Here is a 576716-nt window from a genome sequence, read left to right as displayed (position 1 = left end):
AGACATTTTAGTTAAGAGATTATATCAATAATGTTTTGAACACTTTTTGGCAAAAATATCAGGAAGGGTTTGTTAAAGGATATGAGGATAATTTTTTAAACACTATATAATGTGTGAGTGAGTTGGCCACACAGAAACATTCCATGCAGTGTTAGAGGAGATTGAATGTTCTTCCCCCCCGTCCAGAGCACTGGACTATACACCATGTTAAGAACATAAGAATGGTCATATCTGGGGGTCAGACAAATGGTCAATCTAGCCCGGTTCCAGATGTATCAGAGGGAATGAACAGAACAGGGCAATTTATCAAGTGATCCATCCCCGGTTGTCCAGTCTAAGCTTCTGTCAGTCAGAGATTTAGGGACACCCAGAGTATGGAGTTGCATCCTTGACCATCTTGGCTAATAGCTATTAATGGACCTATCTTCCATGAACGTATCTCATTCTTTTTTGAGACCACTTATACTTTTATGTTCTGCAGTGAAGGTATTTACATGAGTGTTATAGAGCAAATGGGGTCCAATATCTTTTATAGTGCTAGGCAAAGTTTTTCAAACTTTTTTTTAATCTACAGAGATATGGAATGGGGAGAAGGGAGAGAGAATGGAGGTGAGGATGAATGAGCTGTGAGTGTGGGGAGGGATGGTGCTAACTTGAGACAGTTAGCAACGTGTTTTATGTAGGAATTATATGTACAGGCACAACCATACAGTATAGCTTGATTGAAAGCTTATATTTTAATTAAAAATTGCTGATTCTGAATTTCAGATGTTAAAAAGCATGTAATAGTCTAGGAGATTTTTCAGGATGTTTTAGAATAAAACTATACGAAGGCATTACGTATGGTATAGCAGCACTTGTAGAACGTAGCAAGGACTGGAACAATGTAACAAAATGCTGATTCAAAATGGAGAACAACATTTCCATTATCCAGATCATAAAAACTTAGCTTGAGCTGTTCCAGAGACGTACAAATTACCACAGCTAACACAAGAGTTAACAAAGAGTCCAACCTTACTCTAGGCAGAACTGCAGGGAAAGTGAATTAACAGTTAATTGTGACTATATCAGGTGAACCAAAATGAAAAATTTCCTTATGGAAAAAGGATGAATAGAGAAAGAGAGAAACAAGGGGTCTGGTAAGGGATAGATAAGGAGCCTTTAATTTATTGACTTTTGTGGGGTTTCATGACTGATTACGGAACATATCTTGGAATTCAGGCTGTCTGGCTGCTGAACTTATCACTTATTCTATAGAAACTATACATGAATTTTCCACATTGTATGAAGCTACACTTATTATCTGTATTTCCACCATAGCCATTTCCATGCTTGACATTCAACCATGGCAGAATTTTTCAAAATTCTCTTTAGCTTAATTGTAAGTACAATGCTTCTAAACATAAATACCATATGCTTATTGTAACTAATGTATCACTTGTCTAAGGCATTTCCCAACACTTATTAATTCTAACTAGGATTTACCCCTTCTTACTTCTGAGATTTGGGGGGGGGGTGGTAATTAATTAATTAATTTCATGGTCCAGTTTTTCTCTCACATTTAAATTCTCTAGTGATTTTAATTAAGCTTCTCTAAGGCTCAGGGAGTGGTTCAGTATATGGAGAGGCTGTAGGGGGAAGAGGGTTGTGGAAGAAGAGTAGGTGCAAGAGAACTATCATAAAATATGAGAAAAACAAGGCAAGAGAGAACATTTAAAATGTTTTCTCTGGCAAAATTAGTAAACATTTCACTGAATTATTTACACAAAAATTCTGGTTTGTGAAGAATTATTGGGTCAAATTAAGTGAAAATCTCAACTCAACTTTCAACTATGACATTGATACCAATGTCTCCATAGTTCATAGAAATACAAAGAGAAAGTAACTGACTAAAAGCCTGATTAAGAAGTGGGCAATATTTTGCACCTACCAATCTGGCTTTATACATACATGCACACACAAACACCCTCTTCAATATTTCCATCATAATATTAGTTATACACACATTTAGTGAATCTATATGGTTTTCAGCTTTTTAAACTGACAGTTACTAGAAATAAGAATCCCCAAAGTTTCTACCACTGTGGAGGGCGTTTTTCAGATATTCAGCGTGGCAAGATTTTCTCATGGGAGATATTTAGTGGAATCAAGGAGAGCCCTTTCTCAAGATTTCTAGCATTCTTAGGAGGCTTCTGAAGTTCACCAGTGCTTTAGTAAAGTTTGCTCTGCAAATTCCAGGCTGCCTGGGATAAGTAAAGACTTCAGAACTCTTGGAAGCAATGAAACACGTGGGAGGAACCTACAAAATTGAAGGTTTCAGCTGGGCTGCTGTCTGATCTTTTGATTCTTACTGCAAATACCTTCACTTATTGTAGTCAAGTCAAACTCGTAGCTAGGCGAATACTAGCTTGAACACACTCACCCATGTGACTAAGTTATAAGTGACTTATTTGACTGCATAATCTTTTAGAAATTTAGGGCAACTTTAAATTATACAATATTTATTTATTAGTATTTATACATTGTGTCAAACAGAAACTATAGACCAACACAACATTTTAAAAACACAAATAATTGTCAATTGCACAAGTACTGAAGACATGTCTAAAATACCTCCCTCGTTAGCCTCCAAATTTCTGGATTTGCACTGAAGTAACAAAGATAAAGTGTAAGCCAGTATCTTGGGCACTACCATGGTGTTTCTGTATTATAAAATTGAAGGGATACCCCTTACCTACCCACCTAGGGAAAGAGGCCCTTTCTAATAGTACCTAACACAGTAGTGTAGTCTAAGGCAAACACAGGTAAACTGAGTTTATCCACATATCATTTGAGGAATATTAAGTTTACTCACTTTTTTTTGTTTACAAAACCACAGATTCATAGATTCTAGAACTGGAAGGGACCTCAAGAGATCATTGAGTCCAGTCCCCTGCCCTCATGGCAGGACCAAATACTGTATAGATCATCCCTGATAGACATTTATCTAACCTACTCTTAAATATCTCCAGAGATGGAGATTCCACAACCTCCCTAGGCAATTTATTCCAGTGTTTAACCAGCCTGACTGTTAGGAACTTTTTCCTAATGTCCAACCTAAACCTCCCTTGCTGCAGTTTAAGCCCATTGCTTCTTGTTCTATCCGTAGAGGCTAAGGTGAACAAGTTTTCTCCCTCCTCCTTATGACACCCTTTTAGATACCTGAAAACTGCTATCATATCCCCTCTCAGTCTTCTCTTTTCCAAACTAAACAAACCCAATTCTTTCAGCCTTCCTTCATAGGTCATGTTCTCTAGACCTTTAATCATTCTTGTTGCTCTTCTCTGGACCCTCTCCAATTTCTCCACATCTTTCTTGAAATGTGGTGCCCAAAACTGGATACAATACTCCAGTTGAGGCCTAACCAGCGCAGAGTAGAGCGGAAGAATGACTTCTCATGTCTTGCTCACAACACACCTGTTAATGCATCCCAGAATCATGTTTGCTTTTTTTGCAACAGCATCACACTGTTGATTCATATTTAGCTTGTGGTCCACTATAACCCCTAGATCCCTTTCTGCCGTACTCCTTCCTAGACAGTCTCTTCCCATTCTGTATGTGTGAAACTGATTTTTCCTTCCTAAGTGGAGCACTTTGCATTTGTCTTTATTAAACTTCATCCTGTTTACCTCAGACCATTTCTCCAATTTGTCCAGATCACTTTGAATTATGATCCTATCCTCCAAAGCAGTTGCAATCCCTCCCAGTTTGGTATCATCTGCAAACTTAATAAGCGTACTTTCTATGCCAATATCTAAGTCGTTGATGAAGATATTGAACAGAGCCAGTCCCAAAACAGACCCCTGCAGAACCCCACTTGTTATACCTTTCCAGCAGGATTGGGAACCATTAATAACTACTCTCTGAGTACAGTTATCCAGCCAGTTATGCACCCATCTTATAGTGGCCCCATCTAAGTTGTATTTGCCTAGTTTATTAATAAGAATATCATGCGAGACCGTATCAAATGCTTTACTAAAGTCTAGGTATACCACATCCACGGCTTCTCACTTATCCACAAGACTCATTATCCTATTAAAGAAAGCTATCAGATTGGCTTGACACGATTTGTTCTTTACAAATCCATGCTAGCTATTCCCTATCACTTTATCACCTTCCAAGTGTTTGCAGATGATTTCCTTAATTACTTGCTCCATTATCTTCCCTGGCACAGAAGTTAAACTAACTGGTCTGTAGTTTCCTGGGTTGTTTTTATTTCCCTTTTTATAGATGGGCACTATATTTCCAGTCTTCTGGAATCTCTCCTGTCTCCCATGATTTTCCAAAGATAATAGCTAGAGGCTCAGATACCTCCTCTATTAGCTCCTTGAGTATTCTAGGGTGCATTTCATCAGGCCCTGGTGACTTGCAGGCATCTAACTTTTTTAAGTGATTTTTAACTTGTTCTTTTTTTATTTTATCTTCTAAACCTACAACCTTCCCATTAGCATTCACTATGTTAGGCATTCCTTAAGACTTCTCGGAGAAGACCGAAACAAAGAAGTCATTAAGCATCTCTGCCATTTCCAAGTTTCCTGTTACTGTTTCTCCCTCCTCACTGAGCAGTGGGCCTACCCTGTCCTTGGTCTTCCTCTTGCTTCTAACGTATTGATAAAAAGTCTTCTTGTTTCCCTTTGTTCATGTAGCTAGTTTGAGCTCATTTTGTGCTTTTGCCTTTCTATTCTTGCCTCTGCATTCCTGTGTTGTTCACCTTTATTCATCCTTTGTAATTTGTCCTACTTTCCATTTTTTATATGACTCCTTTTTATTTTTTAGATCATGCAAGATCTCGTGGTTAAGCCAATGTGGTCTTTTGCCACATTTTCTATCTTTTCTACCCAGCGGAATGGCTTGCTTTTGGGCCCTTAATAGTGTCCCTTTGAAAAACTGTGAACTCTCCTCAGTTGTTTTTCCCCTCAGTCTTGATTCCCAGGGGACCTTACCTATCAGCTCTCTGAGCCTACCAAAATCCACCTTCCTGAAATCCAGTGTCTCTATTTTGCTGTACTCCCTTCTACCCTTCCTTAGAATTGTGAACTCTATGATTTCATGATCACTTTCACCCAAGCTGCCTTCCACTTTCAAATTCTCAACGAGTTCCTCCCTATTTGTTAAAATCAAATCTAGAACAGCTTCTCCCCTCGTAGCTTTTTCAACCTTCTGAAATAAAAAGTTGTCTGCAATGCAGTCCGAAAACTTCTTGGATAGTCTGTGCCCCACTGTGTTATTTTCCCAATATATATCTGGATAATTGAAGTCCTCCATCACCACCAAATCTTGGGCTTTGGATGATTTTGTTAGTTGTTTTAAAAAAGCCTCATCCACCTCTTCCACCTGGTTAAGTGGCTTGTAGTAGACTTCTAGCATTACATCACCCTTGTTTTTTTACCCCTTTTAGCCTAACCCAGAGACTTTCTTTAATTTAAAATAATTAAATAATTATTAAAACACAGTGTGGTGACTTGTCAGTGAAAGTGAGTGCCAAAAATGCATTTTGATGGAACTTCTGGTTTTCCTACCTGATATCATCCTAACTTAAACTCAATTCAAAATAAGGGCACCCTGAGTGCCTATCCTGCCAAGACCCAGCGTGGAACACCAAAAAGGTCAGTTTACCCACTTCTTTCTTTAACCATTACAACACTGGCCTAACAGTTTACAATTAAGAGAGTGTCATAGTGAGCATCCTTAATTGTTGTAGCCTTAATCACTATACCCTACTGTCATGGGGAAGCACTAAAATCAGTCTTAACAGGTTGGATCAGGCTGGGAGAGCCATCTTGAAAGGCCTACCAACACACAGGAGGATCCGAGTTTACTACAAGTTGATTAAGTTGCATTTCTGTAATTTAAGAGGAAGTTTATCTAATTTAGCATCTACTTTAGCAGAAGAATGAATTAGATTAAATATACATACAGGCTCTCTTTATTCTTTTGAAATCCCTTTTTCCCTAAGGCTTCAGTCCAACAACCTTCTCTCTTTGAAGAAAAAAAAAAGGAAGATGATGACAATGACTGTTAGTCCATCTCACTGGTCACAGCTTCCTAAAGACAGGAAGTAAATACGGGTGCCCAAAACCCAGAGAGAGCTGCAGGGTGATGAACAGTTGGTGACACACAGGGTACTGTAACTAGGTCCTAGTCTAAGAGTAGAAGAATTGCAAAATTCCACCCTGAGACAGGGAAGGACAAGAATGATATGATACACTCAGGAAGACCAGAAATGGGAAAGGGTGCAGCTCCCCATCACTCCCTCATAACCATGACAAAGCCAATGGAAGTTTAATTGAGTAAGGGCTGCAGGATAAGTAGGAACCTACTGATATTAATTTCTAATCCTGTGCTACTTTTTTTTTTTTTTTTTACTAATTTACATAGTTGAGACAATGGATGATCACACAGATATCTTCTGTAACACCTTACTTTATAATCTAGGCTTGCCTCTTATATCTCTAGCTTTTGGGAAAGAAACCAAAAAACACTATAGTTAAACCTAGTATAGTCTCAAGGGAAAGGTTCACTTGGGATCGGTTATTTCCCCTGTATTATGTTGTAGTGATGGGACAGGAAGTCTTCTGTGGCCATCTCTCCCTGGAGCAGAGATGTCCATTTTCCTTCCCATGACTGCTAAGGGAATACATCTTGCCTGAAAAAACTATTTAATTTTCCTTCCATTCTGATGCCTTTAAAGTGATTGCTATCCATGATGTCAGAATTCTGAAAGTTGGGTTATGCCCTATGTATTTTTCCATTAACAAAAAGTTCGTTCCCATCTCAGCAGGGGGATAACCTATCTCCTGGAGGGAGAGGGACAAGCTCATGCCCAGACATGCTGTAGCTGAGCCCCTCCCCGTCTGCCCCAAAGTGCATATAGGAATGCACCTGGAAGAAGGGCTTCTGTCTGTCTCTTTGATCAGCCCAAGCCAGAGGATGCAGGGAACTGATTGGGTCTCACGGGTCTCTCTCCAAATGTAATGCCTTCCCAGGAGCTCTGTGGCCATCTTGCAACTATTGCTGCTCTTCACCCTCTCCCTGGAAATTTTTTTCCCCATTGCTCCAAACTAGCAGGAGTCTGGAGGGTTTTTTGCCTTCCTCGCAGTATTGTGGAGGCGCAGCTCAGGTGAAAAGTAGTAAGAATAGGATTTTTAATGTTAGGTGGTAACATCAGAATGGTTAGCTTTTTGCAATTTGCAGCCGGTGTCCATTGAGAATAGAGGCTAAAAGGGCCAGCTCCCAGAAGTATATGAGACCTGAGATTTTACTGTTGAAACTTTTGCTGTAAGGAGATGGGGAGACCCACAATTTTTGCAGTCTGGGAGTTCCACAGAGGGGTTGCAGAAGGATTTAGAAATGAGTTGAGTCCTGGCATTGGTTGAATTGAGTCTACCCCCAAATTATTGGTTATATGGTGGGAACTCTGTAACCCCACACTGGACCCAATTAAATTCCCGGTTTGTGAAAGGAAGTGAGTAGATCACAGCCTTCCCCCTCCCCCGCATTGTTAAGTTAATTAAGTTGAAACCTGACATTTAAATCCATCCCTATGTCTGTCTTCCATTCATGTGTGCCCTGACTGAGTCATCTTTCAAACTTTTCTTCACTACTTTAATGGTCACATGACTCAGAATACCGCCCTTATTTTCCAGTTGTCTCATTTCCCATTGTGAACACTATCTATCTGCAGGTTATTAGTTCACTAGTTATTTTTATTGCCAAAGAAAGAGCAAACAATTTAGCACACCTACAATAAGTTGTTTAGAGTAGAAGCTTTACAGAGACAACATTTGGTCACTGTAATCTTTCCTTGCCAAGAATTCTTATCTCCTTTATGGGTTCCCATGACAGGCATTTTAATAACTCCATGGATTTTGCATCTTTATCAATTATTGTTTACATTATTTCTATCACCACTCTTTGGCTAGTTGTATTATAGTTTGTCACTGAAACAGTTTCATTTGGTATCAATCAAGGATTAATACCGAGACCTCTCCAGCTGGTATGGAGCATTAAATAAGATCAGGCACCAGCCAATCTGATTCTATAACAACTTATTTGGAAGACCAGTTCTATTCCTTTTCATTTACAAAAATATTAGTTTTACATGCTGGTTCAATCTGTATATGGAATCAACAATCTCACCGTAAAATCAGTTTTATACACAGGATCTACCTCTGTAAACCAGAGGGATTTTCAGACTAATGTACATCACAAAAGTACTGTTTGTTCTCACAAAACTGAACTTTTCATCCCTACTCAGAAATCCAGAGCTAGAAACATTGGATTTCAATTATTTATTTTAATGATTTCTTTAAAAAAAATTTTTTTTAAATCAATTATGTTGACATTACCAGAAAGTGAACAAACACAGAGTGTTAACACCCACAATATGTCTTCTTCTAAAGTGAAAAAAAGTGTTAAAACAATATCTATTGACTTTTCCTATTAAATGAGACAGTGACAAATGCAAAGTATTTCAGTCCTGAAATACTAACACATAGTACATTAATATTCCAATAGTGCTACTGAATAAAAAATAAAATGTCTCCAATTGCATCTCTCTCTCTCTCTGCTCCCTCTCTTCCCCAGGTATAAACACAAAGCTGTTGTGATAAAATCCAAACTGGTAGTAGGAATACCATTGTAAACTCATGTAAAATGAATTTTGCGTGTCAGATACATGTCAGATTGACAGAACTGACTGAAGGAAGCTTCCCCCCGCTTCTCCACAATTCTACCAACATTCTTTAATCTTAATTTGGAAACCCTGGGGGGAAAAAAGGAATAATTGAGTCTCCATGCATATATAACCCAAGGCTTCTTGACTGGGCCTGCTAATAAGGATGACAATATGATGGTGATTTATTATGTGGACATTGGTCAAGAACTGAATTGAGAACATCAACTTATTTCACACTGAAGTGTATTATTGTTCATTTTGTGAATGTCTCAGATTCTTGAGCATAGCTGCACATTTAAAAACTTTCAGAAGAAGTATTCCAGATCATTATCTGTCAGAGTGATTATTTTATGAGGAATTAAAAGGATTTCACATATTCCTTTAAGATAATTAGCAATTTAGTCCCATCACCAACAGTAAAAATAGACTTTCCTTTGTTACTTTGGTTTCTGATTACAAAGGCCATCAACTGCCTAAATGAATAGAGACAATTAGCATACACAGAACTGCATGTATGTGGTGTCAGTAAGCACAAATAGGAAGATACATAGTTGTGAAATCACTTAGGCCAGTTCTACTCTGGAAATTTTTGCCAATATCACAATGTAGGCTGCAGTGTGGGATTTTTTTTTTTGGACCCATTTTTAAAGATCCCCACTTATATTGTCATAAAATTGTTATTGCTAACATAGCTTATTTTGCTAGCCAAACTTAAGCTATATAACAAAAAAACGTTTTTGTTTGTTTGTTATGAACAGACTATACTTGGAGGAGTTGCTGGTTAAGGGTTTCCTGCGATGGCAATATTGGCAAACCTTTTCTAGTGTAGACCTAGCCTGAGATACCATGGTGCTAGACATGGTATAGGAAACCAAAGAGTCATTGAGCAAGAGGACACTGATTAACTAGGAACTATGTGCACAAAAACGTTGTTGTTGTTTTTCCTTTTTGAAAGTCTGGTATGTTGCATGCACACTGGGCAGAATCTGTTCTCAGTTATAAATCTGAATCTTTCCTGTGCCATCAGAAGTTGGTTAGGGGCAGCACCTTGATGCAGTGGGAAGGCTTGTGTGTTCCAGTGACCCTGTGAACTATGCTAGCTAGAGTTTTAATTCTTGGACAGATCAAAGGGTATGGGCCAGATGAAAAGTCCCTTAAAAGGTTGGAGGTTAAAAAATGAGCCAACAACTTATCCTCCTAAAAAAAGTCAAGTTAGGGAAACACAATTGTTAGGCATTCCAGGTAACAGCAGTGCAAAGTAACAGTTCTCAGTTACATGAGCTTAAATCAGGTGCATCTCCATGGACTTCAGGGAAATTTACCTTGGTGTATCTCCATGGACTTCCAATTTAACTTGGTGTAACTAAAACCAGCATCTGGCCCAATCTCTCATTTCTCTTTGAACAAGGTACTTCTTTGCTCCATTTCTTCCCTTGCTCTCAAGTGCACCCCTGAAGGCCTGATTCTTCTGCCACAGATTATAAATAATGATCAGTGGCTGGAGAAAATGGGTCCCCACCTAGCCAAATGACCATTTGGGGTTTCACATACCAGACAGGGTAAAAAGGAATGTGATTAGTGTTTAATCATACTGCATTATGCTGTTTGGCCTCAATCAGAATTACAGTTAGGGCTTGTCTAAATAGGGAAACTTACGTGTGTTAGCACACCACTATAGTTATACTAGCATAACTCCTTAAGTGGATACTCATTCCAAAATAGCCGTGCCTTTTTCTGGTTTGGCTTTCAAAAGGCTATAAATTCAACTAGAAAAAGGTACCCTCATTGTAGGATAAGAGGGTCCACATAGGGAGTTCTACCAGTCATAGAAGAATAGGGTTGGAAGGGACCTCAGAAGGTCATCTAGTCCAACCCCCTGCTCAAAGCAGGACCAATCCCTAGACAGATTTTTACCCCAGTTCCCTAAATGGCCCCCTCAAGGACTGCACTCACAACCCTGGGTTTAGCAGGCCAATGCTCAAACCACTGAGCTACCCCTCCCCCCTAATTGGAGATATACCTATCTCCTAGAACCGGACGGGACCCTGAAAGGTCATTGAGTCTAGCCCCCTGCTCTTACTAGCAGGACCAAGTAGTGATTTTTGCCCCAGATCTGTAAGTGGCCCCTTCAAGGATTGAACTCATAATGCTGGGTTTAGCAGGCCAATGCTCAAACCACCGAGCTAACCCTCCCCCCAGTCAACTACAGCTAGAGGCAGGATAGCCACCGGGCCAACGGGGCCTGTGGGCAAGGGCCCCGACCAATTGGGGGCGCCCGGTAAAATGGGCACCTCCACATTGTGATCTGCTCCACCCACCGGGAAGTGTGGTCAGGGTGCAGGGGCTTGTCCTGTTCCGCCTTCCTAGTGCTCCTGCCAGGGTGTAAGGATTTGCCCCGCTCCCACCCACCTGCCTGGCGCTCCTGCCCACCCTGTAGCGCCACCCTGCTCCCTCGCAGGCGCACCGGGCGGTGGGGGGAGTTGGTGGAGGGGACTGCAGACGGATGGGGTGAGGAGGGGCCTCCACTTGCTCTGGCCCAGGGCCCCACAAACCCCTAATCTGCCTCTGACTATAGCGGAATAATTTTATCAGTAAAGGAATGCCAGTGAATTTCCTCATGTAGAAAAATCTCCTCTATTCCTTTTTCCAGGACTAATGAACCCTGTTTTGGGGTCTCTTGTCACATGAAAATGCTACTACGTTTCTCTGGCCCTTTCAATTGCTCTTCTTTCAACCTTTTCAATCAGTTCTGGTTTCATGTCAGCAGACATTAGGTATCTGAATCAGTGGATTTTAGTCTAACTGGATATGATTTTCCTATGATTTTCCTAGTAAAAGTTAATAATAGCTTTTATACTGTAGTGTATCTGTGTGCTAAATGCAGGATGATTATAATTGGATTTTGGAAATGTGACGGACAAGATAAAATAGCGTTCTTTCAATGGTAGTGGTATAAGAAATGCATTTGCAATTAGGGGTTTACTGCTCATGTATGATATTAAGTTTTCTTAAATTGCTCTCTCATTTATTTATTTTGCATTTTATTCATACAAAGCTGTTATGCCCCAGAGAGTACTGTAAATGAGGTGTGGTTTTTTGTTTGTTTGTTTTCACCTCAGTAACTACTCAGATTAACTGTATTTAATAATCAACACATACAGTTTAGAAGAAAGGCAACATTTTTCCAGGTATGTACTTTTTCGACTGAAACGTTTTTCCTAACTTCTTAATATTTTTTTGCTGTTCTTTAGAGTAAGTCTTGGCCTTCTAATCAAATCAGAAGAATGAAGGCAAGTTGCTAACAGAGACAATCTTCTCAACAGCAATATTCCATCCACATGTAGCTGAAAAAGGACTTTTTCCAAATGCAAGTTTATTTTTGTGCCAAAAACTTTTCACTAGCCTCATCACACAAATCAGCATTCACACACACGAATGGAATCATTTTGGTTTGCAAACTAAGATCACAATTTGAATCTTACTCTTGCATAAAGAAACAATATACAATGTGGTCAAGTAGTAAAAATTGTATGTGTACAGTGGTTTTTTGTTGTTGTGTGGTTTTTTTCCCATTTGTGTGTTGCGCATGTTTCCCCCCCGCCCCCAAAAAAACCAGAAATGGGACAACCAAATCAGGTAGTAACTACTCTTACCTTCAGCTAGTTATTTTTATGAGAGAGAGAGAATGTGTGTGTCCATAGTTTATTCATAGATGGTAAGGCCAAAAGTGACAATTGTGATCATCTAGTCTGACTCCTGTATAACAGAGGCCATAGGAATTTCCTGGATTAATTCCAGGTAGAACTAGAGCATATTTAAAAAACAAAAACAAAAACCTGGATTTAAAAATTGCCAGGGGTTGAGAATCCACTACCACCCTTGGTAAATTGTTGCAGTGGTTACCCTCATCTTATTTTCACTATGATTTTATCTAGCTTCCACTTCCAGCCACTGGTTCTTGCTATACCTTTAGACTGAAGAGCCCACTAGCAAAATGATGTTCCCCATGCAGGTTTAAAATGTGATAAGTCACTCTTTAACTTTCTCTTTGTGAAGCTAAATTGGTTGAGTTCTTGGAGTGTCCCTACTCGATATTCCCATTTATGCATCCATGGATCACACAAATCCTTTTGGGCATGTTATCAATCTGAAAGCACATGTTCATGATCCTCAAGTCTTTTTCAGAGTCACGTCTTTTCCAGAATAGAGTCCTCCCTGTAAGTGTGGCCTAAATTCTTTGTTCCATCTTCTGGTATGATATACACGATCACGATAATGAAAAGTAAATTTGCTTCTGTCCCCAAGACATATCCATTTTGCAGCCCCAGTTCCCTTGGAGAAGGTTTAATATCCTTTCACAAATGGATGAGGTTCAACTTCCCTGGGAACCACAGATTGTGGTGCTGAATACTGGCCGGTCAGAGTAGAGCCCAGCAAACAGGCCCAGACAGCATCCACCACTTCCTGGACACTACAGTGCAAATAAGTGATGGTTACATAAACACCACCCTATACCGGAAACCTACTGACCTCTATATTTACCTACATGCCTCCAGCTTTCATCCAGACCACCTCACACGATCCATTGTCTACAGCCAAATCCTAAGATACAACCACATTTGCTCCAATCCCTCAGACAAACACCTACAGGATCTCTATCAAGCATTCTTAAAACTACAATACTCACCTGGGGAAGTGAAGAAACAGATTTAGAGAGCCAGAAGTCACCTACTACAGGCAGAGGCGGCTCTATATATTTTGCTGCCCCAAGCACGGCAGTCAGGCTTGTTTCGGCGGCTTGCCTGTGGGAGATCGGCTGGTCCCGTGCATTCGGCGTACCCGTCGCCAAATTGCCGCCGAAACCGCAGGACCGTTGGACCTCCTGCAGGCATGCTGCTGAAGGCAGCCTAACTGGTGCCCTCACAGTGACCAGCAGGCCGTCCCTCGTGGCTTGCCACCTCAGGCACGCACTTGGTGCGCTGGTGCCTGGAGCCGCCCCTGACTACAGGCCAGGCCCAACAAAGAAAGTAACAGAACACCACTACCCATCACCTACAACCCCCAACTAAAATCTCTCCAGCACATAATCAAGGATTTACAACCTATCCTGAAGGACAATCCCTCACTCTCACAGACCTTGGGAGACAGGCCAGACAGCCTTCCAATCTGAAGCAAGTACACACCAGCAACTACACACCACACAACAAAAACACTAACCCAGGAACCAATCCCTGCAACAAATCCCATTGCCAACTCTGTCCGCATATCTATTCAAGGGAGACCAGCACAGGACCCAACCATATCAGCCACACCATCAGGGGCTTGTTCACCTGAACATCTACCAATGTGATATATGCCATTATGTGCTAGCAATGCCTCTCTGCCATGTGCATTGGCCAAACTGGACAGTCTCTACGTAAAAGGATAAATGGACAGAAATCAGACATCAAGAATTGTAATGTTCAAAAACCAGTAGGAGAGCTCTTCAATCTCCCTGGACACTCAATAACAGACTTAAAAGTGGCCATTCTTCAACAAAAAAACAACAACAAAAATTAATCAAAAACAGACTTCAACAAGAAACTGCAGAACTGGAATTAATTTGCAAATCTGACACCATCAAATTAGGCCTGAATAAAGACTGGGAGCGGCTGGGTCACTACAAAAAAATATTTTCCCCTTCTATTGATACTCACACCTTCTTGTCAACTGTTGGGAATAGGCCACATCCACCTTGATTGAATTGGCCTTGTTAGCACTGACCTCCCCCGCCCGCCTTGGTAAGCCTGTATATTTTCATGTGCTGTATATTTATACCTGCTTACTGTATTTTTCATTCCATGCATCTGATGAAGTAGGTTATAGCCCACAAATTTATTTGGGCATAAGCTTTTGTTAGTCTCTAAGGTGACACAAGGACTCCTCATTCTTTTCACTTGTCAGTAGCTATTCCAGTGCAGAACACACATAACCTGACCATTGTTTTGTGCCAGTTCTGTAAATCACAAGTAGGCTTTGACAATCATTCATTCCTCTCTTTCAAGAAACAGGGTGTCTGCAGCTGTTTGTATGGAGCAGGTTTAATTGTATATCTGATGTAGTGCCTATTTGCAGGCACCAAAGTAGGCTTACTGGGACACCAAGTGATGAATGAGTAGGTCTTGCCAAAGCTAGACATGATGGCTGCAGAGGAAAGCTTCCTTGTGACTCAGATATGGCAGTGCTTGAGCACAACAGAATATTATCCCCAATTCACGGCAAGACAGCAATTTCTCCAGCCTGGCATAGCTGCTAATTTGGCTGCCAGAAAGATTTGGTACTCCTATGTCCAAGGACAACAGAACTATCCATTCAAGGTTCTAAAAGGATTTTTTAAACATTAATACATTAAGCTTCATCTAAATATGCACCACCTACCTTCCTTCACTATTTTACAGCTCAGATACTGGTAAGAAGCGGTTGCATACATGTTTAAGAGTGAGTGTTCAGGCCACATAATGCAATGTATTATATAGGTAGCCACTGGTACAATGAGGATGTTATTTCCGGCCCAATACTGTGAAGTCTTGATAGTGCTCAGGGACCTCACTGGTTTAGGTCCCTCAGGTATTATTTTTATTAGTATTTTGCTATTTTCTTAGAGGAGAGCTTAAAATATTTGAGTTGTGACTAACTCTAAATTATGTAATGTTGACTTAACCACTTTTCTTTTCATTAAAAACAATGGTTTGTTTAATTTTAAAGGCATTACATATTGTGATATTTAACTGCTCTCTCTTTTGGGAAATGCCCTACTTCAACTACATTTCAGCCCAACTAACACACATCCCTTTAGTAAATATCGCCTCTGGCATTAAAGTGTTAGTATTGTCTCATTGATTTTGTACATATTTAAACCATTCCATCATCTTAGATACGAAATACACTTTGCAGCTTTTTTTTCTTATAACAAAAATTATAACTCACACCATTTAAATACTGTAATCAGAAATACTATTATTCTAAAGCATCATGGTTAGAAAATTTCAGCTCAGACCTCTGCTATGCATTAAGGCACAGTTAGCAATCTAGAGCGTGGTCAGCCTCAGGTGAAGTTTGAAACGTGATGAGCAAAATACACTGTAATAAAACACCTGTTATTGTCTAAGGTGTCTAATCTTTAGTGCATCATAAATTATAGTCATGGTTTATTATTGTTAAAGTCTTTGAAATGCTTCAAAAGTGGTTACTAGCTTATATGTGACCAACTGCCCTATGCCTACTGAAACCTGATTACATTATTTTTTCATAAAAGTATACGGTATTTCTTTTCATTTAGAAGTTTCCTTCTCATACTTTTGTAAGATTTTTGCAGTTAAACATTCCAGTCCTAGAAATAACTTAATTTGGAAAAGAGAATATTTATTTACACCTAAAAAAACGTTAAGAGCTTTATATGCAGTAAACAAACATTGTAATTGTTCAAAATTTGCAAAGCTTCACAATATGTTCTAATTTCTTAACTCACTGGAATATTTGGTACAATGACTACCACTCCCAATCAAAATTGAATCCATAAGTGATGGATTATATACTTAAAAAGTGTATATTTAAAAAAAATAGGTCTACTTGAAAACTACTATTATTTCTTTATTAAACTATAAACACACATTTGTTGTAATGATTGGAGGATCAGATCCTGCAGTCACACAATTACAAGCTATATTGTTACTATATAATTTTAATAAAGGACGTGAGAGAGCTCATATTTTATTCTAGCTTTGTATAACATCAGTTTTAGTAAATGAAGGCCAAATCTCCTCCTCCTCCACAGAAACCTCTACACACGGCAGTACCATAGTGATGCTATTGAGCTGAAATACAGAGTGACGACTTACTGCCTGCATTCCACCAAGATTTATGCTATAATGTCTCTCTCTATGCGCTCTGTCCTGCAAGGTGCTGAGAACTCTGCCCCCAAAGCATCTAACACATACATTATCTCATTGATTTGGGTGAGTTCCAGTGGACAGGATACTAGACTGAGAGTCAGGAAACCTGGTTTGAATTTCTGACTCCAATTGACATTCTGGAGAAATCATTTCACTTCTGTATCTTTCCCCACATCCCAGCCATGAATTTTCTATTAAGAGTGAAAGCTCTCCCAGGGCAGGGACCATCTCTTACTATGTGCTTGTACAGTGCCTACCTCAAGCGTGCCCTGATCTCAGCATCTCATGACCTGAAGAAGAGCTCTGTGTAAGCTTGAAAGCTCATCTCTCTCACAGGGGCGGATTTACAGTGAAACATACCATGGCCTGGCATGAGGACCCCTGATAACAGGGGGCCCCAGAGCCAGGCACTCGGGCAGCCCGCTCCACAGGGGTGAGACTGAGGTGGTGCTGTGGGGAGCAGATCAGAGAGGTAGGCTCACCTGCAGCCTCAGGGGAGCAGGCAGGAGATACAGGTGGCGGCAAGTGCCACGAACATGGTCCAGAGAATGCAGGAGGAGCACAGGGCGGCTGCACAGCCGGCCAGAGAGAAGTGGCGCTTTGAAGGGAAGCCGCCACTTCTCTCCAGCCACTGGCTGCATGGGGGAGGGGAAGAGGGCGGCCAGGGGATGAGGATGGCCCCTGGAACTGGTGCAGAGCCCACATGCAAGGGACCGGCACTGGGAGGTGAGCAGAGATGAGCGCGCAGAGGCAGCAGAGTGCTCAGGTGGCTGCTGATGGAACCATGCTCTCCCCCTAACTTCAGGTGGGTGTTCAGCTCACGTGGGTCTCTGCCCGCTTCTCCGGGTCAGCCAGTGTGGGGCACAGGGGCGCCCGAAGCTGTCCTCAATGGCCATGGAGATCTTGGTGTCCTCTCTCCTGTCTCCTTCTCCAGCTTCATGGACGCTCTGCTCATGTGCCAGGCTCCCAGCCCCACCCCTTCTGTCTGAGGCCCTGCCCCTTCTGGGGGCCCACAGCTCCCGCCCCCCCCTTGCCCAGGGGACTGGCAATTCTGTCAGCAGCCCTGCCCATACCCCTGGCTCCTGTGCCTATGATCCTGGCTGCCACCCTGTGACCCGCACCCAGGTCTGGACCCGTGCCTGGGAGGGACAGGGGCTGGCTTTCAGCACCCCACTATGAGCACCCGTGGCTATGCCCCGGCTCTTTCAGACATTTTTAATCTGCCTAAAATCAAGGTCAGTTTTTTTTGCAATAATGAAGCGACACTGAATCTGACAGTCAAAAACACAAAAAAAAATGAAGGCAAGGCAAGAAGACGAAGCTAAGCAAAAAGACAGTTTTTCATCTTATTTTTAAAAGCTTGAAGTATTGAATAGTAGACATTCATCAAAACGTATGGACGAGAAAACATCTGAATTATCTGATCACTTGCCGAGTTGTGGAGATATCATGACAACTGCAAAAGTTGAACAAGTGGACGCTGAAGTGTCAACGAAACTACAAAATATTGGTAATTTTGTTGAAGTAATGGAATAAACCTACCCTGAAGACATTGAATTACGGCCAAAATCTGTTTAATTGGATATAATAGAATTTTTCTTAGTAAATAAACCGAAAAACATAGGTAATATGGAAAATTTGAGAAAAGAATATGAGGTTGGAGGACAAAAGTAATTTAGAGGTCTTCACGAGTCCCATTTTCTAAGGATGAAGAAAAATGGGATGACATAAATGAGAAATTTGTTGATTTTTTTCAGAAACAACTAAGGCAGTCTACTGTTATGTTTGCAAATTATTAACTGACCATAGTAAAGGAAAACAAACATTTGTTGAGGGGCACTCTAATTGGAGAAACATTGCAAGACATATTGCTGATCATCAAACTTCCAAAGCTCATATTAATGCTATGTGTAAGTTCATTCAAAGGTGTAAAGTATCTGGAAGAACTGATTCTGTGTTATCGGCTCAGCTCGAAAAGGAGTGTTCTTATTGGAGGAAAATGCTGAGCCATGTTGTTGCCATGGGCAAACTGCTGTCTTCTTTGGGACTACCTCTAAGAGGACATGATGAGTTATCATTGTCAAATCAAAAAGTTAATTTTTTAACCTACCTTGAATATCTTTGTGAATTTGACAATTTTCTCAATGGGAAGGGAAGACCAACTTTTTAATGCACCAGATCTACAATGAATTCATCAATATAATGGCAGAGCATCTCAGAAACCAATTCAGAAACCATGATGAAGTAATGGATGCCAAGTACTGTTCCATAATAATTGATTCAACACCAGATGTGAGTCATGTAGAGCAATTAACATTAATTTTAAGATATGTGACCGGCAATGGTGAAGTTATAGAGCAATTTCTTTGTTTTGTCCCACTAAAATCCCACACTTCTGAATGTCCAGTGACAACTGTTTTGGAAATCATTGCAAATTTAGGTTTGGACATCAAAAATTATCTTGGGCAGAGCTTTGATAACGCCGCAAATATGACGGGAAAATATTCAGATCCACAGGCAAGACTGAGCAATATAAATTCCTCTGCTTTATTCATACCATGTTCTAGCCATTCCTTAAATTTAATCTGCAATGCTGCGAATCTTGTGAGGGAGCTACACATTTTTTTTACTTAGTTCAAAACACGTATGCCTTTTTTTCAATTTCCACACATCAGTGGAGTATGCTACAATCACGCTTGGAGCAGGCGTATGGAAAACATTTGACAGTCAAAAGAATTTGTGACACCAGGTGGTCTGCTCATGCAGATGCTGTTTTGGCTTAAAAATGAGCTATGATGTTATAAAGAAAACCTTATTAGATATAGCCACATCAAATTCTGAAAAAACACGTGTGAAAACTGAAGCAAAATCCTTAGTAGAAAAGTTTGAAAAGTACGATATTGCTGTTTTTACTCGTTTGTGGAACCATTTACTTCAAAGAATTAATGCCATCAGCAAATTGCTGCAAAAGGTTGATACAAATTTATTGAATGCTGCACAGTTGTTAGCCTCAGTTACAAGTTATTATGGAAGTTCGAAATGACTATAGCTCAGCAGAAGCAGAGGCACTAACATTAGCAGAAAATACAGGTTCCTCTGATATATCTGATGAGAAGCGTAAAAAAACCCAGGAAGTTAATTTTCGATGAAACTAGAGACAATGAAATCAATTTAAAAGGGAAAGAGAAGATCATCATTGAGACAGTCAATGTTATTTGTGACACAATAATAGTGCAATTGCAGAGTAGAGGTGAATCTCTAAAGAAAACTGTTGATTTATTTTACATTTTTTGACAAAAGTATGGATGAAAAGGCTAAAAGCCACTAAAGTAAGAAATTAAGTGAATTCTACAGAGAGGACATAGACATAAATCTTTTTGAAGATGAAGTGAAACATTTCATTCATTTTATCAAAAATGATGATGTCTGTGATTTGAGATCACCAGTTGATTTGCACAGCCATATATGTGACAGTTTTCAGGCAACCAAATGTAGAAACCATTCTGAAAATATTTTTAACAATACCTGTCACAAATGCTTCTGGTGAACATTATTTTTCTGTATTGAAATGAGTTAAAAACTATTTGTGAAATATGATGAGTCAGGAACATTTGACAAGTTCATCAATATTGATAACTGAAAGTGCCTCTTTACAAAATATTACTTATGATAACTTAATTGATGATTTTGTAAAGAAAAAGTGTAGAAAAAAAAGCTATATATATATATATATATATTCCCAAATTGAATAAGTTTCTTCAGAGGAAGTTAACTTTTATTTTTCCATTCATACATCATCTATACTTTTTATTTTTACACATTTTTCACATTAGCATAATGCAAATATAAGCTTTCATCTAGACCTACGTTCTCAAAGTGTGGTCCGAGAACTCTATTCAGGTGGACCAAGGAAAGATTATTATTATTTTTTTTATAAAATGCTCTTATCCAAAGCACTTTACAATAGTTAGCTAATGGTACAAAAAATATTTGGAAAGATCATTAAGTGGTCTGCCGAGACCCTCAGCACATTTCAAGTGCTCTATGAAAAAAAAAGTTAGACTACAAAAAAAATCAAGGTACCTCACTTTATTTTCATGTATTTCCTATTATTTATAATATAGGAGGAGGAGGAAGAAAAAAAGAATGAAAAACAGGAGGCAGGGATAGGGTGATCAGATGTCCCAATTTTATTGGGACAGTCCTGATTTTTGAATCTCTCTTATATAGGCTCCTACAGGGCTGGCCCACAACATTTTGGCACCTGAGGCAGGGAGCTCAAATGACACCTCCATGCCCCCTCACTTTGAAAGGTCTCAATTCTGCCTTCTTCCTGTTCTATTCCTCTCATAGTACTGCTCTGCTACCTACCCCAATAAAGGAGAACTAACAACTTAAAATGCCTTGTTCAAAAATTTAAAGTAACACTTAACTTTCAAACACCTGAATAGCAAATGTAACTTTTCTTGTCTGCATAGTAAACACTGGCATTTTATATGTTTGAATGATCAAAGTGGTGCTTTCCGTGCCTTCTTGGTTGCAAAGATTTGAACTGCTTCCTGCTGAAGGTCCACAGTCTGGGCCAGCTCATGCTCTATTGAGATGGTTGCAAGGCCGACCAGCCTCTCCTGTATCATTGTGGAGCGTAGATGTGTTTTTATTAACTTCAGCTTGGAGAAGCTGTGTTCTCCACTGGCAATCGTTACAGGAAGTGTTAGAAGTATGCGCAGAGCAATAAAAGCATTTGAAAAGAGGCTGGTCATCTTATTTGTGCACATATATTCCAGAACAGCCTTTGGAGTTGATCCTGCTGAAATGCATCTTGAAAGGGCTTTCACTTCATCACCTAAATCACTTGCATCAATATCGCGCATGTCATCATCATGTGTCAACACTGTCTCTAGTGCCCTGCATTGCTGGTGTAGGTCTTCTTCAGGTATAATGAGGAGATTTGCAATATCATACAACATCCCAAATATACTGCTGTGTTCCTTGAGCTGCATGAAATGTTCTTCAACTGATTGTGCAGTACAATCTAACACCTGGTTAAAGAATTCAACTTTGAATTGTTGGCTGGGGTCTCTTATGGGATTACCCCATGCCTTGTAATCAGATCATCTTCTTCGGTGACTCTTGTATTCTTGAATGGGTGGGAAAATAACTTCAGTGTGAAGCTCCTCTGCTAACTTCTGTTCACTCTTCAGAACATTTTGATATCCCTCATCTGACCGGTAAGACTGTAGGTATGACTTTGCTTCGTTCTGTTGTTCCATTGCTCTAGATATATCAAAATCAACACCTTGGAGTCTCTTGCTTACAATTTTTATTTCAAATAGTATTTCATGCCACAACACTAAGCCACACAGAAATTTGAAGTTATGTATATTTCTAGTGATTCCATTTCCCTCTGTCACTGTTCTCCCACAAACAGTTCCTGCCATAGCATTATCCTCCATAATGGCAACTATGACATCATCTATCTTTCCAATTTGATGTTTAATAGGCTTTATCACCTCCACTCAACTTTCCCATTGTGTGGCACTCAGTGGTTTCAGTGTCAGAGAGGATGTTCCCAGATATTGCTTCAAAATTTGCCATTGATGAGTTGATGCAGAGAAAAATACATAGATGCTTTGAATTACATTAAAAAATTCAGCAGTCTACTAGAAGCTGATGCTGCATCACTGACCACCAAGGACCACCAAGGACAAAAAAACCTTGAGGGTTTAACTCTCGGGTCTGTGTCTGCATTCCTCTTTCTTTCCACTCATGTTGGCACCATTATCGTAGCCCTGACCTCTCATGTCAGCTATCACAATTCCTGTATCTTCCAGCTTTTTAAGAAGCACATTTGTCATACCAGCTCCTGTAGTATCATCAATGTCAATAAATTCTAGAAAATGCTCTCTGACAGTCACCATTGCAGGGACATTTTCTCTAGGTTCTATTGTTATTGTTGTTACAAAATGCACCATTAAAGTCATTTGTTCTGTATGGCTGATGTCAGGTGTGCAGTCCAGAATAACAGAGTAATATCTTGCTGACTTCAGATCTGCCACTTTCTTCTGTTTGATTTTTGTTGCCAGTAATTGTATGATCTCATTTTGAATTGTTTTTCCAAGTGGTGTGTGTACATTTCTTGGGTGGTGACTCTTTTTAGATGCTCTGGAGTACAGCACCAAACTCAGCCATCAGCTCCACAATTTTAAGGAAGTTTCCATTGTTTGGCTGATCTGAAGTGCCACACAGTGCTAGGTTTTGGGTAGCAAGCATTCTCACAATGGCAATGAGCCTTTTCAGAACATTTTGCCAGTAAAAAGACTCTGATGCAATCTTCTCTTGATGATGATCATCTATGGTGACCTTTAACCTTAGTTAAAGCTCTTTCCACCTATGGAATGCTCTTTGGTAATTTGGTGCCTTCTCATGGCATGCCAGATTTCTAGCCAGAGTTTTTCAGTCCTTTGTTCCAGTAGAACCCAATGTGGCTGGAACATTAGACTGGAAGAGTTTGCAACAAAAACAGTATGCAGCATTCTGGGTTTTTGAGAACATAAGCCATGGCCTCTCCACTTTGTCACCATTGGGGATTTCACACCAGTAATATGTTGGATGAAAATTTCTATTTTCATTGTCTTTGGTGAACACCAAGTTTTTCACTTGCTGTGGCCCATGCAGTACAAGGAAGTCCCTCAGGCTACTGCTCAAGTGGGTCCACAGTCCTGGATCATCTTGACTTAAGGAACTAAATTCAACAGCAGCTGTTTATTGCGCCTCCACCACACACTTCTCTGATCTACACTTTTATTTAGGAATGTGCATTGTTTTATCCATTTGAGATGGAGATATGGATGCAGCAGCTTCCAGGTCACCTGCACTCTGACTAATTGGAAGATCAGGCATCTCATCACCATTCCCATCCTCACTGGGGCCAGAAGGCTCACCATGAACATTTGTGTCTATGTATCTCAGGAGAGCTCCTTCCTGCTTAGACAGAAAAGCTTCCTTTGCTTTCTTTCTTTTTCTGAATGCTGCCCCAGAGGGGTGTTTTCTTCTTTCACTCATGACTGCTTTTCTGTGCCAGCTATAGTGGCTCTCAACACTCAATTGAAGGGGACAAATAAGCAGGCTGGTAGCAGGGCCTGAGTGAGGGAAGATATCAGCGTCTTAAGGGCCTAACTGTCTCCTCCTTCTTCAGTTGACTGCCTCTTCTCCTCAAGTGGGTTCAGGGAAGCATCAGGAAACAGGAAGCTCCCTGAGAAGCTGGTATTACTCAGTCCAGGCTCCTGGGGGTGCTAAAAAGGTACATAAAAGGCTCCTCCTCCTCTCTCTCTCTCTCTCCCTATATAGAGCATGGGTTTTAGATTGCTTGTTGTTCATTGCCTTGGTGCCAATGCCAAAATCTCTTTAATCATCCAAAATATTAGTATTTTTCTTAATCCTTTTTTGGAAGCATATATACAGAAGGAACCTCTTTTGGAAATTGTAAAGAAACTTGTCACACACAGTCACATAGACTAACAGGAATTTAAAAAAAATTTTTTTAGATACAGTACATATCTCCTATGGTACTTGAAAACAGCCAGCATGCTGAATTATACCAACCAGAAGACTTCTTTTTAACTATGCCAATATTTCCAAAGATACAATATAGGAAAAAAATGAAACTGTTTTCATGTTGATAATCTGAACTTGTAGTAACTCAGATCCCCTGTATTCAAATACAATTTCCCCTTTTTAGTCTTAATTATTGTACGGCTCATTAATGGAAACAAAACCCAGCATGACACGAAAAATCACTTTAGTCTCTGGTAAAAATGAAGTAAATCTGTATTCAGTAGCATAAGTAGCTTAGCTTGCTTGTAAGTGAGAGTTGAGCAGTAATTACATTTATTTATTACAAAAACTGTTTATGATTTTAGTGTAGTTACAAAAACTACAGCTCTGAGTAAGAAAGATGCATTCTTGCAGAAGGTGAAGATTTTTTTTAAAAAACTTTCCTTTCATACATACATTGCATAAGATTTTAGTGCAACTCAAGTTTCAATTTGCTAAGTGTTCCCTCTCCACCTCTAATTAGGATAACTTGCTTTCAACACATAATTAACACTGAACTGAATGAAAAAGCCAGACATTTTTTTCCCCCTCAGCTAGTTGCTGACATATTTCTTGAACTAAAATTTAACAGACCAGGTTTTTTTTTGTCAGAGATTTTATTGGGAGATCACCAACACACTCAGTGCCAAAAATAAGCAGGTTGATTATAACATTTCATGGAGCTGTTATACTAATAAAGTCAACTGACACTGTTTGTTCACATTTATAAAGGGACATCTATCTTTAATCAGAAATGTTGTAGTGTAAAAACAACTAGCAGTTTTGGGACTTGATTCTCCAGTCTGTTACTCCATTTTTATGGCAGCATAACTGCATTGACTTCAGTGGACTTGAATACAAATAATTTCTTAGATGACTTCTTTGTAGTGTTAATTTGTAAACATATGAAAATAAAAACAGCTGTAGGTATTGCATTGTAAATTTAATTTAAATCGTAGTTTGAGTCTCTGTACCCACAAACCCTTCCCTCAAATTGCTCCAGAAGGAGAATTCAACCTTCTCTGTAAACTGAGTTATCTGCACCTGCCTAGGCAGAGGTCAAAGTTCTCTTTCCTTGGAGAGTATCAGCTAGTAACTTCCTCTGCTATAACAGAGCATACTGACCCAGTTTGGATTAGTTTAAGTAATTCTTATTTGCAATTTGCAGCATAAAGAGAAAAACAAACGAAAGAGGACTGCAAGCTTATACTTTCATAAATAGACAGCATGAAAGCACTTTTAAACAGACTCTAATCTTTACATTATAGAATAATGATCTCAGATTACTTCATGTCACAACACTATAGAAATCTGTCTGCCTCTAATACCTTCCACTTACTCAGCAGAGAATGTGTTATTAATCTAAACAACCGGCCAAGTTATACTGCATTTTAGCACTTATGGCAAAGTGGCAGAGACTGATAATATACATTTAGCATTTGATTACACCATCCTTTGGTCATTAAGGAAACCACAGTTGCATCTTCCTGTTATAGCCTATCCGATTAAGTTATATGATATATCCTCTAGCATTATTCACTTCCATATACAAAAGGTAATTTCCTTTGTTGCATGTTACCCAACTTCTACTAATGTTTCCTTTTGAAGTGTACCTTGGGGGGTATATTTTTTATTTCCTCTGATGTATCACTGGTCTTCATTTATTTATTTATTTATTTATTACTTTTTACATTTTATTATAATTATGCACATCATACCTTGGACTAGACACTTCTTTGTTAATTATAAAGTCACTGTAAGGGCTCCGGGATATCATAATTTGGGGTTACAGATTAAATATAGATTACCATTATTTAAAAAATGCTATACAAATAGTCATTTAAAATTGAAATTGAACAGGTTGGCTGTAAATGTAGAGTAGGAAATGACAGCATTCATTCTTTCAGTAGGGTACCTAAAGACTGTGTAAATGTTTACATAGTAAGGGGTACAACGTATTAACCAACATCTCTCTCAGAAGAAATGTACTTATCCTATTGTTAGAAACACAAAACTATAAATATAGGAAAAGTGCTATTCCATTCTCATTAAAATTAATCATTCAAATTTTCTTTTTTTTAAAATATTAAACCTGGAACATAATTTGAGATTACCACCCTTGAACACAGTGTCATACTCTGAAATAGATCACACCAGGTAAAAAGAAAAAAGAAAAGAAAAAGAAAATGACTATGGTCAAAATTACCTCAGATTCCCACTAGAGACTGACCTGTATCAGAACTCCTGATCAGATGACCCCTGACATTGAGGAGATTCAGGTCTAGATTCAAACTTTGAACCATCTTTAATTCTCACTTTGAACAGCAAGCTTTGACACAAGGGGATTTAGATTGCCCTGTAGTAGGGGACAAATATTCTAACACTGCACCAATTGCTATGTTCACAGCATACACACAGAGTGAGAAACAAAACAAATACTCTTCCTGAAAGGCTACAGTATAACACTACTTTGTTTCTTAGGATCCAGAAACCTAACACACACTAACCAAATACCAAAAGACATAGCAGCTGCTTCCTAAGGAAGAGAAGCACAACTCTACCATCTAAATCCAGATCGGCTTTTTCGTAGGTTACTTAAAAATACTCACATACAGCTTCCTGTCCAGCCCCCTCTTTATAATTTAAAGTGATAACTTGTAATTAGAACACAGTTTTCAGTACACCATAGCAACCAAAATATGTATCTGACCAACCAACCAACAACATTTAAACACACTCAAGGACAAAAAACTAACTTTTTACATTTATTCTAGTTAAAGCATGGCTACTAGACTAAACATCAGCAGTTATTACATGTATAGGGTGCACATGCATGCACGCATGCATGCCACCTTTCATTTGGCTTTTAAATTGTCTCTATTTTCTCTCTTCTGAACTCATCTTTGATTTGTACTTTACAGCTGACTCTCTCCAAGCTCATAATCAGAAGCAAGCTATCCACAGATCAGGATTCACTAACTCAAAGCAGCACCCGATCCTGCTAGAACAACAGATGCAAAACCTGTAGACATATCTCTACTGCTACAATGATCTCAACACCCTCTCCATAACACACCTTTCAAGATCCATGGGCCCTACCCAGGCCTATCACAACATGCAGTGTACCTCATGCATGAAATATCCCAACAACAACTACTGTGTGGGTGAAACCAATCACTATGCTCTCAAGTGAACTCACACACATACAAAAAAAAATGTTAACACACCCTATCACCTATGGGTGAACACCTTTCACAAAGTGATTTCTCTACAGCTGACCTCTCAGTCCTCATCCTCCAAATAAACTTGCACAACACTTTCAAAAGACAATCCTGGGAGCTTAAATTCATAACTTTGCTGGATACAAAAAATCATGTGAAAATTGAACGTGAAGGCTCATGCTCTACTTGAATATCTGCATGTATCTGGAGGCTGCTAGTCACTTTGAATTTGAACAATATTTATGTGACGTTGTTAACATGAACTGTGACTGTATAGATCATTGTTGCAACCAAGGTCCTATAGTTGCACCAAATCTTGTACAAAGGAGGTCAAATAAGGTGTCTATGTAAAAGTTATAATTTGATAGTTATGATTATGCTGCCTGTATGTGTGTATCTGTGATTAATGTGCATAAGTCTTATCAAGTACTGTTAGGCCTCAACCTTCCGGAAGTTGTAAGAAATGGGTACAGTTGAATCCTGCAAGCATAAGCATAATCTATCTAGGAAGCTTTATAGACTAAAAAGGAAACCCTGTAAAGGTAGATACAGTCTTGTGGTTACTATGCTCTGCAACCAAATACCTCTTTAAGCTGACTCAAGCATTTTTGAGTCTAGCAAATTGACCACAATTAGCTGCATAGAGAAGAGATGAGCTGAGCACAGGTGCACATTTCATAAGTTCAAAACAACCACAAATATAACCCTAAAACATTTGGCCACCTTCATTAATTGACCTGCTTTGAAACACAGCCAGCAAATACTGTATACATAAGATGAAGAGGGGTGTGTGTGTGTGTGTGTGTGGACAAAGAGATCACTCTTTGTCAGGCTCACATACATCCCCTGAACCAAAGGGACTTGTGCTTCACCAACTGTGTGTGCCTGGCCAGTGCAGGAAATGGTCGACTGAAGGTAATGTATCTTTGGAAGAATGCAGGGTAAAGTTTTGGAGTGAAGAGGTCTGGTTATGCTCGGGCTAGTTAATCTGAAGTCTGTATTAACATTATAACTTAACAATTTTAAAACACTTTACTAAAATATTTAAGTTGACTAGAAATAGTTGTAGTCAATAGTTGATCAATATATAACTGTATATGTTTTTGTGCCTTGCTGGGAATGGGTACAGTGCTGGTGAAGCTAGTAGTTTGTAAACAATAATAGCTTTGCATGTCACTGTGCCTGTCTTCAGTATAAATTGTCATTCAGTTTATCATAAAAGCCAGTAAAAGTTTATAAGTTGTTAAATAAGTTGATAGGTAGGTTAAAATTAGTAAACTATAGTTAATTAATGTATCAGTATTGCATATAAATGTGTTGGTTGGGGATGGTTACAGTACACATAAAGTCACTAGGCACATTCTGTCTGTGTTGCCTTTATAGTCGTAAGTCATTAAAAACCCTTTTTGAGGAATAATTAGTTTCTCTTTTGCAGACACTTACTCAGCCTAGTTACATCTGTGCTGGGTGGTGGGAAGTAGCGACCACCCAGAGACCCACTAGGGCCCTGACGTGTGCCCCCTGAGGGCTCTGACGTATGCCTCCTCCTTCCATTAATCTCCACAGTATCATTTTTGTATTTGAAGTTATGAATATTGGCTATGTACTTCTATCTTAATGTGTTTGATTCTAAGTAGCATCACTGAAGCATTTGGTCAGCTTCTTGAGAAAGGACTATTCTGAGTAAGTGTCCAATCAAAAACACTTAGCTGACAATGGATATTGGGAGACACCAATCTACATCTGAGCTTTCCTGGGAATATTCAAACTAATATGTATACAATGGCATTGGCCTTCAAAAAGCTGAATCATTCATGGAGATGTGACTTGCCCAGGCGGCTACAAACTCCATCATGTTGCTGTGATTTTTCACAGAAGAACAAAGGGTTTTCTGTCCACAAGAGAGAGAATATAAAAGGCCCTGGAAGCCTCTCCATTTTGTCTCCAGCTGGCTCAAGAGATGGCCCCCTCCACCCCAAAGAGATGCCTGAAAGAAACTGAAACAAAGGACAGTAACTACGGGGGTTTGAGTGATTGCTGGAACCAGGCCATAAACTACAACATTGGTCTGGAAAGGATTGGGCCCAGACTAGAAAGGAGTCTAATCTGTGAAAGAAGCTTATTGGAACATCTATGAGGGTGATATTTACCTGTATTCAGTTTCCTACTGTATTAGGCTTAGACTTGCATGTTTTTGTTTTATTTTGCTTGGTAACTTACTTTGTTCTGTCTGTTATTACTAGAAACCTCTTAAATCCTATTTTTTATACTTAATAAAATCACTTTCATTTAATGAACCCAAAGTAAGTGATTAATATCTGGGGGAGCAAACAGTTGTGCATATCTGTCTATCAGTGTTATAGAGAGCGGACAATTCATGAGTTTACCCTGTATAAGCTTTATTTGGGGTTTGGATCCCACTGGGAGCTGGGTGTCTGGTGCTAGAGACAGGAGCACTTGCTAAGCTGTTTTCAGTTAAGTCTGCAGCTTTAGGGGTGTGGTTCAGACCCTGGGTCTGTGTTGCAGCAGATTAGAATATTTGGCTCAACAAGACAGGGTTCTGGAGGCCCAAACTGGCAGAGAAAACGGGCTCAGAGGTAGTCTCAGCACATCAGGTGACAGTCCCTGGTTACTTCCAATCCTGACAAGAAAACACACCGATGTCCGAAATGACACTGACCACTAAAAGAGAGGAAAAATGAGATGCAAGATCTAAGGTTTTGGGGATTTCAGGAAGCTACACGAAACTTTTTGGGAAAACAGTCAGTAAAAGTTACAAATGTGTGGTGTACACAACCCCTCTTCTTACTATTTTCACTAGAGTGGTGACTTCACACAGAAGAAAGATCCACTCCAACACTAAATACTCTAAGCAAATATATTTAGGATTCGAGAGAACTGGAAACTTGTGCAGAGTATCCTCACCATATACAATGAACAGCAGCATCATAAAAAGGTCTAGAAAAGTGCTATGCAATTTGTAACTGTTTCAATGTCAGGTGGGCCCACTCCAAGCTTTCAAAAATTGAGTCAGAAGCTCCAAAATCATAATATTTTCCAAAAATAATAAATTTGGGATTGTTTCTATTTGCCTTCATTTTTATTAATCCTTTAGGACTCGTTTTTTCAAGAGTTTTTTCACCACCATTAAGGTTAGAAACATTTTTTTTAAATAAGAGCTGAACTCTCAGATAATCACTTGGCTCCAGTATCTGAGGCTTAAACACCAAATACCATGAGATGCAGGATAAAATCATGAGCTGAAGAATTGTGTATTGAATCCTTTAAACCTTCTTTCTATAGGGAAGGCAGCCATTTTATTTAGTTTAGTAGAAACAGTTAAACAAGAAACTGCAGAGTGTACATGTGCATCTCACACACTTATTTCCTGTCTTGTTTTCTGTCTAAACTGAGATGTTAGAGGATGAAAGTTTGCTCTGTTTAATGAAGAAGCAGAACAAAAAGCAGCTGGGGTCTGATCCTAAATCCATAGAAGTCCATAGAAACCTTTGGTGAGGATAAAGACAAAAGAGCTAAAAATGACACACACCATCACTCCCACTTCTCTGCTACCAGCTATATTATTCTAAACTCCCTTCGTATCCCACTGTACACCCTATTTGACTGAGGGCTTATAGGAGAAAGTGGCCCACTTAGAGTGCAGCAGTATCTGGACATTTATCTAATCTCTCTTCAGACAATAGAAAATTAGGATAGCCAAACAAAGCCATGTTCATTTGAAACAGGCAGAAAAATAAACAAACACAAAGAACAAATATCAGTGGGAGGTGGGGAAATGTTCTTGGTAAGATAAGCTTGACATTGTTACTGTAGTAAAATGAAAAGAAGTTAGGAGGAAAGTGACCAGAGCCTGGATTCAAACCAACCAGTGAGAAGGCCAAAAATATTCTGAACACATTGCACTATGAGGGAAGCATTTAAATGTTTCCAATTGTTATTTTGGAATGAGTTGCATTGTAAATGGGAGAGGGGAAAGTTTCTATAAGCATATTTTATCATATTTCACTGCTGTATTGGGGGGCCCACACTGCCTTCCCAGCACTGCTGGAGTTCTCTAAAAACTGAATCACCTCTTTGAGATACATGGCATTCTGGGGGGGTGGTGCAGGGTATGAAGAAGGAATTCTGCATATTGCAAAACTCTGCTCAGTGGTGCCATCTTCCTACAACACCACAGAGGAGACGAGGCACAGGGGAGAGGAGTTGGGTTATGCTTGACTGCAGCCTGTAACTTCCTGTAGTCCAGACCCTGCCTTGCAAAATGGAGAATGAGCTTTGGTCTTGTTCAGCTTCCAGCTGTATCATGTACATCTTTAAACATACATATTGGCTCAGTTGGTTTGCTTATGCAACATCTTGTAGTAAATGAAACTTTTGAGATTTCATATGGCCTTTTGATTTCAGTTAAGTAAAATACAGAAGCTTGCAGTGCAACTTCAGCCAACACTTCCATAACTTTGTCTGCAGAGGCAGATGAAACATCACAAACACTCTTTTTAAGCTTATATATTTAACAAGCGGCCCGTCACAGTGTTGTAGGAGTAGGTTATTTTAGGGAGGTTTTGCTTTTTTATGAATAATTTGGTATCATTTTACAGGGTTTACCCAGCCACAGTAGAATGATGCTAGAAAACAATATTCTTCCTAGCAGCCCAGACTCTCAGATATGGCAGGAGTGTAGCTCAGGACTGGAGATGGAAAGCATCCTATGTACTGCTCCAACCCTCAGCTATCAATGCATTGTGCCAGTCCTTTGCCTGATCTCAGGTCTGGTGTGTCTGGAGGCTGTTCTAACATACCAACAGTCAAAGGGGCTGATATTGCAGATAAAATAAGTGGAATGTACAATATACCACTTCTTCCCTAGCCACATCCTCTGCATCAGCAGTATGGAAAGATGTGAGCGTGCATGAATCCCCTTAAACAGAGAGGATCCATCTTCGGCCATCTTCAAGGCTATGTTGTGTGTACAGTGACTGTGGTGTGTAAAGTGACCACAGCACAGGAGAGAATCAGACACCAGGGGCCTTTTTTTTTTGGTACTGTGCAAATAATATGGATAAAAATTTATTCTGTCAGTTTGTTCCTATGCAGCTTTTCCTCCTTCCTTTCCATTTGGTACTTTTATTGCTTTCCCTTAGCACAGGCTGTGCTTTTCTCTAGGGATGTCCCTCTGGGCCAATTTTTAAACTTCTGAAGGTTTGCTGCTTTAGAACATGTGATGGCAGCATTACAGCTGGGCAAGTTTAAGACATTCTGTGCTGCCTTCAGACTTAGAAGTCTAAAATGAAAGACTGTCATTTCCATTCGGCTCAAATCACAGGTCAGCTTTTCTCTGGGGCAGGTTTTCCAGGATCAACATCTTCCTGCTACTGGCTGGCCAAAGCCTTTTCAAAGATTCTCTTTTGATGTGTAACCAATTGACAGTACAGGTTCTAAGTTCAGAAAAGCTCATGGTAAACATTAGTGGTTTTATCTACAGAAAGAAACCAAGAGTGACAGCACATAAATCAAGATCTCATTTTGAAGAGTTACTGGAAGAAAGATAGTGAGCCTAGGAAATCGCAGTTATTTTGAGGATTTTTAAAGTGAATGTTGGTGCTTGTGAAAAGCCCTTCAGTTGGAGTCCTGATACTAACAGCATATGATTCCCAGCATTGCCCTACCAATGTACTCTGCCTAGAATGCACAGGCAAGAAGTTCAGTTTCTATGGCCTTTTAGTTGCTAAAACTAAATCCATCACTAGGGCCGCCCAGAGGATTCTGGGGGACTGGTGGTCTTCGGCGGTGGGGGGCCCTTCCGTTCCGGGACCTGCCGTCGAAGTGCCCCAAAGACCCGTGGCGGGGGCCCTCCCGCCGCCAAATTACCGCTGAAGCGGGACCCGCCGCCGAAGTGCAGCCCGGTCTTCGGCGGTAATTCGGCGGCGGGGGGCCCCCACCGCGGGTCTTTGGGGCACTTCGGTGGCGGGTCCCGGAACAGAAGGGCCCCCCACCGCCGAAGACCGAGCTGAACCGCTTCGGCGGTAATTCGCCAGTGGGGGGTCCTTCCGCCCCGGAGCGGAAAGACCCCCACCAGCGAAGACTGGGAGCGGAAGAAGCTCCTGTGCTCGGCCCCGCAAGAGTTTTCCGGGCCCCCTGGAGCGAGTGAAGGACCCCGCTCCAGGGGCCCTGAAAAACTCTCGTGGGGGCCCCTGTGGGTCCCGGGGCAAATTGCCCCTCTTGCCCCCCCCTCTGGGCGGCCCTGGGTCCATTACAGAGTTGCATTTACTATTCCCCATGCAATCCAAACCTTTGGTATAGTGTGTCCATCCCTCTGGTTTATCGCATTCCATGTTCTATAATCTACAGACAAGCTTTAGAAACACACATTGTTATGATGTTGGCCGGCCTTAATTTTGTAGGTCCAGGAAAGCAGCACTGATTCTGAAGCACTATCCCTGTTCCACAACTGTGCATGGATAGGTTTTGCAAATGCATACCTAGTGAAGGTATTGCTGTTAATCTGAGGAGAGAGTTAATCTGGAGGCACAAATTGACCCTGCAAAACTGCCTATATCAGCTGATCATGCAAGTGAACCAAGTGCCAGGTTATCTATATGATCCTTTGTCAGCTTCCTCCTGCCCCATTTCAAATACACTTCTCTTGAAAAAACAGGAAGTCAACCAGCCTCTTTGAGATTCCTGGGTCCTCCCCTGGAAGTTTTCAGAAGGCGTTTGAGCCAAATCCAGCAAGGCATATAAAGAGACACCGTTTGATGCCCACAGGAATTTCCTGCTTCCAGGCCTGCTGACAGAGCAGCGGGGCAAGGGGGGCAATTGTCCAGAGGCCTGGGTGATTTAAAAGGGCCCGGGGGCCTCCACTGCAGTAGCAGTGGCCAGCAGCCCCATGACCTTTTAAATTGCCTGCGCATAGGGTGACCAGATGTCCCGATTTTATAGGGACAGTCCTGATTTTTGGGTCTTTTTCTTATATAGGCTCCTATTACCCCCCACCCCGTCCTGATTTTTCACACTTGCTGTCTGGTCACCCTAGGTGCGCATGGGGTGGTACCAGCAGGGGCGGCTGTGCTGGAAGAGAGTGCCCAGCAATGCAGCCGGCAGCAACTCATTGGGCACGAGCCAACGCAGTCATAGCACCACACACACACACACACACACACACACACGCGCAGCGAATGCCATTGTCATGTCACATATTTGTATCTTAAAAAATATCTACCAATATTCAGGAAGGCATCTTTGGCTATGATGTTTTCAGGCAGTTCAATATACCACTATCAAAAAATTGGTCTCTGTCCAAAGATACAAAGCCCCACATTCAGCACATGCATTCAAATGACTTTTCCTCTCAAGATCAGATAAAGTCCAATATTTTTCCTAGCAATGAAAATTAGTGTTGTATGTTTTATTTCAACTTCCTGTTCCATAGCATATGTACTGTATGTGATCCTTCATATCCTATAAAGAATTAATTTCATACCAGGTAGTTGAAGGCTGCTATCAAATCCCCCCTCATTCTTCTCTTCTGCAGACTAAAGAAGCCCAGTTCCCTCAGTCTCTCCTCATAAGTCATGTGCCCCAGCCCCCTAATTATTTTGTTTCCCTCCGCTGGACTCGCTCCAATTTCATTCCATAATGTATTTATTTAATTTAAATACATAATTCAAAATAACAAATTCTACATCTTATATTTAGGCTCATAATTTGTTTAATACTGGTGCTATAACTGGAAAAAAAAGTTAACTACATCAAGCAATGCCACAACTTACATACAGTGGTTTCTAATGTGTTATCAATAGGATAAAAAGTAGTGTTGTAAACCGTAGCCATCCCTTTCTAGGGGCCCATTGAGTGTTCTGCCCTGGGGCCCAGCCTTTTCCTCCCTTTTTTAGGCTTTCCATCACTCCCCTCCTCAACAATCTAAACACTAGATTCGATGCTCAAAGAGCTCCTTTGAGCTGTTGCTTACTTAGGGCCTTTATAGGTATTTTATTTTGATTGTTTTGATTTTCTCATAATGAGCATGTTCACAAAGTATGGTTTCCCATTTTATCAGAGCTCTAGCCTGAATGAAGCAATTTAATTTCCAAAATACAGTTTATATAATCACACTTATCCTTCCCCCTCTCAGCTCCTATTCACAATGTTTGGCACTAATCCTGGCTCCATTACAAATTTAGGCTGACAGAGAAATGCAGGATTAAGCCTTCTGTCAATAGGAGGACTCAACAAAACCTTTGGAAGGATATATTTGAAGTACAATTGCATCTTTACAATTTGCTGTTTGGTTTTTGTGGGAAAAGTGTCCTGCTACATTAGAACAATGCATTGTATTGCTGCAGAGACAGGTTTGGTATACATTGCACTTACAATTTTTTTTTCCATTTTAATTATTAATATTTTTAAAATAGTGGTGTAAAATTATAGCCCTTCAGTGATTCAACTATCAAACATATTATTCTCACAGATTATGAAAACACTGCATAATCTCTGACCTTTGCTTTTTTTTACTTTAAACCACTGTTAATGGATTTCTTTTTTAAAGTGTGACATAGAATCCCCAAATTAAGGCCCTGATCCTGCAGACACTTTACATGGGTAATTTACACACAAGTATTCTCATTGAAATCACCAAGACATTACTAATATGCATGAAGTTATTCACATGCATAAGTGATTGAAGGATCAATGCCTAAAAATGTCGCAATTCTACACTTCTTAGAAGTGTGAATTGAATTGGGAGTTTTGGCTTAAGCTAGGAATGCAGGATTGGCCCCCAAAGACTGCATTGGATTGCAAGGCTCTGGAGTGACTGAATCTCTATGGTCGTTAAAGTGTATTCAACATCAATACACGCTAGCTAGGTACCTTTAAATAGTTAACAGAATAACCCCCCTGAAAGATAATTAACTATAAACAAAGAATGTGCAATGAAAATATTTTCCACAACAACTGGGGTGGTGGTGATCATGTTTTAGTGGTCTTATTACATTTGAACGGCATACTTTTTATATAAAATAATAATATGCATCCCATGAAAACACTAAGTGTGCATTCATGCTGAACGTCAATGGGACTACCCACATGTGTAAAGTTAAACGCATGCCTAAGTGTTTGCATGATCAGCGTATATACGTGCATATAACGTACCTTCATTTGAGAAGGGAGGAACACAGATGGGGAAGATTCTGGGAGGCATCTTCAATTAAGTGACTATTAAAAATGTGGCCCAGGGATGTAAGTTGCCAATAATTAGCATTATTAGTAGCTGTTACAGTAGCACCCAGAGGCTCCAATGGAGATCAGGGTCCCATTTTGCTAGGGATTGTATAGACACAGTGAGAGATGGTGTAAATCTAAACAAAGGCTGGAAGGGGAAACATGCACAGAGTGGAAGTGACCTGCCCAATATCACATATGAAGACAATGGCAAAGACTGGAGGAGAATCTAGGGGTGAAATCCTGTTTCCATTGAAGTGAATGGAAGTTTTATCATTGATTTCAGTGGAAGTGGGATTTCCCCCCATATCTCCTGAGCCCCAGTCAAGTGCCCCATCCCCTGGACCATGCTGCCTTATGTGTCAATAATGTTACAGATTGTCATTAAAAAAAGCAATAAAAATTGCTTCTTTGGAACTAAATGTACAAAAAATAAGTCTATAAAGTGGCAAGATATTCTAGGAACTCCTTCTTCTCATATCTTCCTCTGTGTTTTCAGTAGTGCACTCAATAAAGATTGGTACTACAAACAAACTGTGGGCTCCCATGACGGAAAGGCAGCAAAGAGTCTTGTGGCACCTTATAGACTAACATGACGGAAAGCTGACTTGGTATGTGAAATGGACCAGGGAAAGGGTGGTTTGTATACATATTGATAGCTTTGATCATAGACAAACTGGAAAAGTTAAAAATAGCTTTGAAAAGCATATAGCCAGATTATCAGAAAATGTAGGGTCCAATCCTGTAAGATGACCCAGAATCCTGTGCCTTCACAGTAGCCCCACTGATGCAGGGGAATGCTTGCAAAGATTGGCTTGCAGGACTGGGACCTTAATTACACTCTGGGAAGATTAATGGAGGAAGAATTTACATTTTGCAATAATAAAGCTGGATTCCACATCAGATTTGGACAGGTGAAGTGGACAGGTGCCATATTCTGCTGGCATCACCCAGCCTGTAGCTAACACTATGCTATGAGTATTGGCGATATTCACTAATATGAGTACTGAGAGTACCAGAAGATAGCTGGTGTGGAGGAAGAGGGGACTGGACTGGAAACTACCCTAACATTGTACTTCATGGATGGCTAATGTGGATCATTTTCAGTCAGGATACCAAACAGAACAAAATAAGCCGCACACACCCCTCACCAAAGGTATCATCACTTCTAAAGCTGGCTTTGGATAGACTGCCATTTAAAAAGAAAGTGGATGTATATTACCAAGACAGTGTTTTTCTACATCATGGTATCCTGGTTCAGAAATCAGTTGTTAACAGTGATTGAGATGGGCTAATAGGAATCACACTTTTGTAAATAAAGAAATTATGAACATAAACCCTCCCCTCATTTCCTTTTTCGCCCAAAGAAGATCCTGTGGAAACTTTCTTGCTGCACACAATTTTTATGTAATACAGGTTTTCATAGGCAGTGAAAGAAAACAAAAAGCTGCCTTCAAAGCATGGTCAGTTGTCAGAGGGAATTATATGATTTATTGGTGCTTTCATATCTGGGGCAGGTGGCACAGAGATATTTATAGCCCTCTACAGAGCAGAACAGGTGGGCCTGGTGAATTAAATTAATTACACACAAATAATTAAGTAGATTTTCAGGGACATGAGAAGTAGAAGGGAACTGCCCATACAACTAAGGGTTGACAAACTGTCTCAATATAGTTGTGTCTAGTTAGGAGGTGAATGGTCTCTATCAGGCCCTGATTTATCGAAGCACTTAGGCATGTACTTAAGTGCTTTCTTGAAGCCTAAATGAGCTATTATAAAGAGGTTATATGATATTTCAATTATTGTTTTTAAATTGTAAAATAACTTATTTTTAATGCTTCAAGTGCCCACATTAGTTAGGAAAGGGGTGTAGGTAGCTCTATAAATGAACAAAGCCTTAGCATAGAACGAAATAACCAGTATTTTAGAAACTAGACATCTTTATGTAACCACTTTATATTTTATTTAAAGCCACAACTCCTTTACTCCCACTCGCTTTATTATTTTCTCTCTAATAAGGACATCTTTTTTAAAGGAACAGTTGAATAGGGTAATAAAAGCTAGTCAAATCAAAGATAATGAAGAGTTCTGCCTGAAAGATGAACTACCTATGCAATGTTTACTTTCACAAAATGTTCATGGACATTATTTTATACATTACCATTAAAGTTCCGGGAGCAAACATCAAGTTTCAATGCATGTGTTTTGTAATTAAGCAACAGCCAAGTAAACAAATAAGAGAGCATATTTTTAAGTTTTTAAACCAGAGAGCATATTGAAGTTCTTTTTTGTTAAAATGCTGAATTGTGGCATACCACACTAGATAGCATCAGCTGCCGTAGGTTATAGTATGCTTTATACATCTGGAAGAACACTGAAAATATAAATTGATTCTACAGCAGCAAAATCTATTTTATTTATCGGAAAGAAAGTTAAGAGGTGATTTGATCGAAGTCTAAGTACTGTCATGGGGAAAAGATTTCTGACAGTAGATGGCTCTTTCATCTAGTAGACAAAGGAAAACAAAATACAATGGTTCAAAGCTGAAGCTAGACAAATTCAGACTCAAAATAGACACTTAAAAAGAACAGTGAGGGTAATTAATCATTGGAGCACTGGCTGTGGAACCTGGGTGAGGGTGAGATCTGGTCTGTGGCCTGACCACTTTTGGCCAGGCCAAATCTGAGTGGCCCTGTGACCCCATGCAGCAGGCTACACCACCACTCAAATCTGGCCCAGCCACCTGTTGGTCATGCACTGAAATCTGGTGCACAGGCTCATACCATCCCTCAAGTTTGGCCCAGCTGTCCCCTATCATGACGGAGAAGTGGCCGGGCCAAATTTGAGGAGTGGCATTGCAGCATCACTAAGTTTCACACGAGTGGTGCTGTGACCTGGGATAGGTTGTCAATGCCACTCACTGAAATTTGGATGCACTGGGGAGGGTCAGGTTGCTGCTGGAAGGGAGCACCTGAGAGATGAGGAGGGTTGAAGGGGGAAATATATGCCCCTCCTTTAAATAATTCTCTGTAGCCCCTATATTGGAGCACCTTCATGATGGATGCCTCAGATTCTCTGTCATTTGAAGTCTTTAATCAAAAGTGGATGTCTTGCTAGAAAGATAAGTTCTGGGTAAACCAAAAAAGGATGAAGGAATCACTGGGTGAAATTATAAAGCCTAAGGGTACGTCTACACTTACCTGCCAGTTCGACGCGGAGAGTTCGACTTTTTGGAGTTCAAACTATCGCGTCTGATCTAGACGCGATAGTTCGAACTCCGGAAGCGCCGCGGTCGACTCCGGTACTCCACCTCGGCAGAAGGAGTTGGCGGAGTCGACGGGGGAGCCGCAGAGTTCGACCCCTCCGCGTCTGGACGGGTGAGTAGTTCGAACTAGGGTACTTCGAATTCAGCTACGCTATTCACGTAGCTGAATTTGCGTACCCTAATTCGAACCCCCTTCTTAGTGTAGACCAGGCCTATGTTATACAAGGGATCAGGCTAGATCATCCTATGTTATCTTTTGATCTTAATCCATGAATCACTCTGGCAGTGAAAGAAGACCTGAAAGTGGTTTAGAATACTCCCTAGACACAGGGCTCCACAAATAGTGTAGTGGGCATAATGGTTATGGGGTAATGGGGACCAGTTGAGGGCATAGGGGACCCTCTGAAGCAGAGTTAGAGAAGCTTTACATCAGGGGCCAGGCAGGCCTCTCAACCATCCAAGAATTTAGGGATTGCAAAAGAAACCTTTGTCTCCACTGCCATGAGTGCAGAAATGGAGTGACTGACAATCGGGCCTTCTCTTCTTGCTAATAAAATGTTGTGTGTTGGTAATGGAACTACACTGTGTAAAGGCATTTTGGCCCCAGGGATATATAACTGCCCAATGGTGTACTATTGTCCACTCACTTTCCTTGACAGTGCATTCCTAGGACCTTACCAGGAGCAGTGCCAAGAAGGAGCAATCCTGGATAGATTTGGTGTTGTTGATATAGGGCCTGCCTAAACAACCTTTCAAAACAAAAGCATCAAAATAAATATACATTTTAAAGGAGTTTTAAAAAAATTCTACAAAGGCACTTTTAAAAAAAATTAAGACAATTTCTAAATTAGCTGAGCTGACAGCATGCTTCGGAGTTTCTTCTGTCTTTCAGGTAATCTCCTCTCTCCCTCCCCTCAACACTTTCCCCTTACAGAATTAACATATAGCAATCCTGACCATTTGTTAATTTAAATTCATTTCAGCATGTGGACAGCTGGTATTATAAAGGATCTCTAATTAGAAGTCCCCGCTGAAGTTATTCTAAATGCTTTGTGCAGCTTCCCAGAACTCAGAACAGGGAATATAACATTTAGAAGTCTCTACTGTATTTTACACCAGGGCAAGCTAGAGCTGAGTTATAACCACCACAAAACTATTTATCATTTCATTCAGGTACATTTTTAGACAAATGCTAAGTTTGCTCTTATATCTTACACTAGCCAGTAGTATTGTATGAACACACTCCATCCACTATCAGACTGGCTTGAGAAATGCTACAGTTGAAAGATTATAATAGCAAATACTAGCCGTGAATCTCTACAGATGTGCAATATTATAATTTGTTTTGTGTAAAGAATTCTTGATTCTGTAGTATTCATTTTGAGCCGTGTTGTGCTTCCCTGGTCACTCTGACTAGTACCCTACTTCACCAGTAATAATTCTTAGTTTTGCTATAGTGCTTTTTTATCCATAGATCTCAAAAACACTTTGCAAAAGAGGTAAATATTTTCCTCCACTCTAAAATGGGGATACTGAGGCACAAAGAGGTAAACTGACTGGCACAAGAGCCACTAATAGAATGAAGGCCTGAGTCCCAATGTAGTATTCCATATGTTGAACCACACTGCCTCGCAGCTTCAGTGATGAATTCAATGTAATTGGGATGGCCCAATGAAAGGCTCTCCTCAAACTAATTAAGGCTGGCAGAATGGGCCCTCAGAGATTATTTTAAGTGTTATAATCATGTCTGTGGATCAGATCCAAATAAACATTTGAAATCCGGATAAACTTTTGAAAACTTTCAATATGATTGAAATCTACTTGTAAAAAAACCATCAGGGCTGTCTGTGGATATGCTCAGGCTTTTATACAGTCTTGTGGGAATACTTATGTGCCATGGTCTAGGCCTAGCTCTTCACAAGGGCAAGCCACATGGCCTTTGGGTCTGGGACTAGGCCATCAGGCTGCAGCACCCTGTTTCTCACTCTACTGCAAGTCCAAATCGGGAACCACCACCCAATGAGTATTTGCAATGACACAGTAAAGTCTTTTCAAAACAAGTCAGTATTTACTGGTCAACTGGAATATAGCATCTGGGGATCTTTAGGTTAGCATGAAAAAGCCAAGCTAAGATGATGGAGTCTATATAGGTGGAAAAAGTCCCAATATTCTGTGCTCTCCTGGAATCCATCCTGACTCTGGTTCTGGGTCTGTGTTCCTGTATGTCTGCAGCTGCACACATTCAGTCTCCTGACACCTTGTCCCTCTGTTCTCCTACTCGGGACTTCACACTCTGCTTCCCTGCAGAGATTTGGAGGAAGACAGCTTGCTCTTGGCTGCCAGTCAGTAAGAGATAATATTCAGTTGTTGGGTCTCCATTCATGTGTTGACTCAGTTCAGTTCTTGATTGTGCTTTTAGGTCCAACCCATCCAGACCTACTGTATATGTGATCTCTAGCTCTGTCTCACTCCCCATTTCTGCAGAATAGGAATCAACCCCTTCACACTCAGTGTGTAGGCAAATTAAGTCTGCATATTCATAAAAATATTACCTACAATTCACACAGTCTATAAAAGGGACAAATTGGCAGCCTGATAGATTAACTTTCTTTTCTTAACAGTGAATTTATCATGCATTGGGTGAAATAATTTGAATTACATATACATTTTGTTGGGTTCTAAATTAATTGCAAACTCTCATGAAAGACCTGGGGACAGCTCAGCATGTAGCGGCCATCCCAAAAGCAAAGTAAATGTTAGGATGCACACATATGGAAGAGAAAATATAATGCCATCACTTTTATGCAGATCAATGCTCTGCTCTTCCTTAGAATACCATATTCATTTCTGTTAATCCCAGGTCATCTTCAAAACAGCTGAAACAGAAATGAAAATATGGATTTGAGAGTCATTTTGGAGGGTCCGATAATGAGTTCCTAGCATCTGCTATGCAATAAGGCTTCCAGGTCCTATTACTGAGTTTATTATTAGTGTCTATTAACAATAGAATCTGTGCTAATCCTGAAACAGTCCAAAAAGGAAAAGAGCTTGAAGTGGAAAAAAGTTCTTAAATCTATTTTAAAATCTGTGTTCATTATTCCATTTCCATTATGTGTCACATATCTGAGCCAGATGCTAGAGGTTGAAACAGAGGGGATTACCAAGCCTTTATGATCTACTTTCCGAACAGAGTCCTGACTGGTTTGTGAACTTTTAAATCCCCCATACATGACATTCAAATCCAGTACAATTTCTTGGGTGTGATAATCTCAAACATATAAAGTTCAGCCATCCAGGCTAATGATGTTGAATCCATCATCAATAACCTTCAGTCCATATCGCCATATCATAGTTCAGAACACAAAAAAGGCACTGCTGGTTCACTAGTGAGTACTGGCAAGAGTAGGCAGAGACGTGCTGAGATGCCTTGTCTTTCCTTGGTTGAGCCTAAAGAATGGTAATAAGCAATCACTCTTCTTTCCCACTGAGAACTCCTCAGAACTCATTTCTATCATTGCCCTTGTTTAACAGCTATGCACCGTTTTATCATTTCCCATAGCAATGTCACAGTTTACAATATCATCAACATGCTAATGGCTCACAGCTCTACACCTCCATTTAGTCAAGCTCCCTTCAGAGTTATTCCTGGCACTTAATTTATCCAATTGCATGTTAGAACCGGGGGCTTTAGCAAATACATCTAGCAATAATAATAATAATAATAATAATAATAATAAAAATAAACAGCAAAAAAAGAGAAAGAATGATTGACAACACGCGTGGTAGATCTCCTAAGTTTATCCTTTCCCCCGTCTCCATCCACTATTTTTCCTCTCTTCATCTTCCATCCCACTCTCTTCCCCTCCCTCCAAGTATAATCAACACTGGTCAATAGTGACCCAGTGACTATTTTCCTTCTGTTTTCCTTTCCTATCACCTTAGATAGGCCAGCACAACCACGACTGACATTTGTCAGCTGTGTTGAAGTCCTTCTAGGTCCCTCACTCTGCAGTACCAACTGATTTATTTCACATTTCAAGGATTCTAGGACTTCCATTGTTCAAAAGCATCCCAGAATGCACTGCATATTTCTAACCCCAGAGAATCCCTTGAGATATAAAGATTATTCTCAGGACAGGCCTGCAGTTTCTGTCAGATTTGTCAATAACCTATTCAGCAGAGCATGAAAAGTTGGAGGCAGCGCAGACCTTGTACATGGGATGCTAATGGGATTTGAAACAATTCAAACCTTCACACAGGAACATGTTCAATACTTTTATCACTAGCAAAAAATTATAAAATTAGCAGAAAAACTAGCCAGTGAATTAAGAAACAGTGCTCCAATAGCTTTACGGGAGAGTCATGCCTTATTTGTACAGGCAGATCCATAAACTAATGTTTCTTTTCATTTAACCACAATAGCAAAGCTGCTAAAATTAGGTATTTCTAGAATTGGGCTGAATGTTAGCCACGTCACATGTGACGGGGGCAGACTCACCACTAGAGTGTCTCCTTGTAGCCAGGCATAGCATAACAGCTCTCTTCCTCCCTGGTCCTCTGCCTCTTTCTGCAACTCAGCCCTCTGGTCAGGTCATGATTTAGTCCACCCCTTCTGGGGTAAACAAAGTCCAACACAGCAATATCTAAGACCTTATATCTGGCCTTTGGCCCAACTCTTGTCCACAGTGCCCCACCTCCCTTTCCTCAGGGTTCTCCACTGTCCTTGTCACTTTCTCCAGCCTCACACCTCCATAGCTGTTAGGCGAACCTGGCCCTCTTACTACATCAGTTTCCAGCCCAGGACTCTATGAACAGCAGCCACAGTGTGCTCAGTCCAACTCCCTGCCACTGTTTTTCTGAGCAGCCCCTCTTCACTATAACTGCTCTAGGTTAACACTTCTTTCAGGGCCAGGACACTCAGGGCTCTCTCCTGGATTTTCCCTAGCAAACTTCTGAACTTCTTCTTTCCTTGGGCTTGCATTCTCATCCCCCTTCTAGTGTCCCTTACTTTGTTTCTTAATGAGCACCCCTCATGGCTCTCTCCATGGAAGTCCAGATCCTGCCTTTCTTCCCACATGCACAACCAAAGCCTGTTTCATCCCAGTGGCTGCTCTATCCTGAAAATGTTTACAACTCTTGTGGTGGCTTTCCAGCCTTCTCTACTCAGACTATGTTGTCACGGCTTATTGTGCCTTGGGGTTTCTGCTCTTGTCCCAGAAAGCAATTGCAGGGCTCCTCACTCTCTACCTGTAACCCCCTTCTGCTCCAGACTTCCTTTCTTTATACTAACAACCCAGCTCTCCCAGCTGGGCTTCATCATCAATTAAGCCTGGCCCACTCTCTCAGTGCAGCCATGGACTATAATTGGCTTCTCAGGTGCACAGGGCCATCAAATCATATTTGAAATAAACATTTTCACTGCTCCGTTTCTTAATTTAAATCTTTAATGACACAATGTGTCTGAACAAGTTGTTACATTTCTTGTAGATGATGCATTATAGAACTGATTGGGGGACGGACAATCACATTTATACCAGTGAAAATGCTTTTTCACTATTTTTAGCAGGAGCAGACAAAAATCCATTTTCATCTGCAGCCTTTTAGCTATTACCATCAAAAGGGAGTTTTGGGCAATGAAAAATTACTTTCCCCTATTGAAATCAGTTTTTTTATTCCATCTGCAGATGAAGGTCAAAGTTGAAATGCACCTTGCTGTGTAATGAAGACATAATAAAAAATGTGAAGTCATAAAAGAGAAAGTGAATGATTGCAGGCACTATAATGAATGCCCTGTTTACCCCACAGATTGCATTACATCACAGAAAGCTAAGCTAGAGGGACATGCCATTGTTGCCTACTTCAGACACTGGTTCTGCTGTATCCTGGGTACTACTGTCCAACAAAATAGTATTTGATGAGCAAGCTGGTGTCAGACAGAGCTGGTTGTTGGCCCCCAAAAGCCACTAGTATTATTAAACAAACACAAAAGGCTCATTCTACCTTCCTTTACCAGCACAAAAGAAAAACCTGGTGAAAGCAAATCCCTTATTGTAAATGTATACACATATTGAGCTTTTCAAATGTCTCTGCCTGCTTACTAACAGCAAAAGACACATCCATTCCCATTGCGGAGGATCTAATAACTCCGAATGGAGAAGAGAGTAGTTGTGAAGCTGGCGGCTTAAAATACTGAAGGACAGATACTCAGCTGATGTCAATGGATGTAGCCCCACTGACTTCAGTGGACATATGTTCATTTAAACTAACTGAGGATGTGCCCCAGGTCTGTGTGGAAACAAGGAGAACACAATTTAAAAAAAAATGTAGTGGCAGATCCTCTGCAACAATCTGGCTTGCTAGCACATATATATATTTGCAAAGATATACAAGTTCTAGCTAGCCAGCCAGATTGCTGCAGAGGCTCCTCCACTATATATCACAAAAAAGAGCTAGCAAATAGAAAATAAATTGACTATATCTCTATATATGTTATAGAGCTATGTATGTCTTAATATACATTTAGCTGCAGTACAGACCATGGGCCATATTTTGTTCTTAGTTACATACTACATATTGTAATATTACACTAAAACCATTTAAGTCAATTACAGGGGACAACTGGATCAAATGGAATTATTTCTAGTTTAGTCTGATAGAACTCAGATAAAAATCTGGACATGTGTGTACAGATCAGTTACTTGATTTAAGGTGGGTTGGCAAGGGCTTTGAGAAAAATGTAGCTTTACAGCACAGTTCATGATGTGTTCTCCTTTCACTGCTTATGTCTTATTTCCCATTCATGCTGTTGGTTTTTTAATCTCTCCTCATCTAGTAGTGGTTATTAGGTGTTGATAGGACCATGTTGTATTTATGCGTAAGTAGTTATTTTCTGTAAATAATTCTATTGGCAAAACCTTGTCATAATTGTTTGGGCAGTGAATACATTCCATATTAACAAACCATCCCGGAAGCAATTTATTTGAGATACCATTTCCAGTGTGTACAAGAAAGAATTGAATATTTAGATTTTGGCCCAACTAAAATGTAACATATTTGAAATATGTTCCTCATGCTTTCCCATGTAAATTTGATTTCCACATAGGAAAAATACACTATGTTCAGATTTAATACCTACTCTAACTTTAGGCAACAAGGTTTTTTCCTGGCCCCCACTGAAATCCCTGGCAAAACTCCCATTGCAACTTGGCCCTAATACCGGCTTACATCCTTTATTCTATTTAGGAAAAAAAATATCATGATAAAATATATTGAATCTACGTTTGGGCCCAATTCTGCAAATCTTGGCACAAACAGTTAGTCTTTACTCACATTAACAATATTTAGCTCTTATATGTCACCCTGCCTCAGTTTCTCAAAGAATTAGGTGTCACCATTCCCCATTTTACAAATGGGGACACCGAAGCACGGAGGTGAAGTGACTTGCTCAAAAGCACAACAGGACAGTGACAGAGCCATTCACTCTTGTGCTATATCCATGGAGTACTTTGCCTCCCCAGTGAAGTCTGTGACATTGCTCACCTGACTAAGCATTTTCAGAATCCAGCTCTCGAGACTGTGGTATGGATCTCTGACTCCTGACAGATGACAGGACTCTCTGCAGAAACACAGATCCCTTTGCAGGACCTGAGCCTTAGTTTGTAAATTTCTTTCCTATCCGGGATACAACCATAGACTGTGGGCATCTCGTTATCACATTCATTTGGAATGCAAGGTGGAATGTCAGATGGAGGGCTTGGGTTTTCTTAATAGCCTTGGCCAGACTGAGAGTTGTCCTTCTGTGGGTGCACAGAAGGCAGTATGCCAGAAGTCCCCTATTTTGTACCCTGGGCAAAGATTGACCACAGACATGGTGCCTATCCTTAGGGGGGCACAAGGACGGTTTCCAATGAACAGCTTGAAGAGAGTGGGGAGAAGGTTGGGCCATGACCTTGATGCTGCCACATCCACCCACCCAATCAGAGAGTTGACCCTCTGGGAGTAGGCTGCATCATCTTTGCTACGGCGCAACCTACACATTCCTCCTGGGCATGAGGTTGTTTGGGGAGGACCTCAGGGAGGGTGGTTCTGAACTGTCCTGTATCGGCACTAGTGGATATACATTTTTTCTCCCCTGGTAACAGAGGATGCCAGGCAGTAGGAGAAGTCTTTACTTTTAGTAATTGTTCAGTCTGGATGTTCCAGCAAAGAGACTTCGTCAGTGTTGTCTATATCAAACATTCATGAAAGACATATTATGTTTCAGGTAAAAGAGGTTTATTAAACTTGATTCCATGCTCCCCATTTGCAGTAAATATGTTTCCTTTTCTGAATAATTAAACCAGCCTTTTAAAAACAACTCATTTTCTTCTAAAGGTTGTTATATTGCCATCTCTAGAAATAGCAAGAGAAATTTTTGTTTTATAAAATCTCATAGGTAGGACTAAGCAACTCTTTCAGGCTCTCGTTCCTGTGTTACACAGAATGGATTATGCAGGGTCACAGAAGTTGCCAGTGGTCCAATCCTTGCTTATTCACCTAAAAGTTTTGACATCCGAATCCATGTATCAGGTTTGTGCCTCAGGTTCTACACATGCTATTCGTACCCCTTAGCATCAGGAGTCCGAAAGGAATTGACATGATTAGTCTCAGAAGTGCTGAGGGGAATTTTTCTTTGTTTTTTATTTTAAGCAGAGTATAAGGAAGCAGGAATCTTGCATCATAGAGACCATCAATTCACCCAATCCTTTTATCTCACTCTGAAGACACCCATCTGTCTTAGAAGCAACAGAGGACCTCTACCCACCATATTTGTAGATAAGGTCCCTGGGTCAGCCATGGTAAAAAAAGTTTCCTTTAACAAAAGCCATTCAAGGTAAAAGGAAGGTGCTGCCTCATCAGAGAACATGGATATAGAAAGAGCATCCCTGCTGTTTGCTAAACCTTCTAAGTAGCATAAGAGCAATGCCAAATCTTCCCTAGGCTTAGACTCATTTTCCTCTTTATTTTATCAGTCAAGGCAAATTTAATTATAGGAAGGATAAAACAGGAAAGGGCAAGTTAAGAGAAAAAAAGTAGAAACATTTTTTCCCAGGCTCCTTCTCTGGGAATTAACTTCTGGAGGAGGAAATCTCAGGCCAGAAGATTTCAGTGATAAGTTTTTCCATCCAGAATATTTTGACCAGATAGATTGCTTGTTTATGCAGCTACACTTATATTAGTTGCATGGGAATACCTTAATAACAACCTTGACAGAATGATCTAATAGGATCTAAAATCTCCTCCTTAGATCAAGTTAGATTATATTTCCTCCTGGGTTTGGATTTACTAAATTATTGCTAATATGGATTTAAGGTACACTTACACTATATGAGAATTCCTTTGTTAGAGCAATATGCGGTCCAATAAAGGATACTGATTCCTTCAGATGGGGGATTTCTTTCCCAAAGACCCAGGTGACTTGTATGAAAAAAATCTCCTGGATTCACCTTCTTTATTGTTGACATATTTCTGGATTCTGTGTAGGTCTGGTAAGTCCTTAAAAAATTACCATTGCCAACTAGAGTAAGCTGTATGAAATGCAAGATATAAAACAAAGGACATTTCTATTCTGGATTATATTGTGCTTCATTCCACCAGGTGCTTACTAACATCCTCAGGGGAAAGAGTAAGCACATCCGCTGAAGGAATTTGCGAGGCAGCATAGGGAGCAAATCCTCATATGTTGATGAGGTGGTTGTGAGTTTTTGTTGTTGGTTTTTTTGAGATTCATAAATGAAGTGTGTTTCCCATCTTCTCTTTATTGATTTCTGCACTGACACTCCCATCCCACTACTTTAGGTTGCTGTCCATACTCTTGTCAGAAAGAAAGAACATTTCCTTTTTCCTTCCCTGATAAAATCCATAGGCATAGGCAGCAATCCAACCCCATCCTTTTCTTTGGATTCACTTAAGGAATACTCACTTTTCTCTTTTTAAAAAGGAGTATGCGCCATAACACTCTGTGAATGAGGGAATTCCTGGATTAAATTCTATGGCCTGGTTTATGCAGGAAGTCAGACTAGATGATCATAATGATCCTCTCTCTCTCTGGCCTTAACATCTATGAATCATTATGCTTGACTGGAATGGTCTTCAGGAGATTACTTTCCTAATTTTCACTGCTATAATGTAGCACATCTTTCTGACTGCAGTAAAAGCCTCCTTATGCTCAAACTGGATTGGCCACATGTATATTGTTGTGATTTATTCAAATATTTATAATTGTTCATTCATGTTAATGATATACATATATCAGGTAATTACAGCTGCCCATGTTGTAAGAGACGAAGTTACTGGCACGCTGACTCCTTTCCTTTTTCAGCTTGGCTACCGCCTCTGTATCTCTGATGCATGAAATCCCATCAATTAGGATTTCTAGCTGTGCTATCAGAGACAGAACATGATCAGGAAAGGAATACACATTCTTTAGCTTCTTTTGTTGCTCTTCTCTAAATTAATATGGTTAGTGTTTTGTTTTGTTTTTAATTAATAATCCAGATTGGACCACTCTACTTCAAAAGAGGCCTAACCGGCACTGGTCAGAGCAAAGTAGCAATTCCTAATACTTTTCTAAATTACACTGGTGTAAATCCAGAAAAAAAACCTCCATTGGCTGCAAGTTATTCTGGATTTACACAGCTGTATCTGATGTAAAATTAATGCATACAATTCTTTTGTGTGATATGCTTGTAATTACAGGTTGTTGGACATTTGTTATTATAGTTGCCTTTTTGTAACACTGCATTTTTTCTTATATTCAGATCAGCTCTCACTATAACTCTCAGACAATCTCATTTTATGATAAAATTACCAGCTGAGAAACAAAAAGAAACAACGTATAATGAATACTAGTATCATTTATTTTCAAGCATACCATAGCAAAAAATCAGAGATAACAATTCATTTTTATCTTTTCCGTTTTTAGGAGGATTTTACGTAACACTTCTTGTGTAACTATTACAGCTTAAAATAAACTTAAAACATCTTCAGGCTTACCAACACTGCTATCACTTAAGTTATTTCCCCATCTCTTCCTGGATATTGCATTTCAATCATCATTATATAGGCTTTGTTGATTCAATATTGTCTTTTATGCCATCAGTTTATAAAGCCTTATTAAAGTTTAATGAAGATGTGAAATTGGATAATATTTGCATGTACAATAAATCTGTAGTCTAAGCAATATAAAGTATCTATAATCATCATAAAAAGCAGTAAAAAGAGAATAAAGACAAGGGGAGGCAAATTTATATACAAACTCCTCCAGGAAATCAACTACCAAGGGTTCACTAGCCATAATCACTTAGCTTATAAACATTTATTGAGTACAATTTCCATTTATATAATCAATTTTTCTGCTTTAATAACCAAATATTCCTTGAATATGAAGTACTTTAACTCTTGGAAATAATTAACATTTAGGACACAGAGTATAGCTCTAAAATAGGATGATTATGGATCAACTATAATGAATGGGTAAAGTGTATGTGTGGGGAGGAGGGAGGGAGGGAGGAAGAAAATTGTACTAAAATGTTCATGTTATGGGATGGCAAGAAGGAAAATGCCAGATGAAGGCATATGTTTTTTGCTTCTGTACTGTCTATAGGAGATCTAAGCAATTTAAGGGATAATTTATTCTGGATCAAAGCCATCCTACTTGAAGTCTCTCTGCTGGCAGATCTGTTTTTACACTAACAAATTATTTCTCTTTTCTGAGAGATTCCAGGGAGATGTATATCATTATACATACTCTAGCTGGGTTTTATGTTCCATAGAGGAGCTTCAAAATGCAGTAGGTGATTACTTAAAGACCATGGAAACATTTTGACAGTCAGAGCCAGTTCAGAAAAATCTCTGATTCTCTGAACATAGATAAAGCCGCAATCATTATTTGCATAGATTTAAAACATAAATTACACCTTCTCTGGGTAAAAAAAGGGGAGGATGGCATGTCCTCAATGAACTGACACTAGAACTGAGAAAATGCTGAAGAATATTTTGTGAATATTTATTTGAATTTTTAAACAAATTTGCTTTGAATTCATTTCCACACCTTTTTGTGTTTGCTCCTGGCACTTTTTCTAGTAAATTAATTACTAGCAGGAATGATTGCTGAAGCAGTGGATTTTAAGCAAATACTACTGTATATTAACCAAAAGTGGATTTTGAATTCATAATTGTGAGAATCGCCATCAGCAACCTAATTCTTGGGCTTGCTCCCATACAATCAATTAACAGAAACACGCCGTGTGACTCGCACCTTAAATTCCCAATATAAACATCTCCCAAGAAATTGTTCATGGACAAGTCATAGTCAGTGACTTAGTTGCAGAAATTATTTGCTCAGTCATTTTGGATAATAAATATATGTGGAAAAAATGCAGTCTGTTCCTGTACTATTTGCAAATAGAATAGGAGATGAAATTCATTATTCATTTTTGAAGTATATGCACAGCTTTAGATTCCAGGCACAGGTGTTGGGGCAGGAATGGTAGTATCAGATACGTCTAAGTGCTCAAGCTGGTATTTCCTGAAGGGATTCCTCAGCATCCCAATAAAACAGGAGCAGTTTTCCATTACCCTTACATTTTAAATGGGAATTTATAGAATTGATAACTACCAATGCTGCACCAATGTGCCTTAACACTGATTTCAAAGCTCCCATTCCACCACCTTTAAAGACGAGTGAGTCATTAAATCGTCATATACATTCAGTCCTTTGCTCCTCCACAGAGGTTTCAAACAAGGGTGGGTGCCATTGAGTTGAAAGCACTGAATATCTTGCAAGATTGGACCCAGATGAAGCAAATACACACACAGTATAATTTTGATTCTCTTCATGCTTTTTTGTATGTAGTGTTGCTTTGTATACAACTGCACAGTAAAAGCTCTGTCTGCCTCATATCTGTATTTAAGTGTGTACCCTCTGAATGCACTTCTTGGATGCATGCTACTGAACCATCAGAAGTATTAAATGCTACATGCAGACTACTGCTGCTCCACACGCTCTGCAGACACAGGGCAGATCCCTCCACGAATATGGCTACATTCTAAATAGAGCATCCAGTGAGTGAACCTTTGGCAGGTCTTTCCCAATGGGAGGCCTGATTTATAGAAGTTGGAAGATGGTGTGTCCTCAGTACTTCGTGAAACCATTGGTTTAGAACTAGAAAATAAAAGTCTGCAAGAAGAGTTTAGTCTGGAGCATCCCTGAAGCATCTACATGTTTATGTTGACAAACAATGATTAGACACAGTGTTCAGAAGCCTGTGAGAAGTTTGTTTGAAAATATTCCATACTCAATCAATCAATCAATATGAATTTCTAAATTAAAGTCCAGTGATTAACTGGAAAACATTGTTCAGTCTCTAAAAACTTTTGCTGCCAGATCATGCCTTGATCCTGCATGGCTGTACAAGGTGGGAAAAGTCACAAGGGGACTCCTTCCCTTGTGTCCTATGCAGAAGCTAGGAACAAGGGGTTGAGTTGATGGGGCTAACACCCCCATATTTGTCTCTGAATTGGTTAACAGAGCCAACTTCAAGTGTGAGGGGGGCGGGAGGGGAGGGTTGAAATGGTTGTGAGTGAAGACAAAGTCACAATGCTCAGCCACCAGACAGAGACAAACGCCTAAAAGATCTCTATCAAGCATTCTTAAAACTACAATACCTACCTGCAGAAGTGAGGAAACAGATTGACAGAGCGAGACGGGTACCCAGAAGTCACCTACTACTAGACAGGCCCAACAAGGAAAATAACAGTACACTACTGGCCATCACATACAGCCCTCAGCTAAAAGCTCTCCAGCTCATCATCAATGACCTACAATCTATCCTAGAAAATGATCCCCCACTCTCACAGGCCTTAGAAGGCAGGCCAATACTTGCTTACAGACAGCCCCCCCAACCTGAAGCAAATACTCACCAGCAACTACACACCACACCATAGAAACAGTAACCCAGTAACCAATCCCTGTAATTAACCCTGTTGTCTTCTCTGTCCCCATATCTCCTCTAGCGACACCATCATAGGACCCAACCACACCAGTCACATTATCAGAGGCTCATTCACCTGCACATCTACTAATGTGATATATGCCATCATGTGCCAGCAATGCCTCTCTGCCATGTACATTGGCCAAACCAGACAGTCTCTATGTAAAAGGATAAATGGACACAAATCAGACATCAAGAATGGTAACATACAAAAACCAGTTGGAGACCACTTCAATTTCCAGGGACACTCAATAACTGATTTATAAGTAGCCATTATTCAACAAAAAAACTTCAAAAACAGACTTCAAAGAGAAACTGCTGGACTACAATTCATTTGCAAACTTAACACCATCAATTTGGGCTTGAATAGGGACTGGGAGTGACTGGCTCACTACAGAAGCAATTTTTGCTCTCTTGGTATTGACACCTCCTCATCAATTATTGGGAGTGGACAACATCCACCCTGACTGAATTGGCCTTCAACATTAGTTTTTTACTTGTAAGGTAACTCCCTTCTCTTCATGTGCCAATATATATTTATGCCTGAATATGTAATTTTCACTCCATGCATCTGAAGAAGTGGGTTTTTACCCATAAAAGCTTATGTCCAAATAAATCTGTTCATCTTTAAGGTGTCACCGGACTCCTCGTTAAAATAGAAACATGTTATTTAAATTGTAGCATCAGTACAATGTTGTCCTATCCTCTTAAATCTAGAATAAGCTTACCTTAATTGTTCATTCTCCTAAATTAAAATTCAACTGGTACTGAAGGCATCTCCATTGCAGTACTCTTGTTTCTAACTACATTCATGACTTCTCTTAACTATTCTGCTCACAGCACTTTTTGTGACAAGCTGCTGGTATTTGGTACTTAAAATTTTCAGCAGAACTCCTTTGAGATCCCTTCACAAAAGACATCTCATGTTTAATCTCTTGCTACATCTTCATCGGATAGATCAGAAAATTTACATTATCATTCAGTATCATAAAATAGTTTTAGATAAGGGAAACCAAAATCAAAAGTACTGTAACTTGCACATTGGAAGTAACCTTCTTGGAATTGTACGTAGAATTCATTATTTGCTTCTTGATTTCTCTTCCAGGTTAAATTCTCCCATGTTATAAACAGCAGAACAATTATATTACCTCTCTTTCTCTCTCTCTTCACCTGAGTTTAAAACAACTGGCCTCCAACATTCCTTTGAATTATTGACCTTCACTACATGAAGAAAAGTTAAAGTGAAAATGGGACATATGAATGTGCTATTTCAGTGAGGTGCAGCCATTTTTCCCCCCACACATCCTCATTACTTTAATGTTTATGTATTAGGGTTGCTCTTTTTGCTACCTTTTGGTACCTCTGTTTTCCTTTCTTATGCAATTACGTGGACTACTGAAGAGAGATAAGGGTCTTATATTGCTATATGCTGGTCAAAGTCTCCACTAGGCCTTCAAGAGTAGTCCTGCAATGAAGGGCAGAAGCCTACCATCTTGGGGAAGTTCTGGTAGATGCATAGCTCCTCAAATCTTCTAAAGACCCCCGACAACACACCCATCCCCACCAACCTCCCCCACTCCCCCCCACGCTTGAAGTTGGCTTTGTTAACCAATGCATAGAAAAAATATGGGGGTCTTAGCCTCATCAACTCAACCCCTTGTTCCTGGCTTCTGCATAGGACACAAGGTAAGGAGTCTCCTTGTGACTTTTCCCACCTTGTGCAGCCATGCAGGGTCAAGGCATGATCTGGCACCAAATGTCTAGTTTTAAGCCAATGGTTTCAATGGCCCACCATCTTCCAACTGCTATAGATCAGGCCTCCTATTAGGAAAGACCTGCCAAAGCCCTGCAAAAGCTCCACTCACTGGATGCTCTATTTAGAATGTAGCCATATCTGCAGAGGGATCTGCCCTATGTCTGCAGAGAGTGTGGAGCAGCAGTAGTCTGCATGTAACATTTAATACTTCTGATGGTTCAGTAGCATGCATCCAAGAAGTGCATTCAGAGGGTACACACTCAAATACAGATATGAGGCAGACAGAGCTTTTACTGTGCAGTTGAATACAAAGCAACACTATATACAAAAAAAGCATGAAGAGAATCAAAATTATACTGTGTGTGTATTTGCTTCATCTGGGACCAATCCTGCAAGATATTCAGTTTTTTCTACTCAATGGCACCTACCCTTGTTTGAAACCTCTGTGGAGAAGCAAAGGACTGAATATATATGAAGATTTAATGACTCACTCATCTTTAAAGGTGGTGGAATGGGAACTTTGAAATCAGTGTTAAGGCATGTTGGTGCGACACTGGTAGTTATCAATTTTATAAATTCCCATTTCAAATGTAAGGGTAATGGAAAACTGCTCCTGTTTTATTGGGACACTAAGGAATCCCTTCAGGAAATGCCAGCTTGAGCATTTTGTGGATGCAGACTAACACAGCTACCCTTCTGATACTTTGTTTCTATTATATTAGCTCAATGAATTTTATTTCTGTTTTAAAGTCACATGTATACCCCTTTTAATACACCACACAGTGTATGATAGGTTGAAAGAGTTAAAGCTATTTTCTTTGATGTCTTAGTTTTTAGAGGACCCGCACAAAGCCTCAAATTTCATGTAAATTCTTGAAATGGTTCATAGGCCTTCGTGGACTTCTGTACAGAGGTGAATTTCATCCTAAATTCACAGCCAGACAATTGCATGCAACACTGGATGAGTGAACACACAATCTGCATGTCCACACAACTAGACCGACAACTATTTACTCTTGTACATTAAAAGAGTAGAGATTTGCACAAGGCTGTCAATTAGCACATGTGCAGAGTAGATTTCTCCCTCTGTCACCATGAACTTCCTGGTAGCTATGTTCCACTGCAGCCATGAACATGTCAATGAATAGAGGCATCATCATGAGCACATGCAACAGGACTTTCACAAGAGATGAGTGTAGACTATGAAATTCACTCCCTCAAGGAAAAAAAACAAAAAACATCACCACATTGATAACTAAATGCAAAACTTATCTCTGATGTGGCTTTTTCCTCAATATAAGTCTCCCCTAAAAACCACTATATTGGCCAAAAAACAAACCAACAAACCAATCCAAAGCTAGATCAAGCTATGGTCTCCTATAGGCTGTTGAGGAAGAAAAAAAGGAGATTTTTATTTTCATTTTTAAATAATGGCAAGCTCAGATACTGTTGGTGTTCATGAGCCTACAAATACCTAGATAGAGGCTGTCATCACTGGTGAGGCAGGCAGGCAGGCAGGCAGACAGTGGAGGGAGAGTGGGAGAGTCAAAAGGAGACCAGATTGGATGTGTAGGCAGGGGCATGCATGATGTAGCCCTTGAAAGCAAGGACAAAAAAGGTCAGCTTGAGGCATTTCAGAAACCGAGGGATCTTTTGTTCTAATCATGGCTATTTAGATCCCAAATTCTTTGGAAAAGGGACTGTTGTCATTCCTCACTAGCATGGTGTTGATTATATATAAATAATAACAACAACAGTACTGCTAATGAACAGCTATTAGCGTGAAGTGCTTGCATTAGCTCTGTTGGATTACCAGCCGAAGATTTCAAACAATTTATTAATTGCTGCACATCCTATTATATTGTAATATAAATAGCAAATAGAGCCAATTCTTACTGTTAAACCTGTATGCACTTGGATAGGGTTGCGTAGGGCTTCAGTCAGTGCAGAATTTGACCCAATAAGTTGTGAATGAAGTAAATATTAACTATGTTTTGGTTTTTCTATTTTTCTATTGTTCATTTATATCAATCCAAAATATTTAACCCGTTAAATATTTAAAATGATTCATCTGAAAAAAAAAGGGGGCGGGGTTTCAAGATATATAAGGACTATTCAAAGAGTTTTGCACATAAAGCAAAACTTTGGTTTCTTGATGATTTCAGACAAGGGTATAAAACATTTGTTTGACATGGGCTTTGTCTGGACCAGCTGGGGAAAGTATGCTCCCCTCCCATTCTTGTGTGCATTCTTCCCCTTAGGGTCTTGAGGACAGGACGTCTGGACTAATAAGTGGGGTACAAGAGTGTAGCAAAGCCTATTGGTTCCCACACAATTAATGGGCAAATTTATAAGCCCTTCACTCTGTGTTGGGGCCATTCTGAGAGGGAAGAAAAACACCTCCCTTCCCCTCTTGTGGAATATGAGGCTGACAGGGTTTGTGGCCTAGCTGTGGGCATCTCACTAGTTATCTTGTGCGTCTGGGAAGGAATTTTTCACTCATTGCCAGATTGGAATGAATAGGGTGGTTTTTTTTAAACTTTCCTATCAGCATCCCAGAGATCCGGTGTGCAGATTAGGTTATAAAATTTATTCTGTTGGCCAGTGCATGTATTCATTCACTAGGGGGTCTGGTTCTCTAATAAACTGGAATGGGAAGTCAGCTCCTAATGACTGGTACAGCAAAGGAGATGCCCCCTTCTTCCCCACTCCCTTAACTCTCATGCGAGGTAGTTGTCAGATGTGCCTTAGTAAAACTATGGCCTGCTTAAACTACATTTCTGTTGTCTTTCTTCTTGTCCGGGACAGTAGGGTAATGTTTGAAAGAATTTTTAGATAATACTCAAAATACCAATTGCAGTTAAAAGCCTGAATTAGCAAAAAGTACCTACAATCTTATTTAATCTGTGATCTGTGCTGCGTTTTGGGGTAGAGAAGTTGTTAAAGCTTTTTTAGTTGATTTTAAAAATAGAGAGCTGGTGGGTTGATGGATGTCCTACCTCATTTGCTTCTAATTTCTTCTCATTTTGGAGTTAGTTTATTACACACAAAAATGGAAGAGGAATAAGTAGAAGAAAAAAAAGTAGGGATTAGTCCAGTTGAAATGGGATTTAGAGTGAAAGAGAACCATACATCTAGTTGCCTTTATAGTCTGTTCCTAAAGAATTACTAAATAAAAGCAGGTAAGGCAAACTTCTGGGGGGAAGGGGGAGGAAAACACACTTTTGCTGTTATTGTAGGAGGACCAAAATTCTTTTCAAGAACTGATCCTGACACCAAACACAGCTTGAATACCCAGACTTAAAATGTACCTCTGAACCAGACATTTGAGAAGTATGGCTGGAAATGTAACAAAAGCCTTCTGCCACAAACCACTACTTTTGCTGAAGAAGTGCATTCTGAATTATATGGCTGCCTACATATGAATTTTTTTTTTCATGTTGCCTGAGGTTTCTGTAAAAATTTCAAAATCCTGACTCTAAATCAATAAAAAACAAAAGAAAAAAAAAGATAGAGGAAGGAACAAACTTGCAGTTATAGACAATAGAAAGACATAGGGACTACTCGTGGGCTTCTAAACATGTGGCACAGCACTACACAAATGCCAGGAAAATTTACCAGGCAGAAAGTATATTCAAATATTTTTACCACAACGATTAATAATGGGGAAAAAAATGATATTCTACTCATTTGTATGAAATAGTGAACGGGGAGGCAGAATTTTGGAAGATGAACCTAACACTATTCAAATATCAAGAAATAAATTGTTTAGGTCAGTGGTTCTCAAACTTTTGTGCTGGTGACCCCTTTCACATAGCAAGCCTCTGAGTGCGACCCCCCTCCTCCCTTATAAATTAAAAACACTTTTTTATATATTTAACACCATTATAAATGCTGGAGGCAAAGCGGGCTTGAGGTGGAAGCTGACAGCTCATGACCCCCCATGTAATAACCTCGTGACCCCCTGAGGCATCCCGACCCCCAGTTTGAGAACCCCTGGTTTAGTTGGTTATGGGTCTATGAAATACCCACAGCTTATTGCTACCCAGAAACAGTTCTAGAAAACTGTTTACCAATTACAATTTCCGACAGGCTGACAGAACATCATGTAACAATTAGGTGGCGCAGTTGGTCATCTCAAAAGAGTATATCTCAAAGGGTTACACTGGGAAAGGGCAAGTCCATCTGGATAAAATAAGGACCTCCAACCATCAAAAATGGAAAATGAAATCAGACCGCACAATTCAATTTTGTGACAACAAATTGCAACCAGAATGGGAAAGTATATCCTAGCAAATTCTCTGCAATACAAGGCCATATATATATAAAATAAAGCCAAAAATCTTTTGCATCTCCCCAGACACATTGTACTTTAAATGAACATTTTTAATTACTGACCTATATGTTACATAAAGCTAGATCCTTTTAGCCCTTGTTTGGTCACACAGAACAGTAGCACTTCTTTACTCCCCTGTTCAGATTGTGACTCCCGCCACAGGAAGAGCAGAGACTGCTTATCCAGTGATCCCTCACAAGTAAGTACCTGGACATGGGTTAGGAGTTGCTCTGCCTCTCACCGCCTATCTCAGTAGCTGGCTGAGTACACTAGAAGGATTAAGCTGCTCCATGAAAAGATTGAAATAACTTTCTCCCCAGAGTAAGGTAGGATCATGGTCTGCCACTGGGGAAGGGCATCTATGTACGCACAGGACAGACTGTATAGCTACTATTTAGTCCATACACATTTCCTGTTTCTTACAATCAGAAAAAATACTGTCGAGTTTGTACCTGAGCTTTTTAGTAGGAGTTATTTACATGATGACAATGAACACTTTTAGTAAATTATTAGTAGAGAAATGTCTAGAAAGGGTATAAACTAGAGAAGCCTGGAGGCATTTAAACAAAAGAAAATTTAGCCTCAGTATGCAGAAAAAAACATCACTTGGGAAAATTTACTTTTGACTGGGCTAGAGTGCTAGAATAATAATGCAGGTAACTGTAACTCATTGACAAGGCAGGGAGGTGGGCCATATGTCCTTGCAGGGTGTTTCTATTCATATTTTTTATATTTATAATGCCAGGTTTTGTTTCATCCCCAGAATTGATATCTATTCCTAATCCCATTGAGGCAATAAGTCCATCAACTTTTTGATTTGATCCTCCTTCCCCTAGGATTTTACAGATAAACTGTGTGATTTTTTCATTGTGCTTAATTGAGGCAGTATTATCATGAAAGGAGTCAATAGTGCATGAGCGAAAGTTTGCTGGATTTTGATGTTACAGAAAATTGTACTCATAAACTATGGCTCAAATTCTAAACTGATTTGAGTGCATGGAAATCAATGGTGAGTAAGTCAACACAGAATCTGGCTTCAGGGGGTGAAGGACTGATATAATGGGCTAACTAAGCAGTCAACATAATCATCTCACAACTTTCCTGCAGATCATAAAAATCAAAGCTTCTCTCATGTTATTCAAGGTTCACTTTTGTTATTCTACTTGTCAAATTAAAAGAATAAAAGCTGTTTTGAGAGTAGATCAATGAAGGTTTAGTCCTATTTCAATAGCTTTTAAGAAAGAATTCTTTGTAAAAGGAGGAAGGTGAATACTCAGAAAACGTAGTACAACTTCATTTGTAATTGAAATGGACTGACAAATGGGTTTTGTATATTGATTTTTTTATGTGGCTCTGTGTTCAGCTGATAATTGGAACTTTTTCTACATATGCATTTATAGATATACTTGCTCTCAGAGAAAACTCAGGTAATGGTCCTCCAGGGCCATTGTGCCAATTTAGACATCAGGATACTTGTAGACTTTACAGTTTCAATAAGAGTAAATAACATCAGTTCATATATTGTACATTTCCCAAGAAAATACTTATGATTTGCAAATATAATTTTATGAACTGCTTTGGAGATCTAAGCTGCTGTCAGAAGTCAAGACTAGGAAAAAATACTGCTTTTTTCTTTAAAATGATTTTAAAATTTTACCTTGGAGGAAAACAGTGAGTGATGGAACCACATTGAGTCATATTGAAAAAAAATATCAAATATAAATAGCAGAGAAATATTTTTTAAAAAACGGCAGAGCTAATATGTTTGAAATCTATTACTGGGATATTGCTCAATCTCTAGAAGCACTAGACACTAAGGAAAAAGGGGAAATAATTAATACTGCATCTTGCATGAAATCATCAATGTCTAAAATGGAAAGCTATCTAAAACATAGGAAGAAATAAATCAGTTCCAACATACAAAAGGGAAATAAGTACAAATTACTGAAAAATCATCTCTGGCAATAAGGTTATCAGACTCTGAATAAACTCCAGTTTTATTGCCACTTTTCCCTCCTTTTTGCACACTGACTCTTCAAAATTACAGATGCTTGTTTTAGGAATTTTACTGGATGAAAATACATTTATAGATTAGAATGCAGGGAGAGATATTCAAAATCCCTCCATGTGGTAATATGTGCTACAAACACTGTACAAGGTGATCTAACTTGTTCCTTAATCCCTCCCACACCCCATCGATTCCCTGGATTTGGGTATTGTGAAGTTGCCTTGTGCCCTAATCCCATGCTTAGTTTAGCTCAACCAGATGGAAAGATCTCTTCATATACAGCTGAATAGGATAATTGTATACACAGTTCAGTTCAGTAAAACTATTGGGCCATATTAGCTGCTGTAAACGTCAAATGATCTGAATATTTCAAATGCCACAGGGATGTGATGCATGAAGCTTTCTGATTTCCCATTCTAGTCTTTGGATGGATGGATGCATAGGAAAGCTACAGATCCCTCATCCAGTTGGCTGATACGTTAATGAACTATTGACATTATTAATGCTATGCTACTAATATTAGTTGTCTTTCCTATTTACCATCATGCCACTGTATCAGACATCACTGTATTTGGATCATTTGTTGATGCAGCAGCTATGTTTTGCGATTGCTGACCATATTAATAGAATCTCAGGGTTGGAAGGGACCTAGGAGGTCATCTAGTTCAACCCCCTGCTCAACCCCGTAACTATTGTTCAGCTGCTTCCTTTACCCTCTCTTCTGTTTGCTTGATATGAGGTGGCAGTTTAGGTCATTTAGAAGTCTGAGTGCCTGATTTGTGGGCACACTCATACTCTTTTAGACATCTAAGGACATCAATTGTGCCCATAAATAACTGTTGACAGAAAATAGGTTTAGGGCTAATAGGGCTAATAGGTTTTTTTTAAAAAACTGTCCCTTCATTTCTTTTCTTAAACAAAAGAAACAAACTTGGATTATTCTATTTCTGCCCATTTCTCTTTTGCTAAGTGGCAGCTCTTGAACCTCTGAGCCCAGATTTGACTTATTGTTTTGAATCTGCACAGGGTCCCAAAAGCAATGAGCATTTAGAAATGAATGCTATAAATAAAATGATCTTTTATGCAGATGACTCTAGAAAAGAGCAGAAAAATTAACATGAACACTGATGATATACTGATAAATATAACCAATGAAAACATAGAAGGGTTTTTATTATTAAGCTTTTTCAATCTTTGTACTTGTTACAAACTAAAAAAATTCTAGGTGCTCACATATGGAACAAATGCAAAACCATTATCCATCAGAAAAGACCAAGATATTTATACAATGCCTCAGTTCCCATGTATTAACCACAATATTCCCAACACACAGATTTTATGGCCCTTATAAAAAAAACTAAAGAAATCAAAGTCAAGAGGAAAAAAGTTGGAGGGAGGGAGAAAGGAAGATGAGAGCAGATGGAGAGAAAGTGTGTGGATTTATCTCCCACCAGGATCTTTAGTCAACCAGTTCTGTTGTACCATTCCAAATGGACTCAAAATATATGAACACAATAGGCAACCATATGAAAATATTAAGTTTTAAGCCACCTAGGTGGGGCGTCAAAGCCATCCTGAAACTGTTCGGTGCAAGGTATTCCAATGTTATGACAGTCACACTAGAGCTGGTTGGAATTTTTTTGACAAAACTATAATCTGTGGGGAAATGCTGATTCACCAAAATCAAAACTTTTCACAGAAACATATCAGTTGTACTAAACCTTTGTTGGAAATATTTATCATTTAGGATGGGATTTCTGGTCAAAATTAATATGGTGGTGCAGAAGATGGGGGAAGACACCTATCTCAGAATAGCCAATAGTCCAGTGGTTAGGGTACTCATACAGTCTATAGGAAGCCCAGTTTCAAGTTGCTCATCGGTCTCCCTCATTTTTAGGAATTTTTTTTGAAAGGTCATGATTCATCCTAAATCAGAACAAAACCATGATTATTTATTTATTTGTAGAAAATGGAATTCATGTTTTCTGGCTATCCTTAATTCACAATCACAATTTTTGGTTTCTTCCTGAAAAGTCATTGAATCACAGAAAGGAACAGAGGGATATTAATAACCAGTATAAATCAAGAGAATCTAAACTAGCTTTGCTGAATATTATACAGTTGAAATAAACAACATATTAATAATAACACAAAGAAAATATGGTTATGTTTCAGCAGTCACATCTAGGATGGTATTATTAGCTCTGACCCTAAACTAAGTTACAGCAATGTAAACCAGGAGTGAGTACTCTGATGTCAATAGAGTTACACTGCTGTAAAAATAATCTGACAGGAGAATCAGGCCCAAGCGGTTTTCTAAGGCAGTGGTTCTCAACCAAGGGTATGGTGTACCCCTGGGGGTACGCAGAGGTCTTTCAGGGGGTACATCAACTCATCTAGATACTTGCCTACTTTTACAACAGGCTACATAAAAAGCACTAGCAAAGTCAGTACAAACTAAAATTTCATACGGATGACTCTTTTACACTGCTCTATATACTGTACACTGAAATGTAAGTACAATATTTATATTCCAGTTGATTTATTATATAATGATAAGGTAGGAAGTAAGCAATTTATCATAGTGTGCTGTGACACTTTTATATTTCTAGGTCTGATTTTGTAAGCAAGTAATTTTTAAGTGAGGTGAAACTTGGGGTACGCAAGACAAAAATCAGACTCCTGAAAGGGGTACAGTTGTCTGGAAACATTGAGAGCAACTGTTCTAAGGTCCTTGAAGGAGCTTTGGAAGATTGAATAAACCAACTGACCAATGGGTTGGCCTGGTGATGAGTGGGGAAGAATAGTGATTCTGCTGTAATAGTGAGGCATTCATAGAAGAAAGGGAGGAAGACCAGGCCTTACTGATCTATAGAATCTTGAAAAGCAAACTGTGTGCTGAATGAAATTTGCATGTATGCTTTTGGATACTGATAATAATGTGAGCTGATTTGATATCACCTATTAGAAATGGAACAAAATTCTTTCAAACTGGATAGCCATCTATCCATTTTGATCCAAAAGAATACATGATGGAGAACAACATAGGCTAATAATATAGCCATTATATCTGCTCAGAACAATACAGAACATGTTGGGAATACAAAAGGAAATGGGTAAGAAACAAAGGAAGAGACATCTAGCACTATGTTTGGAAATGGTGCCATGGTTAATGGTTTGTGAATTTTCTGTAACAGAGCCAGAAACAAATCAAAATTCTCATGAAACAAAGAATGCAGGACTGGGCAGAAGGGAAAGGAGCAGTACTGTATGAATGTCTGGGAACAGAAACCACTAAATCACAGTGCAGCATAGGAGATAAAGACCAGCCCCGGAAGGAGAATTGGAGATTTTTTTGGACCAAAAAATTGGAATTTGCTGTAGAAAGCAGACACTTTTCACAAATACATTTTGTTCAGTTGACAATGCAATTTTCTGTCAAACAAACTCAGTAAGGACTTGTGGACCTCAAAAAAGCATGAGCTGGCTCTCCACTTCTAACACAGGGCTGCAGCTATAAAGCTACATTTAAACTTTCTTTATTTAATAAGCTAATTTCTTCATCTGAATATTTTAGTGGAGGAAATTCCCTATGACATCAAACCCAAGAAATGATTTACAGTGTCCAAGCACAAGTTAAAATATGTGTTTATATATGATTTAGTAGTAGTAGGCTAGCATATGCCTAAAGACTAAAATACTACAGATCTGGAACTGATTAGTTCTGAAAACACTAGCTCTTGTATGAGTGTTGTGATGTTCATTTACTTCAATAAAATTCTTTTGGTTAGATCACTCTAACAGCGTGAATCTTCATAGGATTTATCCTGTGAATATCCAAAAAGCCTATTGATCCCCACTACAGGCAAGTAGTATTGATTGTCCATACAATACCCCCCAAAATATCAATATCACTTAGCCCAAGTCCAAAACATTCTTAAGCTGCTAAATGCATAGTTGTGAACTAAAAGGTTACCCCCATGAGGTAGCACCTGTTGACCCACAAGTTAGATAGGTAGATAGCCATCAATTTTAACAAGTCCCTGCTGAAGTAGATAAAGCCCTAAGAGCAATTATTGCCTACCCTGTTTTAGTCAGATGCAGTAGGATTGTGATCAGCTACTGTAGATTTTCTCTGAGTTTATTTTTTATAAAGTGAGATTTGCCTACATATCTTCAAATATTACTGGTAAATATTACTGGTTCTTGGCCAGTAACACAGGGATTTTACTTGGTAACAAATTGAAGTGTTTGAGGACAAATTTCAAAAGCACCTAAGTGTTTTAGGAACCTAAGCCCCACTGACATTTCATAATTTTACCGTACATCTTTAGTAACTGAGTTAGTAAAATAATAATTTTGGAATTAGAGAAGAGGACTAAATTTCAGGTACTTTTGTAAAAAAAAAAAAATCCTAAATTTGACACCCTCTACTGCATAGTAGGTGTTGCACAGTAATATGCCATGAATTATTAAAAAATTGTCATTTACTGTAACATGATTAACAACACGTAACATTCTACTTCAAGTTAAAGCCCATGGAACTCTATTGATAAAGAAGAGTTACTCAATTGTAAATGTGGGACATCTCCTGACCCCATTATGGTCTATCACTAAACTTGATTTGACTTCAAACATTCTGTTCTCAGAGTGAAATCCCATTACCATTGAAGAGAAAATCCTCGTTAAAGAAAACCAAAAACAAACAAAACAAACCACTAAAAGGGGATTCAGAGGTGTTTTAAACTATAGCTTTTATTCTGCTGAAACTCTATACCCTTTTCATTCAGAATCAAAGGTCTGTCATAGAATTCTAACTGGCAAAGCTTTTATATGCCACTCAAACATAAACACTCATCCAAGTTCATTGTGCAGTAAAAATAAATGTGCATGTTCTGTACATCATTTTTATTAAGGTTACATCACAGAGTATTCATTTCATGTTGAATTTTTCCTTGTCACACTGAATGGTTCTCTTTATAGAATATTACATGGTCACCCACATTTAATGTGTCATTCCTCATCTTACACATCATGATAAGATACAGTATGGATTTACTCCAGTGTTATACCACAGCATAAAACAGGGGTTCTCAATGTTTTGATATAGGATATACTTCTCCGTTCTGAGCTCTGGTGTGTTATATATTTCTACAGCTTTTGAATTACTCGGGAAGCTATTTATTCTTCTAAATATTCTGCTGATCATGTCACAGCTCTTTTATAACCCATCAATTTATATAATGGTATTATATTTTCAGTATAATTTTCTATTATTTTTAGTAAAACCTAAAATCCTCTTTTCACTTTCCTCTTACACCTGACAAGTTTTTCAAAATATGCATAAAACACCTGTTATGTTAATTCAGAAAGAACACTAAATGCTGATTATTTTGACGTCCATCACATGGAAAGTAAGTAGGATCAGAATACAGCCCTGACTGATCAAGGTTTTGCCATAAGTTATTATATAAATAAAAATGTTAGGTACTGAAGGAAATATGTCTCCATGCCAACACTCCACAAGTTTCTCCATACAAACTGTGGAGTAAGGCTTAAATCGTTAGCTTGAGCCTTTCCCAAGATACAAGAATCCAGAACTCAATATTTTGGTTGGTTCTTGGGACCAAGAAAAATGACATATTCAGGTTAAATAATGTAACAAACTGTAACAGAACTTATTCCAAAATTAATAAATGCTGCATGAGAATAGAACATACAATTGCTTTAATAGAATAGGATAATCAATGCCATTATGTATGTGAATAATGTGAAGTGTATTTCAGATGTTCCATTACGGGGTGGGGTGAAGCCTTTGGAAAAAAAACACTGGATTTGAGACATGCTGTAGAATACACAAAATAGAATGTTCTACACAAAGAAATCTAGTATATATGGGTCAGCTTATACAACCCTTATTCATGCTGAATCACATTATGCATAAATGCTACTTTGCATGAGTAAGAGTTGTTAAAAAAACTGTCCCTTTCTGCTGCTCAATGAAATTAAGAAATTAATATTAAAATGATTGTCACATAAAAATCCCTGCTACTAGATACTATTGAAATGAAAAAATGAGGAGTCCTTGTGGCACCTTAGAGACTAACAAGTTTATTTGGCCATAAGCTTTCGTGGGCTAGAACCCACTTCATCAGATGCATGAAGTGAAAAATACAGGAGCAGGTATAAATACATGGAAGGATGGGGGCTGCTTTACCAAGTGTGAAGTCAGTCTAATATGAAATCAATTAACAGCAGGATACCAAGGGAGGGAAAATAACTTTTGAAGTGGTAAGAGGCTGGCCCATTACAGACAGACAAGAAGATGTGAGTAACAATAGGGAGAAATTAGTATTGGAGAAATTAAGCTTAGCGTATAGTAGGATTTTTTTAAAAGAAAATACCACGGTTTGTTTATGACTAAAAATGCCTCAGTTACACTAGCTAAGATAAACACGAATCAGGGATCTTAAATCCCATGCTTCAGGACATAAAGCACTCAATAGTTGGCTAATGTGAGGAAGAAATTGCCTTTATAAGCATATTACTACATAACTGCCCAATACATTACTACATGTCTGTCCATTGTGAAGACTCTAGTAATGGCCACTATCTAAAACAGATGAACCATTGTTATGATCCAGTAAAGCAATTTCCATAGTCCTATGAATAGAGTTGGTTGGGAATTTTGCAATGAAACAATTTTCTGACGGCAAATGCAAATTTGTTAATGTCTCATGGGAAGGTGTCCATTTTGATGGAACTTTCGTTCGGGAGATTTCTCAAGACAAAGATGGAATTTCTGGTCAAAACTAACGGGATCAGCCAATCACTCAATGATTAGGACAGTCACCTTGGATTTAAGATATCAAAATTTCAGGTATATTAGAGACTTGAACTTCAGGAGTCTCCAACATCCAAGGTGAATACCCTACCCACCAGCCTATTGTGTCCCTCGTGTTATGCAGAAAGTTTCAAAAGGTCTCAGGTTTTGTCCTGATGAGGAACAGAAAAAAAAATATTGAAAACTTGAAAATTTTCATGGGACAGGAAACCATTTCCTGCCCAGGTCTCCCTATGAATAAGAGACTGAATTGCATTCTCTTCATGGCTGAAGATCATTAGCTCCTTCCTTCTGTTTCACTTCCTCACCCACCAAATCCATGGTGCCACTGAATTGCATTCTCTTCATGGCTGAAGATCATTAGCTCCTTCCTTCTGTTTCACTTCCTCACCCACCAAATCCATGGTGCCACAGGATTCTTTGCTGCTTTCACCCACAAGGATTCTTCTATCCCTTCCTTTTCTTTCATCTATATGAATTATGCACACAAAATTATGGATTCTGAAATGAAGTTACCTCTCCTGGGCATGCTTTTGGAATCTTGGGACAGACTACTTATGTGCTTATAATCACAGGATAATGCCACATCCTGATATATCCATTCTGAGGTAACATGGAAGATGAACCTTTTAAAAAAAAGCTGCAGCTATCCATTCCCTGGAATCTAGTAAATGGAAACAATAAATTAACGTGGTCAATTAAGTATGAGAACCATGGAGCGAAGATGTGCAGCTTTTCATTTCTAGCATGGAGTGATAGCCACAGACTTTTTGGATAGATTGCACTTATTTTTCCATATATCCTTTAGAAAATATAACAGTCTTAGGAAACAGAGTAGGAATACTACTACCTTACCTTTATAAAGCAATTTTCATTCTGAAGGATCCTGAAATGCTTTATAGACTTTCACATATAAAATGAATAATCATCTAAAAGAGGAGAACCAATGGACTCATCAAAATGCAAATGACAAATGAGAGGAAAGCGAGGCAGCTCTGTTTCCACATTTCTTGAAATTGTACCAGATGGCCTAGCACTTTACTTTCATTAACTAGTGTGCTGGGATAAAGCTGTGTTAATTAAATCACTAAACTACTACTAATTTGCTGTTATTTACTAATTCAACTAATTTAATTTTTTTGTTTCTTTCAGTACAGTACATTTTAATTAAGTCTTACAAAGCTGAAAGGATCTGTTATTAAATTAAATAGATGAACAATGATACTCAATTGAGTAAGTTAGAATACTAGCAAGGAAAAAAACAAACAAGGTTCAAGGCACCAAGATGCTACAATGTATGTATTTAAAAACAAAAACCAGAACAAAGGTAAATAACTTGAGCACTTGCTACTGCACTACAAACATCGGCAACCCACAATATTTCAAAACTGTCACATGCCAAAAATAAATGTGTAGATCTTGGCCCTGATTCACTACTGCGTTCTAACAGTTTTATACTGATATAACTACATAGGCTCCAATCCTATAAACTACTCAATGTGGGCAAGGCATAGTGCAGAATCCCTCTGCGCAGGCACAGGGTAGACTCATGTGGGTCCACTGCTTGGACCTGTAGAGAGTCATAGAGGGTATATACCCTGATGTTCTGGAGTGTTTTTACTCTACTCACCTGAGCAGCCTCACTGTCTATGCTGCTATCGATATCCATGCAAGGGAGACTTGCAGTGTATGTACTCTACCCAGTGCTGTAAGTGTAGACATAGATTAGCGCTTGTTTACACTTAAAATGCTAGAGTGGCACAACTCAATCGCTTCAGTGGAGACACTACATATGTAAATGGGAAGAGGGTGTTCTACTGTCAGTATAGGCCAGGGATCGGCAACCTCTGGCAAAATGTTCTGAAAAGGCTCATTGCCATTGTGAGAATGCTTGCTACCCAAAATCTAGCACTGTGTGGCACTTCAGACCAGCTGTATGTGCCAAACAATGGAAACTTCCTTAAAATTGTGGAGCTGATGGCTGAGTTTGATGCTGTACTCCAGAGCATCTAAGAAGAGTCACCACCCAAGAAATGTACACAATTCAAAATGAGATCACACAGTTACTGGCAACAAAAATCAAACAGAAGATTGTGGCAGATCTGAAGTCAGCAATTCTGTTATTCTGGACTGCACACCATACAGAACAAATGACTTTAATGGTGCATTTTGTAACAACAACAACAGAACCCAGTGAAAATGTCCCTGCAATGGTGACTGTCAGAGAGCATTTTCTAGAATGTATTGACATTGATGATACTACAGGAGCTGGTATGACAAATGTGTTTCTTAAAATGCTGGAAGATATGGGAATTGCGATAGCTGACATGAGAGGTCAGGGCTACAATAATGGTGCTAACATGAGAGGAAAGAACAGAGGGAGACACTAAAGCCTATCAAACACCAAATTGGGGAGATAGATGATGCCATAGTTGCCATTATGGAGGATAATGCTATGACGGGAACTGTTCATGGGAGAACAGTGGCAGAGGGAAATAGAATCACCAGAAACATACATAACTTCAAATTTCTGTGTGGCTTAGTGGTGTGGCATGACATACTGTTTGAAATAAATGTTGTAAGCAAGAGACTCCAAGGTGTTGACCTGGATATATCTGGAGCAATGGGACAACAAGACAAAGCAAAGTCATACCTACAGTCTTAGCAATCAGATGAGGGAATTCAAAATGTTCTGAAGAATGCACAGAAGTTGGGAGAGGAACTTCACACTTAAGCTATTTTCCCACCCATTCAAGAATACAAGAGTCACTGAAGATGACAACATTTTAATTACGAGGCATGGGATAATCCCATAAGAGACCCCAAACAACAATTCTTTAACCAGGTGCTAGATTGTGCAGTACAGTCAGTTGAAGAATGTCTCATGCAGCTCAAGGAACACAGCAGTATATTTGGGATGTTCTATGATACCTCACTATATCTGAAGAAGACCTACACCAGCAATGCAGGGCACTAGAGACAGTGTTGACACATGATGACATGCGCAATATTGATGTGAGTGATTTAGGTGATGAACTGAAAGCCCTTTCAAGATACATTTCAACAGGATCAACTCCAAAGGCTGTTCTGGAATATATGTGCACAAATAAGATGACCACCCTCAATCCAATTGCTTTTGTTTCTCTGCGCATATTTCTAACACTTCCTGTAATGGTTGCAGGTGGAGAATGCAGCTTCTCCAAGTTAAAGTTAATAAAAACACATCTACACTCCACAATGATACAGGAGAGGCTGATCGGCCTTGCAACCATCTCAATAGAGCATGAGCTGGCCAAGACTGTGGAACTTCAGCAGGAAGCAGTTCAAATCTTTGCAACCAAGAAGGCACGGAAAGCATCACTTTGATTATTCAAACAGATAAAAATGCCAGTGTTGACTATGCAGACAAGAAAAGTTAACTTTCAAACGCCTGAACAGCAAATGTAAGTGTTACTTCAAATTTTTGATCAAGGCATTTTAAATTGTTAGTTCTCCTTTATTGGGGTAGGTAGCAGAGCAGTACCATGAGAGGAGTAGAATGGGAAGGCGGCAGAATTGAGACCTTTCAAAGTTTTGGCCCAAGCGAGGGGGCATGGAGGCATCATCCCCACCTCAGATGCCAAAATGTTGTGGGCCGGCCCTGTTCAGGACCCAAGTGAGTTTAACAAGTAGTAAAATAAGAAGGCCTCATATCAGGAGGTGTCAGATACTGTCACTAATTTAAGAGTTCAATTTAGTAACCCATTGATCTACAGGACTCTGGAGCTGTTGGACGCTAGATAGTAAAATTCGGCAAGATATTATAATAGCTCTGGCTCAATTGCTGAGCCTATTATAGAGGAGACAGATTATTAACAGCAGAAGTGTGGGTAACTCATATTCCCTTTTTCTCTGTTTATGTAACAGCTGTGATGCTAATATCCTCAAAAATCTGGCTAACAAGCCTCCATCAAACACTAGTGTGCCAAATGTTCAGCTCTGTGTATGACAGGTGTGACCAACCTGTCCAATTTTTAATCCTTTCCATATTTGTATTTATGATTAATTGTGTGGCCTCTAATACACTCACCCCTGAAGAATGCCTGTGCCAAAGAGCTAGAAGCAGGTCTTGTTCATTTGCATATTAATATCCTGCCAATAGTGATCTATTCATTTACATGCAAAGAGAGTGCTATAAAATGTATTGCTCCAAGGTTTTTCCTTACACGTATCTAATGTGTTAGCATCTTTTTATCTCTGAAGTACCACACAGAGGACACTGACCCAGTCAAAAGTCTGGGCTCGATGGACCAACAGTCTGTTTTCCTTCTGGTAGGATAAAGGTCATATGACATTAGGGAAGCTTCAGAATGTTGAGACTGCTCATTGATAGAGGCAACTTGCACCCCTCTCATCTGCAGGGCAACTGGCACCACACTTGATTCATTCCCAGGAAGTGCAGTCAGTGGTACTGCTGCCACTACCCCCATGGAATTCCATCCGGGAAGGCAACTAGTTCCAGCTTGGCATTCGAATGTCAAAAGCTGATTGGGAAATACATTAAATCACTGCCCTAAGCTCAGCCCTCACTAGCTCTGTCCACTTCATGAGAACACAGATCCTTGACCCCACATCCCAAATAAAGAGCTGTGGGCAGTTTGTATGAGGGTGCCCGACTCCTCTCCAGGCAGATTGACTGCACCAGCAGAGCTTAGGCTGCAGACAATCAGGCTCCCTGTGAACAAGCCCAGCTCAAACATTTAAAAGATTTTTTTATTGCTACACACTGTGCAGATATAAAGGTTGAAGAGCATCTGTTCTTGGCATTGACACATAAAACTCTTCGAACACAGATTCCCTGAGAAAGATTAAGCAGCAGACGCATCACAAAATGTGAAGCCTGACAACTATCATATTGGCTTTAACTGAGAAAACTAAGAATTGTCACCAATTTTAGACTTAAAAGACTGACATCCTCAGGGATTTTCCTCTATTCAGTTTTAACCTAACAATTAAGCTTCAAATCTGCATCACAGTTTCACCAAATCCCACCTCTCCTGGGACTTTTAATTAAATGTTTATATTAGAAAGAAGTTTCTTTCCTTTATATATTTTTCCTACTTATTCTATAAATGTCAAACTTAATTATTTTTTCAAGAACTTCTTGCCTGCTTTTTTTTTTTATTATCTCATTCTAGACTATTTTCTTAAAGTAATATGAACAGGTGAAGTGATGGGTTCATTGGCCAAATACCATTTCATTTGACAGAAGACAGTTACAAAAATATGCTGAAATTCTTGTGTGTTAAGCAGTGACCTGATTTGATGCATGCACAATTGTGATTGGAGAATAATTCACATATATTGCACAGGTAGAAGAAGGGAGTATTTTTCTATGTTCCTTGCCACCATCAGTGAACTTTGGCCTATGCTCTTCTGATAAAGAAATCTCATTTTATCCCAGAGAAATTTGCTATTACTCTTCTCTCCCATATTCTGAGTACTTAAACTTTGTCAGCCCATCAGTGGTAAAGAAATTAGAGAACTAACTAAATTATTTAAATCATATAATTTAAATGTCTGAAACCTTAGGGATTGAAGATCTTTAACAGTAATAATGAATAAATCTGTCTTATTCAGAAAGAAGTCCACTCTGTCTCCATTTGACATTTTTTGCTTTCATTCTACCATAAATTTTTGTAAAAAAGTAATTATGCTTTTGCGCTTTTATCAGTGAATTGATCATATTTAAAGCCCTACTACTTAGTACTGTGGTTAGTTGCCTGTTTCATGGAGAATCATGTGTAGTGTCCATAGGTGCTGAAATTAGGAGGGAGGATGGGAGTGCTGCTGCAGCACCCCCTGGCTTGAAATAGTTTCCATTATATACAGGGTTTACAGTTTGGTTCAATGGCTCTCAGCACCTCCACTATAAAAACTGTTCCAGCACCCCTGGTGGTGCCTTAGGCAATCCACCAATAAAGTCTGCTTCAACTTCAAATCCATCCAGTATCCTCTAATAGAAATACAAATTATAATTAAAAACAATTCTCATCCCTGCTGGTTTTGATTGTACTGTAGACAGTTAATTAATTTCTGATCCTATACCTCAAAATGTCACTTGCTAAATTAGCTGTCTGCAATATCCTAATCAGATTATTTTATTTGTATAGTTGCCTTTATTTTTATTGTGATGCTTCACGATCACATTGAAAAAAAAAGAAATGAAAATCTGAACTATTAATTGCATTCATAGAGTGTATGTCAAAAATTATGAGTGATGCAACTATTCTCATGTCACAAGCAATCAAGTGTCATATTTCTTAATAGGTTTTGGGAAATATACACCTCAGATAATCTGAAAATGGTGTAAACTATGATAAAAACATGCATCACATATCTTGCTATTTTATATCCAACATGAAGACTGGTATGCATGGCTAGCAAGCTGCTAAAAATGGAAGCTTAAATTACTAAACTCTATAACCTAGTCACTGCACAAGGTCCCAGTTCCAACCATCTATCATGTCCTGCCTTAAAATATCAATACGCCTACATTTCTTTCTTTCTTTCATATTTGTTTCTATCTCCGTTTACCTACACACTTATTCTGTGTACAATATGATCCAAATCTGTGTACAAACTTAAGTCTGCTTCGCACCTCCCCAGCAGCACAGAAGGAATTTAAAGCTGCCCTAAGAAGGCAGCTGAGGAGTCATCTGGTAATAGGACTCTGGTTGGTATAGCAGAGAGTAGGCTTCTCGATATCAGTCCTGGAATAAGTCAGGGAAGGAAACAACATAGTTTTAGAGAGCTGCTTCTCTTAGTCCTTGCAGGATTGAAAAAAAAAATCTCTGTAGATGTGCAGACTCACCCCTGCGGCACCTCCTGCTGGTGACTCCTGGGAATTAGCTCATTCCAGCTCTGGAGCGCCCTCTGCAGGCCGGTCATCTGCCTGTCCTCTGGCCCCCATGTCCCTCCCAGAACCCGGTGCCCCTTTATCTGGGGTGCTGCCCCTTGGCAGTAACCCCTCAGTCTTAGGCTCTCCCCTCCCCGGGGAACCCCCACTCACTATCCCCACCTTGCCTCAGTATATGGCTACTGCCAGTCATTGTCTAGCCCCCCCGCCCTGGGGTAGACTGTAGTATCAGCCTACTCATCGCTGGTAAGGTTGGGTTTGGACCTGCTGCCTTGGCCTACCCCTGGGTTGCCCTCTGCAACCCCTAGTACTCTTTGGCCTTCTGCTAGGCCGCAGCCTGGGGCTTTCCAGGCTGGAGTTCCCCAGCTCCTCGGCCTGTCCCCAGCCCTGCTTCACTCAGGTACCCTGTCTCTAGCTCCCTGCAGCCAGGCCCATCTCCCTCTACAGGCACAGAGAGACTTCTTGCTCCTGGCTTCCCTGGCCTTCTTATAAGGCCCTGTTGCTCAGTTTGGGGTGTGGGCCCAGCTGCAGCCACTTCCCCCAATCAGCCAGGGTTTTACCTTGCCCATCCCAGCCCTCTTCTGGGCTTTTTTAAGCCCTTCAGGGCAGGAGCAGGGTAAGCACCCTGCTACATCTCTCCTGGGCTCTTTGCACTCCCTATCTGTGGCCCACAAAGTCACGGGACCTCCTGGTCAACCTCCTCCTAGCCCTGGCTAAAACGGCCATTTACAAAACCAGGGAGAGGAGGTTGGCCAATGGAGACTCCTGTGACTGTGGGGCTTGTTTCTGATCCTCTGTCCATTCACGCATCTCGGCAGAGTTCCTCTGGGCAGCGTCCACTGGCTCCCTTGACACCTTCGAGGAGCAGCGGGCGCCGTCCGGGGTTCTCTGCTCGGTGTCCCCATCAGGCTCCCTTCTTTTGACCCTCTGAATGCACTCCTGTCCCTGTTCTTTTATTAGTTGTCTCCTGAACTCAGTTGGGTTTTGAGGTCCTGTAGATCCGCCCCCTTAGGCTGGAGGGGGGGATTCTTAAGCACTTCCCGGAACCCAATAGGTACATCTGTCCTGGGTGACAGGACCAGCAGAGTGAGCACAATTGCCAAAAGTATTACCCACAGTGCACAACTAATCACTAGGTGCACTAAGGCCATGTCTAAGCTACAAAATTATGTTGATCTAACTTACTACGGCATATAGCCACAACAGCGATTACATCATTTGTGTATGTGCACACTTGGCTCCTTCTGTTGGCAGTGCGCATCCTCACCAGCACTTGCACTGATTGTTTTGTCAGTGTGGGGCATTGTGGGATGAAAGCCAGTAACAGTCAGTGTAAGCAATGCAGTGTCTACACTGACATTGGTAACCTAATAACATAGACAGCAACGATGCTATTTGTGGAGGTGGTGTTACTAAATTGGCGTAGAGATGTACTTATATTGGCAGGAGCCAAATTTAAGTGAAAACGCTTCCATAGCTAGGTCAACGCAAGGCATCTTACGTCCACCTACCCTGTAGTATAGACCAGGCCTACGTGGCAGTACTACACAGCCCTATTTTAGGCACAGACTGAGAAACTGCAGAAAAGCTGTAGCAGCTGCTTCCAGGCAGCACACTGCTGGGGGATGTGCTGGGACAGAGAAGCCTAGCAGGCTCCAGCAACTGACAAATACCATCCACTGGAAGAGGGACAGGAAGATGGAAGAGTACTACCCTTGTTCTTAGCAGATGTGGGGAGCAGAGCTCCCCTTTGTGCAACTCAAAAGAACAAACCAAACCAAAAACTAAACACACACCACCTGAGGAGGGCTTGGTTTAGCCATAGTAAAACTGAAACTTGCCAGCCTGAGCCCATTTCTACTGAGCTTAAATAAATTAAAACAACGACAAAAAACATTCTCCACTTGCTAGCCCTGTTTACCTGGTTATTTCTAACTTAATCTGTTTCCACCCATTTCCTGACAGGATTTAACTGATCACACCCTTCCACTCTTATCACAGCTAGAGTCATCCAATCAAAGAACAAACAATATCATGGAATTATGAGCAACTGCACAGTGATAATTCAAGTTGGTTTAAAAATGCCAATTATTTTTCCCCATGGGAAATTTTAGAAGATTTTCATTTTTGCAAAGATTTCACACAAAAGTGTTTGTTTTTTTCCCCCAGGAAAAATGATGCCAAAAATATTTGTTTCTAGTACCAGTGAATAGCAAGTAGTCAGTATAAATTATCTTTGGAAAGAAAAATATATGAAAAATTGTTTGAAGAACCAGCTAGTTAGTGTTCATATCCAAAAGTCCTTCGTTCATTTTAGTATTAATTTATTTATTCTTTATGAGTTCTACTTTTAGACACTTAGTGAGAAAAGACAATGTCTTCTATTACCTGGACAGTATTTAGTGTATAAAAATCTTGCATTGTTTGTACTTCTGCTTCTCAGTTGGAAGCAATTGTACTGTTTTTTATAAGCTGATTATTAAGAACAGTTTATTGTTGTACGTATTTTAATATCAGGTAGTCATGACAGAGAGGAAAAAGTCCTTTCATGAACCATAAAGTGTTGTGCCATTGTGCTCTGGGGATGACATTTTATCTAAAAACAAAGGAGGAGGAATAAAATCTTATTTTTTTTCTTACATTAATTGGTACAGTGATCAAACTTTAATAAACCCATCAGCTATCTTGAACAGTTTTTTTCCCTCTCAATTGCTAACCTTTATCTTTATTCAAATTTGCAAAGTCTACTAGAATTTGTGAGCACACTGGATGATACGATGTTTTACTGCCATTTAACTTACTTGCATACTGCCTTGAAATGCATTATAGTAGAAAAGCAGAGACCGCATGATAAATTGTATACTGGCACAATTTAAAACTGGCTATGACTTACCCAATTAGTTGTTCCAATAAGTGGTTGAGCTTTGAGGATACTAGTGATGGAAAGGACCCAGTCACATGGCTTGTATCTTATTGTTCTAGAAAATCAAATGGATGCATGTGTCTATTGATGCTTCACGCACACACCTTTGTTAGAACATTGAAGATGTAAGAGACTTAAGAGTTACTACACGCAATAGCCAATTATAGATACTTTAAAAAAACATACACTTCTAACTCTACACCACACTGCCCACCTACTGCTCTCCCTGACACTTTGCTACTTGTGATGCAGGTGGCAAAACACAGAGACTTTGACCTCTAGTTCCCAGCACGAGTTCCCAGCACGAATATACAGCAGCAAGAGTCATGGTCTGGTTCTAACAGTAAGATTTACAGAAGAGTTCAGGGCACTGCATGAATTTTGCTACCTTTCTCCCTCTTGCTATACAGCCCTCATTGCCATTATATCTGAATGCCTCGCACTATTTTTAAAATATATATCCTCATGTGATACCCCTGTGAGGTAGGGAGTGCTATAATCCTCAATTTACAGATAGGAAATTTAGGCATAGAGAGAATAAGTGATTTACCTGAAGCACTTCTAGGAGAGGAAAGTGATCAGGAACAGTCAGCATGGATTCACCAAGGGCAAGTCATGCCTAACTACCCTAATTGCCTTCTATGAGGAGATAACTGGGTCTGTGGTTGAGGGGAAAGCAGTGGATGTGTTATTCCTTGACTTTAGCAAAGCTTTTGATACGGTCTCCCACAGTATCCTTGCCAGCAAGTTAAAGAAGTATGGGCTGGATGAATGGACTATAAGGTGGATAGAAAGCTGGCTGGATTGTTGAGCTCAATGGGTAGTGATCAATGGCTCCATGTCTAATTGGTAGCCGGTATCAAGCGGAGTGCCCCAAGGGTCAGTCCTGGGGTCGGTTTTGTTCAATATCTTCATTAATGATCTGGAGGATGGCGTGGACTGCACTCTCAGCAAGTTTGCAGATGACACTAAACTGGGAGGAGTGGTAGATACGCTGGAGGGTAGGGATAGGATACAGAGGCACCTAGACAAATTAGAGGATTAGGCCAAAAGAAACCTGATGAGGTTCAACAAGGACAAGTGCAGAGTTCTGCACTTAGGACAGAAGAAGTAGGGAAATTGCCAACAGATCGAGGGATGTGATCATTCCCCTCTATTCGACATTGGTGAGGCCTCATCTGGAGTACTGTGTCTAATTTTGGGCTCCACACTACAAGAAGGGTGTGGAAAAATTGGAAAGGGTCCAGTGGAGGGCAACAAAAATGATTAGGGGGCTGGAGCACATGACTTATGAGGAGAAGCTGAAGGAACTGGGATTAATTTAGTCTGCAGAAGAGAAGACTGAGGGGGGATTTGATAGCTGCTTTCAACTACCTGAAAGGGGGTTCTAAAGAGGATGGATCTAGACTGTTCTCAGTGGTACCAGATGATAGAACAAGGAGTAATGGTCTCAAGTTGCAATGTGGGAGGTTTAGGGTGGACATTAGAAGAAAGCTTTTTCATTAGAAGAGTGGTGAAGCACTGGAATGGGTTACCTAGGGAGGTGGTGGAATCTCCTTCCTTGGAGGTTTTTAAGGTCAGGCTTGACAAAGCCCTGGCTGGGATGATTTAGTTGGGAATGGGTCCTGCTTTGAGCAGGGAGTTGGACTAGATGACCTCTTGAGGTCCCTTCCAACCCTGATATTCTAGGATACCTGATGTCATACATGAAACCTATTGCAGAGCAGGAAATTGAACATATGTCTCTCAAGATCCAGGCTAGCACCCAAGCCACTGGACCACCTCCCTTCTCTATTCAAGTCTAACTACTTTTGAAAATCTGAAAATGCTTTAGATAGTTGATGCTTGCAAGCATGTCCCAGGAGTTCAAATCCTCAACTCCCCTTTACTTCACTGAGAGCTAGGAGGTGCTCAGTATTTTGCAGGATCAGGCCAAAAGTCAACATGTCCACTGAGATAGGCTGAAGGGGAGACTCAATGGGGAGAAAGGCATTTTATTCCTATGCCTACGTAACCCAGTGTATGTACAGGAGATACCTTTTAGTATACCAAAAAGGAAAAAAAACAACAATGCATTCCTCTGTATATACATTTTGTATATATGTGTATTGCTACTTCCATAGCTAATCCACAAAAATTGCTCAAATGCACTGCTCCCTGCCCAGGCCACATCAGAGAGCACATTTGGAGTTTGTAGGTACTACGGTTTTGGAGATATGGAGGAACAAAAAAGCAGCAGAAGAAATTTCAAAATTGAAAGCCTCCTCGTTTGTGAGCAAATCTCCAAAAAGGTCCAAATATGAACTAAACATTTTTTCACCAGAATTCTGCCCTCTAGTAAGATATAAAATCTAGTGTGAATTGAGTTAACATGGATGAAATTAAAACAAAACTATTCAAAATTGGGCACGTAATAAAATGTGTTGCCTAATTTAGTTGTGATGTAAGTTATTCCAGTGGTAAAAATAGGTTTGTGAATTTCAAAGTCTGAGGATCCTTCCTTAAGACTGATAGGGAGGACTGCGGTGTCTAAAAGGGAAAGAATGTAGTTATCACCATATCCTTAGTTCAGTCAGAAGAAACAAAACACACACACACACACAGGGACAAATGCATTGATGATAGTGTCCTTTTGACTAGGGAGGCTTCTATGCCTCTTTGTACATTGGTTTCTTAACTATGGCCTGCAGTTCAGTGGATCACTTGCTAGTGGTTTGTAAGAAGTTGGCTAGTCAGATGGATCTGACTCTTCCTGTAGTATTCAGGAAAGTCCTTAAACACTTTCCTAACATTCATTGTCCATACAGCTATAGCTTCCACTGGGCTGTTACTCAATTGTTTATGGAAGAAGAGATGCTTCACAATGTTAGGAATGGGAAGCCTATGAGAATCTTGATAAAGATGTGGTCCAGTCAGTGAAAATAAGGGGAGGTTTCTAATAGCAGACAATCTTCTGAAGGAAAAACTCATCAGATTGTATGTCTACTATCTTAGTATTAATCTTTGCTACAGGCTTTCAAAGAACTAATTTGTATTAATTAAAAATGTATAAAAATACAGCAATGACACATGACAGGATCTATGATGATATCTATAGTCTACAGGTATCTGCATGGGGAACAAATATTTTATAATGGACCCAAATCTAGCAGGCAAACATGCAACAAGATCCAAGAGTTGGAAACTGAAGCTATTCAAATGTAGATTGGAAAAAAGAAACCTTTTTAACAGTGAGAATAATTGTTCCAAAGGCCAATTTCCCAGTGATTGTGGTGGACTCTCCATCATGGGGACTTTTTAAATCAAGATTGGATTTTATATATACACACTTTTTTTTTTTTAAAGATATGGTCTAGTTCAAACACAAAGTATTTTACAAAAGTTCTATGGCCCGTGCTGTGCAGAAGACTGGATTAGACAACCACAGTTGCTCATTCTTCTGTGAATCACTTGAAGTCTCACTGACTCATGTAAGTTCGACCTTCTATCATGACACATTTGGGTGTAAGTTAAATGTACCTTGACACTGTTAAAATGCAAGACGGCATGCTGGTGGAGCAAAGTAACAGGTAACATTAGCTACTCTCAGATATGCTTCCCAAGTTCCCACATATGTCTTGGAGTAATTGTATAGACTGGAAATGATCCATATTCCATTTGCATAATTCCACTTTACAATTGTTTCTGAAACTGGCAAGCACTCTAATTAAAATTGTGAGCCCCAAATGCATATATTTAAATGGTATTCATGTTTTGTTATATTTAATGTAAGATTGACAATGAAAAAAGTCCTTTAAAAGGCTCAAAAGTTAGCTTGTCTGCTTGGTAGACATGGGGTTTCAGCATTTTTTTTTGTTCAACATTTCTGAAAATTGGTTAAAAGACAAATCCAGTTTTTATTAGATAAAAGAATGAGGACTTGGGACCAAATTTCATGATTCCAGAATGACCTCTGAAGTTCACAATGGTTTTAGAAATACAGCTAATGCAGAGTCAGATCAAGTATTTTCATTGAATCCTGTATTACTTTATTTTAAAAGAGATAACGAGGAAGAGTCACCATCTCCTGAAGAAAATATTTCAAAAGATTGAAGCTAAAAAAATAGCTTTGTTTGTTCAATAAGACTTTTAAAAATCAAATAAGAATGGCACCATTTGATCATGCTAATGGGAAACTCATTTGTGATGGTTGCTTTTTCTTCGGCAGAAATACAGACGATGGAGCAGCTGCTTTCCTACTGCTCTACGTTATGAGACATGTTCATTTCTCACATAGATTTGTTTTTTAAAGACAGATATTAAACACTTGTCCTTCACTTTGAAAAAGCCATTCTATGTAAACCTGCTTTTCTGAGGTAGAGTTTAATGTTAGTAACTGATTGTAGTCACTGCTCTGGGAGGTGGTCATTCAGACTAGATGGAAAACAAACAAAATAATGGGGGGCATCTACAATAGCTTTTTCCTAATTTTAAACTAATTACAATGGTTTGGGCTTGCAGTTATTACATTTTGAACCATACTCAGCCTCTAAACTATCCAGCAACTAAGGCAAATGTGTCACAAGTCTTACCAACTGGTTGGCAAATAAATAAAAATATCAACCTTCACCCAATCTGATCGGATTTTTAAAACATTAAACCTAGAAAAACACTTCTGCTAACTACCTGCCCTTTTCAACATGAGAATAAATACAGTGCCAATATCTTCCTGTAAATCTCCTACCATAACAAGCAAATAATCCTCTATAATTCCCTTCAGATCAGAGTAATGTATAAATGTTACTACGCATCTGTTTGCTGTAAAGAATGAACTCTGGATCTGTCCCAGAGGTATTGTAATGAGCTTATAAAGAAGTCACAAAGGAATCCAAAGGAGCAGAGAAATGGACAGAAGAGGACCATATGATCAATTGAGTCCTGTTCTCATTGACTCTGAATTCCCCCATCACACACACACACACGACTTAACTTAATCAAATTGTAATTGCACAAATATGCGTTTTAATCTCCAAAGCCTAGCTAATGGTTATAGGTTCTGATTCTGAAACAGCTTGGACAAACTCTTTGTGAATAGTTTAACTTGTACTTTTCTCTATTGTGGCTTTTGGCTAAAACCATTATGTAGGGAATTGTGTGCACAAATTGCTTATTTGCTAGTCCTCTCTTTAATCAGGGTTCATTTCATCTTGTTTGTTAAATGATTACTATTTCCAAAGCTTGCTGGCATCCGTTCTTTCTTCATCCCATACAACCACTTCCAGTCTTCAGTTAAATGATTCCTGGTGTGTGCATCAACAGCAGACCATCATGAAACTCCGGTTATAATTTTTCATTGTCCTTTCAACTTCCTTGATCATTGTACCTTTGGAGAAGCACAGAGTCTCTGCTCCTGTCTCAAATAGTTTGCACTGAAACACTTTGATAGCCCTAGAGACATACTGACTTCAGTTAAACTGGAGAGTATTAAAATGCAAAACATTAATCCTTTTGATTCAGCAATGGCTGTAGAATGCAACATAAATAGATACCTGGTACAAAAGATATAGTATATGGATTCCTCACACACAAAGTACCCTGAGAAATCATTAAAACATCAACTTAAACCCAGGAAAGAGCCAAAGGGAACCCTCCTTCATTGTGCATAGGTAATGCTACTACGAAAGGACGCAAAATTAACTACCTTGCTAAAATTAATTTGTAAGAGGTAAATATCCTACGCACTAAATAGACACAATGTGTACACAAATTTAAAATGCTAGTTTTTCATTTTATATTTTTCTTTAACATAAAAGTATTACTTAAAGTTTGAAGAAAAAGTGTCAGAATGCACATTTTCCCAAAGATTCCTAGCAAATAGTCCAATTCTTTTCAGAGCAAAGCAGCATATGGTTCTCGGTCATGCACCAATATAACACCTGCACAATATTTCCATTATTGTTCAAGGAGGTCTCAATAGTTGCCATCAAGTAACAGCTCATATTTCACGTATTCACAAAAGAGTAAGACAATTATTTTACCAATACATAAGAATCAGAACATATTTATTGGTTGCCAGGTCAAGTGTAAGAGTGGTCACATTACAAAGAGTTTCAGGAATAGGAGAGAGAGAGAGAAATCAAAGGGGGTGAGGAGAGGGGAATGAAAGAGAGATCCTAGTAATGGGAACTATTTACACAAACACTAGCAGAGCCAGACCCTCAGCCTATGCAAAATAAGCTAGCTCCAATGAAGTCAGTGAACCTGTGCTGATATGTACCAGCTGAGGCACTGGACCAGGGCTCTTGTACAAAAGAACATTTTAAATATAGTCTTCCCAACCTCCCTCTCTATTTTGTTATTACTGGTAATTAACATATTTGGAGCTATTAAGTCCAAATTCTCATAGTCTAACTCCTCCTAAAACCTCTTTCCTTTTTTCAGTCTGAAAAGTTGCATGTTGTAGGCGACCCCACGATCTATGGTATTTATTAATGACACTAATATAAACCTCATTTTCTCTGGATCAATAGAAATTTGAGACAATTACAGTTCACTCAACCATAACACCATGAATGTCTTACTTACAAAATGGGTGTTACTACATCATTGTTTGGTAATAAGTACAGTTTTAAGATTATGCTTAACACATTTAAAACATATGCTTAATCAAAAGCTTCCTTAAGTTTTTAAGAAACGAATTACATATTACAAAACATATCTGTCATATCTCTGATTTAGCAAGATATTTAAGTATCTCTCTTATTTTAATTATGTGCATAGTTTCATTGACTTCAATTGGACTGAGGATGTGCTTAAGGTAATGTATGTGTTTAAATATTTAGTTGAATCGGGGCCCATATCCAAAACCAAGGGGTAGCCATGTTAGTCTGGATCCGTAAAAGCAGCAAAGAGTCCTGTGGCACCTTATAGACTAACAGACCTTTTGGAGCATGAGCTTTCATGTGTGAAAGCTCATGCTCCAAAACGTCTGTTAGTCTATAAGGTGCCACAGGACTCTTTGCTGCTTTTAGTATTTTAAGATACATAATATGGCATAAGCTATTATTTCCAGTCACTGAACCTATAGATGATATACTGTACTTCCATGGTTAAATTTTACCTAAAACATCTCTCTTTACTTGAAGATACAAGGAGGATAGAATTTTTTAGATGAAGAATAGTTTTTCTGCTGCTGGATTTGAAATTAAAGTATTTCGTTGGCTCTGAAAAAAGTACTGGCTGCAATATGTCAGTTCACTTTTTCAAAATGGAAAAACGTTATTTGCTTGGCAGTATTTTATCTTGGAATCTTAAGTTCAGAAAACAAAAGCTGCAGAATATTTTCTTCCCTAATACAATTTATCATTCTTTATATATTAACTGTATCTGTACTTGTCTAGTGGGAATTGCATAATGGTTCAATATGTTACTGGCCTACATATTATACTCCAAAAAATATTTGGTGAGCCCTTTAATTTTAATCACAAGGCTTTAAAAAGAGAGTGAACATCTGTTAGAAGAACATTCTACTAAGCAACAACCCTGTTGGTTATTGGAATATCTTGCAGATTCCATTTTTGGAACTGTCATTTGAATAACACATCAACTCTAAATCTGCAGAGGGAAGAGTCCCAAAAGATCATGATATTTGAAGTACTGTCAACTGAGCATAAGTACTGAATAGTATAATATTTTGATGTCGTAAATACAGAAGAGAATGGGCTAGGCAGATCCACAGGTACAGGAGACTAGAATCATAGGACGGTTCACTTGCTGCCCAATCCTGCAGAAACTTACAAATATAAATGACTTCATTAATGTCAATAGTCCCAGTGACTTCCCTTTGACTCAGCTTATTGTTGACAAATAACATGATTAAGTCTTTGCAGTTTTGAACATCTAGTCCTTTTATATTCTTAGTCCTGGTCTACACTATGAGTTTAGGTCGAATTTAGCAGCGTTAGATCAATTTAACCCGGCACATGTCCACACGACAAAGCCATTTTTGTCAACTTAAAGGGCTCTTAAAATCTATTTCTGTACTACTCCCCAATGAGGGGATTAGTGCTGAAATCTACCCTGCTGGGTCAAATTTGGGATAGTGTGGATGCAATTCGATGGTATTGGCCTCTGGGAGCTATCCCAGAGTGATCCATTGTGACCATTCTGGACAGCACTCTCAACTCAGATGCACTGGCCAGGTAGACAGGAAAAGCCCTGTAAACTTTTGAATTTCATTTCCTGTTTGGCCAGCATGGCGAGCTCATTAGCACAGGTAATCATGGAGTCCCAGAATCGCAAAAGAGCTCCAGCATGGACCGAACGGGAGGTACTGGATCTGATCACTGTATGGGGAGACGAATCCATTATATCAGAACTCTGTTCCAAAAGACAAAATGCTGGAATATTTGAAAAAAAAATAATCTCCAAGGGCATAAAGGACAGAGGCTATAACAGGGACTCGCAACAGTGCCATGTGAAACTTAAGAAGCCCCAGATGTGCCACTTTTATGATGAGCTGCATGCTATTATACGGGGTGCCCCTACAACTACCCCACCCCTGTGCGTGGACTCCATCAATGGATTCTCATGCAACAGGGTTGCAGATTTTGGGGATGAGGAAGATGATGATGAGGAGGAGGTTGAAGATAGTGCATAGCAAGCAAGCGGAGAAACCATTTTCCCCGACAGCCAGGAACTGTTTTTCACCCTGGATCTAGTACCCTCCCAACCCACAAAAGGTGGGCTCCCGGACCTTGAAGGTGGAGAAGGGACCTCTGGTGAGTGTACCTTTGTAAATATAATACATGGTTTAAAAGCAAGCATGTTTAATGATTAATTTGCCCTGAAGACTTGGGATGCATTGGCGGCCAGTACAGCTACTGGAAAAGTCTGTTAATGTGTATGGGGATGCAGCGGAAATCTTCCAGGGACATCTCAGTGAAGCTCTCCTGGATGTACTCCCAGGGTCACCTGGTTGAAATAGGGGAATTTTATTCAGGCGACATTCAGAGGTGGCCCGTCCTGCTGGGCTTTTTGCCTGTAGCTGAACAGAAATCATCCCCGCTGTTAGCCACATGGTTGGGGGAGGGGTGAAGTGATCATCCCAGAGAATTGGGTGTGTGTGTGGGGGGTGGGGGGTTAGTTGGGTTTGTGCTGCATGTTAACCTGAAAACTGCAGCCCTCCTTTTAAAAGGCCAACCCATTTTAAATGGCCAACCCAATGGGTTCTTGGTATGGGAAATGAGGGTGCTGCTGTTTAAAACCATCCCCACATGTTATGAAGGTTAAAAAAGCCAAAAGACTGTGGCTTACCATGTCTGCATGCAAGCTGAATTCTGTTGCCCGCCAGTCCTGCGTGTGTGGTCTCTCACCCCAAACCGGCAGGCCCTCAATATAAGAGGCAAAATGCGACTTTGTAAAGAAAGCACACGTGCTATGTAACGTTAACAGCTTGGTTCACTGTGAAAGAATCTACCCATTGTTCTCTAAAATGTGTCTTTTTAAATACTACTCTCCCTTTTTTCCCCTCTTGCAGCTGCAAATGTTTCAACACTCCCCGTATCATCTCCATCCCAGAGGCTAGCGAAGATTAGAAGGTGAAAAAACCACACTCGCAACGAAATGTTCTCTGAGCTCATGCAGTCCTCCCACACTGAAAGAGACCAGCGTAATGCCTGGAGGCAGACACTGTCAGAGTGCAGGAAAGCACAAAATGAACATGAGGACAGGTGGAGGCAGCAAGAGGAGAGATGGTGGGATCAAAATGGTCAGTGGCATCAGTGTGATCAGAGGAGGCAGGAAGCAATGCTTAGGATACTGGAGGATCAAACTGATATTCTCTGGTGTATTGTTGAGGTGCAGGAAAGGCAGCAGGAGCACAGACCACCACAGCAGCCCCTGTGTAACCAACCATCCTCCTCCCCAAGTTCCATAGCCTCCGGGAGGGCCTCCGGCCACCCAACCATTCCACCCCCAGAGGACTCCCCAACAGAAAGCTGGCATTCAATAAGTTTTGAAGTGCAGTGTGGCCTTGTCCATCCCTCCTCCCCTCCTCTGCCACCCCACCTGGTGCTTCCCTCCTCCCCCACCCCTCCCGGGCTACCTTGGCACTTATCCCCCCATTTGTGTGATGAATTAATAAAGAATCCATTAATTTGAAACAACAGTGACTTTGATCTCCACTTGCAGAGGCAATAAAGGGAGGAGGGGAGGGCGGTTGGCTTACAGGGAAGTAGAGTGAAGCAAGGGGGTGGGTTTTCATTAACGAGAAACAAACAGAACTTTCACACCGTAGCCTGGCCAGTCATGAAACTGGTTTTCAAAGCTTCTCTGATGGGCAGCGCGCCCTGCTGTGCTCTTCTAACCACCCTGGTGCCTGGCTGCATGTAATCAATGGCCAGGCGATTTGCCTCAACCTCCCACCCTGTCATAAACGTCTCCCCCTTATTCTCACAGATATTGTGGAGCACACAGCAAGCAGTAATAATGATGGGAATATTGGTTTTGCTGAGGTCTAACGGAGTCAGTAAACTGTGCCAGCGTGCTTTTAAACATCCAAATGCACATTCTACCACCGTTCTGCACTTGCTCAGCCTATAGTTGAACAGCTCCTGACTACTGTCCAGGCTGCCTGTGTATGGCTTCATGAGCCATGGCATTAAGGGGTAGGCTGGGTCCCCAAGGATAACAATAGGCATTTCAACATCCCCAATGATTATTTTCTGGTCTGGAAAGTAAGTCCCTCGCTGCAGCCATTCACACAGATGAGAGTTCCTAAAGATGTGAGTGTCATGTACTTTTCCCAGCCATCCCACACTGATGTTGGTGAAGCGTCCCTTGTGATCCACCAGAGCTTGCAGTACCATTGAAAAGTACCCCTTTTGGTTTATGTACTGGCTATACTGGTGGTTCAGTCCCAAGATAGGGATTTGTGTTCCGTTTATCGCCACACCACAGTCAGAGAATCCGATTGCAGCAAAGCCATCCACTAGGACCTGCACATTTCCCAGAGTCACTACCCTTGATAGCAGCAGCTCAGTGATCGCATTGGCTACGTGGATCACAGAAGACCCCACAGTAGATTCGCCCACTCCAAATTGATTCCCGACTGACAGGTGGCTGTCTGGCATTGCAAGCTTGAAGAGGGCTATCGCCACTCACTTGTGAACTGTGATGGCTGCTCTCATCTTGGTATTCTTGTGCTTCAGGGTGGGGGAAAGCAAGTCACAAAGTTCCATGAAAGTGCCCTTACGCATGCGAAAGTTTCGCAGCCACTAGGAATCATCTCAGACCTGCAACACTATGCGGTCCCACCAGTCTGTGCTTGTTTCCCGGGCCCAGAATTGACGTTCCATGGCATGAACCTGCCCCATTAGCACCATGATTTCCAAACTGCCAGGGCCCGTGCTTTGAGAGAACTCTGTGTCCATGTCCTCATCACTCTTGTCACTGCACTGCCGTCGCCTTTTTGACTGCTTTTGAAGTTTCTGGTGATGCATATACTGCAGGATAACATGCATAGTGTTTACAGTGCTCATAACTGCCACAGTGATCTGAGTGGGCTCCATGCTTGCAGTGGTATGTTGTCTGTGGGGAAAAAGGCACAAAACGATTGTCTGCTATTGCTCTCATGGAGGGAGGGGCGACTCACAACATGGCTTACAGGGTTGGCTTACAAGGAATTAAAATCAACAAAGGGGGTGGGTTTGTATCAAGGAGAAACACAAACTACTGTCACACTGAAGCCTGGCCAGTCATAAAACTGGTTTTCAAAGCTTCTGTGATGTGCAGTGGGACTTGCTGTGCTCTTCTAATCTAATTGCAAACAGCCTAGTCAGCAAACAGCACCAGTGAGCTCTTAAACGTCCAAAGGCACATTCATAGAATCATACAATACCAGGGTTGGAAGGGATGTTAGAAGATCATCTAGTCCAACCCCCTGCTCAAAGCAGGACCAAACCACAGACAGATTTTTGTCCCAGATCCCTAAGTGACCCCTTCAAGGATTGACCTCTCAACCCTGGGTTTAGCCGGCCAATGCTCAAACCACTGAGCTATCCCTCCCCTCCTGATCCCTCCTGTATCAGGAAGTGTGCCAGGAAGACTGCCGAATATGCCTGCACTCTGGTCAAGTGAGCTCTGACAATTGGCAGCGGCAGGACTCCTGCCAACTCATAGCAGGTCCAAATGCAAAAGGTGATCCAGTTAGAAACCCTCTGCGAGGACACTGGGAGGCCCTTCATTTTATCAGCTGTAGACATGAAAAGCTGAGTTGACTTATGGAAAGGCTTTGTCCGATCTAGGTAGAAAGCCCGGCCTTTTTACGTCCAAAGCGCGAAGGCGCCTCTCTTCACTAGTCTCATGGGGCTTAGGGTAGAAGACCAGAAGGAAGATGTCCTGGCTCATGTGGAAAGTAGACACCATCTTGGGAAGGAAGGCCAGGTGGGACTGGAGCTGGACCTTGTCCATACAGAAGACCGTGTACAGCAGTTCTGAGGTCAGCACTTGCAGCTTGGAGACTCGCCTTCCTAACGTCACCGCCACCAGGAAAGCTACCTTCCACGATAAGGGAGATAGGGAGCACAATGCCAAAGACTCAAAGGGCGGGCCTGTGAGGCTTGTTCAGATCTCACTGAGGGGCTGGGGACCAAACTTGATGAAGAAGTCTCTCAAGGCCTCTGAGGAACTTGACTGTCATGTCATGGGAGAACACCATCTGCCCCTGGATTGCTGGATGAAAGGCGGAAATGGCCGCCAGCTGCACCCTGATAGAGGAATGTGCCAGGTCCTGGTTCCTCAAATGAAGGAGGTAGTCTAAGATCAACTGCATGGAAGAATGCCAAGGGGTTCTGCACTTGTTCAGCCTATAGTTGAACTGCTCCTTACTACTGTCCAGGCTTCATGAGCCATGGGAGCAAGGGGTAGGCTGAGGTAGGTGCAACCACGCAGTGCTGCTGGCTGGGAGAGCAGCCTGAGGCAGAAGCCCCCAGCTGGCATGATATTCCAGGCAGGACTGAATCTCCATTAGACGAAACTTAAAGAAGAGAATGATCTGGAGTCATTCCCATTTTTGTCTCGGCGCCCCTGACTGACCTCACTGAGGTCATCCAGGAGCACCCATGTCTGCCCAGGTGCCCCCGACCGACATCACCAAGGTCAGCCAGAAGCAACCAGGAGGTGGCGACAGACGGTGCAGTACGACTGCTAACCATCTTTGCTAATTTGCAAAGGCAAAGAGCTGCTGTGTAGCAATGCAGTACCGTATCTGTCAGCAGAACCCAGGAGATGTATGGTGACGATGAGCTGAGTGGGTTCCATGATTGCCATGGTATGTCGTCTGCACGGGTAACCCAGGAAAATAGGCGAGAAATGATTTTTTTGCTGTTGCTTTCATGGAGTGAGGGGGGCCTGACGACATGTACCCAGAACCACCTGCGACAATGTTTTTGCCCCATCAGGCATTGGGAGCTCAACCCAGAACTCTTCATGCAGCGCACAGTCAACTTGTGGAACTCCTTACCTGAGGACGTTGTGAAGGCTAGGACTATAACAGCGTTTAAAAGAGAACTGGATAGATTCATGGTGGTTAAGTCCATAAATGGCTATTAGCCAGGATGGGTAAGGAATGGTGTCCTTAGCCTCTGTTTGTCAGAGGATGGAGATGGATGGCAGGAAAGAGATCACTTGATCATTGCCTGTTAGGTTTACTCCCTCTGGGGCACCTGACATTGGCCACTGTCGGTAGACAGATACTGGGCTAGATGGACCTTTGGTCTGACCCGGTACGGCTGTTCTTATGTAATTCAAATGGGCGGTGGCGACTGCAGGAACTGTGGGATAACTACCCACAATGCAACACTCCAAAAGTCGATGCTAGCCTTGGTACTCCGCCGACTTAATGCGCTTAGTGGGGATACACACAATCGACTGTATAAAATCAACTTCTAAAAAAATCGACTTCTACAAAATCTACCTAATTTCATAGTGTGGACATACCCTTAGTGGGCTTATATCAGCAGTATGTCAATGGAAAGACTTCCATTGGCTTCAGTGGTGCTGCACTGGGTAATATAGCTCTACTCTTTAGAGGAATTAGCTACTCAAGAAATAAATAGCCTCCATCACTACAATGTACATGATAAAAAGTTTAGAAAACCTGACCTGTGATGAAAGGTTAAAAAATGGGCATGTTCAGTCTTGAGAAAAGAAGCCTGGGGATGGGGAAAACTTTTATTCAAATATGTTAAAGGCTGTTCTAAAGAGGATGGTGATCAACTGTTCTCATCCTACCTTCAGTGGACATGGAGATGTAATAGGCTTAATCTGCAGCAAGGGAGATTTAGGTAAGATATTAGGAAAAACTTACTAACTATAAGACTAGTTAAACTTCGGAACAGTCTTCCAAGGGAGGTTGTGGAATACTGGTCACTGTAGGTTTTTAAGAACAGGTGGAACAAACAACAGTTAGGGATGTTATAGGTTTACTTTGGTCCTGCCTCAGCACAGGGGGCTGGCCTAGATGATCTACCAAGGTCCCTTCTAGCCCTACATTTCTATGATTACCATACTGCATAGAGAAGGCAACATTTTCTGATATTTCAAGCATAATTTACACTGGCCAACGTATGCAGTGAAATACAAATCTGACTAGGTTTCTAATAGTCTATTGTTTAAAAAATGAATTTCCCACCATCAATTCAAAAGCAAAGAGAAAGGTGATTATTCTACACAGGGGCTACCTACGTACCTTTTCCTTTGAGGAACATGCAGAAGAATTAAAAAGCATAGTTTAGTGCAGGGATTGGCAACCTTTGGCATGCGGCTCACCAAGGTAAGCAACCTGGTGGGCTGTGCCGGTTTGTTTACTTGCCGCGTCTGCAGGTTCGGCCCATCGCGGCTCCCACTGGTCATGGTTTGCCACTGTGCATCGTGGTGCAGGCCGCGAGATGTGCTGGCTGCCACTTCCCACAGCCCCCATTGGCCTGGAATGGCAAACCACGGCCAGTGGGAGCTGCAATCGGCCGAACTTGTGGATACAGCAGGTAAACAAACCGGCCCGGCCTGTCAGGGTGCTTACCCTGGTGGGCCGCGTGCAAAAGGTTGCCGATCCCTGGTTTAGTGAGACAAAACCTGCAATCTATGCATTAGGAATCTTTAGGCATATTCAACATAACTTAATTGGTACTTTGAAATAAAGAAATATCATGCTACCATGTCTGTTCATTGTAAGATAGCACCATAAATATTCATAAATATTAAATTGATTTCAGAGTCATTTTCTATGGTAATATGCAATATTTGTTTACCAGAATACTATGAGTCACTTACACTGGTATAAATGCAAAGTCAGTCACTGAAGGCAGATGGAGCTACTACAATTTTATTCCAGTGTAACTGGTAGCACAATTTAGCCCTATGCTGTTGTAATTTAATTTTAATCCTGTATGTTACTACTTTATGTGTAGTATGTGCCCCACATAGCATAGAGTAGAGCTCCTGATTTGTTCAGACTTAGAGTTTTAGTAGAAGCAGCAAAGAATCCTGTGGCACCTTATAGACTAACAGATGTTTTGCAGCATGAGCTTTCGTGGGTGAATGAATACCTTCTTCGGATGCAAGCAGTGGAAATTTTTCAAGGGGGTGTGTATATATAAGCAAGCAAGAAGCAGGCTAGAGATAAGAAGGTTAGATCAATCAGGATCATGGGGGGGCTGTTCCAGCAGCTGAGGCTGAAAAAGAGGAGAAGAGACTGGTTGTGTCTCTGGTTCGTATTTTCACAGTTTCTCTCTGGAGTCTGGTCCTAAGTTTTTTTGCTGGAGGATGGCCGTTAAAAAATCTGCTATTGTGTGGCCAGAGGTTGAAGAAGTGTTCTCCTTTTTTTTTTGTATATTGCCTAATGTCTGAGAGCTAGAGTTACTATGGTGCGGTGTGCAGGGTTGTCTGTGGGCGAGGACTGGCCTGCCACCCAGGGCTGTGAAAGTGGGGATGATGCGGTGGAGGGTTTTGAGCTGGGGGACTGTGTGATGGCCAGTGGAGTCCTGTTGGTTTCTTTCTTGGCTTTTGTCTGCAGTAGGGGGGGCTTCTGGTACACATCTGTCTCTCTGTGATCTCTTTCTTCTTTCTTTCCTCTGTAGTCTTGAGTCTGCGGGTTAGAGCAGATATGGTTGTACCTCAGTGCTTGGCTGTAGACAATGGATCTTGTGTGGTGTGCCCTGATGAGCTGGAGGCATGAAAAGGGGCATATAGCGGTCGGTAGGTTTTTGGTAGGGTGGTGACCACCACACCCACCACTGTGGTTGATCGTGGTGGTGGGAAAGAGGACTCCGTAGATAGGGGGGGGGCCAGGCTTGTTGGAGGGGGGAAGCTGAAATTTGGAATTTTTCTATTTTTCTAGTCGAGAAGGGGCGTGAGTGGACAGGAGCTGAGGGTTGTTTCCAGGTCAGCCATAAAAAAATGGCATATTTGTGGGGGCATGCCATGGGCCCCATAGTGTGTGCTGATGAGAGATATATATTGTGCATCATCAGGGATACTGTTCCTGACAGCTTGTATTCCATCAGTGTGTGATGTGTGTTTGTAGAGAGCCTCTACATCCATGGGGGGGGGGGATGGTGTTCTCTGGAAGGTCACCAATGCATTGTAGTTTCCTCAAATCAGTGTGTGTGTCAGGAGAGATAGTGGGAGTGCTGGTAACATAGGTCTGAGTAGTAGGTCCATCCAGAGATGATGGGGCGTCCAGGATTACCCAGGTTGATCTTCTTAGGTAGTAGATAGATAGAATCTGGTCGAGGTTCTAAGGTATTGTGTTGTTGTTTTGTTAGTGTTGTGAGTGTGGAGTAGAGAGATGTGTGGTTTTCTAGTGTATTCCCAGTGTGGGATCTGAGGGAAGTAAATTAAAAATTTGGGATGAGAGTTGTCTGATGGCCTCCTTTTTTGTAGTCGACCTTGACATGATGACAACAGCACCCTTTATCAGCGATGGTTTCTGAGGCTGTGGATGGCATTGCGTGCTGCACGACGACTTGTGTTGTGAGGCATTTTGTTTTTTTTTTTCAATTTCTGCCTGCCTGCACGTCGGAAGTAAGCATATGTATAGGGTCAAACTGTCATTTCTGACCCTCAGGGAGAGAGTTCTTCTTTTCTTGAGTTTTAGTGTGGACTGAGTAACTCGACTAGCTTCTTAGTGCTAGAATATGCCCTCTAAAACCAGTTTGGCCATCAATAATGAAGAAGCAATAAAAGCCACCCTAGCCTTAACTGTTCAAAATAATACAAATCATTAAAAGAAATAAAGTAAATGAGTTCTGTGCTATAATGCTATCTCAGATAGCACTTCTCTGCCGATGGGAAATTCAATCCAAAAGACTAACCTGTCACTGACTAAGTCTACTCATAAACTATTCTGAAATGAGGGGGAGAAGAATCAAAAAAGCGGAAGTGGATGCTGTCTTCTGATCTGCAACCAGCAAGCATCAGACCCAGTTTGGCAATGTTTGGTTAGAAATTTTTGGATGAATATTTTTTGCTGGAAAACACTGGCTTTGCCAAAATACAAACATCTTTTGGAATTAGGCCATTGAAATTAAACTTCATTTTGAAAAAATGTAAAGCATTTTGATAGGTTTGAAAAATTCCATTTTGACCTTTTTTGGAATGCTTCAGTTTTCCACTTTGAAATTACTGTTTCAACTTTTTAATATATGATATAAAGTAAATCCAACATCAGTACAAAATATTTTGATTCTCAAAATGATCAAAAAAGGTTAATTTTGAAATTATTTTTTAAATTTGATTTCATGGACAGTTGCAAAGGCTTTTTTTGTTCCAATTCAAAATGAACACAAAATTTCCTTTTTTTTTAAATCCCACAGAACAGAAATTCTTAGTTTTGGCAGCTATAACAGCCAGCACCAGTCCTCTTTTAGTCATCACTAGGGGACTGAGAAGTGGTCTAGCTGGTGAAGGATCACTTAAAAATACCCACTAGGATATTTAAAAAAGGGAACTGAAGAATAGATTAATTAAAAATAGGCTTAATGAGTGTTCCTAAAACAGAATTATTTGGTAATGTTCATGCATCACTATTTCCCTGGAACTGACAAAAGCTTGAACACCTCTATAATTGCTTCAGTTGGCCTCATCTCTCTTTGTGAACAGAGGGAAAGAACATCTTTCTTCCAGTCATCTGGGATAATATTAGTGTGTCAGAAGATCTGGAAGAGTCTACATAGCTGTGGCACAACAATACTCTCACCTGTCTTCAGCAACTCAAGCTGGTGGTGGATGTTCAGTGCAGGTACTCCATAAATTAAGGCACAAATGTACAGATAAATGGTTTGGAAAAGGAATTAAGCAGAGGTGCTTGTTAAATGAGTGAGTTGGGGACTCCTCTGATTGGTACAGAAGAGAGCCAACCCCCCTCATCATAGTCCACCTTAACCCCTCCTACAAGCGGGGGTGGGTGGCAAGTCCTGGCAAGGGAATTGCTGGAGGGACCTGGATGAGAAGGGGGGGAACTGGTGGAACCTCCTCTCCCCCCCCAGAATTGGAGGTTCCCGGCAGTGGATCTGCTGGATGGAAATGAATGGGAAGGGGGTGCTGAAAAAAGCACTCACCGCTCCCCAGCCTGGTGAATTGTGGGGGTTTTCACCTGCACTGCACATTTTATCCACCGGGTTAGTCCCAGACATCTAATAATAAAGTTGTGGCCTGATTAAACCCATATCTAACATCTCCTGTCATTCTTTTGGCATAGCCAGACAATCCAGAGTATACCAACTGAGTTCGGTAGCATTTCTTTAAATTTGCATTGTGGTAACGGATTGCAGAATTTAGTTTAGTGTTTCTTATATGGTGCACTTGAGACTAATCCAGAAGTTCCCATTGCCTAGTTACATAAACAGGAATAGCAGCCTGTAAATCACTCCTGGTTAGAGACACTGACCTTGACCATACCTATTTTGCCCACTTTTTATAACAGTGCCTGGGTTTAAGTAGTGTATAATTGGTTTCTATATTCTACTTAGCCTCTCCCTTTTATTATTTACTTTTCTGTGCTTTTTAATATAAAAATGTTGTAGTGCAGAAATGTAATTCCTTGCCTCTGAGGGCATAAAGATAATCCACATTTATTTCAGTTACAAGTGTAATGATAACTCTAATAAAGCAAAGAGTCTGAGATGCAAATTGCTTGGAAGAAGGGATTATCTTTTAGTCTTTTCTCCAGTTGGAAAGGAAACAGCTTTTTAAAAGCAATCCCGTGACATTCAGAGTCAAGTTAACCTGCACTCAGTTTCATTTATTGTGTGTTCTTGGAAAAGAAATCCAGAGGTTAACACTTTACATATAATATGCAACCAACAGAGAACGAGTCATAGAAAGAGAGGAGCAAAGAAGTGATTGCAACTAACAATAGATTATGTGAAAGGAAAATCTGGACATTGAGTACGGGTCAATGCTACACTTGAACAAGTGTAAGTGGTTCCTATTGTCTGCATATCATTTCATTTATTTAGGATGAGTATACTCACAAATTTGGGAAGGCTCCAAGGGAAATGTAGAAAGAAGGGGAGAACTCAAATACTAGAACCTCCAAGGAACCAAGCACTACTTTGAGCACCAGTGCCAGCTTTTCAGTCATTACTACTGGATTAGTATTAGGGGGCAGGAATTCATTTAACTTATAGCATGACATCAGTGTCATAAATGGCTGAGGCTAAGTCTCTCAAAGGAATATACAATAAAAGAGTTTATCCCAACTAAGCATACAGTGCCTCATTTACAGACACCAAAACAACAAAAAACAGCTCTGTAAAGAGCTGTTGAAGGGAAGAGAGGTGCAAGGGTTTGTGTACCATGTCTTTAAAACTCTAACCATTAGAGAAGTAGGAGGGACCATAGGGAAAAAGATCTAGACAGGTTCAACTGGGGGGAGGGGGGAGAAGTAGTAGAGTCAGTTTAAGGGGAATATTTGTGTTCTTTATTCTAAGAAGTATGAGAAGAAAGGGACACTCACCACTCTAAGACAACAAGAATGAGGGAGAATGAGTCTCTAGAATCAATGGGTCCAACAGTAATTAAGAGTGAAAGCCATACACGATGAAAAAAGTTTGTCCAAATATCTGTCAAGGACAGAGTCACTGTTTCCTCTTTTAGTCTATGTCTGTTCAAAACCTCACAATCTTCTTCCTTCTAAAGGTGCAGACTGGATGCAGACAGTGGTTCAGTTGTGCTGTATAATGCAGGGTCATAGGAATTGCCAGACTGGATCAGAACTATTGTCCATCTAATCCAATGTCCTGTATCCACAGTGGCATGGACCAGATGCTTTAGAGCAGGGGTCCCCAACGTGGTGCCCGCGTACTGGCCAGCGGATGAGCATCCACCAAAATGTGGCTGACAAGCTGCATCATCCAGAGGCGTCACTGCCAAAATGCCGCCGGTTTTCGGCAGTATTTTGGCAGCGACACCTCTGGATGACGTTGCTTGTCGGCAGCATTTCAGCGGTGACGCCTATTGACGTTGCCGCTTATCAGTGGAATTTCAGCGGATGCTCATCCACCACCATGGTCCTCTGTGGCTCGTCGTCTGGCACCCGCCAGACAAAAAAGGTTGAGGACCACTGCTTTAGAGGAAGGTGCAGTCCCTACTAGTTAGATTGACTTAAGCCCTGAAGCAGGCATTTTAATATCTTATCCATCCAAGATAACAAGAATATCCAAAGCTGTTAGAACCAATGTTGTCCATGTAAGCATCCAATCACTTCCCCCCAAGTTGTGTGTGAAAGGAATGGCACTGATGTGTTGTTTTTCCTGCAGAGGGTATTATGTATTAGTCTATTAATGTTGTGATGTAATGATGATATGAGCAGTATATGTGACCAAGTCATTGAGGAGATATTTTATTTTGGGCTGTAAGACTTTCCTGTATAAATGCATTGATCTAACTTATGTCAGGGCTGTGGTAAGAACAAAAGAGGGAACCAACACCATGGCTCCCCAGCTAAGAACCTGATGCACATACAAGAGAAAGACAAAGGGTAAGATGTTGCCTTGAATAATCCCCTCTAACTGATTGAAAACCTTCTTTTGCCAGGCTGGGAACTCGAGATCAGCATCTAAAAAATTTAAAAGCCTTTCTGAGGCAGAGAGGGACAAGGTCAGTACAGCCAGCTAAAAATAATAAAGCATGTTTTCTCTTCATTGCTTTTGTTCTAAATAAATACTATTCTTTAACAAGTAGAGTTGGGCAGAATTTTTCAGATTAATCGTTTATTTGCTGAAAAATGCAGTTTCTGTTGACCCAAAACTATTCATGGATTTGACCCAATTAGTTTCAGCTGGGAAAAGCTGTCATGGAGAATTTAAGAAATCACAGTTAAGTATGGCAAAGTTATAAGCAACTGAGAGCTATCAACTCCACCTATAATACAGGGCCTATCTCACAGTGAACCCATTATTGTAAGGGGAGGAGGTGGTGCCCTTCAGAGCTGAGAAGCTGGAGAGTGGTGGCTGCTGGCTGGGAGCCCAGTTCTGAAGGCTATGGTATGATATTGCCACCCTTACTTCTACACTGCTGCCTGCAGAGCTGGGTGCTCAATAAGCAGCTGCCACTTTCTGGCCACCCAGCTCTGAAGGCAGCAAAGCACAAGAGTGGCATGGGCCTGGTCTACACTACGCGTTTAAACCGGTTTTAGGAGCGTTAAACTGATTTAACACCACACCCGTCCACACTAAGAGGCCCTTTATATCGATATAAAGGGCTCTTTAAACCGGTTTCTGTACTCCTCCCTAACGAGAGGAGTAGCACTAATATCGGTATTACCATATCGGTTTAGGGTTAGTGTGGCCGCAAATCGACGGTATTGGCCTCCGGGCGGTATCCCACAGTGCACCACTGACCACTCTGGACAGCAATCTGAACTCGGATGCAGTGGCCAGGTAGACAGGAAAAGCCCCGCGAACTTTTGAATTTCATTTCCTGTTTGCCCAGCGTGGAGCTCTGATCAGCACGGGTGGCAATGCAGTCCCAAATCCAAAAAGAGCTCCAGCATGGACCATATGGATGTGATCGCTGTATGGGCAGGCAAATCTGTTCTATCAGAGCTCCGTTACAGAAGACGAAATTCCAAAGCATTTTTAAAAAATCTCCAGACAGACGCCATAGCAGGGACTCAGCGCACTGCTGCGTGACAAGCGTAACGGAAAGCCAAAGAATCAAATGGACGCTCATGGAGGGAGGGAGAACTGAGGACTCAAGCTATCCCACAGTTCCTGCAGTCTCCAAAAAGCATTTGCATTCTTGGCTGAGCTCCAAATGCCTGTAGGGTCAAACATATTGTCCGCGGTGGTTCAGGGCATAGCTCGTCAATTTACACCCTGCCCCACCCCCAGAAATAAAAGGGAAAAAAATTGTCTCTTGACTCTTCTAAATGTCACCCTATGTCTACTGAATGCTGCTGGTACACGCGATGCTGCGGCACTCAATTGCAGTATCCTCTTTCCCCCTCACTGGTGGTAGATGATGAGGACGGTTACCAGTCATATTGCACCATCAGCCTTGTGGCAGATGGTGCTGTACGATAGGACTGGTACCCGTTCTCATCATCAGCCCGTGAGTGCTCCTGGCTGGCCTCAGGTGAGGTCGGCCGGGGGCACCTGGGTAAAAAACTCCTGGTCATTCCCAGTAGATGGTACAGAACGGCTGGTAACCATCTTCATCGGCCCCCGCCCTTCATGTGTAAAGAAAAGATTCTGTACTTCCTGGACTATCATAGCAGCGGGATGCTGGGCTCCTCTCCCCCACACTGCTTAATGTCCTGTCTGGACTATCATAGCAGCTGGAGGCTGCCTTCCCCTCATTTTATCTCACTAACAAGTCACTGTTTCTTATTCCTGCATTCTTTATTACTTCATCACACAAATGGGGGGACACTGCAACGGTAGCCCAGGAAGGCTGGGGAAGGAGGGAATCAACAGGTGGGGTTGTTGCAGGGGCACCCCCTGTGAATGGCATGCAGCTCATCACGTCTGCGGGATCTGACACAGAGCGGCTGTGCTCTCTGGTTCTCTGATACACTGGTTCTCTAGTACACTTGCCCCATATTCTAGGTAGGACTGATTCTATTTTTAGATACCATAAAGGAGGGATTGACTCGGGGAGTCATTCCCATATTTGTCTTTTGCGTCCCCGGCCGATCTCAGCCAGGGGCACCTATGACAGCAACAGAGGATACAGCACAAAAGGACTGGTAACCGTCATCTCATAGCCAATTTACAAGGGTATGATAGATGGTACAGAACAGACGGCTGATAACCATCTCTGCTGTCATGCAAAAGCAAATGAATGCTGCTGTGTAGCGCTGCTGAATCGCCTCTGTCAGCGGCATCTATTACACATACGATGACAGTGACAAGAGGCAAAACAGGCTCCATGCTTGCCATGCTATGGCGTCTGCCAGGGCAATCCAGGGAAAAAGGGCGTGAAATGATTGTCTGCCATTGCTTTCCCGGAGGAAGGAATGATTGATGACATTTACCCAGAACCACCCACGACAATGATTTTTGCCCCATCAGGCACTGGGATCTCAACCCAGAATTCCAAGGGGTGGGGGAGACTGCAGGAACTATGGGATAGCTACGGAATAGCTACCCACAGTGCAACGCTCCAGAAATCGATGCTAGCCTCGGACCGTGGATGCACACCACCGAATTAATGTGCTTAGTGTGGCCGCGTGCACTCGATTTTATACAATCTGTTTTACTAAACCGGTTTATGTAAAATCGGAATAATCCCGTAGTGTAGACATACCCATGGTATGGCATTGCTACCCTTACTTCTGTGCTGCTGCTGGCAGTGGGCCACCTTCAGAGCTGGGTGCCTGGCCAACAGCCGCCACTTTCTGGCCACCCAGCTCTGAAGATAGCACAGGAGTAAGGGTAACAATACCACAATCCCCCCTAAAATAACCTTGTGACCCCTGCAGCCTCCTTTTGGGGCAGGACCCCCCAGTTTGAGAAACTCTGGTTTCCCCATGAAAGGGGGATAAAAGCACACAAAACACCAGATTTCATAGTGCATGACGTGTTTTTCATGGTCGTGAATTTGGTAGACCCCCGCCCTGTCTTACTAGCGATCTCACATCCTACTGCGGAACTCGAGCACTTCATCTCAAATTTGGTAGCATGGGAATCTCTTGACATATTATTGTAATTCTGTCACATACTGATATAGCATATCAGAGAGTTAGGGTTGTGTCTACCCTGCACTCTAAGCCCAGGCTCTGACTCAGGTTTGAGCCCACACCTCCCTTCTCTCCATACACAAATCAGCAAGACTCAGTACAGCAAGTATTCAGGACTCAGGTCCTAGGACTCTGCTGGGGGTGGGTGGGCCAGAGCCAGAGTCCTGCTGAGAGTCCTGTTCAAGCCCTGTGATGTTGCAGTGTGGACAAGTTCAAGCCATAGACTCGAGCCAGAAGGTCTGCATAGTAGAATGTGGGTCTGTGTAACCCGGATACAGCAATTGAAAACCCAGGTTTACCATTCAGTGTGGATACTCAAGCAAAGGCTTGGAATCACCAAGTCCACAAGCCTGGGTCCTATGGACTGGCATTTAATATGCTGGATCAGTATGTGACATACCTTTAGGCCCCACTACCATAAGCATGTGGATAAGTGTTTGACTTTCAGTACGAGTAGTCCCATTAACTGTCCACATGCTCAAAATAGGACTCCTACTGCTCTGAAAGCTAGACATGGGCTCAAGTGCTTTGCTTGACTAATGCCTTAGCAGGTGTACAGATAGGGAGTCCAAAATATCAGAGACTAGCTTGATCTTGATTGGATAAAATGTTGAGTTTTCAATCCTCATTGATGGACACAATCAAATCAGGTCCTTGTCTGAATACTGACATTAGGCTCAGTCCTGCAAAGTCCAGCTGACCATCTGAGAAGTACTAAATCCTGTCCTGTTTGTTCATGTAGAAGTCAAGGGTGTTCAGCATCTCACAAGAGGTGCTTGGAGCTTTGCAGAATCAGGCCTTTGGTCTACAAGCGATTTACATAATGGTCAACCCATATTCCTTCAACACAAATAGTCACATATTTGAGGTGTTTGCCTGCCTACAGCTCCTTTCAGAAAGGCACAGATGTTGTGTTTTTCCCCTACTGCAGCACTGGTGAAACATAACATTAAATATCATGTCCAATTTACATCAACTACATCCCGTTATATTAACTAATATTCACTGGCATTACTGGACATTTGAAATCATTATAATGATGAGCTGGACTGAGGCGCTCAAGTTCACTTTGGAAAGATGTGCTTTGCAAAATGGATTGAAATAATGATCTCTTCCCTAAAGGAAATAACCTGTTTGAAAAATAACCTAATATTTATGCAAAATGCTACTTAAGTGTTTATAAAATATTTTCAGTGCTAGTAACAAAAAACTATGTAGAAATATAGATAAAGCAGCTCAAATAAGAGAGATGAGTACTGTCTTTTGAACTAGAATCCTAGGATTGTATTTCCATCTATAACACTAATCACATTTACAGTGTTTTGATAATAGAGTTATTTGTGGTATGTATTGTTTTTTAAGACAGAGACATGACAGCTGTGCCATATTAATGAGCTTTCAGAAAGTCAGATGCCCCCATGACTGCTCTTTCAGCCTTTGTTAGATCAGCTGTGGCTGTCTTTATCTGGCACCTTTCAATGATCTAAAGAAAAATTAGTGTTTAGAAAGAAATCTTAATTGTCATTATGAAGTTCCATTACAGCTCACTAAATTCTCTGGGCAGTGATTTTGAATTCCAAAGTAGTTCTTTGCAGAAATGAAAATGGCACAATAAGAAGATTCCATATTCTACATAAGAAGTCACTGAGAACACACTAAAATGAACTAAAAAAAGTTACCATCCTGACTATCAAACATTAAATAAACCACAATGTTAAAAATCCATAGAAGTAACTTTAAAATAACACGGAAAGTGCTTTGTTTTCAAGGGCTACTATTGAGATTCCCTGAACTGGGTCTAGATCCTAACCAAGATACAATACATTATCAGAGACTCATGTCTGCATTTGTTATTTTTATTCCAGTGGAGACCACAATGGGCTAGGAAGACACTCTCCCTGCATTCAAGAGCTTACAATTTAAAGACCTGAACCTGTACTCTGAGCTGTAAGGTGGACCCTTGCACCCATATGACACTCAGTGGAATTATATCTTTATCCCTGACATAGTGTTCTCTTCAGCCCATGGAGATACAATTTCAGGAAGATCAACATGAAAATTGCAAGAGATAGAGAAATTAAAATGTGCACAATTTTTATAAACAGTTTTAAAAACTAGTAACATTAATTAAATGTGCTTAAGTGCCCTTTAATATATCCTTTATTAGCTGGGCAGTTTTCATAGACATTATGGAAGAAGAGGGGTTTAAGGAGGTATTTAATGCAAGAAAAGTTCTTACAGTTTTGAGAGGATATGCAGTATATGGAAGAAGGTTTATCAACTTGTATGTTTTTCTAAGGGATAAACAGATGCTATGGGAATTTAGGATGTGGCAGATATTGCTAGGTATATTTGTGCGTAGAGTAAGTTTCCAGGGAGCAGTTATGGAAGTAAGACTCAGTTGCTCTAATGTTTGTGGACTGCAAATACTTAAAGGACAGAAATATAGCCAAAGAAAATTCATTTTGTAGAACTGAATGAATACTCTGCAGTGTTTGTGACATTCCACCCAGCTCTGATGGATACCAATTGTTAGTCAGTCAATCTGACTTAGTTTTAAGAGCCAGATCTTCAACTAGTTTAAATTGACTTTCACAGAGCTATGCCAATAGATTTTAAACAGCTAAGGATCTGGCTTTGAATGCTGACCCAGTTTATCTCAGTTGTACTTGTTTTTAAATTGGTGCTACAGGTATACAAACTAAATAAGTGTTGTGGGGGAGAGGGGAAGGTTGGCAAATATATTATACTTGTGAAATTCATTTAAAATCAGATTTCCACCTTACCCTTGTATTACAAACATATTCAAAAATATAGATATTCAAGTTTAGTCTTTATTTAACTTTTGTACTAGATATTATAAGGGCAAGTTTAGAAAAGATATTATACAATAGGCGGGATATCTCTCTCCCCTAGGTACAGCAGCTCTTCAGAAGTGTACAGTGATTTCTTTTGATTTTTAATGTATTTGTTGGGGACAGTGAAACGTAAAATTATTCCCTTCATGTCCAAGGCCCAATTCAGGAAAGCATCCCTGTTCTCTGTCTGGCCAAAGATGGCTTAATTGCTTTCCTGACTTGTTAGCTTATTGACCAATACTGGATTATTCCAATGTGCGTGCAAGAGAAAGAAATGTCATCCCTTACAGTAGAAATAACCTAAGAAAAGTTAATTTAAAAGAAAGAGGTTCCAGTTCCACTGGGATACAGTGCTTTAATATAGAATGATCTCTCTCACAGTGCTTACAGTGAGTAATTAGTTTACACCATAAACGCTGAAGCTGTTAAATTACATCTGACTTCACAGCATTGAGAAGTAAATTCAAAACCCACTCCTTTGTTCTAGCTTTCCTGCTATACTACCCTTGCCCACATCAATACTCCCACACTGTATGAAAGAACTATTAAAAAGACTAAACCCACCTGTTGCTTACAAGGACAGGAGAGAGATCATTGTTTTGTTCTCTCTTGGTAGACACTGATACAAAAATTATGAGGATGTAGATTTTAATATACAAAAACCAAAAAAAAAAAAGGACTTTTTTAAAGCTTCATTTTATACACAAATATGAATGTATGAGAAGTGTTTGAGAATTTCAGTGTCTCTCCATTATTAGTTTCAATTTTAATGTGCAGTGTTTTTGTTTCTAGGGGGATTGATATCCCTGAAAGGTTGGTTTGTGATTAGAATTCAGTGGGATTATAATACAATGCAAATCAAATGAGGAAATTGGAGGCAAGTATCAGTAGCATTGCAGTATTTGTTGGGTCATGTGTGAGTAATTGCACTGAGAAAAAAAACATGCTAGGGAAACAGGTTAGAAAGTTTACAAAAAATGGGATGAGAACGACAGGATGGGATGAGCGGGGAAATGCAGGAAATAAAGGCAGGGATTTGCAGCTGAGTAAAGAAAAGGGGGCCCAGCACCATTCCCTGTGAATATTTTAAATTAAACTGCAAGATTATGTACAAGTTTTAAGGATATGAGACCATTTGACAGTACTGCATTTTCTTATGATCCATGCATAATAAATGCTTGAAGGTAATTTGACTGTTACATATAGTCTTCTGACATACTATCATTCTGGCTAAGAGAAGCCAGTGAGTACTTGATCTAATCATTCTAAGAATATGAATTCATAATCTATCTTCAGTGCTGGATGTTTTAATGGCCTACTGAATGTATCTGAATACATAGAATAGAAACCTTAAAGGAAAGGAAATACTTGGGGAAAATATGAGCTAATTAAAAAGACTGCAAACATGTTTCAGAAATGAGAGAGTTTTTAATTTATTGAAGCACTTCAAGGATGTTACAGACAAAGAGACACATGTAACTCAATAGACTTATAGATTTCCAGTGTGCACTTGAGAACATTTTACAGTAGAGATTAGTTGCTGTGGCTCAGTGTTACACCACAGTATAAAATTTGGACGGTTAGACTGAAAAACTAAGATCAATTTGAAGAGAAAAATCTTTTGGCTTAAAAAAACATGACTCATTTGTGCAGCAGGACTGGGGTCCCATCTTTTCATTATTAATTAAAGGATTGATTTTCAAATTGAAAACAAGATTACAAGGGCTAAAGTGTGATTTGGACTATATGCCCAGGTAAAGTGATGGGGACACCTTTTGCAACCCTGGGTCAGTGACCTGGGCCTTGAGTACAAGAGTTCTTCCTCCGCATGAACAGGTAAGGATGAGTGAGAAATTGACCAAGTCTTTCCTAAATCCTTCCACCATTGTGTTGCTCAGCTCACTTGAGCTGTTGCAAAGGGTGTTGTACTGTGTTTCTGGTATAGGTCATCAAAGAAGGAATTGTGCCTCAGAGATCTATATAACCTAAGGCGAGGTTTGCTGAAAAGAAAAAGGTTTCAACTGAGTTGGGGTTGAGTGTTGGATGAACTGGGTCCCAGTTCTAAATGACCCTTGGTGGTTTTGCCCATTTTCCATCTGCCATTTTGGCCAAAATCACCTTTGAAATGTAGTTCAAACACACACAAAGGAACATTCAAGGGGTGCAGACATTTGAATCCGAGTGGTAATACAAGATCACACGAATCCCTATCAATTAAAGCTACTACATTTCATAAAGCCCTGCCTACTGTGTAGTCTCGCTCTCTGAGGAGTTGTTTCTGCACCATGAAGGAAATTTTTCTCATCTTTATTGCAAGATGGTATGACTTAAAAAATAAAATAAAATCAATATTACTCCTGGATTTATCTAAATGCTCTGGGTTAACCTTATTTTTATTTCAATAATATCTTGTTTCTGTAACCCTAAGGATGCACACTATATACCAAACAATACCTTATTAAGATTGTAAGGGATGAATGAACTAGTAATTTGAGCTAGTAGTAGTTTATTTTGTTTCCTATAGGTAGGATAAGAGAGACTCGCTTCTTGTTCTTATTCTTCCTGCTATTATCTCTAGGATACGGAATAATCTGCTTTTCCCTGGGTACAGCCTAACTACTCAGTTGTACCCAACTCCAATTAACCTGGGCACCTAAATATCCTTCATCTCTAAAAAAAAGAACCTCTTCTTTGATTTGATTGATGTCATGTACAATATGCTATAGAATACAACAGGTGGGGATGTAACTACATATCCCTGCACATGCAGCCTCAAAGGTGCAGATCTTTGTAAGATTCCCTACTGTGAAACCATACAAAGCCCTCCCTAAAAACAAACACAAAAAAAGCAGGTTCCACTAGTTGTTTGCAAAACTTTGATGAACATGAACATTCCATTAAATGCCATATTTAGCCAGTGCTCAACTAGGTTTTGTTTTTCCTATTTGCACTCACGTAGCAAGCAACACTTCAGGACACTATGCAAAGAGTCAAAGCACAATTTCTTGGTGCAGATAGATTTATATCATAATAACAGATATATCTACTGCTATGCTTCAGTAGGCTGTTAGCATACTCTGGGGAACTGGACTAGTGCACAGCCAGGCCAGTACTAGGGGACACAAAGACAGATCAGGGTAACCATCTGTAGTTCACTCTTGACATGTTATGTGGGTTCCTTGGCCACAGGTGAAAACTGGAGATAAAATCCACACGTGCACACCTCATCAGGCTCAATTTTCAGCCCACCTTATAGAACTAAAATAAATACTTTGCTAGTATTGCAGAAGAGTGCATGCCTGCATTAACCACTACATGAATGGCATTGATTCTTTGAAAATGTGACCTTTAATGCCTACTAAATTCTACCTGATCTACTTTCAAATGTTGATTGTCTTTTTAGCTTTCATATAGTGGCAACTCATTATGAGAGGATGCTTAATACTAGCTTAAATTTACTATAAATCATTGTCAAAAGTTGGTTCATACCCTTAGGTGAATAACAAAACAATTTAAAAACGCTTTTCCTCAGAGCATAAGCTATGAAGCCAGGGTTCCATAGTCTTTCTTGATCAAGTTGGAGGCCAGGAGCTATTCCTTTCTCTCAAAAAGAAAGAATAATTCCTTTAAACCTCATTCAAACTGCACTTCTGCCTTCTCGAGCACTGTGTTCATATCCACGAATAGCAAGTTCACTTAGAACAAGACTGGTTGAGTGGCAACAGAATACAGAGCTTCTCATGTCTAAAGTTGGGGGGTTCAAACCCAGTGCAGTTGAACAGTAAGTAACCAAAAATTATGTGGCAGCCTCTGACTATGAGCTTTTGGTGGCAGTCCAATTCCTATACTAGTGAACAAATACATATCAGAGCACAACTATAGTAAATACCTTTCCTAGTAATCATGTCCAAGAGGCCCAGAACAGGCCATGGAAAGCAACCTATGTTCCCACCCTCAGAAGTATTCCTCCTGGTCAAGGCTGAAGAATATTGAGGATGCTGATGAGGGAGTTTACATGAACACTCTGACAGCTCTGAGTCCTTCAGTTTTACCCAATCTGGCATCATTTATGAGCATTAAATGAATTTATTGTTCAAACAGAAAGTTCACCTGTAATTAACAAACAGAACAAATATAAATTTGTCCTACATCCCACTTATCACAAATTCTATTGAGACTCCATACAAGCCTGGAAATAAACTTCAGCTGTGCATAGCACAGAGAGCTGAACGTATGGACATCTGTTCCAACTGTTATTCCATTTGAAACATACTGTAGATTCCAACTGTAGTACAGATTTTAACTGAGCCTTTTAAAACCCACTTCCAGCCTTATGTAGCAGCTTACCATATAAAAAATATTCTCTTGTTCTTGGTGCTTTTAATTGCATCTCAAAGAATTACATTTAATAAGAAAATATTGATTTGTAGGATTTTTTACAGCTTAAACAGAAATGCAATGGGTAACATATTATTGTATTTTATCTCATGCTGTACAGCAGTCTTACAAGCTTAAATATGTTAGCTCGTGGCATATGGCATGTTAATGCTCATGTTGTGGGAGTAATGTTTACAATTTATCTACCAATAGTTGGCAGTGTTCAGTCAATTGCTTACAGGCATGGCAGAGATTCATAAAGCTACAGCCAGACATGTCACACTCCTCTCAATGTGCAACACTGTTCTAGCCAGTTCCATTAAGGCATTCTATGAAAAATATTAGATTAAAAAACCTGTCAAGGGTACAATAAATCCATGCTTTTCCCCTTATTATACCCTCTTTTGACCACCCAGGATTTCTGTTTTATTTCACATTTAGCCACGCTGAACGTCAACCCCCGGGGTTTTCATTCTACAGTTTCACTTCCTTATTTACCATCCTTCCTAATTTGAGTCCTTCAGAATTTTGATTTGTGCTACTTACTTGCCATTCTTTTGCATTAAATAATGTGTGCCCCATGCAAATCACTGAAGTACTTCCAGTAGTTTGATCTTCACAAATCCATTAAAGATTCGTTAACTGGTGGGGTCTATGTTTCTTTACTTTCATACAGACCCGATTTAAAAAATAAGAGATTTTTCAGACGTGCTTGACATTGGTCTAACTCACTTTCCATTAAGTCATTGGGAGTTTTACCAAAGGATGTCAATGAAAGCAAAGAATAGGCTGATCCTTCCTAAATATATTAATCTCCCCAGACTTCCCTTTAATCAGAGATTCTTTATGGACTAATTGTAAACCCTGAACTTGTCTTCTCCTTGCCCGTCTGCATTTATCTATTTTGGTTCATTGTGTTTCTCCTGGCTGAGTAAATCTCATTTAATCTTTTCCCCCTTCTTATTTACTTCTACAAATTTTGACAGATGACAAGCAATCTTGTCTAGTTGTTTCCCCATATTTTTATATCTGTAAATCTCAGAATCCATACTCATCTCAGATCATAATAGTGTTAGTTTTGAGGCCAAAAGGTGAAGTACTTTCCAAAGCTCCCCAAGTTGAAATATTGTCTTTTTAGCAACATACACTTGGGGCAGAAAAAAGAAAGAGTGGCTGTCTTCATTCTGTTCACTCTCTCGGCTTCTATCCATGTCACAAAGCAGAATGCTTTGGGTTGTCGTCTGTTTGGAGAAATACAGCACTGAAAAAGCGAAAATAAAATTTTCCCCAGTGTTTAGTAATGCTAGGAGCTGAGCACGGGAAGTAAACAGGGTGCGCTAGAGGTAATGCCACATGAAGGAGACTGACTTCACCACCGAAGTATGATGGGATGTGTTGCATGACATGAAAGTTAACACTGAAGGTTATAATCTTTTTAGAATTGACAGAGCAGACTGAAAAACAGCTAGTGGCACTTTATCTCTTGTAAAGGTTTGTAGCAGCCATTTCTCTGTAACATTGGTGTTTATTAACTGATAAAGTTTATTAATGACATTTTTATAGCACTATATCATTGTATGGCCCTTGCCTTGAAGAATTTAATTAGACAAATAAAGTATAAGAAGATGGACAAAGGAAGGAGGGGAAAATAAAATAAAAACATGAGCAATAACCATCCAGTCACGTAACTTTTTCCCCACCATGTTGACTATGTTATAGTTCTGCTTCCTATAGCACTACTGTATCTTTTCCCTTTATTTGCTTGCTCATCTCATAGCATGAGGATAGAATTTTTTTTATTTCTCTCTTTTTTGTTTTTGTTTTTTTTTGGAGGGGGGGGAAGTATTTATATAGACAATAACCCAGAGCATTTTGCTTCCTTGACCCTCAAGGAGTGATTAGAATGAGGACAGTCATACTCTTTTCCCTGTTAGCAGTTACAAATACAAGCATTTCAATTAGGATTTAGCTTTAGTAAACACTGGACACTCAGGACAGTTGACCACTTGCTTGGGCCAGAACCTGGGGCGTGGGGTGGAGGGAATAAATAGTTCCTTGTGTACCAACCTTATGCTTCTGGAAGAGGGGAAATTTGGCAGCTGAAGATTGCTGGAGTACTTTCTACCCAAGTCCCTGACATTCCCCCTGTGCCAGCCGGATAGGAAGGGAAGGGGCACAGATAACTGCCCTAAGTGGGCAGTTAAGGATCACTCTGGCATGGAGAATAGTTAAGTGGCCCTTTTGTATTGCTGGAGTGGTGCAAATGGACTGAAGCATAGGCCAGGGTCTGACCCAGGTGCCCTACAGATGGAAAACATCTGTTAGACAATATACCATATCTGCCAGTCAGCATAGGATTGTTCACTTACTAGTGTTTTGCCCACTCTAGCTTTACATGTGAAAGCTGTCAGGATAATGTATTATGATCACACTTGTCACTACTGTAGTATGTCAATGTTGTTTGCCTCAAGTGATGCATGTAGCTACAAACAACTTAAAAGATGTAGCCGACTTGTTTTCTCTCTTATTATATTGAACATTAGGTTTTCCTTTCACATTACATTATCATGATCTGACAATTACTAAATATTCGTGTCTTTAAAACTGATGTACATTGGTAAGTCATTTTAAAGCTCATGGTGTATCGCAAAGAAAAAGTCTTGCAGTGGTTGATCCTCATTATCAAGAGTATTGTAAATTATTTATTTTAAATGTACCTGCAGATCTATCATAAGCAATCATGGGAACAACAGATGAGGCATAGTGTATCTGTAAAAGAAATAACTGAAGGGGCATGATGCCATAAATAACCAGTGGTGACAACGAGCCTTCACCAATGACAACTTGCATGAAAATGTAAGTGAAGCTATAATGAGGCACACACACACACACAAAAGTCAGACACGCAGAGCACATTTTGTACAATTAAAGTGTGTAGGGATTTTTCCCAGTAGTTTACTTTAATGTCATTTCATTAAGAATGTTTTAATCACCACACAATATTTCAAAAAAAATGATGATCCTAGACAAACAGTGCAGTTTGTGCATTAGTTGCCTGATCCCACCAGCACTGACACATGCAAGTAAGTTAAGACAGGAGCAGTTGCAATTAATTCAGTGGACAAGTGTTTGCAGGATCAAGGCTCAGCTTCACAAGTGTAGGAGTGAATGACTGGGATTTGCAGTAGGCCTGTATAAATGGAAATGAGGATTTAGAAATGCCAGAGAAAACTAGTTCAAACAATCATTATACATAAAAGACAAGGAATTAAGTGTTTGGAAATTTCTGTTGTGGGAGGCTAATTAAATACATTTTATTCATATTCCTTTTCAGTGGACTTTGATTTGTTTCATCTAAAGCTTTTCAGTGAAAAATGATGGCCCATTCTACACACACACAGTCCATGTAAATACCAACAAAGCTTTGAAAAACTGTCTGCAAGTATCAAGGGACACACGACCCCAAATCAGACATTTAAGTTTCAGAATCTGCATATGCAGAATCATATGAAAAACACCACACTACTGTATAGTTTGTTAAATTACATACACTTCACTGAAACATTCATTCAGAAGGTTGAACCCAACAACTATTTAACTGCATGCAGTTATATTGAAATGTACAACACTTTCCAGCACTATTTGAATGTTATCCTGTTGTAGAAACACTTAAATTAAATGGAATACCACCTGGGTAAAGGGATCTACAACAATTTTTTTTTTGGGGGGGGGGAAGTGAAGGGGAGAGAACAGGAGGGCAGGATTCAAGCCCTTAAAAAGCCTTTTCTAACAGCTAGCTCTTCAAATTCAACCTGGGCGTAAAAGGTCAAGCTGAGATCTTTCCTTTTTGTGCATCATCACCATCACCAGGTCAAATATCATCCTCATTTACCTGTTACTAAGTTATGCCATGACACATGAGCAATCTGATTGCCTTCTGTGTGTTTCTTTACATGTATCTTTTGTTAAGAGTTGACATAAAGAGCTGCACAAGTTAACATTTATGTTGAGGACACAGATGAACAGAAACCAGCTCATTCTCTCATACTGTTGCTGTATTGGGTCAACAGTAGTAAATACTCATTTTTGTTGTTAGAGAGAGAAAACTTGATTCTGAATACACAGAGGCTGCAGACCAGTTGAGCAAGAGAGACTTTTCAGACTAGAACTACTTTAGATATGACACTTTCCCCTCAGAAATGAATCATTAAATAACCGTCCCAGAATGGTGTCAGGCAATATGGTAGGAATGGGAGTGCTGTGCACTTTGTGTGAAACAAAGATATGAACTGCATATATTCAGACGTGATACTGGAGCATGAGAGTGATTTTACCTCTTTCAGCAGGTGGAGTTATGCCTCAGTTTCTCCTCACTACTTTACTCAATCTGTGTTGGTCAAGTAGCTTGGCCTTCCAACTAAAGTGAAGAATCTTTCCCTTCTAAGAGACACAAGACTCCAAATAGAAAACAATAGCCAAACCTTCCCCCTTTGATGCCAGAGCTTTGCAAATACTCTGTCACTCCTTATTAGGAGTATCAGCCACTCACCGCCCACCCGCAAGTGTCACCAGTGTGGTACATGTCCTCCCATCTGTTGTGGACTCCAGCTCTAACAGAGCAGCCTTCTATTTCAATCTCAAACACCCACTTAATTCTTCCCTCAAAGCTAGTTTCTCCACAGGCTGGAGAAAGCCTCCCTCTCAGGCTTTCATATTGCTCCTTCTCAGTCTTGGGGAATGCTCAGCTTTCATGTCATCCCCCACAGTGAGGAATGGGGTCGGGAGGAAGAACACATCCTCATTTTCCCTGAGAAAAAACAAAGGCTGTTTCCACTTTGAGCATAAGTACATCTCCCTTCCTGCCCAGGTGAAAACTACTTCCTTAATTTTTACACACAGCTGATGGGGCAAGCCCTCTGCCCGTCTCCCTTTGCAAGAAATTAATATTTTCCCTGCCAAAACCAGTGTGAAGTACATTCAGCCTGTGGCAAGCACCTTATTCAAGAAGTGAGTTAGCCCGGAGGACCTTGCCAAACTTCAGTATGAATAACTAAAATCTGCCTACCTAAAATTACCCCTGAAATTTTAAATGGATTCTTCACTTCCTGTCCTAAACTGTTGTGTAGATTTGTAGAGGGATGGATGAAATTCATTGGAAGGATGGTATAATCTTGACCCATTGTTGTAATTTGGGAGCTATATCTTTACCTTACATGTCACTGTAATGGAGTCAGCACCCACCTCTTGCGAGCACCCCCTCTAGTTGGGTATGTCTGAAGTCTTTAAATCAGTCCCAGCCCTGCCATGGGGCTGTGCCCCCAGGGCTTCCTCTCTGGAAGCAATGATTTTTCCCTCTTAGCCTGTTTTGGCCCCAGTCTTCAGCTGGGCCTCCTGACAGTTCATTCCCCTGGGGAGGGGGGTGCTTACTGATGTCCAATTGTAGGCCCTTCCCCAGTAGCCTATGGGGGGGACCTGGGCCTACCCACTACTCCTGGCTCCGGCCTTCACCAATATTACTCTTAGCTCAGGGTTCTTCTAAGCTCAGGCCCAGTAGCCAGCCAGGAGCTCTTCCTCGCTCCCCTTGTCCCTACTAGCACTGGGCTGTCCACTGTGCTGCAGTTCCCTCAACCAGCCATACCATCCACACTCCTCCAGCTCTAGCAAGGAACTGCCCAGTATCAGGATCTGTAGCTCCTTTTTATAGGGCCCTCCTGGACCCAGATTGGGTCCTTCTCCTGCAACCACTCTAGTCAGCTTTGAGGACCTATTCACAGCTCCTTACCTAGGACAAGTGTGGCAGAACTCTGAGGCCTCTAGCAGGGGGCCTCTGGGCCTAATCCACCCATCACAGTCACTTTCAGCTAACCACTTTCTAATGCCATCAACCATCACTGGTGAAGCTTGTGCAGTTTGAAACACTGCAAATCTCACAAGCTCTTTGTGTGGGGTGCAGTGTTTGCAAAACTATTTTAAGATGGCAAATCTGTTTCTCGGGTAATGATTATGACTATTCAGTTATACTACAGAGTCATGTCAGGCCCCAACTGATCAGGTTTCCACTGTGTTAGTTACTGTACATAAACACAGTTATAGACAGTTCCTTCCTTGAGTAAGAAGATAATTCTCTGAAGACTTCTCTGGTATCTATGACAGACCAGACACTTTCCGGAAATATCCTGAATTAACTTTATTGAATTAGGTTAATCCTTTTGGGGTCCATTGTATTCAAAACACATTATTGTGTTATTGTGGAATTACATGCATTTCCATGGGAAGGGTAAACAGCAGGGAGTGCTTAGGCAAATTCATTCAGGTTGTTTCATCTCCAGAGAAACAACTCCTGGAAAGTATGCATATACTAATTCAAATTGGATTCTCCGGGGCCCAACAGACAAAAAGAGTTTTTGGTAAATAACCTGATATTAAACTGTCTCATGGTCTTCTTCCTAATACAGAAAACAGACAGGATCACTTGTCCATGGACAGCCCTAATACTTAAGATAGGGTTGGAAAGACTGGGTCCATCAGAATCCATGTTAGCGGTAGGATGAATTCTAGCTTATTAGCATGCATATAGGTTCTTTTATTGTTTTTAGTATGTTTTCTCTGCAGTGCTTTGTACCTTAAGAATTAAATATGCTTGCATAGAAAGAACTTGTGGTACTTACAACTGTTGGCAATCACTCTATCATCAGTCTCTGAAGAGAAAGCAAGCAGGTGTAATTAGGCAACCTTTATGTGCTGAGAAATACAATGAAGGCAGGGAACAATGCAACCTAGGAACACCCTAATCAGAAGGGAGAGAGATGCCAATCTCCACCCAGATAGGAAATGGCTGGGAAGCTGGAAGCTGATAGTAAATACCCTGGCTGAACCACTGGGCAGAAATACAGATGTAGTTGCCCTGAACTGTGACAGCATCAAATGACTGTCATGGTTCATCCAAACAAAAAACAAAACAAAAACCCTATGATATATACAAGAGAAGAATGACAAAAGATACTGAAGAGATGAAAATAGTCTATGAGGCAACAAGCTGAACTGCATAACTAAAGGACCAGAGGTATCTACCTAGTTGCTACACACCAATTTCCATGGAGGTAGATGATGAAGTATCCTAAGAAGTTCCTACACTGACTGTGGTCAGAAATGAAAAGGCACCTAGTGAACAAGGGCCTGCTGCTGGAACCTGGGAAAAAATGTTTCTTTACAACAGTGATCATGGGAAGTTCCCACCTTGGCTGTGTACAGTACTATGGCCATAATTGTGAGGATCTTTTTTTTTTTTTGTGATGGGTATCTTTAGAAAAGTCCCACTCAACATGATTGTAAAAAGGTTTAGTCCACTTTCTATACACTGACAAAAACAAAGAAGCTGGATCTCATTCTTAAAGGTTACAGAAAAGAATTCTGTGTAGTCATCCCAATATAAGCGAATGCCAGAAAAGAACAAACTTCAGTGTCATAGTAGCACAGTCATTTAAAAAAAAGCAAAGGCTCTGAGTGAATACTCTTATCTGACGTTTTAAACACAATCTATGTTATGAGTTTTTAAATAGCTAATCATTTTTGTGTGTAATGTCACAATATTTTTCTTCCAGGAAATATATAAAACTTTCCTTGACTATTTAAATGCCTTGTGAGGTGTTCATAAAAGTATTTTATGAAAAATGGTATTTTTCCTCAGCATGCATTATACTGCAGTTTATTGTTTTAGTAAATGAGCTATGCACTTACTCCTTTTACTGTTTGTGTACAACATTAGTCTTTGCATGTAAGTGCTGTTGAAATTCAGGGAACAGAATCAAATTTATTGAACTCTGCAGTACCTCTGACAGCAGTCATTCAGAATCTGTTGTTAAAGCCCCAGAAAAAAAAAACTAAAAAAAAGTAATTTCCAGTTCAGTTCAAAATTCATGAGGGAGATGAGAGAAATAAACAATACCTACACAGTTTGCTCACTCAGTGTTGCAATGGCATTATAAAAATGGTGTTTAATAGTGGATCCCAAAGGAAACCACCTACTATATCAGAGGTTAAAAGCAAAGTATTCTAGATCGAGTATACTAATATTTTCCCAGCTTGATATTTTGAAGAATTTGGAGCTTCTAGTGCAAAAGCACTATTATTTATTCCAAAGATTGTCTCATATTTTAAAGTGCATCAGACAAACAACTAAATTATTATAACCAGAACTCCTAATTGCTCCATGAAGATTTTTCATATTACATATAACTTTGCACAATCCCAGGCTGTACCTTTCTTTACCCCAAACACCCAGATCCCCACTCTCATAAGTGACGCTTTTGCCTCTATCTTCAATACAGTGCTTGGGGTGCATTGGTAATATTTGGGGCATTGGTGTTCATCCAGGGATGTAACAAATGACCAGAATTAGCAATCAATTCTTCTGCCCAGTTCAGATCTTATCTGGAAGAAAGGCCCACAAGAACTATAAATAAAAAAATCAGACTACACTACACACGTAGCTAGTTACACCCTGGAGCTGTTGTGTTGAATGGATGTGTATATAAGGAACATGACAAAATGTCCTCACCTATCTTGGACTGACCATCTCTTCCAGATGGTGATCAAACACTCCCCATCTCCAAGTAAGGAGAAGCTACCATAATGATTCACTCCTGGAAACTCATGGCCCTGGTCCAAATCCAATAGATCCTTGCATAAAACCCCATCTTAACCAAAGGCCATGAAGTGGCCAGTCTAGTGAGATGCTATGGACACTAATTAACCACAATCATTGACCAAAGATTCCGCTCCCTTCCCATCTCTCCTTCCCATTCCTTCCTCACAATGTTTTCTGTCAGCATTGCTCACCTCACTTAGCTGTTATGCATGATCATTCCTATGGTATGAGTATTCCCATGGTTACCAGTTGTCACTGTTAGGTGGGTGGGGCACATGGGGTTGTAAATGTACCATTCTGAATAAGATATGTTAAATGTTCTTTTATTTTTCTTTCCTTTCTCTGTACTGTCACTTAAATTATTAACAAAGACAAAGATGTTTCAGTTGAATTCTCTTCTGCTTCTCATTGTGGTGCTTCAGACAGCAATGGTTATTTCAGAGCTTTTTTCATTGTCAAAAACCCTTTAAAATAGCAAATTCATGGGCAGGGGAGGAAGGGTTTGTGGGAGGAATGTAATTGTTTGCACTTCCAATGCACCAGACTTTTCATAAATCACAGTGAATCCTGCTACCCCATCCCAAATCTCTGGGAAGTATCACATGGATCATACTCAGAAAATAAGGTGTGTACACGTGAAGTGAACGGTAACTTATTTACATATTTCAAGCAGATTTTTTGTAATAAAAATAAAAACAGGAACAAATGAGCAACACCAGATCCCAGGGAAGTGAATAAACAATGTCTGTGGAAACATCCCCTTGCTCTTCCCTTCCCTGACAGTGAGTATGTGTGTGAGGGAAAACAACTGAGAATTATTGTGCAAGGGGGACAAACGGTGGATATCTTCTTTGTGGATTTTGGGGATTGAGCATAGTCTGGGCTACAGGGATAGGATGGGACTCATTGTCTCCTTCCTGCATGATCTGAGGAGTTCCCCTGCAAGGTGTTTTGGGGTGCTGGTGGGAGTATGTTGTGCTGGTCATTTAGCATGCTCCCATTCACTTCCTTATCAGCAGTGTGGGCTGCAGCTGGAGGAGGAGCAGAAGAAGGGGGAGGAGGTGCTGCCTGATCCAGGAAAAAAGCAGCTACAATGGTGATGGGAAGGCTCTGAAAGCATGCAGTCACCTGTTGGACTAGTGACTACATGAGTGCATGCTCCCATTGCTTGTGATTTGTAAGAATCCCTCATCCTACCTAACAGACTGTCCTCACTTGCCCTAAGAAAGTCCAGCTGCTCTTGATTCCTTTGGTCTGTGCCAATCAAATCCTCCCAGAAAAATGGGTACCTTGTCAGAATATTTACAGTGCATCAAGGGGCTGGTTCATATCCTTCAGGGAGTGGGATGGAGTGTGTGGGGGGGTAACATCACCAGTCACCTTTTTCTTCTTTAGGGGCTGGCCATCACTTGGAGAACACAACAGTTTTAAAAGTACCAGAATGGAAAAGAGAAGTGGCTTTCCAGAACTGCAGAGGACACACACAGCCATCTATGCCAGAGAGATGTTTTTGCTAATGGTGACTCCTCTACATATTGCTGAGTGGAGGGGGTTGGTGAGCTATGAAGATGGACCAATCACATTTTCCCTGCCCTAGCTTGATATTCAAGAACTAGCTTGAATATCACTACACCAAAAATTTCTGAATCATGCTCACACGACTGGGTGGCAATTCAAGAGGAACTTAATCATATTCTCAGCTAGCAGATGGCATTTCCACGGAAGAGAAACAGAGCCCACAAAGAACACCCACCAATACCCTCTGTATCACCAGAAACTGTGCTCTCTGTGTGCAGGAATAGCACTTAAAGGGACAGGAATGACTCCAGAAGTGTATTTTCTTCCCTGAATTTTTGGATTAACACCACAAGCTAGTGGTCTCTCCACTGCTAAGGGACAAGATTCTCTGTTTGTGCAACTGCCAGAGTGGATGCTTCACCCACATCCACTTCTTCGGGCTTCTATAGAGTGGCTCAGAGCAGGAATGGAGACACACCAGGGTTTGGGAACAGTACAAAACACTGAAGTGGCAGCAGGGAGAATGGACGTTTATGACTTTCCTCAGACAAACAAACAGTTCCCTTTTCCTTCCCCGATCAAGTGGGGCACACAGAGAAGCCACCAATCACCAACTTTCCCCTTCTGTGTGGCTGTTTGTAAGGGGAAAGAAAGATAGTTGGGGCGGGAAGGGGGTAACTTATTTCCCCCTCCGGGCCCTTTTAAACTTTGCACCCTCCCTGTCTCTCCCACCCACCCTTTTCCTCCTTCCCTCCCCCTAGTTCATGCAGCCCAGGGACTCTCGCTTTTAGTGCTGCCCAAAGAAATGTACAGACACAGGGACACAATGTCTGCTTCTTAATAGTCTGTTATAGCTGATGCTAAATACTTTACAGTGGTTCATGGGATTTCAGTAAAGTCACTGATCTACAGCCATGTTTTGCTTGGGAACCATGTTGGGACAGAGTGTAACTGGGGTTTCATGAGGGGTCCAGCAGTAAAGGGATTATGGCACACCACCACCCATGTAACATGTGCACTCAGCCTGGAACTCTTTTGAAAGTCTGCCCTTTCGTGTCAAACAACTGTATTTAAACGAGAACTTAAATAACTTCTGAATGATCCATTGCTAAGAGCTTCTTCAGCCTTTCCTAAGTCACTCACTTGATTGCCTCTTTCCACACCAGGTTTAGACTGCTCATCCTCAACCCTGCCTTTCTAATATCTGTCCACATTGCGCTTATGTAACCAACTTCTCTAACGCAACATCCCTCCAAATTACACCCCTTCGATCCTTTTCTCACTCTCGACTTCATCCCTTCTTTCATGGCCCAAATCCTTGCTCATGGAAGCAGTCCAATTGAAGTCAACTGGCCTCTTCTTACAAGTAAAGCAACAGGATTTGGAGCCTGGTCAAAGCCCACAGAAATCAATGGAAAGACTCCCATTGACTTCAGTTGGCTTTGGATCAGGTCCTTGGCCCTGGATGATTACAAGTTGAATGCATACAGGAACATAACTAAAACCATAGACATTCAGCCATATCGTGAATCCCAAATGCAAAAGAATGAAATAAATCAGCAATATTTTGTATGTGTTTCATCTACCATAATATTATGTCTCTTATGTGTGCTGAAATTCCAGAGAATTTCAGCTAAAGATTCCATCTTACTGAACCAGTATTATACCTGCATGACAGAGAGAGCGAGAGAAAGCAAGCAAATTCTCTCTCTCTCTCTCGAAAACTCATTAGGCACATATATCCTGTCTCTCTACTTTGTTCATTTCCATTTTTGACTCCTTACTCATTTCTATTACTTCTCTGCTGACTCCTTTAAGACTCACATTTCTATAACTTGCTCCATAACATTTTTACATTTCCATAAAGTGCCTTTTTGGAAGTCTCATTGTTCAGCCACTTTCATTCCTCCATCCTATAAACTAAATTACATGCTCCCCTAGATTCTCTCACTGCAGTTTGTTCTCTTGCCCTCTAGTCTGTTTAATGCCATTTAAGTTCAGAAACTGCAGAAGTGTAAAGATGCTCTCCCACACAGCTGTTTTTTTGCTGTTAATGAAACTTTCTTCCAGCCTCTTTCACAGCCTTTTCATCAGCCACTTTTGAATTTCACTTATAACAGTGAAACTACAGAAGTTTTGTGCACTCATTTTCCCCTATTACTATATACCCTTCTGAAGTTAAATTGGTACTGTGCTTGAATCAGCCACAGACATAGCAGGTAAATTACACCCATTACTTCATTTACATTAATCACTATCATTGTCACATAAAAAAAACACCTAGGATGAGGTAATATTCAGGCTGAAGGATCAATTGACAGCATGAAAGTATAGCATAATAGGGAATGTGTGAAAGTGACACATTATTAAAGGGAATTTATTTAATAAAATGTTCCATTCCACAAGCTCTTAATATAGTATTGAGAGTTGACAGAATCACAGAAATCATAGTTGGAAACGACCTGTTAGGTCATCTTGTTCATCCCTTTTTCAGTGCAGAATAGTTCTGTATAATACATTTTCAAGTGTTTTGTCCAGTCCAGTTCTAAATGACTAAAATGAAGAGGCTATCCCATAGATGTGCAGGGTTCTAGGAGGTGCTGATCACCTTTAGCTCCCATTATCTGTGTATGTTCTTACATGACCTTCATCACCAGGAGATCTGCATTCCTACCTTCTGTGTTGATTTCCAACAGAGAATGATAATAGGATGATGTGAACTCAACCCCTCCCAGCAATGAATCCTTCTCCCGCCCCTCCCCCCTCCCCCCCCGGCAAGGAGTAATTCTTCTGTAGAAGCTGCTGACTGCCCCACTCTACCAGGATTGTGGAAGATCCATATATACAGGGGACCCTCTGAGCCTTTCTGATGGGGGCCCCCCCAATCAATCCCATCATAAACCAGTGTGGACATACATTTATAGCACAATGGAAAGAGGAAAAGAGTGCCTATGGTTTAAAAATAGGCAAGTCTTTCTGGAAATGCCTTGTTTGGAAGTCTTTAAAAATCTGTACAGGATAACAAAAAAATAATTTACATTGTGTTTGGTTTTCTGTTTCCAAATCCATGTAGTGGTTATTATTCTATATCATACTGTGTTCCTGCCCTGAAGTGTTTCCAGTCTAAGTCCTTTAATCTGCAAACACATCTGCGTATAAATCACACGTGTAAGCATTTGCCAGATAGGACCTAAAGACCTTAATGTGAGATTTCTTTTATCAAAATAAATGTTCCCATGATATTTCTTCTTTATATCATGTATCATATGATATCCAATATCATATCATATCATAAGCTAAGAACTCTTGAGCAGCCTGTAGCTTTATTGATGGATTGGCATATTGATCAATCTCTTGGACCGCAGTGGTCAACAAAGGTTAAATTTCCTGAGGGCTATAGCATCAAGAATATCACTATCACTATCATTATCCTTAGAATGAGAGTCTGTAGAAGCACACGAGAAACAACTGCAATTCATCACAAGTCCCTCTATGAATGAATCAACTAAGCAAATAAATAATCCTGCATATACTGAAATACAACAGTAGAGAGAGAGAGAGAGCGCGTGCATCTCTCACATATCTTGCAGAGAGACTCTGGAGTGTCAGTCATTCTTCCTTCTTTGGTATCATCTCCACCACCACAACCACCACAAGTAGTTGTCATCCTAGTGTCTTCCTGTGTGCTCCCTTCACAGCATACAGGCTGAACAACATCTTTTATCCTGAGTTACACTCATACCTACTAAGGCTCATACATATGAATACGTATTGCAACCCCTTTTTCCTTATCCATACTGCCACACCCCACTAATGTAGGGGTCCCCCATTTTCATACCCTATCTCATTAGCTCCTTTTTTACTCATTAACATCAAGTAGTTTCCATAACTTGTGGTCAAGTTAAAATTCCCCAAGATGTTACTACTAGTCATCTTGCAATGTTAACTGCTAAATTGGGACTACTATCCAGTCTATTGCTGCATAGTTTCTAGTTTAGAAGTTAACTCATCTTTTACTATAAAGTTATTTTTTTCCTGGTACTAGTCATGGCAACCTGTTTTAGGCCTGAGACCTTCTATGGCCAAGCTATATCTTACAGACCTAAAGCTTGTAGGCCTTGTGGTACACCCTTATCTAGTTTATATACCTAATACACACTCAGAGATACAAACTTATACTTTACCACTTACATCTACAGTTCAAATCTAATTTAATTATAAATACCTTTATAGGTTTCCCTATGTCTGATTTTTGAATAAAAACAAAAGCAGAACTCTTAAGCTGTGGCAAATCAAAATGAGTAGAATTCATACACACACAGTTTTTTAATGTTTCATCGAAACACACTGAAGATTCTTTGAAAGATCTGACAGGACTGAAAAAAAAGAAAAAAGGCTAAGACAAGGGAAATGAAAACAACTCAGGTATAGACCTAGGCATTAAAAAATGTGGGTAGAGGACAGCAATCTTCATGAAGTGCCTTTCATTGCATTTCTACCATTTTGCTCAGTTGCAGGGGAGAGAGTTTGTACCACTACAAAATGAGCAAGGAGTTCAGTCCTCAAGCCCTTTGGATCTTACAGAAGATAGTATGATACTCTCTGAGCCTCCTCTTAACCACATGTGGCTATCATCTTCACAGCTTTCACCATAGTTCAAAGGGAATCAGGCTGACAGAGCTTCTCCTACAAGCACAGGGGAAGTTCCCCAGTTCAGAAATACTTAAGCATTCCTAAAGCTTCAGGCTACATACACTTTTCAGTTTCCAGAGTGGGAGATCAAGTCACATAGCCCTGCTTTTCCCTTGAGCCACAGGACACACTTTCTCCATGGCTTGAAGTTCATGGAGAGCCTTCCTCATGGTCTGGAGACAAGGGATATGATGCTGCAGAGGTGGCCCCAGCAATCTGCCAAGTCATCACCACCCTGCAGGACTACAGCCAGATTTTGGAGGTGAGTAAGCTAGCCTTGGCCGGAGGCCACAACATTGTTGAGATATGCCACTTTGTAAAACTTACGAGAAGATCAGACTAGCTGAAGTGGATTGGGGATGTGATAAAAGCTTAAAACAAAACAAAAAAAAAGAAAGAAAAAAAACAAAGAAAAATAAATTAAAAGCCACAAGATAAAAGGCAAAGATTTTCTTAAATAACGAGTGTCAGACTCAGAGTGTTTTTATCATGACCTGTTTAATATGGGATTGAGCAAAATGATGTGTTGAGCAGATAAGAATGAAGAAAATAGAGAACGGAAACAAATAAATCAGGCTTCTAGGCCTCCAGTCAGGATCCTATCCTATTCCAGTGGGGGAAGGATGAGGCCCAAAGTGACCAAAGTGCTATTTGAATAGTTTCCAAGAGGATTTATACAACGTGTAATGCCACCCCCTAAACCTTCCTACAGAAGGTTGGAGCAAGATGACTCTGAAGTGTCCCATTGATTTTACTTTCTGTGTAAAGATTGTGCATGACTGTAAATGAAGGCTGCTATATATATATGCTTTCTTTTTGAGATAAAGAATTTTTGTAAAGGTGATTAGTAAATAAAGCACTGTCTCTAGGTGTTGCCATTGAATAGAGAGGAATTAGTTAGATATAAAAATTACAAAAATAGTGTTAATGTTTTCTTAATATTTAGGGGCAGATTTTCAACAGGTGTAAATTGTTATAGCTCCATAGCCTTCCACTGACTGCTGTAGTAGTCATAAATTTACAGTTTAAATTAAAAATAAATAAATAAATAAAAAAGTCTAGCTTCTTCGTGCTAATGGGAGTTGAGACTGTTCTATACCTTCAGGATCAAGTCCATAGAAAGAAGATTCTCCCTCCCCAAAATAAATTACCAATAACCACTTTTAATCCTTATGTCGTATCAACATCACCACTATAGGCAATGATTAATTTTCATACTAACATAGAAATCAGTATTTATCCAATACCACAATGACAGATATTGTTAATGTTTCTGCTATTCCCCTAGAAGAGAAAAATCTCCATTTATAGCTATCGTATGGGCTTGGCTGATTGCAGTTCATAAACTGGACAATAAATGGAAAAGTAATGGATTTCATATTAATTTTATGTTATAAAAGGTCAAATGTTTCTACATATAGAAATAACTTGACTTTTGCATAGACTTGCAAAGGAAAAGATAAAGCAGTGATCTCAAAATGCTGACCTTGTTTATGGCTTGTGAGTCTCCTACCACCATCTCTTCCATGGCTGAATGGAAGAAGCATAGTCATTTTCAAGAACTGAATCCATGTATATTCCATTGGCTATCACTCTAGCTCTTATAGTGCTGATACATCTTACATGAGAATTGTTTGGATAATTTCTAAGAATATCTGTTCTTTGGATGTCTGGCCTGAAGAGTCTAGTTTATAAAGTTTATTTCATTCCACTGGATCTTAGCGTACACACAGTTTAGAAAAGTCTCTGACTTTTGGTGTAACTCTTAATGCCTTTAAGATTGAAATTATTAGACCTTGGATGATAAAGCTTGCTGGTTTGCTTAATGATCATCCTACTATGATTTCTACCTTGCAGTTCAACGCTAAGATCCTTCAAAAGGCTGAAAATGAGCAGATGCAGGTTAATTTATAGGATAATATATGCAGTGATATGAAAATAATATAATGCATACACATTCTAGCAATCACTTAGTTCAGGAATTGACTCGAGATTGCACTTGGTAAAGTTTTCAATTGCAATTATTTTGACTGATTTGAAAGCTGTCTCTTCATTGTTAGTTCTGGATGAGTTTATAATGTTTGATATCAGAAAATAAGAGGTGATACTGGCATAATCTGACCACTGTTGGAATGCATACTGAGAACTGACTATGCTTTTGATCTTATCTTCTACATAAGAATATTTGATTCCTCCTCTGCTTAGTCTATTAAGGTGTATCTTAAATGTCCCATTAAACTGCATACTAGGAATATTATTTTTCTTGCTACATGTGCAATTTTGATTTCTGCCTCAATTTTTCATTGACCTGTTGTGATGCTCCATTACTCTGCTGATACCTTGGCCTTGCCTTTTCCTTTGTTTTGATGCTTTATTTTCTTAGTGTCTGTCAGGATTTCAGAGTTGCCTAGCACCCACATGTATCTTAAGATCTTGATCATATTATCATTTTGGAAAGAGTTTCCAGACTCTGAAGAAAAGCATTCCATTTAAACATGCTATTTCCTAAAGTTATGTGTAGATGTTGGTCTATGCATCAGTCACTGCAAAATTAAACTATTGGAACTCTTGATCATGGGATATATTGCTTTCTGGGCTTTTGCTTGTTCAAAATACTAAACAGCTATTTAATCATTCCATACGAACATTCTTGTTCCCCAGCTATTGCATTGATTTTAAAAGTATACTGCTCACTTTTTTTTGTTTCCTGACCATGACCTGTCCATGACTTTTACTAAAAATTTCCTGGGCCTAAAATGAAGCCATAATAAATAAAGAAGTCAATTGGTTTTTATTTCTTTGGCAGTTATATGGACTTGCCTGGAGGGTGTTTTTACTGTATGGGCTGAACAAGAATCAGATTGCACACCCACCATTAGTCAGACAAAGTCCAAGTTTATGGATAATCAGGGCATGGTGAAAAGCTTGTTGATTTACTCAAGCCTCTGCCTAGGGGAGTGGCTGAAGCAACAAATGAAAAGATTGGTGAGTTCTCTTTAGAAGACAAGTAGTGTCAATTTTATATATTAAATGTATGTACTTACACCAAGAAAATATGACAAGCACATCTTATACAATGAAAAATAGTGAACTTATGTCCTATTTATCTTTCACTAAAGAAAAAAAAATGGATCCCACTGTGGAAAAATGCCATGAAAGATGGCGATGTAAAACAAAAGGACATTGGGTAGGTAAAAAAGGTAGCATTTCAAAGAATTAATGTCTTTTATATAGACCACTCCAAGTGGCCATAGGACTCTAGGCCAATTTACAATTTTTATTTCAAAATAGGATAAGAGCATCACTATCTGACACTATTACTCCCTATATTGGCCAATGCTTTGGAATTGTGACCGTCATGAGTAAACCCACTGCTGGATTATGCCCACTAGAAATAGATTCCAACTATTGCCGTATGTGTGGAAGATTTTATAGGAAAAATACATGAAATAGGAACGAAAAAAGTGATACAATCATGGTTTTATACAGATATAATGCACCCGACAGAAGAAATCAACTGGAAAGTGAAAGCTAAATATTTTATTTAACAATACTTTCCTGCATGTGTTAACTTGACCTGTTCGTTAAAGAAACATGAGGAGCACATTAGTTTGCCAAGTTGAGTTTGTGACTTAAAGGTGGCATATTTTTTGCAGAAGAAATAAGAGTTAACTAGTATATCTACAAGCATTTCCTACAGCTGTGAAAAGTCTTAGGCTCTAGTCTTTGAACATGGCTGTGAAGTGCCCAGTGCAACTCAAGAAGCACAAACCAAGGTGATTTTAAGCTATTTTTGTCTTTACCTGAACTGGCCTAAATTAGAGCAGCCAGTTAATGCAGTCCAATTAGCACCATCTACCAATGGTCCCAAGGGTTGCTAGAGGGATTAGGGAAACCAAAGCCATAATTCTTTCCTCCTCCCTGTCATTATCCCTATGCTGTCAGCAGGAGGGGTAACAATCGGTTCATCTTCCCATGGCTAGGTACACCAGCTTTAGAATCGTTTCACACTAGTAGAATGCGATAAAGCAGCCAGACTGCAGCTGAGGATTTGGCCAAACGCTCCAGATACGTACAAAAATTAAGGACTTTCAGGAACAGAAAATCTGGGGTTGGTAAATGAAGACCATAATAAGTTTATGACCATATCCTATATGTGCCCAAATCAATATGGTAGTGAATCTACTATTGATATTATTACAAAAGGGAATTCTACATGTAGGAACTGTCAGGATATAAGGAACAGAGAAGAATCAGATTGATTTTCATGATTTCTCCAGATGCCCATCGTCCAAATACTGCAGTCATGGAATGTCACAAATACCTTTGTGATATAATTGTCTATCTGCTAATTGCACATATGTATTCACAATACACACACACACACTACTTTTGCTGTCTGAATATGTTTCACAAATAGGTAAAATAATTCAGTCATTACAGAAGTGAACTTAAAATGGAAGTGGCTGTACTTGTTCACATACAAAACCCTCTTTAATAGCTAGATAATCTTACATAAGGATTGTGAAGCATTACCTATACTGAATACAGAGATTACCTTACCACAGCACTTGTGATGTTATTTAAGTGTCTAAGGCGAGTTTGTAAACACTACAACTGTGAGCATAAAAAGCTCAGCTATTTAATCCAGACTTAGAGGCTTGTATAAAGGGTAACATTTTCTAGATACTTTGAGGAGGAAGGAGCATGACCCAGTGCATAGACACTGAACTGGGAGTCAGGAGTGCTGGGGTGAAATCCTGGCTCCTGTGAAGTAAATGGGAGTTTTGCTTTTCATCAGATGTCACCTATATGCAAAATGGGGATAACAATCCTTCCTTTGAAAACATCTTTGAAATCTGCAGATGAAGATCAAGATTCTCAGGTGCATGGGAAAACTCTACAGGGAAACTTAGTGAGGATGCAAATATGACTTTAAAACCTCAAATCCATATATGCATTCCCCCAGGCTGACTGTCAGATGGGCCAGTCCTGTAGTGTTATCCAAAAAAATCTGAAGGTTTCTTTAATTTGTTCCAGCATCCAACAGTCCCAATGGCCAATATGGCTGTCAGAGATCAGTGGGGTACAGAGAAACCCAAGCAATACCATCTAAGCTAGCTGCAGGAGGGTTGTGGTAGTATAGGTGTCAGTACCCATTTCTGAAATATCATGGGATCCCCCTTTAATGTGTGATCTTCCTTTGAGTTTTAGGGCCAGCAGTGCTATATGAAAGCCAAGTCCTAACTTGCAAAACTTAAAGCTCAGACTGGCTGCACTGGACATCGCATTAGAAACCAGTATGATTCAGGCAAGAATTTCATTATTTCCTTGAATGTAAACATCACTTTATAATCTTTTTAAAAAAAAACAAAAACAACCACATAACTGTTTACAGTTGATCCAAAACCTTAAGCACTGTGTATTTAGTATATTTGAATCATTGTAATTACCTGGAGTATGCTTCATGCCAATTACTATCAGCAAAATGGATTCTTACTTTGACACATTGACACCTGCACTTTTTTTTTTTCAATTAATACTGTGGAACACATTTCCAAAAGTGTGTGTGTGGGAAGGGAGGGGGGACATGTACTCACTATGGAAGCTTTTGTGATGGGTTGGCTCACAGAAACCCCCTTGGGGCTGCCAACTGATGTGCCAAGACTACTTCTGCCCCTGCCTTCCCTGCCCGCTTGGGACTCCAGAACCCTGCCTGGTTGTGCCAGACACACTTGCTGGCTACAAACACAGACCCAGGTCTGATCCACATCCCACAAGCTGCAGGCTTAATTGAAAGCAGCTTAAGAAGTGTTCCTGTCTTTAACACTCAGAAGCCCAACTCCCAGTGGAGTCCAAACCCCCAAGTAAATCCGTTTCCCCCTGTATAAAGCTTACACAGAGCAAACTCATAAATTGTTCACCCTTTATAACACTGATAGAGAGAGATGCACAGCTGTTTGTCCCTCCAGGTATTATTAATTAACACAGAGTATGTATTAAGTAAAAAGTGGTTTTATTAAATACAAAAAGTATTTAAGTGGTTCGAAGTGATGACAGACAGAACAAAACAAAATAAAACAAAACACGCAAGTTGAAACCTAATGCAGTATGAAAACTGAATACAGATAAAATCTCACCCTCGGAGATGTTTCAATAAGCTTCTATCAGAGACTGGACACCTTCCAGTCTGGGCCCAATCCTTCCCCCAGTACAGTCCTTATTCCAGCTCAGGTGGTAGCTAAGGGATTTCTCATGATTGCAGCCCCCTTTGTCCTGTTCCATCCCCTTATATAGCTTTGCATAAGGCAGAATCCTTTGTCCCTCTCTGGGTTCCAACCCCTCCTTCTAAATGGAAAACACCAGGTTAAAGATGGATTCCAGTTCAGGTGACATGATCACATGTCACTGTAAGACTTCAAGCCCTCATTCCTCCCAGCCTGACTTACAGGAAGGCCTGCAAGCAAACAGAACCATCCACAGTCAATTATCCTGGTTGATGGGAGCCACCAAGATTCCAAACCACCATTAATGGCCCACACTTTGCATAACTACAATAGGACCTCAGAGTCATATTTCTAGTTCCAGATACAGGAGTGATACATTTATACAAAGAGGACGACCACACTCCGTAGATTATAAACTTTGTAATGATACCTTACAAGAAACCTTTTGCATGAAGCATATTCCAGTTACATTATATTCACACTCATTAGCATATTTTCATAGAATCATATAGAGTGCAACATTACAGCTGCATTCAGTGTTTCACTTATAATCCAAATTCTGAGTGTAACATTCACTTTACCAATGGAAACCTTGAAGCCATTATGAAAGTTCTGCTACTGACTATTAATAACAGAGCTGAGAGCTTTTTCTGTCCTTGCCTATTTTATTTACTCTAGTCGGTGATAATTCTGTCAAAAAAAAGAAGACTGAAATGCTGGAAGTGATTATATTATACCAACCAGCTTGGTTGGGGGGAGAGAAGGGAAGCTGTTTTCTTCATAGGTTTAAGCACTTTATGTTCCTAAACTGCCTACTTGTTTATCACAAGACCACTTTTCTGTCTGAGTTGAGGATGTGATACCACACATGACAGATGGTTCTCCAAAACCTATCACATTTACTTCAATTATTTGTGAAAGACGGGACGGGGGGGGAGAACTATGATAACAAAAACTGTACAAATTATTTAGCTAGGTATTAAATCTCAACAAGGGTGATATTCTCATCCCAGTTATGGAAATTTAATGGATTTCTTTTAAAGGGGAAAGATGTTTAAAAACAAACCAGTATTATAACAAGCCATACAATGTGATCATTTACATTACACTATTTACTTGACAGTACTTTTTACATTCCACACAAAATACAGGCATGTGAACATCACTTTGCCTAATGTGTGCAATAATATTTAATTGCCTTTATTTATAGGGAACACCTGCAGAAACACTAGCACAGCCGGTAATAATTAATAATCCAAAATGTTATACTGCAGTCTGAAAGCAATTCAGTGCTGAGGTGAAGGTATCAATGAGATAGGAGGTGACAAAGGGATGTATTTAATGCTCCTTTACATGTGGAATGGACAATGTTAGTGTAATGTCCTCTCCTTCTCACCATCCCGGTATTGGGTTGTTAAACATAGGGCAAGTTTGCCTTGTGGCTGTTACACAACTTTGGGGGACTGAGCCTGAGATTTCCCAGTGTTTTCTAAATTGTGTGCCAGTGTGTATCCACCTCAGAGCAGCCTCACTTAAGCAAACCACCAGGAACAAAAGTTTTATTCTGTAAGGAAATATAGAACAGGATTATAGTCCAGCCGCCTTTTCTGTTTGCCTCATTCTCCAAATTCAGTACTAAAACATCCTGATGGCATGGCAGAGGGACTCTGTCAGGAACTAGGAAGTTCTCCCCATATGCAACAGTTTGTAGACCATAATTGGTAGTTCCCACCACTGTTACTGAAGCACATTGAACCTTGGGCTATATTAGTAGCACTACTAGAGCACTTCATTACCAACACCTTCTTCACAACAGGATGCAGGGAACCCACAGGCAGTATCATGATCACATAGACTATCCACACCCACTGATTTGGATTCCCCCCATTCCCACACAGCAGAATAGTGTCTTCTTGATTTGTCATCCCCTTATCCACTCAATAAAAATTATGCTAAAGGGAAGCAATAAATGCTTCTGTAGAAATTAGTATTACTATTGAAAAATATCAGAGGTGAAATATAAACAAAAATAAACATGTTTTATCATCCCTAAAGTCTATGCACAGAAGAGGAGATTGGGACAAAAATATACTTTGATCTGTTACTTTGCTTAAATTGAGAGGTTACCTTTCAGAGATTCACAGATTCAGAGTGTTTAAGCCCAGAAGGGATCATCTAGTCAGACCTGTATAAAATAGGTCATTGCATTTCAACCAGTTATTCATTATTGAGCCCAAGAGCTTGTGTTTGGCTGAATCATAGCTTCCAGACCTGATTTGAAGACCAAGAGAGAACACACACCACTTCCTTTCGTACTTTGTTCCAATGGTAAATCGCCCTGACTGGTAAAATGGTGTGCCTAATTTACAATGTGAATTTGACTGACTTCAGCTTCCAGCCATGATTGCTATGCTTCTCTCTGGTAGATTAAAGAGCCATTTAATGCACTTTATGAAGGTAAACTTATCAAAGAAAATTGATCTTTTTGATGAACAAAACAGATTGGGCTCTTTAAGTCTTTCACTATGTAACATTTTAATCTACTCCTCAAATCATTTTTGTGGCTCTTCTCTGCACCCTCTCCAATTTTTTTTTAACATTAAGTGGAAAGTATTCTCACCAATGCTGTATACAGAGATTAAAAAACACACACTACACACTCTATTTGTTTATACTCACTACTCCTCTGTTTATACATCCAATAGCCACATTAAGTATCAGAGGGGTAGCCGTGTTAGTCTGGTTCTGTAGAAGCAGCAAAGAGTCCTGTGGCACCTTATAGACTAACAGACGTTTTGCAGCATGAGCTTTCGTGGGTGAATACCCACTTCTTCAGATGCAAGCAGTGGAAATTTCCAGGGGCAGGTGTGTATATATAAGCAAGCAAGAAGCAAGCTAGAGATAACGAGGTTAGATCAATCAGAGAGGATGGGGCCCTGTTCCAGCAGCTGAGGTGTGAAAACCAAGGGAGGAGAAACTGGTTCTGTAATTGGCAAGCCATTCACAGTCTTTGTTTAGTCCTAAGCTGATGGTGTTAAATTTGCAGATGAACTGGAGCTCAGCAGTTTCTCTTTGGAGTCTGGTCCTAAAGTTTTTTTGCTGTAAGATGGCCACCTTAAAATCTGCTATTGTGTGGCCAGGGAGGTTGAAGTGTTCTCCTACAGGTTTTTGTATATTGCCATTCCTAATGTCTGATTTGTGTCCATTTATCCTTTTCCTTAGAGACTGTCCAGTTTGGCCGATGTACATAGCAGAGGGGCATTGCTGGCATATGATGGCATATATTACATTGGTGGACGTGCAGGTGAATGAACCGGTGATGGTGTGGCTGATCTGGTTAGGTCCTGTGATGGTGTTGCTGGTGTAGATATGTGGGCAGAGTTGGCATCGAGGTTTGTTGCATGGGTTGGTTCCTGAGCTAGAGTTACTATGGTGCGGTGTGCAGTTGTTGGTGAGAATATGCTTCAGGTTGGCAGGTTGTCTGTGGGCGAGGACTGGCCTGCCACCCAAGGCCTGTGAAAGTGTGGGATCATTGTCCAAGATGGGTTGTAGATCCCTGATGATGCGTTGGAGGGGTTTTAGCTGGGGACTGTATGTGATGGCCAGTGGAGTCCTGTTGGATTCTTTCTTGGGTTTGTCTTGCAGTAGGAGGCTTCTGGGTACACATCTGGCTCTGTTTCCTTATTTCCTCGTGTGGGTACTGTCGTCTTGAGAATGCTTGGTGGAGATTTTCTAGGTGTTGGTCTCTGTCTGCGGGGTTAGAGCAGATACGGTTGTACCTCAGTGCTTGGCTGTAGACAATGGATCTTGTGGTGTGCCCGGGATGGAAGCTGGAGGCATGAAGGTAGGCATAGCGGTCGGTAGGTTTTCGGTATAGGGTGGTGTTAATGTGACCACCACTTATTTGCACCGTGGTGTCTAGGAAGTGGACCTCCCGTGTAGATAGGTCCAGGCTGAGGTTGATGGAGGGTGGACGCTGTTGAAATCATGGTGGAATTTTTCCAGAGTCTCCTTCCCATGGGTCCAGATGATGTAGATGTCATCCATGTAGCGTAGATAGAGAAGGGCGTGAGTGGACGGGAGCTGAGGAAGCGTTGTTCCAGGTCTGCCATATAAAGATTGGCATATTGTGGGGCCATGCGGGTGCCCATAGCGGTGCCACTGATCTGGAGATATATATTGTCATTAAATTTGAAATAGTTGTGTGTGAGGATAAAGGCACAGAGCTCAGCAACCAGTTGTGCTGTGGCATCATCAGGGATACTGTTCCTGACAGCTTGTATTCCATCAGTGTGTGGGATGTTTGTGTAGAGAGCCTCTACATCCATGGTGGCTAGGATGGTGTTTTCTGGAAGGTCACCAATGCATTGTAGTTTCCTCAGGAAATCAGTGGTGTCACGGAGATAGCTGGGAGTGCTGGTAACATAGGGTCTGAGTAGAGAGTCCACATATCCAGACAGTCCTTCAGTGAGAGTTCCAATGCCAGAGATGATGGGGCGTCCAGGATTTCCGGGTTTGTGGATCTTGGGTAGTAGATAGAATAACCCTGGTCGGGGTTCTAAGGGTATGTTGATTTGTTCCGGTGTTAGTGTAGGGAGTGTCCTGAGTAGATGGTGCAGTTTCTTAGTGTATTCCTCAGTGGGATCTGAGGGAAGTAGCCTGTAAAATTTGGTATTGGAGAGTTGTCTGGCGGCCTCCTTTTGGTAGTCAGACCTGTTCATGATGACAACAGCACCTCCTTTATCAGCCTCTTTGATTATAATGTCAGGATGGTTTCTGAGGCTGTGGATGGCATTGCGTTCTGCACAACTTAGGTTGTGAGGCAAGCGATGTTGTTTTTCCACAATTTCTGCCTGTGCACGTCAGCGGAAGCATTCAATGTATAGATCCAGACTGTCATTTCGACCCTCAGGAGGAGTCCATGTGGAGTTCTTCTTCTTGTGCTGTTGGTGGGAGGGTAACTGTGTATCAGTGCGCTGTTCAGTGTTGTCCTGGAAGTATTCTTTGAGTCGGCGAAAGTAGGCTTCCAGATCGCCGCAGAACTGTATCATGTTGGTGGGGGTGGCAGGGCAGAAAGAGAGTCCCCGAGATAGCCCAGAAGAACAGTCTGTCCTGAGTGTGTGGATAGATTGACGATATTGCTGGGTGGGTTAGGGGTATCACGGTTGTGGCCCCATGTGGCAGGTAGGAGTTTAGACAGCTTACAGTCCATCAATTGGGATTCCCTATTGGCAGATCTCAAAGTAGTTGTCAGTTAGGAAGTTCTTAACCTATTTAAGATGTGCTCTCTATTGATATTTAGAGGTTTTGTTGTTTTTCAAATCAGAACGTCATATGGTACTAGGTCAAAAACCTTACAAAAAAGACTAAAGGTACATCTACACTTCCACCTGGAGATATAGTTTCCAGCTCAAGGAGATCCACCTACACAAGCTTGATAAGAGCTAGCATACTAAAGATAGAAGTGTAGTCTTTAATTCTTTATCAGCTGATCCCTTATTAGTATTTCCATTATTTTGCCCAGTTTTGATGTCAGACCAACCAACCTATAGTTTTCCAGGTCATTCCACCTCTCCTTTTTGACTACTGCTACAACATTAGTATTCTTTCAGTCTTTTGGAATTTCTATACCTGATGTCAGGTCAAATATTCTGCATGGAGCATGGCACTGAACACACACTGAGATATTATAGATCAGGGGTCGACAACCTTTCAGAAGTAGGGTGCTGAGTCTTCATTTATTCACTCTAATTTAAGGTTTAGTGTACCAGTAATACATTTTAACTTTTTTAGAAGGTCTCTTTCTAGAAGTCTATAATATATGACTAAACTATTGTTGTATGTAAAGTTAATAGGGTTTCAAAATGTTTAAGAAGCTTCATTTAAAATTAAATTAAAATGTAGAACCCCCCCCCCCCCCATACCTGTAGCCAGGACCCGGGCAATGTGAGTGCCACTGAAAATCAGCTCGCGTGCCGCCTTCGGCACCCATGCCATAGGTTGCCTACCCCTGTTATAGATGCAACTTCAGAGGATTTTTTCTTAGATACTGTTCAGAATCAGTATTTGAAGAGAGTGGAAGGGTATTCATAAAATTATAGGTGCAAATTCTTCACCAGTGGAAATATTCCTGAGGAAAATCTCATTAAAATGTTATGTCACAATAAGTTAAGTCACTTATTTCTCTACACATTTGTGGACACACATCTTACAGAGAAGAAAAGATAAATCATGTTGCATTTTAGCATTGTTTAGGGGGAAATTAGACAGGCAGTTGCCATCAACAATTTCAGTTCTAAAAAAAATAATCTAATCCTGTATGGTATTGGTCAGTAAGGATATACAGTAATCTTTACAGGTCTATTCTATTGAACTGTTCCTTTCATATGGGAATGAAATAAAGTTACATTACAATGTTTTCAGCCTGTGGTCCACGGACCTCAGGGGTCTGCAGCCTATGTCTAAGACTTCCAAAGGGGTCTGCGCTGACGGTTGACATTTTTTAGGGGTCCACAAATGAAACAAGGTTGAATACTAATTTAAGAGAAATAGCACATGAAATGGGATTCTGTTTGTTTGTTTAAAAGGGGGGGGATTTATTAATTTCATTTTGAAAGTTTACTTGCAGCAAACTGAATTTTTAAATGTCAAAAAACAGGGGTTTAGGTATGTACTACATATTACTTCTTATAACAGTATATTGTAATAAAGTCATCTTTTTGTAATGTTTTCTAGTGTGGTATTACTACAATTAAGCTTGCTAAGGAATCTTTAGTGCATACTAGCAAGGTCTACATGGACTAATTAATGCATGACACATTAATGCACTTTAGAAATCACAACCTGATAGTCCATATTACTGCTCTGTGTAGACAAGCCCTTAGATTTCTGGTGGTTGTGCAATAAACATTTTTTTTTAAATTGGGAGTGTTTTATCAATTAAAACCTAAAAGCAGAAGCCTGATGTATAATACCAGCATTCAGAGTGGCTAAAATTTCCAAAAGCCTAAAGTTAGGCTCTTAAATCCTGAAGAACTTTATTAAGTAGCCTGATTTTTTAGAGTGCTAAGCACCTGTCAGTTCCCATAGACTTGCATAGGAGTTTTGAGTGAAAACTGATGACAGTATCAAATTGCCGCCTACTGCTCACACATTTTATATTTTTTGGCATACTGGAAATCTGAACCTTCATGCTACCAAAGTGTGTTACCATGTGGCACAGAAAGGATTGCATCAGTTCCCACTTTATCTTATTTCATCCTCTATTGGCAGTCCTTTGAGCAAATGACAACAAATCTTGATTCCCTTGATGCTCTTCCCTGCCTCATGCAAAGAGGGAGCAGGCAGATGCCTCAATGGTCCAGGTATGGCTCTTAAGGCGTTATTATTTAAACATTACTTAATACAGCAACAGCAGCTTACAACAAGCTACTCCCAACCACTGTCTGTTCTGTCCCCAGCAGCCAAGCCCCCCACCTCCCACCATCCAAAATGGAGATGGATTTTGTGTGTCTGCGCAAACAAACTCCACAGCCTTATATTACAGTTGCAGCTACTTCAGTCGCCATTTTCCTCACATCTACTCTTCCTTGGATGACATGGAGACTGGTAGCATTGAGGATCGAATATTTGAGGAAGAGGAGGGACAGATGTGGGGGTCAAGAGGTAATGGTCATTGTCACTTCAAACCTCATGGGGAGTACAGCAGAACATAATTTAATCTCATGATTCCCCCTTCATGATGGAGAAAAATTTCCTTTAGGGGGAGTTTCAGGGGCAGCTTGGGACACCTGCCTCCATTGCTGTTAAGGCCCAAGATGATTCTAGAGTTGTCAGAAAGTTACAGGGTCTCCCTGTGTAGTAAGAGGAGGCCCTGAGATATAAACCTTGGTATCAGAGGCCTGGTATGAGGCCTAAGGCCTGAACTAAAGTAATGGTCAGGACTTTGCTAACATAAAGCAAAGTGAAGCTGTGAGCCAGAGGCAGGCCCTGCTCACAGAAGCTGGCAAGAAAAGGGCTGATATTGCATAAATGTACCGTATATTCATATAGTGTATTGAAGTATAAACGAGGTACCAGGACACTCTAATACTGGAACATTCCACAGATAACAAGGAACAGGCCGACCCATCCCAATGACAGGGCCAAAGGGTAATATAATGGATAGTGTTGTTTTGTTCGAACCAACATGTACAAGGTGAGAGGCGGCACCTTACTACGTAGAGGGGTTGTACCTTGCTACGTAGAAGGGTTTCACCGCAATACATCAGGAGTGATGTGTAACTTGTTTGTACCTGTGTACAAGAATACATCCCTGGGGCGGTGTCTTTGTCCAGCCTAGGGGGCAGTGGAAAGTCCCACCACTGACTGAGCTGAGTCCATTGCCAGGGGGCACATACTCATAGTATGTCCTGTAGAGTAAAATCTAGAGGGAACTATCATTGTGCTTCATTTGACAATAAACCTGGCCAAAGTGCCTTTGTACCTTACTACACTATGTGGTCATTGGGGCTTCTCTCGGGATCTGCTGTGTCAGCTATCTTCGAAGAGCTGGGACAGCACATAAAGGGAACACACGCACACAGCCGAGTGATATCAACATTAAACAGAGCAGAGCACCACGCCGGTAGCATCTGACAACACCCTGCAGAGGGCTCTGGGCTGCAGGAGATCCAGAGGGATTGTGAGGATGGAACCACTGAATTTGTGGGGAAGCATTATGCCAACGTCCTGGTGGAGCATGATTCCTCAAGGGCCTGTTCTATGTCTATTTTTGAAGGCATGAGTGTGACCTTAAGAGCACTCCAAAGCCAGAGGTGGCTCCATGGTATGTAGCAGTGAGCGTCAGTGCACCCCACACCCTGTAGTCACAATATTTGTTTAGAAGGTGTCTTGTATTGTGTCACTCAGGGCCAGCTTTATGAACTGTGGGGCCTGATTCGAATACCCAGCGGCGGTTCGGGTCTTCGGCGGCACTTCGGCAGTGAGGGGGTCCGCTCCAGGTCTTCTGCGGCATCGAAGGCCCCCCCGCTGCCGAAATGCCGCCAAATACCCGGAGCAAAGCCCCCCCCCCCCCGGCCGCCGCTGAAATGCCAGCAAAGGCCTCCCCAGGGGGGCCTCTTAGGCATGGGCACAGGGCCCCCTTAGGTGGGAATCGACCTAAAGCCGGCCCTGGTGTCACTGGAAAACTAGTAACTCACTTGTCATTAATATTCTTGCAGCATGCATGTACGGTTACTATACAATGAGCTATACAGATGTGATGGAAATGTGCCTGTTCTAAACACCTTAGTTATGACAATGAAAGTTTAGAGGTTTTGATAGACAAAGGGTTGTGAATTCCCTCATCAGCAGTAAACACAGCAATCAGCTCACAAGCAAGGGATGGGAAGACTTCATTAGCATTGCAAAATTGGAGAAGGAAACCTCACATGGGGACTCAGGCATGGTCAAGATGGCTCACCCTGCTAGAGGAGACAGGAAACTGAATCCCTTCCTGGATCTTGACACCAGGACAGTAAACTTTGGAGGAATATATGGAATGGGAAAAGGACTTTGGGTTAGCCTTCACCAAAGGAAACAAAGAAACCAAGCACTTTGACTCTGTGTTGGCCAGCCATCCTGGAAGAATGACTGCAGGGAGAAAACTGCAAAAGACTCTTGTTAAGTTAGACTTTAGTCTTAGAAGCATAGTTTTGCTTGTTTGTTTGTAACTATCCCTATTCCTTCTACTTGGAATCACCATGAATCTATGATCTTTTGTTGTTAAGCTAGTGTTACTTTTACTATGAACCAGCTCTGTGCAGTGTGTGGAAAGGTTGCTGACGTCCCCCTGCAAAGAGTAACTTGATGGTGGAAACCACAGTGACACCTTCATGCTTGCTGTTGATGTCAGGGCTGTGAGACACCAATGCATAGCATTTAAGTCACCCAGAATTGCATGACAGGTGTTGACTGAACTGCTTACTGGCCTGGGTGACCCATAGTGTCACCATGGGACAGGAGGGGCTTTTTGTTAATTGCACGTTGTACATGAAAGAATGTCTTACAGTTACTGCAGAATGATGCTTCCCACCTGCTCGCTGGACTGAGACACGGGGAGAAAATGGTCAGACAATAGCTAAGTTCACTTTGGAGCCACACATTTATTCTGTAACAATTGGGAAGAAAAATTTTGCAACTGTAGAATAATAAAAGAGAGGGCTTTTTATTTATTCACAGGCTTTTCTATGGTGCTTACCATGGTAGCATTTCATAATCAGTAGCAGCTTGTGTGAGGTAGAGGAATATTATTTCTTCATTTTACAGATGAGTAACTAAGGCATTGATTTCAGTGGGAGTTAGGCACCTGTGTGATTTTTAAAATAGTGCTAGGCACACAGCTATAGCTTCAGGTGCCAAAATATTTAGATTATTGAAAGTAACTTGCCCAAGGTCATAGAAGAAGGCTTTAGCTCAACTGAGTAACAGTCTAGTTCCTTAACTCCAATGCTTACCTCCTTTCATAGTCTATGAAATATTTGTAAGGTCAAATTAATGTTTCTACAGTTGAGAGTGGCCTCATTGTTGTGTTGCATTGCATTTAACGGAGCTTTTCAGTTTCCTGTTTGAGATACAAATTATTGTTTGACCTAACATTGTCTCACTATTTTTGAGCCCTAGTCCTTTTTATCTGTTGTTGGCAAATTGAATGTCAATAGGTGTCTGTATTTATAGGTAGCCACTGTTCTCAAATATCATCAGAATTGCAAAGAATATTGTTGCTAGAGTATGGAAAAGTGATATTCTGCTATAAAATGAAGACATCCTATGAAGTCTAAGTATTCACTGAAATGGATTGCAAAGCAGAAGGCATTTTTACATTTGTTCTTTTCTGTGGCCTAAGTATCGGTATTTTTATTGTTGCTGTATCATTTCTATTGTAGATGTTTGTGAGCTTGAGTAAGGCTTTTCTTGTCTGTGAAAGCTTACCGCAATAGTAACTGCTTTAAAGCAATAAGCAATTCAATAATTCCAAATTTCACTGTACCAGCAACAAGCCATTGTGTTATTCCAAACCATCATTTTTATGAAAACGCGAACTTCCTACACAATGGGCAACTTATAGATTCAGAATATGTTCAGGATTTGGGTCTGGAGTCAATTATTTAAGCATAGAAGGCAACTCTAGCAAGACAACTAAAAATGCTAGGAGAGATTGGGTTTTTCTTTGGGTTAGATTAAAATAAGGAGAGGAAGAGGGTGGGTAAGAAGGGGAAAATATTTTTATACATAAGTAGTGATCCGCTTCCCATTTGGAATGATGAAGAGGTATTTGCAACTGGGAAAGAAAGAGGAAAGTTGTGCTGTTCAAAATATTGGTTAAATGCTGTTCTGTAGCAGGGAAAAACAGCTAGACTAGGAAAGACAAAAGTAGTTACATCCTTAACTGATATGGCGGAGTTTAGGGCCAGATTTTCAAGACAGCTTTGCTCCCATTTATCCACTTGAGGGCCAGCTATTCAAATATCTTCCTCACCCAGCAGCAAATGTTATGTCTGATCAGATTTTCAAAAGAGCTCAGCATGTTCTTGTGAAACGCAAGCACATATTTGGGTGCCTAAGCAGGATTTGAGCTCTTCTGAAAGTCAAAACACTGATTGTGGCAGCTGATCTCCAACAAGGTCAACTGCTTCCCGACAGCTCCTTGTGGCACAGTGGTAGCTCTGCAGCATCTTTCCTCACTGTCCCTTCTTAGACTCAAATACTCAGAAGAGATGTTCACAAGTCCAACCACCACCCTTCTTGGGGTCTAGTTCATTAACATGAAATTCAGTGTGTAAACACAAAAAAGCCTTCCTTTCTAGTCATAAGCTCACCACAGCCCCTACTTCCTCAAGTACTGTCTTACTCTGACCCACCATAAAAGATACAAACCTTGGATTGTCTTCTTTGCCTTCTCCACCAAAAAGAGAAGAAAGCTTCCAGACAGAATTTTTATCCAGTCATGGCTGCCTTCCTCTAGGACCATTGCAGGAGACTGTTCCTAGCACTTCACTTGGCTGTACACAGGCCTTTGGTTTTTTTAGCACCATATCCACTCAAAGCCTATTTTTCCCCCCACATAGCTCTCTTCACCTGGGGAGGAAAATCAGCTGTGCCACCAATAGACTGAGACCTATGTACCTTTACAAAGGCCAGATACCCTGTCACATGAAACCTTATGAAATGTCTGGCCTATGTTAATGGAGACTCAAAATAGATATCCACACAGGAATTCTGTTGCGGGGTGGGAAGGGATGGATCAGGAGAAGAGTGGAAAAAAGAGCCAGTGTAACATATAACTTTGGATTAATCATTTGCAGTAACACCTATTTTTGCTTAGATACAGCATCAAGACAGCTAAAGACTAGGGCTAAATTATCTTGTGATCTAAATGGACAAAACACCATTAAAGCTGTGCCTGGTTACACCATAGAGAATTTAGCCTTATGGATTAGTATCTGGTAGACAGACATTAAAGCAACAGCAAACAATGTGTCTGTTTGACACACATAGTAGGCTCAAGTCTGTATTGAATTAAACCCTGGACAACCTGATAACAGTAGGTTTGTGGTAGACTGAGAAAACTTGTGGTGTAAAGCCAGGGGTACAATTTGAGTAACAAGCTGCTTAAAGTTGTTCCAGTGGGAGTCCCAGACATAAGGAAGTGGTCTGATTGGGCCTGCTACCCTTAAGTCATTGGAGTCTCTTCCACCTATACAAGCACCTACAGATTCTTCTATGACACTGCTCAGAAAGAGACCATGGCTATCTTCTGGTCTTTGACATGAACAATCAAGAGCAGCATTCATTTTAATCCCTGCATTTGACAATGTCAAAATACCAACGGTTTTTATCTGCTGTATGTAAAAAAGTAATTCTTTAAGTCACAGGGCTAGACTCAGTCTGTTAAGGCTGCTTGTTGCTATTCCATTGGTACAAACCCATGTTTAAATCTAGCACTAGCCAGCAAAGGATTCCCTGTGTATAGGGTGATCCTCTATTCATATAAAGCAGCTGCTACCGCAGCTACTGCACTATCCCTTCCCCTGACCTTTGAGTAAGGGGTGTGCCCAGGAAAAGGGTTGTGTCCAAAACCAACAGCATCCCCCATCCTCCCACCCCAATCCAGTGTTGGCAGGTGGTATATGACTGAGCAACCTCCAGGTTAGCATATTTCATGCCAGGGCGTGGCCAGCCAGCAGCACCTCAAAAAACCCGGAGAACATAGTGGTGACTAACTCACATTTACTTCCTTCCCCTCACACTTATACTTGTGCCCAGTCAGTCTGGATTAATTTGGGCCAGGAGATACCCTGTGAAATAGTATATACATTCTGAATGCTTTTCTCAGTCTTATGAGCTCAACAGCTCTTATTTTAAGATACAACTACATTCTTTCAGTGCACTCAGGGTACTCACTCTTAGACATGTGTAATGATGAATTAACAACAAAGTTTTAAATCAAATAATAGTGTTCTTGATTCTTCCATAGATAGTATTTTCCATAGCAAAAATACTGCAAGTATCTTTTTGTACTTTATCAAAGTAAAGTAATTGCGTAATTAGTATCAAATTGCTTAGAAATTGACCAATTTAGTACTTAAGTACCATTTAAACTATGAAATATGTCTCTTTCAAGATTGTTAGCACTCTAAAAACCTGACAGTCTTGCACTCAAAAGGCATGCTCCTAACTTTCTTTAAAAAAAAAGTGTTTTTTTTGTTTAGCTCATGTTGTAAGGAGAAAATCAAATACATGTTTTCACAGAAAAAATACAGTGTTTTCAGAATCCTGTTTATATATCAAATTGAACTCATTTGGGAAGTTCAGTATTGGATATATTATATAATTTTCACATAGATTAAAAACCCCTAAGACTAACCCCCTAGTAGCTGCTAGTATTTTAGCACTTCATAGAATTCCATATTTTCAATTTAAACAGTGCATAAACAACATTGAGGGGGTAAACAAATGATACATTTAATGTTGATTGGAAGCTCTTCGAGCTAGTGTCTGATTTTACTTGATAAAAATTAAGCACCCTGGCCTACTCTAGGGCAAGCAATAAATAAATTCCATTCTCTTCTACACAGGAGTAAGGAAAGTTTCCACAGCATCTATTTAAAAGGGTGTTCATGGTTATAAGTAACTAAGTAGCTTGAATACAGCTTTTCAAATTTTAGAGAGGTTTCCCTCCCTACCTGTAAATTACCTCCCACACCTTCCAGAATTTAGCAATCATAGTTCTGACAGTTACAGTATTTGTAAGAGACTGATCATTTCATTTATTTAGTCTCTGCTGAAGCGCTGTACCTGCTACACACAGATGAGCAAAGCAGCTGGGATGAAATAAAACCAAACCAAACATTCCATCACCAATTCACACCCAAGGGCTAGAAAAATTGGATACTTAAGTTAGAGGTTTGGGCTACTTTGTGGCTGCTTCTAAACATTGTGGTTCTATCAAGGGCTTGAAGAAGAAGTGCCAAAATGCCATACCATGAGAAAAGTTAATCTCCCAGAATTTCTGACTCAGCTGAAACCAGGTCAGACCAAAAGTAAAGTAATGTAAGGAAGGCTGTTTGTGAGATTTGTCACAATCAGTGGTGTAAGGAAAGACTTGGTGGCTTATCTGAACAGACCTGCTCAGCCTTTTTGCATTTGGCCCTCACTTGTATACTTTCAATAATGTACACAATATTTGAATAAAAAAATATATTATCCATTTAAGGAGGGATACTTACCTCTAAAGAAGGTCTGTGAGGAAGTAATATAGTCAGGGGCTGTATTATCTCTGGAAGAATAGTGTGTACACACATGGGGAGGGTAATGTAACAAACTCAGCAGATAGCATCTTCTCACAGCTGGGTGCAGCATTGGAGCAACTCAACCTCAGTTCTTCCCCATCCCCCAGACAATTGCTTGGCTCTGGGACAATCAGGCTCTTCTCACAGGTCTCATATCTAACCAGCTCATTTGTAATCTGATCTCCTCCAGGGAAATATGGAGTGCCACAGGCCAGAAGTCCTATGATCCTGCAACAGGTTATCAGCCCAAGTCCTACTCTGGTGTGTATAGTCCTTGACCCCTCTTCCCCAAGGGGTTTCCTGTCTTCCTTTCTAGGCATAATAGGGGACGCCAGACACACACCCTCACCTCTGTATTCCAGCCCAAGGACTCTGTGTTTAAACAGCTAAGACCTGGTCCTTATAAGCCCTTGCTACTTCTTACCACCACCTGTCCACTAGCACTTTTTCCAGGGCCACAGTCTCCAGTTCTCTCTCTTTGGAAGTCTGACTCCCTGTGTGGCTTCCTGCCAGTTTGTTGTTGATGAGCTGAGCCTCCTCATTATCAGTTCACAGCCACCTGGACCCTTTTGTTCCCTTTGCCCTTTCCCACCAGGCTATATGCATCTTAATACAATTTTTCTTTTCTTTCAACCCTCCTTACTGGCCCTGCAGTCCTTCCTTTATACCAGTGGCTCTCAACCTTTCCAGACTACTGTACCCCTTTCAGGAGTCTGATTTCTCTTGTGTACTCCCAAGTTTCACCTCAATTAAAAACTACTTGCTTATAAAATCAGACATCAAAATACAATTGTCACAGCACACTATGACTGAAAAATTGCTTTCTCATTTTTATCATGTAATTATAGAGCAATTGGAATATAAATATTGTACTTATATTTCAGTGTGTAGTATACAGAGCAGTATAAACAAGTCACTACCTGTATGAAATTTTAGTTTGAACTGACTTCACTAGTGCTTTTTATGTAGCCTGTTGTAAAACTAAGCAAATTACTAGATGAGTTAATGTACCCAGTTGAGAACCATTGCTTTATATGAACCACCCAGCCTGGTTCTCCTCACCTGGATCTAACACTTAATTTCCTGTCTCTCCTACAGGTGCCACAAAATGGGCTAGCTGGGCTCTCCCTAATTTTGACATTGCTCATATGGGGTTTATACACCCTCATCAGAGTGTGTGTGAGAGTGAGAGTACATGTACACATTTAAGCATACTAAAAAAGGGTCAGTTCATTCCTGTACATAGAGTCCTCACAAAGTATATGGACTGAATGAGCCAGGAGTCCTGTAGAAAAAATGGTATGTGGTCATGTAATGAAAGACACACAAGGAGATCAAATTAAAATTACCTGGGCAACCTTAAATTTAGCATTTCTTGATTTTAAATTGTGATTTTGCCATCTAAAGAACATTCATGTAATCTAGGATTTTGTTGTATATAATAGTGTGTGGGGGGTGTATAATCATATGTTACCTACTAACTTCATGGGGTTTGTGAAAAATAAATGGTATTTTCAACCTTGATATTAATCAATTACTATACCAGCAATTTACAATGTCATTGAGGAACAAAAATTATGCAAATAAAAAAAAGTGTTATTGATAATAATATGCTCTGAGATATAAAAGTGAACTCCCTGATACAGGGCTTTCAAGATGTGAAAACAAACAAATTTCAGAAACATAGGGGATTTTAACTGTCACATCGAAACACATTATTGAACCCTTCATTACAAGAATAAAATATTTTAAAAACCTGCCTTAGAATTAATTCAAAATGAGTGAGATGTGGCAGGTCTGCTGATTACTCATGGTTATTAAAAATCCCATAGCACTTTTTGTAAGAGCAAGGGTGATAACCCTTTGTGTCCTGGCTAAGTTCCAGCTTAGGTAAATAAATTTTGCCTGCTGTTCTTAAATTCCCTATGTAGTTTCAGTTAGCTAAGCCAGTCTTCTCTTTCCTCCAACATACTGTTGTGTAGTCTCCTAGGTATACAGAGGCTACAACATTTCCATCTCAGATATGAGTGCATTTCAGTGGCAAACTATTAATTATTATTTATTAGTATTATCCCTCACTATTACACGATGGGGATTATCTTTAAACAAATCGCCTTCACAACATAACAAGCTCTATAAGCATGGAAAGGGGAAAGCTATAGTCTAATTTATCCCCATGAGTTACCAATAAATCCTGCCGCCAAACTAACTCTGTAGTTTTGGGTAGTGAGGAGTTTTGTTAACCCTTCTGCGGAATTTTTGTATTTTAGGTGCTCAAATGCACTTGCAGTCCTTTGACTTCTCTTAAAATTCTTTCAGGGCCTACAAACTATCTTCTGAAGGTCACTGTTCATGGTGGCTAGCACTCCTAACGTGTTCATGAGCTGCTCATTCAGAATTTTAGGGATTGCTCCAAGTGCTCCACTAATCACTGGACTCATCTTTGTTCCAGTTTTCCTTAATCGTTCCACTTGGTGTCAGAGTTCTTCATACTTCACCATCTTCTCTCCTTGTTTCTTTTTATGTTTCTGTCTGCTGGTATGGCAATATCAATTAACATGGTCTTGTTTGTCTTCTTTTCTACAACATCTATGACTAGTTTGCCTGCACTATTTGTTCTGTGGCAACTGCCAGATCTCATACAATCGTAGCCTCTTCATTCTGTAGAGAGCTTTCATTCCAGTGATCATAATGCCTCATGATTTGTTTAAATCCATACTTGCCACAGAGGCTCCAATGTAGACACTTGGAGACCTCATTGTTTCTATTCTTATATTCTCCCCCAGCCAGGCTGTTGCAGGCATTCAACACAATGTTCCACCATCTCTTCCTTTTCAGAACACACTCTGTAGTTTGGAGAGTAGTTCTGTTGGTCAGTTTTGTTTTGAATGTAATTAAGCCTCAAAGATTGATCTTGGCCACTGATAACGAGGCACTCTGTCTCTGTCTGGAGATATACCTCAACAAGTTTGTTAAGCTGTGATCACTAATGGGTTTGGTCTCTCTCCATCTCTGTTTGTACATTGATTGCTGTGTAAATGTTTCACGTTTTTCTCTGGAAATTTGCTTTCTCCTTTCTTTATCTCCTCCTGTCCATATCTTGACTAAACTTCATTACTCTATGTTTTGCCATGAGTTTTCTTATTTGGATGTCAATTGTTGGGGGCTGCAGGAAGCGGTGTGGCCCAAGGGATGTGTGGCTGCTGCTTCCTGCAGCCCCCATTGGCCTAGAACAGCGAACCATGGCCAGTGGGCGCTGCAATCGGCTGAACCTGCTGACGCAGCAGGTATACAAACCATCCTAGCCTGCCAGTGGATTTCCCTGATGGGCTGTGTGCCAAAAGTTGCTGATCCCTGCTCTATTGTCTAAGCTAAAGGACCCCTCTCTCTTATCCCAGGCTGCAGCAGGATCATCTATCTCCATGTGGCTTAGCCACCACTAAGAAGGGAGAGAGCACCACACCGTGTGCATTGCTTATATACACCCCCTCTCCCAAGCTCCAGAGGCTTCCCAGTTCAATTTCCCATATGGGGCACAACTTGTAATGTCTATGTTGCAGATGGGTTGTCAGTAGCAGGTTTTAAATCTGGGATCTCCGGATCTCAGTGCAGGAAGCTCTACTGCCTGAGTTAAAAGACTTCACTCCCTTAGCCATGGCGGTAGCAGGCTCATCAATATCAACCTTGCCTAGACACCACCAGAGGGTGGCAGAGTGCCACACTGAGCTGGCATACTCAGACTCATGCAGAATATTGACTATGAACTTGATTCAGCAAGTCATACCTAATTTTAAGCATGTGAAAGCTCCCACTGATTCAATTTGGACTACTCACATTCTTTAAGTTAGGCACATATTTAAATGTGTTGACAAATTTGTCCCCTCTGAGTATAAGTGAGCTATGTTTCCCTCTAGTGGCTCACCCCCAAAAAGGATAAAGAATCTCCTACTCGCAGTAACTACAAAAATTCTATTTTGCATCAAATAGCAGAGACATAGGGCTTTGGAGCTAAAGGACCAGAGTTCTAGACCCATGGCCATTTATGTGTAATTAATTTAATAACTGTATCTGTAGGCTTTAGTACATTGATTTATTTCAGATTGTTGCCCAAACGGTGTCACTTGGTAAGGGACATGAATTAATTACATCATTTGTTGTATATTATTGTAAGTTATATTATATATTTTTGGGCAGTGACTGTCTCTTACTACATGTACCTATAGCATTCAGCACTGTGGGTTCTCAATCCGGTAGGGAAAGGAAGAGGGCGAGGGGAAAATTAGCAAAAAATGCACAAACACAAAACAATTAAGCAAGAGGAAAGACTTTATTTGCAGTCAAAATTTCAATTTTCAATTTTGATCAGTTTGCTAGATAGTTAAAATTAGGGGTAGTGTGTGTGTGTGTGTGTGTGTGATTACAAAGGGTTATTTCAAGCAAGGGTTAGATTGTGGGTAGGCAGGAAAGCAGACAATCACGTCAGCCCCAATTACTGATACTTGTGCAGGTGTCATTCACTATGAAGTTTCCACTTCTGATCATTATGAGTTCAACTGGCTGGCTTTTATCCCTGTCTGGGATGGGTAGTATCCAGACAGGAAAAAATGAAAAAAAGGACTTGAGGGTGGATTAAAGGGCAAGTCCCTGAAGAACAAAGGTGAGTGAGGCACAGCCTGTTAGAGAGAAGACTGAACCCCAGTCCCTAGATTTTTGGGTGTTTGGTATAAACTAGCCCTACCTACTCTTATAGGTAAGATAGATAAGTATGTAGATCTTTTTATTGGGTGAAAAAAAAAACACCTTTTCTCTTTCTATGCTATGTTCCTTCTGTTAAGATTAAACAGTACTTTGTTTTGATAAGTCTGTTTGGGTGACCGTATTCACCACTGGTCACAACTCCTCAAGGGAAGACTGTCAAGTAGCCAAACACAGTCAGAATTGCTGAGCAATCATGGGGGGTACAGAGGATACCATATCCCTGAACCTGGTCTAATGGAGGGAGAATTGTTGGATTCTACCACAGGACAGATGAAGGCAAGAGGGCTAACACCTGAGGCAGTGCACTCAGTGACCAAGGATGGCAGAGATGCTCTGAACCATGAAGCTCTGAACCATGCCACTAATAAGTAGTAAGCTGAGCTGTGCAGGAACCAGATTTTTCATTTCAGGTGGAATTGTGTGATTCAATTTCTTCTGTTCTGGGATATAATGAAAACAACACATCAAAATAGAATTTTTCAGCAAACTGAAATTCTGGGGGAAATTACTTCAGGCCAATTTAACATTCCATTCTGATTTTGACTTTTGATATTAATTTTATATTTTATAATATAAAATAAAAACAGTTCAAAGAAAAAGTGGTTTTGAAATGGAAAATCAAAATGGTCCATTCTGAAAATATCTAAATGGAAAGTTTCAATCTTATTAAAATGCTTTTTTCCCCAATTTTTATTCCAAAATGAATTTTCGTCACAGCTGACCTCCACAAAATGTTCCCTCTTTTGATAACTCAGCATTTTCTGATAGAAAAACTTTATCAGAAAATGTCTGACAAGTTCTCATACTACATAAAAATAGAGCATGAATTACTTCAATTTATACATTTTTGTATGCTCTGGTCAGTCATTATCTTGTTAGATTCCTCTTTTTTTGGTTTATTGATGTACGACAGGGGTCGGCAACCTTTCAGAAGTAGTGTGCCAAGTTTTCATTTATTCACTCTAATTTAAGGTTTTGTGTGCCGGTAATACATTTAAACATTTTTAGAAGGTCTCTTTCTTTAGTCTATAATATATAAACTAAACTATTGTTGTATGTAAAGTAAATAAGGTTTTCAAAATGTTTAAGAAGCTTCATTTAAAATTAAATTAAAATGCAGAGCCCCCTGGACTGGTGGCCAGGACCCAGGCAGTGTGAGTGCCACTGAAAATCAGCTTGCGTGCTGCCTTCGGCATGTGGGCCATAGGTTGCCTACCTCTGATGTAGGAGATAGACCGATTTATTTTCTCTTAAATTCACTTTGACTCTAATTTGGGCTGAAATGGTGACATATGTTGGGTGTGAGTTGCATATTTGTAAGTGGATGTGAAGGTAGGTGTAAGTAAGTCAATCTAATGAAGTCCATAGGAGCTTGAGTTGATGCAACATATATTGAAGAAAAGTGTCAGCTGCACTAGTAGAGTATCCCTGTAACTCCCTTAGACTCACCTCTGAATTTGGGCCATCTTGTTAACAAGGAGACATTGCTTAAGAAAAAAAGTGGAACTTGAGGCTTGTCACACTCTACAAGTATGATGGTATATAACATGAGTGCCAAGGTTTCTCCTCTTTCAGTTTTAGGCACAGGCAGCTGGCACTGATGTGCAGTTCTCCTGTGCTGAGGAGAGCAGATGGAATGAATTACATATTTCAACAGTCCTTGACACCACATCAAACACCTTGGCTTTTTAGTTTGAGAAGATCTCCTGGGACTCTGTTTTTTTCCCCAGCATTCACCATCCAAATAAAAGTCATATGCAGTTATTTCCTTTTTTATAGGCCAATATAGCAGAGCCATATGCTGTAGATTTGCAAGTTTTGCATAGCAAAATAGTGTAACAGCAGCAAAGGGAAATGTGCTGTATTATACTCTCCAGCTCAGAAAAGGCAGTAATCGTTGAGCAAAGTACTATATGTAACGTCTGAAATAGAGGTGCACCCCATATGAGATATGGTCAACTATTTTGCCTTTCCCTTGGTAGCAATGAGGTTTCAAATACACTATTCAGATCATTCCTAAATAAAAAGCTTAGCTTTGAACCACTAGCAAGTATTTAATATTAATTACATGGATTGCAAAAGTATAATTGTTTTAGACAAGTTTGCCTTCAGGCAGAAAGCTGATTTTGGAAAGATTTTTTTTCCCTGTAGCATAATCATGGTTATCTAGCCATTTATGTAGATTTTTTTTAAGAATGTGCCTTTCCCTGAGTGTGTGCACATATATTGTAAGCATAAAATGATCCCAGGCTTTTAAAAAGAGACTCTTCCAGTGTTTTCTGTCAACTACCCATTTCTCTCTCCCCTTCTACCCAAGACCTGGAAGAATAATGACCTTTAAGCATCATCTTCTGATGTTCAACAAATAGAGGTTCTGTCAAACTTCTAATGGCAAGTAACTATTGCTGAAAACTCCCTTCTATCCTTCTCTTAATTAAAATGACAGGGGTGTCAGCTCAACTGAGATTATGACTAGGCAAACAAGAATTTTGGTGGGTACCCTGTTTGTTCATTCAGTTGGGGAAAATAATATTCTAACCCAATCTCCTGAAATAACGTCAAATTAAATTGGGTGCCTGGCCTTCCTATCCTCAGTTCTTAGGCCCTCTGTCCTTCTCAAGGGAGAATAAATTATCAAAATGATGACTCGGATTTCAAATTACTGTGTGATTTCTTTTAGTTTCTGACTTTCAGCAGATCAAGTGTACCTACTTGGTCGTAGCTTTGATTACTTCCACTTTTTCTGAGGTCTGATCAATGTTGGCTATTTTGTTATTTTCAGATAATGAATACCTTCTGAAATATTTTAAGTCTATATAAGTCCTACATTCTCATATAGTTTTCATTTGGAAACTCTGCATGTGCAAGTAACTTTGATCTTGGCCAGTTCAATGTTCTTTTGAAAAGCATCACTCGGCAGATACTGATCACTGATGTCAATCTCTTAAATTATCATATTTAGTTTTAGCTCTGTTTCTTTTAAATGCATTAATGACAGCTAATTTTTCCTCCTTTGTTAAGGCCACTTTCTTACATTTAATTAGCAATTCTTTTTGCAATAATCTCCTATTTTGTACATCAGCTCACTTCACCTTTTTGTGTTATTTCATTCCAACTTTACAAAAAGACGTAAATCACATCTTAGGTACAGTTTGACCCCTCCCCCCTTCTCTGAGAGTGCTTATTTTGCTCTCCTCAAAACAATTATTTGCATTCTTCTTGGTAAGAAGAATATTTTAAATGGTTGACCTGTTTTACCTTTTCTTATCATTGTCCATTTCACATTAAAGATAATGATCAGTAAGTTTAAGGCATCTATTTCTTGACATATGTTCTCATTTTGGACTGATTTTTTGTAACTTCTAGGTACACTGTGTACATTAATGGCTTCATAGTGAATTGAGTGGCTATTTTGTCTCCTACCAGTCATTTATAAATGCTTCTCATTTTTTTATTTTTAAACAGCCTGTTACATGTGTGGCTGTTCTGTAGCGCCGCCTGCTGGGCCAAGGGTGGCACTGCAGGCACTCCGTGAAGACCTAATGAGATCCTTGGATGCATAAACAGGGGAATCTTAAGTAGGAGCAGAGAGGTGATTTTAACTCTGTATTTGGTACAGATGCAACTGCTGCTGGAATACTATATGCAGTTCTGCCGCTCACAATGCAAGAAGGGTGTTGATAAATTGGAGAGGGTTCAGAGATGAGCCACGAGAATGATTAAAGGATTAGAAAACATGACATAGTGATAGGATAAATAGATTGAGCTCCTTGCGGCTAACAAAGAGAAGGTGACGACTACAGTCTAAGTATCTGCATGAGGAACAACTATTTAATAATGACAGAGTCCTGTGGCACCTTATAGACTAACAGATGTATTGGAGCATAAGCTTTTGTGAGTGAATACCCACTTCATTAGATGCAACTGTTACATTGGAACAATTTACCGAAGGTCATGGTGGATTCTCTTTTACCAACAATTTTAAAATCAAGATTAGATATTTTTCTAAACTATATGCTGTAGGAATTATACTACTTCAACAGTTTCATTATTCAAAGAGACTGGCATCATGGATGGACCTGATCCTAGGTTTTGCAACTTTGTTTTTGACTGTGAAACATGGAGGCTGATGTTGGCCAACTCCTGCTCTATTTGCTGGAGTGCCTCGCGAAACCTGTCGAGGCTCTGTACTAGAAGAACGTCATCAGCATAGTCAAGGTCTGAGAGTGAGAGATCACAGATCTTAATGCCTATGGACCTGATTGAATGCTGCATTATGAAATCCATTGCCTGACAAAAGAGTGCAGGGCCAAGACACAGCCTGGGCTGACTCCAGATACTGATTTAAAAGGTGCTGACATCCAATTCCCAGATGTACATGGGTAGTGGTTCTATTATGCAGCTCACTAATCAAGTCCAGCAGAATGGTTGGGACACCTACACCCTTTAAGGCCTTCCATAGTACAACTCAGTCAAATGAATCAAATACATCCTTAAGATTGACGTACTCTATATACAGGGGCTTCTTGAACTCATGGTGTATCTCCAACAACAAGCGGAGGGCCTGTTCCTTGTAAAGCCTGACTGTTGGGGGTGATGCTTCTGATGTAGCAGGGGATCCAAATGCGCCAGCAGAACATGCGCAAACACCTTCCCTAGTATGGACAGCAAGGTGATCGGCTTGTAGCTCTTAAATTTGCTTCACGGTCCCTTGCCCTTATAAGGTGAGATCACAATACCGTCCTTCCAGGTGGTTGGAAAGGTTCCAAAGGTGGCCTGGTTGAAGTAGTCTCCAGCTTTTGCTATTTGGATTCTATACAATTCCTCTAACTCTCATACAGAGGTTCTTCAACAGATTGGCATCACAGCATTTGCCATGGGTCATTTGTGATAAATATGGAATCAATATAATCTCAGCATGAAAACCAAGTTCAGGATCTATTTGAGCTGTTCTGACATTGGACTTTTGGCCTGTCAAGCCCTTGCACCAGCACAGGAACAACCAAATGGTGAACAATCACAATGGCTGACCATTCACCTAAGCATTGATAAAGAAGAAGGAATTATTGAGGTCAGACTAGAATATCACAATGATCCCTTTTGAGCATAGAATCTATGAACCCCTGCCTCAGCTCACAAGTTATGGCACCTGTTCGAAGCAGGACAGCCTGAGTCTCCATTTTTGCTCCACTGTGATCCACAAAACTCCTGTCAAATCCTGTAGGTGCTGCATGAGTTTAGGTGCCTAAGTTTTCAATTAATGAAAGAGTGATTGGAGCAGAGGGATTGGACCCAGGGTCTCCCCAGTGCTGTGGTCCAGTCCTCCTCCTCCAACCACTCTTTCATTATTTAACCACAGTGGAACAGCTTGAACAGGAGAGATTGAAGGACTCCTGCAGCAGATTGTCTTATAGTTCAGTGCTTAGGGCACTCTTCTGAAGAGTTGGAGACCCCTGTTCAAATCCTTTCTCCCCTCTGGCAGTGGGAAGAATTGAATTTAGATCTCCCATATACCAGAAGAGTGCTCTAACCACTGAACTAAAAGTTGTAAGGTGGGCACTGCCTTCTCGTCCTCTAGCTCCATGTGGAGGGAGGCAGGCACCTAACTCATTCCAGCAAGTAACACTTTAGGCACCTAAGCCACCTGACTCCAGGCATTTAGTTCAGAGTCATGGATGACTCAACAGAAATAGGCGCCTCCCTGCAACCCAGCCTTTGATGCCTATTTAGAAACAAAAGATGCTTAGCATGCACCCCTGTTGTCAGCAGCTCCACACCTACCACACTGGCTTTGTGGACTGTATTCTTAGGTGCCTGTCTCTCCCCATTCATTCTACAGGGAGCCTAAGCACATAACTTGGCCTTGTGGATCGCAGTATCATTCCGGTGACTTTCTAGGTGCTAAAAAGATAAGCATTCCAACACTGAGCATCACAATGCCTAAGTCCCTCTGTATATCCCACCCCTCAAGCCTAGATTTAGGTGCCACTGTGATCCCCCCCCCCACACACACACACACAACTCCCACTTAACTTTGTAGGCACCTGAACTCACTAGACACCTACATTTTTCCTGTAAAGTCCCCTAGGCACTAAGTTTCTGCCTCTGATCATGTGCACTGATGCATCAGGCAGACTCCAGGAAGCCTCTCTCATGCCTAAGCCCCAGAGAGACCAGATGAAGATAGATGGAGCCCCACCAGTCTAGTCTGGTAGACATGCTCCAAGAACACAAAATATCAGAGACAGGATGTGATGGCCTCCCTATTAACCTTTAGCCCAGTGATTAGGGAACTCACCTGGAATGGGAGATTCTGGTTCAATTCTCCCCTCTGCCTGATGAGGAAAAGATGTTAAGAGGGCTCTTCCACCTCTCAGAGACACGTTTTAACTACTATCCTAAGGGATAGTCTTATGTGGGTCTCTGTCAATATCTCCTATCAAATCTGTTCCAATGTGCATGAAGTATTCATTGGCCCAGCAAGAAAAGTGAGAATGACTCTACAGTCCAGTAGTTAAGGAAACCACACAGGTGCCTGACTCCAGGAGAGGGCTCCCAGCTGTGGAGCCCAAGAGGAGATCGGCGCCTAAATCTCTGAGAGGGGTGAGACTTAGGACACATTCCTCTTATCAGTGTTTGCTATTCAGTAGTTTATGTGGGGAACCACCCAGCATGCTGGATTTTGTGGCTTCTATTCTCAGATGCCTCTTGCACCGCATTCATTGTTCAGGGATTCTAGGCACATAAATCTGTATTTGAGGATACTAGTGGGTGGTTAGGCATCTAAGGCCTGGTCTACATTGGGGGGGGGTCGAACTAAGGTACGCAACTTCAGCTACGCGAATAGCGTAGCTGAAGTCGAACCACCTTAGTTCGAACTACTTACCCGTCCTCACGGTGCGGGATCGACGTCCGCAGCTCCCCCGTTGACTCCGCCACCACCGTTTGCGGTGGTGGAGTTCCGGAGTCGATGGGAGCGCGTTCGGAGTTCGATAAATCACGTCTAGATGAGACGCGATATATCGAACTCTGAGAAGTCGATTGCTACCCGCCGATCCGGGTGGGTAGTATGGATGTACCCTAAAAGTGTTGCTGAACCTAAGTCTGTTTGTGGAGCTGGGCCAAAATCCTAAAGCACTTATATGTTACTTGATTTTTTCTGCTCATTGAAGATAGTACCATAAAGTAATAATAATGTTTGTGCCCTCCACATGCCTCTTCAGGCTTCACATTATTGTATTTAGATATCTACACAAAGTATGCATGTAATTATAGAGAAGAAAGAACAGCTATTTTTTAATTCCTCTACTCTCCCATTCTGCAACAACTTGTTTCCCTACCATTAATTTCAATGCCCTTGAAATCTTTGGACTTCAGATCTCTGGATACTAAAATTGTCTTCTTGTTAACAGTACAGGGAAAGGGCAGCAACAGTCTAAACTACTACATCATGGTACCTCAACTGTGGCCTGAAGTTATAACCTTTAAAGGAGAGAGGGTAGTTCAGTCTCCATGCCTGTTGAGTTTCAAGCCACTCTTGTTAGATTCCCAAATAGTGAGTGTGCCAATTAATTCCAATGGGGATTATAAAACCTGCCCATTGGAAATTAGTCCTGAGACCACTAGCTCTTTTCCCATAAATGTCCTAAGAGTTATCAATTTAACAGCTTTCACTTGCTACCATTTGGAACCAATTAGATTAGAACCAATGACAGAGGTAAAAAGGCTCAGAATCCTATTGCTTACATACCTGATCTGCTCTTTTAATTCAACTTTTTGAATTACAAAATGGCAAATAATTCTGTCTATGTCAATGTTACTGACATTGCTCTGTCGATGTATCTATTACTTGATGTTTTTGCCAAGCACAGGTTAGTCATTTGAAAGTGCTGTATCTTAACTCTGTAGTTTCATGCTCCATTCTTGGGCATAGAAATCCATGGCATTTATTATTCCTTTCCCCATATGCAATATAAAATAGAAAATGCTACAGTTCCTTTTTGGAGTTTCTTGGGGAATACTTAATGACGTTTCACTTACTACTTTTCCAGTTTTAGTGTGCCTGGAGGGCCACACTGAATGGAAGGCTTTCAGATGTGGAGAAAATATCATAATCCACATGCCTTGTCTGTCACAGAACCTTTGAAAGGACTACCACCAACACGCACTCATTATTGATTTGTAACAACCAAAAAACTTGTATTGCCCCTTACATGTTTTTTCCCCAACAAATAGTTTTATGCATTTTCAACTGGACAGAAACTTAATAGCTAAAGCACTTAGGTGACATAGAAGCCTACCTTCCATTCACTTTCAATACAATGTAGGCTCCTAAGTCACTTAGGTGCTGATTAAAAATATTACTCTGTGCCTATTGAGTATTCTTATTATAAAATCTGTGAAATCTAATTTGTAGGCCAATTATGTTTCCATTTAAAATACCTAAGGAAAGATATTGTGAAATGCTATTAACTGGATTTCTCACATCCCACTACAATAAGGGGATTCCTGCTAACTCTTATGTATATGGTGAAGTAATAAGTATTTTTGAGAATTTGGACATTTTACTTAGGTGCCTAAATGGAAGCTTGATTCTTTTGAAAATCTGGCTCTTAATTTGTTGTAATTTCCATATGCTAATCTGACATATATTAATGAAAATCAGAAATGTATTCTGTATCCTACAAATCTTTCTATAATTAAAATACTAGATTTATAATTACTCATTTGAAAGGAGAGAGGAATATGTGGGGTGAGGAGCGAATACACATGCAAAAAAAGAACAGGTATATAATCTGTCTTTTTTCAATGCTGGTTATTCTCATGAAGTCTGACAGACTGCAGCCACATCACTTTCAAAGGTTCCCTTTCTCTCTGCAGCACTCAGCAGATGTGGCAATGGAACAACAGCATTTGGAAAGGCAGAAAAACTGGGCAAAGCTTGTTAAATTCCATCTCTCTCCCCAGTCCCCACACTTATCAGTCACTGCTCGGAGCCTCACACAAAGGCTGATTCTTCTGGGGGCTGTAAGTGGAAGAGAGATCTATCTCCCATCTAAAAAATAAAACAAAAAAACCGAGAGGGAAACATATGTCAGAGCTATTGACCTCTGGTGAACTAGATGATGGAAAACAGACAACAGTGGTCAAAGGAGACATTTTAAGGACACTTTCAAAGATAATTTACAGTTATAATAGTGACGGTGCACTGGGAAATTATAGCTGTCAAATAAACTAATTGGTGATGATCACCACATGATGGAGTGAAACTGTTTGACAATACTTGTCAGTGTGATCACAAACAAAATGCCAGATATATCCACAACAACAGTCACATCCAGAGCAGGGAAGAGTACTGCAAAAATGTTCTGTAAAATTAAGGTCAGAGTCCATCATGGGGTACACAAATGAAATATCTGAGTACGTTAAGACCTTTGGAATAATCCATTAGCTGGCCCCATTTGTATGAGGCAGTCACAAGTATAAAGTGTACTACAGTTTCTTGCAGATACAATCTGCACTATGTTCACGCTATGCTCCTGAGAAGGTTACAGCACTTAGGGGTGGCGGGGGGAGCCTTCATTCCACATTGAAGAGGAAAATAGCTTCCATCAATACAGGTATAAAATTTTGTAATTAGACCCAAAAGTCCTTCACCGTAATTCAGTATAATGGATTCAGTCAAATCTATTCAATCCCAAAATGCCCACTGTGTTTCCTTTAATCCTGATAAATTGCTTTGAAGTTCAGTATCCAGAGACAATACAGAACTTCTAACAGCTGTTGGAAAAATATTGCAGCCTCTTTGACATTTTTATTATAGTTGCTGTAGCCAAGGGTTACTGTAAATTGATGAGTTAGCTGGATTAGATGCTAATATGTGGCTTGATATATTATTCATGAGAATGAGTCACAGACCTAATTAGAAACATGACATGAAAAGCTTTAGCGCCCACAATCTGGATTCTCCCTGACATGAAAGATTTGACATGTGAATAAATTTTCACTTACTGTGAGATAAAAGAGAAATGACCTTTTACATTTAAATGTAGAGTATCATGTTAGAAATTCATTTCCTGATTTTTTTCAAAGTTTGGAAAAGCAGCATGACAACTAAATGTGATATAACCCTAATAGATGGGGGAAAATGCTTTACATTTCTGAAGGACTTATTTCTCCTTCATAGTTCCTATCTAATTGGAGTAGTTGAAGAAACACAGGCTGACATACATGTTCATCACCTTTCCAGCTTTGTATAGCTAGACAGATAAAGTTTCAATAAGAAGGCATCCGAGATCAATCAATATGACTCACAGATTCCAGGACCAGAAGGGACCATTGTGATCATTTAGTCTGACCTCCTGTATAACACAGGCCATAGAACATCCCCAAAATAATCCCTAGAGCAGAGCTTTTAGGAAAAAAAATCTAATCTTGATTTTAAAATGGTCAGTGATGGAGAAGCAACCACAAGCTTAGGTAAGTTGTTCCAGTGGTTACTCTCACTTAAAAATGTACAATGTATTTCCCTTCTGAATTTGTCTAGCTTCAACTTCCAGCCACTGGATTGTGTTATGCCTTTCTCTGTTAGCTTCAAGATCCCATTAGTAAATATTTGTTCCCCAGGTAGATACTTATAGACTGTAATCAAATCACCCCATAACCATTTCTAGCCACTGGTTTGCATTGCACCTTTCTCTGCTCGATTGAAGAACCCTTTATTAAATATTTGTTCCTCATGTTGGTACTTATAGACTGTAATCAAGATCACCCGTTAACCTTCTTTGTTAAACTTAATACTAAAAACTTGATAGCATGTGACCTTGTTGCCAAGAGCTGTAATAGACACTATAAAATTGTGGCCATATTTGTAAGGCAATAATTCCCTAACATTATTCAGTGTGCTCAGCTGTTTTAGGCAGGATAACATTAAGTTTATGCATCATGTAGTGATACCCACGCAAAGTGGAGAATAGCCCTGTTTTTGCATATGAATGAAGAGGTGTCTTTAAATTAAGTTAATCACATTCAGCCATAAGCACCTGCATGACTGTAGGATGTTTCAATTTTCCTAGCTTAATTGATGATTAAACTAACTTTAGTGCACCATTCATTAACATTTTGGCCAGAAGTACTGTTTTAGCTAAATTAGCAACATTAGGTTCAGACAACAGCAGAAGGGAGCCTCCATTCATTTAATGATAATGACTAAATAATAGTAATGGTCAATATATTAGACTGTGAAAGCATTAGCAGTGCCTCTTATGAGGGGACTGCTTAGTGCAGAGGGTTAATGCACTAGTCCAGTATTTCTTCAGGCATAGGTCTAAAAATACATCCTATTATATATCCCAAGTGAAATAAATACAGTGGTATAAGCCTTAGGTGGATATTAGCCCACATCACAACTCCATCATTTAACCCAGGAATAGAATCCAGGATGTCTGGTTTCCAATCTTTAATTAAAGTCTAGCAAATATTTATGTAACCTGCTGGCAATGTATGTGTCATGTCTGGCATGTTTCCCAACAGTGGTTGGTCCAGAGCAATTTTTTTCTTTCAAATGGTAGAGATCTGTGGGACAGAGATGGGGTCCTGCATTCAAATCTTGCAACTGACATATACAGAGTGTCTTTATGGTTGCTTTTTTTGTCCAGTTTTCTTTTGAAAAAAGAAAAAGGTACAGTTATTTAAAACAGAAGTTTATGATTAAAAAGAATTTGTCACTTATGATGTACAACAAAACAGGTGTTCCACATTGTGAATACACGCGATAAATTTTCAGCTTCTTATGTAAGCCATTAACAGGTATGAAGGTTGAGAGATTTGGCTCGAGAAGCAGCATGAAAACCTGCACCCTTCAGTCTTTTCACCAGGTTTGTGGTCAGCTGCCTAGAGAAAAGCAAGTTTGAAGCTCAAATCCCAGTATTATCATAGCCAAATAAGATATCTGTAAAAGCAAACAGTAAACTAGCAAATAACGTTGATAAAACAGTGCTTATTCAGTGCTAAATAACATAATACCAGAAAGAAAAGCTTCAACAATTTGCCTTTCATTTCATAGCATGAGAGACATGGAATATACTGGGGGAAACTGCAGTAGGGTAGATGGAGGCTGGTTTCTGCACCAACGGAATAGAGGGAAGAGTGCAATACCCCAGACTGAACTCCCTGCAAGGACTGGGCACAATTGCAGTTCTTCTACTCATTTGATATGCTGCTCCAACCAATAGAAAATATTGGTGCATAATATCTAGATTTGGCATCTATTGAAATTAATGGGAAGTTTTGCCACACACTTAGGCCCTACTCCTGCAAATTATTCCATGTCAGTGAATCCCTGTACCCACGTGGATTTCCAATGAACCAGGGGTCCTGAAAGAGAGAGTGCAAGCAGGATTAGGACCTTAGTCTATAAACTTGGTTTACTATAGCCACCCTGTTATTTCTCTTTGCTAGTGCATTATGCCATCTGTACTTTCATCAGTTTTGTAAGATATGGAACATTTTATTATAAATGTTCTTTAAAATGTCCTTGTCTCATGCAGAAAAAAAATGACTGCTTTAATTTTGCTGGGTTTATTTAAAATTCCATGGTTACATTATAAACATCACCACAAACAAAAGTGACCGAATCACAATTTCAGCAGGGAAAACTTTTCTGCTGTACACTTTCGTTCAAGTGGTTAGGGAAAAATAAAATCAATAGGGCAAAAAAGGGAGGCTTTTCGCACTTTCACACGTAACAAATCTTTTAAATCTTGAGACCCAGGCAATGAAATGTAGAGTTAAGCAAAGAGAGCAGCTCAAGATAGAACAAAGTGTCTTTGGGCAGATTTGAAAGGAGATGGCCTCCCACACAATGAAAACGATTATGATAAACAACATATGTTCTTAGTTTACAAAAAAAAAAACCCAGCCATCATGTACTAATTGTCTGTCAGGATGGAAGAAATATTTTAAAGAGTAACTCTACAGAGTAGACAGGAGTCAGTGTCTGAAAATAGGCTTACAGTTGGGAGGAAAAATAAGGTAATAGCTTCTTACAGACATTATCAATCTGATCATAGTGAAATCTGAGAGCTCAAACACGGAGGTAATAGCAAATCGGCGATCGGGATATCCTATAGAATGGAAATATGAGCAATTCCATTTTCTCAGATGACATGGCAGTATTTGAAAATGTATTTTTGCACTGTTGAGTGCAAAAATAAGTGAACAAATAAATCACCATGAGTCAAGAGTGTATAGTTGCAGAGTCAGTTTGGTGTAGGGATAATCCTAGACTAGCTGGAAAGGAAGAGGCCAAAGTACATGCTTGAATTTTCATTGCAGCAATATGCCAGCTGCTGTCAATTTTGGGCTATTTTCCAAACCTAATGCTTAAAAATTAAACGTTGTGTTTATAAGAGCCATTGTGGAAAACATTAAAGGCCTGATTCTGTTCCCATCAAAGTCAATGACAAATACTCTTATTGACTGCACTTGAGGAGGTCAAACTCCTAAGTGTTATTTTTTAAGTAAAAAAACAAACAAAAAAAACCCACCCTCATTCGAATTGGGTTGTTTTTGTTTCCTGAAAACTGGAAAACCATTAATGCAAGTGGAAGGACCTGTTTTGTTTGAAGCTATTTATAAAAGACACTATTTTTTAGAGGTCCCATCTATTGGTGATGCCATTAATTTCACTCTGTGATTCCACTGAAGAATAAATAAGCGCTAACTAGGTAATAGCTTCTAGCAACTAGACACAACCATAGATTACAACTGTACTTTTTGGCCTAGTGACACTCGCTTTGTGCTGTTTATAAAAGGCTGTTTTTACTTTAGTGTCAATCATGCCTTTCAGTGATATATTTATTTTCTCCTGTACCGAAGGCTGACTAAAGAAGTGCACATAAATAGTGTAGTAGTCTACAGAAAGCAGACACAGACAGGGTCAGAGACAGATATCACTAAGTTTTAATTATAAAAGGCTTGGAGTTGTTAAGACAACAACTGTGCTATAAGATGGTTGATGTCTTAGGAAACAAACCTCTTTGCAGTCCAGAAGTAGAGTTAGATAATCAAAAGGCATGTTATATATATTATGACAAAAACTTACAGGGATTGTGGCATGAAGGGGAAAAACACACACTTAAAAAAAGCATATTGAACCTTACCCTTTGAGATTTGGTGTGGAAGTTCTGCTACAAATTCTTAAAATACAGCCCCAAAACAAGTTACAAAACCAGCAAATGCACGCATCTGGGCTTAACTTCAGCCATGTCGCATTGAAGTTGATTGGGACGTTCACATACTTAATGTTAAGCATCCGTGTAAATATCACAGGATCAAGGCCCAACTTTATTCTAGTAATAACTTTATATTGTGAATCTACAGGGAGAGTGCCTCTCATACTGAAACTATAATTAAACACTGCCTTACATATACAGCCCAGGAAGCTTCCCAGAATTCTTTTCTGCAAGATGGAGCTGGGAAATTCCATACAGTGCCATGCTTTTGCAAGAGCCTTCTTGGTTATAGATTGGCATCTGAAGAACTACATAAATTCAAGGGAAAAAAGACTAGTTACTAGGGACTGTAACTACGGCTTATTGTTTTAGATCCATCTATCATTTAAATCAAAAGTCAGTGGCAGTATTTAATGTTATGATACCCAACATGTGATTGCTGCCTGCAGAAAAGGGAACACTGATAATGGAGGACGTATTTTAAAAGCTGGATGCAGTAAAATAATTGAGTTGCTGGATAAAATGAAGAGCAGAATCTCCTATAGCTTTTATGTTGGCAGGAAGTAGGAATGCTATGTTCATCGTCAATGGACTTTAGGCATGTTAGTAATCCTATTTACTACAATTCTCCTGCTTTATAGCTGTGAGCAAATAAAGCTTTGAGTAGAATTTACCTTTAAGACTGAATAATCCCATTTAAGTTACATACCCTCCCCTTTCTTTCCTCATTTGTTTCCCTGAAAGTTAAATGCTTGGTTAAGTGGTTTTTGGGAATGGGTCTTTAAATTAGGGAAAATGGGGAAAGATTCTCATATCATCATTAGATCAGGTTCTAATATTCATCAACAGGCAGCCTTTCCATTATTAATTTTAGTTACGTGGTAATACTGAACTTCATTTATTAAAATGAAAATATAATTCACTTACAAAGCAAACATACCAGCAACTAAGCTAAATGTTTGACTTTCAGAATTAATCAGAACACCCCCTGACTTTAAATGATCTCCTCTTTTCCCTAGGAATGGTAGCAATAATGTTGATGTATGTTGATTCATACTACAGGCTTTCCTTGTTTTCTTCCCTGATAGCCACTGAGTGATGATCAATATTGTTCTCAATATTAATTGAGCTAATCATTAGGAAGTGTCTCTCAGTTGTGAAAACAATCAGTGTCTTGACTGGCCCAATTCAGTCAACGGTATCATTTTTATCTCCTCTAATAAGAAAGTAAAATCAGTCCTATCTAAAACTTAGCGCTGCAGCCAATTAAAATTTCAGCTTCAGAAGACTTGGGAAATCAAGTTTCTTTCATAAAAATCCTAGTTTGGAAATTATAAGACTGACATTTCTCAGCGTGTAGTCAAAGTAGTTTTAATGTCATGCACCTGTAACAACAAACAAACAACAACATTTTCTAACCCAGGTTGAATGTGTGCCAAGCATTTTAATAGACTGATCTCATTTTTAGCTCTTTTGACTTGCTGTTAGGTCAAACTAAAATTAATTGTTAACAGCCCTGTTAAACAGTTTACTGAGATATACATCTAGGATTTTTTGAGATCTTACCATATAATTTCATTCCCCCTTGCTAACATACAGTTTGTCAACATCGCTTCTTTTGTATTTAAACTTACCATTCCCTCCGCTTTCAGATGGAGCTAAGGTTCCCAACAAGATTGGATTTAATCTATAAATGTTTACTGAAAGTCCTGTATTTGTCATAACAGCAATGTAGTACCTCTCGCAGAATGCATGTCTGTAACACATTGTGACGAAATAAAACATTCCAATATTGTATACCTTTGGGGGCCAACTCCTTTGTATAAACAGGGATTTACCGCCAATGGTGGTGTTATGCATGGTGTTGGTGCACTATACATGCTTGTACCGGCATTTGTGATCATTTTTCTTTTATGGTGAAATTTCTTTCAATACACAGTGGCATTTATTTATGCCCAATTCCCATGGACTAGAGCTTGGAAAAAGCTCAGAGTACAGTAGTGCAGCCAACAGCCATCTGTCAGTGCAACTGGCTGTGGGTAACAATTTGGAAACAATGGCTAACAATTAAAAATCATTCGACTGGCTATTGCTGATGTTTGAAGAAAACAATTAGTCCTGATGAAATTGAATGTTTGGTTAGAATGCTTGCTTTTGGATCCATTACCATCCATATGCCCCCTGCCATATCCCAACATGGGGAAATGATTTTAGTGCTTGCTACTATAGTGTAGATGAGGGATTGTTGGATTTCAGGCCTAGTTTGGATGTCTGATTATTACTTATCTTAACTATCCAGACCTTATAAATCTGCAAAATTGGATTTGAAAATCTCATACTGTTTAAAGGTATTTTCAGCAATTACCAACCAAAAAAATGAAAGCCAAAAAACATGCATGATGACAATTCAAAATTTTTCTATGGTGAGAGTGTAGTATAAATAGTTAGGTCAGATGGAGAGATATAGATTTGTTTTCAGCTTACTGTGAACAATGGGGAAAGGTTAGAGTGGACGGCAGTGACTGATTGGGTGTTGTTTTATTTTATCCAGATTGGTTAGTCCATGCCATTCATAGATTATAGCTAATAGTCTATTAAGATTTCTAGTCTAAATAAATATTTTTAACGGTCAGTCCCAGTATAAATCTGTATTTTTAACTCAGTCCTTTCTGAATGGAAGCTTGAAACTGTGCAAGTTCTTAAACCACAATGGCATTTTTTTCCAAAATGTTTTAAATACCATCTTGATAGATTTGAAATGACAGCAGTTCAAATAAGTATACGGTACAGTATATTTTTAGCAAACAGTGTTTTTTTATGACTTAAGAAAATTCTTTAAGAGAATTTGCCAGGTTGGCAGTTCCCTAATTTATTTTTGTGCTTTCAAGCCTACTACTGTCATATTGCATATTCCATCATTAATTATATGATAAATTAATTTTACCATGTTATAGTCTGATAACATAGCAAATTACTTTTATCACATGCTCAGATAGTTAAATATAGCTTCTATGTATCTGTCATCCTTTGTATACGAAGTATTAAGAGTTCAGCAGTTAATCACAGATCATCTAGTCCAGTCCCCTGCACTCATGGCAGGACTAAGTATTATCTAGAGCAGTGGTTCCCAAACTTCAGCAACCTGCGAACCCCTCTCACTAAAATGTCAAGTCTTGTGAACCCCCTCCTAAAAATGAATATTTCCAGGGATTTTCTTCCTTACCTCAGCATAAATTATAAAAGCAGTGATCTTGGAAATATAAAATTTGTTTTTATGACATACTTATTACACACTATTTATTAATGATTATTTATCATTACAGTATTTTTATTACTGTATGAAAACAGCAACACTCTTCCAAGATCTCACTTTTGTAGCTTGTATCACTTTTGATTAAGCCTGTTATAAGACAAGGCAAAGCCCCCGCACACCCCAGGGCCTCAGGGGGAACCATTGGAAAAGGGGGGACACGGGGCCGCTGGAAAAAAGGGGAGGGACCCACGAGGGAGGGAGGTTCCAAAGTGGGTGGCATTTGACCCTCGTTGCCCCCCCGTACTGGCGTCTCTGGCTCCTATGTTTCATCAAGGAGTATCAGATGTGAAACAGCATGAAGGTATTTAAGAAGCCACCTCAAAGAGTTCCTCTTACAAAAGCATTCAGGTCTTGAGCAGTCCAGGCAAACAGTGCACGTTACAACAAAGCTTAAACTTGTTCTTCGTAGTAATTTAAAAACAACACTAGCAGCCTATTTAATGTTAAAAACAGCAAAATATATCCACTTCCCTTTCTATGTCGTAAAAGGAGTCTTGAAGTTTAAATCTCCTCAGTGTGATAGATATGTCCCCAAGGCTGCTGCCCAGAGTCCCTACGGACAGCTCTGTTCGCCTTTAGGGAATTTCCCCCCCCAAGAACCTCCTGTAACATTTTGCGAACCCCAGTTTGGGAACCACTGATCTAGACTAATGGAAATCAATCAATCAGTTACTTGTCTTTCAAGTTAAGAAAAGTTACCCAAACAAAATGGAAACTTTTCGAAACTTCATAAATCCCAGCCCAAATAGGCTGCTAATTATTACAACACCCAAATAGTGGACCACAAGAAAGAAACATTGTATCAGATAAACTCTTGTTGGTTTATCATATCCTGAGAGTAGGGCATCCTTACCTTGCAAGTTGCTGAATAACTCTTTCTTTAGTATCACTTATACCACAATGACTATTCAACATAAGTCTTGCCAGATGAAAGCAAGAGTGCATGAGTTGGTGAGTTATATTGTTCTTTCTCCTTTAAAAAGGACAGGAATACTTGTGGCACCTTAAAGACTAACAAATTTATTTTAGCATGAGCTTTCGTGAGCTACAGCTCACTTCTTCGGAGCTGTAGCTCACGAAAGCTCATGCTAAAATAAATTTGTTAGTCTTTAAGGTGCCACAAGTACTCCTGTTCTTTTTGCGGATACAGACTAACATGGCTGCTACTCTGAAACCTTTCTCCTTTAAGTTTCCTATCCCTTTTCTGCTGCAGAATATGGTTTGGGAAAACAACAGCAATATTTTCCTCCCTTGTGGGGAAAATGCAAAGCTATTCACTAATCATAATTTGTATTTCAACATAAGCAGTCCCAGTTTTGGGAACAAATTAGTACTTGATTTTTGTGGGAGTTTTTTTTTTAGAACAACTCAAATAAGTTGTTTATTTGGTTTAAGGATGAAAATGGCTGGTGGGTTTTTGATTTTTGCGCATCTCTCCTTCTGACAAAGAGGCGAATACACTTGTTTATCTAATTGTCTATAATTCTAGCAGCACTTAGATACCATGGTGATGGATACATTAGAAATTACTAGATATAAATATAGCCCAAAATTTGCAGACCCTGAGGACACGGATGAATATTTGGCTAAAAAATTGTTGAAGACTATGGACTTCTTTTTATCGGTCAGGTAATGATGGTTCATAGGGTAATCTATTATTGCTGTCCAATGTGGGAAGCTCTAGTAACTAGTTAGTTTAACACAGGCCTGCACAACATACGGCCCGCGGGCTGCATGCGGAGGCTCACTGTGCGGCCTGCAGGGGGATTCTAAATCCCCCACACATGGCGCTCTGCGGGCAGCCCAGAGCCCTTTGAATCCTGGCTGCAGCTGAGATTTAAAGGGCTCTGGGCTCCCCGTGGCTGCAGGCAGCCCAGAGCCCTTTGAATTCTGGCCGCGGCTGGGATTTAAAGGGCTCAGGGCTCCCCGCGGCTGTGGGCAGCCCAGAGCTCTTTGAATCCCGGCCACGGCTCCAGCAGCCAGGCTGGGGCTGGGATTTAAAGGGCTCGGGCTCCCCTCAGCAGCAGGAGCTCTGGGCCCTTTAAATCCCTGCCCCAGCCCCGCAAAGCTCCGGGTTCCCCCAGCCGCCGGAGCCCCGGGTCCTTTAATTTGCCCCTGAGGGCTCCCAGCCACCTCTTCAGCTGGGAGCCCCTGGTTGATTTAAAATCAAGTATCACTTCCCCTCCCTCAACCTTCCTTTTTGGCCCACAGCTGTTTTGGTGGGGCGGCGCTGGGGAAGGAGGGTTTGTTTCTGCAGGGCTGGGGGCGGGGTGTTTCCGCAGGGCCGGGAGGTGCTGGGGGGCCAGGGGTTCTGCGGGGCCGGGGGGTTTGGGTCCTCAGCTGTTTTCTTTGGAGTAATGTGGCCCTCGCCACTTTATGAGTTGTGCAGGCCTGGTTTAACACATCCAGAAGACACCGCAGTGAGCATAAACCAAGCAGGAAATTTTGGCTGTAGTGTGTACAGAATGCAATAGTGAGTTCATGGAGGCAACATCTTCTCCAGATCTGTTCTTTCAGATCTAAATAATCTTTATCTGAATCCTGAAAGTTAAGTATGTGGGAACCATACCACTAAAAATATTGACCAAAAAAGATTGCAGTTGTGGCACGGAATTATACAGGGGATAGACAAGACCTATGTTGTCACTCTATTCACCTCCTTGCAGCATTGTTATTTCTTGGGAAGTCTGACCATGTTGTATACTATGATTTAGTGTTTTGGCCCTCTGCTTCCCAGTCATGGCAGCAGTGGTGGCTTCAAAGGCAAACATAAATGCAATAAAATGGAGCCTGGGTAATAGGCATATAAAAATCCTTGGTCTAAACTAAAAAAAGTTGTATTATCTGTATTTTCTGACTCCAGCTGCATCTTCACCACCAGTGTCCACTCCAGTCAACTATAAGCATGATGATTTAACACTTTGCAAGCCCAAATACAGGGATAGCAATTTGAGATGTACTCAAGAACATAAAAGTAATATCAAGGCTTCTTTTCCTGAAGGGCGAGTTCAAGCTGTGAGGTGAGAGTCATGAGAGGGTTTTGTTTTTTTTAAAATCACATTTTAGAGACAGAAGATATTAATGACTGACTCTCAAACACTGGAGAAGGCACTTGTCAATACAGACTCTTAATATGTGTGTCTTTAAACGAGAGGGCAACATTAGTCTCTCGGAACCACCCCTGGAGACAGCACTTCCTAACCAATGGGATCTCTCCGTGTGTGTGTTTTTAAAGGAAAAAGACAAATTATCTAGCTGAAGAGCAAAGTGGCCATTTCTTTTACACTCTGTGTGTTTTTGAGTAAGATGCATTAGCCATTGTAAAAACCCTTGGTGGCTTTTGTGTGTGTTTAAAAAAAAGACAGAAACACATTAACCTGTGATACCCCTGAAAAAGACAATTATTAGTGAATGTGTTAAGTACCCTCACATATGCACAGCATACATAAACATGTGAGAGTACAGGACACATTATTAGCTCCTAATAACGGACTTGACATTTGGCAATTTGACACTAATTTGCTTTTCTTTTTTGTTAAAAGAAAGGAATATTTCAGTTGTAGAACAAGACTCTCTCTTCCCTCTCTTCCCCCAAAGGGACAATTACCTATGGAAAGAAGTATTTAATTTATTAATGTTTGGACATATTTTCAAAAGAAATACACAGTTTAGTCCTGAAAGAGTCACTCAGCGTTTGGGGTGAAATCCCCTGAAGTCAGTGGGAGTTTTAATGTTGATTTGATTAGAGCTAGGATTTTTCCCTACTGCTTAAAAACAAAACAAAAACACTTATTAACACAAAAGACACATTACCAATGGTACAAGATTCTAGAATATGCCAATTGTTTGGTGAAAGGGACATTTACTTACGTGTGTTTGAATATTGTCCGAGAGATCTACAATAGTCTCTAAACCAGCAGTTCTCAAACTTCATTGCACTGTGACCCCCCTTGTGAGACCAAAATTACTACATGACCCCGAGTGGGAGAAGAGGGGGACAGTAAGAGCCCTGGCTGGCTGTGAGGTAAGGCTTCAGCTTCAGCCCCAGAGCTCAGCAAGTCTAATGGGTAAAAGAGACATTAACCCTTAACTATCTGTTTATGACAGGGCTGCGTACCAGGCCTTTAAGAAGATGTCCCAGTAGAGAGCAATTACTGGCTAAGAAAGTCCTTTTTCATTTAAAATGCTCATCACCCCAGAAGGACAAAGAGAAAAAAGACAATACTGTATCTTTATAAACAACTTATTTTGCAAATGCCACCGACATATCATGCTCTTTAAGCCATGCTAATTATTTCCCCTAACAAAAACTCCAAAACTAAGTTTTATATTCACCACACAGCAGTACAAATATCATTTATTATAATTTTGGTTTCTGAAAGAGTGGGCAGCAATACAAATGCGTATTTAAAAGTCTAAAGCCTTGTCTACACCAGGGATGTTTGCACCAGTGTAGCTCAGCCAGGTGTATATGCACCAGTACTCAAAAGTAATGTACACCAACTGCTTAAGTAGGTTGGTTTCAAATTGGAGTAAGCTATAAGACAGCACATCACTCTTTACACTGAAGTAGCACATCTACACTAGGGGTTTGCATTGCTGCAGAGACCATCCCTAGGGGGTGCAGGCCCAAGATAAGTCAGCCTCCTTGCTAGTCTCCTCACCATCCATGGCCGCCTGCCCACACGGCTACCACTCTCCTCCTCACAATCTGCCTGCCTGCCTGCCGCTTGCCTCCCTGCTAGTCTCCTTGCTGTCTGTCTGGCATAAACCCTTATCTGCCCAACTGCCACCCCACTCCCCCATCCCAGTCTGGAGCCCCCTCCCGCAACCCAAATTCCTCATTTCTGGCCCCATCCCAGAGCCAGCACTGCCAACCAGAGCCCTCACCCTCTCCCATACCCCAACTCCAATTTCATGAGCATTCATGGCCCGCCACACAATTTCTATTCCCAGACGTGGCCCTCGGGCCAAAAAGTTTGCCCACCCCTGAGCTAAAGTAAGACAGCAGTGAACAGGCCCGGAGGCTGAAACGTAGACACTTATGTTTGGATGCCTAGAGGGAGCAGTGGGAGTTCTGAGCATCACAGAGGTTCCAAAACTGAGACTTAAGTACCTACAACTGAGACCTAGATGCCTAATTCCTTTTGTGCATCCAGGGCAGATAGTCTAGTTTAAAAAAGTTTAATTGGAAGTGTTCAGTGAGCAGATCAGACAGGGAAAAGCTATGTGGGACACATCTTCCTCCCATGTGCATATGGCAGCATTATCATCATCATCATCATCATCGTTCTGTTGTCTGAACAAGTTGATAGTAAAGGGATAAAGGGTGATCACATGTAGTCTGTCACAGGGGAGTCTAAATATGGAGGAGTGGGGGAACACAGAAAAGGGACATGGGGATGCCAATTGGGAGTGCCTTGAACTGGCAGCGCATCTATAACAGCAGAAGCATTTCTACGATATAGAAAAAAAACATTTGGGAAAATGATATTCGAAGATGGAGGATGTAAATGTGACCCCACAGTGCTTTAGCTACCAGGACAGAGGTAGGAGGAATGCATAATTTTATTTACTTTCCACTGCTGAAACCCTGGGAGAGGAACAGTGAGTACATCAGGGAAGATAATACCTATTTCAGTGACTGGCAATTCATGTATCCAGCGTTCCTGGCTTGGAAGGAGGCTTCCTTTGCCAGCTTCCATGATTCAAACTTCACTCCTTCTTTCTTTTTGCCCACAACAGTTCCCCAAATGACAGATTCAGAGTATCCAGCTCCATCAGACTGCATCTCCAGTCATGATTCTCCAAGACAGCTGCATGCTCTCAGGATGAGGGGAAAACACATTTTCCCCAAGAAAAACATTTTTAAGGAGTACTTGACTTTGTCCTGAGCTACCAGAGGACATAAGACTAAGCCGTGCTACTCCAGACCCACAATTTTGACACTTTCTCCCCACCGCATAATAGAAGACAAGGAAACACATGAGGGTAAAAAAGAAAAGCAACCCTCCAACTCCTGCAACCTAGGAGAAGAGAACAGCAAAGTCAACTATAAATCAGCTTTGGACAATCAGAAATCATCTGAAAGATGCCAATTACTCCCAGTCTCAGAGAGATGAAGATAAACCAAACTAGCTTTCCAAGCAGCTTAGATCACAGAGATTTCAGCACCAAACGTGTAACTGTACAAAAGGTAAGTAAACATATAGGCTTTAGAAAGGCGTTTAAGCCACTCTGCACTAGAGTACCATGTCCTTAAATCCTTCCCCCCCAAAACACACACCTTTTGAACAGAAATACAAAGCTATATCTCCCAAACAAAAATCTTCATTAGAAGATGTTACTGAAATTCTGCTTCTGACTACAGTCATCTGGACCTCTTGTTAGCCAAAACAGTTTGTCTATGAACAGCTTACATATCTTATACAGCTTAAAAAAAATGGAAACCACTTCCTATGTGATTGAAATACATGTTGACCACACCTGATACAATAGCCTGGGGGAAACTCAGCAGAGAAAAACATTGGCTTACATCACAGAATTTGGCTGCTGGATTTTATTGTTGCTGATATTGGTCCAGTACAAAGAAGACACCATCAAATGCGTGGTTTATGCATAGCTGTTCACTTACCTAGTTCTTTATTTGGATTTTGCAGCATCCAATGTGGGAAATAAGCACATAAAATCTCTCATTTGTGTTGCTAAATAAGTGCTCACTTCCGTTAGCCCAGCAAAGTATAATAATACTAAATGGAGGGCAAAAATACTCAGCGGTGGACAAACACAAATCTGTATAATATCTTTTTGCAATATTGCCATGAGTTAGAACTCTCTTTTTAAAAAATGGCTGATGCCCTAATCAGAGCTCAGAAGAACGTGCTAACCAGTATTTGCTAAGAGAGGTTTTAATTACATCTGCACCTTTGGACCCTTTTGAAGTATTTCATTGAAAGCCTGCAGCCCCCTGAAGAAGCAGCTAAGAAAAGAATGACAAATACAGCCACCCTGAGTTACATATTAAGATTTAAAGAATTGAAATAAAGACTGAGTGAGCACACAGGAAAACTCTTCTGCCGTGAACAATGCCAAGCCAAATCAAAAGAGACATTGACAAGAACGATCAGCAAAGTCAGAATGGAAGAGAGATTGTGCACTGTGGTGAAGGCCATCTGAAACCAGCCGCACTCTGTGGCAAGGGAAGATAATTCTTCTTTCACATTTAGAGCAGTCTTTGATTTTCATATACTAGAAATCATTTATTGAGCTCCTCTTAGAATACTCACTACAGCATTTTGGACTAGATTCTCAGCTGTCTCCAATATGTTCTGGATGCATCATAATGAGAGGGGTGCTTATTTAAACAAGATGGTTTTGGCTCCCTGATCCTGAGGCCAATGAAACACCTGTCTGTACCATCAGCATAGTTTAGAACAACCTTGTGGTTGCTCTGAACTACACCAGCTGCTTATGTCTTCAAGTCAATAAGTCAAAGTAAATAAAGGCTGAATTCTTCTACCTTTGCTCACATAGATAAATACCCTGTTCTGCAAGAAGTCCCATTGATTTCAAGGGGATCTCTTACAGTGTAATGTACTAATCAATGTAAGGGCAGCAAAATTCATTCCAGCTAATTAATTCCCAGTGACACCATAGCTGTTTTTCAAAATGATAAGGGGGGGGGGGAGTTAGAACCCGTGTACAATTACCAGTAAAACAACTAATGAAAAAAGAGCTGCAACCTCTTTGCCCTTTTTCATCCTTTCTCAACTTAAGTCAACAATGACCATTTTGGGGTTCACCCACCTGCTAGAATTTTTGCTGTTCAGCCTCCTTATTAATCTGCATCAGCCTATGCTCTAGCTGACTTTTACTTTTTGGTAAATACCCAGGTAAATAACATTCAGTGGCATGAAGAGTCTTAAACTACTGAACAGAAGACACCTCTTTGGTTTGCTCATTTGCAGGCAGCTTTAAAATATGTTGCATGTCCCCCACAGATGGTCTGAGTCTGGAGCCATATTTAATAGTGCAGCATGAAATCAAGTTTGTTACCTGATCAATGAAGACTGATGAAAACTAACCTGATCCTATTTGATGATAATTATGGGGAGAGAGGCATTTCTGCTCTTGTAATGCAAAAGAAAAAGAAACAAGGGGAGAGATAGCAGCAACTACAAAGCATCTAGCAAATTCTCCCAGAGTTCGGAGGAAAACATTGGGAAAGAAGCATAGAGTGATTTGAGAGGCGGCGGTAGTGTGGTCTAGTGTTAGGGCACTATCCAGAAGTCTAAAGGTCTGGGTTTTAGTTCCAGTTATACCCGCAACCCAGGAAATAAAAGGCTCCTATTTTCTCATACTATTCACATTTAAATGAGCAGATTTATCTAGTTTTTGCCAGCTAAGGAAATACAGTGTGGTATTTGGTTTTTAATTCTTGCTGTTTCTCTGTTACTACTGTGTATGGCTTGTAAGGACAGTGTGTATGCTGTAAGCCTCAATTTACCACCACAGCACTCAATACATACACTGGTCATTACTGTCGTCAACCCCATGTGTGCACCTATGAAACATACACACTGTTTTGCAAGGACGGGCTGCAACAGGAACTAGTATGAAGCAGGCTCAAAGGAAGCAGTTCTTGGGTGCTCATTATTTCCATCAGTTAGAAGAAAATGGGAATACTGATTAGGTTTATCCTACTTGATGAATTCTGCCACTGTAGACTTACTGCATATTTTAATACAACTGTTTACAAACAGGCATTCATTACCCCACTAAAATGGCAGCTCTGTGCAAATAAGCTTCCTTTTGTGCTGGAGAAGGACAATGGATTAAATGCTGGAAGGATTTATTCTGTGAAAGTATAAATAAACAAATCACAGTGAAAATAAACCTATGCACATTTCCATTGAGAGAATGTGACTGACTAGGTATCTGAATGTTGTATGCATAAGAATCCCTAACCAAACACGGGATTCTAATTGACTTTTGCAAGTCAATTCATATTGGATTTTACCATGGCAGTTGTCAATGCTCTATGGTTGAACAGCTCATTGAGTCAAGAGCAAGTAAGTCACTCATTCTGGGCAGAGATTACATTCTGCAAGTACCGGTGAAACAGCTAAAATAATCCATCAAAATGATGGGTAGCAGGGAAAGGATTTATACAAATGCTAATGTAAATAGTAGCGTATTGTTCTGATTGTACTTCTATTGATGGGAAGTCAGAGTGATTTTTATACGGAGAGGCACAACAATACTCAGATTGGCATACGGTTCCTTCAGTTCTTTACAAATGATTATGCAGAATAAACAAATTAATATATTTACAAAATTAAATGTCTGCACTATGGGAAAACCGTTGAGTTTTGTTTCACATGAGTTGACAAAACTGGGTAAATGCAATTTTCATATGAAGCTCTTAATCTTGGTAAAACTCTGCTTCGCTACCATTAACCCTTGTATGGCAGGACTGCCAAAAACACAGCCCTGCAAAAACCTCAGGACAACAAACAGTTAGCCTCAGAATTGAGCTGAAGTGGAACTTGGTTTAGTTAAATGATGGGGGAAAATACTGTGCAAAAGGCCATTCTTGTGGTAGTTTTGGCTCAACCAGAAGCAGCAGTCACCCCACAATGAACCTATTTTCCTTTGATTTCCCCACTCCAATTTTGCAAACTTGGAAGATTTTGACATTTTGTGTAGGGCTAAATTAGCATAAACTTTTGGTGTCTTATCCTACACAAGAGAACCAAGTCACTGGAGAAAAGTATAGAAGAATAGGTTAAGGAGGGCCTCAGTCGCACGCAAGTGTGGATAGCTGTGAATGTGATGTGGGAGGTAAGAGACCAACTCTCCAGCCGAGCATAGGTCAGAGAAGTTTGAATACAACCTTTGGGGAGTATAAGACCTTCATCACACACCTTTGATGGCTTTCTAGAATTCACCAGAGAGACCATTAAGCTACAGGTGGAAAGCACTTATACTGTACTTCATTTATATAAAAGTGTTTTATACACTTCCAGATTCCTTAGGAGGGGTTATTTCATAAGCTGGTGGGAGTGTTATAAATCCATTTTCCTATGCTTGGATTTACATAAATGTGCTACCTGTTGACTTATGTTTGAACTGAAATGGGATCTATAGCAAGTTCCTATTCTATTGGGCCCTATATGGAGGTAAAGGAGTGGAATTTAATGGCCTGTGATATACAGGCGGCCAGACTAGATGATCTAGATGATCTTCTGGCCTTTAACTCTATGAATATATTATATTCTGAAAAATTACTTTTTATGGAACAGATACAGGTGGTGCAAAGGAAGGATTAATTCAGAATACTACACATCCTCCCCTCCCCAAACCAGAGTTGAGTCACTTTATTTCCCATCAGATCCTCTTGTCTGTTTTTTCACTAACTCAGCTACGGTATGTGGAGATCCTGTGTAGCTCACACCAGCTAATCCCTTAGGCTTTGTATTTCTGCAGAAATGATACACATCACAGACCCCTTTATCTTTTCATGATATACATCTTTGATATGTATTATGGCATAGAACAAGTCTAACTATGGTGTAGTCATGCATATAAAACACATGTCATCAGTAGCTGAAAAGTGGGCCTGAGGGTATTTAAGGCTGAGTGGGTGGGTATTTTATTTTATTTGACATTAATGTGACAACTCCTTTAATCTAAAAAAATGAAGCCAGTAAATGCTTTTCCACAGCTAATGAAGTATACAGTTAATACATCCCCAAAAGGAGTGGTTTTCTATTATAACTTATTTATCAAAATAGTGCTACCTTCCTTGCTAAGACACACGACATTTCCTGCAAACCATGACAACTTCTGTAGATGTTTTTCTTTTACAGAAGGGTCATAGCATGGTTAGCAGAGACAAACCATTTTCACAGTCTAGGAAACCTCACTGTGTTCTACATTCCATTCAGATTTAATTCATTTTCATCAGATACCAAATGACCATCTGGCAAGTCAGTCTCATTCCACACTGTCGTGTGGCTACCTAAGAGGATGGGGGCAGAAGGGCGGAAAAGACAAATGGTTCATAAGAGAGAAGTCATAGAATTCTTGGTTTCTGGTCCCACCCCTTTGTGCCAATCTAAGAGAGCTAAGGGACAGAGAGCTTATCTAACATAGTTGCTGGGGATTTCCATTGCATCAGTGGGGAGAACGCCAGTATAGCTAGCACTGCGCCTCACAATAGTAATCATTCAAAGGATGTGGCTAGTGTGCTGCACGATCAAATGATCATGGTGGGGCAGTAGAGGAGTTTCCAGGTCACTGTTCCAGCTAGTGGTGGTCAGAGCAGCTGAGAAGGCAACTTTATTTGCACTCTGTGAGGCAAACAAACAATCTATTGGATGCCTCCTGGGTCAGCCAACTGGCAGGAGAAGAGCATGTAGAAATCCACCTGTGATCCCTCACCCGCCTCTGGTGCCCCATTACTGGGCATCCACCCCAGTGGATCGGTTTGAGGATCAGGACCATGGTTCTGTTCAATATGGTTTCAGTTCACACTCGGTGTAACTATACACTGTATTGGAAACATGCTGTGGGGGTGAGTGGCTTGTAACAAAGCCCCATCCAAACGTGAGCATCAGAGCATGTGAGTTCCAATAGTGTGTGCAGATGTGGAGAACAAGTGTGGTTTAACATGTCTGACACACTTTCTCATAGACTTGTAAGTAGCACGGCTTTGTGTACTAGTGTTACTGTTAGATACAATAATGGCTCTCTGTGTTTCCCAGGAGAGCTGAAATTCCCATGTGTCATCACTACAGTTACAAGTAAAATAGGTGTAACAGGGTCTGACATTGGGGGGGAGATTAAAACAAATTATCATAACCATTGTATAGTGTTCACTTAAAAATAACACCGTGTAAGCAGCAGCTATTTACCTTTCTTTGTATGTTCCCAATGCTCTGCAGGTCTTCTATTTTTATAGAAATAGCTGTCAGTTGAAAGGGTTCTCAGTTGAAGTGGCTGGAACTTTGAGACAGTGGTCCACAAACCAGATCTGAAGTTACACTCAAGACACAATGTCCAAATCTGCCCAAATGTCTTTGGTATTGTACAATGTATTTTATGATGCAGTAATAAAAACATTAAGGAGATATCTCCCAGGAAATGCCATTCATGTCACTAGAATGCTGCTGAACATTGCACAAGCCAGAGAGATAAACTAGCGTCTAAAGGAGGGTGAGAAGACAGAAGTTCACATTGTTCATGTTTATTCTAAGGAAGCAAAATATCTTCCTGACTGGTCCTTTGTACAGTACATCTATAGTCAGACCCAGCTGGTTCTGGCCAACACTTCTGTGAAAAGCATGCTTTTCACTTTTATCTATAGCACTGCAAACCATTCATGTCCTATTAAAAATCATTAAATGTATTAAGCCATTTTACTGTACGATGCTGCTTTACCACGCTGTAATTTAAAACTTTAGATTTCATTTGCTTTTAATTTTATCTTGCAATTAAATGAGTTTTCGGATAGCAAGTAAACAAGTCTGACAGGCTTTTATTGTTGGAAATTAAGGTTAATAGACTGTCAAAAGAACACAGAAAACCTGACTATTATTGTGCCATTCCTTTTCCCATTGCAAAAAAGGTAGGTCATTTTTTTATATACCACTCAAACAGCATTCTTTTGTTCCTCACTATGTGGGTACCAGAAAAATCTTTTAAAAATAAAATTAAATACATCTATCTACATTTCCCCACTTTGAATCACCACCTCAAAACTTGAGCTGTCTTTTTATTTTCACATATAGTTTATTTTTTCTATTTTTAGGAAGTAAGAAAAGAAAAGTTGGAGGGATGGGGGGGGAAGGAGGAACCTGGAACTTGAAACACTTTGTATTTATCTGTGTGATCTTATATTCATTATATGCAGATGTGTTAGCAGTCCATCAGCTCTCAAAGATATGCACACATTTGAACCATGACAGCTTTAATTTCACTGCTATAAATTCAAAAATATCTTCCCAAATGCAGCTCATGTCCATACGATATCAAGAAAGGGGGTATTTTAAAATTAAATGACATTATTTATGGACTAGTATAATTTCCCCAGAACTGAAATAAAATCTCTTAGAATAACTAAGAACCACAGCTACAGCGAGTAGTTTGAGGTGAGTTGAAATCTGGAGAATAACCCTCACTTTCTATGTCCCCTCCTCCCCTTTAGCTTGGCTTTCGGCTGCAACAGGCAAACACACAACTAGCTAATTGCTATTGACAGGGAAATTATATGTTCACAGTCCTGTAGAAATGGTTTGGATCATATACAGGACCAGACTGCCAATTCTGTGGGCATTCCCTGAAGTCTCGGTGGGGCTTATGTGTTTATGGGGAAATCCTATTTTACATTGTCTGCCTTCCTCATTCTGCCTCCCTCCATAGCAGCCAACCAAAACTTTCTGTACTTGCTGAGGGGCATCTTTCCATCTACAGTAGCCAGCATCCTCTCAAGCATATGAAGCCCCTAGAGGAGAAAGAACCAGCCCTTCACAACTGACAGCCTTCCTGCACTCCCTTATCTTCTCAAACTGTACCTGCCTCAAGGCCTACTGGGGCAGGAGCTATGGGGAGGAGAAACAGATCTTGCCACCCACCTTCAGTTCTCCAACAGGCTTATAGAATGTGGAAGCAAAGCAGCTTCACCGATGCAGGGGTTGGTGCTTTCTGTCATCATGTGCATGTTCTCCATTACCCAGGCTTCAGCGTCAACTACATGAACCATGAGACAAAAGCCACCAGCCAAGGGGGAGAAGAGAGCCCCCACTCTGCTCTCAGTCCAATTGTAGCTTCCACTAAGGCAGGAGCAGCTTTTAAAAAGTAGGACCTGGGACATCCTGCCATAATACCAGAGACTTTCCCATCCCAGAGGGAGGTGCTGGGACCTCTTTCTGCACCAGGCCTCCTTCCTTTAGGACTCCAGAGGCAGGAGACCAACTACTCTCGGCTCTGAAAGGCAAAGCCAGGACCCTCACAAGTCTTCCCCTAATATCTGCCCCACCCATACTTTCCCAGCAAAGAAACAGTCAGGACCTCTTCTCCCACCTCTCATATTACCTGGAATACTCCCTGCATCACCACCTCTCTTTCCATACAAGAAAGAACCAGGCCAACATGAATTCTCTCTGGGTGAGTTGAGCAATGACATCTCTTGCCCCCGAGTGATGCATTCACACACATCCACTGCAGATATGTGAGGGCCTGGCTTTCTAACAATAAGACAGAGGCCACCCTTCAGGTAAAAGATCTGTCATACAAAACCGCATGACACTCCCAGGACTCCTTAGAGCACCATTTGGTTTTGAACAGATTTTTGCATGGCCTGAAATAAATGTACAGTAAATGCTGGAAAGCACTTAGACTTCTAACGCCAAATAAGACTAGAAGACTCCAGTCATCTCTAAATGAATGCTTCTCAGAATCAATGCAGGCCTCCTTGCCATTCTGCAATATTTCTCCCGTTGCACTCTCTCTCTCTCATATAAAATATTTCATGCATCACACTGCGTCTCCCCAATTTAGTGAAAGACGCTTCCAGTGCTCTCAGAGCCCTTTCATGCAGACTGGGGGCTGCCGGCAATGGCATTTGATTTGGGTTCTCTATTTGCAAAGCTCAGGTTTCCATGTAAAGCTTTATTTTCCATCCTACCTTCCACTAACTCCTATGTTATTTCAGTTGGACATGTGGGGGAGGTGGGCAATGACATGTAGTGCAGCCATAATTGCTGTGTGTTCACAGAGGGAATTAGTGGAAGGAGAATTTCCATTAAGCAGGAGGCCGAGAAAAGCTGTGCTAAAGAGGGAGAGGTCCTGAAGGAAAGAAGAGAGCGGCAAATGTATTATCGCTAAGAGTATTCAGTCATCTCCACTCAAAATCAACACAGCATCACCCTAGAGGGTGAGCAGTAGCATCAGTGGTGGTTTCTCATTCTGGGGGTTCCTCGCAACTGCGGGTTTGGTAGCATCATCTGAAACAGCTGTGACTGCTTTATGCCTACGTATTGAAACTACAGATCTTGTTTGTGTTTTCTACCATTTAGGAGCTTGGTAAACAATATCCACTAGCGGCATGTATTGTTGCTAATAATACATTGTGTAAAATTATCCATAGTCAGCGAGAACTGGGTATCCCTGAATATGAGTTACTTCCTATCACACAAGTCCTGGGTATTTTGATTTTGTCTACACCGTTGCTGACGCATGGGATTGACATTATCTTTCTTGCCATTATTCTTTAAGGTACTGACTCTGAAAGACAATACATCTGGGAATGATGTGATAAGCTCAGCACTAAAAATGCTGATCTGCAAGAGCTGTGAAAAACACTCCTTTTAATATCATATTCCAGGTACAGTGTGCTGGGAAGAAATAACATTGCGTTGGCTGCAGCATAGAGAGAATGGCTTAAGTTAACTAGAAGGAGCTGTAATTTAGGTATTGCATAGCCACTTTGCCCACAGTGACTTTAAAAACCATTGAGTTTCAGTAAAATAAAATTATGCAAGAGAGTAGGCTAATTAGAGCATTAATTTTGTTTATTGTATGTTTGAGCAGAGCTCTTTTGTTTGTTTGGGAAGAAGGATCTAAAAAGTTGCTATAGAATCAGAATAATTTTGGGAAACTTTAAAAGTCCAGGCTAATCTCACCTCTCTCCCTCTCATATAGAGTTAAATTTGAATCTTTTGTTGTGACAATTACCATCAAAATGTAAATTGTTTGCTTGGAGTCAAACACTTGTCACTGGGATTTCAAATAAAAATCAGAGGTCATTCACTTTCCCACAGCAGTCAGGACGGTCATTTGGTGCCTAAGTAGCACATGGTTTTGGATTCCCTGAGTTTTAGGGGCAGGATCACAGAGTTTGGGTTTATAGGGAGATTCAGAGGTCTCTGTGTGTTCTCTGCCAGCTGCCTGCTTGTAGCCCAAAACACCTGCAGCGGATGGAAGCCCCTTGATCCCAAATGATTTGGAGAACTGTCTCTCAATTCAGATGTTGGGAACTATGGTGCAGTTACAGAGCCAGTCCCCATTTCTCCTTCAGTAAAGGAGGTTGGTAATTTTAAAGGAGTTCCAAAGTTTTAGAGCAAGCAATTGATCATTTTGGCCCAATCAAATCCTAAAGCTGGCCCTGCATTTAGGAGAATTTCATGTGTATTTTTATTATTTCAGTCTCTGATGGTTGGCTAAGAGTTTTCAGGAGATGATGGCTAAAGATCAAAAGATTTTAGACCTGATCCTTAGTTACAGACAAGTTCTTAGTGCTAGAGCTGGACAGGAAATGGTTTCCCCATCCTGTGAATATTTGGGACATTTTTCCTGTCTTGAATAGGGGTGAAAAGTTGAATTTTCAAAAGTTTATCTGAACCTTTTTCTTCTCCCGGGTTAGGTTAATTAAAATGTTTTGATTTTTTTTCTTCAAATGTTTGTACTATAATTAGCTTAGTTTAAAACGAAGTTGTTTCAAATGGAAAAGGCAATTATTTTGGCAAAATGCTATGTTCCAACCCATTCAAAACTTGTTTGTCTATTTATTAATTTTTTTAAGTTGAGAAACTCATTGAAAATCAGCCCTTTCCCCTCAAAAAACAGTTTGGATAAATCTGCATTTTTCATCAAAAATGTTTTAGTGGAAAATTTCCACCCAACTCTACTCTGTGCAGCTGGAGGGAAGAATAGTGGAGCAGAGCATGGCCCTTTGTGCTTCCCTGTTGCCAGCATCAATGAGAGAAGCCAGAAGGCTGCCAATTGTCCAAATGTGCTATTACTTCTGCTGGGGTCAGCAGCACCCCAGGGTGCCCTAGCCATTACTCTTTGATTGCCGCTACACTCCCTAAGCTTGACATAGGGTAGAAGCTGCTACAGTTCTACACTACCTGAGGATCAGCTTAGGCAGGGAGAATTCTCCACTGGGCAGCTAACGTGGGTTTGTGTCTATTTTGACCAATGAGTGAAGTTTGGATGATCTCATCTTTATTCTAAACTCTTCAGATTGCAAAATTTGGCTGGCAATCTTGTGGTAGGTGTTTCTTGCTTACAGTCAGGCTGAAAATACGACAAGAGAAGGTGTCCTAAGGGTGGCTTGGCCTTTCTGGTCCCAGTTCCGGACAGACTCAAAGTGCAGAGTGGTGCAGCTATGAAAAATAATTGGGGAAGTAGGGTGAAGGGAGCATGGGAAAATAAATAATTTCAGGACCTTCTAAAACAAATTAGCAAAGGGTTCAGGGAAACCCTTTTCTCCCACTGATTTGTCCATCGCTAGCCACAGGGGTGTAAATGAATAGTAGTGAATGGTATAATGGGTCTCCACATGTGTAGCTGTAAGTAGCATTTTAATGCTGGCATATCTCTAATATCCCCTGGCAAGAAGAGGCATAGCAGAAAGAGCTGGGAGGGGAAAAAAAAAAAAAGAGAGACTTTCCCCTGCTGAAAAGTTCAACGCTTTTATGTGTAAGCATTTAGAGCTGAAAGGTAAAGGGTACATAAGGTTATTTATTTAACATTCCTGCAGTGTATTCCCAACAGGATAGTGCTCAAAATGTGGCAACATAGAGCACCAGATTCTTGTTCAAATCTTTCGGGGTGTGACATTTGCTCAAAAGCTGAAGGACTAAAGAATCCTAACGAAACAATCCTTACTTTATAGGCAACAAAGCCTTGTCATTACCAAGCATTCTACAAGCTAAAAGTACTATGGGGGAACTTTAGTTTAAAAACATGTTAAAATGCTATATACATACTGTAGAAAGGTTCCATGTTAAGATACTTTGAGGGGGGATGTGCCAGGTTTTAGACAGTCCGCTTCCACAGAATCCATGTCTCTTTGTCTTATCACTTTCATGTATTACAAAGGTTAAAAGAACATAGCTGTGAAGGGCACAATCTGATCTTTGTTTGGTTTATTAAAAGCCTTTATGGCCTTCTACTACGGAGTTGAACTACAGTGGCACAATGTGTGTCACCCTTGAGCGATACTCAGCTGATATAAATTGGTGTAGTGCCTTGAATTCAGTGTATACGTTTAGGGAGGTGTAGATGCTAACCAGGATTATTAAATAGCTGGTTGTCAAAAGACCAAAGTTAGCTGGGAGAAGCTGTGGATAAACAGTGACTTCAGTGGAACTACAGCAATTTACACCAACAAAGGACAGAGTGCTCCTTTTCTGGGATCATAACATGGGAACTTCAGGGTTTGTGGCTCTTCAGGATTGTTGGTATGTTTGACAATTTGTTTAGCTTTTTCTAAATTTAAAAGTAAAAGCTTGAAAGGAAGTATTTTCTTGCATGAAATTACTTCTTTGGAATGCTACAAAAGGCTAAAAGAGCCGTCCAGCTGTGTTAGTAGCACCTGTTAAGTGCCAATACAACTGCAGTTTGAATTTATCAAGCAATTCCACTAAAATGCTAGTTTTCATCCTCTGGAGCTGAATGAATATTGGGGGGAAACTGAAAAACTCATCAGTATTTGCTTACATTTAAAACTAAAATTTGCTTCTGCTGTCTTTGAACCCTTTTTGGTGTTCACTTTCCATAAACAACAAAGAGGGCATAACATACTTGTAGAATGGACCTAGGAAACAGGGGCGGCTCCAGACACCAGCACGCCAAGCGCGTGCGTGGGGCGGCAAGCCACGGAAGGCGCTCTGCTGGTCGCCGTGAGGGCGGCAGGCAGGTTGCATTCGGCGGTATGCCTGCGGAGGGTCCGCTGGTCCCGCGGCTTCGGCGGACCTCCTGCAGGTGTGCCGCCGAATCCCCGGGACCGGGGACCTCCCGCAGGCAAGCCGCCGAGGGCAGCCTGCCTGCCATGCTTGGGGCGGCAAAATACCTAGAGCCGCCCATGCTAGGAAATGGATTAGAAGCTTGTATACTTTAACATTTCCTACTCAGGAATGCTCAAGTCCCATGCATGTTACATTTTTATAAGGAATGGGGCACTGATTGACACAGCAAAAAGGGAGATGTCCTCACCAGAATCCTGCACAGAGGCAATTGATGTACCAGTCTATGTTCTGCCCACACTTTTTGCAGCTAGAGCTCTGCACAGTATTAGTTTGTGTGATTGACTGCAGTGATGATAGAAAATGACAGACCAATAAATGCAAATTAAATTACTATGCCATACACGGGATAGGACATTGGTTAAGACAGAAGAGGGACCAGATTTGTAGAATCCCTTCTCAGAGCCATAGCAAAGAGGCAAAAATCATGTCAGATAAGGAATGTGGTCTCATCCTTACCTAGTAGGACCACACATGAAGACGTAAGTATGTTGTGTGAATGTATTAAGAGAAAACTACATCTATTCAACTACATTTTTTTAGGAATGATACAGTATCGCAGACAAAGATAGTATGGTATAGAAAGAAGGTTAACAGTTTGCTAGGATACCCTGGTTATGCATATATCCTTTTCCCTGAAATATTCAAAGATCAAGTGCTGTCTTCAAGCTCCACGTCTTGATTGTAAGAGTTATATACATCAAATCAGGATACAGAAATAATACCATATGATTACAGCTGGTTGAAAAGTTTCCATCAATGGGTTTTTAAATGGAAACCCATTGGAAGTTTTTAAATGGAAACTTTCACTTGGAAGGAGAACATCCAAATGGAGCAAAGGGAAACGATCCTATAGTTGGGACTCTACTCCCAGATGATGTTGTGGTATCCTCTCGCATTGAGGATACTTCTCTTAGGGAGGGAACTCCAGTTATTAGGAAGAGACAGGTATTAGTAATGGGTGATTCAATCATTAGCAATATAGATAGCTGGGTTTGCGATGATCGGGAGAACCGCATGGTGACTTGCCTGCCTGGTACAAAGGTTGCAAATTTCTCGAGATATCTAGATAGGCTTATGTGTAGTGCTGGGGAGGAGCCAGTTGTCGTGGTACATGTAGATACCAATGACTTGGGAAAGGATAGGAGAGAGATCCTGGAGGCCAAATTTAGGATGCTAGGTAAGAGATTGAAGTCCAGGACCTCCATGGTAGCATTCTCTGAAATGCTTCCAGTTCCACACGCAGGGCCAGTTAAGACAGGCACAACTGCAGGGTCTCAATGCATGGATGAGACGATGGTGTAGGGAGGAGAGGTTTAGATTTATTAGGAACTGGGGAAGCTTTTGGGAGAGGGGGAGCCTATACAGGAAGGATGGGCTCCACCTAAACCAAAATGGAACCAGAATGCGGCGCTTAAAATTAAAAAGGTCGTAGAACAGTTTTTAAACTAAGGGCTGGAGGAAAGCTGACAGGTGCGGAGGAGCATGTGGTTTGGTCATCTCTTAGGGGAGGATCTATAAATTGAGATTCCCTATGTCCTAATAAGGAGGAGAGGATGGGAAAAGATAAAATATAGGGAGGATCTGATGAGAAACAGTCAAATGAAAAAAGTCCCATTCAATTACATCATGCAATAGGGGACAGCCAAAAAATGGCAAGTTTTTAAAATGCTTATATACCAGTGCTAGAAGTCTAAATAATAATATGGGTGAACTAGAGTGCCTAGTATTAAATGAGGATATTGATATAATAAGCATCACAGAAACTTGGTGGAATGAGGTTAATCAATGGGACACAGTAATACCAGGATACAAAATATATCAGAAGGACAGAACAGGTCGTGCTGGTGGGGGAGTGGCACTATATGTGAAAGAAAGCGTAGAATCAAATGAAGTAAAAATCTTATATGAACTAAATTGCACTATAGAATTTCTATATTCCATGCTTGAAAAATAAGAATATAGCAGTAGGGCTATATTACAGACCACCTGACCAGGATGGTGTTAGTAAATCTGAAATGCTCAGGGAGATTAGGGAGGCTATTCAAATAAAAAATAAATAATAATAATGGGGGATTTCAACTATCCCCATACTGACTGGGTACATATCACCTCAGGAAGGGATGCTGAGATAAAGTTTCTTGACACATTAAATGACTGCTTCTTGGAGTAGCTGGTCCTGGAACCCACAAGAGGAGAGGCAATTCTTGACCATAATATAATTATATTTAACATCCCTGTGGCGGGGAAAACGCCAGAGCAGCCCAACACTGTAGCATTTAATTTCAGAAAGGGGAACGACACAAAAATGAGGAGGTCAGTGAAACAGAAATTAAAAAGGTATGATACCAAAAGTAAAATCCCTGCAAGCTGTGTGGAAATGTTTTAAAGACACCATAATAAAGGCTCAACTTAAATGTGTACCCCAATTTAAAAAACATAGTAAGAGAACCAAAAAAAGAGCCACCATGGTTAAACAACAAAGTAAAAGAAGCAGTGAGAGGCAAAAAGGCATCCTTTAAAAAGTGGATGATAAATCCTAATGAGAAGAATAGAAAAGAGCATAAACTCTGGCAAATGAAGTGTAAAAATATAATTAGCAAGACCAAAAAATAATTTGAAGAACAGCTAGCCGAAGACTCCAAAAGTAATAGCAATTTAAAAAAAACAATACATCAGAAGCAGAAAGCCTGCTAAACAACCAGTGGGGCCACTGGACAATTCGGATGCTAAAGGAGCACTCAAAGACAATAGGGCCATTGCGTAGAAACTAAATGAATTCTTTGCATCGGTCTTTACTGTTGAGGATGTGAGAGTGATTCCCAAACCTGAGCCATTCTTTTTGGGTGACAGATCTGAGGAACCGTCCCAGATTGAGGTGTCATTAGAGGAGGTTTTAGAACAAATTGATAAACTAAACAGTAACAAGTCTCCAGGACCTGCTGGTATTCACCCAAGAGTTCTGAAGGAACTCAAATGTGAAATTGCAGGACTACTAACTGTCATCTGTAACCTATCATTTAAATCAGCTTCTGTACCAAATGACTGGAGGATAGCTAATCTGACGCCAATTTTTAAAAAAGGTCTCCAGAGGTGACCCTGGCAACTACAGGCCGGTAAACCTCACTTCAGTACCGGGCAAACTGGTTGAAACTATCATAAAGAACAAAATTGTCAGATGCATAGATAATTGGGAAATACTCAACTGTTTTTTGTAAAGGGAAATCATGCCTAACTAATCTACTAGAATTCTTTGATAGGGTCAACAAGCATTCAGACAAAGGAGATCCAGTGAATACGTGTATTTAGATTTTCAGAAAGCCTGTGACAAGGTCCCTCACCAAAGGCTCTTACGCAAAATAAACAGTCATGAGATAAGAGGAAAGGTACTCTCATGCATCAGTAAGTGGTTAAAAGATAGGAACCAAAAAGTAGGAATAAATGGTCAGTTTTCAGAAGAGAGAGAGGTAAATAGTGGTGTCCCCCAGGGATCTGTACTGGGCCCAGTCCCATTTAACATATTTATAAATGATCTGGAAAAAGGGGTAAAGTGTGAGGTGGCAAAATTAGCAGATGATACAAAACTACTCAAGATAGTTAAGTCCCAGACTGACTGCGAAGAGCTACAAAAGGATCTCAAAACTGGGTGACTGGGCAACAAAATGGCAGATGAAATTTAATGTAGATAAATGCAAAGTAATGCACATTGGAAAACATAATTCTAATAGACATATACAATAATGGGGTCTAAATTAGCTGTTACCATTCAAGAAAGAGATCTTGGAGTCATTGTGGATAGTTCTCTGAAATCATCCACTCAATGTACAGCGGCAGTCAAAAAAGCACACAGAATGTTGGAAATTATCAAGAAAAGGATAAATAATAAGACAGATATCATATTATCTCTGAATAAATCCATGGTACGCCCACACCTTGAATACTGCATGCAGATGTGGTTGCCCCATATCAAAAAAGATATATTGGTGTTGGAAAAGTTTCAGAAAAGGGCAACAAAAATGATTAGGGGTATGGAATGACTTCCATATGAGGAGAGATTAATAAGATTGGGACTTTTCAGCTTGGAAAAGAGGCGACTAAGGGGGGATATGATAGAGGTCTATAAAATCATAAGTGTTATTTACTCCTCATAATAAAAGAACAAGAGGCTGCCAAATGAAATTAATAGGCAGCAGGATTAAAACAAACACAAGAAAGTATTTTTTCATGCAATACACTGTCAACCTCTGGAACTCCTTGCCAGAGGGTGTTGTGAAGGCCAATACTATAACAGGGTTCAAAAGGGAGCTAGATAGATTCAAGGAAGATAGCCATTGATGGACCTATTAGCCAGGATGGGCAGGAATGGTGTCCCTAGCCTCTGTTTGCCAGAAGCTGGGATTGGGTCACAGGGCATAGAGCACTTGATGATAACCTGTCTGTTCATTCCCTTTGAGGCACCTGCCATTGGTCACTGTCAGAGAACAGGATATTGTGCTTGATGGACCTTTAGTCTGACCTTGTATGGCCATTCTTATGTTCTTAAACTGGCTATTTTGTCAAATCAGAAATTTCCAAGGGAAATATTTCTTTTCAATTACATTTTGGAGGATTTTGCTGAAATAACTAAAATTGATTTTTTTTGTAATACCAAAATGTTTTTCCTCAGGTTGAACTTTGTCAGTTTTCGGTTGCCACAGACAAAAATCAGTTTTCAACTAAAACCCAAAACATAATCAGATAGTTCTACATAAGATCAAACTGCCCAATTTCTGAATATCAGCTATCAAATACAAAATAAAAAGTATTCCTGACTAATCCACAAAGTAAAAGCACACATAGGAAAGAAAAAGGCAAATAGATGCAAACATTGAATAGCTTAGAGGAAATCACATATGTACATTTATCTAGTAAATTATTTGCTGTAAATCACTTATATCAAGTTGTTGTCAATATTGCTTTTCATTATCACAATACAGTTAAGGCAAAAACAACAACAAGAAAAGGCATTTGTGTTTTATTGAGAACATTGCACATAACTTAGAATTCCCCTATGTTTTGTAGGAATTTGCATCAAACTCCTGTTGATTTTATAGATAGATTTAAAACAAAATGAATTTAAACTTTTTTTTTTTTTTTTTACTAAAAAGGCTCTTTTTTTCACTTTTCAGTACTTCAGTGTGGCTTTAGACACAGCCCTGACCAAAGGCAGGGGACTAAGCAGCACCCCTCTCACCCCCCCAGAGTCATTGTGACAGACTCGTCTTTGAGTCACAATTCCCCCTTTGCTTCCTCCTACCTTCTGTGAGTTGGTAGCTTATGCTTGCCTGTCTTAGCAGTAAATTATTACACCCTCTCCCCCATGCTGGCTCAACTACTGTGACTAGGGATTAAGGAATGATGAATCCAAGGCTTCACCCATTCTCCCACCACCTGTTCCAGGGAAGGAGTAGTCTTGCTACTCCTACAGATCCAGATCTAAGATTCTGGTGCTCAAGGTAGGTTCTTAGTCTCTCAGTACCTTCATGAAAGCATAGTCACATAGTCTTTCTACCTGATAGATACCATCAAGAGGGTTCATCATATGCACAGAGAATGAATTCTTGGCTGTGTTCACAAAAACAATGAGGAGTCCGGTAGCGCCTCGTTGGCTGTGTTGACATTAATGAGTTTATATATAGAGATGGACAATATTTTTCCCATTAGATTCTTCACGTAGCATGTTTTAAATAAATAGCTACCTATTAAACTTCTTGGAGCCACTTGGGTTATTCTACTCTTCAAGTGGAAACATTTATCTTGCAGGCCCACCTCGAGATTCCCCTGGATATGCCACACTCTCCTCATTTCGGTTCCAAAAGACATGTTCATAAACAGTCTTGTAAGGCAGAAGCAATAACAGTTAACAGAGTTCCAGGAACATGACTCACTTTTAAAGGAAGCTAAAAAACAATACAAGTGAGCTTGACTGAGTGCATTTTTGAACTTGCCAAATAGAAATTAGTAGAAGTTAATGGAATGATTTAAGGTCTTTAAAAGAGAAGAAACATGTTTTTCCTTTGTACAGTAATTTTGCAAAACCTTTTAAATAAATAATGCTATGACATTTGATATAATTAGGTTCAAAACCCATCATGAAATGCCATCCATTTAAGGGTTTGTATTTAACAAACTACCAAGGCTTTAGAAGAAGGAGGGGGGGAAGCCCATGATGAACAATTAAAACAAATGTCATCTCTTTTACTCAGTTCACTTATTTATTTAGCAGAGAAAACATTAATAGAAATTCAGCTACATTAGGACATTAGGATAATCTAGTGCATTATTAATGCAAATGTCATAGGAAGGTTAATTACCAAAAAAAAAAGAACAGTTATTGTTCATAATGTTCTTCCATTAGAGAGAATGCATCCAGTCATTCCCAGATAAAAGCAATTCTTGCTATTATCAAAAATACACAAGGGGTGTTTTGACCTGCAGAATGTCAAAAAAATATTAGACCACTGTCATATACTTAAGTCTAACACCCAAGGCTCTGGAAAATATTGTCAGTGAAAAACTCTGACCTTTATATGAAGCCGAAAATTGACAGGATTATTTTTGTGGGAAAGGGTCAGATGATTGCTAAAAGGCCCAAAGGACTAACAGCCAAATTCATCTCTTAGATAATTGTACGTGACTGCTGTTAAAATCAATAGATGTTTGACAGGACACACATGGAGACATCCAGGATGGAGGAAGCTAGCTGATTAGAGATTACTACAGCAGCACCGTAGGAAGAAGGAGAACCAGCTGCTCTACAGGGAGGAGACTGGCTGCTGCCACCTACTCCCAGAGCTGGGAGACTGCAGGGACTCTCTTCAGAGGGGGATGGAGGCATCCATGTGTCAACCTGACAATGTCCTAGCAAGTGTGCTGCCTGCCTGGACCCTGCATCTGTGACTTTACAGAAAGGTTGTCAAAACTCATTCATCCCTCTGACCACTGTCCCCTGCTGCTCATCCATGTGGGTGCTAATGATACTGCCATGTATGACCCTGAGCAGATCAGCAATGACTATAGGGCTCTGGGAGCAAATGTGAAGGAATCAGGGGGTGGAAGTAGTGTTTTCATCCATCATCCCAGCTGATGGTAAAGGCCCAAGCAAAGGGAGATAAGTGCACAGCTGCACAGATGGTGTGGACAGGAGGGCTTCAGTTTCCTTGACCATGGGATACTGTTGCAGGAAGGAGGATTGGTGGGAAGAGATAGGGTCCACCTGGCCAAGAACGGGAAGAGCATCTTTGCACAGCAACTCCCCAGCCTAGTGAGCAGAGTTTTAAACTAGGTTCAAAAGAAGGCAGATAGAAGTCCACATCTAGATATAAAAAGGAGGTGACCTTAACTTAGAGCTAGATGTTGGGAGAGAGGGAGATGTGGAAAATTACAATTGGGTCATAGGGGCAACAAGAAGGAAATCAGTGGAGGAATGTGCTTAATCTCCCAGATGTCTATACATAAATGCATGGGGTATAAGGAACAAACAGGAAGAACAAGAAATTTCCCAGATAAGTCTGGAGAGCAGCTAAACCAGTTTCCCACCTCAGCCAGGTGTCAACAAGCTGATGGACCATTACCTGGTGAGTGGCCATCTTTTGGCAAGGAAGGGGGCAGGGGAAAAAATCTACTTAGGCTTTGTCTACACTCACACTTTTGTTGGCAAAACTTTAGTCCGTCAGGAGTGTGAAAACACACAGAACTCCAACTGACAAATTTCACCAACAAAAGCACTGGTGAGGACAGCACTATTTTGGCAGGTGACACTCTCCTGCCCACATAGCTACCGCTGCTCGTTGGGGGTGATTTAATTATGCCAGAGGAGAGTGCTCTCCCACTGGCACAGAGCAGCTACACAGGAGACCTTACAGTGGCACAACTACAGCTGTGCCGCTGTATGGTCTTTAGCCTAGTCACAGCCTTAGCAAAGAAATAGCATGGAGTTTCCTTTCTTTATCAACCCACCTGTCACCTTGCTCCCAGGTGGAAATGCTTCTCAAAGGGGGTGGGAAAACAGGACTATAAAAACAAGGTGCAGACACTGCAAGACACCTTCCTCTTTCTCCCTGTCTGTCTCTGGCATTGAATCTAAGACGACAAAGGAAACCTGCTGTTGGACTATGGTGGGGGGCAGGGTAGTCCTACCCTGACAATTTGGTCAGTAATCTGCATGTCCTGAGAAACTTTGCTTGAATCTAATGTAATTTAAGTTTGGCATGTTTTATCTTTGTTTTCATAAACATTTCCGACTTTTATGCCTCATTACTTATATTCGCTTAAGATCTCTTTGTTGTTAAACTTAACATAAGAACGGCCCAACTGGGTCAGACCAAAGGTCCATCTAGCCAAGTATCCTATCCTCTGACAGTGGCCAATAGCAGGTGCCCCAAAGGGAATGAACAGACACGTTATCAAGTGATCCATCTCCTGTTGCTCATTCCCAGCTTCTGGCAAACAGAGGTAGGGATACTATTCTTGCCCATCCTGGCTAACAGCCATTGATGGACTTATCCTCCATGAATTTATCTAGGTTTTTTTTTTAACCCTGTTGTTTAACCCTCCTTGTCCTTCACAACATCCTCTGGCAAGGAGTTCCACAGGTTGATTGTGCATTGTGTGAAGAAATACTTCATTTTAATGTTCTAACCCTGCTGCCTATTAATTTAATTTGGTGACCCCCTAGTTCTTGTGTTATGAAAAATAATAAACAACAATTCCTTATCTACTTTCTCCACACCAGTCATGATTTTATAGACCTCAATCATATCTCCCCTTTGCCATCTCTTTTCCAAGCTGAAAAGTCCCAGTCTTATTAATCTCTCCTCATACGGAAGCTGTTCCATACCCCTAATCATTTTTGTTGCCCTTTTCTGAACCTTTTCCAATTCCAATATATCTCTTTTGAGATGGGGTGACCACACCTGCATGCAGTATTCAAGAGGTGGGCATACCATGAATTTATATAGAGGCAACATGATATTTTCTGTCCCATTATCTATCCCTCTCTTAATTATTCCCAGCATTCTGTTCACTTTTTTTGACTGCAGCTGCAGATGGAGTGGATGTTTTCAGAGAACTATCCACGTCTCCAAGATCTCTTTTTGTTTGACTGTTTTATCTAATCCAGTGTGTTTAAGTTGGAAGGTCTGGAAACTCTATGTAAAATAATAAGATGACATATTGTCCCTTTAAAGGAACAACAGACCTAACATATTTGTACTGTCCAGAAATAATGGACTTTATATAAATGTGTATTGTCCAGGAGTGGGCTGGGCAGTACAGAACATACATTTCTGGGGGAAGATCTGGGACAGAGGGCGTGTGGGGTCTCCCTGCAGCATATCTGAGGCTGGTAAGAGCCAAGGTGTGGCTAGCAGGCTGCAGCTACACACAAACCTATCTGGGAGTGACTTTCATGCTGGAGGCTGTTTGTGAGCAGTTCAGGTTGGAGGCTACATCAGCAAGAACACACCCGGTTACAGGGCACGGGTGACATAGCTTCTCATTAGTCTGGATTGTGCCCCAGTAGATCACAGTGACAGCAGTGTGTGTGTGTGTGCGTGTGTGCGTGTGTGTGAGAGAGAGAGAGAGGGGGGGGGGTCTACTATAGATCACCAAATCAATTTGTTTGCCAAATTCCAAAATATCACTTCCAAATGGATTTTTCCCTTTTTCACAGGATAGTTTTCATTCTTTTACCTACATTTAAACACTCAAGTTTATTATTACTACGTTAATTTCTGCACCACCCACCTCTGCAGTATCGGAAGTCATTTATCAAGTGCAAAGTCACCTTTTATAAAAACCAGTATTAACCCAAAATGAAACCTTAGCTATATTCCATAAAATAAAAATTTAAAAAAAAAAAACCCAACAACCAACACTATGGGATCTGTCTCACCAAGGATCCTATGATTGTACATAACAAAACATAGGATAGAGAGGAAATAGCTGTGTCCTATCTGATATCACTCTGTAGTAGCTGTTGTGCGTTCAGTGGTGATAGTATTTATGTGGGTCTCTTAAGGAGATTCACAGCTATCTCACTACCTTTCAAGCTCAAAAGCATACTCTCAAGGAGTATGTTCAAAGATGTATAATATATTACTAGTAGTTTTGCCACTCACTTCAATGGAACCAGGATTTTAGCCATAGTGTCTATGCAGTATTCGGAGGGGAAAGGAAGTTAATGGGAAAGACCAGCTTGGTTATCTGTGTGAAAGGCAAAAACTGGAATGCTATTATGTCTAAGTAAGAAAACTATAAGACTAAGAAAAGATTCTATAAATACATTAGGAGCAAGAAAAAGACAAAGGAAAATGTACGCTCACTATCTGCAGGGATTTTATTCATCATAATTTCTGATTTAGTTATTTTCAAGCAAATGTAGTTGGAAAGAAACAGAACATTTCCATATAGCTGGGACTTAAAATTATGTGGATCACTGTGGACAAACAGTTCTAGACAAAGGAGGTACACCTCAATTTTTGACGTATAGTATATATAATTAGTAAATATAACAAACTCATGTCACACAATACAATTCCACTGAAGGGTTCTGATAACTTCATAATACATGAAACCATTGCTTGAGTGATGTATATGGAGAACTTAATGGTAGATTTTTCCTATGTTTCATACATATTCTGCAATTAGGTACTTTCTAGGAAAATCTTATGGTCAGTGAACACCTCTTGCTTTCAGAAGATCAGTAGTGCATAAGAAGAAGGAAAAAGTGATGAGCTAAGGCACACTGAAAATTGTCCACCAAAAGAAAATTAGATTTTAGCTTAATCAAATATTTCTGCAAAAGTGTCTGCTTTCTATGACAATTTTCAAATGTCATCATCCCTCCTCATCCCTGAAATCTGAAAAACGTAAAAAAAATAAATTTTCACTATTTAACTTTTCAGTTTTCATTATTTTACTTTTTCAACAAGAACCAAGACTTTTTTACAAGAAAAAAAAAAAGGTGTTCTATAATGAGCAGATAAACAGTGCAGGGACACCTGATCCTGTATTAATAAAGGATGTTTGAGACTTAATACTGGTTAGTACATTGGACTAAAACATGCTTCAGTCCCATAGTAGCACCGGAAATAAGCTTTTACAGCTCCTTCCAGCTCATTTGAGAAATGTTCCCTTTGAGCTCACTTTACAGATGTGCTGTCTAATGATTATTAGGGTTCTGGTTCATGTTCAGCTCTGGTAATAAAAATCTGTAATATCTCTGGGCCCTCAGGTTGGTTGGTGATTAAGAGGGAATCAGCATGAAGTTAAAATATGAAGGAAGCAAGGGGCATTTTATACATTATGCATCTCAAAAGAATTTAGCTTCCGAATATTCAAGAGCCCCATTGATCTATTATCTTTTTGTGGTTGCTTTTTCATTTCCTTAATTGTTACCACTAAGAAAAGAATATGTAGTCTCTCGCTACTTTACTGAATCTAATTCATTCTGAAGCTAAATGTTTTTACTGGTAGTGGGACTAGGAAGGAGTATTTCACATACTGAAGATCTCTTATATAGAAGTGGTTACAATGGCCTCTTAATGTTTCCTGTGTGAGCAGTAGAAATAGTTCTGCTTTAATGCACCCACTTTTTCCCCCAAGTAATTTAGATTAAATGGTGGCAATGTAAAGGAATTGTGAGCTCTATTTAAACAAACTTGGCCCTTACTCTGATAGGTACTGGAACTAGGGCTGTGCCTTTACTTCCCACCTCCGTCCCGATTTTTCACATTTGCTATCTGGTCACCCTATACACAGGGTGTAGCAGTTTGATTCAATGACTCTCAGCACCCCCACTATAAAATTTGTTCCAGCATGCCCATTCCTGCAAAAGGTTCTGTGCTGGCAATCTTTTATGCTTACTTGCACTCCTACTGACTTTATTGGGATTTTTCCCATACAGATCTCTTTACAAGGTCAGGGACTTTGCTTTCCTGTTTCCCTTATTGATACAGGTCAATCTGTAAGATGATGTACCATGACAGATACCACCTTTTGTTTGCATATTACATATTATTTGATGGAATGAGTCAGAAAATAATACGACATGCTATTTTCCAAGGAAAGCAAACTGTCAGAATTGTGATTTACTCCTAGGTTTGTAACCACTGTTTTGTTTCTTGATGGTGTAATGTATTCCAAGGCAAGAATTGGCTAGTAAAGCAGCCAGTGATTCAAATAAGAGACAATCTCACTTCAGCTCAAGGTCATAATGTGAATCGTGGCTGTAGTAGTGTGCATACAGTACATTTTTCAACTCCAACCACGGGAAGGAAGAATCTATTAAGTGATTCCATCCTAATACTTTAGTCTGCTGAGCCTTATCTTTCCCCTCCATTCTAATATAGCTAGTTCTTTCTCCTCCTCGCCAACTCCTCTTCTATAGGTGACAGCAGTCTTGCAGTTTATTGGGTTGCTAGAGGAGCTGTTACCAGACTTCTCAATTGTTTTCTCTCTCTGAAATTAATTGCCATACTAGGCCCTGATTCAGCACATTACTTAAGACCAGGCATAATTTAAGCATATGAGTACTCCCATTGAAGTGCCATGCTCAAGTACTTTGCTGAATCTTGGCCCCAATCTCTAACTGTGAATAGCTGATAAGAGGTGGTGTCCTTTTTGCTCAACTGTCACATCTCTTCTCTAAACAAATTTGAAAATCTAAATTCTTGGACAAAATTCTCTGCTGCTGTATTCTGAAAAATAATAGTGATGCAATAATAAAACCTGAAAGTTATTGTATTTATGTGACGATGGCTATTGTAGCCATCTTCAGAATTAAACACATACATGTTACTTGGTACTGGATATTTCTGACCTTCTCACAAGCAATTTATTTTTCCTCACTTATCTGTGGTGGTTCTTAGACATTACCGATCAGTCAGTCCTGTTTTACCAGTTGCATGTCTCTCATGATGCTAATATTTTAGGGATTTAAACTTTAAGTTGCCATGATATGATATGAACATTAACAAAAAAAATATTAATGTTGAGTACTAAACAAGCTGATCTACCATTAAAAAGAATCTCAAAATATTCTATTTCCTCATTCTCCTCCAGGCTCTCTCCCCTCCCATCTTCTATAAGTGACAGCAGTCTTAGGCCTGGTCTACACTAGAGTGGGGGGTCGAACTAAGGTACGCGACTTCAGCTACGCGAAAAGCGTAGCTGAAGTCGAACTACCTTAGTTCGAACTTCTTACCTGTCCAGACGCCGCTGGATCGAAGTCCATGACTCCCCCATCGACTCCGCCACCGCCGTTCGCAGTGGTGGAGTTCTGGAGTCGACGGGAGCGCGTTCGGAGTTCGAACTATCGCGTCTAGATTAGACGCGATAGTTTGAACTCCGAGAAGTCGAACGCCACCCATCGACCCGGCCGTAATTATTGACCTACCCTTACAGTTTGGCTAGTTTCTATAAAGGCTCAAAATGTATTCAAGTCCACTATGCCAGGTGTTAGAATCCTGGCTGAGTCCCCCGTGAACAGTCAGCAGGCTGTTATAACCAGATCCAGCTTTTGGATCCCACATGTTTTCAAGCCAGTTGAGTTTGGGCAGCATCCAGACACACTCTCTTTCTGGCCTCTCAGAAACATTCCTGGAGTACAGACTCCCTGCCTTGTCAGTACCACTTCTTGAGATACGGGTCCCTGCCATCCAATTGCCCTCTGTTGAAGCTGACCAGATATCAAGGATGAAAAAATTGGGACAGGGAGGTGCGGGGGGGAATAGGCACCTATATAAGAAAAAGGCCCACATATCGGGACTGTCCCTATAAAATCGGGACATTTGGTCAGCCTGCCTCTGTCCTTCTCAGTTGCTTATGCATGCTGTCTCAGAGTCCACTCCTAAGGGTGCTCTGGATTATAGGTTAACTCTTTTGGGGACCAGGTAACAGTTCCAATAAGAAACATGGGACTTTGAAAAGGAACTTACACACATACACAAACACATACTTAACTTGTAGACTGCACAAAACGTACAGAGCTGGACAAAACAAAACACACCGAATACAATACCCCTTAGTCTGATCTCAGCTCCTTTTTGTGAGTCTGTGGGTTTGAGCCAAATCCTTAAAGTTGGCCAAGTCTCTTCTGCCTCCCCTCCTCCTGCTGAGTCTTCTGGGTCTGGTGATGAAAAGGCTTCTCTTGCTTAGACAGCAGGCCACTTTTAAAAGCAGTCTACGATACCTTCCTTTGTTCCTGTCCTACTGGGATTTTCTCTACTGCCACCCCAGGTGGGATCACTGGCAGACAGTCTTTAAAAGTCAACGGTTCTGCCTCTAGCAACCTATTGTTCTACCAGGGTAGAGTTATTTAAAGCTGATGCCTTTTTGATGTCCCCTTTTTAGTTCCCCAGATCTAGCCTGTTTTCTACTCTAAAATGGAAGTTCCAATCCACACTGAAGGTAACAATCATATGTGCTATAAAACAAAGATAACAATATCTGGAAACATATTCCCCACACCAGTGTCCTGGAAAAGAGAACAGTCCAGCCACCAGAGTGGGCTAAAGAGTTATCTACAGGGGGAAAACGGTGCTTCTCTTCAAGAATTGCCTGTCTCGCCCCTTCTTCCCCCCATACACACACGTACATGCTTCTGCTGCTTTACATGTAACATTACCCAGAAAATATTCTAATTAATTGCTCATGAAAAACATTTTCCACACAAATCTTTAGAAAGCAAGTGCAGATGTTTCTAAAATGTTGTATCTAGATTTTTATAAAGATTTAAAACTTATTCTTTCCCTAATTCTGCAAGAAAATGCATCCAGGTGGACCATTGCACCCACACAGAGCCCCTTTGAAGTTCATGAAGAGCCACACAGAAGCGGGGCTCTGCTGGAGTTCATCTTACTGCAAGACTGGAGCCATATTGGTGGAGACAGAAGAACTGTAAGACTTTCTCACTTAGACCTTATCTACACTACAGCTTACTGAGGTATAACTTACATCACTCGGGGTGTGAATAATCCACACTCCTGAGCACTGGTGTAGACAGCACTATGTTGGTGGGAGAGCACGAGGCAGGAATCATTAAGCTGATAGGAGACAACGCTGGTGTAGCTGTGCTGCTGTAAGAACTGTAGTGTAGATGTAGCTGTAGACTGTCTCCACAATGAACTCCGTAATACCAATGAGTCCATCTCTGTGCATGACTTCAGTGGGAGCTATTCCCAGCTCTGCCATTGACCTACTCTAAACCTGTGACTCACCTGCCAGTGCACCACTGCTGGACAGACATAGCGGAGTAGCTCTCCTCCTCCTTTGGTGCTCTCTCCCGCCAGTCACTCTGTCCCTGTGGAGGTCTGTCTCTTCCTGTGACTTTGCCCTCTACCCAGGTCACTTAAAGTCCTGCCCCTTCTGGGGAAACCAGAGTCCCATATATCATTGCTTTCACACCAGATGTTTGGCTCCACTTCAGGCTTTTGGGCCTTTCAGCCCTTGGCTCCGGGCCAGGGCCTTCACACCCCTGCCCTCAGTGGAACAGTAGGGAAACGCAGGCCCATCCTCTCCTCTGGGTTCCAGACAAGGTCTGTTCATTCAGATTATCTGGTCTGTCCCTGGGCTGCTTTCCACCATTGCCTCCATTAAACCCTTCTCACAATCTATTGCCCAGCAGATGCTCTGCAGGATCCAAACCAAAGGAGATCCAAACTACTTGAGGAACCAAAAGAAATAAAAGGGTTTTGCACCATGCCTACCTGCCCCAAGGCAGTTCTGACACTTAAGAGTCTCTAGTTAGGCTCTAGCCCCAGTTGAGCCTTCCATCCAGGCAGCTTCAATGTAGTCTTTAGTCTCTAGACCTAGCCAGGTCTTCCTCCACAGGGCTATCTCAAGAGGTCTACTCCCTCCCCTGGTCAGCAGTGACTAAACTGGGCTTTTCACCCTTCTGTACTCCCACCTTTTATCTGTGTTGTTTCTTTAGACTACAAGGTCTTTGGGGCAGGGACTATCTCATGCTATTCGTATGTGCTTTTGTGTGCCACTATAATACAAATTCATAATAATAATTAATCTGAGGCAAGAAATTGGCACCAAGTTTCTGGAAAGAAATTAAATAGTAAAGATAAATTGGGGTACAACTCTGCTTTCCACGAAAAAGGCATGGGTGATATTCTGTTTATTTTAGCCTCAGGGAGCGCAGCACTTAAGTCTTAATTAAATACAGAAACCCAAATAGGATTCTTAAGCAGATGTCATGATGTTGTAGGCCTGAGACCTGATCAATACTCCCACCCCCACCCCTTTGGTGAAACAGTGAGCTCAGCACTAACATTTAAAATAAATAATGTTCTGCTGCTGCTAAAGCATCCCCACCTCAGGAATGTCCCTACCAAGAGTTATAACCACCAAGGTTGAAAAGATACTGGGAAATTAGGGAGCATAGAGAAAGAGATTCAATAAATGGTAAGAAACTCTGACCAGCATTTTTATGCTGACCATCTGCATAAACAGAGAAGGTCACAACTAAGTTAGAATTTAGGTATGAAAAATAAAATGTAAAAAACTTGGGCAGGAAGGAGGACACATAGGTGTCAGTTTGTAATTGGTTAAATTTTTGTTATTTAGGAGTGTAGGATAATGTGATAGGTTTAATAAATTTGAAGGAGGGAGCTAGTTTACCTATATAATATAAATGAAAAACAACGTTCTTTGGGAACCATTTCCAGACTGCAGTTCAACATCAAGCTGCTGAAACTCTGACCCGTCTACACAATCGTGACGTGCAGAGGCACCGGCAAGAGCCCCCAGATGAGAGGATCCTGACTGGCCATCGGGTGAAGTTTGTATATTGGGAGTGGTGAGCATAAGAGCTTTCCTCGTATATGTATTGTGTGTGTGTTGCTAATAAATAGATGTTTAGAGCACAGCTGTTTAAGGCTCTTTCACTGGGAAAGGGTTCCACAGACCTGTAGAGCCCTGAGCTCCGAGGGAAGGGGCGGGTACTTACATTGACCAGGTTTCTTCCTGAGTGTGGTTAAGGGAGGGTGCCTTATGCCCTGAGTCCTCAAAAGGGAAATGGTGGGTGTTCCCTAAATTGACCAGGTCACACCTTGAACCCTCGGTAGGGTATAGGTGGGGCGCCCTCGATTTTTGCGGGTAACAATGTGACTCTGACCAATGTTTTCTAGCTCAACCCACCTTTAAAGCATATGCTAACTACTGTTAAACAGGTATAAGATAAGAAAATATGTTGAGATTCAATTTTCTCTTCTTAATTGAAATAAATATTGTGGTAAAATACACTCTTTTAGTGTATAGCTGCAATGTCAGTTTTAATGTGTATAGGATTCTGATAATTTTTGTGGTTTTTAAATATTAAATGGAAGAAAGATGGTAATGATTAATATGACAAGTTGGCAAGAAAATGAGTTCATATAATATTTGCATTGCTTGGTTATGGTCCTATTCCCTAGGGAAGTTTGTTTAATATTAAACAATTTTCAAGCCACAGACAATATGGAACAGACAAAAGGATGCAGGACTATGAACTGCTGCATGGAGATTCAGTATATCATCTTGATTTATCTTAACCGTTTATATAATGCTGCTTACTGATTACTGTAAGCAGGGACAGTTAGTGTGGCCTTACTGGAACTTCATATTATAGATTAGCCTGCCTCACTATATAGAGAGAACTTAGTTGCATTTTTTACATACATTATTTAATGTGTTGCTACTGATTGAACGTAAAAAAAATGGTTTTGAAGTGCTAAAGTTTTATCCTTCCCGGGGGGGGGGGGGGGGAAGAGAGGAGGGGCACGCGCAAGCACATGCTTGCATGTATACACACACACCAGCAGAATTTTATTTTTGGGGGAAAAAATAAAAAAACCTTTTGGGCAGTTTTATTACTTTGTATTATAATTACAGCATCAGGCAGAATATTTTTTCTTCTTCAGTGAATTCTTCATTACTGAACAAATTATTTTGAAGCACATATGTTTGACAAGTCCAGTCTTTTACTCTTCATGAATTTTTCACAAACAGCCATTAAGCTTTATAGATATATTCATTATTTTAAACTATTCAATAAATGGTTTGTGCAAACATTTCAGTTTACGGCCTACTCAAACTGTTGGTTGCCGCAACTATTGCCTTGAGCATTTTCAGTCCAGAACTAGCTATTCATGCCCTTTGATTTGCAACACAGTGTTTCAGTTCCCTGACTGGAGGATACTCAGAACCACACAAAGCTTTCAGGATGGCTGTGCTTCTGGAGTGAATACATACTGCATCCCCGCAAATATTCCTGAGGCTTTTTCTTAGAGTAAATAATTTGGAACTTGATCCAAAGCCCATTGAAGTTAATTGGAAAGGTTCCCACTGACTTTGGGTAGAATTTGGGTCAGGCTGAAAGTTAAAAACGAACAAAAAAAAAATAAGAAAGTTCACAGAAAGCAAATAAAAGATCACAAACATTATTTTAGCAAATTTTCAATGTTTGTAAACTAATTTAACTAATATATGCAATGACCTTTTGTAATTGCCATCCAATTCTAATCACCCCACCGCATAATTTTGTATGCTATACTTTAGACCACTGTTTGCAAAAATATGGCCTTTGGTTCTTGACCATTCCAACCCACTCCTCACTTCCTAATGTATAGGAACAGTTGTATTTATTCTCAGAACATATATATTTGGTAAGAGCAGAACTGAAAATAGGCATGGATGAACTGGAAATTCCAGGAGAACTATGGGATTTACATTCTAAAAGGGCATGTTCTGATGATCCTATACAAACCATTTGTAACTATGATCAATTGGTATGTCTATTATAAAATTTACTATTGAAAGTTTGTCTGTAAAAATTCACTGTGCGATAAAACTTGGTATTAAAAGGCCCTGGCATAAAGTACTGCTACAATGTCACCCGTGCAGAAGAAAATAACTTCAGTTCTCATCTGATTTTTCAATGGGGAACTGCAAAAAGTGTTCAAATCCACTGAAAATCTGGCTTTTACATTTGGCTCCGGCAAGGTGTCTGATACAAAGGTTTCCATGCCAAGCAAAAACAGAATGGCCTCCCAGACAGCATCTAGACAAGAAGTAAATGGATCATATCTCTAACCTCCAAGGTGGACGGTCTATTCCATTCCTTTCCTCTACCTTTTGGTGAAACATAATAAAAAATAATGAAACCCGGGGGATCAATTCTACCAATAGTCACTGTACAAAGTAGCAACAAAGATAACCAAGATAGTTGCATGAAATATGCAAAATTTAAAGGATTTCTGGGAATGGGACCCTGGCATGTACCAAAAAACCTTAAAGACTAGCTAGGGGGCAGTGAGTATAATGTAATATATTCCTGGCAGAACATGCACAAGAGAATACTCAGATGCGATTATAGAAGATGTCATCTCTTATGAATCACAATTTGCAAAATTCATTTGTAAAATGCTGCCAAGAGTTTCCTTTTCTCCCCCACCCCTCCTGTTCACAAAGCCCATGATCTGTGATGGCATCAACATGTAAATATTAAAAAGCTCAGGAAAGATTGACAGATATGGAATCAGGGTGACAAGTCACATTTTAAATGTCCACATCAATTGTGCTTTCAGTCAGGATTTACATTTATGGCTCAAAAATCAATTTGGACTTTGCCACAATCCTTGAGCAAGGGGCCAATCTGTATTGATACTTCCCAGGGCAGCCCAGAGTGGGGGCAAGTGGGGCAATTTGCCTCAGGCCCCGGGCTCCGCGGGGCCCCCAAGAGAACGGCTGAGGCTCCCGCCTCCGCCCCTCTCCTGCAGCCTCAGCGCATCAAGCAGCATCCACAGAGAGCCACGTGGTGAGGGGGCGGAGCTGCGAGCTCCAGGCCTAGCGGAGGAAGCCCCACCCCCTGACCACACGGCTCTGAGTGGGGCGGGGCTCTGGCGGCCCGCCGGAGCCACGCTGCAGCTGTGGAGCGAAGCGATCTGCTCCGGGTGAGGAGGGAGCCGGAGGTAAGAGGCTGGGGCCAGGGGGTTGGATAAGGGGCAGGGAGTCTTGGGGACAGTCAGGGCACAGGGACTGGGCAGAGGTTGTGGGGTTGGTCAGGGAATGGGAGGGTTGGATCGTGGGCGTTCCAGGGGTCTGTCAGGACTCAACGGGGGGGTGGATAGGGGTTGGGGCAGTCAGGGGACAGGGAGCAGGGCTGGGGTCCCAGGGTGGTGGTTGGGGGGGGTCTCTGTGGGATGGTGAGGGGACAAGGAGCAGGATGGGTTGGGGATTCTGAGGGGGGCAGGAAGTGGGTGGGGGTCAGATAGGGGGCAGTGTCAGGGCCAAGCTGTTTGGGAGGCTCAGCCTTCCCTACCCTAAAGCTCATTCAGCAGTTTGAAGCTTGCAGAAGCGCAAAGCTGTTAGCTTTTCCATTAGGGCTACCATCCCTTTCACGTCTCAATGCCAAATTATAGTCTATATTTGATTTCAGAGCCATAGGGAGATTCATGTCAGGGGAGAGTAGCTTCATTTAAAATTAGCCACTGGGGAAGGGATCACATGAGAAGAGCAATATTCTGCCCAACCCCACCGAGGGAGACCTCCCTCCACTGCATTCCCTGAGGCTCCAGAGGGGTTAATTCAGTGGTTCTCAAACTTTTGTCCTGCTGACCCCTTTTATATAGCAAACCTCTGAGTGTGACACCTCGCCCGCCCATCCCTTATAAATTGAAAACACTCTTTTATATATTTAACACTATTATAAATGCTGGAGGCAAAGCAGGGTTTGAGGTGGAGGCTGACAGCTCGCAACCCCCAGTAATAACCTCGTGACCCCCTGAGGGGTCCTGACCTCCAGTTTGAGAACCTCTGGGTCAATTTAATTTTAGCACCCTGTGTCCATGCACATGAGTGTGCTATTTTGAGCATGTCAGTTTTCACAACATAGGCTCATCCCAGATTCTGGAACAAGCTCAAATGCTCAGTTTGTGGACTATGTACATAGTCTATACTAAAGACAAACCCACAGTAACCGTCTTCCATTTGTGAGGTATCCCATGGAGCCAGTCTCTAGGAAATAGATACATTCATGGAGGTTAAGTCCATTAATGGCTATTAGCCAGGATGGGTAAGGAATTGGTGTCCCTAGCCTCTGTTTGTCAGAGGGTGGTGATAGATGGCAGGAGAGAGATCACTTTATCATTACCTGTTAGGTTCACTCCCTCTGGGGCACTTGGCATTGGCCATTGTCGGTAGACAGGATACTGGGCTGGATGGATCTTTGATTTGACCCAGTATGGCTGTTCTTATGTTCTAACCTAAATGAATTTAAAGTTATGGAGACAGAGATGAGTCAAGGAAGCCAGCAGAGTATCAGAAACCTGGAAAAATCTCTGCCTGGATGGGTTCAGGCATTTGGTCACAAGCTGAGGTGGTTCAAAAGTTTTGGATTTTTTTTTTAAGCAGAATTTTTTTTATTGTTTCTTTAAACAATCTCACACAGCAAGCAGCAAATATTTGGCCACACACTTCTGAAACCTCAAACCATGTTTAAGTTTTGGCAGACTAATTTCAGCTTTTCAATTAAAAAAAAACCACAACAAATTTTGAAGGAAAGCAGACATTGTCCGTGAATTTTTCTGCTTTTTAAAACCCCCTAGTTTTCGATCCAGAAAAAGTTTTGATGGAAAATATTTGTCCAACCCTTTTAATGATCTTTAGTGCCCTTTAGCACTAGCAGATGCTGAGAACCGGTGATACCTTGTAAAGAAGTTTTCTCAAAACTGGGTTTGTGCTGAGATGTGGAAGGTTTATTTTTCCCAGGGCCGCCTGTGGGGGGGAGCAAGTGGGGCAATTTGCCCTGGGCCCCTCAAGTGCCCCCACGAGAATATAGTATTGCAATTTTTTTTATGGAAGGGGCCCCCAAAATTGCTTTGCCCCAGGCTGCCTGAATCCTCTGGGCGGCCCTGATATTGCCCCAGTAACAGACCTACGATTATGACCTGGTTCCAGACTCCCCCTATGCTCTGGGGGAAGTAACCTGTACTGATCGTATAGATAGTACAGATTACTTCCCCATGAAAGCTGGGTCCGCTGTGAAGGCAGACTAAGATCTTCCCGCTCCATGTGGAGGAAGGGGAAAGAATCCCCATGCAGGCTGTTGTCCCCACTGCACTGCAACCCATGATACAGGTAGCCCTTGCAAGGGTATTATGGAGTGCTTAAGGCCCTCTTTCTCCTTTGTGTGGACACATAAGGCAATTTATAACTGATCTCTTGGCCAGCAAGACCTCTTAAAACAAGCAAATGTACATATAAAATCTTTATTCTTTCTTGAATATATATATATATATATGATTCGCTGGGCCACCTCTCCAGGCCCAGCTGCATGGAACGAAGGAGCACATTAGCTCTTTACTACTGTGTATGTACAGTGGTGTTCCAATCTGATCAAACTCAGGGTTGTTTGGACCTGGTGCAGAGGGGTTCAAGTGTAAGGTGCACAGCTGCTCAGTAGAAGGACATGCACATCTGCTAAATGCAGTCTCTGCTTCTACCCTGGGCAGATATCTGTAGTTCCACATAAGTATTATTCTTGTGGACCTTGGGGGTCATTGCAATCCATTGGCATCAGTAACCTGCATTTAGAAAATTAAAGTGAAATGAGGAGTGAGCAGGGATGGGGGACCCTACACAAGGTTAGAGAGTCAAATAGAGAGTATTTGAGAAGACTAAAAGATGGTACCCTATAATGCCACCCCCATCACCAGCATAACCAGACCTAGAGGATCTTCATTTTGCTAGGTTTCTACTCTCTCCCTAACAGCCCTTTTTTAGAGACATTAGCCAGAAAGTGTCTTTGGTGTTATGTTTTTAATAAGCTAAATTAATGGATAAAGGATTAAATATATGGGACAAGATTATATTGTTGGTTAGTCTACTTCCTCTTTTCTGACACTCTGTTGCTACATTTCTGGCAAAAGCAAGGTGGAGTAGTTAATAGAAACTCTATATACCTTTTTGCAGAAAAACACTGGTGGCATACAATATTTACAAACTTCTCCCCTGCATGCTTTTTAGCCTTTTTTACAGAAAATGAACCATGAGACTTCTGCTTTGTTCTGAAGTAAAATGGCATGGTGGACGGTGACAGCACATTTTCAAATATAATCCATTTTATGCAATTATGTCCACATATAATTGCATAGCAAACTACTTGAGACTGCAAACTTTTCATCCTGATAAAGATAATGAGAAGGCAGCAACCCCAGAGTAATAGAATCATAGAAATGAGATAGAAAGATTTATTAGATAATGGTACCCTCCTTCTTCCCCACAACAAGTCAAGTGACAAGCTTCTAAGAAGATCTCTTTTTCTAAAAAAAAGAATTTTGCTATTTTATTTTAGAGTTTTCCATTTTGGATTGATTATAAGCAGTGATAAAGGACACAGTGTTAAGTGAATCCTGTGCTCACTACTGTATGAGTGCCAGGGCCAGTTTAATTATTAACAACTAATTAGAAATCTAATCATAGGGCTTCTAAAGCAGAGCATGAGCACTATGATGTCACCACTCTGATTCTCATTAAGCGTCTCACATGACTATGTGATTAGAGATAGCTGAACTGATTTGGATTTTTTTTTAAATGCCCTTAAATACAGCAGGAAGGCCAAGGATTAAAGAGGCATAGACTGAACCCCTTCTGAACAGGATTGTGGCACACATATATGAGGAAAGCTTGCACTTCCCCTTCCCATGAAGGGTGAGAAGAAGATTTCAGAGTGATAAATTTGGTACATTTCATACCTTCTCTTTCTCTCTCTCTCTCTCACACACACACACACACACACACACACACACTCTTAAATAAAACAATCAGCTCAAACATTTTTAAAAAGTATTTTTGAAATTTGAATTAAAAAAAACAAACTGGATAACATGGTTTTCTTAAAACAACCTAGACATGTGAAAATAAAAATTATATAGCAGTTGATACTATGCAATCAAGGGATAGACAGGATTTTTCAGTATTCATACAACAATATAAAATAATCTAAATCAAACAGCTTAATGCACATTGCATTCCTTGTTTTCCACCTAGAATGTACTGAATCGAGTACCTTTGGAGCACCACCATGATCTTTTAAAACTAACCAACTATACATATCATTTATATACTAGATATTTTGAAATTACTCTCTGAAAATAATTAGTTTAATTATTCAATAATTTAGAGATTGGAAATTCCTGTTAGGTCATCTAGCAGCTCATTCCACTACTCGGTGCAGTATTGTTCCCTGTAGTATATATGCTTTTATACAGCTTACTTGTAAAGTTGGTCTTCACATAATGTGAGCAAGCCTACTATTTTATTTCTATCTTTTGTTTAATGTCTTCTTTCCTTTCAGACTTGTGATTTTTTTATCACTTCATCCAATCACTTTATTTACCTGCTAAAGAAGCTGATCAGTAAATCATATCTAGTTCCTAAAGCAGAAAGTGTAAAGAGCTGAAACTAATGGCCAAATCCGTAGCTGGTGTTAACGTCTGTCTCAATACTATTGGAAATATGGAGCATTTTATATCATACAAAAATAGAGCAATTGAATTTAGGAACTGTACCTGATAACAGTCAAAGACCATAAGACTCACCAGTCCTGTGATACCATGGCTGTGAGCACAGCATATAGTAGGCGCTGGAGAGCCAACAGCACCTCAGTCAGTCATGCTACCAGTGATGGGATCTGGAAACAGAGGTGCCTGAAGAGTTATCCTCTCTACATATATGACTGGGTATTTCTGGGTTTTTCTAGCAGATCCCTGGCCTGCATGGCTTGGTAGGCTTCCTACTTAGCCCCTTCATTTCTCTACTATCCACATGCTGAAGAGAGGACAGGTAAGTGATCTACTTTCATGCATTTTTGTGCAGGAAGCGAATAGAGACGCCTAGGATTTCTGTTAAAAGTAAAAGAAAAGCTTTTCAAGTTCTCTGAGACCAGAACTTATGGACGAGTTCAATTAAAATGAGTGGGAGAACTTAAAGGTCCCGTATTTCGTCTTTTCTTTCTCTTTTCCTGTCATATATTAATGAAAAATGTTTTAAAGCTATGTTTGGGGTGCTGAGCTCACACTCCTTTGTCGCTATATTTAAAGGGATCATTAGCAGTAGTGCAGCTGAGTTTCTGCTTCTTCAGTCAGTTTTTCTTGACACTTCAAGAGGTGGGAGGGCAGTGAAAAACTTACGTGCTATTAGCAGAAATGTGCAGAACTCTCCACGATTGCATATGAATCATAAAAATGATGTGCTGGAAGGGATCTCAAAAAGTCATGAAGTCCAGCCCCCTGTGCTTGAGGCAGGACCAAGTAAAACTAGACTATCCCTGATCATTGGAGGTTTTTAAAGAAAGGTAGGACAAACATCGATCTCCCTTAGAAGCCTATTCCAGAGCTTAGTTTCCTTTGTAGTTAGAAAGTTTCTCTAATTTCTAACCTAAAATCTTCCTTGCTGCAAATTAAGCCCATTACTTCTTGTCCTACCTTCAGTGGACATGGAGAAGAATAACATATTTGAAGACTATCATCAGATCCTCCCTCTTTCTTCTTTTCTCAAGAAGAAACAGGCCCAGTTTTTTATCCTTTCCTCACAGTCAGGTTTTCTAAATAAACCTGAAGTTTTAGATTGTCAGTTTACACAAGAATTGGTGAATTTGCTCAAAAGGTGAAGTTACATTATTCTATCAAGTTTTTCTTCTTATTTTTGGTACAGCATACAAAAGTTTGTTCTTCACCTATTTGCATAATATGTCACTGGCTAGACAAAGATTGCATTTGTGATTTTCCTGCTACTTTGATCTTGGGGGAAGAAGTTATTCACTTTAAAAATATTAACGGAAAGAAAGAAAAGGAAATTACACTACATAGACTGACAACCTTGAAATTAAAAATCAAGAACAAAGAAAACATGCAAATAAAAACCTTGCTGTATTGTCTCTACTGCTAACTAATCAATACACAATACCTCTGTAGATCTAATTAATAGGCATTAAAAGGTCCACTTCATTAATCAACAAATTAAAAATTTTATTGAATTTTAACATATAAATTTGTTTTTTTCTTAACCTTCATATCCTTTTAACAGCAACTTTCACAGTAGTGTGAATACACTGTGTTGTTTTTGATGTTTTTCAGCCATTCTGAGAATTCCAAAAGTATATTAGATTTGCAGATATATGCTGAAGTTTATTAGAGATGTGCCACAGAATGTTATGGTGGTCACATGCAAGTTGCCAAGGAAACTCATAGCATTTACATTCTAGATGTTTTCCTGAAGGGAAAACAATCTAGTCTGGATGGCTCCCTTCCTTAGAGTAAAAATTAAGTCCCAGGATCATTCAGAAAGGACAGTGGGGAGTGCTTTTCTGAAAAGTTTATTTGCCCCTAGCAGAGTCTGAACACAACGTTTGGCTGTGGGTTTGAGTTTCTAGCGATACTCTGGAAGTAGCATCTCCAAGACGTTAGACAGAGTCAAAGGGTAAGATCAACCGGCTCCATGGTTTTAGGAAGGGTATAACCTACCTTGGTACTTCTGTATAGATTTAACTATTGGTTCCTTTTGAAATCGTTGCCATAATTTCAAGTCTGGTTGATCATAAATGCAAGCCTGGTTCAAATATGTATATTTGTATAAAACTCTATTATAGTCTTGGGTCTTGATTCAGCAAGGACCTAAGCACATACCTAACTTTATCCAACTGGAAAGCTCCATTGAAGATAAGACTATTCATATGCTTACAGTTAGCAAAACAGTTAAATACCTTGATGAAAAGAGAGCATGAGAATGGCTATACTTGGTCATACCAAAGATCCATCTAGCCCAGTATCTTGTTTTCCAACAGTGGCCAATACCAGGTGCTTCAGAGGAAGTGAACTGAACAGGTAATCAAGTGATCCATCCCCTGTTGCCCATTCTCAGCTTCTGGCAAACAGAGGCTAGGGACACTTCAGAGCATGGTTTTGCATCCCTGTCCACCCTGGCTAATAACCACTGATGGACCTATCCTCCATGAACATATCCAGTTCTTTTTTGAACTCTGTTATAGTCTTGGCCTTCACAACATCCTCTGGCAAAGAGTTCCACAGGTTGACTGTATGTTGTGTGAAAAAAAATACTTCCTTTTGTTTCTCTTAAACCTGATGCCTATTAATTTCATTTGGTGACTCCTAGTCAGGGCAGGCTCTAGGCACCAGGAAAGGAAGCAGGTGCTTGGGGCGGCCAATGGAAAGGGGCAGCACATCTGGGTCTTCGGCGGCGGGTCCCTCAGTCCCTTTCTTCCTCTTTGAGCTGCCGCCGAACAGGAAGAGAGGGAGCGAAGGAACCGCCATTGAATTGCCACAGAAGAATGAAGCAGCATGATTGAGCTGCCACTAAAGTGCTGCCGATCAGCTTAATCTTTTTGGTTTTTTTCGCTTCGCCGCTTGGGGCGGCAAAAAAGCTGAAGCCGGCCCTGCTCCTAGTTCGTGTGTTAGGAGCAGTAAATAACACTTCCTTATTTACTTCACCACCCCAGTCATGATTTTATAGACCTCTATCATATCCCCCCTCCTTAGTCATCTCTATTCCAGGCTGAAAGGCCCATTCTTATGAGGATCTCTAAATAGTTTGCTTTGTATTGGTTTTTCTGCACCTCTACCTTGTAAAGTCTGCTTTTTTTGAAAAACACTTAGTAATATATAGATCAGTGGGTAGAGCTGGTTGAAATTTTTTTGAAAGAACAGTTTTTGTAGGAAAATGCAGTTTCATCATAATAAAAAACATCCCATGGGAATGTGTCAATTTTGATGACTTTAACAGGAAAAGGTCTCAAATTTTTCAACTCATTTTGTTTTGACATGGAAAGAATATTTTGAAATTAAGATAAAACCGTTTCTAATTTATCATTTTAATTAATTTTGACTGTATGTATGTATGTATTATAATTATGTCTGTGGCAGATTAAAATGGACTCTGTGACAAAATTGTGAATTCTTGAACAATGAAGATGTGAGCCACTTGTGACATTCAGGTACTGGTGAATGAGATAGGAAGGAGGAGACCATCATCAGTCCTCTTCTGGGACTGCTGCTGAAATCCCTGAACACCTAAAAATTTGTAACAGGAAAACTTGAGACACTGAGTAAAATAAAAATCCCCTGACAAATTTGTGTTTGCAGAAGATAAGAAATGTCAACATTAAAGAATCATGTGCTCTCCAAAATCCCTCTCCTAATAGATTAAGGGGGAAGGCAATATACACATACTAATTTAGAACATTGAAATGAAGGATTGGTAACGATAAGATTAAAAGTTTGCTAGCTATATTTTTAGTAAATTGTAATTATTGACAGCGAATAATTATATAGATCAGGTAACACACTGACCAAGGCTTTGTTTATCATAAGTGCATTTTTTGTTAATTTTGCTGATATAATTTGCTGACTTGTTTAAAATATATTGTTGGCAAGATAAGTAACGTATTATGTTGGAAGGTGTAAGTAGGAAGTACAAATGTGCAATGATAACCCCCCCCTCCTTTTTTTGGGAAACTTAGAAACAGGGTGACTCAGGGCAACACAACCCAGAAACTGCAAATTCAGCAGGAAAAATGTGTCCATTAAGTGATTAAAGTTCGTTACCTATTCTGTAATAAAAACAATGAGGAGTCCTTGTGGTACATTAGAGACTAACAAATTTATTTGGGCATAATTTGTTAGTCTCTGAGGTGCCACAAGGACTCCTCATTGTTTTTTGCTGATACAGACTAACACTGCTACCTCCCTGAAACCTATTCTGTAGTGTGTGTTATTACATCTGGTGTAAATGTATGTCCAGACACTGTAAGTAACAATAATTCTGTCTGAAATTGTATCGAATAAAGGAAAACTGATTAAGCCTAAATTGAGTGGATGTATGACTCAGTTTCCTACTCTTCACTCCCTGTTCACACTCCACCCAAACTGTAACTGCAGCTCCCTTTTACTGAGAGATCTTTAGTAAGGGTATCCTTTCTGCTGCTCCCTCTACCAGATGAGTGTGGAGTGACTGATTAATATAAATGATGCCTCAATTAGTCATGGAGTTGAAAACAGTAATAACAGTTTTCTTTAATGTCAATCAGATACATGCTGTATTATTAAAACCACCAAGAAATTAAAGATTTCCCAGTCTCAGAGGGAAGGCAACTTTTATCATGGGAATGCCAATCACACATGAAGGGGGAAAACATAACCCCAACTATATATACAGAAAACAAAGGGGTCTAAATGAGCAGTTACCACTAAAGAAATAGATCTTGGAGTAATCGTGGATAATTCTCTGAAAATCGCTGTTCAATGTGCAGCATCAGTCAAAAAAGTTAATGTCAGGAATCCATAGAAAAGAGACAATAAAACAGAGAATATCAATGCCACTATATAAATACATAGTGCACCCATACCTTGAATACTGAGTGCAGTTATGGTCACCTCCTCTCAAAAAAGAGGAATTAGAATTGGAAAAGGTACAGAGAAGAGCAACCAAAATCATTAGGCGTATGGAACAGTTTCCAAATGAGAAGAGATTAAAAAGGCTGAGATTATTCATTTTAGAAAAGAAATGATTGGGGGGGGTATGATAAAGGTTTATAAAATCATGAATGGTGTGGCAAAAGTTAATCAGGAAGTGTAATTTATGGGTCACCCAAAAAAATTAATAGGCAACAGATTCATATCAAACATAAGCCACTACTTTTTCACACAATACACAGTCAACCTGTGGTACTCATTGCCATAGGATTTTGTGAAGGCCAAAAGTATAACTGGGTTCAAAAAAAGAATTAGGTAAGTTCCTGGAGGATAGGGCCATCAATGGCAATTAGAGTGATGGCCTGGGCTGTAACTTCATTCTACCAGTGTCCCTAAACGTACAACTGCCAGAAGCTGGATCTGGTTAACAGGGAACGATCACTCGAAAGTGCCCTATTTTGTTAATTCCATCTGAAGCATCTGGCACTGGCCACTGTTGGAAGACAGGACACCGGCCTAGATGGACCGTTAGGAATGGCCATACAGGTTCACACTATGTTCTTAAGAGCCAACCACTTCAAGGGCAGCTCTAAGAGAGACAATTTTTCTTAGAGCTGCCCTTGAAGACTTAATTTGTTTTGGAGCTTCACAGGGCAGCAGAAGAGAATGTCCATTACTTCAATCATTTAGAGGTGCAGCAAATTCCTTACTGCATGCCCGGCTAGTCAACCTGTCCCTACGTCTCCCCACTTTCTTTAGTGTGGGGTATCTTGAATTTCAGGGGTTACATGGCATGAAGAGTATTGCTGAGCAAAATCTTAGCATTTCAATTACTATAAAAAATTCCAACATTTCACATTTGGTTTCAACCAAAAATCAGGATGAAAAGTTGTAGTGGACATTTTTTCCAGAACAGGAAATTGAAGAAAATCATTTTCAGAAAGCTCTTTGAGTATCCCCATGGGGCAGTCACACACAATGTGGCCCACAATGATTGTTACCTTGTTTGGCTCAAAGGTTTGTAATTTTAATCTAGAGGATAACTATGCAACTCAGTCATGAGCTCTTTTGCACTCTAAAATGAGATTAAATCCAATGTCGAATCTTGAAGCCCATATTCAGGCCTTACTTAAGAAAATAGCTAGACTTAAATGAGAATTTGCCAGAGTGAAGGCTGAGGAAACATTGAGTTAGTCTCTCAGTATTCGACCCATCATGAAAAAATAGGAGTTTATTCACAAAGTGAATACAGATAGGAATACCCCCCCATTTCCAATTTGCCATAGTCCCTAGTTTAAATTGCTGTAAGGACAATTCAGGAATCTTCTCTCCAATACATTTCTATTCTGGGCAAGAAGACAATACAGCATTGATAAGGTTATTCATTTTACTCTGCTTAAGTACTCTGCATTCCAACTGGGTGACTTGTCTTGCAAGAATGAATTCTGCTATAGGATTTCCTCAAACTACTTTTTTAGAAGAATTCGTTAAACAAAAAACCTTTTTGTGTCCTCATGGTGTTAGTCTCTCGGATGACAATTGATTTCTTTTAAATATGTCATTCACCATTTCATTTGCAAGACAGCTGTCACACACACATTGCTATTTGAAATTTCAGCCTATTTTTTTTCCTGTAGATCTGACATTCACTTCAAGAAAAGACATTTGTATGAATTATTGTGATTGAAAACAAAACAAAAAAAGAACCCCTAGCATCTTAGTTTTGCATCTGCTAAAATTTCCAAAGCCTAGGATGGAAAAACAAGATTCTCATTCCTTCATAATATATCCAATAAAAGCAAAAGAAAAAAAATAAAATTTGAAAAAGAAAGAATTGTGATTTAAAAAAAAAATTTGCTACTAGAAGAGAGTATTTTTAAGCCTTCTGTACTTGAAAGGCAGGAGAACTATATGAATATCAATATTTTCCCTTGAGTTTTCACTGGGATTTAAAAGTGAGTGGATTCTCAAGTTAAAGACCCTTCACAGAGAACATCTCACTGACAGCTCCTCCTTAAGCCTACGGGGTGCAGGTTGAATGCCTCAACCCTAGTGTTTATGATCAAACAAGCAGGAAATAGTGTATTCAAAAAGGCAACATTAAATGTAAATAATCAATGGAAGAAAGATATCAGGAATGAGAGGCAGGAAAGATTTCTGAAAACACATTTTGTAGAAAGTTCTATGCCAATGTCTTTTACCTCATAACAAATGCTTGTAGTAAGTGAATGTTAAGCCCAGATACTTGAACATTCCAAGATACTTTAGTGAAGAAGAGTGCTGCTCATGGACAATCCAGGTGATTTTTTTTCCCTAAAAATGACCTCAAGTGCCCTGGCACAGTCAATTAAAGTAGCCAGTCAAAGGTCTGATCACAAACTTTGAAACTACAATATCATGAACCTGCACTTATGTTGCCTGACTCTAATAACAATCAATTAAAAGTAAACTACAGCAAGCCAGTACATCTTACAGCAATTTGTTGTCTCTCTATGCCAAAAGGAGGACAGGAGACTTCTGACATGGGTTTAATCAGGTCGCAACTTTATTATTAGATGTCTGGGACTACCCGGCAGATAAAAGTGTACAGTGAAGGTAACCCCGTGATTATTCTGTAATTACCCAGGCGGCTTCCACCAGCTCCACCTCTTTTTCCCTAGAGGTACCTCCAGCAAATCCATTGTCTGGACCTTACCTACGCCCATCCACCTATGCCCCTTGTAGGAGGGTTAAGGTGGGCCATAAGAATGGAGGGTTGCCTCCCTGCCGTACCAATCATAGGGAGTCCCCAACTGCCCACTGTTTGTTCCTTTAATGAACACCTCTTTTTAAGTCCTTTTCCACACCATTTATCCAGTCACTGTACATCTTTCCTATGGAGTACCTGCACTGGACATCCTCCCTACACTTTAATAATGAGTTTTCAAAATATGGCCTACCACCCGTCATGCCATGCATGATGACAGCCCTTCTTGAAACCGACTGTGGGGAAGGCAAAAAACCTAAACTGCACCCAAGCCAGTATGGTGGTAAGGGAAAAATTCCTTCCCAGCCCTGCTAAAAAAAAAGAGGCAGCTAGTGTAATGCCCACAGCAGGTGTTGACCAACCTGGTATTTTACCACCTAAAAGGGAGGGAGAGTGGGTCCTCCTTCAGCCTTGCTCCATGTAAAAAGACATTTGAATGCATTCCCAGGGGATGAGTCAGTGACCATGCTGACCCTTTTCAGGGCCGCCCAGAGGGGGGGGCAAAGGGGGCAATTTGCCCCGGGCTCCGCAGGGGCCCCCAAGAGAACAGCTGAGGCTCCCGCCTCCGCCCCTCTCCTGGAGCCCTAGCACATCAAGCGGCGTGTCTCCGGCGGGGCCCCCTGAGCCCCGCCCCGCTCAGAGCCGCGTGGTGAGGGGGCGGGGCTGCAAGCTCCGGGCTGAGCTCAGGCTCCCTCCGCTCGGCGTGGAGCTCGCAGCCCCGCCCCCTCACCTCGCGGCTCGGAGCGGGACGGAGCTCAGGGGCCCCGCCGGAGACACGCTGCGGCTGTTCAGCGAGGCACTGAGGCTCCGGGCGAGGAGGGAGCCGGGGGTAAGAGGCTGGGGCCGGGGGGGGGTTGGCTAAGGGGCAGGGAGTCCTGGGGACAGTCAGGGCACAGGGAGGGGCAGAGGTTGGGGAGCGGTCAGGGGCAGGGAATGGGGGGGAGGGTTGGATTGTGGGTGTTCTGGGGGGGTGGATGGGGTCAGGGCCACCCAGAGGGGGCGGGGCAAGAGGGCGCAGGAGCTTCTTCGCTCCTGGTCTTCGCCGGCCGTGGGTCCTTCCACTCCGGGGCGGAAGGACCCCCCCCCCCCACTGGCGAATTACCGCCAAAGCGGGACCTGCCGCCAATGTGCAGCCCGGTCTTCGGCGGTAATTCGGCGGCGGGGGGCCCTTCTGTTCTGGGACCCGCCGCCGAAGTGCCCCGAAGACCCGCGGCGGGGACCCCCCCTCCGCTGCTGAATTACCGCCGAAGACCGGGCTGCACTTAGGCGGCGGGTCCCGCTTCGGCGGTAATTCGGCGGGGGGGGGGGGGCTCCCGCCGCGGGTCTTCGGGGCACTTCGGCGGCGGGTCCCGGAATGGAAGAGCCCCCCGCCGCCGAAGACCCCAGGCCCCCGGAATCCTCTGGGCGGCCCTGACCCTTTTTGCAGCAGTTTTCATCTCCCCCTCTAACCTCCCACCCCCAGCCATAAAGCACTGTTCCCTTCATTCGGCCAGCCAGCCAAATACCCTCCACCTCTGCTCAAAGGTGCAGGGCAGGGATTGTTTTCTAGGAATGATTCCCCAAGTAAGACTTGTTTGGGCCTGAAAAAGGAAATACTGAACTACATCAAAATTGTTTGGTCTTGCCTATCTGCTACCTTTCCCTAAATTCCTACCTCTCTTCCTGAGAGATTTTGGACTTCTCATCTAATCATGAAACAGAAACAATGGCATGTGACTTATTCAAACACAATCAAACAACAAAGCTGAAATTTCAAACATTCAAGATCTTAATACTTGCAATGAGCTTCATGAACAATCTATAGAGTGAAAAATAAAAACATTCATTATGTTATTAGCTACAGAGTATTTGCTCAGGTGTATTACTAGAACAATACTCAGTTCAGGACTCAGATTTTTCCCATTCTCTCTCTCTTTTTTAATTACACAAGCCACACCTGTTCTTTATAAGGTATTCCACAAAGTAGGATGTGACATCTTGCTCAAGCCACCCAGTCCTGTGAGCTAAGGTTACTGCTCTGCTTCAGCAACAGTGAGTTTTGCTGCTGCTAAGCTGTGTGCCAGCACCTCAACACACCAACTTGTGTGCCTTGCCAGCAGGGGCATGTGCAACAATATATCAGACCCCTTTTGGAGGTGCATCTTCTGTGCCCTCCAGCCAGGAATGAGCTTGCTTTTCCTTTCTCCACCCCAAGAGGAGCTTGCTCTTCCCCTCCCAACCCTGCAAGGAGCTTGCTCTTCCCTGCCTCCATGGTCCCAGGGCCAAAGAAGTTCTGGGGTGGAACTCACCATTCTGGTGCCTCCTGCCAGCTGTCCTGGGAATTAGCTCTGCTCACTGGGGCACCCATCTCTGGTGGTGCCTCGACGCTGTCACCGGTTTTCCAGGACCCACACCACTCCCAGGACTCTGGCATCCTCTTCAGTAACACTGCCCTCCAGCTGTGTTATCCCCTTTCAGGGGACCTGCAATCTCTGTCCAGCCTGTCAGATGTCTTATTGCCGAATTCAAAAGAAAATCAGGTCTTAATGCAGTCCATGCATGTGGTGTAAACCCAGTAGAGACATATATTCATTCTGGTGCTCATGCTAGAAAACCAGCTTTACCTTACACTCCTGGGACAGATGTTGCTGGAGTAATTGAAGCTGTTGGGGAGCATGTAACTGTATTCAAAAAAGGTGACAGGGTTTTTACTAATGGTACCATCTCTGGTGGCTATGCAGATTATACAGTTGCTGCAGCTGACACGGTCTTCCCCTTATCAGAAGTGGCAACTGCAGTGCATTGTTCCATGGCTGCTTCCCATGCAGCTTCAGAATCCTCTTCTGCCCTGACATCAGGGCCTCAGATTCAAGGCCCTAGCAGCCAGCTAGCCAGGAGTTCTTTCTAGCTCCCCTGGTTCCTGCTTGCAGCACTGCTCTGGCACAGGTGCTAGTACTACTTCTTCCTGCTAAAAGCCTGATCTTCTCCCCTCAAGCTCCAGTCAACCACTGAACTCTGTGCTGCTCTGCAGCCCTTTTTATGTGAGTCTGCCGGGCCATGATTGGCTGCTCCTCTCAGCCCCTCTCTAATTGGCTGCCTCTGGTGCTGATTTTGGCAGCCTCTCTAGGGCTGATTTTAACGCCTTTTCTGCCAGCAAGGGGCAGCCACCCCATCACACACCCTCCTCCTTAGGACTGCAACCCTTGCGAGTAGGAGTGTCTCCTGCCCTGTACCTGTTTAAGCTGTACCCGCAGGTTATCCCTCTCCCTTCCAGTAGGAGAAACACATTTCCCTTCTCCTCTATAGAATACCGGCCCTGGCTCCTCTGGAACACTAAGTTTCCCTTGGATACTTGCAGGGCATCCTCAGCAGCTGCCAACTCCTCCTGCAGCTCTTTTACCTGGCCCACCAGATCCCCCAGCATGCTGTACTCTGGTGTCTGAGTCCTACCATAGCTCACTTTGCTTCAGTGTGGGTACCCATGTCTGTCTGTGTCCTCTCCATCCCCATGGTCTTATCCACCACCTCCTTAACATCCCCTGATGGGCATAGGAGATGGCTTTCTGCCCAGTGTCTGGTCATCAGTGCCACATCTACCATGACAGTTTTTGACCTAACTCAGTTCCCGGGGACTCCTTTGCTACCCCACCTTCTGTGAAGGGGGCAGTGCCTTTTGATATGGCCCTCTTCATGGCACCAGAAGCAAACCCTTTCGGTTTTTTTATTCATCATTGGATGGACACAAGAGGCCAGAGCTCTTGAAATCTGAGAAAGGCGAATCCTTTAACCAAGGTCTTGAAGTCTCTCGGAACTGAATTGAGGTAAAGAACTAGCTTAGAAAAAAATGTAACTTGCTGAAATTGGTTTAGTCAGTAGAAAGCCTGTTTTCTTTGTAACCTTTCTCATCTCTTTGCCTCTTACTTGAACTCACTAAAACCTCTGTTCTTTGTTTAAAAAAAAACAAACAAAAAACAAACAAAAAACCACCCTTATTCTTATTTTATTCAAAAACCATCTCAGGGCTGAGTATTAAACCTAAGTGTAGGTCTTCAACTACATTAATTGGCTGGTGTGTATTCTGTGTCTTTGGCAGCAGTGAACTTGATAACTTTGTGCGTATCCAGTGAAATGGACTGGACACTGCAGAAGGACTTCTCTGGAGAACTCAGGAATTGGGGTGTGGCAATTGTTGCCTGCAAGGCAGGGTTTGGACTGGCAGAGTCGTGGAGAGTTTACCGGCAAGCAGGGGTGTGCACAAGGGAGGGGGACAAGTACGGGCCTGGGCCCTTCCAATAATAATTGGGGGACTGTGATGGGGCAGCTTCCCCTCACTGGCAGTGCACCGGAGGCATCAGTCAGAAAGGGGCTAAGAGGAGCAGCGAATCATGCTCCGGCAGTTTCATATAAGGACTGCAGCAGGTTCTGAGGGGGGCAGTTGGAGACAGGACATGGGTGGGGGTCGGATGGGGAGGAGCAGGCTGTGTTGAGAGGCAGCCTTCCCTACCGAGCCCCCGATACAATTTTGCAACCCCGATGTGCAGGGCCAACTTTAGGAAGTGCAGGGGCCAATTCGAACAGTTTCGATGGGGCCCCAGCAGGGATTACTAAAAAAACCCAACAGGTAATAAAACATGTGGGGCCCGTACTCACCGGTCAGCTTTCTGAGTCTTCGGCGGCACTTAGGCAGCGGGTCCTTCACTCGCTCCAGGTCTTCGGCGGCGGGTCCTTCAATGCCACTGAAGACCTGGAGCAAGTGAAGGACCCGCTTCCTAAGTGCTGCCAAAGACCTGGTAGGGAACTGGTGGTTAAGATTTTGGCAGCTTGTCACTGAACATGACCCTTGCAAAGAGGACTTTAGAAAGTAAACTAGACAGGCCTCAATCAGAGAACAGTGGTGAATCATGGAACACTACGGCAAGGACTATTGCAAAGTAAAGTCTGTACCGGTGGAACTCTTCTGTGTGACAACCTGGTAAATCCAATGTTTGTTTGTTTTGTTGTTGTTGGTTTGGGGTTTTTTTTTGGGAAGGTAGTACATTGGGTGATAGTTGAGTGTTTCTTGCTGTAAGGATTTTCAAGCTATTTTTCTTGTAATATTGCTCTTATTCAGCATGACTCATCTACCTTCATGGTAGCATTATGTTTTCTTGGGGGCATAAAAGCGGTCTTCTCTGTTTGAGTTCCAGCTAGAATTCTTCACAGCATTTCTGGGGGATGCATGGGCTTCAAACTCTTACTCAGATCCATGTCCCTCTTCACTGGTGAAAGCTGATGACATTTTGGGGCCATCATTGAGGTTGATTCTCAATACCTGCCTGAGGGCAGATAAAAAACAGTGACTCTTAGACCCTTGCTCAAAAATATTGATTGACTTAGACAATCAATTAGTGACCTCTTTTTAATCTCCCTGTGAAGAAGATTATGCCAACACAGTTCTAGCAGCATAATATAAAATAGTTGTATAAAGATCTAAATAAATAAATAGCCAGAGTCCTCATGTATCTTTTGACCTCAATCAGTTTGGCTTTAGGCTTAGGAATGGTATGAAAGCAGCCTGTGGGTTAAGCTTGATATTTGCTTCCTTATGATGGATGCAGTCTTGGTGTTTATGCTGATTCTTTTAGATCTATTAGCTGCCTTCCCTATCATTGACTGTGAGGTGCTGTTGACACATCTGCAGAGCCTAACAGTACAAGATGTAGTTGCTTTTGAGCAGTGGTCTGAGAAATCAGAGAGAGAAGCGTTAATCAATTTTCATTAGCATCAAGGACCTTCTCATAGGGGTGCTTTTCTGACAGATGCCTGTTGAAGGTCAGTAAGGAGTATTTGTGATAGCGTCTTCAGTATGCCAACAGCACCAACTCTTACATTTCTATTTCCTTCAATTCTGAACGTAACCAGGGGAGCAGTTACAATGCTCTATGGCTGATGTGACTTATTATGAGTCAGAAACGAAGACTCAGCAAGAAATCGGATGGTTATCTTAAATTTGTTAACCCAGGAAGCCATTGTGAAGGAGAAATGCCTTCAGAAGGGGAAATGCCTTCAGAAGGAATTTGTATTCTGCATTAGACCTATCTTTTGAAACTGTACCAAGAATGTGTGCATACTACCCATGTCCATTCATCAGCGCTTTGAGTGGGACAAAGTTATATTTTAAAATATGACAGTAACATGAAGCTTTCAATTAGAGCCAGTTGAAAATTTTCTGATGGAACATTTTTCCTTTGAAAGTACCTATTTTTTGAAAGCGAAGTTTCACAGAAATGTGACTACTGCAACAAAGGTTTGTTTCAAAAGAAAAAAAATGGAAAAAACCCAACCCTCAACATTTCAATAAGGTCAAAATATTCTTTCTGTCTCAATCTTTTTGGAAAGGAATGTTGAAATTTTCCATCTGACACAATTTTGTTTTAATTTTTTACTTTATAATTTTATAAAATCAAAATCTGAACCAAACATTTTGATTTTATTTTATTAAAAAAAAAAAAAGTTTCACTCTACCCAGATGATTTTTTTTCAGATTCCATTTTGCAGGAAGTTTGAATCCTTTTGTTTTTGTTCTATTGTGGAATGGGAAAAAAAATCAGATTAATGGAATTCCCTGCCCAATAAAGAAACTGGTTCCCTAACAACTGTAGTTACCAGCGTGAAGAGCTATTTTTAAAATTGTTTTAGAAAAGAATGTCTAAGTTGTCACAGTTATTATTCTTAGCACATTTCTATGATGTTCAAAATGTTTTCTTTAAAAGGTTGGAGTCACTCACCAAGAAAACAGAATCTCAGGATGAGGTAAAATTGAATACACGGTGTCATCTAGAAAAATATTTTCTAGACGAACATTTGAATACATTCCCCCCCTTCATTTTGTTTAATAAAAACAAGTGTGTACAATACTATTTACTTCTGAAAGAAATAATTGTAATAGGTAAAACAATGATTTACTACTAGAGCCTATACACGGAAAGTATATGCTTCATACACACATGGATGTTGCACACAGAGCTGCATTTCCATTGGACTCATTTCCCAGGATTAATATTTAGTGCACACAACAATGATGCCTTGACCTGTCTGTCCAACATAAGGAGTTTGCTGTGTTTTTAATTGATAATATTTTGATCATTGATTCACAGTTTAGAGTTTGTAACAGCTACTCGATGATTTTATTGCCTGAATCCAATTAATTTTTTCAGCAAAATGAATTAAGACTCCAGCATCTGAGAAAAATAGTCCGAACAAAACCATCACCAGATATACATGATCATTCTACTTTGGAATGACTCACACTAATATTACTAGCTTTTAAGTCACATCAGATTGCTGGAAGGAATGATCAAAGGCAGTGTTAAAAATACTCTATTGCAAATGTGTACCATCAACAAATGGAATACAAAAGTTTCTGTATGACTTAATGCAATAGTTTGAGGAACAGGTATTGTTTGAGATGAGGTAAGGAGGAAAATCCCTGAAAACATGAACAAATAGCTCACGGCTTTTTCAAACATGAGTGTACATAATGGCAGGGGTGGCTCCAGGCCCCAGCACACCAAGCACGTTCTTGGGGCGGCAAGCCGCAGGGGGCACTCTGCCGGTTGCCACGAGGGCAGCAGGTAGGCTGCCTTCGGTCACATGTCTGTGGAGGGTCCGCTGGTCCCGCAGCTTCGGCGGACCTCCCGCAGGCACTATCATACTTCAGCAAAACACGCCTGCGGGAGGTCCGCCGAAGCTGCGGGAGCAGCGGACCCTTCGAAGGCAGCCTGCCTGCCATGCTTGGGGTGGCAAAATGCCTAGCGCCGCCCCTGCATAATGGTATCTCTTTAGTTTGTGGAGTCCAGAAAGCTGCAGTTTTATTAAGTGCCAAATCTTCCTTCTGTGGGCGACAACTAAGTAACTGGAGCTTGTTACCCACTCACACTCTAGGGCAGTGGTTCTCAAACTTGGGCTGTCGCTTGTTCAGGGAAAGCCCCTGGCAGGCTGGGCCGGTTTGTTTACCTGCCACATCTGCAGGTGCAGCTGATCATGGCTCCCACTGGCCGCGATTCACCGCTCCAGGCTAATGGGGGCTCCAGGAAGCGACACGGACAGATGGACGTGCTGGACACCCTTCCCGCAGCCCCCATTGGTCTGCAGCGGTGAACCACGGCCAGTGGGAGCCACGATCAGCCAAACCTGCAGATGTGGCAGGTAAACAAACCGGCCCAGCCTGCCAGGGGCTTTCCCTGTACAAGCAACAGCCCTAATTTGAGAACCACTACTCTAGGGAACCCACTCTTACCTTGTTCCTAGGGTTCAGACATAACCCTGTTAATTTAGGCACCCACCCTTTCACTCATAGCCCACAGAAGGGTAGGAGCCTTTCACAGTAATATCGTACTTAACCTCTATTTATTAACAATTACCCCCCAAAAAGAATGCATATGCTAAACATACAATGCTCACCACTCTCAGTCCCAGTAACCTGGGTGATGAACTTTTCTTGATAGCCAGGATCAGGGAGACTTCAGTTTCTGCATGGTATCATTGGCAGGGGGTTGAGGTCTGGAAGCTCTGATTTTGGGACTGTGTCCTGGAGTTGGTTCCCAAAGAACTTCCTTTTGGATCCCAGTTTATATAGTGAAACTTGAGTCCTGCTTAGCTATACCTTAGCCAATCATTTTACTAAAACTTTGCTAACCAAGCCTAACCTATTGTGATGAAATTCTCTAACCAATTATACTCCACCACCTTAATTAATTTAAACCTAGCAAAATTAATCATGTAACAGACAGAAACAATCAAAGAACGAGACAGAGCTCATACAAACAATAGAGAATCAGGAACCATAAAGATAAAACTATAAAGAAATGAGGATTTCACAACCACAACTATTGATAAGTCATTTCTTGCCGGACAGAATGCTACCAAACTAAGTTTTCTTTAGCCATCTTAGATCTGTTTCTTTACCTGGTGATGGTGGGTGCTATTACAACAGGATCCCCTTTATAACAGTCCAATATTACATTGTTTTAATGTAATTTAGATGGAATGTGAGGATGACACTTCCTGCTTCTTAGCTAATGACTGCTGCTCTCCTAATATGGCTGCAGACATAGGTCCTACAGCACGGCTACAGGAAAAGTCCTTATCCTTAAAAGCTTGCAAAATGGTCCTTCGAAGGGTCTGGGTGAGACAGGACCCTTCCCCATTCCAGGCTGCCACAGATATTACTGGACCCAGAGCCTGAACACAACAGCTGCATATCCTAACAGTGGACGCAATACCACACAGCACAATAGTGCATATGGGGTACAGACCCCACAAGTTGCACAGACTCTCCATGCAGTTATTTTCAGCCCACCCAAAACAGACAGCTGGCAGCATCAGTACTACTATATTTTGAGACCTTAGTTCCTATGGAGGTACGGGCAAGATTCACACTCGTTGGAGGATAGGATTGAATTTCAAAGGTTCAGGCCTCCTTGTTATATATGGGCTCTGTAATCATACTATATGCTTCCAATGGACCCCCTCATGCCCTAGGGTCCTACTTCAGGCAGCCTGCCTCAGTTTCATCTCTTGGGACATTTAAATAAGACTTCCCTTCATACTTTTTCTTAGCCAAAAACACCCCTCCTTGGGGACTAGGTTTATTAATATAAAATGAACTGCAAATAAAAATCAGAATTCCCTGAGTCCATTCATAAGTGCATGCAACACAATATTTCTCTTCCTCCTCCCAGGCCTTCCTGCCTGGCACCTTTGCAGTTTCTCCCAACCCTCCCTACCTGGGGCAAATTCTCTTGCCTCATAAGCCTCCCAGCAGAGACTTTTCCTCACTTTCTATAGACCCTTTCCAGACTTCCCTGTTCATGATAGCCACCTGTTGCCTTTTATAGGGAATTACCTAATTCAACTCAGCTGTGGCTCATTCTTTACTCAGGGTTGGCTATCCCCAGCCCTCCAGTATGAACTACTCTTTTACAAGCTCCTAGTACCTTAAGCCTTGGAGCCACTAAACCTTAGAACCACTAAAAGATCTCACTATGAAAGCCCCCAGAGAGCTAGAGATGTTTTTAATGTTTGCAGTAGAATTTTACATTTCCTAATATGTTATTTAGTGCCAGTCTCACCTAGAACACTGGGAAATGAATAGATAATTCAAACTCAGAACAATCAGGGGTTTTCAAATTACATTAATAAACCCACCATGCTTGATACCTCTCTTACTTACAGTGGTGTAAATCAAGATTTACTCCATCGAAGAAGGGGAGCTAGATCTTCAGTGACACTAGAGTTTTGCTTCTTGCAACTGAAAGAGGGTGTGGGTACAGGGCATTCAAACTTTCTGAATCTGCTGAGAACCAATTCAAACCCAATGCAATTTATGACTAGTTGTAGTGGCTTCAAAGAGGTGGTTCTACAGCTGGGATTCAAGCCCCAATATGCCCTTTGTACAAGAAAGAAATGGCTTGGAGCTAGCACTAGCCTAGTCCCCATGTTAGAGCAGCCTTATTGCATGTCAGGATCTGATCTAATCAGGTTACATCAAAGTGGAATTGGTGTAAGTGAGGTCAGAATCAGACCTTTCAACTCAGCTCTAGTGTATTGGCTAGTGCAATAACTAAATACTTGAGAACCTCATCCACAGTCTTTAGTAATAGTTTTTGCCTTTAATAAATGAAGTGCCTATGGTAGCTTTAATTTACATTTCATTCAGGCCAATTCCATTTATGCTAACAGCATGGAGACTTCCTTTCATTTATGTCTCCCTGTAGAAAAAGCTTATTTTTTCCCCCAAGAGAAGCTTTCCCCCACCAATAAGCCAGTTAATTCAGGGGAAAAAAAACTGCAGCTTGTCAGTGTGACATTATTTAATTTGTGACAAACTGTAAATGGAGTATAGAAAATGGAAACTCTAATAGAGACAGTCAGTAGCAAACCATATTTTTTTTTGTCACCCGGCAAATCTGTGTGGCATGAAAAGAATGGTTTACATTTGCATATGCTGACGTGATATAATGTTAACCTTAATTACAGATGAGCGTAATAGAATGTATGCACCTAGTAATAAATAAATGTGAGTCTGGTTAATTCCAGTCAAGATTCTAGTCAATGTATTCATTCATACAGGCTTCCAATTTGCATATTTCTTAAGTCATACAACTTGTTCATTTGCTTTAATGCCCAGTAACAAAGTGCTGTTAGCAAATACTGCTTAGAATAAACAAATATTCAGAAAATCTGTAAGTGTATTTCAAATCTTTTCAATATGGGAAGTTAATGTTACTATTTAGGATCAGATAGTAGGGCTATGCCAATTTACACCATCTGAGGATCTGACCATGAATTTCTTAGCTGTGCTAACAAATGTCATTCTAAGCTTACTCACCATACAATTTATTATAGCATCCAATTCTTTCCAATTACTGTATATCAAATGACTTGTTAACCAAAGCTAGCAAAAAGGGAATTGCTATACCTGTATTTCCCAAGGCAAGCATGGATGCTGGATGAATGCTCCTATTTATCTAAAGTCTTTAAAACAGATGGAAATATTAGAACATTAGCTTTCAGTGTTCTGGGTTACTTTGACATGTATATTCTATGTATGTGAATGGTGTGAATACAGTGCTTGAGGCCGTCGAAAGACACTTCTTTTGGAACACTTCATATTACCAAAATGATTCTGCTAAAATGGATACTAATCATGAATACAAATAAGCCAACAAATCTGTAGGCAATAGTATGTAAAATATATATTTAAAATTAAATGATTGAAATTCAAACTATTCCAAAGGAACGTTTTGAGCTATGGTTAGTTATAAGGTAAGAAAGTAGATCTATAGGCCTGCTTTGTCCACAGCACTATATGGCACTCTTGAAATGGTGGTGATGTATTACAAATGTTTACAAGAGTTAGCTAGATGGACAAGGAATAAAAAATGGCCAGTTAACATAATTCCAGGCCCTAATTAGGGCCTGATCCAAAGCCCATTGAAGCCAATGGGATAAATATCACAAATATTAATATGAAATATATGTATCTAATGAACAGGGCTTATGGTCGTCCTGGACTTACTGTGTGAGCCTCTGCTTTTGCTTTGTTTCTCTCTTATGACCCATTTGACTGCCACACATGATGGGTGTTCTGACTTTGAGCTGCATTCCTATTGGTTTCTACTGAAGGTTGTCCACTCACCTTCACTGTTACTCACATTTTTCAGTCCCAGATGGCCACTGTGTCTGAGACTTAGCTACGTTTTACCTAGCCTCTTCCCCAGTCCAGAATACCATCTGCTTTTACAAACATATATTCCAACCCCTTTAAAATTGGTGTTCCATTATAAAACTTTTTAATGATTCTAACACAGGATTTGACTCATTATTACCCCAATTTAGAAAAAAAACAACAAGGAGTCCTTGTGGCACCTTGGAGACTAACAAATTTATTTGGGCATAAGCTTTCATGGGCTAGAACCCACTTCATCAGATGCATGGAGTGGAAAATAATGTAGCAGGTGTGTGGGTGTGGTTGTGTATGTATACACACCCACATGTATACATACACACCCACAGTACATGAAAAGATGGGAGTTGCCTTACCAAGGGGGGAGGGGTCAGTCTAACGAGACAATTCAATTAACAGTAGAATACCAATGTGATATATGCCATCATGTTCCAGATGTTCCACACACAAAAAAAAACCTTCAAAAATAGACTCCAACATGAAATTGCAGAACTGGGATTAATTTGCAAACTGGACACCATCAAATTAGGCCTGAATAAAGACTGGGGGTGGATGGGTCATTACAAAACCTAATTTTACCATACTAATTTCCCGCTACTGGTACTCACATCTTATTGTCAACTGTTTGAAATGGGCCACCCTCATTACCACTACAAAAGTGATTTTTCATCCCTTGGTATTCTACTGTTAATTGAATTGTCTCATTAGCCTAACCCCCAACTTGGTAAGGCAACTCCCATCTTTTCATGTACTATACATATACACATATATACATACACACACACATGCTATGTTATTTTTCACTCCATGCATCTGATGAAGTGGGTTCTAGCCCATGAAAGCTTAGGCCCAAATACATTTGTTAGTCTCTAAGGTACCACAAGGACTTCTAACACAGCTACCACTCTGAAACCTGTCACCAATTTAGAAAGGTAATTAAGCATGTGCCTATCTTTAATCATCTGAGTTGTTCCATTCATTGATTGCCAGTAGTGTTGATTACTCATGTGCTTAAAGTTATCCATGTGCTTATGGGCATTTCTTTAAAGTTGTGAAGAAGGGTGAATGTTATTGGTAAACAGTCGTACATTGAAAATGGAATAATCTGGCAATTCACAGTTTTGGAGATAGAAAGTAACACTGAAGCAAAAAGGCAAGTAAACATGAGCAGTGAGGAGAAAAACAATACAGCAATAACTACATAGAGGAGGTAGGCTGTAAAGAATCAAACTGAAAACAGATGTGAAAGAGGCAATGTAGAATTAAAATCAAATTATACTTTTATAATTATAGTCAGTTTTTACTTAATCCAACCAATTATCTAAAATTAAATTCAAGCATACTTGACTTCAGTGAGCTACATTCTATTATAATTTTTCATGCATCATTCTGAAAAGTCAAGTATGAATTGATTGCATTTTAGAAAATTGGTTACATTTTTCACAGGGATTTAAAAATGAGTGAATTCTCAAGTTAAATGTCCTTCATGGGGAACATCCCACTGATAGCTTCTCCTTATACCTAATTGGTTAGAGCTTGAGAGCCTCTACCACTGTGTTTATGTGGGTCACAAACACAAGGAGGGGATAAGACATTCAAAAAAGGCAATATAAATGTGAAATGCAGTAATTGCATTTTAGAAAACTGGTTATATTTTTCTGACTGTGAAGAGAAAAACATTTACATGCACTTTGGGTGTGTTTTTCATAGTATTTGCTTCCAAAATGCTGAAGCCTCAAGTTACCAGGGTGTGTGTTGCTAAGTGGAATACCTACATTTAACAACTGAGCTTTGAGCATTGGCCTGCTAAACCCAGGGTTGTGACTACATTTAACAGTACACATTGGTTGGGGATATGGGACAGGGGAAATTTCATAAGCAGAGCTGTGCAAATCATTCACCTAGAACACACATGAAATTGGGGAGGGTAATTTTAAGACAGGCCCACAAAGTTTTAATGGTTCTTTGAGGTTGAAACATGTTCACAGATTCTTATTCCCACTACTCCAAGACAAATTGGTCCCTTCTAGACTGTAGATCCCAAGGCACCCAAGCCATATCTTAGATATCTTCTGGGTGCTAGTGGCCTAAACACATTAATTTATTTTCTCATTTTGCTGTTGTCACCTCTCTTGAGATTTTGGGAGGTGCCAAGTGGCCACCCACTCATCTTGTATAGCAGTTCTGGGAGGGCCCCAGATCAGGGCCTTTTCCATCCAAATCCATACAAGACTTTGGGGAACACCAATCAGTCTGATTCTCCATACAATGAGCAGTCTGGATGAGGAAAAAACAACTCCTGCTTTACCAGCAATGCTGAACTGATGGCAGGGACATACAATAGGAACAGCATTTAGCACCAGTTACAAGATTTGTGCTACCTGAGATACTGCTGTGTTTTCCTATACTTAGACTGGAAACAGGCAAAGTGTCTCAGATAACGGTACAACAGTGGCTTGACTTTTGAATGGTGAGCCTGTTGAACACCCATAAGCTTTACCATGCACCTGGAGAACCCTCTGTGATAGTATCAGTTGTGGCACAGTTGCTAAAGAACAACACTGAGTTCCATAGCTGGGTTTCTAAGCTGTACGTACTGCTATTTAGCACAGGATGGGTTTCCTTCCTGCTCGTTGCTGAGCAATGCCAGCCTTGAACAGCCATCCCCAGCTACCTTTAAGATCATCTCTCCGTAGCCGCCACAAACCTTTGATTGAAAATGAGGTTTGTGGTTGCATTCTGGCTGATTTGTTGCCAACTGCTCTCCAAATGCCAATCCTGTGTGGCCACTGATGTGAAGAGAGTTGAGAGCAGCCGATAGTAGGTGCCCCCTGGCTGCCTTTTGTAGGTGGTAATAGAAAAACAGCAAGTACCCTGTAACTGTTGACGATAACCTTCCAGCTGGTGTATTTCAATCAGAGACAACCAGGGAGCACTTGGGGTATTCCTTCTGTAAGTGCCTCAAAAGGAAACTTCTGAACATCGATAAGGTTCCCATAAAGCTGTAGCTGCTTTCAATTTTTTTTATAATAAGCATTCCCAATGGGAGCACCAGGAGCAGTAACTGTGCATGCATGTAATCAGTTTTCTATGGAAATACAGACTTATGGCAGGCACAGTAATCTTTTTAGTAAGGTCATCTACAGAATGAAGATCCCAATAAAGTCAGTACATTGAAAGAGGGACACAGTCAAGATAAAAATAATAGGCAAGATTTTAAAAAGTGACTGATTATTTTAATCATCTCAAGTTTTTGTAGCCCTGTTTGAAATTTTTTAAATGGGCCTGATTTACAGAAAGTGCTGAGCAGCAGGCTTCTACAGTTCATACCCCATTAAGATTCAAGTTGGGAACCCAAAATATAGAAGCATCCATAATCAATTCCGAAAAAAGAAAATCATTTGGACAAGATTTTAAGTACTTTCTACTAAGGTAAGTAAAGGCATTCTTAACCATAACTCAGTCTGTATCTCCCATCTCATAAATACCAGATTCTGTATCTTGTCTACATTCTTACCCTACATGTACTAAATAAAGTTGGTAGAAGAGATGGGGCTTTTAGCCATATTTGGTGGAACTCCCCTCAAACCCAGGAATTCTGGATCTTAGTAATTGAACAATGGGAATTTCATCACTGGTGAATGTGTATTGTTAATAGATATGCACCCAAAGCTAGAAGCTTCTGCCTTTTTATCTAAGGGTGGATCTAAACTGCTTATAGCTAGTGTGTGTTCAGGTGGTCAGTATGTGATGAGGCCAATGCTGGTATGGATAAGCCAGGATAGCAGCCTTGCCCCAAAAAGACATTACTTCAATTGCTATTTGTAGCTGTTTGCATACTACTGTAATTGTTGATGAATGTCCAAATGCATAGACACGTGCAATGTAGAGTTGCAATGAAGACTGGAAAGAACAACAATGCCCTAGAGCAGCTGACTACAGGAGTAGCCAAATATCCTCCTCAAGCACTTGTTTCTTACCCTGTTCTGCTGCATCCACCTCTGACTGAAGGAACCCTACTGTTTTGGGAACACAATAGTGCCCCCTATGATCAGCAGCTGCTACTGCTACACAGCCACTAATCTGCAGGTGCAGTAAAATGTTTAAGTTGCTAGAGACCCATCCAAGCTCATATTCTGCAAATGGGAATCAGGCTCAGCCCATTTCTCCCCCTGCAGAATTGGAGTAATTTCTAAGGGAAAATCCTGGCCCCACTGAAGTCAATGGGAGTTGCCATTGACTTCAATGAGGTCAGGATTTCACCCCTATTGTCTAAAATGGGAATGACTCACATCCTCTGGAGGCAATCTAGAATCTTAGGGACTGATCCAAAGTACATTGAAGTCAAAGGACTCTTAAATTTAAATTGCCTTTCGGTCAGGCCTTTAGTCACTTCCACTTAGTTCTTGGCATTTGCACAGTCCCTGGGTATTCTGGGCTTTCAGCACTACAAGGGAATGTTTAAATCCCTCCCTGTGAACCCCAATCCAACACACCAAGTTTCTTTTTATTTTAATTCCCTCCAAATGCATTGGATTACAAAATATTTCTATTTCATTCTTTCAAATCCTACATATTGAGCTTTAGTCAAAAGCATTGCCATCAAGCAGTTTAACTATAAAAAGAATCTCAGATGTGTTACTGCATTAATGATTATCTTCCTGCTTTTCCCTTATTTTAACATTCACCAATTCTATTCCCGTATCTTACTTTAACATTGTCATTGGTTATCATGACAATAAAACTGTTTTTAATGGGAGAGTCTTTTCCTTCTGGTTTGCTTTTTGTTATTTCAAACAAAACAAACTCAGCATAATACAATGCAGTATGATGCATTGTTTCATACTTGTGCAACCCATAGCCTATTAGATTGGTTGCTATCATTCTTCGATTTTCATTTAAAACCACAAAGGCATAATTTGAAACCTACCTAGGTAATTGCTTTGATATTGACCCAGTCTCATGAGGGTAAGTTGGGAAATGTTAACTCCTAATATGTTTTTCTGTATTCAAGCAAATAATTTTCTGCTGTGACATCCAAGAGGTAATGAAGACAAAGACCTTAATAACTACAGAAGCTACAAAAATATTAGCATCAAAATTTCAATTACACTTCTTTTAGAGATTAAGATAATCTATTGGTAGGACAAATTTTGGGTGGATTTTCTTCTACCTGTAAGGTAGCATTGTTTGTTAATTGGCATTTATCTCTGACAAGTAAATACAACTTTAATGTACACTGTTGGCTGTTAAATATAGTGATTGCCATTAACATACTAAGAACAAAACTAATAAAGCCCACATAACTAATCACTTCCTCCAATTTACCTTCCCTGTGCTCAGTGTCAAAGCAGCTACACTGCCCAGTGCTGCCTAAAACTCCAGGTCTCACACTCCTATCCCTTTGCTCGAGATTGGATAAATTTGGGCCTCGATAACACAGCTGCAAAAGACTCCTGGCATTTTAAACATGTGATAGAATGCAAACCATGACTGGAACTCAAATGTTTTAAATAAGATCACCTTGGCCTATGCCCTCCACTACTAACAGAAAGATGAAAAACTCCCAGATGATGTTGCAAATAAATAAATAAATAAATAAATAAATAAATAAAATCCTTCTGAACTGAAGAAGGTGGTCATCATAGTCTGAAGTATACTAAGAGGCACCAACCCACCAAAACACTGGAATGTGTAACAACATAGCACTTGGCAATTGCCATCTGTGGAAACAAAACCCTTTTTGAGACGGAAAGGAGGGGAAAGATCTATCTTGCTCCCAGGAATTGAAATATGCTCTATGGAGCTACAGTTCAGATTATCACTCCTTTGGGAAAAGATGGGTGAGCCAGGGCATTGCTAGTGAGGTGCAGATCTGCCATACAGGCAACAAGATCCACACCTTGTGGTGGATGGTTCATGTATTGAAGCAGAGGAATGGGGAGGTAACAGGGGGCTCTATATTTTATTTTCTCTCCCCTGCCCCTTGCATGTCCTGCTAAATCAGAGAATTATCATAATTACTTTAAAAGTTAGCTCTAACAACCTATTTCAGAGCTTTTTAGCTCTAATAACACTATGCTTCAGAGTGGTTTATGCAATCCTTCAAACTCCTGGTTATTCACTTCAATGGACTGTTTAGCTGATGTCACCTGCTTTTCTTTTTGTGAACAAAGATGATGAAACTTCCTCCACACACACACTCCTGACCCAACAGTAGTCACATAATGAGACAGCAGCCATAGAAATGCAATCAGGTCAAACAGCGCACTGACAACTGGGGTCAAAGCCATGCAGGCAGCAGTTCATTTTTAGAAAGCAGATCTAGCAGTGGGTTCAGGATACATTTCATTTTCAAATGAATTCCTTCCACTCAAAGTCAAAGGTCAGAAAACTGGCAGTCGTTAAAGAGGTCCCAGCTGCATCAAGGTTGAACAACAAGTAAAAGTCATCCAGAGCAGTGTCTCTGTAATCCACAGATGTGTCTCTGGAGGCTAGAGAACAGAGAAGAGAACAGAAAATTGTTAAAGGAATGTACAGGAAGTTCTGTGATGAGCAAGTGATTCAGACCCACTGCTGTGGATATGGTATTTTTTGTTCTCTATGTCCAAGGCAAGCAAGCAAGTTTGATTTTTACCGTTGGAAGCCCTTTGTAGCAAATGTATGCATTAACTTTGATCACCTGTATGGCTAAACAATTGGGTGATTATTTATGTCTATATTTAAAGGACAAATGCAACTTTGCAGGTAATATCAAAACAATTGCTATTATTATTATTATTTTATTTTAAGCAAGAGTGGTGTTACCAGATAATATTCAACATAATGCACAGATTGCCTCCAGGAGTGGAAAAAGTGAAAGCCTTGCTGTGAAAAGCTTTTCCATCCTGTTGAAAACATCAATACCACATGCCGTGGTTGGCACTTTCAGAGAAATAAATATTGATTTTCCACCTCCCTTCTTTACCAGTGGCAGAGAACTGCCTGTCTAGCTCTGATTTTTTTTTCATTGTTTTACAGTTGACTGATTCTGTTAGCATTGAATTTTTATTGTTTCATTGTTCTCTTCTCTCCACCCCCTCCCCCCACATCTCTTTCTCTCAAACATTTATAATGTTTGTTGTGGTGGACAAGACAGCAAAGCAGTAGTTGAAATTAATGTAGAACTCTCTACACACTGTAGTTCCCTTGTCAGGTCTGATTTATCTAATTTTGGTATTACTATCAGGAACTTTGTAACAATTTCTTGGGAACATATGGTGTTAATGATGATAAAGCATCACTATTAAGAAAATTCTGCAAGTTGCATCATAGTTCAAATGTATGTTTTATATTGTACAATGGACATCTTAACACATTCAGTTCAATTAATAATACTGTCCATCTTCTTTCTGATCAAGTGAAACCAGACAAATTCTCTAGTTCTCCATGACAGCAATACATAAAAGTGAGCTGCAGAAATGAAATACAAGATCAGTGGAATATACCAAATTTTCCTGAAATATTCTATACTAAGCAAGATTTTTTAGGGGGGTAAGGTTAGAGGCAAAGCATGCTCATAATGTTTTGATAGAATACCCACCATTTTTCAACACAACTACATGTATGTCATGCAAAGCTTACAGAGTAGTTCTTCATTTTCCTCAAGGTCACCCTGATAGCACAAGTGTGTGTCATTTTCTTGATAACTGTTCTACACTTGTTACTACTCTATGAAAGACAACAAGTAACCGTCCCTCTAATCAATTCAAGCAAACGGGATTTTCAATGTCCAACTCACGGGTAAATAAGTATTTTAACAAAACACATTCACGTGGCTGTGCTATTGAGGAAGGATAGCATTGTGGTTGAGATACTAGAAGGGGAATTAAGAGACCTGGGTTCAGTTCCTAGTTCTGCTGTACAATTGCTGTGTGACCTTGGGCAACTCACTTAACTTCTCAGTTCCCTTTCTATAAGATGCAGATGGTGTTTTCTTTCTTCTTCCTCCATTTTCACTCAGACATGTCTATTTAGACTAAGCTCCTCAGGGCAGGAACTGTCTGTCATAGCTCCCAGCACAATGGCACTCCAACCTTCCCAAGGCATCTAGCTCTACTGTGATACCAATGAATAACACCAATATAGGTCAATAATAAAATATGCAGATTTTTTCCCCCATGTACATTGATCATTTATTTTGCTCTCAAGGGAGTCCCCTGCCACCCTGGCCTACTCTTGTTCCTATTCCGATGTCATATGCATAGCCTTCCTCTCTGTCAAATAATCACTGATCCTTCTCATTATTCATTAATCTGTACACTAATACCTTCTATTCTTCATGGATTTGAAACTGAGAATGCATGTCATGGTTAATTTGATGGTTCTTGTCTAAAAGGTTTAATTGCTGCTTACAAATCACATGGCATGCAATAAAATGAGCTCTTTAAACACAGTGGCTACAACTCACATTTGGAGTTTACACAGACTCAGACTGACAGTCTAATAAAGGGACAATATATAGTCTGTTAACATTCTGTACAGTCACTCATGTTAGCAATGTAATGTGGACTATGCTAGCAGGTCACCCATTCAACATAAGCTCTACCAAAGCGTTGTAAAGGTGAAGTGGCAAGTAGAGCTGATGGGCAGGGGGCAGAAGGGAACTATATGGTAGACTATGTGTTGTGAACCATTATTTGTAGGCAAACAGGCTCCTGGATCCAGGGTGTGAGCACCACCACTTCCCCCCTAGTGGGAGTTGAGAGTGCTCAGTACTTTGTAAAATCAAGCCCATGGCGATGAGGAGGTTCTGTAGAAGGGCTTCAGTCTAACATACAAGGTGGCAAAAGTGGTGATGCAAAAGTGCTGTCCTATGCTGTATCCGTGGGCCAAAAGAATGAATTTCTTCCTCTACCCTGCCAAACAAAACCAGTTACTTAAGCTGTATTTGAGGAGGGGTGAATACCACCCTGTATGAGATGCCTACTATTGTTGTCTGGTTTTGGTATGTCTGTCCTTTCATCAAGAAAGTTTAGCCTCCTGTGGACGCAAGATTTTTAGGTAACCGTTTATGATAATCTCTTACCAGTTTAGTACAAATAATATTATTGATACATATAGTTACATTAATGCAATAATATGACATTTTAAATGTCAGAAAATGCAGTCATTTAAAATGATTTTCAAAGTGACTAACTTTAATGCCCTTAGAATATGTAACATTTAATATTATTGAGTATGGATTTTTTTTTTGGTTGGGTTTTTGTTTGATTGTTTTTTGTTTTACTTAATCCTATCAACAATGGAAGTAAGTTAGCTTTGATTCCATGGTTGGAAAGTCTGCTGTGGGAGAAAAAGGCTTTATATATACCTGTAAGATGACTAAGTTATAGATGCAGAAAGAACTGGCCTGCCTGCTTATTATGCATTTAAAATTTCAACTCTAGTACTTTGCATGTATTACTCATTTGGTAAAGAAAACAAAAAGGAAAAATGGATAGATTATTCATTCAAATAATTGTGTTGTTGAATGTAAAGCTAGTCAAAAATATTGAAAAATGGCTTTTCAACTAATAGAACCATTTTCAGGGGAAAAATCATTAAGGCTGAAATTTTCCAGTTTTTAAATTATGGTATTTTCCCCATTGTTTGTTTGTTTCAATTATTTTTCTGGTTTGTCAATGAGACATTCTTTTTGTTGTGTTGTTTTGCTTTATTTTAAACAGAAACTGAACATTCTATAGTTTAAAAAATATATAAAATAGTTGCTTTTCTGGTTTCCTTTTTGGTAAAATTCTTCATTTTCTGATTTTCAAAACCCAAAGTATTTAACTGAAATTTTTTTTTCAAAAATTGGTTGTTTTTCCAGTTTCTATTTTCATTTAAAAAAGATTATTTCTTTCCATTACAAAGGTTGGGAGCTGTAATGGACTGTTCTAAGATTCATGTATGAACATACATTCACATAAATGCACAAGTTATGGTAAGAAATGGTAAAGGGACTTTCACAAGAGTTGCAACTTTAAATATCTTTTTGTTGTACAGTACCTTACACAATGTGATCCTGGTCTATTACTAGACACTATGATAATATTAATAAATTACATAGGAGGGCCAATTTTCACTAAGCATGGAAAAACAGTTATTTACCAAGCTCATTTGAACCTTGATTTCTTTGCTAGGATTAGCAACATGGTTACCGAGTAATGCCATTTGCAGTTGTGTTTTTTTGTGAGGTGGACACTCATCCCACTAAGAACTGGACTGAGGTCATAGATTATAATGAATGGCAATGAACAGCCAACAGACAGCAACGACTTTCAGATTCTCCCAAACTTGGCTGAATTACAAAAGTCAGATTCCCCTCCTCCCCCGTCCCAAGCTGGTTTTGAGTTCATAGAATCATAGAATATTAGGGTTGGAAGGGACCTCAGGAGGTCATCTAGTCCACCACCTCCCTAGGTAACTCATTCCAGTGCTTCACCACTCTGAGTGAAAAAGTTTTTCCTAATATCCAACCTAAACCTTCCCCACTGCAACTTGAGACCATTACTCCTTGTTCTGTCATCAGGTACCACTGAGAACAGTCTAGATCCATCCTCTTTGGAACCCCCTTTCAGATAGTTGAAAGCAGCTATCAAATCCCCTCTCATTCTTCTCTTCTGCAGACTAAACAATCCCAGTTCCCTCAGCATCTCCTCATAAGTCATGTGCTCCAGCCCCCTACTCATTTTTGTTGCCCTCCACTGGACTCTTTCCAATTTTTCCACATCCTTCTTGTAGTGTGGGGCCCAAAACTGGACACAGTACTCCAGATGAGGCCTCACCAATGTCGAATAGAGGGGAATGATCACATCCCTCGATCTGCTGGCAATGCCACTACTTATACAGCCCAAAATGCCGTTAGCCTTCTTGGCAACAAGGGCACACTGTTGACTCATATCCAGCTTCTCATCCACTGTAACCCCTAGGTCCTTTTCTGCAGAACTGCTTCCTAGCCATTCGGTCCCTAGTCTGTAACAGTGAATGGGATTCTTCCATCCTAAGTGCAGGACTCTGTACTTGTCCTTGTTGAACCTCATCAGGTTTCTTTTGGCCCAGTCCTCTAATTTATCTAGGTCCCTCTGTATCCTATCCCTACTCTCCAGCGTATCTACCCTACTCTCCAGCGTATCTACCACTCCTCCAAGTTTAGTGTCATCTGCAAACTTGCTGAGAGTGCAGTCCACGCCATCCTCCAGATCATTAATGAAGATATTGAGTGTAAATAGATGAAAGTGTGTCAAACCTCCACAACAATAAATGTATCACCTCTGAGTAGAGAACAAACAGGAATAATTTCAGTCCAAACCGGCTTTTGGTAAAAGTGTCTCCAAAATCTAACTATAATCTAACCATAGCCAGAAACATCTGATTGAGGAAGCCCTTCCCCTCACCCCCCAGGTATATTTGCCACCCAGAAAGAAATTGGAATTTGGATAATATCTCCTGTGTTGTTTGCCAACTTCATAACAACTTACTGTATATTACGTCACTTTGCTGCAATTCATATTGGTACATAAATTACACTGACACACCATTAACATGGGTAAATATTGTAAATAATTGATTTCTCCAGAGTAACATAAAAAACAGTATAACACCACAGTTCCGCTGTGTACATGAGTCACTATTAGGAACATATGTATTTCTATAGACTTTTTTTTTTAACTAAATCAATTTTAAAACAAAGTTTATATTTATGCAAATACATTTCAAAGATTAAATCCCCTTTGAAATGCTACAAAATATCCTATTTTGGGGGCATTATTCCCATCCTATTAATAATAATTATATTATAATAGATGTCTAATGAATGGAGCCAGAAGGAAATCAGGGGAAAGTTTACTATATTAGGTGGAACTGTAGCACTGCTTTGTATGGAAAAATTGAAGATTTTATTTAGTGCTAAGGACTTTTATCCCCTTTGCAAAAGGCTGTTTGAACTGGCTTTGTAAATGCATTCTCAGGGGCTGGGGGGAATGGGAATGGAATTCTTCCTCCCAGCCCAGAGCCAGGATGCAAAGAAGCTACTCTGGGGTCACTGTGGTAATAGGCATGGCACACTTACATATCTGCTCCAAGGTTTTGGCAAGCAGGGGGCATGCTAATTGTGGAGCTGCACCTGGCACTCTCAAAGAACAACCATGCAAGTGGAAAGACTTCCTGAGTCAGCAGACTCAGCTCAGAGCTGCTGCTGCTGCCGCCAGCACTTGGTAAGTCTCCCTCAGAAGCCTAGGAGCTGCAATTGAGGTGATCCTTCATCTCCTTGCTGGCCTCATCTAGTTCTGCAGGAGAGTGGAGCAGGTTTCAATTCCCCTGAACAAAAAGCAGTTAAAGGTAGACAAGAGACAGGGGAAAGGAAGTAGAGGCCAGAGGAACAGGAGCTGAGTTGGGGTGGCAGAATGGGCCCAGGAGCTTAGAGGAGAAAGCAGTAAGTGTGAAGGGATCTAGAGGATGTGGAAGGAGTAGAAGCTATGTGAGGATGGGTCTGGAGAGGTTTGTGTAAGCATGAGGGTTCAGAAAAAAACCTTTGGCTAGACAATGTGTTTTGAGGTAGGAAGGGAATGCTGTGTGGGAGTTAGGGTGATTGACATAAGTGAATGTTAGGGGAGGTGAGTGGTGGAAATGAGTCATTTAAATTACAGACTTTGCTCTTTGCTAAGAAAATTGAATCCCCTAGGCATTCTTGGCCTTGAGACTTAGTAGGACTCACTGAGAAAGGAGCTCAGCTCACAGACCTACTGTTTCTCATACAGTCTGTGCACAACATGGGTGCATGCACTACAGCAGAAACAGACACCCAGAAACCTGCCCATTCTACTTTGATTTTGTATGCTTTCGGTTTGTTTAGTTGCAACACTATTACAACTTTGTTAAATATTGCTATATAACTAAGAATCTGTATGTAGTTGGGCTGGCATATTTAACTGGAGAGTAAAGCTACACAAAAATGAAGAAGTTCCAAAGTATATTTATTGTCTGCAGAAACTCTGCACATTTAGTTTTCATTCTCTGGGTGTGATGAAGATGGGTGGCCATAGGCATTTGGCCAAACACGATGGAGGTTGAATTCCTGAGACAATCCTTCATAGTAATCTCTCTATTGAGAAATCAGAGTAATGTTTGCTGTCTCAAGAGGAGGCTCTGCATTGGTTAATGCATTGATTGTAATCAGAACCATGTCCGGATTACCAAGCAGACCACCCAGTAAATAGGGTTTTCTTTGTTAGAAAGAGTATATATTTGTTACACTACAACTTCCAGCTGATTCAGTTATAGAGATCAGTATTATCTAAAGCATTGTCTTCTAGTAAGCTATTACATATGGTCATAGATTCTTGGGTTGCCTAGAATTTTAGTGTGTCCTTTTTTCCCCATACTCTTTTTATTGTTGGTATATTCTTCACAAGATTGCAACAGTGAAGCATAAAAGTAAAGTCCCAGTAAAAGTAAAAAAAAGTACAAGATTTCCCTCTAATGGCTACACTATTACATTACTGGCTGTGAAACTCAGATGGTTCACAAGAAAGACCCAATATGACACACATCTAAAGACAAGACAGTGGACAGATCACTGGACTGGGCCTTTGGAGTCCTGGCTCGGTCACTGTCTCTTTGCTCAAGTGATTTCACATCTTTGTTCTGCCCTCTCTAAGTCTTCTCTATTTAGATTGCCCCAAAGAGTTAGCAATAACTGTGTGTATGTACATACATAGATATATATATGCACACCAGTGGATAGTACTTTAGAATATATAGTATAATTCTTATGGCTTGTAAGACTATTACAACTTATTCTGTACAGATATTTACACAGACATCTTAATGGTGTCTAACAGAGTGGAGCTCTGATCTCATTTGTGTCTCTAGAATCTACCATCATACTAAATATCTTAGTGTCAGACTAGGGTTAATGGTGTATGTGCCATTGTAGAGTAAAAGCAACACAAGTTTAGATTTAAAACACATTTACCTTTGAGAATGAGGTTGGGAGGGGCAAAACACCTAATTTGGATGTGACTTTCCCCCATATGAAAGGCATCACTTCTTCATTTGTGTCAATAAACAGAATGAGATAATGGATCAATATGGAATAGGGTTTAAAAACTCTGGAGAACTAACACATTCTCTGATACGGAATCAGATTGTTTGCGATAGTCATAATACCACTTTGAAAGAACCATTGTTAAGAGATCTAGTGATTTTTTATGTTGACTAAAGAAGTCGATATCTGCAGAAGCTACTATTGAACAAATAAAAGCTTGACAAGTCAATGCTTGTTTGGATGTTTCCATGGATCTTAAAGCATGTCATTAAAATAAAATAATAAATTATTAATAAAAATAATACCACCCAGGGAAAAGTCTAAGAAACTAAGGCAAAAACTAGAATCCTGTACACGTGTAATGTCCCAGGAATAAAAGTGTCTTTCATGTGGGAATCCCTGAAAAAACTAGCAGGAAAAAAACTAGCAATTTAGAAGTTTATATATAATATGTCATGATGGATAGACAAGTTAGATTCATGTCAAGGCACACAATGAAACAATACAATTGATTACATGAGTCCAAGAGAAAACATACAGGTAATAAGATTAAAAGAAAAAAAGTGGTCATTTGGCTGAGTCCTAGTAATACATGTTAATATAAAAATGGATATGCATACAATGTTAGTAGAAGAGAAGTTCTTCTAGAATGCTGTATTTTTAATCCAGCTCCTAGCCTCTGCACAAGTGATGAAAGGAAGCCATGTGTTCAGATATCTGATGTATGAATTGTTTTTAAGGCTACAGAGATGTGCCAGATTTTCATAAGCCATCTGTTATGTGAAGGAACATTAGGTATATGCAGTGGTAATAATTCTAGCAACTAACAATAGTCAAAGCAACACTTCTTGAGGAAGGCTGAACAAGTAATTTTCAACACCAACACATCTATAGTAGGAGAGTTTAAATACAATTTGTTACTGTGCATATTTGAGTGGACTGTACCATATTATACAATATGGGGGGGACTTCCATATTATAAAGACCCTTGTACAACCTCTCTCATTCACCTATTAAAACGCTAAGAACTGATTCTGCAAACCCTTATGCAGGTGGATCCCATCCTTATGAGGACCACTCCTTCTGTTCCCTCAGAAATTCCACATATCATCTCCTTTAATTTATGAGCAGACAATTGTGTGTTCTCTTTACAACTAGTCAAGCATTTTCTTAGAAAATAATTTTGATCAAACAGAATAAAAGATAGACCAACATTTTTCTCAAAAAATTGTTCATTGGCCACGGGAATTCCTTCTATATTATGTTCCACTCTGATCTTAGCTTCTGGTAAATAAACCCAAGCTTGTGCACCTGTTACTAAAGGGACTGACCCTGCAAACATTTAGGCATGTGAATAGCTATACACACTAGCTATGCTAGTCGTCAAAATACTAATACAAAATGTAAGCTTTTGCAGAGCATTGGGGTTTTGAGCACATTACATAACATACAACATATTCATGGCCAGATGGACTACTGGTATAAACTGCTCACATTGTCAAAATATATAAAGAAAGAAAAATTAGGACTTCCATTCAGAAAAATATACCCTGCGAGGCCAGTCTGGAATGGCCTGCCCAGTTACTAATTGATAGACATCTGACAACGCGATTGCCAAATGAAGCTACTGTACTGCATGAAAACTGAGAAAGTGAGTCTAATAAGAAGCTGACAACACGTAAACAGATGCAAATAAGCTATTACACTTGGAGAGCAAAGTTGCTCTCCTCTTTTACTGATGGTGACCAGGTGAGAGTATGCCAAGAAGACAAATGGACACCTGCTTAAGTGTTAGTCACAGTGAATGCTCCCAGATCCTGTAAGGTACAGCTATCTAATGAACATGAATTCAGGAACAACTGGAAAAATAACTTTAGGGTTCCTGTTGACTCTGATAGTGCTACATACTTCTGAAATATCACTCTCTGCAATAGCATATCCTGACACAAGAGCTCTGATACTTTGCTTTAAAATGGAAGTGGTTTCTTCTACTGCTAAAAATCTCCAGTGATCAAATAATTAGAATGGCTCCTACATATAAAGCTAGCTTGTGCCATTTAGATACAGCTCTAAATAAGAGCACTAGGAGACATTCAGAATGCCACTTGACACTCAGAACCTCAGAGAGGATGCTTCTAATAGACAGATTACTGCCTGCAACTAGGTGGCTGACCAGACCTCAATAGATAAGGGTCCATTATTTTCCTAATGTAGCAAGTAGCATAAAGTAATGTTGTAGAATTCATTACAAACACTCCTGGTAGTTAATTTACTTGCCAAGTTACTCAAAGTCTTCATACCCAACATTACTGCTTCTTGAACATGCCAGTTGCTTTAATTCAAAGCTAAGAGGTTTGTTTGGGGTTTTTTTAAATAGCAAAGACACAAAAACAAAAGGGGTAGATTGCCAACTGAGCATATGCCCAACATCATCATGGGCACATGGAATTTTCCATGGGTGCAACCTTGTGTCTGTCCTTTTCAGATGCAAACAACTGTGGCACACACTAGCACCTGAGTGTAAGTTTTCAATAGTCTAACACCTGCATAGCACGAGTTATAGTTTACAAAAGCAAAACCAACAAGCTTTCTACAGCTTTCATAGTGCTGAATACTGACATTATGTTATTGCTGTAGAAACTCAGGCCTTGCGTCATTACAGTGTTCCAGTTTCTCACACTCATAACCATACCCCAAATCAGCAAACACCTTTCACTTCATTTTACCTGGAATTACCGTGCAACGTAGAACCCTCGTGTAGAGTGAAGGGATAATCTCACTGAAGTGCATCCCCAAGAAGGAAGCAGATAACTGCACTCTGCCTCTGCAGCTGCTATGAGACATGAAAGGAAGACTCCTTCCCCTCCGACACCTGCGCATCTGTCAGATGGCCATCCCAGCTGATTACTCAGAGCAATGGCATGGATATTTGGTCCCTAGTGAAGAGAGATTATCGTTTTGGATCAGTCACCACTGGTCTCAAGTGACCAGTCCCATCTGAAATGCGGGTTCTTCTGGTATGTACCAGTGGGAAAAAAAGCAGGATTTTACAGGCCAGATCTGGGGTGAATTCAAAGACCTTTGTTAAAAGCACTTTCACGACCAATGACTAGGAGCTGGCTGGAAAATCTTTTGCAAAATTAAAATTTTCCTATAGAAAATTTTCCATTGAGAAAAGTAAAATGATGGCTCCCCAGGCCTCTGTTTCCCCACCACCCCGCTGCTTCTCCAGTAGCCAGGCTGTGGAGGGGTTGGTGAGCCGGGAAGGTGGAGAGCCACTCGGGATGGAGTGGGGCATCAGCCTCCAGCAGCCCATCTGGAAGACTTGTCTGTTCTGCCACCAAGAAGTGAACTGACAAAAGTTTTCCAGGCAAGCAACCAGCAAGCTGAAACATTCCATGTCAATGTTCCCAAAATGGATTTTTTCTGGAAATCCCTTTTTGAGAACCACAAGTGAAGTTCACTCAGTCTGTGCAGTTCCATATTACTTGGGCAAGCAGTTACCCATTTAGCATGCAAGCAACTTCAGGCTGTGCAAATTTAAAAAACAAAAACCTCATGGAATTGGCATTTTTTAATTTGTAAATCTTTTCATTCAAAATGGATAGCAATAGACAGCAGGAAAAGGATTAGCTCTGGAGGCTTACAGCAGCACATGAAGACAGCATAATTTATTGGCATCAGAAGCATCTTCGTGTTTTCATCCATTGTTTCCCCCTGGCCTTTCTGTCTATTGCCCCAACACTTGTTTGTGTGCTGGCTCTGTGTGGCGCTCCCTTTACTTCAGTGAAGCTCTATGGGCGTATAAGGATGAGCCTATGCATAACCAGTTGTAGGTTCAAGGCATATGAATGTGCCTAATAATGACATTTTCATATTCTTATTCTATTTTACGTGTAGCTCCACTGTATAACCTGTATTCTGTATGTATATTTTAATTTGATCACAAAATAAGTATTAAGAATTGAGAGAAGGTGGTTGGACTAGTTGGCCTTTTATGCTTTTCATTCTTTTTTAAATATTCAAAATTACATTGGGAAACATTTTTGTATTTAATAAAACATTTATGGCTAATTTCATGCTTAATTACTGACAGCACTTCTGAGTTTTTAGGGTTGCAGCTTTAAATGTTAATATCTATTAAATAAGAAGACAGACATTATTGCTATGTTTATGTGTAAGGAAAAGAAAAATGCTTTAAAAAAAAAGTTTAGGGTAGTGCACAAAGTATAAAGAGCTTAAATGTAGATTGTAACCAGCCAAATCACACTAAGTGTAACTAAATGCATTAGGAAACTTCAGTGTGTTTAAAAACGTGATGGACCATAAGATGAATCATGTGCAAAGTTATACACTGGACTTGGTTTATGGAGTACGATGACACTGAGCTGAATGCTGCTTTTTTGAAATCAAAGGAAAAAAGGATGTGAAGCACCAGGTTTTAATTTGTAGGAATGAATTGATTTTTTTCTGTCATAAGTTTAATTGCATATTTAAACATAACTCAGGCTACAACAGTTCCTAAACTGACCATTCAGTGTATATTTGTGCAACACTAGTTGGATCTCCATCAACCTCACCTCTCTCTTTAGAGTTACTTTTTTTTCTTCTGCTATGTTGTAGAACCTTTTTTCCTTATTATATTTCTGGGAAACTTGAAAAGCCTTTAGGGGAGCTGAAAATGTATTTCCAATAAAACAAGCTCTCCAGATCTATGGATCCAACAATTATGATATTGTACTGGAGGTGGTCAGGCATAGGGTCTGAAATCATAGCAATATAACAAGTTTTTCATATAAAACAGAGCCAAGTGCTTCTCTTTCAGAATAATTATTTTAGTCTCATAGGAACTCAAAAAAATCCCCCAAAGCTTCAGTAGACTTTTCACCACAAGCTAACTGAGCTGAAAAGAGTGGCTTTAAATTCAGAAAAAAAGTGAGGTACTTGTATGGCAGAGGGGATTGATATTAAAATATGGAGGCTTTTAGTTCTAGCTACTTTTTCAAATCTTCATCAGGTTAACGGTAAATAGTTACCCTCTGACAGCTACTTAGTGTCCCCATCACAAAGATTATTCTTCCAAAAGGTGCTGTTGGGAAAAGTCTTAGCAAAGAGGCCAAGAACTGAATAGGGAAGGGAAGGAGATATCAATGAGGCAGTCCTTAGTTAGGGCTGGGATACCCTGGCAGAAGAGTGTGGGAAGCTTGCATAGCTGCTGCCTATATTTCCAGTATTGCTCTTATTATATTCTTAGACAATGCATTAAAAATATAATGAAAGAAAGGAGTCAATGAGGGAATAATACATGTGTGTATACTTACCAATTTTTGCTTGGAGAATTTGAATGTGGAAATTATAGTTTTCTGCTTGCTGATGCAGCCTTTTGTTTTTCAGGGGAACAACAAAAAATATTTAAATTTTTCACAGTTTTATCCATACCTCTTTGGTCTTAATACTCAGCTAAAAATCTTACAAGAGCAGGTTCTGTTGGGCCAGATCAGAAACAGCACAAGAGCAGACTCTTTGCAGTATTTTCGTCCTTTCATTTCCAGTCCCAGCTCAAATCACAGAGTTACGAGAAGCAAGACAATCAAAGCAAAATGTAACCAGACCTTTTCAAATTTCAGAAAAGACTTGGCTTCAGTCTGGTTTGGATTTTGGGTGAATGTTCAGATTGTCTGAATAAAATAAAAACTGCTCACTTAGTTACACCGATATGTCATATTTTTGAAGTCCCTTTATTCATCAGAATTTTATTGCAAACATTTCTGAAACATAGCAACTGTTTCAGCCAGGTTTATTGTGTTTATCTGGTTCATTCATTTTTATATCGTTAGAGTTTCTATTTTTTAAACGTATTCATAAATGTAATGACTTGCTTCGAGACATCTACAAATATTAGATTCTTTTTGTCATTAGAAATGTTATAAAAAGAAAAGAATGACCATAATACAAATTATGATGTCTACACACTAACCTTTCAATTATCTATAATCAGAATAAATCACAGCTTTGGATAAGGGATAAAGCAAAAACACAATAACCAGCAAGGAACAATGGGCAGATATTTGAGAGGTACTGTATTAACTAATTATGCAGAGAAAAAAAATTCATTTTCTTTCAAATATAATGTTCAGCTATCACAGCCTAAGTCTCTTCTTTCACTGAGTACTTCATCTTTGGTTGAAAATGTGCTCACTGTAACAGAATGAGATGGGTCTTTGGCTGGCTGGCTGGAAGAAAAGGAGTTGTTGGTCCTTTAAGGACCCTCCCTGAAATTGGGTTACACAGGGATGGGGAATTGACCTGGATGGAACAGGGAGGAATAGGAAGTTGCCAGACCAGGTGAGGAACACTCCCACTCCTGGTGCCCAGGGGAGATTATTAGTCTTTTTTTTTTCTTCATTTCAGGGCAGGGAAGAAATGTTACCCTCACTGCCAGATTGACCTAGGCAGGGTAGGGTTTTATTTGCCTTCCACAGAGACCATCAGGGAGTTGGTGTGGTAGATAAGCAGGGGAAGGGCAAAAAAGCACTTTGAAGACTCTCTCAAAGCTAAGATGAAGTAGTACAACAGCGACATAAACCATGGACCAACTAAAATGGAGAAGGACCTTTTGGCACGGATCCCAGCATTTCGAGACCCAACGAAGACAAGAGGAAATGAAGAAAGAATGTGCTACAACCTGACTCAATCTAAATCCATTCCTTCCCCTGGAAAATGTCTGCCTCGACTGTGATAAGATCTGTGGATCCTGGATTGGTCTTATTAGCCACCTGTGGATCTACTAGTGATAACCAGCTATCATTTCATGGAAGTCTATCATCCTTGAACTCCAAGGAATCACCAACTATTACTTGGCATCCCTCTTTCTAATTTCCTCTCTCCCCCCCCCCAATATTATTTTGTAGACTAAACAAAAAATTCTAGGCCCATATTCTCTGGTTCAGCTGAGTTGCACACTGACAGGTGGTGCACAAAGATGGCCCCAAGTGGTTCTTTTGGTAGCTGTAAATTCCTGGGGCATTGGGACATACTCTTTCCTCTGGCCACACCCTTTGACAGAAGCAGAGGTCATTTTCAGTGGACTAAATCCATGAGCTTGATGGCTGCTTTGCATTACCAGAGTAGTTAATGCAGGACCCAAGGCTCTGGGTCCTAGTCTTTTTCATGTCTCCTTCCATAGTCAGCTCTATGTGTTGTCCTGCTCAGAACCTTCTCTAATTCTTTACTAATGTTCTATCTTTATTGGTGTTTGCAAAAATATCAAAAGTACAATTTTAAAGCTTCAACTATTTAGTGTTACAACTAGAAATCATGGTAAGATTTCACCCACTTATAAATGTAATATACACAAGTCTGCTTTTAGATATTAACACAGAGACTCCCTCCCTAAGTCAACAGAAAATAACTATTGACCCTTCTACAAAAATTGTCATACTATATTGCAGATAGGTAACTTTGTCATGGGAAGGAAATAAAACAATCTGCAGTGTGACATCCCCATTTTAATATTATTTGCCAATTCTGGGGTTGTTATTGTTAGGTTTAAGTTTCTTCTGTGGTGCATTGTCTTTTCTGAGATGTGATAGGTGAAACTAGACAAAGGAATACCATTAATTTATATAGTGACAATATTACTATTTCTTTTGTAAAAGTATAATATTTTTGCCCATGTACCCACCCTTGCATGTTGAATGGATGTCTTCACTTAGCTGCCAATGCTGACATCTAAATCTCTTTTGAGAGGTTACAACTAATTTAGAACCAAACAATGTGTGTGATTAGTTTCATTTTTTTCTGTTAGCCATCATCTAACACTTATCCATATTGGATTTCACCTGGTCTCATGTTGCCCAGGTGAGAAATTTTGTGTGAGACTATCTTAATGTCTCATAATTGCACCAAGTTCTGTGCTAAAAAGCTTTCTGAAAATTCAATAGGCTTTAAATGTTTTATTGTATAAGTAGTGGGTTGGATTTGTGGCTGCCTAATTAGCTACAATTTTACATGTGTGCGCATAGATAGAGATTTTTATATAGATTATGCACACATACATAAAATTTTAGCTAATTAAGCAGCCACAAATCCACAGAGAGAGAGAGAGCGTGCACGTGCACAATCAGCTATTTTAGGAGATTTAAAAAAACCTCACGTTTTGAAGGACCAACGTGATTGTGTCTAAATGGGTCTCCTTGTCCTCCTTTGTAAATCTCAGAATGTGATATGATACAATTGTATTCTCTTAGGGATAAACACTACCAGTTCCCACCCGCAGAAGCCATGAATGCAGAAGAACTGAAGCAATGTTGTTGTACAGAGGGTCAGGATGCAGGGAGGCCACATGTGAAGTCCACATCCCTTTGAACTACATTCATTTGGTGGAATGTTTTGGGATGAAGTGGCTATGAAGAAGCATTTGTAGATGGTGGCTTTGATCAGAGGTTGCTTCAGCTCTGAGCCTGCAGTGGTGGCCAGACAGCAAATCCATTACTGCTTCAGGGACTTGAGAGAGGTTTCCTACTACCTTGACTGCTACAGGATCCTGTATTGTACATGTTTATGTCAATGGTCTTTAAGCCAAGCCCTCCAATGAGAAAGAACTTTTATAGCATCACGCCTCACATGCTTGTTTTCCATATAAAGTCTTGGGTTTAATGAGGATCTGAACTGTGGTTTTGTAATGTGATAGTTTAGTTCATTAACCCACCACACCACCTAAACAAATCACTTGTTCTTGAAGCACATTGCAGTGAATTGCATTACAGCAAGTTACTACAAAGTAACATAGGGGAATGTGGCTAAACCTCTGTTGTCAGTCCATATAGGGCTTTTCAGAGACTTCCACCCTCTGAAATACACAGGAGAGCTCCTCCCACAATTTTTTTTTAATTTTTTTTAAGAACACAGCTCAAGTTATAGTGAGCCAGGACACTGCAGCATGTGAGCGGGGCATTCATCATCCTGCTCTAAGCTTTTTCATCTTTACACAAGTAAGAGACAAATAATGAAATCTATTATATTTGGGTCAATCTTGTTGCAGCTGCTGTGATTTTTCTACAGTCCAACCAACAGAAATAGGGTCACAGAATGAGAGAAAGAATGAGAGACTAGGAAGAGAGAGACAGAGAGCACAGAATCAAGGAGAGAAATCTGTATGACACTTGAACCTGATAATGCTGAATACTGCTTCTTTGCAAATGATTTATGTATTTAGTAACTATAACCCATCTTGTGCATACAAATTATGATCTCTTCATGGCCAGTTTTGAATTGGTTATTGAAAATCATTCAGCAGTTCATTTTTTCAAGCATATTGAGGCTATGGATTGTTAGGAACTGTTCAAAATAGTCACTGTTCAGATGATTATTTGATATGTCAAATTCACTCTTTGGGCTGACTGGCCCTCTAACTTGCATGGCATTATATTTGGGGATACTTGTTGCTTGTCTGCATAACCTAACTGTTATAAGCATCTTGTGCTTCCAACCAAGACAAATTGGTTGAAATATTGATTGCACTGGAAAAAAACTCATGTAAAATTTCAAATTTACTAGAAAACCTAATTTAACATTTTTGCAGCTAGTGTCTGCTTTCTTTGAAAAATATTTGATTTTTTTCACTGGAAAATTTCAAAAAGCTCTAAACTCAAAATTGTTGGTTAATGGCAGTATGTGGCTAAATCTTTTTCAGTTTTCATCAGGTTTTGGTCAAAGGTTTTCAGCACCAGCAGGGGCGGCTCCAGGCCCCAGCACGCCAAGCGCGTGGTTGGGGCGGCATGCCGCGGGGGGCGCTCTGCCGGTCACCGGGAGGGCAGCAGGCAGGGTGCCTTGGGTGGCATGCCTGCGGAGGATCCACTGGTCCCGCGGCTCCGGTGGACTGCGGGAGGTCCACCGGAGCCGCGGGACCAGCGAGCAGCAGAGCGCCCCCCATGGCATGACACCGTGCTTGGGGCGGCGAAATGTCTAGAGCTGCCCCTGAGCACCAGAAAAATTAAAGAAGAAGAGCTCTGTAGAGCTCAAAAACTTGGGTATTTCACCACCAGAAGTTGGACCTATAAAGAGGTTTAAAAAGTGACACGATGGGTGAGGTAAAGAAGAAAGTCATGAGCACTGACCTTTGGGACCCAGCAAACTATGATGCTTACTGTTTCTAATTAAGTTAAATAATAAACTACTAGAAAATAAGGATTTTTCATTGTACCTTGAGTAGAAAGAAAAAAAATGCTAAAATACTAATTTATTCCCACAATTTTTCATCATTTCTGAATAATATAATGATGAAGTGTGAGAAAGATGCTTGATTAAATGAGGTCCCTGGAGTATATAGGACGAGATTTAGGTTGGAAAACAGCAGCTGCTTTATTCTTCTACCCTGCCAGTGTCAGTGCTGTGCTGTTTCCACTTTTTATAGCACATTTACCTTGTCATGATTAACAGATTAGGACAGTGCATTAGGTGAAATTATTCAGATTTTGTGTAGTGGTGTCACAAAGTGTCTCAATGTGCTAGGGTCTGAAAAATATTACTGAACACTTGATTTATTTTTCTTGGCTGGAATTAATAAACAATTCTCAAATATATTGACCCAAACTATCAGCTTTTCCTAGCCAGTCATAGCTGATAAGCACTTATGCTGGTGTCGAATATAATCATGTCAGTAAACTTGATTGACCTGGCTTTCTCTCAAAGATTTTTTTCTACATTTCTTCCTTAATCTGTTAATATATATATGGCATTGAAGGTCATGACTTCAACTGGTGTAAATCAGTATAGTTCCATTGAACAGAACAGAGCTATATAAATTTATATCAGCTGGGAAGCTGGCCCCAAGTCTCATCTCCCTTGAACCTGGATTCACCATTTCATTGCTACAGCATTATAAATGAATTGAAATAAACTGAGTTGGTGGAATAAAACTGGAAAAAACTGTGGTGAAGCAGGTCCTTTATTTAATATGTATTTTTAAGTCTCTCCAAAGAAAAACAACAAAACAAAAATCAGTTGGAGAAATCTTTCATTTTTAACCCAGAGCTATGTTGTGTTGGAAAGATACAAACCAGATAACTCCAGAGGAACGTTGAATCTAGGTCAGAGAATGCTTGACACTTCCCAGCAAGGACTACATTTTCAAAAGTGCAAATTGCTCTCTTCAGAGATGTGGACAGAGGCCCACCCATTGGGGAAAAATAAATAAATAATGTTTGCCAATATTGAACAGCAGCCACAAGGAATATGGATAAGCACAGAAGGAAGAGCACCCCTCAGTGCACAGCTGATTGCTCAGTGAGCAACTGGCGGCAGCCGAGACATTTTCAAAAATATCCCTGGCAGTTGGAGACAGTGTGAGGCAGGCTGCAGTTAGAGAAGAGCATCAAGAGCAGGTCACAGGATGTCCCGTACCTGCTAGATCTCTTTCCTCCCCCTTTCTTCCTTCCCTTTCTCACACATCACTTCCTTGCAGATCTTTGCTTCATCACATTTATCCTATCATCTTTCCCCTTCCTCTCTACTCATTACTGTTACTTAAAATATACATGACATTTCACAAAACAGGCATCTCACCACTCCTTTCCTTTCTCCTGTTCTGATTTCATTCACCTGTCTTCCTCCTTATCTCTCCTGCCACTTCCTTTTCTTTCTTCCTGTTCCTCCTTTTTGTTCTCTTCCCTTTTAATTGCTTCCTCTCCAGTTCAAGGTGATTAAATACAGCCACATGGCCCTCTTGTATGTAATTTGGATCCTTATAATTCCATCCTCACTGAGAGCGGTCTCCAGCTAGAGAGAAGAGAGGCAGAGTGGGAGGTAAACCTACCTGCCACTGGGAATGAAATCTCTATTCTTTCTTTGCTGCTGTAAAACCTTGTATTTGATTCCAATTCCTTCCCTCCCCCTGTAGTCTCACCATCTGGCTGGCATTCCAAATACTGTGGGAACATACCTCTGATGAAAATGGCTTGGTGAAAAAAGCTATCATAATGGTATTTTTATGCAACAAGAATTCATGTTGCAAGTTAACTAGCATGGAGGTGGCTGGACACTGATCCATTGTCAACAAATATTGTGGGATTAATGCTGGTTTCAGATTCACAGAACAGCAGAACGGTTCATCCATTCCAATGGTACATTGGTTCATTTAATGGGATGCCTTCTCTCACGACTGCACAGTCACATTTGATTAGAGAGACAACCATTTTTATGAGAAAATTGTATGCCAATATTAACTAGTAACAAAGATAATATCAAAGATAAAACTGCCACAGAGTTATTACAAGGCTGTAATTTACTTGAGCATTCTTATGAAATTATAAAATGGGATAGCACATCTATATCTTATTATGAACGGCAGCATATCCCCATGAGTTAATAATTACAGTCTTGTTTTCACGTGTTGACAATCTATGACTAATTACAATCTGAAGAGAATTTAAACAAATCAATTCAACATCAGCTATCTAAAGAAAAGCAATGAGGTTTAAACTGATATTTTATTCTGAGTTGTGAATTTTCCAAGTTTTTATTTTATTTTATTTGTATTGAGAATCCCTTATGGGGTCAGGCAGGGATTTTATTTCCTCCCCTCCACACACCATGTATTTTGTTTTGTTGGTTGGTTTTATCTCCTTCCTCTAAAGTAGGGGTCACAAACACACGGCCCCCCCACCCTCCAACATTTTCCTAGAGTGGCTCTGGCCCAACATGCACCGGGGGCAGGGCAGGCTCCCTGCCTGCCTGCCTGCCCTGCCCCCGCACTGCTCCGGGAAGCAGACAGAACCTGGGGGAGGTGGGGCCCAGGTGTGTGTTGCTGTTGCTTCAGGCACCCCCCCCAGCAGCTCCCATTGGCCACGGTTCCCCATTCCCGGCCAATGGGAGCTGCTGGGGGCGGTGCCTGAAGCAACAGCAACACACACCCTTGCGCCTCTCCTCCCCCACATTCCATCCGCTTCCCAGAGCGGCGCAGGGGCAGAGCGAGCAGGCAGGGAGCCTGTCCTGCCCCCAGTGCATGCTGGGCCAGAGCCCGCCCTCCCCGAACCTCTCCTGCAGTTGAACCCCCTGCCCTGAGCCCCTTGCCGCACCCTGACCCCCTGCTGCACCCCAACCCACTGCCCTGAGCCCCCCTGCCACACCCCACACCCCTCCTGCACCCCAACCTCCTGCCCTGAGCCCCCTGCTGCACCCTGCACTCCTGCACCACAGCCCACTGCCCTGAGCCCCCTGCTGCACCCCAATCCCCTGCCCTGACCCCCTCCTGCATCCCTCATCCCTGCTGCACCCCAACCCACTGCCCTGAACCCCCTGCCACACCGCTCCTGCACCCTAATCCCCTGCCCTGAAACCTCCTGCACCCCACACTCCAACTTCCTGCCCTAAGCCCCCTGCTGCACCCCGATCCCCTGCCACACCCCTCATCCGTCCTGCACCCCCTGGGGACAGGGAGGGAGCGGAGTTGGGGTGGGGATTTCGAGGACGGGGTGGGAAGAGGCGGGGAAGGGGCAGGGCCTCATGGAAGGGGTGGATTGGGGCGGGGACAAGGGTGGCGGGGGGGAGGTGTCAGTAATGCCACCCTTGGGCCAATGTACTAATCCTCATGTGGTCCTGTGGTCATTTGAGTTTGAGACCCCTGCTCTAAAGGATCAGGAATGGCCCTGGCTGGTAATGGGATATTTGACAGGGAGGGTCAAAATTCTGAGGCAGCACTGAACAGTCTCTCTCTGGGGCTTGTTCACTTGCTCAGGGTCTAAATGATTGCCATATGCACAGACAGTGAGGAATTTCTCCCAGGTCATTTTGGCAGTGATGAACATTTCTCCCCCCTCCCCTCCCCAACCTTCCTCTGCAGTGTGTGGGTGAGGGTTACTAGTTGCGTACATCTCACAATCATTTGCCTGCCATTGTGGGGGCCTCAGGCAGTGGTGTACCTTGTCTTCTCCTGTTCTCTGCCTGTGGCACATATGAAGTCTCCTGGGGGCTGTAATATTTTGGTCTTATTTCAGTTGTTGGTTTTAGTACATGGGTGTTGGATGGTGTTGGTGATCGGTAACATACAGGAGGTCAGGCTAGATGATCTGGTGGTCCCTTCTGGCCTTAAACTTGATGACTCTAAGGTAAATTAAACCCAACTCTATAGTTTTTGTTACAAGTTGTCCATAAATAGAGAACATGCTCATTTTAATACAGTACACTTATTCTTTAACCCCTTTAATTTCACCCAGCATTGGTAATAAGTACTGTATAAATAGTATTTTTGAAATGAATGTGGCTAATCACAGAGTAATGTTATAACAAGCATGAATAAGGAGGGTAGATTCTGACCCTTAACCTCCTTCTTGCCTAGTTTGAAGGGTATTGTGCAGATTAATTATTTTCATAAAGTGCTTTGAGATCCTTTGATAAAAGTCACTTCTGCAGATGTTCTCACATATCACATTTTTATAGTTACTTCCTTCTCCTTATTAAAATCCCTCCTTCCAATGCATATGATTCATAAATGTTCATTTCCAGATATTACTTGCAGAATTTTTTGTACCCACTTTCCAATTTTATTTGCACTGATCTATTTGTAACTATCTTCTATGGAGTTATACTAGGGATGAATTTGTCCCATTATGCTCAATGTTATTTTGGTTCATTTGCTATCCTACTGATTTTCTTTCTTCCCCTCTATTATTTGTAATGAAAGAATGATAAAATTAAAATTAATCAGCCCCTCTAAATGAAGAATGGAGAAGAATTAAAAAACAAAAAAAGGTATGTAGAAGTGTTGAAATTTCAGAAACCATCTATGATTACTCATCAAAAGAATGTCAGCTCCACAACATAAATATAAGAACCTCACCAATCCTCATAATCAGTATGGTTTGTTACCCAGTTTACAGTGGAATTCTCCCCTCCCCCACCCCCAACAAGAAACCCCATGAAAACTGTTAATGCATTTTGTTGTAAATCAAATCCATTCCCTCTATCTAGGTATATGAAAACAAAGTAGATTAGTATTTTTCTTGCAATTCCATGAGGTATGTGCAGTTTTCTAGAGCTACTGTACATTCAGAGGCCATATATATAGTACGTAAATCATTTCTAAGAAGAACATGGAAAATGACAAAAATATCATTATTGCTAGCAAAGGCATAAATATTGTTGTCACTAAGCAGCATTGTGTTAGTAACTTTAAATAGAAGAGTTGATGGTATAATCCTGGTTTAAAATTTTGGGAATATGTTATTTGGTCAACATACATGCATAATTCCTGTTGATCTTACTCAATGGATATTGATGTCTGTTCAGGTGAATATCAAGATTAATTGGCTCAAAGGGTAAATATTAACTAAGGCAAAGATGAGGTCGATATATACTTTGAAGGAAAATACATCTTGATCTTCACCAAAATAATAAATCAATATGCCAAATTTTAATTTCAGTTAGACAGGTGGGTTCCTTTATTTATGCCTTTGGATTTTCTTCCACTAACATAACTGAGTGAAAAATTTGTTCCATTACATAGTACATAGAAGTTCTGTTCATTCAACTGAAATGAAGTATCTGTTATGGCCATGAATTTCATTTCCCTCATTTTCCCCTCTTAGAAGGATCCTCTCACAGAGACTCCCATCCTCCCCACAGAGATTCAGTGACTGGGAAGATCTGCTCAGCCTTGACCCAGGCAGCATCCTCGCTTTCCTGGAGACAGTGTTCACAGCACATTTGGGAATGCTCCTCAACGGGGCCTGAACCATGAAAGGGAGACAGAAGCTACTGGCTTCCTTTAACTGCCACTTTGTGAAATGCACAAACAGCAAAGGGATATAAGGATTAAAGTGAAGGAGTATTCCCAGTTCTGGATATTGTTGTCCCAAAAGGATTAAATTAATCTGGAAATCAGAAGTGGTTGTCTCCTGGGGATAAGAAAGATGTCCCATGACGAATAAGTTTGATCAAGAAAAATCCCATTCCAGCTGTCATAAACAGACAGTTAAGGGTTAATTCCTCTTTTACCTGTAAAGGGTTAAGAAGTTTACATAGCCAAGCTGACACCTGACCAGAGAAACCGATGGGGGGACAAGATGTTTTTAAAGAGGGAGGAGGGAAATCAGTCTTTGTCTGTTCAGAAAAGTTTGTGCTGGAGTGAAGAATCCAGGAATCAGCCATCTAACAGTTCTTAAAGGTAGTAAGTGTTGAGAGATTATGTTTATTTTCTTTTTCACTTCATTTTTGCATAGTGGGAGAATCAAATATGGTGTCTTTGTGTAACTAAGGTTTTTGCCCAGAGGGACAGCCTTTGTGTTTTGAATCTGTTGTCTGTGTGAATAGCTTGCATGCTAATCTCACAGAGGTATTCCTTTCACGTTTTTTCCCTTTAATTAAAAGTCTTCTTTTAAATAACCGGATTCATTTTCCCTTGTTTTACGATCCAAGGGTTTTTTGGATCTGGGCTCACCAGGAATTGGTGGGAGGTAAATCAGTCTCAATCCTGCCAGGAAAAGGGGGATAAAGACTGGGGAACTATTTGGGGGAAGACAGAGTTTCCAAATGACGCTCCCATAAACATTTGGTTAAACTATTTGGTGGTGGCAGCTACTCGATCTAAGCTGATAAATAAGCTTAGGGGTTCTCATGCAGGTCCCCACATCTGTACCCTAAAGTTCAGAGTGGGGATGACACCTTGACACTAGCACATACTTATTTGTAAACAGTGCCATAAAAGACAGTACATACTCAAGTGTCCATAAATGAATACTTAAACCCATAACAAAGCCAGTCTTTCCCCCTCCTAATTGGGGTACCTATTTTGCATTCTTGTCAGTTCCACTTCTTTCCTTTACTACAGGTAGTTCTAGTAGGCAGCTGAAGTATTTTTATACAATGTAACAAAAAATATTGTGCTTACTACATATTGAAGTCATTGTTTTCTTTTGCAATTTAATCTGCCATAAATATGAAGACTATAGCGACAAAAGTATTGTAAATGAGTAGTAAGTGACATTTTATCATCTCTTATATGAAAGATTTTATCATACTGTGTTTGGAGTATTATACAGTACAAATTAAGTACACATTCATCTAGCATTCACATACTGTAACAGAATAACCTCATACTGTGTATTTAAAAGGCAACCTTTAATATGATGTGAATGTTTTCCCAGGAAAAATGATTTATAATACTGAAAAGAAGTAGGCTTATTGCAATATCTATTTTTTTAAAATAGATTGCACTTTATTTCTCATAGAATTTTTAATTGATTGGGTTAGCAATGGAAGTGTTCATGTTGTAATGCATGTTATAATTTAAAGTATTCCTGTTTTAATGAAAGTGACAGCGAGAAAATGGAAACTGCTAATTTATACCAGACAAAGAGACAATTTAACACCTGGTCTTGAATGCCATGGTTCTGTTTTGTTTCTAGCATCACAGCATTGACCTACCATGCAAAGGATCCGGTGTAGGTAATAGGTTTATCCCTCATTTTCAGACTAGAAGTGATGAGGAGGCAGCATGCCTAGATTCTTTATTTCAATATCCCCATTTTTATATTGCCCCGAGCAGTTCCTTCAGTTCAATGCTTAACAGTTTCTTGAGAGAAAGCTTCTGCAACACAATTCTTGGGAGTGGGATGGCAGAAAGGTAGGGCTTGTCTACATGGGTACACAAGAAACTTAATCCAAATTAATTTTAAATGAATTAAACTGCATTAAATCTCAGTGTGACTGCTCTTATTCAGAATTAAAGTGGCCTTCATTCATTTTAATTTAATTCACTTTAGAAGTGAATTAAAATAAATGGAATTAAGGACACTAGTTTTCAATGCTAAACACTTACTACTTTTAAGAACTGTTAGATGGCTGATTCCTGGTTCCTTCACTCTGGCACAAAACTTTTCTGAACAGACCAAAGACTGATTTCCCTCCTCCCTCTTTGAAAACATCTTGCTCCTCTCCCCCCCCCCCCCCGCATTGGTTCCTCTGGTCAGGTGTCAACTAGGGTATGTGAACTTCTTAACCCTTTACAGGTAAAAGAGGAATTAACCCTTAACTGTCTGTTTATAACACCATATCCATTGAATCACCACTGTCTTCATGTTTGTTGACCTCTTCAAAGAATTCTAATAGATGCAAGAGTGGATCCCAGTCTATTTTAACTACAACGGGGTGACATTTTTCATCCAAACCTTTTTTTAAATGACTAGTGAAAAAAGTCAAGTGAAAAAACACAGCCCTTAGAGGAGGATTTATTGATATTCTAGTAAAAAGGAAAGTTGATAGAGCATAGGTAGGAATGGAAGAGAAACAGTCAAATAAAAAAGTCCCGTTCAGTTACATCATATGAAGGCAGACAACTAAATACTGACAAATTTTAAAAGTGGTTGTATACAAATTCAAGAAGTCTAAGTACTAAGATGGGTAGACTTGAGTGTCAGGTGTTAAATGAGGATATCGATATCATATACATCACAGAAACTTGGTGTAATGAGGCCACTCAATGGGACATGGTAATACCTGGGTACAAAATATATAGGAATGACAACAGATGACACTGGTGGAGGAGCAGAACAATATGAGAAAGAAAGCAGAGTCAAATATTGAAAAATTCTTAAATGAATCAAACAGTGCCACTAAACTCTATGGACAGAAATTCTGTGCTTCAATAGTTATATTGTAGTAGTAATATGCTGCCCACCACCTGACCAGGATGGTGATGGTGATTCTGAACAGCTCAATGAGATTAGAGAGGCTACAAAACCAAAAAGCCCACTAATAATAACTATCCTCAAATTGACTAGGAATATGTTGCCTCAGGACGGGACGCAGAGATAAAATTTCTAGACACCAGTAAGGATTGCTCCTTGGAGCAGCTAGTCCTGTAACCCACAAGGTGTGAGGCAATTCTTCATTTAGTCCTATATAGTCCAAGAGGTGAATATAGCTGAATTGCTCAATAACAGCAACTATAATGTAATTAAATTTAATATGCTGGGGCAGGGGGAGAGATACCAAAGAAACCCACCACCGTAGCACTTAACTTCAGAAAGGAGAATTATGCAAAAATGGGGCAGCTCGTTAAATGGAATTAAAAGGAACAGTAACAAAAACGAAATGTCTGCAAGCTGCATACAAACTTTGTAAAAAAAAACAACATAATATTTGAGCCCCTATATGTATGCCCAACTAATTAAATAAAAAAAACCCAATAAGACAAAAAATATGCCACCAGGACTAAACAGTAAAAAAGATGGTTATAGACGAAAATATATTTTAAAATTTGAAAGTCAAATCCTATTGAGGAAAATAGAACGGAACATTAACTATGGCAAGTCGAGTGTAAAAGTATAATTAGGCAGGTCAAAAAATGTTTCAACGAGCAACCAGCAAAAGACAAAAAACTAACAAATTTTTTTTTTAAAGTACGTCTGGCAGGCTTCCTGCTTCTGGTGATCAGTGGGGCACAGGAGCTTGCTTCATGGGCTGCATGCATGCTGGGTAGGGTGATTTTATAGGGACAGTCCCGATTTTGGGGGCTTTTTCTTACATAGGCACCTATTACCCCCACCCTGTCCCGATTTTTTACACTTGCTATCTGGTCACCCTAATGCTGGGAGAAGTGGGCAGTTTCCATTCTTTCTAGGACAGCAGAACTGGCCAAAGAATCTTGGTTCTAGTGACTTGTGTAGCTAAAGACTCATAGTTATAGAAGAACATATGCAATTCCTGTTTCCTAAAATAAATAGTCACCGCTGATAGTCATCCTTTCTGAAGGTTATTTTTGAAACCTTAAAAGGAGAGACAGACAATCTGCCCTTTCAGGTATTATAGTTTCAAAGAGGTTCAAAGATCTAATGAACATTTAATAAATCTCCTATAACTAGTCCCTAATAACTATTGTAAAGTTGGTAATTGCCCTATAATATTTCTTGGCACTTTGACTGATAATCAGTTTTATCAGCTTGTAGCATTTGGCTACAGATATCCAATGGAGCAGGAGTTTGCCATCATCTGCCAAAGTATAGAGTTTGCAGTGAAGTGCTGAAACCTGGCCTCAATCCATAACTAAACCTCCTGTCATGCAAATCAAATCCACATGGGTAGATCCCTGCCCCTGTGTGGAGCCCTATATAGGAGAAACAGTCCACATGCAGGGATCAAGGATCAGGCCTAAGTATAAAAATGTCAGTTTTATATGTGAATATGTGCAAAAAGGATACTGAGAATTTACTTCCTTTCAGAACAGCAAGAGGAAGGCAGAAGCTTGACTTTAGTCTTGTCCTCTAGCTTCCAAGCACATCTTCCAATGTATTATAATTTTATCATGTATATGATAATGCTTCTAGAAAATATGGTATATTAAAATTTATCATCAAGGTAAAGTCATTTTGACAAATTCACCACTGATCTAATTCCATTAAGTTCAGCCAAGATAAACCAAGTGTGAATTTGCCCCATTAGTTCTTAAAAGTTCTTTAAAAACTACATTAGATGGCAAAATTACTTGTGCAATTCAGTATAGATAAATCTATAAAGATGCACACCCTGATCAAGAGGGTAATTAGACAAGGAGAAATATCATGGGTGATGTTTCAGCATTCATTCATGAGCAGAGGGAAGTGTATCTACTTTCTGGGTTAAACGCATTCATGGAGTAACTCCATTAAAGTTAATGGAGTTACACGTGGGATGAATTTGGCCCTCCATGTTTGAAGTGTAAATAATATAGTTATTAATACATTCAAACCTCTCTGATCTTAATGAACTGATCAGGTTATTCTACTCATAAGCTTCACAATGATGATGATTATTATCTATTGTCAAAAGAATCAGCACATAGCATTCATAATGCTGAAGCTTAGACAAAGTAGTTTAATATTAAAGGCTGATAATTAATCAGCTTTAGGATTCACATTAGGTATGTCAAACTGATTTGCTCAATGTTTTGCCTGAGTTAATGGGTCGGTGACCAAAAGCAACGCACAATTGAACTGAGCTTAAAATGTGAAGAAGAGTCTCTCTGTTGTGGCTGAAGTACAGTTTAGAAGTGATTTAGAAGAGGAACAAGAATTTGAAGCCAATTGTTCAGTTTTTAGAAGTTCACATGCACACTGGGGAAATATCACAAGTCTCACGGATCTTCTGTGATCGAAACAGACTAAGGAAGTAATGTGATACACTTTGATTGACTACCATAAAAATAAATGGAAAGGTCCCTGAAGAAGGGACCCAAGCTTCTGCACTATAGCAGATTCAAGCTCTGAACTGAGTCCTTCGCCCTCCCCTTACTCATTCCTTCTCCCAGCGCCAGCAAAATTCTTAACTTCCATTTCTGCTGCAGTTTCTTTTTATTCTGAGTAAAATTGTGACCTTGATCCCTCACACCTGCTGTTATTACATCCCCCTAACTTATGTGGGCCTCACCCCTTGTCTTTTAAAAGAAGAAAATTGTATTGCACTGTTTGATAGTCCCATTTTCATTTATGGAAAAGCAACTATATTGCAAAGAGCTAGAAGACTCCATAGAGAACAAGCAAATCCACATTGTTATTGTTCTGTGTGCATTCTGCAGTTTTCCAGCTCAACTAAACCTTCTAGAATATAATTGATCTGGTTTTAACAGACTGATGACTGATCTTTCACTGCAGATTTTTTGTGAGCTCTGAAGAAAAAAAAAAAAGTACCCCAGTAGAAGAGAAGGGATTTTCTGATTCTAATACGCTTACACGTGTGTTGTCATAGAAAAGTAGTATTTTCTTGAAACTTACAAACCTATCATATTAACTCTTATAATATTTTTAAACTATTTTAATTCTGTTTATATATGTAGATAAGTTAACCATTATTTCTTTAACAGGCCCTTCTAAGATATTGAACATAAAGGTTTAGTATAAATAAAACAAATAAAATGAAGACACATTCATGACAAGCATCTTTAAGCATTTTACCAGTAGGAATTTCAAGATGAAAAGATGTCAGTTATGCAGCATGCTAACAAATGAATTTCAGACTATAACAAGTTATTTAATTATATGTACCCACCACACATTTCTAGAGGTGTGTGAACTGTTAAAGAAAAGCCTTTCTTATTCTTCTAAGGCAGATTCATGTTAGATTTTTAATTTACTATGTCATTTATAATCAGCTCACTGTAAACTTATGCTTCTACATCTCTGTGTTGTATGAGCCTCTTGTCTCTGATCTTATACTTAGATTGTAATTTCTTTGGGGTAGGGAGTGTCATTTCATTATGTGTAAGTGTAGTGCCTTCTACCTGATTCCCAGCTAAGGCATTACCCTAATACAAATAATAAATAATGATAATAAAGTCAGTGGCAGAGCTGCCCTAGGGTCCTGAATCCCAGTTCCATGCTTTTTCCTCTAATTCCTGCTGTCTCTGTGTAACCCTTCTGCCAGGCCAAACTGATAGCAGCAAGGGCCGGGTTCAATACATAGGGGTCCCTTCCCTACAACGTAATGCAAAACCAGCTCGAGCTCCCACCCAGTGACCTGGGAAAATCTTACACACACACCCCTGGGCGCCTCAAAGAGGCAATACTTCCCCCCTCGCAAGCACAGAGTCTCGGTGTAGCAGAAAAGGTTTAATTACATGAGATAAACAACAAGCATTAAATTGGGAAAACACCTCAACTAGAGTTCATAGACCAAATCATAAGCAAAGACCCACCCCAGGAAATTGGGCCGTGTCCTTTTCCCTGGGCTCTTGAGTCCAGCAACCCCCAAATCACCCCAAGACTCCAAAGTCCAATACCCCAAATGTCCCTAGAGTCCAGCAACCCAAAGATCACCGACAGTCCCAAAAGTCCCACAATCCAAAAGTCCCCTGCATCCCAGCCTGGGTAGAAAGGGGCATCTTACGTGGTCCGGGGCCAACTGCCCTGCCTCTCCGTGGGGTTCTGCTTCCACCTTCTCCACGAACTGCTCCGCTCTACCAGCCACTCCACTCTGCTCCTCCAGCCATCCTCACAAACTGCTCCGCCAGCTGCTCTGCTCCACCAGCCGTCCCGTGATCTGGTCCAGCTGTCCCCGCAAACTGCTCGGCTCCACTCGCTCTGTGGGCCGCTCCACCCCTCCCACAGCTGCTCCGCTCTGCCAGCTGCTCTGTTCCACCATCTGTCCCATGATCCGCTCCAGCCATCCCCACAAACTGCTCAGCTCCGCTCGCTCCGTGGCTCCACAAACTGCTCCACTCCACTCTGCCAGCTGCTCTGCAGTATAGCTTCAGGCTCCCCCACTAGTTAGCACAGTACTCCGTGCTCTCAGCTCAGCAATTCCAGCTCTTTAGTGATTTCAGCTCACAGTAGGGGAGCCCCAGTGCTAGTGCACCATTAGCCCAAAGTGAGTTCATCTCAGTAACCTGCATCTAGATTCTTAAGGGAATCAAAAATCAACTCTGATATTCCACAGTGGACAGAGGAGTAGACGGCACTGGTGCTTCTGGCTCACACAAGGAGCCTTCACCACCAAGCCCCCAACCTCTCTCAATTCACTGGGTTTTGGAACCCATGTCCCTTGTTTAGCAAGTGCTATTTAGTTGATAGTGAACCCCTTTATCATAAAACACTTTTGTGGTTCCTCATTTACTTAATCAGGGTGACAACACTTTATTCCTCCTGCCCCAATAACAAAGAAATTGGGGATCCCACAGCTGTGAAAGTAACCATTTTAGGCTGCCATGCCCTCTGCTAGGTGGAGTGGGTGTGCTTATGCAAACACGATCAGCCTCTGAAATTCTTTTCCACACTCCCATAATTCACCACCAGATGTCAGGGTAGAGCTCATCCTGACTCTGCTTACATAATGAAGCAAAAATGTCTGTTACTTTGCCTTAGGTGGGTTGAAGATGTGCATCTATAGTACAGATTGCCTTTGACTTCATGGAACACATCTTCTTCCTGTTTTCATATCTGTTTTCTTTTTGATAGCTAGATTTACACACCCATAGAAGTATGGGTTCCCTTCATACACACCTATGTAGATTATCTAGAATTTGGATGTGGGTGCACAAGCTTAGTGATACCATCTTGTATCTATTTATATTCTCCCTCTAATGGCCAGAGCTTTGGCTCCAGGTTCTCTTACTTTCTAGTCAGTGCAGCTTAGCCAGCACAAGGAAGGTGGTAGTGATTTGCTGCTGTTAGAGGTCAGCACTAAATTATTAGTCCCTGACTAAGCAGATGCAGGGAATAAAGTGTGGCCCTAATTCTTGAGCTGCTATTCTTTTCCCACATGCTCTTGAACCAAAGCAATTATTGTTTAGAGACATAATCTAGCCCTAAATAATAATGCTTGTTCCTGTTTCTGCCATGTCACCAACAGAATCTAGAATGGGATCAGACATACACATTTCTGGATATCTTATGATGCAAGACTTAGTTAATGGCTGCACTCACTGTGTTTCAGGCTATTTATCCAACATTACAACCAGTGACAATTGTTTTGAACTTTCTTATTTTCTGGTGATCTTGTCCTGTCAGTTTGTCACAGAACAATGGGATTATTGCTTGATGTGACAGCACTTATCACATCTATCTCAGGAGCAACATAGCCTGTCTCTTTTTGTGGCTTTAATGAGTGTTGTTAAAAAAAGTGTGATGTGTGAAATGCAGTATTTCAGGATAACTGAGACTGTTTAACTCTTACAGTACTGAGAACATTCCATAGCAGCCCTTTCCCAGAGCACTCCAGCACAATCACTGTCCCTGATGATTCTTAGACCAGTAGTAAAGTCCAACACCTGCAGTAGGAAGGAGCAGCCCCTGAGATGTGAAGGGCAGATATCAGTCTAGATTTCAAGCAGCAAATAACCAATATAGAACTTGCCAGAGCCTTGACTTGCTGTACTCTGCAGCTGCTAGAAACCCACTGCAGCCTCTCCGCCTAAATACTAGAGATGAGGCTGAGCGTCCATGTCCAGATCTGGATCTGAACTCCAAAAGGTTGAGGGGTTTTGTATCTGGGGTTTTGGGTTAGGCTGAAAACCCAGAGGCAGCAGTAAAGATTAACAGAATTTTAGTTTTCTCAACCACGGTATCTACTAACTTGCACTCATTGCAGAACAACTGCAGGTGGTGAATATCCTGGTACCAGGCTGCAATCAGAGGATCAAATGTTTCTAAAGCTGCAAGGTGTTCTCTCTTTCTGTTCTTTGCAGACATGGTCCCAACAGAGATTCTCTCCTTTGCTGAGTTAAAACTCTCTGATTCACAAGCTGTCTTAGTACTAGCATAAATTAGAGAAGCGTAGGGGATGGGTTTTTTTATATACTAGCTGGCTATAGCTCTGGACATGTCATCCCACCACCCACACGCACTCTGGTAAAGAGGAACTGGCTAGGCCAGCTTTTTGCCAGTGGAAAGTTTCTCCACACCAGGGAAATTCTCATCTGGCCAGTTAGGACTGGACTTGAAGAGCTTTCTTAACTTCTGAGTGCTTGGCTTTGCAACCTTAGTGTTATCTTGGTGTAATTATTATTTATATTATGGCAGCATCCAAAAACTCCAATCTGAATATATGCCCCATTCTGCTAGACATTGTAAAAACACATAGGTAGACACAGTCCTGATCTCGGACAGCTTACAGGATAATCAAATCCTAGTTGTAACAAGTGATCGTAACATACAATTGGGGAGAGCAGGTGAGAGGGGTTGAGTGCAGTAGTGGATCGTGTGTTTACATAGACCATTGCCCAACTTGGTTGTTTTGAATCATGAAAGCATTTTTTAAAAGTTATCCTTTAGAAAGTTATTTTTTTAATAATAAAAAAATAGCCCCTCATGCTCTACATCTCCCTCCAACACCCTCTCTGCTCTCCTGGAACAATGACTCTGGACTCTCTGCCTCTTTTAAAAATATTTTTTATTGATTTTCATTTGTTCTTGTTCCTGTGCAGATTATCCCTAACTGCCCCTCCATTTTTCAGGATTACTTTTGTATGATTTTAATATAAACTATCTCAGATGAAAAGTTGACATCCCTCTAAATAAAGTCCTCAAGTGCTGTGGTGCCTACCTCACGTGAGGATGGGTGATCTGCTGGGTCCTCCTCTCAGGAAGTTCATTGCTTAAGAATGGAACAAATGCCCTTATGACACTCTGTTTCAAAGTTCTAAAGATATGGCACTGAGGAATCTTAGGCACAGAACTGAGACATCTTAGGTCTGTGGATGAAAAGTCTCAAGGAATATTTGGGATGAGGTATATATTTAAAAAAATGTTTTACATGCACTCAGAGTGGGTGATGGTTTAGTTTTTGAGTAGTAAATTATCTGACGTTGAAATATATGTTCACAAATCATTGTCTCTCTTGTCTTTATAACTATCTGTAATTAGGGGCAGTGAGAAAGGGAAATATCTGAGCCACACCATTAACTCCATTTAGTGTTATAACATCCATTTTGGATTAGGGCATCCATTCTGTAATAGGGGCCGAATGCATATCTAGCCTTGCCTGGGGCTAGCCATCCCAGAAGAGGTATTTGACACCCACTGTTGAAAAACAATCTGAGAATCCACCAAAACAACAATCTAAGGCCACTAACTCTCACTGTAACTCAATTAGCAGCCCATTCCCATGGAAAAATGGACACTCTACACAGGGGAACAGAGGGGAAGGGAGGGGAGGGACAAGCATGTTTGTGGAGAACCTGGAAAAAAGCAACAGACTCACAGAACAGGCAACTCAGACTACTGCTTGTTAAGAGTAAAGTGACTGTAGTTTAGAAATTCTTTTGCTGAACCTGTGATCCTTATTTTCCTGTAATGCTGGGGCTTAAATTAGAAGCCAGAATGCCTACAGCTAGGTGAAACTCTAAGGGAATGTATATAAGCAATGAGGGCTTGGAAGGTCTCAGACACTGGTTTCAGGGACAAGAGCGGTTGGTGTGCAGTCCCACATCCTTAGGAATGGTGCAGACAAGAGTTTTATATCTGATAATGTGCTCCAGAGATAGAAAGGGTGACTAGACTCTACCCAGACCAAGGGATTTAGAAGCACAGTGTGCCCAGCAATTTGGGTCCATTCACAACAGACTGGTTACCCTCCAGCTGGAAGATTGGGCTGGCTTGTAACAGGAACCACTCTAAATGAAAAATTGATCAAAGAGAAATAGCACATTTAAAAGGAGAAACTGAATGTGAACAAATTTTATAAACAAACACCCAAATGCTAATTTCTTCTAGCAATTACACTTATTTATAAGCCAGAGGTTTGCTAAGCTAGGTTTCTGTAGTGAGAGATTCACGCCTACAGATTGTATATAGTGCTTTAGCATCTGTTCAGTGGCAATATTTATGATTTGTTATTGTACTGAAAAAATTGCACCTATATTTTTTGTTTTGAACCCACTCTTTCCTATTTCAAATTCCCTACCTTGGATTTAAAAAAAAAAAAAAGCTGAAATTAAACCACGCAGATAACTCCCTCAACCTACTCCAGTGACCACATAATACGATCACAGAACAGGTAAAGTGTGTGAGGGGTGGTGGGTATCCAATCCTCAACAGAAGATAATATTTGGCTGGCAGGTTTCCCAAACTCATAAAATATCTTCATGGATATCATCTTTTGTACATGAGCTTTCAGATTTGATTTTGCACATGGAAAAAGGTATTGATATATTTTCCCAGCTCTACAACTAACCCTAGATTTCTTTGGGTAAGTCAGAGTTTAAAGCCAGAAGAAGCCACCAGATCATCTAGCCTGACCTCCTGAATATCACAGGCCACCAACACCTGTATACTAAACCCAGCAACTGAAATTAGACCAAAGTATTACAGCCCCAGGAGATTAGATTATTATGTGCCACAAAATGAGAATAGGAGGGACCAAAGTGCACAAGTGCCTAGGGTCACCACAATGGCAGGGAAATGATGAAGTGAAATATACCCTGATAATCCTGGCATATCCTGCACAGAAAGGTGAAAATCCCCCAAAGTCATTGCCAAAATGACCTGGGGATTCCTTCCTGATCCCCAATATAGCAACCAGTTAGATCCTGAGCACATGCACAAGAACCAAGCAAGCAAGCACCGGAGAGTCACTCAGCTTTTCTGTCTCTCAATTTATCTGCCTCACAGGTTGGCTGTGAAGCTTAACTAATGTTTGTTTACTGCTTTGAGATACTTAGCAGAAGGACACTACAGAAATACAAACCATTTTTAAGGTAGGTTATTTGCTGAGAAATTCATGTATTGCATTAGGGGATAGATATTAAACTGCGGTCCATAGAACCTTTTGTGTTGATCTGCATAGTAAAATATTTAGGGAACCAACCAGGATGGGGAAGGATATTGGGGAAAGATGTGATTAATGAGAGTATCTATCCTATCTGATCTATTATATTTCTAAGGTTCCCATCACCCTAAACTCTAATATTGCAGATTTGTTGCAGCATTACAGCCAGAATATTGTCACAGGATATCCCCATCATTACCTGTTGAACCACACTACTTGGTCAGGTCATGTGGTTTCAGAATCACAAATACACAGCAGATTATTGTCCTTCACCATGGTGTGTATTGATTCTTTTCTTACATAGTAACAGCACAATGCAGGTTTCCCTACAGTTCAGGGCCTTGGTTCACCTTCTGAAATACCCTTGCTTCCTGTTGTTTCCACTTATATGCTCCTAATTACATTGTTAGCCCAATGATTGCCACCCAGGTGCTCACAATATCCCAAAAGAAAGTGTATAACTGACTCCAGCTGGGCTTGCAGCCATCTTCAGGCTTCAGCAATGTCAGTGATCAGGGTGCTGCTGATAATACCCTGTCACGGTCACTTAAGACTGTGCTTTAATCCCATGCAAGACAAGCACATGCCTAAGTGTTTGTTGAACTGGGACCTAAGTGCTGAACAATAGTTAAAAAAATGTCTGTTATAAAATGGCTCACAGAGAATGAAGAATTTGGAGAAATATTGACATAGAGTTTGAATAAATGGTTATTCTAATAAATAACCAAAGCTCTTATTGCTCTTAGCTTAGGGGTAGAAAGCTGCTTCATTTTTCCTCAGTTTCTCCAGTCCAAGAACATTTTTCCAGCAATGGAGAAATGCACACCATCCATTTGAGAACAGAATCTAGCTGTTACAAATATGTTACAAACCGAGAGGAAAATTCGATCTTTGATCAAATATCTCTTCACATTCTTCATAGGTTTTATTGTTATGAAGGGATGCAGAGATGGGGGAAAAAATGAAGGCTAGCCCAAAATATAGGATGAAGGATTTTTAAACACAATCATTTTTCTAGATTCACCACAATAGAGTAATTATTACTGCTGCAGTCCCTGCAATTCATGAACAAGCAGGCGCAAATCAAGATACACAAATATAGACCTAAAGGAAAAATAAAAAAGCACAAAGTGAAGTTTTAAATGGAAATATTTTTAAAAAAGCAGACAAATTCCCGATAGAGAATCTGGGAGAGAAATAAATAGTGATTTCCTCTTCAAGAGGAAAAAAATAATCTACTATAACATGCAAATAATTACTCTCCCCTCTTAATCACATTCTGGAGGCTCCATTGGCTGCAGACACACCCAGGGTTCAGAATAATCTTCACGCACCATGGGATACGATAGATGAGAACGTGATGCTCCCATGTGAAATTAGGATATCAATGGAGTTGCTCTGAATAACATTTGTGTAGCTCAGTGTAGGATTTAGCCTAGAGATGAGGATGAAAAATAATCTACTGGAAAAAAACAGCTACAGCGTATGCTCTGTAGGATTGTGCAGACCTCCCACTTGTCACAAGTGGGAGTTCTGTCCCTAATACATACTTCACTTTAATTGGAGTAGGCAATGGGCCAGATTCTCCGCTGGTACACATTAAAACAGCCCCATTGAGGTCAATGGAAGCTGAAGATGATCAATACATTTGCAAATCAGGCCATTCTATTCAACTTTCTAACTGTAAGCTCCCAAGCTTCAAAATATTGGCCTAATATTTTTGCCAAACTTGTAGTGTTACATTTAGTAACTTATTACGTCTATAGTGACTTCCAATGCATCTGATATACCTCTCTATGGCTTTTGTAGAAACAGTATGCAGCAGGGCCGCCCAGAGGATTCCGGGGGCCCGGGGTCTTCGGCGGCGGGGGGCCCTTCCATTCTGGGACCCGCCGCCGAAGTGCCCCGAAGACCCGCGGTGGGAGCCCCCCACCGCCGAATTACCGCCGAAGCGGGACCCGCCGCCTAAGTGCAGCCCGGTCTTCGGCGGTAATCGGCGGGGGGATCCCGCCACGGGTCTTCGGGGCACTTCAGCAGCGGGTCCCGAACGGAAGGGCCCCGCCGCCGAATTACCGCCAAAGCCCGAGCTGCACGTCGGCGGCGGGTCCCGCTTTAGCGGTAATTCGCCAGTGGGGGGGGGCAGAAGAAGCTCCTGCGCCCTCTTGCCCCGCCCCCTCTGGGCGGCCCTGACCCCATCCACCCCCCCCAGAACACCCACAATCCAACCCTCCCCATTCCCTGCCCCTGACCGCTCCCCCAACCTCTGCCCCCTCCCGGTGCCCTGACTGTCCCCAGGACTCCCTGCCCCTTAGCCAACCCCCCCCGGCCCCAGCCTCTTACCTCCGGCTCCCTCCTCGCCCGGAGCCTCAGCGCCTCGCTGAACAGCCGCAGCGTGTCTCCGCCGGGGCCCCTGAGCTCCGTCCCGCTCCGAGCCGCGAGGTGAGGGGGCAGGGCTGCGAGCTCCACGCCGAGCGGAGGGAGCCTGAGCTCAGCCCGGAGCTCGCAGCCCCGCCCCCTCCCCACGCAGCTCTGAGCGGGGCGGGGCTCGGGGGGCCCCGCCGGAGACACGCCGCTCGATGTGCCAGGGCTCCAGGAGAGGGGCGGAGGCGGGAGCCTCAGCTGTTCTCTTGGGGGCCCCTGCGGAGCCCGGGGCAAATTGCCCCCTTTGCCCCCCCCTCTGGGCGGCCCTGAGTATGCAGGGGAACTTTGTCTTCCCCTGCTGCCTCACCATCCAATAGAAGAACACTACTATCATAAGAACAGCCGAACTTAATCATGGCAGTAGTACTTTCTGCACAGCTTTTACTTTGCGTCTAGTATAACCTCAAGGTTACTGGTAACTGGCTTCACAGTCCTCTCGTCAGAATAGAATTGCAAGTATTGCAACACCATTCGGCAAGTTATATGAGCTGATCAAAATCATCCTTGCTTTTGTAGAATGCAATTTTATTATGTTCTGAGAGACTGAAACCTCAGTTCCACTTAGACACATAATCAAACTGGCAATTATTTCCTCAGGTTCAGCTACAATTGTAAAATAACCTGTATATTTAATCAGCATTACCATGGTAGCTGAAGTGATACCAGTGAATGATGCTACTTAATGGCTGGGGCAGGTTACAATAGTGGGTTGACTCAGAACTACATGTGTCCTGGATCAACACATGCACACACAATAGCAAACTGTATATGTTTTAACAAATAAGATTTTTAAAATGTTAAATCGGTAGTCTCCAAACATGAACACACAATCCATGATCCTCTATTTAAAATACACCAAAATCAGAAGTACATTTTTCATTAGATCTTTTTAAAATAAAAGCATCTCTCCCACCCCACCCAAAGGAGTTTGGGTTGTTTGTTGGCTGGTTGTTTTTTGGGGATAAGTTAAATTGAACTTTTTTCAGCTTTTGGTTTTCTATCCAAAAACTGGACCAAGTCTGCAAAAATAAATTCATTTAAAAAGATTATGGAAAATACTTAGTATTTTTAAATCAGCTTTGTGCAGTAGCCCGAGATAAGAGTGTGCTGTTATCAAGTTAATGTAGGTGTACAGATAAAAGGTCATTTTCAAAATGGTGGCTTCCATTTTGTTGTGAGATAAAATTAAAATGCCTCACAAATCATCTCATAAATGGTGTTAGTTTAGATGTGATCTTAAAGCTGGGCTATTGCCATCTTTTCAGTCATCCTGGCCACGTTCTAGCTGTAAATTAGCCAAGCCATTAGTAGAAGGGGTAAATTCTTTGAAAAACAGAATTACTTGTTATGGGTTATTATAGATTGTTAAGTCACAACATTGCCAGCCTAATGTTGCAGACTGAAGAAGTTTATATCAGATCAGATTTAGACGAACTTCCCAACTTCTAAATGCTCGTTCTAACCAAATCCACAATCCGAGCCTTTCATGGTTTGTCTAATATTAATATTCTCAGTATCTCAGAGATAGTGCTGTTATATGCTAAAATATTTACCAGAGATATCAGAGTTCCTTTCTCAGTTCTGCTGCTGAGTAATGAAATAGAAAATATTTCCAGCCTGTGAATGATCCATATATGTTTGCAAGGACATCATAGATTGGTGTTCAATGTGTTAATTTCTCAATATCTGCTTGTCATGTGGAATTGTACCAGCACCTAAATTTCCTCTACATAATACTTGATTATTACATTTAAAAAAACAACCCACACATTTGATAGTGAAATAAAATTTCAGACTTTGAAATTTTTTTTTAATGTAGTAATCTCTGTGGATCACATTCTACACTGACATGCCCTATGCTGTGTCCAGGAGCGTACACAATGGGAGTTTCTCTCAGCTTTCACATCTCCCCGTTTCCAATAAATGCTGCCTTGCACCATTTTCTGGTCAGTGTATTGAAAGGAATTAAGGGATTAAATTTATTTAGTATTTTTTGTTTTTTCATAGATTCATATATTCCAAGGTCAGAAGGGACCACTGTGATCATCTAGTCTGATCAACTGTATAACACAAGTCATAGAACTTCCCTAAAATAATTCCTGTTTGAGTTAAAATGTATCTTTTTTTAGGGGGGGGAATAATCAAATCCTAATTTAAAAATTGCCAGTGATAGAGAATCCACCACATCCTTCGGTAAATTGTCACAATGGCTAATTATCCTCGCTGTTAAAAATAATCCTTACCTCCAGAGGTACTCAGAATTGTCTTTTCAGTAAGTGCAAACAAAAATAGCACATTAGATGATAATTGGACAGATTCTTAACATCAAATGTAGGTTTCTTGAGCAGGAACCAAATAATCAATCTTTTAAGGGAAGTTGGAAACAGGATCTCCTTGAATTAACCATTAACAATTTCTAGTAGATCAAAGATCTTCAAACCTTGGTCTTCTTGGGCTGTCTAAAAGTCAATCACTGGAGATCGGTCGCTTTTTTCAAAATTTAAATGATTTTTTTTCATAAAAACTTTTTTTTGTAAAATATTTGCTATTTTTCAGTCAGCTGATCTAAATAGATGCTATTTTTTTCAACTAGCAGTATTATGTTTCCAAATAAACTATTTCCATGGACTTCAGACAGCTTAAGTGTTGGAGTAGGCAACAAACTTCAGGCACTGAAGTTTGAACTTTTGGATCTGAGATTTTCATTGCAATTTAGAAATGTGAAATGCACTGTACATTGTTATGTTCACAGCATACCCACAGAGAATTTACATAAAAAATAGTCATGCTGGAAGGTTTCAACATAGCACTCATTTAGTTCTTCAGCTTCAGAATGATAATACACTAGAACTCAAAAATAGCAAGAGAAAAAAAACAGGCTGCTCCCTAAGGTAGCAAGGCACAACACCTACTGCCTCCTTGCTTTAAGCTGTTTCTTTCCAGACTGGCAATCTGCTCACTGACTTAAACTGCCTGGCTTTTCTTGGTGCCCCCTCAGCCTACAAGCAGGACCAGGAAATCCCCCACACTTAAAGTGGAGCTAGTCATTTTTAAACAGCTTCCAATTTACCGTATACATGAAATAATTTGTTGAGTGGTGTATTTGGAGAATTTCCTGGGCTATGCTACAACTATGTTTTGAACTGAACAACACACTCTGAACTTAAAACTGAAAAAGGAATACAATGAATGAAATCACCTTGTAACTGGGAGCACTTGCTACTCAAATACAAGAGTATGTCTACACTACCCGCCGGTTTGGTGCATAGTGATCGATCTATCGGGGATCAATTTATCACGTCTAGACAAGACACAATAAATTGATCCCCGAACACTCTCACCGTCGACTCCAGAACTCAACCACAGCGAGAGGCAGAAGCGGAGTTGATGGGGGAACAGCGGCCATCAATCCCGCAGCGTGAGGACATGAAATAAGTAAATCTAAATCAATCTAAAATACATCAACTTCAGCTACGCTATTCTCGTAGCTGAAGTTCCTTATCTTAGATAGATCCCCCCTAGTGAAGACCAGGCCCAAGTAACATAAGAATGCAACACCTGTGTAAACACAAATGACTGAAAATATTAGTATTAAATATAACTCAGTGACAATTCTGAAAAGCATTTTTCAGGCAAATGATGGGAAAAGGAGCTGTGCATCCTGAACGCAGTAGCAGCAGCAGCAAGGAAAGTGGGCATTTTGTTATTGTCTGCAAGGTGAACAAGGACAAAAGAAATAACTAAGTGGCAGATATTTCTACTTTCATAGTTTGGAAGAAATGTTTGGAGCCTGTCTGCTACACCTCTCATTATCCCATTTTAAACACAGATGGCTTTCCTGTTGTTTTCTCAAGTAGCCTATGATATATTCCATAGCCATTTTTACCATATATTTATAAATATTATGTATGTTATCATAACATCTTGGCTGCAGAGAGATGATAATGTGCATCTAGAGACTGTCAGATAACTCCTTAATGACTACACATATCTTACAATAATTAATTAAGTACAAGAAGCTACTACTGGGACTGGAATTAAAGAAGGTTGATACAGCACACCTCTATCCGAGATGCTTCAGACTATAGATGTGCTGAATTATGAACTTTTTAATCAGAATTCTGAAAGTCAATAAATATTCTATGGATAGAAATATACATTGGTGTTACAACTGCATACAATTCAGTATATCTTGCGTCCCAAGTGAATGTTTTGGAAATAGTAAAGGTACGTACAGAAGACATATTTGCATAAAATGCTGATATTTTATTTGGACAGCTCTGTATCAGAAGAGTAAAACTAAAACTAAAAAATAGCATTTTAGAAGAGAGGCTGCAGAGTCAAATCTGAAGTATTACTGATGTTTCTGAGTATAAAATGGAAACGGTAGTCAATAGGGAGGTTGGGCCTGCAGAGGTGAAGATGAGGAATGTGAGATCACAGCACCGTGATATCATTATCAAAGTAATTGATCATTATCAAAGTAATTGTAAGGTTTTATATATTGCTTTGTTGCTAATAAGGCAAACTAAGCTTCAGGAAGTGGGCAGTACAATGGGTCAGCAACAAAAATGTGCCCAGCATACATTCTGAGACACTGGGCAGCTGCACATGGAACTGTTTCCTGGAACTTTCTTCATGGCTACCTGTAGACGTGCTCCTCGTTGCTCTATGGCACAAATTCACAGGAGACCACTCTTTCAAGCACCAGGGCTCTTTTATTCCCTTGTATTTTCCCACCACCACAACTTCATACAGTTCGCTACCAGGCCAGTACCCCTTTGGGGAACAGCTTGCTCTTACAGCTAGCTGGGAGCAAGAGGCCCTCACTCCTCATTTTCCTGTTCCTCCCCTCCTACTTCCTTCCTGCTAGCTTTATAGGCCTTCCCTCATCAAGCTCACAGGTGTCTCTCCTTTAGGGCTTTCATCAGCCACTGCCTGTCAGCTCCAATCTCTTCCTCTTACTGGGAGCTGAGCTAGCAGGCTCTGAGCTAACAGGGGCTGAGTCAGTGCCTTTTGGCCAGTACCCTGTTACACTACCCCTACTCTCACGTTATCTTAACTGCAATTCATAAACACACTCTAGAGAGTTACTCTACCACTGGTTGGCACACAGCATGGATGATAATCCTGTAATAGGAAAGAGAAAAAAACCTTTGAAGTGATAATCGAGATGATATATTTTTTTCCTCTCTCTCCTGCTGATGATAGCTCATCTCAATTGATTGGCCTCTTACAGTTGGTATGGCTACTCCCACCTTTTCATGTTCTCTGTATGCAGAAATATCTTCCTTCTGTGTGTTCCATTCTATGCATCCGATGAAGTGGGCTGTAGCCCACGAAAGCTTATGCTCAAATCAATTTGTTAGTCTCTAAGGTGCCACAAGTACTCCTGTTCTTTTTGTATAACCAGGTGATTTTCATTGCACAACTTGATTATTCTGAGTAATTCCTGATCATATGAACATTGGGTTGTTTTAAAATAAACAAACAAATTAAGGTATCCCTCCCTGTCTGCTGAACAACCTATTTGTCATTGGTGGGTTGATTGCTTGTAGGCATCACAATAAAAGTAATCCTAGTTATATTCATCCAATCAGGGAACACATAAGTATGATGTAACCTCTCTGTCCAGCTATGACAGTACAGTTTTCAGGCACTGAATATTTGCGACAGAGTGCATGTGAACAAGCTATATAGAGAGGATTAGTTAAAGAAATTAGTGAATCACTCTGAATAATGCATACATTTGAAGAAATTATGATCTGTTCATGGATGGTTCTAGAGCAGGACATAAGGCAAAAATTGTAGAATGAATTATTCATTATAATTTATTCAACAAAGCGCTAGTTTACATGCTAAAAAAGAACCAGGTCTTGAAGAGACTTTACACACTGTATGTAGTCCCATTGACTTCAATGTTTTCTTGGAAGGGTGGAAGTTCCAGAATCATGCCTGAACAATGAAAGGGGGTTAGGGCTGTTCTCTGAGCCATGAAATGACTGTTGAAAAGGATTTAGTTCAAACATTTATAGCATGAAACGGTCACACTCCCCAGCTCTTAGGTTATAAAGACAGAAAAGTGAAAAAATAAAATAAAATTCTAATTAAAATTCTCCTTGATCTAGCAAAGTTTTCCTCGCCCCCCTTGATTTAGGGATTACAAGAAGCATCATATCCAAGATGACTGTGTGAGCACCAGATTTCTCTGTGTGTAAGGTGGTTTTCATATTAAAATACATTCATTGAAAGCTCGAAAAGCAGAGGCACAGAGGCTATTCCCCATGTACCTTTGTTTAGTGGCTCTACACAACAGATGGAATTTTATGTCATGCAGCATTAGGCTACTGTTAAATTTTAATTTCAATTAATGGTCTTTACACTCTTTCTTTATGCACACCAGGGATATTTTAGGCATTCATTTCCCTTCTAATTAGCTTTTATTGCTGAATTCATTCTGAATCTCTGGAAGTCATTAGATTCTCAAACATTCACAGCTGAATTTACTTACTCTCTAATAAAATTAATTAGTCCTTTACAAAGAAGTAGTCAAAATTTGATCCACCTTTACAGATATAGGAGAGTACTGAGCATTTGGTGGTCCTATAGTATGTCTTTCTTTGACACTGATTTCTATCCTTAGCATTTATGTTAATGTTTCTTGGGTTGATGGTATACCTACCTGACTTCAAATACAATCTATTTCAAAGACTTTATCTTCTGTGTTATGGCACAGAGAACAGCTTCCGTTACACACTGATTTCTATTAATAAGCTATTATAAGGTATGAGTTCTTAGGAACACCTTATGCTCACTGCATAATCATATAGAGAGTAAGACCCTAAGGCAAAGGTAACTCTCACAGTTTTGGTGGAATTCAGATTATGTAGGCTGATAAATCATATTAAATACAAAGACACACAATTAATTTGTTTTAAAAACAAATCAAGACAATGACTACTAGGTAATGCATAGAAAAACGGGTTGAAAACAATTGTTCTGTGTCAGCGATTCACTATAAGAAAAGATCCAATTTTGCATGTTAGTACTGAACAAGTAATTTCTTTCTTGGAAACCAAAATTTCAACCCTCGAACTTTGTGTAAACAAAGGAACTTTCTTACACCTAAAGGAAGAAAAAAATATATTGTACTGCACACCAGAATTACTACTTAGATGCCTTTTAACATTTGAATAATTTCTTTTAAAAAGTGCTGGGTGGTTTAGTGCCATGATAGCATTACTCTCTAATTTATCATACTGCTATGACTAGAATAACCATTAAGATACACCCTAAGGGAAGAGCTAATGAAAGATTTCTCCCTTGGAATATGGATTGTAGAGGATTGTTTGTTTCACTATCATTAAGGATCTATCAGCACTTCAGTTGTAAAAGCCCATTTTCAAAGTGTAAAATTGTGTGTGTGTGTGTGTGTGTGTGTGTGTGTGTGTGTGTGAGGGGGTAATATATATGGATGAAACAAGGCATAAGAGACAGATCCTGGAAAACTTTGCTAAATGAAAACTGACTGGAGTGTTGTTTGTTTTGTTTATTATTTTCAGACTTTTGTTTGTTTTGATTTTTGTGTGTGAGTGTGAGGAAGTGATCAGCAACTGACCTAATGTTTTCAGTTGTAATGGCTTTCATATTTTAACTGTTTATGAATATGCTACAAGTATATCCACATCTCAATATACATATAAAAGGCAAATGTATAATGGGCATAGCAGGTATTATATGTGGTACTGTTATGAGATATATGCAGATAGTATTACTGTTATGTAGGCTAGTATTATTGTACATTAGAAAATGATATATTTTTTAGTTAGTTTCAATTTATAAAATGCCCTGATCAAATAATAACGGTCCATTATTTGCACAGTGACAGCTGAAGGATTCCAATTCCATACAGTAATCCAACCACCATCCAAATATCCCCCATGGTCAAAAGCTTGTGTAAATTAATGATCCTTCTAGCAGGCCCAGATCATCAGAATCAGGTTCTATTGGAAAAGGAGGGTAGCGAGTTCTAGAATCAAGGATCCCTCACACAAAACACCCTGCTACTCCTCCCATTTAAAGCCAGAGGTTTTTATTTCAAGAGCCTTAGCTGACCTCAAGTGATGCAGTATCACTCCATGAGGTGTTCTGTATAGCATATAGGGCTCAAATCACTTGGAGCTTTTTAGGTCAAAGGCAATGTTTTAAATTGCTCCTGAAAACAACTCAGTGGCTAGTGCAGACTATAGAATATAAGGTATCATGCTGTCTACCAAAAGAACAGGAGGGTTTTTAAATCTATCACGAGGTACTTGAATGGTCCTCATCAGCACGGTATCAGAGAGCTTCCAACAGAATTGAAAAAGGAACTGTAACACTCTCTTTCCCTCTCAGCCTCTAGGATCAAATATGAAATGGACTGATTGTTTTCTTTTTCTTTTGTTACTGGGTATAAATGTGTGTGTAGAGCTTGCTGAGGAAAATCCAGGTTTAAGAAAATGGTTTTTGCTAACTTTTTTATGGAAGTGAGTTTTATAATCTCTGTCTCACAAACCTCTGCTGCTGTTCTACCATTTTGTTGGTGCAGTAACCATCTAGAACATTAACTGCAATGAATGTCCCAGGCATAAAGGATGAGGCCTTAGGAAATGTAGCTTCTCTTATTTATTTGCCTCTTTCAATTTTCATTTCTGTCTACTCTCCCCTTTCAATAGTCCTAAAGCTCCCATTTCAACCTCATAGTGGTTCAAACCAACAGGCTTTACAATCATGACATTTTGATGCATAAAGAAAATTTGTCATTGATCCAAAGCTGGAATAGTGAGGGAGCAGGAATGGAAAGAATTCCACATTTGGTGGAAGAAAGAGAAATCTTGATGTAATGTCGTGGCTTTTAAAATAACTGACTGATTTTCAGTTTCCTGATGAAGCACCCATGCAAGACATTGTAAGTATTCTATAATCCCATTGCATTTGTGCCTTCTTATTTCTACAGAGAGAGTACATTTTTACAATTCCCTTAAAAGTATGTACAGGAGAGGTTTTTTGCTCCCCTTATTTGTTTATGGGGAACTTTCTTTGAGTTGGCCTAAGAGCAATAGCAGGAGACTTAACTGAGTGTATTTCTCTTTTGCATCTCCCTTTTCAGTCTACACACCTGCTGGCTGCCTCTTTGGTTTCAGTTTGCTTTACACTCTTGTAAAGCCCAGGGAAGAATATGAATGTCTGCTTCCTTAGAGGAGCAAGCAAGGGTAATGGAACTGACTATCAACAAAGGCGTGAAACTGACTTTGAACACAATGCTGACAAATATATAAAGCAAGTAAACTGGAAAAAAATGACTTTTTAACATTTCTGATATTTTAGTTCTATTAATCTTATGTTTGATTCATAGCAATGTACAGTGTAGAGTGCAGGAGTTGAGTTTAGCAAAGGGTAAAAGGGGAGGCAAAGGTTGCTTTATGTGAAGCCTTTTCCCCAGTGCAGCTTCAGGGCTGTACTCATACCATGGCTGCCTATAGCTCCTAAAGGCCAGTCTGGAATCTAGGAAAAGGAACATACCAGCCACTTGTCTTCCTTCAGGTAAAACCAGACATGCCTCTTGCTTCATGAACTTTGGTAGGTGGTGGACTTGGAGCAGGGATCGGCAACCTTCGGCACGCGGCTCATCAGGGAAATCCCCTGGTGGAATGGGATGGTTTGTTTACATGCAGTGTTGGCAGGTTTGGCCGATCGCAGCTCCCACTGGCTGTGGTTCACCGTTCCAGGCCAATGGGGGCTGCGGGAAGTAGCGGCCAGCACATCTCTCGGCCCACGCCACTTCCCGCAGCCCCATTGGCCTGAAAGGCAAACCACAGCCACTGGGAGCTGCGATCGGCCAAACCTGCCGACGCTGCAGGTAAACAAACCATCCCAGCCTGGCAGTGGATTTCCCTGATGTGCCGCGTGCCAAAGGTTGCTGATCCCTGACATAAAGAATGCCCACATTTTCTCTGCAACAAAGGAATACTCCTTGGACCAGATCCACTTTGTTTACAGATCCTTTTACAAGCCGAGCTGCAGAAAAGGAGTCATAATACAGCTATACTTGGGCCCTAAGTGTCTAAACATTTCCACATAATTATTGATTACTGCATGAGACTCAGGATAGGAAGAGTGTATACAAATGAATCTGATTTTTAAAAAGTCATGATAAATACTAACTAAGATATTGAAGTGGTAGAGAGCTCACACACATTTTTAATTACTTAAAACAAGCCATAATATTCACTCGCGGACTGACTCTCTGGATTGAAATAAGCTATGGGCAAATGCTGCCTACTCTACAGCCCTTTGAGGTCAATGGGAGATAAAGATGGATGAAAAAATTAATAGTTTCCCTGTAGAATTTTTCATCTGGGGAAAAATTGCTATTATTTTTTGTATGTTTTGGAAAAAAATGAATATTTAAAAAATGTTAAATTATTTTGTTTTTTCAATGTAACCCTATTATCTGAAGAAAAAACTGCTAGTTGGAAAAATTGTGACTGCTTTTAGTGGGACTCTTTCTATAGACTTGAGTGAATTTTGGATCAGATATATAGTAAGCAAGATTCAGAATCCTGAAAATCTCTGATTATAGATAAAGCCTCTTAATAAAGAATAATATTGTAATTCAATATGATAAATTAAGTAACAGGTAGCTTAACAGAATCAGATGAATCTAGAAAATAAAAGTGTCAAATCCTGCTTGCTCTTTTCATTGACTGTACTGGGAGGAGTCACATTAGGAAAGACAAGATAGATTGCAAAGAACACGTTCTTATGTTTCCATATCATTATTTCCAGGCAGTGCTTTATCACAATATTAAAACATGAGTTTTACATGTATTTATCGAAAATGTTTAAATATGCATGGTCATGAAGCACTGCACAACCTCATTTTATGTTATTCATATTCAGTGAAATCAAATATTTTCCCCCTTGATTCAACTTGTTTTAAAAAAAGAAATGCTGACTAAAACAAAAGAATCATCCAAAAAGACTATTAGAATAAAGAGATAATTTGAAATATTGATGCTAACTGAAAGGCTTTCTTTTTTTTCTGAAAAGCTATTATGTGTCTTCATCTGGAGTTTTTGTTTTTGTGGGATGGTCTTTGCATAAGCAGTTATGAACAATGGGTGGTACAGATTTTTGAATTTGTCAGATTGGAATTTTAAATAGCTACAAGAAAGCAGGCTGGTCAAATGATATAATAATAAGCCACCTGCTCCAATTAACATACTTAATTACTTTCTATACACACTTTGTATATCTTTTTCCCATGAACCCATTTCTAATGAAGAAATTATTACTGCATTTTTTCCCTTTGTTCTACTATTTAAATAAGACCAATTCCTGAAATCCTGATTCTGTTTTCACTCATTCCACATTCAGGTAAACCTCCTAAGAAAATAAATGGAAGTCGAAGGCCTTGAAGACTGCTAATCAGTAAAATTTGATTTTTTTCTTTAAAGCTGATCCATTCCTTGCTTTTCTGTTTTAAAGTGATGAGTGAACTGTTCCATGAAATTTACAAGCCCTTAGGTTTGAAGTAACACATGTCTGACAACAATTCTTGTACTTAACATACTTAACTGTTTCTCTTACCAGTCCCATATAGTCTTTTATCACAGAAACTAATCAGCTGATGCTGTGTGTTTGTGGTGGTGCTTTCAAGCCTTTTTCCTTCTGCAGCTTTTGTTCAGAATTGTTTTATTGTGTCAGTGACTAACCAGGCCTCCTTGGATTGTCATCTTTTATTGCCTGTTCCTGCCAGCTGCAAAAACACTGGCTTCCTTTTTAAATCAAGAAATGAATTGTTATAGGACTAGAGAATGGTATGATTTCCTCCACATAGTCCTCCAATCAGAAAATTATAATTTCTGGGATGCATTAGCACAATATACTAGGAAACAGCTGCATAATTTAACTTAATTTTAAGCAATATCTCATTATAGCTCGACGGTAAATTCAGCAAATTCACATTTAGTTTCTGCTGCTAGTCTTTTTCAGTGTTTGCACTCAGTCCTGTTTTTCATCCTCCATTCTCATCCCAAGGTGCTGAAAAGCCATATTTATAGCAAAAACACAAGCATAGCTGTCCTTAAGACCAAGCTTTAACTACTAGCTCAAAGTGAGATGGAAGCCTACAATTCAAACACTACAGAAGAATAAGCTCCTTTAGCTGACCTTGGAAAAGTTTATTGCAAACACACTGAACAAGATCAAAACAGAAACCTGAAAGCTGAGGCCACTTATAGATGGATAGATTTGGAAATGTGTGTATTCTGCAAGTGAGACCAGGCTGAAGGTCTGGAATAGCAAGTTAGATATATACCTACCAACGGTGTGGGGATAGTGAGGTGCAACTTTCTTTGATGATCAGTTTTGAACACAAATACAGCTAGCATGTTTTTAGCAGCTATATTGCTCAGGGATTTGTTTTAAGCAGCAGGGCAAGAAGAAGCCAGCTGTATACTACACACTGAGGGTGAAATCCTGGTTCCATGGGAATTTTGTCACTGACTTCAGTGGATCCAGCATTTTACCCCTCGCCTCTAACACGGTTATAATAAAGGGTTGGAGCCTACAAACCCAAGTTGCTCATGTGAATAGTCCTAGTGAGGCCAAAATGAAGTCAGTGTAAGATGTGTAGGTATTTCATTTTGATGTATGAGTTACTGAACAGAAGATTCTGAATTACATGCTACATAGCTCTTCTCCTCCAATAGGTGTTTGTGTAGTTTCTAAGAAGTTCATCTACAAAGAAACTAATTTTGAGGACACCAATAATAACCCCTGTCTGTTAATAGTTTTTGTTTCTCATCCCCTGGCCTGCTATGAATTGTTATCCTAAAAGGTTTTCCTGTCTTCCTAGATCACTGTATTTATGTAATGGATCCAGACCTAAAGATCTTTTTTTTTTTATCCTGATTCAGTCTAGACCTTGGATAGCACTGGCTATGCTAGTTCTGGGAAACTAGGACTTTATGAATATCAGCATTTAATGATTGCCTAGAAAGACCGTTAACTCCTGCTTATCTGTATGTGACATGTTTTTTTCAATCTCAGGCATGGTTAAGAGTGATAGGAATCAACTATAGTGCAAAACAGGCTACCATTTTCAATATTAGAAAAATAAGTTGGAGTATAGTTAAAGGGCCAAATGATGGTTGCCTTACTCATATAAGTAGTTCCATTGGTATCGTTGAGATTACTTGTGAGTAAAATGGCTTAGCACTACAAGTTGTTCACACTCCTGCCAAAAAGTGTTAGGCTGTAGCTTAAATTGGGTCCCAGGGGACTTCAATGGGCCTGCTCACATGCTTAAGTGCTTTGCTGGATTGAGACCCTATTGCACACAACTATTTCTTCCCCCTTCTGATCATACTACTTAAAAGGAGCCTTTCAATTTATGCTTTGGTATGTGGTTCTATAGAGGCAAGATGTACACTATTCATATGCTTGCCTAGCTGCAACTTCTTTATTTGTATTCTTATTATTTCCTTGCATGGTGTCAAGTATCAGAGAGGTAGCCGTGTTAGTCTGGTTCTGTAAAAGCAGCAAAGAATCCTATGGCACCTTATAGACTAACGGACATTTTGCAGCATGAGCTTTCGTGGGTGAATGCCCACTTCATCGGATACAAGAGTGGAAATTTCCAGGGGCAGGTAAATATAAGCAAGCAAGAAGCAAGCTAGAGATAACGAGGTTAGATCAATCAGGGAGGATGAGGCCCTGTTCTAGCAGTTGAGGTGTGAAAACCAAGGGAGGAGAAACTGGTTCTGTAGTTGGCAAGCCATTCACAGTCTTTGTTTAACACCACCCTATACCGAAAACCTACCGACCGCTATGCCTACCTTCATGCCTCCAGCTTCCATCCCGGACACACCACAAGATCCATTGTCTACAGCCAAGCACTGAGGTACAACCGTATCTGCTCTAACCCCGCAGACAGAGACTAACACCTAGAAAATCTCCACCAAGCATTCTCAAAACTACAGTACCTGCACGAGGAAATAAGGAAACAGATCAACAGAGCCAGACGTGTTGCTCACAGACAACCTGCCAACCTGAAGCATATTCTCACCAGTAACTGCACACCGCACCATAGTAACTCTAGCTCAGGAACCAATCCATGCAACAAACCTCGATGCCAACTCTGCCCACATATCTACACCAGCAACACCATCACAGGACCTAACCAGATCAGCCACACCATCACCGGTTCATTCACCTGCACATCCACCAATGTAATATATGCCATCATATGCCAGCAATGCCTTCTGCTATGTACATCGGCCAAACTGGACAGTCTCTAAGGAAAAGGATAAATGGACACAAATCAGATATTAGGAATGGCAATATACAAAAACCTGTAGGAGAACACTTCAACCTCCCTGGCCACACAATAGCAGATCTTAAGATGGCCATCCTCCAGCAAAAAAACTTTAGGACCAGACTTCAAAGAGAAACTGCTGAGCTTCAGTTCATTTGCAAATTTGACACCATCAGTTTAGGATTAAACAAAGACTGTGAATGGCTTACCAACTACAGAACCAGTTTCTCCTCCCTTGGTTTTCACACCTCAACTGCGAGAACAGGGCCTCATCCTCCCTGATTGATCTAACCTCGTTATCTCTAGCTTGCTTCTTGCTTGCTTATATTTACCTGCCCCTGGAAATTTCCACTCTTGCATCCGACGAAGTGGGCATTCACCCACGAAAGCTCATGCTGCAAAACGTCCGTTAGTCTATAAGGTGCCACAGGATTCTTTGCTATTATTTCCTTAAACCCCTGAGCTATTTGTATGAAATCACATGAAAAGGTATTTCCATATATTTATATTTGATATTTTTACATGTTTAAAATATATATTCACATGCATCCCATGCCATTCTGTTGTCTCACAATATATTTCAGTATCTTTAAACTATTTATATGGCATCATCAAATGAAAATATAACACTGTTTAGTATGATACAAATGCTTTCTAACTTGTCTCTATCTTACATATGATACATGTAATGAAATAAATCTAATATATTCTATAAAGCTGTTGAGAGGTTTATAAAATAAAACTAAAAATCTTCTAGTTGTCAGTGGTCTAACCAATATTATGCTCACTTATGATCTCTCCAACTGACCATTTGATGGAGACTTTAAAGTTTGAATTTAGTTGCCATATTTCATCCACACTTACGGTGAGATACACACAAAGATTTTATCACTACCTGTTTGAAATAGCATGTATGTTACTCAAATAGCATCTCCTAATGAACACCCTCACATTTTATTACCTCTCAAATTAATAAACTGCAATGACTCTGAAGGAAGTGGAAGGGAAAAAGGCTTTCAGAGAGGTGAAAAGCGATAGCAGACAGTCTGGTAGACATTTACCATTAATGCAGCACCTGTAAGAGCCTCTATAATAAACATTGTACCATTATTTGTACTATATAAGTACCCTTTTTCGAGGGTTTTAATTCCAGACAGAAACACAGAATGAAAGAGGTCACTGTTTGAAATATATTTTAACCTGCCTTTTTTTAAGGTTATTGGACACCAGAAAAAAATGTTATACAAAATGGGGCATTTTAATTTACACTTATCTCAAAATATATTATCCTATTAATGTTTTGGCTCATATGTCATGAGCTCATAATATGGACCAACATGTAATTTTAAACCATGTAGTATACTGACTGGAATGGACACTTACAATAGAAAGTTTTCACTGTAGTGTTAAAAAAATGAATAACAGTTCATAATACAGCCAAAGTTACTTTATTTCCTCTGCCTCCCCCCCCTCCACCCATTTCTTTTTCTACAGTGGGGCTGAAAAACATAAATAGCAGCGCAACAAGGAAGTATGCTCCAAATTTGGCACAAAAGAGCAAATCCTAATCTCAGAATACCAGTCAAGCGATCAGGCTAGGCATTGTAAAACTACTCAGTGGAGGTCAGGTCATCTCCTCAGGTCTCTCCTTGGCTGCTACTGTAGCCTCAGCAGATGTGCCTCCTCTGCCAATCACACCTCCTCAAGGTTACTGCTACCACCTGGATCCACCAGCTCTGCTCCTTCACAGACTTGCCAATGTTTTGGGAAGCAGAGAGCTCTCAGGGAGCATCGTCCTGCTCCACCCTCCAACAGAACTCTGCTAGTTGAATTGAGATTAGGGGCTTCTGGTGGAGAAGGAGGGGGGCTTCAGGGGCCTGGGCCTGGAGACAGGAAATTTTAGATTAGATTTAAATATCAAATCCAGATTGCTGACACATTACAGGTTCCCTGTGATTAAGCTTGTCTGGTACAGGTCACAGAGTCATATCATCCTGCTTCAGCCACTGTTTAGTCCTCTCTGAATCTTCTCACTCACAGACTTCTCTAGTCCTAACTAACCTAAATAATTCTGTGCCATTGGCAAATCTTACCATCTCAGTATTCATTCCCTTTTCCACTATTCCCCAAGAGGATCTTGTGCAGCAGCCAGTGGGAGAAAAAAACAATGCCAAAGAGCTGGCGCTCCCCATTCCCTCAGCCACTCAGCAGAGATCTTCTAAAGTTTGGGCTTCTCCAGTGGAAGGGGCAAATTATGCCTTAGTTTATAATTCTGTGCTTGCTCAAGGGGAAAAAAAATCTTAGTAAACGGTAGTTCAATCTGAATGAAATCTATGTAGGAAGGCCTTCTGGATTTGGCCCCATGACTCCATCTGGAATATTTTAAGGACACACTTCGGAGATAATAGAAATGTTTAACAATGTTTCTTCTTCTCAGGATTTAACTACTGTGCAGTATGTGTATTTCAATAATTAAAGCTCTTTTGGAATTGTAATGAAACATGAAAAGAAAAACTTTACAGGTGAAACTTTTGTAAGGGGGGGCGTTCATCAAACGCTTAGGGTAAAATGAATTTGACACAGAAATCATAGCCCTGGGAATCCATAAATGCTTGAAATTATAACGTAATTATTGAAAATAATCAATCATTCTTGTAGCTTCTGCTCTGTGTAATTCACCACCCACCAAGATTTGGTTAGCACCTAATAAATTTGTCATTACACAAAAGGTAATCAAAACAGAGCAGAAGCTTGTTGGATAATTCTACCAGGTTAGCCATATTAACATGAAAGTCAAGTGCATTTTTTTTCTGATTACTGCATGTTTCCATATGCACATATCCAGTAGATAAAATTAAGGAAGCTACAGCTATAAACTAGCCTTCCTGTCAAACAATATTGAGTCTGATTCTGACCTTACTGATGGCCACATAATTCAGGAGTAACCCCGATGAAGTCAGGAGAATTATTGATGTAAAACTGTGTATGCTGAGGATCAGGCCAATTATGTGACAACATTTGATTAATTGTTTCCCATTATGTGGCAGGAGCAGAGAGATGAATGCATGAATTCTCCTCCTTCTATCTCAGGGAGGGCAAGTGGGAGCCAATCTTGATGCAGGATTTTTGCACCAAGTTCTTCCTCCTTCTGAAGGACAAGCAGATTTTTTTTTCTTGCAAGACACCCAGAGCTCAGAAATTCAAAGGTCAGAAGCAGGCCAAGGCACCCAGGGCAGTGCAGCTCATGTGGAGACTGGTTGCTAGGAAACTGGAAGAGGCTCAGGTAGGCCTTCACACAGGTGCTCCTGGGTTCTGTGGCATTACCCAAGACTCAGAAAGCTGAAAATGTTGGGTTAACACCCTGTTCTTTCTCTAGAGAGGAAACTACAAACAGAATTATGGAGCTTTTCCTATCCCCTTCAGGTAAGAAACAATCTGAGCTTGAGTAAACACTTCAGGATTTGAGCCACGGTACTTAAAATATTAAACTTTATCACTTACTCAAAACAATATACAGTGAAACCGATCTCAAGTGACCACTGAGGGGCATGACAAGCTGCTTATTGAATGCATTCCTCCAGCAGAATTGTATTGATGATACTTAGGTCTACTTTGGGATGGTCTTTTAAACAGTAGGTGTCCTGCTGTTTAGAACCATTACAGGATGAAATGGATTTTTTTTTTTAAAAAGCAGACTTGATGGTTAGTGGTTAGAAAAGTAGCAGTAAAACAGCTCATTTTTGCTCTAGGGAAAAGAAAGAAAAATCAATACATACAAACAGTAAGATTTAAATCAATTTTGTAATGTGTGACTTATACAAATATTATTTTTGCTACCTCAGTAACTTGCTGTTTTATAAAAGAAGGTATAAAACCTCCTGTGAAATATTTGCTGAGATACATCTAAAATAATCTAACTGCAGTTAGCCTGTGGAACTTGAAGCATCAGGATATTAGAGACCTTAGCAGGATCCAGAAAAAAAGCTTAGGTGTTTATAAGGATATCAACAATGTCCAGACTTATAACAGTAAATATTTTAATTAAAAGGTTTGGAAGGGATATAAACCCTCATGTTTCAGGACATCATCAGACCTCTAACTAGTGATGATTGGGAGGCTAAAATTTCCCTGGGGGAAAGTTATCTCATAACTACTAGGGTTTCCTGAAACTTACTCTAAAGCAGCTGGTACAGGCTACTATTGGTGACACGCTGCTGCTCTAGATGGACTACTATTCTGATCCCATTTGGCAGGTCCTATGTCCGTATGCCACTCATAGCTACCTGTGTTACAGGGTCAACAAGTCAGGATGCTGTTCCCACCCCCACCCCCCAAACTTTATTAGACAATTCAGAAATCTGCAGTAAGTAAAGACTGGCCTTAATATGTTCTTGCTACAGATGAATAACTCCTATAACTTGAACACAGTTACTCACAGATTAGGACTAGATTATGTCCAATCTGAAGGACACATGCAGGATCTTAATAAGGAGAAAGAACCCCTCTTATACCATTGCAAGGACTACCCAGTCAGTGTGTGGTATGTGATTACTCTCTTCCCACCCCCCTCAAGCAGGTATGTGGAAATTGGGCCGGGAAAGGCCTGAATGGTTGGAACCGTGGCTTTATTCCCCAACACACTGACCAGGGCAGCTCAGCTAGATTACAAGGTATAATAATTTGCTGTGGGTATGAGTCCATAGAAAATACTTCTCTTCCAGTCCTGAGGGTAAGGAAAAAACAAGGTCAGAACTTGGTTGCCCAGAGTTAATTCCCTGAATTATTCTTTGGGTTGCTCAGCTGTGCTCAACCCCATACACAGGGTTTGGGGCAAAACTGCAATCTAGCCTCTATCCTCATGTAGTTGAGGTTCAAATTTGGCTCTTCACTTTGATGGGAGCTGCACCTTATTTACTTCAAAAGCTGAACTGGTCCCCGCAACACAGCAAGCCTGTCAGTTTCATTCCTTTTACAGAACCACTGACAGTTGAATAGGTGTGGTTTACACTATTTTCCCACATAGCCACTTCATTTCAATTCTGACCTACTTACACAGTCAGGCCGATCATATGTTTCTGATATCCCTCTCGCTTCCCTCCCCCTCTGCACCTTCTATGAGAACTTAAAACAGTATAAATGTACTTGAGCCTGACAGTAGGTTTTTTGCTTTTTTAAAAATAATTCTTCCCAGAGAACAATTTTCTCAATTTGATTTTTTGTATTGTGTGTCCTGTATTGTTGTGAATGCTTTATTCGTGTAAAGTGTCTCTCGTAAAATCCATTTTGTCTACCTTTTAGGGAAGGTACCACTGCCACTGTTGTCAATGTAGCAACTGATTAAGAGTAACATCTAAAGTAACAATAAAACTAGAATGTGAAGAGTAAAAGAAATTTAAATAATTTTAATTACTCACTGTACTCAGGTATACAACAGAACTATTGGCATATACTATTAGTGGCTGTCTGATATCCAACCATACTTATCACCAAGGAACTGAGTCTCTGTTCTACATGAATTAACCTTCATGTTTCTCCCTTAGAGCTTTTGAATGTCAAAAACAATAACAATAATCATGATTAAAATGTAGCCTGAAGTCAGGTACCTGATGCAATAGATGAATCTTTAATTGAATTTTAAATTGCTTAAATAATGTTAAATCCAAAATTTTCTATGTGGATGAACATTAATTTATCCAGAGAAAAATGTTTCATGTTTAATTCAAAAGTTTAAAATTTTTAGTTATTAAAAGATTCTAATTTAACATTTCCAGTATAGAGATTAAGCAAAGCTTAGAAAACTCTGCCAGCACTGAGTCTTTGCTTTTATTCCAGGCAACTACAACAAAAATAAATTGCATAACTCAAAAGCAGGTTAGCATTACGGTAGATTCTTTATAGTGGCAGCAGTTCATTGATGGCTAGCAAGCCAGTAATAAATGAAGCATTAAAGCACAACAGGTCTGAGTCATTAACTTGTTAGTAATCTGACACTTACATAGACTGATACAGTTGCCTGGAAGATAAAGGATTTATCCATAATGGAAAAGCCACTAATCAGAAGTGTTGTGTACAAAAACAGAAGGTCTGGTTCCTGATCAACGTGTTAAAGTTAATTTTAAAATGTACCCTCATATTTTGAATGCATTGAATGGCTAAATAATATTGCACTGATTTGAAAATATTATGTTTAGTTGTCAAATCAAAAATAAATGAATCCCCCCAAATACTTTTCGTTAATCAACATTAATTCGATATGCCTTTGTAACATGATATTGGTTCAGGGGCAAACAAGGACCTTCATATATGCACAGAAACCTATTGGCTTAGTAGACTGGTAACCTAACAGATATTAATTTCTCATACAAACTCTCCAGTGTTATAGTGCTTATATTAGATGATCTCTCCCACTTAAATTTGATGTTGTTGAGCCTAAAATTAATCTAGGTCAAAACCCAGTTTCCTGTCTTCTGGCAGGGGAAAATGTCAGATGCTTCAGAAGGAATGAACAGAACAGGGCAACTACTGAGTGATCCATCCCCTCAGACCCGGCTCCAGACCCCAGCGCGCCAAGCGCGCGCTCGGGGCGGCGTCTCAGCGGGAGGGCGGCAGGCGTCTCCGGCGGACCTCCCACAGGCATGCCTGGGGAAGGTCTGCTGGTCCCGCGGCTCCGGTGGAGCATCCGAAGGCGTGCCTGTGGGAGGTCCACTGGAGCCGCGGGGCCAGCGGACCATCCACAGGCACGTCTGCGGGAGGTCCACCGGAGCCGCGGGACCGGCAACCGCTAGAGTGCCCCCCGCGGCACGCCGCCCTGCTTGGGGCGGTGGAAATCCTAGAGCCGCCCCTGCATCCCCTGTCATCCAGTCCCACCTTCTGGCACTCAGAGCTTTAGGGACACACGGAGCATGGAGAGTTGCATCCCTTACCATCTTGGATCATGAATATTGATGGACCTGTCCTCCACAAACGTATCTAATTCTTTCCCGAACCCAGTTATGCTTTGGCCTTCACAGCATCCCCTGGCAACAAATTGAACAGGTTGATTGTGTGCTGTGTGAAGAAGTATTTCCTTATTTTTATTTTTAAATTTCATGCCTATTTATGTGAAGCAGGCTCACATAAATTATGTGAAGGGGTCCATGAAATTCACACGTGAACCAGGGGTAAATAATGCTTCCTTATTCACTTTCTCCCCACCATTCATGGTTTTATAGACCTCTATCATATCCCCCCATGGTCATATCTTTTCTAAACTGAACAGTCCCAGTCTTTTTAAACTCTCCTCATACGGAAACTGTTCCATATCTACAATTTTGATGCCCTTCTCAATAACTTTTTCCAATTGAAATATATATATTTTGAGGTGGTATGACCAGAACTGCCCACAGTATTCAAAGTGGAAGAGTACCATGGATTTATATAGTGGCATTATGATATTTTCTGTCTTCCTATCTCCCCTTTTCCTAAGGGTTCCCAACCATCGTTAGCTTTTTTGACTGCTGCTGCACATTGAGCAGATGTTTTCAGAGAACTATCCACAATAACTCCAAGATCTTTCTTATGTGGTAATAGCTAATTTAGACCCCATCATTTTGTCTGTTGATTTTATCCCTCATATGCTACAAACTGGGAGGAAAGACATTATCAGTGACTGGAAACAGGGTCTGGAGAAGACTCAAGGGAACCCCTGCCCATCCCTTCCCCCTGCCGCCCCAGGTACATACTGCAGTTAGTCCTTCAATTACATATTTGAGTTTCTTCAGAACTCTTGGGTTAATACCATCTGGTCCTGGTGACTTATTACTCTTTTTCATTTATAAATATGTTCTAAAAACTCCTTTATTTATGCCTCAATCTGGGACAGTTCCTCAGACTTGTCTCCTAAAAAGAATGGCTCAGGTTTGAGACCCTTCCTCACATCCTCTGCACTAAAGACCAATGCAAATAATTCATTTAGCTTCTCCCACACAGCCTTGTCTAAAACTTCTTCTATTGAGGCATCAATTTAGGACAGTACTTTAGATTTGTTGCTAAAAAGAATAAGTTAGATGTGGCTGTCTCCCCCATATCCTTGAGTGCTCCGTTAGCACCTTCACTGTCCAGTGGCCCCACTGATTGTCTGGTAGGCTTCCTGCTTCTGATAGGTTTATGGATTGTTGGGTTTTTTTTTGTCTTTTGCTAGTTGCTCTTCAAATTTGTTTTTGGACTGCCTAATTATATTTTTACACTTGACTTACCAGAGTTTATGCTCCTTTCTATTTTCCTCAGTAGGATTTTACTTCCAATTTTTAAAGGATGCTTTTGGGGGCTCTAATTGCTTCTTTTACTCTGTTTAGCCATGGTGGGTTTTTTAATCCATACTGGGTTTTTGTTACTGTTGGTTTTTTCAGAGGTGGGGAATGTATATATTTAGTTTGAGCCTCTGTTATGGTGTTTTAAAATTAGTTTTCCATGCAGCCATTTCACTCTAACTATTCCGTTTAATTTCTATTTAACTAGTTTCCTCATTTTTGTGCAATTCCCTTTTTTGCAGTCAGTGTGACTGTGGTGGGTTTCTGTCCCCTCCTGCCCCCTCTCAGCCCAAAGATGTTCAATATAATTACATTATGGTCGCTATTTCCAAGCATTTCAGCTATATTCAGCTCTTGGACTAGATCCTGTGTGCCATTTAGGACTAAATCAAGAATCACCTCTCCCCTTGTGGGTTCCAGAACTAGCTGCTCCAAGAAGCTGTGATTAAAGGTGTCTAGAAGTTTTATCTTTGCAGCCCATCCTCAGGTGACAAGTACTCAGTCAATATGGGAATAGTTGAAATCCCCATTTATATTGGCTTTTCTGCTTTTGTAGCCTCTAATCGTCCTGAGCACTTCACCATCACCATCCTAGTCCTGTAGTCAGTAGTATAGTTCTACTGCTTCACCCTAATTGTTCAAGTATAGAATTTCTATCCATAGAGATTCCATGGTACAGTTTGATTCAGTTAAGATTTTGACTATATTTGATTATAAATTAGGGTGACCAGATAGTAACTGTGAAAAAAACAGGACAGGGGGTGGGGGATAATAGGTGCCTATATAAGAAAAAGTCCCCCAAAATGGGACTGTCCCTATAAAAACATCTGGTCACCCTACTATAAATGCTTTCTTTTTCATATAGTGACCTATTTTGTACCCTGGTATTACCATGTCCCACTGATTATCATTGTTTCACCAAGTTTATGTGATGCCTATTATATCAATATCCTCATTTAATACTCGCCACTCAACTTCACCCATCTTAGTATTTAGACTTCTAGAATTTGTATACAAGCACTTGTAAAATTTGCCACTATTTTGTTTTCTGCCTTTGTATGATGTAATTGGATGGAACTCTTTTTCAGTTGACTTTTTTTTGCATCAGTTCCTCCCTGTACTTCCTTCACAAGAGTGTAATGAGCATAAACTTGTTAATGTTTGTGAGGCACTGGGGTACTATGATGAGGAGGCAGCCAAAAAGATAGAATTCATGGTGGGATATGTATTCAGTAAAATTTCCAGTTATGAAATTGTATTAGCAAGGATGGGAAAGGAGGGATATAGCGCCTGACTCTACCTTCATGTTGGGCACCGCTTTACTCTCCCTATGTAGTTCTATTGACTTCAGTGGAGTAAGGTACCAATCAATATGAGTAAGGTTATGGGAATCTGGTCCATAATTTTGACGCTAGTCACATGTCTGTTCTTTCATCTGTGTTCATTTCTGTTTTCTAAAGATGGTCAGAACATATTTCTTTACTCTCATTTTGGGGTTAATTGAGACTTATCTTCCTTTTACAGTAGCTGCATTTTACTGTCCCGTCAACCAAGTATGTGCATCACAAAATAAGCAATGCATGAAAAGACATAAGGTTTATAGGAATATTAAATTATGGCAGCAGCAGCGTAGATTTATCAAGGCATTTTCACCACCTATTACTAGTCAGTCTTAGAACTCTGATACCATGTGGTGATTCTGGGAAAGAGTGAAACAGCCACTGCTGCATCAGCACATGGTAGTATATTAGATTCCCAGTCAGTCTCTGTGATAGATTCACAAATTAAAGCAGCAACAAAAAAGAGAGAAATCATCTTGTTCCCATCTATATTATTTATGTGTATAACAGTAGTGTGTAGGGGCTCAGTCAGTGATCAGAGGCACACAGGGCTACGCAGTGTACAAGCAAGTAATAAGAATTCCTTATCTCCTATGGTTTATGATCAGAAGCAACAGGTGGATGAAACAGACTAATGGGGAGATGTTAGGTAGGAGGGCAAAGTATGCCCCCTCTCACCTTTAAGTAAATTGAAATGGTTAACACAGTAGTAGTTCCACTTACAAAAACACTGCATATTCATTATACTCTTACCTATTGATAATTTGATACCTGCTATCCAAACTTGTTTTTCATAGTAAAAACTAGTTTGAAGTTGCCATCTGCCTATGGGAAATTAACATTAAAATGTCCTGCCAAATGAGCTACCTCGAGGAGAGGACATCACCATTTATTTGAGATTGTCTTTGAGTGGAATGCTTTGAATTCTCCATTTCTTAATACATAGAAAATCGGGGGGGAGGAGGGCACGGCGCGGAGAGAAGGGGCTATAGGTCAGATTTTTCCTTTATTAATTTATTTTTAACCCCATTGGCCAGAGAATTTGGAACTGTATAAAGTAATTGTGTGTGTGTAAAACAGAAGAGTGCATATTTTTTCAGCTTCAGGCAAGAAGTAATTAAGACTAAGAACTATCCAAGGATTATTTTTGCTTAAGCTTTTTATTATTATTATTATTATTATTATTATTATTTTACAGTCAACAAGGTACTAACTCTCAACCTCTGTTAACTTGAAAAATTATGAAAATTACAATTTACTAAATATACTAATTTTTCATAAGGGTTGTTGGCATGTTATGAGATTGATTTCTCAGTGTGATAGAGCTCAGACAGAATGAAATGCACTAAAGGCATATGAGATCCAAAATAATCAATACAGAATTTTTTTTTACTCTTAAATAGTTTCATGATGACATGTAGAACAAACTTTAAACCCACAATGGGAATGTTTGTTTAGGAATATGCACGCGCACACACAATTTAATACTGTACAAGTCACCCTGCCACCAAAAATAAATAAATAAATAAATAAATAAATCAGTATTTAGCTGCTGCATAAGGATGCTGTGAATCTCTTGGTTGCCCTATCAGCAAGATGAGGCTCTGACTTACAGATATTTCAGCTTTTGCAGATGTTTGATTACATCAGTAATTAGGATACTAAACTAAATATTTCCTTTTTAATAGACTGATACACAATGGGAAAGGGGAGGACTTAGTTAAGTTGTGTCCATCCCTTCTTTTTCTTATAAATTATCTCTGTTTGCAAGAAATCCTACACTTTGATCATGGACACACATTCAGGGCCTGAGTCTGCAATCTGATCTATGTGGAACTACTCCTGCACTGTGACTTGGTCTTGGCCTACACAACTTAGGTTGACAAAACTATGTCAGTCAGGTGCATAGCCGATGACTTCCCCTCTGCCCGGTGGGTGCTCGACTGTCCCGCCCCCCGGCCATGGCCCCACCCCTGCCCCACCTCTTCTCCGCCTCCTCCCCTGAATGCATCGCCTCTCCGCTCCCACCCCCCCGAAAGTCCTAAGCACCGCCAAACAGCTGATTGGCGGTGGGAGGGCGGAAGCGCTGTGAGGGACAGGGAGGAGCGGGGATGTGGCATGCTGGGTGGGGGAGAAGGAGGTGAGGAAGGGGGAGCTTGGCTGCCAGATGATGCAGAGCACCCATTAATTTTTCCCTGTGGGTGCTCCAGCTCCGGAGTACCCATGGAGTCAGCACCTATGGTCAGGTGTGTGTGTGGGGGGGTGAAATATATCCCCACCATCATAGCAATACTGAACTACCCCTCATTGTAGACTCAGGTATGTCAACAGCAGAGGGCTTCCATTGATGTAGGAACACTTTAGTAGTAGTATTTTATGTTTGTATTTTGTATGATTTAGAATAAAAGATAATAATGTAGCATGTATTGATGTATGATTTGACAATATCCTGCCAGCCACTCTTTTTGAATAGCAGAAAGGAATGGCCTGATACACCATTGGTAGAGATGCATGAGCCAGAATTTCTTTGTGTCTGGACTGATTTCAAGGCAGTAACAGATCTTTGAGGGTCACCAATTTGTTGTAGGTTTAGCATTTTAAAATAAGTAAAAGAATGCCATGATTTATTTTGCATTGCAACTTGATGTTTCTGTTGAAAATGTTCTGTGTAAATTAATTCTGTTTTGTGTGTGAATGAGGAATGTGTGTGTTAAGAAGAGATAAGTGTGAAGGCCATCGCTGAACCAGATGGTCTAGGGAGGAACCGGAGACAGACACATGGGTGCCAGGAACCTGCAACACGCCTCTGTTGAAATGTCAGAGGAAGGCAGATTGACGACTCTAAAGATGAGACAGGCGCCTATCAATGGGGACAAGACAGCTGTGATCAAAACCAGCATGGGTTAACTCCCTGAGAGACTTGATGAAAGAACAAGATAAAGGATGAGAAGGACAATTTAAGAAAACAAGCACTCGTCAAACAACTGATTACAGCATGATGGTGCAAAACTCATTGATCCCAGTGAGGAAAAATCACTATATAAACAGGATGCCTTGCCATGAAACTTTGGTTCATCCTGCCAAGACTTCCCCGGAGCATCGTGTCGCGACCAAAAGACCCCGACTCCTATCTACCCGTGATCAACCTAGCTGGCCACTAGATTGATCTGGACTCTGGACTGGTAACTATAACATCGACTGGTGGAACTGTGTGTGTGTGTGTGTGGTGTGATTGAATGTATATGCTAATTGTTGTATCTGAATACAAATAATGCAAGTAAAACCTTTGAAAGTAGCTTGGCTATTTTTAATTAACAGTTGGGATTTACTGATTCTGCTGTTGGATAATGAGGATTGATTAGTCTTTTATTAGTAGCCCACTGTAATGCAGCAGCTTCATGGAGTCCCAGCTACATTATGAAGTTGTGCTTTGTAAAGAGACTGGCAAATCTGTTACACCTCAAAACAATGAAATGGTCATGTAAACTAACTCTCAGGCAGCAAAATCAAGTTGATCATCTACAAATAAAAGAACAGGATGTTTGGGATACTTAGTTTGTTTTAACTAATGATGGGTGTCCATTTGTATTCAGAATTTGCATGTGCTTTTCTATGCCTGCATGTCCAAATCATGTATTTAGATATCTAACTAAGTAATCACTAGCATATGCAAATAAGCATATAGATTGCAGTTACCAGATTTGCACATGCAGTTGTGGCAACTGCATGCAATTTCAGGAGTTACTCAATATTCTTACATGGTCATTTGCATGAGCATAAGAATGGCCATGCTGGGTCAGAACAATGGTCCATCTAGCTCAGCATCCTGTCTTCTGATAGTAGCTGCTTCAGAGGGAAAGAACAGAACAGGGCCATTTACTGAGGTATCTGTCCCCTGTCCTCCAGTCCCAGCTTCTGGCAGTCAGAGATTTAGGGACACACACTGCATGGGATTGTGTCCCTGACTCTCTTGGCTAATAGCCACTGATGAACTTATCCTCCATGAATTTATCTAATTCTTTTTTTCAAACCCATTTATACTTTTGGCCTTCACAACATCCTCTGGCAATGACTTTCACAGGTTGACTCTGCATTGTGCGAAGTACCTCCTTTTGTTTGTTTTAAACCTGCTGCCTATTAATTTCATTGGGTATCCCTTGGTTCTTGTATTATGTGAAGGGGTAAATAACACTTGTCCACTTTTGCCACACCATTCATGATTTTATTGACATCTATCTTGTATACTCCCTTAGTCATCTCCCCTCCCCCAAATGAATAGTCCCAGTCTTTTTAATCTCTTTAATGGTGTCCCTAGCCTCTGTTTGCCAGAAGCTGGGAATGGGCGACAGGGGATGGATCACTTGATGATTACCTGTTCTGTTCATTCCCTCTGGGGCACTTGGTATTGGCCACTGTTTGAAGACGGGATACTGGGCCAGATAGACCTTTGATTTGACCCAGTATGGCCGTTCTTATGTTCTCTTCATTCAGAAGAACATACTCCAATCATTTTTGTTGCCCTTCTCTGTACTCTTTTCCAATTCTAAAATGTCTTCTTTTGAGATGGGGTAACCGGAACTGATTGTGGTATTCAAGGTGTGAGAGTATCATGGATTTCTAGAGCAGCGTTATGATATTTTCTGTCTGACTATCTATCCCATTCTTAAAGGTTCCTAACATTCTTTTAGCTTTTTTGACTTCCCCTGCACATTGAGCAAATGTTTTCAGAGAACTACCTGCAATGACACCAAGATCTTTCTTGAGCAGTAACAGCTAATTTATGTTACTTCATTTTGTATGTATAGTTGGGATTGTTCTCCAATGTGCATTACTTTGCATTTATCAACATTAAATTTCATCTACCTTTTTTTTTGCCCAGCCACCCAGTTTTGTGAGATCCCTTTGTAACTCCTCACAGTCTGCTGTGGATCAACTATCTTGAGTAACTTTGTATCATCTGCAAATTTTGCCACCACAGTTTACACTTGATCCATATCATATATGAATATGTTGAATAGTGCTGGTCCCAGTACAGATCCTTGGGGACCCTGTAATTTACCTCTCTCTACTGTGAAAATTGACCATTTAATCCTATCCTTTGTTTCCTATTATTTAACCAGGTTAACCAGTTACTGTTCCATGAGAGGACCTTCATTCTTAGCCTGTGGCTCTTTAATTAGCTTAAGAGCCTTTGGTGAGGGACCTTTGCCAAAAGCTTTTTGAAAGTCCAAGCACAGTATATCCACTGGATCACCTTGTCCCCATTTAGAATACTTTGAGGAGGTAAACAGATGAGTGAGGCATGATTTACCTTTACAAAAAATGTGACTCCTCCTCAACATATTGTGTTCATTTATGTGCATGATAATTCTGTTCCATATCATTGCAAAGAATATAAAAAAGTGGCCTTTTGTAATTTGTTTATGATGTACTAATAATAGTGTGTAGCTGTATGCCCTCTCATTTGAAGTGACTACAGGGTGGAAAACTAATAGTGATAGCGATCAAAAGATTTAGAGGTTAAATTCAAATAGGCACTCCAAAATTCAGATGCCTAACCTAAATGTTGCTGAATTATCTATGGGCCTTCATATTTTGCATAATAATTTAATAGTTAGCAGGCTTCTTGTAGGAGGTCCTTGAAATCTCCCTTGTAACATGTCTCACAGGATATTTGGACTGCCCTTCTTGTGCCATTTGTGCTGCTTCTGGTCCCAGCCAGAAAATATATAACTGAGTAAGGGAATTTTGGCCAGGACATCTAGTTTATCTCCCATTAAGAACAGCAAGACAGAAGACCTAATGATATTAACAATTGTATAGGAAAAGAGCCTGATATCTGAACTAAAGCAATAGTAAGACCCTGCTGATATAAAGAAAGTTAACAGAAGTCAGGCTGTGAGCGGAAGTCAGGCCCTTTTATAAACATACCTGCTTGTGAGTTCACAGAACCTCGCAAGAACAGGGCTGGTATTGCAAAAACACACTAGGCACAGGACACTCATGCAAACACATTCCAGAAGGATGGTTCCAGAACACCCCAATATTAGGCATGGTACAAACACACTCCCCAAAGATAACAGGAACGTGGTGACCCCTCCTAACGATAAGGTCAGGATGACAGTCTGATGGATAGAGATGTTTTGATTGAACCAACGTGTACAAGGTAAAGGCTAGTAACTATGTCAGAGGGGCAATATGTAACTTGTTTGTATCGGTGTATAAAGAGGGATCTCAAATGGAGTCTCTTTATCCAGCTCAGGGGAGGAACAAAAAATCCCACCATTCACTGTCACCATTGTCACAGGCATACATGTATTAAGTGTACTTGTAGCACATAGAGGGCACTAATACCGTGTTTTGTCGACAATAAACCTGGCTGGGTGTCTTCACTACAAACCGAGTCTGGTGGTCTTATAGGGCAGTTTGATCTGTGTGTTGGGCCAGCTTTCTGCACAGAACTTGCACAGCACACAGGAAGAACACACACATGCAGTCAATGACTAACTACAGCTATCAAGTTAAAATGCACATAACTTGAGCTGTTCTTCTAAAAAGATGAGGCATTTTTTAAAACAAAAAACCCTGTTTGTGAAGCCCAATAGATGTGTTACCAGACTATAGCCAACTCTTCTCCGTGAAGGGATGGAGAAACAGCTGAGCAACATCCACGTGTTTTCTGAGTCCCACACATGGACTCCAACCTTGGGAAACAGATCAGACTAATTAGTTAATAATCAGTGTGTTTAAAAAAAAATCAAGCTTATTACCTTTTTTCTGTAACAAATGCTTTAATATCATAAAGATAAGTTTCTACTGATGTAGTTACTAAAGCAGTCCATATTTATTTATATTTTCTGAATCCTTACCATAACACCTATGGAAATAATATCCAAGTCCTTCTTGTCCTTGTAAATACTGTTAAATGTTAAGAATTTGCATTATCTCAGTTTTACAGACGTATAGACAGAAAGGCTCATTTCTATATAAGTGCAAACTTAATGTCCATCAAAGGTTCAGCATGTGTCATACATGTGAGTACTGGGTGTGACTGTGAGAGATCTCTGACAGCAGCTATGATTTGGTTTTGGCAGGTAGCTATCTCTTTATTCTTTGAAGGGTAGAAATATGTCAGCATTTAAGAAGCAAACATATTGTTTAAGAGGAAAAAAATCTTTCTGTATGTCTGTGTGTACTAAAACTGTCACTTCTGAAGCGAATTGTCTTCCAGAATATGGGTAATGACTTGTCACCTCATCGGTTTGCTCTTCTGCCCTTTCATTATTTTCCTCTTCAGGCATGCCTTGCAATAGGAATGCAGCACTGTCAGCTCCCCAGTTGTTCAGGTAGAGCCCTGAAGAAGCAAACAAGTGTTCCAAAAACGCAGGAAAAATTATTCTGACAAATCTGTATTTCAGACACAATCATTTTGGAATCCCCTGCTTCCTTGCATAAAGAGTTTCTCCTGTTCTCATTCCTCTTCACCCCTATCTGGGGTGTATTGCTGAAGAGTCCCATATTCCCTTATTGACAATATCATTAAGATAGCCTTTCTAATTTAGCTATCAGAGGCAAACTTTTTTGTTTAAGCCATTAATGTGTTTCAGGTTCATCTGCATTCCTGTCTTAGGGACCCTGGTCATTAAATAAGCTTTTACACTGAGATGAGATCTGTTTGTTTTTGTGTGTTTTTGTTTCTTAAATGAAAGGGGAGAGGAGGACTCCCTTTGAGCCCTGAGTATATCATTCAGTTTAAGATAAATTTTGCAAACTTTGTGATGTTCTAATAAAATGACCCCATCTTACCTTTTTTAGTTCCAAAAAATGCATTCCAATTGGGTTTTTACACTCCTATCACTTTTCACAGGACTCCTAGGATATTTAAAAAATAATAAACAGCTTTTCATATCTAAACTATTGAAAAACATTTGGTAAAATCTGCACATGAAGGGTAGGAAGTGAATACCACTCAGTAACATAAAAATAGCTTTTTCAGCCCTTCAGGAATTCTCAGACTGCATTCATTATTGTGTGTGTTACATGTTTGGATAGATTCTTAATTTAAGAGAACCAGTTCACCTACTCCTAGTTTCATCTCATGTCATTACCCTTAACAAAACCATAACAATATCAATTGCATTTGAGGGGGCCCTCCAGCCACTGTGCCAGTTCCTATGCTCCAGGTCCTCCCTGAATTCTTTGCTGCAACCACTTTCAAACAGCACCGACTAATACAAATGCTTTTTTTCTGTTTGATTGCCCTGGATCACAAGAAACTTCTTTTGATGGTGACTTGCCACTCTGATGTATTCAATGGATTGTAACAGGCAATGACACAGACAGTTCACTACAAGCTCCTTTTGTTTCAAAATGGCTGATAAGCAACAGAGGTTGATGTCAGGACCTCACCCCAGTACTCTAGACATTACACTGGCTGACCACTGAATAGCAGATTAACCTCAGGGTTCTGTTCATAATCTTGAGAAGCCTTCCCTAGTCCAAAGCTTTGTCTTGCTGTGAATATGACCTACCAGTTACTCTTTGTGGGAGTTTTAGAATTTATGATTTTAAAAAAGATACTAGTGGAATCAGGAGCTTTTTCACAGTTGATCTATGGCTTTGGAAGAGTCCAAGACCATAAATCTCATCAACTTCAATGCTAAATAGACCCATCTCTTAGCTTTTGATTACCAACAATAATAAAAATAATGAATTTAAAGGATCATTGTACTTTAAGGTAGAAAAGGAAGAAAACCAAAGACCAGCATTGATTAGACTATGTAATAGACCCATATGGTTTAGTAAGATGCTCTCACACATAAGTGATGAACATGATATAAATGTTTTGATAGGATACTTATTTAATTTGGTGCCATCTTAAGTAGCTCTACATATCTTGGGAATATCAGATAAACTAATGTTTTAATATTTTTGGAATTACAGCAATAACCACCAAATCTAAAGTACATTTTACTTTTTGGGGAAGGCTGGTATACAGTAGACTGAGAATCAAAATTTTCATTCTGAGTCACCATAAATATACACTACATTGATGAATGACATCCAAAACTCTGAGACAGTTTCATTCTCACTTTGACTGAAAATCTTAATGTATAGCAAAATTTTCCAATTAATCTCTACTGAAATTTCTAAATTTGACATGTTATTCCAGTATGATAATTCTGAATCTAAAGTTATTCAGAACTTATAAAGAGTTGGTGTTAACAATAGCAGCTTGTAATCAATTGCTCACTCAACCTGCACATATAATTGCTGCACTGTGAACTTTACTCAGTGTCATTTTAATTGAAGCCTGTCTGATTAGATAATTCATAACTAACATTTACAAATTAGACACCAATACTTGCACTATATGAAAGGTTACTCTTTGCGTCTAATTTGTGTCTGTGTGAAGTGAAAGACATTGGGTTTCTCTTTTCTTCTGGCAAAAGAGGTGCTGTTCTTAGAATAGCTGTAATTAAAGATTCAAACAGTACATATTTGGAATGATTCACAGCGCATCAACTTTGTTATAAACTGCTTTTGGTGGGTGAAAGTGATTGTCCTACTCAAAAAGATAGAAAATTATGAAACATGTCAGTAAAAAATGACTAATGATAAATCATTTTTAATTAACAGAGCCTGTATGCCAATAACAATAAAGTGATTCATGTAAGAAAATATTTTACCTCTATAAAAGAATGCATAGTAAAAAGCTTATTTAAATATTGTGGTTAAATAAAGGTGAATGAAGGAAGGCCCTATGCTCATAGATTTTTAAGGCTAGAAGGGACAATTATGATCACCTGCTCTGACCTCCTATATAACACAGGTCATAGAACTTCCCAGAAATAATTCCTAGATCATAGCTTTTAGAAAAACATTATCAGTGATGGAGAATCCACCACAACCCTTGATGAATAGTTCCAATGGTTACTCACTTAAATTCAGACTTGAAATAAGCTGTACATTTTTGTCTAGTTTCAATTTCCAGCCATTGGATTGTGTTTTACATTTCTCTGGTAGATTGAAGAGCTCTTTATTAAAAATGTGTTTTCCATGTAGGTACTCATACTGTAATCAAGTCATCCGTAACCTTCTCTTTAAGATAAATAGACAAAGATCCTTGCATCTATCATTATAAGGCATGTTTTCTAATCCTTTAATCATTCTCATGGCTCTTCTCTGAACAATCTCCAATTTATCAACATCTTTCTTGAATTCTGGGCACCAGAACTGGACGTAGTATTCCAGCAGCAGTCACACCAGTGTTAAATACCGAGGTCAAATAACCACTCCACTTCTACTCAGGATTCTCCTGTTTATGCATCACATTAGCTCTTTTGATCATAGCATCACACCGGGAGCTCATGTTCAGCTGATTATCCACCACGACTCTCAAATCTTTTTCAGAGTCACTGCTTCCTAGGTAGTCCACCCCCATCCTGTTAGTATGGCCTACATTCTTTGTTTCCAGATGTGTATGTGTGTATATATATATACACAATCTGTATTAAAACATTAATTACTTGCACCCAGTTTGCTAAGTAATCCAGATAACTAAGACAATTGGTCACTGATTGAGTTATTGCTCCCCCCTATTTTTGTGTTGTCTCCATACTCAGTGATTATATGTTTTCTTCCAAGTCATTAATAAATATGTTAAATAGCATAGGCCCAGTAACCAATCCCTGCAGGTCCCCACGGGAAACAGACCCACTCAATGACTATTCTTCATTTACAGTTACATTTGGAGATCTATCAGTTAGCCAGTTTTTAATCCATTTAATGTGTGCCATCCCAACTTTACATCATTCTAGTTTTTTCCTCAAAATTTCAGACAGTACAAAGTTAAATGCCTTGCATAAATCTAAGGATATTACATCAACACTATTACTTTTACCAAGCAAACTTGTAATCTCAAAAAAAAATCTATTTTCCAGAAACACATTTTGATTTGTATTAAATATAGTACTTTCCTTTAGATCATTATTAAGTCTTGTATCAGCCTCTCCATTATTTTGCCCAGGCCGTCCCATTTACCATTTTAAAAAAGTTGGCACAATATTAGCTTTGTTCTGGAGCTTCCCTAATGTGCCAAGAGTTCTAATTAACATTAATGGTCCAGTTAGCTTCTCAGCCAGCTCAGCAACATTTCTCTTTTGTCTTGGTCTGGATGTAGTGTGATAACTTTGGAATGCTGCATTCAATCAATTCCAAAGTTTTAGATAATGTTCTAGACAAAAATGGACAGATCCCTATTGATTCAGCTGAAAATCTTAAAAATCAGAAGGGGGCAATGTCAAATGTACACACCCCTTACCATCCGATTAACACACACATCAGCTTCAGTCTGCAGATCAAAGAACTGGTTGATGGCAGCCATTAAAACCTTCCAGTACAACACCACTCATGTCAGCTTTGCCTGTCATCCTAATAGAGTTTTAAAATGTTGACACCCTAAATGGGCATGCACTGGTGCACTCTCTCACTGCTCCATTTCTAACTACATCTATTAGCAATCTGTTAATTTTGGGGTAGTATGTATATTGGGTTATCTTCTGACATTCATAATCTATACCCAATAACCACCAATTTTTGTTCACATTTTTTAAAAGCTGCCTTTTTAAACACACACGCACACACAAACACGGTAAGTCTTCAGGACTTAAAATCTCCATATTTCATGCAAGTGACTGAATATGTTGATTTCAATATCTAAAGAATATGTATATCCTCTTTCCATAAGTGTTAGAAAACCTATCCATCCAGGAACAGGGCCTTGTTTAGTAAAATAAAGTAATACAAAGATGGGATAGAGTCATCTGGCAATAGCCAATTTGAAATTTTACTTGTCTATATACACACACAAAAAAGTTGTAATTTTTAAAAATATCTTGCTCTGCTTCCATTGAGGTTAATGGGAGCTGTGAGGTGAGTGGTGATCGTCACCTTTGAAAATTAGACCACTTACTTGTACCTACATATGATCTAGGTTCCTAACTTTAGACACCCCTTTTTTAAATTGTTGATCTATCTTTTCCCCCTTTTTCTATTGCACTGATCACTATTTATTTAAAAGTGATTTTACCAATAGTTTCTACACTGGAGAGAGAAAACCCAGGTTTAGTCCAGCTACTAATCAGGCCCTCACTTGGCCTTTCCCATGTCTGACCCAGGTTAAAGAAAAACTACTAAGACCCACTTCCAATAGCCTCCCGGACCCTTCCTATTTGGTTTTCAGAACAAATCTGAATATTTTTTTAGGACTAAATTCAGTTCAGCTTTCTCACAGCAGCAATTGCAAGAAAAACGAGGAGGAGGCCAAAAAACAGAAGAGGAAGTTGAGGAGAAAACAAATAAGTAGTGTTTTGTTTTTGTCTTCTTGGGAGGAAGAAGGGAAAGAGTTGAACTAGGTTATGTATTGTGCATGATGATTCCAGCACTCCAAACCTACAGTGATGTTTGATATAGATGGATAGATAGAACTCACAATTTATTCTATTATGCTAGTGCCTGAAAAATGTAGAATTGTGAGAGCTTCCTGAGGCTTCAAAGACATGAAGCATTCCTTATAAATGAGCACTTTCTTTATCTCTTAATATCTTGCCTTTGAATTCTTCCCCCAAATCAGAGTTGGCTAGAGTAAACTAGAATACGCTATAGCTGAGTGAGAGAATTTTAACATATCAGTACATGAAAGGCAGTTTCAAGTGATGAAGAAAAATAGTCTTTCAGAAGTAGAGAGGGAAAAATGAAAGAAAAAGTGCACATGCCTTAGATATGCAAATAAGCTCCTGGCACCTTAACATTCCACCTGCCTTGCAGAGTATTTCCTGGTGCGCAGGTTGGCTTCCAGTGACACAATGGATTGCTGTAGTTTAAAAAAAAAAAGGGGGGGGGGAGAGGGGCAAAAAACAATTCCATTCCAGCAGAACAAGAAGCAATTTTAAAGGATCCAAGCCTATAACAATCTGATTACATTAGAATGAAACTGTAAAACTATCCATGATTATTGAGGTACTTTAAAAGTATAAAGTTCTAGAAATTCAATTGTTACTCAGTCTCCCCCACCACAGTCCCTAATTCGGAGAGCTCCAATTTTGCATATCCCAACTTGAGGCAGCTTGGACTTAATTTAAAAAAAAAATGTTAAGCACCCAAAACTCCAGCTGAAACCCCAGAGCTGTGGGTGTTCACTGTCTCTGAAAACTTGTGTGTCAAAAGTTGCGTACCTAAACTTGAGGCAACTGAAATTAGGATTTTGTACAAGTAGCGTCTAATAGGTCATTCTTCTCTCCCTGTTACTCCTACCTCCTATATGTAACTTCCAACCCAGTGTTCAAACTGAGTAACTTTCAAACGGGACTAAGACGTTCGGGGTCTCCTTTCCCAGGAACTAAAGTCATGTGGTGCATTTCAAAGTTAAAGGGTTGTTCTTCAAAAATAGTTTATGAGCTAATGATAAAGTCACACTTCAGCAGGGATGGTGTCTGTCAAAGTGACCAACATTCACCCCAGTTCCAATGCACATTAATCTGTGAAATGGAGTTCTAAAAATTCCAATGTTATGGGATCTGAGCTGGTTTTCCATTTATGCCAACATACTGTCTGTAAGAAGAACATGACTGATGCAGGGTTTTTTGTTGCTTTCCTTAATTGATTGTATCTTTTCTTTCAAAGCCTCCAGGTGCCTATCATCATTGTTAACTCATTTGAGCAGTTTGCTCAGCTTGTTTATGCTATTGACTCACAATTTATCTTGAAAGATGCCAGAGGGTTGCAATAGGCCAATATCTATCAAGATTTTCACCATAGAATCATGGTACTGGAAGGGACCTTGAGAGGTCATCTAGTCCAGTCCCCTGCACTCATGGCAGGACTCAGTATTATCTAGACCAATGCTTCTCAAAGCCAGTCCACCGCTTGTTCAGGGAAAGCCCCTGGTGGTCCGGGCCAGTTTGTTTACCTGCCGCGTCCGCAGGTTCAGCCCATCATGGCTCCCACTGGCTGCAGTTCACTGCTCCAGGCCAATGAGGGCTGTGGGAAGGGCGGCCAGCACATCCCTCGGCTAGCGCCGCTTCCCGCAGCCCCCATTGGCCTGGGACGGTGAACTGCAGCCAGTGGGAGCCGCGATCGGCCGAACCAGTGGATGCGGCAGGTAAACAAACCAGCCCGGACTGCCAGGGGCTTTCCCTGAGCAAGTGGTGGACTGGCTTTGAGAAGCACTGATCTAGACCATTCCTGACAGGTGTTTTGTCTAACCTTCTCTTAAAATTCTCCAATGATGGAGATTCTACAACCTCCTTAGGCAATTTATTCCAGTGCTTAACCACCCTGACAATTAGGAAGTTTTTCCTAATGTCCAACCTAAACCTCCCTTGCTGCAATTTATGCCTGTTGCTTCTTGTCCAGCATATGTTTTATGCTGCATTTTCTTTCTCTTGCTCCTCTGTAAATAACACATTTTGCAAGATCTTTGGATTGTCATCCATCTTGTCTGAAAAAAGCACTATCTGTCTAATAGTTCCTGAGTTTCATTTGTTTCTAATACCATTCCCACTCCTTCCACACCCAAATTTAAAAATAAAACAATTTAAAAAAATTAAAATAAGCAAGATATTGTAAATTGATAAACTGACAAACTGTAAATTTATAAATTCAAATGCCTAATTTGATACCTTAAAATAGCCTGAGTTTTTAGAGACTGCTGACCACTTGCCCTTTCAAAATTAGGTCCCTTTAATGTGTTGCAAGTTGAGCACCCAAAATCACTGATCACTTTAGAAAATTTTGGTCAAAAACTACAGTCTTTGGCATTATAATTAGTGTGAATTGTCTGACCATGAGTGATCAATGGTTAGCTGACAATGAATCCAGAAAGGGGCTAATATCACACCAGTGTAATTCTACTGAAATCTGCAGAATTACTGATTGTTTAGGCCAGGTCTACGCTAAAGTTAGGTTGACGCAGCTACATTGCTCAAGCGTGTAGAAAAATCCACAACACTGAGCAATGTAGTTAAGCTACTCTAACCCCCATTGTAGACAATGGAAGAATTCTCCTGTCAGCCTAGGTACTGCCTATCAGAGAGGTGGATTAACTACAGCGACGAGAAACTCCTCCCTGTCACTGCAGCATTTCTAGTGAAGACGTAGCTTTGGACTCATTTTAAGTTAAATTAATTTCAAACACAAGAGTGTGAGATATTGGGCATAAGATTCTAATATAGTAGTTCATATGGTAGCTAAAAAAATTTAAATGACTACTGAGCGGCTCCATCTTAAATACAATCATTTTTATAATCTATACAAACTGAATTTAAATTATCTACCATCTCACTCCTTCAGCTAGGTCAGTCTTTAATTTGCAGCTCAGCACATACCACTGTAGGCCGGTTGTATTTGTAAAAGGAGGAAGACAAAAGAAAAATTGCACAATATCAGTGGTATCACTCTATATATTTTTGAAGAGAAGAAAATTCTCTTGAGAAATACTGTGTGTGGGTATGTATATGTCTGTACACATAACCACTATGTATTACACACGGAGAAAGCTACAGTGTTACTCCTGCTTTACAGAACTTAAAAGCCAGTTTTCATTTACAATATGAGGGATTCCATTTCCAGCACTGACTTTTTTATAAATGAAATTATACTTATTTTGTTGCTAGAATAAGATTTACATTTGTAACATTCATATCAATAGTAGATAATGATTTCCAGTGCCTAGAATTAATCTTTGCACATTTATTCTTCTACATCTTCCTTTCTTTATCCATTTATGTTCTGTAACGCACATTTAAGTATATTCGAATGTTATGGCCGTACACCCATTTTGCAGTTATTATATAAAATATTTATACATTTTGGTTTTGTGAGTGCCTGACCTGCATCTGCCTTTTCCTTAATGCTTTCTAGTTATGATGTTAATAGGAACATATGAGTTGCTAGCAAACTTCTAATATATGGTCCATCAAGTCTGATATCCTGCTTCCAGTTGTGGTCTACTGTACACCTGCTACAGAGAAAATCAAAAGCTTTCTGTAATGCACCTGGCCAGTACTATATAAATAGGCAATTGTGAATGACTAACATATCAAATAACTGAACATTAAAAAGGTCAAAATGATCTGATTTACACTATTGTCAGGTTGTACAGAATGTGTGAGGCTTTCCAGTCCTCAGTCTACATTCTTTAATGACAATGAGTAATGGCTAGGAAATATTATGAATTCATTCTTGTGATAATTGTAATGAGAATAGTGAATGGTACAACAAATCTAATCCATCTTTCTGTAAAACTGTAATCTGATTATGTTGTGGTACTATTCAAAGGCCTTATGGTTGTAGCCAGAGACCATTATATTAACTAAGAACAGATAATAAAAGACCACATATCAGTCACAATATTTTCTAGGAAAATAATCCTGCAGGGGAAAAAAAAATCTTTAGTTGACTCGAAACCTCAAATCCCTGTTTTTCTTCAACATGGCATGTTCTAACTTTATTTTTTTAAAAAGCCCTAAAGGTTAACTACAGTAAATCATGCATTGATGAATAAGAGGAGGAAAAAACATGAGTAATTCAAATAATAATCAGCTGTACTATATGTATGATTAAGGTGTAGGGATGTGTTGAATTTAATAAACCAAACAAACCAGTCTGGAAAAATAAATTCCCCTGTGGCAAGGCCTCTACAGGCCTGCTTGTGGCCTGCTGTCTCTCTTAGCACACCCAGGTGAGGCACTGATAACAAAAACAAACAATAGACCCAAAGGGGGAAAAAAATAGAAGTATCTTCTACCCTGCCCCCCCCAACTCCCTGCCCTAAGCCCCCTGCCTGCACTGTGCACCCCTCCTGCACCCCAACTCCCTGCCCTGAGCCCCCTTGTATGCCCCACACCTCTCCTGCACCTCAACTCCCTGCCTTGAGCCCCTTCATATATCCCGCACCCCTCCTACACCCCAACTCCCTACCTTGAGCCCCCTCGTACATCCTGCACCCCAACCCCCTTCCCTGAGCCCCCTAATACAGCCCACACCCTCCTCTGCCCCAATCCCTTGCCCTGAGCCTCCTCCTGCACAGTACACCCCCTCCTGCACCCCAACCCCGTGCCCCATCCCTGCATACAATTTCCCCACCCAGATGTGGCCCTCCGCCGAAAAAGTTTGCCCATGCCTGGTCTAAGTTAATGATTCTTGGTCTAAATAGTGGGGTCTGGGAATGAATAATTGCAAGACCCAAAAGAGATAGAAGAGAGTAGTGAGACTGCAGGGGAACACTGTGCCACAAAGGGAAGTGTTCAGGGATGATGCCTGCCACACACTCAAAAAAACACTGCTGCATATTGTTGCCATAAACAGAAAGTGAAAACAATTAAGGGCCTGACTTTCATCCAAGTCTCAACCTGCCCTCTCTTTCTGCTAACACTACTTTGCACACACAAAGAGCCGGGCTTATATTTCTGTGCCTATTCTCCCCACCCCCTCCAGCTTTATTAAGCTGGCTATTTAATTAGCCCTATGTACTTGCAAGTACAGTAATTAGAGCTAAATATTATTTGCATTGCAATTCATTGAGGGTGCAAAAATATAGATTAATGTGTGAGCGGGGCAAAATTTTGCCCACAGAGCAAATAGACCATCTCTGAAATAAGACCCTAAATGTAAAAACTCTATACTAGTATATTCGCTAGTATAGCAAAACTATTATTTCTTCCACATTCTGTCCCCCTTCTCTAGCTCTCCGCACCCCACCTTCTGAAAGAGGAGCAAAAATGAATATGAGGTATCTTTGTAATAATTACACTATGAGACACAGCTTTTTTCTCATCAGTGAACCCCTCTCCCAGCACACTTTTGGCCATGTACTATCCTCTGTCAAAGCAGGAAACTTCCATTCACAACCGTGGGAAGTTCTACACTTGGATAAAAGGCAATATGGCTACCAATTGCCATGCTCCGCAAATGGATCCTGTTTTAGCACCCAGTGATAGAGCCTGCACACAGATGTAACATGTATCTGCCTGTCAGATCAAGCAGACAGATGCTTAAAGAAACTCAAGATCTGTACCTTAACAGAAGATAGATTAAAAAAAAAAATCAGAGGGAGCCAGAGCTTCAAGCATTTCCCCATGTTACGTATTACCTTACTCTGCATGTAGTTCCACTGAAGTGAGTGGGATTTCTCAGGGACTACAGATACACCACGAGACTAAAGGTGTAATAATGTAGTCCAGAGAGATTAGCTCTCAAAAATATTTCCATTCAGATGAATAAAATCTTCTGACAAAAGAAAACAAATTGAATATTCCTTTTAAAGTTATTAGTGGTGGGGGGGGAAATAGTAATAAATGCTGTTAATATGAATCATAAGGAGAATATATTTTTGAACAATCAGATATAGTGTACATTGAAATCAGCTCATACTCCAACCCCTTCCTTTATAAACAAGAATTTTCATTGTGGAAATGTATCTTAATAGGTCTTTTTCTAGCTTTATTCTCATAACTCTGCAATTTGAAGTTATATATGTTATGTCAGATTTTCTGAGAAATAAACTTGAGTGATCCTTCTGATGAATGACTCAGAATATCTGTTGAAAAGAATGTTTACCAGTTTAGTGTTTTAAAATTTTTAAAAGTAATTCATTTTGTGTGACGCTTGTAAAAGCTGCTTACCAGAGTAGTGTGATATTTTCATAGCTACATAAAGAGCTGGGATAAATAGGAAGTATAAAGCAGACCATGATTAGTTACATTTTGTAGACAAGGATGGGTTGTCTCTTTTGGGTAAAGATATCATGACAATCCCTGTTTTCTGGAGGCCAGACTTTCACCTTCCTAGAGCTCTCTCTGTTCAGCTAACGTCTTCTGTTCTCTGAGAGTTGTGTACAGACTTCTAATGAGTGCTAACTGTGGAACTGTTTATGTGCTCACTGAAGTCTAAGGGAAGAGTCCCATTGACTGCTGGATTAGGCCCTTTATTCTTAGGTACTATAGGCAACTGCAACTTGACAATGACACCACATCCACAGTGGAGATATTCCATTGAAAATAATGGATTTAGACTAGAATGAAACTGAAATAACTCATCGTTAATCATGTCCATGTTATCTAGAGATGGACTCATGCTCTTTAAATCCAGTGCTTGAACTCAGAGAAGTTTGTGCCTGGAGTGTTGGGCTAAGTCATTGTGGATGTTATTAAAAATTGGGGTAAAATCTTGGGCCCTTTTGAAATCAATGTGAGTTTTGCCATTTGCTTCAATGAGACCAGGATTTCTCCCTGGACACTGAACTCATGCAATAGTTAAATTTACTGTGATCATTGTAGAGGTTCCCATTTTAACAATAATGTGGTAAATGCAAACTTTGTGGTGTAGCAAAAACATCCAGTTTTTAATGGCACTCTTGGGTCCCAGAAGTAAAATTTGGATCCACATGCCAGCCTGGATTCCATACCTTCCAAAAGTCTGGAGATGTTTGGACTTTGTGTCTTATCCTACTAGTCATTTCTCAAACCCATGTTCTATGGCTGGTGTACTCCAGTTAAACAAGATTTGTTTAAACTATGTTGGCATAAACTATCTTAAAGTCGTTCTCTTAGCTTATCAAAAACAATGATACTGTGTTTCCACTGGAGGTGTCTCTGTGAAATGGCAATCACCTCTATCATCTTTGAATAAAGGCCCTGATCCAGCAACTGTAGTCAATCAGAATCTTCCCATTCACTTCAATGGGCATATAATTAGCAGAGGTGGAATTACACCTACATAAGACTGGGGTCGCATATTTGCAAATCAAGTCTAATGTATCTCTCTGTATAATGTGTTTCCTAAATCAGGCTTGAAAACATGCATGGTATAAAATGGTTCATTTAACTGATTATCTTTTGCAGAATTTATCTGGTATTTCATGTTTTCAAACCAGTCCTGTATCTATATACTGTATCTTATTTTGTATTTGATGACCATATAGGTGTGCTGCTGTAGCAACTGAAATTGTTTCTGTTTAAGGTTTAGTTTGCAAATGATTAATTTAGTTTTTTATGGGTAATTTGTATTCTCCCAAGGCCTGTTTCCAGTAAATGCAAAAAGCATTATCTGAATGGTTTACATAAAAGGAAAAAAAAAACAGCTTGTAATGTTCACAGATGAACTTTTAATATGAGTGCTCTTGCAAGCAGCAATGATTTGTGTTCAGTTGTAGAATAAAAACTACTTGATACATTGAATGGAAAGTAGTTCATAAAGCACTGACTTGTATTGAATTAGTCACCTCCATAAGTCATGGGGGGTTGATTATTGAATTTTTAAAAAGAGTTTTATTGATTTATTAAGGAGAAAATGTATTTAAAAGGTGCCCCAGCGTGTAATTCTGCTCATTATAAAACACAAAATAGCTAGAGGACGCTAAAATTGTATTTGAACAAAGAGATCTATTTTTAACAAATTAGCTTTGAACTGTTTGTCTAGTGGGTCCATGATTTCAATCTATGCAGCATCTGGAAGGTAATTGAAAACCAGCCCTCTAATAAACATGCCAACTATTCTTAAATTGCTCTTAGTGTGGAGCTCTCTAGAAATGTTGTGACGCATATGAAAGGGGTCAGAGTGTTACAAGTAACACTGCAGGATTTCAGACATGACTGACAACTGAGGTTTCTTCGCTGATAAGCATTCAGCATGTGGGAATATGAGTTAGCGCAATTGCATACAAGCATCATCCTGTGAAAATTCTAAAACATTTCTATAAAAGTGACTGGGATTAAAATGTAAATTGATGTGCTCAAAAGAAGTTTCAGTTGCTGTTAACTGTGTATTTCTATTATTGGAGTAGATTCTATTAGTTTCTTCATCGATAAATATAAATTGATTACTTGGGGAGAAAGCACTTAAAGGTATAAAGACACAGCAAAATTAGGACATGTTTGAGGGAACATTGAATCCTGTTAAACTTTCTGAATTTGAAATTTCTGGGCAGATTTTAAAGTTTACTGAGATGTGAGTTCCAGCTATTCACTGCCCTTTTAAGGCTGTATGTGTGGAGAAGGAGCTTAAGGGAATACTCAGTCTCCTAGCAAGGGAAGTAGTCCATGGAGAAGAGTAGTAAGAAATAACTCGTCAAATGGGTATGTCATGCAGAACATTTTAAGAAGCAATGATGAACACTAATGATATTAATTTTTTATTAAAGCTAGTGTTAAAAACTATATAAAACATAGGTTGGGAAAAGAGTGTCTATACATCTGGGTATAGTGCTTAAATTATCCACAAATACAAAGTTAGTTTTTAAAAGTCATATGATACGTAGAGTAAATAATCAGCAATAACCTAAATTTAGGTGAATAGATTTAACAATACAGTTTAGATATTAGAATCCAAATACTCAGGTCATCACTCATGAAAAGTTGTACAGAGATCTGGTTGTGGAAAGCAAAATATATCAGTGAGTGGAGATTGTCCCTCAGTAATTGAGAATTAGGTTGGGTGTCCATTTAGAAAATACAATCCATGAGGAAAGTATTTGTTACTTTCCTGACTGAGCCTCTCATCGGCACTTCAGCTCATCCCTCCTGGTGTTGCCGTTGTCTGGTGATGTGTTCTATGTAGATGTTCCTTGATCATCTGATGGCATCCAACATCATGAGTTGCTGCATCAGTCGAGCGTAGCATTGACCAGTTCCATATTCTATCAGAACTCACTCATTACTGGGGTCCCATGTGCCTAAGGCTACAATGATCAGTGCATGTGTCTGGACCTGGTAACTCTTAGCTCTCAAGGTATTGGCCAGAGGGGCATATTTCTCTACCTTTCGAGCTCGGACATTACGGAAGTTGGGGTCATGTTCTTGAACGGCACTGTGATGTCCACCATGATGATCTTCTTTCAGTCCTCGTTGGTGATGACGATGTCTGGTTGCAGTTGGCTGTCAGTTCCAGGGATGTCGGAGTATACGGCAACCTTCCTCATGGGTGGCGGGATGGCTCTGGCCAGGTGATCTTGGATGGCGTTGTGTCACAGCTGCCAAGCTCTTGAATGGGGCTTGCAGCTACACAGGACGTATGGTCGCGTCTCGTTGGCATAGCTCACTTCCTGCATTGCTGGTCCCGATTCCCGTGGCAGACGACTCCGTTCAGTGGGACACAGTCGAGCTGGGCCCTGTGGATGAACCTCCAGTCTTCAAATTGGGTGAAACTGCCCCCAGGGAGGAAGTAGTTGCTCGCATCCCACTTACACGTCACCTCAAACGCCTTGCCCTGGTCTGGCTTCCGTTTTAGGTTTTCCACGTATTGGCAGCAGATGGCATCCTTCAGGGTCCTCTCCAGCCTGGTTCTAGCTCTTGGAGTGATGATAGGATGATCTGTATTCTTCACCCGTGGGACCAGTACTCCCAGCTCCTGGCATTTCTCGCACCACGTCCAGTGGCAGCCGATACATTTCTCCAGTCGTCATGTAGCATTGCGGGCAGGAGTCCAGAATGAAGCAGTCTCCCCTGTCTCTTCCAAATTCACTTTCCAGTGAGCCACTCAGGTAGGTGGCAACATCTTGGTTGATGGGGGTCATGATGATTATGAGAATGAGGTTAGAAGTAGGGAGACAGAGGAAGGTCATATACTTAAAGTGAAATCTTGCTTCATGGAGATAAATGGCAAAACTCTCACTGACTTCAATGGGGCCAGAATTTCACCTATAATCTCATGAGCAGAAAAAAGCAGCAGGTTGTATGGAAGCCCATACAATCAGACTAAAACCACATTAGGAGATGATGGACAAACAAGATTCTAAGTGAGAAAAAGTGTACCTCAGGACCTGAAAATAGCTTGAAGTGGGAAAGCCCAAGCTAATGAGTATGGGTCCAGAAGCCATACATAGAATATTTCTATTGTCAAGCCTGGAATTTGAAGTTTTGTTTGTTTTTCTCCATGTCCCACAATATTCAAATGTAGTTTTTGTTAAGGAAAAAACCTTTATTCTTCCCAAGTTCTGAATAAATGTCTCACTTCAGTGTTTTTTCCAACTAGTTATTAAAATGCTAAGGGCCAGATTCTTAATATGTTTATTCAGGTTAATTACCTCTACTTCCTTCCCTTTACAAGAAGTACCACTGATTTATATCCCAAATAAAATATACTTGTTTAAAGACAAGCAAAACTTGAAAATAGCCTTTTAAATTAATTCTAATATAAATTCAATAGGAGTATGCAATCATAACAGCCACATTTCAGTCCTGTAGACTTATCGCTGGGCCTTTGTGATAGCCCTTCGTGCAGCTGTGGAGCAGCACAGATGACAACGCACACTGTCAATGAATGCCTGCTGACTAGGTTCAGCAGTGGCCTACAAGAACTGCATCACGCCACTGAAGATGCCAGATTTGGCTAGATAGACACTAAATAAATAAATTGGCTAACAAACTCTCCCCTGCTGAAAACGGGAAATATAGAAAACCTCTGAAGCCCAGGCTGTTAGATTGCTAGAGTTACTCTATATTGTACAATGGGAGTCTTCAAACAAAAACAGTAAATATGCCAAGATGATTGGCTCCTATTCACATAGAATGGTGGCCTTTAATCTCAATGTTGCTATGAATTCCTTTGTGTCAATACAATGCAATGTATGCACTTAGTTTCCTTAGCCTTTAAAAAGAGGCAAAATGTGGAGGTGAATGGGTTTAGAGCTTCCATTGTAGTTATTGTTGTATTCAATATATGGAATTGCTCTGTCAGTCACTACTTTCAAAGCCCTTTGAAGGTTCTATTTACTTTCTTCTCTTTCAAAGAGAAAAAGAAAAGCCCATATGACAAAATAGTTAACTATCTTTTTTTAAAAAACCATTTGGATAAGGCATCAGAAAACCTCAAGGTAAATGTGAGCAAAGAAGCTCAGAAGAAAAGAGAATGTAACTTTAAGCTACGTACTGTTTGTTCTTCTATTTATATTTACAAAAATGCTAGAGGACAGCACCCGTCCATATGTGGTAGGTAACTTTGACTTAACTTGAAATGCAACACTTGCAAATAGTCTCCTAAATTCAGTGGAACAATTTAATATAACCCTTTACCAGTAAGCCAATCAACTTAACTAAAATCTCCTTTTTCTCTTCAACAATTCCCACCTCTATTTTCCAATGAGAGAAAATGTGCACCTTGTAAAAATCAAGTTCTTAGTATCTGGCCACCAAACAAAATCAGATCACACTTGATGTATATTGGCATAATTCCACACAACTCAATGGACATAATCTGATAATTTGTCCCATATTTTTGTTTCTCTCAATTTACCAGAGTTTATGGGTGTCATTCTTTTATTGGACCAACTTCTGCTGGGGAGAGGGACAAGCTCTTGAGATTACACAAAGCTCTTCTTCATTTCCATTGTCTGTTTCAAGAGCCAGGAAGGCTTCCTGGGGTTACAGTCTCTGTTCTCCCACTTATTAGTGTGAGGGCTTTGTTTACCTTTATATGTAAATGTACTGCCATTGTTTCTAACCTCACCTTGTTCGATTTACATTGGCAACACAATGTTAATTCATCAAGGAGAGGCTGTGTCTACACACCGCTTACCAAACATGTCTTAAGAACACATTTCCAGCACTCAGCTATAATTTTTTAGATACCGCCCGTGTGTACGTTATGCAATAATATTAATGACCAGTATGCTACCAGTTGTATATGATACCTTTAGATAGAGATTATGACAACAGCAATTGTCAAGCCTGCTGTGAGTTATGGTGTGGTGTGCCCTCTGCCAATTAGCATCGAGGCCACCAGACATGAGAGAATGTGAGGAGTTGGGCTGGAAGCAATGCTGCCTCTTGTACTCAGCAGTGCACAGGTTTTAATGAAGTCCCACTTGTTCAACCTAACCAGCCTTAGGCTTCACTCTTTGCTAATGACAAAGCCTTCTACAAATGTGAATTCCTTAAACATTTCTCATTTCACTATCCCCGCCCATGAAAATTGCCTCTTGTAGAAGCCAGTTTAAAAGTCTACCTGTCTGTGATGGTTTATAGAGTTTTGTCACTTTACTGGACAGATAAAGGGGAATAACAAACTCAGCCACTTGAAAACATATTAAAAAGGAAAAAAACAATATTGGGAGCAAACCCTCAGCTGGCATAAAGCCATGTAGCTCCATTGAAGGGCCCTTTAATATACATTAAAAAAATACTTACTTGATTTTCTGATAATTTTAGAATTAACGTTACTTTCTAATGAGATTTACTCCTGAAAATTTGACAGCATAGGGTGATTTTTTTTAACGTAGAGAAGAGGGGTCAAAATCAGTGTTATAACAGGATCCGGGGTTGCCACCTTACATATGGAGAGGTTTACATACCAAGCCTTTTTAGTATCCATTTAAAACCAGATCTTGCCATTCTCTCATACCAAACTCTTATGTCAATGGAAGTAGAACTGAAACGGCTGCATCCTGTAACTGTGTTCGTCGTAGAGCTGTTTCTTATTCTTTCTTTTTCCTTGGAAATTGTCTCTGATGTGTACTGCTTTTAAAGAAGTAAAAGGAGATAGCTCACAATACCCAATACAATATTATACCTATTTTCAAAGGAGCCAGCAACACTTTAGAAGCTTCCCTATGGTTTATTCAGATTCTACCTCCCTATTTCTCCTTTTTGCAGTACAAAGATGACTTAAGTCCATTTTTGACATTAAGGATTTATTTTACAAGACACAGTGGCCATAAAAGCTTCCTCAGTGAGAAACACTAGACCTTTGTTAAACCACACTCAACCACAAAATCCTGATCTGTTGGAAGGAGGTTCAATTTAGTTCACTCCCTTGTGTTCTGATGTGACTTTTGGTTTCTTCCTTTTGGTTTTTTTCCTTCTCTTGCTCTGAAAGTACACTTGAAAGATGATAGGGAAGTGTCTGTTTCTGAAAGATGAGTCACACTGCATTACCAACAAATTCTAATTATTTGAATTATTTACTAGACAGTAATAGAATAGGGGGAAAAAAATGACAGCATGTCACAGACAATACTGGCTAAGTTGTTTAAGTCATCTGTAGGCATGTTCTAATTTAGCTCATTATTAATTTCCTGTCAGGAAATCACTGCCCTAAACCTTCTCTTTAATACAGACATAAGTCATTCTAAACTCTTGTAAAGACAGCTGATTGAACTCAAGACTTTTGTCTCATTACAAAGCCTAGACGTTTTCAGGCAAAGGACTGTTCTAGGCACTTAATATTTTGAAATAAAATGTACTGTATAATTAATTGAGTATGAAATGTGTTGTTCATTGCTGAATTAGTTTATCTTTTCAAGACTTTGCCGGCTGTATGCAATCAATCATTCATATTTCACAACTGCCGTAGGTTTATGAATTTTCACTTTTGATACAATTGAGTTCCAACTGTGTAGCAAAATGAATACAAAACACTATCTGGAGGCAAACTGAGCAAAAACCCCTCCTGTTCTATCTGGCTAAAATAAAATGTTAGGTCATTAATCATCCCCCTCATCACGTCTCATTTTTTCAGGCATATAATTTGTATTCAAGCCATGTGGGGGATACTGGCAGAGAACAAATACATTTGAACTGACAAAGCAGGAAATATTTCCTAATTACCAGGATAGCTATAGAGGGTTAGAAAACACAGCACAGACAAAGAAAATCCAAGAAATGGGTGCTTTGTGAATCATTTTGTTTGCTAGACATAAGATGTGATTGTCATGTTAACAGTAGATGTTAACTGCTTTCAAAAGACAAGTAATTGAGAACAACTGTGTAACCAAAGACACAGAAATTCAAATTAAACTTAAATTCGAAATTAAGCTCATTAAACTTAAATAGACAATCTGAGGTTCAGTTATTTGAAGCTTCCAAATGTTTGGATGCTTCTCTAGACCTTATTTGATCGTCTCCAAAGTGAAAATCAAACTAGAATTCTCACCAGTTAACATTTTCTGGATGGACTAGGTCAGTAAGACAATGAGAATAGACCTGCAGTGTTTCACTATTGTTTCATCTGATGTTCATTTAAAATCAATAGAAAAATAAAGATTGACTTACTCTTCTCTGAGGAGTATGTATTTCTGAGGAGGTGATGGAAAGCTCAGATTCTGGGAGGATTTCAATATTGTACAGTTGATGGCAGGGTGGTTATGTCGTGTTGCTTTTCTGTGTGGGCCCACACAGAACCAAGAATATGAACAAATATTTCAAGTCAGCCAGGAAGTCAAAGATCAAACTTGATTCCACGGATTGTGCCCCTCTTCTCAGGTTTTTCCACCAGCATCAGAATTTCTAGAGCACAGTCAAAACTAAGTAAGGTGCTGATAAAATATGTCTTAGCTGTCTCCTCTTTCCCCTTCATTCACAAATCCCTCTTAATGTATGAAGATTGTGGTTCCATACTGGGTAGAAGAGGCTCCCTATTTTGGAATAGCCATGTAAGTGTACTACATGATGCTCAAATAAATTCTATAGACACCTTTTCTGTACTTGTGCCAGGTACATGAATCTTACATGTATTACAATATCCACTGTACACATGCTACTGAAACATCTGGAAAGCCTGAGCTACTGCTTTACACAAGAGTTCTTTATAAGAAGTTCTTAACAGGATAGAACAGTGTATACTCTAATGGAAATGTTGGTAGCATTTCTTTTGGAGAAACTTTTTTTGTGTTTATATAGTGAATGATAACCCTAAGGAAGAGCTGAGGCATAAATAACACTGTTGTCATATTCTGCCAGCTGCTATAATAATACCCTACATCCTTTTTAGGACTTCTTGCTGCTGGATTTGTGCCATTTTGATGATAACTGTAGATTCCTGGTTCCTTGGTCCATTTGAGAACAGGGCCCCTACAGTGCTACAGAAACCATGAACTTTGAGTTCTAAAAGCTCAAACCTTTAATCATATTTCAAATGCTGGAGTGGAAATTTGGAATGATTACCCCTATGAATTTACTCAAATCATCAAGTCTGGCAGTCTCAAATGATTTTCACACTTACTCTAGCTCTGTATCTGAGGGGTTTAAGTCAAAATACAGTGACTTTGAGCAAACAATAATACAGGACATAAGAAAGAACGAGTTTTATTGTTGCCATGTGTAATCATATAGATGGCTACATTTAACTCAGTGGAGAAGCTGATTAAACCTACTTAGACTTTTTTTCCCACTGGATATTGGCTCAAAACCAGACAACTGATGGGGTTGCTTACTGCACCCCCAATCATCTAAAGGATTTATTGATAGGTCAATAAATTGAGTTAATGATTAGAGTAATAACCCACTTTTATAATTCTGGGGGTTTTAAGTGAAACTCTGACAGACCCTTAACACTGCAGTGCTGTGGACAATAATACTGTACTAGAAAATCCCTGCTTTCTGTTTCACATTTGTATTATAATCCTCTTTGTTTCTATTTTAACCTGCCAGTCACCTCTGGACACATATCCAAACCAAGCAATATTTTCCAATGTTTTAAGATTGGTCCATCGTTAATTATATTTTGTTAATATTCTCAGCACATATACAGTTGCCCTTGTGGGAAAAATAGAGTGTATAGGCTCAGTAAAGTACATTTCATGCTAAGAGAGAAAAATAGTACACCTGCCAGCCAATAATGGTGGTAGAGGTGAGCTAATAATTCCCAGCAAACAGTTTGCTCAATGAATTCTGCCTCTTTACTGCTCCCAGAATGTCTGTGAAGCAGATTGTAATTTTATTGAACAATGAATTGCTTAAAAAAAATCTCCAAAAGCAATTAAACACTTTCATTTTCAAATTTAACATCTCCCCCCACTTTTTCAGTGAAAACCTAAAAAGTCTTCATATTCAGTATTTTTGTTTCTTTTCAAAAAATAAAACATTTTCAGTCTTTTCTTCATCATCATCACCAACTTAAAAAAATGGGGAAAAAAATCTATCCTTTTATCCACTTTTTTCCCCTTTGTAAGAAATTTCAACCAAGACTGACAATCATTATCAAATATTCAGTGTTTGAAATTTGAGCTGGATTGGTTAGTTGTGCCTGGCCACAAACATCACTTAGTATTGTTTCACTTCCTTCTATCACACACACACACACACACACACACACACACACACACACACACACACACACACACACACACACACACGTTCAGAATTCAGACCCAAATACAGAATCACATTGTGAAAATGGCACCTATGCTGGACCAAAACTGCTGATCCAAACCCACTGCCACATTTTGAAGTGTTAAAAACCTAAACCCAGATCTGAATTTCATCAGTAATAATGATGAAGCTTTGAATCTCTCAGAGAGGAAGCATATTAGGGACAGGTAACAGATGAGAAGGAATAAACAATAGCTTAGCAAACCCCTTACTTTTTCTACCACACAGGCCTGGGCTGATATTGCTCCTTGATTAGTTAGGGTATTATATTGCATGAGTGAAGGTATTTAATTGTAATTTTTTCTGGTCATAATGTTGAGCCTGCAAGGATGCTGAGCAGTCTGCTCCCACTCTAGCAAAGCACTTAAGCATTAAGTACATGTCATCCCATTTCAAATTCTGTCAGTTTTTGACCAGCCCTACTCCGCACTTTGAGTGTAGATGTGTGTGCACCTGCATGGTCCTCACTGAGAAGGGTGCAGTATGAATGTTGTCTTGCTCATTTTATAGCCTCTGTCTCTAGTGAGAGGTTTCGAGAACCTTGTCCCTTTGTTTTGTCAAGCAGTTCCCCATCCTGTATAAATTGCACCAAATGCATCTGCAAGTGTGTAGTTTTCTGTCATCACTAGAACTGGCCAAATAATAATAATAATTATTATTATTTTGGTTTATTGACAGATCCAAAAAGAATTTAAATTAATTTTAAAAAATTCAGTTCTACTTGAACCTGATTGATTTTTTCCCCAGAATTTTTGGTTAATTGCAAAAGTAGACAAATTGTGTTGAAGGTTGAACTAATGTTTTCTTCAACATACAACAAAACATTTAGTTTTTGAGCATTTTCAACCTTTTTAAAATTAAAGCAAAGGAAATAGAGAGATTCAAGGAGGAGGTGCTTTCCACTCTGTACCCAGTAGTTAGGGCACTCAGTGGGTATATGGGAGACATGGGTGCAAATTTCAGCTCTGTATTAGGGTTTGAACCCAGATCACCTTCATCCTAGATGAGTGACCTCATCATTAGGCTGTTGGGAATTCTGGGAGCAGGTCTCTCAATCTTCCCTGTTGAAGCTGGCCCACTGTGTATAAAATAGTACAGCATAGTCACAGGGACAGAAAGTCACTTCAAGGCCAGATTAACTTTTTATGGGCCCAGCACCAAATATATTTGTGGGGCCCCATAGGGGCAAAGGAGCATGGTGTGGGGAGGTCAGTCCCCAGAGCAAGGGGCTAGCCAGTGGCATTGGGGCACAGCATGGTGGGGCTGGCCCCGCTGCACCCAGCCCAGTGCAAGGGCACTGTATACAAACTGGCAATTGCCAGACACACACTGGCTCACCCAGCCCTGTGCTCCTAGCGTACCCCTTCCCCTCAGGGGTGGGTTTATGCTGTGCCACACAGCCCCTGACTCCCTATGCCCCGTGTCCCTCAGAGTTGCTATGCCCAGCAGCCCCCTCCCCAGATCCTCCACCACAAATGCACAGCAGCCTGCACACCACCACACCTGCCCACAGCCGCACCACTACTGCCCAATGCACTTCCCCACAGCCCACCACCACAACTCCACAGCACCCCACTCAGACCCCCTCCCCACTGCCCAGCATCCCAACACACAGACCTCCCCCAACACCCCCAAACAGACTCCCCACTGGCCAGCAGCCCCCCCTTCCCCCCACAGCTCCAGAGACCCACTCCCTCAAACTCTACCCCCTGGCCACACTCACCGGCTCTGCTGGAAGGTGACAGCATCTGCCAGACTGAACTGGCAGTGCGGCCGGGGCCGGTGCAGTGCCAGGAAGGGAAATCACTCCAGCCTCTCGAGAGTGACATGATTAGCCAGGCCAGGGTCTGTCCCCGCCCGGGCCAGACTCCCTCAGGACCCACTAGCCTGGAGATAGGATGACCATATGTCCCCTTTTAGCTGGGACAGTTTCCTTTTTAAGTTCTTTCCCATCCATCCTGACTTTTTTGACCAAAATGGGCATTTATCTCATTTCCTCTTGCCAGCTAATCAGGTGGCAAGAGCAAATGAACAAATGCCTAGTTTACCAAAAAAGTCTGGTGCGCCCCCCTAACGGGGTGTGGAGGAACATGTGTGTGTGGGAGGGTGGCAACGTGAGGTGTCAGGCAGCAGGGCTTGGGGGGTCAGCACCTGCCCCAGGTAGATTGGAACTTGGAGGGGTTAGGGCCAACCCCAGCCCCTGGCAGCAGTGTGGGGACCGTGTCAGCCCCACCCCGTGGCAGTGGGACTGTTCTTAATGTTTCCTCTAAATACTGTGAGGGTCCCACAGTTTCCCTTATGCATTTCTTAAGTCTCCAGTGTGCATAAATTGCCAACACTTTGTATCCTAGCAACAAATGGCTGGGGCCCTTTCCCCCCTCCCCCTTGCAAGGGAATAGCTAAAGGTGGACAAAGAGATCAGGTGACCTCCTGGACTGGGAAAGGAATAAAGCCCAGAGGAGGAGGGGCTAGAGGGGGTGGCTGGGGACGGGAAGGGAGGGCAGATAGGGTGGTCTGCCTTGCCGGGCCCCAGAATGGACCCAGCTGAGGGGTCCGGTTCTCTGTACCTACAAGCTCCATTTTGACCGTGTTCCTGTCATCTAATAAAGCTCTGTTTGTTTTAGTGGCTGGCTAAGAGTCATGTCTGACTGTGAAGCAAAGTGGGGGTGCATGCAGGACCCTCTGGCTTCCCCAGGACCCTGCCTGGGCGGACTCGCTGTGGGAAGCGCACAGAGGGGCATATGCTGAATGCTCCAAGGTCAGACCCAGGAGGTGAAGCCTTATGAGCTTCTTGCCCTGAAGACAGTCTGCTCCAAGGGAGAGGAGGCTCCCCAAAGTCCTGACTGGCTTTGTAGGGAGCATTCCAGAGCATCGCCCGGGGACTCCGTGACCGAGGGTCAGCCCCAGTCCTGGCAACAGCATGCGGAGGTCGGGGAGTGGGGGGCGGCCCCTAGTTGCGGCATGGGGAGCTGTGGGGAAGGGGTTAGCCCCTGGCCACAGCACAGGGAGCTCGGATGGGGAGGAGGGGTCAGCCCCTGGCAGCGCGGAGCTGCGGGCGGGGTCAGCAGCCCCAGCCAGGCGGCACAGGGCTCCAGCAGTCTCAGCCCCAGCTGTGGCACAGAGAGCTCGGCGGAGCTGGTCAGGGGCTCCAGCTCGCTCAGCCCCAGCTGCAGCTAGGGAGCAGAGAGGAGCCCTCGACTGGCCTACAATCTGACAGGAGAGGGCAGAGCAGTGGGCAGGGGGTGGAGGCAGGGGCAGAAAAGAGCTGGCGGGGCCTTGGAGTGCAGCCCAAGCAGAGCGGGCCAGGGTGGGGCCCCTTTGGAGCCTGTGCTTGGTGCCTTGGCACCAGTGGCGCCACTGTAAACCCAGTACTGACTGTATAGCCTGTGGGCTAGGGAAGGGGGAGACTCCCTGCTCCAGAACAGGGATTTGAACCATATTCTCCCACATTCCAGCTGAGTGCCCAAACCCCTGGGCTAAAAGTAATGGTGGAGGTCTGCTCAGCAAGCTATTTTGTGAATGGCACCTAAGTCTCCTTGTGAGTGTCTCCCCCCCCCCCCCCGCACACCACTATATATATATTTGGCAAGTTTGTGTCTAATATTATGAATCATTCTGGTTGACCTAAAACTGGTTTTATTTATTTATTTTGTCAAGTAAGGTATTTGTCATTAAAGTTTTGCCCAGATGTAGTCATTGCCACAAACTAATTGTGTGTGTGTGTGTGCGCGCGCGCACTTGGTCTTATGTGTGCTTTGATCTTTGTCAAACTTATTAATTGCTTTGGTGTATTGGCTTTAGCAAGGGTCCTGGAAACCCTGTTTTCCTCCACATGAAAGCAGAAAACTCTTTGAGTTTTAAAATTTAATAGAGTCAAGAAGACCCTGGGGCCAGATTTTTAAAGGTGTAAATAGGAACCTAAAGATGCCAACAGCATCTAGTAGGATTATCAGAAGCTTCTAGGCACGTAACTCTCATTGATTTCAGTAGGAGGTAGGCACCTAGTCACCTTTGAAAACCCTACTAGGCATCTATCTAGAACTGTAGGTGCCTAAACAGCTTTAACAGGGTGGCCCTTCATCCTTCTACAGCACAATTATCAGACCAAAACAAGATTTGAGCCTAGAAAGGCCTTTTGAATGCTGAAATCAGATCATTTTCATTCTTACTGTTATCCACTAATACTGTGATAAGTCAAACTTAGTTGGCAAATGTCATTGAAAAATTAGGTCCCAGGCTGAGATCTATATAGTTTCAGCACATTGTGGATTTTCATAACCAAGATAGAGCTTTATATTGCAAAAGGTGGCAGAGCCCAACTAGAGTTGTTCCACTGAAGTAGTGTTTTGCAGGCACAAATTTATAATCACCAGTCACAGAAAATATAAATCTCTTGTAATAATATTATACAATAAATATAAACCCCTCAGAACACTAATGAAATTCACATGATACTAAATTCAAAGTTCTGAACACAAGTGAGGATAAAGAAACGATGCAAAGGAAACTAAAGATTAAAATGTAGGTAGAAATAATAATTAAAGGGAAAATCACCTTGGAAAAAATTTAAAATAATCAATGGAAAGGAAAAGAATCTGAAATATACATAATGGATAGATGCACCTCTGTTTTCTCACAATACTGATGGAAGATATATATGGGTAACAGTGGATAGCAAATTAAACGTGCATTAACAATATAATACAGGTACAAAAAACAGGGTAAAGCAGTTTTGAAATGAAGTCTCAGAGCAGGGAGATAGTATGCCCTGTCTATGTGCCTCTGAAGCAAACAGACCATGAGTATTGTGTTCAATTTTGAGCACCAGATTACTAGAAAGATAGTGACAAAATAAAGGAATTTTTTTTGGGGGGGAGGGAGAGGTTAAATGGCTGTAGGGACTGATTTATTAAATGAAGCAATTACTAGGGGGAGACATGACTGGGTATGTTTGTTTTTAAAGTATGTTTAGTCTTGAGTAAAAGAGATTGAGGGGGGAACCTGATAACAATCTTCAAATATGTTCAGGTCTGCTATAATGAGAACAGTGATCTATAGCTCTCCATGTCCACTGATGGTAGGACAAGAAGTAAGGGGCTTAATCTGCAGCAAGGGAGATTTAGGTGAGATATTAGGAAAAAACTTTCCAACTATAAGGATAGGTAAGTACTAGAGTAGGTAACCAGGGGAGATTGTGGAATCCCTGTCATGGAGGTTTTTTAAGAACATCCCTGACAGCTGTTTGCCCACCTTGGTGTGGGGATACTTGGTTCTGCCTCAGTGCAGGGGAAAGGACTAGATGACTTCTGAAAGTTCCTTCCAGCCCTACCTTTCTATGATTCTATGACAATACTCTACAAACACTTGAAGGATGTTAAGCAAGAGCAGGAATTATTTTGTGTGTTACCTGGGGAATAAAGGAAGGAAAATAAAAGAGAGAATGTAGGTTGAATTTAAGGAAAGGTCCCTGACAGATCTATTTCTCCAAGGAATAATCTCCCAAAGAAAGTGGTGAAAGGCCTATTGCTCAGGAATCTTAAACACAATTTATAAAAGTACTGGAAAATATACAAATTGGAACAATCCTGCATGGTAGTAAGATGGACTAGATGATCTAATAGGAGTTTTGTTTGCTTCTTGTTGTTGAATTCTGTTTTGAGTGCTAAAGTGGTACATATAACTCATGCTGGCCAATTGTACAGGGTATATGCTAAAAGACTTTGCTCACAAAAATATTTGTGGGGAAAATGATGTTTCATAAATCAAGCAAACATATAAACTCACATGCATACTTTTATAAATATGAATTTAGACATGAATCCTGATATCCTGAAAGTCTGTTAATTTGGGACTCATCCAATCAAGTGGCAGATATGTCTCTTATTTGTATTACTGGAAAACCTGGGAACCCGAGATGGGGAAAAGGACCCCATTGTGTTAGGTGCTGTACAAACAGAACCTGCTTGCAGGTAACTTAGAAAAGGGAGATACATTTTCTTAAATAACCAGTTACTATGAATAGTTCACCAATTTCATTTCTTTATTAACTCAGATTCAGATGCTACCCAACACCAGTTTCCCTTTGACTGTGTCAGTGGCTGTGTTACTGCACAGCACCCCACACTGGTGAATCTTATTGCAGGGAGATCAATTAGCAAATCACAATTAGCCTCAGATCATTTTTGAAGGGTTAAACATATCTTAATATTTCACTCTCCTCCTTATGCTTGTCATGTCTTAATAGCAGATGACTCTATATAACAATGTCAACATATTATAGGCTAACCTTCCCAATCAGGAACAGGTATCTGGAAAGCGTTGAGCTTTACTGAGACTTTGGGGTGACATCTTCAAGCAAACTGCATATGAGCTTGAATTGTGATGATGTTGTGGGAAAGTATCAAAAACATACCTACAATACATCCATGCATTGTGTTTACAGGGAATCATACATGATACGAAAAGTGTTTATGCCACTTTGTATAAACTTACATAGATTAAGTATTGGCTGCCAGAGTTGAGGAGAGACATAGAAAATAACTACTAGAAAAGCAACAAAATGTTATAAGGAGAGGCTGAGGGAGCTACATTTCCTTTGTTTGTTTTATGGTGTAGCATGTATTCTACAGGAAAGTGGAACAATGAAAACACAAGCATTGAATAAGTAGGCAGTCGCCCACCCTGGTTTAGCAGCAAAAATCCTTCAAAGAGAACTTTTCTCCTAAAACTTTTGTTTTGCATTTTCAGAAGTTTAATTTACACAGGATTTAACAAACATTCTAGAAACCTTACAGGGTTTTAAACCAAATAAATAAAAAGGACCTGAAACAAACTGTTTCCTCAAAAAAACCTGTATTATCCTGTTCTCTGCTAATATATCCTTCTTTCTTCTGCCTACCACTGACCCAGTTTTATAGGGTTTCCAGCTGTGAGTCCTTAAGTTCTGATTGTCTTTAGTCAGAATCCCTGCTTAATTACCCACCTTGCCACCCCTGTCTGGCTGTAACCTGTTGGCAACTTTAGCAATAAGTTAACTTCTTCCCTTCTAGATCCAGGTTGGGGGAGGCTTACTCCCCCCACCCCATGTTCCTTGTAGCCAACCATTAATGGAGTTAAGGCAGCTAGGGCACAAATTGGCGAAGAAATGTATGTGAGGCATTTACAGTCCAATCATCTTTTGGCCAGTGAGATTATGTGAGCATACTGAAGAGCTATGAAGTTTAACTTGCCATGCACTCTGAGGAACCATCCATTGAATTCTTATGGGAATTGTACAGCATACCTATGTATTCTTATGGTCTCTCCCTAATGCTCATGACAGCATTGCCAGAAGGGTCTGTTTCTGAATTGCACTGGGCACTTTGGGAACAATAGCAGCAGGACCTACAAGGTAAGGGATGCCTCCAGCCATGCATGCTTTTGAATAATAATGAACTCCTGGGGAGGAGGGGAGACACTCTTCCTGTACAATAAATGGCATTCTAAAGCTCAGGCCTACATCTGTGATCAGAAACACTTATTTTGTTAGCCTTACTAAAGGGTGCTAGCTGTGACTTCTGAGAGTAACAGTACATCCCTGGATTTAAGCATGAGCTTTCGTGAGCTAAAGCTCACTTCTTCGGATGCATAGAATGGAACACACAGACAGATATTTATATACATACAGAAGAAAATGAAAAAGTGGAAGTATGCATAGGCAGAGTCAGAGTCTAATCAATTGAGATGAGAGGCAGGAGGGAAAAAAAAACTTTTAGAAGTGATATTAAAATGGCCATAGAAGTGGAAGAGGAGAGGAACACATAGGAAATAGATTCAATTGGTGTAATGACCCAACCATTCCCAGTCTTTGTTTAAACCACAGTTAATTGTATCTAGTTGCATATTAATTCAAGTTCAGCAGCTCTCTCTTTTTGAGTCTGTTTTTTTTTTTTTGTTGCATTGCCACCCACAAGTCTGTCACTGAGTTAGAAAGGTTGAGAAAGTGTTCTCCACTGGTTTTTTTGTTTATGATTTCTTTTGCGTAGAGACTGTCCGTTTGGCCAATGTACATGGCAGAGGGGGCATTGCTGGCACATGATGGCATATATCACGTTGGTAGATGTGCAGGTGCTCACGCCCTGATGGTGTGTGTCTGATGTTGATAGGTCCTGTGGGTGTCACTTGAATGGATATGTGGACAGAGCTGGCATCGGGCTTTATTGCAGGATAGGTTCCTGGGGTGGTTGCTGGTGAGTATTTGCTTCAGGTTGGAGGCTGTCTATATGCGAGGGACTGGCCTGTCTCCCAAGATCTGTAGTGAGGATCATCTTTAAGGATTTGTAAATCTTGATGATGCTGGAGAGGTTTTTTTTTTGGGGCTGTAGGTAATGGCTAGTGGTGTGGTGTTATTTTCTTTTTTTTTTGTCTGTGTAGGGTATGGCTTCTCTTCTGGCTCTCTCTCTCAATCTGTTTTTTTGTTTTTTCACTTCAGCAGGTGGGTTAGTAAGATTTGTGAGAGATGAGATCTTGATCTTGTCTATGTCCTGTTATCTCTGTGGAGCATTGTATCTATGTTAGCTTTGTGGCTTAGACAATGTGGTGGATGTGTGTGTGTGATGGATGGAGGAGGCATGCAAAGTAGTATAGTATGGTGGGTGGGTAGGTATGGGGTGGTATAGGGTATACCATCATCAGATTTACAACCTATCCTTAAAGATGATCCTCACTCTCACAGATCTTGGGAGACAGGCCAGTCCTCGCTTATAGACAGCCTCCCAACCTGAAGCAAATACTCACCAGCAACCGCACACCATACAACATAAACACTAACCCAGGAACCTATCCTTGCAATAAAAGCCGATGCCAGCTCTGTCCACATATCCATTCAAGTGACACCATCACAGGACCTAATCACATCAGACACACCATCAGGGCTCGTACACCTGCACATCTACCAACGTGATATATGCCATCATGTGCCAGCAATGCCCCTCTGCCATGTACATTGGCCAAACCGGACAGTCTCTACGCAAAGAATAAATGGACACAAATCTGACATCAGGAATCATAACATTCAAAAACCAGTGGGAGAACACTTCAACCTTTCTAACCACTCAGTGACAGACTTGAAGGTGGCAATTTTGCAACAAAAAAACTTCAAAAACAGACTCCAAAGAGAGACTGCTGAACTTGAATTAATATGCAAACTAGATACAATTAACTGTGGTTTAAACAAAGACTGGGAATGGTTGGGTCATTACACCAATTGAATCTATTTCCCTATGTTAAGTTCTCCTCACACCTTCTATGGGCCATCTTAATTATCACTTCTAAAAGTTTTTTTCCTCCTGCTAACGATAGCTCATCTCAATTGATTAGACTCTGCCTGTTGGTATGCATACTTCCACCTTTTCATGTTCTCTGTATGTATAAATATCTCCTGTCTGTGTGTTCCATTCTATGCATCCGAAGAAGTGAGCTTTAGCTCACGAAAGCTCATGCTTAAATAAATTTGTTAGTCTTTAAGGTGCCACAAGTACTCCTGTTTTTTTTTTGTTTTTTTTTTAGTACATCCCTGGTGCAGCACTGGACCAGTCAGCTGATTCCTGTCCCTGTCAGGAATCAGCTGCTTCTCTTTGCAATATGTATCTAGGGAAGGATTTGGATCATAAGTAGAAGTCATTTCATACAGTTTACAACCAAACAGTGTTAAATTGATGATGCTATTTTCATTCTATTACTTAGTGAAAGATAACTCTCAATGAATTTTGGAGCAGTGTTGTAAATTAATTCCCACCCCACCATTTGCAGAATATTGGAATAGTTGCCAAGCAGGTCGTACACCCCAAAAAATTCATCGCTAGAGGATTATATGTAGATTGTAACAGATGGGTAGCTGAGTTAGTCTGGAGCTGTAAAATGCGACAAAGAGTCCTGTGGCACCTTATGCTCCAATACTTCTGTTAGTCTATAAGGTGCCACAGGACTCTTTGTCGCTTATATGTAGATTGGCTTTCTGAACATATGTTTGCATAACACTGCAGAAGGCACTGCAAAAATAAATAATAGATCTATATATGGTGCATGCTAGCATACACCTTCCTGAAGGGAGACAAAAAAGGCAATTAAAAGTGAAGTCATCTTAATGTTACAGAGAATAACAAAAGAGAAACATTGTATGGAATTGGCTTTAAAAAGACTATGTGCCCTCAAGGATTATAGCAGATGTGACTAGATGATGGAATGTAAATGACATCCGAAAACTGGTTTGTGTGATTGTAGGATTCTACTCAAGACAGCAAAATGTCTCTCTCAAAAAACTCAACCTCCCCCTTCCCCCCCGCCCCGAATAAAACAAACTGTGTGAGCTTAGTTGGTTTAATATGTTACAATTTGTTCACAAACAATCTCTGTGCCATACAGAACTCCATTGATGTAATTTGGCACTACTATAATTCCTTTCCTTCAACCAAACATAATAATAAATCTTACTCGCTTTGTATTGATTAAAATAAATTTTAAAAATCACATCCTATTGCGATGAAGGTGTATCATCAACCTAGTTACTGAGCCCACTGTTGGAAAATCAGCACTACTTCCATTAATGTTTAAATCTTTCTGAGAAGTAGGTGAGACACTTGGGGAAGTTCCAGGTGTTCATGAGCTGTCCTGGGAATGAAAAAGTGGAGGCTTTGTAAATTATTGTAAATTGTCTTCAGAGTAGCTGTTATTTTCAGTGGATTTACTGAATTGGTTAAAATCTGAAACTGAAGCAATTTTACTGGAAAAGTACTACTGGAGAGGTACTCTTCCATTGCAGATTTGACATGGTGGTTCTAAAACAAAGTAAAAGTTTATGGGTCAGAATCTGATCCTCTTGCTCAGATTGTGTTGCATCTTGCTCCAGGAAGAGCTGCATTGAAAACAGTAGTACTATTCATGGAATGAGTTGTTTGCTATTTAGTATGAATGAGAGGATCAGAATCTTGCCCTACTGCTTTAATTAATGTAGAGCTAAATAAATCAGCATCCAAGCTACAAAAAGCTACTGCTGGGATGTCCCACCCACAATCCTATTCTATGTCAGGAAAGGCCAATATTTTCTGTCTCCCTGACTGACATGCTGGTTATGAGGTCAGTTTTAAATAGGTTGTGTCAATTTTGGCTCAGCTAGTCTAGGATTAATTCCATGCATGAACTCTGATATTTTGAAGTTATCAACAAGATGACCAGTTGATTTGCACCTGTTTTTTTTTTAAAAGGTGATTAGTACAAGAACCGAAAAAGAATATGTTATGAGCCATTTTATACCCTTCAAGCTTCTGTCCAAAAGGAAGGGAAAAAAGTTTAAATCTAGCGGTAGTATAGTCCCAATAGGGTAGGACTGTGTTAAAACTGTATTAAAAGTTAATGAAATATTTTACCACAGCATTTTACCATAGCAACTGCAAGTTGTATCTGAGCATTCCATAAATATTCAAATTATTCTCCTCATCTCAATCAGTGAAGGACTGAGGGCAGGGAAAAATATCTCATTTTATGGTCCTAAAATTCAAATGTGAAAATAAGAGAGATTAGGTTATAAAAATAAGGTACTGTATAACTTGCCTAATGGCCTGTAATCTGCTGGAAGTACAGCTGAAATGGGCTTTTTTAACAGGTGCTCTGATTATAGAGCATAACAAACATGTTAGGCTTTGTAGTGCATTTAATATCTTATAAACAACTGGGCTAATTTGGGCAAGGCTAATGGATTAGTTCAAATGGCACTCTTGTAAAAGGTCTGTGATTATGCTGTGTTAGTTCAAACTAAAGTATTGGGCATTTCAGTATGCAAAATTCCTAAACATCTAGCATATCTCTGACTATTATTGAATGTAATATTTTACTATCCCTGTATTTACATATATTGTTTTTAATAAAAAGAGATTGTAGTCAGCCCAGTGGCCTGGTAGTGTATCAGTGTTCTGGTTCCAGTTCACCAGGTCTTATGGCATGGACCAGTGGGGTCAGTATTTGCTGCAGAGGAAGTATTCTTGGTCCCAAAACAGTGATAAATTGGTTGCCTCTAAACTTCAACACCTCTTTGCTAGCTCAGATGTGGTGAAGAGTTGGCACTGACTGGTTCTTTAGTTAGTCCTGTACAGAATGAGAAATGCCAAAAGGATAGAAAACAAAGGAAAATGGAAGTGAGTTTCAGGATCTAACAAGTATCTGTGACACTGAGGTGCTTTGAATTTTCCAATGTTTTTTGTAAAGTCTTTTTTTTTTCTATTTTCTTTGACTAGAGCCTAGAGCTCTGCAAATAAGTGTGTTCATTCACTGGTCAAACTGGGGAGGGAGGGGGAAAAGTTTTGAGTGAATCCAAAACAAAACAAAACAAAAAAATCAAATGTTTTGGTGAACTGAAAGTGGTCTTGTTTGGGTTTTCTTAATTCATTTTGGTTTGAATGAAATGTTTCATTGTCTTTGAATTTTTTAACTTTTCAAAAAATAAAATCAGAACACTTCATTCTGAAATGATTTGGGGTGTGTGTGTGTTTTACTGAAACAAACGTTTGTGAGCCTGAATCCAGGGCCGGATCCAGAAAAAAAAAATCTGTGATCGGCAGCACTTCGGTTGCAGCTTTACCACCAGGGGCGGCTCTAGCAATCCCGCCGCCCCAAGCAGGGCGGCGCGCCGCGGGGCGCGCTCTGGTGGTCGCCGGTCCCGCGGCTCCGGGGGACCTCTTGCAGGCATGACTGCGGAAGGTCCGCCGGAGCCGGCTGCCGCCCTGCCGGCAAAATGCTGCCCCAAGCGTGCGCTTGGCGTGCTGGGTCTGGAGCCGGCCCTGTTTACCACGCCGCTTCATTCTTCGGCAGCAATTTGGTGGCTGGTCCTTCCCTCAGAGAGGGACTGGGGGACTTGCTGCCAAAGACCAGGACGTGCCACCCCTTTCCATTGGCCGCCCCAAACACCTGCTTCCTGCGCTGGTGCATGGAGCTGGCCCTGCCTGAATCTCCATTTTTATTTTTTTATTTTTTGGCAGAAAGTTTTGTCTGAAAAATTTTGCCCAGCTCTACTGTAGAGTGTCCAAGGTACAGTGTTCCCTCCTGCATACCTTAGAAGGTCTGTAAGAGCACTTCCACAGTTTGAGCACCTGCAGATGTTGTGAGGTGCAAACAATCTCAAGGGTCTTCACCAATCTGTGGCAGTATTTCACTCAATTTTCACTATGAAACTGCTTCCCTTGCATGCAAATGCAAAAAATCCTGCCTAAACTGCTCCTGTTATGTGCTTTTTAAGAAATAATCTCTATGTACTCAGTAAAGGCCTGATTCAGCAAAACACATAAATCTGTGCTTAACTTCATGCATGTGAGCAAGCCTATTGACTTTTATGGGACTAATGATGCGTTTGAAGATAAGCAGGTGCTTAATTGTTTCGATTATTGGAATCTAAGCCTTTCAAAGGATCATATCCTGGTCAAATCAAAGCAAGTTTCCTTTGAGCAAAAAGAAGTATACCTTCTCCCGCCATCGCTACCACTGAGGGCTATTTTTTATACACAACTTCAGCTTTCAGTCCTCAGATGTTTTGACTGTAGAGCTATTAGAGAATGGTGAAAATTTATGGAAGTGGATATTATTTAACTTGACTATCTAAACTAAAAGACACCGAGGCCAATGGAATAGTAATTGAGGGATTATAAATACATAGTGAATTGAGGGAGATATGGAATTAAATTCCTTTAGGACTGTCTGGGAAGGAGTCAGAATAAGTGGGGGGGGGAGGGGCAAGAGAACATAGCAGTAGAGGAGAGAGAATTTGGCACCAAAGAAAGAGGACATGGCAGTTCTCAGTTCTTACAGTGAAAGTAAAGGAAGATACTGTAGGTTGACAGGACAAAAAGAATACTCAAGTGGGGAGAAATAAAGATTACATAATAAGTAATTCTATTAGGACAGTATGTAAAGGCCCCAGTATGGATTGGAGCCCCATTCTGCACCCAGAGAAGAGGCACTCCTTTCCTGCAAGACCTCGTAATCCAAAGAACGGTTTACAATTGTATTCTGAGCAAGAGCCTTCATTTTAAGTTTGCTTTGTTTAACTGCAGGAATTGTTTTATTCAAAATATTTGGAATATACTTAAATTCCTTTGATTTTTGCAGTATTTTTGGTATAACTATTAAAGTACCTCTTACTGGTTTTGATAGTTACAGCTGGGTGATTGAGAAAATGTTGCAGCGTCTTGACATTCTGGTAACATTTGACATATTCAACTGCCTTTGTGTTTATCTTCAGCTGAATTTTTAACTTCTGTGATACCATGAATCAAAATGGCCTTTAAAACCTTTATTCTGAATTACTTTTTTTCTCTTTATCACGAATTGTTGTTCTTTCAAGCATCAGCCTGGTGGCCTTTCATTTATCCTTGGCCATTACTTTTCTGTACCGCTGTATGAAGGATATACAGCTTGATACTTGAATATAACATTCAGCTATATACAGTCGTGAAAATTAGTTCACCAATTTATTATTCCCCTGCTCTGTCAAAGCACAAGGCCCAGAGCATCTATTGGGCACACCAAAAGTGACATCAAAGTTTTTTACCATATGCAGGCTTGAAAACTTAGAATTTGGGGTCTGATACTGCAGTATGTATAACAACTAAATCAAGTATGGGCACCTCATTTTAATGACCTCTCCCATGTGACGTAGAGCATTGAGAGAGATTTACTGAAATGCTTACACTGGAAAATCAGGTTAAGTACAACGACTTAAGGCAGGCACACCTAGAAGCGCAATCACACCAGCAAATTGCTTTGACTCCTTGATATCTAAATGGACTCAGCACATCACTCTGCAGAAAGCAGATACTAGTAGTAATTACTCTAATCAGCAGGTGTTAAGTGATCCAAGACAATACTCATTTCTAGCCGATTGTCTGTTGTCCGCTACATAACACACTTCATCACAATTTTTGGCATATTGCATTAAAGGTATGGTATTCCACCTTGAACAGTGTATGTGCCTCACTGTGATATATACCATATTAGGAGCTTACAACATGAGGTTGTGGAGCAGTTGATCAGAAGATAAGGGAAACAGAATGCAACATATGTTCATTGCCATTGGACATCCTAATATGAATTGAAGTTTCCATCTAGAAAAAGAAAGAAAGAGCAATACAATAGAAATCATGGATAGTGTAGTTTATTCCGGTGTAGCTGTCAAATGGTACCATCACCAATCCTCTGTGATCTCAACAACACACTTAAGGACAAGATTTTGCTTTGCAACTAGTTGAATCCTGATAGGTGGTAAGGTACGTTTCCTTTGAATATGCCACTTAAGAAAATGCTGTTAATCTATGTACTGACTTAATACAGCTTGTCAGCAAATTATTCACATTCTACAGTTACAACTGGAACTATTACCTGCCTTGTGGTGCTCCTGGTAAAATCCTTGTTATGCAGTTAATTATGAAGAATATTTTTCTTCTAGTAAAGACTGAGCCTTCTGAGGTCTCTCAGGTCCCAATCCTGCAAAGCACTTAAGTGCACACTTGCCTTTAAGTACATGAGTAGTCATTTACAGGTATCTTTAGATAACTTTACATTCAATTGGCTACTATGCTAAAGGCCTGCCTCTCTACCTGGATCTTGAAGGATGAGCTACATCCTAAATGGTAGCTGTTCAGCATCTATCTGGCAGCTAAATCAATTTAAAACATGGTAGCTCTGAAGTAGAGCCTTGATTGATCTACATTCTCCTGTCACACTGCCATGTGAATCGGGGAGTGCAAAGTTGTAAATAACAGTCCCATATCTTTGATTTTGGGGTGCAATGTGAATTATTTGTATGAGTATTACTAGAATCTGTGATTACAGATGGCAAATGAGACAGGTGTACAACAATGTATGCAGAACAAAAAGATAAATGGTTTTCCCAGCCAAAGTAAGTTACCCTCCAGCACTATAACTGGGCACTGCTCTTCGAGAAGGAAATGCATAGCGAGTGCCCAAGCTCAACCCATAATTAATATAGTCCCTTTCATGGAAGAATTCATTCTGGAAATGACGAGGAGTCTGGTGGCACTTTAAAGACTAACAGATTTATTTGGGCATAAGCTTTCATGGGTAAGTGTTTTTTTGTTTGTTTGTTTTTTGTTTGTTTTTTGTTTTTTTACCCACGAAAGCTTATGCCCAAATAAATCTGTTAGTCTTTAAGGTGCCACCTGACTCCTTGTTGTTTTTCTGGATACAGACTAACATGGCTACCCCTCTGATTCTGGAAATGGCCTTTCATCCATTTTGTATTTCTTCAGAAAGACACTTTTTGTGTAAAAAGCAGACACAAGTGAAAGAGGGAATAAATATGCAGAATGAAGAAAGATTAAAGGAATGAGAGAAGATGAGAGAACTGAGGATAAATGTGCACCTTCTATGCATCCTGCTTGGTCTCAAATCAGAGAACAAATGGGTAGGTGATGAGACTATAGGGGCAGGGGGATCTCTGTGATTATTTCATCTGACCTGCATAACATAGGCCATAAGGCTTCCATGAATTAATTCTAGTTCAAACTAGAGCATATCTTTTAACTCCAGATTGGATTTTTTTTCTAAATGTTTCCATGGTGGAGAATCCACCACAGCCTTTGGTAAGTTGTTCCACTGTTTAATTACCCTCACTGTTTAAAAACAAACAAAAACGTGTGCCTTATTTCTAGTCTAAATATGACTAGACTCAACTTCGGCCATTGGATCTTATGTCTTTGACTGCTAGTTTGAAAAGCCCTTTATTATCAAATTTCTGTTCCCTATACAGGTACATACAGACTGACCAAGACCCACTTAACCCTCTCTTTGTTAAGCTCAATTGATTGACATCCTTGAGTCCTTTAATCATTCTCTGAACTCTCTCCAATTTATTGGTATCCTTCTTGAATTGTGGACATTACTAGACACAGTATATCAGCAGCAGTTGCACCAGCCAAAATATGGAAGTAAAATCACCTTTCTACTGATACTCAGTACTCTGTTTATACATCTTAAGGATCTCATTAGCCCTTTTGGCCAGAGCAACACTTTAGAAGCTCATGTTCAGCTCAGTCCCCACCATGATGCCCAAGTATTTTTCAGCGTCACTTCTTCTCAGGATAGAATCTCCCATCCTGTAAGTATGATCTGCATTCTTCATTCCGAGATGTATGACTCTACATATGGCTGTACTGAAACACGTATTGTTTGCTTGCAATGATGGGGGCCATGTCAGTTGATAGAAAACTTGTATGCAGAGTTCTATAGGATGGCAGCATTTCAGACCTTGCTCTTGTGTGTCTCCAAAATGTCTCCTTGTGCAGCCTATAGGATGGTTTGGGTTAAGAAATAAGTTTGAGGCCTAAGTTAGTCTAAGTATAGAGCAGTATGGGAAATAGAAGTTGCTAGTGTGAGAAAACTTAAAGGTAAGTTGGAGAGACAGTGTTCTGGGAAAGTAAGATTAGTAAGGATACAACCCTGAGTTATTTTACCATTTTATGTTTTGGAGGTTCATAATGAGTGTTTTTGAAAATGTTTTAACAATGTGCTATCTATATTGATAGTATGAGAAGGACATTAGTGCAGATATTAATTTAAATTATGTGTAAAATATAAAGAGCCAATCAGAAGGTGCCAGAAATATAATTATCGTTGAGGGCTGTGTAACATGAATTAATTTTATAATGGAGCAATTTTGTTAAATTGTAATGAGAGTTCCAAAGTGTATGGTTAGGTTTCAGGATTATAAGACTGCACTTCACTCTGATGTCAGTGGACTGATCAGTCCACTGATACACCATTTCATCTTTGAGTGTGAATACAATAGTAGTAATTGCATAAGTAGTTAAGCAAACAGGCATGGTATTACTAATCATTTTTCATTATTAAAAAAGTTTGGTTGTATCATTCATACTTTTGCCTAGTGGTTCTTTACTAACAACATTTTCTGTAACTGACTGAGAGGCTTGAACCTGAAAACTAATTTGGGTTTTATGGCACCATTATCTTTTACAGCATAATATTAATTGGGAACACTTGAACTTAAAGGTTAAATTTATTATCAGACCTTTTGGAGTTGTTAATGATTCAGTGTATTTATTTTGGTTTTCGTAATATTTACCCACCCACCTCCCCGTTTTTCCTGTTATCTCAGACAGCAGATTTCTGAGCTACTAAAGCAACACCAATTTAGCACTTGTGAATACCACAAGCAGTGCTCAACTATTAGGGATTCGCTCAAGATACAAAATACGGATATTTGAATTTTAAACACACCAAAGTTTGGGAGATGGATCAAATCAAAAGTGACCATCTCTGTCAAATACCTTACTTATCCATGCACTCCCTTTCAGTTGTAGACTTTAGGTATAGCATGGGGTGGTCTAGACATACTGTCTCGACACAAGAGTCTGGACTAGATGACCTCTCAATGTCCCTTCCTGCCCTACATTTCTATTATTCTATGACTGTTAAATGTAATCCTAATCGACATCATAACAGATCTGCACTTAAATTTTAATCCAAGATTGGTTTTTGTTTTGTTTGTGTGTTTTCAAGTGGCTGCTGATTCAGGATCACCTTTCATAGATATTACTCACTAAACTGTGAGAACCATATGTCTACTAAACTGAGAGAATCCAAAGGCTATTTTAACTTCAATTTTTGTTCTCTTTTTGTGTTGATTTTTTTCCCAATACTGTTAACTTTGAGAAGGTTATACTAATATAGTTAATTTTAATTATTTCCAGGCAGTTTGACACACTTTCTTTTAATAATAATTTTAGCAACTGAAATTAATTTCCTGAATTCTTTCTGTTGAGGTTCATTTAAAGTCTGGAAATATAAAGCAGGCTTGGCTAATAGCTGTTAAAAATACAGAATAATAATTTAAAATCATTTTCTGATTAATTTATTATGGAAGGATCTGTACACAGTGTAACCTGGTTTATATGATGTTACTCTATGGTGTTGCTGATAAAATGAGAGTACCTTGGGCAGCATAACAAGTACGTAAATTCAAATTACAGTCAAACAGAATGCAAAAAACAGTTGTTAGTCAAAATATAATGTAGCTGTAGTAGATGAAATAATAAATGTTACAAACATTTATTACACTTTTGTTGTCTTCAAATGTCCATTTCTACACAAGCTATGAGAAAAAAATCAATAATTAATAACATTTACAAACATTAATAAATATTCCTTGTTCTCTTTATAATTTCTCTGCAAGAATCCAAAATAATAAATACAGTAAAGTCTATTGTTCTACTTGGCCACCACTCAGAGGAAAGCAGGTGGAGAGATTAAAAAGGTCACCGGAGAATATTTTCATTAAGGTATCCCTCCATCTTTCCTTTGTTTTCATGATAACTTTGCCATTTTTGTCTTCAGATAGTACACCGTAGCTTATGTCCAATTAAAGCATTATAATTTATGGCAGACAAGCTCTGGCAATAGAAATGTGCAATAGAAATATAATTATATTCACTACGGTAATTTCTCTCGATAAACAAATTCACTTACAGAATATTGGTAATAACTTCTGCAGTGAAACTGGAAAGAATAAAATGGTTTTGGGTTGTTGGGGTTTTTTGTGTTTTTTTGGTTTGGTGTGGTATTTGTGGTGGGTTTTTTGTTTGTTTTTGTGATGGAAAGGGGAATAAGAAATGAAGTTTAAAACCACACTATTTTCACCTTTGTCATTTTTTGGGTAGGAATATTCTCTGTGATACACTGCCACAGCTGTGTTCAGCAGAGGACCTCAAGCTGGGTTCTTCCTCATTATGAAAAGAATGGGTTGCTACTAGCTCATTTCCTGTGAGGACCTCTGGAACTTGCCTTGCCCTCAGTCCAAAATAGCCTGAAATTCATGACTTTTTGAAGATATATTTCTGTGGAGTGAACATTGTTGGCTGGGTTTGCATTGTTGTGAGTGAGTTAACTGGTTATCTGTATACGGTCACTTTAGGAGATCATCCTAAATAATGACAAAACTTAAGCAACTTTAAGTTCCATTGATGATGTCCGTACAACTTGTCCAAAAATACCATTTATTTTAGTGAACATTTTGAAGGGAAAATGCCTTAATTTTACACAAGGAGAAAAATCCCAAAGGTTTTTCATGTTTCTTTTGTTTGTTTGTTTTTTAAATTAAATTCCAGACAAATTTTCAGTTTTTGGTTTCCCATTTTTCCCAAAATGAGTGTCCACCAACTACAAACTTGTTTTGATTGAAAAGCCACCTTTCATTTACAGCTTAGCTGTAAACATATGCTTAATGATGTCCTGAATCAGAGTCTTACCACTACTTGGTAGTGACAATTATGCAATTGTGAGTTCAAGGCATTGCTAGAGCACTTAGAGCTTTCTGCATGGATATTTTTCTCTTTAGTTTAAAATAAAAGACTATATTTTCGTTGTATTTAGGTGTGAAGAGGCAGTACTCAGTGACAGACACCATCTAAAAACATCTGAATCCCTACACTATATAAAGATATAGTTGTACCCTTGACATCTAATTATTTTTGTCTCATCCGAGGGTTGAAGCCCAGAACACTCCAATACTCCAATGACTGCTCTGGATTGTTTCTCTCCACTTCTGCTACCCAGAAGTGTTTATCCTTTCAGTGAACTTGCTCAGAAGGATTACAGCTAGTTCTCTTCAGGTGTCTTTGTCCCATTAAAAACTATTACACAAGGAACTGGCCACCAGGCTGAAGTTTTAACCTCCCTGGTTAGTTGGACTGTGGTTCTTCCTCATAAAAAGCAAACAAAAATGTTGTCTTTTCCCTGTTTCCTGTCATCTCCTTATCTCCACATGTGCATCTACATATTTAAGTCCACAGCAAAACTTGAAGTCAGAGAGCTGCAAACTGCCATTTTTTTTCTTTTCCTGTTTATCTATTTTTTTCAAAGACAGTAACACTGGTGCATACATGAAAGAGTTGTGTTACATCTACGGCAGTCCCATGTGTGTTAAGGGCTACAAGTATCCAGTCATGTTGTTTTTAATTTCCCTGGAATAAGTAGTATGCTGAAAGCTATTCTATTCTTCCTTAGCAAATATTCACATTATTTGGACTGGTCAAGTGCGGCTCTGTCCTGCAGCTTTGCATGTCTATGGTCTGACACAGAGCCCCACACAAGCAGCTTTCTGATTTCAGGGCCTTTCAATGACAGCTGCATGAGTCCTGCAAAGCTTGGTTTGAAGAGTATTGCAGACAGTGCATCATCTCCAGCAGGTTCGTTTGGAAGGGCTGGTTTTACCATAACTGATGTAGCCACTCTGCAATCTCCAAAGACCCTATATCTTGTACCCTTGAGGGACCAGGAAGTCAAATTCAGCTGTCTCTGTTTTGCCAGCATTGGCTCTATAAAGATGGATAGGAGCTGGAGAGAGACTCCCTAAAATCTGCATGTCAGGAAATCTAAACCTTATAGGTGGTCAGTTGTTAGAAATCCCCTGAAGTTCCTGTTCTCTAATTGGCATTGGCACAGAAGGCCAAACATCTTTCTCCCCTGTTAGTGTATTGGTGCAGGGACAAGGAAAGTGAAATACTCTGTTGTTTGTGTGTGTGTGTGCAGGGGCGGCTCTAGGCACCAACAAAACAAGCTGGTGCCTAGGGCAGCAAAATCTAGGGGGCGGCAAAAGGCTGGGGCCCCAGCTCATCCTGCCGCTGCGAGCCGAGGAGCGGCTCGTCCCCTGCAGCCGGGGGGGGCGGCAGGCTGGAGCCCCGGGACGACTGGACCTGCCGCAGGCATGACTGCGGAGGGGGCGCTCGTCCCGTGGCTCGGCTGGACCTCCCACAGGCATGACTGCGGCAGCTCAAGCGGAGCCGCCGGACGGTTCAGCCGAGCCACGCGGGACCAGCGGTCCCTCTGCAGTCATGCCCGCGGGAGGTCCGCTTCTCCCGCGGCTCCGAGGCGCCTCCCACGCATGACTGCTTGGGGCGGCCAAAAAGGTAGAGCCACCCCTGTGTGTGTGTGTGTGTTTGTTTTTGCGCCATGCTCCGCATTAAACCATAATTCAAGAAACTCTCAGTAACAGAAAATTTCATTATAAGAATTCTTATCCCCTGATCAGTTGTCCAAATACATTTGGAGAATAGCTAAATATCAGCCTGTCCAAAATTCTGGAAAAAAGCTATGAAAGTGTTAGACAGAGAAATGTAAGCTGCTGAAGTTCAGAGCAATTCAAGGCCCCATAAAATTCCCCATCCCAATGGACTAACCATAAACGCTTATAAATAATTTTAAAGATGTTATGAATCACATCCTCAGATTATTTAACAAAATAAAATCCTTAGGAGCTCTGCAAGATATAAAAGGGAAGGTGGTTTTTTTGTGTGTGTGTTTAAAAAATAAATAAATCAGGGTCTATGTGGCTAACTTAAAGCCTATTTCTCCCATCTTCTGTAAACATATATATAAACACACCTCTACCCTGATATAACACAACCCGATATAACACAAATTCGGTTATAACACGGTAAAGCAGTGCTCCGGAGGGGTGGGGCTGCGCACTCTGGCGGATCAAAGCAAGTTCGATATAACACGGTTTCACCTATAAAGCAGTATGATTTTTTGGCTCCTGAGGACAGCGTTATATCACACACACCTCTACCTTGATATAACGCTGTCCTCAGGAGCCAAAAAAAAAAATGTCTCCTTCTGGTCTTCTCTGAGATGGCTTCTCAGTCTTTAGCGTGTGACCACAATATATAGTGTGTGTCAACTGGACTCTTCAGAGCTTGAGAAGTGGCAGAATCTCAATCCCTTCAAACACTTCAGAACCCTGTCATCAAGCCAACAGTCTGGGAATCTCCACAGCTAGCAGCTTTCCAGCCCAAGGGTTAATAGCCGAGTGATACTCTCACTTGGTAGTGAAACAAAAATCTGTAGCCTGTGTCCAATGTGTTACAAGGATTGGGACCCAGCCCTTCCAGCAGACACAGCTCTTGATTCTGTGTCAATCAGCCATTAAGATCACAGGGTTGATTTTAATACCTGTATTTATAACCTTTCCCCATGCACTCTGGCTCAGCTCTCAGAGGGTAACTAGGACATGACCTATCAGGTGGATTGCCAACAATGGAAACATAGCTTCAAACAGGGGCTGAGGATGTCTAATAACTGCTATGCCCTGTTCTGGATGTTCCTGGGTCCTTCTATCTGAGTTGCCCTGCCTTGCTCTCTGCAAGTGTGCAAAGACTCACAATATCCAACTATGATCCAGCTGTCCTTCCCACTGCCTCTCCCCTTCTCCTCTGGAGAGACAAAGTCAAATGCTGCAATATAAACCATGTGGGTTACAGTAGCACTCTGATAAATACATAGAGGGCACCAGAAGATGTGACATGAAACAGATTAACAAAGGAGTGGCAATGAATTTGTATGGTTGGAAGGAAGAATTAATCTCTGTTGAATAGTGCACTACAGTTCCACTTATGTTGATTTTTCAGTTCCTCTCCTTGTGTTCCTTTAAGCAAACATTTCTACTTTGGAAATTGCAAATGAAGTAAATCATATGTAATTTGGCTATTTGCCAGCTCCATGAGGTTCATACGATATAAGCAACTCTGACACCATTAATGCCTTCATAATCAGGGCATAAATCAACATGTGTTCAGAAGATAACACTTTTGCACCCAGCAGCATTTTTAATAACCGTTGATAAGTTATCATGCCATATTATGCCCTGGAATAAAGAAATGTACAGTTTTTGCCATTTAAGAGTGAACATATGCAATATTAAACATTTTTCTTTTGGTTAAATTTAAATGATAGAAAACAGAAATTTCACTGAATGCTGTTCTTTATGATGTGTTTGCTTCTCTCTCTCTTTTTGGGTGTCAGAGCTTGTTGGATTTAAGGCCTGATTGCTTGATTTCTATCTTCCTGTTTTTCTTGCTTCATTCCTTCCTTCCTTCCTATAGATCTTGGCACCTGCATTAACAGCTGAATAAGGTCCAGGTCTTCAAAAAAGCTCAGCATGGAGATGGCTGAGCTCTTTTGAAAAAATCTATCCCCAGTTCTGTATTTAGAGCATTTAAAAAATCTGGCTGTGAAATCTCTTGAGTCTGGCTCTTAATACTATGAAAGTGAACCCAATAAAACAGATTAGAACTAAGCATAGGGGGAGTATATGTGTCACCTTCCTACCTATGGAAAAACTCATTTTAAAATGTTGAACATTTGCCAACATCTACAGAGTTGTTGGCTATCTCCTATTGTAAATGTAGTGGACAACTTTGGTATGGCCCGTAGCACTGTTTAGTGACTTGGTAAATGCTGACTATGTAATGGCTACTGTGGTAGTTTTCCAATGGACTTTACTCTGTTACTGATAGGCTGTGGGGGTCTGTGCAGGACTAAGAACCAGAATATATGTTGCTCTTTTGTATTCATTTACATCAGTGCAAAATGGGAGTATTCTACATCCCTTTACGCTATGGTAAATGATGACACAGGACGGCAATGACAAATATCGCCTCAAGGATATATAATTCTCTCTCCTCTCTGTTTAGTTTTACCATTTGTCTTTTTTGCATCTGTTTTTATGAGTACCAGTTGTGGTTTTGGTTTTTTGTTTGTTTGTTTTTGACAGCTAGAGGCTTAAAGAAAATATGTATATAGAAAACTAGGGAAACACTAGTAAAGTATGTAACAACTTTACTTCTGAAAGTGTTGATTGTAGTTTACATAAGTGTACACTATGTTGAAAAAATTAGTAATTGAGAATGATTGTACTGTTGATCTCTACATCTCACACGTACAATAGCAAATTTGTCTTTCCTGCTATTGTCAGTAAAATAATAATAAATGTCTTCAGTAACATACAGAGGGAATATGGCAAGGAACTAAGAAGAATTACGAACACGAAAAGTACAAGGTTATTCCTTATGTAGCATATGCTAGAGGCAATAAATTACCAGACTTACCAACCTGATTTATTATTAGTGACAAATCTACTGCACTTTCATCCTGAATTTTCCTAAAGTGCTCTAGAAGCTGCCTAAGAATATATACTCTAAGTTTCTATGAAAAAATACATCTTGTTTATGTACTAGGCCAGCTTGTCTTTGACAAAACAATCAAATTCCAAAGTCTGCTTATGTGTCAATCCACTGCTGGAAATTGATGAAAACCCACTGCTGTTACCATTGCAACTGCCACAAATGTAAATGTCATCGCAGTAGTCCAGTAATGAGGGGCTGCTCTGAAAATTAAAACAAAGATTGTTTGCAGTTTTGGTTTCAAACAGGATTTGTGTAATCTATTGACAATAGGTGTTGGGACTCACTAGTGAATTTCTCTTTCACTTCCCAGTGATAAACTCTGCCCATTGTAAATCAGAAGCCTAGGATAATAACATTCCAATGTATCTATTTTTGCCCAATCACATTATTGAGAACTGTGACTCTCCCCTGCTCCCTTCCTCACACACATCCTGGCACTGAAATGATTTGATGCCTTAATGCTCCACTAGAAGTCTTTGCCACTGATAGAGTGGATTTTTTTTAAATTATGTCCAGCACAGCACTTTATCTGGTTGTTTGTGGAAACTGAATTTTAAGCCATAAATATATTCTGACTGAGTTCATGGTTGCATACATATGAGTGAATACAATATTTATAATTTCACATCCTGTGGGGGTCATCAGCAACTAGGATTGAACCTGGGATCTCTGAACCTTAAATCCCGGAGACTCTCCTGCCTGAGCTACAAAAAGCATGTTTATTAGCCCTGGATATAACTGGCTAATGAACCATCTACATGCTTACATTAAATGAACCTGTAAGTCACACAGTTACAACTAGAGGGGGACAAAGCCATGCAGAGTAGGTATGGATTATGTATTTTTTGCAGTATTCATTCAGTGCTAGTGCTGATCTATAAAATCCTTGACAATTTTGGGTTCTGGCTGTCTTACGCACAGTTCTTTCAGTGAGCACCATGTAGATGGCCCCCTGAAACCCATGCAGATATCATTGTACGATCAGGGTCTTAAACCGTCTCTCTTCTCATTTGGCTGAGGGTACTTGAGATAATGGGGCTCAGATTTCAATGTCTCCAATGTGTTGGCAGGATGCTTTCATTGATGGATGTTTTACCCTAGAACTCACCAGTTGTCCAATAGAGTTGGGTTCTGTTGGACAGTAAAATAAGAAGCAAGCTGTCCTTTCATAGCCATCACACAACTTTCAAGCCAGTTAAGAATTTTTTTCATTGCTATGAGAGATTTTCTGTCCCCCTAATAGGAATAACAGCAAAACTGGCAAAAGCTTTCAAACAAGCAGAAATTTTAGCATGTTTGTTCTGCTAAGGGTTTTGCTGAAGGGCTTTTGGGGTCTGAGGTTGTGTTTTGGAGTTGGGGATTTTAAGTCTCTTAAGTGACACTGAATTAGTTGCTAAACATTTTATGGAATTAATGTTTTAAATGTCCACAGGTTTAGAATTACACACACTTAATCCATTCAATAAACGAAATCTAAATCACCTACAAGCTGCTGCATGAACCATGATACCCTGGTTTGGGGATCTATTCCAACTGTGAAAGATAGAATTAGGTTCTACCCCTACAAATGAAAGATTTATTGAAGTTTGAAAAGGTGTGTGTAACTTTTTTTCCTATTTTCATTTTTAACATAACATTGCACTGTAAAGTTCCAGACCGCATCGGAAGTGTCACCATAAAGGCTCAGTGTGAACAGGATCAAGCCCATTATTTTCATCCAGAGAAGCATTCAAATTTTAGGTTGCTTAAATGAACTGACCTCTGAACTGTTTTAAGTGTACTCATCCTGAACATTGGGCTCAATGCCTATCAGAGGAAGATTTAATGCTTGCTAAGTCAGTTGCTCCAAGATAACAAATATTGTGCTCCGCAATGTAAACCTAAAACTTAAGTAAAAGTTGGAACAGGTGATGCTGAGGATCACCATTTTCAAATTGAAAAAGACTAAAGTGTTCATTGGTTTGGAGAAAAGATGAAAAATGTGCACAGATTTCTTGCAAAACAGAAAGCATAATGAATAGCAAAGCACGGTGATTGCCACTGGGATAGTTTTCAATAATGAGATTCAGTCTGTGTGTTCCTAGCAACAGATGCTCTCAAAGCCCCTATTATGAATGACCTTTAAGAACAGTATTTGTTGCAAAGAGCCACAGTATAACTGCATATTTTCACAGATTCAGATGCCCCATATTGTGCTTACAGAATACTTTATGAACTATTGCTTTTCATTGTTCTTTGAACCTTTGTCCCAATAAGAACTGTGTGAGAATAAATAGGCTACAGCACAAGCATATGCCTGCTATTGAGGTCAGATCCTAGTGATGCCACAAAGGGATTTATTTTTAAATAAAATGTCTTAGAATCAGTATGATCTAATCTGGGATTACAAAAATATTATGCAGTAATAATTGTACTGTTATTGCAGGGCCAGCTCCAGATTTTTTGCTGCTTGGGGCGGCAAAAAACAAACAAACAAAAAAAACAGGACTGAAGGACCCTCCGCTGAATTTCCACCAAAGACCCGGACGTGCCAACCCAGTAGCAGCCAGAGTGCTGCCCCTTGGTATTGGCCGCCCCAAGCACCTGCTTCCTTAGCTGGTGCCTGGAGCCGGCCCTGTGCAGGACATTAGTACAGGTTGTTTAGGTACATTAACTGTGTATTTCCATATCTTAACATGTTTGGTTTTCTTTAAAGCTGATTTAAACTTAACTCTGAATTTCCTGGGTTAAGAATGCTTGTGTTTTGCAATAATTGAAGTATCCCTGTAATGTACTCTGCTTTTTAGTTATGGATATGTACTCAACTTTAACTCCAGTTTAACGTAAATTTTATCTGGGAATATCTAGTAATAGTAGTAACTGAGACAGAAGGAATTACAACTTATTTCACCCAGCTTTCCCAGTTTTTTTTCCCCCAAGTAATTCACTATATTTTGTGAGAACAGGTTCCATATTTGCATGGACACAAAATAGTGTTTTCTATACATATTGAACTGTTTCCCCACAAACACATTTTGGCACACATTCCCTGGTTAGGATTTTGACAGATATGCTTTCAGTGCCTCTGATTTAAAAACCTTTAAAAGAGGGAGACTCTAGGCAAGTAGGACTTTTAAAGCAAATCACAATGTGAGGGTTTTTTGCAATTGACTTCAGTGGGGCTAGAATTTTACCTTAAGACTATCCAATAAACTGGATAGATATGTGGGGTTAAAACAAAACAATTGTAATGCCTCCGAATCTCTTTATCTTGTTTACAAACTTGAGTCATTCTCTGCCTGTCTTACAATGAGTACTTGAATACAAGGAGTGTTATGTCAAATTTGAAATTTAGCTTCCATCAGTTTAAAGAAATGTTAGATGAATTACAGGATTTGTGTAGATAATGAATAATTTAGCGATATAGATGCATCCTCTTGCTAGACCAACTATGGATAACTTTTTTGTTTAAAGAGTGATAATTTCCTTACAAAGTTATGGGGTGGTTTTTAATTCAAAGTAGTATAACATGAGGAATTCTTTGTGAATGTCTGACTTTAGCAGAGTGCCTGAGGTGATGCTGGTACAATATACAATATAATCAGAATCTAGTTTCCAAGCTGCGAGAGACCAAAAGAAAAAGAGCTATCTTTTGCTGTTTGTTTGAATTAGGTGGCTGAAACCACGGGCACTGACTTTCCAAAGTGCTGGTGGATGCTTGACTCCTGGCTCTGCCACCACTCTACCCCTTCCCCCAAGTCTCCACCCCCACCCCACATCTTCCTGCCCCTGAGTGCGCAGTATCCTCGCTCCTCCCCCTTCCCTCCCAGCCTCCTGCACACCATGAACAGCTGTTTTGCGGTGGGTGTGAGGCACTGGCAGGGTGGGGGAGGCGCTGATGCATGGGGCCCACGGGCAGGAGTTGCTGGGGGAGGGGGGATCCAATAGGAGGGCTTCCAGTGGGTGCTCAGCGCTCACCATTTTTTCCCCTTGGGTGCTCCAGCCCCAGAGCACCCCTGGAGTCAGAGACTATGGTTGAAACTACACATTAAATAAAATGTGAAATATTAGTAAGCTGCTGTTAATAATCTACCGCTTCACATTTTGCCTACAATTTTGCCACCTCAGTCGAATTCAAATAAATATCAGACATCCATATTGCTGAAGACTTTTAAAAATGTTAGTGTGTACTTGTTTTGATGTATTCTACATACAAACATTATTCTTCATTTCCACTTGTTACACCTTTGTTCCTACATGTCAATATTAAGGAGTCACTGTATCCACCGATAGAATCAGTTCATAAGTTTGGCATAGCCTGGAATGCATAAAATAGCTTGCTTTACACAGAAAACAGGAGAGCACACTTCTTGTTTCTTAGTGTATAAGATCTCTTAAAATAAACCACACACATTGTTTTTTCATGTCCTAATTTTTTACTTCTGCTACTAGCTTCTCCACTGAAAGCCATGGATTGTAAAAGGCAAAGCCCTTAAAGAATACCTCAGAGCAATACAAGTTGAAATTAACCTGTAGTGGTGAGGGTTTTCTGTATCACTTATACCCCACATGATGAATGCACTGGGGGTCTGCTGGCAGAGCAGTTACACTGAGGTTCCTGTGCAGCCAAGAAAAGGATCTTTATAGCATTCCTGCAAGAGGGGAATGTAATAGCACAAAGGGGAAAGGTCAGGGGAAGGCTGAATATCCTTGTTCGAGATGCAGTGACCTCTGTCCTATTTCTTATAACTGGTGTGGATGGACTGCTGCAGTGACCGTAGGTTAAAGGGAATGGAGTTGATCTTCCCAGCTGCTCCTATATGAAGTCCAAATACTGTGGCTCGAGTGGGTTTCATCATTATATTTGTCATAAAATAACCCACAGCCATATTTAACCAGTTTTAGCCTTGTTAACCCTTCAAAGGGACTTAACTCTCGGCGGGAGGGAAGCACTTATCTCCACTCAGGATTCACAGCCATGAACCCTCTCCTAAGCAGGTCAGCCATTTCTCAAGAAAGGACAAGGCGGAACTACCCTTGATGCATCCCCCAATACCTCATTGATTAGAGCACTCACCTCAGATGAGGAAGACCCAGGTTCCAATCTGTTCGCTGACTCCTATAGAGCAGGGCTTTGAACCCAGGTATCCCTCTCACAGAAGAGTGCTCTAACCACAGAGATGGGGTATTGGGAATGGTGGAAGGGCTTCCGCAATCTTTCCTGTTGGAACTGTTCCATTTTATATGAATAATTAAATATTTATGGGAGTCTGGACTAGACTGTGTTCCCAGGTGAGCATGTTCCTTGTTCCCAGGTGAGCGTGCTAAGCACCAGGATACATAGAGAGAGATGTGTGTGAGAATTGTGGGAGCTTCTGAGAGTGAGGCTATGTTCATTATGTGCTGTGTGCATTAGAAGGGTTTCTATTGGTCTGTTTTTCATTTTGTTACTTGCTGTTTCTTTGTTTTAGGAGTGTTGATTCCTCCCTTTTTTCTTGGGGTGTGGTGGGGGTTTTCTCCATGGGGCCCATTTCAGATGGGTTCAGCAGTTTGACCCACAAGCATGAGATTTGGTGTGTGCCTGCTGTTTCCTGCACTGTAGAGGATGTGTTGATGGGATTTGACTTCCACTTTTTAAAAGATGCCTTTTTATCTCTCACTTCTTCTTTTACACGGTTGGTAAGCCACAGTGGCTCTTTTTGAGTTTCTTTACTGTGTTTTTTAATTTGGGGTATACATTTAAGTTGGGCCTCTATTATGGTGTCTTTGAAAAGCATCCATGCAGCTTGCAGGGATTTCACTTTAGTCACTGTACCTTTTAACTTCTTCTGTTTAACTAACCCTCTCATTTTTGAATAGTTCCCCTTTTTGAAATTAAATGCCACAGTGTTGGGCTGTTGAGATGTTATTCCCACCACAGGGATGTTAAATGTTGTTATATTATGGTCACTATTTGCAAGCGGTCCTGTTATAATTACCTCTTGGACCAGCTCCTGCGCTTCACTGAGGACTAAATAGAGAGTTGCCTCTCCCCTTTTGGGTTCCCCTACCAGCTGCTCCAAGAAGCAGTCATTTAAAGTATCGAGAAATTTTGTCTCTGCATTTCATCCTGAGGTGACGTGTTCCCAGTTAATATGAGGATAATTGAAATCCCCCACTATTGATGAGTTCTTAATTTTGATAGACTCTCTAATTCCCCTTAGCATTTCATTGTCACGATCACTGTCCTGAGCAGGTGGTCGATAAGAGATCCCTAATGTTATGTTCTTATTAGAGCATGAAATTACTATCCATAGAGATTCCATGGAACATGTGGATTCACTTAAGATTTTTACTTCATTTGATTCTACGTTTTCTTTCACATATAGTGACCCCCCCCACCACCCGTATGACCTGTTTTGTCCTTCCGATATATTTTGTACCCCAGAATGATTGTGTCCCATTGATTGTCCTCACCCCACCAGGTTTCTGTGATGCCTATTATATCAATATCCTCCTTTATCACAAGGCACTCTAGTTCACCCATCTTATTATTTAGACTTCTAGCATTTATGTACAAGCACTTTAAAAACTTGTCACGGTTTATTTGTCTGCCCTTTTCTGATGTGTCCGATTCTTCTTTATGTGAATGTTTCCCGTCTGATCTGGCCCTTACATTATCCTCTTCCATCCTTTGCTCCTGACTATAACCCAGAGAATCTCTATCAATAGAGTCTCCTCTAAGAGAAGTCTCTGTCTGATCCAGGTGCTTCTCTGCAGCAGTTGGCTTTCCCCTATGTCCTAGTTTAAAAACTGCTCTGCAGCCTTTTTAATGTGAAGTGCCAGCAGTCTGGTTCCACTTTGGTTTAGATGGAGTCCATCTCTCCTGTATAGGCTCCCCCTGTCCCAAAAGTTTCCCCAGTTCCTAATGAATCTAAACCCCTCTTCTCTACACCATTGTCTGATCCATGCATTGAGACTCTGAAACTTTGTCTGCCTACCTGGCCCTGCTCATGGAACTGGGAGCATTTCTGAGAGTGCCACCATAGAGGTCCTGGATTTCAGTCTCTTCCCTAGCAGCCTAAATTTGGCCTCCAGGACATCTCTCCTACCCTTCCCTATGTCATTGGTACCTACATGTACCACAACCACTGACTCATCCCAGCACTACACATAAGTCTATCTAGATGCCTCTAGAGATCTGCAACCTTCACACTAGGCAGGCAAGTCACCATACAGTTCTCCCAGTCATCACAAACCCAGCTATCTATCTATCTACCTCTATGGAGAGGTAACCTCAGTGCGAGAGGATACCCTAACACCATCTGGAAGGAGGGTCCCAACTATGGGAAGGTTTCCCTCTGCTCTCGTTGACTGCTCTACTTCCCTGGGCCTCATCCTCCTCAACAGTGCATGGGCTGTCTGACCAGAGGTGGAACAATTCTACAGTGTCCCGGAAAGCCTCATCAACATGCCTCTCTGCCTCCCTTAGCTCCTCCAGTCCCGCCACCCTGGCCTCCAAAGCCCGTATGCGGTCTCTGAGGGCCAGGAGCTCCTTGCACCGAATGCACATATATGCCACCCGCCCACAGGGCAGGTAATTATACATGCCGCACTCAGAACAATAAATTGGATAGCCCCCACACTGCTGCTGGGCTTCTGCCTGCATTCTGTCCTAGAGCTACCTAAGTTAATGAAAGGGTTTTGTTTAAATCAAGAAATTTTGAATGTAGTTTAGTTTACAGGTTTTAAAGAATGGCAAGTGAACCTTGTTCCCTTCCCACTCCCCTTCCAAACTCCCTGCGAAACTCCCTGTTAGCAGTCCTGGTCGCAAGGCTCCCAGGTTGCTTGCTCACTGCTTTATAAAGCCCTGGCCTTCTTGATAGCCCTGCCCACTGACTAAGTGTCAGCCAATTAACAGAGGACCTTACTTTGAAGCTCACAGCTTCCACTTGCCAGCCACAGCACACAGTCCCTCAAACAACCAACCAAACAGACAGACAAACACAAGCTCAGCACACAGCAAGTAACTCACAAACACATGCTACAGACAGCCATGTACTCCAAGGGTGCTCTATTTGCTCCTCCTTCACCTGGAGAATTCCCTTGCGAAACTCCCTGTTAGCAGCCCTGTTTGCAAAGCTCACAACCCTGTTCCGTCTCAATAAGTTGTTGACCTGGATGAGGAAGTGTGTGGGGATTGTTCAAGATATACATGCCTCCCCATAGCTCATTTTTTTTCAAAGTACTTCCACTTTCCCTTGCTGCACAGAAAAAGGGGACCTCTGTGACTTACAGAACTGGAGACTTATTTCTCTTCTCTGTTCTAATTAGAAGATTTTTATCTAGGGCCTTAGCTAACTGGATGAAGGACTATCTGGACACTTTGGCACACCGTGGTCAAACATTCCTAACCACTTAATTTTTGATCATTTGTTTTTAATTTGTGATGTTTTTACTGTTGGCAAACTTTGTAATTGGCAAGTAGGTCTTTTTTTAATGGATCAGGAGAAAGCCTTTGATAGAGTTAACCATCATTATCTTTTAAAAATATTAGAAGCTTTCAGTGTTGGGCCAGTGTTCGCTTCTTCTATTTCTTCACCGTACCATAACATTTTTAGCACACTAAAGGGGTCTTGGCCACTGCTTCCAGGTTTGAAGAGGCATTGGTCAGGGGTGTCCTCTGACTGGGATGCTGTAAGCTCTTTGTTTGAAGCCATTTCTGCACTTCTGCAGAAGCCGTCGGACTGGCCATTCTGTCCCAGCGATGACAGCTGTTTACTCAGTTTGTCTGCCAGACTATGCTGTTGATATCTCGGTTTTATCCATGTCTGACAATGACGTGCAGGCACTTTGTACTTTGCATTGTACTTGCATCGCATGAACAGGCATCTTCTGTGTGCATTAAGAGCAATTCAATCTTACTGGGAGGGAGCTCAGGAGAAGGTGCAAGGCCACCTGCAGAAATGGAGCTGGCTTCTTCCTGAGCTTTCTTTTAGGGGATGGATTTTGATTGCCTCAGTCTTGCTCCTCAGTAATGTAGCACCATCTAGTATATCTGGACCTTCCCTCATGCCTTTTGGACCAGATTCAGAGGCATATTAAGAATTTATTTGGGGGGACAATTACCACTGGTTGTGCCCTGCTTTGCTGTTCCTGCAATTAGATGAAGGAAGCCAGGGGCTTATTGAGTTAATCAGCAGAATTCGATAGTTACTGTACTTTGACTCCCCACTGGCCTGGAAGTCCCTTGTTTTTTCTCACCTCGGTTGTGCTGGAGGGATGGGTTTGATTCTCACCAATTGTTATTGGCGTATGATTGAATACAGGGTCTAGATTTGCCTCCATTCTGTAATTGCCTTTTTAATGCCTGGTGACTTCTGCAAAGTGTCCAGCTAGACTAGCCATTTTTCAGAGTATGGGTTTTGGTAGAACCATTGTTCTTTAACCCACTTTTTTCCCCAGTGAAGCTCTTTCCCCCTCAGGAGTCTGTTTTCTGCCTCTACTCTGACTGGATTGACCAAACTGTCCCACCCTATTGTTCCTAGCTGGTCAAGCTGGAAGTCATCAACAGATCTTGCTCTTCAGGCCAGAAGTTGACTTGTGTGTTGACAATATTTTGAATGAACTTGACGACGATGTTTTAGTGATCCATATTTATTGTTTGTTTAAGATGTTTTGCTTTATTTGATTCATATCTTTTTGTGTATGTATTGTAATTTTATAACATTTCGAATAGTTTCAGTGTAGGTTTATGTGAATAAAAATGATGTTCACGTCTCTTCTGCTCCCCCGCCCTCAAAAAATATTTATATATGAAGATCAAGCCCTGAAGGTGAAATACGTGAGACTCAGAGTCAGTGGTGTCAGGATTTAAGTGACAGTGTATATGCTCAGGGGCAGAAATTTAGGCAGCTAGTGGACTTTACAAAGAATAGTAATCTTTCAAATCAGAAATATATAGTTTAACACCTACTGAAGGTTAATCACACGCCTGGTCCTTGATTATCTGTCTTTGATTGAAGGTGGCATGATATTTGGAGCCTGCTAACATTCTGGCTCTGCACCTTATCTGTCTGTGCTACTGTACTTTCAGAAAATCACTGAAAGTTGTGATAAGCAGGCATCTGAATCTGGAGCTGACAGATGTTTGTCTTTTACAAGGCGAATCATGTTTCTTAAAATACATTGCAAAGGAATTTTACACTAGGGAAAAAAGAAATGACATTAATGGAGGTCACAATGGAGCATCTCTGACTCAAGTTAGCATACTAAGTAGCTTTGGCTAAGTCCAACATTTTGTAGTGGATAATATTGTGTACCATTGTTAACAGTTTATTGGAATCACAAGAACTTCAGCTTGTAAATGGGGGGAAATGTACAACAGAAAGCCATTAAAACACATTCATGACTGTCATAAAGAACTATATACTCTTTTTATGTTCTTCCTTTCCTCCAGATCCTCCTTAAAATGTTCTGTCCCTTTCGTCCATGGACCTGACTGTCTCTTTCTCTGTGTTCCCACCCCACCCCCAACTGCTTAAATTAGGAACGATGTGATTGAAGTTAACTGACAAAACTCCTGTGAGAAGAAAATCAGGCCCATGGTGACATGAGAAGGAGTAGCATGATCTAATGGTTAGGGCACTAGCTTGTAAGTCAGGGTAGTTGGGTACTCTTTCTGGTTATGCCACTGACCTCTGACTTTAGACAAGTCGCTTTGCATTTCCTTAATGTCCCATATGTTGTCATCTTGTCTAATAAGATTGTAAACTCTTCAGACCTAGATCTGGATGAAATTTTTCAGCTGAAACTTTTTTCACTGAAAAAATGCAGATTCAGAGCAGCTGAAACATTTCATGCATTTGTGTTTATTCTGCAAAATTATTTCAGTAATATATATTTTTAATATTGTCAAAATAAACATAAAGATATTTTAAAATCAGAAAATCTACAACTTGAAAATGAAGCAGAACATTTCAGGTTGAACAAAACATTTTGACCTGAAACTTCTCAGTTTGCCAGAAATATTGGAGTGAAAAACAATCATGTTGTCACCCCAAAACATTTTTTTTCTGTATTTTCACAATGGCCAGTGACCACAAGATCCGTTATTTGCACAGCTGTGTTTGAGGAAAAGGGACTGTCTCTTGCCATGTGTTTGTACAGAGGCTATCACCATGGCACCTCTGGGTGCTATCATGATACAAATAATAACTTATATAAGATTATCTAGAGGAAAGATAGCAGCTCCATTTATTCTACAAAAAGCAACACATAGTTAATAATAATAATATATAAGGATGAGCAAATATAATTCTGTCAGACCATAGATCAATGATCTATTTCTATTCTGATACAAAACTACTAAGTAGTTCTATGTACTAAGGTTAGGGAAACTGATCCATAATTATGATCTAAAACATTTTATTATCTTGCTTTAGTCCATCAGAAGTAGTAGCTCTACTCAACATCTTTGTTTTTTTCTGTCTTAAATTATGGAGTTTATGTAGATACTTTTATTAAAATACTCGGGTTCAAAAAAGCTTCAAAATCATGGCACAGATATAGAACACTGGGCAAAATTGATACTTATGCTATGTAAAGGGGAAAATACATTTACACAAATTAGAGACTGGGACATTAGGCCATTACTACTAATAGATTAGCTCAAGAATTTGTTGGTTTTCAAGTGCGTTTAAGTTTATCAAAACTTTGTTAGTTATCTATAGTAATGTTTAAAATAGGTTACAAGAACAGGGGTTTTTATGCAGTGTTTTGTCATTCCAGTTCTGATCCTGGCCCAAAATCAGAACTGGAAAAAAATAAAAATAAAATAAAATAAATTATCAGAACACTTCAGAACCTTGTATTAAATCATGACATCTCTATCCAATTACTTGCAGACAGATAATGGGTCTGGGCTTAATCTTCCAAGCTCCTCATACACAAAATCTTTGAGATCAATTTGTTACAGTATGGTTGGTCAAATTATTTCTCTTTTTTAAAAGTTTGCACTGGTGCTTTGTTAATAATTGCATTTGTTATCAAGCTTTTCCTTAAGAAGAGCACTGTGCATAGGTATTTCCATATAGACCCCCTCTCCTGAAATATAGTGGGCTCATTTATGCTCTCTGGTACCTGGATAAACTCATTAGTTTTTTGTTAGAGTGTTGGAGTGGCAATAAGAGGGTTCTCTGTATCAGATAGCATTTTGCGTCACTTAGCTTGTTACCATTTGTTGTTTCTGTTGCATCAGTGTACCAGAGTATGTGGCATATATTCTGGCATATGAGACTGAAATGACAGAGTTACTAAATGAATTTATTAAAAGAAACAAGTTAACAGAAAGCATTTAATGAGAATACAAATGTTTTTTTTAAAGTTTTGTTATAAAATAAGAGAAGATGACAGGTGCATTGTGTGCCACTCTAAGATGAAAGAGATGCAATAAAAGAGAATGAGCTTTCTGTACCAAAAATAAATAAATAAACTTTTGGTCAAGTAATCTTTTATATATTGGCGCCCATTCACATGAACAACCATGAAACCAATAAAGAATATACATTTTAAGAAACACCAGCTCAGGGGTTTAATTTTTTCTTAACATGTTTTGCCTCTTCTGTGAAAAATATGAGGCCCACATCATTCTCTCCTGTGGATAAAGAGAGGGGAGCTAACAGAGAGGAAATATCTCTGAGGGGTCCTTCACAGTGTTCCTCCCTATTATGGGAACGGAGCCAGGTCTCCTGCAAAGTAGGGCCATGGGGCCTACCCCCAAAATACCTATTACTCAAGGATACACGTGAGGCCAAGGTCCTTTGTGTGGTGGCCCAGATAGATCACTAAATATTTACATATACAGGTACAAAAAAAAGAGAACTGATGACAGGGGAATCCCATATAATCAAACTAAGCTCTTTGGTGGCTCTTTGACCAGGAATGTTAGCATGGGGAGTGGCCCCAGTTGCAGGGCTGCATGCTTTATTTTTCCCCTCTGTATCTTCTAGTGTCCTTGGAGTGGATGCATACTAGCTGTGACAAGTCGTAGCTGAGAATTCTGTGTTTTAGCTCCATTTTCTCGAGTTGCACACTATTTACTGGATCTGGCCTTTTGTGTAAAGGTGAGTGCTTCTTTTTATTGTATTCCCAGTGAAGTGTTTTCTGACTTTGTCAGAAAGCATCAACAGAATGTAATATGACTCAACAAATCATAGACTGCCAAAAAGACTTGAGTTACAGGAGCTGATAGATAGTCCAAAATGCTCTGGTCTTAAAAAAAAACTAGCAAAAGTTTATCTTCATTTTGCCTTCAGAACTTCTGACATCAGCAGTTGCTTGTCTGTAAGCATCAACTCAAATGTAGGAATTTAGATGGATAGTTAGTCCTCGTGACATATTTCCAACAGGTTGCTTTCCCTCTGGTGAGATCCACACAGGATAAGAAGCTAGGGCAACTGCTTTTCATCTGCATTCCTTAATGAAATCCTATAGATTTATTATAAAGTGATAACCCTTCTATAGGTTTTATTTTTAACCATCCTGTACAATTAATAATCTCTGTTATAGGACAGATAATAGATTTTATATCTAGAGTGTGTGTGTGTGTGTGTGTGTGTGTGTATATATAAATTACTATAAGTTTATTTTATAATATAAATTTTTATATTATAAAAATTTCCATGGGGCATATTAGTGGTTTCATACTCCTTAAATTCTATAAGATATTTCCATAAGACTACTCATAGCTTTACTTTTACAAGAAGCTGAAGATGTTTTCAGTAAAACAAGCCAATGCAAATCCCAGGAAAGATATTATGTATGTTTGGTCAATATCAGGTTCTGATGTTGAGCCCCCACAATGGGGTTGTAATGGAAGTTCTAGGTATTCAGGATCAGGTCCATAGAAAATGAGCGGTCACATACCTGCTAACATAGGGTCAAGTTCTGAATTGATGTTTGCATCTACAAAAAGTCCAAAGACTGAAGAAACACTGTGTTATCCAATGACTTCATTAGAGGTGCTGTGGGGAGCTTATGCACAGGGCTCAACACTCCATGGCAGTCTCTGGAAGAAACCATTATGGTGACCCTCTGCACTGTCACATTGGGAATAGGATATAAGGGAATGTGGGCAATAGCAAATATTATGCTTCAGAAAGACAGCCTCATTGTAGTTCTATCAGCCTCACTGTGCTCCAGAATATTTTCTTCAGACAAAAGTCCCTTTACTCAGGCTACGCTTTTCAGGATTTCACCCATAGATGTGGTTAACCTTTCTAGACAATTATATAAAGTTGAACTGAAAGGCGTCTTACCTTCCATGACCTGATTTTAGGGCTCATTGAGTGTTGCAAGAGAAACAATGCCATTACTAACACACAACACTACGCATGTAGTCTGACTGTCCTTTGGTGCTAGTGATGCCACCACCCATAGCAGAATAAACACCCACACTGTGAAATCAGGTTTTGGCAGCTAAACAAAGAAAGAAGTGATTTTTTTTTCAATGTCTATTGATATATTTTAAGTCTACACCTCTGCTCTGTTCCTGGTTTTAAATCTTAAGGGGTGTGTGTGTGTGTGTGTGTGTTTTAACGCATTTCAATTCACTTTTAAGCAGTTCACCTTTTTATATAATCAGCTCTGTAGCTAGAGAAGGTATTTTCTCTCTCTCTTCATATCCTGATTCAGTGCATCTTGAGAAGTTAAATGTGCAAGAGATGTGACATGCAGACATTTCTCATTTCTGCATTCAGCACAATAACCAAGTGAATAAAAAGAACAATATGCAATATAAAAATTAAGAAACTGCATTTCTATTCATGCATTTTCCTTACCATTTAAGGCAATAAATCATTTCAATTAGACATAATTATAACAGTTTGCATTTGAAATGTAAATTAAAAACTGAAATCAGTGTTACCCAGTTTTTTCTCTGCCCTTGGCTTGGGCAGGATACTTATTTTATATATGATACACTTTTTATGGTTTAATCTGTACATTTGTTATGCAATTTTCAATTTAACAGACTCAGTGTAGATACTTTTAATGTCAACTCCATAGTTACCTGATGTTGTCTATCTTCGGTAAGGATACCTCTGGCCTTTAAATCTCTTATTGCTGTTTACAATTTTCTTTTCTTTTCATCCAAAATTAATTAGAGCACAGGCTTTGTTGCACTCTTCTTGTCATTAGATTCAGCGTTCAATACATTTTTTGTTCTGTGCATATACAGTAGTTGTAAACAGTTTTAATACATTCTCCTCCTGTTCTATAAGTGTGAAACAAACATACAGCTTCCTGGCAGATATAGGTCAACCATTTTTTGAAAGTCTTTTTATATTTCATTATGCAAAAATACAATATCTTATTATACTAGAGTGCACAACAGTGGTATGATTAATTAAGATCATAAATCTGATGTTTTGGATACCTTTTTATTAGCCCGGCTATTGTCAAATAACCCTTTCAGATCCTGTAAATAAGCAAGCCAAACTATTATTCCATTGGTATGCAGGGTGTGGGAGATGTGTGGTGCCGTAATTTCTTCTGATTGTTCTCCTCTTTTAGAACATCAGACTTAACAGTGGAGATCTTGGAATAAACACACTGATTTGGTTGTATTGTCGGTGGGTCACTAATCAGAGAATTCATTGTTTAGACAGTAATCAGACAATTAACTCTGACATTGTCTCCAGTGTGTCTGCAGTAGGGGGCTATATTCTTTCTAAACTCAAACCCTGACCTTGTTGCTTTTCAGAGGCAAGAGGCGGAGACCAGGATGTATTTTAAGTATAACTTTCTTGATTCGTTGTTGTGAGCTCAAAACTGGTAACTTTTTTACAATGAGCATTGTGTTTTTTCCTGCATGCATCTCTAAATATAATGAATATGTGTTACTACTGTATTTATTTATTTTGACATTTTGAGGTGGATTTAATGGAAAAGGCATTTCTTTTTATTCATTTCCCTCTCATTTATTGAGAATTAATTTTCAGGACTAACTATTCCAGACACTGAAGTGGTGTTAATTTATAAATCTTATTTTTTTTTCCTTTTAACATTCCCTTTGGGGAATCGGAATTGTCACTTCACAACTACTATGTCAATATTTCAAAGTCTTTCATATATCTAACCTCAGTATCCTTACAGAGAGTAAAGTGAACCTTGGTTTCAATCTCCTTGTGTAGTACTAGTATTAATTCTTCCATTCTAGAAATGAGGGAGAAGGTTGTTCTGGAAATTAGACACTAAGACTTTGGTCCATTCCTACTCAAAAAAAGCACTTAAGCATGTGCTTAAGTTAATTTTGCAGAAGGGGACAATCTAAAGCATATGCTCCAATGCTTTGTTGAGTTCAGGTTTCAACCCATTATTATTCAATACATGTACATGGCTTTTTATATAGAGGTTGCAGTTACTGCATTTTGACCCTGATCTCAGTGAGTTAAATAATGAATGATTCCAGTGAAGTCACTGAAATCTGAGAAGGTCCACTTTCCCTCCCTGGCCCCTTGGAAGTCAATGGGAGTTTTGACATTGATCTCCGTATGGCCAGCACTCCATCTTTGAACCATAATATTCAATTTCAAATAATAGATTTCAGGACTTGATTATCAATATATCACAAAATCTCATAGTGTGTAAGGAATTTGAATGGAAAAGTGAACACCTGTAATACCCAGCTGTTGAGATGTATTGAGATGCATTTGTAAAATCATGTTCATAGCAACAAATTATGACAAAAGTAAAACAAATTGAACAATACTGCTTTACTTAGCCACTGTTTTTTTTCCCTTGTACAACATGGAGAGCTGTGAGACATATATAGTGCTACCTCATTATGTACTGACCTAGCACTTACATATCTTACTTTTCATCTTCAGAGGTCTATACAGTTACTTAATTAATCTTCATGAAGAAGTCAAGTGTTCTCTCCATTGTATAGCTGAGGAAATAGAGGCACAGAGCGTAGTGACTTGTCCAAGATAACAGAGAGTCAATGTCAGAGCTGGAATTATGACTCAGTAGATCCTGGATCTTAGGACTGTTCTCAGACCACCAGGTCACACAGGTCAACCAGCGAAGATATCGACAAAAAATGAAACAGTGATTACGTTTTAAAAAGCCAATATTTAGCGATTAAATTTCTGTTAATTCAAACAAGTCTAACACTCAGGACAGAATTTCTGCACATGCAAATTACCCAATTATTTGATAATTTTCTGTTAGGAAACTGAAGTAATCTATAGTTGGTCCTTTTTTTAAAAAAAAAAAAAAAAGTAAAACTTTTTTGGGGCGGTGGGGGGGTTATATGAAAACCAAAATAGCAGTATTTTTCAGTTTTCTTCCCTCCTTCTAACCATATTTTTTCTTATCCCCTTTACATCCTCCTTTTCCCTGGTGAGAAGGGAGAGTGAGTGGGGAGGAATGATATCTGGGGCTGGCGCAATCAATCAATGGTATCCAAGTAACACATCTATTTCCTGTAAGAATGTAGGTATACACTAAGAACAATTTCAGAGTAAAATAGCCATAATGAGCTGAGGATTCCTATAAAAAACAATAGGGATATTAGGCACTAATGGGGAGTGAATATTGGGAAATACAAAGCAAACAAAAAATCAGTTAATTCCTATATTCCTAGCTGGGAATCTGGGAGCAGAGAAATATGTAGGACCAGAGTTGAAGTTGAATTACTTATAGGTATGCTGCAATGGCCATTGTGTTTTCCCAGGTGATCTCCATGAAGTGTATTTAGTTGTGAATTGTGGCCTGAGAGGGAAGTTTTCAGCTGCTGAGTTGGGAAGATCATTAATATGGACTATGAGGTCAAATAAAAATGCTTATATTTTTTTAACTGATTTGTTCACGTGTGTCAGGTCATAGAGATGGCTATTTAATAAATAAATGAGGACCCTGCAATTCCAGGATAATATCTCAGAGCTGTCCCCTCACGTATAATTTCTCTTGGCAATTTGCAGCATCAACTGAACAGCAGCTTCCCTTGAATTAATCTAGAAGTTCATCACGTTTCACTTACTGCACTCAAAGGGCATAATTCCTTCTGAATCCAAGGCCATATCTACACTGGTCATTTGGCCTCAGTACAGTCAACAGTGGCTGGCCACCAGTTTAGCTGCACCTGTGCAAACTTTAGTGTAGTAAGGGAAAGGTGCTATTTGAACATGTGGAGTTTAATCGTCCTTGAAACCTGAGGAATCTATAGTGGTGCTAATCACTGATAGGGTAAATTGTTACATCTGTTATAGGAGACTGCAGCAAGGCAATTACACCAGTGCCTGGATATTAAAGACTAGTCAGGGCAAACCCATAATGTCGGTGAGGTCAACCATCAGAAAAGGTGCAGCAGCATTGGGTAGCTGAGTGTTTTACCAGAAATCTTCCATTCCATCTTTTAGCACTTTGGAAAGTGAGATGATGATGATGATGATGAAATTATTTTAACCGCTGGGCTGACCTATGATGTCTAGTCTATTTCTATGCACGTTTCCGTGGGGGGAAAATGTGTCCTGAAATTTTTTGCTTATTTAACCTCCCTTTTGGTCACCTCACCCACAAATGAAAACCATCAGATTTTTGTTTTTTTCTTGAATGATATGGCAGTGGCCTTACTGTGTTTCTGTCTCCCTCAGTGAATATCTGGTTCTAGAGATGTAACACATTCAGCATTATCAACTTCAAACACAATACACCAGAGTAACAGCTGTGTAGTTCAGCTACACAGTATGCTGTCAAAAACAGGTTGGAGCAAACTCTGGCTTTAAATAAAATGTGACATTATTAATGAGGAGTTAGAATGATAAAATGACCCCTAGCCATCTCTCTCTATGGACCTTCCTGAACACAGAGGCTTGTGCAAAGAAAAACATATTTATCAAGTCAAATTGGATGGGAAACTAAAGATTTATGGCATGTATTATCCCTTCTTCAGATCCTGTCTGGCATACTATATCTAAGTGTTTGTAAAACCCTATATTTGTTTTAATTTTGAAATATATGTAGTGATGAAAGGTAGAGCAGTGTTGTAGGAATCACAAATGGATGGATTTACATTAATCATATATAGCTTTATTTATTTAACCTAATATAGTCTAATTCCTATCAAGAAAATAGAGTAAATAAATAATGTTTAGTAACTTTCTCTTTCCTGGGTGTCCTATACAGCAGAAGCAAAAGAAAAAACTGAGATAAAATTAACATTCATTTTTCATGCAAAGAGTTGTCAGAAAGTATCAGTATACATTACCTAATGCATTACTAGCCCTTGACATTCTTGGTGTCAAATATTGGTTACCATATAAAAAAAATACAGCTGCCACAACAGAGGAGGGTACTTCATAGTGCTATTTTCTATATTTTTCCATTTCCTCTTTCTACATCACAAGAAAGAGAAGTTACAAAGCAACACTGTCTTCATTCTGAAATTCCAAAAAGTTTGGTCTGGTGTTGAGTGGGAGCTTGCTTTAATTCAAGGTTTTTATTAAAATATAGTTCAATGAATAATCAAATTTCAAGAATCGAAAACAAAGACAGAAGAACGTTTTATGACAAAAAATGAACAATTTATCTGTTTTTTTAAAGCTGAGTGAAAAACTTCAATAATCAATTAATTTTATTGAAGTTTTGAACTTTGACAAAAAAGGAACACATTTTTCAGACAAATTTTGGTGAAAAAATGTCCCTGTTTTTTGACCAGGAGCAAAATCTTCAAGAATATTTAAGAGCGAGATTTTTTTTGAAGTATTTAGGGCTTAAGGATGCACATAGGCACCTACTGTGATTTAAAAAAAAATAGACCTAGGCACCTGACTCCCATTGAAATCAAAATATCTAAATACCTTTAAAAATGTGGCCTCTAAGTGCCTAAAACCACATATGAAAATGAGACTTAATTCTGAAAGTTACTCAAATGATTTTGAAAATTTGACCCTAGGTCTAGTATAAAATAAATGGTAGCACTTGCATTTCATGTATGATAAACCTAATGTCAAACCTCTATCTTAGCATATTTTGAACATCGGTGTTTATCACCATTTTCAAGTGATTTTCTGCACCTAATATGCATGGAGTGTATATGCACCACAGTAGATTCCAGGTGGACAGCTCATCTTGAACAACTAGTTCCTGTAAAGTATGTAATGGGCCTATACTGTGTTTGCACACATTGTAGGTTAAAGTAATTAAAACAAGAGAACACATGTCCTTCCATTATATGGTACCTACAGGAATATGCAAATTAGTAAAATCAGTTCCATACTTTTCACAAAAGTGGTACTAGCAATATCTCTTTTTTAATTTTGCAATATATGTTTAAAATGCATTTGACATGTCTTCATTATTATTCATTATGCCTTGCTAAAGTTGTTTAATCATGTGCAGACCCTACAAAGGATTTCTTCCGCTCTCTCTTTTTAACAAACATACTTTTGAAGATAAGCTTGCATAGCAAATAAGTTATCTGATAGAAATAATTACAGACAGTAAGAAGGGGGAAAATCATCTAATCTTCTGGGAATTGTTCTCTGCTTTCATTGTCCTGCAGCACCGTTTTACCAGAAAGCGCTTTGAATAATTTAGGAACTGCTAATATGATTGCAGTGTCTTCTGATATTCACCAAAATTGCTCTAGGTCACTCTGATATCTGGTTATATTCAATGCTAAACCCATCAGGAAAACAAATATCTGATCCAGCACAAAAACGCATGGCCTTTAACATTGTTCAAGCCTTATATTGCTCGTGGATGCTGCTTACATTCCAGGTGAGCATATTCAGAAAAATGATGTCAGCCTGTGGCTTAAGCCAGTGAAAAAACAACCAGCTACTGAGTGGTGACTTTTTTATAAAGCCTTCCACATTTCACACCTCCCTTTCCTCACTCTTGCCAGACCAGCCACCTGTGGCCCTACAGCCCACTGGGGTTACTATGGCTCTATGGTTGTAGTAAAGGAGTCTGGAAGTCTCTCAACTCACCGTTCTCCAGAACAAATTTTCATTTAAAACAACCTGGATATCCAGTAGGGCCTGCCAGACTCCCAGTAGCATGGGGTGATGGTGGAAGGAAAATGGCTCTTTTCACCCAATTCCAAGTAGCAGAAAGGCATATTTCACCATTGAAAATATATATTTGGGCAGTAGAGTTGCTAAATTGCTCTTATTCCATGAATCCTGCACAGATCTGTCAGCCAGAAAGTGGGTAGGGCATATGAAATGTGGCCCTTCTGAATTTCTTTCCCATTTCACTTATGTGCAGTCAGATAAGGATTAAACTTCAACTAAATTAGGATGTCAGGGTGATGTTAGAATGACCACTGTAGATATGGAATACTTAGGTCATCCTTCAGTGTCATTCACATACTGAAACTGAGATGGATAGAATCTGCCTTTACCATTGAGTGTGGCAGCTCTGACTTTTTAATTCAGCATTTTGGAATTACGAAATAAAGAGGCTTTCCTCTCAACATTGAGAGTGTAGCCCATGTGGTCCCTGGATCATCAATAGGTGATCGGCAGTAGATTTTTTTTTCTGATGGACCAAGATCTAGGAAGTAGACAACATATTTTGATTTTATGCAGACTTTTTTTGTGGATTTCTGTTGTGGACTTCTGCCTCAAATAGAAGGCTCATTATATTTTAGACTAATCTTTTGTGATGAAGAGAAATGGGCCATATCTAAATCCCCAGATCCAAAGAAATCCAAACTTTTTTATGCAGTTTGGATGCAGATTTAAAGTTCGTGATAAACTTTGTGTAAACTCCTTACATCCATCATGGGCTTATCCAGCATATTTAAACCATTCTCAATCACACTGAATGAAACTCAGCCAGAAATGAAGGCCTTTTTGCCTCTGGCTGCTCTAATGCTGTTCTCTTGGTTGGAGAGACAGTAACAGATCTGAGTGTTCTAATGCGCAGAACAGAAAGGAAACTAGTCAGAATAGGAATGACTTGACTTGATCTTCAGTGTGGGCAGTCTTTATCCACCAGGATGCTTCTGTAGAATAGTTCAGCTGGCCTAGACGTCGCTAAACTATGAGACACAGATAAGTTTTGTCGCCTCCAGACTGTGTAGGTGTAAGGTATTCCAATTTGGCCTGCCTTAAAAGAAGACTTAGAATCTTCAGCAGGTGCAGAAAGTGGCCACCTGGTAGAAGCAGATATGGATGTTAGCTGTGCCTCTAATCAAAACTAATGAACGCATATCACATATCCTCAAACTTCCTGAATTTTTTCAGCTCATAACTTTGAATAACAAATAAGAGAGAAACGTAAGCTGTTCATGGAAAATTCAGAAAGAAAAGTAAAATTCACCAACCAAATTATTCATTCTGAGTCATTCACTCAGCTTTATTAGACATAGACTTACTGTTGGAGCTGCAAATGAAATGAAAGGAACTCTTTGGAAGCCAGGAGTTGATATTTCATTCTGTTTTAGAATTGGTGTATTCAGGCCTAGTCACTTACACTTCAAACAAATTCATGGTTTATGAAAGTGTGAGAAAGGAAAGGCCTGATTCTAATATGGGGGTCTATATTACAGCTGGGGAGAACAAATCAGGGTTATTTCAAGAGGAAAGGGACCACAAATATTTTGATGTGGAGCTTTTTAACTACAACTGATTCATACTTAATTTAGAAACAATTAAAATTTGGATCTGAGATGCAGCACTCCTTGTCTGGACATTTGCTCTTCCTTAACAAAAGAGAGGTGTGTGCTCCCAAGAGTGAAATCCTGTGCCTAGCAGAATTCTTGTGCAGTACAATATAACACTGCCATCAAATGGCCACATAGATTCATTATTGTACAATAGAATCTCTGATTGTTGGTTGTAGGCTTTTCCTGTTCTATACAGAAATCTAGTAATGCAGATTTAAAGGTACGAAGCCCTATGGCCCACTGTTTTAGTGAAATGCTCGCCATGACCCTGATCCTACAACTAGCATCCCTGGAGGGGCTCCTCCCCTGGGTGCTGCCTCACTGATTTAGGAGGGCTCCAGACAGACCTAGAGGTCCCCTTGAGTGGAGCTATTTCCAAGATCAGGCTCATGTTTGCACAACAAAGGAAACACGGGAAACTACCTCTGTGATAGAATTATCTCTGTTCTTCAACCTATTCTTTGTTCATACTCTCTGTGTTGTTCTGTATATATAAAATTCTGCCTGAACAACCACTTTATCCGGTCACTTTCTATTCCCTAGGTAAAACCCTGCAATGAGCATGCAGAGCAGGAAAGAAAAAAAAAAGCCAACCTATGCAAATTAATCATGGTCAGAGTTTAAAATCTGACATGGGATTCTGTGGTGTTGAAGAGGCAAATAAGTGTAATAAGTTGGAGTGCAATAAAGTAACTCAGAAACCGGGTTTGCTGCACAATATGGCTTGCAGGCAGCTCTAGGAAAAATCGCTTTGAGACAACACCGAGCAGACGTTACTGACTAGATAAGCAACTCACAAGAAACTACTGGTGAACACAGATAGAAATTTCACTTTCTAGCTGTATCCTCTGTGCCTGCTGTGCACTACGCTGCTGGCATTTTTTTATATTTGGCAAATTTGGTTCTACTAGCCTGGCTGTGCACCATGGAATAATTGTATGAGCACCTTCCCACCAGATCAAGGCAGTACAATACATATAAAGTATTAAATCTTCCATAAATGACAAGGTGCCCAGTGCATAGCCTACTTTGAATATGCATTGGCTCAGTGGCACAGCTGATGGACTGGCAAAGGTGACTTTTCAGCGATGGAGGGGTTTATATGGGCATTTGGGTACTGCTGTATGCTGCTGGTGGGGCTGCAATGGAGATGCCAACTGTTATGTGCATGGATTTTAAAGTAAGAGTGGCTGCTTTAGTTCACATTCTACGGCTAGCCATGCAAGTGGGACAAATGGGATTACAAAATACGCTTGGTTAGATTTTCACTTTGATGCATCTTCTTTTTTGCTAACCCCAACCACTTTTCCTTCTACCATTACCACCCTTTATGTTCAGTGAGCCAAACTCTACTTTGATGTACACCTAAAGAACCCTGTTGTGTGTAAATGAGAGAATGATTGTTCCTCTGTGTGTAAATGGTGTTATACTTTTTTTGCACATCCACCAAATGCAGTGCAAGTCAGGCACCTTTGTTAGACTCATTTTCCGAACTCATGACCTAACAACAAATGTATATGGTGACTACCTTACATAAAACGAACAGGTGGGTCTCCACAGATTTTTAAATTATTTATTTATTTATTTATTTATTATTATATTGTGTTCTTTTTCCAAATACCATTTTGGAAAGGAAAATCTTTAAAGTCCATGAGTTTATTCTAAATTCATCATTTAGTAAACATGCATTTATCTGTTTGTCATGAAACCCTTTCTGATAACAACCAGCACCATGCAGGTTTGTCACCTTACTCTTTCTGATTTCTCAGTTATTTCTAGAAGGTTGGAAAGGACAACATTGAAATAGTCCAAAAAGCTTTACAAAAATATTGGTATAACTAAAAAAATAAGACTTAGCACTGGCTAGCCCCTGTTTAGTGTATGCAAAGTTGGGTCAGATGAAAGAAACTCACCTCCCTTGTTCCTTGTGCTAGGACTGAACAGAACCTATGCTTCCTCCAAGATGCTGTATAATATAGGGCCAGGTGTTTGGAAGTAGACAAGTCAGGGGCAGGATGAGATTGAATCAATGGCTTTTTTCATCCTCGCCACAAGACAGAGAAGAGGCTGGTTTCAGAGTACGCTGCATCCTCTTCAAGAGCACGTGCTGTTCTGCATTGCAAGTGTCATTCACAGAAATTCTGTCAGAGCCAGATAGATTCTTTGAGACATCCAGGTTATTATTATGTAGTTTCCACTTGGGTCAACGAGAGTCTTGACTTCAGTGGTATTTGGATAAGGCCCTAGTTTCTGCAAGGATGCTTCACTAGCACTCCTGACAGAGTGCACAGCAGAACTGAGCTCACAATTGTCCTTTGTGGAGGATGGAGTAAGGGAATCTGTGGTATTGTTGAGATACAAAAGGCTTTAAATAATTAAACATTTTGTGTCCATACAGTATATTTGGCTTTTTCTATACTCTCATAGGTGCTAGTGTGACTCCTGTTCTTTTGATGCATCTCTGATTGGCTGGGGATGAACTTGGGGACCCGCACTTCTTAGGGGAAATGTTCTGCCCCGGAGACATGTCTACACATCAACCTCCTTGACTTAAGGACAGTCAGGAATGTCTGTATCCATTTTCTGCCCTTAATCATAAAGATCTTACCAGACAACTGTCGGGAGTGTAGAGTGGGAAACTGAGTCAAAGTCCACCCAATTTAGGCTTAATCAGTTTTTGCCTTTAATACAATTTCAGACAGAATTATTGTTACTTATAATGCCTGGATATAGTTTTAGGCCGGACACATAACAGACTAGACAGAACAGGTAACTGGGCTGCCAAGAAGTCTTTCCTCTCTCCATGATGGTTATCACCTCTCTTGATCTGGTCCTTCAGTTTCTGATCTGGTGTTTCTGCAGTTTTGGGCCATTTTTACATGTGTTCTTAGGGCATGTCTTCACAACAATTAAACACCGATGGCTGGCGCAGGTCAGCTGACTCAGGTTCACGGGGGTCGGGCAGCGGGTTGTAAAATTGCTGTGTATTTGCTCAGTCTGGAGCCTAGGCTCTGGGCCTTCCCCTCTTGTGGAGTCCCAGACCCCAGGCACCAGCCTGATAGTGCTGCAGGTCTTCTATTCCACTGTAGACATACACTTTTACATTCTCCATTATCCTCCAATCAGCATTCAACACATTATCTACTAAATTTTAAGGAACCCGTACATTACTCATGTGCAAGCATTAGTCACCTAATGACTACAATTTTCCTGTTTAATTTACAGTTTCTGGGTCATATTGCCCTGGGTCTCCCTGTTTTCTAAGTTTCTCGGGGTGGAGGGAAAGGATTTTTTGTTATCATTCTATGTTTGTACCTCTTACTTACATCTTCCAACATGACACATTATTTTGGCAACATAGATATCCTTTTAAACAAATCAGCAAATTATATCAAAGATATATTAACAAATAATACAGGCATTCCAGGCAAAACCTTAGCCTGTGTATTACCTTATCTATACTTAATTAATATCCATTATTACAATTTATTAAAATATAACTAACAAAGCTTTTAATCTTATTAGCAATCCTTCATTTTAATGTTATAGGTTGCTGTGTGTTTTATAAGTATATTCTCCTCCCCCTTTAATCTATTAGAAGGGGAATTTTGGAGAGCACGCTTTTTAATTCTTTAGTGTAAACATATCTTCTGCAAACACTTTGTCAGGGGATTTTTATTCTACTCAAAGTCCAAAAACTTTGTACTTTTGTATAGCCGAATCTTATCTATGTATTTTTTTTGTTACAAAATTCTATGTGGTCTGGTTTTTAGGCATTGGTTTTTAGTCAATTTTAATGGCACGACATAGATTGCGTATTCTATATCAACCAACAAGGAGGGGTCAGATCCTCTTCCCTTTGTGTCAAAGGAGTAAACCTCTGGAACTGGTGCATAGCCAATTGCATCCTTACTTCAGCAACTTACCTTCTGGGTATGCAAAACAGGTTAGCAGACAATCTTAGCCGGTACTTCTCCCAGGACTATGAATGGGAGTTGGATTCTCAATCATATCTTTCTGATTTGTGGCGTTCCAAAAATAGACCTTTTTGCATTTCCTGTTGGGCACAGTGGTGAACATTTTTGCTCAAGGGGGTGAATGGGATTCTCTCTTTTCGGGAGATGCCTTCCTTGATCCATTGACAAGAGGCTTTCTATATGCATTTCTCCTGCTGTCCCTAATCCTGAAAGTGATAAATAAGATCAAATATGATAAAGCCAGGATCATATTAATAGTCCCAATGTGGCCAAGACAGATATGGTATCCATACCTGATTCACCTAGTTATTTGTCAGGAAATCAGTTTCCCATCCATTCCTCATCTTCTTTCCCCAGATGCTGGGCATACTCTTCATCACACCCTGAAGATATTTCTCCTCCAAGTTCAGCTCCTTGATGGTTCATGGTTCATGATACACACTTCCACACATAGGCGCCGAATCCATGGGTGCTCTGGGGCTGGAGCACCATGGGGAAAAAATGGAGTGTGCTGAGCACCCACCAGCAGTCCCCCTATCAGAACCCCCCCTCCTCCGGTGCTTCCTGCCACACTGATGGTCGGTGGGTGTGTTGCCACTTTAACTATATAGTTGAAGCAGGACTATTTTCTAGTGTAGACAAATCCAAAATTTTTCCGTGCCTCAGTTCCTCATCTTTAAAATGGGGACAACACTATTTCCCCACCACATTGAGAGTGGTGAGGATAAATATATTAGAGAATGTGAGGTGCTCAGATACTATGGTGAGAGATACCTAGAGAGGATAAATGGAATTTCTGTACTTTTTGTGGTTAGCACATCACTACATATAATACACACACTGAGAGTATCCAACCGTTCTTTTGGTCTCCTTTATTTTCAACAATGCCTATCCATCCAGATTCCTTAGCTCCATTTTAAAAAGGTAATCATTCTTGTGTTCTGTTTTTGTTTTCCAATTTTTAAAATACCCTTGGAGATGTCTGGCTTCCGATATTACTCCATTTCATAAAATAATAACCAACCTACAAGTGAACAACAGATTCTGAGGGCATATTGGCCATCTCACATATAGGTTGCTAACTAAACAATGTGTCCTTTAAAGACAAGCTGGTATAAAAATAAAAATCCTCCCAATTCAAGCCATCAGTGAAAACCGCTAATCTTATGCTGCAGGCAATACAGTGCTGCCCAATGCTTTATGGTGAGTAAGAAATCAAATCAACCCACTTAGCCTGCTACATGTTTAGAGCTTCTGGGGTTTGGTTTCAAATCATCACCTTGTACCTTGCCCAAAGCCTGTGAAAAACGCAGTTGTCTCTGTCCATCTTTTGTCCTTGTCTCATATTTACAGAAATTGATGGCGGGTTCTCTGCAGAGTTGGAAAACAGGTGTAGCTACATCTGTGGGCTGTGACAGATAAATGTCTAGTAGATTGGGCTTTATTTTCTTCAAGCCCTTTGTTTTACACAATTTATAATAAAATGTACTGAGAGGGAAATAGTCCCTGTTATTCATCTTGTAAAGGCTTGGATTGTTCTTTTAGTTTTAGTTTAGTTTTGTTCTTTTGGTTTGTGCCTATTTCAGTGAGCAACCTTACCCCAGCCTATTCCAGAACAAGTTCTGTGTTTCTGTTCCACGCTGACTAGTGTCCTATTTCTTTCTGAATATTATCTATTCAGGTATTTCCCTTTTACCTCCTTCTGAATGGAGACTGACAAATAACATGATCTTCAAAACTGATTACAATTGGACAGCCCAGTTTAATTCAGTTTAGATAAAAGATTACTTTTAAGTTACAGCAAAGAATGCCTATAGAAAATAAAAGCCTGTTTTGAACTCTGTAGCTGCTATGGAAAGTTTAATGCACATCTGTAGGGTTATTAGATATTTTTATTACAAAGATAGAGGGCCAGATCTGGTGTAAATCAGCATTGTTCCATTTAAATCAATGGTGCTACTCTGATTTACCCCAGCTGAGGATTTGACTTAGTGTAGAGTCTAAAAGGTTGGTATTTCCTATTCTGCGTTTGGCACATGTTAGCACATCTCTTTCCATAGCTATGCTTTGAAAAGAGACGACACACTCCCCTCTGCATAATGGAGCCCTCCACTGGGACCTGACCCACCTTTTAAGAGGGTAGGAACACTTTAAGGCATCCAGCACTGCAGCACCTGAGCCCCGGTTCAAAACACAATGGGACTCATTTGTTCATAATGCTACTGCATTGATTTAGTGACATTACACCAGATGAATTAGGCCCATTATATTCTACTCCAACTCAGGTGACAGGGAAATCATAGCCATAACTCAAACTTCCCTTCTGACAACCCCTATCCCAGAGAGAGTCTGACTACTTATCTGTCCATCAGACCTGCATCCAGGTATTTATAGCCAGCTCATCACATCTGAATGCAGCTATACTGTATGCATATATAAAAAGCACATATATTGCATATGCAAGCAAACACAAACATAGCAACATAAAGCAACAGATTAGAGCTCAGAATGACTTCAGGAAAGCAATCCATAAACCTCCAATGTTATCTTTCTGACAACTTCCTAATCTCTGCAGTTGTTGTTAAGAGCTGCATTAAACTAGCCTGCCATCGATCCCATCTCTCACCACTTCTCAGAGATGCACTTCCTGTGATCAATTAGAAAAAGAAGCAAGATTTTTAAAGGCATCTCTACAGGAGGACTCTACAACAATATCTCGTTCATGAACATGTATATCTACATCATACATTGTCAAAACACCAGCTGCAAGAACTGGATTCCAACCTGGATTCTGCTGAAATGAAGAAAATCTTTTATGCACATCAGTTAAAGGATAGCTCTCTCCCCACATCCCTGCCCTCCAGAAAACACAGTATACAAAATTTGGTTGTATTAAATCTCTAATGGGATTTAAATATAAAATATACTTGTTAAATTCTGGATTTGGGGGTAGCACCTAGAACTCCCAGTCAATACCGGGGGCCCATTGTACTAGGCATGGTACACATTTCTTACAAAGTCCCTGTCTGCCACAAAGAGCTTACAGCCTAAGTTTATGTGAAATCTTATCTCCCTAACCTCACTGCACTGCCAATCTGTCTCCCAATCTGGAAAAAGTGGTATAACATTGTACAACCTAGCCTGGCCTGGTCTCTGATTTTAATTTGCTTATGTACAATACGCTGTGAGATTCCAGAATGCTTTGTGGAACAATGAAGAGTACCCATCCTCTCTCTTCTTTCAGTTATCTTCTACTTTTATTTTAAAGTTAACATTTTGTCTCTAACCTCAGCCTTTGTTTCAGTGCCCTGAGTTTCTTGTTAAGCTAATGAGGAGATACAGAAGAAGAAGGTAATGATCATTTGAACTTAAAAAAAATGTTCTCCACATTTGTTGGGCCATTGTGAAATAATGTAACACAGATAATTCTGGATCTGTATGAACTTTTACATCTTTGTAGCCACTGACAGTCAGACAAAGAACCAATTCTTGTGTGTCTCAGTCATTAGAATTTTAAGACAAGACAGTTTAAAAATGATTTTTTACTTTGCAAGAATGGACCAGTTTCAGTGTGTGTGTGTACAGCACTCTAGGTAATTAGCAGGCTGAGCAGAAAAGCCCTATTTAGCTCTCCAGCTTTTAAACGGAGTTACTTTCATTTGTTTACTGAATGTTTCTTTCCACCGAAGGCTAATGAACTAGTAATGGATGTCAGAAATCTCTGAAAAGACAAATACCTCTAAATGTTGCTATTATAGTCTATGAATAAAGCTATTACTGTTCCCCAAACACCTGATATACTTAATAGTGAAGGTGGCTAGAGACTTGACATTCAATGGAGGTACAGATTGAGTGTAATTTATGTGCTGAGACCATGGAGGGGGGCAGGGGTAACAGGAAAGGCAACTCACAGGAGGTTGTAAAATACAGCAGCCCACTCTTCCTACATATCCATCTACACTTCCATATCCCTGTGTAAATTACACTTGTTTTTTCACAGTTGTATTTGTATTGCAGTGGTGCCTAAAAGCCTCAGCCAAGCCCCTGTGGTGTTAGACACTGTACAAACGCATAGTAGGAGACTATTCTTGCCTTAGAAATAAAAAAGCCACTAGTCTAGATAGCCAAGGGGAATATAATTCTCTCACCTGGGGAACTGTCAGACTGGCAGATTAATTACTTTTCTAAGGCATGGAAGAAATCTGTATGGCAGCACCAGAAATGGAACCCAGATCTCCTTCCTAAATGCTTGCTGAGTGCCTTAGCCAGAAGGTCATCCTCCCGCTGCTCCACAGCTAATAAATACCAAATAAGGACAAGTTAAACTACTATAACACTTGCAGCCAATTTACTAATCAATCTTGCCTACTGTTTATATCAGCACAGAGTTTGCCTGAGAAATTTCCGTGGGAGCACCCAGTAGACAAGGCTTTAGTTCTTTAGTTACGTTCATCAGTTCATCAGTGACACATACACAAATGTACTTTGCACTTTGGTGTAAGTCAGAAAACTGATTACATGCCAAAGTGGTCTAAATTACACCAGTATGGAATTCAAGAGTTATAAACAAGGGGTCAGATTCATTCCTTGGGTCATCCATGGATGGAAAATTGAGGTGTATTGGAAATTTGGTGTGCAGTCAGGATAGTCTGAAAGGAGGAGTCCTCATTCGGCAATTTATTGATGGTTTAAGTCAACACAAAGGGACTAAGAAGAGTGCAAGATAAAGTAGTCGAATCACTGCCTGGCTTTGAACCAGTCAAATTTTGCAAATTCTGCATCACTGATTCTCATCTTGGAATTTAAGCCTAGAACTTATTTTGTGAACTTAATTTATACTCCTTTTGTACCTACACTTGGACGTCTAGGTATAATGTGACTGAACAATGACTAAGGAGCCTACAGTCTTGACCAAATGTATTTTAAAGCAAGTGAATATCAAAGAAGGATATAAATTTTTAACAAAGAGTATTTGAATGAAGAGTATTTGAATGAAATTATTGAAGGAGAAATGTATTATGAGTATCAGGAAAAAGTGTATAGGCCAATATTTACAAATAAGAGTGTCTAAACAATAAACAAACAGAATATGTTATATCTACATAGTAAAACAACGCTGTTCATCCTTTAGTGTCTGAATTCACTCCATTTCCTCCTTTCCTTAGAAAGGATATTTTAAAATGCATAGCTACACTTTTTCACAAAGGGTAAAAATTAGGAGATTATTCTGCCTCTGTTGGCTACTTGCATCTCACCTTTATGCACAGCTGTTGTTGTTGTGTTCATTTGTCAAACACATTTTGTTAATTTGTGGAAAGTCTTTTGACATGATTAGATCTCACTTGACTTGGTAGGATATGTCATTATTCATTATCTGTAGAGTTCTCTTAACTGCTTTCTTTTGTAATGTTCCTTCTCTCATAGTTTCTGTATCTTCGTCTACAAACTTTTTAATCAAGGAAGAATTTTGTATGCTCCTTTGCTCTTGTGATTTCTGTTATTTCATTCCTTTGATGCTCCTAAAAAGAATAGGACTATAGTTCAAAGACAGGAGACAATCAAGTCCATTATCTCCAGTGCCTGAGCTCCACTCAGTGCAGAAAGGGGATTAGGGGGAAGCATGGGACGTTTTTGACTCTCTGATTGTCAAGGCTGGCACTTGTCCTGAAAAGAATTTGAGCTGCTTGTTTGCTAGTCTAACTTGCACTTGTGGTGCAGGGTCCATAATGAGCCCTATCCCATTGAATGACAGGCAGAGAAGAGCTCCCCGACAACCACTCTTCACCCCATGTCTGTTTCTGCCACACCCCCTATGCCAAAGTGGGTGAAGGCAGCAGTTGCAGGGCCCAGAGTTAGCACATCTGCTGACTTATTTGCAGGCAGGTTCCAGACCCTTTGCAGCACTTGAGTAACACAGAGGCCCTAGATCCAATTATAGAATCTGCCCCATCTTGTTATGATGTTATAGATTAGTACATTTGAAGGAAGATGCCATTATGATAATCTGTTCTGACTTCATGCATAACACATGCCATAGAACTTTACCTGGTAATTTCTCCATCAAGCCCATGACTTCTATTTGAGCTAGATCCTATCTTTTAGAATGACTTCCACACTTGAGTTAAAGACACCAATTGATGAAGAATCACTTACTCTTACAATAGTACGTAGCAAAGAACAGATCCTTCTGTTTTCTTTGTTAACTATGGTTGTTTGTTTGTTAAAAGAAGCTATGGCTCTCCCGGAAGAGGGGGTGGGGTGCAGGTGGTGGCATTTGAGGAAATTTCTAGGACATTTCTAAGACAAAGCTATTTCCTTTGCAGCTGGTTCATCTAGGCCAGAATCCTGTCTCTAGCAGTGGTCAGTACCAGGTGCTTCAGACGAAGGTGTAAGAACCTCACAGGAGGTCATCATCATGATGTTCCCATTACACCTCTGGCATTTAGGGCAGCTACAAAGCTCCTCCACTCCAGTCTGTTTCTGGAAAGTCTTTCAATGGGTCCCGAACTGTGCTCCAGGTTTTTCAGCTTGGCTTCCACAGCTCTCTGCCATGTTGTTTTCGGGCAACCTCATTTTCACTTGCCTTCAGGTGTCCATCTTATTGCTATTTTGGTGATGGAATCAGTTTCCATCCAAAGCACATGGACAATCCATCTCCAACGCCTGCTGGCAATGATGGTGCTCATATCCTCTTGGCTGCACTTTGTCAATAGATCTTGGTTTGAGATTGTTCTGGGCCAAAAGATACGAAGGATTTTTCTGAGGCAGGTTGTATGGAATGAAGACAGTTTGGAGATGTCCTACTTTCTCATTCCCCAGCATTCTGCACTATAAAGTAATGTTGAAAGTACGCAGCTCTGATAAATCTTGAGTTTGGATTTGGTGTTGTATTTTGATGATTTCCAGACTATATTTAAGCTCCTGAATGTGTTCCTGGCTTTACTGATTTTGTTCTGGATGTCCTGGCTTGTTCCACTGTCCTGGCTGATGGTGCTGCCCAAGTATGTGAATGTTTCTACATTGGTGAGAACATGATCCTCTATCTGTACTGGTGATGGTGGGGCAATATTAAAGGTCATGATATCTATCTTATAGAAATTGATTTTCAGTCCAATTTGCTCTCTAAATGCATTGACTCAAGTTGTTTTTTTCTTGTATATGGTGTTGTGTATATGAGTGAGATCATCTGCAAGGACCAGGTCTTCAAGGAATGAGAAGGGTGTCCATTTAATGCCTCTTGGCATGCCTTCTGTTGTACGCTGCATTACCCAGTCAATGGCAACGCTGAAGAGGATTGCAGACATGACACACCCTGATGTACTCCTGTTTTGACTTCAAAACTGAGCTCACTGTGATCAGCACTGCATGTAAAGTTGAAATAAAAGTTTTTGATTATGTTGATTATATGGAGAGGAATTCCATATGTCCGCAGAATGTGCCATAGGTTGGGGCTGTGAATGCAATTAAAAGCCTTCTCATAGTCTATTAAGTTTATGCAGAGCTGCTGTTTCTATTCATAGCATTGTTCTATTATGTTTTGTAGAGTGAAGATCTGCTTTGTGTATCCATGCCCTTTCCAAAAACTGGCTTGCTCTTTTCTAAGAATGCTATCAATTGCCTCTGATATACGCTGAACCAGGGATCAGCAACCTTTGGCACGCGGCCCACCAGGGTAAGCCCCCTGGTAGGCCAGGCCAGTTTGTTTACCTGCCGCATCCACAGGTTCGGCCGATCACAGCTCCCACTGGCCGCAGTTCACCATTCCAGGCCAATGAGGGCTGCAAGAAGCGGTGGCCAGCACATCCCTTGGCCCATGCCGCTTCCCACAGCCCCTATTGCCCTGGAGTTTGTTATAACATTTTTTGTATTAAACTCTATTATTATAAATGTTGGAGAAGCGGGCTTTGGGTATGGAGGCAGAAGGCTTGCGACCCCTCACTTAATAACCTCGCAAACCTCTAGTTTGAGAACCATATTATTCCCCATCCCATTCTTTATGCATTCTAACATCTTATTAGCTTATTTATTTAATGTATCAAATTAGTTATGTAACATAATGCATGCATCATATTTTATATTACATTCATGGAAGTTCTGGTATGTTTCAGGGGCAGGTATGATACTTCAAAATTAGAAAAGTAGCTGGTCTCCCTGGTACCAGCTAAATGCAGGCAGTGATGCGTAGACCTTAGGATGTTCATACAGATTCATTTGATGAGACTTCCTAAATAATGACCTTTTATTTGTGATAATTTTTAAATAGTGAATTTAAGTTAAGTTTCTAACAAATTAATTATTTTTTATGAATGGCATTTTATCATCTTTTATTTATATGAACTCTAGTTTTATTAGTTTCCATAATATGAACTCATAAGTTATGTATCTGTCTGTCTTTTAATGAAGGTTTTATTTGTTGAGTGGGAGTTTTCAATCACTGAGGGTAGGTAGGTCTTGGAAATTCTTCAGTGTCTTTTAGTGCATCATAAAACTCTGCCTCCAAGGTATTTGTAGCTCTCTGGAGCCATTGTCACCTTTTATTGGTTATATCTTTTTTCTGGGAGAGGTTAAGAGTCGTGCTTTCTACCAACCATCATTTTAAAGGCCAGTTCCAAACAAGGAAATTTAGATAATTCTAATAAAATAAAGCAAAGATAAAAATTTCTTCATAATATCATAGTTTAAGATGTTGCCCTTTAGAAGATGTAATGAAAGAGCATTAATAGGTTTGATGTGTTACATCAAGCATTATGAGCCCACTGATCACTTTCCAGATGGCAGTTCAAAACTAGAGAAAGTTAGTGGGCTTCTTAAAATAATTTTTGTGAATAAATATCCAAGATATGTTTATTATGGTTAGAGAGAGCCGATTATTTATTCACCATGAGTTTTTGAGTGACACTTACTATTCATGAAATCCAAAACATGTAATAAATGTTAGTGTAAATGATTATTTTTCTGAAAATTCATTTTCTTATGTTTGGTTTTGGTTTGTCTATAGTCATCTTTCATCATTATCCTATTATTTTAAATCTTTTAGGTCCTAATCCTAATGAGTTCTGTGCAGCCATAAGAACATAAGAATGACCATACTGGGTCAGACCAAAGGTCCATCTAGCCCGGTATCCTGTCTTCCGACAGTGGCCAATGCCAGGTGCCCCAGAGGCAATGAACAGAACAAGTAATCATCAAGTGATCCATCCCCTGTCGTCCATTTCCAGCTTCTGACAAACCGAGGCTAGGGACACCATCCCTGCCCATCCTGGCTAATAGCCATTGATGGACCTATCCTCCATGAACTTATCTAGTTCTTTTTTGAACCCTGTTGAAGTCAATGTTAAGCCCCCTCTCTTCAATTAATTTTCTTGTGGGTGTAGGTGTCTGCCTATCTAGACCTTATTCCTTAATAATTAAATCATGGAACAAAAAGAATATGATATGACTTAAAGGACTAATTACAACAGAAATAGAAACCAGCCAATACGCTGGTCACAGTACCCTTGCACTCAGATGATCTCCAGCTGCTAAAATAGCCCTTTAGGGAGACAAGTTGGGTGTGGTAATGCCTTTTATTGGACCAATTTCTGTTGGTGAGAGGGATACCCAACTTGTCTCCCAACAGAGCTATTCTGGGAACTAGAGATCATCTGAGTGCTGGTTGCTATTTGTGTTGTAATTAGTCATGTAAATCATGTTGTATTGTTTCTCCCCCCCCCCACCCCCATGATTTGATTATTAAGGCCCTAATCCTGGACAGGCAGACAAGCTTGTGCCTCTCAACAGCAGAAGTTGGTCTAATAACAAATATTACCTCACCTACGTTGTCTGCCTAACATCCTGATACTGTAACAGCTACAACTGAACTGCATACAGGATAGTCTTTTGGCAGCTATTGAAATCAGGCACAAATTGGAGCTGACCTATGTTGCTCTAACTTTAGCCAAGGGCTGAAATAGCCCCTGACTGGCCGACAGGTTAGCCAGAGGTATGTGTAAAGATAACATACAACTATCTTAGTCCCACCCTTGGGTTCTGCACAAGCGCAGCTCAGCTGTAGCCAATACTCTAGTCCTAGCATAGAAGACACTGTGATTAAAATGTGTTTCTTTCACAATGATAGGCAGAAAGGCAGCAATATTTATTTAACTGCTCTGTGCATGAAAATCTGTCTCGCCAAAGTTAATCAGCTATTAGCGTGATGCTAGTTAATAATGAAAACATGCCCCAAACTTGCCTCAGACAGCTACTAATTTGTTTTTCAGAAGAGGGAAATGTCAGTCTCTTTCAGAAATTATACTTTTCTATAAACTTCCATAATGTTGTTGCTTAACTGCCCATATTTTGTCATTTTATCAGCATATGTTGTAAATAACAAACAATTGTGTTATCTCCCTTTTTAGAGCTTGATTGCAGGGAACCATTTGCTGTCAGACATTTGGAGTTTGTTTAAATATTGAGCTCATCACAGCATCTTTCTAGGATGCAGCTTTAATTTCGTCTAAACATTTTAATTGAGGTCCTAAGGGAAAGGAAGTCATTCCCCATATTAAACATGAATCCCATTATGCCAAAATAGTTATGCTCCTCGAAGGCTATTTATAGATGATCTGCTAGAGTTATGAAAATACAAAGTACCAGAGCTGAACAAGCATCTCCAGGCTCAGTTTAACAGTCTGAACTCAACTTGTTTGCTCAATTGGTCAGGAGAGGTTTATGAAAAAGATATTGCTTTCCAATTCGTTAGGATTACCTATAAACATTTATGATTGGCTCATTGCCTCAGTGAAGAGAAAAAATAGGGACACTTTTGGTGAGTTGTAGATTCAGAGAGGAGAGAGTGAAATAGATTGGAGTATGATAAGTGCAGGGTGATGACTGATAATACAGGATTGTCTACACAGTGTGACAGTGCACCCTAAGGGGTGTTATTTCTAAAGTACACTAACATGTTGCCCGCTAACTGCTCCATATAGACCAGTTGTGGGTAATCTGCTGCCGATGGGGCACATGTGGCTCGTCAGGGTAAATTGCTGGCAGGGCGCAAAACAGTTTGTTTACATGGGCCGTCCACAGGCACGGCCGCCCACAGCTCCCAGTGGCCGAGATTCACCATTCCCAGCCAATGGGAGCTGCAGGAAGTGGCACGGGCTGCATAGACGTGCTGGCCGCTGCTTCCTGCAGCTCTCATTGGCCAGGAACAGTGAACCGCGGCCACTGGGAGTGGCAGGCAGCCATGCCTGCAGATGGTCCATGTAAACAAACTGTCTCGCAGCCCGCCAGCGAATTACCCTGACAGGGGCTGAGTGCAGCCCATGGGCTGCAGGTTGCCTACCATTGATGTAGAATCTGTTGGGTGAGGAATACACAAACTCAGGGCTGAGACACTCTGGTTTATTAATTCAAAGCTGTATTTGAACCAAAAGCATGGCCTTGCATTTTACAATTACTATAAAAGCAATGACTGACAGATATACAGAAAAATATATTGATTAATTACCTTCTCATAGGGCATAGGTGGGTCATGATGGATTGTTCTTACAGTCTCCAGTTATGCCCTTACACTTCAGCATATTCATGCTTTCCTGCATTATATGACCATCTAATCAACATTAAGCATTGTGTTGTACATAACCCATATAATACATGTTACATGTTCAAGCCTCAGTTTACATAGTGATTCTTGTCCATGCTATTTCATGTCCTCATGTCTATTCCAGTTAGTTTATTTACTCAGATTATACCACTCAGTGTAGAGACTTTCCTGTTTTTCCCAATACAGGGACTTTTAGTCCAACCTTTATGTATTCTATTGCACTGATTAACTTCCTTTTATCTATGTCCTTCAGCACAGTACAGTCTGTGAACAAAACATCACCTTTGTCTTACACAGCAGCTGTAGGCATTATTTAAGCAAATCAATAAAAGGAGGAATCTAGTCACGCAACACTCATATCAAGCAAGGAGTAGACTGAAGCCAGTTATCTCAGCATAACTATTATGCTGGACTGACTGTCTAAACTCATTCACTATACGTGACCCAAGCTTATGATATCACCAACAACCTTGCTGGTATGCACTAAAAGTTCCCTACTGTGCTTTAACCATAATACTGTTTAAAATTGTACTATGTTAACATGCACTATGGAACTTTTAGTGTGCAGCAGTAGGCTCTGTCTGGACCAATTCAAGTGCAACATCATTAGTGTGCTTTAGAAATCATACCCCACGGTGTGCACTACCCCACTGTGTAGATATGCTCTAAGTCTCAGTTGAAGAAAAATAAATGGAATAGAATGGATGGCAGGGCAGCAGTGGCATGATATTGGGGGATGGGAGGGTGGGTGGGCAGTGGAAACAAAGATGGAATAAAGAAAATTCCTCTGTGACATTTTATTAAAACCTGCTGCTTCTGAGGCAAGAAACAGTCCTGTTCTTGTAACAGTGTGGTGGATATTCTTATGTTAATATAATGTGTGCACAGGTTCTCAAACTTCTTCATACAGGGAATTACTTCTTAAAGGACCTTGTCCTAAACCTGCTAAAGTCATTAGGAGTCTTTCCATAGACTTCAGTAATCTTGGTACCAGACCAACAATGAAGTTTTCCTCTGAAAAAAAGTGATTCTGTAAAAATGGAATTGTTGGCATCCATTTTTATTGTTACCTTCTGCAGCAAATATATTTGGTTTGTAGATATGAACATCATTGCAATCTTACCCACCAGCTGCACTGAATGTTGTTCAGCTACAGCTGTGGAACTGATGCCTAGCCTCTCCCCTTTTCATAGATTATAAGAGCAGGAGAAAGTCCAGTTTTTCTACAGAGCGGGAGGACACGGTAGCATGATGTTCTGTATTATAATGGAGGGAGCCTTGGGATTTCAAACAAGAATTATGAGTCATTACTTTTGTGGATATTCACTAAGGGGTTGGAGGTATATTGCTGCAAATAATTTCCTTCAAGCATTCACCTGAATTTTTAAATGGATTCACTAAGTTCATGCACACATTCTTTCTTGGTTCCACTCTGAGAACCTGGAACTGTGAGCTCTTTGATGGAGAGTTAGTGGTGGGAAGGTTTGTTGAAAGTTGCATGTTTGAGTATTCACGGAAACTGCATTTCAAATTCTCACATACAAGTGTTTACTCTAGAAATCCTTTTGCACTCGTCCAATCAGGCAACAGAAAGAGTACCTACTGAGAGCTCTGACCAGTCACAACTAACTAACATAGCTAATAGAGACTATTAAACACTTGCAGAGAACTATCCATAAACAATGCACAGTTAATGAAAATCATTGAATACATTTTAGACAATTGCAATCTGTTTAGAGATACTCTATCAAGAGAGTCATTTTTTTCACATTAATACTGAATTATTCATGCAGTTATGATATGCACTGTTTCCTGCAAATCAGAAATATAGTCATTAGAGAGGTCTCTCAGATAAAAAATAGCATCACAAACAATATGAATATTTTAGCTAAGCATCATTACTTGCTCAGTAGCCAACGAATGCACAACTTTCCATTCCTCAACTCACTTGCAAAGAAACATCACATAAAGAAGAACCAAAGACATATTCCTGAGTACTAGACATACTCTAATATGAATGAATCTGTTTGGCTTTTTTATTTATTTAATATTTTTGTTAAAAAATGGTTTTATATGGAAATGATTTTTATGGAAAAAATCCATTTTGAATAAATTTTTCTGATTTTTCCCCTCCCCCCACTGGAAAACCAGAAATCAAAAAATGAATTTTGGTATAAATGTTTGTTTTTCAGGAAAATATTTTAATTTTTGATTTTCAAAAACTGATTTTGAAAACTGAAAATGTTTAACAAATATATATATTTGCAGAAAAGTTTTTTTTTAAATGAAAATATTTTGAGGATTTTCAGTTTCCATTTTTCATAACGAAATGGAAAATATTCGCAGGAAATTCTGATAAAAAACTCAAACACTTTTTTTTCAACATTTTGTGAAAAAAAAATTTTTTTCAACCATTCTAGGCATGAGAGTCACATGTAAAATGATTTGCAAATGATTATGATTTGACATAATTGAATTTCTTCCTATAGATCATCTCATTAACTCAGGAATATGCCCAAAGAGGGAAAAAAAGTGCAATGAAAAGCACCAGTGTCCTAGAATTCTCTCTCTGAGGACTTGCTGTTGATACAGCAACCTATCATGAAGGTAGTTAATATATTATCTCATCCTCTTCTAGCAGTGGCAGTCAGAAATTGATCTATTCAGTCATTTTTGCAGATTTTCTTCTAACAGACAGTGTCACAGGATGACTCCCTGTAAGACCCCTCCTTCCAGGAACCTCAGGACGCTGTCTTATTATCACAGCCATAGCTGGTGTTATAACTTGTTGTAATGACAAAAGGAGTCTTAAATGGTAAAGTTTTTGCAGCAGCCACCATCATTTACTATGTATTTGTACAGTGCCTGGCACACTAGCACCCTACCCTGGATACAACCTCTGGCATTGTGTAATATAAATGATTGATTACTGAGAGTGAAGCAAGACTTCATTCTCATGATAGTAAGTCAAGCCCTTATTTTTATCATGATGGAATTGAGTTTTCTTGATGTTAAGGAAACCGTTGTGTTAACAATATTTACTCTTTTAACATGGATGCAATTGAATAGGAAAAAAGACAGTCATGTATCATCTTTTTTAAGATGGTTGTTGTAGCCAAGGCATTATACATTATTTAACAAGCCAACTAGTAGCAGGTTGTAATGGGGAAGTTCAAGTTGTTACAGAGGACATACAACTTTGTAAGTGCAGTTAGTAATAACTGCACTTACAAAGTACGTAATGTGTGTGTGTGTGTATATATATATATATGTGTGTGTGTGTGTAATGGAGAAATGTTTTTGTGTCCTACTGTGTCCCTACAATATATATTTAAAAAAGAAAATTCTACTTAATTCTTTTGAATATATATATAATCATAATAACTGGCTCTTACAGCATGCTTTTCAACTACAGATCTCATTTCTCTCATACGGTGACATTTCTCCATATATGTTCATCAATTTGGATTTGTGAAAATTGTACAGGATTTGTACCATTCCCGGGCTACATAGTGTGTCCCTACACAGGTTAGCATTTACACATGTGAGTAGCCCAAGAAACTAGTGCTTCTTTGGAAATTGACCCTCCCCAGGCTTTCATATGGAGATGCAGCAGCATAGGAAATCCATATTGCCTAGCTCTGTTCAAGGTTCCTGCAGTCAGTCATTGCGAAAAATAAAGAATAAGCATTTATTGCAAACCAGCTCCCCACACAAATTCATATCAGCGATATTTGCGCTGACCCCATTTCTTTGCTTTTTATGAGTATTCATAGAAGGGGTTTTGTGTTGCAAAACTGCTTGCAGAAAGGAAGGCATTCTCACAAGAATTTGCTGCAGAAGTGTTCTCAAAGCCATCTTGAAAGTTCTTTGTGGACTTGAACCATCGGGGTGGAAACAATGACAGGTGACCAGTTAGACAGTGTGGATGGTAAATTACAAATAGCAAGGACTCTAATCAATTATTACTGTTAGTTCACAAACAATCCACAGGATGACGTATGTCCACATGAAACCATTTGTTGAGTAGTTTTAATAATGAAGAAATCGGTACAAAATGAAGTCAGTTTGTGAAGGAATCAGGGGCTACAGTTGTAAAATAAATTTCTTGTGTTAACATTTTTCTCAGCATGATCTGTCATTCTTTATAAAAATGGAGTTTTGTCAAAAGATACATACGCTTGGTAGAAGATTTTTCCTTTATATGATTTTTGAAATATCTAAGAGAAGATCTAAATGAACAGTTTGTGTGTGGCAAGCTGGGGTGTAAATCTGTAAAGCTAGACCTGCCCTAACATATTGGGCCAGATTCTCAGCTGGGGTATATCCGCTGAAACTTCCATCACTACTCAGCTGTAGCTCTCAAAAAAGGGTTTGTATTATTATCCCCATTTTACAGATGGGGAAGCTAAGACACAGAATGGTTAAGTGATTTACACAAAATCATCTGGTAGTCCAGAGGTGGAGCAGGAATAGAAGCCAAGTCTCTTGATGCTGTTCTAGCACACTATCCACCAGGCAACACTGCCTCCTAAGCTTTAGTTAAGTTCTGCTCTTAGCAACCTCTGATGGTGCAGCTATAGGAAATTGACCATTAGGACTGGAAGCCTATAGAAAGGATTTTCACAAGGAAGTGAGCTCTATTCACCATGAGCTGGTGGGTTAACAAGGAAAATAGGTAGACGTTTCAAAGGTACTTCCATTGATCTCAGTGGGCATTGGATCTGTTTGGAAGGCTGTGTAAACTGTAGGAGATGTGTGGGTATTGAGAAGCCTGAGCAGCTTTCAGAGGGTTGGTGTTGGAGTGTGCCCATAAACCAATCTTTCATATAATGCGTTCATGGGAGATTAACTATTGCAACTAGAGCCGGGTGATTTATTTTACATGTTTTTAAAAATGTAACCCTTGTTCATCTGAGCTTGACAGGCTTGAGAAACTGGAATCAAGCTATTTTGTCTGAACAAGCAGCACCCACCCATATGCCTCCAGGCTCCACAAGCTTTGCAAATGAAAGCTCCACAGCAGATTTCATGAACTATAGAAAAACATAAAACCACCATCCTCTCCAGCTTTTTACTGGGTTGTTGAAGAGCTGCTCGGCAGGAGAGAGGCCATAAGATCCTTGTTCTTTTTCGTATCATACCTAATCCTCTCCACCATTACAAGTCTCCCACTGAACTAACAAAGCTACAGCTATGTAGCTGGTGTAATTCCTTTCCAAAGGTTCCCAGCATGAAGACGAACTTGTCACTACATGACCGCAGGAACAGCTGCTACCCACACTCAAGCAATTGACATGAATGGCCAGGGCAGTTCTCTGAAGGGGGGCTGTGAAGGATGAGGGAGTTAGCTGTATTATTGTTATGAACATAATGCGCACCTCTGTTTATATACTTCTTGTTATCCCATCTGACGGCAAGGAGTTAAATCAATGCAGGCTGTTGGGGGGGATAAGGCAAAGATAAAGTGCCATCAGAGGCAATACCCAGGTCCTTTAGGAAACAATGGAGAAGCTATTAACTGGGAAATGCCCACCTGCCTGGATCCAACTGGACTAGCAAGGGTCATTCTTTCCAGACCTGAACCTGGGATCAAAAGAGATACTATACCACTACAATTCCAGGCTGAGGAAGATTGAGCAGGGCAGCAGGCACTGGAGATGAGTCTCTGGGAAAGAAAGAGACAGAGAAGATGATGTGGGGACTGCCTGTCATTCTGAGCCCACGAGTTGGTATGTCTGGTTTTACCTAAAATTTGCAGGGAAAGAGTAAAATGTAGTTAAGAACTGATTTTATATGCAGAGCCGGCACTGGGCATAAGCAGTCTAAGCAATTTCTTAGGGTCCTGAAAAGCTCAAGGGGGGCCCCTATTAATTATTAGTATGTGTTTGGGGGGGGGAAATATTCCTGATTAGGGTCCCCAATGGGCTAGCACCATAGGCCTTATTCCTGCTTCTTAGATACATTGTTCTGTATAAACAATGTTTGTTTAGACAAATCTGTCTTGAGTTGCTCTAATAAGCTGCTGATCACAGGCTCCTGACAAGAAGTTTTCTTGCAGGTGCCGAGTATAGCTGGTCTGATGTGTTTAAATGGCTGGGAAATGAGAGCTGCAATCCAGAGATCCAGTCCAAGAGTGGTTGGTCTGCAGGGTTCCATCCTTGAAAGAGGAGAAGGAAGCCAAGCCTGTCACCTGAAGAGTTCATTTGAGAGGGAGTAAGGTGGGGGGAGAGGTCTAACATGCAGCTTTCCCTGTGACTATGACAGGGGCATTCTTGCATCTTCCATATAAGCCACAGTAAAGGTCCTTTTTGGTGGACTTAGCTGCTCAGCCCCTGTCCCTGCTGGCTGCTTTCTTTCAGAGCTGAGACAGTGAAGAGTCCAGTCTTTGCACTAAGATGTAGGATGAATTCATTGCTCAATGAGTCCCCTTGACATCTTTCCTATACTAATTTCCATGTTTGGCAGTTGGATGAGGCAGCTTGGTGCTCCATATTCCAACAATAAATATGGGAGGAAAATAGATTTTTGATTTTGTTGCATTGTTTTAGACACATTTTTACAAAAAAATATTTAATTTTATTAGTTCTTTGGAAAGTAGAAGAACATCAAGATAGGAAGGAATCTAAAGTGTCACAGTGAATAAGCAGCTTACACTGAGACCATAAAGAAAAAGACTTGCAGCATACAGAGGAGAACAACACACACACACGGACACTAAGACACTTAATACAGGAGAGCTTGAGAAGTAGCAAAAACTTTATTTATTTGTTTAGCTTCTGTGATGGAGCAAGGCCGGATGGCTACAGGAAAGTATTGAGGAGCAGGTATGTTAGCTCCAGGCTAAGCAAATCCAGGCTAAGCAAATCCCTAGTACCACGGTTACAAGTAGCACTATAGAGACTGCTGCAATTCACAGGGCCCTGGGCTGGAACCCGGAGTAGAGGGTGGGCCCGGGTTCCCCCCTAGCCCCGCTACTCCTAATCAGACATAGGAGTAGTTGATCCAGACTATGGGTTTCATCCAAGGGGAAAACCACTGAGGGGAAGAAATCCGCCAATAAGCGCAGGACCTACTAGAGGAGAGGAGGAACTTTGCCACAACTGGTGTCAGGGGTGGGATCTTTGGTGTGCACAGCGCGGCGGAAGAAGGAGGGTGATTTAAAAAACACAACAACAACAAAAAAACCACCAAAAAAAAAAAGGAAGGGGGTTTACAATTTGTTACCACAATGGATGATGTAGTTATTGGGAGAGACTATCCAGGGTTTGATAATTTACTTCCCCCTGAGAGGCTGCAGGGAAGTGGAGACCCTGTTGACAGCGACTCATCACTGGGGGAATGTCAACACCCAATGTTTTCTGAGTTTTCTCAGGATCTATTCTCAGCCCCCCAAAAGGCCCGGAAGACAAAAAAAGAAAGGAAGGCCGCGAAGGCTTTGGGAACCCAGATCCTGACCCAAGGCCAGAAGACTGCGCTAGTAGGCAGACAGGCACGAGCAGCCAACAGTGAAACTACCAACACGGAAGGTGAGCCGGAGGCTGGCCCCAGCCATGAGGGCGACAGGCCATTGGAAGAAGCAGAAGCCGGCCCCTGGGAGCTCAGGCAGGTTAGTCCTGGGAGAGAGACATTCGGACGGGACCAGGCAGAGGACCCCAGGTATGATAATGTCAGGAAAGAGGTGGCTGAAATAGATGGGATACCAGTGGAGGGGAAGGTCTGAGGTCCAGGACCCTACTTTATAGTGAAGAAAGATCTCCTGTACCGTGTGGTGCAAATGCAGGAGCAGGAGATACATCAACTTCTGGTGCCCCGAAAACATCAAAAAGCCATATTGAGCCTCGCCCACAGTCACTTGTTTGGAGGACACTTAGGGGTAGAGAAAACCCAGGCCAGGATCCTGCGGCGGTTCTTCTGGCCAGGAATACACGAAGATGTCAGGCGATACTGCACCTCTTGTCCAGAGTGTCAGCTACATAGCCCTCGCCCACACTTACGGGCCCCTTTGATACCTCTTCCAATAATAGAGGTACCATTTGAACGCATAGCCATGGATCTGATTGGGCCCCTAGAGAAGACAGCTCGGAGCCACCAACATGTGCTGGTTGTACTAGACTATGCAACCCGATACCCGGAAGCTGTCCCCCTACGCAACACAGCTTCCAAGACAATAGCCAAGGAGTTAGTACAGATCTTTTCCCGGGTTGGGCTTCCCAAGGAGATGCTGACTGATCAAGGGACACCTTTCGTGTCTAAATTGATGAAAGATCTCAGTTCATTGCTCCATGTACAAGCCCTACGGACCTCTGTATACCACCCACAAACAGATGGCCTTGTGGAAAGGTTCAATAGGACCCTCAAGGCCATGATCAGGAAAGTGGTGAGCCGGGATGGGAAAGACTGGGATACCCTATTGCCCTACCTCATGTTTGCCATCCGGGAAGTTCCACAAGCCTCCACAGGCTTCTCTCCATTTGAACTACTATATGGGCGCCACCCCCGAGGCATATTGGATAAAGCCAGAGAAGCCTGGGAAGAGGAGCCAAATCCTGGAAGGAACATAGTTGAGCATGTACTACAGATGAGGGATCGGATAGCCCAGGTTACACCCATTGTACGAGAACACTTGGAAAAAGCACAGGAGACCCAACGGACCCATTATAACCGCCAAGCAAAGCTTCGACGGTTCCAACCAGGGGATTGAGTAATGGTCCTTGTGCCCACAGCAGAAAGCAAGCTGTTGGCCCAGTGGCAGGGACCCTATGAAGTAATTGAAGCCGTGGGAGAGGTAAACTATAAGGTACGGCAGCCAGGCCGCAGAAAACCGGAGCAAATTTACCACATCAATCTTCTAAAACCTTGGCATGATCGAGAGGCATGCTTAGTCACCCGGGAGATTCTTCCCCAGGAGGATAACGTACATGAGCAAGTAAAGATATCACCGAACTTGACGCCAATCCAAAAGATAGAGGCAACCGATATGATTAATTGTAACCGAGATGTTTTCTCTACAAAACTGGGGCGGACAACTGAGACCTATCACCATATCCGCACGATCCCTGGAGCCAAAATAACACTGAGACCCTACAGAATCCCAGCAGCCAAAAGAGAAGAAATCAAGGCTGAAGTAAAGAAAATGTTAGAATTAGGCGTTATTGAAGAATCCTACAGTCAGTGGTGCAGTCCAATTGTTCTAGTGCCCAAACCTGATGGTACCACAAGATTCTGTAATGACTTTCGCTGACTGAATGAAGTATCCCAGTTTGATGCATACCCCATACCACGCATCGATGAACTGGTTGACCGACTGGGTAGTGCCCGTTTCTTGACTACACTGGATCTGACAAAAGGGTATTGGCAGATTCCCCTGACCAAAGAAGCTAAAGAAAAGACAGCATTCTCCACCCCAGACGGGCTATTCCAGTACACTGTTCTCCCTTTTGGGTTACATGGGGCCCCAGCCACATTCCAGCGCCTCATGGATAAGCTGCTGCGCCCCCATACTAGTTATGCAGCTGCATACCTAGATGATGTCATCATCCATACGCCAGACTGGGGAACCCACTTGGAGAAGGTTGAGGCAGTGCTACGCACCTTAAGGCGGGCTGGCCTCACCGCTAATCCTGCTAAGTGCGCCATAGGACTAGCAGAGGCTAGGTACCTGGGATATATTGTAGGAAGGGGTATAGTGAAGCCCCAAACTAATAAACTAGAAGCGATTCAAAACTGGCCCCAGCCAACCCGAAAGAAACAGGTCCGTGCATTCCTAGGCGTAGTAGGCTACTACCGTCAGTTTATTCCCCACTTCGCCAGCAGGGCAAGTCCTCTAACGGACCTGGTGAAGGCTCGCGGTCCAGACATGGTAAAGTGGACCGACGCTGCAGAGGGGGCGTTTGTAGACCTTCGGACGGCCCTCTGTAATGACCCCATACTCATAGCCCCAGACTTTACCAAGGAATTTATTTTAAAGACAGATGCTTCTGAGGTGGGGTTGGGGGCAGTTCTGTCACAAATGATTGGAGATGAAGAACACCCGATTCTCTACCTAAGCAGAAAGCTGCTCCCACGAGAACGGAAGTATGCAGTAGTCGAGAGAGAATGCCTCGCTGTCAAATGGGCCATGGAGACGCTGCGTTATTACCTCTTGGGCCGGCGATTTATTCTTGTGACGGACCACACACCCCTCCAGTGGATGCAGAGAAATAAGGAAAAGAATGCAAGGGTCACCAGGTGGTTCTTATCCCTACAACCATTCCAGTTCTGTATACGGCATAGGGCTGGATGCCACCACGGCAACGCTGATGGTCTTTCAAGAGCACACTGCCTGGCGTCCCAAGTTGCCCAACCCTATGGTGTTGAGCAGAGGGGGGGGATATGTGATGGAGCAAGGCCGGATGGCTACAGGAAAGTATTGAGGAGCAGGTATGTTAGCTCCAGGCTAAGCAAATCCCTAGTACCATGGGAACCAAAATGGCAGTTGCTCCAGGCTAATCAAGGCACCTGGGGCCAATTAAGAACATTCTAGAAGGCACCGGAGAGAGCTACATTGATTGGAGCACCTGCAGCCAATCAGAACAGGCTAATCAAGGCACCTGGGACCAATTAAGAACTTTCTAGAAGGTTCCGGAGAGAGCTACATTGATTGGAGCACCTGCAGCCAACATCTTTCACTGAGATTCTCTTTTATTTTTTTCAGACTAACTTAAAAAAAAAAGTATAAAGGAAAAGCTTTGTGCTCTACTTAGTTATTCCACTGGCTCTTAATAAAACCAGCACCGTATCTGTATCAATTGATTGTGTGTGTGTGTTCATACGTGGGCGCGGACTCCACCACAGCAAATTATAATACAAGTTAACACAGCTTGATTAGGAAAACATTCCATAACAATGTGGGGGCAGAAAAGACAACCCCCACTCTTTTTTTCTTCTGAATGCACATAAATAGCAAGTTATAGTGTTGTGATTGAAAACTTCTGATTATTCTTGTGTCCTGCAACCACTATCATAGTTTTTTTTTTCCAGTGTTGGTTATATGCTACGACTTGGTCTGTGGCCCTGGCAAGGTCTTCCATGGTGCACAGCTCCTCCAAGGGCGAGCAAACCAACAGATGTTGTATGTATTTTTTTTGTAAGCATGTCCATTGAATTAATGTAAATGATGCATCTAGGTATAGATATAGATCTGTCTACATACATACCCAATCATATACATAGATGCATCTTTTACACAATATATTACACTATATATACATATATTCAACAGTCTTGACTGAAGTAATGTAAAAGGTGTGTCTGTGTGTATACATACATATATACACATACATACAGAGGCATCTTTTACACTACTTCAACAGTCAAACTTATTGAATAATTCTCATAGATGATTATAATAATTCTCATAGCTAATTACACAGCAGAACCCTAACACTAGCAACACCAGGACACAGAACATTTTCTCTCTTGCGGTCATGTGCTTGCCACTAGAGTTGGTTTATCCCTACATTTAAGAGGCAGATTGCTGCAGCAATAATGCATTCTCTTTAGCGTCTATTGATCTAGGAGGATAATAGAGGACAGAATCAGGGTATGCAACAGGTCTGGAGAAGTGAGAGAGCAGATGGCATGATGCTACACATGTTTTGGGAATAATAAAATATTGTAATATTCTGGAACAAAATAGTGTCTATTTAATATCCCCAGAATAGGAGCAATTTATTTTTTAATACTAATATACCTCAAAATGCAGATATATATATTAATCATATGGACAATATAACAGAAAAATGTAGCACTAACAAAATTGAATAATAAAAATGTAGTTACCTGTTTGTCTTATTTTTATCCTTAAGATTTAATTACTTATGCCCCAGAATAGCTGACACATTTCCTCTGATGGGGTATAGAAACCTCACACTGTAGAACAAGGGGTTAAGGAGCTGCTCTGAGCTCAGTGAGCCCCACCCTGCCACACCTGCAAGACATGCCCAAGCTGGAGGAGTTAAAAGGAAGCAGAAGAGCTCCCTTGTGGGCAGACCAGGGAAGAGAACAGAACTTCAACCCTCAGCTCATGAGAAAGGGGCTGAGAGAAGGCAAGAGCTTTCCTGTCACCATGGCCTCAACATCAGTCCCTGAGGGAAGGGAGGGCTTGATCCTGAAACACCCTGAGAGGTTCCCCTCTCTCTTACTAATAGTTTGTGGTAATGCCCCTGGCTTTTTGTTTATAGGCTACCAGGAGGAGCAGCCCATGACAGACAACCCCAGTGGAGAGAGAGGGGCCACTCCACAAGGAGGTGTCAGCAGTGAGCCAATCCCTTCATATACCCATATAGTATAGTTACAGAAGTATATATGTAGTGGCCCACATTCTGCTCTCCGTTACACCAGGGTAAATAGGGGTAATGCTATTGAAATCTAGAGGATCAAGGGAAGAACCTTAAGGGCTGCTCACAGAGTCTGAAAAGAGAGAGCAAAGAAGAGAAGCCATTGCTGAACAGCTTGAAGACAAAGCAGAAGATCACAGAATCATGAAACCATAGGAGGCAATGATCAACTGTGTCAAAAGCAGCATCAGACTGGCAAAGAGTGTGTTAAGACTTGGCCACGAGGAAGTGGTTGATGACCTTGGTAAGGACTGTTTCAGTGGAGTGGAGTTGCAGCCAGTGGCTGCCTCATTAATGCTTTGTGTCTCACCCTAGCAATAAAGAACCCATAATGTCTATTTTTCAAGGAGCAGCTTTATTATTTTCTCCTTGTTCCAAAGTTAATTCTTTAGTATGAAACAATTCCAGGATTTTTGCACTCACCCAGATGTGATAGGTTGCGTCTTACAAGAATTTCCTTTTTTACTCTGATCTTATTTACTCACAGGTTCTTTCTCTCTCTCTTTGGCTTAGTTTAAAGGGACTTTCACATTTAGGAAGCTCTGTACTAAATCTATCAGTCATACTTTTTTAATGTTTGCAGGACAAAACTGAAAAATATTGTTTTCGGCAACAAATCTACTCATCCTCTCTCTTTCTCTCTCTCCACACTGGTTGCTTTATTTTATATTATATTCAGCGGCGGCTATAGACATTTTGCCGCCCCAAGCACGGAGGGTCCGCTGAGGAAGGAGGAATTTTGTCTGCAGGCACACCTGCAGGAGGTCCGCCTAAGCCGTGGGACCAGTGGACACTCCACAGACAAGCCACCGAAGGCAGCCTGTCTGCCACCCTGGCGGTGACCGGCAGAGCACCCCCCCCCATGGCTTGCCGCCCCAGGCACGCACTTGGATCGCTGGTGCCTGGAGCCGCTCCTGATTATATTTGACTTGTGTTCTAACTTCTTGTTTCTGTCTCCCCAAGCTCACCGCTCAAAATAACTCTATATTTAAAAAGGCACTAACCTTCCTGCAGCAATGTCACCAGCAAATATATTTTCAACAGTTTAGTTAAATGCAATAAGAATATTAATCTTTCACACTTAATAGTTTGTATGTTCTCAGTTATTATTCCAAGACTGTGTATTTTCTAACAACAATAATTAAATGGCTCAAGGGATCAGTTCCTGAACAAAAATGATCAGATATCTTGAATACTCCCTGGACTTCTGCATAGGTGGCTTGGCTTTAGGAATAAATATTAGAAACTATGAAATTTCATGGCTCTCATGTTCTAGTCACACAAGACCGGTAACTATTCTTGTTTTATTATATTACATATAAAATTCATTTTGCAATACCAATCCAGCATATTTTAGAGTGGAGTGAAACTGAAATATCTTAATTCCAATTTCTCCATATCTCACAGAGAAAGTAGAATATGTTTTTATTTCACTAAACCCCAGCAGACACCAAGCATGACCTGGAAGCCTTGTCCTGCAATCATTTTAAACTATGCAATCTGTCTATTGTGGCCTGATCTAAAGCCCATCAAAGATAATGGAAGCTTCACTGGGGATTGGATCTGGCCCTATGTAAGACAATAGGTGTGTTTGAATTCTAAGGCCACAGTGCTGGTTCTTTACCTGTAAGAGACCTGTATTTAAGAACTTCATGTGATCACGTATTGGGCTGTACTTCATTATTGCTGGTGCCTCCAAGTCCATGGGAATCTAGATGTCTAGGGAAAAGACCACTCAAACTGATGAAAAGTATCTACAGAAGTACGTATAAACAAGACTGGGTGACTCAAAAGGGATGCCTATGATTCAGTTATGTTCTATGATTGATAAGTACTTTGTATTGCAGATGTTTTCTGTAATGGATGAAATAAGGATTAATTGAAAAATTATTTTTAACCCATTAAAGAACTGTCAGTTGTCACAGCTGTCAGTAATAATCCCTGGATTCGAATTCCCTTTACTTTATCAATAATGTACCCTAAAGATACTATAAAAGAAATTTCATAAGTACACCTCTACCCCGATATAACGTGACCCGATATAACACAAATTCAGATATAATGCGGTAAAGCAGAGCTCGGGGGGGGGGGGGGCTGCGCACTCCGGTGGATCAAAGCAAGTTCAATATAACATGGTTTCACCTATAATGAGGTACGATTTTTTGGCTCCCAAAGACAGCGTTATATTGAGGTAGAGTTGTAATTAGGTAGAAGGAAAATGTCAAAAACAGAACACAGAGTGAATTTAATTATGGGAAAGCAACTTTTCCTCCAAAAAAGGAGGTTTTTTTCTCAGACCCAATAAAAGACAGAGGTTTTGAAAGTTACACCAGGGGAGTGCAGACTTGCCAGCATGCCACCAGTTACAGGGGAGAAAGACACACAGGGCAGCTCTGTACTACTCTTGGAGTAAGGTAATGTGCCTGTCCTTTTTGTGTTCTGTATAGTGCTGTATCAATCTCTAATTGATCATCTTTGATTAAATAATGTCATTTGAGCCTGTTATTTGAGAATCTCAAGTTATTGTTAAATTCAAACACACAACAGGCATGAGAGGGCAGGGGACTGGACTTGATGACCTCTTGAGGTCCCTTCCAGTCCTAGAGTCTATGAATCTATGAAAGAAGCCACACTGGAGTGTTGCTATTCCCCCATCCATGAAGATGGGCAGGGACTAGATGGGCAAAAGTGGGAGTGAGTGGGGACTTGACTCCATCTCCCCAGGCAGCTGAGCCAGCATGGTGGAAGGGAAGCAAGGTGTGCCAGGAAAAGACTCAATATTTGGGGGGAATGACTTTCTGGAATATAATTTTCCAGTTTTGTATTTCTGTATTATAAATACAGACAAAGTCACATTTTTTCCAGAACCCTGTCAAGTCTGATCCAAATGAATAATAATTTCTGCACAAATAACCTCTCATTCATACAGATTTTAAATTCGAAATATGGAAGCCAATGCATTGTCTAGGAAACAGGCCTCTGGGATCTAAACCTATCATCACTGAAGTGTGAAGTTCTAATTGTATTGCTTTTCATAATGTATCTGCTGCATAAATATTATTCAATACCTGCAAATTCACACTATGGGAAATGGAGAGGTTATAATGCAGGGAAGATTTATGCCCACTAGATGCTGGGCTGTCATGATTAAAAATTTTCCACCCATTATGTGAATACTATTGATCATTGCAGGAAGCAGAAAATTGTGATGTTCATTGATTTTGTGTGGCTACAGAATGCATTAGGGCTGATGCATTTGATGGGTAGGCAAGTTTTCAAAGGAAGCTCAGTTAAGCTAATCTTAGTTCAGAGGAATATGCACAATGGAATAAGAAACCTTGTAATTGCAAGAGCAAATAGGAGAGTCAGAGAACTATATTATGAGCCATATCAGAATAAGAATTAGACATGAGCCTTCCCAAGAGACAACAGTAAAACGCATCAAGACTTTGATGCTGTTTTTCATGAATGTAGCAATTACTGGATAAATTGGGTTTTAGCTTCTCACCCATCAGCCAGGATAGTGAACAAAATGCAATTAGTTCTTTTGCCTTCTTAGCTAAGGGAGGTTATCAGGATTCTATCAACTCCATAAGAAAATATAGCTGAAAAAAATCAAACTGGTTGAATTCCAAAAGGAAAATGGGGGTTGAGGATCTTTTACACCTTTGATACTTTGTTTCCAGTGATTTGTTATTTCTTATATCAGCCTTTTTATTATTGACACCCAGGAGTGCTCATAGTCAGCTGTTTGTCACATGCTGCATTTCTGCTGAACAAAAGGCTGCAGCAAATTTAACCCCAAAGATAAATTCTGTCAATATCTAATTCAGGAATTAATTCCCATCTTGGAAATAAAGATATTTTGCAACCCACATGGATGCTGTCTTAGTGACATGTTGTTATAGTGTCAGTGTATAGTGTTACCTCTCTGCAGGGCATGAAGTGTGTCAGAATACCATGTACCTTTTTTCCAGTACATTAAGCACCAGGGCAACATCTGTATATTTTATCACAATATTAATTAAGCCACTGTAAACAATGTAGACCTTTATGTCTCCAAACCTGTGCTGTATATCGTGTAATCACCCCGTCTCATCCTATTGTTCTAGCCCATTTAGTGTGCAGGTTTACATTATGTGAACAACTGAAGTTATATAGGCATTTAATGGCGCATCTGAAACAGAAACTTAATGCAAATAGGAGAAAACAGATAAACAATCCATATCAAAATCATTTTTGTGTCTGGAAAAGTGAGGTCCAGATTTTTAAACATATTTATGTAATTTAATAATTCTTCTAATAGGAAAAATTCTTGGTAACATGGACTATGGTTAGTAAAGAAGGGGATAAAAACAGGTATGAATTCAGGCCCCGATATTTAAAGGTATCTAGGCATTGCTTTGCTCAGGGTTGCAAGGCCTAAGACAGCTGAGTCCCATTTTCAAAAGTGATTTAGATAGGTAGGAGACTAAGTCTCATTGAAAGTGAATGGGAATTAGGTGCCAAAGTGCCTTATGGCCAAATCTTTAAATGGATTTAGGCACCAGTCTCCTATTAATTTCAATGGGAGTTAGGTCCATAAATATTTTTGAGCATCTGTGCCTTAGGTCTTGCAATGCTGAGAGGAGCAACATCTAAATAACTTCAAAAATCTGGGCCTGACTTGATATCTGTTTTTATCTTCCTTTTTCCGAACCATGTAATTGATCTTCTCTGAGAATCTTCCTATCCGAGTGAAGGAAGACAGAAGGCAGAAGATACTGGAAGTAAATCACTAGCTCTGTAAGGGGTGGTGGGTTTGGGTTTTGTGGAACGTTGATCCACTTTCTGTGGGGAGAGAGAAGTCAGGAGCACTCATATAGAACAAAAACTGAGATGCTGAGAACAAAATTAATCAAGAAACCAAAGGACATGAAGAAAAAAAGTTCATTAATTGCTTATACACCAATGTTGGCAGTGTGGGTAGCAAACAAGAGGAAGTGGAAGTGCTCATTGTTGTCAGAGTACTACCGGTATGGTGCTCTGCTTTCTCAATGTTGATATCACTCGGCTGCGTGCGTGTGTTCCCTCTGTGTGCTGTCCCAGCTCTGCGCAGATAGCTGACACAGCAGACCCGACGAGAACCCCCAATAACCACAGAGTCTAGTAAGATGCAAAGTCAGGTCAGCTAGGTTTATTGCAACCTCGGACACAGATTGCAGTTCCCCGTAGATTACTTAGTCTACCGGGCATACTACTAATAGGTGCCCCTTGGCAATGGACCCGGCTCAGTCAGTGGTGGGACTTTCCACTGCCCCCTCGGCCGGACAAAGACACCGCCCCAGGGATGCATTCTTATACACAGATACAAACAAGTTACACATCATACCTGACGTATTAAGGTGCAACCCCTCTACGCAGCAAGGTTCAACCTCTCTACGTACTAAGGTGCCACCTCTCACCTTGTACATGTTGGTTTGATCAAAACAATTCTATCCATCATTTTACCCTTTTGCCCTTGTCATTGGGATGGGCCAGCCTGTTTCTTGTTATCTGTGTGGAATGTGCAAGTATGTGAATGTTCAATACCTTTTAGGTCTGTATCTTCTTGCAGCATCAGCCCTTTCCTTGCCAGCTTCTGTGAGCAGGGCCTACCTCTGGCTCACAGCTTAACTTTGCTTTATGTTAGCAAAGTCTTGACCATTACTTTAGTTTATGCCTCAGGCCTCATACCAGGCCTCTGATACCAAGGTTTATATCTTAGGGCCTCCTCTTACTACACTCATTTATGAGCATAAATTTGATCTAGTTGGTATTCCTGAAGCCTGGTGGGATGATCACACTAAAATCAATGGTTATAACCTATTTAGGAGGAAATGAGTAGGCAAAGCTACTATAAGGTGGGTGCAAAACTGGTGGGAAAACCGTTCCCAGAGAGTAGTTATCAGAGGTTCACAGCCATGCTGGAAGGGCATAATGAGTGAGGTCCTGCAGGGATCAGTTCTGAGTCCGGTTCTGTTGAATATCTTCATCAATGATTTAGATAACGGCATACAGAATACACTTATAAAGTTTGTGGATGATAACAAGCTGGGCGGGGGGGTTGCAAGTGCTTTTGAGGATAGGATTAAAATTCAGGATCTGGACATACTAGAGAAATGATCTGAAGTAAATAGGATGAAATTCAATGAGGACAAATGTAAAGTACTCCACTTAGGAAGGAACAATCAGTTGTACACATACAAGATGGAATGACTGCCTAGGTAGGAGTACTGCAGAAAGGGATCTGGAGGTCACAGTCGACCACAAGCTAAATATGAGTCAACAGTGTAACACTGTTGCAAAAAAAGCAAACATCATTCTGGGATGTATTAGCAGGAGTGTTGTAAGCAAGACATGAGAAGTAATTCTTCTGCTCTACTCCACTCTGATTAGGCCTCAACTGGAGTATTGTGTAGAGAAGAGCGACAAAAATGAAAACATGACCTATATGAGAAGATTGAAAAAAATGGGTTTGTTTAGTCTGGAGAAGAGAAGACTGAAAGGGGACATGATAACAGTTTTCAAGTATGTAAAAGGTTGTTACAAGGAGGAAGGTTCTTCTTAACCTCAGAGGATAGGACAAGAAGCAATGGTCTTAAATTGCAGCAAGGGAGGTTTAGGTTGGACATTAGGAAAAACTTCCTAACTGTCAGGGTGGTTAAGCACTGGAATAAATTGTCTAGGGAGGTTGTGGAATCTCCATCACTAGAGATTTTTAAGAACAGGTTAGACAAACATCTGTCAGGGATGGTCTAGATAATACTGAGTCCTGCCATGAGTGCAGGGGACTGGACTAGATGACCTCTTGAGGTCCCTACCAGTCTTATGATTTTATGATTTCTATGAAAGGGGGAGGGGAAGTGGGATTCTAAGTTAAAAATGTCATTACCTGTTTCTGTGTCACTGATGACTCAGAAGGAAATGATCTTGAATGTTTATGGATCACTGTCCTAACAGTTAAAGCACAATATGGGATATTAATAGGTGTCTTCTAACAGACTGCCAAATCACACAAAAGAGCAGGATGACTGGCTTCTTAAACACTTATCTATTACGTGTAGCGGGGGAGAATGGGAAAGCTGTGTGATCACAGTGTTAGGTATAAAAAATGTTGGTGTTGTTTAATATGTTCAATTAGGTATTTTAATAATGTATTTTTGAAGTAATATTAAGTAAATCACTGGCTTCAATACAATTTAATATGGAGTATATGAACTATGACCCTTGGACTCCATCTTAATAAGCAAACTTGTTTACAACTTAGACACTGGAGTCCTCTGGCTCAAACTGGACTGAACCAGCTTTCCCTACCTTAGAGATTATATAAGATCTTGCTCAGAGCCTGCACAGGGCTGTCAATTCCAGCAGCAGCGCATGCACAGTCGCGTCTTCCTAACACTCCAGAGCAAGAGAGAAGAGTACCGTCTATCCCGCAGTGAGGTTGAGGAAGGAGAGGCCTGTCATCACTATCCCCACCACAGTGAACCGAATCCACTTTACCTGTGGAGGGTACTGCTTTCCTGGTGTCCATCATCCCAGAGCGTCTCCCCACCTGAGACAAAATCAGGTGTTGGGACTCCCCAGTAGTCCTCCTCAAAGGCTCTAAATCAGCCGGAGAGTAGAAGGTTTTTCTGAATGCCAAGGGAGGTTTTGTGGGTCTGAGCTTCAAGCTCCTAAAACCAGTCACTGAATCACTGTATGGTTAAATTTGTGTTTCTTTCCCCCGCATTTTCCCCAGTTTTCTGTACTTTTACCCTTAATACACTTACCTTTGTTTGCACCATATTACCTTGTCTTTTCTTCATTTTTATTACATCTCACAGGAAGGGAGGGACACCCTTCTTGTAAGCTAAATCCACCAGTGACAGACATGGAAGGGAGCCGAGTCTGGTCTTCTGAGAAAAGGGGCTTTCCTTTTCTATCTTTCCCTCTACCATTTCTCGAGTATTTTCTCTCTAAAGCGTTACCTTAATCCCCTTGGGGTAAAAACAGGGGACTTCAATTTAAGTGACCTATGCTGGAGGTCTTATGCTGCCAGTACTAAAACATACTTGGAATTTCTAAATATTATAGATGACAATTTCCTAACTCAAAAAAGTGTTGCATCCAACATGGGGGTTTCTTTACTAAGCCTCAACTTGACAGATAACACTGGGGGAATAGTAGTTAATGAAGAGGACAGGTCACTGATGCAGAGCAATCTGGATCACTTGGTAGGATGGTCACATGCAAACAATATGTGTTTTAATATGGCCTAAATGTAAATTTATACATCTAAGAACAAAGAATGTAAGGTCATACTAACAGGATGCAGGACTCTATCCTGGTATGTAGTGACTCTGAAAAATATTTGGGGGTCACGGTGGATAAATAGCTGAACAAGGGCTCCCAGTGCGATGCTGTGGCCAACAGTGCTAATGTCTTCCTTGAGTCCATAAACAGGGAAATCTTAAGAGGGGTGCACAGGTTATTTTATCTCTGTATTTGGCACTGGTACAGCCACTGAAATACTGTGCCCAGTTCTGGTGTCCACAATTCAGGAAGATTTTTTATAAATTGGGAAGGATTCAGAGAAGAGCCATGAGAATGATTAAAGGGTTAGAAAAAAACACCTTATAGTGATATTCTAAATAGAATGAGCTTCTTGAGTCTAACAAAAAGAAGGTTAAGGGGTGATTTGATTACAGCCTTTAAGTACCTACATGAGGAACAAATATTTAATAAAAGGCTCTTCGGTCTAGCAGAGAAAGGTATCATATGATCCAATGGCTGGAAGTTGAAGTTAGACAAATTCAGACTGGAAATAGAGTGTACATTTTCAACAGCGAGAGTCACTAACAACTGGAACTATGTAGCAAGGGTCATGGTGGATTCTCCATCATTGACAATTTTGAAATCAAGATTGGATTTTTTTTCTAAAAGCTCTGCTCTAGGGATTATTGGGGGATTTCTATTGCCTGTATTATACAGGAGATCAGACTAGATGATCACAGTGATCCCTTCTGGCCTTGGAATCTATTAATCTTTTTTTTAATCTGTGTGTGTGTGTGTGTGAAGGGGAACAGTTAGGACTCAGTCCTGCAAAGATCTATGTATGCACTTACTTTAAGCACACAAGTAGTCCCATTAAATTAAATGGGATTACTCATGCTTAAAGTTAAACACATGTGTAAAGTTTTTGTAGGATTGTGGCATTCCCATCTTAAGTGGGAATATGTGATTATAAATTGTTGTCCTTCTTCAGATGAATACATGCCTATGCTGTCTCACTAAAGAAAAGGAAAATAAATGGCAGAAGAGATTTCAGAATATGCCAGTAATTACCAAATCTGCTGACAACAACATATGCTTAACTTTATTAATGTGACTTTTCCTAGTGAAATAAGAAAGAGGTCTTGTATAAATAAGAAAGGGACTTTACTCAAAGCTGAGTGCATGCATATGCCTTTGTAGAATACAAGCCTAAACTACACTTCATGTTTAAGGGAGGTTAAGTGATATTTTTCTCATTCCCTTAAAATGTGGGGTATGTAATGTCTAAAAACAATACATTATCATGTGGAAAAATATAAGAATTTGAATTAATTTAGAAACATATAGGTTTAGAGTCTCATTCTACAAAATCATATGGCAAGTGTATAAAGCTTTGGAAGACTAGGGCCTTAATTTGTGCTGGTTAGGAAAACTGTTAGGGCAAATATTTCATGTATTGTACCGTATCCTTAGATCATGTGGCAGTTGCGGGCTTTAAAAGAACAACAGTTATATGGTATTGTGAAGTGGCAGTGTCTGAAAAGTAGGAAATAGCAGAAGCAACACTAATTAAAGTACAACACTGAAGACTTCAGCCAAGGACATTGTCACAGAATCTAGAGGATGGCTCTGCCCATCTGGAAACTAGCCCATCTCAATTTAAATGTCTAGGTTCCGGAATTATTCAGCAACACTGTGTTCAGCCAGACTAGAGTTATTGAACATTTTATCCACATTTCTGCTTATTGGACAATTTATTAATGTTTTGACAAATCTTTCTCCAATGTTATTTAACACTTCTTTAGCCCTAATGCATCCTATTCATATTAAAAGTTTGGTATCACTTTTCTTCCTCATGCTTTTAATTCTACTGGAGCTGGAAAATGCCCCAGTCAAAACCTCTAAGCCAGTGGTGCTCAAACTTTTTCATTCACGTCCACCCTTACCAGTAACAGAATCTGTCCACACACACCCCTCCCATTACTGCACAGCCAAAGCTTCTTCAGCACCGGAGCTTGGGCTGAAGGCAGAGGTGGGGACAGAACTGAGGATGGGGGAGGAGCTGGGGCTAGAGGTGGAGCTGGTCTGTGGGCAGAGAAGGAATGAGGGCAGAGCTGGGCTACGGGCAGAGCAGGGGGTGGAGTGGAGCTGCGGCTGGGGTCAAAAGTGGTCGGGGGCAGAGAGGGAGTGAGGACAGAAATGGGCCTGGAGGTGGAGCAGGCCTGGTGGCAGAATGGGGTTGGAGGCGGAGCTGGTCTGGGAACAGAGCAGGACTGGAAGCATGGCATTCCCTCTCTGCCCCATTCCCCCCCCCCACATACTGGGGATGGCTTTGGCCCCAACCCGCCACCCAGGGGGAGTGCCCCCAATTTGAGAACCCCAGCTCTACTTTTCCTTTAGTGGGCAATGTTTTACAAGATTTTTATTGTGCACCAAACTGATTGAAAATGGATCATTCTAGATGATTAACACATAGCTTAACCCCCCCGAAAAGTCATTTTGATAGATAAACTAGGTGCTGTTTTGGGGTTCTTTACTAGGAACCTGAATTTTCACACAATGATTATCATACCATCTTAGAGTGGCAGCTTTACAAGAATGTATGTCTGCAGCAGCCTCTCTACCATCCTCTCCTCCCCCTTCAAAGTAGTTGTCAAAACTCATTACAAGGCAATTATGGTGATAAGTACCAAGACAGAATTGGAGAAAATTAGATAAAATGTAAATGAAGCCAGCCGATTCAGAAGCTATAGGGTGTAATCTCAATGACCTCCTGTAGGGCTGTTAAAAGGCATACAAAAAGATCTATATAACCTTGCAGCTCAGTAATTTTTGTCATAAGGCTTATTTACTTCCCTGACTATTGTGGAATCCTAAAAGCTTAATTCTCAGCAAGAAAGAAGTTCACAAGACTTCACCACTTGAGAATGGCTAGCAAATTTAGTAAGGGAGGTGAAACAGCAGCTTTAAAGAAAACTAACACATTATCCTTTCCATGCTGCACAGACAAATATGAAGAATTCTTGCTCCTCTATTTCATCATCTGAATTGGGAGCTGGCAAACATAATAGCCAATCCATTAATGGGCTAGGCCATCATTGCTGTCAGCAGAAAGAAGTGACAAATGATGATGACTGCCTTTTAAATCATCCTGCCAGAATATGTTACCTCTTACTATTTGTCTAACACTGAAGGCTTCTTCAGCCTTCTACGGGTGCATCTGTGAAATGTGCACTGCAAACCCCTGAGGTTGGACAGTGTCTATTCTTCAGAAATGAGTTCATAAAAGAATGATGTTTCATGTGAAAAGAAAGGTCACTATTTTCCAAGAATAACAAAATGCTATTACTATTTAATCCAGAAAAATGATGACCATTTTATTGTAAGAACTACAGGTCTGATCCAAAACCCACTGAAGACAAAGGGAGTCTTTCCGTTTACTAAACAGGTTTTGAATGAAGCCCTAAATGCTGGTGACTTAGCTGACAATACTCCATGCTGAAGAAGTTTGTACAAGCTCACGCAGCAAAATTCAATTATTTGTTTTTGCATATGATTTATATAAAATATAGTTTAAAGATTCATGCATGCTCTTTATAAATACTCCCAATTTTAATATGCTAATACTGTAACTGATTTTTCTAAGTTAGGTAGCATACATGGCAAGGGCAAGGGCTAGGGGCCAGAGCACCAAAATACAAGTTCTCCAAGGGCACCATTTACCCTAAGGCTGACCCTGGCAGGGCCAGCCGTAAGAGTGGGCAATGTGGGTGACCGCCCAGGATGCCATGGTCAGGGTGGGAGGTGACATGGCCAAGAGGTTGTTGCTGGAGGTTGCCTTGGCAGTTACCAGGAAGTTGACCGTGGCTGTGGTGGTGATGACTCCCCCCCCACGCACACATTATCAGCAGTTACCAGTCGCCTGTGGCTAAGCCCTTAAACATTATTATTATTGATTATTGCATTCTGGTAATGTCCACAGGCTCCAGTCAGGGCTCCTGTATGCTATGTGGTGTTAAAAGCTTACAAATGATTAAGACAAGGAAAAGGAAGAAAGGGGGAGAGATGTAATGGAAATGAGATTCTGTAGTTACAAAGGTTTGTCTTGTGCACAGTGCGTTAGTTCTAAATCATCTGAAGTTTTTTTAATTAATAAAATCAGCTGTCCTCAGCTGCTGCACACAAAAATTATCCTTGGTTGGCCAATTGCTTGTAGGACTCTCAGCAGAAAGGGGACTAAAGGGAGAGATGTTAGAGGAACAGAATTAAGGGTCCCAAGGATGATCAAATTAGAAGGAGCAAACAGGCCCATGATCAATCAGGTGGAAAGCAAACATCGCCTAAACTGGAATTAACACTCTGCGTCTCTTCCATGCCTGGGAAACCATGTTCCCAAGAATCTAGAAAGCATATTAGGAGACCCCATTTTATGATGGAATGGCCTTCCTTCTCCAGGGGATTCTGAGGAACTGTGGGTTCCAGATTGGAACTGCTGCCCACACATGCTTGGGTAGGGGATGAGCATGTTCCCTGCTGCAATGACTTTGTGAAAAGTTCTTCAAAATGGCGTCATTTTCTTCTCTCAGTGTCCCTCCCCCACTCCACACCATTCCCCTCATGGAGGAGTGATCTGGCCCTTCCTCCCCACACAGGGCTCAGTTACACAATTTGGATAGAGACCTGTGTAGAAGGGAGTGAAGAAATGCACAAGATACACCAGAGGGAAGATGTTCCTCGCCAAACCTACCTTCTGTACATCCATTCAGTGCCATATTGCACAACCTGGCCCAATATTCCCATGAAGAGAACTGAACAAAAAGCTTTTTAGCAGTCTATAAAGTGCACAGATGGAAATGGAACTGTTGTAAAGAAAGGTCACAAACCACTTTGCCATTAAAATAAAATTGTACACATTTTTCTGGATTCCCTATCATTTCATATATATATATAATATGGCATTTTTTTCTTCTTCACAGTCCCATTCAAAAAATATTGCTGTATTTATTTCAAGTTCACCTGTGTTCATCAGCGGTTCAATTTTACTGCTGAAATGGTCTTTCAGTTAGAGTAAAATTGATAAGCATTACACTAGTTTTGGAACATTTTTAGGACTTTAGGACTTAGTCTTCTGATTTTTCTCAGAAACCCTTATTCTCCTTTCAAGGCTTCACTATGAAAGTGAGTGCTACTGCTGAAGTGGATGTAATAGGATTCTAATCAAGACCAAAGCCATGATTATGCTTTAATTTTTGGGTGCCCAGTGTGAGATACCTTAAAGAAATGTGGTTTTCACAGGACAGGTGCTCAGCACTTTCTGAAAACCAGGTCCTTTTAAGAAGTCTCAAGTTGGGTACCAAAAAAAATTATGAGGAAGTTTAAAAAAAATGGTTCAAATGAAAAAGCAAGTTGAATATAAATGTTAACATCTTCCTCATAACCTAACAAGTATGTTCTGTTTTATAAATTGTTTCCTAAACTGTTTTGGAAAATTCACTGGCCATCACTTGGAAAATATGAAGTTTTTGCTCAGTCAGAAAAATGATGAGATGTTAAATTTTATTCTGTGTATTCTTCACAGAAAAAGTTTCTCTTCTTCATCAAAATTGGGTTTGTTTTTCTAATATATCAGATTTCTCTCTTGTTATAACCCCTGATTCCTTTTATTTCATTGCTAATAAATGTGGCAAAAAAACCTGATTTCAGATAATTAAGTTTTATTCAGATTCATTTTAATTTCATTACAGCAACGACCCCAGGGTTTACCCTTTCTTTAGAGCAGTGTTTCCCAAACTTGGGATGCCACTTGTTTAGGGAAAGCCCATGGCGGGCCAGGCCGATTTGTTTACCTGTCGCGTTCTCAGGTCCAGCCGATCATGGCTCCCACTGGCCGCGGTTTGCTGCTCCAGGCCAATGGGAGCTGCTGGAAGCAGCACGGGCTGAGGGACGTGCTGGCTGCCAATTCCAGCAGCTCCCATAGGTGGTGAACCATGGCCAGTGGGAGCTGTGATCGGCTGGACCTGCTGATGCAGCAGGTAAACAAACCAGCCTGGCCTGCCAGGGGCTTTCCCTACACAAGCGGCATCCCAAATTTGGGAAACACTGGTTTACAAAAATAAAATTAATTTAAAAAATAACACTTTACACCCAAATGTTTATGTAATGTTCACTTATCGGTGAAATGTTGCACAGTCAGTGAATTGTGGAGGATAAATATGTTTCATAGGTCAGAGATGTTGAAAGTAGCTCTAGATACTTGATGACCTATTGGGAAGGTACATTTATCCTACAGTATGTATCCGTAGTAATTATGCAACACTCCTGCTGCTGACTACCTCCACAGTTTTATTGTGTCTGTCTGTCAGATAGATTGTGAGCTTTTAGAAGCAGAGTTTCTGTTACATGTCTGTACAATGCTCAGCTGAATGGATCTCTCATGTTTTATAGAGGCTCCTAGGCACTAATCTACTACTACATTCTGCTCCCATTATTGACCTCCAAGGCAAATTCTCTATCAAACCATCTGTCATAAACACATAGTTAAGCGTTAATGCCTCTTTTACCTGTAAAGGGTTAAGAAGTCACCTAGCCTAGCTAACACCTGACCAGAGGAACCAATTGGGGGAACAAGATGTTTCAAAAGGAAGGAGGGAAGTTTTCCTTTGTTTAGAGTCTCAGTTTCAGCTGGAGTGAAAAAGATCAAGGAACCAGCCTCTTATCAGAGTAGTAATTTTTAGAAAGGAATAAATAGGTTTATGTTTATTTTCTTTGTAACTTGTCCTGGTATCATTAAGGGAATTATCAAATTTGGGTATTTTTTGTGTAACTAAATTTGTGCCCTGGGGAACATCCTCTGTGTTTTGAATCTGTTGTCTGTGAGAGTAGCTGGTATGCTAATCTCTCCCAGAGGTTTTTCTTTTACCTTTCTTTTCTTTAATTAAAAACCTTTTTCTTAATACCTGTTTGATTTTTCCTTCTGTTAAGATCCAAGGGGTTGGATCGGTGTTCACCAAGAACTTGGTGAAAAAGTCTCTCAAGGTTACCCTGGGAAGGAAACGGGGAGTTCCAGATGGAGGGATTTGGATGGTGGCAGCGATACCAGATCTAAGCTGGTAATTAAGCTTAGAAGTGTCCATGCAGGTCCCCACATCTGTACCCTAAAGTTCAGAGTGGGGAAGGAACCTTGACACCATCTGCATCAAGGGAGTAGATTTTTGTTATAACCCAATTCAGGACAACACGTAAGCATGAGTGTAACCTCAACTATGTGCTTAAGTGCTGTCCCAGATACGAATGGGTTTGAGTATTGCTTAAGTGTTTTCCTGAATTAGGGCCTATGATTTGGGGGGAGGGATAGCTCAGTGGTTTGAGCATTGGCTTGCTAAACCCAGGGTTGTAAGCTCAATTCTTGAGGGGGCCATTTAGGGAACTGGGGTAAAAATCTGACTGGGAATTGGTCCTGCTTTGAGCAGGGGGTGGGATTAGATGACCTCCTGAGGTCCCTTCCAACCCTGATATTCTATGACTATTCATATGCTTTAAAAGATTTTAATCCATGCCAAGGCTTTGTCCTTTGCTCTGTGATTTACTTTCCTTAAGAATTTGTGTGGGATCGTACTAAAAGTCAGGTCAGGATATATACCAGCTCACCTTTTTTTTGCTAATTATCCTGTTTTACAAAGTGCACAGGCAGGTTAAAAAGACCAGATGTTTCTTTATAAATGTGCTATTAGTTTGTTCCTATCATCTTATAATTAACTAATTACTGTACAGTAGTAATAATCTACCCTTGACATGCAGATTGAGTTTTCAAAGAAGTCCAGAACCATGGAGACTTTGTCTTTCATTTTTTTAGATGTTCTTAATATTCTCTGGCTAGGGATTTACTGAGTAGAAGGAAGATTCAGTGTTATGGGTTTCAATTCCCTACTCCACATTCTCTCCAGCAAGCTTGCATTATTCTGCTATTAAATGTGTCAAGTATCAGAGGGGTGGCCATGTTAGTCTGGATCTGTAGAAAGCGACAAAGAGTCCTGTGGCACCTTATAGACTAACAGAAGTATTGGAGCATAAGTATTCACCCACTTCGAGCTTATGCTCCAATACTTCTGTTAGTCTATAAGGTGCCCTGGGACTCTTTGTTGCTTGTTAAATGTGTGTAATTTATATACTGTGTAACAAGACCTATACAGACATATGTTTTGAATCTTCATTCATTATATTTCTACAGCAGTGTGTGCCAAGGTATTTCCCAAAAAACATCTAATTCCTTCATTGTATGAAATCTATTCAAATTATTTCCCAAGTCAGTATGTACTGGAATGTATTGTGAAATATCTTATCAAATTGAACATAACTGAATCATATGCTCCTTTCCTTCAAGTAGTTCTGAAAGGCTATTTTCTATATCTATTAATGGTCTAAACTATATTATTCAAAAGTTGGTAGCCTAGCTGAAACCCTGGCAAATTGGAAGACCCACAGGAAGACTGCAGTTGCTTCAGTGTAATATTTTTCCCTTTTTAATATAAATGATAGAAGAAAATTTCCTGCTGCTTCCAGACAGCTAGATCTGAGTTCATATATTCCAGGGGCCAGGAGATTCTGGATTTGCTGTGATTGTAGTTAATGGATAGGGGAAAGGCTTTAACTTCCATTACTTTTTCCAGTTACATTCTATATTTTTAGTGAGTGTAGCAAAGGTTTGCACTTCATCTCCCCCACCCAGACTCTTTTTATGGCTAGAGAAAATTATTTCTTTTTGGGTTAAAGCTTTAGCACATTGCATGCATGTGTCAAGATAAATTATATAGTTTTACAGTCTGAGTTCATATGTCAGGTTACAGTTACAGATGTGTAAAAGATTTCACAAACAATGAGAAGCCAGGCTATTTTTGTCAACTTGCAAACATGTCTGTGTAGGAAATTCTGTGGCACACACCAGGAAGTCACTAAAGAGGTCTTGTATCTGTGCCTTAGAAAGACAGACAGGCAGAGATAACCATAAGTAGGGAGATAGAGACAAAGAAGCAGTTTACAAATGCTAACAAATAGTTGTAGATTCTTGTTAATGAGCATTTGGAAACACTTCAGTGGCTTAACACACATTTGGTTCATATAAAAAGGGCTTGTGCTTTCTGTGTAGAATTAGAATTAGACTATCCAGGCATTCCCCAGCATTAGCTAACTTTTCCACTCTCATGATCATTTAGTGCCAAATCCTGGGAAACAGAAAAACCAGGAGAAAAGGGTTTTACTCTGTGCAAAAAGACATTGGAGCAAATACAGATCTGTGTGCATCCATTGCTAAAAGGAATGGGAAAGATTAGTGGAAGTGGCTTCCTGCTGTCCACCTTGTGCAGAGTTGTTGGCCCAGTGGACCTATGTAGTGCATTGTTTCAGTGGTCACATTCCTATCATGCCCACAAATAACCCCTTCTGCAGTGAGCTTTTGATACCCTCCTTTAGGGTCTTCATTGCTGAGGTCCTCTGGAGCATCTGACCTGAAGCCCTTTAGGTATTTCTCAGCCTTCCACAGGTACTTAGGTCAAGTTTCAAACAGGACTAGAGATTTTAGATGCCTCTACATTTGTATATATAACTTGAGACATCTTAAAGGGGCCTGATTTTCAAAGAGAATCTGCTCAGCGCTTTCTTAGGCACCCAAAACCTGAGGCAAAACAAACTTTCTCTCTTTAATTCCTAATGATTCCTAACAGTGGTGTGTTTTGCATATGATTGGGAATAGAGATGGTCAACTAATATTTGAAAAATTCTTTTTTTTTTTGGTTCACAAAGTATTCCCAGATTTTGTGGGGAAAAATTAGCCTTATATGTGAATAATTGTATATAGAGCATCGTAGTGGAGCATTTGTCATGTTGGTTTCTATTTTTAAACATTAAAATTAGTCACCCAAGTAACAATTATTTGTGTTACCTGATCTGAACAAGGCTTTATAAAGAACACTAATAGGTTGACTACATGTATTTCACATGGAATATATGTTTTCAAGCAAATTATACATGTTGCCTCTGAAGCTTCATATATTCTTGAATACTAAGAGACGTGAATACAATTGAATTGAACCGGAACCCTCCTACTAAATATTTATTCCTGAGTATGACATTTCAATATTCAGCAAGTTCTTTTTCTGAAGAATGCAGGAGGGCAGTAGTTTGTATGTGTAACATAATTACAAGTGCCCCTTGGGGCAAGAGAACTACTGTATGATCACAAACCGGTTTTCATGAACTTTCCTTTCAAATGCTCAGATTTCAGCATCACCTTTTTCTTTTCTCCTCTGCAATGTTCAACAAGCTGCCTGGATTTCTACCAGACATTACAAATATGTGAAGTTTATCTCCCTCAGTTAATAACATATTTTATGGAGTTCTCTAGGCACAATATTTATGAGATAGATCAGGTTTTTCAGAATGGGGATTTCAGAAGCCTGTTCCAACTACATTGTGGAGTGACTACTACATTGACTATATAATTTTTTTCTTAAAATAATTAAACTGTTCAGAATGATTTTACTCTCTGCTTGATTGCAATGAAGGTTTGCGGATAGCTGTAATTAACCTCCACCAAGGTTAATTATGCACAAAGTGGGATCTTAGAATTGCTGACCATGCAATTCCATGAAAGGCGCAGGATCAGTATGGATTTCAAGCTGTTTACATGCACTCTTTCAACTTAATTTATAACAGAAAGCCTAGGTGGCTAGAGCTATTCTTTGGAAAAGATGTGGAAGTAGTTTGCATTGAAGCTAATTCTGTGTGTAGAGCCAAAATGAATATAAGTCTCATCAAGATAACTGTGTAAGGTTTTTGTTGACAAAACTGGCTGTAAAAACTGCCAAGCCTAAATAAGCCTAATTTAAAAATAAATGCCTCAACGAACCCCATTTCTGGACCCCAGATGTAACAGAGGGCCAGGACTCATGATAGGAATACAATGGTTCATAGAACTTGATAATAAAAAAACCCTTAACTTTAAATTTATACAGGATCAAATATGGGAGAGTATAGAGCACAGGGGTTTCAGGAGCTGGAGTCAAGATATTTATGATGCTTGAACTATTACTACAGAATAAGCCACAGACAGCTAATTTTCATAGCCCAGACCAAAATCTAACTTTTTGCAGATTCCTTAGAATAGGGAGTGCAGATAAGTAGTTGAAATTCAAGTATAAGTGGATGTTAGGGCAACATGGAACTAGAACTCTAGGGAATAAACCAGAAGGGTCATTCTGTGTACTGGGACAAAACAATGAATTTTGGGGATATAAGAAGATGGCAAAAGGACACCTGTTTTATCCTTCACTGAGGAAGCAAAAAGGACAATATTTTTTGCATTCATGCAAGGGGTGGCTCCCAGCTCGTTGTATGTAGACACTGGGAGATTGGTTTAGGTGAAATAAACTACGTTAGACCATGGTTTTATCCTGTTAACTTTAACATTAGACTCTAGGAAGGGTGTTATACTTTTTGTTTTATATGTAACTGTGACGGGTTGCATCACAGAAACCCCTTTGGGTCTGCCAGCCGATGTGCCAAGATTACTTCTGCCCCTGCTTTCCCTGCCAGCTTGGGACTCCTGCACCCTGTCTTGTTGAGCCAGACATGCCCATCTGCTCCAACACAGACGCAGGGTTTGAACCACGTGCCCCAAAGCTCCAGACTTAACTGAAAGTAGCTTAAGAAGTGTTCCTGTCTTTAACACTCAAATGCCCAACTCTCAATGGGGTCCAAACTGCAAATAAATCTGCTTTACCCTGTATAAAACTCATTAATTGTTCACCCTCTATAACACTGATAGAGAGATATGCACAGCTGTTCCCCCCACCCAGTATTAATACATATTCTGGGTCAAATAATAAGTAAAAAGTGATTTTATTAAATACAGAAAGTAGGATTTAAGTGATTCCAAGTAGTAACAGACAGAACAAAGTGAATTACCAAGAAAAATAAAATAAAACACGCAAGTCTATTCCTAATACAGAAAGAAAACTGAATACAGATAAAACCTCACCCTCAGAGGTGTTCCAGCAAGCTTCCTTTTACAGACTAGTCTCCTTCTAGTCTGGGTCCAGCAATCACTCACTCCCCCTGTGCTTACTGTCCTTTGTTCCAGTTTCTTTCAGGTATCCTTGGGGGTGGAGCCAGCTGAAGACAAAATAGAGGGGTCTCCCAGGGGTTTAAATAGACTTTCAATTGGGTGGCTACCCCTCCCTCTCTCTGTGTATAATTCCAGCTACAAGATGGAGTTTTGGAGTCACGTGGGCAAGTCACGTGTCCATGCATGACTCAGAACTTACAGGTAGCAGCCATGGTTCACATGCTACCCTGAATGTCCTCATGTAGACTTATCTGGATTGGAAACTTCCAAGATCCATTGTCCGTTAAGTGCTTCTTGATTGGGCACTTAACTTGCAAATTCCTTTCTATAGAAGCTGACCAAATGCCTTACTAAGGCTATTTAAATCAAACCAGTATACAGCCAATATTCATAGCGTCGAATACAGTAATGACACATGCATACAAATAGGATGAATATATTCAGTAGATCATAACCTTTACATAGATATGTTACATGGCATATGTAGCATAAAACATATTCCATTTATGTCATATATACATTCATAAGCATATTTCCATTAAGCCTTATGGGCTGCAACGTCACAGTTACCATTTCTGTTTCCATCATTATGCGTATTTGCCATCTCTTAAATCTTAGCCTTTGATAATAAACTTATGACTGTTTTCACCATAAATATATTTCAGTGCTCTCATGTGGTATTGAAGCTGATCCTCAGTTGAACCAGACAAGCTGGTATGTGCACTGTTCCAGCTTACCTGTCAATTTTTGTGAGTGTCCAGTGTTTAAGGGATAGACACTGCAGAGGAATACTTTGAAGGGGCTCAAGGATTGGGGTGTACTTCCTGTTAACTTGAAAGGCAAAGTAATGGCTGGCAGGGACCTAAGGAGATTGTTTGGGTGGCTACCAGCCTGGTGGTGTCAAGGAGTTGACAGCCTGTAAAGCACAAGCAAAACTTTCACTTGCTGTAGGCAGGCGGTTATCAAGGTCACTCGCAGTCCTGGGCATCCCAAGAAAGCCTCAGACCTTTATGATAATTATTTTATATTCATAACATTAACTCCTGGGTATCATTCTTACTCACGTGAATAGTACCATTGAAATCTGAAGTGTTTTCAATCAGAGTACTCATGTTATTAAAGAGTTGCAGCTCTTAGGCACAAATCTATCACAATTTGAAAAGTTGCATGCTGATAAGTGTTAACAATACTATATTTCAACAGGGGTAACTATAGAAACAGCATTTTACAAGGAAATCTAAAAGAAATAACTGTTTCATAGGAAATATATTTCTTGGTCTTTGATGACCCCTTACTTTTATACATTTCCCTACTATCACCTTTTGTTACATAAGCTCTTAACGACCTTTATCTGTTACCCAAGTGATATAAACTAATGACCAAACATGGGCAGCAGTAAATGTTCTTGCCAAAGCTGTTTAAAATCTCTTTGATTTACTCATTTCAGTGGAATACATATTTCAGCACAACTGTCTTGCAATTACATTGGTACTTTATTGTGAAAAAAAAATCAGTTTTTGTTTTGTTTTTATTAAATGACATCATGTAATTGAAAGGAGAGGCTAAATAACTCACGAAATGGCTCCTACATTTGACTGTATTAAATATAAAAGCTTATTTACCAGTGATCCATTCCTTCTAGAGTCTGTCATTTGGGAATCATCCAACAAATTTCTGTTTTTATTATATACATACATATACATGCACAATCACCTTCAGATTCACAGAAAACACGCACTGTATCAATATTGTTTATGAAGAACATGTAAAACATCAACTCAAGAAATACGTATCTGTTCCTTATCTTGAAAAAGCCAAATGCTAAAGCTAAACTGTCCATTGAGCCTACAATTTCATGTTCGAGCTGTCAAGATTGATCAGGCTAAACAATTATGAAAAACTAGTGAAAAATACAGCATTAATTGTTTAAAATATTTATAGGGGTTTATATGAAATGGAAATGTGTGATGCATAAATGTATATATGCTGCAAATCATTTGTGCTCTTTTCTTAAATTAACTTTTATGTTATAATCATCATAATAATAAAATGTTCTGTTCATTTGGTACAAAAGAGGATAGTGGATTTACTTTTAATTACTAAACCAAACCAGCTTCATAATGTAATGAGATTTAATTTACCTTAGCATGCATTTTTAAAATCACTGACAAGCTATAAGAAGGGATGACCTGCTATTAATCCAAATTAATTTTGTATCACTCAAAAATCAGTCTAAATTTTTGTTCAAATTCTGAACTAACACTCAAAATTTGGGTGGGAGAGGAGAAGAGAGGTAGGGTAGGCGCTTGACAAAGAGAATATCATCCTGAAAAACAGCACCATATCTAATGGTATGTAATTTCATCTATAATTGCTACAGATTAGACAAAACTAGACTAGAGAAGTGTATAATTAATGAAGTCATAGGTCTTCTCCACTTAAACTTGATTTTTAACTTCTTATCTGCACTCCCTGTTATATGGTTTTGTTCTGGGCTATGAAAATGAGTTGTTTGTGGCAGATTTTAATTTCTTCAGGTAGGCGTTCCAATATCAGAAATGCATTGCCTGTGGCTACTGAAATCCTATATAAGGCATTTTCAGGTCCTGTGTCCCTAATAAGGACATCTATCATAGTGGATCAAAGTTGAAAGCATCTTCCAGGAGGACAGGGAGAACCATGAAGAATAGGATTATGACCTTAAATAAATGTGCAAGTTATTAAAAAGACCATAGAGGACACAGACCTCTGATATTCAGTGCTCTTAAGGAATAATCTCACTCAAAATAGAGCTGGTCAGGAAATTTTCAACTATGTTTTTCATTGCAAAATACTAATTCATCAAAACCGTAACTGTTTGCAGGAAACTGTTTGTTTGCATTCACTTTTAATGAATTTCCCCTTTTTGAAAAAGAAGTGAAAAAAAGTTTTGAAATTGTCAAAATGTATTTTTTTTACATCTTCAAAATGAATCTGCCTTTTGTTCAACATAATTTTTCATTTTGAAATTTAAATTAATTATTCAAAAGGTCAAAATTGAAACCAAACATTTTGAAATTATTGACCCAATCTGAATTTTTTGGATTTGCAATTCACAAATTGTTGAAAATCTAGTAAAAAAAAAATGACAGGCTGGGAAAACTATTTCCCTCTCAGCTCTACTAAAGATGGTGCACCTCTGTGCTGTATAAGCTGCCATTTTTGATTGGTTTGACTGTACAGCCATAGATAGGAGGAATTACAGTTGTTCAGTTTTAGGATAATGGATACATGGATCATAGTTGCTAGATCCTCATCTGAGATGATTTAATATAGCATTGTCAAGGTTCCTCCCCCACTCTGAACTTTAGAGTACAGATGTGGGGACCTGCATGGACACTTCTAAGCTTAATTACTGGCTTAGAACTGGTAACACTGCCACCATCCAGAAATTTCAGTGACTGGATCACTTTCTGTCCCCCCAAAACCTTCCCCTCCCTGGGCAGCCTTGAGAGGCTTTTTCACCAAGTTCCTGGTGAACACCGATCCATCCCCTTGGATCTTAACACAAGGAGAATTTAACCATCCCCCCTTACTTCCCCCACCAATTCCTGGTGAGTTCAGATCCAATCCCCTTGGATCTTAACACAAGGAAAAAATCAATCAAGTTCTTAAAAAGAAAGCTTTTAATTAAAGAAAGAAAGGTAAAAATTATCTCTGTAAAATCAGGATGGAAAATACTTTACAGGTTAATCAGATTCATATAGGCCAGAGGAACCCCCTCTAGCCTTAGGTTCAAAGTTACAGCAAACAGAGGTAAAATCCTCTGAGCAAAAAGGAACATTTACAAGTTGAGAAAACAAAAATAAGACTAACATGCCTTGCCTGGCTATTACTTACAAGTTTGAAACATGAGAGACTGATTCATAAAGATTTGGAGAGCCTGGATTGATGTCTGGTCCCTCTTAGTCCCAAGAGCGAACAACCCCCAAACAAAGAGCACAAACAAAAGACTTCCCTCCACCAAGATTTGAAAGTATCTTGTCCCCTTATTGGTCCTCTGGTCAGGTGTCAGCCAGGTTTACTGAGCTTCTTAACCCTTTACAGGTAAAAGAGACATTAACCCTTAACTATCTGTTTATGACAAGCATCCTGGCAAATTCTATATGATTTTGAGGGAAGAGTTCATGCATAGACTCACCAACATTTTTTCACTCATCTCATAGCTGATCCCTAGCAATCTCCTAGTACTGAACTAATGGAACCCAATTTAGTTTGTAAAACTGAAAGTGTTCACTGCATAAGGTGAAATATCTATAGGACATATGTGACTATTATGTCTATATATAACTATTTAATGCTCAGATCATATGACTACAGGCTATAAAATATGATTATGACTACACAATGATGATAAATGACCACATATACTAGATACCCAATGCCATGTAGGACATAAGGAAGTTAGACACCCAATGCCAATTGAATCCCTAAGTTCCCTTTAAAGATCCTTTAGGCCTCTTGAAAATCATTGACTTAAGCACTAACATTATTAAGAACAAGCAATTTTTATTTTTCTTCATTTTCTCTTTTTTAAGCGACATGGAATTCAAATTCTAAAAACTCTGCAAAAATTGGTTTTAAAACATCATTAAGGTTGCCCAGTTAAAATTTGTAAAGGTAATTTTAAGAGGTTTGGTTCCCAATATTACAACAATATTTCTTTGTCTCTATTGCACATACTGATTATTTTGTAGTCTGCTTTTAATAATGTAAATAGAAATGTATCTTAAACTTCAGGTTTAAAGGAAAAACAGGCATTGAGATGTCTGTTTCTGTGCAGTTAATGTTGCAATGGTTTTATATTTACTGACTTTTTAACTTTTTTTATTGTGAAAGCTTAAATTTGCATTAATTTAGGATATTTTTAGTATATATTCCATAGAAGGAAAATATTATTTTTCACTTTAATCATTGATCTGGACTGGAGTCAGGAAACCTGTCTCTGCTATTGGTTCTTGGCTCTGCCATTGACTTGTTGTGTGACCTTATAGTCTGTGTGCCCTCTCATTCTAGGTCTCTCTACGTCTATATAGATAGTAAACTCTTTGAGACAGATTGTATCTGATTATGTGTTTGCAGAGTTCCTACCACAATTATTTATTGATTGATTATGTATTAACTCTTGTGTTAGAACCTAAAGCTGTCAATCAGGTTGATTGTATCATGCTGAGCACAACAGGACACATATAACATATTATGTTACCTGACACACACAGCTTGGGACCCCTTTTTGGTTGGAATAAATAGGTGCTACTACTACTACTACTAACTGAAGATGACATTCATGCTTGTACATCACCAGAATTGGACCTAAGGAGTGCATAGACCTTGTTCTGATCCACTAAAATTACCCACACTTTCTCCATAAAGGTACCATTTGTATCTGCAAATGGTTCACTTTTGAGCACATAACATTATAGGTGGAAATGTATATGCCATCTCTGAAAAACTGACCTTCTTCAATAAAAGAGTGCAAAATATTGTACATCCCTCCACAAGTAAGGGAATAAGTTCAAAGAATGTGTACATTAAAAGTGGCAAAACCATCACAATCAATTGTCAGCTGTGAGATCTTATTTTGAATCTAGGGATGTATTTTCCAGTGAATGTGACATGATCCTCAGCTTCCAAAACTCTAGATGAAGTTTAACTTCAAATATTTGAAATCATGTGAAACTAATGACATCTACCATAGCTTTGGGCAAAAGATAAATAATAAAACAAAGTAAATAGAAATATTAAACCTGGGAAATGATAGATCAAATCCAAAACAGGAAACCTTCAGAAATTTTTTTGTCAGACTGATTTTCTGATGCAAATGTAACTTTTTGCAAAACTGAACATTTCAGTCTTAGTTTTGCAGAAAAAAAAGTACAACTTTCTGTTGGGAAAATCAAAATGATGGATCTCTTGCTATGTGCCTGGAAGTCTCTTGTCAATTTTTTGTTAGGCCTGAATGTAAAATTGACAAGAACCTTCCAAGAGGGCAGCCAAAAAGCTGAATAATTCCATGTGAGTTCTCCCAAAACTCTTTTTTTAATCCTATTCCCAGTTCAGGGACAAAAGGTTCAAAAATACAAAATATTTAATGGAAAGTGATTTCCATCTTATTTCCTATCTAGAAATAGATCACGTCAGAATGTCAACTGATGTAAAAATGATGCCAGTGGAACCAATTTGCAATGCTTGAGGATCTAACCCATAGTACCTTCAACTACTAATAGTTTTGGGAGAGTTTGCATCCAAATGTTCATTCAGACCATGCATTCATAATTGCCAAATTATGGGATTCTGTGAACACTTATTTTTATGTCTTGGTCCAGTGACTCAATGGGAGTATTCATCTCAGCAAATGTACCTACATGTGCAAATATTTGGGCCAAATTTGCAGAAAGGGCCTACAAGTCCATTTGAACTCCAGGGGAGCAGTGGCTGCTCAGCACCTCTGAAAATCAAGCACAAGGTGCATCCAGTTGGGCATCCAGAAATTCACACACGCAAAGTCGGTGGACACTTTAAAACAGTGTGGGCTTGCTGACTCATTTTCCTTCTTGACCAGACTTAGAAGGAATGAAATTCTTCAAATGGAGACATAATAATGAATCAATGACACTGTAGGGAATAATGACCAGAACTTCAGTTGGTGGGAGTCAGTATATTTCTATCAATGAAATTATGCCAACTTAGACCACCTGAGGTTTGGATCATGTATATTAAATCTAACTTTTGTTTGTTCAGCTTTGTATTTATTACTCCCTCCAGTGAATTCTGAATAAGTAGCTCTGGAGACAATGGTTTTAGAAGACTAGTACAAAAGAATGAAGTGTACAAGTACAAACTGATAAGCAGAAAGATATATAAAATATATTTGTTCGTTTTCTATAATATGTATTACTGTATATTCCTTCAAGGAATCTGTTGAGCAATTTAGTTGTGTTTTCAGGCAGCTGTCAGTAGCATCATCCATCAGAATAAGAGTTCTGGCTGACAACTCTTTCCTGGGATGCTAAGGGGATATGGATTTTAATTCTGGACTGGCTTATATGACACTGTGACAGATGAATGTCAGAAAATTCTGGGACCATACTAGAATTTGTACAGTTTTCAAGCAAATAATTGGGCAATTTTTCAAGTAAAAGCAGCTGCTTGGACTGTTCCCATAGTTTACAGTATTCTATATTTTTCAAATTATGGGTCCCATCTTACCTCAGTTACCTTGGCAAAACACCCATTGTTCATAATGGCTTTGTGTCAATAAGGACTATATGATGGAGATTATATGAGAAAATTCAATAGGTTTTTTTTTCTATTCCTTTAGTTGTTGGACTGCTGTCTTTCCTTTTCTCTCTCTCTCTATTGCCCCACCCCTTGCACACACACACACACACACACACCCCTCACAGGTGAATATGAAACAGATAATAATTATCACTCTTCTAACATGTCATGAATTTTCCTGAATGAAAACTCAAAGACCTTTTTGCAAGAGTACAGTGTGCTGACTTATTCTCCCACTTCAACTGCTGCCTGCAAGAACAATTTAAAAATAATGGCATCAGCTCCATTTCCAAATATGCCATGCATGCCTATTAAGAAGCTTGTTCTTTAATTTACAGTGGGGTGTTTAAATGGAAATGACTTGAAAAGATTACATTTTCACCTGGACATTTGGATAGTGCTGAAGAGTCTGTGCATGTGAATTTTACATGTTCAAAATATAATTGAAGCCACCACTGCTCTGATATCAGCTGGAGCACAGTGCTACTAGCCTCAGGCTCTGATTTCTATACTTAGAACTTAAAGCTAGAAAATTGCTGGGCTTCAAACTGTCCCAGTCCCATAAAGGTTTTCATTGTTCAAGGATGAGATAGTTTGGGGATTAGGGGTGCCCTTTGCTAGTAAAATCTGCAGGAGGGAACCCTTTCTTAAATCTTTGTAACCCAAGAAGTTTACATGGTCCTGCCACATGCTGATTTCATTTGAAATCTTACAAGGAAAAGCTACATTTTGCAGTATTTCCCAGTTGCAAACTTGTAAGAATGTTTTTTTTCCCCTCCATCTCCCACAAAACTTTGATTATATCAAGCTGGGACCTTATTTTTCCTGGCACTATTTAAAACACAAAGATTTACTTTATCTTAATCTCCTTTCCTTTAACTGTAGCTTTGAATATGAAAAGTTACCATGGCTAGAAGGAAATATTTTACTATGTAAATGATGGATACAAAATTAAATAATATAAGCATAATAAATAAAATATATTACATAAAACATATATTTGAAAAAAAGACTGTCCAATATGGCTAGTGACTTGGGGAATCTCGATTTTTGGATGCCTAGAAGGAATGTACTCCAAAACATGCTAAATACTAGAGCTGGTTGACAATTGGAATTTCTATCACACGGGAGATTCCAATATTTCAAAATTCGTAATTAATCCAGAATCAGGATAAAAAGTCAAAATATCAAAATGTTCATACAATGGAAAGTTCTGACAATTTTCAGTATAGAAATGTGAAAACATTTCAGGTCAGTTCCACATTAATCTGTGTTGTACGGAGCTCCCACAGTGCCTCATGGGAGATGTAGTTTGAATTGATATTTTTTCCTTAGAGAGTGGAAGAGCAGATGCTATTATTAATCATATCAATGTCTTGTCCTTTAGTGAAACTTTATATTTGCCTCAACATTTGCTGCTATAATAATATCCTAACTTCTGTGACATATTTTTTCCAGTAGTTATAACATGGAAAACGATTTTGTGCTATTCAACATTTCTTGAGGGCTCTCTATATAGCTATCAGTGTTTCTGAAAAAAAAAAAATTCACCATCTCTCTACCTCCTGTTGCAGATATACCTAGCTTGGTACTGTGTTGGATTAATTTTTAAGGCTAACAGGAAGGAAGGATGGTCCAGTGGACAGGGCACTGAACTTGGACTCAAACATCCAGGTCCTGCCTCTCTGGGCATGTTGTTTAGTCTCTCTGTGCCTCAGTTTCCCATCTGAAAAATGAGATATTATGTACCAACCTCAGGGTAGTGTTGTGAATATAAAACTCACTGAAGATATTCAGGTGCTCAGGCACTAGAGTAATTATTGTTCTATAAATATTTGGATAGATACCTTTGAACTTGATAGGAGGGTAACAGCAGAAAGTTAGGCCTAATTCTACACTACAGTATGTCAGCTGTAGCCTGATGTAACTTAACTGAAATCAACTGAGTTAAAGTGACATATGACTTGTGTAGTGCAGAGGGGAAGAAGAAGGGTCACCAATGTCTAAACTAAAGTACAATAGGCTTCTTTTTGTTTTGCAAAACAGCCAGATCTATATGAAGATGATAATCTTGAGTCACAATCCAGGCATATGCTTTTAACAAATGATTAAAATGTGTATACCCCCTTTGGAGTTTGCTAGCTCCAGGAATGCTGAAATGAGCCTTTAGGGGTTGTGACAGAGAGTACAGACCCCACACTAGCCAAGATGGGGTTAAACCTACATTATGGACAGCAGAAGTCCTGTCCCTTAGACTGGACTGGGCATGCTCCAGATGCTGCAGGAGTATAAAGGGAGGAAGCCCAGATCATTCAGGGATGGATGCTGGAGGGGAAGGACCTGTGCTGGAAGCTCCCACTGAGGACTGTCTATGGCCCCTGCCTGTGGAGACCAGAGGCCTCATGGGTCATCTTGGAAACCTGCAACCAGCAGAGCTCCATGAAGTGACCGAAGCCTGGACACCCCAAAGCCTCCTGGACTGCCATACTAGAGACAACATAAGGAAGTGACCCAGGGATGGTCACGGCGTGGTATTTCCCACCCAGGTAAGCTCAGTGTGTTTTGGTGGGATTCCTCACTGAGCCAGTGATGGACCGCTCCACCACTGCCAGGGCCTTGGTTCAGGGCCCGGTGGAGTTGGGTGGGCCCGGACCCTTCCTACCCCTCAGGTGCTGGCTACTAGGCGACAATTTAGTGAATGGGTGAGTGGAGTGGAGAAGGCCTCAGCCCTACCTAGGTGTACCTTAAATCCATTCCATTTAGCCTGAACCTCACTGACTGGGTGGTGGGATGCGAGGATGCCTTCTTTTGCCCCAGAAGTCAATGGCCATCAGGAGAATGGTGGCCATCCACATAAGGAATGACAGTGTCATTCTGGATGCTCCATGAAAGGCCTGAGAGTATTTGGACTGAAAAACTAACACAAATGGGAAAAGCATCATTTTTGACAGGTTTGTTTAGTGAGTGAATTTTCTCCCATAGATTATTCTTATTAGCTATTATATGTGAATGCTATTTAAATATAAAGACAGGGAGACACTGCAATATGTGTGAGAGGTGCCCAGTTGTAGTTGTCTTTGTTCAGTTGTCTTTGTGAATTATAGCTCAGAGCACAATCAAAGTATCCAGCAAGGTATTGCTTCTCAAGTGAGATGATGAAGCTGCCACACTCTCATTCAATCTCCTCTTGACATTGACTTACCCAGAAGCGCAGTTCCATTTAGTTAGCTCTATGACTTTTTCAGACTGGGTATTGTTATACTGCATACTCTAATTTTAAAACCATTCAAATCTCTGAGATTCAAAGAGAAGGAAGTGAGTTAATGAACTGTAACACCTGATAAAGACTAGCACAATGCTTTGTTGGTAAATTGTCCTAAAAAAAGGGTGCAGATAGGCATTGATTTACCTCTGAGGCTTTGGAGTGAGAGTCAGTTTCTAATATGATTTATTTGGTATTTGTCTAAACATATTCCAAAATAAAGTTGGTGATGTATTATTGTTCATTTTACAGTCAGGATTTAAGCCCCTAAGGACAAGAAGAAGTAACTGTAGTTGTTGTTTTAACCAAAGAGTTCATTTTGGACAACTTTAGTCAGCTACATTGTCAAGGTGATGTTCATGGGATGACCAGTGGTGTTTCCCTTTTTGCTCTGTTCCTTTTCACTCTGAAAAATAGTTTCAGTTTGTCTAATGAAAACACATCAGATCCTTTGGTAGCAACTGAGGGGCTTGTTGCTTTCTTTTTCTGCACATAGTGTGACTATTTTCACAGTAATGCAGATAAGTAGAGACACAAAAACTTTCTGTTTCGACCTTCAGAGAGGAAAGGCATTTGGAAAGTACTGCAGTCTGTGTTGTGCACATACCACTGCCCAAGGGTCCCCAGATATCACATGGCTAAACACCCCATTTTCTTGTGCTTGTCTTGCTGAGATAATTTTAAAGGTCATGCACCTTTCTGACTTAAGCATTCTGGGTTCTCCCAAGCTTTGCTCGGCAGCATTACTCAGCAGTGACAAAATTACCATAGAACAGTAATTTCCTACAGAAACTGTCTTTAATTAGAATTTCATCAGAGGCCAGGGAGCTAAGAGGAACGTATTATGTATCACATGATTGTCTTTGGCAGAGCTCTATGTTTGCCCACGTGGCGTGTATGTCAGGACTTGACATATCTTTCTCATATATCCACAGGAGACCGTGAGATTCAGCTAAAAACTTATATAAATCAGTTGACAAAGGTTAAGAAAATTGAACCAGGCTCTCTCCACTTTGAATCACATCCAAGATTCTGTTACTTGGGCTGCAGGTTTTCCTATAGATCAGCTGCTATGAAAGTAATTATATAGGCACTGCTGTGTCTGATTTACAGTTGCTAATTTTTCCCTTTTGTGCTCTCACTAGCTGTTTTTAGAGCCCCATTGATACAGAGTCATCTAAGTTTGCCTTGAAACTACACTGTTATTGCCCTTTGGGGTTTCGTTTATTACAAGCTTCCCCATATGAACTGGCCCCTTGCAGTTTGTGTTCTGGTATATGAATTGAGACCAGACACACAGAAGATGGATTTAAATAAAAGGCTAATGCAATATAAAATGAACACTTAGCTACTCTCAGCAAATGTATTTCCTGAAATGACAATTTTTGGAAAAGATTTAGGGTAGAATTTCCAGAGCTTCAGATGCATTATTGTATTAATTTAGATGAAATATATGGGCCAAAAGTGTTAATATAACCCAGTCAGTGTCCAACATTAAACAGTGCTAAACAAGGTTCAGGGTTTGGTATACAGAGATCTCAGCCTGCTTAGTAGCATGGCAAGTGCCTATTAAAAATCCTTTAAACCCCTTTATTAAATATAAAGATAGTTAAAACATTTGAAATGTAAAGCATTAAGTAAGGCTGTTGTTTTAACAACAACACTTGTTCCTTTTCCCTTTCTCTGGAAAGAGTTTGAGAAAGACAAAAACCCTTGTCTGACAGGCTCTTTGATGCTTTCAAAGATGATAATATCTGGATTTTTGGGTAAAAGAGAAGGAGCTAGTTGAGCTGAGCTGGAGCTGTTGCTACTGTTAAAGGCCAATCCCAAGTCATCCCAGGTGATGTTTGGGATTCAGATGGAGCTGGTAGGGGCGATAATATTACTGGGGTCCCTTTCTTTTTAGCTCCATCTGGTCAGGACATCTCAGGATCAGGGTGACGAAGGTCCAGAGTCCGAGAAAATAGTAAGGGTGGCAGCCATGATGGTGAAGTTCACTTCAGTTGCTTATGTGCATTCTTCCATCTCTCCCCCGCCCCCACAAAGTGTCTTTCTTTAAAGACCCCCCCAAAAAAGGAGTGATGCATGGAATAGCCTATGATAGAATCATAGAAATGTAGAACTGGAAGGGACCTTGATACGTTGACTAGTCCAGTCACCTATACTGAGGCAGGACTAAGTATTATCTAGACCATTCCTGGCAGGTGTTTGTCTTACCTGTTCTTAAAAACCTCCAGTGATAGAGATTCCACAATCTCCCTAGGGAATTTGTTCCAGTGCTTAATTACCCTTACAGTTAAGAAGATTTTCCTAATTTCTAATCTAAATCTCCCGTGCTGAAATTTAAACCCATTACTACGTCTCCTGTCCTCAGCGTATAGGGGAATAATTTATCACCCGCCTCTTTATAGGACCCATTTACATAATTGAAGACTATTATGATGTCCCCCTCAGTCTTTTCTTCTCCAGAGTAAACAAACCAATTTTTTTTTATCTTTCCTCATAGGTCATATTTTCTAGACCTTTAAACCAGTTTGAGTGGAAGGTCATATTGAATGGGGTCCCACAGAAATCTGCACTAGGTCTGGCTCTATTCAATATCAGTGTGAACCACTGATGACTATTCTTTGAGTATGGTTTTCCAACCAGTTGTGCCCCTACTTTATAACAGGTTCCTCTAAGCTATATTTCTCTAGTTTGCTCATGGGAAGGTCATGTGAGACAATATCAAAAGCTTTACCAAAGTTGAGATATATCACATCTATTGCTTCCTCCCTACCTACACAAAGGATATTAGGTTGAACTGACATGATTTGTTCTTGACAAATCCATGTTCACTGTTACTTATCACCTTATCTTCTGGGTTTGATTGTTTGATTATTCCATCCATTATCTTTCTGGGTACTGAAGTTGAGCTGACTGGTCTATAATTCCCTGGGTTGTCATTATTCCCCTTTTATAGATAGGTAATATATTTGCACTTTTCTAGTCCTCTGGGATCTTTCCCATCCTCCACAAGTTCTCAGTGATAATCACTAATGACTCAGATCTCTCCAGCCAGTTCCTTAAATGTTCTAAGATGTATTTCATTAGACCCTGCTGATTTGAAGACTTTTAACTTGTCTAAGTTATTCTTAACTTGTTCTTTCCCTATTTTAGCCTAAGATCCTACACCATTTAAATGGATTTTCACTATATTAGTGTCCAATCACTGCTGACCTTTTTTTTTTTTTTTATTTTTTGCTGAAAACTGAAATAAGAAAGGCATCTAACATTTTGGCCATTGCTATGTTTTCTTTTATTCTCTTTCCCTCCTCAGTGAGTAATGGACCTACCATATCCTTGATCTTCCTCTTGCTTCTGATGTATTTATAAGATATTTTCTTGTTACCCTCTGTGTCCCTAGCTAGTTTAATCTCATTTTGTGCCTGCCCCTGCATGCTTGTAGGTTTTATTCAAACTAATCCTTTGTCATTTACCTAGTTTCCACTTTTTTGTAAGACTCTCTTTTGAGTTCCAGGTCATTGAATATCTCTTGGGTAAGCCAGTGTGGTCTCTTATCTTACTTCCTATCTTTCCTGTGCATTGCGTTAGTTTGCTCTTTTGTCTTCAATATAGTCTCTTAAAAATTGTCAATGCTTTTTTTTCCCCCTAGACTTGCTTCCCATGGGATCTTACCTACCAGTTCTCTGCATTTTTTAAAGTCAGCCTTCTACCATTGCTTAGATCATCTATCATTTCATGATCACTTTCACTCAAGCTGTCTTCCACCTTCAAATTCTCAACCATCTCCTCATTATTTTGTCTACCAATTAGGCTTAGTTTCTGAACACCAGTTTTGGTTCACTGATTTCTAGAACCACATTTTCTTGTTTTCCAAGCATGATCTTAATACAGTCCTTGAGTTATACCCTAGGCCTTTTTATTTAGACTAATTCAGTTTTTCTGTCTCCCTTTCATACTGTCTCACATCAACATTTGTTATTACAGATTATTGTGATGCTTCACAAAATTGTACATACTTTTTAGAGTTGAACTCACAACTAGGGTAAATTTATAGGGCCAATTAGCACACCATATTCCCTCTCTTTTAATAACGAACTCCTCCTATGATTAGATATTTGTTCATAAAATCACAATGACCAAAAAAAACTTATTATAGTTTAAACGTATAGAAAAAAGAAAAAGAAAAAGGTGTACTTGGTTATATTTTAAACTTCACAAATTTCTTGTCCTGAAATTGGGATTTGCAATATTTTATGTATTTAAATATTACAAAAATTACAATTAAACCTTTCAGATGTTAACAAACCTTAAGAATGCACAACTCAATTCATTTGAAGCTAAAACAAAATTTAAAACTACTGCTGTTATATCTTTGCAAGAAATTTTAGAACAAATCAGCCCATTGAAGTGAAAATAGGCATGTACCTAAGTACTTTGCTGGATCCAGGTTTTAGAGTGCAAAAGAACTTTATCTTCTCTTCAATTAAATTGGCAATTCATATAAAGATAGGCTTATTATAGTTGGGAAATGCAATGCATCCGGGGCGATATACCCAGCATGGCTAAAGATGGCCAAAAACAAACAAACAAATAAAACTTTTATGCATTAGTGGTTCAGCTTGCTCACTGGGAGACAAACTTTAGCCCTGAGGGCATTCTTACCCAAGTGTGTTGCCTCCTTTAAAGAAAACAACAAATTATGTTCTTTTGGACATTTCTGAGTCTTCTGTAACACCCAAAGGCAGCAAAAACATCAAGATTTGTGGGGGGGGGGGGAGAAACAACAAGAAGAAAAACATGTAAAAACAGCAAGGGAAAAACATTTCTCAAATGAAACAATCAGAAAAAACTCCAAGAAGTTTGGTGTTGGAAGAGCCCTTGGTTCTGGTGGGTGTCAGTTCACAGACAGTGCAGAAGTAGCCCTGAATTAAGCTGGTATTCTGTTGAGGCGGGGGAGGGGGTAATCCAAGATGTTATTTCAGTCTTTTTCTTAGCATTAGCGCTACGTGCCTCAAGTAGCATGTGACCAAGATTCATCACTGAATTTGGTCTGCTGGTTGGATCATTAGCTTCTCTGGCTTTGGGCAGGTACTAAGGAATGCATCATGGACACTGATCCATGTCCCCCATTATTTCGGTAAGAGTCGTCTTTTGCACCTTTAGCAACACCCCTCCCAAGGAAATGCCCCCCCTCCTCCGCTGAACCCGCAAGCCTTCTCCTTTGTTCCACACATTAGAATTTGGGGGTAATATCTTAGGTGCCCTTGTGCATCTTTCCCTGGTCCCTCCACTACTGTGGTGCCCCCAGTCAGAGAATTCACTGACCTGTGGCCGTGTTCTAACATTGCCCTTAGGATGCTGTGTTTTAGCATTCTCTGTCCATTTAACTTCACATTAAATCGTTAAGAGGGTTTTTTGTGTTATATGTATAATACCAGATTAGTGTTCATTAGCTACAAAGAAACACCAAGGATATTTTGGCCCCCACTGTGGCTGCATTGCATCAATCAGCCTGTGCAAAGTAGCTGCAAAGCCAGCTTAGCTAACCATCTGAGAATTCCCTTATCACGCGAGAACCCCTGCATGGCCAACAGAAGTAGGCCCATGTACTGGTGTGTGTTGGAAGCATGACAGAGCGAGGGAGCATAATCGGAGCATCCCTGCACTCCGGTGAGTTCTCTCTACTGGAATGACGCCTTTGGGACTAATGCAGCCAAGCATGAATTCAAGCAGCATATTAACTTCTTTTGAAGACTGAATCAATTCTGGTTAATCCCCAGGGCAGGGCAGGGAATGTAGCTGTGATGTAAAGCCACCTTTCTCTCAATTCCCCTAGGGTCCTGCACCCAGCAGAGCTTGGCTATACCTAAGGATAGACTGCATGATGCATGGCTGGAGGGAAACCACTTTAAACCACTCTTTAAGTATTTCATTAGAAATAATATTGGATATTACACTTTTTGGAGGAATAACATACAGATGTTACCTTCATGCTAGGATAGCTCCAGAGCTGTTATCTTAGTAAAGGCTAAAGGCACAGAAGGCTAAAATCTTTAATTTGCACCTCTTTTGCCTTCCAGAAAATGAGTCAAAGGTTTTTACTGTAGATCAGTATGTATCTCATGCTTCTGAGCTTCAACAGCGACCAAGTGTATTCTTTTCTTTTATATTTTATAAATGTATTCCTACAGAAACTTTTCATTTAGAAATGCATATATATATATATATATATATATAATCAGTGAGGATCTGCACTTTGTAACATTTATAAAATGATGCATAAAGGATTTCTTCATAATTCGTGGAGCTGTTCATCTCCAATGAGTATTTTAATTGAAGCCATCTAGAGGATATTCAGTCTTTACATATGAGCACTGTTAATTGTTTAGTATCAGAGGGGTAGCCGTGTTAGTCTGGATCTGTAAAAGCAGCAAAGAGTCCTGTGGCACCTTATAGACTAACAGATCTTTTGGAGCATGAGCTTTCATGGGTGAATACCCACTTCGTCAAATGCATGTTAATTGTTTGTACAGTTAATTAATCTATAAGTGAGATATTCTGTTAAATATCCATGGGTAGAGCACATATTGACTGTTTCAAGGTGAACACTTTTCTAAATCATGAGCTATTGAATGGAGACTCACCATAGTCCATTTTTTGCAATTGGCTTGTAGTGTCTGTCTACTGCCTGTTTTGATAGATTTTTTTTTTGCACTGAAAATATGTCTGTCTCTAAATATGAGCATCAGTGTATGCTGTGAGAGACATTGTACAGGAATGATACCCTCCTGCATACGCAGTTGGGTAATTGGATGGTATTCATCGTCTATCTGTGTTATAGACAGGCCTTGAGCTTGTGTATGAAACCTTAAATCCTCAAGGTCCCTGGCATTCACGCTATAAACCTACTTGCAGATCACAATGTGTCTCATGGGGCCACAGCTTTGCTTTCTTCCATTTGCCTCTTAACAGAAAAATATATGGGTACAGCTTCTCCGCTTGAAAGTGTCACCGAACATTTTTTTTTGTATCTTGGTTACAGCAAACATTTGCCAGTTCTGCAGGAGTGCCTGCTGTACAACCATGTAGGTATAGGACTCAGCAGCTATTTGTGATTTCCAGTGCTATAACGGATCCTCAGTGATTCTCCAGCTACTTGCAAAAAGAAAACACAGAAAGTTCACAACACACAAAACTAAAACCTTCAAAAGAAAACAAAAAACCTCAACCTCTATCCAGCTGTATGGACCTTTTTTCTCCTTTCAGCCTGTCTCTGCCTTCCTCCCCTTCTTTTTACCTACTCAAGGTGATGGGTGCAGAAGTAATTTGCTATTTCTAGGGCATCTGGCCTGGATGGAGAAAGAGAAGTGTATATAATAACAGTAGTGTTAATAGTATGGGTTATAGTAGTGCCCAGAAGCCAGCCCCTTCCCCCCCACTAGCCTATGTACAAAAATACAACAAAAATTAGTTGCCTATTCACATTATTTGCTTTATATATTTGATTAATTCCAGCCATGGTATTTACATTAGTATTTTAGGAATAAGTCCATAATCATAACAATACACTGGGAGAAAGTAAGGTTTGCAGGGAGGAAATCTGTGAACTGCGAGTATATAAACCCAGAGTGTCATCCCAGAAGGATGTGCGGAGCAACAGCCCAGCAAGGTTTAGTGGACAAATCAGCTTTCCTTAAGCAAGTTGATGCCCTATGAACTGCTAGAGATCATGTCCCTAAAAAGTACACTAATGATGCTCTTAGATTGTTACTGGTTTTGTTAAATGATAGCACATCAAAAAAACCAAGATGATGCAGACGAAAGCAGGGAACATGGCCTTGTACTGAAACATGGTATATTTGACAAACCTTGGCTTCAGCTGGATTTTTTTTTAAAAGTGCTGCTTTTCTCTTTCATTCCTGCTCCTGTAATACGGTATGTGCTTTCGTGCTCTGCTATTGACTTTGTTGCAATCAGTCCTCTGAGTAGAATTGATCTATGATACACTTTGTAGCCATCCAGACAGCTTCCAGTGAAGTGACAAAGAAGTTCTGTTTCTGTACCCAGCTAATCAATGAAAGGCAAAGCAAGACCAGACAAAATAGAAACCTGCACGCAGAGCTACTGGATACCAAATATCAAGGGCAGTTCACAGTATGCACCGAAGTGGCAATCAGCATTTGTATTTATGATGAAAGAATATATGTTTTGCTTTATACTCATGATAGGACAGCTTTCTAGTAAGGGGAAACAGAATAAAAAGAAAGTATTAAATGATCATCAAATGCAATAAGTTAAAAAGAGCTCAATGCTAAACAGTCTTCCCTTAGAGGTTAGCAAATTGAGCATTAAAATCCAATGGGGAAGCTGATGTATAACAGATGGCAGGATTTAGCCCTGTACTGAATCCTTTACAATGCAAATATAAGATGTTTTAAAGATGCAAAAAATATTAGACACAATTAATGTTAGTTAAGTAATTAGCAGTTATGGGCTTGATCCTGCAAGGTGCTTAGCACTCTGGTCCAGATCCAACAAAAACTTAAAGTATGTGCTTACCTCCAACATGCAAATCAACATTGGATTCAGTGAGATTATTCACAAGAATAACATTGTGTGTGTGTAAATACTTTCCTGATCATGGCCAGAATGTTCCCCTAATCTTGCAGGATTGAGCCCTATGAGAAGTGGAAAGGATGGGCCAGATCCTTGGCACTACTAGTTCTGCATAAGCTAGTTGAGAACGGTGTAGGGAAATCCTCTGTTGCTGTAGAGCTGGTATAACAAGTTACTTCACCTCCACTGGCATATCAGGGCAATGCTGTTGTGCTCCTGTGATGCTCAGCTGCAGGAACTGATTTTTAAAGTCTGTTTCAGCCCTACACAACTTAGAGCAGCCATGAGGCTTGAGGCTGCTCTAAATTGAGCATGCAGCTGATCCAGCCTCTTAACTGAGGGACTGTAAACATGCTTCTGCACCTTCTTGGATTCTATGATGATCCAAGCTTGACTGGTCCTGAGAATCTAACACAATATGCTTAGAACCCAACAGCCTGATTCTCCTCTGTCTTCACCCTGTGTTGTCTTTTATACCAGTGCATAGCGGGTGTAAAACACTTCTGATGCAGTAGCATTTTATATCCACTTTGTGCACATGTAAATGATAATACAAGGTGCAAGACAGAGGAGAATCAGAACCTAATACAGTAACCTGCAAATCTTATTCTTTAGGCAGGCTATTCTCGTTGGCAGAATTATCTTGTCATAAAACCATTAATATGGAAAGGTAAAATTATAACTGCACTATCACAGACAATAGGACACTGGCTGATATGTCTTAAACCATCTCCTCAACTTTTCATGATGGACATTGGCACAGGTCACTAATAACAAATATCTGGCTACCCTTGCTCCTGAAATAACCTTCTGTCTCCAGAATGGTCAATTCTGTGTAAGACAGGTCCCCTTGTTGGAGCCCAACAGACTAAACATCACTTCAGGACGACGTGTAAAATTCAATAAAGCCCCTGTGTACTCAGCTGGCCAAGTTTGGCAGCTTCCAATTGATTTTCTTTTTTTCCTTCAAATCTTGACTGTCACAATCAGCTAATTAAAAGTTCAGTTATCTGATATAATCTGTTTCCCAATTGGTCAAGACAGCAGGCTATCTAACAGAAAGGATTGATTTGTAAACTGCCAAACCTGATACATTTAGACTGGCATTGTCCCTTCTGAACTATGTTTAACAAGCAAAATTTGTCCCCTGTTGAATCAAATGACCTGCACAATGAAATCCATTGAGCATTCACTTTGTGGGGAAAAGAATCAGAATGGAAATAGCTAATTATTTAAAATAATAATAAAAACAGTCAAGGTGGAAAAAAGCCAATAAATAGCAAAGCAATATAGCCTGGCAAGGTGCAGTCAGTCTTCTGGCTGAATTTGAGATCAATCTTGGCACTGATGTTATGAAAATTGGTCTTAAGTGCATTGGCACCCCGAGTGAAGATAAGATTTAGCACCAAGCTTCCATCCCTCCCGAACGGACACCAGAGTCCTATCCAATCTCTAGACCACTGGTTTCCAGTCTGTGGTCCATGGAATACCTGATGGTAGCTAGTGATGTGCTGCTAGCTCTCTCTGTTATTCCGGTTGCTGTTAGAAGTCCAGGGGAGAACACATGATGAGGAGGACAGGGGAAGAATAAATGAAAAGCCAAAATAGACAAAGTGAGAAGTGCTTTGTCCCTATTTTGGGGGGAGAGTGAATTATTACATTGGAGACATTGAAATACAAGTAATCCTTTCCTGATATTACTTTTCCATGTAAACAGGTTTCAGAGTGGTAGCTGCATTAATCTGTATCAGAAAAAAAAAACATAATGAGGAGTCCTTGTGGCACCTTAGAGACTAACAAATGTATTTGGGCCTAAGATTTTGTGGGCTAAAACCCACTTCATCAGCTGCATGGAGTGAAATATACAGTAAGCTCTATAAATATTACATCACATGAAAAGATGGAAGTTGCCTTACATAGTGGGGAGGTCAGTGCCAACAAGGCCAATTCAATTAAGGTGGAAGTGGCCTATTTTCAGCATTTGACAAGAAGGGGTGAATATCAAGAGAGTAAAAATTACTTTTGTAGTGCTAGTGAGGCCAATGCAATCAAGGTGGACATCAACCATTTCCAACAGTTGACAAGAAGGTGTGAGTATCAGCAGAGGGAAAATTACTTTTTGTAGTGACCCAGCCACTCCCAGTCTTTATTCAGTCCTAATTTGATGGTGTCCAGTTTGCAAATTAATTCCTGTTCTGCAGTTTCTCTTTGAAGTCTCTTTTTGAAGTTTTTTTTTGTTGAAGAATGGCCACTTTTAAGTCTGTTATTGAGTGACCAGGGAGATTGAAGTGCTCTCCTACTGATCTTTAAATGTTACAATTCTTGATGTCTGATTTGTGTCCACTTATTCTTTTGCGTAGAGACTGTCCGGTTTGGCCAATGTACATGGCAGAGAGGCATTGCTGGCACATATCACATTGGTAGATGTGCAGGTGAACGAGCCCCTGATGATGTGGCTGATGTGGTTAGGTCCTATGATGGTGTCCCTTGAATAGATATGGGGACAGAGTTGGCAATGGGGTTTGTTGCAGGGATTGGTTCCTGGGTTAGTGTTTTTGTTGTGTGGTGTGTAGTTCTGGTGAGTATTTGCTTCAGGCTAGGGGGCTGTCTGTAAGCAAGGACTGGCCTGTCTCCCAAGTGGTTCCCTTAAGTCACTCACAATATTGTTAATCTATCCAGCTACACTTTTAGCCCAGCAGAAGAGTCTGTCCTATCTTGGGGCCTCTCCTTCTGCCCCATGAACATGATACAGTTCTGCAGTGACCTAGAATCCTACTTTTGCTGTCTCCAACTCAAGGAATATTTCCAACACACCACTGAACAGCACACGAACCCACAGAAACCTTCCTATCAAAGCTACAAAAAGGATTCTGAGTGGACTCCTCCTGAAGGTCGAAACAACAGACTGGGCTTCTACAAAGATTGCTTCCACCGACGTGCACAGGCTGAAATTGTGGAAAAGCAGCATCACTTGCCCCATGACCTCAGCTGTGCAGAACACAACGCCATCCACAGCCTCAGAAACAACTCTGACATTATAATAAAAAAAGCTGACAAAGGAGGTGATGTAGTCATCATGAATAGGTCGGAATATGAACAAGAGGCTGCTAGGCAACTCTCTGACACCACATTCTACAGGCCATTACCCTCTGATCCCACAGAGGGTTACCAAAAGAAGGACACAAGGACTCCTCGTTGTTTTTCCATGTAAGTAATTGCTGTGGTTGCCCAGGGAAATTACTCTGTGTTTGTTCAGTGATCAGCACAAAACCAAATCTGATTGGAGATTTGGGGTGTGATAACTACAATTACAGGCACAAACCGTGAAGCCAATGATTCCTGCAGCAGCACTGATAGGATGTACTTGTCTGGTGAAGCTAGGCCCTTAAACTCCAGTCCTGCAAAGTGTTTAAGCAGGTGCTTAATTTTAAGCATGTGAGTCATCCCATTGAAGTGAAAACAGGCACGCACCTAAGTACTTTGCTGGATCCAAGTCTTAGAGTGCAAAAGAACTTTATCTTCTCTTAAAAATAAATAGGCAATTCATATAAAGATAGGCTTCTTATAGCTGGGAAATGCAATGCATCCAGGGCCAGATTTTTAAAGTTAATTGAGGTATCAATATCCCACTGAAATCAATAGGAAGTAGGCATCTAAATGGCTTTAAAAATCTGGCTCTAGAAAAAAAAATACTCTAGTCCTATATTTAAAATAATTTTTTTTATATATTTCTAATGTTCTTGGAAAGCAATATAGTAGATGTAATCCTCAAAATATTTTGATGATATTTCCTTTCAAATATTTTCTTCTAAATAACCCAAAGCTCTAAACTCAGCTAAAGAGAATCAATGTTTTAAATGCCACTTTACATTGACAAAAGTTGGAGTGTAGTGTTCTGTAAAAAAACCCAATGCATACTGCAAAGTGGCACAGCATGATGTCCCAAACTGTTCCTTTTTAAATGAATCATTAAAAAGGGGATAGAGAATAAAACTGCGAATATATTATTGTCCTTATATAAATTAATGGTATGTCCACATCTCGAATACTGCATACAGATGTGGTCTCCTCATCTCAAAAAAGATATACTGACATTAGAAAAAGGCAACTAAAATGATTAGGGGTTTGGAGAGGGTCCCATATGAGGAAAGATTAAAGATGCTCGGACTCTTCAGCTTGGAAAAGAGGAGACTAAGGGGGGATATGATAGAGGTATATAAAATCATGAGTGATGTGGAGAAAATGGATAAGGAAAAGTTATTTTCTTATTCCCATAATACAAGAACTGGGGGTCATCAAATGAAATTAATAGGCAGCAGGTTTAAAACAAATAAAAGGAAGTTCTTCTTCACTCAGTGCACAGTCAGCTTGTGGAACGCCTTACCTGAGGAAGTTGTAAAGGCTAGGACTATAACAGCATTTAAAAGAGAACTGGATACATTCATGGTGACTAAGTCCATAAATGGCTATTAGGTAGGATGGGTAAGGAATGGTGTCCATAGCCTCCGTTTGTCAGAGGATGGAGATGGATGGCAGGAGAGAGATCACTTGATCATTGCCTGTTAGGTTCACTCCCTCTGGGGCACCTGGCATTGTCCACTGTTGGTAGACAGGATACTGGGCTAGATGGACCTTTGGTCTTGCTACACTAATAAAATAATACCAGCAGGATCTTATAAGAGGGAAAAGGCAAATCGCCATGTTTATTGCAAATACAACAGAACAGTACTGACAGCTGTTAGAATCATTCATTCACACAATCATTCACACAAGATCTGCTATGATCAGTTATAGTTACCAGCCTTCAGTTACTCGTGCCAAGTCACTGGCCAGGTGCTCTGGACACGAGGTTGGAGCCGAGCCGTTGTCAGATGCGCATCCGATGCTCCTGGAGGGTGGTCGCAGAACCAGACTTCAAGATCACAGTCCCCTGGCTCTATTTTTATAGGTCTTTGGTTCAGTGTAAGTCTATGGGAATTGCTCTGTCATGATTGAGATAACCATCAATCAGCTTGACGGGGGATGGTACATTCATGACGGGCAAGTGTTATGCATATGTTATCTTTTATCTCTTCTTGATGGGCCTTGGGCAGATTCGGCTTGCCCTCCGGGGGTCATCCGGTTTCCTGCGTTATCTTCAGCCAGCAGATAGGTGTGAATCTTTCTTGAGTTTGGCTGGTACTATTTCCTGATCAATCATTTACCTGTCACAGACACTCACTTCCACTCACCCAGCATGCTCACATTTCAGAGTTCTCACATTCCAGCTTAACGTGTTTGATTTGCATGTTATTCTGTTTTCTCTCCCTCTTTACATTGCTAAAGAATATGACTACAAGATTTACATAGGCACAATCAAAATTCCAAGGGATGAAAGGTTTAGTGGCAAAACAACACTGTTTCCCAAAGTCCTTATCACCCCCTGGTACAGACTTTCTGTCTTGTTTCTCTAGGCCTCAGATAATTAGTATTTCTGTCTTTGGGTTAGTTACAGAAATTGCTATAACAATTTACAGCAAGGCTAAAGAGGCAGGCACACATCCAATCATTTAACTACTCCTTTCTATTCACACTTTGTACACATCTAACATTAGTATATAATGTAATACATATCTATCCCAACTGTCTAACCCGGCACGGCCGTTCTTATGTTCTAATATTCTTATGTTAAGGAATGCGGTGCTCGGGGAGGGTGGTGAGCGGGATCGGGGTAGTACTTCAACCTGACAACTTCAAACCCTGATTATCAATGTTCTGACCTGCCTTTTTTTTCTGCTGGTGACAGTGGCGTTGTTCCCAGCCGGCAGACCAAGTGGCTCAGATCACACGGAGTCATGCCATTGGCTTTTGTGTTTGAACACACAGTGAGTCTCAAGCACTGTGTTTGCTCCCTTTGATACCTGTGAATAACATACTAATCAGTGCTTTCCTGGGCCTTTCTCTTATCTTCTGACAGTCTGCCAGACAACCTATTCTTGCTTTTTTGGTTTATATAAATACACACACACATATTTATGTGTGTGTGTTTCAAGACAAAGCATCATCTTGTACTCTGATCAATTTATTTTTAAAAATATGAAATGTTGTTTCAGGCCCTACTGTGACTCATGCCAATTAGTGACGTTTTGCTGTATTTTTCCTTCCCAGTCACTGTGTGATAAACCCACACAAACAGCAGAAAATACTGGCTTAGGGCACAGTTTTGACTCAGGTTCACAGAGAAGTGAGAGGGTGTTAAGCAGTCACATACTTGTTTTCTTGGGCTACCTGTTTCATGGGTAGCAGCATGTGGCAGAGAAGAGGAGAGCAAATGCCACTGAGCTGCTACCTCCCATCCTGTGCAGGTGGGTGGGTAGTGGGTGGGCAGGAACAGAGTGGGTGGAGCTTTGATTCTGCCCTCAAACTCATTGATGAGCAAAGGAAAAAAATAAATAAAATAAATAAAAATGTTTTTCTGTGACTGTATCATAGGTGGTACACTGAGCAATGGAAAAGAAAAAAAATGAGACAAATATGATTTTTTTTAAGTTGATGTCCTTTTGAAGGGTAGTTATTGCAATGCATCTTTCGTTCTTTCTTTCAATTTGTAAAGAAACTGGTGCATTTTTGTTGGATTTTGACTGTTTTTAAATAAAATAATTTTATTTGTTAGAAAAAAAAATCTAATCTGAAGTGCACATGAGGAGAGGATTTCCTTTGACATATGACCTGCTGAGAGACTTGTTGGTGTGGTTAAAGAATTCCTTTCTAGCACTCTGATCCAGCTCCCACTGGGAGTCTTTCCGTTGTACTCAGTGAGTGCTGGTTCAGACCAGAAGTTAGTTCCATGTAGAGAGAGCACCATACCAATGGTCAGATAATTTAGACTTCCTGAGTTAGATCCTCATCCGGTTTAAAGTGGCAAAACAAATTGTGGATAGACTAATTTACACAAGCTGAGAATCTGGCCCAGGGTTTTCATATTTAATTTAGGGCACTTTCAATTTTCTGCTTGTCAAACATACAGCTACCAGTAGCATAAAATCCCTCTTTACCCTGTAAAGGGTTAATTCCTCTTTTACCTGTAAAGGGTTAAGAAGCCCAGAAATTTTGGGGCACCTGACCAAAAGGACCAATAAGGGGAGAAGATACTTTCAAATCTGTGGGGGGAGGTTTTTTATCTGTGTCTCTCGGAGCCAGCTGGGAAACAGGGCAGGGGAAAATATATCTGAACTAAGCATCTAGTCTTGCAGAAATAGTAAGTAATAGCAGAAAATAAATGTGTTAGATTACCTTTTGTTTTAGCCTGTGAATCTCCCCTGTGCTAAGAGGGAAGTTTATCCCTGTTTTTGTAACTTTAAAGTTTTGAGGGGAAATCCTCTGTGTTTTTGAGTCTTTTGTTATTCTGTGAAGTACCTGTACTTACCATCCTGATTTTACAGAGGTAATTCTTTTACCTTTTCTTTACTTAAAATTCTTCTTTTAAGAACCCGATTGATTTTTCATTGTTCTTAAGATCCAAGGGTTTGGATCTGTGTTCTCCTGTACCAATTGGTGAGGATATTATTCTCAAGCCTCCCCAGGAAAGGGGATGTAGGGGTTTGGGGGGATATTTGGGAAAGGTAGGGCTCCAAGTGGTCCTCCCTGAATGTTTGGTTAAATCACTTGGTGGTGGCAGTGATACTAAGGCAAGGAAGGAATTTGTGCCTGGGGGAAGTTTTAACCTAAGCTGGTAAAAATAAGTTTAGGGGGTCTTTCATGCGGGTCCCCACATCTATATCCCATTTTATGTGGGTCCCCACATCTGTACCCCAGAGTTCAGAGTGGGGAAGGAACTCTGACACTGCTCTTGACACTTCTATACACCATGAGCTTTGGTGATTTTATTCCAGAAAGTGAAAATGTAGAGACATGAGGATCGTGGTAGGCAAAGTTTTATGCCTCTTTGAGATGGTAAACCAAGAATGTTATACTTGTTCCAGAGTTAAAATTCATACATTTACTTTAGTTCACATTCCAGTTTCATCTGAGAGACAATGAATCTGTGACATCATTGATGAGGTCCTTGTTAGAGACACTACATTTAAGCCCTGATGCTAGAACTCAGACAAGTTCTCTAAAGAATAATGAGAACTGAAGTTATGTCTGGAAATCTTTGTACAGAGAAACTGAATGGTATGGCAGGAAATGACAACACAGCATGTCTTTGACTAACCATAGAGCAGAGTAGCTGACATTTTTTGCATGATGTTATTTTAAAACTAGAAATACAGTAGAATCTCAAATTTACAAACACCAGAATTACGAACTGACCAGTCAATCACATACCTCATTTGGAACTGGCAGTACGCAAGCAGGCAGCAGTACAGTACTGTGTTAAACATAAACTACTAACAAAATTAAGGGAAAACAGAATTTTTCTTTTGCAGAATAAAGTTTCAAAGCTGTATTAAGTCAATGTTCAATTGTAAACTTTTAAAAGAACAACCATAACATTTGGTCAGTTACGAACATTTCAAAGTTACAAACAACCTCCATTCCCAATGTGTTCGTAACTCTGAGGTTTTACTGTATTACGTATCAGGCCAAGTTCATTATTGGTGTAACTCCACTGAAATCAGAATTTAGTCTCAAATGTTTTCCTTTAAGCTTGGCATTAGTATGTGACATTTACCTCCCATCATAAGAATATCTTTATTGTAAACCTTTGTTTTATGAAATATTTTATTTTCAAGTTGTAGCACAATGTAAATAATGCTATTTAAAGCTCTGGATCATATACACAGCAGAATGTTTTAACTGGTGCATGTGTGTATTACAGTGATATTTTAGGTACCGGATACTGTTTGGGTAAGTTTATGATGGTTGTTAAAATGATTAGTTAAAGCACTGCAATTAGTATCTAAAACAAATGTTGAAAGGCAGTAAGTCTAATTAAAATGTTTACGAGTTAGATGATTAGGCTTAGATTTTCAAAGCCATCTAAGGGATCTGAACATCCACATTCCCATTAAAATTAATGGGGACTTGACATCTAAATCCCAAGATGGCTTTGAAAAATTCAGACTGATAATGTGAGGAAACTGTCCTAATGTATAATATGCCTCTTAATCAAATGTCAAACTATGTTATTTTTAATATTTGTAATACAGATGCAAATACTTAGATTCTATCATTTATATGCTGCTGCCTCTCACAATATTATCTTAGCTCCTTCCATGAAAAATCAATAGCAATGGTGAAGTTCCTAGTGGGCTTTATGGAGTCTCCGACACATTTCCCTTGAGGTAGGCGTTTTGCTCTTGATAGATTTTGTTCTAGAGAGGTTTGTTTGCTTGCTTGCTTGCTTGGAGTTTACTGGGGGACCTATGGGAGGAAGCTTATGTCAATGTTGTGAGTATCATTCTTATGGCAGACTTTTTTTAAGAAGGCGTTGCAGCATTTCTTAAAGACAGTAGACTCTGGGTTTGCCTAACCGCCTCTGGATGTTTGTTCTATAGCTGGATCTCTTTAACCAATATCAATCTTTTACCAACTCACATGTGCTTCATCCTGGGTATCCTATATCCTCTGTACAATCTGCCTACTCTTAATAGTATTCCTGCAAGTGACACCGTTTAGGGGAGAGGACTCCTTAGCCCATGATCTTCTGACTTGAATGCTATCAGGAAATAAAAGCCATTTAGTTACTCACCCTCATCCTGCTGCCCATTGGACTGACCTGAAGTAGAGTAGGCTCCAGGCACTCTTCTTGAATCACCTCTTCATAGATCTTGTCTAAACTATACTTTTGGGGGAAATTCCAACTGTTTCACCACCACCAGCGCAGCCCCATCAGTGCTAGTTAGATAATACACAGCAGAAGAGAGTTTTCAGGAGGGATTTGAACTAGGAAAGGTTTAATGAACAGGGATGTGGATGGCATTCCATTCACATGGGCAGCACTAAAAACGGTGTAGAAGTTGGACTGTTAAAAGGGAACATCCAGGCTGTATCAGCAAAGCTTCTAATCAACATTAACACAATAACTCTCCACCTTTTACATTTTACAACATTTTGACACAATGTAATGTTTTAATTTGCTCGTGTGAATATATTCTATAGGAAGTAGCTTTTCTGATGAGAACAGTTTTTTCTGCAGCATGAACAAATTCACTAGTAATATGCTCATCTTGTAAAAAGAACTGTACCACAACCATAATGCCACTTACCTTAATACAATGAAACAGAATTTGTTGGCACAAGAAATGCCATCCCATTCCATGCACATTGTTCCCTCTGTGTCTTGGAACTTCAGGGGTAGAGATAGTCAAAATATTTATTTTTCCGTGGATAATTTTGACTTTTTGGTTATGGTGCTTGTGAATTTTTTTTAATGAAAAGCCAAAATTTTCCATCAAATCACATATTTTCCTTGAAATTTAGTCAAAACCCCATTTTCCCTCCAATTTTTTTTTCAACCAGCCCTATTAAAGGGAGCTTATACTTCAAGAAACTTCCCCTCAAGTAGTAATTCTTGGTACCACTCCAAACATGAGCCAGTAGCTAAAAGCCACAAAGAAACGCTAACAGTCATGACTCTTCATCCTGCTAGTTCCTTCCAACTTAGGGTATGTCTACACTACAAAATTAGGTCAATTTTATAGAAATCAATTTTTTAGAAATTGATTTTATACAGTCAATTGTGTGTGTCCCCACTAAGCGCATTAAGTTGGCGGAGTGTGTCCTCAGTAGCAAGGCTAGTGTTGACTTTCAGAGCATTGCACTGTGGGTAGCTATCCCCACAGTTCCCACAGTCTCTGCCACCCATTGGAATTCTGGGTTGAGCTCCCAATGCCTGATGGGGCAAAAACATTGTTGCGGGTGGTTTTGGGTACATGTCCTCAGGCCCCACTCCTTCCCTCCCTCTGTGAAAGCAAACCATCATTGCTCACCTTTTTTCCTGGATTACCCATGCAGACGACATACCACGGCAAGCATGGAGCCCGCTCAGCTCATTATCACTGTACGTCTCCTGGGTACTGCTGGCAGACGCGGTACTGCATTGCTACACAGCAGCAGCTCCTTGTCTTCACAGCAGCACGACTGCTAGCCATCATCATCATCTCCTGGGTTCTCCTGGCCAACCTTGGTGAGGTCAGTCAGGGGCGCCTAGGCAGACATGGGTGCTCCTGGCAGACTTCAGTGAGGTCGGTTAGGGGCGCCTGGACATAAATGGGAGTGACTCCAGGTCATTCTCTTCTTTAAGTTTCATCTCATGGAGATTCAGTCCTGCCTGGAATATCATGCGAGCTGGAGGCTTCTGTCTCAGGCTGCTCTCCCAGCCGGCAGCACCGTGCGGTCATACCTACCCGAGCCTACCCCTTGCTCCCATGGCTCATGAAGCCTGGACAGTAGTAAGGAGCAGTTCAACTATAGGCTGAGCAAGTGCAGAATGGTAGTAGAATGTGCATTTGGATGTTTAAAAGTGTGCTGGCGCACTTTACTGACTCGGTTAGACCTCAGCGGAACCAATATTCCCATTGTTATTACTGCTTGCTGTGCGCTCCACAATATCTGTGAGAGTAAGGGGGAGACATTTATGGCAGGGCGGGAGGTTGAGGCAAATCGCCCGGCCGCTGATTACGCGCAGCCAGATACCAGGGCGGTTAGAATTGCACAGCAGGGCGCTCTCGTATCAGAAGCTTTGAAAACCAGTTTCATGACTGGCCAGGCTACGGTGTGAAAGTTATTTTTGTTTCTCCTTGATGAAAACCTGTCCCCTTGGTTCACTCTACTTCTCTGTAAGCCAACCGCCCTCCCCTCCCCCCTTTGATCACCACTTGCAGAGGCAATAAAGTCATTGTTGTTTCAAATTCATGGATTCTTTATTAATACATCACACAAGTTGGGGGATAACTGCCAAGGTAGCCTGGGAGGGGTGGGGTAGGAGGGAAGCACCTAGTAGGGTGGCGGAGGAGGGGAGGAGGGAAGGACAAGGCCACACTGCACTTCAAAACTTATTGAATGCCAGCTTTCTGTTGCTTGGGCAGTCCTCTGGGGTAGAGTGCATTTCTGATAGCACGGATCCCTCTCCCCATACAGCGATCAGATCCAATATCTCCCATTCGGTCCATGCTGGAGCTCTTTTGCGATGCTGGGACTCCATGGTCACCTCTGCTGATGAGATCTGCATGGTCACCTCTGAGCATGCCACACTGGCCAAACAGGAAATGAAATTCAAAAGTCCGCGGGGCTTTTCCTGACTACCTGGCCAGAGTCTCTGAGTTGAGAGTGCTGTCCAGAGCGGTCACAATGGAGCACTCTGGGATAGCTCCCAGAGGCCAATACTGTTGAATTGCATCCACACTACCTCAAATTTGACCCAGCAAGGTTGATTTCAGTGTTAATCCTCTCGTCGGGGAGGAGTACAGAAATCGATTTTAAGATCCCTTTAAGTTGACAAAAATGGCTTTGTCGTGTGGACGGGTGCAGGGTTAAATCAGTCTAACACTGCTAAATTTGACCTAAATTTGACCTGGTAGTGTAGACCAGGGCTCAGTTTATATGATATTCCTGAACCAACACAACTGACATTGGGAGAGTTAAGCAGATTTCCTGAAGTATTAGTATAGATTAATTATATCATCCCAATGTGCTAGCAGCACCAAAATTTGTAAAGGATTTGTGTTAATAGGATTTCCAAAGATTTGGTCTGTGAGTAAATTTTGAGTTCAGGATTAGCAAGTGAATTTTGACATATATACTCCCATTGTATCCATAATTGCAAATGGTGTACATTGCTGGTGATTGCAATGTAAATGGATCTGAATATCTATTGGTAATTTAAAAAAATCATTTATCCCATAAATAGACATCTTTTCCACCTTGAAAAGCTAAAATTATACCAAAGCCACTGCTGGAGCAAGAACCCCAACTCCTTGGAAATATCTCCTCTTGCTCCAGTGATGTGCTTGGAGCTGCCTGCCCCACCCTTCTCTGCCCCAACATAGTTCCCAAGCAACACTCTGCTGTAAATGTCTGATTTTATTGAAATCCCATGAATTACTGTGACGTGTGTAGCAGAAGCAATAACAAACATGATTAACAAGCTGTCAGAGGTAGAGAGGAAGCCTTTATTGTATTCTGGGAGGACAGATCCTAACCTAGACGGTTTGGTTAGTAAGACTGTTGAAACCATATGGTAGAAACTTTGCTTGAATCTGATATAGTTTGTCAAATTAGGCATCAGTTTTGTTTTAACTTTATTTTCTTATAACCATTTCTAACTTTTATGCCTCATTACTTGTACTCACTTAAAATCTCTTTGTAGTTAATAAACTTGTTTTATTGTTTTATCTAACCCAGTATGTTTAAATTGAAATGTTTGGGAAATTCCATTTGGGTTGGTAAATTGTGTGAATTATATTTCTATTAAAGAAATAATGGACTTTATATAAACTTGTATTATCCAAGAGTGGGCTGGGCAATACAGGACATACATTTCTGGGGGGAAATCTAAGACTAGCAGTATGTTGGGGTCACCCTGCAGTACAACCCAGGCTGGTAAGAGCCAAGTTATGGCTGGCTGGCTGCAGCAAACACTACAGAAATAGCTGGGAGTGACTTGCATTCTGGAGGCTGTTTGTTAGCAGTCCAGGCTGGAGGCTACAGCAGCAAAGGGCACCCCATGTTAGATGGCAGGGGTGACACAGCTACTCATTAGTCTGGATTGTACTGTGGCATCTCACAGATGGGTCTGCAGAAAGTGATGTTTTCACATTTCTCAGAGAATTTTACCCTATTTTTTGTTCTTTTCCAGTTCCTTTTAATAACTGTTTTAGTTCTATGTTCCATGTATCTCTTTAAATGAAAGTTACTGTTCACCAGTGTGCATGCACCTTGCTTTTGTAGTATAATCCATGGGATCATCAATGTTTGGAATGGGTCAGCATAACTGTGATAACTGTCTCTGGTGTCATAGAAATGTAATGATTTCTAGGTCTCTTCTATGCCCTCCCTTCCCCTGGCCCCAATCATGAATTTCCTGACATTGGGGAAGAAAAACAGAGTTCTAACTAAAAAAAAAACCAGGAGTACTTGTGGCACCTTAAAGACTAACACATTTATTTTAGCATGAGCTTTCGTGAGCTGCAGCTCACTTCTTCAGATGCATCCGAAGAAGTGAGCTGCAGCTCACGAAAGCTCATGCTAAAATAAATTTGTTAGTCTTTAAGGTGCCACAAGTACTCCTGGTTTTTTTGCGGATACAGACTAACACGGCTGCTACTCTGAAACCTGTCAGAGTTCTAACTGTTGCTGTCCAGGGCACTGGAATGCAGAACAGAAGAGATGTGTACATAAACATTTTTATGCCTTTCTAATTAATGCAAGTGACAATACAGTGAAAGGAAACAGTGGAGGTATCTGACAGTGAACAATGCTTTAACAACCTCTCATTTCCCACCACAAACAAACATTCACTTCTTGCAATCTTGGGAGTACTCATTCACAGCAGTTGATAAGTGCTGTGAGCCCTGGTGTCAGAAAAGATTTTGCAGAAGGAATGTGTGAAACTCCTTCCCATAAAGCACCCTTAAACAGAGCTCTGAACATATAACAAAAACATTGCTCAATGCTGGCATTAAAGTGTATATACACCTTCTGCAGCACAAAACTATGGCCAAAGATGTTAATCGTGGGGGAGGGCCTCTCCACAATTGTTGGCTTTCAGTTGGTACATTAACATCAGCTGCTGGATATCAAAATCCAGCGAGGTATGTCATAACATACCTTTGTGACAATGGTCTATTGAACTTTTCCAGCACCACTATAGCATCTTGTAGTGTTCCTCGGCACAGTCCAAAATCAACTTCTGGCTCTCTGTTGTTCCATGATGTTTGAGTAAATAGCATTACAAATTCCCCTTGCCTGCCAGGAACCAGGAGCAGTGTACACATGTGTGAGATCCAGCTGTCTGTACCGGGTGTGCAGACCAGATCTGGCCTGTACCCATTTGCTCCACAAGTATTCCTCCTTAGCCTCACATATATTGTGGAAAGCACAGAACGCCATGATTATGGCCACACTGGCATCCAGACAAGTCCACAATCATCACAAATGTGCTTTCAGCCTCCCAAAGGTGCACTACAGTGCCATTCTGCAACTACTTAGTCTGTGGTGAAATTCCTTTTTTCTTGGCTCAGCAATGTGGAGTACAGCTTGATGAGCCACTTTAGGAGCAAAAAGAACATGAGTACTTGTGGCACCTTAGAGACTAACAAATTTATTTCAGCATAAGCTTTCGTGAGCTGCAGCTCACTTCTTCGGATGCATAAAATGGAACACACAGACAGGAGATATTTATACATACAGAGAACATGAAAAGGTGGAAGTATGCATACCAACAGGAAGAGTCTAATCAATTTAGGAGCAGGTATGCAGGGTACCCCAAAATAACTGTCACAGAAACACCATACAGAACCACATCACTTCTGGGGAATACAGTCCCTTCTTCACCTATCAAGGACAACCCCAATTCCTTAAGCACCCTGGTGTCATTAACTTTTCGTGTGTGTCCAACATTTGAGTAAGTGAACCAACCCTGTGGCCCACTAAGCCTTCACAGGCCTCTCTCAGTGGTCAAGTATTGGGATGTGTGTTCTGTTGATGACCCCTGCACAGTTCAGAAATTATATCCTCTGAAATCCAGCTATAATTTCAGGTACTTGGGTTATGGCAACCACCCATGGGTAGATGACAGTAGTGATAGAGTGGCAAACTTGTACCACCACCACCACCCTGACAGTTGACTTCCCAACCTCAAAAATATTAGCAAATGACCAGGAGCTGACAGAAGTTGCCAGCTTCCAAAGGGCAATAGCTGTACTGTCTTGGTATGGGTTCCAAAAATGAGAGTTCCTGGCGCTGCAGAGCTTGTGCAAGCACTTTGCGTAGCTCAGGAGATCTGCTTCCCCATTTGGATGTTATGCAGCCATAACATTTTCCATCATTTTCCAGGTTTCCAAAATGATGTGGTCCCTCCACACTATGCTGGCTATCTAGGACCAGAAGTGGCAATAGACCCTGGGTATACCACTGCAAACCTGGCTTTCCACACATCTCTTCCATGGAACTCCAGTGGATTTTTATTCATCCTCTCCATCACCTGTCTTTGACACCTCAAATATTTCTGGACCCACTCCATCCAGTCTCTAGTAATATGCCACGTGAACGTTTGACCCACGAGCAGGGCAGAACCCCATCATCATGGACTTGCTCCATGACTTTCATGCAGTTTGGCAGAAGGGAGAGATGAGTAGGAGCTGCTGTCTCCAATTGTGTGAAGGCAGCAAACTATACCAGCAACATGCAGCAAAGCGGTGCCTAGAGTGTCTCCTGTGGCACACTGAACTCTGGGATGCTGCCCCTGAAATAATAACACTAGTGTTGTTTACTGAAAAGGAGCAGTGTGGATGAGAGTATAAACATGTACTCCTGGTGACTTAGAGTAGCACTTTAATCTGTAAGTACTTATCAATGATACAACACCCAGAGTCATGTATTACACTGCATGAGTGAAGGTGACAGAATGAGGCCTGTATTATTTTGGGGATTGAAATGATATTCCAGCCTCCTCATATGGGATTATTAATAATGCATTCATTTTTTGTAATGCCACCATGGCACTATTAGTGGCAGGTTTATTAATCCTTTCAAAAGCCAAGATCTTCAGTGGGTGAAGATCAGTATATTTCCAATGAAGACCAGAAAGCCACATTGATTTGCATCAGCTGAGGATCTGGCCCCAAATGTTGCTGTAGAGCCTAAGAGCTTTAGATAGGTACCTAACAAACTGCAATCAATAAATACACATTTAAAATGCAGAGAGAGTGAGAGAGCTAAATGTCAGTGTTTCAGCCCTCACCTTTTTTTCCTTCACACTTCCAGCAGTAAAAGGATCTAATCATAATAACAATAATTAATAAAAAAAACCACTGGGAAATGAATATATTCATACCTAGAGCCATTATTTGTAAATCCATTAATAAGACCAAGTGGAATAGCTTTGAATCATGCAGCTTGGGTTTGTATTTCAATTGGGAGTTGAAAAAAACCAAAACAAATGGCCATTTCTCTTTTATATGATGTACTGTATAATAATGCATGCCTGTACACCCCAGAACCTGTGAATTATCACATATCCCTTTTTCAGGAACAATATAAAAAAGAGCTTACAAGTGGAGTAGGAAAAAACCCATAAACGTATCCTTCTTCCTTAAAGTGAAAATATACCTTGTCTCCTCACAAAAATAATAATGGCTAAAATGATAAGGAGAATATATTCCAACAACCCATTGTTTAAACTTAGTAGGTGGAATCTTGGCCTCATTGAAGTCAATGGCAAAACTCCCATGGATTTCATGGAGTCCAGTATTTCATCCAGCCATCTCAAAGGCATCCTTAACATTTCCATAAGTGTGTCTTGTATTTGCCAGCTAAAGGGAGATTTAGATGTAGATGAGATTTACATACTGCTTGTGACTTTTCTGCAAATGGATATTCAAACTAGCCATCAAGGATATCTTCACTGAATCTTGTGATCTACCATGTGCCAATGAAATCGCAGATTTAAATATAAAGAAAACCCATTCTCCATCCATTTGCTTTCATTATTTTTTTTAATTACACAATTTGAAAAGGTGTTGAAAGGTGCTAATTTCAGTAATTACTTTTTTATTGCAGACTACTGTCAAGACAAGTAGTGGAGTGAAGGAAAATATTAGCCAGTCATTCTTTCTGCTTTTATTTCTTCCCCATTAAAAATCCTTCTCTGACTTTTAGTACTACAGGCTGTGAAACTGTTTTTTCACGTGTTATGCCTATTGAATTTTTTATGTAATATATTTTAAGTTACTAATGGTACAACATACAGATCAGGCTGTTATAAAGTCTCAGGCTAAGGGGTCACGTAAGTGCCTGATTGAGATATTCCAACCTGATTTAGGGCCCAATCCTGTAGTCCGTTCTCAAGTTAAACTTTAATGGTAGAAGGCAGAATGGTGGCTGTAATCCGAAAATCCATCAGATAAAATTATTGTCCCTCCTCAAAACGCTTCCATTCTCTTAATAAAGGAAGAATGTTTATTTCCATGTTTAACTTATCTCTCTGGGTGTCTCTCCTGTAATCACAGGGTGTAATTACAGTGCATGTAGACATTGGATAGTGTTATATCTTTCTCTGCTAGGCTGAAGATCCAATCTGTTCCCCGTGTAGGCAATTTTGGTCACTAGGACTTTGAACAACTTACACAAGCACTAAATTCTAGATCTGGCCAGAAAAAAAGATTTTTCCTTCCACACAAAAATTTGAATTTTCATTGAGACAAAAAGTCAAAAATTTGCAATGTTTCATGAGAGGAAAATTCTCAAACAGTTCTGTTCCAGAAAAATGACAGTGGAACACTTCAGGTTCCTCCCTGGAAGTCAGGGAGCCAGCTGCCTGGGCAGTTTGAGAATCCAAATACCTGGAAGACTGTTGGCCTAGGAAACAGAGAGTCTGCCCACTGGATAGTCAGCTGCCTGGCTTCCTGGTTAGTCCAGGGAACCACTGAGTCAGCCAGCCAGGGAACAAGCCACCCTGGGAACTGTCTAACCATTTGGCTCCCCAAGTAGTCTGGGAACCATCTATCCAGGGAACCCTGGCTCCCTAGTCTGCCAGTTGGGCTGCTGGGGAGATGAGGATGCTGTGCATCCAAGCAGTCAGAGGAGTAGCTGAGGAACCAGGGAAGCAGGGGTGACTGGCAGGAACCCAACAATTTTCATTGAAACTTTCACATTCCCAGAGACCACTTTGATTCCACCAAAACAGCATTTTCCAGAGGAAAACTGTTTGGTCATAAAATTTGCGACCAGGTCTAAATTCCCCTTCTCTCTTCCCACCACAAATACAAAACAAGGAAGACAGTTTTGAGCCAGCAGTGGCCAGGTAAATAGAAGACTTGCCACCTAACTGCTGGGTGACTTCGCCAAGCTTTTCAGAGAGAGTTGAGTTTGTTGCATATAAAGAAAATAACCTTCCGCTGTGATTGGAGCTACAACAATTTACAACAGGTGAGGATTTGGCCCACAGAGGGGCACAGTTTCTAATTTCATGTTCAGCTTCATCATGGGAAAAAGCTCTGAACAGTGTATAACAAAGAGAGGAGAACCTCACTCACATTGACACGACAGCCTCTTTCTATTGCTCTGCTGTAAATTATATTATGCCTACTTCAAGACTCCATTACACTGCTAGGGTGGTATAAAGATGCCTTGGTTTCATAGGACGGATTCTCATTTAATGTTTGTGTTATATTCTGTGAGATGTTACAGAAGAATTTTGAAAGCAATAGTCTTGACACTACTCCAAATACTTCTTCTTGCATCTGAAGAAGTGGGTATTCACCCACGAAAGCTCATGCTGCAGAACGTCTGTTAGTCTATAAGGTGCCACAGGATTCTTTGTTGCTTTTACTCCAAATAAGTTTAATGGAACTGGCTGGCAAAACAAATTTTTTAATTGCAGTGACTTAAAAATGTGTTCAAAGATAACTGTTCCCATTCTCAATATTCAAAGGGTGCAATTTTTTGTCTTCCTTTTCCCCTGCTTGTATCACTGAATGAAGCAGAGTTCTAGTTCTTGTGGGGTCAATCTATCAAATTTTAGTCATTATTTTAGGCTTTGTGTTCTTTGTACCATATAACAGAATTTTAATATAAAAATAATTGAAGTGTAATATTCCTTTATTTTGTAAGTGTGAGCAGCAGTCCTAGAAACTGTAGTTACATATTTCTCAACTGCAAAGCTCCTGACACTTGCCTGCTAGTGTTTTTCAACCTTCTAAGTGTAAGAGGTTAGATCCCTCTCCCTGGTCATTAAGACTGAGATTTTCAAAAATGCTTAAGTGACATAGCCTAGGAGCATGATACTGTAGGTCCTTGATCTGTCTGCTGTGACAAACAGCAGCAGTCTGAGTGAATTTTGTGTGTGGGCATCTACCAGATAGGTCACTAAGGTGATCAGTTGTCACTATGGTATTTGCAGTTATTGCTGATCCATCCCCATCCAGCTCAGTGACCTAGGGGTGAAAGGTTCTATATAAACTACTGTTACCAATCTACAAAGTGATCCAACCCACACCCACTTTGGGGCCAGATTCTGACTGCCTCTGTTCAGTCCTGAGGAAGAAGAGCATATAAACAGCCCGGATCTGTGTACTCGTATACAGGGCATCCAGAATGGCCAAGGTTGCGAAGAGTGGACATAGATATTTTGCCTCACATAAAGGGAGTGTGTGTGTGCGCGTGTGGGGGTCAGGAGGCGGGAGAGATAGTTGAGCTGGTAGGAATTGAACTGGGCGAATAATAGATTTTTTTGGTTCCACCAGCAAACTGAAAAATCAGGGAAAATAAGTGGTTTAGTTCCAAAAATGTTTGGAGTTTGTCAGCATATGTCAGGCCACCAAACCCTGTGCGTGTTTCTATCTAGCCCTTTAGCTTGGTGGCTAGGGTGCTTGCCTGAGGTATAGAAGACTCTGGTTTGATAGGCGACTCATGGGAGGGACACAAAGGGGGGCATCAGCTAAAGGGGGGGCACGTGACCCCCCCACATGATTCCTTCCTGCCCCACCTCCAGCCCAGGGTCCACATGCTCTCCCCATCCCCTCCCCATCTCATGTTAACTGGGAGCAGCTCTATCCTCCTGCTGTGCCAGAAACCGATTTCTGAGCCGCAGAGCTCTCCGAAACTGCAGTGGCAAAAAGAGCAGAACGTGAGGCCACCCGGTGGCTCCACGATGGCAGCTCCTCTGGTCCAGCTGTACCACCCCCAGCCCTGTCCTCTGGTGGGGCTGTACAGACCCCAGGAGATGCAGCTGCGTGGAAGGGCTGGGGGTGGTATAACTGCCAGAGAAGCTGTTGACGTGGGGTCACCCGGCAGCCCTACGTTCTTCTCCTTTCGCCGCTGCTGTTCCCTGCTAAATGTGCCCCCCACAGGCATCAGGGGACGGGCATGTGACTCTTTTTGCCCCTCCCACAAGACACCCCAAGCTGGAAAATGTTGGATGTGGATTTAAAGCTTCTCTCCATCTGATTCAGAGGAGATTTGACTCTACATCTGCTATCTCCTGGATGGTTGCCTTATTCACCAGGATATAGAGTCATTCTCATACCCTTGCTCTCTCTTTGGCCCAATGAGTAGTTAAGTGGTTAGACTTTAAGCTTCAAAAAGACAGACTAGAAGTCACCTACACCGCAATTGCCTTTGGTGATTAGGATGTTTATTTAAGGGTGGGGGTGTGACTGAGTTTAAATCCCAGCTCCAGTGTGGTGATTAAAGCCTGGATCTCCCATGCCCCAGGAAAGTACCCCCACTCATAGGTTGCAGGTTATAAAGTGGGGCACATGCAGTGTTCTGGCCCTGAAAAAACTTTTCCCTAGCCAAAACCAGTGAATCAAATTCAAAATTAGTTTTGGGTCAACTGACACTGCATTTTTTGACAAACGAGCTGAAAAAAAAAACCATTGAGCAGTTCTGGTTAGGAGTTTAACAATGGTATATCACCCTCCTGCACATTGACTGGTGGCTGGAGGCTGGTGCCATGGTGAGCGAATATTACAAACTACTGTATTTGCTGCTTCTGAGCACCTTTCCATAGCATCCCATAGGCTTTCTGGATGTTTCTCTCTCCCTGGTGCAGAACTGGCACCCCTTATTAGTGCACCATTAATGCTCAAAGCACAATATACTTTGACAGTACATACTATGCATATCATACACAAAAATGTGTGAACTTGTTTGACAAGTGAACAGATGCTGGCCCTGGACTGGCAGGGGAAAGTATTAACCTTTTGCTCCTAAAAGGACCCTAGGTGCCTGCAATCAATGCAGAAACAGTGGGTGGGGTTGTCATGTGATTGGTCATATGAGCCTGGAAAGGTTTAAAAGCAGGGCCTGGTGATTAGCTTGGGGAGAGTTTAGAGGGGAGGGGTGGTATTTGCTCAACAGATTGCAAATAAACTGTGGGGGATGGCAGAATTCTCTGGTCAAAGCCAGCTGGCTAAAAGTCCTGAAATAAGATTAGAAGGGGCATTGATATAAATAAGGGTGAGTGGGGAGCTCTGCAGGAGAGCTGAAATGATATGGGGAATTCTGAACTGATGGTAAAGGAGCAAACAGGTTTATTTGTTAATAAACCTGGGGAGAGTATAGTTAAAACACTACTTTTGTGGTGTGAGTACCTCCAAGGGTGGTGGGGGAGGGGAAGCTGAAGGTTGGCACATCAGGCACTTTTGAGGGGCAAGAGCACCCCTCCCAAACCTGTCACAGCAGGAGAGTGCTTTTTCCCCAGACATATTATTATTGTAGACCTTCAAGACCTGTAAGTTAGGAGAAAAGCATTAAAAACATGAGTGCTGCATTAACTAGGGTGGATAGGTGTGTGTGTGAGAGATTACACTTGTCATCCACACTAGAGGATAAACCCAGTTTAACCATGTTAATGGTTTTAGTGGGTCTGAGTGCATTTTACTTCAGTTAGCAAAACTTAAACTGGCAGGACTTCACAGACTGATCCTCCTCTGTACCAATTAACAGATAAGAGTAGATGGAGATTGCCGATAAATATCTATGTAAACCAGAAGAGTTTGTTGTTGATTAGTTATAAGAAGCTGCTTGGTTATTTTTACCTAGTTCAATGCTGCTGAGAGTTGCACACCAATGAAGAGTTATCAGGGAATATCTGTGATCCAGTGCCAGGGAAATAATCTCACTTAAAGAAAGGCAAACTGCTAAATAATCAATTATTTTAATGTCTTAAAAAAAAAAAAGCTGAACTGATTTATTTTTCCTCAAGAGGTAGTGGGTGTACACAATTACACTGGGTAAGCATTTACTTAGCCTAGCTGTAACAGATCATCTAATGATGTCTACAGCTGCAGTAGCTGATCAAGATCTGAATTTGTTAGCCTTTGAACAATTCTCCCCCAAACCTGTATGTAGTGCCTAGGGCACTGACACAATGCATGTGGGAGCTGCTCTAGTGTATAGCAGCTGTGGCCAACTTTCCATTGTGTGAGTTTACAACCCAGTGGATTTATGCTGAGCATAAAGTCATTCCCCACCTATTCCAAGATGTTTGCAACATGCCAACTTCTATTATCCTCTGTTTATACTGTAGTGAAGAAAGCCCTGGAGTATGAATGCCTGTTACTCACTCATCACTGCTGCCCAACAACCCCCAGCCATGCAGCAGGAATGACATGCTTCTGCAGTGTTAGGGTTTATATACCTTTTGTAGGAACAGACAACATAGCTTACTCCTCTGTGCTTAACAGGTACACCCACCCACTCCCTGCCCCCCACAAGTAGTTCTAAAAAATAATTTAGGGAGCCTTTTCGTCTACTCTTACAAGTTATAGATGGAGGGTATAATTTTTTGTAAGCAATAATATAGATCCCTCCCCCATTTATTGTGGACCCCTCCTTGTAGCAGTACCAGAAACACTTATCAGGTTTTGTTGTCTATCTGCTTGGTTGTGTGCTCAGCTATCATCTTCTGTAACAGAAGAAATGCTGGGCCCAAACAAATCAATTTACTCAACATTTCTGGAATAGATTCTGAATGGGGCTGCATGGGGTGCAGAGGTATGAGTGGAAGTGAGAACCTTGCAGCTGGATGTGCAATCATATAGAGATTCTGTGACCCAGGACTATTCCTGCCACCTGGAAGAGGTGGGCAGAAACTTGACTGTGCCTCTACAATGCACCAGGCAGTGCAACTGGACCAGGCATGTGCTGCTGATATAGGCTAGTAGCAAACTTCTATGAAACAAGTGAGAATCAGCAACATAACTGTCAAGTATCAGAGGGGTAGCCATGTTAGTCTGTATCCACAAAAACAATGAGGAATCCGGTGGCACCTTAAAGGCTAACAGATTTATTTGGGCATAAACTTTTGTGGGTAAAAAACCCCACTTCAGATGCATGGAGTAAATATTACAGATGCAGGCATAAATATACTGACACATGAAGAGAAGGGAGTTACCTTACAAGTGGAGAACCAGTGTTAACAAGGCCAATTCAGTCAGGGTGGATGTGGTCCACTCCCAGTAATTGATGAGGAGGTGTCAATACCAAGAGAGGGAAAATGGCTTTTGTAGTGAGCCAGCCACTCCCAACCCCTATTCAAACCCAAATTAATGGTGTTAAATTTGAAAATGAATAGTAGTGCTGCAGTTTCTCTTTGAAGTCTGTTTTTGAAGTTTTTTGTTGAAGGATGGCTTCTTTTAAATCTGTTATTGAGTGTCCAGGGAGACTGAAGTCTTCTCCTACTGGCTTTTGTATGTTACCATTCCTGTGTTGGATTTGTGTCCATTGATTCTTTTACGTAGAGACTGTTGGTTTGGCCAATATACATGGCAGAGGGGCATTGCTGGCACATGATGGAATATATCACATTTATCACACATAATGAAGGCATATATTACACATAACTGTGCTATTCAGAGACATAATTTCTTCTCTATGCAGCCTCACACAGCGCTTGTAGCAAATCTATAATCTGGCCCTTCATGAAAGAATGCATCTTCTGAGACATTCCATCTGTACTAGATGTGAACTTTCAGTAATAGTGTACATGTGGTACATTGTATTGATTGGTTGGCCCCTTCTCATGCTTTGCTTTTTTCTTTGAAGGATTTTTTTTTTTTCAAAAGAGAAAAAAACCCTGTTTATAATATAAGGTGGAAGAGCCAAGCTAATTTTTTGGTGTTAGGGCTGGTCTATGAGGAAAGCTTACATTGGAATAACTGTGTAGTATCTTTCAAGCCTCTGCTCCTTACCTGAATGAATGTAGTCATTAGAAGGCATCTGCCCTAGACATTTCCTCTCATTTTTTGTCAGATGTTTACCGCTGACTCTGGGTCTCTGGTTGCATGTGTAAAACGTGTCAGCTAGTTGTTTCAATAGAATTTGAAATAGATATTCCCACCCATATGATGAGATGTCACTTACTTCTCAGTCTGTCTATTCAAAAAGCCTTATTTCCTTGTTACAACTTCTTCACATATATTAGCAAGAGACCAAGTGCTGACCACCTGATATTTTCATAAAACATCTGAGTGAAATAACTAGCTTGTAGCTTGTTAGAATCACAGTCATAGCTATCCCTTTGTGACAGTTCTGGGATACTATGACCTTGCAGAGGTGAGGGATAGCACATAGGAAGGAGGACTATAAAATGCCACTCTTTTTTATTTTCCATTCTGCTGCTCCAGGGTTAAGTCATTGTGCTTTGGGTAACCTCTAATAGCAATGCTAGGATTGTTTTAAGCTGGGCAAAACCTTTTTATAAAACTTCATTCAGACTGATGTGTGAATGTGTCCTTCTCTTAAGATAGTTATAAGATATACTTAAGGGGCCACACCTAAAACAAGTCCTAATAGAATTTGCCTAGAAACTGGCACCAGGTGGGTGGGAGGTTCCACTGGGTATTGTAACCAGGTGTGTGTCTGTGAAAGAAAGACAAGACAAGCTGAGAGGCAGAGACAAAAACAAGATAGCCAAGCAGTAGTCTGTGAGCACAGCATGAACCTGGAAAAAAACTGGGTCTATTGCTAGAGATTCTTGCAGCTATAGACTAAGCAATTGGTATTTTCTGTTTTTAGTTCCTCCTGCATTCAGAGAAGCGGAACTTCTTTTTGTATTCCTTTGGCAGGGGGAAATAAACAAACCAACCAAGATTGCATCAAAGAGAACATCAATCATTTTCTTCTTCCAGCTGAGTCTCTTAAAATATGGGGCAACAGTATATTTTTCCCCTTTACATTTTATTTCTGTTGTTAAAATCTGGGAGTTGCTGTACATCTTATCCCCATTACAGCAATCTGACCAGAACAATATTGGATGCATACCTACATTTCATTCTTTGAATTAATTTTGAAGGATTTCTTTTTCCAGAACATTTTGTGTTCATAATAACAAGTGGCCTAATATCCCCAAAACAGCAGCAGGAAGAGCTGGCACTTGTTTCTTAGTCAAAGGCTTGTTTCTCAAGGAAGAGGAATAGAGTTTCAGATTTTGCAACTTCATCTGGGTAAAGCCTACTTTTGGCCGTATGGTATGTAACTATTGTCCTTCCCAAACCATAGCTTCAAGTAAAAAGAGGGAGGGGCAAAACCAACACAAAAGGCAAATAGTATATTGCACACTTTAAGGCACATACATCTCTGCATAACATTTCTGTGGTAAGTACATCTACTTCAGCTCTCTAGCATTTCTGGTCACACTTTGTAATACAGAGATTAGAATAGAGATTCAAAGTCTGGAGTAGACTACTGGCTTCTATTTCTGATGCTTCTATGACTCTGTTTAGACCGGAGTGTTGGTTTGCAATTCGTTTGTTTGTAAAGTACTTTGAAATTAATGAATGAAAAGAGCTATGTAAGTGCTCTTTTGTATGCACTTATCAATTTTATGGGCCATTTTTCAGATGGCCCTCTGACATTAGCTCAAGAAACAATAATCTACCTGATAGGTCACATCTAAACCATTACTATACTACACAAATTTTAAGAGTTTTAATAGTTTTACTGAAAAGATTTTCCTTCATATTTTGAAGCTTGAAGTCTCACAGAATATTAATCTTTTGATCTTTTCCTTTTTACAGAATAGCTCATGGAGTGTCTAATATGTATACCTAGCCAAATTCAGAGTCAGTAACCAAGCTTCTGTAAATTAAACCCTTTTATGTTCACCAGTGTGAAAGTAAGCATAAGGTAACCCCAACTAGTATAGTTTATATGCTGAGGAACTGAAAGAAAATAACATTTAAAGTAAGAGCATGGTATATCTTAACATTATACATACTGTCCTTTCTTCAAGCTCCTCAGAATATTAGTTACAGCCATAGATTCCCCTAGACTCAGGTTCACCAGGCAATATTCAGAGGTCATGTGCAGAGGGTGGAAGGGATGATACACATTGGCAAGCAAGTAACAAGTGGAAAACAAACAAACACCAGTTTGCTTTCTTTTTATCACCCTTTGTCTCTGTCTAGCTCAGGGGAGGGCAAACTTTTTGGCCTGAGGGCCACATCAGGTTTCTGAAACTGTATGGAGGGCCGGTTAGGGGAGGCTGTGCCTTCCCAAATAGTCAGGTGTGGCCCGGCCCCCACCCCTTATCTGACCCCCTCTGCTTCTTGCCCCCTGATGCCCATCCCCGGGACTCCTGCCCCATCCAAACCACGCCGTTCCCTAATGGCCTCCCCAGAACCCCCACTCCATCCACCCCTCCCTGTCCCCTGACCGCCCCCCAGAATCCATGCCCACCCACTGCCACCCAATCCAACCGCTCCTTTCATTCCTGACTGCCCCACTGGGACCTCTGCCCCATCCAACCACCCCTTCCCCTGTCCCCTGACTGTCCCCTGCCCCCACTCAACCCCCCTGTTCCCCACACTCTGACCTCCCTGACCACCACCCCAAACTTCCCTGCCCTTTATCCACCCCCCCACTGCTCCCTGCCCCCTTACGGCCACGCAGCCCAGAGCACCAGGACAGGCCGTGGCTCTGCAAGAGCCCTGTCGCCCAAAGCATTGCTCTGGCGGGGGGGTGAGCTGAGGCTATGGGGAGGCGGAACAGTGTGGGAGGGGTTGGGGGTAGCCTCCCAGAGGTGTAGCTCAGGGGCCTATTTTGTTCAGATATTGTAGCCTTTGCCTTTTAATTGTTTGACCCATGATCCTGGGTTCTCTATTACTGCATGTAATTTTTTAGGAACCATATTAAAGGATTCAAAGGGCTCTAGAGTCTAACCTGGTATAACTTCTATTTTTTGGGGGGTGATGTAAATTTCAGCTACTAATTCCTTTATATAGACTTAGGTTCACCTCTTAATCTGACCCACTCTCCCTGTCCATATTAGTTCTTTCAACCATTCAGAAGTTGACAAGAATGGTGATATCACTAGTATCACAGGCAACACAGACAGAAAGGGAAAGACAATCACAATCAAAAGCCCATTTAAAATTTGACTAGCAAAATGTTAATGCTAAAGGGAATTCTGTGAATAAACTCTTACACAATGGTGGGATATTAGACCACCAAACAATCAGAAATACGTCATCAGTAGTAACTTTCCTGTCTCAGTCTTTACAAGGAGCCAAACTTTGGAGCCTTAAAAGTGAACCATTGTCTCAGAGAAAATTACTACCTTTCCTTAATGCTTGAGAGATCTAACCTTGTAATGTTCTTAGTACAAGAAACATATTTGAAATTGCTAAATGATCCATAATCTTCATTAAATATGTTGTATTAGAAATTAATTTTACTTCTGAAAGTAGTTCCTCAGTTTGAAGTACTTATCTCTTTCCATCCTCACTTTAAACTTCTATTAATATCCATAACAATGCATGATTTCCCAAATTATCACTATCTTGGAATTTCTGTACTCTTAAAGAGTTAGACATTTTAGCCAATTTTTCTATACAGTAATCTATTAAACATGCTTTGGAAAAATGAAAATATTAAGGGCTGCATAAATTGCTTCTTACAAGAAATTTCTTGCTTTGTACACCCTAATATTTTTTAACTCTTTGAAGACCATGGTTGTTCTAATGTTCAGTTCTATCTCAAATGGATATTATATATATGAAGGTGTGGGTCTGCTCTGAAAAGTGACTTTGTAAAAGCAGCATCAAGGAACTTCATATCTACTATGCCCTACTGATTTCCAGATCAATTTTTTTCATTTTCTAAGGGGAAATATATTTTTGTTTTTGAACCAGTCAGACTTGAAAACTCAGCTTGGATTCCCAAAGACAGGCTATTTTTTAAATTAATTATTAAAAAAGATACCGCAATCCTAATACTGCCTCCAGCTATACCTGTACAATCTCATTTTCTGCAAATTAATTCCCCAATTATACCTGTGTAGTCATTTGGCCTATACTGGAGCTTCAGGGGTATAACTGACATTCAACCTGGAAAAGGTGAAGTCACATAGATGGCCCTGTTTTCAAATCTTTTATAAATGTACTGATGTGAGAAATAGAAAATAATCCAGTTTATTCTCCTGTAGCTGGACTGATTGTGCAATATATTAAAAAGTATAATAAAATATAACTAAATTATAATAAACTCTAATATAAAAATGTACTTATTCAGTAGGTAGATATAACTGACTAGACGCAGGAAACATCTATTGAATAAGAAGGTGCCATTTTTACACAGTCACTTCTTTAGAGGAACTCTGCACTTTTTAAAACTGGCTGACTGGGTATGACCAAGGTTAGTTTTTTGTAGTTATCTAGGGGTTAAAGTCTCTTGTCTAAAAGCCAGTAAGCAGTTAATTTGAGTCGGAAGATGTACCATTTTGATCACCTGTTTCCTGGGAAACAGATACTATAATAAGTAAGATAGATGGTTCAGAAATAAAATCCAGGAACCAAACTCCAGATCAGAAAATTGTGGGTTTTAATTAAGGGCCATCTTTAATTATGTTAAACACTATGAATAAACAAACAAAATTCTACTAAGGCCCATTTCTAATTTGATTTACAGAACATGGACAGACCAGTTTTGTTTTTATTCTTTTTTTCAGGATTTATTGTATTATGAATTCTCATTAGTGACATATTCTCCCTAGTTGGTGTCCAAACTGGGCAACCCGAGTTCTTGTTATGATTGGGCTGTTTGGTTACTGGAGCAGATGGAACTATTATGAACCCAGCAGTGATTGTGATCACTACTTTCTATTTGCATGTTCCTCAGGGAAGTTCATTTTAAGTTTACTTTTAATGTGGAATTTTCAATGGAGCCAAAGAGAATTAGGACTCAACTCCCATGGACTTCTACAGGAAGTGGTACTCTTCCAAGCTCCACCCTTAAGATAAATTCCACCCAATGAAGTCCCCCCCCCCCAAAAAAGTTGATCATTGCAGTGAATATGTCCGGGCCTCTGCAAGACTCGTTGGGCTTGGCTTCTTCTTGATTAAGAGACAAAAAAAACCAAGTAGGGTATCTCCCAAATAACACCTACTCATGGCACCAAAAGGAGATGTCAGTCTCAGAAAATTGTGTGCATTTCTGACCCTCTCCCTCCTTTTTTACACAAGGAAGGAAATAGTTAACAATGTTGATATTTTAATTATCACTGGGCATCTGTGTTAACTCTTCACTGAGAGGAGTGGGGCAGGTCTCACCTCTCAGCTCCATTGTTCCAGGTTCTCTAAAGACTCGTTTCTGCATTGGTTATACTCAGTTCACGTTTTTTAGATTTTCTTCATAACCATAACAACAAAAAAACTTTTTTTTTAAATGAAAGCTGAGATTCTGGAGAACAAAAGTTACCTTCAGAGAGATGCTAGTATTGTGTACAGGCATATGCCAGATGTTTCCGAACACTGGTTGAGTGTCACATCTCAACATGAGCTTTCATAGACTATCTGGCCAGGCTCTTACGATTTCAGTTTTGTTTTTCATTTATTTGTAGGCTTTTTCTTTCCTAAACTAGCCTGAGTTTTGTCTTTATTTGTTGACATTTTGCAAAGGTCATCATTAGCACAGTTAAATTATGCTATGTCAACTGAAATTATCTAACTTCTGAACAACATCAGGCAGTGTTAATTTATAGCCTTATTTCATGCATAATATCTTGAAGGGAGGAGCAACATGTTTTTCCATACGGTGATGATTTGTGTTATCTTTCTAGCAAATAGGATGTGAAATGCAGTAATGTCAGCGATAGCATTTGCTTCTATAAAAATGATGTAACGTGTAAGTTGGCTTCTAATGTCAACAACATAATATGCCTGTTTTGTCTTATTACCCCCTGCATTATTTTTCAGGCTCAGAGGCGCCATTACATGCTCTTTCATACGCTGTTCCGCTTTAATACTGCGGTGATATAATTTTTGTCATCACTACCTTTGTCTCCTTCTTGACATGTTCTCATATCCTGTAGCCAGTGTTGTCATCTACCTTAATAGTTCAGTTAGTTATTTCATTGCTTACACAATCATCTCAAGATGTCTACAGATAATTGTGCATATTTGAGCTAAAATCCCTGCAAAACTCCCATTGATTTCATTGAGTCCAGGTTTTCACTCTTTGTTTTTATTTTCTTTTAAAGTTCTTCTAAAAATATGATAGAGTGGTCCTGAGAAAAACAAAACAAGAGAGTGGGAGTCAGGATGTGTGGTTCTGCCACTGATTTGTTATGTGAACTTGAGCAAGTCACTTAACCTTTCAGTGCCACAGTTGTAAAATGTATACGATAATATTTACTTCCTTCCTCGGATGTAGGTAAGCTTAAATAAAGTTATATACTTGCAAAATGTGATGTGACAGAATCCCATCCATCGTTTAGCAATGTAATTTCTCTGCCTGACTTTGTGTTGGCTTATCATTTCACTACTTTGTTTTCTCAAAATTTCAAACTATACTAAATAAAAAGAGAACATTAGTGTCTTTATTTTCCACTGCTTTGTACACCTGTCATCACTCAGACTTGTGCAAAGGGAGTGAAAAATGTGTAAAACACTACCAAGTGAGAATAGCAGTGTTTTATTTACTTTGTACAAGTGTGGATGACTAGGTGACCACTCCTGTGCCCACTGATGTTTGTGGGATAAGGGGCTGTGATCACTGAACACCACCAGGTGATTGGCAAACTCCCAACAAGTTCAAAGGGGTGGGATCGAGTCCTTGCTGAACAACCAGGCAGTTAATCTGAAAATAGAAGTTAGGATACTCTTTATAAGCCAGTACAACTACTATAATTTACTTTTTCTATTTCATCTATACACATGTGGCCTGAATTTCTACTGCATTGTACCTTGAGTAGTTGTTTGGACCACTGCAAAGTTAGTGAAAAACACTGCCGGATGAGAATGGTAACATTTTGTGTATACCCCTTTTGCATTTGCAGATGTAACTGACTACAAGGCACAAAACAATGGAGAATCAGGCCCATGTATTGGTAGTGGACAGTCAACTTTTCATGTTCCAAGTGATACCAAACTCAAACAATTTGTGGGGCTCTTGTTTTGTGAGTCTTTTCTAAATCCATAGCAAATACGCTTAATTCTGTTTTAGTGTTCTTCACTTCTCTGCTGTACAGTAATGCTTCTTTGAATATTTATTATTATTATTTTATTGTTATTATTATTTGGTGCCTTTTCCCTCTTTGCTTATTTTCCTGACCAGCTCACATACACCTGAATCTTCAGGTATCTCTAACTTCCCAGCTAATTTACAATTCTTACATTAGTTTATTTTTAAAGTTAATTGAGTCATAGTTCCTGTGAGGTGGCTAGTTACAATACGACCACTTATATGAAGCTACTGCTAATACATGGGACTGCCTGACAGAGGAGGCTTTAGGTGCCATTCTGTGTTCTTATTTATTCCAATTAGTTGACTTTCCATATTTTTTCCTGTGCATGTGCAAGTTATTAACTTCTCTTGGTGCATGGCCCTACTATTAATTATGGTGGCTATGCTACCTTGGTTGCTTTGTTTAGGTTTACAGAAGTCATTATGCCAAAGTTTTGAGATAGTAGGACAAGACCTATTTTAGCCTTTTGGAGAGATATGGGGCAGATTTTGGAATTAGAATGAACTGGAACCTACTAAAGCAAAGCCCTTGCTGACCAGTGCTCAAAACACCCTCATCCAGAATCATTTTGAAGGATGGTACAGATAGAGAATCATTGCTGAATAAGGCCTCTATCTTCCTTTTGAGAAAAAAAAGTTTTGAAAAGTGGGTCAGCACTGTCCTGGAAAGTATCAATCTGTTTTCATGCGGGATATATGTAACAAGACATTGGTAAACATGTAAATTGAAATATGCTCCTTGCCAGCTGCTTAATGTCATTACTATAGACATACAGTAAAGATTCTTGATCAATATGCACTTAATTGCCTTCCAGGTCCCTCAAAACTCTTCCTTTTGTCTCCTATAATGTTTCCCCTTCTGCTTCATAAGGATGTCTGCCTTGAATGCCCATTTGTCTGCTCAAAATGTCTCCATGCTTTTTTTCCATGCTAGGAATGGCCTTTCTTGAGTAAATCATAAAATCACTACTCTCTTCCTTCAGGTCTGTCCTCTAGACTCACTTCTGTTATGACACATTCAAAAAATAAGCTAACCAATTTAGGGAGCTAATTTTACTATTTTATTTTAATAAGATAATTTCTTGTCATGAAAGCATTCAATTGCCAATCTATGTAAGCACATTATCTTAATTTTTATGTTCTGTCTCTTCCCTCTTTTTTAATGTCACACTTGCTGGATATTATCTGAAGTCAGTGTGCAAGTATTTGGAAGCAAGGACGGTATCTTCATATATGTTTTTATAGTGCATAGCAAATGGGGCCCTGATACTCACCTTCTAGGTGCTACCACAAATAACTAATACAATTGCGTGTTCTTCTGGTCATAAATCTAAAGGAATTTGTTAGCAGGAGATTTGTGAAAAATTTGTAAGGCCTGAGATTCCTAACAAGCCGCCTCTACAAAATAGCATATGAATCTTTCTATTCCACCAAGTGTTAAACCTTTTTTCAGAGACCTTCAAAGAATAGAGGTTAAAGAGTCTAGAAGGTCAAGAGGGTTAAAATAGCAGGTGTTGTGTGCATAGCAAGTTGTGAGGAAGAGGGAATAAGAAATTGACTTTCCCATTTCATTCATAGCAACAGTGTTACGTGTTCATAAATTTATATTTTTTCCCTCTCTTCAAAAGAACCATTGAAATGTACTACCACATTGTATTCAAAGTTCGGTCTTGATTTTGATCTTGTTGAAAGGAATACACTTCAAGTATTTTGACACCTAATCCTCGCTACTCACTTTTATCATCTCAGATTGAGGTATAAGTAACCACTTCCAGTACCTGTGATAACCAAGACTGAAAAATATCTTATCTGCAGATAATGGAAGGTGTTCCTTGGAACTCAAGCCCCTTGATATCTCAGTGTAAAGGATGACTATCTTCTTTTTGCCTAGGGTTTTCAACATTGTGGCATGACATCAGGGAAAAATGTGATATAGCCAAGCTACAATGTGCTTTTAAAAAGAAAAATCTATTATATAATCAAAGGAGGCTAACAGATATGAAACCTTCACTGGGTATGTATGGGCAATATAGAGTGTCAATAAGGCCCCAGAGAGTGGTAAAAGATTAAAACAAACTGTCACTTGGTTGCCGTAACATAAAAATTTCTCATGAGATGCTATCATTAGTGAGATCATTACAGGCATTTTTTTTGTCTTGTATCGTAAAACAGAATTGGCATTAACTGGGCCGATGTTTTGCACCATAAACTATAAAATAAGGATTTATGATGGCAGCAGAAGCTACATAAAATTTGTTTATGGTGCTGAATATTATATATAGGCTCCTGAGATGAGTGAACAGAGGTTTCACAAGAACTCTTTCAGGTACTAAAGATGAGCAAAGAGTACTTCATCCACCTGCTGTAGCAAGCCCCCAAATATCCACTTTACCCATAAAACTACTCCAAGAAGATGGTGACTCCTGAAGTGATGTCACAATGGCCAAGTGACAGGGATCATCAAAATCTTGGCTTAATTATAACATTAGCTATAATCTGATAGCTATAGGTATAGAGATACAATAAAGTGTAGGGGAGCAGAATTTTGGATAAAGTGATTTCTAAATGCAAATGTTCTAATATAATTGACAAGTCTATAAAGACTCATGGATGATAGGTCCATCAATGGCTATTAGTCAGGATGGGCCGGGATGGTGTCCATAGCCTCTGTTTGCGAGAAGCTGGGACTGGGCGATGAGGGATAGATCACTTGATGATTACTTGTTCCGTTCATTCTGTCTCTGAAGCACCTGGCATTGGCACTGTTGTAAGACAGGATACTGGGCTAGATGGACCTTTGGTCTGACCCAGCATGGCCATTCTTCTATAAAGGATCACTTTACTATATTTAACTATACTGAAACTATAAAGTTAAGTATTTCGTAAATAATACCATCCTAGAGCTATTAAATGCCACCAGTCCTGTAATGATTCAGCCTGGCTTACCCATTCTAATAGTAATAAGTTAATGCTAATACGCCTATCTGGGGTTCTTATGGTGCTTTCACCGATCTCAGAAGTGGGTCAGTATTATTGGCCCCATTTTACATACAGGCAAGTGAGGCAATATGACTTTCCTAAGAACATACAAAGTCAGAGCCAGAATTGAAAGTAGAATCCGAGAGTCTCTGTGCCCAGTCATGTGCATTAGCCTTTCCCTGATTGACCCCGCACTGTTTCCTTTCGTCCCTTTTCCTCTTCCAGGCCCAATCTCTCTTTTCTTCTTTTCTTCACATGCTCTTGTCTCTTTGTGCCCTCTGATCGTTCTTCCGTCACTTTTCCATTAGCGCTTTTCCTGCATTGGCCCAGTGCCTCCTTGGGTCCTTTCTGTCCCTGAATTCTTACCCTCATTTCATCTCCCTCACATCATGGCTGCTCTCTGCTGTGTGGGTGTGTAATGTGTTGTAGCTCAGGGCCAGGAAGCAGCAGGTCATGTCCACCTGTTTCTTCTCACTGTGCTGCACTGTGTGGCACAGCAGGGCCAAGGGGTTCAGCAGAGGGAGCTGTAAGAAGGAGGAAGCTTTGGATGATTGTTCAGAAGCCCCCAGAGTAGCCTCTAGTAGTGGGAGGGGGAGGAGGAAATGAAGGAGAAACCTTGCTCTCTACCTACATCCGCACTAATGAGTGACATTTCATCAGGCATGAGCGACAACAGGAGGGAATATGTGACTGTCATCTTAGATAAATGCCACTTGGCAGATATATTGCCTCTTTGTGGGTAGGTCCTTATATCTCACAGTGTACATATCACTTTGCTTCTGATATAGTCTTTGGTAGAAATTCAAAAGTTCACATTTATTTCATGAAGCAAATAACTTACTGTATAAATAAACATGTAATATGAGTGAGAACTTTTCACACCTTGCGTGTTTTTGTGTGTGTGTGTGGGGGGGAGGGTATGGACAGAGAGGCTGAATTAGAAACAAGTACCAGTGGGTAATTTCTGTAAAACGTATGGACTCCATTTATCATCCAAGCTATGCTTTCTGTGGAGACTGTGACTTACGTGTTTGCCCATTTTAAATTTTTCCTTGACTAAAATTGCCTGCTAGAAGAATGCTATAAAATCTGTATTTCCATGCATGCAGAAAATGATAATTTGCTTACTGGTTCATGAAACACTTCTCTATTGTGATTAATAAGGAAGAACTAGACTGATTTCTGCTGTAGATCCTGGCCCTGATCAGTAGAAATACTACCGGTACCTTCCAAGCCAATGGTGACCACTAGCCAATAAATGAGAAAAATGATTTTATTTAATTGGGGCTACGATTAAGTGATTTTTTAAGTGGAAATATATTGGAAATCTAGCCTTATAAGGATGTCTTAGAAGATGCTAGTTGTAGGAATGATATAGCAGTAGAAATACAAAGACAGATGCTCCATGGCCTTTCACTTTGTGTGGTCATTCACTGGGAGTAAAAGAATGAGGGTCTGGCTACCATAGAAAGCTTAGAACAGCACAGTTGCAAGCTCTCTAGTGTAGCCGCTCTAAACCAATAGGAGAGAGCTCTCCTATTGACTTAATTAGCTGCTACTGCTCATCGCATTACGTTGGTGGGAGAAGCTCTCCTGCCAGCATAGTGCTGTGCACACTGGTGCTTAGGTCAATGTAACTTATTTTGCTCCGGGGTGGCTTATTCACACTCCATAGCGACCTAAGTTATACTGACATAAGTGGTAGTGTAGACATACCATTCTGAAACTCAGGCTATTTTGTACCCACTTTACTGAGATTTAAGTGACTGTGAAGAATAAAGCTCATTGATTCTCAGATATCATAGCATTGTGTGTGGAATGGTTGCATCTCCTTCTGGAGGCAGTACTTCAAAGAATGGCATCACATAACAGAGGATCATGGTATATGATCATTTATGAGACAGTAACAAAAGTTAATGTACAAAAGCTCTGTGATCACCATTTATTTATTTAGCATTTGCATATTCACCGAGCCAAGCAATAGCATTCTTAGCAGCCAAGTGGAGTTCTCTGAGCCCACCACTATATTAGTTAGTGGGCACACCTTAACAATGTGTGTCATTGTTTGATCTGCACAGCTGCAGCTTGGATTGTCTCAAAGATCCCACTGGTGTTGGTTGGCTGCACAGAGGCCTTCCCCTGTCTAGAACTGGAAATGAAATATGCTAGAGACAGCCTTGCTGGTGCTAGGCTGAAGGTGTCATGTCTTGCAGCAGTCAGCCAGCTTTGCAGCAGCATCACTTGGTCTTCGCCAGCTCAGATAAAGTTGGAGCCTATAGCCCATATCACATGTCATCTGCATAGATACATTTTCATGACTGGATTGGTGGCAGGTCATTGATGTATAGCTTGAACAAGGTTGGGGCTAGAACAGACCCCCTAGGGTAACCTGTTCATCTGTTTTTTCCAAGCACTTGTTTTCTCACTCACATACACCCTGAACTGTCTGTTTCAAAGTAGCAGTTTGAAGGACTCTATTTTAACAAGTAGATCCATATGCCACACTATATCATATGCTGCAGTGAGGTACAGGAAACTAGTCCCTATTTTCAGGATTCTTTGAAAACTGTTTCAGATTAATGTGGTTAGCACAAGTATTTGGTTGCATGTGCTTTGACCTTGTCAAAAGCCTGCTTGCTTGACATTCAGGATGTTCTCTGCCTCTAGTGTTATTCACTGTAAAATTAGAATCTTGAGACACACAGAAAGCAGTAATATCAGGCAGTAGCTTAATGCCTGATCTGGGTCTTTACCAGGTTTTGGGAGGCTGATGACTTTTGACATGCACCAGATTTTTGGCAGTCTTCCTTCACTGTTGACCCTTGTGAAGAATTGAACCAGCCAAGAATGGGCATGTGAACCAAGAAGTTTGAGGAACTCAGGAAAGATGTTGTCAGAGCCAGCAGTGGTGTTATATAGCACTCTATCCAGTTCTGGAACTGTGAAAGGTGCAGGGCAAGCTCTGGATGTGTGTTGCCTGCGGAAGACCCCACCCCCAACTCTCTCTGGTCTTGACTATTCACTTCTTTTTCCAGGGGTGTCTTTCCCATGCGAAGCAGGTGATTGGCTTCCTGGTTAGCACCCCCAGATGAATCGGCTTGGTGTCAGTGGTTGCTGGTCTACTCCAAGTCAACTCCAGCATTTCCAGCCGAAATAAGTAAAGTCCAGGTTCTTTGTTTTTATCTCCATCTGGCTTAGTGAGCACAGCTCAAGGCTTCAATTAAGTGGTCGGCCATTTCTGGGTCACCAGTTAACTCATACTGCTTAAGTAGAGTGGGCACTCCTCTTCAAGGCAGGGGATGCACAGAGTGTGATATCCACGTGGAATGGCTCTGGTGGCTGCTTTGTAGCTGGCTCTACAGATATGCCTGTAAGCCTGCTCTATCGGGATGTGGTGGAGTCGTATTCTTACAGTGCTCTGTTCCAGTGCCTCACTCTATTTCTCCCAGGTGGATTTGAGCAGGTTGCACCACATCTTCTTTGTGCTCATGACGATTGGTAGCTGAAGACCAATGTGGATCAGTGACAGTCTGGGCTGGCTGTGTAGAAAGTTGTGCAAGACTTGGTATAATGCTGGATTTGAGTTGCTGTATGCTGAAGTGACTCAACGTATGTCTGGTGAGTACAGTAGTTGCAGTTCCATCTAGAAAAATTGAATGTCCTGAGTTGTTTTGGATTATGAATGAGGGCGAGGTCATTTCATGAGGCTCAGTCCATAAGTTCTTTGCCAGCATCAGCCACTTTGTAATCCTAGTCTATATGATGGTTGTTAAAGTCTCCATCTTAAACAGTAAGCATGGAAACTGTTGACGCCAGCTATGGCTAGGAGGCTTACAGACATTTGCTATCTGAAATGTGTCAATCTTGATGGCATCTCAGTATTTGGTGGATAACAAATGGACTGCTTCTGCCATGGTAGCCCAATCATATGTGGCACAGCCATGCTTTGGATGTGCAGCGTGGCATATCAGGTCGAAGTCATCCATCTTGTATTGACCAGCTTCATTAAATAAAACATGAGTTTCTTGTATGCAGATCACATAAATAATATGTTGATCAGCAAGATGGGCTGATTTAACTGTCGCTTGGCTGTCCATAAACCCTCAATGTTGAGTTGTAAGACTCGGAATGCGGGCCTGATGGTATGGGAACTGTGGGACTGCACGTTCTTAGGGCTACCAGAAGAGGTGATACTGGGATTCTTCAAGTATGAACTTGCAGATTCAGTTTGCTAGGAGGATCATTAGCTTCCCCGGACTGTGCCATTTGAAGCCCAATGATAACATACGTTTTGAGGTAATGCATCAAATTTGGATCAAACATGTCAAGGAAGATTTCTTGTTTGTTTTTATCTAAAATAAATAAATAAAGAGAAACAAGTGTGATTTCCCCTTATCTACTGAAGTCTGTACCCCTGCTCACGTTTACCAAGTTATGGAATTAGGGATAGCAAGAAAAACTGGGAACAGAACAAAATAAAACTTCACTCCAGTATTTCAAAACTATTCAGGGCCTTGTGTCTGAAGTCATTAAACACCAGTGTGTTGGCTTCAGGAAAGGCAGTCCTTAGAAGCAATGTCAAATCACTGTGTTAAAATGGACCAATGAAATAAAGTGCAATGAAGTCTAAGGGACACAAATGTCTCTGTTAATGTGTGTTCAAGCGAACACATCTGGCTACTCTGGCTGATGTTTTTACTGCTAATGGAACATGCAGCTGTTCCTATCCGATAAGGAAAGTAAGAGGAGAGTGTGGAAAATAAATTAATGACACAATGATTAGTCATACAGAGGACATTCAGAAGAGTGACAGTGACTTTCAGGAGCTAGTACAGTATACTATAGCATGCATCAAGTGGGCAAGAGCTGTTAGTTTAAAAAAATTGACACATTAAAGCTACTGTCGTTTGGTTTTACAGCTCTCTACTTTATATTACCAAGAAAAGTTTTTTAAAATAATGGACTATTGCTTTCAAATATAAACATATTTGTCTAGTTTTACAGTTGAAGTCATTCCCTCCCTTGATTTACTAGCTACTAGTTCTGACATTATGACACATTTCTAGCTATATCATGCTACATCCCTAGCAGAATTTCCAGTTTGATTTAAAGCCATGTATGATCTCAAACAAAAGAATAAGACCTACATTTTCTAGGCTGAATCCTAGATTAAAAATTGACTGGAAGATCTCTCTCTACTTACAATACCATATTGAAACAAAACGAAACAAAAACAAGACTCATCTCTTAAATATCTAATGGAATACATTTTAAAATCTTTGGAAACCTTCCTACTTCATTGAAAATCCTATAACTTCAACAGAGATGCTTAAAGACAAACTAAATTAAAGGGTGGCCTTCTAACAAATCTTATGTTCCAGAAAGAAAATCAGATACAACTTTATTTCTATAGAACAACAAGGAAACAAGTTGTTCCAGAGATTCCTTTGTAATTATTTCTGACACACTGGTAGTCTATACACTTTTATACGCAATGCACTCGTTCTCATCTCCATTTCCACTGACATGCCAAGTGCCCAGTTCTGCATGTTTCTCTAGGCAGGTGGATTCCTGTATCAACATTGAGTAGCTTGCAGGATCAGGGTCTATCTTACAGTAGAAATGTACAGGCTAGTTTAACTTTTACTCTGACGTTGTTGGTTTCACATGTTTCCTAACACTGGCAGACTACATGAGTTATACGCCATCAGATCCAGAACTCACTGAAGTCAAAGGGCATTGGGTTAGGTCACTAATTGCTACAGCATTCCAGAGGAGGCGTTTAGAAGAGTGACAGTGGGTTTCAGGAACTAGTTTAACATAACATTACAACTTCCTGAGGCCTTCCTGAATATCGTTAGGTGGTGCAGCACTAGGCTGCCTCCAACTCACAACTGGGCCATAGAGGAGCTTATAGGAAATAGCTTACATTTTCCAACAGTCCTAGACTCTGATCTCACACTGGTGAAAAGCTTGAGTAATCACACTGAAATCAATGGATGTTTAAAAAAATAATCTGTTTTTAAGAGCAATTGAAATATCCAGGGGGGAGGCAAAACCCCAAAGGCCTTCCCAGAAACAGCTTGGAGCATTCACTGCCAAGTACTTAATGAGGGCAAGTCAGTTTCCTTTGCATATATTTCAGGTGCAGGTAACTTCATAACTGCATCAATCTGCAAACCATATTTCATTGCTTTGCATGTTTAATGTTTGAGAGCTGTATTTAAATTACAAGAATGTTTTGTATCCATTTTACACACTAGATCCCAAAGCTGAAGACAGATGAAATAAGGGTGAAAGAAAGAAGCAGTTTAGTAATTTGGACCCAATTTTTAAAATGCTCATTTTCAGAAATATGACCATCCCTTTAAAAGATACAGATTTTTTAAAAAATTTGTTTCCACTGTTGTCACCCATCTTTGATGCTGTCTTTCGGGAACTAAAAGAAATTATTCTTTTGCCTAGTTTATTTTATTGAACTAATAAAAACACTGTGGAAGATGGAGTTCCAATAATGATTATTCTTAATTTGTTTAATTTATTACTGCAGTACCAGATATTGGTCACAAGTCTTCTCTTATAATTCATGTTACTCAGTTAAAAAATATGATAAAAATGTAGATATAACTTTCTTTTGTCCCTAATTCTGCACCATTAATGTTAATGGGAGCTGATTGTTTACTTCAATGAGTGTAGGATCAAGCCTGGTTTCCCAGCATGAGGAGGGAGAGATTTAAAAAAAAAACAAAAAAATTCTTTAATAGTTAAATATCATTATTTATTATTAGTAGTGCTGCAGTAGCACCTAGGTTCCCCAGTCAAGGCCCAGGACTACATCATGCTAGGGTCTGTACAAACAAGACAGTCCCTGTTGCAAAATATTTAAAATCTAAATAGCAGGGTAACGCTGATTCTCTGCTGTCTTGTAATGTATGTAACCATTTACACCAGTGTGAAGTGAGAGAGAAATGTTGTTGAATCAGAATTCTCCACCTATCTACACTGATGGCAGGAATTTGTTTTCAATCTACACAGGTGTAAATGACTGCATGGGGTACAAGGCAGTGAAGAGAGAGAGAGAGGACTGGAAACAATAAGTTGTATTGCAAAGACCTTGAGATAGAATGGGGACTTTTTGCAAGTTTGGTTGGACAATATACACATGTTCTTGAGGAGCTTGAGGTTAGAGACAAAAAATAAAATCCATGTGCTGATAACATATAACACAGAGAACACAGAATGGGCCACTCTCTGACCGCTTCAAAAGTTATTTCTCCTCCCTTGAAGCAGCAAAGAATCCTGTGGCACCTTATAGACTAACAGACGTTTTGCAGCATGAGCTTTCGTGGGTGAATACCCACTTCGTATTTGCTGTCTGGTCACCCTATTAGACTCAGTGGCATATTTATCAAAAAAAAATTGTGAATATCATGCCCATAGGATGAACTTAAAAAGGGGTCATTTTATAAAGGATTTACAGGAACTCAGAAGCCTGAATGTATGGGGTGGTTCAGCTGCATCTTGGTTCTTCATGTTCCTGTATTTTGCTTTAATGCTCTGGGAATCTGATCAGGAAAAGTGAATGTAATGACAACAAAAGGAATATTAGGCCAGAAGGAACCTCCTGTATAACATAGGACAAAGAATTTCTGTCAGTTATTTCATTTTTAGTTCAATAACTTAGAATCATAGAAACATAGGATAGGAAGGGACCTCAAGAGGTCTTCTAATCCAGTCCCCTGCACTCATGGCAGGACTAAGTATTATTTAGGCTATCCCTGACAGGTGTTTGTCTAGCCTGCTCTAAAAGATCTCCAATGATGGAGATTCCACAATCTCCCTCGGCAATTTATTCCCATGCTTTACCATCCTGAGAGTGAGGAAGTTTTTCCTAATGTCCAACTTAAACTTCCCTTGTTGCAATTTAAGCCCATTGCTTCTTGTCCTGTCCTCAAAAGTTAAGGGGAAAAAATCTTCTCCCTTCTCCTTCTATGTACTTGAAAACTATTAGCATATCCTCTCTCAGTCTTCTCTTCCCCAGACTAAACAATCTCAATTTTTTCAATCTTCCCTCATAAGTCATGTTTTCTAGACCTTTGATCATTTTTGTTGCTCTTTTCTGGATTTTCTCCTACTTGTCCACATCTTTCCTGAAATGTTATGCCCAGAACTGGACACAATACTCCAGTTGAGGCCTAATCAGTGCAGAGTAGAGCAGAAGAATTTCTTCTCATGTCTTGCTTACAACACTCTTGCTAATACATCCCAGAATTATGTTTGTTTCCCCCATCAACAGTGTTACCTTTTGATTCATATTTAGCTTGTCATAAACTATCGCTATCCAGATCCCTTGCCTCAGTACTCCTTCCTAAGCAGTTAGTTCCCATTTTGTTTGTGTGCATTTTGTATGTGTGCTACATGGAGGACTTTGCTCAAACACAAGGATAAATGTAAAGTATATCTCCTGTCATGCTTCATGGATAGCACTGATCAAATCAACCAGTTTTGTGGGACCATCTGAGTTTACCCTACAGGTTAAAGGGGAAAATAAAGCCACTGGGATCTCATCATGTAAGAGTGTATCACCCTCTGCACTTACGGCCTATACAAATGTAAATAGAGCTTTTTCCCCAGCAGTCAGGTGTGGAGAAAGAAAAGACTACGAATGTCATCATATGAGGAAGTTGTGATGATATATCATGGGATGGCAATGCAATGTCATGATGTAAACAACAGAACATACAGGGGTTTAAATAATTGCAGAAGTTTGCACTAAGTGTCCAAGATAGGATGGTGCCATCATACAATAAGATGTAGTTTGAATGACACCAAATGGTGTTCTCATTTATTTCAAAGGAAATTAAATGGTTAAAATATTGTGGTGGTCATTTCCAAAGTAGTATAACTGACGTGAAAGCAGGAAGGAAAAAATGGAGAAAAATATTGCTACTAGACTGAAGACCTACTATTACATTATACAGTAAGGATCCAATCCAACTTATATTTGACAGATAAAAAGTAATTCAACAAGGGAGTTTCATTTACTTTATGAAGTAGTGACTAGCAGTGTTCTTAAACTATCCCAAAATGTTTTCTTTGCAGGGAATAGCGTTTCTTCAACTCCTTCAAATCCTGCTGCTGAAGAACTGGTCACTCTGTAAAATCTCAGAGTATTTTGAATATATACTAAGACCCTGCAGTGAACTCTCTGTGGATGCAACCTGAGCAGACCCCCATTGACTTCAGTAGAGTTGCATGAAGACAAGGATTCACCTGAATGGAAAGTACTAAAAGATGCTCTAGCCTGAACAAAGAAAATTATTATGAGGTGCAAGGTTACTTCCCAAAAAGTCAAGCTAAAGCTTATCAGATTGGCAAAGGATTACTTCAGTTACAGCCATGTAAGTAATTTAGTGACACAGTGTTGAAATAAGATAAGGCTGGGAGTAATTAGATACTTATTTAACAGACAAAACAGAATACTGCACAGAACACAGACTTTCCACCATCTGCTCCAGGCCCTTTAAAGGTCATCTGGATCACCTAAAAATGCACTTGTGGCTAGTAAACTTAATTAAGAGCTCAGGGTAGAGTTTGACAAAAACAAATAATATACAAGTCAAAAAGGCAAATATATATTTGCCAAGCCTAGCACTTTATTATATTTTTGACTAAAGGATTTTGCTTTGTTAACCCAGTGCAAAAAAATATTACGGCTATTACGTAGAATAGGCAGGTTTGTTATCTACATGTGGAGTTGTTTTAGAAGCCAATGAATTATCATATGCATTCCCCACATAAAAGGTATTTTTAAAACAAATGCATAATAAGTAGAAATATCTTTAATATTTGATTACTACTTTAAATAAAGTTAAAGAATCCAAGTAGACTTTTAATTTTACTGACAAATTTGCAATGGAAAATATGTCTCTATTCTCTTCTGTAAAAAAACAAAAAAACAAAAACAAAACGAGGAGTCTCTGTGGCACCTTAGAGACTAACAAATTTATTTGGGCATAAGCTTTCATGGGCTAGAACCCACTTCATCAGATGTATGAAGTACACTTCTACCCCGATATAACGTGACCCGATATAACACGAATTCGGACATAACGCGGTAAATAGCACTCCGGGGGGGCAGGGCTGTGCACTCCAGTGGATCAAAGCAAGTTCAATATAACGCAGTTTCACCTATAATGCGGTAAGATTTTTTGGCTCCTGAGGACAGCGTTATATCAGGGTAGAGGTGTAAAAGATACAGGAGAAGGTATAAATACATGAAAGGATGTGGGTTGCTTTACCAAGTGTTAGGTAAATCAATTAACAGCAGGATACCAAGGGAGGAGAGTATCAGAGGGGTAGCCATGTTAGTCTGGTTCTGTAGAAGCAGCAAAGAATCCTGTGGCACCTTATAGACTAACAGACATTTTGCAGCATGAGCTTTCGTGGGTGAAATAGGAGTAATAGGAGCCTATATAAGAAAAAGACCCCAAAATCAGGATTGTCCCTATAAAATCAGGACATCTGGTCACCCTAGAATCTAATATTGTTGGCTTTTGCAATTAATGTCCAGTAGAGTGGAGACAGATTGTGGCATGAATGCTTGACAAAAGGACCATACAAATTATTTGCCAATCTATCTCCCATTCCATTCTCAGTAAAGGAAGGAGTTTGACCAGCTTTGTGCGAGGGAAGCATTATTGCAAGCACTCCAGTTGCAGTTATTGCATGATGACTTATAAAAGAGCTTGTTTTGTGATTTATATTTTTACATTTGCTTTCATGCAAAATTAAATTAACATTATATTATCACCCTCCAGGCATGTTGCTATAATTTCAATTCTATTGGATACAAGATCCAAATACACAATATCAGCTTTTGATTATTTAGCTAATTTTACTCCCTCTAAGCCAGGCATTATTTTTCTTAGTCCCCTCACAAAACCAAACTCTATAAGTAGTCTCCTGGCATGCAGCAAAAGGCTCCTTTCTAATATAAAATAGCTGGCAGTTTATTGTACTTGTGCTACAGATGCAGATATAGGCTGAAGTGGTTTGGAGGAGATAAAATCAGAGATTCCCGGATGTTGCTGCACAACCACAAATAGTGCTGAAACCGTACAGCAGAATGCACGGCAGCCTTGCAGCCTGGGATATCAGTGATGGCCTCAGGGCCGACCAGAGAGGGGGGCAAGTGGGGCAATTTGCCCCAGGCCCCACAGGGGCCCTCACGAGAGTTTTGCGGGGCCCCTGGAGCGGGGTCCTTCACTCACTCCGGGGGCCCCGGAAAACTCGAGCAGGGCCCAGGCCCCCGGAGCTTCTTCCACTCTGGGTCTTTGGCAGTAATTCAGCAGCAGGTCCTGGAGTGGAAGGACCCCCCTGCTGCCGAATTACTGCTGAAGCGGGGGCCCCCCGCCGCCGAAGACCCCAGGCCCCCTGAATCCTCTGGGTGGCCCTATGGCCTAGCCAGGTGACAGTGACATTCAGGGAGAATGTCAGGTTTAAAAATAGCGGGTCGTGGATTATGACATGTAGAGCCACATTGTGTCTGGCTCAGGGTATGGGCCTGGCACAAAAGCTGTCTGACCAGAGAGAATGTCAGTTGCTGGTTACCACTGGAGCTGGAGACCCCACTGTGAAAGAGAACAGCTTTGTTGCCCTATTCTCACACTGCAGCACTGAGGGGAGGTGGTCAGCTGCAGCTGGGAGCCTGCACTGCACCTTCCTAAGAGGGAAGAGAAGTGTGCATTCTTTTTGTGGGTCAAGGATGCTCCAGGAGGCTTTGTGCAGTTGAGGCAATGCTTCCTTGAGCTACCACTGCGATGGGGCAGTTCTTACAATCCCCAGCACTGGACTATACATTAGTGCCATTATTTTGTCAAGTATTTATGAGGCAGATTACTCAATTGAGTGGCACCTATGAAAATCCCATTGAAATCAGTGGGTCTAGTGACACAAGTCACTACTCAGCTTGAGTAAATGTTGCAAACTCCAGTGCTAAGTGCCCAATGCTTTCACAGCCTTCACCTGTTAGGAGGAGAGAGGAGAAATCCTTCCTGGCTATTGTGGAGAGACGCACACTAAAATTTCCCTCACCCTAAATCTCTCCTCACTACTCCCCCTTCTTACAAGGCAGGAAGCCTTACATTTCACTTCCTGTAGGTCACATGTTTGCTCTCAATCATATGCCCTGCAACTCATAGTTTTGAAGGGCTGAAGGCTGCAACAGGCACAGTGGGATGTGTGCATACATCCCAGTGCCCTGTTACTGTCTCCTTATCCCTGTATTATGAGAGAGGGAGAATGGAAGTTCCTGACCCACATTCTCCATACCATACCATACCACATGATCCCTCTTGTAAGTGTCCTCTCTGAAATAATCAGTTCCAAACTTTTCAATCTCTCTTGATATGAGAGATTTTCCATGCCCGTAATTATTCATGTTTCTCATACCATTAATTTTGGCTGGTCCTTTACCTATCAGTTGTGATTTCTCCCCCCACCCCAGCCCCCCATGAAGCTAACAGTTTTATTGTAATACTTTAAAAAATTGACATATCAATACAGAAATCTATTATTCAATTATATTTATTTTGTATTGTCTAATATATTGATGCCTAGCTTGAGCTAAAGCAAATGTATAATTTAATTTTCCATTTAGAAATGCCATGGCTGGGTGTTAAGCTGTTGTTGCTATAGTGAAACTGCACTAGCCCTGGTAACGAATTAAACAACTGTATGTTTGCCATAGTGCAGCATAACAAGTCAATTTAGGTTCTCATCTTTGTAAATAGCGAATGTTAAAAAAGTATTCAAATTTCACAGCTGCAAACTATCCTGCCTTTAGATGTGCCTCCAGGAATTAACAAAATGTTTATGCATGAGTTTAAGAACATAATAGCAACTGCAGGAGCTCTCTCTCTCTCTCTTTTACTTTTAAGCTAAAACTTCATAGCAAAGAAGTGTAATTTATGGGTAGGCATTTTTGTTCCGAACAAATTCCCAAACCATGCAAGCAGCACGGTTTAAAAATAAGCAACATTTCCTCAGGTGATAATCTTAGGGAATGTATAAAGAAAGTACCGTAGCATTATGCTTATAAATGCCTGCATTCCTAATGAGTTGTCTCATTATAGCTCACACCAAAACTCCATCTAGAAAGCTTGGGGAAGGAGAGTAAAAGATTGAAAAATATTCTGAATTTAGCAGTTGAGGTCCCACTCTCTATACAGCCTAATGTGAAGATGACCAAACGGTGGCTAATAAAGCAAGCGCCTGATCCAACTCCAGCTGAAATCTATTTTTCCCCCTTAACCTCTGAGAATAGGACAAGAAGCAATGGGCTTACGCTGCAACAAGGGAGGTTTAGGTTGGACATTAGCAAAAACTTCCTAACTCTCAGGATAATAAAGTACAGGAATAAATTGCCTAGGGAGATTGTGGAATTTCAGTGGGCTTTAGACAGTGTCTTTAGGAGTTATTTTTGCCTTAACCTCCTGTCTTTATAAAGCAAATGAATCAAAGTTAATTACAAAGTATTTTTTCCAAACATTAATAGTTGTTTTCGTTGGGAACACAGATTAACTGTTGTAATTAACTATATATCTGAATATCAGTCCTTAGAACACTTAGCAAATGAACATGTAGTGTATTTAACGTGCAAGTTAGCAGTAGGTAAGTGAACAAGCACAATAAAAGAAACCCCAAGGATAATGCATCACAAAATATATTTTGTTCACTTATTTTGACAGTAGTTTCATTTACATTATTTCTGGTAATGCTTAATATGATATTAATTGGACTGAAGTGTATTTTATTAAAGAATAAGTCTCAGTAATATCAGAGCAGCCTTTTGCTACTAAATTAAATGAAAGGTGCATGAAAGATTCATTTATCACTTGGTTCTGCAATTTTTCACATGGATATTATATAAATGCACACACATGCTCACACATCTTGCACTTTATGAGCAATGGATTTTTGGATGGAAGTGTCAGACATGTCCAGACATGTCTCAGGAACTGTCAGCAATGATAGTTTTGGGGTAAGGAGTGCAAATAGGGTGATAGGATGATAATTGTTTTCATAGACTAGTGGGGATTTATTTAAAAGACTTAAATAACATTTGGAAAACTCCAATGTGCTGCTGAGCATTTAAATACTGTATGTCATACTCATAACAAAATGCCTATATTGTGTGCATTGTGTGCATATTCTTGGCACAATGTTTATTTTTTAAACAATGTAAAGCATCATTGCCTATCTTCAGGGTGCTACTTTGTGACCTGAGACTCCTTTCTCTGAAACGTTTAAGGATTCTCTGTGTTTTCTTGTGCAAGCATTTAAATAAATGTGTTTATATCTAATTATGACTGGAAGAAAGGTGGTTGATCAGTGTGGAAGTGAGGAAGTGCAATGGTGAAATTTTAAAATACAGACCTTGATCAAACATTGGCTGTGTTGAAACAAACAATAAAAGGCGTTATAGGATCTGTCATTTTGTGGGATGTGGAGCTAGTGGGCACAAGAAAAGGTGCAAGTAAGATCAGAGGAGATAAAAGGTGTGTAGCATACAACAAACAGTGTTTAAAGCAGCATTTTTCAGAATGTGGGGCACATCCCATTGGGGGAGGTCATCAGATATTAGCCAGGAGAGAGCTGACCATCTTCTCAGCTATTCTTCAGCATACCCAGCTGTTATGGGTGTGAAGAAAGCTTTCAAAATATGACCCAAGTCAAACTGATGCAGACTACTTCCTGAATCTGCAAAGAGTCTCAAAAATTTGTTCTGACCTGAATTGCCTCATTCATTTTACTGGATGCTAACTCACTCACATGATTATTCTTTAAATATTTATCTTGTTAACTATTTCACTATAATAAGGGAGTTAAAGTATCATATTATGAAGATCTACACCAGCATTTCCCACAGTGGGAATGTAGCAGGCCACAAAGGACTATCCAGTGGACGTGGAAGATGTATTAATTATGCCTTAAATAACATATAGTTGAGTTATGATGGGAAGCATAATCAGTTAAATTTTCTGGAAGGAGGCAGAGTTCATCTTTCAAGCATTTGGAAACCACTCACTAGAGTGACCTGCCCACCACTGCACAATTGGTATATGCAGGACTAGTGCTCCAAAATCAAAGGCAGTACGGCACAGTGAAAAGGAAGGAATGGATCCACAGCCGTGCTATGTGTTTCTAGTTCCAGTGTGGTAGGGAAACATGCAAGAAATGGATAATATAAAGCTTCCTCAGGTATCCTTAGAAACTTCTGCTATCTGTGGTGTCTCTGCATATTCTGTTTGGGGTGTCCATCTTTTCAACAACATTTGCAAATTGTTCAGTGTAGCCCTGATAATCTCCCCTCTTTGGTCAAACTGGTAGCTCTGCTTCCTTACACTGGTAGGCATGCTCTCTTTTCATTATTGCTACCATTGTGTGTGGCGGTATTTTTTTTTTATAATAGTTACCAACAACAACTCCCTATCCTTACAGGGAGGTGTGCTGCATTAGCCACCATACACTCCTGCTAGGTTATAGGCTGGCTATGTGCATTTTAATTGTTTGGTCATGACATTGCAACATTTCCTGCTTCAGAGTAAATTAAGGCACAGCTTTTTTCAGTGTGATGCCCACGGAGAGGATGGGAGCCCAAGAGTATGAAAAATGATGGCTTAGGAGACAGATGGAAACAGAGGAAATGTTGAATGCGAAAGGGCTTTTTCACACTGTCAGGGATCTGACTGAAAGGCTCATTCCCCACTACAGTGATATCAGGGCAGCAGATGGCACAGTGTTAGCAGCACAGGACGACATCAAGAACCACAGGAAAGTATATTTCAGGGAGCATCAAGGGACATTATAGACAGTACCGAGTGTGAGGCAATCATCAACAGAGCCATAATATAATCTTCACCTTTTCTGGCAGAGATTGAAACTGCAGTAAACAAGCTCAAACTGGGAAAGGCACATGGTACAATGTTACAGATGAATTCATAAAAGAGGCTGGCAACTGTGCACTCAGTGTCCTTCATAAAATCTGTCAACAGGCAAATGGGAAATGGGGGACTGGCCAAACTACCAATGCAAATCAATCTACATGTTGCGATGCCTCCTCCCTCTCTTCCCCCGAAACAACAACACATATTGGAAATTGCATGCCGAGCCAGGCAAGATGGGGGTCAGAATAGACTGATTGAGTAAGAATTGGGAGAGGAGGAAAAAAAATTACATTTTCAGCTTGAGACTTGAGCAAGATTTGAGATAATTCAATCAACTGCTCTATGTGAACTTTGTGATTCCAAGAGAGGCTGGGATTGTTGTATGCAAATTAAAGCAGCTTGTTTTGGTTTCTATACCTGACTCGATCAATTTAATTTTGTCAGAACTTGTATGAGAAAAAACAACCAGCACTGCACACAGAATAAGATAAGACACTATTGTGGGCCTGGGGTTTGAGAACAAATCTTTCAATTGAGTTAGATTTCTCTTCTCTTGCCATGTTTTATAATGTAAGGGTCAGATCCTCAGCTGGTGTAAATTGACCTAGCTCCATTGAAGTCAATGGCTCTGCACTGATTTTCATCAGCTGTGGATCTGGTCATTATTTATAGTTTAAGGGCTTTTCTATGGCACTCCTTATAAAGAGCATGTATATAACTAATAAAAACAACCAGAAGTCCAGTGGCTTTCATGGGTAAAAAAACCTCACTTCTTCAGATGCACCTGAAGAAGTGAAGTTTTTTTTTTTACCCACCAAAGCTTATGCCCAAATAAATCTGTTAGTCTTTAAGGTGCCATTGGACTCCTGGTTGTTTTTGCGGATACAAACTAACACAGATACCTCCTGATATATAACTAGTGATATGTACTTACGTTTTATAAACAAATGTCACATTAACTGTCTAGAAATATTGTCAATAAGATGCTGAATGCTGAAACTGGAAACTTCATTGTGCTAGTTCAGCAAAGGACTATAACAGGAACGAGAATGGGGAGAAGGGTATTTGTTTTCTCCAGCTAGCACATGATTTCTGTGTGATTCCCCCAAAGGTGAGGTGTCTTGGATAGGAAAGGACATAGGCCCAGGAAAGCTTGGAGAATGCTTTAATGCCTAGCACCTCTACCACTAGCTATGGAACTTCAACCACAATTTTAAACTGCAGTCTCCTGGAAGGATGATGACATAAACATTGCCTGCCCTTCTCTAGGGTGTTAATCAGCTGCATCCTTTCCTGTGGAAGAGTGGCTCTTCTGGCACAGAAATGGCACATCTTTTCAGGGAAGAACTGAGCCCACTTTCTTCATCTTTAAGATTTAGTGGATCTTATAGAAAAAGAGCTGGTGAAAACTTGGTTGATTTAATAAAAATTCACAAGGAATTTTACAAAATTTTACAAAATCAGATTGTTTAATGTTAATCAAGCCTGAATGGGTTGCCACTACTGTAACTGTAGCTCAGCATGCTGGAAGTAAACAAACATATCTAATGTGCGTAATCTTTTTAGATGCAGAATTCAATTGACGTGTTAACCTTGTCAGAAAAAAGGATTTTGAACATAAGGCAAAATTAGCAAATGACATTTTTTGTAACCAGACCAAACTTTCAGAAAATGAAAGTTTTTCATCTCAGTGGATTTGGAAGAGCTGAAGGACAAGGATGAAATTCAGCTTGCTGTATCGCTTGCTCTCAAGCTGACACTTACTGACATGAACATACTGTCAAAACATGAAGGAAAGCAAGGTTATGCAGCCAATGGGGAAACAAACAATTACCTTCTGTAAACCCTTTTGAGTTGAGTCTATTTTCTGTGATAGCAGTGACCGGGAACTGTGAAGGAGGAAAGTAAGTAGAAATCAAATGAATACAACAAACAAAGCCCATGAAGTGGAAGATGGAAAAGGGCAGAAACCTGTTCCATAGAGAAAGTAAAATAAGAATTTACCCAGATGCCAAAAATACACCCCAAAGTCTCCCTTTAAAAAAGAAAAGAATGAAATATAATGATAATATTCTCACACCAGGCAACTATTCATTTCTTGAGGAGAGCATAATTTTCTGCATCCTCTCACTCTGTGCTGATGAGTAATGTCCCTTCAGGGCAAGCTTGTATCATTGGAGGAATTCTATCTCTCACACCAGTTGGAGAATAACCTTAATTAGGGATGACTATGGTTAGCTATTCCCCCTGAAGCTGACAGTGGCTACCAGCAACAAGTCTATTGAGTCCTACCTATCTAGCAATCCAGCGTACAAGCCCAAGATTTAACACAAATTGGAGAACAGGAGATATCTCTGGATATCTAGGCTGCTACCCTCTCCAAAGGAAGACGGGAGTGTGGCATGACATGGCTGAAGACTTCCTTTGGGCACATAGGATGTCTTGGGTTGTAAAGGCACAGGCGGAACTCACCCATACTGGAGATGTCTACTAATGCTAAAGTTTAGCTGCAGTAGGGAGCAAGGAAGGTGATGACCTCAGTTTGGGGATTTTAAAATCAGCAAAATGCTAGTTGTTAGAATGTTAATGCAAGTTTAATTATGATGACTTATTGATAAGCTTTCCTTAAATCCATTGCAGCTTGGTGTAATATCAAAAAAGTTTAAAATTCACCCTTGTGCAGAAGATCAAGGCAAGGTGCACTTAGGGCTTAAGGCCCGTGTAAGCCCTGAATCGGTGAGGAACAGAGATAGTATTAACTTCAGATGAACTCAGGAAGCAATACATTTTAAATGTAGATGTTTATGAAGGGCTGAGTCTTTTGTCACTTTTCTGGTGCAAAAGCATTCCCAGTCTAGAGCCCCGAAGTGGATTGCAGATGCCATAAAATACTTGTATATCTGACTACCTGATTTGCACCTACCACCCAGTAATGAGGTAAAGAGGTGGATGATGTATTCAGATTTGCTCCTGCAAATCAGCTTCTTTGCATTCATATGGGAGATCACCCTTTGGATATTTAGCCCATAGCAGCATGCTCAAGATTTAATTTGAAATATATATTAACATCTTCATCGGAAATAAAAGAGATTGATGTTAAATGAAATAAAGCCTCTGTGTTGCTCCAGGGATGCTTTTACAAATTACAGTTTACTGATGCTTAGGTGCGGTGAACTGATTCACTATTAATGCTTCACATACTGTTGTGACTGTTTAGAACAAGTAGTTACAATGTGTCAAATATGCACTGTCAAAAAAAAAGTAGTTCAGTGAAACTTGCATACCCTGCAAGCCTACATATAAGCTAACTATTCCATAGGTTCACCAGACTGGTGATTTTCAGTTTGTCATTAATGATAGTTTAAGGGAAACTTTGGTTGGTGGTAAATACCACATAATATGACCTAATGCTTGGAAATATGATATTTTGAAATTAGATGTGATTTTCAATAAATAACGTAATTGATTATTTTTGTCTCATTTTCTGATACACTCAGTAGACCATGATTTCCTTCAATTTATTCATTATTTAAATGTACACAACAAACACATATTTTTGCATTCTTTAACTCTACAAATTGATCATGAATATCCAAAATTTTAGCTTTGTTATCATTGAACAGATTAGTCATGCGGTATTATGGGGTCAAATTCTTAATGCTTATTAATCAGCATAGCTACACTGAACTGATACTGATCTAAACCAGTGGCGATCTGGTCCTGTATCTGTTTGTTAACTGAATTAAGAGGCAAAATACAACCAATATTGCCTGAACCTAGTTCAAGATTTGAACCTTGAACCTCCTGTGTTTAAAAACATATTGTCCATCAATTGAGCTGAAGGACTAAGCATTTGAAAGTTCATTAAAAACATTTGCAAAACATTTTTGTTGTATTTTGTCCACCTTATTTTTTTCCCATGGCAGCTTTAGGTTGAATTTTGTGTTGCTGAGAGAGATGTTTTTGGAATGGAAACCAAGAAAATCAACAGGCTCTTTCATTTTCACATGTGATTTTCAAGGCTCATTCACTTTCACATGTGACTTTCAAGGGTCCTATAGACTTAAATTAAGTGGTAACTTTTACACAAGCTACAGATTTAGTTCCAAACCTCAAATTTCAATTAACCCAGACAAACTAAAATAAATACAAAAAGGTTCAAATGCAATCATTGTAAACCAAGAATGCTGAATTTTACTTCTCAGTAACTTCAATATAATTCTTGGAAACACTGTCTACTTCATTGAATGGCACTACAGTCATAATAAAATTTCCAGAGATGCATCATCATTTCTGGAATACTAGGTCTCATTCAGCTATTCAAGTTACACAGTGGTGTACCTAACTTGATTTGCTTTAAATTGGGTAATGAAAGAGCCAACACAGAGACCACATCACAATGAAGTTGAAAACAAACTTTGTCTTCTCACTCCTCTCCCTTTATCATTCTACTTTTTCATATCCTTTTGGGATCTTTTTTCTTTATATTGTAACATTGATACTAATTGTTGAGACAATACCTAATCTAATCCCTAACACCTAGAGCCTGAACCAAAGCCCATAGAAGTCAATGGGAGAGTTAAGTGAGATCACCACCAGAAAAGTATGACAAATGGCCAAGAATGACAAATGTAAGTAGGTGATGTTTTCCAAAATCCTGCCCCATTTGCAATACTCTGTTATATGTTTTGCCTTTGAATATTAGCATGTTTGTATACTAATTAAAAAAGTTAAAACTTCATGAAATCAATCATGATTCACCAAATTATGATTTTTTTAAAATAAAACATATGGCAAAGCTAAGTATTTAGATTTTTTTTAAATGATGTGCTTTCTCTTAAGCAGGGATTTTATCCAAATGTAGAGGCGGACAGAATCCTTGCATCTCCTTACTGCTCTCTATGAAGGCCTCTTTCCTTTAGAATGTTTTCTCCCTTCCTTCCCTGGTCCAAAGCAGACTCAATCTGTTGACCTTTCAGGCATGCTGAACAACCAATCTGACTGAGAAGCTTGATGGAGCACTGAGACCATGGTGGAACAGAAGGTTGGATGTTTCTTTGGTGTGTACGTGTGGTGGGAAGTTCAGGTTTTAACTCATGTTGGTCTACTGACTGGTGGTTAGAGGAGGTATGTTGTGGTGGAGAGAAAGTGGTGTGGTTCTGTTTTGAATGATCTGTGTTATAACCTCTACTAAGTTCTTAAATGTCTGTCAAAAGTGTACAGAGCTTTGGATGGGGGCCCTTTGTTGTTGTGTTATTTTTCTTAGATTAAAAATTAAAATAAAATAAATGCATAAATAAAATATTGGTTGCTATATACCACTTTCATAATAATGCTTTCACATCTGTTGGTAAGTACAAAAATATAGTCGATGACTAATTTCAGCAGCACTGAGGTGTCATATTTGAATCAGATTTAAAAAGTCACAACAGTAAGCTCAAAAGATTTATCTGAGTTTATTTACTTACTTCTGATCAGTTGGAATTAGTAATTTCTGTATATTTTTAAACAGCTTTAAGTAATGACACATTATCACATCCAAAAATTCAGAAATATCATACTGAGCACAAGTTAACCTTTTCCCATGCCTAAAACAAATGCATTTGGATTAAGTTTTAGTTTTAATAGCACAAGTGCAAATCATTGTTACTAAGATTTGCATAGAAATTAAAATAAAGGTAAATGCAGTTGAGATGAAAAATCACTGGTTAAACATCCTAGTAAGTCTTTAAATAACAATCACAGATATGTATTTCTTGAGGCTAATTACTGTAACCTCTGTGTCATCAGTACAATGGCAATCCCTGTCACAATTAGGTAATATGATTGTGTTGTCAATATGAGTCTTCCAGTTACCCTTATTTCTTCTAAAAATAATTTCTGGTTGTGACTGATATGGCAATTTCCTTCAATACCTTTGGGAGATCTTCTTGTATTAAGTTTATGTATCATTATGGGCCAGGGATTCTATGTAATTCCACTGGGGAAGGTAACCACAGCTCATACAGGTATTAAGAACAGTGGGAGATGATTAGCCAAATTCCTTCAGTTTGCAACATCTCCTGAAAAATGTTTAAGGTTTCTAACCTGTCCGAACCTAAACCTGGCAGATATCCTCAATTTAAAGCTGGTTGAAATGTTTCAATTGAATCCTCTTTGATGGAAAATGGCTTTTATGTTTTTTTTTTTCAGATTTATTTTTTCCAAAACTCTTAAAAATTAAAGAAAAACTTTGATTAACATTAACAAACATCATTTTTGTCAAATTTCACAGGAAAATTAAATAACTTCCTGACTGGCTCTGTTAAAATGCAGGCATTAAAGGCCTGATCTAAAGTCCATGGAAGCCAATTAGTAGACTCCCTCTGACTTTAATGGGTTTTGGATCAGGATGCAGATATTCAAATTACCCAATTTCTCCAAAATACCTGGAATTGCCTCAACAGTTAGCATTTCTGTTACAGGATAAAGGAAAAAATAGATCCCAGTGGATATGAGAAAGTGGAATTAAAAGGGAAGAGTACACTGAGAAGACAAAATTTGTTTTCACTTTGATACGGTCTCACTATTGACCATTTTCCCTGTCCAATTTAACTCAAATCAAGACAAGTAATGTATAGCATGGGTTAAAAGGTTACACTAAAATAAAACTCTTCAAAACCTGAACCAAGGTGTTTTGTTTTGTTTTTTGTTTTTTGTTTTTTTTCCTCCCACATTTGAACATTCTTGGCTAACTTGTCGTCTTAGTTATCAATTTTGCCTGAGGCTGGAAATGGCAATACTGTAAAACTGGCTGTTCATATGCTGTTTCCAGCCTGGCTGAAATGAGTGAGTCTCAGAAACCTCACACCAAGGCCCATTCCCAAAGGATTTCTTGCCCAGCTCTGCAGAGCCACAAGGTTCAGGTAAACAGCTGATTTTTGAAATCATAATAATTTGCACCTTCATGTCTTTTGATATTAATTTAGCAGTAGTAAATGTCTCAGTATCATAGGCACAAAGGAATTTGCATACTGGATCAGACCTGAGGTACGAACCCTGCAGCAGGCAGCTGTGGGATAATCTTAAAAGGGCTTCTCCTTTTTTTAATAAAAACTTTTTGTTCCAAACATTTCAGCCAGCTTTGTTTACATGGTCTTGTTTATGTTTCTGAATGAATGAACTGAATGGTTTTAAAAAGAAAAAATAAGAAATAACAATTCATTTTTTGGTTCAAACTTTTCAGCAAATACACATTCATGAAGAAACTCTTCATATCCTCAAGCATTATTACAAACACAGGACACTGTCCAAATATTCACAAGCAATAAATAGTAATCTTTATCCTGAAAGGAACTATAAGCAAGAATTTCTCGCTCCTATGCAGAACCCATATAAAAGAAGGTGGTATCTTCAATACAAGTATATTGTTGCAGATTCAAACCCAAAATAATTTCACAAATCATAGTGAGCAAACTCTGTACTTGTATTGACCAAAATATTCAGTTTTACTTTTCTTATATAGATAGTGTGACAAAGTCAGGCTGGAAGGCTCCAAGAGGGTGCTCATGTTGGATTCTGGGAAGTGGGCGGGCGTAAGCCAGCCCACTGCTAAAGGATCCTCCTACAGAAGGTAGATACATTAGCCCCAGAATTTTAAAGGCCCTCTTCCCTACCAGCTGAGAAGGGGTTACCTCAGGTCAGTGAGGGACACCTGATTCCAATTAAGGCCTGCTTAAAGCCTTTTAACCCAAGCAAAGGGGGGGAAGAGAGAGACAAGCTACTGCTAAGTTAGTGGTAGTAGAGGGAAAGTTGCCAAACCTGAGGCCTGCTGGGGAAGGACTGACACCCCAGGGCAACCAACAGGGTGAAACCCTGCACCAGGAGAAGGCAGCGAAAGATAGCCCCTGGGTTTTCTTTGTTTATGAGACTGTTTTCCATTTTGTTTGGTGGAGGATCAACCCTTAGGCCAACCTTCAGGCCTATCCTGAAAGTACAACCAATGGAGCACAGAAGGGGAAAGGCAAACCCTGCTGTGAGTGGGGCCGATTACCCCAGGTCTGCCATCGCCAGAGGGAGAAGCACTAAATCTGGTGAGACTAAGGAGATGCTTTGCCACAGTAGATAGATATGGATCTATATGCTTTGTGATCAACTCTTTTATCACTTAGCATTACACATAATTTTTTTTTTGGCTGTTTCTAGAGGGGGTATTCAACATGACATCTGGCTAATGTATTTCTCAATTTGTCTGGCATTCAATCAGAAAGCGGGGTTATCAAGTACTCATTTTGTTTTCTCTGTCTGCAAGGGACCCCTGGGCATCTAAATGTAAATTTAATCTACTTTTGATATGCAATTAAAACAAAAAGAAGAAATTAAAGAATATGTAAAACGAGAAGAAGCAAAGTTTGTAAAAGCCCATTTTGTTTTTCAATTTCAGAAAAAGTTAGATTTAAAAGAAAGATGTTTTTGTTTTCTCTTGTTGGGTTCTCCACTGTCTTAAAAATAAGTTTCTGCCAATTTTTACTAGTTACATGAAAAAGATAGGTTAAAGATACAAATTTACTGCAAGTTTTTTGAATGAGTATGTATTAACTAGAACTGAGATCAACAGAAGGGTGCAATAGATTCAAAGGTATGGAATAAGTGCATTAGTAATTTTCTGTATGTCCCTCATAAGTGCATAAAATAGTCTAAATATGAATCATGACAGGAATACATCTTTCAATTTATATTACCAGGATGCCTATATGAACTATTGTATTTTCCAGCCAAAGAGGACATAAGCCTTTTTTTCATTAATTACAGCTAAAAATGTACATATTCATTGTGTGGTTTGTAATCAAATGCTGTAATCAAATGCTGGTTTGTAATCAAATGCTGTATGCTCAGAGATATGCCCCCACCCTTCTGTTTGTCCCTTTTGGGGTATTGCACATCCCCAACTTGGCAGTAGGAGTGGACCTGTCCCTAGGTTCCCCAGAAGTCAGGTATTGTAATTTTCTCTGATTGTTATGTGGGCTTAAGCAAAGGAAGAAAACTCCTTGGATGTTTCCGTTTCTTCACTGTGCATCCACATAAGAACCAGCCACAGTCTGTCCCCGGATTATTAGTGTATTTGTTACTAAACTATTGAGGAACAAGTGAGCATTGCAGGTTTCCTTGTGTGTGTATTTCTCTAACCTGAAATGTGCACAATACATTCTATAAATAGTTTTTTATATCAATCACAGAAAAGTTGTTCCATTTTCTATCTCTGGGTATAATTCTTTCCCTTATTGTCAATGCTTATTATTTAATCCAATCCTATTCATTAAGTGTTCTCTAGAGAGGTTTTGTTTTAGTTCTTGCATTTGTTTGTTTTCAAGGCAGAATCTGGCACCTGAAAAGGCATTTTTGGATCAAAGTATAAAATCCTGAAGAAAAATAAACATTAAGCTTAATAACTAAACTTGCATTATTGCAGTGGGGATAAAAACATCAATGAATTTGTCATATTTTTGCTAATTATTTCTTTATATATCACCTGCATTCATTTACATTGGAATCATGACTTTCTGTAGTTAATTTGCACACGTTAAACAGCCCTACAGGTACTTCAGCTGAATTCACATGTCTATCTGTATTAGGATTTTATACCATAGTATCTGAGTACCTTCCATGTAAAATCACTGGAAAATAATGGAGTTCCTAGTGGACTTCATAGAGTCTTTGTCATTTCTCATGGTCAAACCTCAGATGGGGTTAGGATTCATATTTGTGCATGGAGCCATACAAAATATTACATCATTGAATTTGATAATTTAACAGATGATCCTTAAAACTACAACTGCATGAAAATGCTAATTTTAATTCCTCAGGGTTCCCTGCTTCTCCCCTCCCCCCCACACACAACTGAGATTTTTTTGGGGGTGAGGAGAATGTTTGTTTGAATTTTTCAAAAAGAAAAACTTTGTCAGCAATTAGACATGACACTAACTGGGATTCCCCATATTGGGACTCCCCACATGGCACTTGAATGTGTTCTCCCAGTTAGTGGTGGTGGTCTCAGAGGTTAAGGCCAGAATGGGCATGGAGCACATAGCTGTAAAGGTGGCATCTTCATCTCATCATTAAAACCCATTGAGGTACTATGAGGAAACTTGTAGTCCTAACTACATGTTAATCTGCTCCTGTAGACAAAGGACTTAGGTCTCCAGGGTTGACATTCCATTGTTGGTTTGTTTGTTTGTTTATCATAGCACCTAGGAGCCCTAGTTATGGCCTAGGTACCCAGTGTGTGAGGTAGAGCATTAAATGCACTTATTTTCTTAAGACATGGTGAAAAACATGCAAGAAATCGTCTTCCAAGTAATTCTTCTCCTTATGCCAAAGTATTTTGTCTCCTCATGCCACTTCTCGCAAATGCTTTCTTTTTATTTTTATAAGAGTAGCAGGCAGTATGATTCCTCCTGAACAATAGTAATTCAGCATATTCCTTTGTTTTCTTGTATATATTTTGTTAATTTTTCCAATAGCTATATTAAAGATTCTCATGATGTCAAGAATTAACATACCTGGGACGAGGTACCATTTTCCTCTGCCTTTAGTAGAGCTATGCTGAGTAACAACAAGAAAAATGTGTTACAATACTATTACTGCAGATTTTTTTGAAAAGCACAGTGGTCATCTCCTTTAAGGCTAGAGTTAATCAAAATTGTGCCCCAAAACAATGTATCAAAATACTAAAATTGAAAGGAAAATATCTTATACTTTCTTGAACCTTAATTTGAAACCAGTGACTTTTAAGCAGCCAAGTAGTTAAAAGATAAAAAAGTTTTAGGGGGTATAATTGTAATAGTCTGAAACTTTTATGTGATATTTATATTTTAACACGCTATTCAGTAATCAGTAGTAATCTTCTGATCTTGAGGCTCCATGCTGATATTAAACAGGCATCACACAGCCTGCAACTGTTTGTCTGAAATCCCTTTTTTGTTTTCTTCTTCTTCTTCTATATTTTTTTCCCCTCTTAGCTTCATCAGACCTCCATTTTCAAAGGACCCTGACAGAACCTTTAGATGAAACATATATCATATTTATTTGAAAGTCATTTAATGATGCATAAATTGAAGGGAGGAAAAAAATCAGTGTTGTAATGTGGTGGCTATGACTCAGTCTGAGACACATGCAAAGTTCCAGAAAATATTACAGAATTGCTTTATTTTAGAAACTAAGAAGGGCAATTTAAAAATAGCTGAGATTAGTAGTCTTAAATCAAGATGTTTTTGATTCCATGCCCATAGGTCTTTCACAATTTTCATTAAAATATCAATATATTTTTATTTTAAACCATTGTACCATGTAGAAATGTCCCATACAATGTAATGGAAAACCATTAAGAATTAAAGGAGGGTAATATAATTAATGCTAATCAACGTGGCTTTATGGAAAATAGATCCTGTAAAACTAACATGATTTTTTTTTTCTGAGATTACAAGTTGGATTGATAAAGGTTATAGTGTTAACATAATAGACTTAGAATTCTATAAGGTGTTTGATGTACACCATGACATTTTGATTTAAAAACTAGAATGATACACAATTAACATGGAATACATTAAATGGATGAAAAACTGGTTCACTGATAGGTCTCAAAATTGTAAACAGGGAATCATCATCAAGCAGATATATTTCTGGTTTATGCTTATTTCTGGCCTTATGCTATTTAACATGTTTATAAATGACTTGGACGAGAACATAAAATCATCACAGACAAAGTTTGTAAATAACACAAAGATTAGCAGACTAATGAATAATTAAGAGGACATATCGCTAATACAGAGCAATCCGAATCTCTTGGTAAGCAAGTTGTGTGCGAGCAAACAATATGTTTTTTAATATGGCTAAATGTATACATCTAGAACCAAAGAGCATAGGCCACACTTGCAAGATGGGGGACTCTATTCTAGAAAACAATGACTCTGAAAAAGATTTGAGCTGGCCAGGAGTTACTGGTGCAACACTGGCCAAAAGTGCCAATATGATCATTGGATACATAAATAGGGGAATTTTGAGTAGGAGTAGAGAGGTTATTTTATCTCTTTATTTGACACGGCTGTGACTGCTGCTGGAATACCATGTCTACTTCTGGCATCTATAATTAAAGAACAGAGAAGAGCCACAAGAATGATTAAAGGATTGGAAAACATGTCTTGTAGTGATAGACTGAGCCCCTGGAATCTATTTAGTTTAGCGAAGAGAGGGTTAAAGAGTGACTTAATCACAATCTGTAAGTACCTACATAGAAAACAAATAATTGATAGGGGCTCTTCAATCTAGCAGACAAAGGTATAGCAAGATCCAATGGCTGGAAGTAGAAGCTAGACAAATTCAGACTGGAAATAAGGAATAGAATTTTATCAATGAGAGTAATTAACCACAGAAACAATTTACCAAGGGTCATCATAGATTCTCTATCACAGGCAGTTTTTAAAGCAAGATTGGATTTTTTAAAAAGATATGTTCTTTATTCAAGAGAATTATTTTGGGGATGTTTTTCTATGCCCTCTTTTATACAGGAGGTCAATCCAGATGATCAAAATGGTCCCTTCTGGCCTTGGAATCTATGAATGTTCTTGATTTCTCTATACTCCTATAGAATATAATGGAGATCTGTAAGATTTTTTGATCTATGTTATAGGGTTCTGTTAAATTCTATGGAATAGATTGTGGCTTGGCCTACATACCCAAACAAGAAGGAGTAAGATCTCCTCTTAACTTCTCTATGTAGGCGGCCTTTATATTGGGTCTGGGAACACAGAAGCAAACAGGGCCATTCACCCAATTACATCCTCCCTGGAGTAGGTGGGAGGGGAATGGTCCAAGGAATAGACAGAACCTTAGCTTTCCCCCTTTTCACTGGTCAGAGGAGCTGAGGCAGAGCATTAAGTGTGGTCATTTATTGCTGTATAAACTGCCAATAAATTGCTGCCCTCTAGAACCAAGGAGGAATCAAGTGAAGAACTGCAACTCAGATGTGTGTCTGAGACACAATGTCTGCTTGAGAGTGTAGCTTACTCGCCAGCCTTGGCATAGATTGAGCATTGTCACTAATGGCCTCGGAAAGGAGCAAAATGAACTCCTCCCTTCTCCTTGCAGCCTACCTCAGACACCAGCTGGAATTCAGTGAGGATGGGGACAATGCTATGCTCTGAACTCAACTGGTCTCACCCTGTTGGGTTCAGGGTATTCTATATGGTCTGTCGAGCAAGCCAAGATCCTAACATAGGGCTCAAAGTTGTCAGCTGTGAATGGCTCCTTTGTAGGCACTCTGGGGGAATGGAAGTCTGCCTCTTCCACTTCTCCCCCTCTATCAGTAAACCAGTGTATGAGTTATGAAAATTTGGGCCATAGAATACTGGATCCTCATGGAAAATAGCTGATAGTTTATGCCTCCATCTCAGCTGGACTGAAAAACATAATCATTATTTCTCTTTTGTGAGTTGTTAATTTGATTAAATATGTTTTCTCCCTTTTTGTTTCTTCTTTATTATGATTTTGCAAAACATCTTTTTAATTTACAAAGTGGGGACTTTTTGCTTGAATTCGAAAGCCCTAGGAAAGCATCTGAAAAGGAGAGAGCTTTGCTTTTCCTTTTGTTGGATGCTGTTGCACAAATACTTCTCCCTGGCTGGCAATTCTCTGTCACAGATACGGTTGTAAATGTCTCATTTCTGTTTTCAGAATAAAATGCCACTATGTGCTTAGCCCTTCACAGGAATTTTTGAACAGTCTCTTGTCAGACATCCAAAATTAAAGAGCTTGATTCTAAATTAAGTAATTCTTGAAAGATTTAAAAAACATACAAATAACAAACCCCAAATGCACGAGCATAGGATAAATCTATTCTGTTTTGTTCCAAATATGTATTTTTTGCTTTCAAAGCACTTTTGGCGCCAAAATAATTTCTTTTGAACAGATCCAGGAGCTCAACATTTTCCTAGGAAATGGCTCTCATTTGAAAATGAATTAGTTATCTCACACTTCCAACCAGGTACTGGTAAATTAAATCATCTAAAGAGGAGGAAATTAATGTTAGCCATAAACCAACCATTATTTTTATTTGTATTTCTTTATTCACTTTTGCAACATTTTTACTTTTTCATTATCTAAGGTTGCTCCCAAAATAAATAAAAAGACACTGTTTAGACTCAGAATATGACACTTTTGCATCTCCAGTGTCTTGCACAAATATTTTTTATTTGGACTCTAGGTATTAGATAAGTTGCAAGTTTGGTTTAATCCATCTGAAACTGTATTAACATAACTCATCTGGGAACTATCCAACCATAACTCATACTATACAAGCATGCTTCCTTTCTCCCTCATTTCTTCCTAGTGGAGAGTAGACAATATCCCCCACAGCTGGTTTCAGCCTGTTGTTGGCACTCCCCTTATATAGGGGTTGAGAAGCTGGGGGGAAGGGTCATCTTCTCACTGTACCAGACATAAGGAGCCCTCAAGCAGTTCCCCAGCTTCTAGAGGAGATGTCGTCCCCTAAGTACACTTCCAGTGCTGGTTTATCAGGGAACTGCACACTCTGGAATAAGTACCTGACTGAATACCTGCCACAATGGTACATCAGTAATTAGCTACCTTACCCGCAAGCTTCTGTGGAGCTTGCTGATTTTCAATTAAATCAGGATTCAGATTTTTTTTTGATTTTCCATGCACTGAGAGATCTCTCCTCTAAATAAATAAAAAAAATTTCTTTTTGCTTCTATATATATATTTTTTTGTTTTGGCCCCAGAAATAGAATGCTCCCTGTGAACTTGGTCTCCTATGCTGATTTCACATTCCTACCCCCCCCCCCACCACCTTCAACCTGTTTTCCTGTTGAATTAATATTCACATGGGGCTTCCTTCGTGTTGGCTTATATCCTGCTTACTTTACATCAGAGATCTAGGCTAACAGGTAAATCAACATTCCTCTGTCTGGGAAAATCTTATTCATCATCCCTGCCTGGTTACATAGTTCAAACATATTTTTAATACCTACCTACAGCTTCTTGTATGACACCTGCACATGCATTTTGTAATGCTTACGATGACCAGTATGATATAAGCTTTTATTTGATATCTTACACAATATTTTTCATAGATAAATACTATGAGAGCAATTTTTTTTAATTAATTCTCTCTTCAGACCTGGAGTGGAGTTTTACATGACAGACAGTGAGTTCCCAGTTGGCATTGAGGGGAGGGGGGGTCACAGATGGGTGGGTGCTTTTAGTTTGGATCTTATTTCATGTCAGCTAGTCTGCCAATGTGGAGCTGAATGAAAAGTTTCTCACCACTGACGAAACCAGTGAAACAACATAGGCCCAGATTCTGCAACTTGTTGCATGTGACTGAATTCCTGAGTCTATGTGGAGCTCCACATAGATATCAATGGGGCCCATTTCAGAATGTAGAGCAGGCCCTGGACTCAGCTGCACAATTAGGTCCATCATGAGAAAGTGGGAATTTGATAGAAGACGGAAACTACTCATTGAAAAAAAGTTCATTTAAAACCTTGATTTTTTTTTTTTACCCTGATTCACAATTTTGTAGTTCTTACCATGAAAAAATTGGGGTTTTGTTTGTTTTGGAAGGGGGTTGTGCTTTAGGAAGTTGAGAAATTGAGGTCTATAAGAAATCTCCACTGTGCCGGGTTTTGCATACAAATAGTCTTTTAAATTGAAAACTGGTAGTTTTTTGCACTACTAACTACAACCCAGGGACATCTTTCTACGATTATAACATGAGTAACTATTTAAAAAAAAAAAACAACAAAACCACTATATTTATACAATGACACTCTGCCTATATATTTGTGGGTTCAAAGTACATTTTTCAAATGTCAACAATAGCTAGTCCAAATGCTTGTTTTATTACAACCATGTTAAATAATTAGGTGAATTATTCTAAGTACCATTGCAGTAAGAGAAATGGAACAAAACAATTGTAAAATCACCAGTAATTATGCAGTTCAGGCATGATCATCTAATGCATTCTCCAAAAATGAAGTATTGTCCTTGTAAAATGACCTGGTTATTACCCCAAAACTGACTGTATCAGTTAAAAGAACATTTTTTTTTTATCTTCTTATCATGACAACTCTTTAACTAAAAGGTTTAAGAGAAGATATATTAATTCTATCCATTGTAATAGTGATCCAAGGGTAATTTTTAAATAACAAGTATGTAATAACTGAAATTTACCTTCAGTATGCAAAGATAATTACCACATACTTATTATGATAAAATATTAAGTGAACTTCATAAATGAGTAATAATACTGTAATTTTCATTTGATATGATTCTGCTTAATGGTGGTGATAGTACTGTAGTTATCATTAGTTACTCATTTCCTATAATTTCTGGGGCATTTTTGTTTTTTCTGGGTTATTAATGGCTCATAACATAAAGTAATACTTGTTAAATTAGATACTTGACATCTTACATTTCTATTATCAGGTGAGCTCATACCTGGTGCCATATGAATTGTTGTGTATGGCCAGCTGCAGAAACTGATGATGGATTTAGATATCGTATTAAACTATCTGCTAAAAAAAAATCGGTTTGAGATGATATTTCCTGTAACAAGCATGTGTTACGCCAGATTCGTGCATGGTACATTTATGTATATTTCTTTGCACAATTTAAAGCTAATATATATATATATATATATATACTGGCTGTATGTTAAACATAACTAAAGAAACAATATAAACTATCTACATGTGATTTCTCAAGATCACATTTATGAGAAAATAACTGACCCCAAATATATATAGATATCTGAAATAGATCAATAGTGACCAGTAGACAATAAGGCTATTGCAGGACGGTGGCAATCATAACAATTGTAGGGAGGCTTCTGTATCCTTCATTGCTGACCGCCCTGCCATGCAGAACCCTTATCTGACCTGTGTGCTGAGGAGAGGATTATTTGCTCTGATGGGAATTTCTCTTGAATAAGAAAGGAGTATGACCAATAAGATTTTGGGGATAGCAAATATGTTAAAGCTGCTGTCTTAAGATATCAGGTCCCAGAACTCCTCTTGTTCCCAGGTTGATTGATTCATGAAAGTCCATACTGAAAATGATGGTGGGGGAGGGAGACCCAAAAATCCTTTTAAGCTTACTAGACCGAGTGACCCTCTGAAGGAGTGTTTCTGGCTGTGTGCATAGTTATTGGAGAGCTACTGCAATTATGAGGCTACCAATAATGGAGAAAATAAGTGATATAGTGTGAAGAGCTGGTTACAAAGAAGCCAATGCAGAACATGAAAAAAATGTACTGGATGTCAGTGCTAGATGCAGAGAGAAGTGGTGAAGAATAAAAACAGTATGTTTCCAGTGGATCCCATTGCTACTGGGGATCCAGGCAGCAGGAATTCTAGTAACCGGCAGGTCATAAAAGACCCAGATTAGACCCTTTCTTTAGAATAAGCCATGGAATGGGAAAGGTTATAAGAACCAGTATGTCTTTGTTGAAGGTCTGAGAAATGACTTCGCTGGCCCACTGGGTTATGAGAAACATTTTGGAAAGCTTTTGATTAAAATCTCTTAGCTGTCCTGATCTTAAACAATTTAATATTCTGGCAGATTTGAGCAAGGTACATTTGTACCTTTAAAGTTACTAACAAAGGAGTGACTATGAAAATTAGATGGGGCACTCTTAGTATGGGAGTGATTATGCTAATCCAGGGCATTCTTGCTGTGAACTAGATGTTTCAAGAATTCTGAGATGACCCAGACTGAATTAAGTGCTGGTGCAGTTAATGAAATCGTTGGGCCTTCTCTCCTAATTCACCTGACTATGATGGCTGTGGTTTCTAAATTGTGTTTATAACAGATCTGTCTATAAGAAACTGTTCTATGGTTACAGAGAACTATTTTGTTTCAGGTAGTGTAAAACAATCACTGAAGAAGAGATTCAGAAATGCACAGCACTAGCAATGTGCTAATCAACTAATCAAAAAGTAGGAGAGAAAATCTAATCCAGTGGTCTGAACACAGTGCTGGGAAACAGAAATGCCTGAGTTCTAACTAAAACTGGTCAGGAAACTTTGAACAAAATATTTCTTTCCCCTGATTCAGAGCAGGGGCTTGAAGCTGGGTCTCCCAGGTGTGTGCACTCAGAGGTGCTGGAACAATTTTTATAGTGGGCGTGCTGAAAGCAATTGAACAAAACTGTAATCCTTGCATCTGATGGAAACCACTTCAAGCCAGAGCGTGCTGCCGCATCACCAGCACCCCTAGTTCTAGCACCTCTGAGTGCGCTAACCACTAAGCTATTTATTTCACTCCCGCTCCCATCTCTAAATATTCCACAAGGTGTTGGATTTATCCCAAAGCAGAAAGGAGAATATTACCATAGAATCATAGAATATCAGGATTGGAAGAGACCTCAGGAGGTCATCTAGTCCAACCCCCTGCTCAAAGCAGGGCCAATCCCCAACTAAATCATCCAGCCAGGGCTTTGTCAAGCCTGACCTTAAAAACCTCTAAGGAAGGAGATTCCACTACCTCCCTAGGTAACCCATTCCAGTGCTTCACCACCCTCCTAGTGAAAAAGTTTTTCCTAATATCCAACCTAAACCTCCCTCACTGCAGTTTGAGACCATTGCTCCTTGTTCTGTCAGTCTAGATCCATCCTCTTTGGAACCCCCTTTCAGGTAGTTGAAAGCAGCTATCAAATCTCCCCTCATTCTTCTCTTCTGCAGACAAAACAATCCCAGTTCCCTCAGCCTCTTCTCATAAGTCATGTGCTCCAGCCCCCTAATCATTTTTGTTGTCCTCCGCTGGACTCTTTCCAATTTTTCCATATCCTTCTTGTAGTGTGGGGCCCAAAACTGGACACAGTACTCCAGATGAGGCCTCACCAATGCCGAATAGAGGGGAATGATCACATCCCTCGATCTGCTGGCAATGCCCCTACTTATACAGCCCAAAATGCTGTTAGCCGACTTGGCAACAAGGGCACACTGTTGACTCATATCCAGCTTCTTGTCCACTGTAACTCCTAGGTCCTTTTCTGCAGAACTGCTGCCTAGCCACTCGGTCCCTAGTCTGTAGCAGTGCATGGGATTCTTCCATCCTAAGTGCAGGACTCTGCACTTGTCCTTGTTGAACCTCATCAGATTTCTTTTGGCACAATCCTCTAATTTGTCTAGGTCCCTCTCTATCCTATCCCTACCCTCCAGCATATCTACCACTCCTCCCAGTTTAGTCTCATCTGCAAACTTGCTGAGGGTGCAGTCCACGCCATCCTCCAGATCATTAATGAATATATTGAAAAAAAACAGCCCCAGGACCAATCCTTGGGGCACTCCACTTGATACTGGCTGCCAACTAGACATGGAGCCATTGATCATTACTCAGTCAGCCTGATGATCTAGCCAGCTTTCTATCCACCTTATAGTCTATTCATCCAGCCCATACTTCTTTAAATTGCTGGCAAGATTGTGAAATCTCAAAACATATGAAAGGATGGGAAATCCGGCTGTTGTCCTAATCCTAGCAGTGACAACAATTCTTGCAGCGGTCTGTGGTAAATTAAACTGTTTTTGTGCTATGTTTACACTGCACACCTTACAACGGTGCAGCTGTGCCTCTACAGCCGCGCCATTGTAATATAAGCAGCATAGCCTCTCTTTGTTGCCAGGAGAGAGCTCTCCTGATGACAAAATAAAACCAGGGGTGATAGCTTCGTTGCCAAGAGAGCATCTCCTGCCGACGAAGCACTGTCCACACCGACGCTTTTCATTGTTAAAACTTTTTTCATTCAGGGGGGTGTGTTATACACCCCTGAATGACAAAAGTTTTAACAACAAAAGTGCAGTGTAGACATAGCCTTAGTCTCAGTAATTCCATCTCTATAACTTGGATAACGCCTACCTCACAGGGGTGTTAGAAGGATTGGTTAGTTATTGTTTGTGGGTATTTGAAGGTTTATAGTGCTATAGAACTGCTATTAGCATAAAATATAGACAAAACTGCCGATAAAATGAAAAATACTTCTGAAAGGTAGAATGGTAGTTTAAAATGAAAGAGGCAGGGTTTGAAAGGAGACCTGCTTTCATCTATGTGCATAGAACGATGCTTTTGAAATGATATGAGTCCTGCCTCACTATACAAATTTTGACCTATAGTCTGTTCTCAAGCTGTGTCTCAACTGTTCAACATGGTGGAATTTTTTTCTATGTAGGAAATTCCATACGAAGGTCATGTATTTATCTTAAATTGCACTTGTGTTTCTATATTTATAGATGTATTATATATGATCCTAGATGTATAACTTTATGTTTGGCCAAAGAGTATAGGATGGGCGTATCTATCGTGGCTAAATAAGTGACTACAAAAAATTTGTGGACTGGAAATAAGACCGAATTTTTTAACAAGTGAAGGTCATTAACCACTGGAACAATTTACCAAGTATTGTGGTGGATTCTCTATCACTAGCCCTTTTAAAATTAAGATTGTATGATTTTCTAAAAGATCTGCTCTAGTTCAAACAGGAATTAATACAGGTTGAACATCTCTAGTCCGGCACTCTCTGGTCCGGCAACATCCGTGGTCTGGCATGATTTTATGTTATGGTTTTTTTTTTATGCTTTATCTTCTTATTTCCTTATACCAGTAGAGTAAAATTGTGTAATAACACTAACGCTTTATTATTAAGAAAGACGGTAAGCCTTGGCTAGACGGCATTGCAAGCATTATTCTGTCTATTCACCTCATCAAGAAAAAAATAAAAAGAGACCTGCTCACTACAATATTGACCTCCCGTGGTTCGACGAATTCTCTGGTTCGGCACCGGTCAAGTTCCGAGGGTGCCAGACTAGAGAGGTTCAACCTGTACATGGAAGGCCTATGACTTTTGTGTTATGTAGCAGATCAGACTAGTTTATTACAGTTGCCCCTTATGAATCTCAATTATATTATTTTAGTGGAATTGGTAGCTTTAGAGATATTCAAGTGAGTGAGCATTTGAATACAAGGAATGGGAAACTTTGATTCTAGTCATCAGACACTAATATGAGAGAGAGAAGGCCTGATATAGACGTGGAAGAAACAATAGCTTTTCTACCTTTGAATCACAAAGATACAATGTGTGGGGAAGTGCTGGTTTGTAATACTTAAAGGGATGTTGAAAATAATGGGGATGCAATCCTACAGCAGGTGGAGAAAAGATAGGTGCTCCATCACAGTGAGACTTAACTTTGCTGCTGGATCAGCCCAAGACCTTTCCAAGCAATTCCACAAGTCAGTGAAGAGCACTGTTCACACAGCGAGGAATCCAGAACTCTTACAGTGAATTGCAAGAGAATTAGATCAAACAATAGTTGGGACCCAAGGGAGTACGGAGAGACAAGAATAAAGTTACTGCTGGTGAATAGGTTCCCTTGCAACCTTTGCTATAGAGAACATCGTATCCCGAATACACCTTCATTCTAAAAATTGAGAAATAAGTGATTTCTTTAAATTTCTTCAGTGGAACTTCTGTACAGAATTACCACCTCACTTTTAAGACTGCAATGCAACTGGCTTTAACGGACAGTCTGAAAAACAGACCCTCTGGTAGCTGAATCTTATGAATATTTTCTTACATGGCACCTGTCTTAAGGGGATGAACCTTACAGTATCAGCCATTTTAGGTTCTCAAAATTATTAACTTAAAAATTAGAATGCAAACTAAAAATGTTACTGGAATAAACCAATTTATTCATTTGAACTGTTTAGAGATATACTTAATGACATTTATTGCTAAGGTAATTATTCATTTTTATTGACTGGCAGGGTAATTACTTGCACAGAGTCATATGCACAGTAATGTATGCACTGGAAGTTACAACTGCCCTTGGCTACTGTAACTTATGCAACCCACACCATTTTTAATGACTATGTGTACACTCTGCCCTCATTAGAAGATTTATTGTTACAGATTCTGCTGTAATATGGCACTTTCGTTCACCAACATCTTCACGGTACAAAAGACACTACTCTGTAACACTCCAAAGTTGTTGGATTCTGAAGCTTGTGTGATAAGCTGGGCAGAGTTATGGTGCAGGGGACTGGTGAAACTAGTGGTTCTGAAATCATGTAAATGATAGAATCATTAGGGGCTTGTCTACATGGGCTCACTCAGGAAAGTTCAACTCAGTCAACTAAAGGTGTGAAGTTAATGTGCACAAGTTAACACCCTCATTCAGAAGTTGCTCACTGTAACTCAGTCCTTTATTTCTGAATGAGAGCACCCACACAGGACTTCAATGTGCATAAGTTAAAGTGCATTAACGTCACAGCTTTCATTGACTCTCTTAACTTTCTTAACAGATGCATTTGTCTTGACACAACTATTATAGCCTTGGGCTGAGTTTGCCACCCACTTCCCCCTTGTGAATAGGCATCAATTTACTGTATTGGACCCAAGCTTCTGTATCCCATGTGCTGCTACTAGCTTTCTGGATCTAGATAGCGACTGAACACTGCTCCTACCTCTGGGTCATTCAGAGCATGTGCCACTGGTGCAGACTCTAGGTCTGACATCTTTCTTGGCAGTAGATCTCTGTGGTCCAGCCATCTAGACCCTGAAACCAGGGCTTCAGTCCTCCTGAGTCCCTCAGCAGCTTTATATATGCTGCTTCCCCCAAAACATCATCCTCACAAGCACTTTATGTTTAGCTGAACTCTTCAGGGACACATGGCAGATAAAGCAAGGAACAAAGACTTTACAAAGGAATTTTTTTAAACACACACACACACACATTTTACTCTTGGAGAGCACGAGAGATACAGATTCATGGAAAAAACCCAACACCTGCACGTGAATCCCTCCCGAGTGTTCGCACAGTTACTGAGAGTCTTGTTTTTTTCAGTGTCTTTCACAGAGGAAGGCATACCCTTCCTGCTCCATTCTTCAGCATGTCTTTTCTCTCTGGTGATGATATGGTTCCCCTCCTCAGAGCTCATGTCTCTTTTTTAAAAGCAGCTTGAACACCTTACCAGGTGGTCAATTGGAGAAAAAACTGCAGCTCTTTCAGTCCTGCTCTGGAAGAGAGAGTTAAAGGGGAAGAAGTCAGAACTTCCTCTCTCCCTAAACAAATTTCTAAAACCTTTTCCTGTATCTGTTCCTATACTGTGATTTTCCCATTCTCCAGCCTCTGAAAAGGAATGCTATCAGAGGGTCACTAAAAACGAATGGTTCGGCAGGTACTCTCCATTGTCCCACTAGGGTAGAACTATTCAAGGTAGATGACTCCTTGATGGCCCTGTTTCAGATTCACAGGCATGGTCTGTCTTCTGCAATATAAAAGAAGTTTTAACCCACACTGAAGGTCATAATAAGAAATAGAGTTCATAAAATCAAATGGAAATACATAGTCTACATGGACAGATTTATCCAACCCATTTTACTCTTGAATGAATGATAGAGCAATAGTCTTCTATGCTCACATTTTTGTACCTGCTATTTCAGCATAGCTGAAAAATATGAGTAGTTAACATAAGAACGGCCATATTGAATCAGACCAGAGGTCCATCTAACCCAGTATTCTATCTTCTGACAGCATCTAATGCCAGGTGACCCAGAGGGAATGAACAGAACAGGCAATCGCCAAGTGATCCATCCCCTATCACCCATTCCCAGCTTCTGGCAAACAGAGGCTAGCGACACCATCCCTGCCCATCCTGGCAATAGCCATTGATGGATGTATCCTTCCAGAATTTATCTAGTTCTTTTTTGAACCCTGTTATAGTCTTGGACTTCACAACATCCTCTGGCAAAGAGTTCCACAGGTTGACTGTGCATTGTCTGAAGAAATACTTCCTTTTGTTTGTTTTAAACCTGCTGACTATTAATTTCATTTGGTGACCCCCTAGTTCTTGTATTATGAAGAGTAAATAGCACTTCCTTATTTACTTTCTCCATACCAGTCATGATTTTATAGGCTTCAAACATATCTCCCCTTTAGTCGTCCCTTTTCCAAACTGAAAAATCCCAGTCATATTAATTTCTCCTCATATGCATGTGGTTCCATACCCCTAATCATTTTTGTTGCCCTTTTCTGTACCTTTTCCAATATATATATTCCAATATATACATCTGCATTCAGTACTTAAATCTATGATATGCCCACATCTTATATAGAAGCAATATGATATTTTCTGTCTTATTATCTGTCCCTTTCTTAATGACTCCCAACATTGTTATCTTTTTTGACTGCTGCTGCACATTGAGTGGCTGTTTTCAAGAGAAGTATCCACAATAACTCCAAGATCTCTTTCTTGTGTGATAACTGCTAATTTAGACACCATCATTGTATATGTATAGTTGAATTATGTTTTCCAAAGTGCATTACTTTGTATTTAGCAACATTGAATTTCATCTGCCATTTTGTTTCACAGTCATCCAGTTTTGTGAGATCCCTTTAAAACTCTTCACAGTCTGCTTTGGACTTAACTATCTTTGTGAGATCTATCTTGAATAGATCATCTGCAAATTTTGCCACCTAACTGTTTACCCCTTTTTCCAGATCATTTATGAATATATTGAATAGTACTGATGCCAGTCCAGATCTCATGGGGACACCCCTGTTTATCTCTTTCCATTCTGAAAACTGACCATTTATTCCTACCCTTTGTTTCCTATCTTTTAACCAGTTACTGATCCATGAGAAGACCCTTCCCTCTTATCCTGTGACATACTTTGCATAAGAGCCATTGGTGAGGGACCTTGCCAAAGGCTTTCTGAAAGTCTAAGTGCACTATATCCACTGGATCATCCTTGTCCACATGTTTGTTTGACCCCCTCAAAGAATTCTAGTAGAGAGGTGAGGCACAATTTCCCTTTACAAAAACGTGTTGACTCATAAACAAATCAGTTACAAATGCAACCTCCTTGTGTTCATAATCAGATAGCCAGCTCTAAGCCCAAATGAAAATAGCCTCCTCCCCTCTCCAATGCATTATTTAGTTTATGAATAAAATATAGGGCATCATTTGCTATAGGGCAAGGGATGTAGTAGTCTGCCTCCCCCCAGACTTTTTATAGGTCACTTTTTACATTGGCTCAATGTTATAATCACATATGATGCTCTATATGCTGACACAAGTTTGCCCTACTCCACCCCAATTTTTTTTTCCTGAAATGATGTCCCTGAATGAAACAAGCACTCTTGGTGCAAAACAAAACAAAAAAAGAATAGGTTAGCAAATTAATTCATAAATTGTCTCCACATTGGCCTAGTTTGTATGGGAGTATTTATTTTTCTTAATATAGATTTTGTGTTTAGTACATACCTATCACAATCTTCCTAAGTGTGTTAGCAGTACAATTTGAGATACAACCTTTATAAATCAGTGAATGAATATAAATATACACACACACATAATGACATGTAGGCCTAGGATAAAATCAGAAATAGATGAAGCAGATAGAGATGGTATGTAACAGTAATAGTTCAAGAACAGTAAATGAGCCATAATTTTCCTAACAAATGCTTATCTAGTCAATGTCTCCCAAAACCATAAGGGACTAGCAAACCAGACATCTCTAAACTGAAGGACTGATTCTGATCTCGTGTACACCAGTTTTACACTGGTATAATACATTGACTTCACTGGAGTTACTCCTGATTTACACTAATATAAATGAGATCCAAATCAGGACCTACATATTCACTATGACTTAGCTCAGTAGTGACATTGAGTATAATCACCACTGATTTAATTCTTTCAGGATGACTGTTTAGTTGTACTAAAGCTGTTTTTATTAGTAGTTTACGTTTTCTTCCAGGCTGAGATGTTACTCCAGTTAATATAAAGATCTACTGCTATGTTGTTGTTGTTCCAAACTCCTCTAAAAGAGGTAGACATCAAAGGTCTTTACCCATCACATTCTTTCTTCTGATGAGGGACTTCATTTGCATCCTAGATCTGAATTCCTGCCTGACTCTCCTAGCTGTGATCTCTCCTTCTCTGACCAAGTTCCTGTGAGCCTGATAGGCTTTCTGACTCTGCTTCATTATATATTCTCATTTATTCTAATACACAATGTTCCAGACTTCTGAAAAAGTCAGTCCTAAAATGAAGTTATTTATTTCTCATGACATTTTTGAACACTTTGGATATTTAACTAAGGTACCATAATTTTAGCTTATGCTCTTTCAATTAGTAAGACAAATTTTGTGTATAGCTCATTTAATGAGCTGCTTTTGTGTGCCCTCATTATCTGTCTTGTTCCAGTGAAACAGACTTTTAAATTGGGATGGGTCAAGAGAGCCCACTCAAAATGACTTCTGACAAGCAGCTGACATTTCACAGCACTTTAGATGCTCTAATCTTCATGCTAATAAGGACATTTATTCCTAAAGAGTTTAATAATTGTCGATGGTTTTAGAAATAAAAAATGTAGCACTTAAGTCATGCACAGTGTACAGTCCTGCAGCAACCTGGGCTTGGTGAATGGCACAGAGCTGAGTTCTAAACTTCTTTAGTGAATAAGTAAATGAAAGAAAGAATAAAGGCCTATGATTTTTTTTTATAATGGAGTCTCGCAATTTAAAAATAAGTGTTCATTCATTGGTATGTTTATAAATTGGAATAGTGTTGAAAGTCTGATTGTGATTTGCATGAATCCCACCCAGTGATGTTTGGATCCATAACTGCAAAGTAACAGCTTGGATCAAACCCTAACAAAGGACGTTATTCTCAAATGTTATAATCTGATATGATTATTGCAGGATAAGACAAAGACAACAACAGATTCATTTTCCTTATACTAAAACTTTACTCCTTGGCAGAACTACATTGGCTGGTAATGCCAGATTACACCTCAATATATTATTCAGTCTGATTCTGCCAGGTTTGAGACCCAAATCCAACATCCAGGGAAAGATTTCCATTGATTTTTAATGGAAATTGGTTTGGGCCCTAAGTCTGGAGGAACTCTATTGAAGTCCATAAAGTCCACCAGCATAAATAAAAAGGTAAATGTGAGGAAAATCAGCATTATTGTTTCAAGTATCTTGTATTTTTTCATCATGAATAATGTGAAAGGAAAAAATCCATAACTTTGTCTAGTATTAAATTAATTTCAGAACACTGGAGATTGGTTTTTTTTAAACTATTTATTTTTATCACAATTATTTAGTTATACATTCCAGCCAAATTGGGGTAACCTGAAGTTGGCACCTAAATCCATATTTAGGCAGGTAAAAACAGGTGGCCTGGCTTTCAGAGCTCAGCACCAGCAACTGCCAATGCCTTTAGTTCCATGGAAATCTCCCACCTTCAAAATAAATATGTTGCATCATTGACCTCATGGGAGCTGTGTTTTTCCAGTACCTTTGAAGATCAGGTTCCTTTTTGCTTAGGGGCCTAACTTTAGGCATCTAACTTTGAAAATGTTGGTTTATGTTGATAATATTTTCTAAGTATTTGTCACCAACACACTTATTTTGGAAGAGCAATACAATTTTATTGTCACAGTAAAGTACTGTGAATTATGGGCTATATTTACACAGCTGTTTAAGCACCTACTGATGCAAATAGGAGTCTAGTGGGTTGACAAAACTCACTCAGGCATTTTTTTTTCAATCCCACTAGCTGCCTATCTGCATCTTTAGGTGCCTAAATCTGTCCCTATATCTATATGAATTTACAGTTAAGTCTATTGCACTGAATTTAAAATAACTATACAGGTTTTAAAGTGTGTGTGTATATATAAAAATATTTACCATCTAATCCCCATTTTTATATTTAAATTTTATTCTCAAAGAGATAATCTGTAAAGATTTCTGATCTCTTTTGTTGATTTGCTATTCAAGTGGCTTTGTTTCTTAAGCCACTGCTGAGTATGGGCCTGATTTGCAAGGTGTTGAATGCTTCTTGAACAAGACTGAGTGCTGTCAGCTCTCACTGATTTCCCACTGGAGGTTTCTGCCATCTCTTAGGAAGCATTTTATCCATATGATGACAACAGTTACATTATTTAATGCTTTGTTGCTCTGAGTTTACTTTGAACATTATGATATTCCCAAATAAAAATGACATCAGAGACTTGGATCAAACATTTCTCCTGTGGACATATAGATCTATATTATATTTCCAGAAGAAATATAATATCTCTGTTGCTGCCTAAAGTAAAATATTATTGCTGGTACCATATAGTTATCCACCTATGACTTCATTCATGAATGATTTATGCCCCACCTAGAGACAATTTAGATTTAATTTATATGGAAAAATCATGAAGGATGCCTCCTCCATATAAATTGCACAAAATTGGTATCTATCAAGATAGACTGTTTGGCACACAACAGGGCAATTACCTGCAATCTGTAGGTGAGCAAGCCATAAAGTGGAGCAGGAGAGCATAAAGAGCACTCATATCTGCATAACCATGCAAAAAAAGCCTGACTTCCAGTGAATTAAAATAATGGAAATATTTTGGAAAAGTTCAATATGTATATTAGGTCAACCCCAGAGCTAAAGCACTGAACAAATGAATGCAAGAGTGAATTGATCAGGGATGGTATGAATGCCCAAATCAGTTTTGATTTTGTACGCAAATCCACATCTATCATTAGGAAAGGTATTTAAAATGACTTGGAAATTTTTTTGAAAAAAGATATAAGACTATCAAATAGGGTATGTTGAGGTGTTATGCTAAATCTGCCGAGTGCCATGATTGGTTGCTTTTGAAGACCGAGAGACCAGCTGGGTAGTTGAGGTTATGACAGTTGGTACTTGTCTGGAGGAAAGACTTTACAAGTTAAAATAACCACAGCATAGCCAGAAGTCATTTTCCATGACTTTAAACCACAAGAGGAAGAATGGTCCTATGGTTGAGGTGCTAGCTGGACACCAGCATTCTCAAGCAGAAGAGCTGTACTTCACTGGCATTCCACAGCAAAGGCACAGAAGCTGCCATTTTGGAAACATTTTTGGTATGGTTGAAAAATGATAAGCTGACAAAGATATTGGTAACATGTACATGGTCCCTAGCAGAATAAAAGGTGCAAATGATTCTAATGAACACAGAGTGGGATATTTTGCACATGCCTGGCTGCTTTGCATCAAGGATGTGTGGTTAGAACAAAAACCAGAAGCTGATTAGACATTTCAAGCACTCTTCTGTTGTCTCTAAATTACAAAGAGATTTAGGATAGGCTCTTCTACAACTGATTCCAGCTGTTGTGACCTGGTGGAACTTCAATAACAACATGTTAAGAAACTGGCTGTTGAGTGGGTCAGGGAGGGAAAGCTTTTACTCTCATGTTTGAAATAATAGTATCAACTCACTAACAGAATCCTAGATGAATCTTACAGATACTATCCTGGATCCATTTGAGGTGCAATCCTGCAAGGTCAGCTCCTGCTAAGCCTGCAGTATGACACACTGCTGTGGTGAAATCTGGAGTTCAAGCACTGATAGTGCACCTAAACAAAAAAAGCCCCAGATGAAGGCATTAGAGCCAGGAAAATATAACTTTTAAAATCCATTTCAGGCCTAATGAAAGACTGGAAAAGTTTGGACTTTTATTTTAAGATCAGTGCCACTTTTCAACTACAAAAAGAACCAGAAAACCAAAGAGCCCAAAATAAACATGGAAGACAGAAGATGAGTTGTTATGAAGTCTTTAAAAAAAACGGAGCAGATATTACAACCAAAGTGCATGACATATCTGGGGGAAGTTATGGACTGATTTTCATTTGCACAGCTCCCAATTGTACAATATATATGCTGACCACGTTATATAAATACTTAGTAATAATAATTGCTAGGCTATACTGTTAACGAAAATGCTGTGGAAAGAGAATATTCTCTGTATTTTTCAAAGGCCAATATGCTATAAACAACTGACTCTGCAGGCTGGAGGAACCATAATTCCATCAGCCTTTCCGAACTTTCTTTTCTCATGCTGTCTTTCCCCGGAGCTCTGCACAGCAATTCCAAAGCTATCTATTCAGATCATGCAAAATACTCTGATATTTTGTGAATAGATGTTGTAGTCAGCCAGGATACGATTTAAAATTGGCCAATAAATTTCAATATTAAATGTTGATTTTTAGTGGCCTTTTGCCATTTTGAGTATCTGACTACTTAGTTTATATATCATATGCTTTACATATTCTAATTTATGCAATATTGTATTTTATTAATACTGTAAATGGCATTGTGTGACACCCTCCTGTCACCATCCCTCAGTGGGTCACAGCTGAGAATTCCAGATTCAGGACAAACTGGTGAAAAATAGGGCAGGCTCATGCCAAACTGGTGGTTATTCTATCATTAGATTATACCAAACCAGTACCAAAAATAAACATCTACTTACCACACTGGTTAACAAGAAATCAAAAATGCAGTCTATTTAGGCATTTCAGCCTTTGTCTCACCACCCAGACACTGGATTCTATGACGAGTGGTTACTGAAAACAATTTAATCAAATATAGGGTCATTACAATCTCAAGAGATCAGCCACTTAGCCAGGTCAATATATAACTCAGATCCTACCCAATAAACAGCCTGCTGTCAATCCTTCAGTAACTAGTATCTAAAGGTTTATTAAGAAAAGAAGGAGAGTTAAAATGGTTTATAGATCATATACATACAATAATTACAAGCCAGCAGTCTATAACATCACTGCTACAAACCTGATAAAAGGATTTTGCAAAGTATCTCTGTGACTTCCAAAAGATTGGAAAGTCCTCAGTCCATAGTTCAATATGCTTCTTTTAGTTGTAAATCCACAGTCTAGAGAATCAGAGCAGGAAAGAGGCAAAACGGACTCATCCCAGGGGTCTTTTATACCCTTTGCCATGTGCCTGGAAATTTTCTGTTTCAAACAAAGTTCACAGCTCAGTTTGTGGAAAGTTACTGGCTCAAGATGGAATCCAGTGTCACATGAGCATATCACATATTCTTACATGCCTTGAGGACTCCCAGAGAAAGCCATTGCTCATATCCATGCTGAGGCATCTACGGGAAGATCTATGTGGGTGGAATGAGTTTTTTCTGTGGCCCATTGGTAGAGTGAAGGGTATTTAATGGGCCATCAAACTTGATTAGTCCATTCACAAATGTGCTGGCTAGACTGGATATAAACTACCTTGTGTCTGTTACCCCAGCCAGCAACAAACACATTTGAGATATAGATACATAGGCAATATTAATAATTTCAGGTACAGTGATGATACATTGATTTAAACAGAATAATCTTATTTAGCAAAACATAACTTTTCCGTTAACACCTTACATGATCTACTGTGTACAAGATTGTCTAATGGTGCAATATCCATGATATAAGTGATCATAGTTGAATCATACAGCATCACAGCTCCAAAAGTGAATTTGGTGTGATATGAGGAGGTATGTTATATATAGTAGTTGCTAGCTTTATTGGTTTAGCTTTTAAAAGCACTTCTGTAGTGTGGTTTTATGAATTTGCTGTTAAAGAACTATTGGAATAAATTAGCCTTTTTTGTTGTTGTTATTCACCAGAAACTGTGGCATATCTTCTCACATGGGTTTGTATTTAGTAACCATTAAAATTTCAGGGGGTTATTTTCTACCTGAAAATTAAAACGAACTTGTCACTTATATGAAACTGATATTCAATAAAGATAAGCAATTCCTCAAATGAATGCCTGAATGCACTCAATTACAGTTGCATGCCATTGATTGATGCCAGCAACAATACTCAAACATTCTAGCACTTTCCTACTATTTGAAAAATTAAGCCAGCAGAAATCACACTTGCGTCATGCACGTTCCATTGCCATCAACTTTGTCACCAGTGTTGTGTTCTGATTCTGAATTCTGTTCAATTTCATTCTATGTTCAGCACATAATTGATGAGTGACAATACAAACAATATATCTTCTACTGTTGTATGCAGTGTAGTTGTAGCCATGTCAGTCTCAGGACATTGTCTCTTTAATAAAAACAAGAGGCAGCATATGATTGGAACTTAGCTGTGGGATTCTGTTTTCCAATATTCTTCATATGATTATTTAATAAAGATGCAACAACATGCTATAATTTTAATCAAAGTGTGAGTACTGGATATGCTTTATGGTGCCCATGACACTAGTTCCTTACTTTTAAAGACTAAAAGACAGACTTGTGTTGTATTTCACCTTCTCAAATGTTACAGTAGGCATGATGCTATTCCTGCAATAATCGAAAGTATTTGTTTCCCTGATGTATCATGTCCATCCATTACAGCTTAACAAATCAGTGCATGCCATCAATATTTTGGGCCTGATTCTCCAATTCTCTGATTGGCTAAACTCCATTAACGCTATGTGAAGTGATTTCTGATTTATATCTGTTTAAGTGAGAACCAGTCCTCTGTTTCAATCAGAATCATGCCAATGTTTCTAGTTGACAGTAAATGAAAAAATATTTATTTGCAAAATTTAAAATAGCTCCAAAGCCCACTATAATTGCTCATGGTAAGTAATATCTTTTAAATAACTCAGTGAATATTATTGTATTGAGCAGATTTTTTAATTGGCTAAGCATTGGAAGATAATTATCTCTGACATCATGTTGTGAAAAGCCTGAAAGAAAAGTCCTTTGTTAAAAGAGGATCTTATTTCCTTACTTGGTTAGGACATAGGATTTTCTATTTAACAAAAGCATTTCTTTAATAGAAAATGATTGTGGCTGTTTTTTGTAATTAATTTTACCAGCTTAAGCAAAATGATGAAACATCTTAAAAGGCTATTCTCTTGAATTGTTTAATTTGTAAACACCAGGGTCTGAGAGGATAGCTGCCAGTGTATTCCACCTGGACTCCTGCACCAAGATATCAAAATAGACCTACAATATAGACAACTTTGATTGCATTAATGCTGCCATCATTAAATGCTGCTAGAGTCTCTAAACCCTCAGGGCTTTTACTTCACTTGACCTTCGGTCCAAGAAAATGCTTTGACTAAGTTTTGCTTTTCCCTTGTTAACCGCATTCACTCTAGTTAAAAAACCTCTGTTGTTCTGAGAATTACAAATGCATTATATGCTACTTCACAATTGCTGCTTTATCCTGCAGGAGAAGATGTACGTTAATTACCACTTGCCATCGCATTCTGTTATCTCACAGTTAAGCTTTGTGGTCACTTACTAGAAAATGGGGAGGGAGGGGAACCATTTTTTGCAAAAGAAATGTTAAAGGATTTCTGACAACATCAATGTATTAAATATTGTACATTTATATAAATATTTAAACAGTATATATTACAATATTTTGTCATATTAAAAGTTATATAATATTCTCCAATATAAAAAATGAAAAGAAACAAAATGAAAAGAAATAAAAAACCTCAACTTTTTGCAGTTCACCAGCATTTCTATTCAAATGTGTAGAGCACCTTTAAAAATCCTAGTTTTCAAAGAATCTTTTTACTGTGCAAAACCAGAAATACTAAGCTTGGGAAATATTTGAATAGGACAGCTGACATTTATTGAACAAAGTTGTCTCGATTTCAAGGGATATAACAGTTAATGCCATACATGCTTTTCTATTTAAGAAAGGGCTAGAAATTGGACTTCCTGGGACAGATTTTGAAAAGAGCTCAGTACTCAATGTCTGCTATTTAGGCCTCTACTGTCACCTGTAGGATACTTAGTCCCAAACCCCGAATCTTGTGCAAAGAGTATTGCTGGGATCAGGGGCGTCCTCCTTCAGCCTGAGGAGTGATAGTGATATAATTGCCTCGTTGCTGTTACAGCCCTAGACCCTCTTCAGGAGAGGCACCTCTCACTTGCACCCTTGTCATAAGATACGGGTAGTTGTGGATTTACCAGACACACTCCTGCATAGTAAGGTTCAGCCAGCCCCAACCCATGCTGTCAGTTTTTCAGGGGGCACGAGCACAATGTTCCATGCTACACGCTCCTATTCCCTGTTGTGAGCCCACGGAGTTCTGAGGGAAGGGAGCACAGTTTGCTCTATAGTGGACTTTCCCATTTTCAGCCAAAGCCTTTCACTTATGCAAACAATATACATAAAAACACACCAATAAGATTGGGTTTTTTTAAACCAGATGTAAAGACTCTTATGTTACATTGGAAGCAGCAAGAAATCAAATCTGTTCCCTGAGAACTGTGCATAGAAGGCCAGGTCCTGTAAAAATTACCTAATTTCCAGTTTCTGAAACACATTCCAACATTCAAGCTGTGTTGCTTAAAACAGCAACTAATTAGTGGTTGCATTTGTATGCCAATCACTACAGTTGATTTATGTGGCAATGGCCATTATAAATTTGAGGGCACTATTAGTTCTATCTTTGGCCTTCTTGGTTCTGGGGTTCTTTTCAGAACACCCAGCCTGTATAATGTAAAGTTACTTGATTTGTTTTTATTTTTTACACCTGTCCTTTACATTGTAAGTGATCACAAACCATGGCCCTATACATTTTTATAAGCCCAAGGAAGAAAATTTCTCCTCCATAGCAATATGGCTTCGGAATGAGATTGTGCATGACAAAAAAATTGTATCACGCAAGAGGCATTGTGTAGCTTTTTCTTATGGAAATGACTCTCTTTAAAAACAAGACACCCCACAGGCATTTACTCTCTAAATTTAATATTTAAAATGTTTTTGCTTACCATACAAGGCAGCAGATGCACTTTATATCATCAAACAGGCTTCTTGCAAGCTGCCACATTTATATTTACATTACATATCCCTATGTTAAATACTGTAAATATCAGTGTAATCTTAGGGTTTTCTTTAGTTAAGCAGTCCATATGCAAACACGATAAATATGCTAGCAAAACACCATTGCTCTGGTTAATAATAAATCTTACTATAGTAATCTATAAAGGCTCTAGTCAGGGTTAGGTCCCATTGCTCTATTTGCATGGAGCCTCTCCTGGAGAGCTTATCTCCTTTTTTTCCTTTTGAAATGTTACCTAGTCTGGCTACAGAGTTAATCTCTTATCAGAGATTTTTTGTTGCTGTTGCTTGGTTTGTATTGGAGAATTATTTACTTATTCAACATCAGCAGAGCCAGCTAACTGTATTTATCAGTCTTGGCCTTAGGGCACAAAGTACACGTGTTTTCCACCTCTGTTTTTTTTCTACTATCCTGGAAGTCTTTCATGATGCCCATTCTCCTTATGACTTTCTCTAACTACCAACCAATCACCTTCTTTCAGCTCAGTTTTCAGAAAAGACACTTCCAGAATTATACCATTATTCATTAGGCAAGAACCAATAGGTCATTCTAAGCCCTCTGGGTGGAATTGTTTGTACAATATCTCCTTCTCGAATGTCCAGTGGTTGAAGTACACACACACTGTAAAAAAGCCCTCCAATTAATAAGCATCTTGTGTCTTTGTGCATATCCAAAAGGCATGAAATGGTGTTGGCTCAATAAGCATAGATAGAAATTACATTTTTCCTATTTGGGAAGTGCTTTAATGTTGTATATTGTAATGATGCATTAGCTTTATGCCAACTCTGTACTTGTTCTGAGTCATCAGCACCTTGTGATCCTTTGCCAGTCCTTAGTATACTTAGAGTCCATTTGTCTTGAACTTGGTTTGCAAGTATTCAGGTAACAAGCCAAACAAACACATTGGATATTGTCTGACTGTGTTCTTTCTTCAGAACTTTCTTAGTCATTCAGCACAGATGAAAATACACTCCAATAACCTACTTCTTCCTGACACAATTATAAAATCCCTTAATCCAGATGCCTCTTTCTAAGAGCTAAATAAGGGATGTGATAAAATATAGCTATTCATTTTCACATTGTGTATTAATAATGCCCATTTTCCATTCTTTGTACCTGCTCAAACCGTGCTCAGTGAAAAGACACAATTAACAAAAACAACAAACATGGCAATTAAACAGATTTTTCTTTGGTGACACAATGATAAATCTGATCATTCTTGAGTGCTATACCACTCTGGTGGCATGTGGGTTGTCACACTGTCTGGAGTGGTTCACAGCCCTGAGTGCCAACCGCAGGGCAGACTGTCAAAAAGCAGGGCAGACGCCCCAAACCGGTTGTATGTTCAATAATTAGATTTCACCACCCCAGTAACAAATGTGAAGTCCCGAAACACTATAACAGTCTTACCATGAAGTCACAGGCAGTCCCCTTGGGCACTCCGATCTATTTTGCCTCCCAGACAAGCTGGATTGAATGATAAATGGTTGCTATACACCAACAATCACAAAATATTCAGGTTGTTTCCAGTCGCAAGAGATCAGTCACTTACCCCAGGTCAATTTGTATGTCACATCTCACATCAAAGATAACCTTTATAGCCAATCCTATAGTAAACTAATTAAGGATTTATTAATTGGGAAAAAGAAATGAGAATGTTGTTTACAGGTTAAAGCAGGCAAAGATATATACACAGATGAGTTACAGTCTGTGGTTTCAAAAGGTGACAGAGTTGTACTAATCTGTCAGCACTGAATGTCTTTTAGGGCCAACTCATGTTGAACCTGGGGAATCTCTGCTTTTATTTCCTAGCTCCAGCCCTGTGAGAATCCAAACAGCAAAGAGATAAAAAAATGTAATGTCAGCTCTCTTTATTTCCTTCTTCCAGAATTCAAGCTGGTGGGACAAGCTTTACTGCATGTAGCACTTTCACAACTGTGAGATGACCATTAACCCCGTCTTTGTATCATGATGTTTCAAAGTGGCCCATCTAATTTTGATAGTCCTCCTTGATGGCTGGAGGAACCACTCCTCCTGCCTGGGTTCACAAGTTCAGAGCAAGCATTTTTACAGTTATAAAGCAAAACGTACACATTACTTATAGCATGGGATACATATATTACAAGTTAGATTAATCCATGCAGCATCATTTTATAGAGTCTATAGAGTCTAATCACAAAACACACCCTGACAAGTTTAACACCTATCTTGAACAATACTAACATGCACGTGAACTGGTTTGGTTTCCAGCTATGAATTTGTCAGTGCTCAGCTAATGACTACAGCCTTGGCAAGAGCATATACCTTGCCTATCAGCATCAGGTGGGCAAGACAAGATATTTGGCAAATTAGACAAAATTAAAATATAGCTAACTGCAATGCTCTTGTGCACAGGTTTCCATTTTGAATTCTTATGAGAAATAGTTGTGTTGGAAAATCCCCATTCTGACTTGAATTTCTTTTTATCAGGATGTACTGGCTTGTTAAGGCAGCCTCCAGGTCCACCGTTATTCTATTCTTAGTTTTGGCCCAGCACAGGGATCATTTGGGAATTGTGCTCTGGGAGATTGCTAGGAATTGTAAGCCATGCAAAGGGATGCTGTGAAAGGGAACCAGGGATATAAACTCTTCCCTCATAAGACTGGAAAGGAATAGAGGCTGCTGGCAGTCTCTGTTAAAATATATTTGAAGGACCAATGTGGGAATAATTCTGCAAAAGCCATTTATAAAAACACACTCTCTCAGGGTAATGTGATCTCATACGTCAGGTACTGTGATAAGCCGTATACAATTCAGAAACACAGCTTGAGTCCAACCAGTGGGTAAACAAAGAAACATGGAATAACTCTTCAGAAAGTCAGTCAAGTCCAGTAAACTTTTGACAACTGTGCTGCTCAGAAGAGACTCTAGATACTAGGAATAGATTTAAACTTTATTATACTATGAAGGACCCAGGTTATGTTAACCTATTCAATATTCTCAAATCACATGATAAAATCTCATCTCAGGAGTTTTTCTGTGGACTCAGGTAACAAACACTGTCCATTCCTTGTTTAACTTCACATTGGGCTGATCAAATATTTCAGTTTTAAATATCCAAGGGACTCCTGAGTACTGAAGAGGTTTAAGCTGATGATTATTATGGAAGCAAACTTCTCTCTTAGAGTGTGCAGAGGCTGACTTATAAAATGGTACCTGTCAGGGACAAAACATGCTTACTAATGTTCTATATTTACTGTCATAGAAATATCTAATGCACTGTAATGCAATCATAATTTTTTTTACATCCTTTGTAGTAATTCTGGTGTAGTGGAATTAGCCACTCATCTTAAAAGTAATGGAAAATGTGTGGCTAACTTTCCTGTATTGCTATGGAAAATATAAGTCATTGCATTCATTTTAGTAATGGGTTGTATTTAATAGACAGAGAGAGAGTGTGTGTGTGTAATTTTAATGCTAATTAACCTGAAAATATAACCAAACAGTGTTAGTGATAGGACCATACTCCATAGACCTTACTCATGTAAGGGTAATCCCAAATGAAATCAGTGGGACTAGTTATGTGATTAATAATAGTTAATAGTGACTAGTTATCTTGCATATTATTTTGCTTTCCTGATAAGGAAGACACTTAGCTGTTGTCTGACTCATCTTATTCATTGTATAGTACTTGATTTTTTTTCTCTATATTGGACTCAACCTGGAAGAACTCTGCATCTGGAACTCCTTTTACAGTCAGTGGGAGTTCTACTGGTGAAATGCCTGTGGGATATGGCCCATTACCTATTTGATTATTTTTACCATTCAGATGTTTAATAATAATGATAAGCACCTCATCAAATACACTGTGTGTCCTAGGCATTGATCACACCCAGATGCACAATGGGAATGCATGGGAGGGAGGGGAAGTGGTCTTCAGCGTTTTGCTGCAAGCTGGATCAGGGCCAGCACATGTCCTACAAGGTTCATGTCATGGTCATTATTCAAACAGAATCCATAAGGTTTTGGTCCTCATGTGGGGCACAGATAGTTACTTGAAGAGTTCAGAGGCAATGGAGGGGCAACCTGCCTGCAAGACACAGGGGCAAGTATTTGCAAACATGGGTGAGTGTCAGTCAAAATGTCCTTGTGACAAGAGAAAATCGATAGGATAGGTGCCCTGCAATGTGATACCTCTGTGGATAGCCTGGCCATATAACTTTAAAGGACCTGGCTAATTATTTGTGGGTTTGGGTAAAGAGACCCTGAACTTGGATCATTTCAGGTTTCTATCCAAACTATTCTTGCAGCTCTAATACTAATGCTTGTGTGTATAATGAATTACAGCAATATTACACAAAGTAATAGAATTAGAACATTCTTATTAAGTTGAACTTCTAAAAAATATTTCTATAGCTATCCTGTAATGATGGCAGATACACCAAGTCTTGCCAATTAAGCATGATGTATAAAATTCTGCAAAACGTGTTCTTTATTTATATTCATAATATACTTTTTACTTGATAAATAATAAAGCCACGATGCGTCACCTCCCTAGTTCAGTAGCATGTATATTGCCTGGAGGATCTACCATATTATTGCTATAATTCTGTATTAGATTATAAATGTCTTTGAATCCCATTTCCTTGTGGTATTAGTGGTGGTGCATTCCACTTCCTTTTGCACAATTAGAGTCTAATGACCTAGGCCAATATGGGATCATTGTGATTAAAACCTTTAGCAGCAGGAAAAAAAAAAAGCCTCCAAGCCCTGCCAAACAGATATTTTCCAGTTAATTGGAGTGTCCTGTTTGTTTTTCAAAACCCCACTGACTTCTGGAAGAAATCCCTTCAAAGCCTGTGTTATAAGGTTAGCAAGAATTTATCTCTGTTCCACATGCAGTGGTTTGAGTCCTGTGTGATTTTTTTTTGTAGTTATTGTAGAGGAGGTCTAATCTAATACACACACATTCTGAAGTGCTCAATTGGCTCTATACTGGAAGATATGTTATCAAGTGTCCTCTTATAACTTTGATTAGGTATATATCATGACTAGCTAATCATTTTTTTTCTGCATGATTATGTTAAAAACAAAATGTGTGTTACATAAGGAACTAACAGCACAGCTCAAGGCACCCACATTTTAACCAAACAAGAGCCTAATTGGTAATTTAGCAGATGCCTAAGGGCTTTATATAATCTGTACGAACTAGAGCAGAATGAAATACATTTACCTTCATTTTTAATAGGAAAAAGCGGACTTTAGCCACAACAGGTTCCAATGTGCCATGATCCAAGGGGCCTGTTTTCCAAATCTTTTCTAAGATTTTTTTTTCAAAAAGAGTGGTTACCAAAATTATTTTTTTAAATAATTTTTCAGGTTTGATTTCATTCTACCAAAATAATTCAAAATGAAATAATTAAAAAAACAAAAAACAAAAAACCCCCACCCTTTCTCTGTTTTTAATTTTCTGTGAGAGTAGGTAATGAACTAATACTGACTTTTTGTCCAGTGGAAAATAATTAAAAAGTGAGACAGAAATTTCCCTCTGCACACATACTTTTTTTTTCCTTTTCCCAACTGGAAAAAGGAGGGGAAGGGAAGAATAAAAGTGACAGCGTGAAACTTTCTCACAGAAACAAAAAAAAAAAAACGTTCAAAACGATGTGTTGTAGGAATTATGATGGGGAAGTTCTATGGCCTGTGTTACATAGGAGGTCAGACTAGATGATCGCTATTGTCCTTTCTGGCCTTGGAATTAGTGAAAATAAAAAAAATACATAACATATTTTAAAAAGATCATCATGATTAAAAGACCATTTTTAACAATGTCTACTGTCCAATCTACAAGCTGCACATTTGAAGAAATCCCTGGGCAGCATTTGGCCATCTGGACGGACTTGGGCAACCACTAGTCTTAATCTGATTAGCAAAAATATACTTCAGGCACTGCTATATGTATATGTTGGAACCTGTGGTTACTGCTAGAAACAGAACCTTTCACAACATGAAACAGCTCTTTATTTTTCATATTTACATGTATAATATATCTTCACATAGCCAAAAGCATCCCAGATCCTTGGGCACAGGCGCTGGGGGTGCTCAACCCCCCACTCCGCCCTCCTCCACTTGCCCCTATTCCCCAAACCCCCACCGCCACTCCACTTCTTCCCACCCCCACTTCACCTCTGCCCCGACTCTTCCCGCCCAGTTCTGTCCCGTCCTCCGAGCATGCACCATCCCCGCTCCTTTCCCTCCCCACCAGCGCCTCCTGCACACTGCAAAACAGCTGATTACGGCGGGTGGGAAGGGGAAGAATTGACCGGTGGAGCAGCCAGCCAATGGGAGGCACTGGGGATGATACGGGGAGCTGGCTGCTGGTGGGTGCTAAACACCCACTAATTGTTTTCTGTGGGTGCTTCGGCCCTGGAGCACCCACAGAGTCTGTGCCTGTGTCCTTGGGTATGGCCAAGGAACGCAGTACGTTTAGGAGCATTGATGGACAGTGATGTATCATTTACATGCAATTTCAAGCATTTTTCTCAGATATGGTAAAGAACATATTTGTGGAAGTAAAATATATATGTAATTGAAGTGTATAGAACCAATTTTATCTTCCACACATATGGCCAATGTCATAGTTTCCAGGCTAACTGCACCTCCTGACCCTTTTGTCTTCAACTGCACCTCCCGCCCCCTCAGATTTTAGGCCTTGAGCTATTGCTCTTCTTGAAGCTGAATCACACAATTCTCCCATTTTCAGACTGGTCCCTGGGATCTACTCCCCTGGGATCAACCATGGTTACTTCAAAAGGCCTAAATTTGGTTCCGTACCTGCAGATCCATCCCCTCCGGGAGCAATGACAGTGATATCCAGTAACCAAACAGCTTTCTTAGAGCAGAGTATTATTTATTTAGGACAAAACCATTTCAGGGAAACAGCCCTTAATTAAAAAAAAAAAAAGTCTACAAGCTGCCTGTCTGTTGCTATGACTTATCATTGCCTGGACCTGCGGAAAGACCCAACTCTTTCAGACTCATCCACAGAATTGGTCTCTGTCAACCTCTCCCACCTCTGCAGGGATTTTTAACTCTTTTGTGTTCTTCTGCACTCTTCATTCCCAGCATTGGCAGGGCAGCTGTAACACTTCGTTGGAGACATGATATAGGATGAGCAAAGTTAATAGTTTCCCCAGTGTCTTGTAACTGACCCCAATTGTTTCTTCAGTTTGCCTATCTGGATCCCTTGTAGGAAAAACAAGCAGGGGAAACCACACAACTCCCTATTAAGCTTGAACAATACAGTCATACAGGAAGGGCTTATCACCCAATATACAATACCTTTATCTTACTGGCCAAATCACATACTGTGCTCACAAAATTATTACAAGTTCTTAGATCATTGCATCCACATCTTTAACAACCAATATTCCATTAAACACTTGAAGGCTATGCATGCAGTCCAGTAAGTTGTTTTAGTAAGAGTGGAAAAAATATAATATTTCCAGAGAAGCACAAAAACTGCAGTTAACTAATGCTGCAAAATATTTGCCAAAGCCAGAAGCTGGGAATGGGCAATGGGATGGATCACTTGATTACCTGTTCTGTTCATTCCCTCTGGGGCACCTGGCATTGGCCACTGTCAGAAGACAGGATACTGGGCTAGATGGACTTTTGGTCTGACCGAGTATGGCCATTCTTATGTTCTTAATATGTTGAACAACCATCTGCCGAGGCTCACTCTTAATTTACTATTTTATTATTTACTATTTTAAAGCACTTTTTTCTGAAGAGTCACAGCAACGTGTTGAATTTGACCAGGGAGGGCAGGAGCTAATTTTATATTTACCCCAAGTTTTCCGATTAGCTCAGGTAACATTGCAAATAAAGGAATCTGTACCGGATTAGATCAGAGGTCCATCTAATCTAGTGTCCGGTCTCTGACAGTCCCCAGTATCAGAAACTCCAAAGAAAGGAACAAGAAACACTGCAATAAAAGTTTTAAAAGGAAAAGTTTCCTCCTAAACCCCATCAATTTAGAGGTTGGGTTATACCTTACATCCTTTCTAAAACTTACTTTTAAAATGGTAACTCTAGATATTGTATTTATATAAACATCTACTACTTTTTGTATATAGTGTTGTATAATTTATTATGCCATTATGACATAACTGAAGCTGGTTGAAATGTTCTGAATTTAGATTTTTTTTTACAGCATTGTTCATTGGAATTCAAAATTTTGATGGGAAAAAGATGAATTTTTCATGAAAAGTTGCATGAAAACTGTTCCCATTTTATGACCAGCTCTTCTCATAAGATGGTTGCTGAGTGACCTGTACAAGTTCTAGAGCTATGTAAAATAAATAAATTTAAATTTAAAAAATCACTACTGGCTTTTCACAACATAAATGTAACATTCCCCCAAAAAAATTAGTTGGAAAAAGGCAGTGGGGTTTTTGTTTGTTTCTAAACCCAGCTATTGCCTTCCTTCTTCCAGGGGGGACAGATAGCTCAATGGTTTGAGCATTTTGTAGTCCTGAACCACTCTCTTTTGGTCTCCTTTGTTGTTTCAGTAACAAAAATCCATGTACAAAATCAATAACACGTGGCTCTAAAAGTGCCTTATTATTGCACTTATGGGACTAGATGCTTAGCTGGTGTACACTAATCTACCTCCACTGAAGTTGAGGTAACTATGAGTTAAAAGAAGCTCCATCATTTTCCAGACGCTGAAGGTCTGGCCCAGGAAGCTTAATTCATTTTTATAAAAATTCAGTTTTGCTTGGACTCTTTGTGATACAAACAGGAAAAGCGGGGGCGGGGGGGGAGGGAGGGATGAAAAACAGTAAGAAAGAAGAAAACCTGCACAAAATATTAAGCTCTTATCCCAAAGAGAGCAATCACCTCTCCATTATTAATCAGACACCTGGGCTATACACTGAGTTAATAGTGCATTTGTCTGAACAGGTTAGTCATACTGTAACAATTTGTTTTCAGACAGAAGCACCTGAATCATTCTCATGATCAAGATATGAAGCCAAACTATCAAGTTACTCCTGTTGTATATATGGCCGTGAAAACAGAACTTAACCTTAGGCACAGTTATTTGTCTGCATTTCATGTTGTTTTTTTTAACTTTTATGAATGCCTGAAATCTTTCCCCATGTGGCTAACACTCTGTTGGTTCCATGCCAGATAAGAAGCCCCAGTTTTGCTTTATCACTTGAAAAAACATTGAGACGAAAAAACAGCCTATTCTCAAGAGATGACAGCCTTCCACATTTATGCCAAGAAGATTAAAGCTAGCATGCTTCTGATGACTAAGGAGAGATTTTGGACAATGCTTTCCAGAGGGAATGTGCATGATAAAATGCTCACTCAAGAACACTATAAATGAACATGCAATTGAATATATGAATAGGTGAAAAGACAATGATTTCAGAAGCTTAATGCATTGAGCAGTAGTGATTGTGTGAGTAAGCCACTTACAGACTGCACTTGCAAGCATTTACCTGTCTACTTTGAAGGCAGAAAGATGTGACGCCTTTTTTACTCTAGTATGGAAGAAATGAAAGCGTAAACAAGGAAAGTCTTTATATATCCCTATATATTTTCTTCAAAATAATGTCTATCATTCTTTGCAACTTTGCAATTTAAATCTTACTTTGCAAACAGTGAACAAAAAAATCTTTTCCATTTCACCTAAAGAACACTGACATTCCCCCCCCACCCCAAAAAACCTGACAAATAAATACCTGACAAATAAACGTTTAGAACAATGTGCAGAATAGAAGCTATTAAAAAGTCAACAATAGGCCAATTGTTCCGACGCAGTTATGACAGACATCTCCTATTCTATGTCTAAGGGGAAACTCTTGTATTCTCTGATTACTACTGTGCGATACTTATTTACAAGTACTCACTTTTTTGTATAATGTATAGGGATAGGCAAACTGCTTTGGATACAATAAAAAGCCCTCAAATCTTCCCAGAAAATTGCAGTGTCTGATTTTTGGACCTCTTTTCTCTCAGGAAGAGGGAAGGATTGAAAACTCCTTTATGCCCACCTGATCCTGGGGCTGCACATTTTGCCAGATAGTAACAGAGACCAAGGAAGAAGAAACTGCTAGCTAGGGGATCCAGCCACTTGACTTATACCCCAGTCACAATCCCTTTTGCTAGTGGCCAGCAGGGAGGTTGTGCAGAGCCACTGCACCAGCATTTCTTTGTCCATGGAGGGCTGAGGGAGGGGAGCAGATTTGCCCCATAGAGGTTTTCCATTTTCCCCAAAGCCTTGCATTTATCTACACAATATACATATAAATGCACTATTTTATAAAAACAATAGATCATGTGAAGCGTGACACTTTCTTGCTACATCAGAAGCAGCAAGAGCTCAGACCTGCTCCCTGTGCATTGTGTACACAGTACTGTAGCAATATGATTTAGCTAGTTTGTCTGTGGCTTCCTTTGTAGAAGCTGACAGCATTTTATTATTTGATGGCAGTAGCACCTCTGAGCTTCAGTCATGAAGCAGGAGCTGACTGTGCTAGGCACTATGCACATACACAACAAATATACTGTCCCAGCCTCAAAGAGCTTACGGTCTAAGAAGGTGTGTAGTTTAGAAAAGTAGTGAATTAGTTACTGTAATTGTATGTTCACTGCTGTAGTATATTCATGGCCACTGTAAATCTGAGGTTCTAACTTTGGACTTCTTGGTTCTTGGGTCCCTTTCAACCACCTAGCCTGCATACTAGGCCAATGTAAAACTCCATATCGAGCTTTTTTCATATCAGTCCTTTATACTGTATGTTTTCTGAAAGAGCCAGCTAAATTGCCACAAATTCTGGCCCTATACTCTTTATAAACCCATAGAAACAATTTAGAATGCATGCTGCAAAGAAACTGAAACAGGCACCAGGAGCTACCTGATTTTTTTCCATACTTTTTTTTTTAAAGAAACGAACAATTCCCCAACAACAATTTAATTTTTTTGTAGGAATTGACACTTCCTTGAGCCAAATGGGATTCATTTATTCTCACACAGGCATAACATTTATTTATTTATTTATTCTTAAACTCCAGGTGCATTCTTGTTAGAAAGGAAGCATCAGATATTCAGTGCACATTGTGCCTAGACTATGACACCTGAGAAATTTCAATGACAAAAACAAACTTCTCTTGGGTAATTCTTTAAATAATATAGTAGGAGGGTAGCTACAGACTCTATAGAAGCATTTAGGCAAGTTTTAAATGATGTGTGCCAAAACGTCTGTCGAGCCTGTGCAGGAGAATAAAAGAAGTGCTTGGCTATTTATCACAGTCTTCTTTCAAAGACACCTCAATTCTCTCTCTATCGCAATGAAACAGCCTGAATGCACAGGGATACCCAGGTAACAGCCTGTGTGTGATCTCCTGACTGTGTCTGCATTTCAAACCGCCTCCTTGGCTAATGCACTTAGGACACCAACAGATTTGCAAAGCGCAGAATGCATCTTTCAAGAACTACTCTTTTAAGTAGGATATAGACAAAAGATATCTAGTTCTAGCATATTTTAAAAACTATCTACAGACAGCATTCAGGGAATGAAAACTCCTGCAAGATACATGCATATTTAGGTCCTAGGACTATAATTCTAATATTGACCTACTGTGATTGGTGCCCCCAGGTTGCAACCTGGAACTGGGGCACTGCGGAGCCCTCTGTCCCATCAACCTGGGCTCCCTCTAACCCTGTGATGCCGTGACAAGCTGCACACCTCTGGTAGGTACTGCACTCATACAGACATCCACAGGCAGGGACACACCCAGCTGAGTTACATGAATGTTTCTCCCAGCCACTCATGAACTACCGCTAGGGAGGCTCCAGCCAATTCCCCCCAGCTCCCCAGCTGTGCTGCCCTGAGCTGTACCATCCTGCCCTGGTCAGAAGCCTGACCAGTATACATTTATAACCCAGTCCATTTCTCCCTCAATGAGAAGAGGACATGCACCAGGTTTTGTTCTTGAGCTAAGGTTTCCCAAGCACTTCAAACAAGCTACACTATTTTAGATAAAACAGGTTTATTAACTACAGAAAGATAGATTTTCAGTGATTATAAGTAGCAAGCGTAGAGCTCAAAGTTGGTTATCTAAGGAAAACAATTAATTTGCAGTCTAAGTTCTATAAACTAAACAGGATTTGAATTGAGCAGTCTCCCCCTGATAGATAGTATAAGCAAGTTACAGATCTTCAATACAGAAGCTGGAATTTTCCTCCCACACAGGACCACCTTCCCCTGTTCAGTCTTTGTTGTCCAGTCATGTTTCCAGATGTTGAGTTGTGGTGGGAGTGAGACCAAGTGCTGATGTCACTCTCTCTTTTTTGTAGTTTCTTCCGGCTTGCCATAAAGATCCTTTGCTATAACGTGGGCCAAGCAGTCTCCATTTTCTACAGGCTATCTCTGAGAAGTCTCCATTGTATACAGTTCTTGGGATTGTCCTTGGGAGTGTGGATTCCTTTTAATGGGCCATCAGCATGTTTGTCTCCTGCACTGTTGTTCCTGAAAGGCTGGTTGTGGGTGTTCCCAATCTGACAGCATATTTCAGTAATGCGCACATAGCAAAACTTCATAAATTAATGTACCATGATAGCACATAAAATCCAACAGGATATTAATGTTCAACAGATCAAGACTTTTAAAATACTACCTCGCAAAGCATACTTTGTACAAAACATCATATAATTATATGACAGTGGTGAATATGGGGGGTCCAGGGTGCTGTTTTGAGGCACAAAGTGCCACTCCTACCTATTAACTTGGCTCAAACTAAACCAAACAGACAGACTTTTCCTACCTTTGGAGAATCTTTTAGAAAATAAAAATGAGGATATTCAGACAAGAAACTTGGCAAATGTAAAAAAAAAATCAAGGGGATGGACTTTTGAAAATATCATATCTTTGGCACATTGTGGATCAAAAAACCCAACTCAGCCCAGACACTCCCAATTTGATTCATTCTATTTATGGCTCCAATATGCTCTGCATGAGTGCAGGTGTCTAGCCGTGTGGAACTCGTTCCTGGAACGAGGCCTATGTATGTTATGTAAATGGCTGAAAATATGGTGCTATCTTGGTGTTACATCCTAAGTGCAGACTGCTGCCCTAACTACTTTTGTAATATTTGCTAGGTTAATTCCAGAGTTATTCAACATGCTTTTTTCCCCCCTCGTACCTCTGGGAACATTGCAGTTGATTATCTCTGGTCTGTATGTGACATGGGATTACTATGCAGTATACAAATGTACCATTGAACCTGTAATTCAATGAAGGTTTTTTTTTTCTCTGTATATAGTTAAAAAGAAAAGAGCATTTTCAAAGGATGTCAAAAGATGTGTTGGCATCTTACTATCTATATATCATAGGCATTCACGGGGTGGATGCAGGTGCCAAACACAAATCACAAGGGTATGTGAAATGGACTGTGCTCTTGCCATCTTAATAAGAAGTTCCTTGCTTAATACAAAATCTTTTTTCCTTCCTTCTTATACTTCATTACCTCTCTTTCTCTTTCATCTTTTCATCTTTGTTCTTCAGTGCCTGTTGCTATTGATATGCAGCTGTGAAAAAGGCAGGGTTTACAGTGGACTCTGATAAAGGTTAGGCTAAGCCACAGATAGATCTGCTTCAGCACTGAGAACACCCTAACTCTGGTCCCATAATTTTTACCCCTGCACTGATAGTTTCTGTTTCCATGGTGCATCTCCTTTCTAACTTCTCAGGCACTAATTCACTATCAGCTTCCATGAGCACCAGGTGAAAGGTCCACACAAAACTGGTCTTTTGCATATTCAAAGTTCACCACATTGAGGCAACTATTGGGCCCTATTCTCTGTGTTGTTTTAATGCCAGATCATTCCTCTTTACACCTCTGGTTTGGGGACCAAGCAGAGATCTTTATTCTCCTTGAGTGTCTACCTCAAAAACATCTTTAATCTTTAAAATGGATTTTAAAGTGGATTTTTTAAAATGGATTTTAAAATGGATTTTTTGTTTGCTTGCTTTTCTTTATTGATACGCACCTCTACCTTGATATAATGCTGTCCTCGGGGACCAAAAAATATTACCGCATTATAGGTGAAACTGTGTTATATCGAACTTGCTTTGATCCGCCAGAGCATGCAGCCCCACCCCCTCGGAGCGCTGCTTTACCGTGTTATATCCAAATTCGTGTTATATTGGGTTGCGTTATATCGGGGTAGAGGTGTATTTGGAATTAAATTAAATTTGGAAGTGAAAATTGTCAGATTGACAACCTTATGGAGGGTTGGGAAAACATTGTAAAAGTGGCTTAGTGACTTAGGCTCTAAGTCTCATTTTCATAAGTGACTTAGACCCAGATTTTCAAAGGTATTTAGGCACCTAATTACCATTGATTTCAATGGGGAGTTAGTTGCCTTAGGTGCTTTTGAAAAATCCTAGTGGTCACCTATTTGCATCTTGTTGTGTATTTGGATTTACTAAGTCATGCTGTTAAACAACTAACTCAGGAATACTTAAGGCAGTACAATACAGAATACAGAAAAAGGAAACATATATACCAAATATGAAACTACAGAAGTGAGGCAGTCTACCTGAATTCACTTCTGACTAACTCCCTAAATCTTACTCCTTTATATACTGTTCAAAACAAACAGTTTTTCATGCTTGATCCGATTTTGAATGAGCAAGCTCATAATATTTGTAACTAATTAATCATTACTAGGACCATATGTGACCACAATTAACTCTTAATGCTTAGACATTAATCCATACATTAAGGTTTTGCTGATACATTGATTATAGAACACAGCTGCTATACCACATGTTCCTTTGCTACTTTGTCAATTACTAAGTTTATTGATTAGAGAGCATTTATGAACATCCCTTCTCAATTACACAATTTTATCCATTACCACACACCTATAATAACAGACATCTCTATGTGTGAAACGGGACAACAAAAATGAGCCATTGAACATGGACTTCTTTTCATGGTATCTGGTTTACATAATTGATCAACACATCCTGTCAAACATCCACTATTTTATCAAGTACAAAAGATATTTATAACCAAGTCATTATGATAGAAATAATCTGTTAGAATAATTCCTGAGAGGCTAAAAGTGTCCTTTGATGATTATAAGCTTATTAATTACAGAAGACACCTGTCCCATATAGGTTACACCTGCCCCATACAAGTTAAAATCCATTATTCAATAACACCCTAAGGTCCAGCTAAAATGTAGCTTATTGATAACACACTAGGGTCCAGCTAAAGTTCAGAGTAAAACAGAGTGGATAATAAAGTACAGGCCTACAAAGGCAAAGACATTCATTGATCCAAAACAAAACGCTCTTTAACATAAGAGTTTAGCTAGCACCTTTGGCTAATACAGAAAAGATTCTGGGATGTCTGGCCAAGAAATCAGGAGAGTTTAATATAAAAAGAATAATAAAAGGTTAATATTTACTAACAATCTTTAGGTACATACTTGCCTTTAAAAATCTCACCCTTGGGCACTTCACTCACTTAGACGAATTAGAAAGATGTACACTTTATCCAGAATAGTCACAACATTGGCAGCAGCAAAGGAAACTTTTCACATTAACTGGAAAACAAACACCACCATGGCCTAGAGGAACTGCCTCTAGGGTTAAGAGTTCATTGTCTATAACATATTTACTCCATTCAGCCTTTCACAGCCAACCAACATTAAAAATATATGTTTATAATTCATGTCTGTGGCATCAGGCCAAAAATTTTAATTTATTATTTGGATGTCAGACTTAAGTAATATGACATGACAGGGCCTATATTTTGTTGTTATAATTCATAGCTATTATACCAGTAGGCATGAAACTGAAGGAATGGTGCTGTCAAGCAATTAGGTGTGAATTAATACAACACAATTCTCACTGAAGTGTCATCTGCAAAGACAGAATACTGTCAAAATGTGTGTGAGTATATATGTGTGTGTGTGTGTTCGTGTGTGTGTGTGTATGTGTGCACGTCTCATAAGCTCCATGTCAATATACTGTGTGTTATAGTCAGGGCTCACAGAATTCTTATTGGCCAATCACATCACTTGATTTCTCCTGCCTGTTTTCTGTTAACTGATGAACTCCACAAATTCAGAACCTCTTAAATGTGCTGTATTACAATCATTGCTCCTGGAACTCATACTGTTAATTATATGATGAGAATCACAAATTCCAACCATGAATTTCACTGTATGACAGTTATGGACTGGAATTATTATAAGACAATGGAATCACTCAATTTCTGCTGCCTTTTTATGATACTGAATAATGAGTTTTAATTCAAATATACATAGGCATGGTCACTTGAAGCATCCTGCCACCAGTCTGAATAGGTGCCTTTAGCTTTTATATTTCAATGAATGTAGCAAACGTAGAGGTATCTGATGCCTCTGGTGCACCTTTTTAATTAATAATACAAGTTAAGAAGTGTTGTGGCTTCTGGAGTAAGCAACTGTTAAGCATACAGATTTAGACTTCTAGCATATAAGGTGGTTAGCACCCAAATCCCATGCCCATGCCACTGGCAGTTGGGTGCCCTTAGCTCCCGTTGTCAATCCCAACCATAGATATTCTTGCTAGAGGGAAAAGCCATCTTAAAAATGACAGAAAAATGACTGCATTAACTTTTAGTAAAATGGATGATAAAATGCATACAAATTATGGGCGAGGTCCTTAGTGGGTGTAAATTGGTCCACTGAATTTAGTGGAGCTGCACCAGTTTACACCAGCCAACGATCTGGCCCATAGTTTTTATGCATTTTATTATCCATTTTACTAAGAGAGAATGCTGACTTTGCATAAAAATGAATAAAAACTATGAGCAACCTGCACAATTGATGGCTATAGCAAGCATGATTGGGACTTCATTTATTTGTGTGATGTACTTGTCGCACAAGTGGCTTCACAATTCATTCCTGCAGAGAGGGGGGCCCATCCACACCAGGCTCTCTTCTACTCCTGCCTGACTAACCTTAGGAGTCAAGGCAATGCAGAGCTACATTATGCATTAGTAAGAAGTAATGCCTCTCCTCACCTCGCCTTCCTGAAATATAATTGTGAAGTATAAAACTCATAGGGTTTATACCAGATGGGTCTACACCAGAATCCCAAATCTGATGACTCCTTTAACTTTGGATCCAAACTTTGCTGCTTAGCCCCTTCCCTAGCTGATTTGGCACAGTCCAATAAATGTTCTGATGCCCTGATATAGTCCATGGAGGCAAAGCATTCAATGCAACTGCTTGACATTACACGTGACTAGTAAAAAATATGTTTTCTTTATTTGTTAAATCAGAAAAAGTTGTTAAGTTTCAAGCTTTGAAGTAAATCTAGCTGGAATAGCTGCTGCAAATACACCTCCTTTGTACATCTGGAGAACAGTACTTCAGTCCACTGTTAAAATGTTAAAGAAGGTAAAATGTAGCTATCGGTGGTTCACAGTCCAAATGGAAGGGCATATCAAGTGGGGTTCCACAGGGATCAGTTCTGGGTCTGGTTTTGTTCAATATCTGCATCAATGATTTAGATAATGGCACAGAGAGTACACTTACAAAGATTGTGGATGATACAAAGCTGGGAGAGGTTGCAAGTGCTTTGGAGGATAGGATTAAAATTCAAAATGATCTGGACAAACTGGAGAAATGGTCTGAAGTAAATAGGATGCAATTCAATAAGGACAAATACAAAATACTCCACTGAGGAAAGAATAGTCAGTTGCACACATACAAAATGGGAAATGACTGCCTAGGAAGGAGCACTGCAGATAGAGATCTGGGGGTCATAGTGGATCACAAGCTAAATATGAACAAAAGCAAACATAATTCTTGGATATATTAGGAGGAGTGTTGTAAGCAAGAAACAAGAAGTAATTCTTCCTCTCTACTCCACACTGATTAGGCCTCAACTGGAGTACCTTGTCTAGTTCTGGTGCCACATTTCAGGAAAGATGTGGACAGATTTGAAGAAAGTCCAGAAAAGAGCAACAAAAAATGTCTAGAAAGCATGACCTGAGGGAAGATTGAAAAAAATTAGGTTTGTTTAGTCTGGGGAAGAGAAGACAGAGGGAACATGATAATGGTTTTCAAGTACATAAAAGGTGGTTACAAGGAGGAGGGAGAAAAATTGTTCTCGTTACCCTCTGAGGATAGGACAAGAAGCAATGGGCTTAAAGTGAAGCCAGGGCGGTTTAGGTTGGATGTTAGGAAAAACTTCATAATTGTCAGGGTGGTTAAGCACTGGAATAAATTGCCCAGGGAGGTTGTGGAATCTCTATCATTTGAGATTTTTAAGAGCGGGCTGGACAAACATCTGTCAGGGATGGCCTAGATAATATTAAGTCCTGCCTTGAGTGCAGGGGACTATACTGGAAGACCTCTTGAGGTCCCTTCCAGTTCTACAGTTCTATGATTCTATGTTGTATGTGTTGTTTTGACATTTATTTAAACTTTAGCTCTGTCTTCTAGGTTTTCAACGTGGCCTCTACTTATGGATATATGTATGGAAATTAGACCAGGGGACATATGCTGGGGTCTGCACCCGGTAAAGCTCAGGTGGGGTGTTAGGCGCAAGGGTGGCCTTCAGACATGTTTGCTTCCCCTTGATCCTTGAACCAGTTGGTGCTGGATCAATTTCTTGGCATAACAGACTCTTCAGGCTGCTCTGCATTATTATGGCTGCCTATGGTCCCAAGCAGTAGGGGATTGCCTGGGTATAGGGATGACCCAGTAACATTCCCTTTCACCAAGACCAAGGAGAAGTGGCAGAGGAAGCATTGGACCACTCGAGGATCCCCTTATACAAGGTAAATCCTCCAGTGGCTGTCTGAAGTGGGGTTAGGACCACTTGCACTGTCAGAATGATGCAAAGCAGATTCAGTGGGGCTGAGTGGAATTTAGCCCAGTTCCTTCTAATGGGGCACAGAGGCACTCACTGTAGATGCCAGTTTTGCACTCATTTCCTGTTTTAAGTCACCCTTGTTAACTGGTAACAAGCCCCTTTATTTATTTATTTATTTCTCCATAATCAAATACTTCAAGCAGCCAAATGATTTTTCCCCTGAGCTCTAAGACCTGTCAGACCAAAATCTCTTTATATTTTTTTTTAAGTTACAGTTCTAAACTTCTAATGGCAGTGCTATCGCAGCTAAAGCTCTAGTATTTGAGACACCTGCTAATCACTGCTACAGCAATGCCTGAAGTGATCATTTCACAATATGCCGTTTGGGGACTTCTCACTAATCCATGTTCAGGTGTTTAAAAATAATAGGTTTGCTTCTGTTGCTCTATATGTGAGCTGGTCTTGCTAAAACTGTCTCCCTACTTTATCTGCAAAAGCAAGTTTTTATTTTAAAAAAATTCTGTACATTTATAAATCAAAATTTTCTGCAATCTCATGTGAATTGTAGATTTACCATTATTACCTTCTCTGTGGTTGAGGGAGAGGAGCAATCTGCTTGGTCCTTCAGGTCTATCATTCAAGAGATGTTCAGGAAAGGATGTGATATCTCCAAGACACAAGATGATGAAGAATTAAAGACAGCAGTCACACACAACAGATGATAGCAATAATGGCAACAGAGTATTACTATGGATCCTCTTCTCTTTATTCCTCAGCAAATCCCCTAGTAAATTATGGAGATAATGAAACACATTTTAAAATAATGATTCACTGTGATAACGAGAAAACCCTCAAGCTTCATTTAACATATGACTTGATTGTCCCAGTCCCCTTACCATTTACCATACTGTGATAATATTTGACATTCACCAACCAAGGAAAATAGAATGCTAAAGGGCCAATGCTCTGTACGCATCAGAACCTCCCACAGGAGCTAATGGGAGGCTGGAGTATGAAAAGAATACAAAGATGAACAACCCCAGAGAGCTGCAAGAGACATTCATTCATGTTCAGATCGGAGTTTATCCAGAGTGATTCCCTTGACTTCACTGGTGTTACCCCAGATTTACCCCAGTATAACTAAGTTCAGAATTTGGTCCACCATGCCAGACTTAGGCACAATGAGTTTAAGAGAGCCAGGAGAGTTTGGGCAAAAGCTGCCCCTTTAAAAAAGGAGCAGCATGTGCTCCCCAACCCATTTTTGCACCAACCCTGCTCTTTTGGCTGGTGTGGAGTGGAGACAGGATCATTGTCCCTTCCTCATCTCTTTTGGGAGGCTAGCAGTCATACTGCCACAGGCACTAGCCTGAATAAATCCCAGGAGGAGTTCTGTCTGGCCTTTAAGGGCTTCCCTCTGCGGCTCACTAGTTCCCCGCGCTGGGGCAAATGGAGGAAGGGCAAATTCTTGGTTCTTCCATCATGCCAGTGCTTTTCAGGTAGCTACACCTTTGAGGGCACTAGTAGAGGGATTTTCACGTTCTCTGCAATAGGCCTATGCCTGCCAGCTTTGCAAAGGGGACAGAACCGCACAGGGCTGGGCACAACCCAGTTATATACCACGTTCCATGGTTTAATGTGTGGCATATTTACTTGCAGTGTTGTGCACAAAATATCTGTTTTCCCCATTCTATACTTAAAGACAGTATCAGGATAATGATACCAGCTGCCAATCTCTACCTTCCCTGATCACACTCGTCTGTCGACACTATGCACTGGAACTAAGAGAAGACGTTTCCATAGGCTATGTTTCAATGGTAGGCAAATAACATTACTGGCTCTCTGTCATCCCTACCCTATGAAAAGCATTGGTAGTTTTGTAAATGGAGATTGGCCTAATGGCAGACATAGTAACTGTCCCTTTGGCTGGGCAGGGCATACCTAGGAAGGTTTGATATAAATGTGTGTCAATGAGCAGCATGATATTCATAAGTACAGCACAAATCTATACCAAGGAGAATGTTGCTGCACAAGAAAATCTTATAATCTAATCATTTTGCAGGAGTCTGTTCAAGGAAGCTCTATTTTGTTTTCACATACAATGCCCTGCAATATATGTGAAAAATGTTTAATTAACAGACCTGCTCTTGTCACAAGTGAGCTTTCAGCTGCATTTTTTTCATTCCACCCACAGAAAGCATCAGTAATCAAGAATTATATGATGCCATGTGCCAAGTTCAGGGAAGCAAAATCCAACATGCTTCCTCCCCCACAAGCAGGTTGTAAGGCATTAATTATCCCTGGGAGGTGGGGGAGGAGTACAGCTGCTATTCTAGCATGTGACTCGAAGAGAGTTTGAAACCCCTCTGCACCACTTCCCATATGGCATTAGGTCTGAAAGAACCAAACAATCATAACAGCATAGAAGAGCATTTTCTTTGTTTATTTTCTTCATTGATTTTAGATCACAAACAAAAATCAAACAAAACCATAGAAAAGATATGTTAAATTTCCTTCCCAAAAATGAATGAAATACATAATCCTATACTCAAGTGTCCGGGGGTAGCCGTGTTAGTCTGTATCAACAAAAACAACAAGGAGTCTGGTGGCACCTTAAAGACTAACAGATTTATTTGGGCATAAGCTTTCGTGGGTAAAAATCCTCACTTCAGATGCATCTGAAAAAGTGAGGTTTTTTACCCACTAAAGCTTATGCCCAAATAAATCTGTTAGTCTTTAAGGTGCCACCGGACTCCTTGTTGTTTTTATAATCATATACTAATTCCCAAATCATGTATTCCAGCATTACTGTTTAATCTGTAAATTAACCTGTGTGTTATATATACACACACGTGTATATAAAGTTAAAATAGAAATAACATCCCCCTTTCCTGCCCCATCCCCATTCTAACTACCTGTGCACATACTAGTTTTATTCTTACTTATACCCAGCACACAAAACAATAAATCTAAAACTTTACAGGAAGAATTTGCAAACATTTACTAAAGTTCAAAACTGGTTCCAGCGCTTATTAAATTCTTTCATGTTGTTCTCTAGCACATACATTTTTTTTTCATATGAGGACATGACTGCAAGATTCATAGAGACATTCTACCGCTCCCAAGACAAATGGAACATAATATATTAATATAAAATATATTAATTACTTATATTTGTTGTTGGTTTTTGATGGGAGGAGTAATCTAATGTTATTAGTTTGCATCAAATTACAAGGTAAAGTAGGTAAAAGTCTGATTTCTTCTCTTTGAGGAAAATGAAAAACATCATTACAAATGATTCCTTCCCCCCCACTCCCTCCTTTTACTGTAGATCTGAAATTCATATTAATTCACATCAGCTGAAATTCACCCTTGTGCACAAGGCCAGCACAAGCTCCATGCACAATGTTAATGCCACTTAACTCCTCCTTTGAAAACTTGGGTGGAACTTAATGGTGCTGATCCTCAGCACAAGGATGAATTTCTCACCACTATGTACATGAGTTAAAAATTATCATTGACATTACCATTGAGTACATGACCCAAATATATCCACTACTTCCTTCTGATTCTGGTGGTAACGAGCTGCTGATTGGTAATTTCTTGGATCTTTTCACTGATAATGAAGTCTTCAACCAATGCCCAGAGTCCCTCATAGGTACATTTTCTAAGGATTCTAGTTTTCTGTCCGATGTTTTGGTACATCTCCCAGCTGTATGTTAGCACTGAAGTTACATTTGAATTGAAAATTCTCAGTCTTGTGCCGGTGTTATGTGTCTTTGATTTCCAACATTACATTTAGTAAATGCTGTGGCTGCTTTTCCTATCCTAGATGTCATTTCCTTCTTGAAGTCTCTGTTGGCCACTATGGTACTGCCCAGGTAGGTGAACTGTTCTACTCTCTTGATATTTTTGCTTTCTAATGTGATGCTACCGTTTGACATCTGGGTTTCAAGGATGTTTCAGAATAACTAACTAATTCTGAGACCTGTTTGGCCTGTTGTTTTTGCCAGGTTATCTGTCTTTGTAAGTTTCAGGTGGTGTCACTCAATAGCACAATCTCATCAGTAAAATGTAGGTCTTGCAGGGCCGGTGCAACCATTTAGGCGACCTAGGCGGTTGCCTAGGGCGCTGGAATTTGAGGGGCGCCATTTTCTTTGGCAGCGACCGTGGCGGCCGGATCTTTGGCTGCCCCAGTCACCGCCGGCATTTAGGAGGAGGGAGCTGGGGCAGGGAAGCGTGGGGAGGGCCGCCTGCAGCAAGTAAGGGGGCAGGGGGCAGCACGCAGGGGCACTCCCCGCCCCAGCTCACCCCGGTGCCTAAGCTGATTGGTGCCGCAAGCCTGGGAGGCGGGAGAAGTGAAGCAGCGACGGCGTGCTCAGGGTGCTCATGCTCATGCATGGAGCAGGGGTGAGCTGGGGCGGGGGGGTGCCTCAGGGCGGGGGGTGGGGAGCTGCTGCAAGGGGGGCGCCTCAGGGCGGAGGGGGGGAGCTGCCGCGGAGGGCAGGGAGGGCGCAAGGAGGTTTGGCCTAGGGCACGAAACATCCTTGCACCAGCCCTGAGGTCTTGTAGGCATTTCCCATACACCCATGCTTTATCAGTGTTTTTGTTGTATACTTCATTGCTAAGTCTATGGCAATGCCAAATAAAAGCAGAGATAAAATGCAGCTGTGTTTGATGCCAGTGTCCACATTGAACTGTTCTGTTGTCTAGGTTTTAATCTTTACAGGGCACTTCACATCTCTGTACAGACTCTTGATGATGGTAGCAACTTCAGGGCTGAAGAATTATTCAACAATGGGGGGCCATCGAATATCTTTTGAAAAATCAGTGAAATTGATGAGAGGAGTTTGCCATTCTATACATTCTTTATGTGACTAGCTGATCTACATAGGATCTCTTGGGCCTGAATACAGCCTCTTCTTCTCTAAGCTTTGCATCAACTACCCTTTTTATTCTGCATAATGTCACACTGCGGAAGGCTTTCCCTACCCACAGAGAGTTGTGGAACTTATCTCTGGTTTTAGTGTTTTGCCTTGGAAATAATTAATCAGGGCTATAAGTATAAATCACTTTCATTGCATTTTAATTAAGAATGTGTTCTCCCAGAGCTGCATCATCCAGAGGAAAATTACCCAAGGGAGAACCAGTCCCTTAACACCACACATGTGCTGACCTTATTATAGCTAGGCAAACTGTTTGAATCACAGCCCCTTTTCTCATTCCAAGCCCAGACAGGGGGCCAGATACAGACAGATACAACTATGGGAGTCTAACAGAGGTTCAGGCTTTGTCATATAGATGAGAACTGAATGCTCACAGCTGAGACATCAGGGAGAGAAGTCTGTGATAAACGTATACTGCAGCACTGACAAAGAAAAGACCGTGTAATGCTTCTCTAGCCCCCAGGAAGTACTTTCCTAATCTTAGTTTTCTTTGTTCCAGTGTCGTACAGCAATTCAGCTTTTCAAATACGTAATTTCTGCTCTCACCCACTCCTTTATACATGTGGTACATCCAGATTTATGATAGGAGTTTAATATTTTCAAGATCCAGAAACTGAGTTTTAATACGAAAGGTTGGATAGACTTCTTGTGCATCCTGTCCACCCACAAAACCAGTGGGAAAGCAGGAGGTTTGTGTGTGGCAGGGGCACATTGAGAAACTGATATTAAAACGATGAAATGGTTTTATGGCTTAGGCATGGGAAAGAATGGGTCACAGAATGAGTTAAACAGAACTGGAATTACACTCTCTTGAGTGGAGTAAGATCTATATTATCCAGCTGTGTATCTCAGTGTAATCCCATGGATTTCTAGTTCCAGTGAGGGAGGAAATTGTATGTACACAGAGAACATTTGGACTGAACCACTATTAGCTCTAAATACACCATTCAGACAAAAACAACAAAAGACAAAATATATCCTCCAAAGCTGCTTTTCCCAACCACTGGGGCAACAGCTGGTAGCCACTGGAAATACCTGATTAGGTGTATTTTCCCCTCATTTTCAATGAGCTCTACCATCCTACTCCTCTTCTCTATTGAATAAATGGGTTGCTGTCTGCCTGTCTTATCTAGGACAAAGGGCCCATTAAGGAGGCACAATCAGCTTCGTGAATGCAACTGCAGAAGACTGATGCAAGAGGAGGACTGTGGCTGACTCACCATGACTCCTTTGAGCAGGGCCAAAGAGAACGCATGCTGCACTCTGTCAAAACCTGGGGAGGCTCCTGCTACTGTGAGTGCTCCATCACAGAATTCTGGCGGAGTACAGATGGAGTTTTTTCTGCCCCTTAAGGTAGGCTGTGCAAGTGAAAGAAGAAGTAGGTAAAGTGGGAAAGGGCTGAGTGGGAGTGGGCATGAGATAGCAATGAATAGAGTGAGAAGTAGCTGGACAATGACTGGAAGGATTCAATCCTCAACTCTGACCAGTATGGGCTGGATGCCTCATTGGGGGAACTCCAAAGAGAGCCATTTGCAGCTCCCCAGTCCTCGGCCTGTCCAGGGGCCAGTTCAATTACTAGCATAATTGAGAGCAACCCCAGGGCTACTCGTAATTTAGAGTAACCCAAAGATCCATCTACCAGCTAGTGACCACCAGAAAAGATCTTCATTATAACTGCTTCTAACCTCAGGAACAACCCAGGTGAATGTCCTCAGTGAGCCCCCTGGACCTTTGGGCATACGTTAGAGCTGTGTGAAGGCTGCTCTAATTTACAATGGCCACCAGTAGGGCTGTTCCACAGATGGGGCAGATATATGTGGTGGTTCTAAACATGAATATGGGCAGCAGAATTTGGGCCATAATACATATATTTGAATTAACTGAAAATGGGTCATGATAAAATGTCATCAGAAATATTGTACAAAAGGATAAAGGATAAGAACTTTTAAAAGAGGCAATCAGGACTGGAGCCAATTTGATGATCAGTTAGTTAGCACATTTAGCAAAAATTCATGGATCATTGTCAGGGTTACTTTTTACCTCTAGGAAAGTAACAATTCATGTCTCTCAAAAGTATCCAGGCTCAGCTTGACACACCACCTGATCAATCTGAAAAGAAACAAAACAAAGTATTTTGAAAATGCTAAACACAGCAGTGAACAATATCTGACTCAGGCTAATAAATACAGCCCAAGCTCAAAATATGTGCAACTTAGAAACCACCCAAAGGAATTAATTTCCTGTAATTTTGGTAGTAAAGGTATGATTAATAGCACCAGAAAACGGTGATGGTGATTTTTAAAATTATTTTTTAAGGTGAGGTAGTGAATAGAGGAGACAGTAAAGGGAAACACTTGATTTTTGTTTGGAATGGAAGATGATAGGTACAAGGGAAAACACCTGGCAGGGAGTAGCCTTCACTTTTACATTCTCCAGTTGGCTGCTACACTTACATTACACACATACAGCCAAATTCAGTGCTGATTCAGACCCGGTAGAGTCACAGGTCACACAGCCATAGCAGTACAGTTTAATTCATTTTTCTGCCAGTCTTGTGACCCAAACTACACACTGCGAGTAACTTATGCCACCACCTTTGTGACCAGTGAATTTAGCCTTGCGATTTTGGGTTTAATTCTGATCTCTGTGTTTTACACCATTGTGGAATAAATGTTTATATTTACATATACATTTACACTGGTATAAGTTGTATTGGCAAGGTCTTAGGCAAGCACTGAGAAGCAGTGCTGATTATCTGTGTCACTCCTGGATTATCTTCAGTAAAGGATTTACCTTGGATGAAATCACATGTGCCTCCACATCCATAGAATAGATTTTGCTGATTTAAGCCCTAAATGGGTTAGTTTAATAAAAGGGCACAAGACAGGGTTACTCTTTGCGCTCATTCTGGTACCCTTTGCACTATTCCATGCAACACAATTACTGTTATCAGACGGGGCACACATTGATCCCTGTTTTATCTCTGTCCTTTGCAAGCACATCCTAACACATTACTTCCTAATCATTTTTAAAGTGCCATTTTGGGGGTAATTTCTCTGGCTTCAAAAATATGTTACAGAAAAACAGAGGCATTTCCCAGATGATTTTCTAAAGATGATTTGAATAAATTTAAGAGTAAGTTTCCCTTCACCTGTGTTTTTAATTCTATTAAATACCTAAGAGTGTGCTTATCTCACCGAACTTCTGATCCTTTAAAATTAAATTACCCTCCCTTAGTGAACCAGATCAAAAAAAGACCTAGTAAAGTAGAATAATCTTAGCTTGTCCTGGTTTCCTTAATTAAGCACTATTAAGATGAATGCCCTCCCCCATGTGAATTACCTCCTTTGAGGTCCTCCGTGTTTTGCTGCCCTTGAGTTATCTTTAAAAGCTGTAATGTGACTTGTTAACAATTTTAGTGTGTTTGCGGGACTGGGAGGAGGAGATGTAGAAATGGAACCCTTGTTTGACTGGTCCTATGCATTTTACAGCAAAAAGTTTTATGTAAATGGAAAATGGGTTTTGTCATTCCCGCCCCCCAAACTTTTGTTTTTGAAAGAAAACCTTAAAAATTTCAAAGACTTTATTTACTATCAATAACCACAAAAGCAATAGGTTAATATTGTTATTACTGGGATTATTCTTTACCCCAAGCTGTGGCAGTAGTGTGCCTAGTGTAGCACCTCTCAGAGGCAAGCAGTCTACAAGTAGGCAGGCCACGTATCCGTTTATAAACCAGACAGTCCTGCTTTTCTAATGTTAGTTCCCTGTTCAATACAGAGACAAATCCGGATGTGGTTTTGCCTAGTATCACATGGGGGATGCCATAATGAAAAGGGTGGCACTCGTCCCCCGCCGGCATGACCTTGCCCACACCATGCTCCTGAGGTCACGCCAGCAGTGGTGGGACAGCCCCCTGCCAGAAGTACCAGAATGTCTGGTATTCTGGTAATGTGTGAGTGGCCACCCTAACTGTAAGTGCCTCAGCAGCTAGACCTTACAGGCACTAGTCGTGGTGGGTCCCAATATCCTCTCAGACACATGGCCAAGGGAAAGGTTTTACTAGGCAGGGAAGGGGAAAGGTTATAGATGCTTATACAGTTACAGTTTGAAGTGAGAAACAGTGGTTCTTATTTGGCTCTATGGGGCAGTCCAGTAAAGAGTCAGGGCTCTTCAGGCCTAGTGCCTGGAGTGCCCTCTCTGGTCCAAGGAAGTAAGGATTCCAAGCCCAGTCTCTGATGGGGCCTCTCTGCACTGGCTCCCTAGACAGGCGCTGCTGCTCCACCATAAACCCACACAGATGTGCAACTGGCTGTGATGTTCCACAGTTCCTGGGGGTTCTCTTCAGGTCCCTCCTGCTATGCAGTTCCCACTCCTATACACGGCCTGGCCAACTCCTGGCTCAGGACCTCTCTTTATCTAGCCAGGGGAAAGGGAAGTGCAATAGGGAGGAAAACATAATCCCTGCTTAGCCAGGAGGAAAGAGATGTACAATGGGTAGGGGACTGCTAGGAGATCCATCACAATATGAAACAGCCCTAGATGGAAGAAAAGTGGGAGTGCCCTCTGCTTGTGCTCCTGGGGTACTTACTACCCAAAGGGGAACATGGAGAAAATGGCCCTACCATCCCCTCTGCACACCTCAGATGTTACATGCCCCTGAGGAGAATGCAGCAGGTACCATCACTTTGTGCATCTTGGATTAATAGTGCCTCCCACAGACACTGTACCTCCGAAGGCACCCTATCACCATATACAGGGTGCAGGCCTGCAGAACAATCTCGCCCATAGTTACACACCATGTGCCCTTCATCTTCAAGATGCAGTGCACAATTCAATAATTAATTATCCCAATACTCCTGCAAGGTATGGCATGTATATATGTATTACAATCTCCAGTTTTATAGATATAGAAACTGTGACAGATGGAGGCTAAGCAACCAGCCCCAAACCATAGAAAGAGTAAATGTAAAAGCCAGGATTTGAACTCAGAAGTTCCTGCTTCTTTGTCCCATATTCCAACCACCAAACCTGAGCTTTTTTTCATGTTACTCATTTTAGCTAAAACTCCCCATTGAAGGCAGTGGGAGTTATGCTTAAAACAAATTGCAGTCTATGGCCCTCTATCATTATTACATAGGACCATTTCTCAGAAAGCAGAGAGCACATTATCTGTGGTGTTATAAGCAATGCTTCTTTGCTAGGAATCTGAGAACAGCAGGTGCTTATTATTCCCTGTCAAAATGTTGTGGCATAAGCTATTTCATACAAAGTTTAATGATCTGACCTGCTCCAGGTAAACTATTAGGAAGGAAATTAATTAGTTGAGGCCCAGAGGTACGGATAACCTAACTACAGAAACAACTATCATTCCCTACAGGAACTGCAGCTGTAGCACTGATTTTTTTTTTCTGTCAAGTGGGAAGATCATTCAAATCCCTTCAACAGATGAGTGTTCAATAATTTTATTTTTAAATGCAGTCTTTGAAGGTTATTTTGGTGAGTGCTGGCTCTGAAAACCAATGTAACCAGATAACGCTTCATGATTGAAGGCAGCTGCTTACTCTTATGTATACAGGTGTTGCACTCAGATACAGAAAGAAGTATATTACTGTATAAATCCAGCTAGCAACCATGGCTCAAACAGTGCCCTTGTTTTCTACATCACAAGTGGGTAAAGTTTGACTTGCCTTTATGGATACAGAATGGACAAACTTCTGTAGCCACTTTGAAAAAGACATAAAGAAGATGACAACAGATAACTGATGAAAATCTTTCCAAGAGTTAGGAATAACATTAGAAATCATACTATGAGTGGGAGGACAGGGAGAATCTCCAGGCTCAGAGTCTGGTTCACTTTCATTCACATCTATAGATAGATAGATAGATATAAAATGGTTAATTCTGGAAGTGCTGACTAGTAATTTTAATGGGACACGTACTGACTCTAGCCAGAATATATAACAAGAGTGCTGGTCATTTTATTATTCTACTTTGTAGAGCTATACTTATTCAGGTAAAGATTCAATTACAACATGCTAACAAAGTCAGAGAGTATTGGAAGGGGAACTCTCATATGTCTCTCCCCATATGTGATTGAGGCAGGGAGAAAGTCAACGAAGGGCAACCTAACAAATTTACCCAAGATTTCTGAAATTGCCCATGCATTTTGGATGTCCAAACTGAGACAACTTGGTGTTGATATTCAGAAGTGCTACGTACCCGGTACTCTAAATGAAGTTTCTTTGAGCAAGATATATTAAACTCTCTTCAGTTTAGTTTCAAAATTCTCATTTTTGATATGTGGCTTACCACAATGAGTTTTACAGCAAGTTCCATGTGTGTGGCTTTAGGCACTACATGAGGAAGGACTAATATTCTTGGACCACATAAGATGACAAAATAATTTTAAATCCACATCTGTTCCTCAATATTAACAGGCCTTATTTTCCTTTTAAAATACATTATATTTTTCTTCCTAATATTAAGAATATAAAGTCTCTTAAAATTGTTCATTCCATATAACATTATTAGAATAATAGGTTCCTTGACACCAAGACAATTAAAGTCTAATCTATTCTTTCTAACACAGCTAAGTGAACAGACTATTTGCTAGTTGCCTAAAGAAAAAAGCAAACCTCCCCTTGCTGTTAACTCAGAATATTTTCAGTGGGAAATACCAGAAAAAAACCATGGCCATATGTTAATGTAAAGCAAGTTAAGTAATAGTGAAAGTTTGCTAATTTTCAAAGTAAGTGTTAAAAAATATATCCTGAGTTGCACAATCAATCCCAATTATCCTTATCTTGAACTAATCTTTCATACCATTAATCACTGTATCATCCAGTGTTTTGCCTTCTTAAATAAGAAGCATAGAATGCAGAATACTGCTTAATACTTAATACTTAATAGTTTGCCAGCAAAGATTAAATAGTAAAGTAGAATTGTTAGCTGATTTAACTCTGAAAAGATGTACACTAAAGAAAAAAATGCCCTGGTCTTTTCTCTATTCTCTGATTGGCAGTTCATTTCTTCTAGGATCATTGTTATGGTCTGCAAGAACAGAAAGTAAAGCCTGCCTTTACAAATTTATCCCGAAGTTACTTCAAATAGCAGCCAATGTTATTCCAAGTTCAACAGGAACATTATCATGATTTGCAGATCTATTAAACTAGAGTGGCAGTCCTTTCCCTGCAACAATTTAGAGTATAGTACCTTCCTTCCCACATTTGAAGGATAGCTTGATTTAGAAAGATGTAAATCACTACAGTTTAGATTCTGCCGTCCTGACTCATGTTAATTATTAAAGTTATTCTGTGAGTTTATCCTGGGTTCCAATATGACAACTCATGGAGTAAAGTGCTATTCAACATGAGTAAAGGAGGCAGAATCTGGCCCTGTAAGATCTGGTAAACTGAGAGGTTTTCACATGCTGAATTGCTATTGTACAAAAATAATAATAATAATAAATTGAAAATTAAAGATAGAGAATTACAGTAATAAATTTTTGAACTAATGCAGCAGGAATGTCTTGCCATATTGCAGGGCTATACTTTGATGTATGATGAATTGGAGACACACTGGAGATGAATGGACAGAAGAGAAAAAAAAGACAACTACCCTGAAGGATACATTAATCACACCATTGTTGAGCTACATATTTTGCTGATTAGCCCATTTTCTAAATGAGCAACGTGACTTAGTCTTTCTGAAATAGCGGCTTTTAGGGATCTGGACCTGGTGGAAAATTTATTGTTCCAACATTGAGCTACACTAGCAATGTTACTGGACACAAGTCTTAGCAACAAATAGTAAATTATGGAGAACATTGCCATTGTTGGCCTGCAAGCTGAGCAAAGAGTGAAAACAAAAGAGTGATGAAATTGTATATTCTTTCTTGTTGATTTTGTAATCTTACAGTAGTTTTATTTTATTACAGTAGCCCCACCCAAAATCAGGGTGTCATTGTGCTAAGCATTGTACAGACATATTGTAAGAGACAGTCCCGGCCCCAAAGCAATTGTGTCTAGTCTGCACAGTTTCTGTAACAAATAAATATTCCAGTTCTGGATTTTTAAGCTGCTATAGTTATACCAGTACAACCTCTAGCCTTCATAGTTTTACTGACATAAACATGCATTGTACACAGAGTCCACATAGACAAGACAAATGGGTAAGAGGCAGAACAGAGGCAGAGAAAAGGAAGTAACTTACCCAATGCCAGCCTTGACTGAAACATAGAAAGCCTCCAGATTGATGAAAAATAAGAAAAGGTAGAGTTTTAACAGTACATATAACAATAAGAATTTTAAAAGGTATAGAAACTTTCATGCTTCAAGACATAAACCTACCTCCCCCTATTGGGTGTATTCAGGAAACTTCTTCTGGAGGAAGAATAGTCCATACCTGCTGGGTTTCTTAATCTTCTTCTGAAGCAGCTGGTGTGACCACTGTCAATGGCAAGATACTGGACTGTGTGGACCATTGGTCTCATCCAGCAGGGAAACTCCTATGTTTAATAACTATATTTTGCTCCAGACACTTGATGCCCAGGAATAAAATGACTCACTTGTTCTTGGTAGACTATGAGCTCTCCTGGGCATGGACTGCATCCTACTATGTTTGCACACTACCTCTCATACTTTGGATGTGCCCATAATACAGATAAATCATTTATGTAATAGTATGTGTGGGAGGGAAGGGCTGTTTTGATATCATCTTCCCAATTCTGCTCCAGAAGACACACAGCCCAGCTTGTACTAGAGCCTGCACACAGTTATCACCATTCAGAATGTTTTGCAAAGGGCAATTGTCTAAATAAGTCAAGGTTCTGAGGCAGCTAAGTCCCAGCCACTAACTACTGTTTTTTGCATGCTCAGTTTTAGGATTTAGGTAGTACTTTGCAAATAGGAACTACTTATTTACTAGCAACTCCCTGTGTAGTAGGTAAATATTGTTACCATTTCACAAATTGGGGAGAAAACAAAACCAAAAATCAGTGAATGCAATTCAGTCCAAAATTTTTGAACTTGAGTATATAAATGTAGGCACCTATTTTCACATTTACTGTAAAAGACAAATGAGCATGGCATGATTTTCAGAAGTGCTGACAGACCCCATCAAAGTCAGTGGACCTTTGGTTCCCCAAGTATGAAAGTATTGGCCCTATATGAACTGAAAAAGCCATGAAGGAAGTCAGTTTTAGAGATAGGATTAATCTCTTGCTTTGTCTTCTAGGCTTCATTTCCTGTAGAGTTATTGAGATACTGTTAGCCTGACTTCAGTCAGGTTGGCATACCTGTTTTGTCTGCAATATCCTTATATACCTCCCCTTGTGGCCAGAACTCACACTGGTTTCACTGCAAAGGAGCAGAATCAGTTTCAAGCAGTTAGCTATTAAAGAACTTGCAGTGGATCTATGCCATCAACAGTACTTTGGGCTGCACTGCACCCTACAGCTGTAAACTGATCTGGTGTCTTCCCAAAAGTCAATGAATGACTCTATAAACATGTCTTTTCTGGACCCCAGTATGGGATCTCTATAATGACAAGTTTTCTGTGCTAGTGATCAGTTTAATCTTTCAGGACAGTCTTCGCTAGGAAAAAGGCTAGACATTTTTTTAATCTGCTTTACATTTCTAAATCATCCAAATTAAAGGAGGAGACCATAGCTATGGGTTTCAAAAGGTCCACAAAGTCCAACTGCATTCATAAAGCACATATCAGCTTGATATCTAAGCTCCACTATGCATGCAGTACATATTTTATAATTGCTGTGTACTACTGCAACTTTCAGATTTTAAAATTTCCACATATAGTTAAGTAAAAATATAGATACTCACACAGTTTAGCAAGAATGTCAGTTTTCCAGGAACAAGTAAAGGAAGTTGAGAATGGTTTCCAAATAGAAGAGAAAGAGATTCACCAACAAACAATTTCAGCAACAGCAGCAAGTTTCAAAATGGCTAATTTAGGGCTGCAAGTGCTTGACTTTGCCAAATTTAAAGGCCCAGCCCCCAGAAATGCATGTTGGGAAAAAAAGTTTATTTAAGAGCAGAATGCTGCATTGCAGAGAGTTAATAGAAAATAGGTGGGTAGGGGCTAGAGGCCAGGGTCTAAGAGTTAAGGCTACATTTCATAAAAGATATATATATAAAGGCTTAGGAACATTCATGTGTTATATAAAGCTATAGGCAAATACTTTTCATGCAGACAATGGATGAGAAAAGATTTAGAAATTCTAAAACATAATAAGGCTATTCAAAGCTCTTTGATATCTTAGTATTTAGGATACTGTTTTCCCTAGTACTTCATTCAACTGTTGCATCTGTTTCTAATTAAACAGCATCTAATTGTTAGGGCAACCAGAAATCAATGAAAGAACAGCCTCACTATTCTAAAAATGGATTAACCTAAAATAATGAAAAGTCTCCTGTGTTTGGAATTTGTCTTGCTCTAGGTTCATTTACTGTTTGTACCCTCTGCCCTGTCACATGTGCTGTGTAAAAAGCAATAACTAGCCCTGACACTATCTAGATCATTATTGTCTCTATACAATTACATTCTTCCTCCAGCTATTTTTTCTAACCTTTATCAGTTAGGTGGGTTTTTAAACTTTCTTTGCTCCTTTCTTCCTGTTCCCACTAATTCCAGTGGAATATCACAACATTTTTGTTAATTGTTCTATAGTAAAATCTCTCTCTGGTAGATAGTTTGAATTTTGAATTTATAGTTATAATTCCATCTATCATGCAGACTATAGCACCAGAGGAACTAATAATTTAAAATATGCTTAGAGCATTAGTATACATTCAGTTCAGACAGGGTTGGAATTTTTAATGCTGATTTGATTGACCAGAAGTTCTTACTTTTAATTCTATCCATTTTTATCTTCCCCAGACATCACTAAACAATTAAATTGAGAATTGGAAAGATAACATTTCACTTAAAGGAGAGCCAAAGTGCTTTTTATTTTCTTGATTGGAAATGTAATAAAGCTAAAATAAGGGAAATTTGTATCTGAAAAGAAATGATCTGCATAGTAATGGCAGTGTGAAGAAAGCTTACAGAAATAAATTCTTTCTATCTCCAAATATATACATTTTTGGGAGTATGTGTGGTACTATGGAATAGGTCTTTAATAAATAAATAAATAAATAAGTGTATCTGCAAAAATCCTGAGCACAGACTTATTGTAATTAGTGTTCACCACACAATAGTTATGGTATCCCGTCACTGGCATTTGACAAATGCTGATGACTTGTAAGCCCGAATAAGTAGTGTTACTTTAGACTTTTCAAGCATGAGTTTAATGGTTGTCTTCTCCAACACTTATTGGAAATCCATATGTAATCTATACATAATGTATATAAAGTAGGCACAAGCTTTAAGCTGATTCTACCAACAGATTTAAATACACTAGTGGGGTAATATCAGCTATTTAATCACTTATGGGAGTTTCCAGAAACAATACTTAATGATTCATTAATGTTGGAAAAGGACAGGAGGCACAGTTACAAATGATCACTCTTTGCTTAGGCCTGCCTTTCTTAATCAATCAGGGTGCTATATATACATTGACATTTTTGTTTCTGCTAAGCAGTACTTATAAAGTTGCTGAAAGCACAATTGCTAAAGCAATTGAAGTAAAATGCTGGTTTTTTTTCTCCCTCGTTTACCAGAGGAATCATTTTGTTTGGTATTCATATGAGATGGAGGCCTTACACTGAATCACTGAATGGATTCCTCACAGTGGAGATTCCTCAGCAGTAGAACTGCATATACATTTAATCACTGAATATCAGATTTATTGTCCAATGTGTTCTCTTCTCTGTTTGCTTACTTGAAACGTAGTGATGTAAAATCAAAATTCACAGAAAGAGTATACAAATAACACTAGCAGAACAAGGACAAGATGTAAATGTCAACTCTCTTGATGCCTATTTGAAGGGGTTACAATAAGTGGTTTTCAAGCACTGGTGATGGGCAATGTCCAAGGATTTGGTGCTTTCATTCTGCTTTTACAAGTTTCATATGCTTATTCTGACTTCACCTGAATCTTTTCAGTCTTGGGCTGTGTGATGCTTGCAGGGGGTACCCAGGGTTGTGAGGCATTTCGCTACCCCCTGCCCTTACCGTAAGGAAGCCTTGTCGGTGCCTGCTAGGGGTCATCTCCCTGACTCCATCAGCCTCTAGTCCTATGTTAATTAAAAGGTTAGAGATGGGCATGCTCCAACCCCCGAGTCCTCCAAACACCCCCTTGGAGTGTCTAGCTCCGATCCACTGGACACTTTCAGTATTCACAAACTCGCTGCTTCCAAAGAAGTAGTACATCCCAGCTTATCAGTTTCACCTCAGCTTACTACTTCACTTAACACGCCACTCTTAGGTATGTTTTTATAATGAAATCAAGCAAAAGTTTATTAAACAGAGTGTAGAGATTCAAGTGAGAGCAAGTAGAAGTATTGAAAACAAATGGTTGCCAATAAAATAGGATGCATCTAGAACCTCAGCTTACCTAACTAGATACTTTTATGTCTCAGAGTAATGTTTACTCAAAGTCCTTCCAGTGTTTTACAGCCAGGCTTGGCTGTGACCTTCCATTCATGAGATGAAGTTATGCTGTCAGCTTGCTGCCTCACTGAAAGATCCCAGATGTCTATCTGCACTCCCGGATATTTCAGAACAATCCCTTGTCCTTATTCATAAGCAGGTTACTTCCTGCAGGTTGTTTGTTTGTGTACGCTCCTTTCTGTTCACAATCTCTTAATCGGCATCTGGCTCAGTATGTAAATAAGTATAAATTGTGGGACACACAATGATCAGACAGGGAGATAAGAGTCTGCTACCTCTGCCTGAAAGGAATCTATCTGAGACATGTCATCTCCTGGTACCTGCCTTTAACATAATTTTCAGTATAGACACAACTCAGATATTATCCTTACGTACATTTCCCAATCATTATGCTGAGCGGTCAGCTACTGGCTCTTGGCAGAGACCTCACATGCCGCCCTTTAGTGAATTATTATGCATATATCCAACCATAGGGAACCCTGTAAAATCCTATGCATTCCCTTTGCCACTTGACATCAAGAAGTGCCTGGAAATCTTATGGGATCAGGTTTTCTGAAGAGATTTCTGGAAATGGTTTTCTGATCAGAAGGGACTTTTACCACAAAAACAGTTTCTTCTTCAGGTATTTTTACTCAGCAGACATCTTTGTAGTTAGTTCGTGAGTAGTACATTCAAAATCTGTCATACAGTGTAGTTTTCATTAGACATAAAGGTCAGAGTGTCTGTTCATTAATTGGGTGAATGGCAAATTAAGATCAGGTTTCTGGAGTAGTGAATTCAAAAATCACTATGCATTTTTTCTAATGTTTGCTTAAAATTACTGCCAGTAAACTAATAGTATTCATGGGAAATTAATAGAAAAGGATAATGAACATAGTCAAAGCAAATGTGATTATTTTATTCATGTGATTCTTAGTGGAAATTGATTTGAGATACTTGCCCAACACTAATTATCCTTCCTGCTGCAAAATATTTTATTATACACTTAATACTTACTACTGGCATGGTCACAAATAGACGGGGTCACTGCTGGTCTTTATCACTACTCATGGTTAGAGACTGCTGGATCACCAGCCTCTATTTGGGGTGTCTTGGTCAAAATTCTTCTAATAAATAAATTAATAGGCTAGAATTGGAGAGACATCGTTAACACTCAACTTCACAACACACGTTTATCACATGATCTTTTAAGAAATGTTCGTTTAACTGATAGACGAAAATACTTCCTCTAGAGCCACTGAAGTATACGGTAATTGGTAATTATGTAGAGACTTTTAAAAATGCTGATCATTTTCCTCATAGATGTTAAATGTATTTTCCAAGTTATCATGACCTTTAGCCTTAAGATTAAATTCTAATCCGAAATTCATGATTTATGTCACTGCAGAGCTCAAAAAACATGGTATTGAATTGATGCAGAAGCAGACTTTTAAGATATATATGGTTGAATACTATGCACCTTGGGTCTAATATACTAAGTTAAATCCTCGGTGTGTGGTTATTTTACCTTTTATTATATTATATTGTCCCCATAACTATAGCAAGTAGGTGTTATTTATGGAAATTAAATATACTAAATCAGCAAACAACAGTAGGTTGAATGAAATATTGGTAATGTCACTGCAAGAAATATACTGAAAACCAAATAGTGTGTTGTGCTGGGAAAAAGGTCATTCAGATTAACAACCAAAAAATGAAACCAAATAAACAGGCTTTGCATATTGTCTTGAAGGGTTCAAAACCTAAGCTTTGGACTCCCAGTGAGTTTAAATGGCCTTTCATGCACTGGAAACCTCCTACTCTTAATCCTACTTTTCATTTTAGCTAGGTTTCTAATTATATTTAGATTATTAATTCCCTGGGTAAACTGTGAGAATCTGTAACAGGGACCTTGTTTTTTTTTCTTTACCTTTAAGGAACCATGCACACCTATGGTAATATATAAATAATAATTAATACAACCATACTGAGAGAACATTAAAGTTGCCTGCATAAGCACTCAAGAGTCGGGAAGCAACTCCTTTCCATAAGGCCCATCTCCATATCAAATCCCATGTTTCTATGGCCCATGTTATAAGCTGGGGATGCATCAGTTGGAAGTAACAGAGGAGGAGAAGGACCTCGGAGTATTGGTTGATCACAAGATGACTATGAGCCACCAATGTGATATGGCCATGAAAAAAGCTAATGTGGTCTTGCGATGCATCAGGTGAGGTATTTCCAGTAGAGATAAGGAGGTGCTAGTACCATTATGCAATGCACTGGTGAGACATCATCTGGAATACTGTCTGCAGTTCTGGTCTCCCATGTTTAAGAAGGATGAATTCAAACTGGAACAGGTACAGAGAAGGGCTACTAGGATGATCTGAAGCTTTCGTGGGTGAATACCCTTTTCTTTGGATGCAAGTAGTGGAAATTTCCAGGGGCAGGTATATATAAGCAAGCAAGAAGCAAGCTAGAGATAACGAGGTTAGATCAATCAGGGAGGATGAGGCCCTGTTCTAGCAGTTGAGATGTGAAAACCAAGGGAGGAGAAACTGGTTCGGTAATTGGCAAGCCATTCACAGTCTTTGTTTAATCCTGAGCTGATGGTGTCAAATTTGCAGATGAACTGGAGCTCAGCGGTTTCTCTTTGAAGTCTGGTTCTAAAGTTTTTTTGCTGCAGGATGGCCACCTTAAGATCTGCTATTGTGTGGCCAGGGAGGTTGAAGTGTTCTCCTACAGGTTTTTGTATATTGCCATTCCTAATGTCTGATTTGTGTCCATTTATCCTTTTCCTTAGAGACTGTCCAGTTTGGCCGATGTACATAGCAGAGGGGCATTGCTGGCATATGATGGCATATATTACATTGGTGGACGTGCAGGTGAATGAACCGGTGATGGTGTGGCTGATCTGGTTAGGTCCTGTGATGGTGTTGCTGGTGTAGATATGTGGGCAGAGTTGGCATCGAGGTTTGTTGCATGGATTGGTTCCTGAGTTAGAGTTACTATGGTGCGGTGTGCAGTTGTTGGTGAGAATATGCTTCAGGTTGGCAGGTTGTCTGTGGGCGAGGACTGGCCTGCCACCCAAGGCCTGTGAAAGTGAAGGATCATTGTCCAGGATGGGTTGTAGATCCCTGATGATGCGTTGGAGGGGTTTTAGCTGGGGACTGTATGTGATGGCCAGTGGAGTCCTGTTGGTTTCTTTCTTGGGTTTGTCTTGCAGTAGGAGGCTTCTGGGTACATGTCTGGCTCTGCTGATCTGTTTCCTTATTTCCTCGTCATGGTACTGTAGTCTTGAGAATGCTTGGTGGAGATTTTCTAGGTGTTGGTCTCTGTCTGCGGGGTTAGAGCAGATACGGTTGTACCTCAGTGCTTGGCTGTAGACAATGGATATTGTGGTGTGTCCGGGATGAAAGCTGGAGGCATGAAGGTAGGCATAGCGGTCGGTAGGTTTTCGGTATAGGGTGGTGTTAATGTGACCATCACTTATTTGTACCGTGGTGTCTAGGAAGTGGACCTCCCGTGTAGATTGGTCCAGGCTGAGGTTGATGGAGAGGTGGAAGCTGTTGAAATCGTGATGGAATTTTTCCAGAGTCTTTCCAGTTGTCCTCTCCTGAAAGTTGACTTTCCAGGAGTCCTCTCCAACTTTCAACAGACCACCTGTCGCTTGCTACCAGAACACACACTACTGATACTGGCTGACAAACAGATTACAATGCACAGCAGCTGGTTTTCAAAATGAAAATAAAAGCACTCTTTTTTTCCCCCCTGAAATAGTTCAAGGCTTTTAATTATGTATTATGGACTAACTAATGGCCCTCACAATTTAATTCTAAAAACATGAAGCCAAATTTAAATTATGGGAGGAGCACAACAAATATTTGCTAATTAACCTTTTGCCATTTCTCACTCTTAGCTTAATGAGTAATTTTTAAAAAATGGTATCCCTGGGTTTCATATTTTAGGGTATAACTGCCAGCGTTACTGTCTTTCACCTTTTATTTCTAAAAGTTTGTTGTCTCTGCCTTTTTTTCTGATGAGAGTCGATTCTTGAGACAACGTTGCTCTGTGGGAACTGGGCCCTGGTTTGGAATGCTGGGCTGCATGCTGTTCGACCAGGGCTGGTGTAATGTGTGAATAAAACAAGTTACACTTAGCACATACCCAGACTCCATGTCACTGATTTCTCCTGCATGGAGAAGCTGACCTGCATGGCCCTAGACTTCTAATATTGTTCATTAGCATGGTTCACTGGGGTTGGAAGAATGAGCTACCTTGTTTTACTGGAGCTGTTTTGTCTAACTATAGTCAGATCCTTAAGTCCAAGTCTTTCAATGAGCTTTGTGCAGACAGAACTCTGACGTGTCATAGAGTTCATTGCAGGATCAGGTCCTTACTGTGTATCTATATTTGCAGTTGTTAGCATGTTGAAAGTGGTAACATATCTGAATATTGGATATCATCTAACCCTGATTTTTTTTGTATGTACTCCAATCATCATATTTCCAAGAGTAATAATTAACATTAACTTGCTCTCACAAGCAGGAAAACTCTTGCTATGTGTTAACTTCTCCATTTACAATAACAAAAATGATTTTCTAATTGTAAATGTAAGTATTAAAGATCATTGTCCATGTAACACAGAATTGACATCTGGGAATGGAGTAAAGACTTAACCCTGCTCATGATCTCACTTACAAAAAGGATATATTTTGTATATCCCTACTCCATGTCGTGATATTTTGGGTTCAACTTTTGTTTTCAGTGCCAACATTTAAGAAAATATTTCAGCACCCTATATTTGGCTTCATCACTTTAAACATGTCTGTATTACACGTGTTATATTATTGTTTTTTTTTCCTGAATGCAGCATTGTTCCAGAAACGTATCTTGTTCTGAGAGAGAAAATTAATTGCATAATATGGCTGTGGAAGAAAGTTCACTTAGCTTTTCAGTGTGCCCATTACCAAAGATATGATATTCATATTTTTAAAAATGTCTTCATACCCTGAGGATGCTCCAGAATCAGATTACAGGATAATGGATCATTATCAAGACAATATAAAGAGCATTTGTATTGATTAATCCATCTTGCAACTTTTTAAAAGAGGTAATAATTTTAGTGCCAACAAAATAAGGGATTGCAGATTCTAATGAGGAAATGGCTGTAATTGCCATTTGGGTAGTGGGTAAGAGATGTTTATTAGATCTCATCCATTATTATATCCAACAGTGAAGCTGATGACCACATACAGGCCATTATTCTACAGATGCACCAGTGACGTGCCAAGTATAGGCTGGTCACTGATGCACACTATACAAGCTAAAATGAAAAATATACTGCTGCCACTCATGGAACTAAACTTAAAGGTCTGTGAGTTCTTTAGTACACAGACATATTAATGACTGGGAGACCGGCGGCTGTAATACCCTCTTTTCTATGACCACCTCTTCTCTCGGCATTGATCGGAGAAGCGTGACCAGAGGGCCTATATAGTTGTAGATCTACCTGCTCCATCCATTTCCTCCCCCCTACAAATACAGATACAAACTACAAAAACAGGTAGTTATCTATTTTAATTGGCTCCAGTTGAAATCAGTGGGTCTATTCATGTGCTTAAAGTTAAACATGTGTTTAAGAGCTTTGCTGAATCAGGACCACTGTGAGTAGCAACACCTTAAAAGGAAATAAAACTGAGAGCTGTAAATGTGAATTATCAATGAGAGGGACTGTCTCCAGTTCCAAAGGCTGATAGGGAAAGAAAGGGAAGATGCAGACAACACGCACACACTGTTGGTTTTGGTTTTTTGGAAAAAAAAAACAGTTTCCAAAAAGTCTGGTCTATAAACTTCAGGATGATTCTCTTAAGAGTTCTTTTTAATATTAATAGGATGAAACCACATAGACACTCAGACACTTGTACACTCTATGGATTTAGAAGGTTAAGAAAATGTATGATAACTACCAAGAAAAAGAAAAGGATTCAGCATATACGGGGGAAAAAAAATCTTATCAACCCAGACATAAAGGTAGCCCCACTGAATTGAAATGCAAAACTTCCACTGTGTTCAGCAAAGCCAGGATTTCACTACTCGGATTAAAGGATGTGACTTATTGCTTTCATAAACTAAAACACTCAAGTACCACTTCTGCATTCAGTCAAACTCTGAATTCAGCACAAGGACAAGCCCTATGGCAGCGGGAATTATCTGGAAAAAGATTTACAGAGGAGGAAAAATTCTCTGAGAATGGACCTGCTAAAGCAGGTATTCAGTTGAGGTAGATAACGACATTTGCTGTTACACTGTACCTGATTCCATCTGCTTACTCAAGAAAAGAAGGGCATTTGACCAACCTTTTGTTTATGTTAAGAATGGACATCTGTATTAGAATAGGTGATTTTACGAATGCTATTGCACTTAGAAATACTTCCTTGTACGTATAAAGATTTTTTAAGGGGTCTGCATATTTGGTATTTTTTACTGATTTATTTCTACCTTACAATATCCAGGGAACATGGATATAAACTTTTTAAAATGGCCATCTATCCCCAAGCATTGGATATATGACAAGACTTGTAAAGAGAACAGTTGACCTTAAATGTTGTTTATAAATAACAATCCCACATTCTGAAAACTGGAGTTTGGTTTAGCCTCTCTGTAGCTTGATGTTATGTTTAAATTAATAAAATAATGGACAATAAAATGTTACCAATTCCACCCTCTGTTCCCCTGCTTGCCCCCCTCATCCCCACCCCCCCAAAAAAGCAATTGGACTAGAAATCTTAAAACAAATATATGCCGGATTGCTTATTTATAACACAACCAGGAAGTGCAAAGATGTCAATAAGTTTAACTTTAATTTTAAAAAATTATTATTGGTTTGAAAAAAAGGTTCATTCCTGCTTTGGTTGAGTTTGGGGGGTAATAGTTCAGACCCATTTATGTCTTATTGGAATTGCTTCCTTGCTTCACTGAACCAGTCCTATAAATCTATGAGTTGAAAGACTAGCATTGTCCATTGGTCTAAATCTCTTGACTTCAATTTTGATTACAAATATTTATTAATTTCAAAACAAATATGATGCTGAAGCAAGTTTCAAGGGCACATTTTAGTAGACAATGAATCAACCATTTCTCCAAGCTATACTATGAGTTTCATTATGCAATTAATACAGTTCGAGGTGACTTGAAATAACCAAGATACAAGTATTCAAAAGCTTGTCTTGCCAATTCATAAGATGATCTTTTGTTAAGATAAACATCTTGTTTGTTTTTATCCCTATGTATCCTTGTTTATTGGAAAACACTTTACATTTCCTGTCACTTTTAATGCTGTCATTTTTAAGTGGTTTTTACATGTTTCCATAAGGATCACTTTGCAATTTTGCATTAATGGGCACTCAGAATAAAGTGTTACCTATAAAAAGCTTTTATCAGGAGGTCTACTTAGAGGTGTACAGTACCAACTTGATTGTAAAAATGTTGTGCTACAGTAGCTATTGTATTTCAACTTAGAGCATACATTGTTACCTTATATAAATGTGGAATCAGAATACATAAAATTTAAAGAGATTGTGGTTCAGTGAGCTGATCTGAAAGCTAGAGTCAATTATCTAGATGATGTTGATCAGTATGCTATAAATCAGATGTGCTTACACATTTGCAGATGGCAAAATGGCCCATATAAAAGTGATTAAAAATTCTGTTTCAGCCAAGAAGATGCAGCACATTAGTGCGTTATTTACTCTGCCTTTCTTTACCTTACTTTACAGTAGTAGTTGAGTTAGATATTACAAGGCCAAGAAACAAAGCAACTAACAAACTAAAAACTAAATTTCTACAGAACTGAGGTTGAAAGTTCACATTTTTGTAAGATGTATCTTATTCTTAAATATAGGACTTCTTATTTTCTGCCCCATTTTCAACAGTGACTTGTACAAATATAAACAGTTTGGGTTAACATAGTCATAAATATTATTCCTGAAATCAATGTTTTCAGGAAAGATATTACAGCACCACCAGTTGCTTAATGCTGTGCTATCATTTCTAAAAGTATTGCCTTCTGCAGGTGATATGTCCAGTTACAAAATACACTCTAATTTCCACCTCTACTGTATTCAGGTATTGTACATTGGATATTATCACATCTATTAACTGCCTCCAGTTTAATTCTATCCTTACAGAAAATCCCATTTTCTTTTGATATTTAATAAAACAACATATTCAAGTAATCATAGACCAACAGAAGTTACAGCTGGCAGTGACCTTTTAGATAATCTTGTCCATCCAATGTAGGATTGTTTCCTATACTATATTTTCACTTTTTATGTTCAGTCTAGTTTTAAAACACTCAAGCTATGGGTTTTCCATCACTCCACCTAGAAAACTATTCCATGATCTAATAGACCTCATGGTTAATTTTTTCCCCACAGTGTTCAATTTGTATTTTTTTTTATTTCATTCCATTAGTACTAATTATAACCCAAGGTCCCACCTTAAATATTTCATTGCCCTCCTTGCTGTTCTACACCCTTCAGGATAATTTGTAGTGTGTTACAAAGTTATTTCTATACTGTTAGCATGTGCCCCTAAGTCATTGCTTAGCTAAGCTATCTATATTCACAAGTTTTTTGTTTGGTTTTGTTGTGTTTTTAAATCTTTCAAACTAAGTTAAACACTTCAGCTCTGTCGTCACTTTTATTGCTCTAGTTTGAACTTCCACCAATTTGTCGATATCTTTCTGAAAATGTGAAGCCCAGAATGGAATATAATATTCTATGTGCAGTTGCACTAAAGGCATTTATGGCTTTATCCCTCACCATTAAAATCAATGGGAGTTACTTCAGTGGGAACAGGATCAATGTCTTAAGGTCTGATTAATCATCCATTAAAGTCAATGGAAAGATTTCTATTGGCTTCAATGTGTGTTACAGGCAGCCCTTAGAGAGTTGCTATAGTACTGAGGTATGTACAAGTGAGTTAACAGAACACATATCAGTTAATGTATGCTTAAAGATTTTTAAAAGTTTCTGGAGTTTCAGATTTATTAAAAATATGCTAAAAATTTCATTCAATTCACAAATACAAGGAAATTTATCACTTGCAATTTTTTTTGTTTTGATCTGGTGCATAATTTCCTCCAGGAAAGCCATCACATAAATTATTAGCAAGTTTTCCTCCTCTGAAGTCAAAATGCTGCAGTATGGACCTCTCTTATCAGTGTTGCAAGTCAGATTGTAATGTTAGAGCCCCGTGGTTCCCAAACTTGGTTCGCGGCTTGTTCAGGGTAAGCCCCTGGCTGGCCACGAGATGCTTTGTTTACCTGAGTGTTCGCAGGTACATCCGCTCGCAGCTCCCAGTGTCCGCGGTTCACCATTCCCAGACAATGGGAGCTGCGGGAAGCAGCGCCGGCTGGGCCACCTCTTTCTGCAGCTCCTATTGGCCATGAACAGCGAACCATGGTCACTGGGAGCTGCGAGTGGATGTACCTGCGGATGCTCAGGTAAACAAAGCATCTCGTGGCCCGCCAGAGTCTTACCCTGAACAAGCCGTGAACCAAGTTTGGGAACCCCTGTGTTAGAGGGCTTTCCTTCACCCCCTCCCCTGGTTCTTGTCTCGCAGACAGAAAGCAGAAGACCAGATGTCTGAAGTGCAAGCAATTCAATGTTTATTGGAGTTAATTCAAAGCAAGCCTATCCATCGCTGTACACGCGGGCAGAGTCTGTTTCCCAGTGTTCTGTTTCCAGCTCTGACACTTATGTCTTGTCTATGTCACTGTTCCCCATTTCCCTTTCCCAGTTC

The 576716-nt window shown here is 40.0% G+C and overlaps 5 long non-coding RNA genes across 11 annotated transcripts; 1 reads left to right on the top strand and 4 right to left on the bottom strand.

The window, feature by feature from the left end:
* Positions 1–42574: 42574 nt before the first annotated feature.
* On the bottom strand, positions 42575–78823 carry LOC120374840. Of its 3 annotated transcripts, XR_005586278.1 has the most exons (3): positions 78738–78823; positions 44468–44581; positions 42575–43416 (listed from the first exon to the last, which is right to left on the bottom strand). It is a non-coding gene; the product is annotated as an uncharacterized LOC120374840 (long non-coding RNA). The 3 variants fall into 3 exon arrangements; XR_005586276.1 differs by lacking the exon at positions 78738–78823 and having other exon boundaries at positions 44468–45201; XR_005586277.1 differs by lacking the exons at positions 44468–44581; positions 78738–78823 and adding an exon at positions 43907–44017.
* Positions 78824–236034: 157211 nt separating this feature from the next.
* Positions 236035–271857, bottom strand: LOC120375116. The gene is made up of 3 exons (XR_005586442.1): positions 271806–271857; positions 257364–257576; positions 236035–238224 (listed from the first exon to the last, which is right to left on the bottom strand). It is a non-coding gene; the product is annotated as an uncharacterized LOC120375116 (long non-coding RNA).
* A 62-nt stretch (positions 271858–271919) lies between these two features.
* On the top strand, positions 271920–540351 carry LOC120375115. Of its 4 annotated transcripts, XR_005586440.1 has the most exons (10): positions 271920–271990; positions 273872–273957; positions 287868–287921; positions 293859–294094; positions 294188–294234; positions 367568–367681; positions 488981–489279; positions 500372–500459; positions 500808–500955; positions 502293–502459. It is a non-coding gene; the product is annotated as an uncharacterized LOC120375115 (long non-coding RNA). The 4 variants fall into 4 exon arrangements; XR_005586438.1 differs by lacking the exons at positions 500372–500459; positions 500808–500955; positions 502293–502459 and adding an exon at positions 539510–540351; XR_005586441.1 differs by lacking the exons at positions 488981–489279; positions 500372–500459; positions 500808–500955; positions 502293–502459 and adding exons at positions 398387–398540; positions 398870–399233.
* On the bottom strand, positions 292184–299694 carry LOC120375117. The gene is made up of 3 exons (XR_005586443.1): positions 299499–299694; positions 294313–294556; positions 292184–292694 (listed from the first exon to the last, which is right to left on the bottom strand). It is a non-coding gene; the product is annotated as an uncharacterized LOC120375117 (long non-coding RNA).
* Positions 540352–549998: 9647 nt separating the features above from the next.
* LOC120375114 lies at positions 549999–564332 on the bottom strand. Of its 2 annotated transcripts, XR_005586437.1 has the most exons (5): positions 564200–564332; positions 563656–563716; positions 562709–562807; positions 556398–556466; positions 549999–550198 (listed from the first exon to the last, which is right to left on the bottom strand). It is a non-coding gene; the product is annotated as an uncharacterized LOC120375114 (long non-coding RNA). The 2 variants fall into 2 exon arrangements; XR_005586436.1 differs by lacking the exon at positions 549999–550198 and having other exon boundaries at positions 556233–556466.
* Positions 564333–576716: the final 12384 nt, after the last annotated feature.

Source organism: Mauremys reevesii, linkage group 11 (genome assembly GCF_016161935.1).
Source record: "Mauremys reevesii isolate NIE-2019 linkage group 11, ASM1616193v1, whole genome shotgun sequence".
Taxonomy (NCBI): domain Eukaryota; kingdom Metazoa; phylum Chordata; order Testudines; family Geoemydidae; genus Mauremys; species Mauremys reevesii.
This window is presented reverse-complemented; position numbering and strand designations above follow the sequence as displayed.